A 463,530-nucleotide genomic window follows, 5' to 3' on the forward strand; every position below is an offset into this window, starting at 1 on the left:
TGGGGACAGGGACATTGGGAGGACTGATGTGCTCTTTGCAGATTTACGGAGAGAAGTCATTGAGAGTTCACAGAGGGAAGACACAGATGCTGGGCTGAAGGGAGAGGAAGCTGGAAACCTTGCACAGGGCTACCATGAACTGGCACTCATTCCTGGCCCCGAATCACTCCTGGGAAAGCGGTGAGTCGAACAGACAATGAGCAATCCGCCTTGGGCCTCTGGAATCCAGGCAGGAGGAGACTCCACAACCACCACAGACACTTGACTCAGCAGGAACAGCTGCTCAGAGAAGTTGTAGGGGCAGAAGTCTAGTCAATGCAGAGCCCAGAGGGTTTGGTTCAGGAGCGTATGTAGTGGAGCATAGCCAGGGATGCCCATCCCCCTGGGCTCAACTTGCTCCCATAGGAGACTTTAGCCCTAGTGAAACTGTTGGACCTGAATTCCGCAGGGCAGTCTTGCCCATAAGACAGGTCCATCCAACCTGAGTACCCTTCCGTCTGCTGCCCTCTCTCAGGGTGCCAGTTTGGCTATGCCTGCTTGCAGTGCAGCCTCAGGTGCCCAGGGTGGGGGTGGGGAATAACCTGTTGGTGGTCTGCATCACAGATCCTGTGCTGGTGGATCACGCCTGACAGGTAGAGAGCTCCAGCAGAGAGGCACCTGCAAACACACACCAGCCTGCCCTACGCTCTCCCAACTGCAGCCTCCCTTGTGCCACTTTGCCTGCACACAATCACCCATGGCCACCCTCCACATCGTTTTCCAAAATGCACATGCAAAGATGGACCCAGCCTCCCCTTCCGCGGCAGTGCACATGTGTGTGCGTGCACTCTGCTGTGCCACTGCTGCTAGTGTGAGTCCACTCCACCCCCTACATGCCGCACTGCCATTGCTGTCAGAGCATTGGCAGGCACAGAGCCCGCCAGCCTGGCCCCAGCCAGCACCCTGCCTCTTCATTGGCATTGGTGCTGGAATGAAACTAGGCATGGAGAATAGTGGACCCTCCCCCACCCTAAGCAGACACCTCCACCTGGGTGAACACACACAGAAAGCATACACAGTCCTGCCCCTGCCAGTGCCCCACTGCCATACTAACACCACCACCAACATAAATGCATGCACAGACACCAGCAGGGGCCCCCTGCTACCTCTGCAACCGTGTCATGCTGTCATTGCCACTTCTGCAAACACCTGCAAGGAGGCCAGCACCCCAGCACCCACTAGCACCCTGCTATAGCCAATGAGCATGCATCCCACCAAGCTGCTGCTGCTGCTGACATGTGTGAACTAGTACAGATCCCACTGCCACCACCCTACAAAGTGCTTTGGCTGACACCACCTATTAGAGTGTTGTGACCAGCAGTCTTGGAGCAACTCAGCCGTTCCAGCACAGCAGAATACTATCCTTGAAGGGAGAGAGAACAAAGCTGAGGCCTTATACCAGGCGCCAGAGTTAGAACACATCACCCAGGAGTCATGATCTCAGTCTTGGTCCCCTAAAATTTTCCAGAAAAGAAGCCCATTGACTGAACCCACCTTATACTACAATGAAAACCCCAGGTCATCAAATAGGATAAAAAAAAAAAACCATTCAAAGGACAGCAACTTCAAAGACTGAAGGAACATCCGCCCACAAAGATGAGAAAGAACCAGTGAAAGAACTCTGACAACTCAAAAAGCCAGAGTGCCTTCTTTCCTCCAAAAGACTGCACTAGTTCTCCAGCAAGGGTTCTGAATTGGGCTGAGATGGCTGAGATGACAGAAATAGAGTTCAGAATATGGGTAGAAAAGATCATCGAGATTCAGAAGAATGTTGAAACTCAATCCAAGGAAGCTAAAAATTACAATAAAATGATACAGGAGCTGACAGACAAAATAGTCAGTATAGAAAAGAATGTAAGCTGAAAAACACACTAAAGAATTTCATAATGCACTCGCAAGAATTAACAGCAGAATAGACCAAGGGGAGGACAGAATCTCAAAGCTTCAAGACTGGCTTTCTGAAATAAGACAGTCAAACAATAAAGAAAAAGAATGAAAAGGAACAAACAAAACTTCCGAGAAATATGGGATTATGTAGAGACCAATTCTACAATTCATTGCCATCCCCGAAAGAGATGGGGAGGATTGAAGCAACTTGGAAAATATATTTCAGGATACCATCCATGAGAACTTTCCCAATTTAGCTAGGGAGGCCAACATTCAAATTTAGGAAACGCAGAGAATCCACATAAAAAGATCTTTCCTAAGACACAAAATCATTAGATTTGTAAAGGACAAAATGAAAGAAAGAATGTTAAAGGCAGCTCAAGATAAAGAAGAGCTTACCTACAAAAGGAAGCCATGAGATTAACAGCAGACCTCTCAGCAGAAACTGTACAGGCCAGAAGAGACTGGGAGCCTATATTCAAAATTATTAAAGAAAAGAAATTCCAATCAATAATTTTATATCTGACCAAACTAAGCTTCACAAGTGAAGGAGAAATAAGATTCTTTTCAGACAAGCAAATGCTGAGGGAATTCATTACCACCAGATATGCCTTAAAAGAGTTCCTGAAAGAAGCACTATATTTGGAAAGAAAGACTTATCAGCCACAATAGAAACACACTTAAATATGCAGACCAGTGACACTATAAAGGAACCACGAAAACAACTCTGCATAACAACCAGTTATCAACACGATGACAGGATCAAATCCATACATACCAACCTTGAATGTAAACAGGCTAAATGCCCCAATTAAAAGGCACAGAGTGGCAAGCTGGATAAAGAACCAAGACCCAATGGTAGGCTGTTTCAAGAGACCCATCTCCCATGGAATGACACCCACAGGCTCAAAGTAAAGGAATGGAGAAAAATCTACCAAGCAAATGGAAAACAGAAAAAAGCAGGGGTTAAAATCCTAATTTCAGACAAAAAGACTTTAAACCAACAAATGTCAAAAAAGACAAGGAAGGGCATTACATAATGGTAAGGGGTTCAATTCTAATATATACTCCCCCAACACAGGAGCACCCAAATTCAAAAATCAAGTTCTTAGAGACCTTCAAAGAGACTTAAACTCTGACACAATAATAATGGGAGACTTTAACACCCAACTGACAATATTAGACACATCATTGAGACAGAAAATTTAAAAAGATGTTCAGGACCTGAACTCAGCTCTGGATCAAATGGACCTGATAGATATCTACAGAAATCTCCACCCCAAAACAACAGAATATACATTCTTCTCATCAATACATGACACTTACTCTAAAATCGATCACATAAAGTAAAACACTCCTCAGCAAATGCAAAACAACTGAAGTCATAACAGTCTCTTAGACCACAGCACAATCAAATTAGAAATCAAGACTAAGAAATTCACTCAAAACCACACAATTACATGGAAATTAAATAACCTTCTCCTGAATGACTTTTGGGTAAATAATGAAATCAAGGCAGAAATCAAGAAGTTCTTTCAAACTAATTAAAACAAATATACAATGTACCAGAATATCTGGGATACAGCTAAGGCACTGTTAAGAGAGAAATTTATAGCACTAAACACCCACATCAAAAAGTTAGAAAGATCTCAAGTTAACAACCTAACATTACAACTAAAAGAATTACAGAACCAAAAGCAAACAAATCCGAAAGCAAACAGAAGACAAGAAATAACCAAAATCAGAGCTGAACTGACGGAGGCTGAGACACAAAAAAAAACCATTCAAAAGATTAATAAATCCAACAGCTGGTTTTTTGAAAAAATTAGTAAAATAGACCACTAGCTAGACTAATAAAGAAGAAAAGAGAGAAGATCCAAATAAACACAATCAGAAATGATAAAAAGGATACTATCACTGACCCCATAGAAATACAAACAACGATCAAAGAATATTATGAACACCTCTATGCACATAAACTAGAAAACCTAGAAGAAATGCATGCATTCCTGGACACATACACACTCCCAAGACTGCACCAGGAAGAAATTGAATCCCTGAACAGACCAATAATGAGCTCTGAAATTGAATCAGTAATAAATAGCCTACCAACTAAAAAAATTCCAGGACAAGACAGATTCACAGCAAAATTCTATGACATGTGCAAAGAATAGCTGGTATCATTCCAAATGAAACTATTCCAAAAAAAAACTGGAAAGAAGGGACTCCTCCACAACTCAGTTTTTGAGGCCAGCATCAACCTGATACCAAAACCTGGCAGAGATACAACAAAAAAAAGAAAACTTCAGGGCAATATCCTTGATGAACATAGATGCAAAAAATCCTCAGCAAACTACTGGCAAACCAAATCCAGCAGCACATCAAAAAGCTTATCCACCATGATCAAGTAGGCTTCATTCCCAGGATGAAAGATTGGTTCAACATACACAAATCAATAAATGTGATTCATCACATAAACAGAACTAAAGACAAAAGCCACATGATTATCTCAAAAGATGCAGAAAAGGATTCAGGTAAAATTTAACATTGCTTCATGTTAAAAAACTCTCGATAAACTAGGTATTGAAGGAACATATCTCAAAATAATGAGAGCCATCTATAACAAACTCACAGCCAACATCATACTGAATGGGCAAAAGTGGGAAGCATTCCCCTTGAAAACCGGCACGAGACAAGGATGCCCTCTCTCACCACTCCCATTCAACATAGTATTGGAAATTCTGGTCAGGGCAATCAGCCAAGAGAAATAAATAAAGAGCATTCAAATAGGAAGTTAAACTATCCCTGTTTGCAGATGACATGATGCTATAGCTAGAAAACCCCATAGTCTCAGCCCCAAAGCTACTTAAGCTGATAATGAACTTCAGCAAAGTCTAAGCATACAAAATCAATGGGCAAAATACACTAGCATTCCTATACACCAACAACAGCCAAGCATCCAGCCAAATCATAAACACACTCTCATTCACTATTGCCACAAAAAGAATAAAATACTTAGGAATACAGCTAACCAGGGAGGTGAAAGATCTCTCCAAGGAGAACTACAAACCATTGCTCAAATAAATCAGAGATGACATAAACAAATGAAAAAACATTCTTTGCTCATGGATAGGAAGAATCAATATCATAAAAATGTCCATACTGCCCAAAGCAATTTATAGGTTCAATGTTGTTCCCATTAAACTACCAGTGACATTCTTCACAGAACTAGAAGAAAACTATTTTAAAATTCATATAAAACCCAAAAAGAGCCCAAATAGCCAAGGCAATCCTTAGCAAAAAGAACAAAGCGGGGGGCATCATGTTACCTAACTTCAAACTATACTACAGGGCTCCAGTAAACAAAAGAGCATGGTACTGTTACAGGAACAGACACACAGACCATTGGAACAGAATAGAGAACCTAAAAATAAGACTGTACACATACAAGTATCTGAACTTCAACCAACCTGACACAAGCAAACAATGGGGAAAGGATTCCCTATTCAATAAATGGTGTTGGGGTAAACAGCTAGTCATATGCAGAAGATTGAAACTAGACCCCTTCCTTACACCATATGCAAAAATTAACTCAAGATGGAAAAAATGACTTAAATGTAAAACCCAAAACTATAAAATCCCTGGAAGACAACCTAGGCAATACCATTCAGGACATAGGCATGGGCAAAGACTTCATGACAAAGATGCCAAAAGCAATTGCAACAAAGCAAAAATTGACATATGGGGTCTAATTTGACTAAAGACCTTCTGCACAGCAAAAAAAAAAAAAACTATCAACAGCATAAACAGAAAACCTATAGATCGGGAGAAAATTTTTGAAAACTACGCACCTGACAAAGGTCTACTATCCAGCATCTATAAGGAACTTAAACAAATTTACAAGAAAAAACAAATGACCCCATTATAATGTGGGCAAAGGACATGAATAGATACTTTTCAAAAGAAGACATACATGCAGCCAACAATCATATGAAAAAAAAGCTCAACATCACTGATTATTAGAGAAATGCAAATCAAAACCACGATGAGATGCCATCTCATACCAGTCAAAATGGCTATTAATACAATGTCACAAAATAACATACTGGCAATGTTGTGGAGAAAAAGAAATGCTTATACACTGTTGGTGGGAGTATAAATTCGTTCAGCCATTATGGAAGACAGTGTGGTGATCCCTCAAACACCTAAAGACAGAAATACCATTCGACCCAGCAATCCCATTACTGGGTATACACACAAAGGAAAATAAATCATTCTATTATAAAAACACATGCAGACGTATGTTCATTGCAGCATTATTCGCAATAGTAAAGACATGGAGTCCACCTAAATTCCCAACAATGATAGACTGGGATAAGAAAATGTAGTACATATACACCATGGAATACTATCCAGTCATAAAAAAGAATGAGATTATGTCTGTTGTAGGAATATGGATGGAGCTGGAGGCTATTATCTTTAGCAAAGTAATGCAGGAACAGAAAACCAGATACTGCATATTCTCAGTTATAAGTGGTAGCTAAATCATGAGAACACATGGACACATAGAAGGGACCAACAGACATTGGAGCGTATCAGAGCATAGAGGATGGGAGGATGGAAAGTATTAGGGAAAATAACTAATGGATACTAGGCTTAATGCCTGCGTGATGAAATAATATGTAAAACAAACCCCCATGACATATGTTTACCTATGTAAGAAATCTGCACATGTACATTTGAACTTAAAACAAAAGTTTTAAAAAAAAAAGACAAAGAAGGGCATTACATAATGAAAAAGGATTAATTCAATCAGAAGAGCTAAGTATCCTAAGTATATATGCACCCAACACAGGAGCACCCAGATGCATAAAGCAAGTTGTTAAAGACCTTCAAAGACACTTAGACTCCTGCATAATAACAGTGGGAGACTTCAACAACCCACTGACACTATTAGACAGATCATCGAGGCAGAAAATTGACACAGATATTCAGGACCTGAACTCAACATTGGACCAAATGGACCTGATGGACATCTACAGAACTCTCCACCTAAAAAACAACAGAATATACATTCTACTCATTGTCGCATGGCACAGACTGTAAAATTGAGCACACAATCAGACATGAAACAATCCTCAGCAAATGCAAAAGGACTGAAATAATACCAAACACTCTCTTGGATGACAGCACAATAAAAATAGAGATCAAGACTAAGAAATTCACTCAAAATCATAAAATTACATGGAAATTAAACAACGTGGTCCTGAATAACTTTTGGTTAAATAATGGAATTAAAGCAGAAATCAAGAAGTTTTTTTAAACTAATGAAAGCAATGTTACAACATATCAGAATCTCTGGGATTCAGCTAAGACAGTGTTGAGAGGAAAATTTATAGCACTGAATGCCCATATCAAAAAGTTAGAAAGATCTCAAACTAACAACTTACCATCACAACAAAAAGAACTAGAGAACTAAGAGACAACCAACCCCAAAGCAAGCAGAAGACAAGAAATAAGCAAAATCAGAGATGAACTGGAGAATATTGAGAAACGCACAAAAAAATGCAAAATATTCATGAATCCCAGAGTTTATTTCTGAAAAAAAGTAAATAGACTGCTAGCTAGACTATTAAAGAAGAAAAGACAGAAGATTCAAATAAACATAATCAGAAATGACAAAGGGGATGTCATCACTCACCCCCAAAGAAATACAAATAACCATCATAGACTACTATGAACACCTCTATAAACACAAACTACAAAATCTAGAAGAAAAAGATAAATTCCTCCACACATACACTGTCCAAAGACTGAAACAGGAAGAAATTGAATCCCTGAACAGACCAATAATGAGCACTGAAATTGAATCAGTAACAAATAACCTACCAACCAAAAAAAAGTCCAGGACCAGTCAGACTCAGAGCTGCATTCTACCAGATGTACAAAGAAGATCTGGTCCATTTCTACTGAAACTATTCCTAAAAATTGAGGAGGAGAAATTCCTTCCCACTCATTTTATGAAGCCAGCATCATCCTGATATCAAAACTTAGCAGACAGGAAAAAAAAAAGAAAACTTCAGGCCAATATCCTTGATGAACATTGATGCAAAAATCCTCAACAAAATACTAGCAAACCAAATCCAGCAGCACACCAAAAAGCTAATCCAGCAGTGGCTGGCAAGATGGCTGAATAGGAACAGCTCTAGTCTGCAGCTCCCAGCAAGATCAACACAGAAGGCGGGTGCTTTCTGCATTTCAAACTGAGGTACACAGCTCATCTCATTGGGACTGTTTAGACAGTGGGTGTAGCCCATGGAGGGCAAGCCGAAGCAAGGTGGGGCATCTCCTCACCCGGGAAGTGCAAGGAACACCTTCCCTAGCCAAGGGAAGCCGTGAGGAACCCTGCAGTGAGGACCAGTGCATTCCAGCCAGATACTATGCTTTTCCCATGGTCTTTGCAAGCCACAGACCAGGAGATTCCCTCCGGTGCCTACACCACCAAGGCCCTGGGATTCAAGCACAAAACTGTGCAGCCATTCGGGCAGACACCAAGCTAGCTGCAGGAGTTTCTTGTGTGTGTGTGTGTGTGTGTGTGTGTGTGTGTGTGTTTTCATACCTTGGTGGCACCTGGAACGCCAGCGAGACACAACTCTTCACTCCCCAGGAAAGGGGGCTGAAGCCAGGGAGCCGAGTTGTCTTGCCCAGAGGATCCCACCCCCACAGAGCCCAGCAAGCTAAGTAACATCCACTGGCTTGAAATTCTCACTGCCAGCACAGCACTCTGAAGTCAACCTGGGATGCTTGAACTTGGTCGGGGGAGGTGCATCTGCCATTACTGAGGCTTGAGTAGGTGGTTTTCCCCTCACAGTGTAAACAAAGTCGCCCAGGAAGTTTGAACTGGGTGGAGCCCACCACAGCTCAGCAAAGCTGCTGTAGCCAGACTGCATCTCTAGATTCCTCCCCTCTAGGTGGGGCATCTCTGAAAGAAAGGCAGCAGCCCCAGTCAGGTGCTTATAGATAAAACTCCCATCTCCCTGGAACAGAGCACCTGGGAGAAGGGATGGCTGTGGGCACAGCTTCAGCAGACTTCAACGTTCCTGCCTGCTGGCTTTGAAGAGAGCAGCAGATCTCCCAGCACAGCACTCGAGCTCTGCTAAGGGACAGATAGCCTCCTCAAGTAGGTCCCTGACCCCCATGCCTCTTGACCGGGAGACACTTCCCAGAAGGGGTCGATAGACACCTCATACAGGAGAGCTCTGGCTGGCATCTGGTAGGTGGCCCTCTGGAACAAACCTTCCAGAGGAAGAAACAGGCAGCAATTTTTGCAGTTCTGCAGCCTCCACTGGTGATACTCAGGCAAACAGGATCTGGAGTGGACCTCCAGCAACTTCCAGCAGACCTGCAGCAGAGGGGCCTGTTAGAAGGAAAACTAACAAAAAGAAAGGAATAGCATCAATATCAACAAAAAGGGTGTCCACACAAAATCCCATCTGAAGGTCACCAGCATCAAAGACCAAAGGTAGATAAATCCACGAAGATGAGGAAAAACCAGTGCAAAAAGGCTGAAAATTGCAAAAACCAGAACACTTCTTCTCCTCCAAAAGATCACAACTCCTTGCCAGCAAGGGAGCAAAACTGGATGGAGAATAAGTTTGACAAATTGACAGAAGTAGGCTTCAGAAGGTGGGTAATAACAAACTCCAACGAGCTAAAGGATCATGTTTTAATCCAATGCAAGGAAGCTAAGAACCTTCAAAAAAGGTTAGAGGAATTGCCTCTACAGTGGCAATTCCCTATGTAGAGGGATTTGGTCCACTATGGTCCCTATGTAGAGGAAGAGCCTCTACAACTCTTTCCATGTCGGTTACAAACCTCTCCTGCAACTTCTCCACCCTATCCTCACTTGTCCTCACTTTTCCAGCCATGTTCAAGAGATTACCCAGTCCTGCTCTATCTGCCACTCAGTGTCACCCCCGGGCTCCCTCTGGCCGCCACCTTTTCCTACCCACCAAGCCCAGGGCCAGGTACCAAGGCAATATTGGCAAGTAGACTTCACTCACATGCCTCCCAATAAACGAATCTGCTATCTTCTAGCCTTTGTCTGCACTTTCTCCTGGTGGGTAGAAGCGTTCCCAGCAACTTCAGGAGGTGCAAATGTCGTCACGCAAACTCTCATTATGCATATAATTTCCCATTTCTGACTCCCAATATCCATCCAGTCTGATAACAGGCCTGCCTTCATCAGCCAAATTACCCGAGGCGTCTCTACATCCTTAGGTATAAAATGGCTTCTCCACACACCCTACAGGCCTCAATCTTCAGGCAAAGTTGAAAAAATTAACTCTGTCCTTAAAGCCCAACTCACCAAGCTGGCTTTAGAAACCCGCCAGTTGTGGACAAGAAATCTCCCTTTCACCCTCATGAGACTCCATGCAACACCAAAAGCATGCCAACTGCAGTGAGAGTCCAAGGACTCCCCGACTGGGCCCATTGCACCAGGGTCAAGCTCACCCCTAAGGCTACTCTTTCCTCCAAAACATTAACAGCGGGCAACACCCTCGGAGTTCCTGTATATAATAACCTAAACAAAGAAATACGATCCTTAAAGGCAGGAGGAAGCCAAACATGGCAAGGGGACAGAAGCCAAAGATGGCAAGGGGACAAATGGCCTCCACAACAAATCATCGAATATTACGGTCCTGCCATTTGGGCTGAGGATGCTTCGTGGGATTACTACACTTCTATATATATGCTAAATAGAATAATTAGACTACAGGCTGTTCTGGAAATGACTAACCAAACCGCCTCAGCCCTGGAAATGCTCACACGACAACAAAACCAAATGTGTGCAGCAATTTATCAAAACAGGCTAGCACTAGACTACTTATTAGCAGAAGAGGGTGGAGTCTGTGGTAAATTTAATATCTCTAATTGCTGTCTTAACATAGATGATAACGGAAAAGCGGTTCTATAAATCATTTCAAACATCAGAAAAGTAGCCATGTACCAGTCCAAACCTGGAAGGGACGGGACCCAACAAACCTTCTAGGAGGGTGGTTCTCTAATTTAGGAGAATTTAAAACACTGGTAGGGACCATAATCTTCATCATTGGGCTGCTTCTGTTTCTCCCCTGTGTTATCCCACTGATAATAAAAGCCATTAAAACTCTTTTTGAAACTACAGTTAGCTGCCAGACAATCCAGACGATGCTTCTGCTACAATGACATGGTGGATACCAACCTGTCTTTCAAGAATACCCTAAAAATTAAGTTTTTCTTTTTCCAAGATGCCCACACCACCCCTATGTCACACCTGAAGTAGTTATTGAGAAAGTCGTCCCTTTTCCCTTTTCTATAACCAAATAGACAGGGATGTAAGATTCTCCCCGGGGCCTGAAAGCTTAAGGAGATGAAAAACTCCTCCCTTCTCAGGCCCAGTCCCAAGGCGCAAGGGCACTTGCATCAGCAGCATGCACCAGCAAGATAGCAGAAGCAGGAAGAGAGCCAACCAGAAGACACCTACCCTGGCTGGAAGACACATACCCCTGAAGATCGAGAAAGAGGCCATCCAGGTACAAAGGAGGAGTTACGTCAGACTAGGACACTTCCTGTTTACAGGAGACTATAAAACCTTTGCCCCGTCCTCACTTGGTGCTGATGCCATTTTAGGCCTCAGCCCACCTGCACCCAGGTGCTCATTAAAACAGCATGTTGCTCCAAAAAAAAAAACAAAACAAAACAAAAACATCAAAATGTGGGCAAAGGATATGAACAGACACTTCTCAAAAGAAGACATTTATGCAGCCAACAGACATATGAAAAAAAGCTCATTATCACTGGTCATTAGAGAAATGCAAATCAAAACCACAATTAGATACCATCTCATGCCAGTTAGATTGGCAATCATTAAAAAGTCAGGAAACAACAGATGCTGGAGATGATGTGAAGAAATAGGAATGCTTTTACACTGTTGGGAGTGTAAATTAGTTCAACCATTGTGGAAGACAGGGTGGTGATTCCTCAAGGATCTAGAACCAGAAATACCATTTGACCCAGCAATCCCATTACTGGGTATATACCCAAAGGATTATAAATCATTCTACTATAAAGACACATGCACAAGTATGTTTATTGCAGCACTATTCACAATAGCAAAGACTTGGAACCAACCCAAATGCCCATCAATGATAGACTGGATAAAGAAATGTGGCACATATACATCATGGAATAGTATGCAGCCATAAAAAGGATGAGTTCATGTCCTTTGCAGGGCCATGGATGAAACTAGAAACCATCATTCTTAGCAAGCTAACACAGGAACAGAAAACCAAACACTGCATGTTCTCACTCATAAGTGAGAGTTGAACAATGAGAACACATGGAACATCACACATCAGGGCCTGTCACGGGGTGGGGGGCTAGGGGAGAGATAGCATTAGGAGAAATACCTAATGTAGATGACAGGTTGATGGGTGCAGCAAACCACCATGGCACATGTATACCCATGTAACAAACCTGTACGTTCTACACATGTATCCCAGAACTTAAATTATAATAAATAAAACAAAAAAAATGTGAATCCACCATGATTAAGTAGGCTTTAGACCTGGGATGCAAGATTGGTTCAACATATGCAAATCAATAAATAAGTGTGATTCATCACATAAACAGAACTAAAGAAAAACACACATGATTATCTCAATAGATGCAGAAAGGGCTTTCAATAAAATTCAATAACACTTCATGTTAATAACTCTCAATAATATAGATATTGAAGGAACATCCCTCAAAATAATAAGAGCTATCTATGACATACCCACAGCCAATATCATATTGAACAGTCAAAACCTGAAAGCATTCCCATTGAAAACCAGGACAAGACTCCCTTTCTCACCACTGCTATTCAACATAGTATTGGAAGTCCTGGCCAGGGCAATCAGGCAAGCGAAAGAAACACAGGCATTCAAATAGAAAGAAAGAAAGGCAAACTATCCTTGTTTGCAGATGACATGATTCTATATCTAGAAAACCCCATAGTCTTTAACCAAAAGCTCCTTTAGCTGATTTAAAAAAAAAAAAAAAAACACTTCAGCAAAGTTTCAGGATACAAAATCAATGCACAAACATCACCAGCATTCCTAGACACCAACAACAGCCAAGCTAAGAGCCAACTCAGGAATACAATTCCATTCACAATTGCCATAAAAAGAATAAAATACCCAGGAATACAGCTAACAAGGGAGATGTAAAGTCTCTACGATGATAATTAAAAACCACTGCTCAAAGAAATCAGACATGACACAAAACAATGAAAAAACATTCCATGTTCATGTATAGAAAGTGTCAATATCATTAAAAAGATCATACTGCCCAAAGCAACTTATAGATTCAATGCTATTCCTGTCACACTACCAGTGACACTCTTCGCATAACTAGAAAAAAAACTACTTTAAAATTTATATGAACCAAAAAAGAGGCCAAATAGCCAAAGCAATCCTAAGCAGAAAGAACAAAGCTGGAGGCATCCTGTCACCTGACTGTAAACTACACTACAGGGATACAGTAACCAAAATAGCATGGTACTGGTAGAAAAAATAGACACATAGACCAATGGAGCAGAATAGAGGGCCCAGAAATAACACCTCACTCTTAAACCATCTGATCTTCGACAAAACTAACAAAAACAAGCAATGAGGAAACGAATCCCTAGTCAATAAATGATGCTGGATAACTGGCTAGCCATATACCGAAGATTGAACCTGGACCCCTTCCTTACACCATATGCAAAAATTAACTCAAGATGGAAAAAAGACTTAAATGTAAACCCCAAAACTATAAAAATCCTGGAAGACAATTTAGGCAATACCATCCTGGACATAGGCAAAGGCAAAGATTTCATGAAGAAGACACCAGAAGCAATTGCGACAAAAACAAAAGTTGACAAATGGGATCTAATTAAATTAAAGAGCTTCTGCCCAGCAAAAGAAACTATCAACAAAGTAAATAGACCACCTAGAGAATGGGAGAAAATATTTGTAAACTATGTATCTGGCAAAGGTCTAATATCCAGCATCTATAAGGAACTTAAATTTACAAGAAGAACAAAACAAACAACCTCCTTAATAAGTGGGCAAAGGACATGAAGAGACACTTTTCAAAAGAAGACATACATGTGGCCAACAGGCATATGAAAAATAGCTCAATATCACTGATCATTAGAGAAATAAAAATCAAAGCCACAATGAGATACCAACTCACACCAGTCAGTATGGCTATTATTAAAATGTCAAAAAATAATTGATACTGGTGAGCTTGTGGAGAACAGGGAACATTTATACACTGTTGGTAAAAGTGTAAATCAGTTCAACCATTGTGAAAGACAGAGTGGCAATTCTTCAAAGATCTAACGACGGAACTACTATACCCAGTATATACACAAAGGAACATAAATCATTCTATTATAAAGACACATGCACACTTATGTTCATTGCAGCATTATTCACAATAGCAAAGACATGGAATCAACCCGAATGCTCATCAATGGCAGACTGGATTTTTTAAAATGTGGTGCATATACACCATGAAATACTATGCAGCCATAATAAAGAATGAGATCATGTCCTTTGCAGGGACATGGATGGAGCTGGAGTCCATTAACCTTAGCAAACTATCACAGTAACAGAAAACCAAATACTATGTGTTTTCATTTATAAGTGGGAGCCAAATGATGAGAACTAATGAACATAAGGAGGGGAACAACAGACACTGGGGCCTACTTGAAAGTAGAGGGTGGGAAAAGGGAAAGGACCAGAAAAAGTAACTACTGGGTACTGGTCTTAGAACCTAGGTGATGAAATAATCTGTACAACAAACCACCATGATACGATTTTACTTTTATAACAAACCTGCACATGTATCTTTCAACCTAAAATAAAGGTTTAAATAAAAAAGAAATATAAATGGCCAAAAACCATATAAGACAATGCGCAACACTACTAATCATCAGAGGAAAACAAATTAAAACCACAATGAGATACCACCTTACCCCAGTCATTATGGTCATTTTTAAAAGTCAAGAAACAATAAATATTGGTAGACATGTGGTAAAAAGGGAACACTTATATACTCTTGATGGGAATGTAAATTAGTACAACCTCTGTGGTAAACACTATGAAGATTTCTCAAACAACTAAAAGGAGATCCATCATTCAATCGAGCAATCCCACTACTGTGTATCTACCCAAAGGAAAATAAGTCATTATATCAAAAAGACACCGGCACTCATATTTTGTCACAGCACACTTTACAATTGTAGAGATATGGAATCAACCTAAGTGCATATCAACTGATGAACTGATAAAGAAAATGTGGTAAACATACCATGGAATACTACTCAGGCATTAAAAAGAACAAAATAATATCTTTTGCAACAACTTGGATAGAACTGGAGGCCATTATCTTAAGTCAAGTAACACAGGAACAGAAAACCAAACACAGTATGTTCTCACAGGTAAGTGGGAGCAAAGCTATGGATATGTAGGGGCATAAAGAGTGGCATAATGGACCCTGGGGACTGGGAAAGGTGGAGGATGTAAGGGGGGTGAGGGTTGAAAAATTACCTATTGGGTACAATGTACACTATTTATCTGATGGATGCACTAAAAGCCCAGACTCCGTCACTATACAACTCATTCATGTAACCAAAAACCGCTTGTACCCCTAAATCTATTGATATAAATAAATAAAGTGAAAAATAAAATAAAATGATCATCTGTTTAGGTTCACCAATATGTAGTAGAATGACCCCAGGAGTAATCTAGCATGAGACAGTACTAAGAAATTATTCCTGCAATATGTCAAACACTTTACTTGTTGATAAAATGTATAAAATAAAATTATAGGCCAGGCATCGTGGCTCACGCCTGTAATTCCAGCATTTTGAAAGTCTGAGGTAGGTGAGTTGCTTTGAGCTCAGGAGTTTGAGACCAGCCTGGGCAACATGGCAAAACCCCGTATATATATATGTGTGTATATATATATGTATATATATGTATACATATACACATATATATACATATATATATATATATACACACACACACACACATATATACACACACTAGCTGGGTAAGGTGGCTCACGCCTGTAAGTCCCAGCTTCTCGGGAGGCTGAGGCTGGAGAATCACTTGAGTCTGGGAAGCAGAGGTTGCAATGAGCCAGGATCGCACCACTGCACTCCAGCCTGGACAAAAGAGGGAGACCCTGTCTCAATAAAATATATAATAATTAATTTGGAGGGACAAATTTCACATTTATCCTTGTGTATCACAAGTTCATTCTATTGTGATGATATATGGTTTTTGTTGAGCTTTATATTGATCTTTTAATTGAGATGTAATTCTTATACCATAATATTTACACTTTTGAACTATACAAATCAGTGGTTTATAGGATATTAACAAAGTTGTACAACCATCATTACCACCTAATTCCAGGACATTTTCATCACCCTAAAAAGAAACTCCATTCCCATTACCATTCATTCTCTATTTCCCCCTACCCCAGGCCCTGGCAACCACTAATCTACTTTCAATCTATACAGATTTGCCTCTTCTGGACATTTTAAACAAATGGAATCATACAATATGTGTCCTTTTGTGCCTTAATTGTTTCACTTAGCATAATGTTTTCAAGATTCATATATGTTATAGCATATATCAGAACTATTCATTTTTATTGCCATATAACATTCTATTGCATAGATAATTCCATATGTTATTCATTTATCACGATGTACATTTGAGTTGTTCCCACTTTGGGACTACTTTGAATAATGCTGCTATGTATATGTATTCTAGTATAAGTTTTTGAGTAGATATATGTTTTCATTTCTCTCTGATACATACCTAGAAGTAGAATTACTGATTCATAGGATAGCTCATTTAACCTTTTGAGGAACTGCCAAATTGTTTTCCAAAGCAGCTGCACAATTTTACATTTGCACAAGAAATGCATTAGGGTTCCAATTTCCATTTCTCATGTTGGCCCCTTTGGTATGGGTGGCCATGAGACTAAAGAGAATTTCATCACCTCTCCTGGAATATTTGTACTACTGGCCACCCTTTTCTTGGGCTAGGTCCAGTAGGTTTCATGCCCCCTATGCCTAGTCCGACTTCTAAATCCTAGTTTACTGCTGTCTCCCCTTGACAGCCTTCTACTGAGACTCCCACACATGCTTTATATCCAAACCCACATAATTATGACATATTTTGGATGGCTTCATTATTCAGGTTATAAAGACTTACAATTACCTGATGGAAATTTATCAACATCATTTATTCTTGAGTAGCTCTTTAAAGTTTATAAGATACATTATTTCATTTATTTCTTACAACACAAAAGTAAAGTAAGTACCATTTTTCCCATTTCAGAGACAAGGAAACTAAACCTCGGAAAAGTTAAGGGACTTGCCCAATGTTACAGAGAGCCAATTAGTTGTAAAAGCAGTTCCCAAACTTTGACTCATTCAAATGCTATTCCAGTCCACTGATTACCTAATACTGCCTCTCTTAACATAGAACCATTTGCATAAATTGTACTATGAGGACATGTTCCCAAATTATTTTTGGCAGATTCCAGGTTCTCCAAACACTTTAGAAAATTGTTCTAGCTTGTCTATGATGAAGCATTGTCTGGCTTCCCTGTCTATCATCAAATTCACTCCATTAATTGTTCCAAAAGAATCAGTTTAGACTATATGTGGCACCAGACAATGGAGCAAAAGCCTAAAATGTGGTTAATGTTTATAATATCCAACTAATATTAGCTGTAGATTATCTCATAATACTTCAGTTCTTAATCATTTTGTTCAATGTTTATAATACATGATTTTATACCCCAATTAGTTTGAATCCAGACTCTTTTGCTTAGTATTCAAAATTTTCGTTTTGAATGAAATGAGTACCTTTGCTGTACTTGAATGAAAGAGTACCTTTGCTGTACTCTTCAACCAAACTGATTGCCCCATGTGAAAACTGCCCTCAAGTCAAACCAGTCTCGTTAATATCTTCTTTATACATCATGATCACTACCACCTCAACAGCTTTGATCATGCTATTCCCTCCAGTGGAAACACTCTTTCCCTTTCCCCCACCAACAAAATATCAACACCTCCTTAAGGCCTAACTCCAATCCCTCCTAGTCCCTAAAGCTTTCCGCCAACAACTGCAGTATTCAGGGGCCTCTCCTTTCTTTCAATTCCAATTGCATCATGAAAGGAAATAAAACATCAATCGGATTGCAATCCATGGGTTAGAAAATGAGGCATTCCTTAGAAGTCCAAGTTTCAGTAGTTTCACTACCTCTAATATTCCTGATACTTAAATCATCAGGATAATCTCTCTATTCATCTCCTTCTGATGATACAATTGACAGTAATATAATCATTTAGGTGAAAAATCTATTTTCAACCAAACTTACCAAAATCCTTCATTAAATAGAATTCTTTTTGCATACAACTTTTAAAATAATGAATTAAAACACAGAATAAGCTAATTTACTTTTTAATCACCTTCCAGGGGATGTCCTGATCTTGGCAGACACTCAGCCTCATGTCCATAGCCTGTACCATCCATCTTGGAGAGTGAGAACTAATTCTTAAGATGATGATCCTGTGAATCTTCAAAAGAGGTTTAGCAGATCCTACTCACTAAGGCAGGAAGGTCGATTCAGACTAAAAAACTTCCAAGAACATAAGGAAAAAATAGAATTTTAACTGACCAAGGAAGTCAAGATAGACTCTATAAAAGAAAATGTAAGCTCTTCAAAGAAAGGGACCAAGTCTTAATTATCTTTGTCTCCCTTGACATACGCTAGAGACTCAGTAAAGAAACCCCCTACCTAGAGATTTTCGATAGATCCATTTGGATGTTTTATTTAAAATCTCCTCAAAGGCTGAAAATGTCTGCTCTGAGTCTTCAATTTAACAGCTTCATTTATACCTATCTTTTCACCTTTTTTTTTGTTTTTTGGAAATTTCTTCCTCCCTCTTGTCCTCTCTCACTGCAAATCTTTTGATTTCTTTCACAGAAGCGTATTGAGCACGGCACCCTTTCAGTAATGTTCCGTTTTTCTTCTTGTTTTTAAATCAACCATATGTCCCCCCAACCTCCACCCTCATTAAGAAGTGAAGCTCTGATGATTCTGGCTTTCTCCTTTAACAGAAGAGTTCTGTTATAAAGAAGAGAAACCTCACTTATAGACTCAGGGTTAGCCTAAGAAATGGAGACCCTTTATGCTGCTATTTACTTGATGCAATATTTTAAAATGGAATATGTGTGTGCTCTCTCCAAAATTTTACCAGGCAAAAGCCCCAGTATGGAATGCCTTTACATTAATCAGCTTTCCCGGCAGCATAATGATGCTGGAAATTCGGAAAGCAATGGAGGATTCTTAGTCGGATTTAATAGGCTCGGGCACTTTGCTAACACACTGCAGTGGATCAATTGAAGTTAATTATTATACAAGATTAAACCCCAAGTAACTACAGTACATCAAACCAATGCAAAAAGCTCTGGCTAGGAAGAAGAAAAAACAATCATGAATTCTGGAGGTAAGACTTTTCTATGCAGTCCTTAACTCACTATATTGCGTAGCTGCATATAAACATATTGGACTAATACAATATGAAATCCACATATTAAATACTGAAAGTGAGATATAAACTTCACTTACTGTCTCCATGGTATACTTAACCTGGGGACCTGAAGAAATAGCTGTGAATTTTCTTAACATTTCCATTTATTTTTAGAGAGTTGATTTGTCTTCCACTGCTTGCCAGGATTTACATTTCCACCCACCAGGGACTCAACGTTTTATGATCATTGACCATTCTAAGAAAAATAAGTATCTGAGTAAGTCACAGAAGCAAATAAATGGGGTTTCACATTTATTCACTGCCTGAGTCACTTCAAGAGAACATGGCTAAACCTAGAATGGGTGCTTCATAAGTAACTGTTGGTAATTTGAAGGTGTATGCTTTAAGTTCTTTAGGAACCAAACTGGGAAAGACAAAGGAACACACTAGAAAGTAGAAAACAATGACAAACCATATGTATGCTAATTTGTTGTCATTAGGTGATAGTGATGTACCTTTTGGGTAAGATTATGTTTTTAAAATATCAACCATTTCTTCCCAAGAGTTTATTTTTCTCCTTATCCTTACCTTCATTGAACAGCTAAACAATTCTCTGCTCATTTTGCTTTGGCAGACAGCAAACAACAGAAACAGCATAAAGCAGTGGGGAGCAAAAGGCTTCTCATCTTGGCATTTAAGTTTCAAAAGCCTAGCAAAGGGCTCACAACACAGACAAATAATATTTGTGAGAAAGCAAAGATTACTCCAACTATTCCTCCACAAGAACAGAAAAAGATTTCCCAGGATGAGAGAACTAAGGAAAGTTGGAGAGGAAATAATGAGAATATAAATGTCAAATGATCCCAGAGAAGGGTCCAGAAACAAAAGTTACATAGGTTTTTGGTTTCCAAGAGATAGAGAATTTGGGCCTCATTTTTAAGTAAATCCCTTGGGAAACAATAAGATACACCAGAGAAAAAATGGCTTACATGTGTTCAGGCAGAAGGGGCCATAGACTGTGTCACAGAAATTTACTACACCTCATCATGGTGCAGGAACAGCTGAGTAATTCACATGAGCACAATAGTAACATGAAAATAGCAGAAAAAACCAATCAACCTAAAGGAGCAATGAGGGTAACAGCAAGGAGTATCTTTCCTGATGGTGTCTACGGACACTTGATGAAGGCTCAGATGGGACTATGGACATCTCAGCAGACGCCTATATGAGCAGATGATATTGAGGATATAGTAGATCACCTCCCAATATCTTGGCACTAAATGAGTTCTCCACCTACCCCTCAATAACTTAGATGCAACCCACAGGAAAAAAGTGTGATAGCCCCAAACTGACTACAATTAAGTTTTCAAACTCTGTTGGAATGAAGATTCTAAGTTGAAATTTATCAGAAAATAAAATTTCATTTCTTGTACACATTAGTTTGTGGACTGAGATTCATGCCTGTATATCTGCAAGCATACGTAAAACAAAATACAGGCTAAAAACATTAAAATTCGGGGTGGACAAGCCATTTATTCTATAAATATTTATTCATTGGTCACTATGGCTTTAGTTAGGGGATGGTGAGGGGAACATAATGGAAGGAAGATTTTGTGGAAATTAATAGAGCCTTAACAAAAGAGTTGAATTTTCAAAGGCAGGGCAAGGTAGTAGATAAGGAAACAGAAAGGAAACTCTAGCATAGGAAGCAAATGATAGCCACATTCTTATTTAACTTTATGTTAAAATATTGCTTCTCAAACATTAGTGCAAGAGAAAAGCACCCAGTCACATATAAAGAGAACCCAAACTAACAGTGGATTTCTCAGCAGAAATCTTACAGTCCAGAAGATAACGAGATGGCATTTTCAAAGTGTTGAAAGAACAACAATAACAAAAAATCTGCTAGTCGAACATTAGTGCAAATAAGAAACAGCTTTCATGATTTTGTTTCACAATTCAACACTCAGACCCCACTACCAGACATTTTGACTCCATGGGTATTGAGAAAGCTCAACAAACTTTTTCTGCAAAGGACAATATAGTAAATATTTTAAGATTTTCTGATCATGTAGGCTTTCTTACAACTACCCAATTCTGCACTGTGGTGTGAAACCAGCCATAAATAATACATAAGTGAAAAGGTATGTCTGTGTTCCAATAAAACTTTATTTGCAAAAAACAGGCAACAGCTTGGATTTGGACCACAGGCCACAGTTTGCTAACCCCTGCTCTTAAGCAAGGTCTGACACTTGTAATTTTAAAAAGTTGTACAAGTGATTCGAACGCTTAGCGAAAACTATTGGAAAAACACTGAATTAGAACATAATTTTCCAGAAAGCTTTGATTTGAATACAAATAGGTTACCTATGAGGGGTTAGCGCATTAATCCTTACCAAAGTTGTAACTTAAAAAACACAAAATTGGGACAAAATACACATGGGTCTCAGAGGAGAATAGCAAAAATGTTATGCAGAAATCCCAAGTTAAATATTACCAAATAGAATTCTGTAGTACATTAAAAAGCATAAGCAATCAGAACTAAGTGGAGCTAATTCAAAGAATACCAAGATATTTCATACACTTTGACCCCCAAATTTAATCATTCACAGGAGACTATATGCTTTAATTTGCATAGAATGTCTCTGGAAAAATATACAAGAAATGGTTAACAAGTGGTTGCCTCTAGGGAGAGGAATTTGTTGACTGAGAAACAGGGTTGAGAAGGAGCCTTGTTGTATATACCATACTTTGAGGCTTTAGGATTTTACATGATGTGCAAATACTATACATTAAAAATAAGTAATTATTATAATTTTTAAAATTGTACCGCATTAATTGATTCATTTAGCAAATCTTTATTGGCCTCTTCCCTGGGGACATAACAATAAACAAGATATCCAGCAGAGGAAACCATTAAGCAAACAATTCAGAAAATGTGGCCTGAGTGCCACATTTTTCCAGATTCCACCATCAGAAATTCTGATCCAACTGGGGGAGTGGGGGCAGATGATCAGTATGTTTTTAAAAACTCCTAAGGTGATTCTAACTATACTAGTCATATTTGAGGACTTCTTAATTTAAATAAATATGATTTGCTGGTGGAAAAGCCTAGAGAGAATCTTAATTGCATCTGAGGCTGACACTTCTCCAGAGGACATGACAGGTGCATGGTGTCATCTTTTATAACAGTGAGGCAGGGGGTCAAGGAGAGAATGAATGTCACAAACCTAGAAAGTCTGTTGAAATAACTTAGCTACAATAAAAATCTTACCAATATCCAGACATATGAAACATGCATTAAAAAAAGAATTAAACAAACACTAAACTTCTCTTCTTCAACACTGGAAGTTGGAAGACATGGGAACAATATATACACATGTTTGGGGAGAAGAGATTTAATCAAATATTCATGCATGAGAATAAAAGAAAAAAAATAAGTAAGGACGTGATTGAGTTTAGAAAGTAGGACACTCAGGTATTCTTTATAAGTAAAATACTCAAAGAGAACATTTTTCCAAATGAAAATTATAGTACACCAAAGAACTCAAATATAACACATCAAAGAATTTAAAATTTTTAATTCAAAAAAATTTGTAGGTAGATAATGGTAATATAAAAATAATTTGTAATATAAATGCTAAGAAAAATATATTGAGCTATAACTTCCTTCTTGTAAAGGTAAATATAATCTTACCCTGGAAAAAAATATTATTTTAACAAAATGTGGGATTTTGTTGAGGAAAGAAGGAGTGAGGATTTAAAAGCTTTGTAAATGTCTCACTTTTAGTAAGAAGTTAGTTGGAACATTGCAGTAAAACATTTTGGGGGTTGGAAAGCATAACATTTAATTTTGGCATTTTGATAGAAGAATTTAGCTTTAAATACTACAAAATTGTAGAAATGTAGTACTAGAAAAATAGAGAATGTATAACAGCAAAGAATGAATTTTTCTCAATCTGAAAAATCCAGCAAATATAAGAAACAGTAACTGAGCAAATAATTCCAGCCTAACAGTAAGCACAAAATGAGAAAAAAGGAAAAATACAAGTATGTCAGTACGACAAATGTAAATGGGGTTGAACTCCCTGTAAAAGAAATTCTCAGACTGAATTATGAAATAAATGTTGAAAATAAAGAAATAAGCAAAAATATATCAGGCAAATATAAACAAAAAGCATGTAAGAGTAGTGATATTGGTATCAGAAAATGGAAATTAAAGTGAAAACTATTAAATGGTACAAAGAGAAACATTTTGCAACTGATTTATTCATTGAATACCTACTATGTGTCAGGCATTCTGTTAGGACAAGGAAGAAACAATAACCAAACAGAATAAAAGAACTGTTCTTGAGGACCATGTTCTACAGTAGAAGAAAAATATTAAACAAAAAAGTAACTTATTTGGTATATTAGAACATGAAAAATGCTATAAACAGAAATTTTAAAAGTGGGCAAAAGTAGTAGGGAATGCTTCAGATGGGATAGGAGAAGCTGATTTGAGAAAGTAACATTTGAGCAAGCACTTTAAAAGGCATAATGGTAAAAAAAGCTAAGAAGATATAATATGTAATAGTTAAATCTTTATGCACCAAACAATATACCAGCAAAAACTCCCAGGAGTTTATATGTATATATATACATACATAATAGAGAATGTTAATAGATGTCTTTTAGAATATGACAGATCAAGAAGGGAAAAATTAGTAAGGACATAGGGATGAGTCATTCAATCAAAAATTTTCCTTTCAAAGAATATATGTTTTCCTCTTATGGCTAAGGAACATTTATAATAATCAACCCTGTATTTGACACAAAGGAACCTTAATAAATTCATACAGTAAAGGTTTTTTGTTTGCTTGTGGTTTTATTGAGCTGTAATTGCCAAATAATAAATAGTACATTTAAAGTATAAAACTTGATGAACTTTGACATATGTATACTCTCATGAAACCATCACTACAATCCAGATAATGAATGCATTCACCATCCCCAAAGGTTTCTTTGTGCCCTTTATAACCCATTCCTCCCTTCCCCCAATCCATATTCAGACAACCAGTGATCTAATTTTTGTTGCTACAGATTAGTGTACATTTCCTAGAATTTTATATACAGGGAATCATTCAGCATGTACTCCTATTTTTGACTTGCTTCTTTCACCTCAGCATAATTATTGTTAATTTCACTCATGCCATGCATATATCAATAATTTTTGTTTCTTCTCATTGTTGAATGCTATTTTCATTGCATGGATGTATCACAATTTATCCATTCAGTTGCTGATGGACATGCTTTGTTTCCATTTTTGGCTATTTTATATAAAGCTGCCATGAACATTTATGTACAATGTACAAAGTTTTCATAGAATATGCTCTCATTTCTCTGGAGTAAATACCCAGGAATAGAAATGGAATGGCTGAGTCAAATTGTAGGTATAACATGGATGGATGGATAGATAGATAGATAGATAGATAGATAGATAGATAAATAGATAATTTCAATTGATAAGTAATAATTGTGCATATATATATTTCTGAGGCACAATATGATGTTCTGATATATGTAAACATTGTGAAATAATTAAAAAGAGCTAATTAACACATCTAACATCTTACCTACTTACTTTTGTGCTGAGAACACTTAAAAATTTATTCTTTTAGCAATTTTGGAATATATAACGTATTATTATTAATTGCAGTCACCATGCTGTGCAAGAGACCACCAGAACTTATTTCTCCTGTCTAACTGAACCTTTGTATCTTTTGACATCTCCCCTTTCCTCATCCCTCTCCTCAGCTTCTGGTAACCACCATTCTACTTTCTACCTCTATGAGTTCAACTTTTTTAGATTCCACATGTAAGTGAGATCATACACTATTCATCTTTCTGTGCCTGGCTTATTTACTTAGCATAATGTCCTCTACGTTCATCCATGTTGTCTCAAATGATAGAATTTCCTTCTTATAAGGCTGAATAATATTCCACTGGGTGTATATACCACATATTCTTTATTCATTGACAAACATTTACGTTGATTCCATATCTTAGCTCTTGTGAATAATGCTGTAATTAACATGCAAATGCAAATATCTTCAATATACTGATTTCAATCCCTTTGAATATATACCCAAAAGTGGGATTGCTTTAATTCTGTTTTTAGTTTTGTAAGGAACCTCCACACTGTTTTCCATAATGGCTGTACTAATTTGCATTCCCACCAACAGCATACTAGCATTCCCTTTTCTTCATATTCTTGCCAACATTTGTCTTCCATCTTTTTTATAATAACCATTCTAATAGGTGTGAGGAAGTATTTCATTGTGGTTTCAATTTGTACTCACCTGATGATTAGTGATCATATGATGCTGAGCACTTATTTGTACATCTTTTGGCCATTTGTGTGTATTCTTTTGAGAAATATCTGTTCAGGTCCTTTGCCTATTTTTAATTGGGATATTTGTTTTCTTGCTACTTACTGAATTATAGAGTTATATTTTGGATATTAGCCTTCTAATCATATGTACGATTTGCAAATATTTTATCCCAATTCATGAGTTGTCTCCTCACTCTTTTAATTGTTCCCTTTACCGTGTAGAAGTTTTTTAGTTTATGCAACCTCTTATGTATATTTTTGCTTTTCTTGCCTGTGCTTTTAGGTTCATATCCAAATCACCACCCATACCAATGTCATAAAGCTTTCCCCCTATATTTTCTTCTAGTTTTTACCATTTCAAGTCTTACACTTAAGTCTTTAATCCATTTTAGGTGATTTTTTCATACAGTGTGAGATAAGGGTCCAATTTCATTCTTCTGCATGTAGATATCCAGTTTTCCCAACATCATTTATTGAGAAGACTGTCCTTTCCATACTGTGTATTCTTGGCACCTTCATTAATTCAATTGACCATAAGTGGGAAAACTTATTTCTGCATTTTTTATGCTGTTCCATTGGTCAATGTGTCTGGTCTTATGCCAGTACCATGTCGTTTTGCTTACTATAGCTTTGTAGTATAGTTTGAAATTGAGTAGTGTGATGCATGTCTCTAGCTTTGTTCTTTTTGCTCAAGATTGCTATTGCTATTCAGAGTCTTTTGTAGTTCAAAGAAAAGCCCAGGACCTCATGGCTTCATGGCTAAATTCTACCAAACTTTTAAAGAAGCACTAATACCAAACTTTCTCAAAATCTTCCCAAAAAATGAAGAAGAAGGAATGCTTCCAAATTCATTTTATGAGGCCAGCATTACCCTAATATGAAAGCCAGACAACACCACTAAAAGAAAAGAAAATTAAGCCAGGTACAGTGGCTCATGTCTGTAATCCCAGCACTTTGGGAGGCTGAGGCAGCCAGATCATTTGAGGCCAGGACTTCAAGACCAGACTGACCAACATGGTGAAATCCGAACTCTACTAAAATACACAAAATTAGCTGGGCATGGTGGTGGGTGCCTGTAATCTCAGCTACTTGGGAGGCTGAGGCAGGAGAATCGCTTGAAGCCAGGAGACGAAAGTTCCAGTGAGCCAAGATCACGCCACTGCACACCAGCCTGGGTGACAGAGTGAGACTCTGTCTCTAAATAAATAAATAAATAAAATTAAGAGAAAAGAAAATTACAGGCCAATATCCCTGATAAACCTAGATACAAATATCCTTCAACAAAATACTGGCAAACTAAGTTCAACAGCACATTTAAAGAATTATTCACTTTGATCAAGTGGGATTTATCCCTGTTATACAAAGATGATTCAACATACAGAAAACAAAACATGTGCTATACCATGTTAACAAAATAAAAGACAAAAACTGCATGATCATCTCAATAGAAGAAGAAGAGCATTTGACAAAAGTCAGCACCTTTTCATGATAAAGTTCTCTCAACAAATTAGGTATAGAAGGAACATACCTCAACAAAATAAAGACTGACAAGTTCATAGCTACCATCATACTCAGTAGTAAAAGTTGAAATGTTTTCCTCTAAGATCAGAAACAAGGCAAGGATACCCTCTTCCAACCACTTCTATTCACCATACTGCTAGAAGTCCTAGCCAGAGCAATTAGTCAAGAAAAAAAATTAAAGGCGTCCAAATTAGAAAGAAAGAAGTAAAATTATCTCTGTTCACAGAGGATATAATCTTATACATAGAAAACTCAAAAGTGTCCACCAAAAGACTGCTAGAACTAATTTAAAAAATCAGCAAAGTAGCAGGATACAAAGTCAACACACAAAACTCAGTAACATTTCTATATACTAACAATGAATAATCTGAAAAGGAAATTAAGAAAACAATTTATAATAGCATCAAAAATGCTTACAAATAAACTTAAGCAAGAAAGTGAAAGACTTGTACAATGAAAACTACAAAACAATGCTGAAAGAAAATAAAGAGAAAAATAAATGGTGAAGGAAAAAATGTTTTCTCTACTCAGAAGACTTCTGACACCATATGTATGGGTTTCTTTCCCCACACCAAGCAATCCTCCAATTCTCTGCAGACAGCAACTGGGTACCCAGTGATTTAATTCAATTCTGACACTAGCTACCCAGAGTTAGTGTCAGACCCACACAAGTCAAGTACTCAGTCCCACTAGACTGCCTCCGACTTCATATGCCAATTACAAGTATTAGGCCCCCAGGTTACCCACACTTAATTGGTTACAAATCAGGGATCCCCATGACCCCTCCTCAGGTTTGATAATTTGCTATAGCAGCTCACAGAACTTAGGGACTTACTTGTGATTTCTGGTTTATTAAAAAGGATATTATAAATGGTACAAATGAACAGCCAAATGAGGAAATACATAGGGTGAGGTCTGGAAGAGTCCCAAGCACAGGAACTTCTGTCTCTGTGGAGTTTGAGGTTCACCACACTCTCAGCATGTGAGTGCATTCATCAACACAGAAGCTCTCTGAATCTTGTTTTTCAGGGATTTTATGAAGATTGCATTACATAGATGTGATTGATTAGATCATTGGCCATTGGTGATTTAATTCAATCTCCAGACCCTCTCTCCTCCCCGGAGGTATGGGGAGTCAAGGTAAAAGTTTCAATTTTCTAATCACCTGGTTAGTTCCTCTGGCAACCAGCATCCTTCCCAAAGCTATCCAGGGGCCCAGTCACCAATTATCTCATTAGTATACAAAGACAATTTATTACTCTGGAGATTCCAGAGGTCTTAGAAGCTCTTGTATCAGAAGCCAAGAATGAAGACAAAATGTTATAACAAAAGATACTGCTATCACCCCATCACTCAAGAAATTGCAAGTTTTAGATACTCTGTGTCAGGAAACAAGGGAAGAGACCAATATACACTGTCACAAATGGAAAGGCTTCCCATATTTAATGGCTCGGAAAACTTAATGTTAAGATTCCAGTGCCACCCAAAGCAATCTACAGATTCAGTGTAATCCCATTCAAAATCCCAATTATATTTTTTTCCAGAAATAAGAAATCAATCCTAAAACTTTTATGGAATTTCAAGGTACCAGGAATAACCAAAACAATCTTGAAAATAAAGAACAAAATTGTAGCACTCACACTTACTTATTTCAAAAGTTACCAGAAAGCTACAGTTATTGTAACAGTATGGCACTGGAATAAAGATAGACATATAGATCAATTAATAAAATAGGGAACCCAGAAATAAATCCTCACATATATGATCAAATGATCTTTGACAAGTGTTCTAGGACCATTTAAGAGGGGACAAGAGAGTCTTTTCAACAAAAGGTGCTGAGAAAACTGGATATCCACATGCAAAAGAATAAAGTCAGACCCTTAACTAATATTATGTACAATTTTTGTACATAGCTAATCTTTAATTCAAAATGGATCAAAGACTTAAATATAAGAGCTAAAACCATTAAACTCTTGGAAGAAAATAGGCGAGAGCTTTACAACATTGCATTTGGCAATGATTTCTTGGATATGACACCAAAAGTACAAGTAAGTAAGGCAAAAATAAACAAACTAAAAATGATAAAAACTAAAAACTATTATGCATCAAAGAATACTATCAACATATTGAAAAGGCAATCTGGGCAATGGTATAAAATATCTGCAGATCATATGTCTGCTAACGAATTCATATCCAGAATATACAGAGAACACTAAAACTCAACAACAAAAACAAAACCCCAAACAATCCAACTAAAAATGGGCAAAAAACTTGAATAGACATTTCTCCAAAGAAGATATATTAATAGCCAATAGGTCCTTGAAAAGATGCTCAACATTAGTAATCATTAGAAAACTACAAATAATAACCACATTGAGATAACACATTACATCCATTAGTGTGGCTACTATTAAAAAAAACATGAAATAAGTGTTGATGAGGACATGGAGAAATTGGAACCCTTATGCACTGTCGAGGGGACTGCAAAATGATATGGGCACTGTGGGAAACAATATAGTGGTTCCTCGAAAAATTAAAATAAAATTGCCATTCCACCTGGCAATTTTACATCTAGGTATATACCCAAAAGGATTGAAAGCAGAGTCTTGAAAGAGATATTTGTATACACATGTTTATAGCAGCATTATTTACAATAGCTAAAGTACAGAAGCAACCCAAGTGTCTATCAACAGATGAATAAACAAAATGTGGTATATAGACACAGTAGAATACTATTCCACCTGTAAAATGGAAGAAAAATTTCACATATGCCATAATATGGATGAACCTTGAATACATTATGCTAAGTGAAATAAGTCATTCACAAAAAGACAAATATTGTATGATTCCACTTATATGAGATGCAGAGTAGTTGAATTTTTGGAGAGAAAAAGCAGAATAGTAGTTGCCAGGAGCTGTGAGGAAGGAGTAATGGAGGACTATTTTTTAACGAATATAGAATTTCAGCTTTGCAAGATGAAAAGAGTTCCAGAGATGCATGGTGGTGATTGTTGCAAAATTATATGAATGTACTTAATATCACTTAACTGTACACTTAAAAATGGTTACAATGGTAAATTTTATGTTATGTGTATTTTATCACAATTTTAAAAATTGAAAGAAAAAAAGGAACCCTTTTTAAAAGACATAGATATGTATAAAATTGTACTCCAAAGAATACTAGTGCCTAAAATATCTTCATTATTAAAAAGAATACTTGAAATAATTAAGTTAGTTATCCAACTTAATAAACTGGAAAAAGAACAACAATAAAAATGAAAACAAATAGAGCAAGGAACTAATAAAGATAGAAGTTGAAAAAGAAAGCAAATCAAAATGAAATTTCTCCAAAATTTGAATGATAAACAAGCAACAATACTGACACCTTCAAAAAACAAAATAGATAAATCCTGATTAGGACAAAAAGGGAACAGCTGAAATATACAACTTTAGATGGGAGAAAGAAGAGGAAGTGCAAATATTGAAGAGATTTAAAAATTCTAAGATGATGTGGCAGATGAAATATTTGGCAATAAATTTAAAACTCTAAATGTAGGTAAGCAAATTTTATATAAAGAAAAATTTTGAAAAAACAATAGAAAAATTGAAAAAAAAACTATTATAGATATACCATTTTTAAATGACCCCAGTCCCAGATGATTTAAAGATGATAGATAATTTGGACTTTATCAAAATTTATTTTTGTGTATCAGAGGACATCATCAACAAAGTAAAAAGCCCATGGAATGGAAGAAAACATTCACAAATCACATATCTGATCAGAGCCTCATATCCAGAATATATAAAGAACTCCCACAGCTCCACAACCAAAAGACAAAAACCCAATTTAAAGTGGGCAAGTAACTTGGATAGATATCTCTCTAAAGAAGACTCACGAATGGTCAAGAAACACATGAAAAAGATAATACTACCAATTTCCAAGAAAATGCAAATCAAAATCACAGTGAGGCACCACTTCACATCCACTGTAGGATGGCTATAATTTTTTGCAGTATCAAAAACTACTAGTGCTGAGGAAGATGTAGAGAAATTGGAACCCTTCTGCACTCCTGGTGGGAATGCAAACAATGCAGCCACCATGGAAAACAGCCTGGTGGCCCCTCAGAAACATCAAACACAGAACCACCACATGACCCACAATGTCACTCCAAGGCATATATCCCAAAGAATTGAAAACAAAAACTGAATGTCCGCCGGAACACCAGCTACAATAGTCCAAAAGTGAATACAACCAAAACGTCCATCAACAGATGAAAAACAAAATGTGGTAAATTCCCACAATGGAACACCATTAAGCCACAAAAAAAGTATGAAGTGTTAATACATGTGAAAATATGGATGAACCTCAAAAAGTTATGCCAAGTAAAAAACAGTCACAAGAAGTCACACATAGCATGAATAATGTCTATGTTTTTAAAAATTGGAATACAGAGTGTGGAAAACTTCCCAACTTATTTCACCAAATTTTCACAACCTAAATACAAAATATTTACAAACATACAAAAAGAGAAAAAATGTTCATCACACAAATACAAAAATTTTAAATAAAATCACTTTAAAAATCCTGTAGTTTATGAAAGACATTAAGAAATTAACAAAATGGTTTATATTTTAAAATTTTAAAGAGAAAATCCATGTAATTAGGTCAACAAATAATAATTAAAAGATGTTACATTCTGCAGCCACTCCAGATAAAAACTACAAAGAATGAAACAGAGAGGTGATACAGTATTTAAGGCAAAAATATCAGAACCTAACTACATGTGTTTGAATCTCAGCTCCAGTAATTCCTAGCTGTGAAGGTAATTTTGTGCCTCAAGTTCCCTAACTTTAAAGTAATATTAATAATGGTTATTTTATGAGTTGATATGTGTAAGACACTTAAACTAGTACCGCTTTTCAGAAAGACAGTATGGTATAGTAGCTGCCTAGTTTCAAATCCAAGTTCACCACCATGAGCTGTGTTACTTTGGGAAAGTTACTTACCCTCCCTATTCCTCCATTTTTTCTTTCTCTATAAAACAGGAATAATTAAAAACCTATATCTGTAAAATAAGAAAAATAATAAACCTACTTCTTGTTTTTGTTTTTTCAAGACAGATTCTTGCCCTGTCGCTCAGGCTGGAGTGCAGTGGCACAATCCTGGCTCACTGCAACCTCCACCCCCCAGATTTAAGCAATTCTCCTACCTCAGACTCTGGAGTAGCTGGGATTACAGGCACTCGCCACCTGTAATTTTTTATATTTAGTAGATATGGGGTTTCACTATATTGGGCAGGCTGGTTTCAAACTCCTGACCTCGTGATCCCCCCACCTTGGACTCTCAAAGTGCCGCGATTGCAGGCGTGAGTCACCACGCCCAGCTGCATAAACATACTTCTAATAAACTGACTGTTTAGGATTATTGTGAAGATTAAGTTAAAGCTAAAAGCACTTAGGCCACTGCCTGGTAGATGTTAAGAGTCATTATGAAAACACATGCGCTTCTGGGATTACCTCTCCCTGGTTCCAGTCTCTATAGCAACCTGCCAGAAATTCCAGCCAACTTTGGTAGTTCAAAAACTATGATCTCTGCCTCTACTGCCCAGGGAGGGCACCATTCCCTGCTACATTGGGAAATATACCCAGGGTATATTCACTTGGGTGAATATTAGGCTTGAATCATATACTTCCTCTATCTCTCTCAAAGTTTGCAGTCCTACTTTGATTACTGTCAAATGCCTTAAATAGTTGTTTTATATATTTTGTCAAGTTTCTATAGTTGTTCATGGCAGGAGAATAAGCCTGAGACCAGCTACTCCCTCATGGTCAGAACTGGACATGACAGGAACATTTTTAAAAAATTGATGACACAGTGTGCTTTTGAGTTTGTTGGGAACTAGGTATTCTTTGACACTGTGGGTGGAGCTGTAAACAAATATTAGTTTTTTGAAATAATGCCTGGGTGCAGTGGCTCACACCTGTAATCCCAGCAGTTTGGGAGGCCGAGGCAGGCAGACCACCTGAGGTTGAGAGTTCGAGACCAGCCTGACCAACATGGAGAAACCCCGTCTCTACTAAAAATACAAAATAGCCAGGCGTGGTGGCGCATGCCTGCAATCCCAGTTACGCGGGAGGCTAAGGCAGGAGAATCACTTGAACCCGGGAGGCGGAGGTTGCGGTGAACCGAGATCGTGCCATTGCACTCCAGCCTGGGCAACAAGAGCAAAAGTCCTTCTCTAATAATAATAATAATATGACATTTATTGCATTTATTGTGACAGACTTTCTAAGCACTTTATATAAACATATTATCTCATTTAATCTTCACAACAGACATGAGATAGATATTTCCTGATTATAGAAGAGGAAACTGATTAAGACAGAGGATATTAAATAACTTGCCCATGGTTACACAGCTAGTAATTGGTGGAATGAAGATTTGAAACCTGACCCTTTTATTCCGGAGCCTATGCTCTCAACCACTGCGTTATACTGCCAATCTGGAAAAATTTATTAAAATTAAAATATGCATAACTTTTGACCCAGCAATCCTACTTCTGAGAATGCATCCATCAGACATTAAAGCACTAGTATTAATATATCAAGATATATGTGTAAATTTGTTTATTGAAGCATTTGTAACAATTTAAAAATAAACTGGAGACAACTTGAATGGCCATTGATGAGGGAATGGTTTAATAAATTACAGTATATTTGTACATACTATGGAATACTATATGGCTCACAAATGAGATTAATCAATATGTATTGAATTGAAAATGCACATGACTTACTAAGAGTAGGAAACAAATTACAGAATACTGGGGATAGTGTGACTCAAAAATGACTCACCTAATTTATGTCTCCGGCTCAGACCTCTTCCCCAAACTTCAGACTTTCTACTCAACATTTCCTCTTGAAGTCTCAAAAGCACTGCAGATTCAATATGTCCAAAACTGAACTTAAAGCTTTCTTTCTCCAAACCTAGTTGCTTCCACTCCCTCCTTTCCTAGTGGATGGCACCATCAGACATCCATATTTGTAAAGCAGAAGCCCAGGACTCATCTTTGACATTCCCCTCTCCTTCACATCAATTTTACCACCAGCACACCTCCCCCACACTACACACATATCCAATCATTCACTAATTTCTGTTGATTTTACAACCTTAATGTACTGCCAATAGATCTACTTCTCATTATATGCATCACCATCACGTGGGGTCAAATTACCAATACCTCCCACTTGGATTGCTAAAATCTTCTAACGCAGGTTGTTTCTTCATATTCACTCTAGTCCACGGTAATTCATCCCCCATCCTGCATTCTGAAAAGAGAGAGCTGTAAATTTGGAAAGCTTTTGCCCTAATTGCTCTTGAGCAGACACAAAATAGTGCAGCAGTGTCATAATCACAGCCTAAAGAATTCAATTGCCTTTTGTTATCAAGAGTAACAATGGCTTTAGTATTTAGGAAACATTTTGAGTAAAAAATCCCCTTCCCCTTATACATTGTATCTTGTGCCACAGAGCACAGGAAATGTAACAATAAAATGAACTTTAAATTCTTCCCGAAAGTTTATCCTTGGCGTGTTGATGCCATAGGGAAATGAAAGAGTTTCTTTCTAGGGAGTTCCTCCAGCAACCATGCCATGTTATTTATCTCCCCATTTTAGCTACCACCTCATAAGTATTGCAGTAGAAAAAGATTCTGCTTGCTTTCTACTCATCTTGTGTGATTAGTTTTCTAGCCTGAAAGACCATAAGGACCCAAACTCCTCCAATTAGCCTGGACTTCTGCTGTTTTCAATTTCCAAATTCTTCCTGGTGCTCCTGACTAGGGCCCCAATACTCTTAGGCTCAGATCCTTCACCTGAATCTCCACTCACTGGTTAGAATCCTGCTACCAACAGGCAGATCTCCCAAATGCACCTACCTGCCTGCTAACTCCTGAGGACCTAATGTCATGTGTTGCCCTCTACCCTTTTAACATGTGCTAACATAATAGTGCACACTCTGGTGTTGACTGTTGGTTGAGGCCTACTGAGATAGTTATTCCTCCAAGCCAAGCCCAGCCTCAGAATTCTAGAAAGTTTGCTCAGTGACTGCTCTTCACCAGTGGGTGGGTTTTGTGCCAAATCTTGGGATTTGACAGTGGTTTCCAGATGTGAAGCACTCCTCAAGCCTCTGAAATACTGGTGAGCTCTGGGGAAGGAGACAGGAGACACCATTTCTCAATTAAGTGGATCAATCTCTATAAAGCAGTCTATTTAAAATTCAAAAAACCTCTGACTTTTTGACATAGCCAATAAAATATTAATGATAACTCAATATATACAATACTGTTTTGCATTTGTCATACAATGTTTTTACTTCTTCCAAACATTTGCATATTGTCATTTTTATTTGCACCTGCCATTTTATCAGATCTCATAAGCATCTTAGAGGATAAGTAGAATAGGTGTTAAGGTGTTAAGTGAATTATAAACTTCTTAAGAACATGGACTGCCTCTTGCATTATGTGAATCCTCTCTACTATCCAGTACAGTGATTTGGTACAGGGTGCTCAATAGGTAATAATCAATTTTATATTTTCCCACTTTATAGATTCAGAAAGCAAGTATCAGAGATGTTAAACAACACATTTAAGGTCCCACAACCAGTTAGTTATACTCCTCATTCTAGGCCCAGTGCCCATTCCATTAGACCAGTGGTTTTCGTATTGTGTTCCATGGAAATCTTGGAGGTCCATAGAGTTGTGCAGGCAGTATGAGGGGGAGGCAAAGTGGAGAGCACATAACTGCTTCAATCAGAATATCTTTACATTTATCCATTTTACATATTAAGATTTGTGTCACATTTTACCTAAATCAATGACTGTGCTACTATGTTTTTTAAGAATAATCATTTACCCATGCTAATTTGTAATGTCTTTTGTGGTGAAAAATAGTATTCGCTTGATGGATGAAATTGAAATGAAGTAGGTGAAGAGAGAAAGCGGAAAACAATAGCAGTAGAATCAGTTAAAGCTGGTAGTTATGAATAAAACTCAGGTCCCCAGATGTTTAGGTGCTTGGCAGGGCAAGCACATTGCACAACTCCTGTTGGCACCATTTACACAGAATGTAGCAATTATGCCCCAAGGATAGGGACTCAATATACCTAGGAAAGCACTCATGAAAAATGTCTCTGAATCCTGATAGATACTCAGAATATACAATACAGTTTTTTTCACACCATACACAGTTAATAAAAACTATTGTTAAGGGTTTCGGGATGATTACTACTACTATTTTGGAGTCCAACCACCTAGCAGGTTTTGTTGCCTTAGTTACTATTAGGCTTTTTAAGCTCAAAAGGGGACGAGAGAAAAGAAGTATGTTTATGAGTGGGGGCTGAACAAGAGTAAAGTATTAATACTGGTGTGTCACTGCAAAAACAAGTACAGAAGACACAAATAGGCAATTCACAAAATAAGAATGGCCAAAAAGCACGCAAAAATGCTCAATCTCACTATTAAGCAATGAAAAATACAAGTAAAACCAAGTGATATTTTGAGAAAATTAGCAAAAAAAAGTGGATAATAGCCATAATTGGTAAGATTCTGGGAAATGTACACTCTTGCACATTGCTTGTAGGAAGATAAATTGATTTTTTAAATTCTGGAGGAAAATTTAACAATAAATAGCAAAGTAGGGCCAGTTGCACTGGCTCAAATCTATAATCCCAAAACTTTGGGAAACTGAGGCAGGAGGATGGTTTGAGGCCAGGACATCAAGACAAGCCTGAGCAACATAGTAAGGCCCCATCTCCACAAAAAATTTAAAAAAAAGAGCCAGACATGGTAGCACCTACTTGAAAGGCTGAGGTGGGAGGATTACTTGAGGCTGGGAGCTAGACACTAGCCTGGGCAACATAGTGAGATCCCCACCTCAACAAAAATAAAATAAATTAGCTGAGTGTGGTGGCATGTACCTGTGGTCCCAGCTACTTGGGAAGCTAAGGCAGGAGGATCACCTGAGCCCAGGAGTTCAAGGCTGCAGTGAGCTATGATCACACCAGTCCACTGCAGCCTGGGTGACAGAGTGAGAACCCGTCTCAAAAAAAATGAGCTGGGTGAGGTAGCTGATGCCTGTAATACCAACAGTTTGGGTGGCTGAGGTGGAAGTCTCATTTGATGCCAGGAGTTCAAAGCCAGCCTTGGCAACATAGTAAGACCCCATCTCTACAAAAGTAAAATAAAATAAGTTAGCCGGGTATGGTGGCACATGCCTGTGGTCCCAGATACTCAGGAGGCTGAGGCACAAGGATCCCTTGAGCCCAGGAGTTGGAGGCTGCAGTGAACTGTGATCACACTGCTGCACTCCAGCCTAGGTGATGGAGCAAGAGCTCATCTCTTTTAAAATAAATGTAGCAAAGGTATTCACATTCTGCATTTCTTTTGACTCTAGTAATTTATCCTGTAGAAAGAATCATAAATGAGAACAAAGATGTATGCAAATGAGTCTTCACTGCAGTGTAACTTGCCATAGAAATATTGGAACCAGTTTAAAGAGAGGATTGATTAAACAAATTATTGCATATATACAGCTATTAAAAAGCATCTTATAGGAGAATATTTATTGGCATATGTTTTAGTCCATTTTGTGTTGCTTTGAAGGAATACCTGACACTGGATAATTTATAAAGAAAACAGGTTTATTTGGCTAACAGTTCTACAGGCTGTACAAGATGTGTAGAGCCAGGCTCTGCTTCTGGTGAGAGCCTCAGACTGTTTCTACTTATGATGGAAGGTAAAGGAAAGCCTGGGTGTGTGCAGCAATCACATGGTGAGAGAAGAAGCAAGACAGAGAGGAAGGAGGTGCCAGGCTCTTTTTAACAACTACCTCCCAGGAAAACTAATAGAGAACTCATTCGCCCCTGCAAGACAGCATTAATCTATTCATGAGAGATTCCCCATGACCCAACACCTCCCATTAGGCCCCACCTCCACCATTGGGATCAAATTTCAACATGAGGTTTGCGGGGACAAACATCCAAATTATAACAGCATGGAAAAAATTTTAATACACTATTTTAAAAATACATTGCGTTTAAAAGGAGGTTGCACAACGGTATATTGAGCATGAGTTTTTAAAATATGCATGCTTCTGGTAATCATTAGGACTGTTCATATCTCTCATGCTCCCCTTCAAGGGACATTATATGATTGTGTATTCCTATCCCTTCTGACATTAGGCACAGCCATATGATGTAACTGGGCAATGTATTCCTATCCCCTCTGACATTAGGCACAGTCATATAATGTAACATTCCATGTGAGTGGAATGTTTAAGGGCCAGTGCTTAATTTGCCACATGCCCCTTTTCTTGCCTTATTGATCACGGAAGCATTTGTTGAGAAAGGACTTTAGTCACACTGGGTCCTTAAGTGACTACAGTGAGCAGAGACCCCTTGCCCATGTATATTGGACAATGTAGCATGAGCAGGAAAAATAGCTTATATTGTGTGAAGCCACTGAGATGCTCATACCGTGTGTGTGTGTGTTTGCGGGGGGCAAGAGGGAGAGAAGAATGAAGAAGGAAGAGAGGGAGGAAGAGAAGGAAGAAAACTGGTTAGTTATACACGAAAGTAACAAATGGACTTGTGGGTGATTTTCATTTTCTTATTTTTTTATACATGTCATCTAAATTTTCAACATGAACATGTATAATTTTCTAAATTAATAAACATTATTTTATAGAATAGTTTTAGATTTATAGCAAAGTAAAGCAGAAAGAACCAAGAAATCCCGCGCAGCCCTTGCCTTCGCACACAAACCTCCCCTACCAACAACATCCTCCACCAGAAAGGTATACTTGTTAAAATCAATTAAACTATATTGACACATCAATATTAGCCAAAGTCCATGGTTTACATTAAGGTTCACTCTTGTTGTTGTACATTCTATGGGTTTGGACCAATATATACTGACATGTGCCCACCATTAAAGTATCATTAGAATAGTTTCACTGCTCTAAAAACACCTCTGTGCTCTGCCTATTCATCCCTCCCCAACCCCCACCAATCTCTGGAAACCATTCATCTTTGGTCTACAGTTTTTCCTTTTCCAGAATTGGGTTGGAATTATGCAGGATGTAGCACTTTCAGATTGGCTTCTTTCACTAAGTGGAAAGATATGCATGTAACTTTCCTTCATGTCTTTTCATGTATTAGTAGATCATCTCCTTTTAGTGCTGAACAATATTCCATTGTTCGAATGTACCACAGTTTATCCATTCATCTGCAGAAAGACACTTTGATTGCTTCCAAACATTGGCAATTAAGATTGTCAATAACATCTGTGCAGATGATTTTGTGTTTTTGTGTAAGTTTCTAATTCATCTGGGTAAGGAGTGCGATTGCTGGGTCATATGGTTAAAGTATGATTAGTTTTGTAAGAAACTGCCAAACTGTCTTCGAAAGTGGCAGTACCATTTTCCATTTTTACCAGCAATGACAGAGAGTTCCTGTTGCTCCACATCCTTGTCAGCATTTGATATTGTCAGTGTTTGGTTTGGGGCCATTCTAATAGATGTTTAGTGGTTCCTCATTCTTGTTTTAATTTGCAACTCCTTAATGACATATGTTGAAAATTTTTTCATATGCTTACTTGCCAATTGTATATCTTCTTTGGTAAAGTGTCTGTTTAGGTCTTTTAATTATGCACTTTATGATTCCATTTTCTCTCCTTTCTTAGCATATCAATTATACTTCTTTTTTTTTTACTTATTTTAGTGGTTGTCTTAGAGTTAACAATATATATTTACAACTAATCCAAGTTTACTTTCAAATAGCACTATACTGTTCCACAGGTGGTAGAAGTATCTTATAATAAAAAAATTCCTAACTCCCCCTCCCATCTATTGTATCATTGCTATCATTCATTTGGCTTATACATAAGCATATATATGATATACACATATATATTCATATATATACATAAGCATACATAATTGAATGCATTGTTGTCATTATTATTTTGAATAAACTGTTATCTACTGGAACAATTAAGAATAAGAAAAACAAAAATTTTTATTTTACTTTCATTTATTTATTGGTTTATGCTCTTCCTTTCTTTATGTAGATCCAAGTCTCTGATCCATATCATTTTCTTCTCTCTAAAGAATTTCTTTCAACATTTCTTTCAAGGCAGATCTACTGGCAATGAATTCTCTCAATTTTTGCTTGTCAGACAAAGTCTTTATTTCTCTTTCACTTTTGAAGCATAATTTCACAGTGTCCAGAATTCTAGGTTGGTGGGTTTTTTCTGTCAATACTTTATTTTATTTTATTTTTATTTCCACAGGTTATAGGAGAACAAGTGGTGTTTGGTTACATGAGTAAGGTCTTTAGTGGTGATTTGTGAGATTTTGGTGCACCCATCACCCGAGCAGTATACACTGCACCCAGTGTGTAGTCTTTTATCCCTCACCCTCTTCCCACCCTTTCTCCCTGAGTCCCCAAAGTCTGTTATGTCATTTTTATGCCTTTGCCTCCTCATAGCTTAGCTCCCACATATCAGTGAGAACACATGATGTTTGGTTTTCCATTCCTGAGTTACTTTACTTAGAATAATAGTCTCCAATCTCATCCAGGTCCCTGAAAATGTCATTAATTCATTCCTTTTTATGGCTAAGTAGTACTTCATCATATATATATATACACACACACACACACACACATATCACAGTTTCATATATATATCTATAGATATAGATATATATCACAGTTTCTTTATCCACTCGTTAATTGATGGATATTTGGGTTGGTCCCACGTTTTTGCAATTGTGAATTGTGCTGTTATAAACATGTGTGTGCAAGTATCTTTTTGTATAATGACTTATTTTCCTCTGGGTAGATACCCAGTAGTGGGACTGCTGGATCAAATGGTAGTTCTACTTTTAGCTATTTAAAGAATCTCCACACTGTTTTTCATAGTGGTTGTACTAGTTTACATTCCCACCAGCAGGTAGAAATATTCCCTGCTCACCACATCCATGCCAACATCTACTATTTTTTTATTTTTTAATTATGGCAATTCTTGCAGGAGTAAGGTGGTATTGCATTGTGGTTTTGATTTGCATTTCCCTGATCATTAGTGATATTGAACATTTTTTCATATAGTTGTTGGCCATTTGTATGCTTTCTTTTTGGAATTGCCTATTCATGTCCTTAGCCCACTTTTTGATGGGATTGTTTGTTTTTTTCTTGTTGATTTGTTTGAATTCATTGTAGATTCTGGATATTAGTCTTTTGTCAGATATATAGATTGTGAAGATTTTTTTCCCACTCTGTGGGTTGTCTCTTTGCTCTGCTGACTGTTCTTTTGCTATACAAAAGCTCTTTAGTTTAATTAAGTACCAGCAATTTGTCTTTATTTTTATTGCATTTGCTTTTGGGTTCTTGGTCATGAAATCATTGCCTAAGCCAGTATCTAGAAGGGTTTTTCCAATGTTAGCTTCTAGAGCTTTTATAGTTTCAGGTCTTAGATTTAAGTCCTTATCCATCATGAGTTGATTTTTGTATAAGGTGAGAGGTGAGGACACAGTTTCATTCTCCTACATGTGGCTAGCCAATTATCCCAGCACCATTTGTTGAAAAGGGTGTCCTTTCCCCACTTTGTCTTTTTGTTTGCTTTGTCGATGATCAGCTGGCTGTAAATATTTGGGTTTATTTCTGGATTCTCTATTCTGTTCCATTGGTCTATGTGCCTATTTTTATACCAGTACCATGCTGTTTTGGTGACTATGGTCTTATAGCATACTTTGAAATCAGGTAATGTGATGCCTCCAGATTTGTTCTTTTTGCTTAGTCTTGCTTTGGCTATGCAGGCTCTTTTTTGGTTCCATGTGAATTTTATAATTGTTTTTTTCTAATTCTGTGAGGAATGATCGTGGTATTTTGATGGGGATGGCACAGAATTTGTAGATTGCTTTTGGAAGTATGGTTATTTTCACAATAATGATTTTACCATCCATGAGCATGGGATGTGTTTCTGTTTGTTTGTGTCATATATGATTCTTTCAGCAGTGTTTTGTAGTTTTCTTTGTAGAGGTCTTTCACCTCCTTGGTTAGGTATATTCCTAAGTATTTTATTTATTTTTTTGCAGCTATTGAAAAAGTGAGTGAGTTCTTGATTTCATTCTCAGCTTGGTCACTGTTGGTGTATAGAACAGCCACTGATTTGTGTACATTAATTTTGTATCTGAAAACTTTGCTGAATTCTTTTATCAGTTCTAGGAACTTTCTGGAGGAGTCTTTAGGGTTTTCGAGATAAATGACCATATCATCAGCAAACAGCGACAGTTTGACTTCCTCTTTACCAGTTTGTATGCCCTTTATTTCTTCCTCTTGTCTGCTTGTCTTATTCCAGTTCTCAGAGGAAATGTTTTCAACTTTTCCCTATTCAGTATTATGTTGGCTGTGGGGTGAGTGAGATTGAAATGCTAATTTAAAAATTACCAACAAAAAGAGTCCAGGACCAGATGGATCCACAGCAGAATTCTACCAGACATTTAAAGAATTGGTACCAATCCTACTGATACTATTCCACAAGATAGAGAAAGAGGGAACCCTCCCTAAATCCTTCTATGAATCCAGTATAACCCTAATACCAAAGTCAGGAAAGGACATAACCAAAGAAGAAAACTACAGACCAATGATCCTCATGAACATAGATGCTAAAATCCTCAACAAAATACTAGCTAACCAAATCCAACAACATATCAAAAAGATAAACCACCATGATCAAGTAGGTTTCACACCAAGGCTGCAGGGATGGCTTAACATATGCAAGTCAATAAATGTGATACACCACATAAACAGAATTAAAAACAAAAATTACATGATCATCTCAATAGATGCAGAAAAGCATTTGACAAAATCCAGTATCTCTTTATGATTAAAACTCTCAGCAAAATTGGCATACAAGGACATATCTCAATATAATCTCAACACTTTAAATATTTTATTCCACTCTCTCTTGCTTCCCTGGTTTCAGAAAAGTTGGATGTAGTTCTTACCTGTGATCCTTTATCAGTAAGGTTGTTTTTCTTCTGGCTTCCCTCAAGATTTTTTCTTTATCTTTGATTTTATGAAGTTTGAATGATATGCCTAGGTATAGTTATTTTGGCATTTATCTTTTCTGGTATCCTCTGAGCTTCCTGGATCTTTGTTTTGGTGTCTGACACTAATTTCTGGGAAATTCTCAGTCATTCTTGCTTCAAATATTGTTCAAGTTTCTTTCTCTCTTTTCCTCGCATTCCCTTATATATATGTCACACATTTGGTAGTTGTCCCACAGCTCTTGTATATTCTGTTATTTTTTTCAGTCTTTTTTATCTTTGCTTTTCAATTTTGGAGGTTTCTATTGTCATAGCCTCAAACTCAGAGATTCTTTCATTAATAATGTCCGTCTACTTATGAGCTGATCACAGGCGTTCTTCATGTCTGTTATAGTACTTTTTAGCTTTAGCATTTCTTTTTCATTCTTTAATTTTCATCTCTCTGCTTACACTGCCCTCTGTTCTTGCATGTTCTCTACTTTTTCTACTAAAGCCCTTAGCATATGAATCATAGTTTGTTTATTTTTTTTAATTCTTGGTCTGATAGTCCAACATTCCTTCCATATCTGAATCTGGTTCTGATACTTGCTAAGCCTCTTCAAATGTGTTTTTGTTTTTGTTTTGTTTTGTTGTTGTTGTTTTTCTGCCTTTTAGTATGCCTTGTAATTTTTTGTTGAAAGGTATACATGATGAACTGGGTGAAAGGAACTACAGTAAATAGGCCTTCGGTTAGGTCTCGGTTTTTTCATGAGCCTATGCTCCTGGATGGTGAATTTCATCAGTGCTTCTCAGATTTTTACCCCCTTAGTGGGGACAAGATGGCTAGAGGGAGCCAAAGCTGGGTATTTCCTTTCCCCAAAACAGTCAAGCTCTGATGAAACCCCAAAAGGTTAAGCTCTGGCAAAATAGTTTGGCTTGAGGGAAAACCTTGTTAGGAAGCACAGAGTCCTCTGGTGTATTTCAAAATGATTCCTTTTCTCCTTTCCCTGCCAGAGGCAAAAGGGGATTTTTCTCCAAAATTCACCGTGAGGGCCTGATAGAATTTCTGGAGGTAAAACCTAAAAAAGTGTGGGGAACTCCTATGAGTAAGTCTCCTGGAGTTTTTAACTCTCAGACTTACCCACACTGAGTCTCCAGAAATTTGCCAATTATCAGTTCAGGTTTTCCTACCCTGTTATTGGTTCCCATAAAGGTTTCTGCTCATGGGCTTCTATAGGTTGTGATTCTCTATACCCACCTGTCTGTCTCTCCAGTTATTGGGGCAGTGGTTTTCCTTGTGACCTCACTTCTCTAATAGATCTAATAAGAGTTGTTGACTTCTCAGTTTCTTCAGGTTTTTACTTGTTAAGCTATAACAGCAATGGCAACTTCTAAGCTCCTTACTTGTCAGACCAGAAACCAGAAGTACCTACTGCAGTATTTATATTAAGAAAGAAAACAATGTTTTTAAAATGTGTATAAAATTACCTCTTCCTTTTCTTATCTACTCTGTCCTTTCAAAAGATTCTATATAATTTTCCTGAGCCCTTAAGAGGAGATTATGGCAGTGTAACCCTGGGTAAATCACTTAGTCTCTCTTGGTTTTCCTTCTACCTCAATGACTTCTACTTTTCAATTTCCTTTGCAGACTTCTCTTCATCTCCCCCAGTGTCTCAAAGTTCATGTGCTTTAGAACTTAGCACTAAACCCGCTCCTCTGTTCACCCTAACCTTTTTCACTAAGTGAGCTCATCCATTTCTCTGGTTTTGAATGCCATTTCTACACTGCTGACTTCCAAATATGTATCTCTGGCCCAGATCTTTCATCTGGGCTGCAGAGTCTCCTATGCAATTACTCACTTGACCGTTCCACTTGAATATCTCACAACTATCTCAAACTTAAAATATCTAAACAGAACTCTTGGATCAACACTCCCACTTCTGTCAAAGCCTATTCCTTGCCCAGAACTTCCCATCTCAGTTAAAAGAAAGTGGATGGTAAGGAGGAGGAAGAGGAGGAGACTACCATCTACCTAGTTTCTCAAGCCAAAAGCCCTGAAAATGTCTTTGCTTCTTCCCTTTTCTTCCTGCCCCACCTCTGAGCCATTAGACATGTCAGTTCTACCTATAAAATATTTCTCTCCACTTCTCTCCACATACATTTTTCTATCTCCCTATTCCAAGCCCCCACCATCTGTTGCCTGAACCATTGCCACAATCTCCTAATTGGTCTCCAAATTCTACTCTTGCTAACTTTCTAATTCATTTTCAATATAGCAGCAAGAATAATCCTAAGATATAGGTCATGACCCTTAGCTATTTAAAGCCCTTCAGTGGTTTCCCACTGCACTTTGAAGAAATCTTAAGTCTATGCCACACTTTACAAGGTCCTAATTGTTCTAGTCTCTGCCTTGCTCCCAAATCTCATTTCATGTAGCTCTCCCATTACTTGCTACATTTAGTCACACTGGTCCTCTTTCAGGTCCTCAAAGATGCCAACCTCTTTCAATCTCAATTATTTTGCATAGGCTCTTCCCTCTGCCTGAAATGTCCTATCTCTCAAGCTTCATTTGACTGAATCCATCTCATCCTTCCTGTCTCAGTTAATACATCATTTCATCAAAAGAGCCTTTCCTGAGTGCCCTATCAAAGGCAGAAAATATTGACTTCTCCTATAGCAGGTACCCTTCATCCACCTTACTATTTTCTAGGACAATGATAATATTGTTCAAGGATATGGCTGTCATGTGGCCAGGGGGGGTTGGCCCCTTCCCAGTTCTAGCTGGTAAATCGCAATTTGTCTCCAGCAATCATGATCGTATCATGCACTTTTGTCAATGACTAGTTTAGGGATAGGCATGTGACGCAGATCTGACAAATTTGACACAAAGTGAAGTCCACTTGGGACCTTTTTGGAAAGGCCTTTCTTGATGAGAAAAAAAAGAAAGAGACACAGAAAATTAAACACCAATTTCCCTTGACTAGCTGTTATGTGTCTACATGTGATGCTTACAATTTTGGAAGACATTTTACAACCATGAATAAAGCATTACTCATACACTAAGGATGGTAGAATAGAAAGATGAAATGTGCCTGGGTCCCTCATAAAACTTATATTGTATATCTGAATTAACCCTGGGTTCCTTACCTCCAGACTTCTCATTCAGTGTGTAATAAATCCCTTATAATTTGACCTAATTTTGGTTTGGCTTTCTGTTACTGGCACTCAAAAGTTGGTCCTCACTTTCTTTTCTCTATGGAAACATCCTATTGGTTTTCTTTTAAACAAATCAAAATGGGTTGTTACTATATTTGTTAGTTGTTTGGTTTTTTGTCTATTTAACTTTCATGAGAGCAGGGTCTGTGTCTATCTTGTTCACCAGTATCTAGAACAGTATCTGGCACGTAGTAGGCACTCAAGAAATATTTGTTAATGAATGACCAAATGTCACATCCACAGGGAGAATCAACTAGTTGGTTTAGATGGTGACTAGTAGGATATCAAATATATACAAACACTAATAAATAAATTATGTGTCCTTTAAAGCTGATTTCCCAAAGAATCCTGATCCTGATTTTTACATTTTAGTTTCAAAGGGATGTAGATGGGGAAGATATTAAAACAGAGGGCTGAGAATTTTAGTTCTAAGAGTGCTTGCCCATTCACCAGGCAATCTATGTTTCATCATCCCAAAAAGACAAAGGGCAATTCTACTCTCGAAGGAAGACAATCATTTCTAGATCTCTACCACTCTAAAGTGAGTTCATGTTCCTGCCTGAAGCAGATCAGACACAAACCTGGATTATTTACTTTTTTACTTTTTTTATCAACTTTAACTGTTATAAAAAGCATTCTATTGGCTTTTCATAAATTCAAGTAAATCTAAAATTATGCCACAATCCCATAGAGCATGTCATCTAGATGGCAGCAGAAATCATGTTGAGGGTATTATAGCTTATCCAACTTTGAAAGCCCTGACCAAGACAGGACCTATGTGGTATAAGTCAGGTCATACTGTGAGGTTGTGTCTTCCAACCAGAAAAACACCCTGTTGCCATGGTGCCTGAATTCCCACCTTTATCACTGTTTCACTGGATTAACACAGTTATGTCTTCAGAAGTCCCTTATTTAAATGTGAATATACTTCCTAGAGAAGCTAATACGTTAAATTTTTAGCATTCATTTTTCAACAGAAGGCAAAGTCTCGAAGGAATCAAATATTATAAAGAACAGCTAAGCTTTAATGGATACGAGCAAAGAAAGAAAATTCTGGACATGGGAGGGAACATGGGCACTGGGAAGCTAGAGAAAGAAAGACGGTAAACAAGATGAGGAAGATACCAAAATGGAAATTTAGTGAGGATTCAGAAATCACCAATTTACCCCTGGGTCCCATATGGCCTTGTTGCTACCTAATTACTCACTTCTGACAAAAACTAGGGTATAAAACATCATTTAGTGTCATATCTGTCTCTTCGTCTGTGAAATGGAGACTAGAGAAAAACAGAATAAGAGTAGGTGATCCTAGCTATATAAATAGAAAGACAGATAAGGAAAATGACTAATGGAGCAAACAGATTAGAAAAGTACACGTTTCAGAGGTCTTTTCTCAGTAGGGCTCGTCTTGGAAACTAACCTAGGTTAGGGTATAATTGACTGAGGTGACTAAACTTCCTAGATGATACATTCTGCCTCATGTCCTGGCTTAATTATTAACAGTGCCTCCTTTCACTCTCAAAGTGTCCCAGATTGGATCATAAATGATATGGTCACCCTTATGAATGACTGGTGATCTTTCATAAGGGTGGCCATATAAAAGATCAGAGGTGTGCTCAGTTAGTAATTCCCTTCAGTACTCAAGATCTGGAGTGGCCTGATTCCAAACTTATTAACTCCAGTTATGAGGAGCTGCCTGTGTGCCATGATGTAGAAATAATGGGAAGTATGCATCACATGTAGGCAGCATCACCATTTTAACAGAGTGCTTCCCAAAGGAGTGGGTGAAAATAGGAATTTCAGAAAGCACAATGAGGCTACTAGTGAAGATACAAAAAAGGTGAAATGGAAGCATTAGAAGCCCCTCAAAGGAAGCACTCACTCACTGCTCCTACACATAGGGCTAGCCCTGATCTGTGTATTCAAGCAGCTGTCAAGTCCTCCATTCCTACCCAAAAAGAGAAAATAGTGTTTGCTTTAGACAGTATCACTCAGTCACAGGCTGGGCTGACATTCATAGATGAGTCTCGCCAGTTATTTAGCCTTCACCTTGTTAGAAACAGATCAGGCCTCATACAATGTTTAGTCCAGAACAGAAACTACAACAACCAAAAACAATTAATAGCCCATGCACAGAGAAAATACAATATGAACAAAACTGCTGTACTAATGTGTTAAAAAATAAAAAAGATTCATTTGATTATAAACATTGGACTCTAGTTCTCATCTTACAGCACCAGAGAGGAAATTGTTCTCAAATTGATAACCTGTGTTTTTCCTTCCGAAAGTTCATGTTCCCATTCAAATTGCACTAAATCTTTAGAGACTTTGCCTTCTGAGCCTCAAACCTATTTCCACACCTAATTCTCATATCTTGGTAAATACTTGTAATGTATCTAGGAAATCAAAGACATAACTTCTTTTTCAATATATGCAAAGACATCCATCTCCTGTGGTTGAGGGGATGAGTTAAATGGTACAAAGAAATCAGAGGAAAGTGGATGGGGGCTTTGGTGCAGCTCCTTGCCCCTCTGGTACTGTTTTTATTTCCCTGTAACAACACCAATGTGTAAGGGAAATAAACTAAGAATCTGGCCTCTTGGCTGCTCCCAGAACAAGCCTGTGTTATTTTAATGTACACTGAGGAGCAGATGGGAAAAGAAAAATACAAAAGAGCATCAAAGCCCTCCCACCAACGCTTGCCTCTAAAGTCTTAAGCAAGAGCCCCAGCCTCTGCTATTCTATCTTCCGCTGTGTGCATAGCGAGCAGGTAATCAGCAAAGCTAATCAAAAATGCATTCATTACCACAGAGCGGCAGTGGGTGAAAGCGACTGCAGCTTTCTTCCGGCAAGTGGTTTCTGGACTGGCACAATCCAATCTCCTTGGCTCTTTGGCAAGCCTTTTGCCTCCCCCTGCCCTCCCCCTCCCCCACCCATCCTAGCGGTCTCTGCCATGCCCAACTCTGCTTCTCCATTAAGGGCAATCTAATTCTTACAGTTGACAATTTTTCCTCCTCAATCACTACGACGTTGCTCTATGAAAGCTGTTTTCTGCCTAATAAGTCTTCTGGGTATTTTTATACACCTTTAAAGGTGTTTCTTCACTTGAAAAATATATTTTTCCTTTGTTTTCAAAATAAGAAGCCATTTCTTGTCAAGGCTAAACAAACTCAAATGCTGACAGCTTCTGCAAATGCAAATGCCTTTCCTGCTTCCTCCAACTTAGCAAAATGGACTCTCTCAGAGCCCCCAGAACCAAAAGAAGCTCAGAGAAACCTGTGCTAAAATATGCTTATGGGCCTGGAGCTAGTAACAATAAGAGCTAATATTACTGAGCATTTGTTACATGCCAGGCATAATTCGATGTACTTTAATTATCTCATTCAATCCTCACAGCATCCTTATGAAGGATCTGTTACTTATTATCATCCCCATTGTACAGATGAAAATAGTGAGACCCAAGGAGGTCGAATCAGTCTAACACTAGTTGTGAATGGGGTATTTTGAACTCAGGCTGAGTGGCCCTTCCTTTAAACCACCTACCATGGTTCTGATGGAAAAAGACAAGTATACCACTATACACACTGCCTTGTCCTCTCTCAGACAGTAAAGTTAACCCTTCCAGGGCATGAGATTGCCATTCAGTAAGTAACTATTTTCTCGGAGAAGTGAACAGTACTCCCTCCATCCCTTGAAAAAGTAAATTATCTTTAGCTAAGCTAGAGAGAGAAACTTTTAAAAACAAAACAAAATTTTCTTTCAAGTGTTTGTTTTTCCCAATCAGTCTACAATGGTAGTTGAGTGGCCACTGAGCTTGTATGGCATAGAGGCAGCTATCCATTCTCTGCCTTTTGGGAGCACACATACTAGTTGGGATTTCAGAACAGAACACACACACACACACACACACACATACACACACACACATACACACACACAGAGAGAGAGAGAGAGAGAGAGAGAGAGAGAGAAAGAGATAATGACGTGGAGGCAGGGTGACAGAGAGGCTTCCTGGACTTGATTTCACATCTACCACTTAGAGCTATGTAACCTTGGGCAAGCCATTCAATCTCTCCGCGTGACTCATTTCCTCAGCTGTAAAATTGAAGTAATAATACTACTTACCTCATAGGGGGCTATTAGGATTAGATAATCTAATATATAAAAGTACTTAGCACATGCCTGGCACATAGAAAGTACTTGATAAATAATAACTCACACTACAATTTCTTCCCCCTGGCATGAAATTTATAGCTTATGTTGTACATCCAAGGTTTCAGTGAAGACGTGATCGGTGGTAATTTGGAGCAAAGATGGCAATACCTATGTATGTTTTATTAACACTTCAACTTTGTCCCAAATAAAACTGGGAAATTTCTGATCCTACATCAGAAGTATACTATGAAGGAATAATAGACACTGGGGTCTACTAGAGAGGGGAGATAGGGAGGGGGACAAGAGATGAAAAAATACCTATTGGGTCGTATGCTCACTACTTGGGTGACAGGATCATTTCTACCCCAAACTTCAGCATCATGCAATATAGCCATGTAACAAACTGCACATGTACTCCCTGAATCCAAAATGAAAGCTGCAATTATAAAAAAGGAAGTACCATGAAAAGATACTAGATTGGAATACTGGGGATTTCAGAAAACTAGATATTTTCCATTTAAGCTCTGGTATCAGAGAAGGTTTGAAAAATAAACATCTCAAAACCACAACTCTTTATTCAAAAGCATCTACTCTCTAAATTCTAGGGGACTATGTTTTATTTTTAGTACAACATGAAGGAAACTACAAAAATGACAAAATAGCCCACTTTTTAACTTCAAAAAATGATTTGCTTCAGGGTTTCTTTAAGTGGCAAGCCCCTGTCCTGGATTTAAAATAGGATTCAATTTATCTAAATTCATTTTCCACTTAAATTTTGAGAGGTATGCCCATTGCATAAAGCAAGGTTTGCCCATATTATAAGGTATAGAAGCAAATTGCTGACTTCCATTTCCATTTTCTCAGCATTTGCAACCCAACCTCTTATCATGTTGTGGCCAGCTACAGACATAGTCAGCCAATTTCCACAATCTTGAGAAACAGAAAATGTTATACTAACTCAGACCTTCAATTCTTCTCAACTGTCATCTGTCCCTTAATAGTAACACAAGGACTGCTTTCCACCAAGTACCTTGTAGAATATACGAATCACTTTTATCAAACAAAATACTGAAAAGAAGAGGGAAAGGATGAGTAAGTTTTATAAGTGATGCGGCAATAAGAGAAAAGTTATTCTTTCCTTGTCCCTTTCCAGATCCACCCTCCACTATTCTCCACCACCTCTGCACCTCAAGAGGCACTATCCTAAGTATAACGTATGGTCACTGCTATCTAAGAGTTTGCCAAATCTAATCTCCCAGACAGAAGGGCATTTGGGTCTGTTCTTTTTCAGTTCATCCATGCAATCAGAAACTTTTTCTCCCTTGTATTCCTCCTAATGTATGTACCATTATGTTAAGCATCATTAGATCTTGCTTTTGACTTAATTCATGTATTCACTCATTTGAAAAAGAAATATTTAGCATCCATTAAATTCAGTGCATTGTTGTAGGTGCTAGGATTACAGCAGTAAACAGAACAGACCAAAAAAAAAAAATCCCTCCCCTCATGGAGCTCGCAAAATCTTAAACAGATAAACAAAGTTAGCAAAATATCTAGTTAGAGTTAACATATAAAGTTACAGTGTATTCCAATACCAAATTAGTTGGTTCCCTCAAGTTTCATCCTCTTTAGAAAGACAGTAAAAGGTTTATAATTTTTTAATGGGTTAGTTTGGAAATGTAAACATTCCATTCATTCACATATTTTTTCACCACGCTGCTCCTGATTCCAAGAAGAATTTGAGGTCACTCAAAGTAAAGGACACATAAATGTATTGCTTTAATTTACTACCCAGAAATCTAACTAGAGCAAAAGTCAAGTAATGTGTTGGAGGAGAAGTGTAAGGTTCAATAGTCAAGATCTCTATGGCTTTCTACTTGGGTAATTTGTCTGCAATTATTGGAAACTTCCACAAGGTGGTGGTAATGATGCCTTAGTTTATAACCATATCAAGAGGGCAAGCTGGTATCACAGGTATAATTTACTTGAAATAAAGACACAGGGTACTTCTCTAACCATAAAATTTTGTTTCTCAAAATCCTTTGGCAGTATTCATGATTAAAGAGCTTAGGGTGTTTTCTTGAAACTCCATACAAAAATTTAGATCTTTAGTGAGCCTACAAAAGCCTTGATTGATTGATTGATTGATTGATTGATTGATTTAAGACAGAGTCTCACAATGTTGCCCAGGCTGGAGTGCAATGCCGCGATCATGGTTCACTGCAGCCTCGACCTCTCCAGTCTCAGGTGATCCTCCCACCTCAGCCTCCTGAGTAGCTGGGACTACAGGCATGTGCCACCACACCCAGATAGCTTTTGTATTTTTTGTAGAGAAGGGGTTTCGCCATGTTGCCAAGGCTGGTCTCGAACTCCTGGGCTCAAGCAATCCACCCTCTTCAGCCTCCCAAAGTGCTAGGATGTGAGCCACTGCACCCGGCCAGCCCTCATTTATTAATTCATTCAGCACGCTTTTATTGAGAAGCCTCTGGGTACTAAGCATTGTACAAAGCATTTAAAAATAAATTTTGTGTTCACAAAAAAATACAATAAGGGAAGCATCCTATAATAAAAGGAAAAATCAATGACACTTTTCACATTCTAACTTGTTAATAATAGGAACTGCGCAATTTCTTTCCATTTAACATCTCTTGTGTAATAGATGCTTTTCAGCGTCTCTTTCCTTTAAGGTTCATAGGAAATGCTTCTAATTTTGGTTTGAATGGAATATGGGGATACTAATAGTACTTATCTCAAAGAGTTGTTGTAAGAGTTCAATGAAACAATACATTTAAACCATTTAGTAGAATACCTAGCATGAAGTAAGAAATAAATGTTAGCCATCATCATCACTGTCATCATCATGATCATCATTGCCTTCATTATCGTTGTTATCTTCCTCCTCCTCATCATCATCATTGTTATCATCACCATCAACAGGAAAAAGTACCAAGTTAATCTGTATGTACCAGAAATTTGAGTAAAGGAAATTCAAAATTGGGAAAGAGTCACTGCTTTCCCGTTATTATCAAAATGTGATAATGTTCTAAGCTCTTAAACACTACATTAAGAGGGAGGAAATGTTTGTTTTTGCTTTGTTTTGTTCTCTTCTGTTTTGTTTTGTTTTGTTTTGTTTTGTTTTGTTTTGTTTCTAAAGGCATTGCCTCACAAAGAGTTTCCCAGTGTGGTGCCTTTGTATATGGAACAATCTTCCCCCAAGGGAGCTCAATTTGAGTTTAGATAGCAGGGCAGGTAGGATCTATAAGACCACTCTTTGGCTGATTTCCTGCCAAGATACAGTGATTGTCTCTTGTTCTGCAACATGTAACTTCTCTTGGGACTGGGGTAACCCACTGAGGGAGGCTGGGTGAAGCAGTGAGGAACTGTTTGTACCTCCCTAGAGGAAGCCACCTCATTTCCTGTGGACCCTGCAGGGTCCTTAGTGAATGAGCTTCCTCCCTGGGGCCTGGAGTCAAGGGCCCAGGTAACTGAAGAGGGAGGTGCTCCAGACTGGCCCATTCTTCTCTATAGTAGGCACTGCCCTCAGTGTGACCTGTGCAGTCATACAGGGCTCCATGCTAGAAGGGCTCATGCTTGGATTAATGCACTGCCATTTCTGTCTTGAAATTCTTAAAAATGTTTCAAGAAGGTGCCTAGCACTTTCATTTTTGCTCTAAGCCCTGCAAATTATGTAGCCAGTCCTGTCTGCCCTGAAGAGTTTCCAAACACTGTATAGGCCTTGTTCTTACTTTCCCTCCTTCCTGCTGCTACTTAGAGTCCATTTCACTCTCTCACCCTTGAGTCCAACTAAGTGTTGGTAGCTCAGCAGAAACCAGCTTTCTGCCCAACCCTGAGCTCTGATGATCACTGTAGAGATAGTTTCATAACTGCTGCTTCCTCTCAGTTAGTATTTTCTCTAAAATAAAAAAGAACATTAACAATAATACAAGGATAATATTACTTGAAGCACTGATAACTAGTAACAGGAACTGTAGGTAACTTGCGGGGAATTAATGAAAAAAAAAAGGCAGCATAGGAAGTCAGACAGCCTTGGCTTTTGCATTGGATTTGGGGAAGTGACAGATATTCTGCCCTGCTGCAATTTCTTCGGTTGTAGAATGTCGAGAAAAGTAAAAGCAGTCGAAGTACTCTTAGAAAGTTCACATTTCCTGGTAATTCTATGATTTGAGCTAATCAACTTTACCAGCCTGAATACCACAATATTAAGTGTATTGTAACAATGATCTTTCCCTCTCCCCTTATCCCCCTCCTCCCTCACTCCCCTCCTCCCTCATCCCTCTCCTTTTCTCTCTAATGCTTTATTTGGAGATATAAATAAGATGTATCCCCAATTCACAGATCAAATCACTGAGTCTCAGAGAGTGTAAATGATAGCCTGATGTCACATTCCTAGTAATTTTGGCAGAATTATGATTAGAATCCAAGTTTTCAGATTCCTAGTTCAATACTCACATTTCTGAAAAGGTGTGTATATACCTATTTGGTTTTTCTAAAACTCCTATTCTGAATACATAAGAGTTGGGTTCCTCAACAGTGGCACTATTGACATTTGGGGCTGCCTTGTGCATTATAAGGAGTTGAGCAGCATCTCTGGCCTCTACCCACTAAATTCCTGTAGCACCACCCTACACTGCCAGGAATGATGATCAAAATGTCTCCCAAACATTGCCACTTGTCCTCCAGGGGGCAAAATCACATCTGACTGATAACCATTGCACAAGAGCAGTTCACTACTTAAAGGAAAACTTAGGCAAATCTTTTAGTAAACTACAAAACTCCTTCCAAATTTCTAGTTCCACATATTGGACTTTTTAAAACTAGGGCATACCTGTATTTTCAAAGGATAAAACTACTAATTTTAATTTTGTGGGTAATTGCCCAGAAAAATGTGGAGTGGTTAATATGCTTTTCTTTTTCCTCAAAATATTATGTTCATGAAATTGATGTCACAAAGACTCAACGGAATATGCCCACAGCACACATATTATAACAGATTAAACTTTAGGAAAACCAGCAATTGCAATTCCTCTTTAAGAATTAGCCACAGGCAAGTATCTTCAAATTCAAATGTTTCCAGTTATCTTTTTATTCCCCTAAATACTCTGAATTTTCTTTCAAAGCAGGAAACCCAAAACTCCCTACCTCTAAAGGAGTGTTAAAAATACCTTATTCCTCAAGATGGCTAAACTCAAATCCCCAGCTGACAAATTAGAAAGCAGAAATTAGGAGGTAGAAATAGCAAACAAGCAGATAGCAAGTCTTCCATCTGGCCCTTGAAGCAACCACATATAAGATCTACATTGTCTCAGCTAGATTGACCACAGAAATTCGCATTTGAACTGAGGTATTTTTATCCCGGTGAAAGGGGGCACTTATAATTGTCCCAAGACCATGGGCATAAACTGAATGGTCTTGGGTGAACAAAAATATATGATCACCCTAGCTTTAGACCATTCATAGAAATATATTACGGCCAGAGGCCTGCTGTATTAGTTAGCTATTGCTCCACAACAAGGTGTCCCAAACCTTAGTGGCTTAAAACCACATCAGTCACTTATTCCTCACTGATGGGCAGGTTGGCTGGGGTTCAGCTGATCTAGACTGGCCCCAGCAGTGTAGTGCTGCTACAGGTAGTAGTAGCTGGGGTGGCTCTGCTTCTCACTGTAGGTCTATGAGTCAACTGGAGCTGCTCTGCTACTCATGTCTTTCATCTTTCTTGGGCCAACAAATTAGCTGCTGCATGTTCTTCTCATGGCACTGACAGAGCTGAAGATGGCAAGCAGATATGTGTGAGGTCTCCTAAGATGTAAGCTGAAATTGGTGCACTGTCACTTTTTCCCACATTCCATTGGCCAAAGCAAGTCACATGGCCAAGTTAAAGGGCAGGAAAACAAACTGCCCACAATGAGGCCATGATAAAGATATGAATTTGGGAAAGGGTGAATAATTAGAGCTCTCATTCAATCTAACATGTGTACTGCACTCATTCCAACCCCATCACCACCACCCCCACACATATATGCACCTCAAAAATGGGGAAAAAGTCTATTTGCCTTCATATGATGTTATCTGGCATGATGCTGACTCAGTTCCTAACCTCCAGTCATGTAAGTTTCAGAATCCAGAGTCAACTTCCAATTTTCATAAGTACTTCAAAAAATGGAAATTTTTCCAGTTGAGTATAAAGCATAACTCCTCAAACAATTGGCACCAATAATTCCTCAACATCTCTAGAACTCTCAAATCTACTCAAACATGCAACCCCTCCCCAGGTAGGGCTGGGAGGAGGGGCTAGTTTTAGTTTGGGGGTTAATTTCCCCCTGACTTGCCTATGCTGTTTCCCAGTGATCATTTTTTAACTTTCCCAGAGGGGTAAAATGGTATACATTAATAAAAATGTCAAGAATATTATCTCTGGGAGGTAACCTGGAATAATTCACAATAAATTAACACTTCCCATCAGAGGGACATTGCAGCTTATAAGAATGTCACTTTGTGAGAAGTGGGAGTCCTGAAGCCATGTGATTTCCATCTACAGTTTTTAAGCCCATTCAGAGTCTACCAGGGGATAATTACTTGCTAAGATGTAACCATCCCAGCAGAATGTATTTATTATGATTCAGTTCTATCCACATCCTCAGTATCACAGCATGAAGGAAACTCTGGTCTGGTGAATAAAGCCCTAGAGGGATAAGAAATGCCAATCCTTAACACATGGCTGTATGACCTTGGGCTATTCACTTAACCTCTCTGATTCCTCAGTTTCATAGTCTGTAGAGTGACACCTCTGCTTATCCTGAGGAGAATGTGTGGAGGAATCTCTAGATTTTTACCTGAAAGTCTCTAGAAGCCTATTTGCCTAGAAAAGAAATTATTTCTATATTAGTTTCTCACCCTGCACTCTCAATATAACATAACTCTGTTAAGAACAGAATTAAAATATCAGGCAGATGCATCTTGAACTAAATTTAGGGGGCTGAGCTACTAAAGTAACAGAAGGATCTCACCATTGAGGAGTCTACCTACAACAGACCAAAGACAAACCATTTTGGCAAGTCTTCAGGGGCCTGTAGACACTTGAAGAATAAAATTATTACCACCCACAATTCCCAGGGAGCAGGCCTTCAGGAAGACAGGGATGTCAGTGGTTATTGTGATTGTTTCCCAACCTCCATATCTCTCTCCCTCATTGTGTATCAATCATGTAATTTGGTGGTGGTGGGAAGACTGACCCTACACTAAACTGCACAGATGGGTCATAATCCTGGTCCCCTATGTCATGGCTACTGGTTCAGGTAATTCAGGCCTAAGCATGGCATTACCTGGCCACAAGATTGGATCATGAATAGTCACATGATTCACTGCCAACTAATACAAGATGATGTGACATAGATATGAAGCCAAGAAATCCTACAGCCATTTTGCCATCTTCAGGGAAACAGAAAGGAGAGAGGAAAAGAAATTAGGTTTTTGATGAAATTGTTGAAATATTGAGTCTAATGAATTCTCAAGTCAGCCATACCTTTGGCCCTTCCAGTTATGTGAGCCAATGTGTCTCCCTTAGTGTTTATATCAGTTTTAGTGGATTTGTTCTTGTCTGCAGCATGAAGTATTCTAACTGATATAGGACCATTCAAAGCATGGTCACTAACCCTGAGGGTGCTTAAAGGAGGTGGTGTGAAAGTGTTTAGTCCAGAGAGGAAGGTGTTGGAAGAGAGGTACAAAAAATACCAGGTCATTTCCAATTAATTGCTCCTCCAAATGGCTCCTGGGGATGTCTTCAGGGAAAACATGGAGTTCTAAATACCCTTATGTATAAAAAGCAAGCTAATCTGAAAATGATTTAGGATAAACAATTGCTCCCATAGCCACTACTCACTTGGTGTAACTGTCTCCTTCTAGAAGTTTCGGTGGATCGATTTCTGGACATATTAAATCCAAATTAATAAGGTTTTTCCTCTGACTCATAGATACACTTCCAACAGAAGCAACTCCAACTAGGCCTGTGTCTGAAATTTTAGCTTCTCAGGGATGTAGATTTATTTAACAACATGGAGGCCAACACTTAGATAGAAGATTTCCACAGAGGTTTCTGGAGGGGTGATATAATGGAGAAAATGGAACTATAGAGAAGTAGGTCAGAGGACCTAAGCTTTCTTAGAAGTCATACCCAACCTGAATCTCCAGATATGGCTAAACTCTCTATTCTTCCCAAATAATCTGGAAGTGACAGTGCAAAAGATGGCCACAAAGAATCAGTTGTATCTAGCTTAGTTCCTTTATTAGAGTCTAGGCTAAAGTTTGGACAGTTTTTCTAACCCCAAAATAATCTCACCTCATGGAATCATAGGATGATCAAACATAAAAGCAAGACGGGTACTTAGAAACCACTTTGTTCTATCTTGTGTTTGTAAGGGTTTGGGATAAGGGAAGTACCTTGTTTCAGATAGTTAAACACCATCCTCTGTGCTGCCATGGTACCTGGTGCTTACCATTTTCAGAGCACTTGCCATATTGCATTGTCATTGCCAGTGAATACATCTGCTCCTCCTTTGAACTTGACATTCATGAAAAGCAGAAACTGTTCCTTGCTTCCTTACATTCCTGGTGCTTAGCAAAGTCTGCCTATAGTAGGTGGTCAATAAATGTTGAAGAAATCAAAGTATCAAGTCAAATGGTTAGAAAATTATGCTCCCATTAGGCAAAGGATATAGTATCTTGGTTTCATTTTCTTCGAAGGGTATAGCAGTTTCCTTCCAATGAAATAGGATGATTTCTGTTGTTGTTTTCCTGATTTTTATGAAGTTGGCAAGTATGAGGCTCACTGTACGGTATAGATCACCTCTTAGAATTCCACTGGCCAACAGTTCTTTATGCTTATCCAAGTGCACCTCTCAAGCCTGAAACAAGCACAAAGCTCATGAAGAGAAGTACACTTTTTACTTTTTGATAAAAACTGCAATGGTTATTTTCTTGCTATTTAAACTATATCATAGAGCTCATTTAAAAGTACAGATCATAGGTACTAAGGCTAGCAGGTAATCCTAAATTCAGCAGGGATACTCTTAACCACAGAGGGAGAGCTAGGTTTGGGGCTTTGTTGGCAACTTCTGGTGGCTATGATGCTGCTAGTATAATCTCTAACCCCTCGTTGGAAAATCAAAGTTGAAGTTTATAAAGTGTCTCCCTGCTCTTTTGGGTGAGGAATCGATTGCTAAAGAATTTGCATGTATTATACAGGCTTTTCAACCAACAGCAATATGCTTAGTCTACCACTGTGCCCCTGCTGGCTCAGATGAGAGTAGTCCAACTCTGCCAACAGCTGCCACTGACAGCTAAAAATTGAAAGAGTGGCAGCAGATAAAAGAGAGGGGAAAAAGGTATTGGGCAGGGGAGGATGACAATGGAAGGGATGGGTGGCATTTACATTCATGACTTCGAGGGTTTTCAAGTGCATAGGCACCAAAATACTTTTCTGCCTCTCATCTTTAGTTACTGAGCCACCCTCATCACTCTTCAAGCCAAATGACAGTGAAGATGGCCACAGATCTTTTCTTCCACCTCCTCTTACAGCTGGCCAAGCATGGCTGGGGACGTGGCTACTTTCAGGAGTGAAGTGAGACATGCTGAAAGTCACTTTCTCCTCGTACAAAATATATTGTTCACTCACATGAAATCAAAACTAAAACCTCCTCATTAAAGTTGTTCCTTTGGGACAAGGCATTGAAGGCTCCTATTAAAATGCAACTGTGTTATCTAAAAAGGAGAAACACCTAGTGCCTGGCACAGAGTAAAGGTTCTTTAAATGTGACATTTTAATATTAAATTGTCATTGCCTGCCATTAGAATCTTAGTAAAGATTGTCTCCCGGGCCTTTTGAGGAGCCACAATGGAAAGATTTTAATGTGGAACATTGGCATAGACTTGATAGCAGAGTCTGAAGTTATGTGGAATATGAGGAGAGAGGAGGATGACAGCATGAGGAAACTTGGGGGACAAGAGGGCACTTTTACTAGGTGAGAAAGAGGGAAGGGAGTTTGGAAATTAACATTTATTGATTTTTCTCTGAGGCAGGCACTGAATTAGATGCTTTCATATCAATTATCTTACTTAATTTTCACAACTGCCTTATAAAGAAAGATATTAATATTCCCATTTTGAAGATGAGAGAACTGGGGTTCAGATTAACAAAGTTGTTCAAGGTCACACACTGCCTGTATGTGATGGGACTTAGACTCGAACCTGGACGTGTATGCCTCCTAAGCCCATGTTCCCGAATAATGCTATGTCCCTGTCTACATTTGGCAGGGGATGACCAACCTTACCTCTGCTACCCGCTTTGCCCTAATGCTTCTTCCACTGAAAAGATGAGTCTCCTCAGACTCTCATGTTTCTCCTTCACTCCTGTCCATGAAATATCAAAATGGAGACAAAAGATTTCTATGAGTGGTGGGTGGGAGGAAATTATGCATTATCAGAATGAATAGAAATTTGGGAAGAGCCTAGGACAATTTTTCTGGTTTGAAGCCATTTTGTTCCATTGTTCCAGGCTCCAGACTACGTCTCGCCAAATCCAAAGTTCTGTAGCAACTGATATACTAGCTGGGCTCCAGGGTCCTTCTATCCCCTGTATATTCCCAATTTTATCCCCGATGTATATCAGTTCGCTTTACACTGGCAGGAGAGTTCATGTTCCACTTAGACCAGGAGGAGAGGATATGAAAAGGAAAATAGCAGGTGTGGGGAGGATAAAACCCATGCCTTCTACAGTAACTGTAAAGTAAAAGTGAAAAACGTGAGAGATAAAGAGGATTCTTTTTCCTCATTGCGGGAGAAAGGGGCTAGGGAGAGGAGTCTATAGCCCAGGAGGTTCATCCGCAGCATGCTATGGAGAAGGCCACCGTCACTGAAATCCGGTCTGTACTGTAGGACTTCATAGGTTCTTTGCTCGCCTTAGAGCAGAGGGGAAGAAGAGTCAGAAAGAATTGATAACCTCTGAGGTCATCAGTCAGGGGCCTAGGCTGCTAAGTCCAGAGGCAACACCAAGGGATCAATGCAGCTAGGTACAGTTTTCTCCAGCCTCAACTTTCAATCCCCACCCCCAGACCAGCTCATTCCCACACCTCCCTCCTCCTTGGTCAGTGAGCCTGAGCGTCCTTTTCATTAACCTTTTAGTTACTACCTCTACGCACATACTTTTTCCTATGCCCTCCAAAGAAGTCAGCCCCATACTGCCCATCACTGCTCAGCACCGCCCACCCCATGCCCCCGCAAGCCGGCCTCAGCACTAGTTTAAGGGGAGGGACACGCCTCCCAAAGCTGCGGGGATGGGGGTGGGGGTTGCTCACTCGCCCTCGGATCTCTGCTGTAAAAGCGGAGCGGCAGAGACCGGGCATGCGCAGCATCTTCGGGCGCATTGTGATGGGAACTGCTTCTCTGAGTCTCTACAAAGACTCCGGAGTAACCACTAATGGCCCTCCTAAGGCCCCCCTTCTTTAAGACAGACACACAAACACAGAGGCAATGCAGCTATTTTTTTTTAAAGGGTGGGAGGACGTTGCAGCTTGAAAGGTTGATCCACGTTAGGAGTGGTGTATTTCTATTGATCCCATCTCCGGTGTTGACAAACGCCAGCGCCTAGGCTTTGCAGTCCGGGGCTGCAGTTTGCAGTAGAGCTAAGCGGTGTGCGGCTTTAATTCCACGTCAGATCAACTTTGATCAATATCCCCCTACTGGCCCAATTGGAAGAGCCCAATTCACCGGCACTGAGCCTTTTCGCTCTTTCCTTTTTTTCCCCCCCTCTTTAGACCTACCATCTTTTGCGGGGGGGGGGGGGCGCGGAGAGAGTCTCAGATTGTCTTGATAATTTATTCTTTCGTTCTCTTTCTTTTGCTTCTCTATTTTTGTTTTTCAGTGTTTTGCTTGTTTTGTTCTGTTTTAGGATTTTATTCTCTCTCTCTCTCTCTCTCTCTCTCTCTCTCTCTCTCTCTATCATAGGGACAGAAATCGCTTTGGCAAACCCAGCTTGCAGCCAATGAACCCGCCTTCCAGATTGGTGTGAAGACAGAAGTGAGGTGGGGGGAAGGGAGGGGGTGTGAGAGATCCTGGGAGCGAGAGGGAGAGAGAGGGAGCAAGAAAGGAAGAGAGAGCGAGCGAGAGAGAGCGAGCGAATAAGAGAGAGAGTAAGAGGGAGAGAGAAGAAGAGGAAGAAGAGGAGGCGGCGGCAGCGGAGGAGGAGGAGGACTAGTGTGGGGTGGAAAGGAAGAGTGAGCGAGAGCAAGTTAAGGGGAGGGGGTGTAAGAGCCAGCGAATTCTTTTTCTTTTTCTATTATTATTTTGACGACTCCTGAGTTGCGCCCATGCTCTTGTCAGCTTCGTTTTAGGCGTAGCATGGCCAGGCAGAAGAAAATGGGGCAAAGCGTGCTCCGGGCGGTCTTCTTTTTAGTCCTGGGGCTTTTGGGTCATTCTCACGGAGGATTCCCCAACACCATCAGCATAGGTAAGCGCAAGCGAGCCAGCCGTCGGTCCAGGCTCTCCCTCACCCGAGACCACTGCCCCGGCAAGGCTTTCCCTGCGGTGGGTCCCTGTCCTGCGTGGCCTGGGAACTGGGACTGGGGCCGGGACCGGGCAGAGATGGTGCGGGGCGGGGGGCGGGGCGGGGGGAATCTGAGCCTCAACGAGGTGGCTGGTCTGAAGAGCCTCTGGGACAAGAGAGGGGTCTCCTGGGGCTAGTGGGGGTGAACTGCTAGGTTTTCCGAGCCGAGAGGAGCACCGGAGGCGAGCAGGAGGCTGGGATGCTGCAAGGGGGTGAAGAGTCGAGGCTTTTCGGCTCGCTGCTCTGGACTTTGCCATGGCGTGCGTGCAGCTCCTGGAAGTTGTCCCAGGGTGATGCCGACTGTCTGGCCGCGCCAGGGCGCATAACCCGGGCCCGGGGTGCTCAGTCCGTGGTCTCCGGCTGTCGGGAGACAGGCTGGTGCTGGGGGAGGTGGAGCCCACTTTGGATCTCCCAGACCCGGGCAGCAGCAGGCGTTGGTGGTGGATGGGGTAGGAGGCGGGGGTGAGACTAGGAGCTGAGCGGGCAAGCGGCGAAGTCACGCAGACCACGAATTCATGAATTGCCGCTGTGTCTGTCTGGAGCCCGGCTCCTGGGCGCCTGGAGGGAGTTATCTTGGCTTCTGTCGTATTTACAAGTCTAGAAGTTAGAATTTTTGCCATTACTGAACCAACCCCCTGTATTGTCACGGGGGAGGGTGGCTATGGGGAACGGGTTGGGGTAGCAGGGGGAACAATATTGTTTTTCTTCCCAACCTTTCCCTTCACACAATGAAAAGATGACCAGCTGTGCGGATGGGCGGGGGGCGGAGGGGGGGGGCGACTAAAAAAAAAGAAGGCTGCCGACTAAGAAAGAACCAAGTCTCACTCTTGGTTCCATCGTCCTAACCCAAAACGGCTCCCTCGTCTCTTCTCCCTTCTCTCTAGCCTCTTCTTTTCAGTCTAGAAAAGCCAGGTTTCTCTTGGCCAAAATCTGAGTTCACAAGTCTTGAAAGACACACAGGTTGAATATCAATCCTCAATCCCACACCCCAGTATCATTGAGAGGTATCCGGTATCTATATTGTTCCCCAATTCCTAACTGGCCCTAGTGTGGGGGAACACAAGCCAAATCTCCGTTCCCTTTGCTTATAGGTGGACTTTTCATGAGAAACACAGTGCAGGAGCACAGCGCTTTCCGCTTTGCCGTGCAGTTATACAACACCAACCAGAACACCACCGAGAAGCCCTTCCATTTGAATTACCACGTAGATCACTTGGATTCCTCCAATAGTTTTTCCGTGACAAATGCTTGTAAGTAGATCTGCTTTTCCTCCCTTTGGGACGTTGGGGACCTCATTTGCATCTTTCTTGTGGCACTTAGGGTCTGTGTATGTGCTGGGAGATGATTGCTTCAGTAGATATTTTAGGGGCTCTAATCCATCCGGTTTCATGTTGCATAAATCAACTCCAAATGATACTGCTGAGGGGCTTAAGACAGTGGGAAAAACTCAAGACAGTGGGCAAAAGTCTGCTCCAAATAGTGTTTGATGCAAAAGTTTCATTTTCCTCCATGCTAACCTAGTGTGTTCCTTCTCCAACACTCTCTCTCTTTTTTTTTTAACTGGGGAAAAAAAAAGAAAGAAAGAAAAAAATAGCACGGTTGTTCAGAGAAATTTCTTCAGATGAGATTTAAAAAAGCAGCAGCAGCTTCTTGATTGAGTCAATTCAGGATGTACATCACTTGACTGTTAAAGCTAGTGCCTGGCTCTAGGAACGAGCTGAATTTGACAATTGCCTAATGTGTAGGAAGCAAATATGAGAAATTCTGCAAACAAGTGACCTTGAGGGGCAGAACAGGCTGGGTTCCCTGGCCTCTTTCTGTCCTCAAATATTACCTTACTTACTGAGAGAGCTCTGATAGGAACTCATAAGACTACAAACTGATTGCAAGTGATGAATGCCTAGCAAACTGAGGGGAGGGGAGAAAATGGTGATCAGGTGATGATTTAGAAAGCTAGTTCTGCCTCCCCTAGTGTTGTTCACCCCCATGATCATTAAAGACAACACAGTTCTTAATTTAGAGCAAAGAGGGGGCAGGAGGAGAGGAGGCTTGGAGCAGGAAAACTGAATATGGAAAGAGAAGAAATTCATCAGGCCCAAAGCCGGTTCTGAAATCCTTAGTTGTACCGGGTGATTATTCCTCTGAAAAGGGGACATTTTGTAAAATACAACCAAAGGAACCTAAATGGCTAATAGCCTGTTGGACATATGGTTTTACTTGAATGGAATGTTTCGTGAGAAAGACTGAGAATACTTCATGTAAGCTTATTTCACTAAAAGTTTTCACAACAATGAGGCTGAATATGGTATAAAATATGCTTTGCTTTTATGGCTGATGTAGTTTGGAATTTGGGGTTTTTCTTCCTTTCTCTTCCAAGGGAGAAATGATATTTATGTTTGGATGGGTGAAACTTTGTATATGACTTTCTTTAAATCCTTCTGCCTCAAAGGATGCATGGTTTCCAGAAACCACTGAAAGGGTCTCTCCAAGGGCACAGGTTTCTTGGCTTTGAAGACTTGGGCCAAGAGGATGGGGGTAACATACTCTGCAAGAAATATGACAGTTGTCAGCTTTAAGAAAATTTTAGCTGAAGATACAGATCCTTATATGAACGTGTTCTGAGATACTCCATATTTGACTTTCTTTGGCTTTCTGACATTGACAAAAATAGGAATTTATTAATTCCAGCTAGTGTGAAAGTTACGAAATGTCTGTCTATACTTTGCATCTTATTTTGGTAATCCCAGCCTGTCTCCACAGCATTTACAACACGCATCTGACTCTTAATCCTGCAGCACTGTGATCTTGTCAAGAGGCTGAATCTCAAATGCAGCTTCCTAAATATCAATTAGAACAGATTTAAAACTAAATACATTAAACTACCAGGGTTTATTACCATTAGTAACAAATAATATTTATTTCAACTCCCTTCAGTGTCTTTTCACTGATGAGAACTGGGATAAGAGAACCATTTGGTTTCTCAGAAATGATTGATTTCCAAGGTTTTTGGTCCTGTTCTTATGGTCAAACCAGATTGACACCCACCAGCCCTGGACTGTCAGAACCCCACTCAAGAAGCAATCAGAAATGATTCTTGCCATGTGAAAATCTCAGGTTTAGGAAAAGGCAATAAGTCATCCATATTGGTATTGAGTTGCCTTATTGCCTTACCTCTCAGGGCAATAAGAGAACAACCAGGGGAAAGGAAAAGAAATTGATCAAAATCCCTCACCGTAAATTCATAGCATTTCCACTTACAAGGCTGGGTTGTGGCTAGGGGCTTGAGAGTTCGGGAGAAGGAGTGTGGCTCACTGGGCAACAAGAAAAAGAAAATGAAAACGTGACCTTGCCCTTAGTTATGTCAAATACACATGTATGCATGCACAGACATACGCAGGAAAAATAGCTAGAAACCAGTGTTGTGTATCCAGCTGCCTGTTGCTTTCTCTGAAGACAGAGGAGGAAAGCTGTCATCTTCTCTGGTCCCTGAAACAGTCATCTCTGAATGTCACAATCATTGAATGGGGGCCAGATCTCAAAGCTGTCTCTAGGCAGCTGCTGCTTGGTAGCTTAGTATGAGAAAGATGACTCGTCTAACCATAGTCTTGGAATGCAGAAACCAAGTATTTCAAGGGACCAAAGAAGCCCTGGAGGTGTTTCTCATTTCTACCCCTGGCTTTAATTGTTCTTTTTCTTGTGGAAGCGGAGATCAAATATTTCCAACTGGGTTGAAATTCTAGTTCAGTGCTGGAGCCTGACAGGTGACCCCCAGGTTCCACTCCTCCAAATGATTGCCCTGATTGTGCAAAGAGAAACCTCTGTATCCTCCGGCCTGTCCTTCTCTGGAGACCTAGGGAGAATTCCAGAAAACAACAGATGAGTCTCAATCTGGCCAACCACCTCTCCTATCTGGTTCAATATGGAATGGGCTGGCAAAAATTAAAGAAACTTTCCCTTATTCCTATGCAAAATTCCTAGTTTCAACTTCCCTTAGCACTAGAATTGATCTCTTCTCATGATCTTTCCTGCACCCTCAATCCTGAGGCAGGCACACACTTTCTAGGGTGTAGGTGTGCAGGTAAACGAATACACAAAGAATAAACAAAGGGTAATTCTTTCATATATGTGTCCCTGTTCTCTGTTCTCCCTCCACATCACCCACCCCTACAACCTCTGACAATGTGTTTGAAAGGTTTCCTTGCGATGAATCCCAGGCATCAGTTATTTAAAGACTCTTCTTCATCAGAAACCAATTTTTTTGCACAACCCCCAAGAGGTTTGCTTAAGACAGACTCCAACTTTATTCCATGTCCTACGAGGCCAATAAGAGCCACACTGGCTTTGAAAGGTGTTTAATTTGGGATCTCAACTCAGAGATGGATTGAAGTTTATCTAAGAGACTTACCTGATTTGAAGCACATGTTCCCATTTCATGAGGATTAATAGAGTTTGCTGCCTTACTTTTCAACTTAGCTAGATAACCCCAGAACCAAGAGTGGTGTGAATTCTTTGGCTTCAGGATATATACATTCATAGACACACAATCAATATATATGAAGAGAGATGTATACACATGTAAGTTACATGTGTGTTTTTTAAAAAACAGATTCAATAGTCCTAAGGCTTTCAGGGCAGGGGTGTGGAAACACCAAGGGACTGATGTGTCCCATCGTGTGGCTTTGCTGTCCTGGTTCCTCAGGAAACATCGCCGATTCCCTTGAAGTCCCCTCCTGTGTCTTTCTGCTGTGCACTTGTAGTGCACTCCACACTACACCGCCCCAGCCTCTGCAGTGTCAGCTCATTAGCACACAGATCTCATATTCCCTCTCCGCACTGTCATTGCAAAAATTGCTGTTGTACACCTTTACAGCCAACAAATGTGCTTGTGGATTACGCACTGTTTGCAAGAAGCAGGGAAAAGGCAAATGTAACCTTAAAGGTTATTCACCACGGAATTGTACTCTAAACGCATTGGCTTAAATAAAAATCTGTTGATGGAGGCACAATGGTGATGGTGGGATTGAGAATAGGACTTAGGAGTGCAGGCTTTAATGGAGCCCCAGGTAAAATCCCTTTTGCTGGCTAAACGTAACCCATCAGATGCAAAATTTTATTCCATTAATTTTTTTCAAGCCATTTGAAATATAACTGCTGAGAACACACTCCCTTTACAACTAAGCGCATTTCACTACCAAATATACTTAGCTGAGACAGGTTTCTGTCTCTTGCCTACAGAGTCACAATCTAATTATCTAATTATTATAATTGCCAAAATCAATTTAACTATTTATGTCCATTTGGGAAGGAAATGTCTCCTTTGATCCCATTCTTTGCAATTTGGTGGGTTTTGTTTTGTCTTGGTTTGGCTTTGGTGTCTGTCCTTTCCATGTAAGATTTGGAAACCAGGTGAAGACTCCTGGGATCAAGATCAAGCCTCCTTCCCTTAACAGATTTTGCCATACTACCCAACATTGACTGCTCTGGTTCCACTCCCTCCCTCACTCCCCCTCTTCCCTGCCTTTGTGCCTTTGCTGCTCTCCCTCTCTCCTCTGTCTGCTGGCCAGCCTTCAGTAAGCACGCCGGCTTAGCTCACTTCTCGGCCCCTCTGGCTTAGTCCCCTGAAGCATGAAGAGGTTGCCTTAGTGGTGCCAGTCAAAAAATTAAGTCACGTTTTCACAAGGTTTATTACGGTTTTTAAAATTTATTTTTCATAGGGCGGGGGAGGGAAGAAGCTGATGCTGTTCATTTGGGCCATAAAAATAGATGGCAATCAGCAGGCTGTAAAGGTGAGCTTCCTGCAAAGTGTATTACCTCCCCTAGAAGGCAGCTTCCTATTGATCTACTAAATCAGGGGGGACAGCAGCAAGAAGGGTTTGAAGGAAAGGAATAAAGGGAATTATTTTGTTCTCCATCTACATTTACTGCAAAATGGGCCATGGTTTTTCTCCCTCTCTGCAATTTTAACTTTTTTTCCCTAAAATGAAACTAGTTTTCCACATTTTCCTACTTCTGCCCCTACAGAGGTAATTTCCTTAATTCTGCATTTCCCTCCCTAGTCCCTAAGACTGAGTGATAATAGTGGAGGATCGATGAGCTTTTTGTTATGTTTTTGGCTCCTGATGTATTTTTAAATTTCATTGTTATGGGTAGTCAGAGGTGATTGGCTGGTTTCATTTTAACAGATTGAAAAATAAATGAAGCTCCTGAGGCATCGTTATTTGTCTTCCTTTTTACAGTTAAAGAGATTTGTCATTTTTATACAGTTGGTTTAAGGATTAAATGATGGCATAGATTTTAAGACAGGGCCAGAATTTTAGACGATAGAATTCCATAACTTTGGGGGAGACTAATAAACATGCTTATCCAGATGATTTCCCTGTCAACTTCTTAGATTGAGACTGCAAAATAAATTTGAAGGACCTTTCATAAAACCATCTATCTTCAATGAAGGTCAAGCAAATAATCTGTATACTTTACCTGCTCCATTAAAAAATCAAGTTTTGACTTTATTCCTTTGGCTTTGTTACTTTGGGTCTTATTAGATAAAATATCCACAGGAGGGTGCAATTAAAACCCCAGGTGGGGGTGATAGGTATTCTTCAGCAGCACTGTGGGAGTTGTGCAGACACAAAAGGAATTCCCTCCATCTTGGGAGCTGCTCAGAAACTGTCTGGGCTCCAGATACAGAGCTATAGATAGCCTCAGCCCGTGTGTGGGATGAGCCTTGAGCTAAGGCAGCAGCCCCCAAAAAGGGTCAGTCCTTGACAAAGGTTAACATGGATAGAAATTGTCTTCCTCATATTTCTACCTCTTCTATTGCCATTATTTTCTTCTCTTGCTCTATCCGTCCAGCTCGTCTAACTCCCTTTTGCTGGTCTCTGCCTACTCACTGACCAGCCCCTGATTCTAGCATCCCATCCACACTAAACTTACCTAGGGACTATTTTCTACCCCGGACTTTTCCAGACCTAATTCCCAGAACTTCTCCTTCTCCACCAGAATACCTTTACTCTTGGTCCATGCTCCAAGGATGTAGAGTGCAGTACGGCCTGCACTCTACTTTGGGGGTGACAGCTTTATATCTAATATAGGTATATATTTCATATATATGAAAATGTCAGATAAATGGTAAAGGGTTAATATATGTAACGGGGAGTATCTGCTTCAAAACTAGGGACTATGGGAAACATACTGCCTCAATTTCAAGGAAAGATACTTAAATAGGAGTGTTTCTGGATATTACTCTCAGAGTGGCTGTTCACTCTACCCAAACTAAAGGTCAGCTGGCTTTGGTCATAGAAGACTTTTACAGGCCAAAGTACAAGTCTAACTGCCCATAGTAGGTTGGGTGTAAGTACACCCGAGGCATAGGCAGGTTCAACTTCATGTTGAATCTAAAAGCCTTTGCGGGTAATTTGGGAAGCTGCAGGTTCAACTTCTTCATATTGAATCTAAATGCCTTTGGGGGTGATTTGAGAAGCTGCTAAAGTTCATAGGTATTTATTTTATTAAAGAGGCTGGTGTGGAGACTGAACCTGCCTATGTGGGCACTGTCAGGAGATGTACTGGCACAAAAGGAAGGTTATAGGAGAGGATAAGGGTGGGAGAGAAGCTATCTCTCCAGCTGTAAGTTTCCTTTCCCTGGGATGGTATGTGGAATGCCACGTTTAAGAGGTAACATCCCTCTCACCGTCACTAAATAGTATCTCTGGAGGTATTTGGAAGTGTAGTTAAGCAGTATCTCCTCCTCCCTCCATCCTTCCCTTACCTTGTCTCAAACATACACTCTGGCCTCCCTCCCAGTGGAAATAACCAGCATATTCTCTTCTGGATTTCCAATTGCTCATTGGTCACAGAAGTGTTTACATCCCATGCTCTATCTGGACCTCCCTGTTCCTCAATTCCCAACCGTCACTGGCTTCTTAAGCAATTATCCTCAACACAACCATCATTTGTCCTTATTTGGAGGGTGCAGGGGAGCAAGGATAAGAATAAGGAGAGGAAACACAGCTGATAATGATCCCTCAACCCTATGAGGCGCAATTCAGGGTAGAACAGCACTTGTTAATTTTTCATGTGCACACCAATCACCTAGGAATCTTGTTAAAACAAAGATTCTGATTCACTAGGTCTGTGATGGTGCCCAAGAATTTGCATTTTTAGCAAGCTGCCAGGTGATGCCAATGCTTCTGGTCCTGGAACCACACTTTGAGTAAGAAGAGCCCAGAGCAAGGAGACTGTGATCATTAAAGGAAAAGGCTCTCGCAGACCAGCTCTTATCCATCTTTGTATCTTCTTGCCCTCCAAAGAAGGTTCTGTAAGAGACACATTTGGCTCGTTCTTACTCAAGTATGTATCTGTCACATTCCCAACAAGTCCGTGTCCATTTCAGCCAGGTCTGTAGGTGGCATTACTAGATATCTGATGATAGCATTTAGAGTTGTTTTATTGTAGGGATGTGGAGTGGGGACTGAAAGGCAGGTTCAGCGAGGAAGTAGCTCATGAGCCCGGGTGACACTGTCTTGGCTTCTTGCCATACCCCAAAGTGCCCCTTTTAGAAACAACCTGCCCAAGAGAGCGAAGGTTGGCATGCAGTTCCAACTGCCTTTCCACTTTGCTTCTCTGGGTCAAGGCATGCCAGAAGGAGGAATGTAACATCTGCTCCTCAGCTGTCTGACTTCCCTTAAACAGGGTTAGAAACAAGAAGTACAACACAACCTGAATTCTATCTGGTTCCCTAAGAGACTGAAAAATTGACTCCATTTTCAAGGCCTGTGCCAGGCACTCACTGATGGGAGGGATGGGAGGGAAGGGAAGTAATGTCACTTTCTAGCAGACCTGAGCCGAGAACTGCTCCAGGGAAGCCATTAAAAGCTTACCCAGTGTCATTTGAGGATCGCAAAATAGCAAAATTCCCCAGAAAAATTGCCCCCCAACAGTGTGCCATTAGTCTGAAATTCCACAAATTTGTTTATTTGTATTACTGCACTGAAAGCCTGTGCCAAAATGCAAGCGTGCTATCTGGAAGGGAATAAATTAAATCCTTATCAGTCATTAATATTTCAACCAGAATTCTCTGTTCAGATTACCACCTGTTACCTTGCAGGATCCTCAGAGGGGGCTTTCCAAGACAGGTAAATGACCCAGAACAAGATACCTGCCCAAGGAAGTGAGGCACCAAATGGATTGCGGGCATTCAGAGGGGCGCTGGTAGACTCTTGAGGATAAGGAAGATTCCCTCAAATACACTTCACCTATTTTTCAACATTTGACCTTCTCCATGGATAAATTCTGGTACTTTATTCACTAAGATTTTAGTTATCTTTAACTATTTTAGCTGCCTTTGACCGAAGTCATACCCTTCTGATGGTAGTGGGCCTGCTGCCTGTTCTGTGTGTGGTGTTTGCTGCAATAGGTGATTTCAGCTTCAGGATTTTCCACAGTTACTGTGGAAAATTTTCAGAGGTAAAATCAGTTTGTGATGAGGTATGGTGAGAATTTAAGCTTTTAAAAATTGTTGTGATCAAAAATAATTCCCTCTCAATTATCCATGATTGGCTAATCTACCTTGCCAATTACTCATTGCAACCAGGGCCTTCATCTTTGTAGCTCCCCAGAAAGGGGTCAAGCCACAGGCAATAAATGAGATGGGAAGGGATCAGGATGCAGCTCACAGAGGGGTAAGTGTATGGGTGTGGGTACAGGTCTTTGTGTAGGTGAACACCTTTGCACAATTAAGATTAGTAAAGCCATTAATGTCCAAAGTCAGTCAGAACCTGTTAAACATTCTCAAATATCCTAGTACCTCACTGCAGTTTCCAAAGCTCCTTGTTCATTAAACAGTGTTTCTTGAATTGGGCCACTTGCTTTAGAATCACCAGAGATGCTTGTTAAATATTAATTCCTGGGTCATACCCTAGATGTATTGAATCAGAAACTATCAAGATAAGCATTTTACCAAGGTCTATGGGCGATACTAACGCATACTCAGTTTAGGAATCACAGGTTTAAAAAGCCCCAGTACTACAGAGATATACAGATTCAGATTGAATATTTATTGAATACCCACTGAGCACCAGGTATTATGCCAGGCACTTTCACATATGTTACTTCTCTATGTAACTGAGGTGCTATTGGCCTATGCAAGCATTAGAGAGTTTGGCTTTCAGGCTGGAAATCTAAGACTTGGAAGAACTAAGAGACTAGCCTCAAGTCACAGTCTCTGAGGGAAATAAAACAGAATGCTCTTTGAGATGGTAAGTAGAGACAAAGGAATTATTTTCATTTTGACAATGCTTCTTCCTTTCTTTGCTTATTAGCTAATGATTCGTCCTCAGACATGCTCTGAACTAGACGTCATGGCAAATGCCAACTCACTTATTAAAAATAAATGTATTGCAATCAGTTCATATAGCAATCACTGTGCCTTCCTCCCCATCCTTGCTATCAACAAATTTAAAACCAGAGCTAAAATAATAACAGCTACCATTTATTAAAGCCGTACCACATGGAAGGCACTGTGCTAAGCATTTTACATGCCTTATCTCATGGAATCATCACAATATTGCCACAAGCGAGGAACTCTCATCCCCATTTTCTAAAAGAGGAATGATAGGTGGTTCAAAATGCATAAGCAACTAGCTCAAGGTCCCACAACTAGCTAAGTAGTGGAGCCAGGATTCGACCTGAGATCTTCCTGTCTCTAGAGGCTGAATCAATTTCAACTTGGGTTGAAATTTCAAATGCATATAGGGGCTACGCAGACCACATAAAAGTGGTAGGTAATTGGACCAGGTGTGTTATAATAGGGAGTGGTGGGGCCTATGACAATCCAGAGAGTCCATGCTTCTGCCTGAAGACATTCAAATTCAATTTTCTTAAACCACTATGGGACAAACAAAATGCCTGCAACAGGACCTAGAAGGACTGGGAGTGGAAAGTACACATTTCTGACCTCTGCACTATACTATATACCTCCTTTTAGCAGCTAGGTTACTGGTTGAGGGAAGCTCTATTAACTGGTAGTTATAACTACTGAGAACAGCAGAGAGAAAAGCTCTTCTCAGTAAAAACTCTATTTTGACTTTCTTCTTATAGTGTGCCATCAAAGTATCTCAATATGGTAGAATTTTTTCTCCTTTGTGGAAATACTTGTGGTGCCATGTACATACACTCTATATCTAGTAGCTTTTCATGACTGAGTGCCAGCTTGACTCTAACTAACCTTCCCCCAGGCAATGCGGAGGCCCTCAGCAAGGTCAGAATGCTGGCACAAGGTCATTAATAAGCGCCCAGCAGATCAGAAGAGGTACATCACCATTGGTGGGGGGAGGCTGTGCTCTGGGACAACTTCTTAGGTTCTAGAACATGCAAACCCCAGGCCCACAACTGGGAGGCCACTGGGTCAAGTAAGGCTATGTCAACAGCCACCCAGGGTAGGAACTTCCCATATACTCTGAGAAAGAGGCTCACCAACTTTAGACCAGGGTCTAAAATAGAGATGTAATAGTTGTCTGGAGTTGTAAACTAACCTAACCCAATCTGGTCATTGACAATCATTACGTACTTTTTGTTGGATATTAATAGCCTGCCATAGTTAAAGTGAGGCTATAGATCTTCTCCCCATTAACATCACTACCAGCTATAACAGCAAGACTCAGACAATATTCTACTTCCCATTAAAATAATAGCAAATAGACATAAAATAATTTGATATCCAATTCTGTAGACCCAGACAAATTCAGCTCCCTTTGCTTCTAGGTGCTACAACAACACCTTGCATGAAGGTTTACTTGAGGCACACAAGACAACATTCTAGTAGCAGGATTCAGCTAACCAAAAATCCCCATCAGTGGCTGTCCACAGGACAATTTACAAATTGAACCTACAGTACCATTTTTTCTAAGGGATAATATTATAGAGCTTACTAGATGCTTATGTTTTCTTTATGCTAATTTGGGAACTCCTCTACCATATTTCTAGCCAATCCACATATGTTGTACACTATTAATTTCACCAATGAGAAGTTTAATGTTAATTAACAAAGCCTCTGGTGCTCATTGGAGATAAACTCCTGAGGTGATTGTTACAATCACTTCTTGATTAGAATTCTTTAAATGCTAAATTACTATTCCTGGTCTATGTATTTCCAAATGAGGGTAACTGACCACCTCTACAGTATAGATTAAGACTAACTGACCCATATATACACCACACAATTTATGTTGAAGTCTTATGAAATAAACTATAAGTAACAGAACATTTGAGATATCATGTTTCTTATGGCCTTGGAAAACAGTAAAAGTTGTAAGAGCAATAGGAGGGTGGTGGAATGAACAATGGGACAGAAATTAGGAGATCTGGGTTCCAGTCTCAGCTCTGATATCCACTGCCTGGATGACCTTGGATAAATCACACCTATCTCTGGCTCTAGTTTTTATCATGTGTAAACTAGGGAGGTTCTTCTGGATGATGTTTGTGACTTCTATCTTTGACATTCTATCCACTGGGCATGGCAGCTCAGGCCTGTAATCCCAGCACTTTGGGAGACCAAGGCCGGAGATCACCTGAGGTCAGGAGTTCGAGATCAGCCTGGCCAACATGGTGAAACCCCGTGTCTACTAAAAATACAAAAATTAGCCAGGTGTGGTGGTGTGTGCCTGTAGTCCCAGCTACTCAGGAGTCTGAGGCAGGAGAATCGCTTGAACCCAGGAGACGGAGGTTGCAGTGAGCTGAGATCGTGTCACTGCACTCCAGACTGGGACAGAGTGAGACTCCATCTCAAAAAAACACAAACAAAAACAGCAACAACAACAAAGACATTCTGTCATTAACTCTTGTCCAATTCTTACCATCTCATTTCATTTCTTACTGAGAAAAGGCCATCCAAAATGAAGCTCCTCAAATTCTATATCTAGAAATTCCTCTTCATATTCATCTACTCTCTGCCTTTATGAGAGCCTGTGATAAAAATATTGAATCCTTGAAATCAATGGTTAGTGTTTCAGCCAGTTGTGGCTTATCCTTGCACATCCCAACTCTTCCACTTACTAGCTGTGAGACCTTGGGCAAGTTACTTAACTTCATTGTGCCGCAGATTCCCCAGTTATAAAGTGGTGATAGTAATAGTTCTTACCTCATAGGATTGTTGAGAGTTTTAAATAAAATAATTCACAAATGCATGTAAACACTTAGAGCAGTGCCAGGGCCATCAGTGAGCTTTCTTCGTGGGCCCTGGAGTCAAGAGCCCGAGAGAGGCCCTCCATACTGTTCATTCTCCTCTGGAGCAGGCACTGCCCTGGCACACAAATGGCACATACCTATTTCTTTGTTCTTTTCTACTTCCTAGTGACCACTTAGCAGTTGATAATCCTTTTAGTCACTTGCCATTCATATGATGAAAGCTCAACAGAGATGCACCTCTGGAACATCTCTGAGTCTAGGCAATTCTTCCACTAATATATTACAGTCTCTTACAGCATTCAGTATACTTTGTGCAAGAGCTACTAAATGCATTCTAATCTTGGCTCTCTTACTAGCCATATGACCGTGAGCAAATTACAGAACCTCTGTGAGCCTCAGTTCCATCATCTGTTCAATGAGAATAAATATAATAGTAACTATCTTATAAAGTTGTTGTGAAGATTGGGATCATCCACGTAAAATATTGACCATAATGTCTAACATATGTGTTCAATATATTAACACAGAGTAGCGAAGTGGTTGGTAAGGAATAGAATTAGTCAGAACCAAACTGTGGAAGATATTCTTAACTATCCCCAAAGCCCTTCAAACTAACCTGTATGCCCTGTGAATTTGTAGCTGAAAAGAAGCTGGATGAGATCACCTTTGAATACCCACAATGCTGCCTTGGGCATAAGAGGTTTGCTTGGGGACAAAAAAAAAGTGGGGAAAGAAAGAATTTGCTTGATACCTCAAAAAAGCCAGGGCACACATACCACTAAGCCTAATCATGCCACCATTAAGTGGAATTGTCCAGAAGGACATGATCCCTTCTGATATTTTTTTTCTCTAAACTGGACATGATTTGGGTAAAGCAGCATGGATAGTAATATGATAACCTTAGCACTTGCTGGCTCAAAGGAAAGAATAATCTTTCTTCAAATGTGACCTCTATTTTAATGTGTTTAAAGTGGGAGCATGGAAGAGTGGATCCCAGATCCTGGATCCTGATCCTGCACTCAGACTAGGAAAAATGTAGTTCCAACTGGGCTCTCCCAGCCATGAGTTTTCTGAGTTTTTTAATTAAGGCTGATGCGTGAGTGGAAGTTAAGAACGTATTCGTTTGAGTGGATGGATTTTTTTCTTTTGATGTTGCTTGCCTAAGTCAGATTGAAAATAGCAAAGGAAGGAGATATGGAAAAGATTAAAAGAGAAATTTTGCTAATGTGATTTTCCAGCATTTTAGTCTCTCTCTATTCTCTCCAGAACAAAGGTTAACTAGCTGATTCCATAAGCATAGATTCATGAGAAAGGATCCTGCTAAGGACCACCAGACTTTTTAGTCTTTTAAATTTTTTTTTTTTTTTTTTTTTGCTCCCCTCTCTTCTTCTGTATTCTGTATCTAACAGCATGGTGTATCCAGCAGGCCGAAACCTGGGTTATGACCAAAGGCAATTTTTAGCCACTTCCTATCCCAGTGTACCCATAATCCATGAGTATCATCTCCTCTTCTCATTTCCTATTCAAGCCTATTCCTATATTTTCATGTGGAATCACTGATCTTTTTTTCAGATGAAGAAACTGAAGAGGAGGAACAGAGATGCTCAGTGACTAGCCCAAGGTCACACAGCTAATTGATAACTGAGCTGAGGTTGTAATGCAGGTTTTCCAACTTTTGGCACTTCTCTAAGATGTCTTCCCAACATAATCCTTATTCTCTTGGCTTTCACTGCTGCACAATGACATACATAAAAATGACAACACTGTCAGTTTTAAGTAGGTGGCAGAGAGGAAGAATAAATCCACAGCAAGTTAATTAGAAATACAGTAAAACATGAGTTTCAGGCGCCACAATTAATCGTATCTACCATTTAGTGCCTCCAATGTTAACCTGTCATAGTTTACCACCCTCTGATCTATAGTCAAAAATGAGCAAAACAAAGTCTTGAAGTCCTATTACAGATCATAGACCGTTGGAGCTGGATCAAGTAGTTTTAATCTAATTACCTCATTTTGTGGATGAGGAAAATAAGAACAAGAAAGGAAAAGAGATTTGCCAAAGGTGATGCAGCTCCCTAGTAGCAGAAGTAAGTTGAGCATCTAGACTAACAGATTATCAGAGCGGGGTCTTTTCCACCATGTTTTGCAGCCTTATCAGCAGAAAACTGTACTAAAGTAACACCACAGATTTATTACTTTACTACCTTCTGTTATCTCTTTTTCTCTAATTGTCTAATAAGAGAATCGTCTAATTCTCTTATTCTCTAGTAAGTCATATTACCCCTACCTGATTTTTTTAATGTGGAAAACACTTGTATTATTATAGAATTTAAAATGTAAAATTAATTTCTGCTCATTGTCAACAAACAAAAAACTTCAAAAATATAGAGAAGAAAAATTACCCAGGTAAATTAAAAATCACCCAAAATTAAGTTTTAACATGTGTTCAGATTTGTATCCTGCCTTTTTACTTTATATTATATTGGAAGCATTTGTCCAGACTCTTTAAATGTTCTTTAAAATTTTGATTTTTAATATTTGTGTTACTGTATCACAGTTATTTTATGACACATATGTACATATAAAACCATTACCTTATGTACATATATTTATATATTTTATATATATACATATAAGTCATTATATATGAGCCCATATATATACATATACACACACACACATACATACACACACACACACACACACACACACACACACACGCAACCATTATACAACTTTATGCATTGAGGTGGATTCCCAATTCACTAAGGCTTACTATTATACCTCAACTTCCTCTAATGCCTACATTCTATCACAGATCTGAACACACAGTAAATATGTAATAAATACTTGCTGACTTTTAGTTTTTCTGGTCTTTTTTGGGATGATCATTATTCCTCCACCGGGTAGGGCAACCAAATTGAGAACATGACTTTCCATCCTCTTTAAAGCACATGTTATATAACTCAACAGGCAGTATAGCAATGGTGGTTATGATCAGAAGCCAGACTCTCTGAGTTCAAATCCTGGATCTATCTCTTTCTTGTTGTATAGCCTTGGGTGAGGAGCTTAACCCCTCTAAATCTCAGTTTTTCTTTCTGACAAATGGGGGAAATATTAGTATCCACTGTGGTAAAAATTGAAAGATAAAATATGTGGAAAGTGAATACTCAACAAAGATTAGTTGCCATTATTATTACATTTGCCAAAGGGAAATAGAGTACAGATTTGGAGTCAAAAAACTTGAGTTCTTGTTCCATCTCTGCTATTATCTAGCCCTATGTCCTTGCATGAGTTATTTTAGTAGTCCATGTCTCAGTTTCTTCATCTACAAAATGGAGATAGCAATACTTGAGCTGTATAGCTTATAGGGATGTTATGAAGATTAAATGAGAGAATAAATGTGAAAGTCCTTTGAAAACTATGAAGTTAAGTATAATTGCTAAGTATATAAAGGTAGATGTAACATGATTGTCGTATGGTAGGACTGGAGATGCAGAGGGTGCAGGAGACTAGGCTGAATACAGTGAGCCTGGGAAGATATTTTTAAAATAAAATTCCTTGTATTGGAAATATAGACTGTTATAGACAGAAGGGACCTTAGAGATCATCTAGTCCGTCATCTTAATGTTATATTTAAGAAAAAAGATTCAAAGAGGAGAGAGCTCAAAGTCACAAAGCCAGTCACAGAAATGAAACTAGAATTCATGTCTCTTGATTTCCCAAACACATTCCTAAAGCAATCACTGCAGATCCTTGTTTGTTGACCTTCATCAAAAAAAAAAAAGTAGTAAAGAAAAAAATACAGTTATTTGTGGCATCCATGTTGGTAGTAACTGATTATTTGGGGTTTTATCACAAGGATAAGCCACATATAACATAGCTTTATTATATTTTTACCAACTTTATTCCAGGTGAGAAAAGTAAAGGCGCAGGAAAGTGATGGGTCGGGGGAGGATTCAGTCAGGGCGAATGACCTCAGACTTGGCCAGATTCCCAAGGGATTGCTGTCATCCCCGGCAATGACCACTGTAGCACATGGTCTTTCTTTGATTGTTAATATTTACTTTGCAGTCAGTCCTTAGTTATGTGTTTTTGGAAAACTCGGTATAGTAGATGAAATTATCAGTTGCTTAAAAATACAATTGCCAATTGTTTGATTCATGTAAATTGATTACAGTCAGAGGACTATTCATTTTATGCTGGCATGCATACAGCCCACGTCAGGCAAGGGCTGCATCACTGATGGCAGCTCAGATATCGTCGCATTTCCTGAATTATATCCCGTCAGGTACTCAGTAAATATATGTGTTGGATACTTTCATCTTTACATTTTTTTAGCTGAGATGAGAGCACATAAACATTTCCATCTGACAACCTTTTCAACTTCAACAGCACAGAAGGTTATTTTCAAAAGAAACAAGAAAGGAGTTTTTCAATAGCGAGCTCCAAAGGTGACTAAAAATGCCTTCCAACAAGGCAGACCATTAAGAAATGTAGTGTGAAGTGTGTTAATACAATAAACTCAAATGTGGTCTCACTAGTCTTAGCTCCTCAGAATGTTGGCTGCCTTCCCCAGCTGCCACTGTGGCCTGGACAGTGTACATCAAGGTTCACCCTCTTTCCTCAATCTTGAAGTGCCCCCTTTCCACCCTTCCGCTGAAGGAGACCTATGGCCAGAAGCAGCTTCCCCTCACCTTGTCACCCCCACAGGTCCTGCTGAAAGGGACTACCTGCCTTGGCCAGGAAGCATCAGGGAAAACAATTGGACAGCTCTGCCGTGCTGCAAAGATCATGGGCTGCTGCACCTAAAATGTTCACCAGGTGGGGCCCGCCAAAACTGGGCCTATTGTATCTGGGGTAAGTGCCCATAGTTTGAAATCAGCAAGGTGGAAGGAAAGGGGAAAGAATCTTGTTCACCAATTCCTGTTATGCCGCAAAGAAGATCTCCCCACTCTGGAAGCTTGAAAGGAACAAATTCCAGGCAAGTCAAAGTCAAGCCTACTTTACACAGTGGGAAGTAAACATATGGAACCCCTTAGCCCAGAGTTGGTGCCAGCTGAAAATATAAATACTGTCAGATAAGGTTCAATACATTTATGACTGTTAAGGCAATGATAGGTTATTAAAGGAAACGAGGCTGTTTGGGGACATGTTAAATCTCTGAGCTCAAAATTAGTGAGGACAAGCGGATCCTCTGACAGCCTCAGTGAATGAGTCCTGAAGATATACATGGTCTCAGAACTGTGATTGTGTTCTCCAATTAAGCTAGGAAAAAATAAAGATGTGGTATTTAGGGCTGCTTGGCTCAAACTGAGATGCTAAAATCTCTGGTTTGCTCAGAGTTAAATTCTTCAATACATGTAAGGGAAGCAATGCGTTATGGAAGAAAAAAACCCTAGTATCCTCCCTTTGCACTGCTGCTACTAACTAGCTATGAGACTGCCCCCTCTTTAGGCCTCACCTTTTCCCATTTGTAAAATAAGGGAATTAGAGTAGGTGATTTCCAAGGTCCTTTCTAGCTTCAACTAGGTTTAATTCAAATGATATCACGAGGTTCCCTTGAAGGGTTTGGAGCGGGGGAGATCCTGCATCTTTCCTTGCCCTCCCTTGCTCAGGAGCTCAGAGTCTTCAAGATGTTTGAAAGATGCCCCTGATTCTACCAAGACTTGACTCCTTCAAGTCTGGCCTCCACAGCAGACGTCCATGCTCTGAAATTTATATCTCATGGCCTATTCCCCCACTCATCAAGCTCCCAATTGCCTGGTAAAGAGGTAGAACTGGTTAGATACAGGGGTTTGTTTTGTTCAGTGCGATAGCAAGGTTGGAGAAAGTTTGGGCTCCAATATTAGAGACAGCATTGTATGGGCTTTAAAGCTAGAGCTAGCCCGGGTTAGAATTCTGGTTCTGCCATTTCTGTGCTCATCTATAGAACTTATCTCATCTATAGAATTACAGTGATAATACTGTCATCCCTCTAGGGTGATTGTCAGGATTAAATGACAGAATTCATATCAAATCCTTAGCATAATGCCTGCCATAAAGTAAATGCTGCCACTAGTGGGCGTCTTTTCCTGTTCTCCACTAAATAGATGTTGAGTTAAAAATTAAAACCAATAAATCAATAAATATTGAGCTAATAATCAAGGCTCAACTTTTAAGTTGTGGCAAATTATTTGGAGTCTCAGGGCCCCCATGTTTTGATAACTATAATGGCGTATTTGCAATTTATCAGGGGCATTCTGGAAACTGCACAAGCCAATGAGAGAACTAATTCTGGTGGGTGGCATTTAATTTTGCAGTAACCCCGCAGATCACACTACTTAGATGAGTGCTACTTTGACCACCTCATGGAACCAGTGCAGCCTGTGGGCATCCTGCAGGGAGGCTGACAGAAAGGGAAGTTCCAAAAGGTGACCCCATGATGTGGCTCATCCATTCATAGTGCTGAACAATATTTTACCTTTCCTGTTCAAGGCGTTACAGGTGAACTGTAAGATGAGAACAAGATCACAAGTCAGCACTACCTCCTCCCTTCTTGAGTTCTCAACTGAGTGAGCATCATGGAGGGAGAAGAAAGAAAGAAGTTCAGCCTGGGTGTGTGAAGCTGTAAAGTTGCAGGTTGAACCCAAACCCATTTTAGAGACAGAAGAAACTACCCTCTGGAGATAAAATAAAAAGATGAAGCTGAGATGGGACAGGATCAAAGTTGATGAAATATCAAGAGAGGTTAATAAAGGAACATTAATTTATTCCTCAAATCCTGTGTTCAGTTGTGTGGGTGTATTTTTGGGAGTTGAGGGGAAAATGGAAATAGATATGATAAAGAATTAACTTTTCTTAATGCACTTCCAGTTGATTATTATTATGAATGTCAGCTTTGACCTGGAAATCCCATAGCTCATCTTACACAGGTTGCCTAAAGATAATTTCTCTTCTTAGGCTTTTCTGAGTAAGAAGCCCTCAGTCTTTGGTGGAAAAACCTCAGTAATTAATTGGAAACATGCATGAACATAAAATGGCTTAAGAGTTTAGTGGATCAGGTAAGGAAGTCAAGAGATGGAGATGATCCCTAAAGGTGTGTACCAGGTCCAGTGTAAGGGAGGGTGAGAGAGATGGTGACTTGCAGTGGTTGGCGGCACTTTACTGGGAGCATCGGGTAGAAAATCTAATACATAATAAGGTAGGTCAGGCTGATAGCATTACTATATCCACTTTACAGTTTAAAGAAACAGGCTCGAAGGAGTTAAAGTGTTTTTCCCAGTAAGTGGCTGGGGTGAGACTCAAACCTTAGTCTAATCTTATGCTCCTTCCATGCAATATGCCGTCTCCATTCAACTAGCATTATAAGGGAATGAGTGGTTCTAAGCTAATTTTCCAGATATTTGAAGCACATGTCTTTCAGCAGTGCAAGTGCTATTTTTATTTTAATCATTTTTGAAGAAAAAACTTTCTACAATGCATCAAACACCTCCACACCTTATTATGCAGAAGATACAGATTACTGTGCTTTTAATTTTCTGTCTATTTCCATAGCCTTCTATCTCTTTTCCCACTGTAGCTGACAATGTTCAGTACTTCCTAGGCTACTGAAGATAGACAGCATATTAGAAATGAAGCACTCCTAAAAGTAGATATACTAAAATGTGACAGCTGACAATAAGTGAACACCATGCAGAATCACCAACTACAAAAGCACAACAGTCTGGGATTAATTCAGGTAGGGGCAAATAGACCTAAGAGGCCAAGTAACCGCATGGACAACGAACTCAGTACCGGAGCTGGAGTTGCCAGTAAAGACCCTGAATCATCCATAGAAAATTGAATTCTGTTCATTCTTCTGCACTGGTATACTGTGGGGAAGGGGTGATATATGAGGTCCATCCCAGCTGGGAGGAGTATTTTTTCACTGATATTTAGAAATGCCTGTGCATATGATAATAAAAAAGCAAGTAGACAGTTTATTACTGTCTTTAAATTCTCTACACACTACCCTCTTATTGTTTGCACCCCAGACAGACCACTCCTACTGCTCCTGCGTTGGTATGCCAGTGCTTTACTGTGTTTAAAAAGATGGTCGTGGGGGAGGGTTTCCACTTTAGAAAGATATCCACTATCTCAAATGGCTCAAGATTTGGTATGTCTAAAGGGGTAAATGTTTACTGATCTGGAAAACATAACTCATGTAAGAAGCATGGCAAATTATTGTGTGTTTAGCCTGTCACTTCTCTTTCCTTGTTCCACCTGTAATTTCAAAGGAAAAAAAATAACACTACAAGCAAATCCTCCATAGAATGCCATCCTATTGGCCTGCTGCAAGTACTTGGATCTTTTCAAATTCCAATCAGAATGGGCCGTGCTTTGCCTTCTCCATCTCTGTCTCCTCTGACCCGGCAAAGTTTCCCATCTTTTATCCTGTCACTTAGCTAATGGTGTGTGTCCCTCTTGCATATATTCCATAGTCACCGGCTTCTTTCGCTAGTAGAGTCGTCAGCGAGATGCTCGGCAGATGGCTCACTGGCTGCCGTTCTTGTCCCCTCACTGCAGCAATCTGCTGTTCTAAATCAAAATGTTAATGAAAAATAAAAGAACGCAGTGCCAATGTCTGTCTGATTTAAATTAATACAGAGTCATACCTTTGGAGGCAGGTTTTACTGGCACGAGGTTCTCCATACAGGCTACCCATATTGTGTGTGGCTTTTTTTTCCTCTCTAATTAAAATTAAGCACTTTCATTTATCTGAGTCTCTCTTGGTACCCCCAACCTGTTCTTTTTAATAATAACAAAGACCTAACAAACAGTGGATTTTAGTGTTCCAGGGAATGGCATCTCACCTGGTGGAACATAATTTTGAGAGATATTATATGTGATGTCTAATTATAAACATACTTTGATTGGATTCTGTTCTCAATACTGAAATGACACATTTACTAAATGCTTCAAGTGCAGCTCTAAGTTAGGCATGTAGTTATTGAAATCTCTTTCAATCCATTTGTTTTAAAACTGGTGGCAAAATCACTGCTAATTTGCTACTTTATTTACAAGGGCCCTTCACTTTCTATGTACTCAGCACAGTATTCATTTCTGTTGCTGCAACAGGACTGCTCCCCTCTTTGGGGAAAATGTATGTGTCTGCAAGATTGACTATGCAAGACAAAATTTTAACTTCAATTTAGAGACGAAGGGACCACGGTGATGTTAACAGACATGGTGGAGGAAAATCACCTCAGTATTATAATTTGCAAAAAAAAAAAAAAATCTATGAACCAAAAGAACAGCAGTTTCAACTGATTGCAGAAGACCACACCTTTCATTTTTTCTTCCTATGACTCCTTTGTAGATACTGCTAGGAATAGTATTGAGAATAATGAGTTAACATAGTGCTTCTTACATACCAGGCATCCTTCTAAGTGATTTACATTTATTTATTGTTCCAGTCATCAAAATTCTGTGACTTAGGTCTATTTCACAGATAAGGATTCTGGGGCACAAAGAAGTTAAGTCACTTGCCCAGTCACATAACTGGTAAGTGACAGAGCCAGAGAAGAACACAGCCTGGCCCCAGAGCCTTCTCTTTTAACCACTATACCATTCTATAATGTGCTGAAAGGGCCACGAAATCCAGCCTACTTGAAAGTAAGCTACTGTTTCCTTTCAGATTCGGCAAAGGATATTCTCTTTGCTGAAACTGCTGTGTAAAAATCAGGTTTCTACTTCAGTGGGGCTTGGTCCTTGTTAAATGCATGTACTATTTGCATGTGTCACCACCATTAAGATTAAGGTGAGCCAGGTAAATTAAGCTGAAGCAGCAGGCAGGCAAGCAGGAGAAAAGCCTGGGTTTTCAGGTGGGAACTGGGGTGCTAGTCATTAGGTCAGTCATCTCAGGGCCACCTCACAGTTCTGACAAGAGAAGGCCAAAAGAGGTAAGGCCTACAAAGCCCACATTTGAACCAGCCAAGTATATAGGGACTCCCTCCTGGAACACAACAGGTCAGGTCACCTGGCTTCAAACTCAGTACTTATTCCTACCTACAGGCAGGGCCAACACACAAACCAAACACTATTGAAGATCAGCCTTCCTCCTGCTGCTCAGAAGCCAGCTCAACTGGAAAAACAAACAATAGAAGATGATTATCTCTAATTAAATATATGCATCCCAGGATACATTTACTGGGGTATCAAGTTATTCAAAAGAAAAAGCCTCTAGTCGGAAGGGGCTAAGTAGAGAGGCAGTCATTTCCCTTGCTAAACCTCATTTTGGTGGTTGCATTTTTCTGGCCTTACCAGGGACTAAATGAAAATATGAGATTTGAAAAGAATATTACCAGACAGCAGGATAGGTTACACAGAACCCTGGGCTGGGAGCCAGTTGTCCTGGGTTCCAGCCCCAACTCTGTTTCTAACAAACCATGCCTTCTCTGGGTTTCAGTTAGATCTTTTGTAAAATGAAAAGATCCTGTGAGGGCCTTTCTAACATTAAATAATTTCTGATTTTAGCCACCTCCCCCAACCACCAGTTTTTAATGAAAGATGATTCTCCCTACAGAAACAAGGAAACTCAGAGGATAATTTGACCAAATGAAGCAAAGATTTGAGCTGTTTTGGGGTGTTTCCAAGGAGGCAACTCAAACCATTGAAGTCAGAAAGTAGATTTCTTTTTGGCCTGATCTCTCCCAGTTGATATCACTAGATAATTGCTCACCCCTCTGAGTCATCGAATCATAGGCTGATTGAATCTCTGGGATATAAAGGACCTTAAAGGTCATCTTTTCCCACCTACCCTCAGAGATGGACTCCCTTTCTCCAAACACAGCTAGTCTAAGTAGTGGGACATGTCTGTTTTATAAAGCTTGTGTATATACAGGTGCTGCTTACCTGGATGGATGTCACAGGTCATTGGACCCTTTGACTCCTATTTCCAAATAGCTCTCACTCCTGCTCACTGATACCAGAGCATATTTAACAGAGGGACTTTCATTCTCCACTGAAAACATATGATATAAATTCCCTTTGAAGAGGTGGCACTGTCTAAATTCATAATGCAATGCATGCAACTCTATAGCAGATCCTATCATGAGAGCAGATTTCAATAGGAAAGGTGCCCAAAGACATGGAATTCTTGAAGAGAGTGAAACAGGTTTCAGTGAGAGGTAAAAATTATATAGAATGGGAAGACAGCAAGGGTGGAGGCCCTAGAGTGATAGTCTAATAGAATGTGTAACAACCTGAAGTCAGACTTGGGTTTATAGCTCAACTCTGCCACGTAACTAACCATATTAGCTTGTACAAGTCTCAACCTCCCTGAATCTAAGTTTCCCAAACTGTAACACAGGGATAATAATATCTACTACATAAGGCTGTTGATAATTAAATGAGATAATTATTCAAAGGCATAATGACAGTATGCTTGATTTAAGTACATTTTCAGCCCCAAATCTACAATGTTGTCATAGTCTGATGGCCTTTGATGTGTTTGTTCTTGGTTATGCCTCTGCAACACTCGTGAATATGAATAATGTTGATGACCATGTCTGCAGCCACCAGTACAAATTTTAACTCTCTTACTCTTCTATGCAACTAACTACACAACTGATTCTAGTACCAGCCAGGATATCAATTGTCAAGCAACTGAAATGCCCACCTAAACTTTGATCAAGATTTGCAAGCACAAAGAGATTAGCTCCATGCTCATAATTTCAGAGGAGCTCATATTTTCAAACCTGTTTCAATTTAGCCCAGTTAATAGGACTTCAAGGTAGTTTCCCTAATTAATTAGCTCCAACCAGGAGTAAATATGTATGGTGGCTTTTTGAAAAATATTCCCAAGGTATATTTCAACCTTATTATGGGAGAAAAAGGTTAACAAATGGGATGGTAAGGTTTCAGTACAAATTTCAGGTTGTGTGGGGGAGGTACTGAGTCCATATGCCTGTCAAAAATAATGACAGACAGATTACAGGTTGCCTCTGAACATACTGTTAGATAGCCTTGAAGCCCCCGACTTCTACACTATTATTAGCTTAAATGCTGTCAAGCTTGGAGTTGGGTTTTACCGTGATTTTGTTTGTTTGTTTGTTTGTTGGTTGGTTTGTTTTTCTCTAGGAGGTGTTGTTGGTTTGGAGAGGCTCATCAACTCCATGATTTATTATTTTCTATCAGAGAAACATGAAAGTTTGGGGTCCAGCATTGTCTTCCTTTTCAAAAACATGCTCAAAGCTCCATATTAAAAAAAAAAAAAGTTTCAACCTGCTCCTTTTTTTTTTTTTTTGCCATCCTCCTTTTGCTTCCTAAATCCCCTAATCTGAGATTTGTGTGAGTTGCCTTTATTTCCTATCCCACATTCTGTTCCTAACTCCTACACTCTGTTTCTATTCTCACTAATCTACCAACATTTCTCTTTTGAGTTCACCAGTGATCTTCTTGCCAAATCCAAGAGCTGTTTTTCAATTGTTTATCTTCCTCAATCTCTTTGGTGTATTTGACACACTGGTTTTATCCACTCAAAGTATCTCTTGCCTTAGCTTCTGCTGACACTTCACTTTCTTGATTCTCCTCTGATTTTCCATCTAATTCCCTTTTTGCCTGTAACATTAGGCAAAAATGTTCTCCTTCTCCTTTCTGGGCATGAGTTTCTTCCTCAGTAAAATAAAGGGTTTAGACAGGGTAATATCCAATGTCCCTTTCATATAAAACATTCTATGGCTCTGAGGGTCAGTGAGTTATTTGACTTTAACATGTTATCATGTTTTTAATGTTGAAGGTTTTGTAGCTATTCCAGTCGACTTTAGTGTTCCAGTAATTGATATAAGTGTCTGAACTTCATAAGGCTAGGCCTTTGCTGATTTATACATGTTTAATACATGCTTGCTTTTCTTCTTTATCTAAGACTATGCATATTCGAAATACCTAGATACTACACTGTTCCTTTCTTGAAAATAGATGTAAGGTACATTCTAGAAGAATATCCTGTTGCTTATTATTAATACTAGTCTTTCAAAAATGTATTTGGATCAGAAATCCTTCATCTTGTTCCATTTAATTTGGATATTTAGAAAATGAAACAACAATCTTTTCAGCCAAGTGAAGGCATTATGACCAACCGTGAGAGCCAGAATTCACCAATGTCATCAACAAAGGGTCAAAAATAATATATTTGACAGCTTAATACTGAATTCATATGTTACACAGAAATAGGTGGTAATGCTTTAGTGAACCCTTGTATATCTCTGAGAAACATAACATCACTTAAAGACACTCAAAAAAATGTAAAACAACACAATTTCTATTGATACTTCTTTTCCTTCACCCATATTTTAGGTGCTATACGTGATACTGCCAAGAGTTGCCTGAGACCCCAGGGCAAAAGACTGGCTATAAATACCTTACAAGTCATCCCCACAAATCCACCAAATAAGAAGTTTCCCTTCTCCTAATTAAAAGGCAGTAATGCAATTACTGATCCCAAGGGTATACAATAAATATATGTCAGTAATGAGAAGGTCAGAAAAAGTAAATTGTTAGTGTACAAAATAGAAAATGCCTGTCCCTGCTAAGGAAGCTAGTCAAGAGTGGGGATTAGGGTCCTTTAGCTGCTCCCAATGCAAGACACATAAAAAAGTAGCTGAGGTTTTGTTTTCTTATTTATCACCAAAGAATATATGAATTTGAAAGACCTTGCACACAGGAGCTCTCTTGATCCATGGAACATAAACATGTCAGTGTCTTAACTAGCCATGATATACTATCATCTTCCTCTAACAACAGAAATTCAGTGACTTATGCAAAGTTGTAAGAGTCAGTGGCTGAGTCAACAGTCCCCAAAAATCTCTGTCAAAAATTCAAAACTTGTTAATTTATACAAAATATTACAATGACTGCCACTCTCGCTCTTTCTTCGTCTCCTTCTCCCTCTTCCTCTGCATTTCTCTCTCTCTCATACACACACATACTCCACCCTACCTAAGTGCTTCTCAAAGTCAACATGATGGGCTAATTTTTATTGTACCGTATAGTATCGTTATTGAGCATGGACTAGAGCATTCAAATTAATAGACTTGGTATTCAAGTTATTAGAAACCACTAAATATGTCATATAAGGTTTACCAATTTTTAAGAGTTAGAATAAAATAAAATTTACTCATGACTAAAAATATATTGTGTATGAAGTTATCTTTCATTGATGATTCAGCACTGCTCTGGAAAGACTTCACACAGTTAAGTAAAAGACACCATCTTTGGAATGACAGGACCATGAAAGTTTGTTCTAGGTAAAGCAACTGATCCTAAGGTCTCTGGGAAAAGAAACAACCTAGATTATTTCTCAAGTGAGTAAACATTGTCAGAATTGTTATATAAAATGCTAAAAAAAAAATCTTACCTTGAGATTGCAAACTCAAATATTCTTGACACCTTGCCTTCTATTTTCAAATCAGAAATCCCAACTTTCTGCCCTTAAAAGTAATATTGTGGTATCTCATTTTGTAGATCAGAATGTTTACTTCTCTAGAAGTATCTTCATCTTTTGGGCTTTTAAGATATTACCCTGAGAGGTCAAATTTACTATATGGCATTGTCACAACTTCAGGCTTAAATAGGTTCAACAAAATGCCAATTTATCTATCGAGAGCTCTAGGTGATATTGTGTGAATGACAAAGAGTTTGCTGTTGTGTGCCAAGAGTTATATTTAGGTTTCTGGCACAAATTAATAATTACTTATAACATTTTATAAAAACAAGAAATCATCTTGACAGCCTTTCATCCAAAGCAACATCAGTCGTTCTATTAGTATTGGAGTTTTTGCAGTGACAAGGAGAAAATGATGGGTAATAATATCAGAAATAATAGCAAATGCTAGGCATTTGCTAAATGCTTTTACATATATTATGTCACTTAAATCTTCAGCAAACCTATGACATAGGTACTATTGTTAGCTCCAATTTACAAACAAGGTCGCCAAGACCTAGAGAAGTGAGGGTGTCCACAGCAGGGGTCCCCAACCCCTGGTACCAGTTCATGACCTGTTAGGAACCAGGACACACAGCAGGTGAGCCATGAGCTTGCATTACTGCCTGAGCTCTGCCTCCTGTCAGATCAGTGGTGCCATTAGATTCCCATAGGAATGCAAACCCTATTGTGAACTGTGCATGTGAGGGATCTAGGTTGTGTGCTCCTTATGAGAATCTAACTAATGCCTGATGATCTGAGGTGGAATAGTTCCATCCTGAACTCCTCCCCAACCCCCGATGGACAGTCCATGGAAAAATTATCTTCCATGAAACCGGTCTCTGGTGCCAAAAAGGTTGAGAACTGCTGGTCTACAGGATCTTTTGCTCAGACAAAATGACCTGGGTGTAGAATTGCATTGGTTGTTTCATATGACAGAGCATTAATGTTTAGTGAGCATCTACCATGTGCCAGGAACTGGGCCAACTGCTTTACATAAGTTGCCTTATTTAATTCTGCCATCAGCCTTATGAGGTTGTTACTTTTAAACATATTGTACAGATGAAGGGAAGAAGGATACAAAGAAGTTAAGAAATTTTCCCAAGGTCATGCTACTAGTGAGGGCGGAGCTGGGATGTTAATCTAGATAGGTTTGATTCTACAGTTCACACTCTTTCCACTATGAAGTAAAAATCAAACCAGCAAAAGGCAGGAAATAAATTTAGTTTAAGAATAATTTCCATATTGTTTCCTTGGAGTTAAAACTTTAATCATGAAAGCTAATCCCAGTGTCGGTGCCAAGAGTAACTTCCTGTACACAGAGCTTTTATCCTATGGAACACAGGGTTACAGCATTCCGATCACTTTTAGCTTTTAGAGCAGAGAATGGGAACAGGTTGAAGCGATTCTCCAGAATTCTTTTCAGGCCAAATAAAGGGAAAAAATAGACACAAAATGCAAAATCGTCCAAACTTATCCATATGCAGCAGGGCAGCTTTCTCTAAGACAATGAGTTAACTCTTCCATCCCATTAGATCTCCCTCTGAGTACAAGAAGTCAGTCCCTCTAGCCTCAGTGGCCTGAAAGCTTTAATAGCCTACCCAAACAGAAACACCCCATCAGCATTTCTCATTGGAATCCCTTGGAATCATTGTTAAAAATTGCAGTTCCCAAGCCCAAGCCTTGAAAGCAGGACTTAGGAATCTGCATTTTAATAAGTATCCCAGATCACTTATATGCACAGTAAAGTGTGAGAATCACTACACAAAGCAATGAAAGTCTCAAGCCTTGTGTTCTGAATTTAGGATGCTCAGACACAGATAAGCTGAATTTATTTTCAAGGAAGGAAAGTCTCCTTTAATTTAATTAATATTAACAACCTACTTAACATAAGCTTTTAAGGTTTTCAGAAGCAGTAACCGGCAAACAGATTTAAGGTCTGTTCACATCCTTTGTATCTATCCATTATAGCAGGACATAGGATCTGCAACACGACCATATGTAGATCTCAGCAACCCTCTCTTAGCCTTTAAAGTTCCCTATATAAAGTTCAATGTTCATCTAAGAACATTCCATAACCCAGACTTTACCCTAAATAAGACTGATCTTACATAAATTTATCCCTAAATAATGAAATTGAACTATATTTCCCTTCTCACAGTTGAAATCAGTCTAAAGCAGGGAATAGTAGTCTCCATAATAAATAGCAATTAGTTGAGTGTTTACTGTATACCAGGCCCTATTACAAAACAAAATACTCCCTGGATTAAAAGGGCCCACAAGATGATTTTGCCTACTGTAAACTCCTCTTGAACATTCATAATGCACATGAACCTATTAAGGACTGCAAGAGGGCCTTGAAGGAAAGAAATCAATTTATTTTTCTTAACTCAGTTACAAAAACCTATCTGATAGCATACCCCTTTTATGAAGAAAACCTGACATACACTTTGAGAATGTGCTGCTACGCAACAGTGTTTCTCTAAGTGTCAGTGGCATCAAAATGCAAAGTCAGGAGCCCTACCTCAGACCTAAAGAAACCAACTCTGTGAGGGGCTTCAGGAATCTGCATTCTTAGGTACACTGCTCTAAGGTATACCAGGAGAATCAGCAGTTGCCCCAAAGATGACAGTTGAGGGAAATTGTTATAGCTACACTGGCAAGGCTGACTGAAAATTAAACAAAAAATTCCAAAATGGAAACTACCAAGTGACTATATTTCAACAATTGATAGTTCGCCAATCTAAAAAACTTGGGCTTTTTATAGGGGGAGATTCTTGCCCATACATAACTGGGATCCAAGAACAATGCACAGAACAAGTCCCACTAAATTGTCCAGCAAATTCTGCTGCCGCCTCAAGGTATAATAGGAAAACATAGGTGGGTAGATATGCTCTCCCACTTGCTAAGCTGTAGGACTTTAGCAAAACCACTTTACCTCTCTGACTTAGTTTTCTCATCTATAAAATGAGAACAATTATCTCTACCTCAGGGAGCCACTGTGAGAACTAAATGAGGCAGCACACACAAATCTTCTATTATAAATATGAAGTTCACAAACTGTTCGTTCCTTTTCCCCTTCTCTCCTTCCCCTCCTCCCCTAGTACAGTACAGCACTATGATGTCAGCATCATTAGCGTGGAGAAGACAGGAAATGTTGCTGTCAGTTTTAGTGTAGTTACTCTCTTCTGAGGGTAGTTTCCTTTAATGAACCCCTATGTCGCAATACTGAAGTAGCCATTCAATTCTGCTAAGTAGGAGTCAACACCCACTGGGGTACACAGAGATGAAAAGGCAAGTCCTGCCCTCAAGTTGCTCATATCATAGTAGTGAAAATACCTAGTGTGTCAGAAAATGGGAACTCTTTTTCTGGGGGGCAGAGAGATGGACGCAGCTGGTCACAGAGGCAAGCCAAACTGATGCAAAATGCATTATGGCTAAGTTAAATCAGAGAATCCAAGGACACCCAATGTCATCTTTATCTGTCCAGAAAAGCCAACTGCTGACCTAACCCAGGGCTGCAGTTCCAGGGCTCGGTTCCAGCAACCAGCACAAACCCAGTCACAGGCTGCTTTGTGCTTTGTGCCCGGTGCTGTACTACATATCAGCTAAAGCCAGTAAGCTGAGCTGACCTCTGCTCTCTAGGAGGAAAAGCACAGATGAAGGCAAACCTCTAATGCACACGAAAATAAGTGAAAACTTGGTATCAAACAAGCAAATAAATACATTTGCTCATATCATTCTCTTCTCAGGTTCCTGTTGATTTTTCTCTAAGATGAAAAAGCTTAGGTGAGACTGAAATAAATGAACCTCAAGTCCCCAGCCTCCCCTACCTCAGCAACTTGTCAAGAGAGTTGGAGATTTTTTCCATCGTTATTTTTCAAAACCAATTTCCTAACTGTTGCATGACAATCAGCAGTCAAACTAATTGGAATGTTACTTTAACATTTCTTCCTCCTTTTAGCATTTTTTGTGCTGTGTTGTGGGGAGGAAGGGATGTGAGGTTTCAGCGATGCTTACATAGAACCTTACCTTTCCTTTCCTTTCTTATCACTGCTCCCAACTGGGTCTTCAGCTTCTTGGGTCAGTGGGACAAACTACAAGCAACTGCTACAGTGTCCCTTTCAACTTGCATCTCTTCTCATATCTAGTGGGGTTTTGGGGATTGACAAGGTTGGCACTTCTCAGAGATGGAGGGAAGGGAGAGGCAGTGGTTGAGGAGCAGGACCAGAGGATGAAGTGCAGACTTGGCTAGTAATTTCTTGTACCTTCCATTTAACCCTATGCCAAGCCTCCACCACCACCACCACTGAGGAGAAGGAATGTCATAATTAAAGAAGGCTCTACGAATAGCACAGATATTGTTTCTAAACAGGAAAAAGAGTGGTAGGGGAAGGAATTCTATTAAGCAAACATTGTTGGTTTTTCTCCCCCTGATTTTCTTCGAGAAATGTGTGTAGGGAGAGACTACAATGAAGGGTCATAATCTATTAAATACACGGACTAAACTAAGTATGCCATCTCAAAGGAAAACATAAGTAGTGTTTAAAGGTCTGGTCTAGTCTCAGCTGGTCAGCCTAGAATCCACTGGACAACTGCACTTCATTACTAACATCTAACTCCTCAAATAGCCTTTTAGTACTATGTGATGCTGCTAAAGGGCAAAAGGTGCTGACAGGGACCATGGACATTTCTGCAGTGCCTGTCCCCCCGGTAGTGTTCAGATCTTGCAAAGCCAACAAAACTGCAGCATAGGTCAGCTGCAAACTCCCCCTCATCAGAGACCTCCCTGAGCCAGCAAAGTCAAGGCTGTGAGCTCAGGGCCTTCAGAAGGTCACTGGAGAGGACAGTGAGTCTGCAGGATGAGTCAGGAGAATTGAGAAAGCCCAGCCAGTCCCCAGAGCCAGGCCTCTCGTAAGGCAGCCAAGGAAAAAGCTCTGTAAGAACCTGGAACACCCTGATAATGGAGAAGAGGGTGGAGGAAAGAAGCAACAGACAGACAAACTCCCTGTCCTCAGCATCAGCAAAAGAAGGAAGTAGACCAGCTTTATCCTTGACAAGTCCTTATCCCACTTTCAATACCCTCTCCAAATTACCTGAGACACCCACAGAAATGCCAGCCGACCAGGCATTTCCTACCACCCGCAGGTTACCCCTTTCCCCAACAAACTCACCTTTCTCAGAGCTTCCCCAGTATTTCATGTCTTGTTTCCTCAGCATTTCTCTGCCTTGTCATTTTATCATAACTGATCTGGGCCAATACACCAATTCCTGAGTTACTGTGGTCCCCAGCAGGGTCACATATTGGCAAGTAAACAGTTGCCTCTTAGCAACAGAGTACTTGTACCCCAAAGGGTATGTGTGGTGAAAGGATTTCCAATGAAGGGGGGACCTCAGGCAGATAAATCCTGGGGGACCCCACATTCAATTTCATGTGTACTGTTACCTCTCTCTCTCCTTGTTAAAGTGTAAGCCAGCTCAACAGATATCTGGCCAAAAGCCTAAAAACAAATTAGGTCCCAGAGTACCAAGATACCATCTTTTGTGGGCCCCAAGATAAAAGAGCTTCATCTGAATTATTTCCGACAGATTGCAAACTGCTCATTTGTGATATAATCGTTTGGGGGAGGGGAAGAAAAAACAGGAGTTAAGAAAACTGTAGAGGAAGAAAACTTTTAAAGCAACACATAGTATGACAAAAATTGTGTGCTTAAAAGTTTTTGAAACCTTACATTGTTCCAAAGATGCTAAATAAGAAAGTGTATAACCTGAAAGGCCTACCCATGGCATCAGCTTGTATGCCTGGCACCTGGGAGAAAGTTGGGAGGTGGGACTTTGGTGGAAGGAAGAAGGTAATGATTGGCAGTTGAGGCTTTTTCTGAGATGACTGAGGATAAGACAAGCAGCTGGTATTCAGGTTATCCAGCTTATTAGAGGCTGTAGACACCATTTGACTTGCGATGGGTCTGACTTCCTAACATACTGTTCTGAGTTGCAGCTGTGTTTTCAGAATAAAAACATCTAGTCGAGTTTTGAGTTCTAAACTATCTAAGAAAGCATCTAATGATGCTGATTTTTTTGTTTTGTTTTGTTTTTTGTTTTTTGTTTTTTTGACACGGAGTCTCGCTCTGTCGCCCAGGCTGGAGTGCAGTGGCGCGATCTCGGCTCACTGCAAGCTCCGCCTCCCAGGTTCACGCCATTCTCCTGCCTCAGCCTCCCGAGTAAATGATGCTGATTTTTAATGGATATTACTGTCTCTTTAATGAGACTTCTCTGGAGAAAGAATACTGTGACCTCAAATTACTTGTGCAAGTGGACTTAGCAGGCCTGGCAAATGGACCAAGCTTGTCTTTGGGTTCCTTCTCCTTCCTACTTCATAGCTCTGTCTCTCTACACCCCTATCATTGGGACCCATTTTTTTCCTGGTAATTTAGGGCTCCCCGTGACTCCATGCTTTCTCCCATCACAAGAATCTTTCCTATGAGGGCTCAGTTGTCTGCTTTCCAAAGTGACAGCTGGGGGCTAATGAGCTAAAGTGGTAGTGGCTGACAGTGAGTTAAATTCTTGACCCTTCAAATTAGAGCAGTTTGATTGGCAAGGAATGCCTTTCTAATGATAACATTTTAAGCTTGTACTAGGCTGGAGGAGATGGCACTTGTGTGTAACGGGGTGCTGCTTGACACACCTCCAGTCACACAGTGGAAATGGCTGCCTACTTTACCCTGAACATAGCACAGAGGAGGTGCCTTGGCTGTTTAGAGGATGGAAGCAACCAGCTAACAAAAAAAAATTGCTTAATTTACAAATAACCTATTAGCATTGTCAAGAATCCACTCACAGGCAGGTGTCCATCCCTAAGAAGGCTGTGTATTTTACCTATGATTCTTGCTTTGTCTTTTGCACTTCTACCTTTCTTAACTGAGTCTGAGGCAAAGTGAAGTTGCCAAACTGTTAGTGCATTTTTCCTGGGTCATCTATAAACTTGCCTTCCTTACTAATGTTTTAGAATGAGTCTACCTCTAATCCCCACTTTCTTTTAAGGTTCAAGAAGTAGACCTCACTTTACTCAACAGCTGCATTACTGAAAATATGTGTATATGGGAAGGGCAATACCAATAAACACACCTCATTGAATCGATCTATAATGTAAAGAATTCCATTATTCAGTAAACAAGCATAAGGCTGACCTTTGGCCAAATTGACCAGTAATACACAGCTGTGGTCAAAATATTATATGCTCCCATACCAGTTGGTAAATAGCTACTACACCTTGTCCTGGATGCCAGACTGTACTCTGAGATCCCTAGACCTCCACAAGATCCAGCAGCTAATACAGTAATGCCTGACACAGCAAAGGGCCTCCGGGTCCTTGCTCCAGGGCTACAGCTGGAACCTAGACTGATTTGTTGTTTCCTGTGCTTTCCTATGTGAATATTATCCACAATTTCAAAGCTACTGAGTAGCAGGCACTAGGTGTGGCCATGAATGTGGACCATAATTACTTTGCTTAAAACTGTAATAGTGACACTGAGGTTTGTGTCAGTTCACTCTGCCCCATGCATTCCCATGGAGCAGAACGTCCACGACCTTCAAAAGATGGACGACATGAGCCCTGTTTCCAAAATAGCACTTGGCAGGCAGCCTAGATTTGGATGTGAACAGCAGACACAGGCTATGGGCATGATGGGCCAGCCCCCTGTCACATCACCTCAGGGGATCCTCAGCCTCATGGGACTCACTAGAAAATCCTTTACATCTGAAAAGCAGAAATTATCTAGTCCACCTGAGTGCCCTGGGAGTGGGTCTGTATTCTTAGCCTCATGCTTCCAGTGCTGAGTTTAGAACAAAAGCCTCTATTCAAGGTCATATGGTGAGTCAGCTACTGAACAGGGAGTGAAAAGAAAGGGGGAACAAACAACCCACAACAGGATTAGCTTGAGCTGCCTCAACCTATGAGAAAGGCCTGGTCAAACCATTTATAGTCTTCATATATAGATAGCTTGAAGAATTGCCTCTGAAGGGTGTTAATGAACATAGGTAAGGAAGAATGGTGATAGTTAATCAGCAGTCCTGGAGACACAAATTTGTGGTCGCCTTGTGATACAGGTAAATTATACAATGAGTTTCTGCTTGCTGTCCTTATGTGTATCTTAAGAAATAACTCCTTCATTCTACCTCAGGTAAAAGCTCACTCTTTCTCCCAATGCACCTTGGCTACTGTCAACCTTGCACTAATATAAATGGATTCCTCCTTGTGCTAAAGGGAAGCAGAAAGAGCCCCATGTCTGAATTTGGAAGGTCTGAATTCTACTCTTGACTCTGCTAACTCTCTTGGTAACATTCAGGGAGACACATTCTGTTGTTTCATTTTCCTCTTTTTATCAAATAGGGATGACACTACTTCCTACTTCATGGGCTGGCATAGGAAGAAAACAGTATTATACATAAGACTATTCGAACATTCCAGTACCCTCCAAATACATGAGGAAATATGACTGTCTCAGAGATGCTCAATGAGTACATGGAAACCAGCACTTATAGCACTTATCAAGCACCTACTATGTGCCTGGCACTTACACACTCATAGTTTTGTTGATCCTGACAACAATTCTATGGAGTAGATATTAGTTGTGGCATGTTAAATGATATGGGATAAAAATGACAATAAAATATGTCAGTGCATTCAAATTTTAACTTTATTTTTGAAGTAAGTAAATTTGATCCCCCTTAAATAACAAGCTTGCACACACACACTAAAATGGAATCCAAACTACAAATGACACAACAGATCAGTTTAGCATCAACTTGCATTTCTAAGATAAAATTGAAAGTAAACGTGTGAATCATTCCATAATTTATATCACAGAAGCAAAATATGGTTTGTGAAAGCTTGGAAAACATGTAGGGTAAGGATTATTACCCTGGAAGGAATGCATAGGTGTTTAAAAGGTAGACAATAAGTCTAAACAACTCCTCACGTTAAAATGACATAGTACAAGGAGGTAGAAATACAGCTTATATTGGGCTTAAGGTAGCAGCACTGTGGGGCCTCCCAGAGGGGCACACAGAATGCCTTAAGAAAGGTACTGGGTGGAAACCCAGGTGGAGATATAAAATGAGGCAACAAAGAAAGGAAGGCTGATTTATATAAATTTTCAAATGCAAGCATGTGTGAGACTATCCAGGATATTGCAGACCTGTAGTTTCCTCCCTGACCAATGACAGGCTACAGCCGAAGCTGAACTCTGTTCCTTACAACCTTGGCCAAAGGAGGGATGAGATGCTTGAGGGGAGGGGATAGAGAGAGGGTGGCTGTTAACACTTTTATCCTCATCTTACACAAAGAAAATGGGGCCCAGAAAGTTGTTTCTTCAGGCATGCAGCTCATAACAAGGGACACTGGGAGTCAAACAAAAGTATATATGACCTTCCTATACATACTTTGTGTAAACAAAGTATATATGACCTTTTTATACTATAAAAATCCATGTTTTTTCCAAGAAAATGCACCACTTCCCCAAATCACATTCTCTTTCTCCCAAAAATGGTGCCAAACCCTTGGGTGATAGTGAAACATTGCTCCAAGCCCTTTCTAACTTAAGCGCCCCTCACAATGACCACACCACTAGTCATAAATGATGAACATCTGTAAGCATTCCTACAAATGCTAAATATCACCATTTCATTGGTCAATAAGGGGAGACTATGTGACCAAGAAGCAGAGCAGTTCTCTATTAACAAAGCTAACCTACCTTCCCAGGAGATCAAACTCATCCATGGCTTTATCTTGTCTCTCTTCTTTCCTCAGCCTCCCAGGCACAGAGATCCCTGAAGGCCAAGACTCTCTCTAAAACATTCCATCCAAATAGCCCCCATAGCATCCAGCACAGTACTTAACACATAGCAGACACTCAAAATATTTTATGAATCAATGAACTCTGTTTCTCCCACCATGTGTATAACAGTATGTCCTTAATGTCTTCATGTTATTAGAATCCTTGTGAAATTTAATCAGAGATTATAATGCAAAAAATATAAGAAATTGAGATGAAGGTAATAGTTGGCTTCTGAGAAACTCTCCTCTTTCTCAATCACTAACCTAGTAACATTCGTTCTAGTCTCATATCTAATACCACCAACCAGAGGAACTAGAAGAAAACATCTCAGCTTCACCATTTTTAAAATTAATCGTATTTAGCTAGAGCAGAAGTTCTCCTCCCTAAGTTTTCATGAGAATTACCTGGGAAAGCTTTAACAAAAACTGATGCTAGATTCTGTTCCCAGGGTTTCTGGTTTAGTTGATACTGGGTGAGACCTGAGCATCAGTGTTTTTTAAAAACTCCCCAGTGAATCTGAAATGTTGCTAGGGTTGAAAACCACTGGGCTAGATGATCCTTGAGGTCCCTTCTTACTCTGAAAATCAATATGCTGACTATAGCTGGGTGTCTGTTGATGTCATGGGTTGTTCTGACTGTTCTCCACTTTCCTCTCTAATACTGCACACCACGAGATCTATATCAAGTTGCTCAACAGCCTAACATCTTGTTTCCCTCCATTTACCTATTGACTTAAAACTTTGTGTACTCTTGGGGCTCCTAAGCACAACTATTGAGATCTACTTTTAATGCTATGTGGGTCATTTTGCCACCAAAGAAGCTCCCCTGGCACCACGATGTGTCCCCAAAGCACTATCTGGCCTGCCCTGCTTCCAGGCGGGAAAGCCCAACAAGCAAGCATGAACAGCTGGAGTGTTCCCACTGATCTGGAAGGAATCCGTAAGGACAATGCACTACTTTCTATTTCACTGGACTCTTTCATGGCACTGAGCCTGCCTATTCCATTCGGCCCTTTGTCAAGAATGTCCTTGACACTTAAGGAATTGATTTCTTCTTCCTTTCCTTTAAATAATAAGCCAACAGATACGCAGGAGTTTTATAAGGTATCAATTTAACATACAAACTGCATTATGGCCTTTGAATGCTACAGCAAGAACCAATGCCTCATCAGCCAGAAAGACCAATATAGTGACAACCTAACGTTTTCTTAACCTGTCAAAACATTCCTGTGCTCTGGGCTTACTGAGAGCAGACATGCCAAGGATTTAGAAATGTCAAATTAAAATAGTCTGGGCTATTTTCAAAAAGACATGAGCCTTTTTAACCACTAGCATTCTATCAGCAATGCTTTTTCAGAATGTAGGGCTGCTAGAAGGCCCTCTTTCTGAAGAACGGTGTGAACATTACACAGGGAACAGAGAGTTTCTCAAGGTCATATGATGGTTTTCTAGAAGCACTTCAACACAAATGTTTGCCTCATCTGTGGTTAGATGAGAAGGGCTGGAAATGTGGGGCAGGATAAGGGTGGAAGGGAGCACAGGGCAGGAGTCTAAATGAAAAATTCCCATACTACAAAGATCCTAAAATACAAATTTGAAAAAATAGAATCTGGCATGGCCTTTTAGTGATACACAGCTAAGGTGCTCTTCAAGGATGGGAAAGTGCAGAGGTGCTTTGTTGTAGACCCTTGGTCAAATTGCCAAAAGTACATGAGGTCATTATTCTTTTCATTGCCAAATGTGTGGGAAGAGTAATCATCTCACCTTGCCCATTTGTTCTTCAGATTTACCTCCCATATTCACCACTCTGCTGCAACTGCTCTCATTCAGACACCAGTGATCTCCTAACAGCCAAGTCCTGTGGTTAGTTTTCAGTTCTCATTCTGACTGGCACATCTATAACTATTTGATACTGTTGACCATCCTTTCCTTCTCTGACTTCTGTGATGGGGTCTCTCTCTAGATTCTCCTCCTATTTCTGTACTTTTATTTTCAGTTGCTTTCTTAAGCTAGTCTTCCCATATCCAGCTCTTAAATGATGGAGATTTTTCTTAGCCCTTTTCTCACTTTTGCAAAAGCTTCCATGCTATGACTTACATGATTCTAAGTCTTTATCTCTTGTCCCAAAATCCTTCCAAACTCTAAGCTCATATAGTCAACGCTCTTTTTGGACATCTTCAACCCAACAGACACTTATCCCCATTCCCAGTCTGCTCCTTCTCTTCTATTATTTCAGTCGCTACAATAACTTTCTAACTGGTCTCCCAACTGGCATTCTTTTTCTCATCTCTAACCTATTCTCCTCGTTTTTTTCCAGAGTTTTCTCTTGAAAACATAGATATATATCTGACATTTCCACTCTGTTTAAAAACTTTTATCGGGGCTTTTTTCTACTTATAAAATAAATCTACTCATTATCCCATAACATTCAAGGTATCTAACAAGCCAGTCCTGTTTTACCTTTCTAGTTTTACTTCTGATATCTCCCCTGTCATCCCTACTACTTCCCAACACCTCAATCCCACCTATCTTACATATTTAAATTATCTAAATTATTTAAAGCAGTTAAATATTTAAATTTTAAATCATTTAAATATTTAAATGTAAATCCTTAAACATGCCGGGCTAGCTCATGGCTCAATGCTTTCTTTCACACTATTTCTTGTAGCTGGAAGAATTCCCCCTTCCCATATCCAAATCATAGTTTTAAAATGTCACCTTGACCAACTAAAATGTCACCTCCTGTGTAAAATCTCCAGGCAGAATTAATCGTGGTTTCCTCTGAACTTTCTGCAAACCATAACTGTAGCACTTATGCACATTGTTTTACAATTAGGTGCGTGAAACCTCTTTAAAGATGGGGATTCTGCCACAGACTTCATGTTTAATATGTCTGGTTCTGGAATCAGAGACTTGGATTTTAGTACCAGCTCTGGCACTTACTAGGTATGTAATTTGGGGCAAGTCAACCGGTGTCTCTAAGCTTCAATGTTCTCATCTGCAAAACAATAACAATAGTGTTGCAAGTAAATGAGATAATGCATACAAAACACCTATAGTGCCTGACACATAATAAACACTCAACAAATGTTAGCTATGACTATTTTTCTGTGCCTGGCATATGGTCTTGCACGGAGCGAGTACCCAATAAATGATTACTGAATAAATTAATCATAGCATGGAAGACCTAAGAACATTTGCTAAATGGACAGTTTCTTCCTTTATTGAATCTTGGAATTCCTGTCAGAGGCATAAAAAATGGGTTACATAATGAATTTATTTCTCTGTAGTCAAGTAATAATTACAGTAGCAATTGGGATAACCAAAAGCTTTGTCTGTGCAGTTTATCTTTTGAACCTGAACCTATTACATCTTTAGTCCCAGGAACTACATGTTTTGAAGTGTACATTTCAAACTTCCTTTCCAAGATAAATCCAAAGACTTTTTTTCTACTCTAACATTTCACAAATAGGATGAATCAATTAATGTGATAATTATTTAATACACCAAGCAATAACTTTTAAGGTGTAATGGTAATTGAGCCCAGCATGCTTGAAAATACCATTCTCTGAGTCAGGTTCAGCAACATGTCTTGAAGTTGGGACCTTAGAGGCTTAATTCATTCTAAACCCCCTCTACCAATATAAAATTTAAATTAATGGTATTTCTGACTCTTGGTCCCTTTCACCTATAATTCTTCTTAATCTCTTGACCTCTATTTCATTCATGAAATCCCAAAAGATTATCTTTCACAGTGAACCCACAGTAATCTGTTTAATATCCCTTGATAAGAAATATCCCTTTAAAAAGCCAAATTCTGCCATGCTTTAAATAGAAACCCTATTTGCTGAGACAAGACAAACACTTATAGTCTTTTTCCTTTACTTGGTCCTAGAAAAGGCCCAAAATAAAACATACATGTCAAGTCCATTGTAAATGGATGTGGAAACCAGACATTTGAAGTGTTATCATCACCATCATTAGCATCATCATCACCATCATCTTCATCATCATTATCATAAAAAACAACATAACAACAGTTCAAGAAGTTTGGAAAATGAGGATATGGGTTTATCTAAAACTCCACTACCCACATAAAACTAGAATTATTTTTGTATATTTTTCCATTCTTTCTCATTGGCCTACATTTTTTCAAAGCTTGCTCCCAAGTATTCCCAGGTATACCAAGGAGATTTTAAGAACTTCAGAAAAACTGTGATTCTAAATGTATAACTGCCTAGAAAGTTTCCCATTGCTTCAGTTTTTCAGAGAAAGACACTCTGAGAGTACAGATGGTATAATGGCCCAAGTCTACAAAAAGTTTCATTTCTGTGCATACATACCACCCATTCTACGATAAGGTGTTGGGGATCAGCTGATGAGCTGACCAAACATGCCCATAATAATCCTGGACAAAGGCTGAGACCAGCACTTTTTACTTCAATTTGGACTCTGAAAGAAAAATTATATGAGGAAAGGTGAGGATTCCCTAATGATAATAACCTCAATCTTCATGATATTAAAACATAATAATTAAAAGGCAGAGAGAGACTTTAAAAACCCCATTGAGATTTCAAAAGAACAATACAATATGCAAATAGTCATTCTTGTATGCAGTTCATCATTGATTATCCATGAGAACAGAAAGGAGCTGAAGCTTTGGGGCATGTTCAGTAATATTTATCTGCAACTTCTAGCTTCCTGTCCCTCTCCCTGACCCCCTCCAATACACACACACACTTAGAATAATATTTATTTTAGATTATGTTTTGTATGTTCACGAAAATCTAATATGACCACTAATAAAAGCTGAGGTTTATGGCCTTGTTACCTTTGTCTCTCAAATTTATATTCCTTCATTATCTTCTGCACCTCTTGAAAACCACACAGATTCCTCCTCCTCTTTTTCCCTTTTCCCACTTATCTAGGCTAAATGATTTAATACTGCATTTTATAATATTTTATGTTGTTCTTGAATCATTTAATGTCACTTAAGGTTACTTCCTTAACTGGATCATGAGTTCTTTGACAATTTATGCATGGTACCTTTTTTTCTATCTGCTGTGATCCTTGTGACATAGACTATGAGTTACTTGAGGCCTTATTTTCCTTTGTCTCCTCAGCACTTATTACAGTACCTAACAGTGGAGCTATTCAATAAAGCAAATATTTAATAAAGGAATAAATGAATGGACGAATGAATGGATGGATGGATAAAAAGACAGCATCCAAGAAATGTTACCTAGCTGATGAGTGGACTTCAGAGCACTTGCCAGCAAGAAGGGTGGCCAGCAAGTGTTGATAAGTCAGTCAGCAATTACTTATTGAGCACCTACTATCTGCCAGACACAGATATTCTGTGGGGGAAGGGGAGGGGAACAAGAGAAAGCAGGCCTAGAATTGAAAATCAGATGTGTACAAGTCACAAAGTGGAACACAATTGCCCAATTGTCTGACTTTTTGTCATTATTTTCTGAGTGTAGCATGGGTGAATATTTTTCTCTACCATGAGGCAAACTAATTTGGGAGGCAGAGTATTACCATCTTTTCTACTATTCTCTTGTCTTAGGTTGAGTTGAATAGTTCAAGTATTGAGATGTGTAGTTTCTTCTGTAGTATCTTCCCTGCTCTGTCACCATCCTTTTCAGACAATAGAACATGAGTTGGAGAGACATTCTGAGTTCTAGTGAAGTCACTGAAGCCAACTTGCCAATGAGTAAGAGGTAAAGACCTAGGGTGTGAGGAAGGACTTGCATTCAAGGCTGTTTGAACTTTCCGTGTTAAGCCTTCGCTTCCATTTTGGAGACTGGAGCCTTTCAGCTCCTCCTGTCCTTCTGGCAACTCTTAGGAAAAAATGCTTAAATAACAATAACAGAGCAGCAGAAAGGAAGAATGGAAATTATCGTAATAGCATGGACTTGTTGCGCCAACATTGTTAGCCTCTCAGCAGCCAACTCCATGGAGCTGCCCTATGCTTGTCAATGAAAGGATAAAAAGGATATGAAGGAGACATTTTATGGGGCCATTTCAGCTGTTCACTGTAAATACACCCTCCATCAAATATAGTGAGCTGGGACCTAGAGATCACAGACAGCTGGGTTGCTTGAAAAGAGAAAAGACATTATAGTAAATTGTATTATTATACATTTACTGAGTTCCAGGGTTTCTGGGAGGGCCTCAAAGATCCAAGGGAGCATTTCCAACCAGTGGCTTGAAGCACTGCCAGGCTGGGGGTAAGCTCAAGGCCAACTAATGGGTCCAATGACATGAGACTATAACTCTGGTGGTTGCGAATTTGGTTAGGGGCTAGTATGGACATTTTTTTAGGGTAGAAGCACTTAGCAGGTGAGCCAAAAATGAATATTTTTTATAGAAAGATTCAATAACACCATTGAGTGTACTGCCTGGCCTCAGTGATGCCTTCTGGTATTAAGGATCCATTCAAAAGCAGATGTCTAAATCTGAGGTTTTATGACAATGCCTCACCATATCCAAAATCATTCACTCTCATCCCTCACCCCTCAGTAACTAGGCAAGGACACATAAAACATATCCAGTCCAAAGGCACAAATCAGGCAGTTGTCCTAGTAGGGTTGGAGAAGGTGGGGGATCCCTTGGATTGCCAGAGACCTATGAAAATCAGTATATTGCTGATGGAGTGAAGTTAGGGTTGCCATAGGAGGGCAGTTCAACACAGAGGTCAGTAAATCAGTTGATTTAATTATATAACACATATTACAAAATGGGGCCACGCTTTATTGAAGCCTGATTGCCACAGGCAACACACTTGCTTAATTCAAAAGGAGGAATTTCTCGCTGGGGTTGAAATGCTAGAAACTCTGTGTTCAACACACCAGATCGTGCCCATCTCCATGATGGGTAGCAGGAATTGGCAGTGGAAAAAAATCTGAGAGCCGGAAGATTTCTTACAGATTAGACATTGACCCCTACTCTTGCAGATAGAAAAACTGAGGCCAGCAGTGTACTCAAGGGTGCATTGCAGGTCTACAATTCAGGTCCTGACTCCCCAGATTGATGTGCTTTCCATTATACCATATTACTTCTCACTGTATATAACATTCATCATGATGACCGTGAAACTGTAAAAGACTTGGAGGTACTTTCTGATTTATTAGAGAAAAACCATAGTCTGTTCCTTCTATTGCCAGTCTGTCATGAATTTCATCACAGTTACTTTTTTTGCTTTTTTGTATCTATAAAAATTATTTATTAAACAAAACTGTAAATTAATCTGAATAGCCTATTCCCTACCAGATAGCACATCATGTTAGGAAATGCAATGTGCTCGTTCCCTCAGCAGCCATCTCCTGGATTATTTAGGGGATCTGTGCCTCTGTCCAAGACCTAGGGAAAAGAAACTGGGAGTAAAAACAGAGGCCAGCTTTCAGAGCAAGGTGCTTGTCTGGGATTATATTTTCTCTTTCTTTTTCTTCCATAGCACCTAACACATTGTGGGGCACACATTTGTATCCATAACTGCTGATTGGTTCATCACAGAAATCCCCAGTCTGTGATGCTCTGCTGGAGATAGAAGAGAGGGTCATTGGCTTAGTGAGATAAGTCATTGTAGCTTAACAGAAAGATAATAGCTCTTGTACTTATATGGACCTGAATTGAGATAACATATGTAGAGGCCTAGCATGGTATCTGACAAATAGTGAGTGTTCCTCAAAAGGTGTTCATTATTATGATTATCATGATGCAAAATATGTGTGCCAGAAGGACTAAAGCTTCCCAGGGGATCTGGATCACTAATCAAATGCTGAGGGGGAAGTCAGCATGCTAAAACTTAGGAGTCTTTGCTAAATGCATGATTTGGGGAGGAGGAAGAAAAAAAGAATTCCCAGTTCCTCTACTGAAGGACCACTTTTCAGCACTTTCTTCTGAGGTGTGCAAGGTCTGTTGTCACTGTGGAGTAGTTCCAGATGGTTTTTAGTACCTCATTGGACTTTTGGTGCCATCACGAAGTGGAGGAGGCCAATGCTCCCATGTTGAACATTAGTTACTTGAGGAAAGCTTATTGCAATACTCCCTAATCTTCTAAATAGTACCCCATGTTCTGCAATTTTCCTAATTCACCCTTAAAGTCCTAATGGAAACTAACCCATCTTGTGTCATATGCCCCCAGGACCTTGGCCTTAGTTAATACAAAAACTAATTTATTCAGAAGTGTTAACGATCACTAATACCTTGTTTATCTCAGGTGATCCACATATATTTTCACTTTCATGAACCCTCCATGTCAACCTAAAATGGTTTGGTAGAGATTTCTGACACCTGAGTAGGCTGGTGGGGGAGATATTTATGGGCATATAGGAGCATTTTGGTAGTCCTCAAACCATATCATGTGGGCAGCTCTGCTTCAGATCATTCTAGAAAATCAACTGGGTATAAATTATAAAAATAACAAAAAGAGAAAATTGCCTACTCAACCTATGTGTAGGGCTTCCCAGCTGTCACTTTATTCAATTCTGTAGATATTTTGAACACCTACTCTGAACCTGGCACTGTGCTGACTGCTGTGGATACAAAGATGGCTATGACACATCATTGGAACTCCTAGTTCTATCATCCAGCTGGGGCCCTAACAAAACTTAGAGCTACTTATTTGGTTGACAAAGGAAATAAAACAGCAGACAAAGCCAACAGCTGTTTGCTTATAACCACTTATAATCAGAGACGTCTCTCCCTGGTTTAAATACTTCTCTTTATCTCAAACACAAAGAGGATGAAGATATCCATGTGAAAAAGCCTACTCTTAAAGGTAAAAGCTAAACAAAGAACAAGTGATAAGAGAAGTGAATTCTGCAGTGAGCAAATTGCTAGTCTTTTCAGAAACAAACCTACACGGTCTGGTACCAGGAAATAGCCTTTGATGAGGAATCCACTAATTAAACCTGTTTTTACTGTGACTATTCAAAACATTAGCACCCTGGAGATCTCTGGAAATAAATAAAAGGCAGAAAATCCCAGGCAGTTTAACAGAAATATTTTCTCCCACTGGTGAGAACGATAAACCCGACTTCAAAGGAATCATAAAACATTCAAGCCAGAAAGAACCTTAGAGATCATTGGATTCTCATTTTTCAGGTGAGGAAATTAAAGCTCAAAGAGGCCCAGGGACACACCTATGGCCGCACATCTAGAAAATGAGCTCTGGGACTAGAATCCAGAGCTCTTGAATGCTATTTATTCATGAATCTGGTCAGTCGGTCAACTAAATTTCTTGAGCAACCACTATGTGCCAGTCATTGTGCTACGATTGGTCCCTATCCCTGTCCTTATAAAGCTGGAGGAAGCAGATATTAAACAAATGGCAAATTAATTATTTATAAATGTAATCCATGCTGTAAAGATTAAGTAGAGGATGGAATGAAAGTAATCTAGCCTTTTTGAGGGAGTAAGGGATGGCATGGCTTAGGCTAAGAAATGAAAGATAAGGGCAAGTTCCCTAGCCAGGTAAAAATTGACCATGTAGTTGGAAGTGGAGGTCTGAGGGAAGAGAACATTCTAGATGGCATATGGAAAGGTGCTTGCAGTCCAAAACTATCCCAGCTCCCCCATCTGCCCCTCTCAAAATCCAGACGTCTCACCCTTTTTATAAAACAGCGATCTACAGTATATAGAGATATATTTTCAGAAGTATGGGTGTGTAGTAGGAAGGAGGCATCATAGCCATCTGGACCTATTAAAATACTTATTAAATCACTTCACTGATTAAACAGTTATTTTTACTAACCAATGCCATACACCAAGGCAGATAATCAGTGTTTTATGCTTCTGGAAAGGTCACATCCTCATCCTTTTGCATGGCACCTGGAAATAAAATAAGCCTATATTCAAAGCAGTAGATGTTAAATGATGCTTACTGAAAATAAGTCCTCACTTTCAAGTAGAAATAAGAAGTAATGGAATTTTCACATATGTATGCAGAAGATGACATAGCAGTAGGTCAGCAGGCAACAACCAGACCTTAACCCCTTCCAGCTCTCACTAGAAGTACCCTGTCCACAAGGGCAAGCAACTAAAACTATGTAGCAGTTGCTAACTCCACAAGGGGTTTGGAGTCCTGCATCCCAAATGAAAAGGGGTAATTCTGAGGCTCTCAGAGGTCATTTCTGTTATGGCACCTGGAATGTGCCTACCATCTAGTCCCCCACTTTCAACTCAGGTTAAAATTAACTGTTAAAAAGAAAGCAGAATGGTGGTTGCCAGGGGATAAGGGAAGAGGGAAATGGGGAGTTATTATTTAGTGGGTACAGAGTTTCAGTTTTACAAGATGAAAAGAGTTACGGAGATGGTGGTGATGGCTGCACAACTTTATGAATGTATTTAATACCACTGAACTGTATACGTAAAATTGTTAAGATGGTAAATTTTATGTTAAATATATTTTACCATGATAAGAAATAAATTTAAAAAGTTAACTGCTATGCCTGCACCAAAACATCTCACGTACTTTATAAATATATATACCTACTATGTACCCACAAAAATTAGAAATTAAAAAAATTAACTGTTAATATTAAACTATGATGAGTCACAAGCAGCATAATAATGAAAGCTATCCTGTTATGGGCACTATTTGTTTTATATGCATTATATTATTTTACTTTCATGACAGTCCTTTGGCATGGGTTCTATTCTTGGCATTTTGCAGGTGAGAAAGCTGAGCCTTTGAAAAATTAAACAATTTGACCAAAACCACACAGATAATAAATCTACCCCCAAAGTGAGTGAGCTTATTTTCTTGAAATAATCAATGAAGGCAAAGATTTGTGTCTTCTTACTCACTGTCATATTCCCACCACCGAGAACAATAATTGGCATAGAGCAAGTGCTTGGTAAATATTTGGTGGAGTTGGAGTCCAATCAAAGCAGTCTTCTTCTAGAGTCTACTTAGCCACTGGATGAAATGCCTCCAAGGTCTCTATCCCTCAGCCTCCATCTATTTAGGTTCTTATCTCTTATCTGGGAACCACAGTGTGCTCCTAACTACTTGTCTTCACTACCATTCCCAGGCTTCCCAAGGTTTGCAACTCTTCCTGACATAACACTTAAGCCTAGGGATACCCCTTACTGAACAGCCTTCCGAATGCCACAGGCCCTGCTTAGTCCTCATTAGTGCATTTCAGATATTCCATGTTCACATCCTAGCTCTGACATATGCTAGCTATGTTGAACAAGTTGGGTTACTTCTCTGAACCTCAGTTTCCTTATCTGTAAAATGGAAAAAAATCACTTACCCTCTCTGAGCCTCAGTTTCTTGTTTATCTCCCAGGTCTCTTCTAGCTCTCAAGCCTTCATGACTAACACACTGGTACCACAGATCTATTGCTGCCCCACCCCTAATGACTTACAGCCCCTTGTCAAAGTTCTGCAAATAGGTCTGGTGCCATGAGAATTTGCTAGGCTTTTAGTTACTAAGATCTGCCTGCAGTTACCAAATATGCAGAATTCAATGATTTCTTACCTCTTTTGAAGAGGTATACATAGTATTTCTGCCTTTATTCCTACCTAAGACATTTTATGCTTAAGATCTAGAAATGAAAGAATGAGCAAGATGTCTTCTGCCTGGGAATTTGATGATCAGAGGTTGAAGCCATGAATAGTAAGTATTTGAGGAGAAGTATTAGCTATATAAAGCTGTTAGCTTGTTGATAGGACCTAGAAGGACTCCTATGTATAATTCCTAAAAACTTACCTTTTTTTCATGTTTTCCTTTTCTGAAAGGAAATGCTACAGTAAAATTAAGAAAATAATGGTCCCTGTTTTATGGCCTCAAAACATTGTTCCTTCCATTTGCATGGGTAACACCATGGAGTCCTGGAAAAATAATATTAACCTTGTAGAAGAAAATGAAGCCTGTTGCCTTAGGCTTGCCTGGAGCTATTCCCTTCTGTGGCCTCTCCTTCTTATGAACTATGACCTTCCCAGATGCTACCACCTGGTTGACAGGGATCTGCCCCAGTAGTGGAAGGCTAACTGACCCCCTTACAAACTGGCCCTATGACTCTGGCTTAAGCAGGCCACAGAATTTCCAGCCACTTCCATCATTATCTATGAATCCATCCCTTCCACACACAGCAACAGAGCCATCCCCATGACAAACACCCTTTTGGTCCTTATGCCACTCTCTAAAGCTTCTACCCTGAAAAGATTTGTACTTTCTCTCTTGGAATCCATTTCACAAATGTTTATGACTCTGGAATACTGATGGTATTATTATAAGTAGAGTGGCAAAGTGATATGTAGAGGCAATAACTATCTTCAGGATGGGCCAGTTCAGAGTGAGCTTCTTAGAGGAAATTACATTCCAAGCAGGCAGTAAGCAATGCCATCCTGGCTCCCTGAAATTGACTGGGTGGCAATCCAACTACAACATGTATCTGATCATTTTATACCTTGTGGCAACATATTGAGATCAGACCATTTCAGGGGAGTGGAATATTCCACCTCAGCGGTTGGCCCACTCTTAATGGGTCCTTAACACATATATAAGGAGATATAATAAAATAATAACTCTGTTCTTTAAGAGCTAAGGTATCCATGGGTAAATGTGTTATGTCATAGCAACAATATATCAGGCAATAAGGCAAGAGGGTGCAAATGACAAAATCTCTTCTAAAGACGAATAACTGGATCGTAAGCTCAAATAGCACATATGCATTGAGGGCCAGGATAATTGGTCCTTTATCTTCTCTTTATAAAAACAAAGGTTTATTTGCCCTTTAAATGGTTCAATAAAATTAAATTGGTACCCTGTAGTGTGTGCTGAATACATAATCAGAAATTGGAAGCAATAAAAAAAAAGAGGGAAAAGGCAAAAGTAATAAAATCTAAAATTTGGAACAGTGTACAAAAACAATGTAGGAAAATAATGCAATTCCCAATAACACCTCCTCATTGTGTAGCAGATCCTGTAACAATCACTTCTTCTCCTGAAAGCCAGAGATCACCAACTGGATCCACAGTACCTCAAAGGCACAGGCTGCTTGACTTTGTAGTATCCTCAGAAAAGGGGAGGGGCAGGGCAGGACTGGGTAAGAAAGGAAGTGACTCTCTATTTACTTTGTCCACTTTTGGAGGGATACACAAAACTTTGAAAGTAAATGTAGTACTCATGAAAAGGAATGCTTCGTGGAACTCAAAATGTCTTTTAAAATATATTCCCTGTAATCCTTCCAAAGCTGCTCATGTTAAGATCTTCAGAGAAAAAGCACAATAAAAACCTCATAATACATAAGCATACAGCAATCCAACCTCCAGAAAAACGGGAGAGTTGGTGCTTGGCAACTGATGAACATGAAACACAATACATTAAAAAAAACACATTCTTCTTTCTGATTTCTAATTTTGATGGCCAGACACAGAAATATTTGTTTAATGAGTGACAGCACATTGATAATACTTTTCTGTATGAACTGGATAGATGAAAGAGAAGGGAAATTGTGTTATTGTTCAATTATTTTTTGCACCAAATATATTCACATGCTTTACTCAGAGAAAATATTAATCATGCACACAAGAATTTTGACTTGGAAATCTCAGAACACTTTATAGAAATCCATTGTGTAGAGTGATTCCGGTGGCCAGATACATTAAAAAAAAAAAATGAAAAAGAGGGACACAGAACGAGTTTCAAAAAATACCTTCATTAAAATGTCTTACAGTTGAAGATTCTTAGTGAAGGTGAAACTATCTAGAGGTCATCTCTTTGCCTCCAACCAGGAGTACATTAAGTCATCCTGAATAAATTAAGTTCATCTGCTTTCCACACAGGACGTTTCTTCAGCCTTTCCAGGGGCCTCTCTTAGTTTTCTCCGGGCTCAACAGACCAAAAGACCCTTTCATAACTAAAGAAATACACGTTTTATTTCCTTTATGTCTCTCCCAGGCACCTGCCAAAGGACTCTGCACTTCGTTTACCCTCAAATATCATTGCTGCCTGGCTGGCACTTATGTTTAGTGCCACCCATACCACACCAATCTGGAGCTGGGACTCTTTCTTAAACACAGATGAAAACCAACAAGAGAAAGAAAAGTAGCCAAAGTAGGAGCTTTAAGGGTGAAAGAGAGCAAGACAGTCATAGAGTCACTGGGTCTGCAGCATTGCTTTGTGGAGCCTAGGCCCCATACTGAAGATTAATCTTAACCAACTTCATCAGTGATTCCATTTAAAAGGCAAAGAGGCAACTAGGTCCCAGTTGTGCACAGAAACAAAAATCACAAGCAATAAAATAAAATTAAATACTCATAATTAACTAATTGGTGGTACAGTTGGCTGCTTTTCCCCCCAGAGAAGGCATCTTCTATATGAATTTTGGAGCACTTAACCAAGTACAACAACTGTAATTATTATTATTCCTATAATAATAGGGTTCCCACAGATCTTCGTATTTTTACATGTTTTATACTCATTATGGCTAATCCACAAAACATCTCTTTAGGGTATGCAAATACTTTTATTGCCAGTATGCTAGAGAGGAGATAGAGCTAAAAAAAAAGGTGAAATGAAGGTCACAGATTATCAGCAGTGACTTACGAAATAGAACTAGAGAATTCCTCATCTCAGAACAAATTTATGTCATCAGCTCGCTAAATGCTTACAGTATGAGCCAAATTATACTGAGTCTGACACAAAAGTAACAGAACACCTGTTTCCTGGGCCTTCAAAAGCTTCTCAGTCATTGATGAAGTTCACATTTACACACATGAGGCAAGCAGGCCACAACTCAGTCCAGGCAAGCTATGATCAAATGCCAAAATGGGGGCTTCAGGCCAAGTGCTGCTGGCAGTCACAGTAATAATAGATTTCTTGGGGGATGAGGCAGGCACCAAATGCTCCACAGAGCAGGGAGTATCAGCCAGGTTTTGAAAGGCAGGCAAGAATTGGAATGGCAGAGATTTAGAGAATGGCATTCCAGGATGGGGACACAGCATGAGAAAATGCTCAGTAGCAGGAATGAATAAGAAGTATCTGAGGCATAGAAAGACCACTAGTCTAGGGCAGAAAATTCCTACAGGAGACCTGTGGAAGACAATTTTAGTTAGATCCTAAGTCCTAAATATAGAGAGCCATGGGGTAGAAAACAAATACCTACTGTTTGTTGAACACCTATTATGTACAGATTCTGTGCTTCATGTTTTCTTAATGTAAATTCCAGACTGAAGAGTTTGGACTATATCTGAAAGGCAATGGAGAGCTTAGGGCCCAGTCACTGCGTTCCAATATCTAAAATAAGACAGAGTGTGCTCAGTTACCTCACTCACATGTCCTTGGCCAACCTCTGAGGACTTACTTGAGTGTTTTATAACTGAGTATACAGCTTCTCTCAGGCAATACCATTGTTACCTGAAAATACAAAGCCTTTAATTTTGCGTGACATCACACAAAGAGAATTACAGAGCCCGAATCCTCTTTCTCTTGGAGCAAATGGACCACTCTGATGTGGTCAGATGTATTCATCAGTAGCACATAAAAGTTACAAGTTAATACATGACTGAGCAGCAAAGTGCTAGAGGGGCTACTTATTCCGTCTGCAGATGAAACTACATTCTAAGAGTTGCATGTGTTTACTTAATTGTAGCTATTTCTAGCTATTTTTAGTCAGATTCCACCCCATGGAGCAAGTTAGGTACTTTGGGAGACACAGTTTTACTTTCAAGCCACTGAAGGAGCATCTGCAAGGTCCATGCAAAAGGACTCAGCTGTTCCGTGTTGCTGCAAAAGGCTAAAGTAGGAATTAATTTGAATGATGTTCTGCACCAGTGGTTTCTCTTCCCACCTTGCAAATGGATTGAGTTCTAAAAGATGTGTAATCTGGCTGGCCTACAGGTGGCCTTAAATACCAGAGCTGCTTGTTAAAGCACATAAGACCCAGGGTACAACTGAACGGTTTTACAGCACTGAACCTAACTCTATTGCATGCTCATGTTTCTGTGGGAAGATGCGTTCACCTTCCCAACTCAAAAGTTTAGTAACACATGTTCCCTAAGCACTCCCATCTGAGACAGTGGGAGCAGAAATCCCATCGGCTTCCATCCCCAGGTGTTGGCAATTCAATGTGACTCCAGCTGGGTGGTGGGGATGAGTTCAGATGGAGGCTCAGAGGGCCTAGGGAGGAGGGATGGATTGTGAGAACAGGAAAAAGAATGAGATGGGTCCTCTGCAGGAAGTGATAAACAGTGAGGACACAAATGTTGTAGATCAAACCAGTACTAGGCTTGGGACAGGGCATGGAACTACAGTGGCATAAGGTAGTAAAGAAATACATTTTATTTTATGACCCATAACACATATGCATGTATTTAAAACCCAAAACATATGTTTCATGAAACAATGAAACAATACGTACCTTTACTACAAAGATGCACCTTGGCATTTTTCTAGGCTGTTTCATTTATTTTTAATGCTAGGTCATGACTCACTACATTGATTTCATAAGCCACTAATGGGTTGTACCCTGCATAATTTGCAAACATTGTAGGAAAAGGGAAGAAAGATTAGTTTTCCTTTATTCTTTTTTTTTCTCTTATCGATCATAGACTCTGGCCTGGAACAAATCAGAATGGAGGTTGAAAAAACAGGCACTGGGATAAAAGTGATGAAGGTGGGTTCTAGGCAACATTCAGGGAGAAAAGATAAATGGATAGGAAAGGTGTGGTCATGCTGTCACTGGACCAGTTATGAGTTCCCTAGCAGGAGGTCATATGAAAGGGAACTTGAGAGTAGAACTCTGTATATCTCCAGCATCTGGCACAGTACTTGATGCTGTTCAATAAATGTTTAATTTAAAATATCTACCAAATTGATACACATACATTAGAGGCTGATTGAACATACACATCTGATCAAAACACAGAGTGAATATCAGAATGTATGCTTGGCCAATGGCGGTGTTGACAGGGTTTGTTGTTAGCAACTTTATCCCTCCCCTTTGTCTCTGCGTTCAAATGCCAAAAGGTCCCCATGCAGAGGTATCCCCAACTGGAGAGTCATTCTCCTAGAGGACAACTAAAAGACTCAGATCTCCCCTGACTGTCACTAACGGCCCTCAAAATTTTATCTGACCTGTGTCCTGTTTCCTCAGTGCCTGGTTCTCGTCAGAACTAATCTGACAAACCAATCCATACTGAAGTAGTCATGAGAAATACTGACCGCATGTTTCCCTTCCAGACCACATTTGTAATTTAATAGGGAATTTTGCCATGCTAGCCAAAAAAAGGTGGATGTTTCAAACCTTGTGGTAGTCAATGGAGAAGAGAAACTGAAGATGGGACATCTTTCTAGGGACCCTCAAACCACACTACAATGCCACTATCTACTCTGCCTACAAATAGGAAGTTTCCATTAGTCATTAAACAATGCCCTCCTCCCCTCCAAAAAAAGTATGAAAGTTGCTAGTACAATGCCTAAAACAGTTAGTAACTAATAAATACTGGTTGGATTAGAATCTAAAACATTTAGGTGGGTAGGCACAGGAGGCAGCTTTAACAGGTCCTACTCACCTAGCATTGTCTGTGATAATGGACAATTAAATGTTGCACTGTCCACTAGCTGCACGTGGCTATGGAGCACTTGAAATATGACTAGTGTAACTGAGAAAAGTGTAGTCACATGTGGCTAGTGGCTATCAAGCTAGACAAGACAGGTCTAGACAGTTAACAGACATGAGACACACATTTTGAGCAAGTACCTTTCTCTCACTGGTGCCCTTGTTAAAAAGCTGGATCTTTTTCTAGATTAGCCCCAAGACCTAAAATGCCTGTCTTCAAAGGGTTGTCCTTCTTCTTTTAGGACAAAGGGGTGTAGGGGATTTGTGGGAGCTGGTTACAGAGGGCTTTGTTCTTAGATTCGAGCTAGACCATCTGTTCCCAATCAAAGCAGCTTTCAAATAGAGAGCAGTGCAACCCTGAAACATCCTGCAAGGGCCACTGAGGTTTACCTGAATGTACACCCTATGCTTGTCAGATGGACATCTCAGCGTGGACCTCCTTGGCACAAAGTTTTACACAGAGCCAGAACAACCTCCCAAACCACAATTGGGCAATTACTTTTAAAAATCCAACTGGTTGAATTCAAGTTAGAAGAAATGCCTTTTACTTTAACTTGCCTTTTTTTTTCCTTGATGGAAAATAGGTTTTTTTGCTCTTCAGGCTATTGAGACATATTTGAAGGAACTGAGGTTGTATGGATTTTTAATGCAGCAAAAAGGTGAACTGTTTTGAGTACACCAATCCTGGGTATTGTGAAGATGGCTTTTCAAGAGTTGCTGTCCATCAGGATTGCATTTGGGAAATTTCATAATGCTGCTTACAATTGCTTTAAAGTCTTCTAGCAGATATGGATGCTGAAGACCATGAACCCTAGGGTCGGATATTAATTCAATTTTTCCACCTGTAAAATGGGTAGGCCATTTGCTTCCTAACAACAAACAGCAATGAATCAGCATTTTGATCTTAGGTAATAACACACTGCTTGAGTTATTCTGTAGAAAACAGGAGTTTCCCAATTCTTCTGGTGGCTCATTCTTCACCAAAGAGGTACTTCTCTGTTTGATCATCCTCTCTCCTCTCAGCATCCTTTTCTTTTTTTTTACTTCCTTTTCATAAAACTTGATGATAAATGGTAAAGATACATTGTCAGAGATGATAAAACCCAGGAGAGAAGAAAATTGTTCCAGTTATTTTTTACCCAAGATTTAGGCCTGTGAATGTGTGTGAAGAACCAAAGTCAGTGTTAAGAATCATTCATATTGCCTAAACTGTGAATGTGTTAAAGATATAATATATTTGGAGCATACTGAAGAACTTTAGCCAGACTATTTATTATCTAGTTATTGTCATCCTGAAAGGTATAGGGGTGAAGAATAAAGTAGCATGCCCAATAATTTTGTCCTTGGCCCTGTCCTCTTCAGCATTTTTGTCAATAACTTGGATTATACTACCCGAAGCAGACTGACCAAATTGCAGATGATGCATAACTGGGAGCGACATCTAATAAACTTGTTAAACAAATCAAGATTAAAAATGATCCCTAGAGGCCGAGTCAAAACCATTAGGACGTTTTTAAAAAGCAAAAGTCTATATTTAGGTACAAAAAATCAACAGCACATATCCAAGGTTGGGGGAAGCCTGGTTTGGCAGAAGTTTCTTAATATACCTGGGATATAATTTCAAGACCACAAAGTAGGAGTGGTTTCCATGGAAATCTATGGTGAGCTGTTTGTTTGTTGTTGTGGTTTTGTTTTGTTTTATTTTGTTTTGTTTTATTTTTTAAAAAGCCATGCCATACTCAGCAGCACTGACAGATATGTGTTTTCTAGTCCAGAATTGGGGGGTGGGGAGGGGTATCAGTTCCCTGTCTTCTGGAGGGGTTCAACCTTACTCACAGTGTGGTGCTCAATCCTGGACGCCAAACTTTAAGGGTGACATTTGACAAACTGGAACACATCCAGAGAAGGATGGCCAGAGTGGTGAAGAGCCTGGGATCTCTGAAGAACAGTTGGCGATAGGCTGAAAAAAAGAAGTCATAGACAGGTGGGATGCATATTGTCAGATGTTTGAAAGCCTGTCATTTGAAGATGAAGTAGATTGTTTCTGCATACTTCAGACAAAAAAAAAATAATCCTCAGGTGGTGAAAGTTACAAGGAGGTAGATTTGCAGTCAATATATTAAGAAATTTCTAATAATTAGAGCCATCCCAAAGTAGAATGCACTGTTTTGAAGAGTAGTGAGTTCACTATCATCAGAAGTATTCAAGAGGGGATGGACCCACCTGCCAATTAAGCTATAGAGGGGATTGTTGCATTTTTTAGGAAGATGGAGGAGGTGACTGAGGCCATTACAACATTAAGAATGTGATGCTAAGGAATCCAAACAAAGTGGGAAATAAAGGCATGTCTTCTTCACTGATGATGGATCTAAAGATTTTATTACTTATATATGGTTTTGGCTTTAATTATGAAATATTTTAAGCCTACAGAAAATAAAACAGACAATTATTAGTTCATTTTTGAGAATAATTTTTGTTTGGGGACCCATCTCACCCTCTCCCTGCTCAGCATGGGCTGCAAAATCAAAGAAAATGGCTTTCAAATACTATATGATGTGATATCAAACTTGTAGCTCTTATCTGTCCATGACAAACCTTAGGGCTGATCCAAAGACATCATAAGAGTTCATCACTTTCCTGCACAGCTTTAAAAATTGTTTCATTGACTGTGACTGGATTACTGGATCAATTATTTTTTCAATTAAGAGTCCTGCTAAACCCCATGTAAAATGAGTTGCAAGTCAAGACAAGCCCCTGACTACTTTAGATGATTGATGGAGATATGTGGATGACAGAGACAGGCTGTAAAGAATGACAATTCTGTGGATTGATTTGTTATGTGGATGATGATTACTGGAAGCCAAGTACCAATACTACTTACTCGTTGATACTCAGGGACTTTTGTAATTTTTAAAAGGAGAAATTTAGCTATTACTTCCATTTATTCTCTGCACGAACCTGTGAGGTGGGCAGAGCAGGTGTTAGCATTGCTGGGTTACAAATGACAGACCTGAAGCCCAGGGAAGTGACCGGCCCAAGGCCATATAGCCAATTAGGGGCTGAACTGTATAAAAACCCATCTCAGTGCAAACACACTGAGAAATAATTTTTAAAATAATATAAATAACATATATCACTTATCAATTGAGCACAGACTATATGAAAGTCATAAGCACTTTACACATATTCATTTAATCCATACAATAATACTATGGAGTAGGTACTATTATACCAATTGTTATAGATATGGAAATGAAGCTTGGAGCATCTAAGTAACTAGCCCAAGTCTATTTAACCAATAACTTGACCTTAAAAAAAAACTCCAAAACTCTTTACCTTCAGTGCCACAACACAATTCAAACCACTATTGTCTCTCACCTAGACTATAGTAATAACATTTCAAAGGTGTTCCCTACTTTCGTTGATGTTCCCTTAAATCTACTCTTCATACAGCAGCAAGAAAAGTCTTTTAAAAATATAAATCAGTTTATGCTATACCCATGATCAAAATTATTCTAATATTTCCTCCCATAGTCCTTGGCATAAAAATACAAATTCCTTACCAACATCTAACAAGGTCCTCCACGGTTGGTTCCTGCCTCCTCTACCAGATTCATCTTGCATTATCCTCTTCCTCACTGGCCATGTTCCAGCCAGGCTAGTCTTCTTTCAGTGCCTCAAATGCATCAAATGCATTTCAGGGCCTTGTCACATGCTAGTCTCTTTGCATAGGGTGCTCTTCTACCATCAGGTGTCAGTTCAAATGCTTTGTCCACAGATAACCTTTCCCTCGCCTAATCTAAATTAAAACCACCTTATCATGAAGTCACAGCATCCTACACATTCTCCTCTTCATAGTTAGAACGTGATAATCACACATTGGTATGATTATTTGATTCATATTTATCATATTTACTGCCAGTACTAGACTGTAAGCACCATGAAGGCAGAGATCTTGTCTGTTTTGCTCACCACCATATTTCAGCACCCAGACACTGCCACACACTAGGAACCTGAAATTTATTTAATGAATGAATAAGCAAAAAATTAAAGCCCACTCCTGACTCCTGAGTCCCAATGCTTAACCATATTATCTCGATATAAAAGGGCCTAAAAAGCACCCTCTTAGCCCAACCCATTTCAACACCTTTCCCGTCATCTCTGACATTGCTATGGAAGGATGATTTACATTTACATGTGCAAAATGAATTTTCCAAAATACATGTGTTCATATATTAATGCCTGCATTTGCTAGCAGTTACATTCAAGTAGGATCAAATGTTGACAATAAGTGTTTTCTTTGCCAGCATTTAGATACATGCCATGTAATTGCAAAAATAATTAGTTAGACTTTCAGAAGGCAGTATGCTCTTGAGAGCTGAACAAAATGTTCAAAGGAATTAACCCCAAGATGGTAATTAAACCATGCAATCATCAGCTGGAGAATGGGGCTGACACACTGTTCTGACTCTGAAACCTAAAAGGACCCACTGTGGTTACCAGGACACAAGACCAAAGGGCACTGGGGAGGGATCATGATTTATATGAACCCAGGGAAGGTATGAGCTGACTGCTACCCTATACTCACCCCACCATATCCATCCTCTATCTAATTTCCCCTCTCCTACATCCCCAGGCTAAACACAAATAACTCATTAAAGGGCAGGATCAGGAAGATAGCTGCCTGTATGGTAGGCTTGGAAGAGTCCAGAATATCCACCCTTTTTAAGTTTCTACTGCTAAAGTAACTCCTTTGGGGTTTTCTAGATATGTATGCATTTTCATTGGATTAAGGTTTTGCTCTTTGTAAGGAGGAATTCATAAGGTAAACCTTTGGTTCTCAATGTGGGAGATGAGCTATGTTGCCCTCCTGAGGGATATTTGATGATGTTCTGAGGCATTTTGGGTTGTCACAACAGGTAGTAGGAGTGGTGCCCATGGCATTTAGAGGGTAGAAGTCAGTGATGTTGCAAAACATCTTACAATGCACAGGACAGCCCCTGGACAAAGAATTATCCAGACCAAAATGTCAATATTGCCAAGGTTGAAAAACCCTGAACTGACCCACTTACAAAGATTCATTTATTAATCCATTAACAATTCATACACAGAGTAGGTTCTTGCAGAAATAGGAGATGGGATGAGTATATTTTGATTGATCAGTTGAAACAGAAAGAAGGAACAGTAATTTTATAGCAGTATTCAATAGTCTGGGAAAAGACTGGAAGCAACTGACCAGTTAAGAGACTACTCTCAGTCAAGAGAAAAGGAATGATAACTTGAACTGACAATGAACAGGAGGTAGATACACGTACCTTAGAGGCAGAATTGGTGAAGCATTACAAAAGAATGGTATAGGGAAATGAGGGAGAGAACAAAGGCAATCATGATCCTTAAGACTTTAGCTTTGGTTCCTGGAACAAGAGCAATGCATTAGAAGAAACAGGGACAACGGGAGCAGACACATAGGTGGAGGATGGACGTAGAGAAATAATATGCTGAGTTCGTGATGCCTTGAGGGCCTCTGGGTGAGGCTGTTTTATGGGCAGTTAGAAATGTGGCTCTGGAGCTCAGGAGTGTGGCTGAAGCTACAGGTATCTAGTTAGAAGTCATCCACATGGAGGTAGTGAGATTAGATCCCCTTGCCTGGCACATAGCAGGTCCTCCATAAATATTTGTTGAATTTTAAAAAACCATATTTAAAGTGAGGAGAAAAGAGGGCCAGGGACAAAATCTTTGAAACACATCCTCATTGAGGAGGTGGACACAGAGGAAACTGAAAAGGAGGAGTAAGAGAGGTAGGGCCAGCAGAGTTTAATGCACTGGAAATCCGAGAGGAGAGTTTCAAGGGCTAAGATTTAGCCAACAATATCAAATGCGGCTCAGCAATCAATTCGAACAACGTCTATGAATAGAGGGGGATTTGACAGTGAAGAAGTCATCATCGAACTTGAGAGAGCAGTTCAGTAGAGGAGTTGGAACAGAAACTAGGTTCCAGAAGCTGAAGACTGCAAGATCTTTATTATCCCATCATTAGTAATAGTGATAAAGGAGTTAGAATGATAGTTGATGGAGGTGGCAGGGATTTAGGAGGAAATGGAATCTTAGCAGATGTTTAGCCTGACAGGAAGAAGGCAGCATAGAGAGACTACAGTGTGGCACTCAAGAAGCCCAAAGAGTAAAATTAGGTTCAATTTAAGGACGAGCTCCCTAGCTGTCAGAGCTGCCCTCCAAGGGAAGTAGTGAGTTCCCTTGTTACTGGATGGATTCAAGGAGAGGCAATATGACCTCACAGAAGGTGGCTCATGTATTGAATGGGAATTTGGACTAGATAATTCATTTCCAACCTTTTGGACTTATCAGATTAATAATATTTTAGGGGGAAAAAGGTAGGGCAGGTGCACATTGATCCAGAGAGTTACCAACCTTTTAATTTTGCTATGTTAAATGTATTAGCTTTCTATTTACTGCTGTAAAAAATTACCACAAACTTAATAGCTTAAATTGACACAAGACTATTATCATACAGTTCTGTAGGTCAGAAGTCTGGTACAGGTCTCACCAGGCTAAAACCAGTGTGTCGGCAGGGTTGTGTTCCTATCTGGAAGCCCTAAGGGAGACCCTGTTTTCTTGTCTTTTTCAACTTCTAGAGACTACCCATATTTCTTGGCTTGTGGCCTCTTTCCACTTTTCAAGCTAGCAATGGCCAGGCAAGTCTTTCCCATGTCACATTACTCTGATACCGACTCTCATTTTGCCTCTGTCTTCCACATTTAAAGAAGCTTGTGATTACACTGGGCCACCCAGATAATCCAGGATATTCTTGATATTTTAGGGTCCATTGATTAGCAGCCTTAATCCCATCTACAGCCTAATTTCCCTTTACCGTATAACCTAATTCAGGGACTTTGGGACTCAGACATGGACATCTTTTGGGGAGTCATTATTTTATCTACCCACATAAGAGATATAGATATATAAATATATCTTCCATGTGATAGACATCATCATCATTTATCATCAACATCATCATTTCAGAAAATAAAGACTACATATAGCACTAAAGAGTAGAAATTATATAGAGAAAAGTACTGTCTTTCAAAAAAAAAAAAAAACCACGAGTTGTCTACCTTACTCCAACACACACAATAAAACACAGCATACATTTATTTATTTCCTTACACTGGTAACTCCACCAATTACTAATACCACAGCTTTAGAAAGCACCAGACTATATGATCTCTCAAGGTCCCTCCTAGCTCTAAGTTTCTTTGATCCACTGGACTTCACTGTACTATGAAGGAATTACCTGGAGAACCTTGTTGTGATGTAGCTCTATGAGTTTCTTCATAGCTATATTTTTCGTCTTCCTGCTTGCTTTAAATGCAATCATTAAATCAGCAAGAGACTTCAGTTTCCCTCTTTCCTCCTTGATTCAAAAGGTATGAAAAGTGTTCTGTAAATGATATGCAATATTGTTATTCTGAACTTTGAAGTAATCAAGTTGTTTGACATTTTTGTAATGATGCCTTTTGGAATATGGGTGGTATAATTTGGTGCCACACTGTACATTAACAATACCCGTCTCGACCCTACAGACTCGGGGACTATAAATAAAAGCGTGACAGCTGGCTCCAGCCTTGCTTGCCACTCACCATTGAAGGGAACGCAGCTGGGGAGCTACACTAGAGTCCCCAGGAATCCAGAATGTAGTCAGAAACGACATCTTCAATGAGAAAAAAAATTGGTATTTTGTTACTGGGAATATACAGAGACAGGCACTCTTAGGAGGCAGACAACCAAGCTATTTCACACTGAGAAGGCACAGAGGCCCCAGGTAGGGACAGCATTTCACCAGCACAAAGGCATTATATAGGGAGGGAAGAGACAGAGGACAATGGCATCTTCTTGAGCCAAATTGGCAGAGTTTCTTTAACCCATTACCACCCAGAAGTGAGACTAGGAAAGAAGAAATGGATAGGAAAAGTGAAAGAGATGGAAAGTGATATCCTGGGGCTTGGTATGAGATAGAGGGCAATGGTTACTGTGGGGAGGATAACACAATAGAGCTAACAGAGGGCAAAGTACACAGAGAGAGAGAGAGAGGTGAAGCTGATATACTTCATATTTTATTTATTTGTCTCATTTATTGTATTTTCCCCTCACTAGTCTGTAAGTCCCAAGAGGACAGGATCTTTTTCACTCCTGTATCTCCCAACATCTATAACAGTGCCTGACACATAGTAGACGCTCAAAAAATATTTGATGAATGAATAAATAGCTAGTATTCATTGAATGTCTATTATATGCTAAGCACTGTTATAGGTGCTGCCCATGAATGAACGTATTTTAACTTTCACAGCAATGCTGAAACAGTTATTGTCATTATCCCAATTTTACAGATGAAGAAACTCTATCAGAGGCACAGAGATACTAAGTAACTTGCCTAATAAGTAAAGGATACAGGATTTCAACCTATGTGGTCTAACTTTAGAACCTGCCTATGTAATAACCATCCTATACTGAGGCTCAGAAAGGTCAAATAACTTGCGCAAAGTTACGCAGCTTATGACTGGCAGAGCCATGATTGGAACCAAGATCTGCCTGTCTATGAAGTTGCTGCCTTTCCCTCTGCACTTCATGACTTTATAAGATTGCCAAGACAAATATTTCTTCCATCACCATTTTACCAGAGAGTCTTCTGAGATAAAGAAATGGGTGTGAGGCTGGGCATGGTGGCTCACTCCTGTAATCCCAGCACTTTGGGAGGCTGAGGCGGGTGGATCACCTGAGGTCGGGAGTTCGAGACCAGCCTGACCAACATGGAGAAACCTCGTCTCTACTAAATATACAAAAATTAGCCGGGCATGGTGGCGCATGCCTGTATTCCCAGCTACTTGGGAGGCTGAGGTAAGAGAATTGCTTGAACCTGGGAGGCGGAGGTTGCAGTGAGCCGAGATCGGGCCATTGCACTCCAGCCTGGGCGACAAGAGCAAAACTCCATCTCAAAAAAAGAAAGAAAGAAAGAAAAAAAGAGAAATGGGTGTGCTTCATTAAGGATTCAGATAAAGGAAACAGACATCCCCCAAAAGAATCATGACTCCCAAAAGATCACCAATCTGCAACCAGCTCTCACTGCTGTTATTGGGGCTGGAGGGAGCTGAGGGAAGCAGCTGGCAGATGAATCATGGGAAACCCCTGGTAGAGCCATCTATGCTACCTTGTCTGAGGGCTAGGCATTGAAGGTAAGTCACTTTCATGCAGGTGAATCCTGACCCACGCTGCAAAAGATAGCTCTGGAGTAGGGATGGTGAGGAAATGCCAATAAAGCTTTTCTAAGAGACTAGTTCATAATTCTTGTGTGACCTTGTGTAAGACACTCCCTCCCTTTGTGTCATAGTTTCTTTATGATAGGGAGACATCAGACCAGTGAAACTCTGTTCAATCAGAAGAGCTCCACTGTCTCATTTGTAAAATAAACTTTTCCATATAAAATTTCATTTGGAGAAAGGATTTCACCACTAAAAACTATGCTTGAGAAACAAGTGAATAAAAAATAAGTTCCTTCTAGCTCAAACATTCTAAGAATCTAAAATCATAGACATTGTGGGTGGGTCAACTCAGTGTTCCATTCAACCCTACTTTTGACAGCCAGGAACAGGCCTAGGATCTGCTGTGAAAGGCCCTTCACAGGTCCCCCATGCCCCAGCTTCTTTCAGAGGCCATTAACACTGTCCTCATATGGCAGTTGTCTTCCCCATTGGGCTAATCCTTCGCAGGCCTTCTACTGATGTCTGTCTATGTTGGAGTGGGTGGAGCACAGGGGTCAATATTTGAAGGACAGTTGTACTTCTGTTTTATATGAAAGGAGTCAAATGTTTCCTGATTTTCACCTAAAACTCTTCTTATTGATGTCCACCACCAAAAGACAGTGGATCTGCCTTTTGGACCACGGTGGCATATTATTCCCTGAGGATTGCCACTGATCTATAAATATTCCTGAGTCCCTTGTCTGAGTCACAACCAGAGCTGTATGCTTAGTTTGGAAATTTTAAATTTCAGTGGGTTTTCTCACACAGGCTCCCTACACATTTTTATAAGTTCTTCTTTTGTCTCATTCTTCTTGTCATAATATACAGGCTTAAAGATTTCACTGGGTTCACCTTCCTGGAGACAACTCATAAAGTTTTACCAAAGTCTGGGTTTCACATATACAATATGACTCCCTTGATATAAAGCTTTAAAACAAGCAAAAATAATAATATATCGTTTAGGTGTATGTGTTTGTATATTTTTTTAAAACCAAGGTAATAATAAATACAAATTTCACGATAGTAGTTACCTGGGGCAGGGGTAGCAGGGAGGAGTGTTATCAATACAGGGAGATGGACTAGAGGAGGACCACATAGATAAAAGTAAGTTACCAGTAATGTTATAGTTCTCAGGTTGGGTAATGGCTTTATAGGTGTTCATTATAGTCTAAATAAATAAATGAATGCAATAAATAAAATATTAAAAGTCCGTGTATGAACTAACAATGATTAATTAATTCTGCACCCCGAGTTCAAGGTCAATGATTAGAAGAGCAATACAAGATTTTTTTTAATCAACCAGAACCTCGCCACTTATCTTCTGTTTCCTTCCACTATTTCAAGAGTTTTTGAAACTGAAAGTGGATCATGGCTATAGTTTTCCTTCTTTTTAAGTTTATATTCCCCCTCAATTATTGCCCATAATCTAGTCAGGTTGGAGTTCTCCTTACTGAAAATATGTTGCATTTTCCCATGAGACTATTTTTGTATAGGATTCATGGATCCTAATTTTTCTTTTGCCAGTTGGTATGGATCTGAGAATTACCAGCTACCCTTTGAATCATTTTGGTTGAAGGGCCATGATTGCTTGTTCTAGTCTTCCAGCCCATGACCATTATTAGTAAGGAGAGGTTCTTTCTAGGGTTGACAGATAAAATACAGGATGCCCAGTTAAATTTGAATTTCAGATAAACAACAAATTATGTTTTTAGTGTATGTATGAATTTGAGGCATACTTATACTAAAAAATTATTTACCTGAAATTCAAATTTAATTGAAAATCTTGTTTTTATTTGCTAAAGCTCGAAACCCTATCTCTTGTGGAGCAATGATTACTTTTTAATAACATTATTGGATTTGAGTACATGTGAGTGTGAGTTTTGGATCAAGCACACTCAGATTCAAATTCTGGCTCCTCTGCTTAATAGCTAGAACAGTTTTTTTGGTCTCAGAATTTTTATCTATTAAATAGGAATAACAGCAATACCTCATAAAGCTGATGAGAATATTAAATGAAAAAATATTTGTACAGTAGTTAGTATAGTGCCTGGCTAAATACTATTCTCATTATTAATGGCTGTTATTATCAATGGCTATTATCATTATTATTGGATGTTATCATTATTATTGTCAATTTTGTACAGAACATTATGTGCACTGGCCAAGATTTGATTTGGTATTGCAAAACTCCACTTACAGGATTAATTTGAGAATGGGACTTTTCTTAGCATCACCCTTGGTGATGATCAAGACATCCCTTTTGTTTCTGAGTATTGTACTCCCTTTGGCTCTTGTCATGAAGTACCCCAGATTCACTCTAGTTGGATTTTTCCTTTTATTTATTTATTTGTTTATTTTTGAGACGGTGTCTCACTCTGTCGGTCGCCCAGGCTGGAGTGCAGCGGCACGATCTCGGCTCACTGCAACCTCTGCCTCCCGGGTTCAAGCGATTCTCCTGCCTCAGCCTCCCGAGTAGCTGTGACTACAGGTGCCCGCCACCATGCCCAGCTAATTTTCGTATTTTTAGTAGAGACGGGGTTTCACCGTGTTAGCCAGGGTGGTCTCGATCTCCTGACCTCGTGATCTGCCTGCCTTGGCCTCCCAAAGTGCTGGGATTACAGGCGTGAGCCACCGCGACGGGATTTTTCCTTTTAATATAAAGACGTTTCCTGTGCATGTGTCTGAGGGTCACTTAGAATTCTTCAAGTTGAAGACTATTGTCTCCTATGATGGAGATGGTTAAGTGACTGATAATCACTTTTGAAATGCTACCCTCAAGCCAATGGCTAATGACTTTGGTTGATAAAAAGAGAACAGCTCTAATCAACATAGATTCGAATCAAATGCAGGGAAAGCAAAATACTACATCCACTGAGAACTCTATCTCTCACAACAGGGTCAAGAAATGAATTAAATTGGTTTTCCACTTGCCTTCATGCTTTCAATACCTTCTTTATTTTTGGTGCTCAACGTCTTCACTGTTTCTCCTCTCAGGGAGGACTCCAGACCCCATACACATTCTCTTCTCTGACCCACTCATCCCCATCAAAATTTACCCATCTGATTTCCCACTCATCCTTGCATCTAATCAGACATTAATTTATCTTACCACAGTAACTGCTAAATAAGATTCTATTTAATCACTCTCCCAGGCCACAGACTTCTTTTAAACACTTGAAGAAGTAAACTTAACAGTGGTATTTAGGGTTTTCTAGTAGGTAAGGGAGACCATGCAGGACCCCTTAAATCACACCACATTATGCCTGTTATGTCTGCTTCGCATGAATGGAAGTGAGCAGTGGTGCAGATAATCTAAAGATCATTTCCACTTTGTTTGTGAATGCTCCACAGTGTTGTTGTAGCTGATTTGTTTTGCTAATTATGTTCTACTGAAGCTAATATTAAAATTGGTTCACATTTTTTAAGCTCTTATGGGCCAGAAGAGAGAAGAGGCAGCAATGTGGCCCACTTTGAAATGAAGGAAAGGTGACAACTGTGAGGGGGGTGTGAAAATTCTACATGTGGGCTAGTGGAGTCTATAAGATACATGCAAAAGGATCAAGATAGAACTTTCCCAATTACACATGGGCAGGATAGGCAGCCACCTAACCCCTGTGACTCGATGAGCACTGAAAGGACAGTCTTCCCATGGCCTGCCCAGAGCCTTAAATCATCTAAATTAATAGCCCACATTAAGGGCTTTAATAATAACATAACTGTGGCTAAGACATTATGTAACCTGAAGGGTAACACATTTCCTAGCAGACTTATTAGCAGCTAGTCTTACTAAATTCTCAGTCACCTATGAGAAAAAGGAATGAAGGGTGGTACAAAAAACAGTTGTAGTTGTAGTTTGATGGACGCATTAGTACACTAAGAGGCCCCTGGGCAGCTAAAGTGGAAGTACAAGAGCACTGAATGCCTTGGAGATGAGCCGGGAGGGTTTTGAAAGGGAGTAAGACGACTTTCACCTCTATTTTTCCCACATTTTCTTAGTTTCCAGCTCATTGTGCACATAGAGAATGTGTACCTGTATCAAATTAATTCTCTTCCCTTTCTTACTCTTCTCCTGTTGGGTAACTGGGTTTTCAGGGGCTTCTTTCTTCTGAGGTATGCAATTTGGGGCCTAATTGTACATTGTATTTCTAACCCTACAAGTTGCAGCAAAGGACCATGGAGCTATTGAATCTTTTTCTCTTTTTCTCATTGCAGTCTGCTCCCAGTTCTCGAGAGGGGTGTATGCCATCTTTGGATTCTATGACCAGATGTCAATGAACACCCTGACCTCCTTCTGTGGGGCCCTGCACACATCCTTTGTTACGCCTAGCTTCCCCACTGACGCAGATGTGCAGTTTGTCATCCAGATGCGCCCAGCCTTGAAGGGCGCTATTCTGAGTCTTCTGGGTCATTACAAGTGGGAGAAGTTTGTGTACCTCTATGACACAGAACGAGGTAAGAAGAGGCACCTGCTCTGCTCTTTAGATATTCATGTAATTGTGTTCAAACTTCCTCAGCTTATGTGCCCTTTGCTTCCAATAAATAAAATCTAATTCTGTTTTAAAATTGTATTTAATATTCCAAATAAATCAAAGGTTAAGATTAAAAAATAAAAGTAATAGTAATTTTAGAACCTAATTTTTCAAGCTATGTAGGCCCTCCCTGAAAAAGCAGTTTGGAATACCTCTTGATTGAGTCACCATAGTTGAAAAAGAACGCCTCCCCCATCAAAAATTTTATCTGGTCTAAAATGTATGAAGTAAAAGCAGCTTAGTCTAAGTAGAGAGAGGCTTAAATTGGAAAGTTTTGGAAAATTAATCCTGTCAGAAACTGTAATTATCCCCATTTCATAGATGAGATAGCTAAAGTCCAAGTGCTTTTTCATACAGCAGTTTCACCACTAAAATGGGACTGGTAGCAATGTCTCTTGCTTCCAGGACTCATTCCATCAGATCACATTAGGTTTTCAGCTTAGCAGGCCTCAACAATTATCTGATAGAAATAATGAGTGAGACAGCTAAACTGGGCTTTGGGGATTGACTTTTTGTTTTGTTTTTGGTTTTGTTTTTGTTTTTGTTTTGTTTTGTTTTAAATAGTGAGACAGTCTACGGCCATACCACTCTAAATATGCCCAGTCTCCTCTAATAGTGAGACAATATATTGAGGATACACTCTATTAAAACAGGCTCAGAAATTAAGAGTCTGATCTTAAATAATATACAGTAAGGTCTATTGATTAATTTGCTAGAGCACACACATCATAATTCATCTAATCAGGCTCCTCCAACACCCAGTTGTCTTTGACGGGTTCCTTGGTAAAACCAAGGGATTCTATCACCAAGACGTTCCAGAAGACAATGTTACTTTATCACTCATTTGCCTGTGGTTCCATTTATAGGCTGGGGGTGGTTCTCTCTAACTCAGAATTTTTAAACTCAGAAGGATTAAATGAAAGGCTTATCTGCCTGAGGGGTACCTGTAGAAGAGGTCCTTCTAAGTAACTTAACTTGAACGGCCATTTTGCTCTTGGGAATCCAGAACACTCTTCACTTTACTCTCATTTTGCTGCATCATCAAATCTTAATAGCAAATACTTAGGCCTGTATTTCCCTATTGTACTTACCTCCAAACTATCATCAAATTTCATGAACCTGAAGCAGAAGACCAGAGGTCTAGTCCAAGCTCTGCCACTTACTAGCTCACTTAACAAGTTGACCTTGACCAACTCATTGACATGCTCTTGGACTTGGCCTCCTCACCTAAGGTGTGTTCCTTCTTAATGTTATATTCCATGATTCTGTGATTTTTTTTGAGATATTTGACCAGCTACTGACACTTTGTATCTTGCTACTAATCGTAACTTATATATTATCAGTTAATTAGTCAATCCATTCTACAAGCCATTATCAACCCCCAATGGTGGTCTCCAATCCTGTGATACATACATATATAATATGGTTTCAAGGGGGTGTGTACAGAAAAAGATACTTATAAAGCAATTCATGAACAACACAGAACAACATCAAATTGAGTGCTACACTGTATACTCTGAATACTTTAAGAATTGTGGAAAGGTTGCACTCCAGAAAAGTAGAGTTTTCAGAGAAAGCTTGCTAGAGAAGCTAGCCTTGAAAGATAGATAAGTTGTGGGTTGCAAGAGAGAAGGGAGATGGGGCTTTGGAGAGGAGAAAAGAGAACAAACAAACAGCAGGGCCAGGAAGGAACACTGTGTGTTCAGGTAGAGCCCTGTCTGACTGAGATACAAAATAGCTTGAATATTCTAATTCATAATTTGCCAAATTTTAATAAATTTCATTTTGTCCAAACAGTATACATGTACTGTATACAGCGTAATCTAGTGCATATCAATTTCGTTTTCAGAACTGAACTTTGTAAGTCAGGCAACTTCTCTCCTGAAACATTTTAAAAACGAAATATTGGTTCCACCAACAGTGTACCTCTCATTTATTCAAAAGCAGAAGACACAATTAATGAATTTTATCCTCATCTAGTGTGACCCTTCTCTGCTCATTAGCTCTCTACTAGAAGAACGGGAGGAAAAGACCATCTATCTATTTCTTACCCTTGCATCTTTTCTCTAATCATCTAACTAAATAGTTTGGACAAGTCTATGGTCTTGGAGTCAAAGAAAGCTTTCTGACTCATGTAACTTTATATTTTTCACCTGCAGCCATTTAGCTGGTGGGACTAATCCGCTCTGCTTAAGAAGTACTTCCCATAAACTTTTACACTAATTTACCCCTTGAAAAGCCTTCTTACATTACTGTACTAGGATCCTGTTCCAAAATTTTCAATGGCTTTCTATTGCCCATATTGAAAAAAGCAGTCTATTCTTCAAGACTTGGCATGAGTATGCCTCAACCAACTAACAAACCCATTCTCCCTATGCTACCCAATGAGAACCTCCCATTGTAGGAAGCTCCCATTTTCCACTGCTGCCTAAATGCACCAGAACCATGCCTGCCTCAGCAATCGTACTTTTACTACTACCTGGAATTCTCTCCTTTATCTTGATATGGTAATCATGTCCATTCTTCCAATTTTCAAAACCCGCCTCAAACTCTACCTCCCCAAGGTAGCCTTCCTTGACCACTCTAGCTCACAATTATTCATTAATGCAATAGATGCTAAGGCTACAATAAAAACCACATAGATATAGTTAGATATGGTTCCTGCTTTATAAACCTACATTCTAATGATGGAGATAGACAAAAACCAAGTAAATTAACAAAAAAACAATTGCACATTTAAATAAGGTGCTATGAAGGAAAAAAATAGACAGATAATAATGGATAGGGCTTAATTTCCAAAGGATGTTCAGTGATGGCCTCATTGAGAAGGGGCATTTAAGCTGAGAACTAAAGGACTGGAAGGAGGCAGCATGTGAAGAGTAGAGGGAAATAGTTTCAAGCAGTAGAAATAGCAAGTGCAAAGGTCATGTCGTATGGTTGAGGAACTGAAAGAAGTCCAGTGTGGCTAAAGGATAACAAGTAGGTAGAAAGTGGCCTGAGAGCAGACTGTAGAGGTAGACAAGAGCCAGATCATAGCCATAGAGTATAAACAGAAGCCATGCTGAGGAGTATGAATTTTATTCTAATTGCAGTGGGAAGTCATTGGAGGATTCTGAGCAGGGAAGTCACATGATCTACATTTCTGTAGAGAATGGAGTGTGGTGCAAGTAAAAAAGAAGGGAAACCAATTGAAAGTCCATTGTGGTCATCCAGATGAGAAGTGATGGCAGCTTTGGACTAAGCTGGAGATGGAGAAAAAGAGGTGGAGTTGAAGTATACTTTGGAGACAGAATTGACAGAACTTGGGGACAGATTGACTGTGGGATGTGAAGGAGAGGAAGGCTTCATGGATGATTACTATGTGTTTGGCTTGAGAGATTGGGTAAGATGGTAAGATGGTGATGCCATTTACTGAGGTGACTGGACAGGAGGAGACTTAGTTTTGAGGAGCAGAGATCTTGCCTACCTCTAAACACCCACAGAACCCTTCTGTCCATGTCATTCATCTGGCATTGAATATAACTGCCTTCTGCTGTTATTTCACTGGCTATGATCTATACTATACCTTCCCAAGCATTTCTCTCCAGTGTGATAATAAACAACTGGCTAGCCCCTAGATTTATACTTTGTGCCTCCCCTAGTACATAGCACATGCCTGTGTGCCTACTTAGTGTTTTCCAACCTCCTTTAGTGATTCATCAACAATAAGCCTATGTCTGTTTTTCAACACTGGACTGAAAGAAAGAGAGAAAGAAAGAAAGAAAAATAAAGAAGGAAGGAAGGGTGGGTATGGGTAGGAGGGAGAATGGGAAGGGAAGAAAGAAGATAGGAAGGGAAGAGAAAGAAGAGAAGGAAGGAAGGAAGGAAGGGAGGAAGGGAGGGAGGGAGGGAAAGCAGGCCCAATTCATAAATCATACCAATCACTTGGTACAGTTGTTTAAAATATTCAGTATTCTGTATTTTCTTGTTTTGTGCAATGATCATCTCTTGCTTTAGTAATAAAAATTACAGGGAGAAATTACAATAGAAAATATAATTTTACAATATTTTAAATTATATAAGAGAGATAGAAGAGAAAGAGAAACAGAAGAGAACACCTATAATTACATTCATAAGCTAAATATACAAATGATGTGACTCTACTGTATAAGGGCAGGGATGAGTGGGGAGCTGAGAAATGGGTTAAATGTTTGAGATCATTTAAAAGAATTGTAGCACAACCAGGGTAAAGTTTTCTCTGAAATTATGAAACATTGAGTGGAATTCAGGGCTTTGTTGACTCTGCTTCTATTTCTGTCTGCAGACGAAAGTCTGATTTGGGGTTTGCAGTTTGTCAGTTTCTAAAATCCTACCTTGATTCATTAATACAAAGTTGAAAATTACTTTCTTGGTGCTATATACATAAAAGAACAGTTTTTGAAAAAATTATGAGGTTAAGTGTGTTGTCTGCCCTATCGGTACCCTCTCCTATTAACACCCTCTTTCCTTACTATGGCATTATGTTTACACCTGCCCTCCCTGGCAGGAGCAAAACCTTAACATCTCTGTCTCAACCTGCTTCTACACCTTCATAAAAACTTCCCTGTCCTGCATTTTCTTCCCACTGATTAATAGTCTTTCTCTGCTAGTGACAACAGCTCAGCTGACCAATTTATTCATGCTAATTTATCTATGACTATTAACAACTTGATGGGTTAGTGCATCCAGGGAAGAAGAAATTTCTATTCAGGCAAAGGCCTTCTGTGAATACAGAACCATAATCCAAGGTGTAGCTTTTTAATTCTGGGATTCCAGGCACCATGAGTCCAGTTTGTGAGGTCCTTTGCCCACATGCCTTCCTATATAGAAAGTCCTAAAACCATGCCAGGGAGGTGGCCATCTCTTCCAGTTATTAGACTTATCTTTTGGGTGCAAGTGACCTAGTTCTCTGTGGTGCTAACATTTCCCCCAGAACAGCAACATACTTGAGAACTGCAGCCAGACTCTCGTGCACCTGACAACTCTCCTTGGCTTCAATGGGCACAGCCCACAGAGATGAAAGAATCCGGCCCAGCTGTGGCTCTCAGCTTAGATAATGAGATAATAGCTCTGGGTGCCCTTTGAGGCAACTAGTCCCTACCTTCTTGCCAGTGTTCAATAAACTCCTGCTGTCTCCCATTCTCAACCTGAAACTCCCTACTCAGTTCCCAAGTAACTCTCTGGAAGTCAACAGCCTTCTAACAGATCTTTCTATTTCCTCTCGAAGGTTGTGACAGGAACATAGGCAGTTGTAACAATTATCCTATCAGTCAACAAGCAATTATTAAGCTTTCTCCAGTGTTAGCTTGTGCTAGGCCACTGGTGGGGTTTAAAAGAAGCAGAATTAGATCTCAGCTCTGAGAAGTTGACAATACTGTTGCTGAAAGAGTGACTTATCTAAGAGGCCTGAAAAAAATAATTTTTAATACAACTGTTTCCAGATCCACCAATGAAATATGCATTCATTAGAGCAAGAACCCTGTGAAAAGATTAAAGAGTTGTCAGATAGCTAGGAAGGTGGGAAAATGTTGGAAGGTCCTAAAGGGCTTAAGAGGTAAAGGGATTCCCCAAGAAAAGGAGAAAAGGGCCTGTCCTCAGAGGATTATGAATGTTTCAACCGGCTAGATTTGAACTCTACTGAGAGACAAGCAAAGTTTCAGCCTCACACTTTTCTGCATGTTGTCATTCTCCACCTACTTACATAGCCTAGCCTCATCCCATTCACCCAGTTCTACTTTCCCAAATAAAGCACAAAATACCTCTCTCTCTCTCCCTCTTTCTCTATCTTCCTTCTCTTTCTTCGCCTCCTTTCCTCCTTTCTCCTCTCCACTCCTTACGCCCTTTTCTTTCTCTCTACACACACACTCATGCGCGCGCACACACACACACACACCTCAATACCAATCAATGACACATGTCAACAAATCTGTTATTGTTATCATTTTATTCTTATTGTGATAAGAGCAACTGCCATTTCTTAAGCACTTATTATGCACTAGGCCCTGAGCTTATGGATTATCTCATTTAATCTTTGTAACATCCCTGCATCTTTACAACTGAGGAAACCAAAGCATGGAAAGGTTAAATGATAGTTCCTAGGGTCACACAGCTACAAAGTAATAAAACCAGATTTCAACCTGGGTCTGCCACGTTCCACAGTCTATGTACTGTTCTCTGACTGACATACTGCCTCCTACATTCTTAACAGTTGAACACAACTATTACCTCTTCCTTTAGTCTTCCCTTCAGCCATTCTTCAAAGACCAGGTACTTAGACCCTCCCTATCCTGGTTGTCTTCCCGTGGATGCAATCCAATTGCCAATTTCCTTCTTAAGGCATGGTATCCACAAATGAATGTAATATCTTGTTGTCTCAGGGTACCAGGAATCCAGACAGGCAAGAGGTCAAAAATCCAGGTTAAGAGGTAAATGAGTTGCAAAGGTGAAGGCAGAGAGACAGCAGAGTTCTAAATGCAGGCAGAAGGTAACTGCTGTGATGCATACTAACGGAGGGTTGTGCTGAGGCCCTGATTCTGAGGGAAGGGAACTCATCTATTCTTCTCTGGGTCAGAGACTTTCCTGAACACAGAAAGAAAAATCTGCAGGTTGTCATTGGTAAGGGGCTATATTTCTGGTTGGAGGAGCCTATTCTGGTTCAGGATAGGCCACTATCATGAACTTCTTTAAAGTTCCAGCTAAGTACCATGACTGCTTGGCCAAAACTGTTAAGACAGTAGCAGGGTATCTCAATTATGAAAGAAAGAAAGACAGACAGACAGACAGACAGACAGAAAGAAAGAAAGAAAGAAAGAAAGAAAGAAAGGAAGGAAGAAGAAAGGAAAGAAAGAAAGAAAGAAAGAAAGAAAGAAAGAAAGAAAGAAAGAAAGAAAGGAAAGAAAGAAAGAAAGAAAGAAAAAAAGGACAGACTATCATGGATTCTTTTTCTTCTTCACTTTAAGAACTGATTAAAAGACGTACGAAGGAAACAGATGGCTCCAATTCTGATTGTGTCCATTTGCCTTCTGGGAAAAGTGAAGTCAAGAGAGTTTTTATTGAAATTCAAGCTACTTTTTACATCTGAATAAATTAGGAAGGCCCAGCGAGTACATTATCGTGTGAGAGACGGATACTAAATTCCCCTGTTTGAGCAGCAATAATCAGGGTTGACAGTACCTGAGACATTTGGTAGTTTCCACAGCCTGCCTAATCTATTGTGATGAGTCTTCAACTATGAGAGCATCTTGAGAGCCCGCACAATAATAATAGTGAATGACTATTTGGACTGGATTGTGAATAAAAGACTGTACATTTGTCTGTAATGAGAATTTCATCGAAAATGAAAATACCAGAGCTGTCATATTTTTTAATACTTCGATTTGCACATCCTTGACTGCTTTGGGGCATAAGAAGAGAAAGTGCCGAGCAATTTGTTGTCAGCTCTTGAAATAAATTATCATTTAAACACTTACTCTCCACAAAGGTTATTAGCTTAGTAGCTCGTTCCTGGGGTTGGACCATCAGTAGGGGAAAAAATTCAAAAGACATTAAACTACCCTTTCAGAAGCTGAATATTAGTTACTGTGGAAATTGTTCTCTCGGTAGCTTAACATATTTTTCTGTAGCTCTCCAATGCTGCAGATTAGGCTGCAGCAACTATTAATAAATACTGTCATATTTTACAGCTGTCATGCAAAGCTGAAAAAAGGCTTCACTGTGATTAGATCCTGTTTACTGTAATATTTCCAGCTCAGACTCAGAAAAGCAGTTTTCCTATAAAGGTATTTTCCATAAGTAGAATATTTCTCCAGAAAATGACGATTAATTTTAATGTATTTTTAACTCCTTGGTGGCAGTGAATTTGAGGTTGAATTGACTTCACAGCCAGAGACATTCCTCTCTAGAGACAAATTAAGCTAAAATGTCAAAATTTCTCTCTTGGGTTGTCCTTCATATGCGGAAATGGTGCTACTGTCAGGAGATGTGCATTGAGTAGCCCCCCACCCCTATAGAAGGACAAATCTGCACTGGTTTATCCAACTTCTTTTACCCTGTCCCTCTTGTGACCAATTGCATTGTTTGCAAGACAGCTGGTAAGGATGTTGGGTAGGAATATCACTTCAGTAGGCTAGCTAAAAATTCTGCTTCCTGAGCTAAAATGTCATCATACGAGCTAAAGAAACAGATCTCTAGCCCCCCTACAATGCATTAGCTGTTTGAAATGGTATTCACATCTCTGAAAAAAAAGGAGGTGACAGCTGGCAGGGTTGCTTTTGCTCTGACCTTCTATTGCTTTTTATCAAGCTCCTTGAGGGAATTAACCCTCACTAAGCTGAATATCTAGTTTTTAATGAACAGGTAGTTAATTAACCCATTAAGGGTTATCTGGAGTAGTCTATAAATTCAGGGTTTGGGCCTGAAACATCCTTGAAAAGGTTCTTCCAAATGTTCCTTGGGGCAGGGATGGACAGCGGTATAGACCTGCAACTGTGACTTTGAGGTTTGTCCCTTGAAGCCCTTTAGACAACAATTAAAGCCAAGGCAGGGTTGTTGTGAGAGTTTAACAAGATAATGCCTCTAAAGCCTTTATCATCAAGCTGAACACAGTAACACCCCATGCTCAATGACTTTTAGCTCTTATTATTTTATTACCATTATGGAACAGTGGTCCTCAATAGAGAGTGAGGGTAATTTTCCCCCCTCAGAGGACATTTGGCAATGTCTAGGGACATTTTAGTAGTGGGTAGAGGCCAGGAATGCTGGTACACATCCTACAATGCACAGGACAGTATCCTTCTCCACGCTCTCAACAAAAAAATTATCCAGCCCAAGATGTCAACAGTGCCAAGGAAGCAGCAGGCCAAATAAATGGTTGCAGAAACTCCTTAAGGGGTTGGCAGTGAACCAATCTAGCATTTATTGAGTGTCTCTTACTATGCCTAGATCAGTAATAACAGCTCTGTTCAATAAGTAGAGCCTTTGATTCTGAAGAGCTTACATCTTGGCCAGAGAGACATATTAAGATTAATGCACAGAAGCAAATATTAGTGCAAAACAGCATAAAGCAAGAGCTAGATTGTGTGGTATGGATGTGAAGTACCGTGGGAGTCCAAAGAAGAGAAATTTCATGATAGGCAGGCTGGACTAGCCAGGGAAGGCTTAATGGAAGAAGTTATAAACGTTTCTGAGGCCACCACAGAACTGCCTCCCCTAGCAATGACCTTGCCTTGATTACTAAGGCCAAGTTGGTATCTAGAACCAAAACAACATGGCATTCCCATCAATGCTCCCAAACGTCACAGCTCAAGGCAAGAAATACAATTAAAAGAAAAACCAAAAAAGGAACAATGTTCCTTTTACTAAATGGAAAGCAATTACAGGGCTGTTGAAAATAGGCAGTAAACAAAGGGAGGGAGGGAAATACTGGCAAAATCCCATTTTCTCAACTAATCCTGTAGCAAAAGTGCAATTTGCAACAAAATCAACAGTGCTCTTTCCCTCTCTCTTGCAGTCAAACACACTGTCTGGCATCAGTATGGCTACACATGATGCCTTAGCCAAAAAGTGCATGCAAGCAAGGAGGACAGAATATGAATTGGAGAGGAGAGCAGAGGTTAAGGTGGAGCACAGCTCACTTCACCTCCAACTGAAGTCTCTGTAGAGCATTCCCATTCAGAGGAAAGAGGGGGCACACATAGAGACTACTTCACTCCCTGTCTTCCTGGATCCTTTCCAATCAATAGGTTGCCAGTGTCGGCTGCTGTCCTGCTTTGTCGACTCCACAAACGATCTGATTAATTCTCTGGTGCTAACTGCCTCAGCAGGCTTTCTCAGCAGTAGAACAGAGGCTAATTAAGATCATGTCAGGCGAGGAGGCTGACAGGTTATGTTCCTGGGCTACACTGAACTTTTAGAGGGTGCTTCAACTTCACTGCAGGCAGGCAGTGCTTGGCTAGGCGCTGATTCCATAGCAGGCTTCCCATTTATTTCCACGGGTTCCTGTGTCAATGGGTCTCCGTTTTGTTAACGATTTACATCCTCCTCCTGGGGATAAATAGTTGCTACTGTGTTGCTTTCAATTGCATTACTTGGGCTCTCTTTCATTTAAATTTTTAATATGCTTGTAAACAAAGATAACAATTAATAGTGAGGTCGTTTTCCATCCTAAATCACATGTGTGTCTGAGACTGTGTATATGCTTTTGCATCTTATCAACATAAAGCCCACAGAGGTGAATTTAGGACAAATAAAGGAAACTCTACTTCTCACAGCAGGTAGAAAATGGAGGAGACATATGGAACTCATTACACCAAGTGGTGGATTAGACTGAAGATATAAATAGCTTTCCCCTCCCCCTAAATAAAGGCTTAGATGAATTCATGGATGACAGACCCATAGTGAGCTATTAAGGGAAACAGAGATGTTTGGAAACTGAGGTTGGCACAAATCACCAAGTAGATTTTTGAATCCATATTTACCTTCTCATAGGCAAATGGCCACACAGAGTACTGGCACTCTATCCTCTGTGTTTTAAAATAAAATCTTAAGAATCCACCAAGCATCTAGGAGACAGGAGGAATGCTCAGAAATAGAGGAAACTTCTCCAGGAGCATTCTGTCTGGTTTCATATAGAGTCTCTAACCACTGTCAAAGATAAACAAAGCTGGACATTTGTTAAAGAGCTAAAGACTGATTTTAATCAGTAATATACTATTGCAGTAGGGAAAAGCGTTCAGCATAAACTGAACTCACCTTCAATCTGTACAGAGGTGGCTGGGCATTTTGAAGGGAAAATGAGGGAAAGGGGAGGGAGATGAAAGGGGGCCCAATAGAGTCAGGAAAGTGAAAAGTTACAAAAAGCAGGAAAGGGGAGGTTTGGCCTATGTGAAACTCATCTGAGTTTGTCAACTGGCACTTACTGAAGTTAGGCTCCCACCCTTCCATGGAGACTGGCAGACAGGAGAACTATATTGAGGTGTTGGGTGAAACAAACAATAAATTATTTTGGCAGCCTTGAGTCTTCTCAGGCAGCCACTTTAAGGAAGACTAGAATCTTCCTAGAGATGTTGTCTTGGGCTATTAGAAACTATGTTAGTGTTTTGTTCTAGTCTTTATAGGCCAAGGTTGGGACGGGGTGGAGAAGAGGGCTCAGAGGAGCATGGTGAGAATTTGGTCAAAGAATCTTTGTCACCACATGTCAAGAACACTCTGTTATGAGAGGTGAATAGTCCCGTTAAGGGTGTTGAAGAAAAGCATCATCAACTCAGAACCTCAGTTCCAGGCCCCCAACTCTGCCACTAAGTAGCTGTGTAATCCTGGGCAAGTCACAATAGCTTTTCTGGTCCTCAGATTCCACATCTGTAAAATGACAGAGTGGACTCCATCATTCTGCAACTAACAATTCCTGAGTGCAGGAATTTTGTGTCAGGGAAGTTACAGGAGTTATGGAAGTGAATGAAACAGAGTGCCTCCCCTTAATAAGCTCACAGTTTAGAAGGGCAGCATGGACATATAAAAAAAAAAATACGTAAATACAATCTAGAGTGATTCCTTTTGATTCTAAAATTCTGTGGGCTATTACAACACTTCCATTTACAATTGACCCTTAAATAACATGGGAGTAGGGGGTTTACCCACCTGTACAGTTGAAAATCCACATATAACTTTGGACTCTCTCAAAACTTAACTACTAATAGCCTACTATTATCTGGAAGCCTTACCAGATAACATAAATGATTCATTAACACGTATTTTATATGCTATATCTATTATATACTGTATTCTTACAATAAAGTGAGCTAGAGAAAAGAAAATGTCATTAAGAAAATCATAAAGAAGAGAAAATATATTTACTATTCTTTAAGTGGAAGTTGATCATCATAAAGGTCTTCATCCTCATTGTTTTCATATTAAGTAGGCTGAAGAGGAAGAGGAAGAGGAGAAGTTGGTCTTGCTTTCTCAGGTGTGGCAGAGGCAGAGAAAAATCCGTGTATAAGTGGATTCATGCAGTCAAACCTTTATGGTTCAAGGGTCACCTGTATAATGAAACTAGAACTTATTTTCAAATGAAGTTTGAAATTAACTCTTAAGGAGAGTTATGGAGACACAAATAACCAGCCACATTGGCTTTGGAAATTGGCCAGAGGCCTTAAGTGCACTCACATGTTTCCCTTCGTGTTCATTTCTGAGCCCTGAACCCTTTCAGGACCCTGATAGATAGGCGGCAAAAGGAAACAATGCCTAGATAGTAGATTAGGATATCCCAGTAGATCTTAAAACCCTTCCTGGTAGATCTCCAAGCCAGGGGCTGACACAACACACTTCTAGCAAGTTTTCTTCTAACAAGGTTTGTCAGTATTCTCAACAGTGGCCTCTCCTCCACTTAAGGCCTTTACTGCCATCACTCTTCGAGGTCTTAAAACACAGACCTACATAACCATTTGCAATTTCCAGGATTCCTTAAAATAAAAGGAGTATTTCTTCTCAAAAATGATATGAATTTCTAGGATAAAAGATAAAGCAGTTTTGCTTCTTGAATATTTTTGTAATGATTCAAAACCCTTCTCTATGCAAAACAGTTGCAATTTCACATGGGCTTTCCAGAGGCCCCAACCTCTCTTTCCAGTTCTGGATCCATAGTTTGGTTTCCCTCTAAAACCTTTATCTTGATGCCCTACCTGGACCTCAAACTCAATGTTCTGAATTCCGAATTTATTCTTTTTTCCCAGAAAACTTTTGCCTCCACCTATGTTCCCACACTCAGTGAATGGCACTGCCCAGTTGCCCAAAGTAGAAACCTCATCCTTGAATCTTGCCTCTTCATCATATTGCACATCTCATCACCAAAGACCTTCGTCTACGTTTCCACTGCCACTGACTCAAGCTCAAGCTCCCACCATCTCCTGCACCATTCTCCTAACTGATCTCCCTGATGTTACCCCCTCCACCACTGATAAACAGCAATCTTCCCATCATGTCACTCCCCTGCCTAAAAGATTTCAACAACATTCCTGTTACCCCTAGATTCTAAGCATGGCACACAAGGCCCTTCATGATCCAACAAAACTCCAACCCACTTTCCTACTCTCTTCTCCACCCATCCCTTAACTACTAGTGCTCTATACTATAACCATATGGAACTATGCTACTTTCAGTATGTCACATGGACTATGACCTTTTTTCCCTCCATTCCTTTGCAAATACTTTTCCTTTTTTTAGCACTCAGCCCCCTCACTCCATTCCCCCCATACACACACACTTTATCTGGTAAATGATATATCTTCGAAATTCTGCTGAAATATTTGCTTCCCCAGACCCTAGATCTCCAGCCCCTTAGCCCTGCTGTGTGTCCTCATAGCTATTTATGCAGCACTGGTCTTACAATAGTATTATTATTTGTTTATATGTTTAACTCCCTCACAATACTATGAACTTCTTGAAGACAAGATTGTTGTCTTATTTATCTCTGCCAATAGTGCCTGGATTATTATTATTTGTAAATTGAATAACTGAATGAGTAAATGAGATAACTTTAGCTAAAAACAAAATGTAGGATTACAGGAACATTGAGGAGCTAGCAAAGGACATGGCCTTGAGTAGGCTGTGTCCTCAGATAATACATTAGATAGTCATCTACCTCCTGTGCACTGGACTTGCCTTGATTTTGACCCAATCTCCCTACCAAAAACATTACCTTCCTGGTCCGACCAACTTAGAAGCAAAACAGATATCTTGGTTCTGGGAACCTTAGTCATGGGTTTCTGGCTAGAGGACAAAGCTGCAGTGCGCCTTATGGTTCCTGAGTCTCAGCCAGTAGAATCATTAACATATGAGTAATCTCAAGAGCTAGAATGTAGATATAACGCTATTTCATATAAATCAATGGTATTTAGACAGCCACATGAATTCTCTAAAGACAAGAGTAGCATAGTATTATTTTCCACAGCTCCTAATGAAAAACTAAAGAAGGAAAACTGCTTCAAAATGTCTGTGTAGGCAATGTAACAAGGATGAAAAATGATGTGAGAACTGTTATAGGTAGTTCTCAGTTATCTGAACCAGAGGAGGTAAGCTTGGCACAGATAATCCAAAAGGCATTTCTGTGAGCATAAAATAGTGCCTATTCATAATGCATCTTCCTTCTTGGTTCTATCTTTCTTAGGCTTGGCTGAGCATGGGAAGTAAGGGAGGTTATCTCAGGGATAGGAATGTTTTGGATGTCCCTTCAATTACATATTCCCAAAAGTCAGGGAGCATCCTTTTGAGGGACTAGCAGAAGTAAGATACAAAATAATTGTATGCAGAAATATGAGTGGATGGGGGAACACAGAAGAAAAGAGAGGGACACTAAATCCAGGGAGAAAAAGAATAGTTTCAGGGCCATAAAGACAAACGTTACTGATCTCACAATGACCTGAGATCCTTGTTCCTGAGACTATAATGTCTGACGGACACAAATAAAGAATAAACAAAATCAACAATAAACATCATAAGCTTAGTATTTTTTGCTAAAGAAATTTGATGTGATGTTTTATACTTGCTTAAGAAGCTCAAAAGAATTGCATCAGCTGTAAAATTTCCAGGTTCCAACACGCATACTACAGAACTATTTCACAGAAGCATTTTATACCTCTGAGAGGCTGAGAAAAAGGCTTCCAAAGATTGGTCCAGTCTCTTTTTCTCTTGGAAAGCTCTTGGCACAAATGTATTCCTTCTGAAAATCCTAGAGAAAGAATTACTGGTTTTCATTTGGCACAGTATGAAAGGAAGCAGTACAATATTATTTACCAAAGCTACCCATTCTCTTCCATTTTTTATTCCTTTTGATAATATAAATAATAATATAAATATAAATAATAATAATATAAATATGTCATGGTTCATCAGTAAGGTAGAAACCTTAAAAACCTTTAATAATCACTTTAACAAATGATTTTTTTTATCCCACCACTTCTATCCACCTAGCATAATGCTGAATAGTAGCATTTAAAAAATGACCTTAGACATGTCAAGCTAGAAAGGTCTTTAAAGTTCTTAAGGCTGAGGTTTCAGGTTCTGAAAAATGAATTGGCCCATATTTTGTCAAGTTGGTGAGTCTCCTAATCTGTAATTCTACTTAAAATGTGGGATTCGAAAAATCTAAAGGCTAGCCCCAGATTTATCGCGTTAAGCCTTTTCTACCCTGTCTCAATTCTTTTATCTGCATAATGGCAGTAATATACTTTGTACCCTATCTTGCAGGAATAAAGAAGAATGGCATAGTGATGTAAGCTAAAATCAAAATGCCGAGTATGACTGGGCAATTGCCTAAAGCTAAAAGAACTGCTCTGTATATAAGTGATTAAGATGCGGGAGGAAAGCCTCTTCCTTTTGTGCCCACGCAGTCACAGTGCTTTGTGTAAGGCTTTACCCAACAGAATTGAAAGAGTCAATGTACCTTCCCATGTTCCTCATGTACTCACCCACCCAGGAGAATGCAGTCAGTTCTATCTACTTCTCACATCGATTAGCAAGTCAACAAGTCACGGCATTAAATGCTAATCAGAACAGCGGCTTTTGTGGTATACTCTCTGGGCCATATTGTGACGAGAAAGAATGACCACAGGCATTAGGCTCTGTGTTGTGTGGCTGTTTCCTCACCAATAAAGTGAACATAATAATTGCCCCTAACTTATAGAATTGTTGTATGGGTTACATCCATGAAAGGCACCTAGAACAGTTTCTGCCACATAGTTAGCATTCTGTAAGTGCTTGCCACTACCATTATGCTCTTACTAGGGTTACAGGAAAGCAGACTTCTGAGACATAGAACGAAGATCTTTAGCTGCCCTAGCTGATGTCTCCCATGCCTTGGTGCCACCTTGCTCATCTCTCCAATGTGCTAATTTTGGTTTTCTTCTATGAGAATCAGAACCTGTTCCCAGGAGAGGAGCTGGGAAACTCATTTACACTCTATGAAGGTAGAAACGGCTGATGGACAACGTCTCTCAGACATCTCTGTGGTTTAGGCAAGTGTAGAAGGCCTCGGGCCAAAGGAAGGAAGTCTTGTTTTTGGAATCGCAATACTGGTGATCAGAAAGCGGAGGTTCATTTCCTTCCAACAATCCTAACTACATAGCCAGCCATCCGCCTATCCCACATTTTGCTAAGGTTAGGCCCATTGCTGCAGAGAAGAATGCAATCAGAAAAGCTGGACCAATGCATTTTTATGGCTTTACTGGGCATATATTTTGGAGAATCATAAAAAGGAAAATGACATTCTCTTTATTCACAAGCAAACGGAAGTGCCTAAAGGCAGCTTAAGCTAAACAGACTTCTTTGGAAATTCTTGAAGTCAGTGGCTCCACCAAAAATATATCTACATTTTCATTTCTTAATAAGCTGAGAGAAAGCAAAAAGCATACGTATTTTCTGACATATTTTTAGGCTCCCCTGGATTCATAGTACATATTGAATCTTAGAATTGGGAAACTAAGCTTAGTTTACGGTCTTGCATTTGTTTGGCTTAAGCTGGTGACTACTAGGAATTGGGAGGAATGGCCATGTATCTAGTTCCAATTTCCTTTCCAAGCTCTCCCTTCACCTGCAGGCCCATTTCCTGAGGCCATTGCCATATGGCTGGATGGACCCAGTCATTTGTGTGTATCATCCACTAGGAGGGCTATGAAGAGAAAGCAAAGGACAGCCATTGGAGAGCATGCAGAATATTTGGTTATTTTGTGGGAGATCATGGGAAAGATTTTTTGTGGCCTTAAAGACAAACAAATAAAAAGATAGGATAGCCACTACCCTCACTGACAGCCCACATAAATCTAAAGTCAGTGTTCCCCAAATTCAAGCTTCCCTCATCACTTGATCGTAGGGGCTGTCCCCGCCAAGTGGATGCTCAGAATTCTGTGGTACAATGGACCTATTTTCTGAATGCAAAAACAGGACACATGGTCTGAAAATACGTTTTCTTTTCTTTCTGGCTTTTCTAAGGCAATCCTGAGGATTCAATCCCAGCTCTGACAGAGATTAGCTGTGTGACCTTGGGCAACAACCTGTCTGAGCGTCTGTAAAATGGCAATGATTATAGTATCTACTTCATTGGGCTGTTATGAAAATAAAATGAGATACTGTGAAAGTGCTTAGCACAGTGTCTGATAAACAGAAATACTCAACAAAGTGTAACTATTAATTATGATAAATGATTAAAATTGTATAAAAGCATCAACATGAAATCACATTTAGTTAGTAATTTCACATTTAGTTACTAATTTTATAGAAAAGAAGAAAGATACACGAAATTTGGATTGTCCTAGAAAATCCTGGGTGTTTTATCACTGTATCTGTATTCACTGTCTCCCCTTCAGATTAATAAGGCATCTTAGAAGAAGAGACAGAAAGAAGACAAAAATAGGAGGCAAAGGCAACCTTCTCACTGACCCCATAATTTCTTATAGCTGCTGATAAGCTATTTGGAGCTCTGTAGATCTGATTTTGTTTCTAGAACCCATCTGTTTTCCTCTCTGAATGTGCTAACTTGAAATTAGAGAAGATTTCCATAAACTATTTGTTTCATGATGTCATCTAATATGAATCTGAAAGTTCAAAATTATTGTTTAACTGGAACCTACTGAAATGGAAGACCATTCAGTTATTCTAATTAATATTATTCAAAAGGTAACCTACCACTTTACACTTCCAAGCACTTTCCCCATGTCTTTTATCATCATTCATACTTAATGAGGAGGGCAGTGCAGGTATATTGTTGTTACTTTACAGATTTTAAAAATCTATATTTTTAGAGAGGGTAAGTGATTTGTCCAAGTTCACACAGCTAATGAGCAGTGAACGCGGGACTAAAGCCCGTTTCCTAACACCCAGTCCAAAAATCTTCCATTACACCAGACCACTGCACACCTTTAGGACAAAAGATTATTATATCCTTACTGACAATGAAAGGCTCAGCTTCAGAGAAAGTTTTGGGGCCAATGAATAATCAGTTCCTCAGACTAACATCCACCCTTGACGAGCATTCATGTGCCATGCTCTGGGCTAAGCCTATTAAATGCATCATTTCCTTTAGTCGTCACAAAAATTTTACCAAGGAAGTACTGTCATGATCCTCATTTTACAGATGAGGAAGTAGAGGCATGAATTAAGTAATGTGTTCAACATCGCATTCCTAGTAAGTGGTGGAGCCAGTGCTAGACGCCCTGATTCCTAACTCCCAGTGAAAGTGTTCTTCCTGTCACTCCATACTGACAGCCACTTTCAACTCTCCTATTAGCAAAGAAAGGATGTTACTTTTAAAGATGCTTTAGGGAAAAAGGGTAACTCAGTCCTCTCTCAATTCCACATACAGGCAGAGGGGGAGAAGTTTAGAATACAAGCACATCATGCCTAATCCCAAAGCCATGAATGTGCAAATGTGGGAGGACAGTTAGGAACACAGAGTCCAGCAGAGAGAACTCAGGGATAGGGATACATCCTCTCTTACTTATTCATGCCTTGGGCGTCAGTCACATCTGGTTCTCAGCCAAATAGAAGGGCAAAGTAGGTATAGTCAGTCTGTAGTTTCCTTCCTCCTATGGGGAGCCTGGGGCCCTAACCACGTTTCAACCTACCCCACAGACCTCATCAAAACTGCTCTGTTCCCTTTTCCCTAGAATTCCACTAGATGCATGGAGCCAAGTCCAAGTGTTCATGGCTAGGGAGAATAGTGGCTACCCGCCTCAGTGACATTTGCTTTTTAAAGAAGTTCCTTCTAGGCCTTCACCTTTGAGCCTCTGAATAGTGGGTGCAGAAGCAAACCTGCTTTCCACCCTTCCCATCCCAATCTGAGGTGGGGACAGCCAGTTAGGCGGGATGCTGAAGGGTTGCCTTGGCTAACTCACTAGTAATTGGAAGTTGACCTTTCTCATTTTCTTGCCTCCAGAAATCCTCCCCTGGGGATACAAATGTGTGCAAATCACCCTAAAGACAGGACAGGTGAAGCTCCAAGTGCACATTTAGACTGGGAAAGGGAAAAATCAGTTCATTATTTCAAGACCTCTTGAGATGCTGTAAATACACAGTCAACACAGAACAAAGATCCCTTTTTCCCCCTTACATTATTTATGTGCCATCTAAAAATTACACACCCGTTCTCTTTCCAGCACTGAGAGAGAGAAACATGCATATTCATGATCTGATAAATATTTAAGTGGGATTTATTTAAATGAGAGAGTCCATTTACAAACATTCCCTGGCTCTGAGATCTTATCCTGGGCACACAGAGGGAGGATAATTTCCTCTGGTAGATTCAAAACCTCCGCTGGCCACCTGTCCCCCTAAACTTGGAGCTCTTCCTTGAGAGCTGGTGAATGCCACCCGCAGTATTTCAAGGGAGTCTTCCGTACCTCCTCCCTACAGTCCGGCCTTCCTGCTCTGAGCTCATGTCATAGGATCAGTCGTTGGCAAAATGCTAGAGCTGGCAGTTTATTTGGTAGTCGGGGGAGGAAGTCACAGCTTTCTTTGCCTGGGCCCTTCGTCCCCACCACATAAGCCCGATGGCAGCACCCACCACTGATATTCCTAGCTTTCTTGTGGGACCATCTTCCCCTCTCAAGGAGAACAGTTATGTGATACACCAGGTAACCAGGACTGGTTGACTGTGCTGCCCCTCTCTCAGGAAGACATGCATTTTAATGCTTCAAAAGCGTTTTGTCAGTACCTGTTTTCAAAGGACTTATACATAGAGTGTTTCCATTCACTCCTCACAACAATCAGATGAGAATTGACAAGAATTCCAAGGCAAAAATCATTTTCCCAGCCTTAAAAATGAAGAAATAAAAAAGAGAACCCCTGCTTGCCCAACCTAAGTCACACAGTTTGTAAGTTGCAGAGTTAAGACTTGAACTTAGGTCTGACTCTAAGATCTGGGATCTTTTCATTATACAAGGCTGCCTCTCATCAGGAAGGAGGACTGGAGAGAAAGCAATGGTAACCCAAAAGGAAGACTAATGGTGACCTATCAGGCATTGTGGCCACGGGGGCCCAAGACCTCTTCATTCCTATCATATAGATGACTTTCTGTATATGAACTTAACTCTGGACTTTCCATTCTGGTGCCCATTCTTGGACATCACTCTGTCTCTAGTCCTATCCCACTTCTTCTCGCTCAAATTAAACTCACCTGTTTTGTGTCTCATTTTATCTAGACTTTATGAGATGATCAGTGAACTCACCCATAGAGCTAATCTGGGCTAAGGCATTAAATTAAATGCTGATTAATGGCTCAATATGCAACCTCTCTTAGGTCATACACATTTTTTGACAGAAGCTTCTAAAACTTTACTCAAGGATACTGTATATGACAAATACTTCAAGCAATGAGCCAGGCCAGTGAGAGCAATATCATTGGGCAAATGGGCTTCTCAGGCCTTTAACTTATGCTACCTAAGTGACCATCTATTCTGCCTAATTTAGGGTTACCAGATGAAATATAGGACATCCCATTAAATTCAGTTTCAGATGAATAACAAATACTTTTTAAGTATAAGCATGTCCTAAATATCGCATGGGACATACACTAAAAATTATTTGTTGTTTATTTGAAATTCAAATTTACTGTGTTTCCTGTCTTTTTATTTGCTAGATCTGGTAACCCAAACTTAATTGTAAGATCTGTTCCGCTGCGCATAACCATCAAAAAGTACCTATTAGGCATCTGCTTCCTCATGACACTTGCTTGTGACCAATCCTATAGCATGGAACACTGGTGGAGGGGTGAGGGCAATGAGAAAGAAAAAGCGAAAGCAGACATGGGAAAGAGTATCCCATCATGAGACTGGTCTTACCTAGTCACTTGTCCATGACATAAAAGTAATGTCACTAGGTCTTTTCAGAAAATAGAACTAGTCCCATTTGCCTCTCATCACCAACCCCTCCTCCCATCTGCTATGCTATACTGTTCTGTTCTATTTTGCTTTTTGATAAATGAAAAAGGAACATGTTTTGGCAAATGCCAGCCCCTGTGTTCTCTAAGTGATCTGGGCCTCAGAAGGCATATCCCAAGCAAACATCAAGGTGGGATGGAGGGCGCTACCAGGCCACTGCACAGACAGTGAGGCTGCCCAAATGTAATTAAGCACCAGGCGCAGACCCCAAGAGTGACAGTGGGAAGAATTCCATGACCAAAAAAATATTAGGGAAGTGAAGTGGAGAATGTTTACAACCCTAATTAGCAATTTGCACAACACCAGAATTAAAATTTTTCCCAGTGTCAAGCAAGTTTGTAGACTGACACTATGGAAGCTAAACTGGGCCCATGGGAAAAGGCAGCACTAGGCTCCTGCTAGTCAGTCCAGTCCAGTGGCTAACGCACCTACCAAGGCATTCAAATTGAGAAAATGACTAAATTAGAACACAAACAGTAGACTGACTCATATGTAAGATAACAACAGAAGCGAAGGAATGCAAACTCCAGAAATGAGGCCTTTGAGTAGCAATAACAAGGATAATAACAATAATAATAACAATAATAATATAACAATATTATAAATAATAATAACAAAGATAATTATAACAATAGCAAACCTATGTGAGCACTTATGTGTCAGGCACTGTTCTATATACTTTGCATGAATTCGCTCATTTAATCCTGATGACAATCCTATGAGGACTGTCATCCACATTTTATGGGACACAGAGAGATTGTGTAGCTTGCCCAGATTCACACAACTATTGAATGATGAAGCAGAAAATCAAACTTAGGCAGTCAGGGGCCAAGGCCCACATATTTGACCACTAGGCTTTACCACTTCTCTAATCTGTTCTTGAAGACATTTTCCCAGAAGTGGGATGGATTTACTGAGCCCTTCCCACCACATTTTCCAGTATTTCACTGGTGCAAGAGACACCCATTTGTCAAACAGGTAGAAAGGTTAAAGGTACACTGCATGGATCTAGGGCAGAAGGAGCCTAGTGACTTTCTCAGCATCATCATGTTCTAATTAAATGAACTAACCACCACTGGGCTCTTGAAAGTATCCTAGAACTACGAATTTAAAGTGTGAATTACACGGACACTTAAAGAGATCATACATATCTGATAGTACTTTGGAACTTGGAACTGACCTTGATCTGTTAAGTTGGCTGATATCTTAGTTATCCTTTAAGACACATATTAACACCTCCTCCATGAAGGCTTTCCCATTTTCCCAGTTGGAAGCATTTGTTCCTTTAAGCTCCAAATGTGCCTTTTCGTGTATCATTGTATCTAGCTTCTATCTGTCTCTCCAAAAAGAATGTAAGCATTTTGAGGCCAAGGATTATTTTATTTATATTTATATCTGCATACATTTCCCCCAAACATACACATTGAGTATTTTTAAAACAAATAAATTTAGTCTAACCCATTATTTCTCCATATGAAAAGACAAAGGCCCAGAGAGGGAAAATGACTTACCTAGGGTCACACAGCAGGTCAGTGGCTGTCTCTTGACTCTCAATCCATTGCTCCATCCACTATCCAAGGATGCATTTCTGGAGATTCTGAATGGGTGCAATTTTTCTCCTCCATATTCTTGCTATTCTAGTGCATTTTCTTTTAGTTCCAGAACCTGCTGGTTTCAAGCTTTCTTTTTTGAAGCTCATTTGGAAAACAGTCACTCTGATTCCTCTCCTTACAACCTACTCCCTCCCTTGGGATTACTTTTTCCATCCTTTCCATAAACTCTCATATCTAGGTGATGATTTTGAGACTATTACATTTTTTAATTGACAGAGATGCAGCTGGGTCCTGTATAACAGCTGAGCAACACAGAATCTCTCCCCCTTTCCTCCCTCACTGAGCCATGAGCTGATGAAAATTTGTAAACTATACAGAGGTATGCCTATTCTATGCCAGCCAATGCACTAAAACAATTCATGGATTTTATCTTATGTCATCCTCACAATAATTCTATGATCTAGGCGGTGTTACTGTTTTTATTTTGCAGGTGAGGACATAGAGGCTCAGAGAGCTTAAATGATGCTCCCAAAGTTACACAGATAATACAACTGGAATTTGTATCCAGGCAGTCTAACTTTAGTGCTCATAGCCTTAGTCTTTACATAATCCCCTCTGGAACATCTCACATGACATAATTCTGCCAGAGAACTTTTCCTAAAGTATGTCATTATTGTGTCCTTCCCTACTGCCTCTAGAGCTGTACCTCTAGAGCAGTGTATTAGAGACAGTATGGTAACTACTAGACACATGTCGCTATTTAAACATAACTTTAAGTTAATTATGATTAAATAAAATTTAAAATGAAGTTCCTCAGTTTAATTACCCACATTGCAAATTTCAAAAGCTAGATGCAGATAGTGGCTACTGTATTGGACAGTGCAAATAGAGAACATTTCTATCATTGCATTTTATTTCTGCAATGAAAGCTCTATTGGACAGCACCACTCTAGAAACTAAAGTTTGAACTCCTCTGCCTGTTTTTTTTTTAACTTTTTTTTTAATTATTAAAAAAAAATTGTGAGTACATTGTAGGTGTATTTATTCATGGGGTACATGAGATGTTTTGATACAGACATGCAATGTGAAATACGCACATCATGGAGAATGGGGCATCCATCCCCTTAAGCATTTATCCTTTGAGTTACAAACAATTTAATTACATTCTTTAAGATATTTTAAAATATACAATTAAGTATTATTGACTATAGTTGCCCTATTGTGCTATCAAATAGTAGATATTTCAAGTGCCCTGCAGTCTGGTTCCTACAAACTTTTCAGCAGAAAAGCAGAAAACAAGAAGCGAGGAATGAAGCTAGAAAAAGGGGTAGGAGTCTGAGGATGAAAGGTCTCCTATGCCACACTAAGGAAGTAAGGCCTCGTGATGTAGGAAGGACACAATGGATTTCCTCTCTGAGAATAGATAGAGCCAGTGCATGTTGAGACCTGGCTCAAACTCGCCTCTCTCAGGAAGCCTGAGTAAATAACTACAGAGGTCTGAATATCATGTCACTCTGTTGACTGGTTGCTCCCCAAAAGTGACAGGAAGGGTTCCAACACTTACAGAGAATACAAAGGTCTCACATTCAAAATGGATTCAAAGGACCTGTTCTCAAATCACAGTTCTATGTCGTGTTGGGACCTGCCACTTTGCATCACTGAGCTTGTTTACCTATCTGTGAAATGCAGCCAATAATATCTACTTTCCTGATTTTCATGACCATCAAGTAAGACAATGAGGAAAATGAGATAATGATGTGGGGTGGGGCCTAGACTTTTAACTTCCTCATGTGATTCTAGGGAATGCCAGGGTTGAAAATCCTTGAACTGGATGATCTCTGAAGTCCCTTCCAGCTTTGAAATTCGAATCAAGCTTTGACTCATAGTAAGAAAAGTCAGCAGTCATTTTGAACAAAATAGTTACCTAGGTCCCCACAACAGGCTGCAGGCTTCATAAGCAGTCAACGTTTCAACGATCACAGATAGCCCAGATTTCCAGGTAAAGCAGCTTCTTTGATGAGAGTGCAGAAGCAGTTCCATGTACAATGGTGAGCATTCTACTCTTGAGAGTGCAGGATCAGTTTTGGCTTCTTGGAAGAGTCCCCTCCCCACCAGGTGGCAGATGTACTCCAAAACCCTAGACAAGGACTATACCACCATTTGTTTTTATTGTCCTCAAAATAAGTCATTTAAAAGAGTCAATGGATATTAACCCCTTGTCACATGTATAGTGTGCAAATATTTTCTCCCATGCTGTAGGTTGTGTCCCCACTCTGTTGATTATTTCCTTTGCTGTTCAGAAGCTTTTTACTTTAATATAGTCCCATTTGTCTATTTTGGTTTTTGTTGCCTGTACTTTTGAGGTCTTAGCCATAAAATCTTTGCCTACACCAATGTCCTGAAGTGTTTCCCCTGTGTTTTCTTCCAGTACTTTTATAGTTTCTGGTCTTACAGTTAAGTTTTTCATCTATTTTGAGTTTATTTTTGCATATGATGAGAGGTATGGGCCTAATTTCTTTCTTATGCCTGTGGATATCCAGATTTGCCAACACCATGTATTAAAGAGGCTGTCCTTTTCCCAAATGTGTGCTCTTGGCATCTTGGCCAAAAATCAATTGGTTGTAAATGCATGGATTTATTTCTGGGTTTTCTATTCTCTTCCATTGGTCTATGTGTCCATTTTTATGCCAGTTTCATGCTATTTTGGTTGTTATGGCTTTGTAGTATACTTTGAAATCAAGTAATGTGATGCCTCCAGCTTTGTTCTTTTTGCTCAGAATTGCTTGGGCTATTCTGGGCCTTTTGTGGTTCCATATAAATTTTAGCATTTTTTTCTATTTTTATGAAGAATATTATTAGTATTTCAATAGGGATTGCATTGAGTCTGTAGATCACTTTGGGTAGTATGGATATTTTAACAATATTAATTCTCCCAATCCATGAACATGGGATATATTCCTATTTATTTGTGTCTTCTTCATTAAGTGAAATAAGCCATGCACAGAAAGACACACACTGCATGATCTCAGTCATACATGGAATCTAAAAACATTGATCTTATAGATGTAGAGAATAAAATGGTGGTTACCAGAGGATAGGGTGGTTAGGAGTGGGAGTAGGTGATGGGAAGAAGTTGGTCAAAGGATACATAATTACAGTTATATAGGAGGAAGAAATTTCAAGAAATCTATTGTGCAGCAAGGTTACTATAGGTAACAATATTGTATTTTTGAAAAATGTAAAGACAGTGGATGTTATGTGCTCTTACCACAAAAATAATAATAATAAATTTGTTAATTAGCTAGATCTAACCATGACACAATGTATATGTACTTCAAAACATCATGTTGTACACAATAAAAACATACAATGTTATCTGTCAATTAAAAATTTTTTTTATATAGAGCCAACAGATTTCAAGTTTGGACGTTGGTTCAAAGCTTTCTCCTTTCATATGGAATTGCTTTGTTTCAAGGAAATAGAAGTTTCAAAACAGCAGGCAGATGGATGTACAGAAGTATGCAAGGTGAAGAGGACTGAGAGGAGCTGGCAGAGGGAGGAAGAAGTAGGCGGGGAATATTCTAACTAATTCAGATAGCATCCCTACAAGCCCCAGCAGAATAGCACAACAAAGCTGATTTCCCAGCATGTTAATTTCCCAAAGACTTCTCTATTAGCCAGCCCTCTGCACATCAACAACATATGGGGACCTGGAGTTCTACCTATGGCTCAGGAACTCTTTAAGGTCTTGAAGTACCTCCCTAAATTACCAAAGAAAGACAAAATTATGTTCAAATTGATACAACATTATAATTATATTTTGCTTTATATTTACTCTTTGAAAATCACAAATCCCTATAAAGTGAATAGGGAAGCACTCTGTTAAACTAGACTATTTGATGAATCAAGGTACTCCATTCCCAACTGTGCATAAAACTGAAAGTTTGAAGGATTGTAGACATTTGTAACTCCATCTTGCAACCAGAGAAAAAGAATCAAATGAAGATCAGCAGCTCACACTTCACAAATGAATATCATAGCTCCAAATAGGGCTCCCAGGGCAAATCATTCATCACTTTCTTGATTCTCAATCACAGCCACACTCCTGAGTTCATCTTGAAAAGACACCCTAAGGTTTTAGACATGGAAACCAAAACACGCAGACATTTCTTCTTTTCACTATAGTCTCACTTTATTTCACATTCATCTTTTGCCTCTAAACTGTACAAAAAAACCACTTCATCTTTTTTTGTGGTGCTTTTGGGTCTGGCTATCAAACTGGTTCTGTGGCGGAATGCCAAATTAAATACACTCTTTTTTATTATTAAAAATAAGGTAGCTGAGGATTAGTTCATCAAAATTCTCGGGTAATGGACTGTTCTAATTAAAAGAATATTCTGATAAACTGGGTTTAGCTGCAACTACAAGAATGTTGAAACAACGTATCTAGTTTGGTCTACTTTTGGCATATTTTCTGAAATGTCTGGTTTCATGTCCCACCTTAAAAATATGATTGAATCTTCGGTACTTGAGGCTCTTTCAGGGTTTTAGAGTTATTATTTTGAACATCTATTTTTAATGTCCAGAGTTAGAAATGAATATAGATAAAACTATACATGAGCTGAGTTCTGGACATAGCTTTGGTGAAATTTCCAATGTGAGAGGTTTATTGTGTATTGCCTCTTTTAAGTCAAGGACAACGGAAGAGGACAATTATGCTAACTGAAGTTTCTGGCTAAACAAAATTTAATGTAACAATACATTCAACTTTTCCATACATTTTCACACCTGGATTCACTTGATCTTCATTATACTCTCGGGAGACTGACTCTTCATTTTATAAGCTGAAACCTAGAGATGCTAAGTGACTTACTCAAGGCCGAGATTATCAAGTTTTTGAAGTCCCAGTCTAGTGTTCTTTTCAGCACATGCAATATCCATGTCAATTCTAGTTTTACTATATTTGTATTGACTTCCTCCCAAGCAGGCCACACTGAGCTCAGCTAATCTCAACACAGTAGGAGTAATATATGAATATATACTCAAACTTTAGTAGCACTCAGAATAGCTTAGGTGAAAGTCATGGCTAAGATAATGACAGCTGCCAGAAGAGTGTCCTTAAGCACTCCAGTTGAGAGCTATTTATTTTGCATAATATGATCTTGGCATACTAAATGTTCATTTGCATCCTCACATTGAGGACACTTTACTTGTCTATGGCATCATTGTCTGTGGAAATAAATTTTCTTCAGAAGGTTTTAGTGTCTCTAACAATAACTGCTGGACTTCTGAGTGGCCAAAGAATTCTAGTATTTGAAAAGAAGGGAGAATGTGTGTTCTTAGATTGCTTGTATGTCTTTTAAGAAATAAAAAGAAATTATCTCTGTTGATCTTTATAGTAATTTTATGAAGTTGGTACTGCAGGTGTCATGATTCCGTTTTACAGAAGTGATTCCTGAGATTAAACAAGCTTGTCATGGTACCTTAAACCTAGCCACACATTCCTTTTCCTATGGTGCTTACTAAAGCTCACTTATCATCAGAATGCCCTAGGAGCATGTTACAAATACATATAGCCTTCCCAGCTCCTTCCCTGACATCCTGAAAATTGCCTGCTCCACCAACTTCATAAGATGACTATCAAGATCAACTGATAAAATTTTAATTTTCTTACTGAAAATGAAGGAATTAAGACACTAAAGAATGGCAGCTGCTTAGAGCAATAATTTAATGATTACCTGCTCTGTGATGAACACCACATCCCATGGTGGAGGTTGGATAGGAATAAGGACACACAAGATACATAGGACTCAGAGTGTGGCCTTGGAGAGTTTATAAGGTAGTTGGTTGCCAACTACCTTATAGCAGTAGTTGCAAGAACCAACTCTAGCATGCCTCAGAAATCATCTGGAGGACTTGTTAAAACACCAATTACTGGGCCTCAGCCTCACAGTTTCTGCTTCATTAAGTCTACAGGTGGAACTCTGAGAATCTGCATTTTTAACAAGTTCCCAGGTGATGCCAATGCTGCTAGTACAAAGAACACAATTTGAGAGTCACTAGCTTAGGCATCATTTAAAATTGTATGACTGTCTTGGAGTTAAAAGTGATATTTCAGAATATATGCATGAAAGAAAATTAAAACAAAAGGAAACAATGATCTGTAGTATTATACGGACTACCCTGTGTCCCCCTCCTCTTTCCCTTCACTGCCCTCACAGGGCTACATGTCCATGCACTGCAGTCACAGAAATAAATCTTTCTGATATCTGAAAAACAATCCCATTTTCTTACCACAAATGCACTGGCTGGCACCACTTCAAATGGAAACATTTGCTTCCTTCACTGCCTGGTTTCTCTAGAAATAGGAAAACCCTCTGCTTTAGAGTCCAGAAGGAGGCAGAAGAGAGGACCACCTCTCCCCATCGCCAAAGGCAGCGTTTCTCATACTCCAGTCCTCAGATGAACAGTGGCAGAATCATTCGGTGTCTTTATTAATAACGAAAATTACAGGCTGGGAGCAGTGGCTCATGCTTATAATCCCACCACTTTGGGAGGCCAAGGTGGGCAGATCACTTAAGGCCAGAAGTTTTAGATCAGTCTGGCCAACATGGCGAAACCCTGTCTCTACTAAAAATATAAGAACTAGTTGTGTGTGGTTGCACGTGCCTGTAATCCCAGCTACTGGGGAGACTGAGGCAAGAGAATCGCTTGTACCAGGGAGGTGGAGGTTGCAGTGAGCCGAGATTGCACCACTGCACTTCATCCTGGGTGACAGAGTGAGACAATGTCTCAAAAAATATAATAATGACAGATTAAAAATGAAAACATGGGTGGCTGGCAAGACGGCCAAATAGGAACAGCTCCGGTCTGCAGCTCCCAGTGAGATCAACACAGAAGGCAGGTGATTTCTGCATTTCCAACTGATGTACCCAGCTTACTTCATGGGGACTGGTTAGACAGTGGGTGCAGCCCACGAAAGGCGAGCCAAAGCAGGGTGGGGCATTGCCTCATCCGGGAAGCACAAGGGGTCGGGGAACTCCCTCCCTTAGCCAAGGGAAGCCGTGACAGACTGTGCCATAAGGAATGGTGCACTCTGACCCAGATACTATGCTTTTCCCACAGTCTTCACAATCCATACACCAGGAGATTCCCTCGGGTGCCTATGCCACCAGGGCCCTGGGTTTCAAGCACAAAACTGGGCAGCCATTTGGGCAGACACCGAGCTAGCTGCAGGATTTTTTTTTCATACCCCAGTGGCATCTGGAATGCCAGCGAGACAGAACCATTCACTGCCCTGGAAAGGGGGCTGAAGCCAGAAATCCAAGAGGTCTAGCTCAGCAGACCCCACCCTCATGGAGCCCAGCAAGCTAAGATCCACTGGCTTGAAATTCTCGCTGCCAGCACAGCACTCTGAAGTCGACCTGAGATGCTGGAGCTTGGTGGGGGGAGGGGCGTCCACCATTACCGAGACTTGAGTAGGCGGTTTTCCCCTCACAGTGTAAACAAAGCCACCTGGGAAGTTCAAACTCGGCAGAGCCCACTGCAGCTTGGCAAAGCAGCTGTAACCAGACTCCCTCTCTAGATTCCCCTTCTCTGGGCAGGGCATCTCTGAAAGAAAGGCAGCAGCCCCAGTCAGGAGCTTATAGATAAAACTCCTATCTCTCTGGGACAGAGCACCTGGAGGAAGGGGTGGCTGTGGGCACAGCTTCAGTAGACTTCAGTGTTCCTGCCTGCTGGCTCTGAAGAGAGCAGCAGATCTCCCAGCACAGTGCTGAAGCTCTGCTAAGGGACAGATGGCCTCCTCAAGTGGGTCCCTGACCCCCATGCCTCCTGACTAGGAGACACCTCCCAACAGGGGGCAAAAGACACCTCATACAGGAGAGCTCCAGCTGGCATCTGGCAGGTGGCCCTATGGGACGAATCTTCCACAGGAAGGAACAGGCAGCAATCTTTGCTGTTCTGCAGCCTCTGCTGGTAATAACCAGGCAAACAGGGTCTGGAGTGGACTTCCAGCAAACTCCAGCAGACTGGCAGCAGAGGGGCCTGACTGTTAGAAGGAAAACTAACAAACAGAAAGGAATAGCATCAACATCAACAAAAAGGATGTCCACACAGAAACCCCATCTGAAGGTCACCAACATCAAAGACCAAAGGTAGATAAATCCAAGAAGATAAGAAAAACCGGCACAAAAAGGCTGAAAATTCCAAAAACCAGAATGCCTCTTCAACTCCAAAGGATCACAACTCCTCGCTAGCAAGGGAATAAACCTGGACTGAGAATGAGTTTGAGGAATTGACAGAAGTAGGCTTCAGAGGGTTGGTAATAGCAACCTCCTCCGAGCTAAAGGAGCATGTTTTAACCCAATGCAAGGAAGCTAAGAACCTTCAAAAAAGGTTAGAGGAATTGCTAACCAGAATAACCAGTTTAGAGAAGAACATAAATGACCTGATGGAGCTGAAAAACACAGCACGAGAACTTCATGGAGCATACATAAGAATCATAGCTGAATCGATCAAGCAGAAAAAAAGGATATCAGAGATTGAAGATCCACTTAATGAAATAAAGCGTGAAGACAAGATTAGAGAAAAAAGAATGTAAAGGAACAAACAAAGCCTCCAAGAAATATGGGACTGTGTGAAAAGACTAAACCGGCATTTGATTGGTGTACCTCAAAGTGACAGGGAGAATGGAACCAAGTTGGAAAACACTATTCAGGATACTATCCAGGAGAACTTCCCCAACCTAGCAAGACAGGCCAACATTCAAATTCAGGAAATACAGAGAACACCACAAAGATACTCCTCGAGAAGAGCAACCCCAAGACACATAATCATCAGATTCACCAAGGTTGAAATGAAGGAAAAAATGTTAAGGGCAGCCAGAGAGAAAGGTCGGGTTACCCACAAAGGGAAGCCCATCAGACTAACAGTGGATTTCTCGGCAGAAACCCTACAAGCCAGAAGAGAGTGGGGGCCAATATTCAACATTCTTAAAGAAAAGAATTTTCAGCCCAGAATTTCATATCCAGCCAAACTAAGCTTCATAAGCAAAGAAGAAATAAAATCCTTTACAGACAAGCAAATGCTGAGAGATTTTGTCACTGCCAGTCCTGCCTTACAAGAGCTCCTGAAGGAAGCACTATATACTGAATGGAAAAACCGGTACCAGCCACCGCAAAAACATATAAATTGTAAAGACCATTGACACTATGCAGAAACTGCACCAACCAATGGGCAAAATAACCAGCTGGCATCATAATGACAGGATCAAATTCACACATAACAATATTACCCTTAAATGTAAACAGGATAAATGCCGCAATTAAAAGACACAGACTGGCAAATTGGATCAAGAGTCAAGGCCCATCGGTGTGCTGTATTCAGGAGACCCATCTCACATGCAAAGACACACATAGGCTCAAAATAAAGGGATGGAAAAATACTTTCCAAGCAAATGAAAAGCAAAAAAAAAAAAAAAAAAAAAAAAAGCAGGGGTTGCAGTCCTAGTCTCTGATAAAACAAACTTTAAACCAACAAAGACCAAAAAAGACAAAGAAGGGAATTACATAATGGTAAAGGGATCAATGCAACAAGAAGAGCTAACTATCCTAAATATATTTGCACCCAAGACAGGAGTACCCAGATTCATAAAGCAAGTTCTTAGAGACCTACAAAGAGACTTAGTCTCCCACACAATAACAGTGGGAGATTTTAACACCCCACTGTCAATATTAGACAGATCAACAAGACAGAAAATTAACAAGGATATTCAGGACTTGAACTCAGCTCTGGACCAAGTGGACCTAATAGAAATCTACAGAACTCTCCACCCCAAATCAACAGAATATACATTCTTCTCAGCACCACATCACACTTATTCTAAAACTGACCACATGATTGGAAGTAAAACACTCCTCAGCAAATGCAAAAGAACAGAAATCATAACAAACAGTCTCTCAGACCACAGTGCAATCAAATTAGAACTCAGGATTAAGAAACTCACTCAAAACTGCGCGACTACCTGGAAACTGAACAACCTGCTCCTGAATGACTACTGGGTAAATAACAAAATTAAGGCAGAAATAAATAAGTTCTTTGAAACCAATGAGAACAAAGACAGAATGTACCAGCATCTCTGGGATACAGCTAAAGCAGTGTTTAGAGGGAAATTTACAGCACTAAATGCCCACATCAGAAAGATGGAAAGATCTAAATTCGACACCCTAACATCACAATTAAAAGAACTAGAGAAGCAAGAGCAAACAAATTCAAAACCTAGCAGAAGACAAGAAATAACTAAGATCAGAGCAGAACGAAAGGAGATAGAGACACGAAAAACCCTTCAAAAAATCAGTGAATCCAGGAGCTGCTGTTTTGAAAAGATTAACGAAATAGACCACTAACCAGACTAATAAAGAATAAAAGAGAGAAGAATCAAATAGACACAATAAAAACCGATAAAGGGACATCATCACTGATCCCACAGAAATACAAACTACCATCAGAGAGTACTATAAACACCTCTACGCAAATAAACCAGAAAATCTAGATGAAATGGATAAATTCCTGGACACACACACCCTTCCAAGACTAAACCAGGAAAAAGTCGAATCCCTGAATACACCAATAACAAGTTCCGAAATTGGGGCAATAATTAATAGCCTACCAACCAAAAAGAACCAAGGACCAGACGGATTCGCAGCCAAATTTTACCAGAGATACAAAGAGGAGCTGGTACCATTCCTTCTGAAACTATTCCAAACTACAGAAAAAGAGGGACATCTCCCTAACTTATTTTATGAGGCCAGCATCATCCTGATACCAAAACCTGGGACAGACACAACAAAAAAAGAAAATTTCAGGCCAATATCCCTGATGAACATCGATGCAAAAATCCTCAATAAAATACTGGCAAACCAAATCCAGCAGCACATCAAAAAGCTTATCCACCACGATCAAGTTGGCTTCATCCCTGGGATGCAAAGCTGATTCAACATACGCAAATCAATACACATAATCCATCACATAAACAGAACCAATGACAAAAACCACATGATTATCTCAATAGATGCAGAAAAGGCCTTCGATAAGATTCAGCACCCCTCCATGCTAAAAACTCTCAATAAACTAGGTATTGAAGGAGCATACATCGAAATAATAAGATCTATTTATGACAAACCCACAGCCAGTATCATACAGAATGGGCAAAAGCTGGAAGCATTCCCTTTGAAAAGAGACACAAGACAAGGATGCCATCTCTCACCATTCCTATTCAACATAGTATTGGAAGTTCCGGCCAGGGCAATCAGGCAAGAGAAAGAAATAAAGGGTATTCATATAGGAAGACAGGAAGTCAAATTGTCTCTGTTTGCAGATGACATGATTGTATATTTAGAAAACCCCATCGTCTCAGCCCAAAATCTCCTTAAGCTGATAAGCAACTTCAGCAAAGTCTCAGGATACAAAATCAATGTGCAAAAATTACAAGCATTCCTATACACCAATAATAGACAAACAGAGAGCCAATTCATGAGTAAACTCCCATTCACAATTGCTACAAACAGGATATAATACCTAAGAATACAACTTACAAGGGATGTGAAAGACCTCCTCAGGGACAACTACAAACCACTGATCAAGGAAATAAGAGAGGACACAAACAAATAGAAAAACATTCCATGCTCATGGATAGAAAGAATCAATATCGTGAAAATGGCCATATTGCCCAAAGTAATTTATAGATTTAATGCTATCCCCATCAAGCTACCATTGACTTTCTTCACAGAATTAGAAAAAACTACTTTAAATTTCATAAGGGACCAAAAAAGAGCCCATATAGCCAAGACAATACTAAGCAAAAAGAACAAAGCTGGAGGCATCACGCTACCTGACTTCAAACTTTACTACAAGGCTGCAGTAACCAAAACAGCATGGTACTGGTACTAAAACAGATATATAGACCAATGGAACAGAACAGAGGCCTCAGAAATAATGCCACACATCTACAACCATCTGATCTTTGACAAACCTGAGAAAAACAAGCAATGGGGAAAGGATTCCCTATTTAATAAATGGTGTTGGGAAAACTGGCTAGCATTATGCAGAAAACTGAAACTGGACCCCTTCCTTACACCTTATAAAAAAATTAACTCAAGATGGATCATAGACTTAAATGTAAGACCTAAAACCATCAAAACCCTAGAAGAAAACCTAGGCAATACCATTCAGGACATAGGCATGGGCAAAGACTTCATGACTAAAACACCAAAAGCAATGGCAACAAAAGCCAGAATTGACAAATGGGATCTAATTAAACTAAAGAGCTTCTGCACAGCAAAAGAAACTATCATCGAGTGAACAAGCAACCTACAGAATGGGAGAAAATCTTTGCAATCTATCCATCTGACAAAGGGCTAATATCCAGAATCTACAAGGAACTTAAACAAACTTACAGGAAAAAAAACAAATTACCCCATCTAAAAGTGGGCAAAGGATATGAACAGACACTTATCAAAAGAAGACATTTACGTGGCCAACAAACATATGAAAAAAAAAGCTCATCACTACTGGTTATTAGAGAAATGCAAATCAAAACCACAATGAGATACCATCTCAAGCCAGTTAAAATGGCGATCATTAAAAAGTCAGGAAACAACAGATGCTGGAGAGGATGTGGAGAAATAGGAATGCTTTTACACTGTTGGTGGGAGTGCAAATTAGTTCAACCATTGTGGATGACAGTATGATGACTCCTCAAGGATCTAGAACCAGAAATACCATTTGACCCAGCAATCGCATTACTGGGTATACACCCAAAGGATTATAAATTATTCTACTATAAAGACACATGCACACGTATGTTTATTGCAGCACTATTCACAATAGCAAAGACTTGGAACCCACCCAAATGCCCATCAATGATAGACTGGATAAAGAAAATGTGGCACATATACACCATGGAATACTATGCAGCCATAAAAAAGAATGACTTCATGTCCTTTTCAGGGACAAGGATGAAGCTGGAAACCATCATTCTCAGCAAACTGATGCAGGAACAGAAAACCAAACACTGCATTTTCTCACTCACAAGTGGGAGTTGAACAATGAGAACACATGGACACAGAAAGGGGAACATCACACGCTGGGGCCTTTCAGGGTCTGGGGCACTAGGGGAGGGATAGCATTAGGAGAAATACATAATGTAGATGATGAGTTGATGAGTGCAGCAAATCACCATGGCACGTGTATACCTATGTAACAAACCTGCACGTTCTGCTCATGTATCCCAGAACTTAAAGTATAATTTAAAAAAAATATATATATATATATAAAGATAAAGATAATAATAAATAACGGAAATTGCAGTGACCCACTACAGACCAAGTGAATCAGAATTTCTAGAAGTGAGACCTGGGAATCTGGAATCTTAAGTGCCTTGAGTCATTGGGCTTTTCTGAGGCACAGTGAAATTGGAGAATCCCTATTAAAAGAATTTTCCCAATATTCGGTTTGGATAAGGACACTAAAAAGTCTGATTTCTCCTAACTGACCACCACTTCCCCTTTCCTGCGTCTTCATGTCCCTTGAGAAACCTTGTGAGACTGGAAGAGACACAAGGCTCCTCCCTCCTTCACCCTTACACATGACCACCCTCCACCCCCCCAACCAAGACATGTAAATCCATTTGGACTGAGACATTTCTGAGGTTGCTAAAGTACCCACCCTAGTCCCTGCCAAATTCCACCCAGTGAGGAAAACATTCCTTTATTTTTTAATGCACTTTTTATAATTTTTTTATCTTCTCTGTTCTAAAATGTTTCTCTCTCCTGCTTCTTTATGATATATTCTGGAGATATTTCAAAGCCATTTATACTTCATACTGATATTGGTGTTTTCACTGTTCTGTGAAATGCCATAGTTTATATTGAAATGATGCATTAAGATATAGGAGAAAAAGAGACATTGAGAGAGGAAAAAAATGGTGAGGAAAATAACCGAGAGCAACATTATGAGAAAGATGAACAGACCCAAGGGTTGGAACTCTCCCTCCTATAGCACTAAAATATTATCAATTCATTACTTGGCATGCACCTCTTCTTTCTAGGGTGGGGAAGACTTTGGAAGTTAGGGGATGAAATGCAATTCTTTCACCTGCTTTACCAGCTATGGGTCTGCCCGAGTTTTTGCTTTTTGGTTTATTGTCAAGTTACAGCAAATATATATTTTGTGTCTTCTGGGCTAGTCACTATATAACTTACAGTTTTTCATTGTGAGCTTCTCAATACAATTCCACACAGAGTAGATTAACTAATGAAGGTCAGAAAACACTATGGAGATATAGGTTGCTAGGACACAGAACCAAACAGATGAGTCCTCTATATGGGAGGGGGCACCCAACATGTGCAATTCACTAATGCTCAGTTTTAATTGGCTTCTAAATTCTGTTTCTCTTGCTCCCTCTCCTCAAAGGACTGTGTGTGTGTGTGTGTGTGTGTGTGTGTGTGTGTGTGTGTGTAAGGGTATATGTATAAAAAAATTATTTGCATTAGACATCATAATCATGTTCTCAATTTATATAGCACAATAACTTTTACATTTCTGCAGAGGATCTTATCCAATGCTCTTTTTCGCATTACTTTTCAGGATCATGCAAATATTACTGAGAATTTGAATAAAATCTGTGAAAGTAATAAAAAGTCATCCCTACAATAATTCCAAATGGAGCCAGACCTTTTGAAGGTGGCCACTTATAAGGTGGGGTTAATGAGCATCCAAAGTCTTTCTCTGACCCAAAATGTGTCCCTTGATTTCCCTGCCACAGCTATCAAAATCCATTTGTTACAATGGAGGGGGGTCACCCTTTGAGGCTAACACAGTGGAGAACTCTGCTATAAGTTAAAGCTTTAACACACAGGCATTTATTCAATTAGCTTCTATCACTTCACAAGGCCCTGAGGGAAACAGGACACAGAACAGATTAAGCTTTATTGGTTTTAATAGTGGTAGTGAATGGAGATCAGGAAAGACCTGAAACTGGGCACACTGGCATAGCAGGCTGACCTGGACAAAGCACCCTACTGAGGAGAACTGAATAGCCAGGAACTGAAAAGCCTTGAAGGTGCTGGAAGCCTGGTAGTAGGTAGATATGTATCTATTAAGATAACAAGGCTGCAAGTAGCAAATCTTGACTATCTGTGCTTTAAATAAGTAGTAAAAGCCTTCAAGCAGGTAGTTGTAGGCATTGTTTCTGCTGCTTAAGAATACCATCAAATGGCAACAACAGACACCGGGAACTACTACTGAGAGAGGGAGAGAAGAAGGCAAGAGTTGAAAAACTGTTGGGTGCTATGCTCAGTACCTGGGTGGCCAAAGCAATCATACCCCAAGCTTCAGCATCACACAATATACAAACCTGCACATGTACCCCTGAATCTCAAATAAAAGTTGAAATTATTTTTAAAAAAAGAAAAGAAAAAAAGTACAATTTTTAAGAGAAAGTATAAAAGAATAACATCAAAGACCTAAGCTCTTCCTTTTTGCTTCTCCATCCTTATCACCTGGCTTTCACCTATATGCTTGTTTCCCATTCACATCTCGTTTGCCAGAACTATATTGCATGGCCCGCCTCCTCAATATCAGTTGCAAGGGAGCCTGGGAAACAAAGTATCTAGCTGGGCACATTGCCACCTTAAACAAAACCAGGATTGTGTTAGCAAAGAAGGAGGAAATAGATATTGGGTAGGCAACAAACGATGCCTGCCAAAGACCAAAGGAGAGCTCTGGCTGCCCTTAGATCAACCATATTCACTGGGCACCTACTAGGTGCCAAACACTGTACCATGTGCTTGGAGATCTGACTTTTGCCTCAGGCTAACCAGAATTCAGAGAATGAAGCTACTCCAGAGGGATAAATTACCAAAACTAGCATCTAGCTGTGTGTCAAGTTTTATTTTTTTTTCCTAGCCACCAAGCTGCACTGAGCTTTGAGAACATAATTTCATCTAATCTTTCAAATTATTTGGGGCAGAGATTCAAACATCAGCTAACCCGCTCAATATAGGGACCATCACAAAGAAAGGTCTTTGAATTTTAGCTATCAGGATCATTTTTAAAAACTGTGCATCAGAGTTATTTTATGCATGCAAATCTCTTTCTGCTTTTTAATTGGATTTGTGCCTGGATGTACTACAAATTGCTTTTAAAGATGGGCTGCAGAATAGGTTCCAGCTATGGACACCAATACAATGGCATAGGCAGGTACTTTTGGTGTCACCTCACCTCCACACCTTTATTTCCACACAGTCTCCAATCTCATCCTACTTGCTGACTAGTCGGTACAAAGGACTTCTTCTAACCTAAAAACAACCTTTGAAGACCTCCCCCCACCCCACACCCCAAAAAAGCAAATGCAAAATCATTAAGAGCTCCAGAATGATTTTTACTAAGGAATTTTTCCTGGGGATTCTCTCTCCAAGGAAAGATAAATAAACGGCTCTCACAAAAGAACGAGTCTTTGCTGCTTTGATGTGAATGAGGCCAACCAGAAAATCCCTGCAGCTTAAAACCTAAGCTCAGTAACACTTTGTTTTTAGTAAAGTCAGAATGGAAAAAGACTTTGGGGAAGTCAAGAAGTGGCCAGTAGGATTACATGGCATAGACTCTTCAAAATCCAACTTTCTGCAGGCTGGTAGCAGTGGAATACAAAACTGTCTACCAAATGTGATTTGAGAAGAAAATTCATGCCCACAGATTTCTTTTTACCTTGGACGATCATGGCGAAAGTCCAAGTCCCTTAGGGCTTTCTGGTAACAGGTGCACTCCATTTCTAGGGAAGGATAATATGTTATCTGGGATTAGTTTATCTGGTTGGCCTATTGTCACCCAGAAGAGATCAGAGCCCTAAGGGTATGGTACCTTCTGGTGTTTTTAAATTTTGAGAAATAGGAAAGGGATGGTTTATAATTTAGAATCCAAGCAGAACTCAGTGAGGTGCACCAGAAGGAACTTCAAGATAGACACGGAAGAGTAGGTGGCCACTAGACCCCTGGGAAGAGAGTGAACCAAAGAGAAGTAGGAGAGCGGCAGGGCTCTGGAATGAGTCAATCATGACACCTATCTATGCCAAGCTTATGTTGGAATCAAAAGAGTATACTGAAGTGGGATATTTAGACCCATTTCTTAAATGATGCAGAGTGTTACAAAGCACCCAGTATAGTGTCTTACAGACACTCATAGAAAATATATAATAAATCCTAACCACGAAACATTTCATAAAGTAGAAGGTTTGAGGAAGGATAAGGTTGATAGAAAGGCAGCACCTTAGTGAAATAAATGAAAGTGTTCATTGATACTCCTGTACCATCCACTGCATCCCCTGTGCTTTTGCTTGCCCATACCTGATATAAAATCCCACCCAACATAACATCTCTATATATGAGTCATTAGAATTCATGGGTGGGGAGGGTAGTAATAATTTATGGAGTAGAAGAAAGGGACTAGGTGGGGAAGGGACAGTAGGAAGGAGAATAAAAGAAGCAGTTGAGGGTAGAAGCAAAACGGAGAATGGCTGTGAAAGTGCAAAGCGAAAATACAGGAAGAAGACACTGGATATTAACATAATAACAACAATAATAGTAAAAGTTATATAAGGCTTACTATGTGCCAAGTCCTGTTGGAAGCACCTCACGTACATTAACTCACTCTTCACAATAATCCCATGAAGTAGATTTATTATTATCTTCCAATTTTATAGATTAAGACATTGAGGCATAGAGTTTAAGTCAAAATAATGATACTTATAAAGCAGAGACAAGGGATAAAGAAAGAGACTGAATTCTGACATCATTTGCTCTCCAGATTTTTCAATTAAGCCAATAATGTCTTTCTTTCAAGTCAATTTAAGTCAGGTTTCTGTCCCTTGCAACAAAGAGTCCTTGCTAATAAAAAAAAAAAATCTATTGGCTGTTTATCATGGACAAAGTACTGGGCTAAGTGTTTTTATATACTTTTTAAATTTAATCCTGATGACTCAATGAGTTTGGTACTGTTATTATTATCCCTATTTTGAAGATGAAGAAACTGAGGCACAGAGATATTAAATAACTTACCCAGAGTCATGCAGCTAATAGGTAGCAGAACTGAGAGGTAAACTCCTGCAGTTTGACTTCACACTCTGTGCTTATCACAACCATACTAATCTTTGATGTGCACACAAATAGGCAGATAAAGGAAGAGCATGTCACTAGCCAGTAGTGAATAATGGAAACTGAAGGCCACTTCATTCCAACTGTTCCTTTTAAAGAGTAACCTGATAAAGTTATAGCCACCCATTCAAATTTCCAAGAAATCAGGTCCTATGCAGGTGAACATTTGTTTGGAGTCTCCTGACTCTTGGGAAACCATTATTTTTGATGGTATGTAGCCTTGACTCTCCAGTGAGGAGTCACTTAGCACTAATAGAAACTAGCTCTAGGATTTTATGTCCCCAAAAGAGACTCCCTTTCAAACAGGAAAAGGAAGAAGTTATGGTGAAGCTATCTCTGTGGGTACGGCTGGGAATACTTCTTAGAACAGGAAACCAGTAGCATCACACCCTGGAAACCACCATACCAAGATTCACAAAGCTAGCATCAACTGAGCAAAGCCTTCTTCCATTTCTTACGTGCCTACAGCCTCTCCATATAATCAAAGCTTGCATCCTTAATGGCTTTCAGTCAATCCCTATGAGCATTCCTTCTTCCACAAGTGTACTACAATTAGTTGCTGTAGCTTTACTGCAGAAGGAACTATGTATATGTTTTTAATTTTTTGTTGTTTTATTTTTAATGTATACAAATGCCTATCTGCTAGCGATAACTATTGGCCAAAGAATAATAGTCTATTCAACTGGGATTCAAACAGTTAAAGATTACAAATGGCTTTCATTGTTTTATAACTATTAGAAGGCTCCCCTGATAATTCCTTGCTGATTTATATCTTGGTCTCTATTTCTGCATAGTCACCATAAAAATGCTGTGTTAAATAATTTCATATTAAAAAACAAAACCAGGATTTAATCGTCACTTAAGAGGCAAACGATAATTTTTATCAGCCTTTGCGAATGGGCCTTGTTTCTCCTTCATTACATGTCTATAAATGTTTGCTAGTTCTTAGAAGTTAAATGACTAGAAGGATAGAAGAGACGTGAATTTTTAAAAATCAGTCACTGTTTTTAGCTCCATTCTAAAATACATCCTGCATGACACAGTAGATCTTCTCCATGAGACTAGTTAATAACAAGCATTCTGCATATTTTATAATTATGTGCACTACCAGCAGAGTGCCATTGGATTTATTGCACATTTGAGCCCCCAGAATCAGAGTCGTGCTTCACACTACCTATCATAACAAATGGCATGGAGGGGTTCTTTATGTTACAGGTTACTGAGTTGGATATTTAAATAGCACATTCGGAAGTGTTCTGAGTTATGGTCACCCTGCAAGAAAGGCACCATCCAAAGTACACTATGATTTAAGTGTCATGGCCCATGCTGGAGCTAGCAGCTAGCTGACTCAGAATTGGGATCTATAAAAAAGGAAATGAATAAAACCCTAGTTGATTAGGAGCAGATTGATCAGAAACATCTATTGTTTCTGATTGGGTTTTTGGCACACTCCAATTTTTAGATGTAAGAGGCAAGAAACACAGACATACATAGGTCATATTACTTCTTTTTTTCAGTAGATAGTCCAATTGCCTATACCTCTTTTCTATCTCCATCCTTTAAAATGTTGGAATGTATCACTAAGTGATATGTGTGTAGAAACCCCTTCTTTCTCTGGCATAAAAGGTATTCCACACATGGAGCAGTATTTCTCTCACTCCCACCTTAGAATGAAGGGAGAATGACCTTTGTTTTTCCATCATATACATAGAAAGTTTGAAGAATTTTTTATTTCAATGTGTGCAAAATAATTACTGATGCAACCTTGACTGTTTATACCACTTTTACTCATCAACCTATTATCCTCAGATAATGTCTTTGGATATGAACACTAACACTGGTACAATTAACTCTACATTGGTATGCTTGGAGTGGTGACATAACTTATCCTAGGTCCCACAACAAGGTCGATATAAAGGACAGACTAGATTACAGGTCTCTTGACTTCTGGCCGAATGTTCTTACTACTGAATGGTGTTATCTGCAACCTGTACTGCCCTTGGTTAATTTACTTTGAGAAACATATGCAAAAAAAAGTCTAGGATGTTGTTTTCTTACCCTATGCTCATGAATCAAACTTGTTCTTCTTCCCCCTCCTGTTACCAGCACCCTCCCCAATTCCCACCCCAACCTCCACATATCATTTAAAAGCCTGTGTTTCCTTCTACTATTCAAGAGACTGGAACATCCAGATCATCTAACTATGACTTGAGATAAATCACGCTATGTTCCCTCAGAAATTACTTTGACACAAACAATTACTCCAATAATATACGGTGGAAAATAGTGTTAAGTACAATCAGCAAATCTAAATGGCAGTAATTGGCATTACTAATTCTTGCACACAAATAAATAATTATACTACTTTCCTTCCAAATTTCAATTTGGACATGCAAAGTCCACTTAGTTCACTGGAGCAGAAAATGGAAGCCTTTACCAAAGTTGACAGTCCACATGATAATGTGTAGCCTATACCTTAAACTCATCTTTATATTGTTCACAGTAACTGTTAGCATGAGGCTTTGCATGTAGCAGGGTTTTAAATAAAGCCTTGTTAAATGAATGGTTGTTCATGACCAGTCTCTAATTTCCATATTATTTTTTATCCCATGAGAATAAAATGCTCGATTTCACTTTGTATTGTGGTATATAATAGAAGTTCTTATATAACTTAGTTTATTAAATATATTCAAGCATGCCTCTCCCAAAGCATACCAATTATGGAGAAGACCCTAAAGACACTACCCTATAGCCTTGCTACTTAAAGTGTGGTCCATAGACCAGAAGCATCAGCATCAACTGGGAGCTTGTCAGAATTTCAGGCCCCATCCCAGACCTATGGAATCAGAATCCACATTTACAAGATTCTCATGTGATTCCCGTGCATGTTAAAGCTTGACAAGTTCTGTGCCATGGGAACAGTTGTTAATCCTGTCACCTGACTCCAATCGTCACACTGCACATTCCAGTCTATAAAACCTCTTGAACCCCTATGGGTTTATTAGGCACTAGATAGAATACAGACAAAGGAAAAGACATAGCTTTTAGCAAGGACAATATATAATCTAGCTCTAATTCATGTGGTTTACATTGCAGTAATGCAATCATAGGGAAGATCAGGTAGATTGGGTTGTTCAGGGAAGGCTTATTGGAAATGGAATAATTTACTAATCAGTACTTTTGGAAGTGGGGAAAAGTGGTAACAATAGCTAATGTTTGTCTAGTGCTTACTATCTGCAAAGGCCTCAGGTTACACTTTTTCATTTATCATCCCATTTAATCCTCACATTAATTCGATGAGTTAGGTTTAGTGTAGTGGCAAAGTGCGTAGGCTCTAAAGTAAAATGGTCTGAGTTTGAATCCTACCTTTGCTACTTACTAGCTGTGAGATCTTGGAAAATATTTTTTTTAACTTTTATTTTATGTTCGGGGGTACATGTGCAGGTTTGTTACATAGATAAACTTATGTCATAGGGGTTTGTTGTACAGATTATTTCCTCACCCAGATATTAAGCCTAGTACCCATTAGTTATTTTTCCTGGTCCTCTCCCTTCTCCCACCCTCCACCCTCTGAGAGGCCCCCGTATGTGTTTTTCCCCTCTATGTGCCTGTGTGTTCTCATCATTTAGCTCCCACTTATAAATAAGAACATGCGGTATTTGTTTTTCTGTTCCTGTGTTAGTTTGCTAAGGATAATGGCCTCCAGCTCCATCAATGTCTCCTCAAAGGACACGATTTTTTTTATGCTGTTCTTTTTTATGCTGCATAGTATTGCATGGTGTATATTATGACATTTTCTTTATCCAATCTCTCTTTGATGGGCATTTAGGCTGATTCCATGTCTCTGCTATTGTGAATATGCTGCAATGAACAGTCACATGCATGTGTCTTTATGGTAGAAGGATTTACATTCCTCTGGGTATATGCCCAGTAATGGGATTGTTGGGTCAAATTACAGTTCTGCTTTTAGGTCTCTGAGGAATCAAAACACTGTCTTCCACAATGGTTGAGCTAATTTACACTCCCAGCAAGGGTATATAAGGGTACCATTTTCTCCACAACCTCACCAGCATCTGTTATTTTTTGACTTTCTAATAATAGCCATTCTGACTGTTGTGGCATGGTATCTCATTGTGATTTTCATTTACATTTCTCTAATGATCAGTGATGTTGAGCTTTTTTCATATGATTATTGACTGCATGTATGTCTTCTTTTGAAAAGTGTCTATTCATGTCCTTTTGCCCACTTTTTAATGGGGTCGTTTGCTTTTTCTTGTAAATTGGTTTAAGTTCCTTATAGATGCTATATATTATACCTTTATCAGACTCATAGTTTGCAAAAATTTTTTCCCATTGTGTAGGTTGTCTATTTATACTGTTGATAGTTTATTTTGTTATGCAGAAGCTCTTTAGTTTAATTAGATACCATTTGTCAATTTTTGCTTTTGTTGCAGTTGCTTTTGGTGTCTTCCTCATGAAATCTTTGCCCATGCCTATGTTCTGAATGCTATTTCCCTGGTTGTCTTCCAGGGTTTTTATAGTTTTGGGTTTTATATTTAAGTCTTTTTTTCATCTTGAGTTAATTTTTTTTATGGTGTAAGGAGTCCAGTTTCAATCTTCTGCATATGGCTAGTCAGCTTTCCCAGTACTGTTCATTGAATAGGGAATTTTTCTCCATTGCTTGTTTTTGTCAGGTTTGTCGAAGATCAGATAGTTGTAGGTGTATGGTCTCATTTCTGGGTTGTCTATTCTGTTCCATTGGTCAATGTGTCTATTTTTTTGCACCAGTACCATGCTGTTTTGGTTACTTTAGCCTTGTACTATAGTATGAAGTTAGACAGCATGATGCCTCCAGCTTTGTTCTTCTTGTTTAGGATTGCTTGGCTATTCAGGCTCTTTTTGTGGTTCCATATGAATTTTAAAATACTTTTTTATAGTTTTGTGAAGAAACTCCATGGTAGTTTAATAGGAATAGCATTGAGTCTATAAATTGCTTTGGGCAGTATGGCCATTTTCACGATATTGATTCTTCCTATCCATGAGTATGGAATGTTTTTCCATTTGTTTGTGTCATCTCTGATTTCTTTGAGCAGTGGTTTGTAGTTCTCCTTGTAGAGATCTTTTGGCTCCCTAGTTAGCTGTATTCCTAGGTATTTTATTCTTTCTGTGGCAATTGTGAATGGGAGTTTGTTCCTAATTTAGCTCTAGGCTTGACTGTTGTTTGTGTATAGGAATGCTAGTAATTTTTGCACATGGATTTTGTATCCTGAGACTTTGCTGAAGTTGCTTATCAGCTTAAGAAGCTTTGGGGCTGAGACTATGGAATTTTCTAGATATAGGATCATGTCATCTGCCAACAGGGATAGTTTGACTTCCTCTCTTCCTATTTGGATGCCCTTTATTTATTTCTCTTGCCTGATTGCCCTGGCCAGAACTTCCAATACTATGCTGAATAGGAGTGGTGAGAGAAGGCATCCTTGTCTTGTGCTGATTTTCAAGGGGGAATGCTTCTCACTTTTTCCCATTCAGTATGACATTGGCTGTGGGTTTGTCATATATGACTTACTATTTTGAGGTATGCTCCTTCAATACCTAGTTTATTTAGAGTTTTTTAACATAAACAGATGTTGAATTTTATCAAAAGCATTTTCTGCATATATTAAGGTAATCATGGTTTTTGTCTTTAATTCTGTTTATCTGATGAATCACATTTATTGATTTGTGTATGTTGAACCAATCTTGCATCCCAGGGATAAAGCCAACTTGATCATGATGGATTAGTTTTTGGATGTGCTGCTGGATTCGGTTTGCTAGTATTTTGTTGAGGATTTTGCACGTATGTTCATCTGGGATATTGGCCTGAAGTTTTCTTTTATTGTTGTGTCGTTACCAGGATTTGGTACCAGGATGATGCTGGCCTCATAGAATGAGTTAGGGAGGAGACCCTCCTCCTCAATTTTTTAGAATAGTTTCAGTTGGAATGGTTCCAGCTCTTCTTTGTACATGTGGTAGAATTCAGCTGTGAATCTGTCTGGTCCTGGGCTTTTTTTTTTTTTTTTTTTTTTTTTTTGGTTGGTAGGCTACTTACTACTGCCTCAATTTCAGAGCTCATTATTGATCTTTTCAGGGATTTAATTTCTCCATGGTTCAGTCTTGGGAGGGTGTATGTATCTAGGAATTTATGCATTTCTGACTGTTTATTTGAATTTTCTCTCTTTTCTTATTAGTCTAGCTAATGGTCTATCTATTTTATTAATTTCTTTTCAAAAATCCAGCTCCGGGATTCATTGATTTTTTAATGGTTTTTTGTTTGTTTGTTTGTTTGTTTGTTTGTTTTTTGTATCTCGACCTCCTTCAGTTCAGCTCTGCTTTTGGTTCTTGTGTTCTGCTAGCTTTGGTATTTGTTTGCTTCTGGCTCATTGGTTTTTTTAGCTGTGATGTTAGGTTGTTAATTTGAGATCTTTCTAACTTTTCGAGATGGGCATTTAGTGCTATAAATTTCGCTCTAACACTGCCTTAGCTGTGTCTCAGAGATTCTGATATGTTGTATCTTTGTTCTCATTAGTTTTCAAAAAACTTCTTGATTTTTGCCTTAAGTTCATTATTTATCCAAAAGTCATTCAGGAGCAGGTTATTCAATTTCCATGTAATTGTATGGTTTTGAATGAATTTCTTAGTCTTCATTTGTAATTTGATCGTGCTGTGGTCCCAGAGACTGTTTGTTACAATTTCAGTTCTTTTGCATTTGCTGAGAAGTGCTTTACTTCTGATCACGTGGTCAATTTTAGAGTATGTGCCATGTGCCAATGGGAGGAATATATATTCTGTTGTTTTTGGGTAGAGAGTTCTGTAGATATCTATCAGGTCCGTTTGGTCCAGTGTTGAGTTCAAGTCCTGAATATCTTTGTTAATTTTCTGTCTCAACAATCTGTCTAATCCTGTCAGTGGGGTGTTGAAGTATCCCACTATTATTGTCTGGGAGTCTAAATCTCTTTGAAGGTCTCTAAGAACTTGCTTTTTGAATCTTGGTGCTCCTGTATTAGGCGCACATATGTTTAGGATACTTAGATCTTGTTGAATTGAACCCTTTACTGTTATGGAAAGACCTTCTTGGACAAGATATTTAAACTCTCTATGCCTTAGTTTCCTAATCTATAGAATGGAGATAATAGCAGCACCTACCTCTAGTACCCATTAGAATTAAAGGAGTTAATATGTATGAAACACTTAGAGCAATGCCCATCACATAGTAACCATCCAATAAATGTCAGATGCTACTATTTTCATTTTATATGTGGAGAAACTGATGCACAGAGAAGTTGAATAACTTTTTCAAAGTCACACAGCTAGTAAGTGGTGGAGCTAGAACTTAAATGTTGCTTTGTGTGACTACAGAGCTCACACTTTCAACTCTTTATTACATAATTTAAAATGTTCCTGAAGAGGGAGAAGGAGAAAACTGTTCTAAATCCAAACTTTTCCAATGATTATGAGCCCAATCCTCCTGTGGAAGCTGGGCCCACACAAGTATTAGGCAATAAGCTGACAATATTTGAGATAGTGTCTTCATATAAGATTCCAAGCAGATTTCACTATTTGCAACAAAATTCATCAAAACTTTAAATTGTTTTCCCAGCAGTGGCTATGGCTTTGCCCAGTAATTTATAATCTTCTGCCTGGATAACTTCGTGACCAGACAAAAGTAAGGGATACAGGCTGCACAAGGCCTAGAATAAACGTATCTGGCCCTCATGAGCCTGGTATTTAAGAAATGGTGTTTCTGTGCAAAGCACACCTTTAAAAGACAGACTGAACACCTTCTGAATAGCCTGGAATCGGATCTTAGACATAGAATCAGATGTCACTGGATTAGAGGGTAGTTTTTGGTTCTTTCTAAATTCTGGGTCTTATTCAGATGAGATTAATTCTGTGTCAAAATCTTGGCTAAGATCTCTTCTGTATGACCTTGAGTCAGTCAGTATCCTTCTCTGGACCTCAGTTTCCAATATATGTAAAATAAGACTAATGGGATGGTCTCTACATGTCTTTCCAATTCCAATATAGTCTTTACAGTTTTGAAAGTGTGTTTTATCCACACCACTTCTCTCCTCCCTGGTCTTTAGTGATGTGGAAAGAGCATAGGCTTTGGAATCAGATAGACATAGGGTTACCTCCTTGCCCCCAGGACTTAGAAGCTGGGTGACCTTGGTCAAAATATGCCTCTCTCTGGATCTCGATTCTCTCCTAGAGATAGTAATACTCCCACCTCACAGGGTTACCAGGAATTGTATGTAGTAGAAGGCATGCAATTTACTAATAAATATCTCTCCCTGAATTTCTGAGGATCATTATATGGGTCTATTACTCTATCGTCTACACAGAACCACTTTTGTATGCTTAGAGAAGTCAAGGGTAACATTGGCCTGTGTGATCTTCTAATACTGAAACCTTTCCCTATAAGCCAGAAAGATCCATTGAGGAGTTTTAATATCTTGATAAGGTCAGAGAAGGGCCAAGGAAGAGCTATTGTAATGGTCATGGCGTACCCCTTAGCAATTCTATCCTCTGTCTAAGTCTAATAGGACAAGTGTTTAATATTACACACTCACAATAGAATTTCCTTTCTATGACGTGGGCTCCCAGAGACTATTTCAAATCTGAGTTTCATAGCAAAAACTTTCCACTGCCAACCCCTTCACAATTTTTTCACCCCAGAATGGTCTCCTATTACTTTTAAGGACTACTGCAACATTTATTTAAAGTAAAATTAATGTTAATGCATTTAGATTTTATTCAGATATTGGGTTGCAGGATCTAGTAAGAGTGTGTCCAAGCTCCTGATCAATCACATTGGAAAGCAGAATTCTCAGTAGTGGGAAAAATCTAGATTTGTCATTGACTAACCAAACAAGTCATAAAATCATTCACTTGTTTTTAGAGCAGTGCTTTGGTTCAGCTAGGAAGGCTTAGTTCCTTCTAGTCAGGAACCATATAGAAAAATGAAAGAACACTTCCGAAGAACATTTGTCACCTTGGTTTGGGTGACGGTGTGATGTATACAGGAAAAGATGTTAAGGTGAAATAAAATATATAATTTACCCAGCAGGATATCTACTGCTGGGAATAGGTTGTCATCCATTGATGAGAGTCATAAGCTTCACTATGTAAACATTTTAAGGAAACATATATCTGTGAAGGCACTATGGTTAAAAAGTTCATCTCTTTCTCTGATGTTTCATCTATGTTTCATGTTTTGCATCGTTACTTATTTCAGGCGGGGTCAGTACTGGTCTAGTTCCATTCTTTGCAATAAGGCCATGTTATTTGACACCACACTTCTTGACCACTCCACCCCAACTTTTGCTCCCATACCCAAGGAGAATCTTGACTCACTTCAGACACTTCTTCTGTGAGGAGGATCTCCCATTAGCCCCCAAAGCCCCACTTTTAGTGCTACAACCAAGGAGAATCCAGTGAAGATATAGCATGTGTCAGCCCTAATTTCAGATTCCAAAATAACATTTAAATTTCTTTTTACAGTAAAATCTCTATCAAACAGAGTCTGATGGGTCAGAATCTTCAAATAGCCAAAATTTCTGCCTAGAGATTTTAGGAAAAAAAAAATGATTTCAAAAGGAGCGGGTGATATCAGGGATTTAGTAAAAGTGACAGTCTCCTTGGGCTGCTCCAGGGTCAGTACACATTTAGCCAGTTGCCTCCATTTTAACTTCTACAGTCCTGGGTAATGAATACCTATGTTCAGAAAGATGACCCTGAGACATTGTAATATCCTTGGGCACCAAAAAAGATTCTGCAATATTCAGTTGGTTATATTTATCAAGGAAGAAAAGTGGGCTTACATATTTTATAGAAACTTTCAATGGCATTTCAATAACAACAACAATAACAACAACAACAACAAAAAGACTTCTTGGTAAGCATTCAATTCTACATATGTTACTGAAAGGAACTTTTCCCCTTCCTCCTCCCTTTACAATTTCCAAGCATGCCACATTTCCCTCTGGCTTTTAGTGTGTACATCTGTAAAATCAAAAGATTAAATTAGATGATATCTAAGGTCCCTTTCACTTCTGATGTCCTGCGATTATACCATCTCTGTGATTTCTTACATGGCCTCTATAACTTCAGTATTATGCATAATTCTAGCAGAGTCTACCTCAGTGGAAAATATTTCCTCCAGGCTCCTTCTCTTATTCAGTGCCTTCGAAGTGCCAAAGACCAGGGAACAGTCTCAGGAATACTAGCCCAAGTTGACTAAGCACAGAGGTTTTGCGGATCCCATCTGTAAAGGCTACCAGAGTCCCTTTGATGACCACCTTCAAGAGGGCTAATAAGGACAACTCCCATGTAAGAAGAAAAGTCCATCTGACAAGTATAAGGCAGTAGTTTGAAGAATTAAATAAAGGACAGTTTGGCAACTGCTTCCAAAAGGCTATACTGGCCTGGAGGTAGTTTGAAATAAAGTCTGTATTACTAATTGAAAGGCAAGAAGAGAGTCTTGGAATAAATCAGATAAAATAAATAAAGAGATTATTTTACTTATTGTCAGCAATGCCACAGGCAGTCTTGGAATTTGGTGGCAGTCCTATCTTCTTAAGCTTTTCGTTGCCAACTCTCAAAATGTTCAAAATCCATTTCTAGGTCTTCTTTCCACCCCATGGTTATAAATCTTCAATGACAAAAAAGCAAACCTTGAAAGTTCTATAATGTTAAATATTTCTGAGGATACAACCCACTCCCCAAGTAGAGCTAGCACCTGGATACTTCCTCCCACAAGAAAGAATTGCTGGAGAAGCTTGCCTGAGCCACATCTATTAAACTTAGGCTTCTAGGAGTCTAAGAAAAATGTACTGTTTTCACGTCGAGTTTATACCAGCTGACCTGATTTTGAACCCACACCCACCCAAACACAATGTAAAACTCTGCTCATGATTCTAACTACTGGAGAGTGACTTGTTTCACTTACCAAAGAGTGTCATGCCAAGACTTAGGAACTACCAAAATATAGCAAAAACCCACAACCAAATAAATAAGATAAAGAAATTAGAGAAATGATGCATAAGCACTATATTATCTGTATATGTTCTATATCTTAAAATATAGATTTTCTACACATACCCAAAAGATACTTCTTATACCAAAAATAAACATTGAGACTTTGGAAGACTTGTCTCTTGCATTATCCTTGTCCAATTATAAGGGATTCGTTACCTATAATGCCAATACTGCTTTCGAGTTTGGCCATTAGCATTTATTTTTCTGCACTGAGGGAAATTCTACATAGGCATTTTGTATATGTCTGAGAGATGAGCATGGAGAGAGTGGAAAGTAGAAAATGCACAAGAAACTGAGGCAGATTCTCCTTTCCTCTAGCATCAGGCCTTTATAGTTAAATTCATTCCCACAGCATGCAGACACATTCAAACAAAGTATAAAATAGGTTACACAATTAAATACAAGTGAGTTTAAGCATATTCACTATTTGGTACTATTCGAACCTTGGATTCCCTGTCCCCGTTGCAAATAATTGAGAAAAGTAAGTTTTAAAGCATAGGTAGACAGAATAGCTGAAGATGGGAGGTGGTGGGGGAAGATGGGTTGGGTAGACTAAATGGTCTATTGAGACTTCCACTTGCTCTATCATTCTGTTAGGAGTCATTGACGTTAATGTTCTTAGACTATTCTGTATGCATAAGGCAAATTATAATAGACCCTCAGATTGATCATTCAAGAATCTGAGGGCTGTTTTGAAAGATGGAGCTTAAGTTCTTTTCTTATTCATCCCTTGGGTATGTGGATAATTCAAAAGCAAGTAATAGACATGTCTGTTGGGTCTACCTGGCTTATTGGCCAGTTTGATCTTTAATATTATACAGTCACTACTCTAGCTTTATCTAAGGCTTTATGATTCCCTTATGCCACCAAATCGCAAGTTGACCAGATATTACACGTGCAAACACAAGGCTCAGAGAGCAGAACAGGTGACTACTGTGGCTGTGCCCCAGACACACTCTTCCCTAGAAAGAAGGGAGGGAGTAAATTAACATTTAGTGAGTACCTACTATGTGCCAAGTACTGTGCTAATAACTTCCACATACATTCTAAAGCATGTTCTACATTGGAAGCAGGGTTGATCTATTCAAATAATATATGATACATTGGAAAGTAGAAGAAGAGAGGGGTGTTGCACCTGGGAATCAATAAATCCAACAGCAAAATATTGATTCAAGAAATACTAGCAACCTCTGGCCAGAGAAGCTTACCTTCCAAAAAGATATAATCACAGCCTCAGCCAGCTGAAGATAGGAATGTCAAAAGGCTCAGGGGAGGATGCATATCTTTCGAAATGATCACAACAGCAGTATTTCTCCAAGCTACATTGAGCTTTCTTGGCACCACAGACAGAGTAGGGGAGCCTAGGGTTGAACCAACATACTTGTACCCATCCAGCTGTGCCCACATATCTGCCACCTCCAGATAACCCTCTCTCTAGCCCTGGGGCACAAGCTGATCACACACCATTTTCTGAAAATAATTCTTCTTTGTCTTGCTCCAGGGACTTTGGCAGAGAATTGGGGAAGATGCTTTGTGCATCCTGTGGCACTCAACTATCTAATGCCGAAAGCTTGCAGCCAGGGGAGGTTTGTCCAAATGTCTGACCTAAAAGGGCCATGGCTTCACTTCTTTTCTAATTAGGATAATTAACCTCCCCTGCTCATTCATCCTGTTCCAATCCAAAAAGCTCAAATTAAAATGGCACAGGAGACTGTCAGGCTCTAGGGACAAGAGACAGTTTACAAGTCTTTCATTTCCATGCCACCACCATCAAGGCAAAGCCAGGACAAAGTTGTCACAGCAACTTTACCCTTGAAACAACCTTGGGGCCCCTGGAAGGCCACTTTCAGAATTTTCATCAATGTAAATACTCCATCAGCTATAAAATTTTGCACAGCTCCATAACACTTGCTGACTAAATTGGGGCAGAAGGGAGGGACAGGGAAGATGATAATAGGAGATAACATTTCTCTTTCTATTGTCATGTGGATTCTGTGGTTGGTCCAAGGAGAACAAAAACTAGATGCTTTGAGTTGGTAGGATTTGATATGGGATTCAGGGAATGTATTCTTTGGGAACAATCACTGGAGGCAAAACTTTGGGAGCATTTAAAAAACTGGAAGCAAATAGCAGCACTTCAAGCAGGGCAGAGACACAACTAAGGGGAAGCAATTCTACAGTTCTTCCTCTGATGACTTTAACTGTCCTTTCCCCACCTCTGAGCAGGTTTTAGAGTTTCATATCAGATGCCCAGGCAGATAGGACTGATGACTGTCCTCTGGATCTCTTGCCCCTCCCTACTCTAGGATTCAGTCCAGCATCTTCACTACATGCAGCCCTTCCTACCTACCTGTGTGGGAAGCCACTGTGCGCTGTAGTCTCGGTGCCAAGAATTCGTTGGCTACAGACCTTTGTGAGCCTCCATGGCTGATAGGAAAGGCAACGGACAACAGGTTAATAGATGAGATTGTGCTGCTCATTTGGACTGAGTACTGAAAAGTTCTTTCCAGCCCAGTAGTGTTGATTTTCCCTGGGTCTGCCTTGTTTGGAATATCTCCAGTAGTGAAGACCCTGACTTGCAACTCAGTATGTCCTAGATCCATCTACATAAATTTTTCAGCATGTTAACAGCTTTGACTTGGGCCTAGGTTGAGCAAGTTGGTCACTCTCTAAACTTTGCCAAATCATGTCCTGGTCCCCTGCTAGCCCTACACTGTTCATGTCCCATCCATAATCTCCACTGCAGCCTGGGCCTTTCCTGCTCTTGAATTACCAATCTGTGTTAACCAGCCAAAGCGTAGTTCTCAGTCGTTATACAAGAATGACTAGGCCAGTGCTTCTCAAATTTTGATGGGCTAATGAATCACCTGAGAAGCTTGTTAAAATGTACATTCTGGTTCATTAAGTCTAGAGTGGGGCCCAAGAGTATGCAGTTCTAACAATCAGCCTTGGTGATGCCAATGCTGCTGATCCATAGACCATACTTTAAGTAGCAAGTAGAGCATCTTTAGGGTCTTCTCTGTAATTGATATGCTGATGTAGAGGCCACACTTTAAGTAGCAAAAACATATGCTCATTTCCCAAATGAGTTAGACCCGACTTGGCTGCTTGAAATAAGACATTGTGGCACATCAACCTCTCTTCTTGGCAGTCAACAATAGCATCCTTTCATATTAAGGCTAAAAGAATTTTTAGGGTAACCAGGGCTGTGCAGAGGGTGTGACAAATGTGAACCTTAGTGTAGAGTATTCTTCTTAGGACTTGGGTTACTGGAAAAAAGCCTTCCTGGGCACCTGAAGCCAATCATGCAGGCCAAACTCATTTCGTATCCAGCCACTCCATTCATCGCACCCACTTTCATAGTGGTTCTGGATGGCTGCTGCCGCCACATCACTCATGCTGTGATCTGCATCAGTGGTTGAGACAACGGAAGCAGCTACATCATCCAAGCCACAATCCATTTATTTCATGCTAAGAAAAACAATCTTCTATCCAAGTGGGGCAAGCTAAGCTGGGCAGTTGCCACAACTTTAAGGTTATAGGAAATATGCCTTTTGCGCTATTTACCTCCTCAGTGGAGAGCAATGACCCCCTTGAAGAGGACCCAGATTTCATCAGTGCATCAGTGCCATGCCAGGCAGAGCAAGCCCATTTCTCCTCTGAGGCATAAGGCGTATAACTCCTGGAGTTGTTTAAACATAGATTTTCAGGCCAGGCGCAGTGGCTCATACCTGTAATCCCAACATTTTGGGAGGCTGAGGCAGGTGGATCACTTGAGGTCAGGAGCTCAAGACCAGCCTGGTCAACGTGGTGAAACCCTGTCTCTACTAAAAATACAAAAAAATTAACAGGGCCTGGTGGCACATGCCTGTAGTCCCGAGAGGTGGAGGTTGAACCTGGGAGGTGGAGGTTGCAGTGAGCCAAGATCGTGCCACTGCACTCCAGCCTGGGTGACAGAGAGATACTCTGGAAAAAAAAAAAAAAGCCATAAGTTTTCCAGAGAAACTAACTGCCTTGTTTCTCGTTTCTCTCTAAAGGTAATTCTTGAATCCTTTCCTCTTTAGCATTGCTGCTGATTGTGTTCTTTGCTCAAATAATAGCTAATAAACTTCAAAGAACATTTGTATTTGTTTTGAGGGATGCTCTGTTATGTTGATATTTACAGAGTTAAACACTGCAGATGGGGAGTTTTCCCTAAGAAGATTCCAAAGCATTATGATTTTGTGGTTTTGATCCAAAATATATACATGTTTTATGGCCTAAGGGGGTTGTCAAACAGTGTTTTAAAAAACACTGGCAAATTTAAGATGCCTTTAAAAGTAGGACAGCTTGGGGATCCAGAAGGGCCCCACACCTACATTTCCCAGTGGCTGTGTAGAAACAAGTCTTGCTGGGCTGGCCTATTGCTGGCTCTGGTGGGGTCTCCAAGCTAAAGGAGTAGTCCTCATTAACTTTTTCCCTCTTATCCACTATCCCTGCCCACCTAGGCAGGTTACTAAACTCTCCTGGAGAGCTTAATAAATACTTTCATCTTCACAGGACCTGACAACTCCATTTTCCTCAAAATGATACATAAGACTTAAGACACTGGCCAAGGGGATCAGATGCCCAGCCAAGAGGAACTGAACCATTTTGTTAAGTTCTGTCAATGAGTACTTTGCCTGAATGAGCATAGAAGCTCTTTGGGCATGGCCAACTAGTCCCTGCACTGACCCAGTCATTATGATGGCTAGCTATGTGATTTATAATTAGATTCATTTTATTCAAATAAATTCCTAGCCAGTATGGTTTCCCAGAAGTCCATCTCAAGAGTTGTCATCTTAACTCTAAGTGACTCAGGGCTTTCCCCCTGTAAACTCTCCAGCCCCAGATTCTAGTTTGCTGAAGCACTCCTAAATTCAGTCACTGCCATGTGGTTGTTTGTTCTTTGCAAATATTATAGTTAGCTCAGCTGGGTATATCCCCTGGTTAAATGAAGCCAAAGTCATGACTTTGATGACTGCTAGTGCCAGTCAGCTTACTTCTCATCCAGAGATCTAGACTTTTCCCTCCATCTTGGCCAGCCAACCTTCTTAGTAATCTATGCCATCAATGGCAAAGAAGACTAGATCAAATGGTGAGCTGGCTTTGCTTACATCTCTTTGCTTTATGCTCCACAGCTCTAGACAAAGTGTTAATTTCCAAGTGAAATATTATTTGGGAACAATCAGGGTAAGGGAGCAGAAATCTTTAGAAATATATTTTCTCTATCTCTCCTCCTTTCATATTATCTTTCCTTTTTTTCTAAATTCTAGCCTCCTTTTGTCTCTTATCAAAATAGAATTCTCAACCAGGCATGGTGGCTCACACCTGTAATCCCAACACTTTGGGAGGCCAAGGCGGGCGGATCACTTGAGGACAGGGGTTCAAGACCAGTCTGGCCAATATGGCGAAAGCCTGTCTTTACTAAAAATACAAAAACTAGCCAGGTGTGGTGGCACACACTTGCAATCCCAGCTACTCAGGAGGCTGAGGCACGAGAACCTCTTGAACCCAGGACATAGAGGTTGCAGTGAGCCGAGATCATGCCACTGCACTCTATCCTGGGCAACACAGTGAGAATCTGTCAAAAAAAAAAAAAAAAAGAAATTCTCTTGATCTGTCCTGCAAATTCTGACAGTACCTATTTATACAATCCTTATGGGACTCCCAGGAATAGAATATCATTTTACAGATGAGGAAACTGAGTCCCAGAATGGAAAAAAACAACCACATGCTCATGTATTTTAATGAGGTCCCCAAGACTTTTTTAGAAGGTAAATCTTAGATTGCACGCAAGTTCAAACATTTATAATGCCTTCTCTGAACTTTCTCCTATGGGCAAAGAAAAAGGTTGGAAAGTTTTTGAGAATGAGCATGGCTGTAACATAATCAAAAGAGTGAAGAAGTTAAAGCTGACCTTAGTGAGAAGCTTGCATGAAAGAGGACTGCTGGAGTAGCCCAAGCATGTACCAATAATAACTTCAGAATAGCTGGTACTAATTAGAGCGTAAAGAATGTGGCAGAACACAAAGAATTAATATATTTGACTTTGTGTACTCTTAGGGCAGTGGAAGGCTCCAAGATAGTATTCAAATTTTGTAACTAGGAAATTTGACAGAAATAAGAAAGTCAGAAGAAACCGCTGCTTTGGAGGCAGGGATATCTGAGAGAGTGTGAAGAATAAGTAAGGACACAAACAATAATAAAACCTGCCCAGTCTAGGAACTCCAGCTCAATTACAAAGTTGGTGATTAACTGACAGGAAACATACCATTAGCCAGAGAACCATGACTGTGTTTCTTTTAAGCACTGACTTACAATTGATTGCATGGCCTGTATCCCTGTGAGCCTGAAAAATCCTGGGCATCTTCAGGTATTTACACAACAATGTGTTCTAGAGCCCTCCCTGCCATGGAGTAACACATAGAAAAATGTATGATTCCAACTTTCCTGGACAACTGCACATGTTGGAATAATTTCAGTCACTGATGGGGGGAAGAAATAAGAGTGCGAACTTAGAATCCAGACTAGTTAAGTGTTTTTCTTCATGAACATGTGCGTCTCTGAGCCTCAATTTCCTCACCTGGTTATTTGGGATAACTATGTACTCTTTAAGATTGGAAGAATTAAACGTGATAATGTGTATACATTGTTAGCTCTGTACTCAGCCCAAAGTAGACAATAAATGTTCATTTCTATCCTTGACCCCGCCTTGACAGCCCAAGGGAAAATAGTTCAATTTAAAACCTGAGGGATGAGAGTAAAAACATTATACATCACAATACAAGAAAACCACAAATCTCTTAGTCAAAAAATGATTTAAATTTGGCATTCAGCTATAATCCCTCAGAGATGGGAGTAACCATCTATAGCCTAAGATTCTCAGGCTAATAGAAGATGGATGTGAGAGCTCGGAATCTTCGTTTCCCACTATCTCAATCAGATGATCTGTTCAGTGATACGTATTTTAAGGTGAGTCTTAATGAATGAAAGGTTTGTGGGATGGAAGTGAGGCTTTGTGGTGGAGGGCAACCAGAGTAAATCATGAGAGATGGAAAATGCTGGAGAAGGCTGTGCCTTGCATGAGAATTTGTGTGAGTAAGCAGGGTGAACCAAGCCAAAGGCTTTGGAGCCTGCGTAGATTAGAGTGGGCCTCAGTGCCAAATGGGAGTCCCAGCTAGATTTGAGGAGGAAGATATGCTTTAACACACAAACTTGTTTGTGGGCTCTCTCACTCCTCCATGCAAAGGTACTGAAGGAAAGGAGAAGAGCCCTTAAGGAAGTCACAGATGTGTTGTAGGCAAAGTGCAAGGGATATATCCATCATGACATTCCTATTGGATTTTAACTTTTAGTCTATATCAAAATGAATCTTTATTCAGAAAATGCCACAGAAACTTTGTTTTACATTAATATTGAAAGTTAAAAGAAGACAAGTATTGTGGTCATGGTCAAGTTTGGGATCTATCATTGGGGCAAACCATTTTGTCTTTCTGGGCTTCAGTTTCTTATTGGCACAATGAAGAGATTGGGACCATCACTAATTCTGGCTCTCATATTTGAGAATTCTGAGAAACTTGGAAGAACTCTGGCCACCACAAACAGCCTGACTTCTCTGCAGCTCACACAAGATTCAGCCACTCTTTCTGGAACCCAAGGCCTTGACATTAGCCTATAACCCGCCTCCATAATGCCAAATTCACTCTCATATCCCCATTGGAAAAAACTCAATTGAAAGTAAACAACTAATCAAAGTGAGTTGATCTTGGGGGTGTTTTACGTGGGTTTCTTTAGTATGGTGGATGGCACATGAAAATACTTATTTATCTTGTGAGTTTTGAACCCCATTTTGGGTGTTTCCCAAGCAGATTTTAAACCACAGTATTAAGTCAAAAAGAACTTGTCTTCCGCAAGAGAACAGCATGTTCTCTGTTGTCCTCAGGACTGTATCTTTGGCTCCTCTGTACCCTCTAGGCAAGAGTTTGCCCTTAATATTACCTTTGACAGCCCTCCAATGGTATTAGGATCAAGGAGTCTCAGCACTCCTGGAGGCACAGCAGGCAGAATAAGCTACAGTCCTTTGCACTCAGATCCAGACACTTTTCATCTTTGGCATACATTCACCCCCACTTCCTTCCCCCTTTTCCTTCTCACTGGTAACCATCATTCATACCTCACACCCAGAACTCAGAAATGTTAAGAGGTTTATCTTGGCCTTGCTTTTTAAAAATTGAGAATGCTGAAGAATGTTCCCAGATAAGTGACTTGCCTGATGAGAAGCCTTTTGCTTAGTGGAACCTAAACACATACTTTCTGAGCTCAAGTCTCACTTCAGTCAGTTCACTTTACAAGTCCATAGGCACAGGCCACAATGTGAACTACTCTGCACAGAAGTTCAGGGTATGGATGCTCAATATAAAATATACTCACTTCTGGGAATCTCTTCAAAGTTCATCTTCTGCTGGAGAAGGGGCAGCAGGGTGGGTGGTCATCTTCTTCTTTGTAGTCACTAGGTTCCATGTGGAATAAATGGGACCTGGGAAGAAGATGTACTGTGGCTGACTGGTAGCACTCCTTCCTCCAACCCATAAGTGAAGCCCCCTTTTAATCATGCATAAGGCCTTCCCCCCACTGCCACCCAACTAGGGCTGGCAAGTGCATTCTCTGGTTGTGATCTATGGTCAGCTCTCTGCCCCGGGTATCTATAAAGTGCTTACTAACATCCATGTCACTCACTACTTGCTCTCTAGGAGACGCAGTCACAAGATCAGAGCTGGAAATTACGGATTTCAAAGGGATTAAGATGCCGAATGAGGAAATGTCATGTAAGAAACCCTATTCATGGGCATGATTAATCCTCTCATGGCATCTGTTAAGAGCTCAACAGTCCATGGAGAAACTTTGAGATGACTCCTGCCCTCTGTGAGTTTGCATCGCAGGCAGTCTATCCCAGAACAATTATTTAGATACCAAACAGAAACATGAAGGAACTACACACAATCATTGTAGCATCCCCTTCAATCCAAACCCCAGTTGCTTTCTGTTATTTTTATTTTTTTTATTTTTTATATCAGATATTGTGTGGGTGAGGATCAGAGGCTTGCCTATTCTGCTCTTCCCAGATGTTAAGTAAATCTACTCCAGATGGTCTTCTAAATTTCCTTTCAGCTGACAATGCAAAGCAAGTTTACTTTCACTCAATGAAACTGACATATCTATTTGGGCATGTTTTCTTAGCTCACAGAGAGGAGAATGGAGCTACATAATTCACCAACAGGGAGACAAAGTTCAAATAAGGAACAAGATGAAAGAGAAAAATGGAAAAGGCAGGATTACATGCATTGCCAGCTTCAGAGCCAAGGTTACACTTGACTAGTAGTCAGTAGCTGCCTCCTGGAGTGAGCTATTGGAGTACTTGGAATGCCTCAAGTAAGATATTGGGGTACCTGTTAGCTCAAGTTGCCAAACAATACTTGATCAATCACTTACGGCTGTCTACAATTTGCCCCTGTATTGTAAGTCTTTGGTTCTAATATTAAAACATACATCCTTCATGAAGGAGGTCACAGTTGAAGCTGTTATCAGTCATGGACAGTCTAGTATAAGAGTTTCGTTTGGATTGAGAGACAATTTGTATTGGGAGAGAAGAAAAAGCACAAACAACTGGGAAACTGGGGTCACCTTCTGTTCAATGATTCCACAAATTAGCCAAGTACTCATCCTAATAATGCAGCTGCAAGGAGAAGAAGATTTGCAGAGGGTCAGCTCTTAATTAAAGGAAAATTTAAACAAATACAATTATAAGGAATGGAAGTCTCAGGGAAATATTAATTTGCTAACGGTAAATTAAGGATTGAATGTCGGTGAATATTTGTCTTTACCTTGTTCCATAAAATTCACAGACTGACATCCATATGCAAATATAAAGGGGTTCTTGATCTTCCCATATCAAACTCTTCACACACAGAACAGTTTCTGTATTAGCGTCTCAAATTTAGACAATCACTATATTGATTTTGATGGAAAATAAAAGGGTTTAAATCAAGTTAAAACAAAAACAAACAACAAAACAACAAAATGTGGATTCAAATGTGCTATAGAAGTCTTTCCATGAATTATTTTTAAATGAAAGTATACTTTGTAATATGAATAGTAATAGCCTGAAGTACTGGCTCTGAGTTCAGATTTTTGTATATCAGGTTTCTGAGATATGGGAAAACATACCATGAAATAACTAAATTGAGCTCATCATCTTTCTCTTTCCTCTGCCTCTATTTTTTCTTTACTTCTGTCTCAGAAACCACCTTCACACTCCATATCTAGCTTCTCCATTGCTTTACTTGGCCACAATATGCAAGGGAAATTTATTGGAAATTCCATGGAGACCAAAGACATTGCAAGAAATGGAAAGAGTGGTTGGCATAAGTTTGGATTTAAAGCCCATGTGAGCACTAGAATAAGAGTAGAAGAGCAAATTTTGGTCAGGCACAGTGGCTCACACCTGTAATCCCAGCATTTTGGGAAGCCAAGGCAGGTGGATTGCTTGAGCCCAAGAGTTTCAGACCAGCCTGGGCAACATAGCAAGACCCCATCTCTAAAAAAAAAAAAAAAAAGCAAATTTTATTCGTCATTCACGTGATTTTTTGATGAAAAAGAATATTAATTTCATTAAAATGTCAAACTTTTATTCATGACAATGTATCATAAATATTAAAAGTAAAATACACTGGATTAAATATATGGCATATGTCAAGATACTTAATGTCAATATATAAAGGCTCTTATAAATCAATAATAAAGACATTAACATCACTAAAAAGTTGGACAAAGGAAATAAACAGGCAGTACTCGAAATGATGAATAAACATGGACAAAAAAATAAAAAAGTCACTAGCTTTACTAATAAAGAAATGCTAACAAAAAAAGAGAATCCTCTTTATTCACCTACCAAATGGGCAAATATATTGTTCAGTGCTGGCAAGGGGACAGAGAGACAAGTACTCTCATAACCTGCTAATGGGAACACAAAGTGGGACAACCTTTCTGGAGGGCAATCTGGCAGTATGTATCAAGAGCCTTAAACATGTCCGTAAATGTTTGGCCCAGTATTCCTACTTTGAGATATTAATTCTATGAAAATAATTAGAGATGCTGTATGAGTGTTGTCAGCACGGCATTATTCATAATAAGGAGAGATTGGAAAACACTGAAATGTTCATGTTGCAGAATAGTTAAATAAGTTATAGTATGTCTAAAGGTTGGAATACTATGTCATCATTAAAACTCATGTTTGAAAATGTCTAATAACAAGAAAATGTTCATGATATAATGCTAGATTTTTTAAAGGCAAGACACAAATACAGTCATGCGCCACATAATGGCATTTTAGTCAATGACAGACTCCATATATGACAGTGGTCCCATAAAATTATAATACTATACTTTTACTGTGTCTTTTCTATGATTAGATATGCTTAGATACACAAATATTTAACACTGTGCTACAGTTGCCTACTGTATTAGTTCGTTTTCATGCTGCTGATAAAGACATACCCAAAACTGGGAACAAAAAAAGGTTTAATTGGACTTACAGTCCCACATGGCTGGGGAGGCCTCAGAATTATGGCGGGAGGCAAAAGGCACTTCTTACATGGTGGCGGCAAGAAAAAATGAGGAGGAAGCAAAAGCAGAAACCTCTGATAAACCCATCAGATCTCTTGAGACTTATTCACTATCATGAGAATAGGATGAGAAAAACCAGCCCCCATGATCTAATTAACTCCCCTGGGCCCCTCCCACAACACAGGGAAATTCTAGGAGATACAATTTAAGTTGAGATTTGGGTGGGGACACAGCCAAACCATATCATTCTGCCCTGGCCTCTCCAAATCTCATGTCCTCACATTTCAAAACCAATCATGCCTTCCCAACAGTCCCCCAAAGTCTTAACTCATTTCAGCATTAATCCAAAAGTCCACAGTCCAAAGTCTCATCTGAGACAAGGCAAATCCCTTCCACCTATGAGCCTGTAAAATCAAAAGCAAGCTAGTTGCTTCTTAGATACAATGGAGGTACAGGTATTTTGTAAATACAGCCATTCCAAATGAGAGTGATTTGCCAAAACAAAGGGGTTACAGGGCCCATGTAAGTCCAAAATCCAACAGGGTAGTCAAATTTTAAAGCTCCAAAATGATCTCCTTTGACTCCAGGTCACACTGATGCAAGAGGTGGGTTCCCATGGTCGTGGGCAGCTCCACCCCTGTGGCTTTGCAGGGTACAGCCTTCCTCCCAGCTGCTTTCATGGGCTAGTGTTGAGTGTCTGCGGCTTTTCCAGGTGCACGGTGCAAGCTGTCAGTGGATCTACCATTCTGGGATCTGGAGGATGGTGCTTCTCTTCTCACAGCTCCATTAGGCAGTGCCCCAGTAGGGACTCTGTGTAGGGGCTCTGACCCCACATTTCCCTTCCGCATTGCCCTGGCAGAGGTTCTCCATGAGGGTCCCACCCCTGCAGCAAACTTTTGCCTGGGCATCCAGGCATTTCCATACATCTTCTGAAATCCAGGCAGAGGTTTCCAAACCCCAATTCTTGACTTCTGTGCTGCCACAGGCTCAACACCACATGGAAGCCGCCAAGGCTTGGGGCTTCCACCCTCTGAAGCTGCAGCCTGAGCTCTACGTTGGCCCCTTTCAGCCATGGCTGGAGCAGCTGGGACACAAGGCACCAAGTCCCTGGGCTGCACACAGCACGGGGACCCTGGGCCTGGCCCACAAAACCACTTTTTCTTCCTAGGTCTCTGGGCCTGTGATGGGAGGGGCTGCTGTGAAGGTCTCTGACATGGCCTGGAGACATTTTCCCCCCATGGTCTTGGGGATTAACGTTAGGCTCCTTGCTATTTATGCAAATTTCTGCAGCCCGGTTGAATTTCTCCTCAACAAATGTTTTTTTCTTGTCTACTGCATCGTCAGGCTGCAAATTTTCTGAACTTTAATGCTCTGTTTCCCTTTAAAGATGGAGTGCTTTTAACAGCACCCAAGTTTTAAATGCTTTGCTGCTTAGAAATTTCTTCTGCCAGATACCCTAAATCATCTCTCTCAAGTTCAAAGTTCCACAGATCTCTAGGGCAAGGGCAAAATGCCACCAGTCTCTTTGCTAAAACATAACAAGAGTCACCTTTGCTCCAGTTCCCAACAAGTTCCTCATCTCCATGTGAGACCACCTCAGCCTGGACCTTATTGTTCATATCACTATCAGCATTTTTGTCAAAGCAATTCGACAAGTCTCTAGGAGGTTCCAAACTTTCCCACATTTTCCTGTCTTCTTCTGAGCCCTCCAAACTGTTCCAACCTCTGTCTGTTACCCAGTTTGAAAGTCGCTTCCACATTTTTGGGTATCTTTTCAGCAACGCCCCACTCTACTGGTACCAATTTACTGTATTAGTTCATTTTCACACTGCTGATAAAGACATACCCGAAAGTGGGAACAAAAAGACGTTTAATATGGACGTACAGTTCCACATGGCTGGGGAAGCCTCGGAATCATGGCAGGAAGCAAAAGGCACTTCTTACATGGCAGCGGCAAGGAAAAATGAGGAGGAAGCAAAAGCAGAAACCCCTGATAAACCCATCAGATCTTGTGAAACTTATTCACTATCACAGGAATAGCACATGAAAGCCCAACCCCCGTGATTCAATTACCTCCCCCTGGGCCACTCCAACAACACAGGGGAATTCTGGGAGATACAATTCAAATTGAGGTTTGGGTGGGGATACAGCCAAACCATATCACCTACAGTATTCAGTACAGTAACATGCTGTACAGTTTTGTATCCTAGGAGCAATACGCTATGCCATATAGCCTAAGTGTGTAGGAGGCTATTCCATGTAGGTTTGTGGAATACACTCTATGATGTTTGCACAATGACAAAGTCACCTAACAACGCATTTCTCAGAACGTATCCCCATCATTAAGTGATCAATGACTGCATTACAATCCATTTTGCTAAAATAAAAAGTGTGAAGTCTATTTATATAAAACAGAATGTAAAGAGGGATAAAGTCACCTATACTTTTTCTTTTAATTTTTGTACTTTCTGTGTTTTTCCAAATGTCCAAACTGAGCATATTAATTTTATACTTAGAGAGAAACACCCAGATGCTACCTCAGAAAAGGAAAGATATTTGTAAAGTGCTTTGAGTACATCTGGGTTTGCTTCCCACATACTGTACTCAAGGTTTCCAGATTCTTCATCTACCACAGGAAGAAGCAATTTGTAAACCTGGCCTGAGCCCTCCCTTCTTGCCTCTGTGTCTTTATTTGCTGATGTCTAGGTAGTATATGGCCCTTCTTGAAACATGCCTTTCTCACCCAGAACCTTTCTGCTGGTCATGAAGAACACCTCAGGAAAAAAAAAAAAAAAAAGGCCTGCTTTAATATGCCACATTTGTATTGGGTAGCCCTTAGAATAGGTCAGTGATTCTCCACTCTGGCTGTACATGAGAATCCCCCAGGGAGATTAAAATAAAACAAAACAAAGCCCAGGAATCACTTTGAGAAATCATTATTTTATTGCTCCAGAGTAAGCCTTGGCCATCCATTTTTCATACTTCCTAGGGTAACTGTAATGTGCAACCAGCATTGAAAGCCACAGAGGTAGGTGAAGACACAGAAAAGGAAAGAAAGAAATGGTTTTTTCAGCTGATTTCAGTTGAGTAACATAGACAGGAATGGACACTAACCTTCTGTGGACCTGTCTCACCATTGTCTTCCCACTCCACTGGCCCCTGAGATACCCCATATCTACAAGCTGTTCATTTGTTAAACTCCGTAAGATCATCAAGCACATCACCAACTTTCAAATTCATCATCTGAATGACCCCATAAGATGGGCAGACTCAAAAACAATGTTAACATTCTCTTTTGTTTTCCTTCCAAACTCATTCATGTTAAGGTCACTGCTAAAATGTACGTGTGTTCGCTGAAAGGATAACATGTTATGCCATTAGCTATTTTTACGCTGGCACCTGGAAAAGGGAAGGGTGCTGAGGGAATTGAGCACAGGATAGGAAAGTTTTAATATGGGGAAAGAGGAAGAAAAAGACTGGGATTGGTAGTGATAGGCCTACTCAAGGTACTGGGGAGACAGGGAAGCGAACATCAGGATGTTGTGTGACATCAAAAAGAGAAGAGAAAAGGACATGAGGAATTAAGTTCTGTCCACACCAAAATGTTGCTAAGCGTCATCTTAAAATGAGAGCTATAAAGTAAGTTGGACATGATGCACTTGAAAGACCACTAAATTGGAAGCCAAGAGACTTGCTTACAGGGTCAATACTAGGGCAAGGTAAGTGCGGCTGCACTTGTGCAACCCTCAGAAAGTGCCTTCTTGAATATTTACCCTAGGTGCTTCACCTGCCTCACCTTAGCTCCAGCTCTGCTTGCTTAGATTCCAGTCTCGCTTCAGATTCTAAACTGTGTGATATTTGGCAAGTCACTTCCCCTGTCTAAGCACCACCTCTCAAACCCGAGAAGCTCCACTTTTACCTGTCTAAGCTATTGGGCTTCCATAAAAATTTCATTTGAAAAGAGTTACACAGCTTTAAAAATTGTATCCTACTTCTCTGAGTCATCTGTAAGAGTACTAGCCTGTAATACTGTGGTTCTGTGTCTAATAATTGTAAGCTACAGGAGTTTTCATGGGCCACTTAAAGCCTCTCTTTATCAACCTGAAAATATTGACAAGGTAATTTCTAGCACAGGCCACTGGAAAAGTATTGAATTACCCTCTGGGAAAGACCAACTTGCCTCTCTATAGAACATTTCGAGAGGGCCAGTAAACCTTTTTGGGGCTTTATGGCAAACCCTCTGAGAATCACAGCCAGGCACAAATTGCTATAAATGTCAACACTCATGAGAAGCCTGTTCATCAATATCAGCAACTTCCATCATTTGGGGGACTGTTAAAAGACCCCGTCAGAAGTACAAATGCTGTGGCTCTGAGAGATCTGGTGCAGATTCACAGCTGACAGCAGGTGGTGATAGTCCCTGCTGGAAGATGCACAACAGGAACAAAATTATCCTCAACTATATTTTCTTGGGTATCTTTATTATGAACTTCCATATGTCAATATCCTACTTATTGTTCTTCTGTGTTTTCAGATGAAATACTAAATGTGTTCAGCATGGAGCGGGTTTTCACTTGTTTATACATTTAACAAAATCCTGGCCTTCTTTCCCCTGTGAAAATGATTTTGACAATTGTATATTTGAGAACTTTTTGTATCTGATGCTATCCCTGTCATGAGATCAACCTCATAGTCACAGATGAATCCCCCAGAAATAAACTGAAATAGAGATTCACATGCAAGAAGTTTATTGGCTGGTACTCTCATTGTCAGCAATTGTGGGAAGAAGAGAAGGATGCAGGTGAGGGCACAAAGAGAAAATGAGCTATGGTGCAGTCATAACAAACCCTCAGCTCCCTTCCGGGAGCTCTGAAGCTAGGATGACTTGCCCTTAGAGTTACCTCGCTGGGGGTATGAGGGTTGTGCCTTTCTATCCTGGGGCAATCGGTCATTGGATGCAGGATACCCCAGGAAAGGGTCATAACCTTAAGCTGCAACTTTTCCAACAACTGAAGGAATAAGTTCTATGGTGCTGAAGGAGGATCTGGGTGGTACAGCACAGCATCCACCACACTACCCTTTGCCAAGATTATCACACCTTATTTGCCAAGAGTAGCCCAACCACCACTCCAGTAGGATTAAATTGGTCATAGCTGCAGCCCAGTTCTTCATCCATAATTTCCTTCCCACTCCTTGCCACAAACTGCATTATATTGGTAAAATGCAGATGACAATCTAGCATTCACCCACTTACCTATATGGTAACTACCATTCTTTAAAATGAGGAAGAAGAGGAAAGTGGATAGCGACAGCAGTCTGGAATCAGAATGAGAGAATTTGCTGCTCAAGTAAAAGTAGTTTTTAGTGTTGCAAAATTGGGCACGTTAAAGCTCACAGAGAGTGGATGACAATTCTGAAGCTGCTAAAACAGCAGGCTTATTTTTACAAAGCCAAGGGTTTGTTACGTACCTCTGCTCCTACAAGCACCAATGCCTGTTTTTTTCTCTGCCTCCTGTGTCAAATTTTTCTCTTTTTTTTTCTCCCTCAAGCGCATATTTACTCTCTTTGGTCAGCTTCATCAGGAAACAGTCAAACTACAATAAATTAGGTATGAAAACAAATAAAAGCTTTTCTTGGGCTGCTCAGTGACAGGTACGGAGCTGAGGTGACCATTCCCCCCAGGGTTCTATAGTACACAGCCACATGCTTAAGCAAACACAGAGAAATTCTGCATGGTAAAAGACACTGCAGTATTCAGCCACGGTTCTGACTTGCTCAAAAAATGTGAGCAAGGCTTATAGCCCAGGAAGCTTCAGACATGCCCTCATTAAAAAGCAGTGTGCTTTTTCTACTTAATTTTTGAATAGGTAATACATTCACATGGTTCAAAGAACAAAAGTATAAAAAGATTTGTAAGTCAGTGTTTAGTAAAATGCCTCTCATTTGTGGCAGTATGCAGCCTACAAAGGAGCTCTCATCTATCATCTATGTCTTCCAGAAGCCTATGTTCTGAGAGGACAGCATGAGTTGTACTTCTTTTTAATCTTTATTGTTTTTGTACTTACAGAAAATAATACCTGCTTCTTGTAAAAGGGCCAAATTTTACATAACTAAATGACAGTGAAAATAAAAGTTCTTGGTAATCCTACATCTCAGAGATAACAGCCAATTCCTTCAGATTTTTTCCACACATATAGAAACATATAGTTTCTTTACAAAATAGAATTATAACATAAATGCCATTTTACAGCTTGTTTTTTCTATTATTACCTATTATCCAATATATTATATATACTGTACAAATCTTTTCTTGTTAGTATATATAGATTGAGCTGTCTTTTAAACAATAGCATAGTATTCTATGCGTATTTACTATAATTTCTTTATGCAGTTTTATTTTAAAATTTTAAATGTCTGTGACATAATTCTTTAAACCCATTTCTCCATTGCTTATAATTAATTTACCATGAACTTAAATCTACTCATTTCTGGAGAAGTTAATGAGAAGTCAGTAAAGGAAGTTTCATGGACAAAGAAGATAATTCAGAAAGGTCTGCAGGTGTAGACAGATGTGCCTGTTAAGTGGACAGACAAGTGTGGCTGCCTGGAGTACTGAATAAGTGAGTGAGGCCATTTTCCAGATTTGAATGAATTTGAAAATAAGGGAGAAGTGGGGACTGGAATGGGGTGAGGGATTAAACAAAGGGAGATAAAAGCAAATTGGAATGGAAGAAATCTTGATACACGGATGGTGAGTCTTTCCAGACGAAAGATTTTTATGGAGAGAACTGACACGTTTTAGTTGAATCCAAGCTTGATACTAATTAACAATATAATTTGGGTATTTAAAAATATTGGCAAAGGCTGCTAAAATAACAACCCACGTCAAAGCAAGCAATAATCTCATTGTCGTCCACACTGATCAGATCACACTGGAATTATCAGGATCAATAAAATATTGACAGATATCCATAGGAGAGAGCAACAGTGAGGGAACTTGTCATCATGCCATAAAAGTAACGGTGGAAGGACTGGGACGTCTTTAGCCTGAGGAAAAGAATGTTAAAGGGAAACATGCTAACTGCCTTCAAAAATGTGAAGGACTAACACATGCAAAAGGAGTTAAATTTGCTCTGTGTCATCCCAAATGGTGGAATAAGACCAATGAGTAGAGATTACGAGAAGGCTTATTTTGATTCAACACATGAACAGCTGTATTCTGCTAAAGGGCCTTTAAAAAAGTTTACTTTAAATATATTAAAGACTCTGTCCACTTTCATTAACATTATTATTTAGCCAATGTTTTCTTCATAAATAGTACAAAAGTAAAATTCAACTCAGTCCTTGATGAAGTTTCATAAATTCTTAATTAGTGAGATTCAAAATAATGAGGCTTTATCGTACACTGCTTGAGAAAGATTTTCAATTGCCTTAATCTCTTTCTTCCTATGTTTATTTCTCAATCCCATGCCTTGGCCTACCATGTCCCCTCAACTCCCACTGAAGCAGAGAGCACATCAACAACCCACACGAAAATGTAAATCTGAGAAATAAATATGCGTGGTTGGTTTAAAAAGAGAAAGAATTAACATTTAAAGCAATGGTAATTTACTCTGATCTGTAATTTTGAGCTCCTGTGCTGAAATTGCTCATTTGGAAATTACCAAGTGCTTGGGTCTCATTTGTGATCTTCTTCCTGCATACACCCAGCACACAAAGGAGTCATAATGACCGGCTGAGTCACTGCTGCCATCTCCCTGAAGCGTGCTCTTCAAATGTCAATACCATTTTCTATGGTACAATGAAGAAAATTCCGAATTGTAGCCTGCTTACACTAAAGGGTGAGCCCGAAACAGCACAGAACCTGGAATATGCTCAAAGGGCATCGCAATCCTCTCCCATTCTCTTCTCCTCCAGTCATCAAATTGCTATGGCATGGATCATTTTGGCTTTGCAAATCATCCCTATCACCCACTCCCATTAGTCATTACTTGAATATAAATGAAAAACTATTTAGGTTTATGGGAAGAAATGAGCTGCTTTTGGCAATATCCCAATAAAATTATATCTATAGTTGAAGTTATATTCAGATATGGATTCAAACCAGAAGCGAAACTATAGACACAATGTAATATTAGAGACATGAAGACTCTAAAAGACCAGCATGTAGAAAACTCTTGTGCTATTCTTATGGATCATACTTCAGATATTTTGTTCTTCCCAACTTCTTAAACCCTAACTCCAAAAAGGTTACCCAAAACTCAAGCATCAGATCTTTTCTCTTTTTCTCATTCAATATAGATCCAGGGTAATGGTAGCTAACAGTTATCTAATGTAAATTAGATAAAAAGGAACCAGGAATTCCTGGTAAATTTAATTGAGAAAGGGAAAGAACTCAGGAAAGCTTAATATGACTGAACTTTTTAATAATGTGGTGATCAAGAGCTCACGAGTATGATATCTTTGTTATAGATTGTCTTTTTCAGGTTTTCATAAAATTATTTTACTTGGGAGACATAATTTACCTTGTTGGATAGTCTTTCTATGTAAGGAGAAGCCATATTATAATGAGGCGCTATCTCTACTGAAGTTATTTCTAATTTGCCACAATGCTTATATAGAAGATGAAATAAATGAGCTTCAACTGCAGTAAGGAAATTGCAGGCAGTTGTAAGAAGTTCTTGATTTTATTCCATAGATATTTTGAGAGTGCATGTCAATAAAAACAATTAGATAATATAATTCAGCTGTGAGCTCTCATGTAGCCACTTGATGCGGGGTGCCCAAAAGTTGTAGAATCTTCTTTCCTTTGCAACAAAATGAAAGTGCAAACTGTCTGGAGGGTTAAGGCTGAGGTTATGAGTAAGCCTGCTTTCCATAATGGATAAGGTTCAAAGGCACCTGATGGACTGTGACTAGAAATTCAGTAGAATCTTTAATACCTACAGAAAGATTTTTAAATCATTGAAGCTGTTTTTCCTTCCTTCAGGATTTTCCATCCTCCAAGCGATTATGGAAGCAGCAGTGCAAAACAACTGGCAAGTAACAGCAAGGTCTGTGGGAAACATAAAGGACGTCCAAGAATTCAGGCGCATCATTGAAGAAATGGACAGGAGGCAGGAAAAGCGATACTTGATTGACTGCGAAGTCGAAAGGATTAACACAATTTTGGAACAGGTACGTTTGAGATTTATTTCACCGCCAGCCAACATGTTAAATTATCAACCTAAGTCAGCTCCCATATCTGCTAATAAATTAAGTAGCCAACAGACTAAACGTGCCAACAGTTTTTGATAGTCTCTCTAATCCTTTTTTCCTCCCCAGTGGCTGCAGAAAAAAAAAAAAAAAAAGAAAGAAAGAAAAGAGAAGAAAATCTAAGCTGTTGAAAATTGCATGCCATGATTAATCTGGAAGTATTTGCAATTTAATGCTACCTATCAGATAAACATATCCCTCCACACCTCTGTTTCATAGACAACTGACTTTCAAAGTAATCCCCTTCCTTTCCCATACCTTCTTCCCAACAGGGAACAGACAAGGGACTAAGCAGTGCAGATGGAAAGGGTTTTTGTTTCAGGAGCCTCATTGCTGGAATATGTACTATTTCCAGACCCTTCTAAAGATCACCACCCATTCTTGATGACTATGGATAGACAGACTGTCAGGACAGTACTCACCAAGTTTTGAATTTGTCTACATTTTTGCAGATTATCCCTCTGGATCAGAGAGAGAGAGAGAGAACAATTTAAGACCATTTTTTCCCATTTTATAACTTTTTAATTCATTCACTCCACAAATATTCATTTAAGACCCATTACATGCTGACAATGTGGGCAACAAGTTATCACTGTCCCATAATTTCTCAAAGGAGAAATAAGATCTTGTATTACTTTAAAATAACAATTTTTTTTGAGACAGAGCAAGACTCTGTCTCAAAAAAAAAATTATGTGAAACCCCATCTCTGTTAGAAATACAAAAATTAACTGGGCGTGGTGGCGGGTGCCTGTGATCCCAGCTACTCAGGAGACTGAGGCACGAGAATCGCTTGAACCCGGGAGGCAGAGGTTGCAGTGAGCTATGACCGCACCACTGCACTCCAGCCTGGGCAACAGAGCAAGACCATTTTTAAATAAGAAGTGGCATATGAGAAAAATGTTTATGCTTTTAAAAATAGAATTCAATGGGCCAAAATATATTCATTATTAAGCTTGGATATTTAAATTTAAGACTAAAAAATATTAGAAGAAATGTTTCACCCTAAACCAGATCTGTTCAGGGTAGAGTCAAGCTGAAATGTGAAGAAAGTTTATCACTTTCCTTAGAAGTTTCAATTTGCCAGTTAATAACAATGTGCCCACGCTGCCATAAACAAAAATGTAAGGGAAACATTTCCATTCTAATTTAATCCCAGTGTACCTAGGGGCCAAAACAGCTTCAGAGATTGAAATTATAGTGAGCAGCTATTGCCTGGGAGAGCTGTTTTATAGCAAATTAAATATTAATAATTTGTCAGATATGCCCCCATAAGAAGAGAAATGCAAACAAAAATAGGTGACAAAAGGAAAGAGAAGGGAAGAGACGGAAGGAAGGGAGGAAAGGACAAAGGGAGAAAAGGAAGGAGGGAAACTGCTGACTCTATATCGTAGAAATACAAAGTGTCCCCTTGTTAAGATCGGCATTACCCTCTAGTGAATCATACTTCACAGAAAATCTACAGCACTAGCCTGGTTAAATCAAGTTTCTCAACTAACATTCTCTTGAGCTACACAAATGATCTACCTGCCCCTTCCCCCCCACAAAAAAAAAAATACCTTCCTTTGATTTTCTTAGATCTTGAAAGTGAAGAATCAGGTCAGTGATGTTGGTGTATGTACTACATGCCCTCTAAAATTTTATACCAAAATAGCCTTTTAGTGGGTGACCTACTTAATAGCCCAAAGCAGAAGAACATCCTCCTTGTCATACTTTGTTTTTCTTCTTTTGTATTAGTGACTTTGGCTTCTTAGATATCTTATATTCTGTTAAAGTCTTTTGGATTTTATAGAACTTTATACTGCAGTCTGGGATTTTTCAGCATTATGTAATAGAAAAGTAGTGGGTAGAGCTCTGAATTCTATATAATTGTGGGACCTTGGGCACTTAAATATCTATGCCTCAGTTTTCTCATCTACATAATGGAGAAAATAAAATTTTCTCTACATCACATGGTTGGTATAATTGCTTTAAAAAGCGTAAAATGCTACAGAAAAAACAATCATTATTACTAGACACTTTCAGAAAAACTAAACTAGTATCATTCAAAAACTCTATTCTCTTTTCATGTCATACTTCTCCATCTTCCTTTCTTCTATACGCACATTCACAGTATCCTTTAAAACACTTTCTATACAATTTTTCAGGAAACATTGTTCAAAGAAAAGTTTTAGCAACATCTAGGTAAGGATAGAGAGTTACTTTCATTTATTCTTTTTCCCTCTTTCAAAAAATTGTCATAAAACCATCAACTCATGATTGTTTTCTCTGCCATTTAAGGTGTTCTTACTAGGCCATAAATTCTATGAGGGAAGGACTAGATTTATCTTGTTCACTATTATATCTCCAGTGTCCAACAGAGTAACTGGCACATAGTGTTGGATGAATGAATGGATAGATGGATAATGAACAAGAACATTTCAGAAGTTCCACTGCAATTTTGCTGTATTTCCATCCAGAGGCAAAAAAGTACCTACAGTTACATGATGTGATTATTATTAAAGTACACATTTTCTCAAAGGTGTGGCTTTCTGCTTAAGCTTATTCCAATGATCCAGTGAATTTGCCGTAATTTATTTTACGAAAATAAATTTTCATTAAACAAATGATCTAAATTAAGCAACAACTTCAACATGATATTTATTTATAGAAAACATTTTTTAAAGACATCAAATGCTAAAATACAGAGATATCTATCACCTTTCTCATTGGTTCCTAACCAGTCTTTTGATAAATTTATCATACTTCACTATACAGATCCTGATTGGAATGATAGCATTTATAATCCAATCAGTATTAAGTTCTCCCTAGAGATGCTCCCATCCTCCAAGAGTGTATTCAGCTCTGTTTGAGATCATTTTTATGGAAGGAAACTTCTACAGTCTCCCACAAAATGATATTTCATACCACTATCTGAGGTAGAAGAGCCTGTTACACCACTATAACACTGTTTCCTATAGATCAGATTTTGGCATAAATTAAGTTTATATTGTACTCTATATCCAATGAGTGTTAATAAAAATGCCTCAATGTGGTGCAATTTTAAAATATAAGCAGGTCTTCAACATAGTGTTATATAGCATAACCTCCTCATGTCATGATATAAGTTCTGGTTTTCCCTGTGAATATTCAAATACATAAGGTAAATCAAAATTCTTTCAATATTTTTTCCCCAAACCTCTTTTTCTTTTTAACTGTTTCAACCCTTGAGATTACATTAGGGGAAAAATTCAATTAGGTATCAATCTGTCTTTCACATCTCCATTTAATAGTTAATCTACCAGAGAAGCATTCTAAACTTATAGATATAAGAATTAACATAGAAAAGGACAGCACTAGAGAGAGATGAAACCATGAAGGGTTGGTAGGGCACATAGAGAATATTTAGAGATGGTATATCCTGAATTCAAGAATTAAGAGCACTTTCCATAAGAAGGTTTAGGTGAACAAGGGTGAATGAACCATTGGCCTGACCCAATATAGCATTCCTATTACTGTGTTGTGCTTATGAAGCTCTCCTCACTGGTGGACAGCTGCCTTACTCAATTCAATGACCAATCTAAACATTAATTTTTGAAAAGGTTGCCTCTCTGGGAGTTATCTATTCTGAAGAGATCCTCCACCACAGTAATATATACCTTATGGCTTTGTTGCACCTTTAATGTCTATTCAGAGACGCAGCATAACAGCGTTTCAGAGCATGGACTCTGGAGCCAGTCTGCATGGATTCTGTCACTTACTATCTTTGTGACCCAAGGCAAGTTATTCAATTCTCTGTGCCTCCATTTTTTCGTAGTAAAGTGAGAGTGATAACTGTACTATGATGAGTTAATATATGCAAACCATTTAGAAAGGTGCCTGACACGTAGTGTTTATATAGTGCTTTGATGCCAAAGCAAAGTGTTTTCACATAGATAATCTGATTTGACACCCACTATAGGAGGCAGGCAGAGCAGATAGGTTTTATCCCAAATTTACAGATGATAAATTGAAACTTGGAGACATTTATATGACTTGTTTAAATGTAACCCTCTGCTCAATCCTAGTAAGTGGCAGAGCAAGGATAAAACTCAAGTCTTCTGATTCCTCATACAGTTCTCTTGCCCCTACACTGCACTACCTCTTTTAATTTGTAAGTTACTCATTAAATAAATATTTAGCCAATGCCAAAACTTGGATTTGGCCTGCTTATCAGGTTAAATCTTAAAACAGTTGCAAAACAATTAGAGAAGATCCAAAGAAGAGCAGCAAAAATATGATTAAAGTGTTAGAAAATGGGGCCTGTGAGGAAAGGCTAAATGAGTTGGGATTGTTTAGCCTGGTGAAAGAGAGCCAAGAGGTAGTTTAATCACCTTCTCAAGTATAAAGAGTTATCATTAAAAGGGCACTGACCAACTGTTCTGCATGCCTAAGGACAGTACCAGAGCAAATGAGCTTAACTAGACTAGAGAGAGAGTCAGTATTAGAAATGACTCATTATAAAACAGAGAGGAAATGAAGACAGTAAAATCTCACCAGTTCAGGCTATATGAAGGTGAAGCCATACTGAATTAGTGAAAAGTCAGACCTAGATATGTCTTAACATTGTTTTCAAGAATATACAAATATTCCAAATTAATCCTGTGTGTTGACAAGTAAATATCCTTATAGAAGACTTATTTAATAAATAGACTTATTTAATAAATAGTATTTTCTAATTTGTCTATTCATTATATATCTAAAAGGCTGTCCCCTTAAAAAGATTTACACATTCCTCCTTCAGTCTTAACCATGTTTCTCTTTATTCCATAGAAAATTTACAGACAAGTCTCAGCATATCCTCTGCCTAAATTATAGCATGTGCTAATCTAGTGGGGCCCAAACCAATATGTTTCAATGTTCTACCTAAAATATTATATAATGTATAATTTCCCCTTGAGATATTCCAGGCTAAAATCACTTCATCATGGATGATGTGAAGGTAGCATTTCTTAAGGACAGATTCCTGAAGCAGGTCAATCCTTCAGGTAGATTTCATTTCAGAAACCCCGGCTGTCACTTTGAATTTGGTAGTTTTAAGAAATGAAAGTAAGTCAGTTTCCTAAATAAAACAGTGTAAGCAAGATGAACAACATTAGGGGCCCTTCTAAATTATGAGACTGTAACTCAAAGGGGAGAGTGCTCACACTTCAAAATATGTCTAGAAATTGTGGTCACTAGAGCACTGTTGCCTACAGCTGGACCTAGGACAAGTGAAGCAAAAATGTTATAGCTACATGCTTGCTCCCTGCCTCACCCTCACTCAGCAGATAGTGGTACTGCCCAGTTCCTCTCCACTTTGTTGGTCCCTTTTTATTCCAGCCCTTACTCTCAATGTTCCATGTAGAACATTAAGCTCACTTACCAATCCAAAAGACAGTTTGGGTTAGCATTCTTTCTTTTTGGAATATTTTGTTTGCCATATAGTTGAGTAAACACAAGCTTGGGACTCAAATAGACATGATTTCTAATTTTAGCTCCCTGATTTCCTTGTTGTGTGACAACAGGGGAGGTGACAATTTCTTTGGGGCTCATTTTTCTCAGCTTAAAAGACTGTTCCACTACCTTCCTTTCGTGGTTGTTGTGAGGATCAAATAAGATTCTATGTGGAAAGCACTTGGTACAGTGCTTGGCACTCAGTAGGTACTCAGTAACTGATAACCATAGCTATTTGCTCATGAGTGGTGAGTTTCTGTGTTCATGAAAATCAGTTATTTGAGAACTATTGCTGAAGAACAATGTCCTTGTGGCTTCCCCAAGGTATCAGTTCAATCTAAGGTCATATCATGAGAGCAAAGTCTGAGAGTTGGGCTATGCTCAGGTCTCACTAATATAAGTTTAGCATGTTAGAAAACCTCTCTGGTTTTTTTTTTCCTGTGATATAACACTGGGTAACACATATTGATTGATAAGCTCAAGAACAATTTGAGGATTAACTAGATTTTTCAGCATCACCTAAAATAATTAAAGGCACTAAAACCTTGAACCAATATGCTAACTGGGCATTTTTAATAACAAATATATATGTATTGAATGCTTACTATGTTTCAGATATTATTTTAAGCAATGTATGTGTATATATGTGTATGCTTATATATCTCATATGAGTTAATCCTCATATTATCCCTGTAGGTAGATGGAAATATTATTTCCATTTTACAAATGAGGAAATTGAGACTTAGAAGTCATGCAACCAATAATTGGTAGAGATGGAACTTGAACCAGGGAAGTTGACACCAGGTACTGTTAATCACTGCTCTGACTGGCCTCGCATCTGACAGAATTTTCCAATCAGAATAGATTCAACCGGAAGTCATCAGACTTCTTGATACCCTCATATCTTTTGCCTTATTCCATAGTATTCCCTTTCATCCTATCCGAAGTCTGAAAAAGAAGATGGTCAGGAGCCATGGTTAATATAAATTATAAATTTGGAGGGACAGGGATACAGAAGTAAATTACTCAAATTTTTCTTCCTCTTCTCCACAACTACTGCCACAACTTACCCTGAAGCACTAAGTCTGATCAGACTCTTCAATGCTAGAGTTTATCTAAAACATTTTCTATACTTAGGATTCTAAAGTTCTTCTAGAGACTTGCTTTCAGAGACATGGTTGTAAGCAGAGAGTTAAACAGTCTTCCGCCACTAAATAGTAGTGGCTCTATACTTCACTTAGGTCTCTGTGTCCTCCATGACATTCAAATTTTATGGTGGGTTGGGTACTAGATGACAGACAGTACAGCTATACTGGAGCCACCCTAAAGCAAATCAGGATGTCATTTCTTTACCAGCCTATGTCTAGTGTGGGCTGGCTGAGAAGTCTTTCAGCATCTTCAAAAGACAAACACAAGTAAAGGATATGACAGATGTTATTACCTGGATTTCAGAGGTCAATCTGAGGTCATGCCCCCATGAGAGAAACAAGGAGTATACAGAAAGGGATCTCTTGGAGTAGATGAGTAATTGCTTAGCTACCTAAGAAATCACTGAATATTCAGGAGGTAATTCATATAGAAGAAGGAAGGCAAATGGGATCAGACCTCCAGAATGGGCATTGAAATTTACATGGAAACTGTCCCAGACAAGAGCCAGCCAACTGTTGTGAGGTTAAGCGTCACACAAGGGCTTATATTCAGAATACTATACTAGGCACTATTGGGAGAAACAAAAGTTCTTTCTTTCTTTTTTAAGTATTTGTAATAGCCCTTAGCAATGCGATTCAAGTCAGAGAGCAGCATCTTGACAAATGCAAAATAATATAACAAAAACTAGGTATGTAAATGCTGATAGAATGAAAGATATTAGAAAAGCCTAGAACTTATTTTTGCATACGATTGAATCAATCATGAAATGTAAGGTGAAAGTGTTCTTAGTACCTATAATATCTCTCCATCTTCTTCTCCCAAGTGCATATTAAGTACTATATGTAAAAGAGGAGATCCCATTCCTCTTTGCTTTCCTTGCTTCCCAATTTCCTAATGGCGAGCTTCCAGAGTAGATCAATACATGGCCAAACAACCCACTGGCCTTCCTTCATCTCTTACTGTATTTTAGTAGGTGGTTCCCTTTTTTCCCCTGCCTCCAGCCATTCCAGGTGTCTCTCTGTAAGTTGGTTGCCTTATTCTTCCTTTTCAAGGACACTTTTTGTTACCTAACCAATCATGGTGTCCAAATCGTGGTCACTATTTCTTAATCTAATGACATGGCAATTTGATGCTATTACTTAACACTTATTGGGCTACCTGAATTAATATCTTGAAGCAATAATGCAACCCAAACTACAGAATGGTGTCCCAAAAGCAAAACCTATGGTTGGATTTCTTAAAGATGTTCATTGGAAACATGGTTTCTTAAGTCTAACCTAGTATCTTTAGGCCCTAAGCAAGCGAGACTCTACTTGTGGTAAAAGCCTTCAACAACATATGTTAGGTGACTTTGACACTCACTGACAGCCTTAAATAAACTTGTTCTATAAATGCAAAGATATTTATCCTAGGAGTTAGTAGCAGACATCAATATTCTATATTTAGGAATTTTATCTTCAGCTTATTAAAAAAGATGGCACAATTCTCTGGTCATACCTCACACTAGACTGGCTAGACTGGCTTTGTGACTGTTTAGAAGCAAATCCCCTCTGGGAAAATAAAGAGAAAAAAAAAACTTTTTCAATAACATTACTTTGAAACAGCAAGACTCTTGTTTATTTCAGATGATAGAAGCTTTAGGGTCAAAAAGGAAATGTTCTACTTAATCAACAGTTCCCTCCTCCCATTAAACAAAAATCTGATAAATGTTTGATTATTTCTTGTCAGGTTTGGGGGGTTTTATTTTTAAAATAAACACAAATTCAAATTAATTTTCATTAGGGAACTTTTTGAGAGTCGTTGGGATGACTGAAGACACCTTGGGGTTTTGTAAAGCAGAGTACAGAAGCCTTGAGGCAGGAGAGCTGGATTCTAGCCCCAAGCTGTATGAGTTCAAAAAATCAATCTCTCTACATCTCCATTTCCTGAACTGTAAAATGAATCTATGGAATATGATGGTCTTTTCCAGTTCCATCAGGCTATGGTTCCCACAGCTGTGAAAAACAAGGTAGGAAATCCAGTTCAAGAAATATTGATTGATTCCCAACCCATTTTGCCACACTCAATGCTAGGGTGAGGAGAAAAGGACATGTCTTCCCTGCTGAAGAAGCTTGCAATCTAGTAGGGCGATATGTCAATGCAATAATTCTAGAAGTCAGAATATAATAAATATCTAAAAATGTGTGAATCAACTTTCCTGCTTTCTCAGGTTTCCAGGCTGGTGACCATCATTGATTTCTTAGCTGACTGACACTCTTACACACCTCAACATCAGTGAGCTTTGCTGAGACTTGGAGACAGAGATGATAGGAAGATTGAGATAATGTATCTTAAGGCCAGGGCACAGCCTGGAAGTTTATCATTTACCTCTATCCTTAGAACACAGAACAACAAACGTCTGCATTAAAAAGAGTTTCTGGTTGATCAAAGCTGTGCCACATATGTATATATAAATAAATATGGCCTCAGCCCTTCTAGGAAATACCTAGGGAAAATCCCTATTAATTAAGGGCTTCTGGTAATTGGATTCTGATTAACTGAGATTTGTTTGTTTATCATAAGCCTATCATAAGTTCCTCATTATATCTATATTCACTGTTATCCTACTACTCAGATCCAACATATAGTAGATTGCAATACAGATGTATTAAATCAAGGCCTTTTCTCCCACCCTTTAATGCCGCATTTTAGCATTAAGGCTGGTATCTTATTCCAAAATTATAAAAATATGGACCAATTCAAATAGAACAATAAAACTGATGCAAATATCCTCTTTATTTTGAGTTAATCCCATCACTTAAGTCAAGTGAGATCTCCAATTCATACTTTAAAAAAAAGGAAAGGAAACACTAGCCATATATAGCCATTTCATCCCTCCATAGGCAGTGAATATGTTTTTAGTGGGCAGAGGAAGAAAGAGCCCTAATACCTCTTACTTCATATGACTTACACTGTGAACACTCAGTTAAGCCTTTGCAGACACTGAGAGATTAAGTCCTATGAGTTAGAATTACTAGCTTGTAAACATTAATGAAATTTTTAAAATCATCATCCAGCTTTATTAGGAAATTTTCCCAGATTAAGAGCAACAAAAATGTAGCAATTAGAGTGTTCATCACACAGCTGCATGATTACAGGAGTCTTGTTCTAGATTCTAACAGATGCTGTAACAAACAGTTTTGTGAGGGCTGCAAGAACCATAGTTTACAAAAGCAACACAAAAGCTAGTTATTGTTCAAGCTCACATTGCCACAGGACCCTTATGTTTAAAATAATTTACACTCTTGAGCTCCTCTACTGAGAGGCATCAAGCATGTAAATGAGCAATAACAAAAAATAAAATAAAATGTGCAGACTCAAGTTCTTCACTGCACTAACATGGAAGGGCAAGGGACATTAATTGATCCGTACAAAGTTCTGGACTTTGATGAGACCAAATGTGGGAATCAGCCATGGACTAGTTTGATGTCATTGTTACCAAGCCACCACCTGGCTCGTCCAGTCAAATTAAGCTCATCCTTTCAGGGACAGCTTTACTTCAGTCCAGATTTGGCAAGGTCAAACTATCTCTGCTCAAAGGTTATGACAAATTGACAAGTGAGGGGCATCACTCAATGGGCCCAGGTGGGGGCTTGAGGAGATTGGTGACAATTAGTGTTACATCACTAGGGGTGGAGCCAAAGTGGAAGAGATTCATAGCCAGATACCACTATTACATATATATATTTAGAAATATATATTATATGTAGCCTCCCAAATACAAACCACCACCACCCTACTCTGAAAAAGAATAGCAACTGATCAAATATTTCCTAAAGGACTCCAGTATTAAGCCAACGACTAGCAATCTGGCTGAGTTCTATCTATTTCAAGATCATTGTGTGACCTTGCACAGCCACCTCACCTTTCATCATCTCAGGAACTTCAGCCATAAACTATAAAAATCCTTTCTTGCCTTACTGGGATGACATTAGGATGAATCAGGCAATTTCTCTAAGGTATTCTAAGATCCTCAGAGAGGGCAAGTCTACAAATACAAGGTATTATAATTAGAATCACTGCACCTCATTTCTTAAGGGGGAGAAAATGAATAAGGAAAGGAATGTGTGGTCACTGAGCTTGAGACTCAAAAGGCATTTAAAAGCTCTTTCTATCATCTGAGGTAAGTCTCAAGAGAGGGAAACTGATCTGGTGGAGTCAGAGAAGAGTTCAGTGAAGAACCTTTGTGCCACCTGTGAAAGTGGCTAGGACATGCTCCCAGGACATTAGAAGCCTTCCTGTTTGTCTTTGACAGTATAACGTTACTTCACTATGATCACCATAAAGGTTTAGATTTGTGAATACCACCAAGAGAGTGGCAAGTGCTTTGATTATGATGTTGTAGGCCAAAAAGGTCTTGCCTTCCGTAGTGGGATTAATTGTTCATAAAAGAAGAATAGTATATTCAAGCTCAAGTGGTTTAGCTGAAATTGTTTTCATGCCTTTAATTATCTCAATAGCAGAAATCATAGCTCTAGGTATAACTGGATAATTAGTGGGGACAGAGAAAGGAAGAATGGGATCCCTTTCAGAGTTCAGCATTGGGCCAGAATGCGCCTGCTGAGCTTAAGAATGGGGACACAGAAAAAGGATAACTAGGTGAACGGATTTGCAAATCAGAACCTGGGGATTATGCTATCTAAAAGACATACACATTTGCGAGGTAAATAAGAGAAAAACCAAAATAGAGTGTGACCTCAGTAATACTCTGTCTTGGATTAAGAGATAAGGATCTAGAGACACTGAAACAATGGACTAGGTAGCCAACGAGGGTACTGTAGAAAGCTTCTTAGTGGGCACTTTTAAGTACCTTGCCATCACTATCTTTTGAACAGCTCTGAGGGTCCTTTTCAGTCCTCTTGACCTATTTCAAACTACTACTTGTGCTTAACTTGAAAACTTCCTACTCAACAAATTGTTCCTCCTGCTTCCTTTGACCAACATAAAATCAATTGTTGTTTGACAGAATACTTTGTTGCTGTTTTCTCAAAGGTGCAAAGGGGAAAAAAACACCTTATTTTTGCACACATTAACTTAATTTCAGTCTTACCTACTCAAGCACAACATAATCCTTCAAACTCTGACCGAAGCCCCTTCACCATTTGGTGTCCATGGCAACCGCCACCAAGCCACTCAGAGAGTTGCAAGCAGTGGCAGAAAAGTGCATCTCCCAACAGAGCCATTAGCTCTTCTGCATTAACCCCATCAATAAAAGGTGGCAGCAGGCCCAGCCCTGCATTTTCTTTCATCAGGGAGGAGGAATGTTGTCCGTGTTTCCTTCCCAGATTGTGAGAATTGGGTGTGGCTACATCTCACACCCAACCTGTTGAAAATAAAGCATTGAGGGTAAATTACTGCAACTAAGTCAGAGAACGATTTTCACTTGAGAAAACTTCCCACTGGTATGCTTCCCCAACGACTCTGTCAACTGCAGCCTCCACCACAACACTGCTTGCTAAACTACAGCCAGTAATCTTAAACCCCACAAAGACAATAAACATGAAATCCTAGCCACTTCCTGCTATGGTTCTTAGCACTCAGTGACCTACAGGTCATACTCTTTGTTACCCATGTCAAGAATGCATGCGTGACAATTTCATGCCATCAAACTATATTTTATTTATTTATTTATTTATTGAGACAGAGTCTTGCTCTGTAGCTCAGGCTGGAGTGCAGTGGTGTGATCTTGGCTCACTGGAACCTTCGCCTCCCGGGTTCAAGCAATTCTCCTGCCTCAGCCTCCCGAGTAGCTGGGATTACAGGCATGTGCCACCACGCCGGGCTAATTTTTTGTATTTTTAGTAGAGACGGGGTTTTACCATACTGGTCAGGCTAGTGTCGAACTCCTGACCTCGTGATCCGCCTGCCTCGGCCTCCCAAAGTGCTGGGATTACAGGCGTGAGCCACCATGCCTGGCCCCATCAAACTATATTTTTTAATGAAAAAGAGCAATGTTAATAATGGTCTAGGTACTGGAGGATTTATGAGCCAATAGTAAATGGTATGGTTTCTCCAAATATAGACAAAGCTGTTCAGTCTACAAACTGTTTTTATGTGTTCCATATTATTTGCTTTGTTCAGAGCTTAGCTTAAAAGTTGTCAGATAGGAATTTCCCTTTACTGTACTCCAGAGGAAGACTAGGATGTTTCATGGGGATGGTTCTGTCATTACAACAGAATCCAACATATCTAACAGAGATATTTTTGCATAAAGAGAACCATCTCAGACTAGGTTCTTTGTAGAAACTAAAAAGGACCTACTACTCAAGTATCTTCTTCATAGAATCTACATAAATAGGAATAATATTTAGAGTAGAAGGAACAAGTGAGTGGTTTTATCTTCTCAACCGCATGAAAAAGAAAACAGAAGGCTATTATGCACAATCCTTTCCAGTAGGTCCTCTGAAATCTAAGGAAACAATTTCAAGCTCTCCATAAAAAGCAAGACATCATGACTAATCACACTGCCTATCTCTGTAGTCCTGGATAAGGACTAGTAAAGAAAAAGTGAAAAACCAATAAGACATAGTTCCAGGCCTCAAGAAACTCATAGTTCATAGGGAAGCAGCCAAGTAAACAGATGATCATAGTCTAGTGTGATAAGAGCAGTGGCAGAGGGGAACACAGATCTTAATGGAAATGTAGAAGAAACATCCTAACTCAGCTTGACTCAGATCAGGAAGGCCTTTCTCCTCAGGATTGGTTGAACTAAGTTTCCAAGGACCCATTGAAGATCATCTGGTTTGGAAAGGGATGGAAATGTATAATTGCATAAGTATGACAATCCCCACTTATGTGTCAGCATGAACGCTAGTAAGAAGTGCTGATTCAAAAATTGAAACTGACTCAGATGTCATAAGACAGAACAGTAAAACCTGATACTAATAAGAATACGGGTTATACTGGCCAGAACACAACTTGACCTTTCATCATGACCTTTGGATCCTCAAGAAACAGACATTTTCCGTCTGCCAGTACACTAACATGGTATCTGAAATGAGACGATTCTGCTTAGGCATTAAACCACCTCCCTTCATTTTACAGTGAAGAAACTGGGGTGCTGAGAGAGACTGACATACATAATGGCCACACAACTAGTGAGTGAAAGAGCAAGGATTTAAACACAGATTTTACTCCAGTGCTCACACTCTTGGTGCCACACCACCCAAGACTATGCCATTACATGGACCAAATAAGCATCTATATATGGGTTCACCTGAATAGGTCACCTGCCTTCTTACCCCCATTTCACATCCCACCCAACTGTCTGTAATTAGCATTTAGATTAAGATAGCCTATTCACATGAAAGCATACTAAACCAGAGAGATAAAATTTAAAGTTAATATTACTTCCCACCCTTCTTCCCAGTTTTTGGAGTCCTTTCCTTTCTCATTATCCACAAACATTAATTGTATATCTGCATACAGGCAACTGTACTGGATGATGTGCACTCTAAGAAGTATGAAACTGGAGCCCTGTCCTCAAAGACATATCATTTAATTGGGATGGTAAGACATGTGCCCTAAGTTGGGTAAATAATTAGTAGACTGAGGGAAAGATGAGAAGTAGAGATTATATAGGAATTCACAGGGGGAAGTGCACTAGACAAATGAACCAGAATATAAGGCTTCATGAGGGCAGGGTGTTTTGTGTTTTGTTAACTGTCATACCCCTTGCATCTAAAACAGCTTGGAGCTTAGTAAGTACTAAATAAATATTTGTTGAATTAAATAAATATGCTTCTTGACTTGTTTTAGGAAAAAAGTCCTGATGTTTATCATTTGGAGACTAACTCTCAGTCCTATATGCATTCCACTTTGTGGATTTTACTCACGGTACACACACAGCAGGAGCTCTCTAGGGAGACTTGTAGAAATGACTATTCACCCTATGATGACTTAAACCTTTGCAAAACCCTAGCAAAGCTGTGTTCTCTGCTGCTCCCTGCCACGGATGGGTGTTTCCCAGCGATGAAAAACAACAGGGAGCCAGAGCTTTTTGTTTGTTTATTTGTTCATTATGACCTCAAGCTCTTTTCAGCAAAGGGCACAGACCTTAGATAGCAATGCAATTCTGGGAAATACAACTCCATTATTTGCTTGGCTCATCTAACAAGATAGAATGCAGACTCTGATTTAAAAGCAAGCTCCTTTAATGAGTTTTAGTTAGGGTTGATGGATAAACAGTTGTTATTACTGTCAGTAGGCACAGGTTGTAAATGTCTGTTTTCAATGCTTATATTCCATTACAGGGAACTCAGATGGGCATCAGAATACAATTTCCTTTAAAAGGTGGAATTAAGGGGAAACAAAAAAGCAATTTCAAATGTGGTCATTTTGTGTATCCCCAGATGGTCAAATTCTTGGTCTTCCAAGGCTCCACATTGCGTTATGATTTTTTGTAACTTATTTCATTTTTACCATTGTACAAATTCTTATTACTTTTGGCTTCAGGGCTTGGAAAGATACGGACAATTAGAATGTATCAGAACACTGAAAGGAAACCCAAGCATTCATTAAAAAAAAATGAGTGAGGCTAAACCCATCCTTCTCTCACCATGGCTTACACTAACCTCGCAGCACCACAGTCTGTGCCAGCAGGTAATTTCAAGTAAAAGATCTATATTAACACAAATGGAGAAGGATCTGATTTCATAACAAACAATGCTAAATTTGTGTGCTCTCTGATTTCCTCCAAAAGCTTAGAAAGCCAAAATCGTGTTCAGTTCTGTGGGTGCATCTAAGAAATTAGAATATCACGTACCACCATACAGGTATTGTGCTAAACATATTGCCCACTATAATCCTTTCACTTTCTGAGAGGTGTAGCTCAGAAGGTACCTGGTTTATCACGGAGTCTAAAGAAAAAATGAGAGGCCACACCTAAAGCAGGCTTATACTTTAAAAACAAAAATGTTTTATTAGGAAACTTTCCTGAACTAAAGCAAGAGTAAACACTGCCTTGTAGAGCTTTCCATATTTTTCAAAGATTTTTCCTGAAGTAGCTTCTTCATCCTCTGAAGTAGATAGGACTAAGAGTGGGTTTTTTTTTTTCATTACATAGATGAGAAACAGACATAAGAAGGTTAAATAACTTGCCTAAGACCACATGGTTAAAAGCACTAAATTTTAATCCTTATTTCCTAAAGACCTAGACCTATTTTATGTACCACATCTAAAGGGATGCATTTGGAAAGACAGCAATGAAATTCTTGTTATACAACATTAACTATGCCTGCCCCAATCAGCGCCCCCTGCTTTTGAAAGGTATAGCTATAGCTAATAACCTTTACTTTGGGCTTGGACATTTCTCTTTACCCCATCCCCACTCTATTTCCTGAAAGAACAATTAAGATCCATCTGGGACTAATTATAGCGATTCTTGAATTTGAACTCGCAGCCATTACCCAATTGAGGTCACTTATTTTAAATTAACTTGCCTGGTCAGAACACAGGTTTGGTTATCTTCAGAACCCAGTGCAGAGAGGTACCAGCTCACTCAGACTTTTAATTAACTAGCTAAATAACCTGCACTGTGACAAGCTGCCTATGATTTGATGGACTCATTCATTTGCATTCAGACAAGGATCAAAATACATTGTCAGAGCTTCAGGGACTGAGTCCTAGAAACCTTCACAGTCTCTTGTTAAAGGCTGTGAGCCACTTCCCTTTGGTTCGCTCTAGTTATTTTTCCTGTGCTTTTGTTCTGATTATCCAACATTCATCACAAGTGCAGCTTGTGATTAAACAATGACAACTCATGTCATATGCTGATAGGGAATCGAAAATTGGAGCCATGATCATATGAACCAAGCACAAAGCTTTGCAAAATAATTAGGGGAAACCAAAGGGAATTCCCTGGATGCCCAGCAACAAAGGAGAATTTCCAAAGTTTCGGGCCACAACTGTTCCCCACTTAGGTAATAATACATAATAATGGTAGGTACTCAGTCTTTTTTTAATTGAATTCATGGTGGGAGCTGACCATCCCACAATAGTAGTGACAGTTGTTATCATCAATAATTATTATTACAGCTTCCAACATTTAGTTCCTGGGTTCTTGAGTCAGATAAATCAGATTTTGACTTCAAGCTCTATCATTTTCAGCCTGTGAGGCATGAGACAAATTATCCAACCTCTCTGTGCCTCAATTTCCTTACCTGGAATATAAAATCAATAACAATGCCTACCTTAAAGGATTGTGGTGAAGCTTCAATGAGATGAAGTGTGTGAAAAAATCGTTTAACACCATGCGTTGTACATAACAAAAGCTCAGTACATTTTAGCTAACGTTTGTCTTGTTACATCCCACCACCAGGTTTTTATCCAGGGCATCTTTCCACCTGGGATCCTCTCTTCTCCCTGCCAGCAACAGTTCCCCTCATCATTCAAAACCTAGTCTAAAGATCCTTCTTTTTTCTCCAGTGGAAAGCCTTCCCTGGTTCTATCCCCTGCATGTAAACTTGTTCAGTGCCCATCCTTTCAGTACACTTTCTGCAATACACTTTTCAGATTTTCTATTATTTTAAATAGGCCATCTTCTACTGTTTCATAGGCAATCTGGACTTTTCTTCAGGATGTACTATTGTTTAAGACTTCCAGAATATTTATATAGATAACATATACAGAGAGAGAGAAAGCAAGAGAGAGAGAGAGAAAGACAGAGAGAGAGAGAGAGAGAGAGAGATTGAGCATCTCATTCAGAGACAGAGAGAGAGAGAGATTGAGATTGAACATCTCATTCCATTGTCCAGGCTGGAGTGGCGCAATCATGGCTCACTGTAGCCTTGACCTCCTAGTCTCAAGCGATCCTCCTTCCTATGCCCGGCAATTTTTTTTTTTTTTTTAGAGATAGGGTCTCACTATGTTGCCCAGGCTGTGAAACATTTACTGAGAACTACTCCAGTGCCACACACTGGGGCTGTATGCTGTGGAGTACAAGAGATGAGTAGAGATAGGGATGGGAGAATGGGAAGCAGCATTGGTTGAATCCCCTTATATTGCAGTTGTTCTGTTAGGAATTTTAAAAGCATTTTCTCATTTAGGTCTCACAATAACCCTAAAAGTAAGTGTCCTAGTTACTCTTAATGTACAGATGTGGAAACTGAGGTTCAGAGAGGTAAAACGACTTGTGAAATATCACCTCATCTTGGAAGAGGAAGAACTGGTCGATCTGACTCCAGAGTGCACTCTTATCATTAACTATGCTTTACTGCCCAACTCACAGTTTTGTTTTGTTTTATCACTTGCAGTGTTGTATGTCAAAGCAATACATAAACTTTAAAGTGTTACATATGTGACATAAGGTGATTGCAGTGTAGCAGATGCTGTTGGTGCCCTACCCATATCCCCTCAGCACTAACCTTTCCTATACCTGCCAAAAGCATCCTATTGTAGGCACATGCTGTTCTCCTCTTGAAGACTTTCTCTCAGCCTGGGAGTGAGACAAGTCAGAAGAGTGAGGGAGGAATTAATATTTCCCAAAGCAGTTATAAGCTAATGGTGAATGGGAGTTGAAAGTCAAAGACCCCAACTTCCTGGCCCTTTTGGTAGGTGTATTGTCCATCACCTCCAGAGGTCCCAGAGGTAATTTGCTGATTAATACACTGTTTTGTCACCTTTCTTCTCCCTGTCTCATTTCCTCGCTCCCCTACTAGTTCTTCATAGAATCACTTCCAATTAAACTACTGGCCCTCAAATCTTTGTCTCAGGGTCTGCCTTCAGGAGAGTCCTGGTTAAAACAACAATGTTTCAGAAATTCTTTTTTGGCTCCTTTCCCAGGAGTCTGGGTGAATTTCCTCATGCTGCTCCCTGCCTACCCAGGACTCACCATGGGTGATCCCTAAGGGACCACCTCATAGACTCAGTGTGTCCCTTCCTATCCACTTTGATGAGGATCCCATCATTGAGGGTCCTGCTTTTAGATTTTCAAAGTGCATTTATTATCAGATGGAAAGGTGGTTCTTAAATTTCAGTGTGCATCAGAATCACCAAAGGTGAGATGTTAAAATGCAGGCTCCCTGGCCCTAACCTAGACTTGAGAATTAGAGTCCCTGGAGAGGAGCTCAGGTGCTTGCATTTTCTAGATTCCCCAGGTGATCCACATAGTGTACACTTTGAGAAATACTGTCCTAAGACATCCATGTAGACTTGGCCTCAAGGGAATGTAGATTATGTTCCTTAGTGCTATCTCTACCTCCAAGGCCTCTGTGGAGTCAAGTAAGAAAGCCTGGAATAGTTATGCTTCCCTGCTCCTATAATGAAGCACGAATAAGGCCAAGAGCTAGATGCTACTGTCAGAGTAGGGCAGCCCAAGACGCCTAGGCAATGTTCTACAATGCGGAGGAGATATGCATCTTACTGACTGCCAAATTATTGCTCTCACCTCTCTCACTGCCCACCCCCAACCCCTATTCTCCCCTGTATTGGAAACACTGTGATGACTGCACATGCCCAGTTAGGTTATGACCTGTGCTCCTTTGTCTCTGAGTGGGAGCCCCCCTTCACAACACACACACACACACACACACACACACACACACACACACACACACACACACACACCTCCTTCCCAAACAAGGCTACTGTAGAGTTTGAGTTCATGGTTTTGATCAATGCTAGGGGCGGGAGAGGATGGCGCAGGGGAAGGTGGCAGTGCGGGTTACTTTGTTGTCAGTTTACCCCCAGCTTCTCTTCTCTTGTCCTTTTTGCACTCTCAGCATAAACGCCCAAACTCCAAGTACAAACCTCAACTCCTTCCCTCCATCTCCAGCCCAGTGCCATCCTAACCAGTGGCCCCAATACTCCTCTGCACCTGAGTAATGATGCCTTTCCACGGCCCCCATCCCACAGCAGCAGGAAACCTCTTCTCTACCTTTTGAGCTTGGGGAACAAAAATCAGGGAAGGCTTCTTGGAGGAGGTTGCATATGACCTGCGCCTTGAGGGATTGATGTGATTTCTACAGAGAGGGATGAAGGGAAGAGGCATTGAAATAAGGAGTAAGGAAGGGAGAGCATAACTAATATAGGATAAGCATTGGGCAATCTGTTAAGAACTATAGATACATTATTTTATTTATTCCTCACTGCAATTCTATGAAATAGGTACTAATGGTAGACCCATTTTACAAATAATGATACTGAAACCCAGAATATTTAAGTTGATTGCCCAAAGTCATACAGCAAAGTAGGAATTCTAAGCCAGGCAGTCTAGCCTGTACTCTTGACTACCCTACTCTACTGCCTCTCGACTATTGTAATCCTTATTTTACAGATAGAAAACTGAGGTTGAGAGGTTAGGTAACTTGCCTAAAGTTACACAGCTTATAACTGGCAAAGCTGGGATACATTGTCTTTAGCAGATACCATTCTATTTACTATCTAATCATTCATACCCTCTGTAACTTAGCTTTTTTCACCAATCATTTCAGTCACCACTCCAATTCTTATGGAGTCAGCCCTGGATACCATCACACCAAATGCTTATAGTTGCTCCCAATAAAAATCTTTCCCCTAGTGTGTAAGCACTGTAAAAGAGCAAGGCTCTTCTGAAATCAAGAGAAATAGCCCTCTAAAACACATCTCTCTTCATTTTCAAAATAGCATTCTGTTTAAGTTACCTGTTTGTCAGGTTCCCACTTATAAAAGCTACAGGAAAAATTTCTCTAGATCTTTAGTTGGAGACAAAGTACTTTCTATCTATAGCAAATTATGAGTTAATCATTCTCTCCTCAGTTGTACCTTGTACATATTTCTGTTCTTGCACTTCTCCCACTGGGTTATAATTGTCTGTTAACTTGGCTTTCTTTCCCACTCGAATGTGAGATCCTCCAGGCTAAGGACCAGGTTACTGTGACCTCTGTATCTCCATGGTCCAGCCCCAGAATTGGCACAGAGCAGGCATTCAAAAATGTTCATTAAAAGAAGAGAATAATGAAATGTGGTTAATAAATGCAGCCCTTCCATCCACTTGAGATTTTAATCAATATTCTTTCTGAATCCAGTGGTATGCTGGAAAACTGGCTCCCAGAGAGCAAAATAAAAAGCCCTGATTTGTAGTATTGTTCGATTTTTGTGGTGTTAGTACTCTCATCATGGCTGATTTCAAGCAACCAATGGTTTAATAACTGGCTCACAAAATTTCTGAATATTTAACAATGGGCTTTCAAGAGCCCCCTGTATTTCGCTGAAAGTCTATAATTCTGCCTAGGGTGCTTGAACTGTTAGCGTGTCAGTGTGATCAGAAAGGTGGATGAGCTGGCAGAGTGGGGAAAATAATGCCAGATGCAAATAGCAGGAGCGAAAGACCAAACCAAACATTTGTGAATTAAGAGAATTCTGTGTTTGCCTCCCATGAACTAAGCCTCTATCATTTGTCATCCATTTGCAAATTGAGATCCACTTAAATGACATGGCTCCCAGTAGAAAGAGAAATCTGCCAAGTAAGCAACTATCCTGAAAAATCAAAGGCCCAAAGAACACATTAGGTTTCTCAGAGATATTTACTTTTATTCGAAAATATAAACATGTTCACTCACTTCTTTCAGCAATCAGAAAATCTCCATAGATGAGGATATCAAGTGCTGGAAGCACTGCACAGATGGAAAATGCATAGACGAGGCATACCTAGGGAGTTCAAAAGGAGAACATCCCACCCTCTACATCCCCATATGTTTCTCTTCCCTCCCCACTCGGAGGCTCCATTGTTCTAGGCTGGACTTGGTCTCTAATACAATATCCTACCAGCCATGCTTAAATTTTGCACACAATAATGGAACTAATAAGTAAATGGCAGGATTTAAATCCAGAACCATCCGACTTCGAGGTTTATGTCTCTTTCTAGTACATCACCTTTAATAAATACCAATTTGTTTGCAGCTTTAAGGGCAACTCAGATAACATTTATAAAGAATTTTAGACTCTTACAAGTTTAAACACTGTAAGGTATCATTTTAGGTGTGACGAGTTATTGATCCTAATAAAAACCTAAAGATGGAGAGGTGTGACTCTTGAGCCAATGAAGGAAGTCTTGTTTTATCCCACCCACCCTCAAGTAGCTGTGGCTGGAAATAACACACATTTGAGTAACTACTCAGCCATATACCCGATGGTGCCATTCCTTAAAAAATAAAAAATCAAAGTAATGAGTTCACTGGCACTCTCAAGCTTGCTACTCAGTACCCATACAGTGCTTTCAGTATATCTGTCAGATATTCATGATTATATTGCTTTGGGCCCAAATGATTTTGCAAAGTCTATAGAGAACACAAAGATACAATTTGATATTTAGAATAAGGGTGTCAATATTAAAACCAAACATTGTTGTGAATGTGAATATAGAAATATATAAATAGTTCACAGTAAATTTCACAAAAGAAGATATCAGGAATGCTGTAATTTAAAATTTACTCTCTAAAATAAATTTCTTGCTAATTTGGGGAGATAGCTAATATCAGAGAAGCTACAGAAGTCATAAACATGGTCGTGTTAAAGAAAAACTAATTTCCCTTTGCTGTGATACTCTAGATTGAATACTAGTTAAAAATCACTCCAATTCTGCCTTCCAAAAAAAATCTAGAATATTTCCAAATATAAACAGGGTGCCATGAAAAGTCCTCTAGATAAGGTACTCCAAGAACAGCATTTGAAAATGCAACATAGCTTGATAAAGCATCATTTTACAGGATGCTGGCTGGTGGAAAGATCCAGGAATTTAAAGTATTTACTGTTGGACCCATGACCAAGGACTCTAGCTGATCAAAGCTGCAGGCATCCTGTGTGGGAAAATACATGTAAATTGCCTCAGGAAATGGTTTTGTAAGTTTCCAGATTTTTTACACAGTCCCAGGCATCATTTGCTACCTTCCGAACTCTGTCCATCATTTTGCTCCTTTACAATACTCAAGAAGATTTGAAAGTAGATGAAGATATTCTTAAAATTTCAACCATAAATGGGAAACTAACCTTTCATCAGGACAGGGAAACCTGATCTACATTCTCTCCCCTAAAGATATGATGGCTTTAAGGCAATATTTCCCACCATCCCTGGTGGTACACAAGAGGATTTTCAGTGACACCTAGATGAATACATTCTATTTTCATACAGTTGTATTTATTTTCTTGTATTAGTGTCATTGATATTATCCCTCTGGACATGACTAGATTTAAGTAGTGACTAGCTATAAAGGAAAAAATTAAGTAAATAATAGTCATGTGATATGCAGATAAGACAAAAATCATTAAGGACGTTTGTGAAGGAGTGAAATTTGAGAAATGCTGTTTTAGGATTAAGACAATGAAGTGTTCCCACAAAGGTCAACATGTATTTAAATGGCTGTTTATCCCCAATACCAATAATAATCTGTTGCTCCTTTAATTTATTCATGGCCATTTATTGCCTCTTATTTGCGTTGGTTCTTTGCCTCTCCTGCTGTTTAGCATTAAATCTTCCATGTATTCCATTGAGTCATGATGAATGCAATGTTAAAGTCTGGAAAGTGAAACTTCCCAAAGACATGTTCTTTGGTGAAATCCTTGTTCTCTAATCCTCACATCCTAGCATTTTATTTGATGCCTTATTCAATTGCCTTCTCTCTGCATAAGCTTCCCTGTAGATAGCATAAGCATTGATGAGATTCCTCGGTTATACTTCCGTTTTCCTTCTTTACAAAAAGCTTCAGCCTGTCTTTCTCCATCTGTACCACCCCCACCCCCATTACCATTGGGCTGACTTTGGTATGGGTGATTGGCTCTTCTCTGCCTCACTAATCCAGCACATTTATTCAAGTCAGATGACTGCAATATGAAGCATTGTCATTCGGTGATAGGAGAGCATGTGTGTGCAGATTAAGATTATTAGAAAATAATTCTAACAGAATTGACTTCTGGTATGTATTTACGAAGACTCAGGCAATTTAGTACCTTGGGGGTTTTATTCATGAAGATGAATGCCTTTTATCATATGGAAGATTTCTTCTGTAAAGTATGGCATGTTTTAAGGCTGATTTCTGTAGCACACCTCTTATTCAACTTCCAACATAGCCAAATGTAAATAGGATGCCATAGGACAACAGTATCTTTTTAAAAAAAAATTAACTAGGAGAGCAGGAAAAAATGAAGGGGGCTGAAAAATATCCCCTCTTTGAACATAAAGAATGTGGTCTAATAGCTTTTTCTTAAAGAGAAAGTATTCATACAATAAATGAAGAAAACTTGGTGAATTAAACCAGCAATCCCCCACACCCACACTTCTCTCCTAGCCCCTCAGACATTTGCAGGATGCCTAAATCAAAGAGAAATAGAGTAAGGTGAGCATCAAGGCATGTTGTTCTGTACTCAAAGCAAGATCAATCTTTATACATAGATCCTTTTTTGGCGCTGATGTAGAAAATCCAAACAAGGAGATACTTAGGTCTACAAATAACCTAATCTGCATACCAGATGGATCTAAGGGGGAAAAAAACATACACACTTCTCCACACACATATTTTTTTCTAAAATGTGAGCATAGAAAAACAGATGCTTTTGCCTCCCAACGGATCTGTGGGCCTCTCTCAAGTAGTCTTGTGGAGCAATTTCATTTCAAATTTCTAAAATTATGAAAATGTCTAGATTAAACATTAAATTGAAAAGGAAAGGGCCTCTTACATAGAAAACCAAATGAATATTTTATGAATTATTTTTAACTGCTCAGTGATACCCAACCCCCAGTTTCACAGATGAGTGGATATGGGGAGGGGGCCAGTAAGAGGAAGTCTCCCCAGAATGGGTTGACTATGATTCACTAACTTCTTTGACAAATAATTTGATGCTATATGCATCACTCTGTGTGTTAGTATGTAAGAGCTCTTTCTTCTACGAATGAAACTCTACTGATAAAGCTTCAGTGAATAAGGATTGTGGCATTTTTTTCTTTCAGATCCTATATGTGAGGATTAAAATAAATTTCCTTAAAACAATAAATTTTATCTATATTTCACACATTTCCCCTTATTACATTTAATATATCTGCTATCATATCAAGCCATCCATCATCTCCAACAAATCTTACAAAAGCAAAGTGAATACAGAACATGGATTTGGAAACTTGCTATTTCTTCCTTAAATTTCATGGTCGACTGTAAAAACAGCTTTTATACTTGAAGTTCTGCAACTAATTCAGAAAGAGCTATTATAATTACTGTAAAAGCAAAGTTGAATATTCTTTTGGTTACCAGAGTCATTAAGTAACTGAGGGTACAATTTATGCCTTGTTCATCTATAACAGATGGAAAGAACAAAGATTTAGGGTGAGCTGAACAAGAACCACTCCCATTAACTAGTTCCATTATGCATCGCACTAAGTACAATCCTCCCATCCCACCCTATTCCCATAAGCCCTGTACCAAAAATTCAAAAAAGGGAAAGATCAAGAGCAAAACATGACACTTTTTGTGGTGAGGGCTCCTGTAGCTCACATCAGTAGGATCATAGCTGCTCCACGTAAGTAAGATTTCAAGATAACTGAAATTTACTGTCTTAAGTATTGGGACTTTGAGCATTTCTTCTGGAAACCTTCCCTAAAATATGCATATCCCTGGGTTTTTCAGCAGAGATTACTGAACACAATAAACCATAGCCTGATGACTTAGGGAACATCCATGATTATACTGTGCACTAGTATGATGTTGTCTCGTTTTCTCATCCCTTCTTTCTCCTTTAAGTCAGTCTGTCACTTCCACTGCTACTAATGTACCTCTTTCTAATATCAGTCCCTCCCTTCACACACACCCTTTCTAGTTTGCAGCTTTTAATTTACTGTGAACTGGAAAACCAAGATTGGTAAGAACTATATGTTAAGTAAGAGTTAAGGCACTGAAAGCAAGGATGAGGAATTAATTATGGGCTTCAATACATCAGCTTTGTGACACTTTAATGTTCCTATCTTTAGATAAGCTTCCTATCCCAGTTTAAAGCTAAATTTTGAAAGGGTGTTGTTATAAGACAGCTACCTTCAAATAAGTAAATTTGTTCTGAGCAGACCAAAGTGGGCCTGAATTAAAGCAGATATCTTGATAGCTCCAAGTTTTTCTGAACCTGAAAAACAATGTCTCAATGAATGACCCCTTCCCACATTTATATAGCATCACACACTTAAATAATGCACATTTCAAACATTTTTTTTTTTTGAGATGGAGTTTCACTCTCGTTGCCCAGGCTGGAGTGCAATGGCACGATCTCAGCTCACTGCAACCTCCGCCTCCCGGGTTCAAGTGATTCTCCTGCCTCAGCCTCCCGAGTAGCTGGGATTACAGGCATCTGCCACCACGTCTGGCTAATTTTGTATTTTTAGTAGAGATGGGGTTTCTCCATGTTGTTCAGGCTGGTCTCAAACTCCCAACCTCAGGTGATCCGCCTGCCTCGGCCTCCCAAAGTGCTGGGATTACAGGCGTAAGCCACCGCACCCAGCCTCAAACACTTTTGGAGACATTATCCAGTTTGATCCCAGCAACACTTCTGATATAGGCAGGGCCAGATTATAGATAAGGAAATGAAGGCTCAGTAATTTGCCCACAAACAAACAATTAGTAAATGACAAGACTGGGGTCCTGGGTTCTCATTCACTGTTCTTTTCACAACACTGATGTCTTCTATTGCTCCCTCTCATCTTCTCTACACACAAAAAAACACTAAACTCTGCCTCTGATGAAAAAGACGTATTCCTTTTCCTTGGGATTCCTTCCTTATTCCCCTCTAAGCATTGCCAGATGTCTTTAAGAATATTGCTCATTTTTCTAGCAGAACTCAAAACCCTCTGGTTTTATTATGTTGAGAGTTGTCAGTTAATTAAAAATTCAACAAATGTATGGTCCCAACTTGCCACCAAAAGTTAACAAATGTCACCGGCAAGGATGTTTCTCGCAAGCGGACACTGAAGAATACATCCCAGAAGATACCTAACAGCTCATTTTGTGTCATGGAAGCATGAGAAATCACATCCTCAAGACATTTATTAACCTTTCATTTCCTCTATAAATAATCAGTCAGAAATGTGGCTCATAATTTAAATTAATCAAAAACTGCTCTCTTGTCCTCTCTCTCTCTCTCTCATACACACACACACACACACACACACACACACACACAAACACACACACACACACATACTTAAAATGACTTGTTGAAATGACTTGAGGGCTTGTAATGCCAGCATCATAGTCAAATGTATGGTTCCACTTCTCTGGGTCAACTTAAACATTGCCTCGTCCATGAAGCCTTCCCTGTTCATATCAGGCCTTAAATATCTCTTCTTCCTCTTGTCCAAGACTTTATAGCAATTACTAGCATTTGCTATTTAGCATATATTTAGAAACCATGTGAAGTACTGCCAAGAGTATGGGTTCTAGAGGCAAATGGACCCAGATTCCAATCCCAGCTTTACCGCTTCCTAGCTGTGTGGCCTTGGAAAAATTACATAAACTCTCTCTGACTGAAATTCCTCATCTGTAAAATGAGACTAATGATACTTAATCTGTTAAACTGTTCTGGGGATTAAATACATATAAAGCACTTAGCACCGTGCCTGCATATACTAGGCACTCAAATAAGGACAGTTAGACTTATTATTATTACAATCTTTCATGTATAGTTCTGGTTTGATATATGTGCAATTTTGAGGCCTTCTCACTTTGTTCTAAACCCTTTAATAGCTGCATCCAGAGAGAAATTTATCATAAAGCTTAAGCTTAATGGCCCCTCACTTGCATAGCTTCTTTCCAAGGCCTTGTTCCAAATTATGACATTCATAATTTTATATTTTTTTAAAGAAAGATCCTAAAATTGCATTAGCTTCAGGCCAGTACAAAACCTGGTTCCACCTCTGGTTGTGTCTTTAACCTCTATGTTATCCTGTTCCGTCCATGGGTACTCATTGTAGTACTTTGTACACAGTCAGTACTCAATAAAAATCCTCAGTTAGCCAGAGTTTTTGGTGAATTTGGCTTCAAGGAAATAAACATCAATTATTTAGTCAAAAACTTCTAACTTCTAACCAATACATTTGATTGGAAAATATTCAGCCCACTCACATATTTTGAGATAATAAAAATGTACTTCGTGAACTGTACAAAGTACATTTTTATTAATACAAAGCCTATTATTAGACTTGGTACTAATATAGCATTATTCATAAAAATTATGGTAAGAATGATGATACTGAGGAAGGGTTTCTCAACCTTAGCACTACTGACATTTTGGGCCTGAGAATTCTTTATGTGTGGGCTATTCCAAGCATTGTAGGATGTCTAGCGACATCCTTGGCCATTACTCACTAAATGCTAGTAGCACCCTTCCCAGTTGTGACAATCAAAAATGTCACCAGGCATTGCCAAGTGTCCTCGAGAGGAATCCCTCCTCAGTGCCCTAAGGCATCATGATCAGCACCAAAAGATGTACAAGCGATTACAAGTCTTTCAAACTAAAGCAGGAAAAGGAAGATAATTATTTTAGAAAAGTTTTCAATAAGCAAAAGCAACCTCGGTTAACCTGAAAATCCCATTAACCCCATTCCTTGAATGTTCTATTCCCTTAGCATTCCAGATAAAAACAACAAAAAAAAAATACTGTACATTCTATTTTCTACTTTGTATGCAAAGTTCAGCTGATTTTCCATCTCAAAAGCTAAGTACAGAAATCGAGTTCATGAGTGGGGGATCTTCAGCTTCATCACTTTTGCCATCTATTTTAAGTGACAGTGATGCTATTGACCTGAAAGTTTAGGGAGTTTTTTTCCCCTTGTTTTGACATTTTAAGTTTGGTATTAGCAAGTCTTCCTGTTTTATCTAGTTGAAAGCGAAATGCAACAACAAGAAATCTGATCCAATTAACTGTGATTTTCCTGTATATAAAAGCTCTAACATTTTGTTCTAGCCACCCCACTGATTGTGCAATTGAAAATGTCCTTCTTGAATAAGCAATATGTCTTATTTCTTCTTTCTGCAGGTTGTGATCCTAGGGAAACACTCAAGAGGTTATCACTACATGCTCGCTAACCTGGTAAGAACAAGCAAGTGTCCCTGGGCAATATATCCTATTTAGTTTGAATTTTTCTGTAATCATCCAAAAAGGAAATACATCAAGTACCTAATGCTTTCTCCAGAAACTTGGAGAAATGACTTCGGTAAATACCAAAACCTGAATGCAATAGCCTTGCTTTCAATTATGCTGTCGTTTTAGCTGTGAAGCAGCTATATTCTTTCCTAATTTAAAAAATAATTTGATATGATTCATTACTTATTTTTAGATTCAATTTCGGTTTGAAATGTAAACTATTTTAATTGGGTTTGAAAGATAAACCATGGAATTGGGGACACAGGAAACTGACTCTTTCCCAATTGATTCAAGTATATGTGCAGATCAGTACTGCATTTGTCCTTTCAGAAGCAGACCACTACCAAATCTTTTTGAGCAGATGTCAGAGTAGGTTTCAACACAGTACATTATATGACCCTGCCAAAGTGTATAGCCACCTTTCTACTTACATAAAACACAACTTGAATCTTTACTTTCAAACTTCCCATGCCTTTAAAATTTGTGACACTGTAGAAGCTAGTATTTCATTAAGGTTATTTTATACATTTTCTTTCTCTGGAAGGACAATTTGTTTAGGAATTAACAAAATTGCTTCTAAATTAGTAATATCTGTTTGGCAGAGGTTCTGAATAATACCATCTCCATGAAATGAAAGAGAAATGTTAAATTATCGCTATAATACTAAAAATCTATTAAGTTATTACATGAGTTCTAACCCCAATTTTGTTTCATTAGCACAAGAAAATCATGATCATTGTAAAGCTCTTAAGCCAAAAGAATAGAAACAAAGGTGAAAGATTATTGTAATTATATTCTTATATTTTTTAATCAAAGAAATATCTAATATCTTATTTTGTTTTCATAATGAATATTTTTTAAATGAAAAAGGAAATGTTACTTAAACCTCTTTCTTAGGGGTATGTGCATTCAAACACTTTATAAGATGCAGATTAGAGCTACTGCTTTCAAATGTAGTGTGCATTTTTCTCCAATAATTTGCTCTAAGTGGAGCACTTAGTCCATTTTGGGAATAAATGAATCTAGTCTTTTAGAAGAAGAAATCTTGATTCTTAAATTACATCCATATATTTTCAATATGGTTTTTAGGCAACCAACAAATAAAGGACTTTTTTAATGCAATGGAGGTTAAACTGTGGCTTGTCAGGATATATGGATGTCACAACAAGGCACCTGATACAGTTATTGATGACTTTTTGTCATTACTTTCTCACCAGAAAATATTTTGCTCTCCTTCTTTCCTTCCTTTCTGTTTTCCTTCCTTCCTTTCTTCTTTCCTTCTTTTCTTCCTTCATCTCTTTCCCCTTTCCTTCTCCTCTTCCTTCATCTCTTTCCCCTTTCCTTCTCCTCTTATTTGTATGTCCTAGAAAGCAGCAAGGTTTATAGCACAGTGTTTAAAAATGCAGGGTTCACCAATCACTGACCATACATGAGGTGACTTTAGGTAGTATACGCACGCAAACTTTTTTATTTTAATGAAAATATATTTCCTTACTATGTATTAGAAAAATATAAAACTAGCATATCAAAATTGAAATTGTATAGATACTATTACTTCAAACAGGGCTAAAATAGAGATATAACAAAAGTAAAATATGTTTTTAATGTTCAAGTAAACAATAGCAAGGGGGATAAAGAGATATAGCAAAATCTGGGTTTTGCCTACCTGGTTGTTTTATACATGAATGACTAAGTTTGAGATATAACATTGAACTGGGGATCAGAAAGTTTGGGTTGTCAAACTGACTTTGCTACTAGCAAGGTAAGGGACCTTGGGCAAGTCACTTCAACTCTACAGACAGTGTTACAATTCCATTACTTTAACTCAGGTGGGAGTGGTGGGGGGCAGTCATTGATGTGTCGGATGGGTCATTTGAAAGCAGATAATAATTAGAAGTGCAAGATATTTATTGGGAGTAATACCTGTGAAAGATAAAAGGGAAAGGGACATAAGTAGGCAGGGAGAGCTTCAGACCACAATACAGGTCTATACCAGTAACAGAAGGGAAAAGGAAGCAAGTTTAATAGGAAAAGCTTCAGACTGTGCTGTAGCATTGATAAAATCTTGGCCAACACAACTAGGAGATCAGTTCAAAAGATAGCTCATAGAGGAGTCCTATGCTTCTTCCAAATGGCAAATCATTTCATCCCGACTTTGCTCAGTCATTAGCTGGCAGCAGCCCAGAAAGCACACACCTTCCACTTGAAAAACTGAGGCAGATCTGAAGGTACCTGAAGCTGGAGGTTGTCAGCTAACTTAATTCTTTGAGACAGATTTTGTCTTAAAGAGCGATCTGAGCCGTGCATAAGAATGGCTATCTCATTTGGCCTACCATGACCGATGATCTGTAAAGGCCTTTCCCATTCTATAATTCCAACTGGGTCTCCTTATTTCTACTGACAAACTTTTTTATTTTTTTTATTTTTGTGGGTACATACTAGATGTATACATCTGTGGGTTATATGAGATATTTTCATACAGGCATGCAATGCACAATAACCACACCAGGATAAATAGGGTACCCATCATCTCAAGAATTTATCCTTTGCCTACTGACAATCTTTTAAATCAGCTTTTATTGCAATTTTGAGATCCAGACCTGACAAAAATTAAAGTCTATGGAGTGATAGAACTGAAAGAGAAAAATCACTAGGACAACGTTGGGAAAAAGAATGGTAAACTGAATCCTATACACACAACTCAGAATTATGAGACTTTGGGGGAATGTCTACTACAAGAACAAGCAAAGTCTGTTCCTTTAAAAATAAAGTAATGTATAGTATGATGTCAGTCTAAGTAATGAAAATGTGACTTCCTTTACCATGCTTTGAGCTGCCACCCTTTTTCTTCCTTTAGTGACCCTCTTTTCATTTGAATTCAGCCGTGTAAGTCCCTGTACTCTATATCAAATTGCATTTGGGTAATAGAGATAGGAGCTGCTGTTCATCTCTGATGATAATAATAATGAGCCAAATTATCCCTACTATGGTCCATGGTTCCCAGTTTTTTCAAAGCAGATAAAAATTACCCCAAATGCCTCCATCAAAGACAGACAGAGAGAGAGAGAGAGAGACAGAGACAGAGAACCAAAACTATTTAGAAGTAAGTTGGATGGTCAAGAAAAGGGGAAGTGGAGATAAGAAGATGTTTCCTTTCAAGATGAGCCAGCTGGATGAAAGCTGAGGGTGGATATCTATATACAAAAGAGCAAAGTCCAATGTGAGTCTTGGTGTTACAGACAGCACAAAACCACTGCTTTCTTCTACAAATGTAGAGTCAAGAATATTTAAGCTACTTAACTAAGCTTCCTGGAATCACTTCCTGCAGTTCCCTTTGATACTGAGCTCTATCTGGCAAAGACATCTTTGTACATTTACATGGAACTTCCCCTGGTAACAATCCTAAAGTGAGAAGACTTGGATATTCCATGAATGCTTTAACGAAGACCTCTCAGAGGTCAAGATGTACATTTCAGAGTGGACAATGAGCTGCAGAAAATTCTAGCTTGTTGAAATCCCGGAAAGAAACAGAAGATTTCACCAGGAGTACAACCCAGAGATGTGATCTACTCAGGCTAGAAGTGGACATCCCAATAGAGCAAGTAAGTCTCTTAGAAATTCTTGTATCAGTTGATGATGTCATTTTTTAGGAGTTGTTCTGTAATTAATTGTTGTTTTATCTTCCAGGACTCTCTCTAACATGGCGCTGTTTGTCAACGTTAGTCCCAGAATTAGCCATCATGTGTACAATCTGTCAGTCAAGCAGCCTCTCAATCTCTCATGGTAAGGTCCTGGATCTGGATGCTTTACACTGCATTGTCAGGCATGTTATGTAAAGTGATTTAGTTTTTTTCACCTATGTCAGTAATGATAGCTCAGTTACTGTGTGTAGAGCCCTAGAGTAATATTAGGAATAGATGCAAGGGCAGGAGGCAGTGTGGTATAATAATAATAAGAAGAAAAAAAAGCACGAGGCTAGGAGGTAGGAGTCAGGTTTGAATCCCAAGAATTCATCTAACTAGCTATATAGCAAACCAAACCCCTCTGAACCTGATTATCAATCTGTAAAATGCAGACGTAGACAAGATCAGTATTTCCCAAAATGTACATGAGATGATTTTAGATACTACATAGCAAAACTTCTCTTTTAACTTATTAGTTTTGAATGTATATTAAATACATATTGGAAAAACAACTATCCCAGCAATTCTGTGATTTTATAGATACCATTCCTTAGAATGAGGCTAAAGTAGATATATAGATAAAAGAAACTCAGTCAATGTAAATAAAAATATTAAGTAAATTATAGTTCGGATGGTCCACCTCTATGGCAAAAAATTGAAAAGGTGGTATACTAATGACTAGAATTTGGAAAATACACCACTGTCGCTTCTAGATCTACATTTCTTCCCTCTTGGAGTTCAGTTTGGGCCAGGGTAGGCCAGGTGAATGCTGAGGACACAAACAGGGAAGCAAAACCAGAGCCCCGTTATCCTTGGGGATATAAAGTTATAAGGCAGACTAAAGCTTTAAAATCAGTCCAAGGGGGCAAAAACCAAGATAGATATGAGTATTCTTAGCCAAGTTCTAAGCAGAGCTGAGGATCTGAAGGATCAATCAAAAACAGTCTAGCAGATTACACAGGGCAAATTGGATCTGGATTGAATGATCCAACAACAGATGTTCATCACTCCCCAAATAAGACCAAAAACAAAAACAAAACAAAACAAAAACCCACAAACAATTGAAGTGCCCAGGGGAGAACATGAGCCATAGCAGGGCTCATTCAGTGTTGCACCAGTTAACCACTGCCTTAGAAGACCTGACATTTTCCCTGCCTAGGTTGATACTGGTACCAGAGTTGGAGACAATTGCTGACCCTTTAAGTGGAGGAATTTAGGTAATGTCTGCTGTTAGCAGTAGAGAGCTACAGGCAATCAAACAGGTCATTGTGCAAGAAGAGAAAATAGAAGAAAGTTCATCTATCTTATATTCCTCTCTGATGTGTTAGCTGTTTTCTTTAGACTTTCATTTAATTTTCTCAGAACTTCTATGAGGAGAGACTTCTTGCCCACCCACCTTCCTAAGCCTTTTACATATCAGAAAATGGACTCAGAAAATATATATAACTTGCCCAAAGTCTCATAGCTAATCCATTGCCAAACTAAGTTTTCTATCTAGATTGGTAACACTCTTAGTAGAGCACCTCGCTCTTCCCACTTTACCCACCCAAGCTTCTCAGTGAGATAGAAAGCCAGCACCACAAAGGTCACATAAAAGCATTTGCAAAGACACAAATGTAAATAAATGAAGCACAAGCTCTAAATTTATGAGGATGAAGTGATCAGAGATAAAAAGGGCTTTTAAAAACAAGGACACGTTGGGCCGGGAGCGATGGCTCATGCATGTAATCCTAGCACTTTGGGAGGCCGAGGTGGGTGGATCACGAGGTCAGCAGTTCAAGACCAGCCTGGCCAATATGATGAAACCCTGTCTCTACTTAAAAAAAAAAAAAAAAAAAAAAAAAACTTAGCCAGGCATGGTGGCATGTGCCTGTAGTCCCAGCTACTTGAGGGGCTGAGGCAGAAGAATCGCTTGAACCTGGGAGGTGGAGGTTGCAGTGAGCTGAGATCGTGCCACTGCACTCCAGCCTGGGTGACGGAGCAAGACTCTGTCTCAAAAAAAAAAAAAAAAAAGGACACCTTTGTGAATCTGGTTTTGAAAAAAACCATCCAAAAGCCCAACATGAACTGTATCTTAACAGGCATCAATTACATCCCCATCACTCCCTGCTGTCTAACCATTTTCCTTCCCTCCTCTCTCTCTCTCTCTCTCTCTCACACACACACACACACACACACACACACACACACACACACACACACATTTTCATTCCCCTTTTTTCTTATGCTTCGTCTTCTCTCTCCCTCCTCATCCAACCTCACTTATGCCAGAAAATAATGATGGAAGGGGGGTACTAGATGACATCTAATTTTTCCAAAATTTTACTAAAACAAGAGCATTACTCATAAGATTGAACCCAAACAGGCAGCCAGGAGCTTCAACAAGCTTGAGGAAGTGAACTCTGCAGCTCACCAGATCTCAGAATGTACTTGAAAAACAGAAGGGCCTATTTTGCTTAGAGAGAAAACAAGTTTAAATAAGATTTAGTTATGCTGTTTTGCTTGCCAATAACAACTATTCCCTTCTCTCTTCCCCTTCCAGGTCTTCTTCTTCTGTTCTCTACTTTCCCTTTCTTTGTTCCGACATTTTTTATGTTCTAAATAAAAAATTCAAATGCTCAAAGCCACGTGTTGTGATCACTGACACCTCAGCAGATGGCATGTAAACACAGAGCTCACTGGGCTGGAGCCTGGCTTTGCAGGCAAGGGAGGTGGGCTTGCAGGTAAAAATTCCCCCTGGTCCCAAATGCCAGGGAGCCCAGTCACCTCTCCTGGTGCACAACTTCTCTGGTAGCTCAGGATTCACTTTCTTCTCCAAATGGAAATGGTACATAGAACACCAAGGGAATGAGGAGTGGGGACTGGGCTGGTTTCCAACTTCCTGCCATGCATTTCAAAAGCCACAGGCATTTGTCAGCTTAAAGTTGCGAACTCTGAGACTCCTATTCTCTCTCTCCCAAAATGCCTTTATTATAGTCAACCACTGCACTGTGTCTCTCTTCTCTCTCTCCCCTGCCTGAAATTAACAAGGAAAGATCATTTCCTACCCAATGTTATAGCAAGATGAATTAAAAGCATTTTATCTTCTCCCCAAACTCTCAGATTATGTCCTCTAAAACAGTGCTTCCTAAACTACCTGTGAAGAAGAACCAGTTTTTCCCCCCAAGATCTTCATGGACCAGTAAACATGCAACAAAAATAAATTACTTAAAAAATGAAATAAGCAAAATAAGATATATAAAATATAAGTTCAGTATTTTTAGTATTACATTCAATAGCCATTATATTACCCTGTCAAGTTCCTATGAAGGTTGGTAAAGACTTACCCTCCATTTCTTTCCTTATATCATCTCAGACTGGTAACAAACAATGAACCAGCACCAGTCTGCACACATTTTGAGTAGCACTGCTCTGAAGGTCTTTACAGTAAGTGTTTTTTTCTATATATACCACTGTATGTCCAACAACTTGTTCACTTCACAGCAAGGAAAACAGAGTGTATTGTCCTTAAGAACCTTATAATTGTATTGTTCAGACCAGACTTGCATAGCTTATGATAATTGCCACTGAGATAGAACAGGTGCTGGGACAATGAATAAAGAGAAGGCAGATTGTGGAAGTCAATACCGTGGAAGTCTGCATAGTGTAGCCAGAGAAGGCCTTTCAGAAAAGGTGACTTTGAAACCATAATCTGAAAGAGGAGAAAGATTCAGCTACATGACGAAACAGGGAGAGTTCATGCATAGGGAACAGTACATGTCAAAGTCCTGAGGCAGAAAACAGCTTGATGTCTTCCCTGAACAGTCAGAAGGCAATTTTGGGTAGAGCAGAATGAGTGACAGGACAGATTAGATGCCAGGTGGAAGAGTTTTACCCTTTTTTCAACAGCAACAGAAGGCCCATTGAAGAATTTCAAGCAGGGAAGGGGTATGATCTGATTTATGCTTTTTTAAAAATCCGTGTCAAATGGATGAGTTTTATGTGATATAAATTATACCTCAATGAAGCTGTTAGTAAAAAAAAAAAAGAGAGAGAGAGAGAGAGAGATCAGTGGCTATTTCCCCATTAATAGAACTTATGCCACGTTGTAATTATTTATTTATTCATACAAATAACCCCCACTGAACTGAAGTGCCATGAGGGCAAGGACCAAGTTTGAGATGGCTCGCCATTGTAACAGCTAGCACTTAATAGGTTTCTAAGTATGTTTGTTGGTCAGACTAGAGAATAAAATCATGAGTGAACAATATAAGCAACTTGTAATCAAGTACTAATTTATATGGTGTAATTGTCAACTCTACACATTGTATCCTCCCAGGAGGATGGATCTGCTTTCTAGAAAAAGACTTGTGTCTCTCATTAGCAATCTGACAACTTGAATCACCACAATTACTATGCATTTCTTTACTGAAGCATCACCCAGATGAACAGTACAAATGGCACCAAAGGCAGAGCCAGTCTTCATCCAAAATGTGAGATAGATAGTTGTCTTTGGCAGCCTTCCAACCCTCATTCTACTGCTTTTATCTTTCCTATAGGCAAGCCACCTTTTCTCACCCATAATCTATCATCAACTCCTAAAAGTCACCCAACTTATCTTGTCTCTGTTTTCCCCCTGTACAAAATGTGCCCTAATAATAGTACTGTATGAAGGAAAACTCCACATCATACCTTGAAAATAAATGCACTTAATGTAAGCCTTGGATATATTTATTTCCAACTCTCAAATATCCACACTTCCAAAAGTAAAGTGAAATTCAGTATGTGAAAATCAACAAAGATGGGATAATACCAAAGTCATTTGGATCTTTGGAAGACTGAATTGTCGGGCTATTCTCAAATCATGGATGGTCTGTGTTTGGATGACAGTTGTGTAACCAGTGTCTATGTGAAAGATGGCTTTGGAGAGTTAATCAACAGAAGCTTACAAGACCCTGCATGAACTGCTTAGGCATAAAGGTCATGTTGGTTTTATATAGCTGCATTCAGATGTGAGCAAACATGCACTGATCAAACAAACAGACATGATATGATTGAGAAGTGGTGCAATTTATGAAATATAGCAGAACCTACAAATCAAAATGGGTAGTTTCCGTTTCAGAAGAATCACTTCTGGATATTATACCCATATTTCTAACAAATATCACCATTGTTACACAGAAGCAGTCAAGTGTACAGAAAACTTAGAACGCAGAGAGTGAGAAAGCAGAATTTCAATTCACCCTATCTATGAGCAGTAGGATTGCTTCCAATCTGTCCCTGCCTTCTCTCATATCTTTTAATCTCTTCCCACTGCACACAAAGATTACCGTTCAAACCAAAGAAAAGGATACTAACATGGCTAGCCAACAAAACCATTGATTGCAACCAAATAGAATTGGTGAAATGCAAACAGCACTAGAATTCGATAAGTTTAGTCCAAGCACACAAAAATCATTGAATTTGTAATCAACCCTTAATTATTAAAATCCTTATGAAATAATAAGATAGGCTTAACAGAAATTCCATAGCACAACAGGAAATTTGGGACCTTAGAGTCACTTAGCACCTATGTTGTAGAGTATACACATATACTTATTGCACAGAAGGCATGGGAAGTCATGCAATAATAAGACAAAAATCCATAAACAGTCATCCATATGTACAATAGCCTATGTAATCATTGGGAAGGGGGAGGATAAAGGAGCACAATTAGCCCCCTTACTACCTAGTAGAAGATACAGGGACAAATTTGATATAGATGTTCTTAACCATTATTTCACTAATTGAAAATGTTAGCAAGGATGCAGAAAAAAGGGAATGCTTGCACATTGTTAGTGGGAATGTAAATTAGTGCAGCCATTATGGAAAACAGTATGGAGGTTCCTCAAAAAACTGAAAATAGAACTACCATATGATCCAGTAATCCCATTGCTGGGCATATATCCAAAAGAAACAAATCAGCATATTGAAGAGTTATCTGCACTTTATGTTTACTGCAGCACTATTCACAATAATCAAGAAGTGGAATCAATCTAAGTGTCCATGAACAAATGGATAAAGGAAATGTGGTATATGTACACAACGGAATACTATTTAGCCATAAAAGGGTGGAAATCCTGTCACTGTGACATTCATTTGGATGAATCTAAAGGACATTATGTCAAGTGAAATAAGCCAGGCACAAAAAGACAAATACCACGTGATCTCACGTATATGTGGAATCTTAAAACGTTGAACTCATAGAAGTAGAGAGCAGAATGGTGGTTACCAGAGGCTAGGGGGTGAGGAGAGAGGGAATGAGGAGTTGTTAATAAACAGGTCCAAAGTTTCAGACAGGCAGTAGGAATAGGTTTTGAGAGCTATTGCACAGCAGGGTGCAATAACAATGCATCATATATTTCAAACTAAGAGGGTAAATTTCAAATGTCTCACCTTAAAAAATTGTAGGTAAGCAAGGTGATGGATATGTGAATTAGCTTGATCTAATCATTTCACATTGTATATGTATATCAAAACATCACATTGTACCCCATAAATGTACACAATTATGATTTGTCAATCACAATAATATTAATAATTAAAAAAGAAAGAAAGGAAAGAAAAGAAAATGGTTCTTGAAGAATGAAATTTCAATAGAGGCACCTAAAGTTGTAAGTAATAAAGTAGGGGCCCTTTGTAGGCAAAGAGAACAAAGATACCAATGTTAAAAGAGTGCATGATGTGGCTAGAGCATGAGGTCTGTTGAAGGAAATGGTGTAGATGAGGCCAGGGGAGCAGAAGATAACAGATAATGGAAATCCTTGAAAATGAAGTTAAGATATTTGGCTGTTAATAGAAAGTAGGGACTCATTGCAGTCCTTTGAGAAAGGAGTCTTATACACTAACTGGTATTTTAGGAAGGTAAATTTATTATGTGAAGAATAAACTGGAGAGGGAAAAAAAAAGAAATCAGAGCACCAACTAGGAAGCTAGGACAATAATCTAGGCCAGTGGTTCTCAAACCCTCTTGTACTTCAAAATCACCTGTTGAATTAGATGCTTGGGCCTCATACTCCGTAAGTCTAAATTAGAGAAAGGGATACAAAAAGAAGAGATTTTAAAGGAATGTAATCACCTTGCTTTGGGGCACATTCTTTTTTTATTTTTTTTAAGTGAAAGCAAGTTTATTAGGAAAGTAAAGGAACAAAGAATAGGCAGAGCAGCCCCTAGGGCTGCTGGTTGCCCATTTTTATGGTTATTTCTTGATTACATGTTAAACAAGGGGTGGATTATTCATGAGTTTTCTGGGAAAGTGGTGGACAATTCCCAGAACTGAGGGTTCCTCCCCATTTTAGACCATAGGGTAACTTCCTGACATTGCCACGGCATTTGTAAACTGTCATGGCGCTGGTGGGAGTGTAGCAATGAGGACAACCAGAGGTCGCTCTCATTGCTATCTTGGTTTTGGTGAGATTTAGCAGGCTTATCAGCAAGTTCTTTATGACCCATATCTTGTGCTGACCTCCTATATCATCCTGTGACTTAGAATGCCTAACCACCTCGGAATGCAGCCCAGTAGGTCTCAGCCTTATTTTACCCAGCCCCTACTCATGATGGAGTTGCTCTTGTTCAAATGCCTCTGACATTTCTCCTCTCCCTTTTATAAGAGAACCTTTAATCCTAAGGGTTCTCCTTCGTAGAAGGATGAAGATTCATCTTCTGTAACTTCTTTAGGCTGAATAGGGCAATGATATTCCCGCTTAACTATTGGTTCCCTTGCATTTGGGGTAGAGAGGAGCTCAGTCAAAATGCTGACTTGGTATGTCAAGGGCCATTTATAACTCTTGAGTTCCAACAAAAGGTGATATCTGGAAAATTATTAAGTGTTCAATTTAAGAGAACATTGAGTAAGCTTATCCTGCATTCCTACACGTAGAGTGTAACAGCAATATATTCCACAACAGTAAAGCAAAATAAGCCAAATTATTCCAAGTAAACTAAATAAGAAGGCTTTCCATGAACTGGGAAACTGTTGGAACCAAGCTGATATGGGGTTGCTAGCTGACTCCAGTATGTAAGGCACATTCTTTTTACAACGCACATGGAATATGTAAGTTAATTTAGTCAGCAGGTGGTTAGAGAAGGGAGTTTTAGAGATATGAGAAGGTTTAATTGGAGAGTCATTGGTATCTTATTCAAAGTGAATTCAGGTTGAAAATGCCAAAATAAAATAAGAAATTAATTTGTTTTACAGACTCTAAAGCCTCAAAATGTAACAAGTTCATTTTCTGAGGTATTTGTGTGGTAAATGTCATCCTTTTGAAAAAGCAGATTCTCAGAGCCCGACTTTATGAAAAATCATGAGTATCCCCATAGTCAAACACTCAAAATTAAAAATATAAAAAGGCAAATAAAAAAGAACAAAAAATTCTAATGTCTTTGGGTAGACGAGAAATGCCAGAAGAAGGTACTTGTTTTCAAGCAGAAAATGAACTGCTGAAGCAGTCTATGATTCAGTGAAGGGAGAAAGCAGTTGCTGCAAAACAGCTTAAACAAAAGGAACCATTGTTTCTCGCAAAAATATCAAGTCTACTGAAACACATTTTGTTTTCGGTAAAAATGCTATTTTAAAATATATTATTTTAATACCAGATGAAATTCAGTGAGGAAATAGAATTCATGACACAGAAATTTCCTTTGAAGTCAAACTTGTTAAAAATGTATCATGTATTAAATAAAAAGATGTGGGTTCTCTCTTTTTTTTGTTTTTTGTTTTTTGTTTTTTGTTTTTTTGAGACAGAGTTTTGCCCTGTCACCCAGGCTGGAGTGCAGTGGCGTGATCTCCACTCACTGCAACCTCCGCCTCCTGGGTTCAAGCAATTCTGCTGCCTCAACCTCCTGAGTAGCTGGGATTACAGGCACCCACCACCACATCAGGCTAATTTTTGTATTTTTAGTAGAAACGGAGTTTCACCATGTTGGCCAGGCTGGTCTAGAACTGCTAACCTCAGGTGATCCGACTACCTCAGCCTCCCAAAGTGCACGGATTACAGGCATGAGCCACCGTGTCCAGCCTTCTGGATGTTGTTTGTTTGTTTGTTTGTTTTTTCTGAATAGTCGTCATTGGATGAGGAGTTCAGGTCAAGCATTTAAACCCTGAAACAAAAGTCAGAACAAACTAAAAAGACTTAAGAACATGAAACCAAATGTCAACTTTGTTTGAGCCAAGGACATGAATTAAAAAGTAAAAACTTGTAAAATCGTTTATCATGTATTTAAACTAGTAATCATATACTTTTTTCTAAAGACTTGGATTTTCTGATAATAAAAATATCTGTCTGTGTTCACATATATTGCTGTCTGGTCACTGCTCTACTTCTACTCACAACAGCATTCATTATACAAGGGAAAAAATGGAATATAGGGAGGAGGCTGGGCTGTGGGACAGAGAGAAGTCTGAGTGACAGTAATTGGAGTGTGTCTGATAGGCAGATGCTTCATGGGACTAGTCGGAACTGATTGGCTGAGGGAGCTATGTCCCACTCGTGGGTGTTATTATCAGAGAGGAGGAGTGAGAATGGAACTTTCTGGAAAAGGTCACATGATAAAGAGGACCAGTAAGAGGTAGCTTCACGAATGGAGTCTGAGCCAGCTAGCTATGGAGAATAATTTGACAGCTGGCAGGCAGACAGGTAGGATATGTACCTTCCTCTACTGCTCCCTACCCCTTAAAACCCCATCTCTTTCTGCTTTTACCTCTCGGGTCTGGGTATTGAAGGCCTAATGCTGTTTCATTCAATTTTTACAGAAGTTTTAGGAAACCAGGGACTCTAAATTCTCCGACATGGTGAACTGTGGGTGGCCATCTCCAACTGCTGGTGATGCCAGAAACGAAGGCAATGGGGAACCAGGAGGCAATACACACCTTCCTTTAGCTAGAAGCTGTCTCCTAAAATATCTGTCTCTACATATTACCCCCACCCTTTCCCTTTCCACTTTTACCTAATGGCTTTCAAGTGACAAAAACTGTGTGGGCAATTTTACAAAAGTTTCAGAAAGGCCAGACATTTCAATTTCTCAAAAGAGTGAAGTGGCAAGTCCCACTGTAGATCATAATACAAAAAAAAAAAAAAAAATTGGCCAAGAGCTAGGAAACTCTAATAATTTAGCTAATCATTTAGCCAGATTATATGAGCATTTAGCCAGATATTCATATAATAGCCATCTCTACATTCCTTAACCTTCTCCTGATAGAGATTGGTGCCGGATAGCAAATTCTGTTACAATAATTTTTTGGTAGGGTTTAAAGAAAACAGGGGATCAAAATTCCCAAAAGTGCAGACTTTGGGTGGCAAACATCAAGTAAAAATTACCAAAAGGGAAAAAAGCAAAAAGGAGCCACTAACTTTTAATATCTCCCACCCTTCCACTCTCTCCTCTCCTCCTTTCCCCTTTTACTTACTGTATGTGTGATACTCAGATCTGTTGATTTAATGTCTTAACAGAGGTTTTATGTGGATTCTTCCTCAATTTTCCAAACTCAAGGACTGCGAATTGGAAGCTCACAAAAGGAAATGTAGCAACATGCTATGAGCAAGAATAATCATTTAAAATAAAAGGATAGGCAGAAGAGAGCCAAGAGCCAGGCAACCTCTGTCCCATAGGCAAAACATCTCTCTTTTTTGTAGGCTAGTCAAGTGCAGCAGTGGGAGTACAGAAGGCACTAGAACTTTTCTCTTAATACAACTATGCCTACCATTCATCCCTTTTTTCCCAGTTGCTCAGATCCTCAATTCCTGTCGAAGATTCGCTGGCCAGCTCTGCTGAATTAGTGTCTTTGCTGAGATGATAGGGAGCGTCTGGCCTCAATTTTCAAAATGTTGTATGCACTGTGCTTGTCCATGACTCCAATAATGTCTAGCGATATGTGAAAGAAAACAGAATATATTTTAAAACAATAGAGTAGAGATGGAAGGTGGACTAAGAGCCAGGCATGTCTGCCTCTCAGCCAGCAACTGTCTCCGAACTTCCTTCTTTCTACTGTTATTCTTTACCTTTTTCTTTGATCTGTTTACCTATTTGATCTGTATGGTGGCCATTTCTGCTATGTTAGTTGTTTTACAGAGGTTTTAGAGCTACTTGGCATTTATATCCAAACTTGAGGTCAGTGTGTTATCAACTCAAAAAAAGAAATCTAGCAAGAGTTATGGATAAGAAAAATGTCTTAAAAATAATGAGATTCTAGGTGAATAAGGACCAGGAACCAGCCAACTTCTGCTCTTAGACAGGATCCCTACATTCTACCAGTGACCTTAATCCCTTTATTTTCCTTTTATCCTCTAGGTGTTCAGTGGACATTTCCACTGCATTAATGTCTTTATAGTGTTGAGTGGGACTTGGGTTCAGTATTCGCACCTACAATTCGCAAGTGGTCAGCTAAAGAAGTGAAACCTAAAAATAATTTATGAACAAATGAAATGTCTTAAAGATATTGTGATAGGAGCCAAAACAGGATTAGGAGCCAGCAAACTGCTGTCCTTCATACAAAAGTGGTCTTCTAATAAGCCCCTTTTTAACACACACCCATCCTACTTTTCCTTCTCCCTCTTACTTCCAGGATATGGGGTGGTCATGCTGCTGCATCAATTACCTACATGAAATTGTTGGGAGACTCTAATCTCAGTTTTCTATACACTGCTGACTGTATTTACTCATGTCAGCTACACCATTTAGCAATATGAGATGGAAAAGACAACATGCTTTGAATCACATTAGAAGGTACACAGGGAAACCAAGAGTAAGCCAACTTCTGCCCAATAGTCAGTACCACTCTCCTGCCTTCCTTCACTCTGCCAACGACCTTCACACATTTGTTTTTCCCATTTCCCTTTCAGGTTTTCAGTGGTCACTTCTGTTGCATTATTTTGTTTATAGAGATTTCAGTGGGGCTTGGGAAAATATTCCCACCTGAATCTCTGCAGGTAATCAGAAGTAAGGCCTAGGAATAATGTATTTTATTTTATTTTATTTTATTTTAAAGGGTTTTTTATTTTTAATTTTTGTGAATACATCATAGGTATATATATATGTGTGTGTGCATATGTGTATATATATATGTGTCATATATATATATGGTACATGATATATTTTGATACAGGCATGCAATGTATAATAATCACATCATGAAACATTGGGTATCCATCCCCTCAAGCATTTATCTTTTGTGTTACAAGCCAATTATCCTCTTTTAGTTATTTTAAAATGTATAAGTAGGTTTTTATTGACTACAGTCACCTTGTCGTGTAATCAAATACTAGGTCTTATTCATTCTAACTTTTTTTTTATTAATCATCCTTGTCTTCCTCCCACCCACCCCCACTACCCTTCCCAACCTCTGATTACCATCCTTCTCTATGGCCATGAGTTCATTGCTTTGATTTTTAGAGCCCACAAATAAGTTAAAGCATGTGATATTTGTCTTTCTGTGCCTGGCTTATTTCTCTTAGCATAATGACCTCCAGTTCCATCCATGTTGTTGCAAATGACAGGATCTTATTCTTTTTTATGACTGAATAGTACTCCATTGTATATATTTATCACATTTTCTTTATCCATTCATCTGCTTGTGGACCCTTAGGTTGCTTCCAAATCTTGGCTATTGTGAACACTGCTGCAACAAACATGGGAGTGCAGGTATCTCTTTGAGATCCTGATTTCCTTACTTTTGGGTATATACCCAGCAGTGGGATCGCTGGATCTTATAGACGACCTATTTTCAGTTTTTTAAGGAACCTCCAAACTGTTCTTCATAGCGGTTGTATTAATTTACATTCCCACCAACAGTATATGAGGATTCCCTTTTCTCCACATCCTCACCAGTATTTTTTATTGTCTGCCTTTGTATAAAAGCCATTTTAACTGGGGTGAGATGATATTTCATTATAGTTTTGACTTTGCATTTCTCTGATGATCAGTAATGTTGATCACCTTTTCATATGCCTGTTTGCCATTTGTATCTCTTCTTTTGAGAAATATATATTCAAATCTATTGCCCATTTAAGGAATTGGATTAGATTTTTTTTCCTATAGAGTTCCTTATATGTTCTGATTATTAATCCCTTATCAGATGAGTAGTTTGCAAATTTTTTCTCCCATTCTGTGGGTTGTTTCTTCACTTTGTTGGTTGTTTCCTTTGCTGTGCAGAAGCTTTTTAACTTAATGTGATCCCATTTGTCCATTTTTGCTTTAGTTTCCTATGTGTGTAGAGTGTTACTCAAGAAATTTTTGCCCAGACCAACGTCCGGGAGATTTTCCCCAATGTTTCATTGTAGTGGTTTCATTATAGGAGGTCTCAGATTCAAGTCTTTAATCCATTTTGATTTGATGTTTGTATAAAGTGAGAGATAAAGATCACGTTTCATTATTCTACATATGGATATCCAGTTTTCCCAGCACAATTTATTGAAAAGACTGTCTTTTCCCCAATATATGTTCTTGGCATCTTTGTTGAAAATGAGTTAACTGTAGGTGTGTGGATTTGTTTCTGGGTTCTCTATTCTGTTACATTGGTCTGTATGTTTTTATGCCAGTATCATGCTGTTTTGGTTACTGTAGCTCTGTAGTATAATTTGAAGTCAGGCAATGTGATTCCTCCAGTTCTGTTCTTCTTTCTCAGGATAGCTTTGGCTATTCTGGGTCTTTTGGGATTTCATATAAGTTTTAGGATTGTTTTTTCTATTTCTATGAAAAATGCCTTTGGTATTTTGATAAGGATTGTATTGAATCTGTAGATTTCTTTGAGTAGTATGGACATTGCAACAATATTGATTCTTCCAATCCATGAACATGGAATATCTTTCCATTTTTTGTGTGTCCTTGTGAATTTCTTTCATCAGAGTTTTATAGCGTTCATTGCAGATATCTTTTACTTTTTTGGTTAAGTCATTTCCTAGGTATGTAACTTTATTTGTGGCTATTATAAATGGTAATTTTTAAATTTCCTTTTCAGATTGTTCATTGTTGGCATATAGAAATGCTACTGATTTTCATATGTTAATTTTCTATCCTGCAACTTTCTTGAATTCGTTTATCAGTTCTAAAGTTTTTTGATGAAGTCATTAGATTTTTCCAAATATAAGATCATATCATCTACAAAGATAATTTGGATAATTTGACTTCTTCTTTTCCAGTTTGGATGGTCTTTATTTCTTTTTTTTTTCTTTTTTATATTTATATATATACCTTAAGTTCTAGGGTACATGTGCACAACATGCAGGTTTGTGCCATGTTGGTGTGCTGCACCCATTAACTCATCATTTACATTAGGTATTTCTCCTAATGCTATCCCTCCCCTAGCCCCCCACCCCACAACAGGCCCCGGTGTGTGATGTTCCCTGCCCTGTGTCCAAGTGCTCTCATTGTTCAATTCCCACCTATGAGTGAGAATATGCGGTGTTTGGTTTTCTGTCCTTGTGATAGTTTGCTCAGAATGATGGTTTCCAGCTTCATCCATGTCCCTACAAAGGACATGAACTCATCATTTTTTATGGCTGCATAGTATTCCATGGTGTATATGTGCCACATTTTCTTAATCCAGTCTATCATTGATGGACATTTGGGTTGGTTCCAAGTCTTTGCTACTGTGAATAGTGCCACAATAAACATATGTGTGCATGTGTCTTTATAGTAGCATAATTTATAATCCTTTGAGTATATACCCAGTAATGAGATGGCTGGGTCAAATGGTATTTCTAGTTCTAGATCCCTGAGGAATCGCCACTGTCTTCCACAGCGGTTGAACTAGTTTACACTCCCACCAACAGTGTAAAAGCATTCCTATTTCTCCACATCCTCTCCAGCACCTGTTGTTTTAATGATCGCTATTCTGACTGGTGTGAGATGGTATCTCATTGTGGTTTGGATTTGCATTTCTCTGATGACCAGTGATGATGAGCATTTTCTCATGTGTCTGTTAGCTGCATAAATGTCTTCTTTTGAGAAGGGTCTGTTCATATCTTTTGCCCACTTTTTGATGGGGTTGTTTGGTTTTTTTCTTGTAAATTTGTTTAGGTTTTTTGTAGATTCTGGATATTAGCCCTTTGTCAGATGAGTAGATTGCAAAAATTTTCTCCCATTCTGTAGGTTGCCTGTTCACTCTGATGGTAGTTTCTTTTGCTGTGCAGAAACTCTTTAGTTTAATTAGATCCCATTTGTCAATTTTGGCTTTCGTTGCGATTGCTTTTGGTGTTTTAGACATGAAGTCCTTGCCGATGCCTATGTCCTTAATGGTATTGTCTAGGTTTTCTTCTAGGGTTTTTATGGTTTTAGGTCTACAATTTAAGTCTTTAATCCATCTCGAATTAATTTTTGTATAGGGTGTAAGGAAGGGATCCAGTTTCAGCTTTCTACATATGGCTAGCCAGTTTTCTCAGCACCATTTATTAAACAGGGAATCCTTTTCCCATTTCTTGATTTTGTCAGGTTTGTCAAAGATCAGATGGTTGTAGATGTGTGGTGTTACTTCTGAGGCCTCTGTTCTGTTCCATTGGTCTCTATCTCTGTTTTGGTGCAAGTACCATGCTGTTTTGGTTACTGTAGCCTTGTAGTATAGTTTGAAGTCAGGTAGCGTGATGCCTCCAGCTTTGTTATTTTTGCCTAGGATTGTCTTGGCAATGCAGGCTCTTTTTTGGTTCCATATGAACTTTAAAGTAGTTTTATCCAATTCTGTGAAGAAAGTTATTGGTAGCTTGATGGGGATGGCATTGAATCTATAAATTACCTTGGGCAATATGGCCATTTTCACGATATTGATTCTTCCTATCCATGAGCATGGAATGTTCTTCCATTTGTTTGTGTCCTCCTTTATTTCGTTGAGCAGTGTTTTGTAGTTCTCCTTGAAGAGGTCCTTCACATCTCTTGTAAGTTGGATTCCTAGGTATTTTATTCTCTTTGTAGCAATTGTGAATGGGAGTTCACTCATGATTTGGCTCTCTGTCTGTTATTGGTGTATAGGAATGCTTGTGATTTTTGCACATTGATTTTGTATCCTGAGACTTTGCTGAAGTTGCTTATCAGCTTAAGGAGATTTTGGGCTGAGATGATGGGGTTTTCTAAATATACAATCATGCCATCTGCAAACAGGGACAATCTGACTTCCTCGTTTCCTAACTGAATACCCTTTATTTATTTCTCTTGCCTGATTGCCCTGGTCAGAACTTCCAACACTATGTTGAATAGGAGTGGTGAGAAAGGTGGATGCTCTTTATTTCTTTCTTTTGTCTGATTGATCTAGGTAGGACTTTCAGTACTATGCTGAATAACAATGAAAGTGGGCATCCTTGTCATGTTCTAAGTCTTAGAGGAAATGCTTTCCATTTTTTTTCCCTCCATTCTGTACAATACTAGCTGTGGGACTGTCATATGGCTTTTATTATGTTGAGGTATGTTCCTTCTATACCCAGTTTTTTTAGGGTCTTTATCATGAAGGGATGTTGAACTTTATCAAATGCTTTTTCACCATCTATTGAAATGATCATATGGTTTTTGTCCTTCATCGTGTTGATATGATGTAACATATTGATTAATTTGTATATGTTGAACCATCCTTGCATCCCTGGGATAAATCCCACTTGGTCTTGATGAATGACATTGTTAACATATTGTTGAATTCAGTTTGCTGGTATTATGTTAAGGATTTTTGCATCAATATTTATCAGAGATATTGGCCTCTAGCTTTCTTTTTTTGATGTGTCTTTATTGGGTTTTGGTATCTGGTTAATACCGCCCTTGGAGAATAAGTTTGTAAGTCTAGGGATAATTTATGAGCAATTAAAATGCTTTTAAATGATACGATAGGAAAATGAGCAGGATAAGAGGCAGCCAACTTCACTTTGGCCTTTTTTTAAACCCTCTTAAATTCTGGATATCTTTTAGTGTTCTCTGTTATATTAGTTCTTTGCTGTAATTGCCCAAATAATCCAGTCTCAGTTTTCTGGACCTGCAGACTGTATTTGCGGATATCACCCTTAGAATCTAGCAATATGTGATGGAAAAGTGGCATGCTTTGGGCCACATTAGATGGGAAATAGATGAACCAGTAATCAGCCAACTCTCAACTTTAGTGAGCACTTATCTCCTAACTCTTCTTTATACCAATAACCTTTGCACATCTATTTTCACCTTTCATCTTCTAGATGTTCTGTGGTCATGTCTGTTGTCCTATTTTATTTATAGAGATTTCAGTCAGCTCAGCCAGCTATTCCCACCTCTGAGTCTTCAAGTGGTCATCTCAAGAAATGAAAAACTAGCAACAGTTTGTGAATAAGCTAAATGTCTTAAAGTGTTGTCATAGGCAATAAAGCAGGATCAAGAGCCAGCCAACCTGTAAAGTTTATGGAAAAATGGTCTCCTAATATTAACATTCCTAGCATACCACTGTCCCCTTCTTTCATTCTCTATCTTATGTCCTGGATATTGGTTACTAAGCTCTGCCACATTAGTGTCTTTACTTATGTTGTCTGAAGAATCTAGTCTCACTTTCCTGCACCTTGCACACTTTATTTGTGCATGTCAACCATACAATCTAGAAATATGTGACAGAAAAAAAAACAAAATATTTTAAAATAGAATAGAAGCAAGTGAACTAGGAGGCAGACAACTCCTGCTATTCAGAAAAAAAATTGGGCTTTCAGTGTTTGCCTCTTGCCACAACCTGCCCTTTTCTTATTTACACCCTTACATCCTGGGTATTTGGTAGGAAACCATCTTATATTCGTGTCTTTGCTAAAGTTGGCATAAGAATCTAGTCTCGGTTTTCTGTATCTGTAGACTGTGTTTGCACATATCATGATAGAATCTGGGAATATATGATAGAAAACATAATACACTTTGAACCATGTTAGAAAGGAAACTGGTGAATGAGGAGTCAGCCAACTCTTGCCCATCAGCCATCCCTTTTCTCCTAACTTCTTTATTTCTTCCAATGTTCTGAGTTTACTTTTCCCCTTTTATCTTTCAGGTATTTAGTGGTCATTTCTGTTGTGTTATTTATATAGAGAGATCAGTAGGGTTGGGCCAAATATTCTCACATTTTGGTCTGCAAGTGGTCAGCTCAAGAAGTGAAACCTGGGAAGAGGTTATGAACAAGTGAAATGCCTTCAAATGTTGTCATAAGAGGAAAGACAGCATCAGGTGCCAGCCAACTCCTGCCCTTTTACAAACTTTGTCTCCTAATATTCCTCTTCTTATCACTCCCCTCTTCTTTTCATTCACTCTTTTTTTTTTTTTTTTTTTGAGGCAGAGTCTTGCTCTGTCGCCCAGGCTGGAGTGCAATGGCGCTATCTCGGCTCACTGGAAGCTCCGCCTCCCGGGTTCACGCCATTCTCCTGCCTCAGCCTCCCGAGCAGCTGGGACTATAGGCGCCCGCCACCATGCCCGGCTAATTTTTTTTATATTTTTAGTAGAGACGGGGTTTCACCGTGTTAGCCAGGATGGTCTCGATCTCCTGACCTTGTGATCCGCCCGCCTCGGCCTCCCAAAGTGCTGGTAGTACAGGCGTGAGCCACCGCGCCTGTCCTCTTTTCGTTCACTCTTTTCCCTTGTGGATATTTGTTGGTCACTTCTGTTATATTACTTTCTTTGCTGAAGCTTTCCAGAGGCCGAAGTCTCTTTTGTAACTTGGAGTTTGTATTTGCATATATCAACAGTTGAATCTAACAATTTGTGGTATAAAGACATGCTTGAACCCAAATTAAATGGAAATAGGTAAACCATGAAATAGCCAATTCCCTCCCATTAGTTGTAAGTTCCTTATTTCTGTCTATGATATTTCTCATTTTATTTTCTCCTATTCCCACATGGATTTTTAAAATTATCTCTGTAACATTAGTATCTTTTGAGAGATTTGAGAGAGTTTCCACCTTGAAGTCTGAGGTCACAACATCAAACAGAGAAGCTTAGCAAGCATTATAGAAAAGTGAAATTCCTTAAAATAATTAAATAACAAGAAAGTATGAACCATGAGCCAGCCAATTTTTGTCTTTGTGCCAAACTATTTATCCTAACTTCCATCATCCTTTATAGCCCCTCCATCATCACCATTCTATTGCCTTCCTTATACACTCTGGTTGTTGTCTGGGCTCTTGTCTGTGTTATTGTCTTTATATTGGTTTCAAGGATTCACAGCTCAGCTTTACCACCTTGACTACTGTGGGTGTCTTGCATGATGAAAAAGATTTAACAAGATAGTATAAAAATGTGTATTCCCTTAATATTTTTGGATTTTATAAAAAGAAGTTCCAGAAATCATACACCTCCTGTCCTCTATCGAGATCCTCAATCCTAAAATAACTGTGATCCTCAGTCTCCCTATTTCACTTCACTTTTACATATATTCTCATGCTTGCTAAATGTTTCATGGTCACCTCTCCCCCATCAGTGTCTTTGCTAAGCCTGTGGGAAAAATCAGGCCTCTGTGTTCAATCTTGTGGACTACAGTTTCTTACAATACAAAGTAGCAGTTTATGAAGAAAAACAGCACGTGCATTACAAAACTTAATTCAGATGGAAGGTGGTCCAGATGCCAGCTGACTTCTACCATTTATTTAACACCTCTCTCCTAGCTTCCATCTTCTACTGCTGACCTTCTTTCCTCTATTTTCCCCTTTATCGTCCAAATGTTTAATATTCATTTTTGTAGTGCTAGTGTATTTGCAAAGGTTTTAGAGAGACTCAGTATTATCAACTTGAGGCACTTTTTTTTTTTTTTTTGAGACACAGTCTCACTCTGTCACCCAGGCTGGAGTGCAGTGGCATGATCTCAGCTCACTACAACCTCCGCCTCCTGGGTTCAAGCTATTCTTGTGCCTCAGCCTCTCAAGTAGCTGGGACTACAGGTGTGCACCACCACACCTGGTTAATTTTTGTATTTTAGTAGAGATGAGGGTTTCAGCATGTTGGCCAGGCTGATCTCAAACTCCTGACCTCAAGTGATCTGCCCACCTCCGCCTCCCAAAGTGGCTGGGATTACAGGCATGAGCCACCATTCCTGGCCAACTTGAGGACCTTTTGTGGCCAACTCTTAAAGAGAAATCTAGCAAGAGTTGTGGGCAAGTGAAATACCTTAAAATAATGAGATAATAGGTGAAAATGGACCAAGAGTCAGCCAACTCCTGCCCTCAGCCAGAACTTGTATCCCAACTTTTAATTTCTATAACTGCCTGTCACCTTTCTTTTCCCCTTCACTATTCAGATTAGTTTTTTTTTAATTTGTATAAATGTATGGGGTATAAGTGTAATTTTGTTACATAGTTAATTTTAAAACTCTACTGTCAGGAGTGGGATTGTTGAAGGTTATTTTTGTTGCATTAATCCCACCTCAAGGTCTCTGTGTAGCCACTTCTTGCAAGAAATGAATTCTGGCAAGAGTTATGAACAAATTAAATGTCTTAAAATAATCATACAAGTGGAGAAAGTAAACCAGGAGCCAGCCAACTTCTCCCCTGAATCAGAACATTTCTCCTAACTTCTATCACCCTACCACAACCCTCCCTGCCATCACCATTTTATTTCCCTTTTTATATACTCTATGTTTTATAGTGTCCTATACTGTTTTAGTGCCTTTACATTGATTTCAGGGATACATGGCCTCAATATAAACACCATGAGGGTTTTGTGTGTCCAATGACTAAAATCTAACATGCTATGGAAAAGTATGGTGCCTTAAAATTCGAAAGCAAAGAGGACCAGGAGCCTGACACCTCCTGCTCTTTAGCCCAAAACCATCTCTTGCTCTCTTCTCTCTTACCACTTTCTCCCCTTCTTTATTTCCTGTCTACTTGGTGTATGTTTGCTGGTCAGTTTTGTTGCATTAGTTATTGTATTAAATCTGTCGCTAAACTCAGGCCTCAATTCACAATTTTGCCAACTATGGTTGTACATGACAACAGCCTCTAGCAACTTGTTTTTTTTTTTTTTTTTTTGTAAAATTTATTTTTTTATTATACTTTAAGTTTTAGGGTACATGTGCACAATGTGCAGGTTTGTTACATATGTATACATGTGCCATGTTGGTGTGCTGCACCCATTAACTCGTCATTTAGCATTAGGTATATCTCCTACTGCTATCCCTCCCCCTCCCCCCACCCCACAACAGGCCCCGGTGTGTGATGTTCCCCTTCCTGTGTCCATGTGTTCTCATTGTTCAATTCCCACCTATGAGTGAGAATATGCGGTGTTTGGTTTTCTGTCTTTGTGATAGTTTGCTCAGAATGATGGTTTCCAGCTTCATCCATGTCCCTACAAAGGACATGAACTCATCCTTTTTTATGGCTGCATAGTATTCCATGGTGTATATGTGTCACATTTTCTTAATCCAGTCTATCACTGATGGACATTTGGGTTGGTTTCAAGTCTTTGCTATTGTGAATAGTGCCACAATAAACATATGTGTGCATGTGTCTTCATAGCAGCACGATTTATAATCGTTTGGGTATATACCCAGTAATGGGATGGCTGGGTCAAATGGTATTTCTAGTTCTAGATCCCTGAGGAATCGCCACACTGACTTCCACAATGGTTGAACTAGTTTACAGTCCCACCAACAGTGTAAAAGTGTTCCTATTTCTCCACATCCTCTCCAGCACCTGTTGTTTCCCGACTTTTTAATGATCACCATTCTAACTGGTGTGAGATGGTATCTCATTGTGGTTTTGATTTGCATTTCTCTGATGGCCAGTGATGATGAGCATTTTTTTCATGTGTCTTTTGGCTGCATAAATGTCTTCTTTTGAGAAGGGACTGTTCATATCCTTCGCCCACTTTTTGATGGGGTTGTTGGTTTTTTTCTTGTAAATTTGTTTAAGTTCTTTGTAGATTCTGGATATTAGCCCTTTGTCAGACGAGTAGATTGCAAAAATTTTCTCCCATTCTGTAGGTTGCCTGTTCACTCTGATGGTAGTTTCTTTTGCTGTGCAGAAGCTCTTTAGTTTAATTAGATCCCATTTGTCAATTTTGGCTTTCATTGCCATTGCTTTTGGTGTTTTAGACATGAAGTCCTTGCCCATGCCTATGTCCTGAATTGTATTGCCTAGGTTTTCTTCTAGGGTTTTTATGGTTTTAGGTCTAACATTTAAGTCTTTAATCCATCTTGAATTAATTTTCGTATAGGGTGTAAGGAAGGGATGCAGTTTCAGCTTTCTACATACGGCTGGCCAGTTTTCCCAGCACCATTTATTAAATAGGGAATCTTTCCCCATTTCTTGTTTTTGTCAGGTTTGTCAAAGATCAGATAGTTGTGGATATGTGGCATTATTTCTGAGGGGTAGCAACTTGTTTTAGAAGAAAAAAAGTTCCATGTTTTTAAAAAATGAAATAGATGTAAGAGGTTGAGAGAAGCCAGCAAAGTCTTCCTCCTTGGCCATCTCTTCTCTCTGAACTTCCATCCATCTATCTATATATTTTATTCTCATCTCTTTTATGTTAGTGTCTTTAGGGAGGTTTTAAGAAACTCAGCTTCAGTTTTATCTCCTTGAAAACTGTGATCCAACAGCCTAAGGAGAAAATCTAACAAGAGGTTATGGGGTCAGTAAAATGCCTTAAAACAATGACATTCTGTACTAGGAGAAGGAAGACAAGAAGCCAGCCAGCTCCTCTACCTTAGCCCACACATCTCTCCTAACCTCCATCTTCCTACCACTGACCCTTACCTTTTTATTTACTCCATTTTTATTTCTGGATATTATATCATCACCTGTGCTGTGTGAGTATCTTTACATTGGTTTGGGGGGACCATTGGCCTGCCTTAGGGTTATAAGTGTCATAACCATAAAAATTCATCAAAGATTATTATGGAAAGGAGTAATGTCTTAAAATGTTAGGATAAGAAGTGAAAGAGACCTAGAAGCCAAACAAATCCTGCCCTTGTACAGTACCTCTCTCCTAATTTCCATCATCCCTCTCTACCTTTTCTCCTTTCCCCTCTTACTGTTGAATATCAGCTCTGCTGTGTTAGTGTCTCTGAAGAGGCTGTGGAGAGAATCAGTCTTTAATTTTTGCAATATCATGGACTGTCAGTGGTCACTTAAAGAGTGGAATTTAGCAATAGTTGATACAAAAGGAAAAGTCTTTATAATAAAAAAGGTATCAGAAAAAGAAAGATGACGAAGAGTCAACAAACTCCTGTCTTTAGCTTGACAATTTTCCTTATATCCACCTGTCTATTACTCATTTCCCTTCTCTTTTCCTCTTCTACTTCTTTGATACTTATTAATCAGTTCTGCTGCATTAGTGTTTCTTCAGAAGGTTTAGGGAAAAATCCAGCCTTGATCATCTCAACCTTGAGGACTATTGGTTGCTCTATCTAAATGCTGGGAACCAGAGTGACAAACAAGTCATAGAATCTGAAGAAAGATAACAAGCAAAATGTACACAAATGGGACAGAGGGAGAAGTAGGACCAGGATCCAGTTAACTCTTGCCCTTTAGTAACAAGATCTTTCCTTTCATCTCCCTAAACACCTGTTACCTTCTTTCTTTTTTCACCTCACTTCTGCTCTCTTCACCTTGCCAAAGGGGCTGTTAGTGCTTTCTGTCCATATGGCCTGGTAAGCTGTAATGGCCCTCAGTAGGAGCTAGTGGTGTGGAGGTCTTGCCAGCTAAAAAAAAAGCAGGTTGTGATGACCTCCCCCTGGTTTAATCTGTGCTGCTGTGGACACATTTTATCCCATGAGCACAGCCAGGCTAATGCCAATTTGCAGTGTGCCAGAACTCATTCCCGGGATGTCTGTCAAAAAACATTAGTCGACTGAGAGACTTCTAGTTCCTCAGTGATATGGTTGAGGTTGGGTATAGAGATAAGTGCACTGTATTCCTATAAAGGTGTTTCCAAATCACAATGTGTTTATTGGAGATCAAGACACCCAGGTGGGAATTTGTGGGGTGTATGCGGCAGGATGAAGCTTCCTGGGAGCAAGGGGTGGTAATTTTTGAGGTGTATTTGAGGTGGACATCTCCTTTTAGTTTCTCTGCCAGAAAAAGGGTAATTAGGCAAATCTTCAAGAAAAGAGTGGTACAGTAGACAATAACCAGACTGAATTGCTGGCTCTTAGGCCTTAAGGCAGAAAGTGAGATTTGGGGGACCCTTTCTCCCTCGCTTTTGCTAATTCTACATTGCCATTTTAACATGCTATGAATATTAGGTAAACAGGAGTATGAAGCTTATCAAAGTGAGAGATACTGCTTTCTAGTGCATGCTGTGCCTATTGACCCTGAGGACTGTAATGGTGGCAGAAGCATTCACAACCCCTTTCTCTCAAGAAAGATGGCTCTACTTTTCCAGCCCAGGCTTTTAAGATACAGGCCAAGCACAAGAGATCCCATCCTTCACCCACAACAGCAGGTCAATGGGCAGTTGGTCAATTTTCTTATGTAATATTTGTTAACTGCCAAATGTGGTTAGGCATGGTAAATGAATTAAAGCTATTCATTAAAGATTTTAAATGATACATATTTGTACATATCTGTAGGGTATATGTGATATATTGTCACATGCATAGAATTGTAATGATCAAATCAGTGAATTTAGGATATCCAACACCTTGAGTATTTATCATTTCTGTGTGTTCGGAACATTTCAAGACCCCTCTTCTGGCTACCATGAAATACACAATACATTGTTGTTAACTATAATTACCCTACTCTGCTATTGAACAAGAGAACTTTTCCCTTCTATCTAACTGTATGTTTATACTCATTAACCAGCCTCTCTTCATCCTGCCCCCTCTCTCACCCTTCCCAGCCCCTACTAACTATCATTCTACTCTCTACTTCCGTGAGATCAAAATTTTTAGCTCCCAGATATGAGTGAAAATATACAATATTTGTCTTTCTGAGCATGGCTTATTTCACTTAACATAATGACCTCCAGTTCCATCCACGTTGCTGCAAATGACATGATTTCATTCTTGTTTATGGCCAAATAGTTGTCCATTGTGTGTATATACCACATTTTTTGAAGGCCATTAAACTTTTTAAGTTTTTTTTAATCTTTTTTTTCAACTTTTATTTTTGGTTCAAGGGTACATGTGCAGGTTTGTTATATAGGTAAACTTGTATCACAGGAGTTTGTTTTGTAAATTATTTTGTCACCCAGGTACTAAGCCTAGGACCCAATAGTTATTTTTTCTGATCCTCTCCCTCCTCTCAGCCTCCACCCTCCAATAGGCCCCAGTGTCTGTAGTTCTACTCTATGTGTCCTTGTGTTCTCATCATTTCTCTCCCACTTATAAGTGAAAACATGCAGTATTTGGTTTTCTGTTCCTGTGTTAGTTGGCTAAGGATAACGGCCTCCAGCTCCATCCATATTCCTGCAAAAGACATAATCTTCATGTTATCACTGCATAGTATTCCATGGTGTATATGTAGCACATTTTTTTTATCCAGTCTATCATTGATGGGCCTTTAGGTTGATTCCATGTCTTTGCTATTGTGTAGTGCTGCAATGAACATTCACGTGCATATGTGTTTATAATGCAACGATTTATATTCCTCTGGATATATACCCAGTAATTGGATTGCTGGGTCTAATGGTAGTTCTGTTTTTAAGTCTGAGAAATTTCCATACTGCTTTCCACAATGGTTGAACTAATTTACACTTCCACCAACAATGTATAAAGTGTTCCCTTTTCGGCCAGGCGTGGTGGCTAACGCCTGTATTCCCAGCACTTTGGGAGACCAAGGCGGGTGGATCACCTGAGGTCGGGAGTTCGAGACCAGCCTGGCCAACATGGTGAAACCCCGTCTCTACTAAAAATACAAAAATTAGCCGGGCGTGGTGACACACGCCTGTAATCCCAGCTACTTGGGTGGCTAAGGCAGGGGAATCACTTGAACCCGGGCAGCGGAGGTTGCAGTAAGCCGAGATCATGCCATTGCACTCCAGCCTGGGCAACAGAGTGAGACTCTGAAAAAAAAAAGTGTTCTCTTTTCTCTGCAATCTTGTCAGCATCTGTTATTTTTGACTTTTTAATAGCCATTCTGACTGGTGTGAGATGGTATCTCACTGTGGTTTTGATGCATTTCTCTAATGATCAGCAATGCTGAGCTTTTTTTCATGTGCTTGTTGGCCACACACTTGTTTTCTTTTGAAAGGTGTCTGTTCGTGTCCTTTGTCAATTTTTCAATGGGGTTGTTTGAGTTTTTTGTGTAAATTTGTTTTAATTGCATATAGATGCTGGATATTAGACCTTTGTCAGATGTATAGTTTGCAAATAGTTTCTCCCATTCTGTAGGTTGTCTGTTTACTCTGTTGATAGTTTCCTTTGCTGTGCAGAAGCTCTTTAGTTTAATTAGGTCCCATTTGTCAATTTTTGCTTTCGTTGGGATTGCTTTTGGCATCTTCCTCATGAAATCTTTGCCTTTTCCTATGTCCTAAATGGTATTACCTAGGTTGTCTTCCAGGGTTTTTATAGTTTTGGGTTTTACATTTAAGTCCTTAATCCATCTTGAGTTGATTTTTGTATATGGTGAAAGGAAGGGGTCCCATTTCAATCTTCTGCACATGGCTAGCCACTTCTCCTAGCACCACTTATTGAATAGGGTATCCTTTCACCATTGCTTGTTTTTGTCAGTTTTGCTGAAGATCAGATGGTTGTAGGTGTGCAACCTTATTTCTGGGTAACCTATTCTGCTCCATTAGTCTATGTACTAATATCATGCCGTTTTGGTTACGGTATCCCTGTAGTATAGTTTGAAGTTGAGTAGTGTGATACCTCCAGCTTTGTTCTTTTTGCTTAGGATTGCCTTGGCTATTTGGGCTCCTTTTTTGGTTCCATAGGAATTTTAAAATAATTTTTATCTAGTTCTGTGAAGAATGTCATTTGCAGTTTGATGGGAATAGCATTGAATCTATAAATTGCTTTGGGCATTATGGCCATTTTAATGATATAGATTCTTCCTAACCATGAGCATGGGATGTTTTTCCATTTGTTTGTGTCATCTCTGATTTCTTTGAGCAGTGTTTTGTAATTCTCATTGTACAGATCTTTCACCTTCCTGGTTGGCTGTATTCCTAGGTATTTTATTCTTTCTCTGCCTATTGTCAATGGGATTGCATTCCTGATTTGGTTCTTGGCTTGGCTGTTGTTGGTTATATATTTTCTTTATCCACTTGTTCATTGATGAACACACTTAGGTTGATTCCATATCTTTGTTATTGTTAATAGTGCTGCAATATACATAGGAGTGCAGGTATTCCTTAGATATACTGATTTCTTTTCCTGTGGATAAATACTCAGTAGTGGGATTGCTGGATCATATGGTAGTTCTATTTTTAGTTTTTTCATAAATCTTCACACTGTTTTCCATAGTGGCTATACTAATTTACATTCACAACAGTGTACATGAGTTCCCTTTTCTCCTCATCCTTGCCAGCATCTGGTTGTTGTTGTTTTTGTTTGTTTTTGTCTTTTTAATAGTAGCCATTCTAACCAAGGTAAGATTTTTTGTGTGGTTTTAATTTGTATTTCCCATTTGATTAGTGATGTTGAGCATTTTTTCATACACCTATTGGCAATCTGTATGTCTTATTTTAAGAAATTTCTATTCATGTTCTTTGCCCACTTTTTAACGGGATTATTTGTTTTTGTTTTTGTTTTTGTTTTTTATTGAGTTGTTTGAGTTCCTTGTATATTCTGGATATTAGTCCCTTGTTGGATGAATAGTTTACAAATATTTTCTGCCATTCAACAGGTTGTCTCTTCACTCTGTTGATTGTTTCCTTTACTGTGCAGAAGCTTTTTGGTTTAATATAGTCTCACTTGTCTGTTTTTGTTTTTGTTGCCTGTGCTTTTGAAGTCTTAGCCATAAAATCTTTGCCTACACTAATGTCCTGAAGTGCTTCCCCTATGTTTTCTTCTAGTAGGTTTATAGTTTCGAGTCTTATGTTTAGGTCTTCAATCCATCTGGAGTTCATTTTTGTATATGATGAAAAATAGGAGTCCAGTTTCATCCTTCCGAATATGGATATCTAATTTTCCCAGCACCATTTATTGAAGAGGGTGCCCTTTCCCCAGTGTATGTCCTTAGAAATTTTTTTGAAAATAAGTTGGCTGTAAATATGTGGATTTATTTCTGGGTTCACTATTCTGTCCCATTCATCTATGTGTCTGCCTTTATATGAATACTGTGTCATTTTGATTACTATAGCCTGGTGACACATCTTGAAGTCAGGTAGTATGATGCCTCCAGCTTTGTTCTTTTTGCTCAGGGTTGCTTTGGCTACTTGGACTCTTTATTCATTCCAAGTGAATTTTAGGATTTTTTTTTCTATTTTCTGTGAAATATGACATTGGTATTTTGACAGGAATTGCATGAAATCTGTAGATTGTTTTGAGTAGTATGGTCATTTTAACAATATTAATTCTTTCAATCCATGAGCGTGGGGTGTCTTTCCATTTGTGTCCTCTTCAATACCTTTCATCAGAGATTTCCTTGTAAAGGTCTTTCACCTCCTTGGTTAAGTTTATTCCTAGATATTTCAGTAGCTACTGTAAATGGGATTGCCTTCTTGATTTCTCTCTCAGCTAGATCAATATTGGTGCATAAAAACACTACTGATTTCTGTACGTTGATTTTATATCCTGCAATTTTACTGTATTTAATGATCAGATCTAAGAATTTCTTGGTGGAGTCTTTAGGTTTGTCTTGATATAAGCTCATGACATATGCAAAGAAGGACAATTTGACTTCCCCCTTTCCAGTATGGACCTTTCTTTTTCCTACTTGGTTGCTCTGGGTACGACTTCCAGTAATACATTGAATAGGAGTGATGAAAGTGTGCATCCTTGTCTTGTTCCATTTCTCAGAGGAAAGGTTTTCAGCATTTTCCCATTCAGTCTGATTTCAGCTGTGGGTTTGTCATACATAGCCTTCATTATGTCGAGGTACAATCCTTCTATGCCTAGTTTGTTGAGAGTTTTTATTATGAAGGGATGCTGACTTTTACCCAGTGATTTTTCTGCGTCTATTGAGATGATCATACAGATTTGGTGTTCATTCTGTTGATGCAATGTATTACATTTATTGATTTGCATATGTTGAACCATTCTTGCATCCCTGGGATAAATCCCACTTGATCATGGTGTATCTTTTGGATAGATTGTAGGATACAGATTGCTAGTATTTTGTTGAGGACTTTTGCATCTATGTTCATCATGGATATTTGCCTGTAGTTTTTTGTTGTTGTTGCATCCTTGTCTGGTTTTGCTGTCAGAGTAATGCTGGCATCATAGAATGAGTTAGGGAGAATTCCCTCCCCTTGATATTTTTGGAATAGTTTGAGGAGAATTGGTATTAGTTCTTCTTTGTGAGTTTGGTAGAATTCAGCAGTGAAGCATTCAGTCCTAGACTTTTATTTGTTGAAATACTTTTTATTACTGATTCAATCTCATTACTCATTATTGGTCTGTTTAGGTTTTCAATTTCTTCCTGATTAAATTTTGGTAGGTTGCATGCCTCCAGGAATTTATCCATTTTCTCAAGGTTTTCCAGTTTGTTATCATCCAGTTGTTCATAACAGTCTCTGATGATCTTTCATTTTTTTCTTTTTTGAGACAGGGCCTCACTCTGTCACCCAGGCTGGAGTACAGTGGTTCACTCTTGGCTCACTGCAACCTCTGTTTCCTGGGTTCAAGCAATTATCCTGCCTCAGCCTCCCGAGTAGATGGGATTATAGGTGTGTGCCACCACACCCAGCTAATTTTTGTATTTTCAATAGAGACAAGAGTTTCACCATGTTGCCCTGGCTGGTCTTGAACTCCTGACCTCAAATGGTCCACCCGCCTTGGCCTCCCAAAGTGTGGGATTACAGGAATGAGCCACCGTGCCAGGCCGATTTTTCATATTTCTGTGGTATCAATTGTAATGTCTCCTTTCTTATTTCTGATTTTATTTATTTAGATTTTCTCTCTTTTTTGGTTCATCTAGCTAGTGGTTTATTGATTTTATCTTTTGAAAAAATTTATTTTGTTGTTCTTTTGTGTTTTTCTTTAGTCTGTTTCATTTAGTTCTGCTCTGATCTTCATTATTGCTTTCCTTCTACTAATTTGGGCTTTGGTTTGCTCTTGCTTTTCTAGTTCTTTGAGGTGCATCATTAGATTGTTTATTTGACATCCTTCTACTTTTTTGATATTGGCAGTTATTTCTATAAACTTCCCTCTTAACATTGCTTTTTCTGTTTCCCACAGATTTTGGTATGTTTTGTTTCAATTTCATTTGTGTCAAGAATTTTTTAAATTTCCTCCTTAATTTCTTCTTTGACCCAATGGTCATTCGGGAGCATGTTGTTTAATTTCCAGGTATTTGTATAGTTTCCAAAGTTCCTCTTGTTATTGATTTCTAATTAAACTCCTTTGTGGCCTGAGAAGATATTTGATATGATTTTGATATTCTAAATTTTTTTGAGACTTGTTTTGTATCCTAATGTATAATCTATCCTGGAGAATGTTCCATGTGCTGATGAGAAGAATGTGTATTCTATAGCTGTTGGATGAAATGTTCTATAAATCTCTGTTATGTACATTTGGTCTCAAGTGAAGTTTAAATTCAGTGTTTCTTTGTTAATCTTCCCTCTAGATCATCTGTCTAATACTGACAGTAGGGTGTTCAAGTTCTCACCTATTTTCGTACTGGAGTCTATCTCTCTGTTTAGTTGTAATAGTATTTGTCTTGGTGCTTTGGTGTCAGAAGCATATATGTTTAGAATTGCTATATAGTACTATTAGATTAATCCCTTTATCATTATGTAATGACCTTCTTTGTCTCCTTTCACTGTTTTTGACTTAAGTCTGTTTTTTTCTGACATAAGTATAGCTACTCCTGCTTGCTTTAAATTTTTGTTTGCACAGAATGTCTTTTTCCATCCCTTTACTTTGACCCTATATGTACATTTACATCTGAGGTGAGTTTCTTGTAGGCAGCATATAGCTGGATCATTTTTTAAATCCATTCAGCCAGTCTATATTTTTCTTTTGTTTTTGTTGTTGTTGTTGTTGTTGTTGTTGTTGTTTTATTGAAACAAAGTCTCGCTCTGTTGCCCAGGCTGGAGTGCAGTAGTGCGAACTCAGCTCACTGCAAGCTCCACCTCCTGGGTTCGCCATTCTCCTGGCTCAGCCTCCCAAGTAGCTGGGACTACAGACACCCGCCACCACGCCCGGCTAATTTTTTTGTATTTTTAGTAGAGACGAAGTTTCACCATGTTAGCCAGGATGGTCTCGATCTCCTGACCTCGTGATCCTCCTGCCTTGGCCTCCCAAAGTGCTGGGATTACAGGCATGAGCCACCGCGCCTGGCCCAGTCTATATCTTTTAAGTAGAAAGTTTAATCTATTTATATTCAAAGTTATTATTAATATTTGAAGGCTCATTTCTGTCATTTTATTAATTGATTTCTGCTTATTTTGCATATACTTTGCTTCTTTCTTCCTCTCTTACTGCTTATCATTGTGGTTTGATGGTTTTCTGTAGTGGAAACATTTGAGTCCCTTCTCTTCCTCATTTGTGTGTTTGCTCTATCAGTGGGTTTTATACTTTCATGTATTTTCATTATGGTATATACTCTCCTTTTTCTTCCAGGTGTAAGACTCCCTTAAGCATTTTTTATATGGCTAGTCTAGCAGCTATTAATTATTTCAGCTTTTGTTATTTCTCCTTCATTTATGAAAGGCAACTTTCTTCAGTATAGTATCCTTGGTTGCCAGGTGTTTTTTTGTTTTGTTTTGTTTTGTTTTGTTTTTTCAGAACTTTGAGTTTAGCAGCCCATTCTCTCCTGGCCTATAACATTTCTGCTGAGAAATTCACTGTCAGTCTAATGGGAACTCCCATCAGACTAAGTGACTAGATGCTTTTCTCTTGCTATTTTTAGAATTATCTTTGACTTTTGACAGTTTGACTACAATGTGCCATGGAGAAGACCTTTATAAAGATTTAGGGATCTCTGAGCTTCCTGTATTTGTATGTCTAAATCTTTTGCTACATCTGGAAAGTTTTCAGCTATTATTTTGTTAAATAGGTTTTTTATCACTTTCATTTTCTCTTCACCTTCTGGGACACTAAAAATTCACATTATTGGATCACTTTACAGTGTCCTATATGTCATAGACTTTGTTTATTCTTTTTTAGTATTTTTTCATTTTTGTCTGACTGGGTTATTTCAATGACTTGTCTTCAACTTCTAAAATTATTTCTTCTGCTTGATCTAGTCTAGTGTTGAATCTTTCAAATGTATTTTATATTTCATTCAATGAATTATTCAGCTTTAGAATTTCTATGTGTTTTTCTTTTTATTTTAGCTATCTCTTTGGTAAATTTCTCACTCATATCCTGCATTGTTTTTCTGATTTATTTGTATTGTTGTTCTGATTTCTGTGTTCTCTTGTATCTCACTAAACTTCTTTAGTATCATTATTGTGAATTTTTCTGGGATTTCATAAATTTCTTTTTGATTGGGATCTATTGCTGGAGAAGTATTGTGTTCCTTTGGAGGCAATGTATTTTTTTTACTTTTTCGTACTTTTTGTGTCCTTGCATTGATATCTGCACATTTGATGTAACAGTTACTTCTTCTAATATTTTAAATTTGCTTTTGTAGGGGAGGACTTTTTCCTGAAGATTTACCTATGGTGTTGGTTGGGTAGGACACTTTGGCTTTGATTCTCGGTATGTGCAATAATATAGTCTCCATGATGATTTATCTGGCTGTAAACAGCATCAGTAGTATTTGTGATTTCCTTGGTGGTATAAGGTGCAGTTGTTGGTGGAGGCTGTGGTGAAGTTTTTCTGGGGATGGGGACATCAGATGGGCCAGTTCTTGGGCACCAGTGGTAGTAGCAACAGGTCAAACATACCTGTCCATGGGCCTCAGGGAAGTGTACATGGGCACCAGTGTTAGTGGGTCTAGTCAGGCTGATTCTTGGGCCCTCCAGGCAGCTTGCTCAGATGCCAGCAGCGGCAGTGGTGGGCCGGATGGGTGGGTGGGTCCTTGGAGCCCTAGCAATTGGGCATAGCATAGGCAATGGTTGTAGCAGAGGCAACACAATCCTCTGACTCCCAAGTGCTTTGTCCTGGTGATGATGGTGGCTGCAATAGGCTAGGCCAGCCATTCTTGAGGCCTGTAGGTAGCACATGCAGGTGAGTCCCAGCCATGGTGGTAGTGACAAGCTAAGTCAGCCTGTCCTCAGGTTCCCAGGAGGAGTGCTAAGTTCCAACGGTGGTGAATGGGGCAGAGCAATCTCCAGGCCCCTGGACAGTTTACTCAGGCACTGGGAATTGAGGGGAGTAGAGCCAGGCCATCTGGTGGTGCACGTGGGTGCTGGCTGTGGTAGGCAGGGGCGAGGTGATCCCTAGATCCCCAGTAGAATGCTCAGGTTGGGGCTGAAGTGGCTGTGCTGCAGCCCTACTGCTGGAGAAGGCATGGTTGCTTTCAGTGGCAGCAGCCATAAACAGGTAGCTTGGGAGCATGTGCTTTGGCCCTGATATAAGCAGGGGAGCCTTTCCTCAGGGCTCTTTTAAATATGTAGCAGCACTGCTACTAGGAGTGACAGGGTCACTGCCAATGACTCGTGTTTCGCCCTGGCAGCAGCAGCCAACAATAAAGCCCAGCCCTGCATTCAAGGTATTCAACCCCATTGATGGGGTTCCAAGGATGTGGAAATGCAGGGGCTGTTGGGCCCCTGGTCAGGATGTAGTCTGATGGGGGCTGGGCTCTCAAAATGGCACCCTGCTGTGGCTGCTTAGGACTCTGGGGTATGCAGGAACCACTCAAGCTCCCTCTCTAGAGAAATGCCATTATACAATCTCTAGGCAACTCCTTCAAAGCCCATGTGGGTTGAGGGCTCTCCCAGGGCTAGGATTGCAGGAGTCCACATTGAGAATATGGACTGCTAGGGGTCTCTCACTTGTCCTTTACCCATGCTGGGGCACCTCTTCAGGCTTCCAGATGATCCCAGCCAAGCAGGCTACCTTACTTCTTTCTCATTCCTTGAGTCAGATGTTTCCTGTCACTTCTCTATTGAATTCCAGCATTCTCTCTTAGGAAATATATTCAAAGTGTGATTATCTACTCACTATTTTATTTCTTCTTTGTATGGGAGGTGAGTTCTGGATGCCTCTATTCAGCCATCTTGAGGCCCCTTTCATTGGAGTTTTATCCTCAGCATTTTATTTGAATATAAGTTTAAGGAGTGAGAATGGAGAGTTGGGTAACAGTTAGGCTTAAACCCCAATGGTAGCCTCTGCTAGACTTTCTACACAAGTGAGGCTCTCTGCTGAATTTATTACAGGGGGAATAAAATGGGAGAAAACACTGAGTCTTATTTTCCCTCATGAAGAAAGCCTTTGGGAGAAAACTCATCATGATGAATTAATGTTAATTTTTAAAATACTTTGTGGTTATCAGAATGAAGGAGTGATTCCCAGTGATGTAAACTATTTGACTCTTTGTCCAGTCTCATTGACTCATACCCCACTTATGAAAAGAAGAGGAAGGGGCTGTAAGTAATAACTGAAAAAGCTGTTTCACTAAAATGTTTTCTAAGACTGTCTTGTTATCCATGGTAAAGAAATGTAAAATTAAGAGAAGCACGGATGGAGGTGCTGACTCTACAGATATTGTTTATGTTTAGTTTGTGAATAAATTCACCAAGCTATACACGTAAAGATATGTGCACTTCTCTATACAATTATTACACTTCAATAAAACCTTTTTTAGACTGTTAAAAAAGAGAGGAAACATTAAAGAATGGATATGGATTTGGGTAATAAAGGTGTATGCATTTATCAAAACTCATCAAGTACATTTCATTGATGTAAATTTTACCTCAAAAAATGAAGAAAGAAAAAGAACTGTAAACAAACACTGAATTTTAGTTAATGACCTGCATGCTGAAATCTTTAAGGGTGAAGTATACTAATGTCTCCAACTTACTTTGAAATGAACCCCAAAGTGAAATGGTTTGATAGATGAGTAGAAAAATAATTGTAGAATCTGAGTGTGACTATGTGGGTATTCACTGTATAATTCTTTCTATTTTTCTGTATGTTTGATCATTTTTATATTAAAATGTTGGAGGGTTCTAAAGAAGGGAGGAAGAATTCTACCCATCTGTTTATGAATAGAAATGATGGCTTCAGCTCATTGAAGACCCTAACACATTAATAGTAATTAGCAGGATATAGTTATCCAGCAAAAGTAGCAGCAATTCCTAGGCTGCTACTTGTCCCAGAAGATAATAATGCCCAATGGAGCTGGCAGAGCTCACATGGAGATACTCCTTTCACAAGGCTTAGGTGGCAGAAGCACCAGATGGTAGCCACAGCAAATTAGAAGAAAGTGGTGGATACTATGTAGTAGTTGTTAAGATTCATTTATTGTCTGGGTGCAGTGGCTCATGCCTGTAATCCCAGCACTTTGGGAGGCCGAGGCAGGCAGATCACTTGAGGTCAGGAGTTCGAGACCAGCCAGGCCAACATGGTGAAACCCCATCTCTACCAAAAATACAAAACTTGGGAGGGCATGGTGGCATGCGCCTGTAATCCCAGCTACTTGGGAGGCTGAGGCACGAGAATCGCTTGAACCCGGGGGGTGGTGTGGAGGTTGCAGTGAGCCGAGATCACACCACTGCACTCCAGCCTGGGCGACACAGCGAGACTCTGCACTCCAGCCTGGGTAACAGAGCGAGATTCTATCTCAAAAAAAAAAGAAAGATTCATTTATGGATACATGTCAGATACCCTGGGATTTGTACCATCATATACAACCAAGCTGTCAGTTTCACTCATTGGCATTTCTGTAAATCACAAATTTCTAAAGTACTCATCACTAGAATCTGAAGCAATCCACTGTGTTTATCATGTTAGGCTGAAGAAAAGTTTGCTATAACACCCATCGGGTCAAACTTTTTCAACATTTTCCAATTACATAAAGCATTGTATTTGTACGCAATGAAGAAAGACTAAAAATACAGGTAAATGAAACAAATCAAAATATTTGCTTAAAGTTGGCACCTATGTTTGTCCATGTGGCAGCCACATTACATAAAGACACATGAACTAAAATGGAAGAATGCATATTTTCTCCATTATGCCTGCAGTTTCAGGGACATAGTGCCCTAACAATTAATTTCATATTCAAGGCTGTCTTGATTGCTAATAAATGATCCTAGGGAAGGAGCTTTCACATTATCCTTAGCACTCTAACAGATATGGTGAGTAAGAACATACAACTTCCCACAATCATGATCCTTTCAATGTCTTTCCAGGGTTTTACTGATATTTTACTGGAAAGAGTCATGCATGGGGGAGCCAACATTACAGGTTTCCAGATTGTCAACAATGAAAACCCTATGGTTCAGCAGTTCATACAGCGCTGGGTGAGGCTGGATGAAAGGGAATTCCCTGAAGCCAAGAATGCACCACTAAAGGTAATGTTCCATGGCATGTAAAAAACCTAAGGCCAGCTTTTCAAAGTATCTCAGTATGATCTTTATACACTAACAGTCATCTTATGATCAAGTGATTTTCCTCAGAAGTGATTCAAAGATGCCACAAAACAACTGCAGGTGATGCTATTGCATTTGAAAACTAAACCCCTGAATAAAGAAGCTGTTGAGAATGAGATCTTTTAAAATCCAGTGCTTGGAAATAAGTTAACTTAATTTTTAATGAATTTTATTTGTAATATGCCTATAACAATTTACAGTATTACAAGAACCTGAGCCAGGCAAAGGGTGGGGGCAGTGGGAACAGGTAAGGAAGACTGATAGTCTGAAACAGAAAATTAGATTTTACATTATTTATGTGATTGCTTTGTTTTAATAAGTTCCATGAATCTCAGTACACCCAAGTGAATTAGGGTCTAATAAAGAGTGTACATTGCCTATATGTATATTGAATGGAAATGTTTTCCTGCCTGCTAAAGTATCTTAGAAAATAATTAAATTACCTAGATTGCTCATTTTCACAAAATCAAGATAAGAATATTAAAAGCAGAAAGTCATGGTTAAAAATGCACATTTTTCATGTGTTCCCCTATGGCTAGAAATCCTATTATTTAAAAACCAGGAATTAAACAGATAAATTAGGGGAAAGTTATTCATGCTACACAAAGGACCCTTCAAATATATTTTTAAGTAAATCGTTCCCTCAGTGCATTGATTCAAATATGAAACTGACTTTAAATTCTTCCTGATATAGTGAAAGTATGTACCATAGCTGTGGTACGAAATAGGGGATCAAAATAGAGTCAAGACCCTTTCCTAGAAAAGGAAAAGGGGAAAAGATCTTCCTCATTGTTTCAAGATACTCATCCTCACATCCTTCCTCCCTGGCAAGAATAGAATAGGGGATAACAGGCCGGGCATGGTAGCATGCGCCTGTAATCCCAGACACTTGGGTGGCGGAGGCAGGAGAATGGCTTGAACCCGTGCAGCAGAGGTTGCAGTGAGCCGAGATCATGCCACTGCACTCCAGCCTGGGCTGGACTCCATCTCAAAATAATAATAATAATAATAATAATAATAATAATAATGATGATAAGGGAGAACAGTAGGCAACACAGACCAGAAAAAAGATATAGAGATACATTCTGTACCATCTATGCAGCTCCACCTTAAATGGGTTACGTCAGAACATAATACAAGTGAAATCTTACTTTATGCAATTGGTGTGTTCTAGAAAAGTTATGGGTTAAACATACTTTTTTCGTTCAGTTAAGCCACTTACTAGTTAAATGGTACCCTGTGGTTGTAGCGATTATGCCTGCCAGATTTTTCCAAGATAGTCTTATTTTAAAACATTCTGTTTTAGGGTCCGATCAAGTGTCCTAATTTGCTTTAGTAAATATGGTCACAATCCCTATGATGAATCCTTTGTAATCAAAAAAATTTTTAATGTACTAAACTGATATTTACTGGAAAATAATCCCAAGTGAATTAGGCTCTAATACAGAGTGTATGTTGCCTACACATATATTGAATGGAAATGTTTTCCTGCTTGCTAAAGTATTTTTGAAAATAATTAGATTACCTAAGTTGCCCATTTTCATAGAAATCAAGATAAAAATATCAAAAGCATAAAGTCATGGTTCAAATGCATATTGCATTACATTTAGGTGAGCTTATTCAAATTTAGATTTTTCATAAAACTGCCTACCCACACTGCTTTATGATCTTTAGATTTACCAGGTAATAGGTAGAAGAGAGAAATTCATTTATTCAATATTTTAGTGGGTTAGTAGTCTGGCACCTACAATGTGCCAGACACTGTGTTAGGCATGAGAAAATGAGTAATGGTAAGAAGTATGAAAAGGGTACTGAAGAGTAGTTTATGCCTGTGCTGAAGTTGCAGAGCCATACAAAAGAGAAGGAAGCCAATCTCAGCTCTGGACTATTCATTGATAACACTTGGTGTGTATAATGTAAAGTTCTAGAACCCACTGAGAAGAAATGTTCATGCTTATAAGTAAAACCCTTTAAATAACTTTAAAAAATTGAATATTTGAATAGATGTTACAACTTACAGATTACTTTTGCTTAGTATTGGTCATTATAGAACCTTGCACAATATCAATCAAACCAAAAGCCCACTTTAAAAATTGATGTATAATATTTTTGATTAGGAAATAAAATTGTCTACAGATTAAAAATCCTGATAATTTACTCTATAAACATTTTCTTTTAGGGCTTGGGAGGGTATTCTCACCCATTGGTAAGTAGAAACTGAATAAAGCAAAAATTAAATAGCTCCTTTGGCATGGTTTGGAAAGGACTACATTAAGATTGCTGACAATTTATGCAGTCAGCTGAAAAAATCATCACCATGTTGGCTTCATGTATTGCAAAGATGTGCAGACACAAAGATTTTTCTTCATGAAAGAACATATGTCCCCTGTTACAGTCACACTTGATGATTTGCTTCTGAAAGACAAGTAACGTGAGAAAAGTCAGAAAAGCTAATTGATAGTTGTAGAGGCAATAATCTATTCACTCCCAATTGTATTTGGACATACTGTACTAGAGAGAGAGAACTCCCCCTGGGACATTTTGCTACATTTTTAAAAAGTCAACAACATTCTACATTCTACCAGTATTTGTCACCCCTGCAAAACAGGGGCCAGCTTATTTTAACCATAGTTTGTTATGTTAATTCATTTAATGAAAAAGCATCCACCATTTCAAATTGCAGATAATCAAATCCCTTGTATTTAGTGACTGACCTCATCCCTAGTAGAGCATATCAATATATCCAAGGAATAGAAAGTGTTCTTGCCTGCAAGAGGTGGCATCATGAAGTATTGCCTATGAATTGTCAACATCATCAGATTTAAAACTCAATAATAATTGAAATTTTCTACAATTGAAAAACAGCTTTGGTTTTTGCTACCCCCAGGAAACAAAAACTCATTTATTGCTGGCCAGAAGTCCCACCTCGCCAGAAACATGGTCCAGACAGAAATGATTAATGTTCTCCTCCAAATTAATTTCAAGCTGTCTAACTTAGCTATTTCCATTTTCCCCTAAGTAAACACCAGATCTCTACAAACAGCAGTAACCCAGTCTTGCTTTAGGATGTGCTGTTTCCTCTCCAGTCTATACATGCCATCCTTTAACTTCACACATATTTCTTCCTCTATAAAGGACACAGCCTTTTGGTAGTCACTAACTCAGTATAAAAAAGAAACAGTATTGAGAGCAAGAGAGAGATTGCCTTGAGCCATTTGATTGTAATAATTGTAACACATGCACACATGAGGTAAGAACTATCACTGTAGAATGAATCGAATTCAGGCTTGCCCAGAGAGATCTCTTAAATAAATAGGGGGGTGACTGCATAGAACAATAGGTAGAAATGAATGAAAATTATAAGAAACAAGGCAAATTTTGAGGGTATCATTTATCATGATATCTTGTTTTTCATGCATCCATTTCAGTATACATCTGCATTGACACACGACGCAATACTGGTCATAGCAGAAGCTTTCCGCTACCTGAGGAGGCAGCGAGTAGATGTGTCCCGGAGAGGAAGTGCTGGAGACTGCTTAGCAAATCCTGCTGTGCCCTGGAGTCAAGGAATTGATATTGAGAGAGCTCTGAAAATGGTAAAGACCACAATGGGTTATTGGGGTGGAAGAAACTTATAAAGACATAAAAAAGATGAGACCTTGATCTTGAGAGAAGACATACTAAAAGGAATAGGACCAGATTATGTAGAATCTCAGAGTATGCAAAGAGGATAAGTATAGCCATTTCTATAAATCATCCAAACCTAGAAATCTAAAAGTTGGAGGTCATTTCTTGAAGCTTGAAAAAAAAAGAGATAAATTTAGGGCAAATGAATTTTTGGTTATGCACTATACTATGGCTAGTAAATGAAACTTAGTACTCTCAAAAGTTACAGATTGAATATATAAATAGCTTCAAAAAATTCAAAGCTTTCAAACATATGACATTCTTTAGGGAGATTAGAATATTTTATAAGATGTTCCTAACTTCAAGATAGACATTACAAAGGACAGCATCCTCTGGCTCATCAGACAAATGATTAGCCTAGACAGGCTGTGGAACTTAGCCAGTGTGATAGTATTTCTGTTGTCAAAAAGAACACTCATGCTATTCTACAGGATGAAATGCAGGAACATGATACATTTCTAGGTCTACTTAAGAAGCTTTTGCCTAATGCTGCAAAGAAAAAGCCTAAAGAAAAGTAAAAGGAATCAATGGATAGACAGTCAAATAGGTCACTTGTTTTTAGTATTTGCTGGGTAGGAGATCATTTAAGGCTTCAAGCAATGTCCTTTGAACAGATTTCATTATTTATACCAGAAGTAGCATCACCCATTCATTGCAGTTTTCCAAGCAAGAGCTCTGTCCTGAATATTTTGCTTTATGCTACATGTGCCTGCATGTATTAAAATGAGCTTTCAAGAGTACAAGAATCTCTTATTTCTACTTATTTAGTTATCCTGATGTTTGGGACATCCAAATCAACAAAGAGATGGGCAAAGATAAGATAATTCTGTGTGCAACCCAGCAAGGAAGAACTTGTAACGGCCTCATAACATACATCATTTTGTGTAGCTGGCTCTCTTATTGATGCCTTAAATTTGCCAAGTTGGAAGCATTCAATCAAAAGGGGTTAGTAGCCCTTGTGTCTCTCTTCAAGAAAGAGATATGACTCATTTTCCCATCATGCAGATTTTTATGTCATTATGTCAGTTCCTTAACAAATGCCCTAAGTGTAGTTTTATGGAGGTAGCACTGTACAATTTTGAAGAGCAGTTAATTAAATTCAACCTTCATAGCAGTTACAAGATTTGTATTGTCAGGTGAAACATAATGATGAGTGAAATATAAAACTCCCTCAGAGTGAATCAAAAGGAGTTTCCATCAACAAAACCTCAAGGGGCAAGAGCCAGCATCTCCAATTGACTCCCTATTCATGACACAAATAACTACCTTCCCAAATAGAAAACTGGCTATCAGAATGAAGGATAAGATACCAATTGGGCTAGGAAAAAAAAATAGATTGATCATACTACTGCACAGAAAAGTTTCTGCATGTCTACCTCACTGATAAAGCTCAAGTTATAAGCCAGGTAACCTTCCTCCCCAGGCCCTAATGACCAGACACTCAACCAAAACAATACATTACCTTTCTATAGGACAATCTCTATTGCTCCAGAGAGGCTGGAAGGCATCTATTTTTTCCAAAAGTAGACAGTGCCTCAGTAAAACTGCTCTACTCAGAGGGACTGTAAGGGAGGCTAGTCTGAAGTACTAAATGTTTTACTACATTAAAAGAAATCCCATTTTATTTGAATTAATTAAAATTGAGACTGCATAATGTAAAGCATCCCTCATTGTGACTAGCACATAGTTGTTTCTCAATAAATTATTCTCTTCCTTCAAAAGAAATCTGGCAAACAAAATCATTGCCTGGCAGAGGCTCCTAAGGGGCCTGTTTTAATGAATAAATAAGCACAACATTCATTCAGTAAATATTTATTGAGCACCCATGACTATGTATCAGGCTCCATATTAGTATGCAAGCAAGAAATAAGATGAGGAGTGCACACATTTAAATTGTTAATATGTAAACAAATGCTTTAAAATATCTTAAAGCCACTTGCAAATTGGGTAATCATTCTCCTCACAATCTGCAAATAATGCAAAGATCAGCCCAGCACAGTCTACTGACATATCTGTCACAGATTCTAAGTCTTTGAGACTTGTTCAATCAACATTTATTAAGGATCTGCTCTATCCCAGGCACAACATTAGTTGCTGAGAACAGAGGTAAAAAAATGTCTCTCATCTCGAGATGCTCCTAATCCAGTAGGAAAGTTAGAAACACATAGATTATAAAAATGTTATGTCTAAGTCTTGCACAGGATGCTATGAATTAAAGAAGGGATCCCAGACGGGATGCGGGGAAACTGTCACTAACATTCAATACTGGACCACATCCTTAAAAATAGATTTCTCTGAGTGGTAGTCCAATTCTACTTCTGGTCACCAAACGTTCAAATCATGCGTCTGGAATCTGTTGGACTATGCCTTGACTATTCTCCAGTTCATATATCATATTCAGATAGGTTGGGTCTTTAGAAATAGACAACTCTTAATGAGACTTAAAGCCCTAGCTATTTTCACTAATGAAGGCTTTCCTTAATAAGTTCCTATTGCCCTTGTCTCTGCCCTGTCTAACTCTTCTATCAGAATTCAGTGCTCAAAATAGAGTATAAAGAGCCCTTCATGCTCACATTATGTATCAGTCTCATCCCACTGGATAAGTAATTTCTATCTCAACAAAGGTCTTTTCTCTAACTAGAAGTGTGATGCCACCTTCTCTGCAAGCCTAAGCTAACAATAGTGCTTAGGTTTGTTGGATCAGTTGGACAATCATCTTGTTTTCAGTTCATCAGATTGGAGCATTTTCCTTTCAACAGGAATTCCACAGTCTCCTACTGGTGGTGAACAAGCCCCTTTCCCTTTAAAAAATGTTCCCTAATATTTGACAACATTTTTCTTTCTGCAACACAAACCCACTGCCACCTCTGACTTGTTTGACAGCTTGTCATTTTCCATAAGTGATGAAAAACAATTCCATTCTTTCATACTAGGAAAATGAGATATATTCTTTCTCTTTGAAGCAAAGTCTTTGACCTTTACTTGCCAGATGAGTAATGCAAGTGGTTAGCAACAATTATTTATATTTGTAGAGGGTATTTCATCCAGTGTCCCTGCACTGTAAAATAGGTAAAGAATCTATCTACCCTGAAGAGATGGCCTCTTGCTAATTCATAATACTGAGCCCAGGCCCAGGAAAAATTGTTCCATACATGAAATCGGCATTTGGCATCCCAAACAAGTGTTCTGGCTTCCAGTACTTCTACATTTCTTGTCTAGTGCTCCATACTCCTGACCCCTTAGGCTTAATAAATTTCATCAGTCTTTGGATTATCCCTCTATGGCTTAGCTCTCTTGTCTGTTACCTGTCTGTAGCTGAGTGTGGGTTAAATAAGAGGGAAAGCTCATCCCTGTCACTGTAGTAGCTGGCAAATGTGTAACCCTCTCAAGAAACAGAACTAAATCCATTTTGGTTAATAATAATTAATATAGCTAGCATGTATTCTGATGCTTAATAGATGCCACATACTGTTCTAAACATTACGTTTATATGTGTGTGTGTATATATATATATATATATATCTTCTCTAATCTTCCCAATAACTCTGAAAGATAGATACTACTAGGATTTTCAATCTTACAGATTAAGACACTGGGGTAAAAAAGCATTAAGAACATGCCGAAGGTCATTCAATTAATAATTGAAGCTACGATATGAGTCCAGGTGTAACAGTGCCCATGCTGCTGAAACCAGATTATGTTCAGATATGGGAAATATTAAGATAAGACACAGCCATGGCCCCCAAGGAACTCAGTTTAGAATACATTACCCTAGTTAAGGGGGTAGCCTGCAGAGTATTTTTAGGAAGGGGCTAGTGGAAATTTCAGGTCCTTGAAAAAGTGGCGGTAGAGCCCTCATTATATTATATAAGTAACAGCATCTTACACCTACTCAATGCTTCAAAACTAAAAGGCATGCCAAGAAAATACTGTGGAGGAAATGAAGATCTTGTATAGACTCGATCTGGTGGATAGAGCTCAATGACTTGCAATAATAATTCTTCAAGATTCCAAGATCTGTCAGCAGACCTCATCCCAGAGACTTAGAAGGCAATAATGCCGTGCTATTTTTAAATTTTAAATTTTCCCTTTCTACCAGGTGCAAGTACAAGGAATGACTGGAAATATTCAATTTGACACTTATGGACGTAGGACAAATTATACCATCGATGTGTATGAAATGAAAGTCAGTGGCTCTCGAAAAGTAAGTAACCAAAACAGACATTTAAAGAAAAGGACTCTTGAAAGAGGACAGCATTTGGATGTAAGAAAATAAGTATTATTATTTTACAAAATATCAGTAAGGATGAGTGGGAGATGGGAACCTCCAGGATGAAGGAATAGCACACCTATGTGTCAGTGTTGGGGGTCCTGGTGGGAATTACAAGACCCGGGGAGACAGGATGTCAATCCTTATAGAGCTCAAGAAAGTTTTGTTCCACAACAGCACTTCAATTTCATGCAGTACTTTTCTGAGGGAAAAATAGGCATCCAGGTCAAATGTCTTCTCTTTCTAGGCTGGCTACTGGAATGAGTATGAAAGGTTTGTGCCTTTCTCAGATCAGCAAATCAGCAATGACAGTGCATCCTCAGAGAATCGGACCATAGTAGTGACTACCATTCTGGTAAGTGTGAACAGAAGGTAGGTGGGCTTTCTGTCCAGCAAGACTTCCGTTTTCTGAAAAGTATTTTTCCACCAGTAGAAAAGACCTCAAGTTCAAACAGTAAAAACTTCCAACAGGGAAGCTCAGGAAACTCTCAAAGTATCTTGCCATGATGATGAACAGAATGTCATTTAACAAAAAGAGAGAAAGAAAAAGAATAGGAATTTAGAACAGTTTTAGATTATCATTTTCCTCTTTCTCCCCGCCTCCATGCCCGCCCGCATAGGACTGATGCTTCATCTGGACTTGAAACCTAATTCTTCATTGTGGGGGAAGCAGCATTGTGTGGAGGAGAGAGTACATTAGGATTCTAAAATTAGGTCTACCACTAACCTGTAAAACTGTGCAAGTCACAACTTCTCTGAGCCTCAGGTTGTTGTTTCTTCATTTATGAAAGGGGTATAATAATAATCACCTACCCATGTCATAAGCCCGTTTCAAGGCACAGTTCACTACACGAAGAAGTTTTCTGCAAAACTCAAAGCACTTAAAATGTGAGATGGTATTCTCATTTAGTTTTAAAACACTTTTCTAGAAGCTGGTTTGTTTTTACTGAATGAAGTACAAACCTGGGTTAAAAACAAATACATCTCTAGGTGTGAAAGTATGACTAACTGAATGGAGACTAGGCTGAAGTTTGCCTTTCATCTAAGCATACATATCAAATACTCCCTTTGTCTTAAGTACTATACTAGGCCCTGGAGATATAAAAATGTAAATGCCACGGACGCTGACCTCACAGGGATCACAATGCTTCCCCAGGGCTTTGCCTCAACTACCTGCAATTCCTACATAATAAATCTTGAGAAATGAAAGGCACTTCACCATCATGTAACTAAGTCTGCCAAATTTGATGAAATCAAAGACTTGATAGGTGAAAACTGGGCCATCTTTCAAACTCTCAAAAAGAACTGAAATCCTTCTCTGCTTCCTTAAATTACCAGTTAAGGACTCCCCCTACCAAAAAAAAAAAAAAAAAAGTGACCCAATGAATACTCAATTAAAGCTCTTCTGTTTACTAAGTAACAATTTAAAGGCCTTTTTCACATACCAAACCTCAATAGTCACAGAGGGGAAAAATTATTGCATTTATCTTCTCTTAGAAAAATGTATAGGAGTAATCCTTTTATCTTGCTTCTGGTCCCAAAGGAATCACCATATGTAATGTACAAGAAGAACCATGAGCAACTGGAAGGAAATGAACGATATGAAGGCTATTGTGTAGACCTAGCCTATGAAATAGCCAAACATGTAAGGATCAAATACAAATTGTCCATCGTTGGTGACGGGAAATATGGTGCAAGGGATCCAGAGACTAAAATATGGAACGGCATGGTTGGGGAACTTGTCTATGGGGTGAGTTTTTTCCAATTCTGTTTTCATTTATTCTGTGCTTTCCAATTAACAAAGAAGAGAGAAGATTTAATTTTCAAGTGCAGTGTTTATCCAATTGTATAGTTTACATATAGTCTACAAGAAAAATATATTCTTCTACAGTTGCGCTCTGTAAAGGTAGGTTGTCAGTAGTATCCTTTGGACAACAGGATTATTTTACTAAAAGGAAAATAGAATTGGGGGATTTTATTTGGCAACATTAAGCACAGCCTGCCCTCTATTTAAAATCTGTTCCTTCTGTGTTCTCTAGCTCAGGCAGCAGAATTACCACCCACATAGTTGCCTAAGCAACTTTGCCTAAGCAACCTCATCATCTTTCCTCATTGTTCCCCTCTTATCTAGTCAGTCACCATGTCCTATGAATTCTACTTTTAAGTCTCTCAAATCTAGACACACTCTTCACCCCCACCATCGTCACCTTAATTAGGGTTCTTAACATCTATCAGTCATTTAACTTGTTACCCTGCGTCTGTTCTTACCCTGGCAAATTAGATCTCCACATTACTGTAATTTCCCACTTTAACAATCAGGATGAAATTCAAATTCCTTCACATGGCAAATAAGGCACTTTATAATCTAGCACCCGCCTACCTCTCTAGCTTCATCCTGTACTCTTTCCCCCTCACACCCAATGTTCCAGCTATAGAAAAGTAAGTGTTGTTCCCTGAAGGTGCTGAGCTCTCACTTAGTATAAGCCTGGAAGTACTTTTGTGTCTCTTCAGCAGCTAATACCACCTACTAGTCCTCTGAAACACAGCAGTGATACTTGTTTCAGAAAACCTTCTCTATTCGCATCTACTTGCCTGCAGTCTGGGTTAGGTACCCCTGCTTTTTGCTTCCTTCCTTTCCATATTCATATAGTACTTCTAAGTCTGTATTGTAATGATCCATTTACAAGTTCCACTGTTCTACTAGACTATGAACTCCTCGAGGACAGAAGATGTAGCTGATTCATTTCAATATCACACAGTCTGAAACATAGACATTCAATAAATCCTTGCTGAATTAATGAATGAAAAATGAACAGAATGGCTCTGCCAGGGGCTTATCTATAGTCCAACTGCAAAAGAATTAATATGGGCAATTAGGGCTTTTAAGAAAGGTACAGTGATATCTTCAGAGCTCCTGGTTCACTTAGTATTAAATGGTTTTGGCCTCTGATTGTGAATGACAGATCTTGGGCAGCTTAATGAGGCACATGTAAATAAGCAGAACTGGACAGAAAAACTGCCCATGCAGTAAACCGGTCACTAGAGAACTAACCCAAGTGCAGTGGGTGGTGGCAAAGGTTTAGTTCTAACAAACAAAGATTACCTGTAATAATAACTCTCTGTCTAGACAATATCTACACTAAGTAAGGGGAAGACAGAGGAATCTAGGAGGTAGAGATACTGAGAAGCTCCAGCTGGCAAGAAGCAAACAACCAGGTTATTTATTTATTGGACTGAGGTTCAGGAGAAGGACTCTAGTGCTTGGGATGGAAACCAGCAAGAATAAGGTATAGCTCTCCAATCATATGAGAGTACTGGGGTCACTAAATAAGTTCTTGGAACAGGCCTTTGGGAGGAACCACAAAGTCGGAAGCTCATTTCTAAAAATAAGGGCACAGAAAGGTAACAAAAGCAAAGCTGGACCCCAGATATAAAAACTGGAGCACCATCCTCTAGTCAGATGAACAGCAAGGCAACTTGAACCTCAGCCTCCATCTACGGGCCTGGAGCCATCATCTCCTGTCTTGGGTCAAGATCGGTCCTGGGAACTGAGGCAGGGCTAAGTGGCAGATGAGATTCAAGTGAATCCAGCAGTAAGAAAGAGAAGAATTTCCAACACCAGTGCAGAGAGGGCTGAACAAGGGTCAGAGCACCCAGTCATGATTTCTGAGGACCCTGAGAAGCTCTGAACCATCTTGACATGGCTCTAATCTTTTACTTTCCAAGTTGTTGATAAGGTTTTCTTCTCTTTCCTGTTCCTCATCTCCCCAACACTTAGGCTTCAAGAGGTCTTGTCTTGCTTACAGCTCACCCTTGCTCTTGGCACATTACCTGATACATAGTAAATGCTCACTTTTTGCTTTAATGAATCAATGCCTGGCATACAGTAATGCCTAAGCCAGTATTCATTAAATTGAGTTCATGGTGGGATATAATCTTGTAATATCATTACTATTTCTATTACTACTACTACTATTACCACTACTATTACTACTACTACTGCCATTATTAGCTACCATTTGTTGCATATTTACTGGCTGCCAGATACTGTACTAAGTGCTCTTATATGTAATTTAATCCTCACAACACGCCTCTGGGGAAGGTGTCATTATTAAACTCTTTCTACATGTGAGAAAATTGAAGCCTAGAGAGGTGAAGTCACATGCTAAAGACCAAACAGTTTACAGTGACTATCTTAGTTTGTTTGGACTGCTATAATAAAACACCATAAACTGGGTCACTTATAAACAACAGGAATTTGTTTTTCACAGTTCTGGAGGCTGGGAAGTCCAAGATCAAGGGAGATTCATTGTCTCGTGAGGGCCACTTTCAGGCTCATAGATGGTACCTTCTTCCTGTGTTCTCACATGATGGAAAGGGTAAGGGGTCCCTCTTGGGCCTCTTTTATAAGGACACTATAAGTTCCATTTATGAGGGCTTCACTCCCATGACCTAATCACCTCCCAAAGCCCCACTTCCTAATACCATCACCTTGGGGGTTAGGATTTCAACATATGACTTGGTTGCGGGGGGGGGGGGGACGTGGGGACACAAATATTCAAACTGTAACAGTGATACAATAACTTTAACCCAGATCTTTGACTCTGAAGTCCATGCTTTTTAACCATTACACTATCTGCCCAACAGCTAAAGTGTGGTTTCAGGCCCATCCCATTCTGAAAGATAGTTGAAATTTATTAGAAAGGCTTATGGTGCCTTAGTCATTCTGGAGAGAAGAGTGTTTGGCAACAACAGCATGGCAAGAAATTTAAGGCGTAAGTGTCTTTTTATTTTATTTATTATTTATTTATTTTTGAGACAGAGTCTTGCTCTGTCAACCAGGCTAGAGTGCAGTGGCATGATCTTGGCTCACTGCAACCTCTGCCTCCCAGGTTCAAGCGATTCTCCTGCCTCAAGTTCCTGAGTAGCTGGGACTACAGGCACCTGCCACCTTGCCCAGCTAATATTAAAAATATTTTTTAGTAGAGATGGGGTTTCACCATGTTGGCCAGGTTGGTCTCAAACTCCTGACCTCAAGTGATCTACCTGCCTCGGCCTCCTAAAGTGCCGGGATTACAGGTGTGAGTCACCACGCCCAGGCTAAGGTGTAAGTTTCTACTAGCCCAGGTTATCCGATGTGAGCTATACCATGAACTCTACCACCCCATCACAACTGAATGACCATATTTCTCCTGTCACTCTCTGTAAATAGATCACTGCTCTCCTGGCATTGAGGAAGACATTACACACAGTGACATAGAGCAAGGCAGACTTATTGACATTGTTCAGACAAAGACCAATTTTCTCACTGGATTTGTTTTCTCCTCCAGCATGTTCCCTGTACTGCACTCATTTAATCTCCACATATCTCTTCCTCATTCCAATTTGTCTACTTGTGAGTGAGGGAGCTTGAGTATTAGAGTCCCTCATTTGTTTAGCAACTTAGATGCCTTCTCTCCACTTCTGAATAGTAAAAGTGTTCCCATAGGAACCTTCCCATCTTTTCCCTTTAGTTCTTTCTACTAAAGACAAAAGCAATAGCCGGGGAGGCTCTTACAGAAATGTCCTCCTCCTTCCCCTGCCTAAAACAACTTTCTGATGCTTTCTGGGCTTATAACAGGAGGTGATTCCAGAGAACTACAGCAAACCAACCCATCGGAGAAGACTGCCAAATTCCATTTTCCTCTAAAACCTGTGGCTATGAAAAATATACATTCTTATCATGCTTGGAGTAAAAGCTCTCTGTTAAAGAGGATGATCTCATGAGCTAAATGTGTCTTCATCTTCATTTAGAAGTTTTAGTCTTTTGGCATTGGGAAGTTTTCAACTTCTCTATCAATGACAGAAATGGAGAAAAATGAAAACACAGGCTTTCATTTCTGGCAGGCCTGGCCTCTTGTGGTTTGCAAGTTGCTTTAAAAAAAGAAGAGCAGAAAACCCCTAATGATTTCTCTAAGTTCTTAATGAGCAAAAAGATGGAGAACAGGGAAATATTTCTTGCAGTGAACATGAAACCTATACAGATAGGCACTGCTTTATCTTAAGGGTATTTCTCTTATGCTTTTAGTATGTAAAACAGAGCAGAGTGGAAAGAATGAAAAAAATCAGAGATGAAGAAAGCTCTGCAAGGGAGATTTCAGTGTCAGTCATAAAGTTTCAAGAAAGAATCAAAATGAATTAAATTTGCTAAAGAATAAGGAAGCCAATCAGCCTCTTTTCAGATGATTTATAAATAGGTTTTTTTCTAAGGAAATTCAAATCAGGTTGATGTTGGGGCACCTTGTATCTCTAAGAAGGCTATTTTTGAAACAAACCTCAGTAGGACACAATGTGCCCCATTATGTAAGCCCTTCAGAACATCATGGACTTGAAACTGTCCACCTGCTTTTAGCAGTTTTGATTTTGAGCTGGATGTCTGTAACACCACTACATGGTAACAGTCCCAGATCAAATGGCTTACAGACCACAAGTTTTTATGGCTTCCAAATACCATATGTTTTGAGGGCACTTAAAAACAGCATTTTTTGCTAGCAGGGCTCTTAAACATCCTTAATCCTACCTTACCATTCATTTTTTACAAATGCATATGGGGACCAGCCAAGATCAGACATCAGAACTGCCCCTCAGGTAATCAGGAATCCAAAGCCTGATAAAGGACACAGGTACAGCAGTGGCAGCAGGATTGGACAAAGTCACAAAATCCCACAACTTGGCAACACAGGTTTTGTGACTCATGGTCTAGTGCTCTGTCCACTGGGTCACACTGGCTCAGTTCACTAAACTTGTGAGATTATGGAAATATTGGTGTTGTATCAATCAGATACAGCATCCCCACCTGGCTCTAAGGGGCTTACAATCTAGTTGGATTATAAACTTTTCCATCTAAGATACTTATTTTGCTATTTTTCATCCAAGATACTCATCCTGCTTATTTATGGCCTCCAGGATAATGTAATCCACATTTCTAGTTATCACTCGAAATATTTGAAAACCCAATATAGACAGCTGGGGGTTCTGCCCTTAGAGAGGAGATATGATCTAAGGGAAAAAGAGAGTCAGGAGAAAGGCTAAAAGGAAATTGAGGCCCCAATTAACAGAACACCTCCCAGTGGGCAACTGCCATGTTCCTTATGTTCCTAGCAGTTACAACTAAGGATAAAGAAGAAGGGGGTTGCTTTGGGAAAGGCTTGACAAGCTGCTGCTTAAATTGCTTCTTCTGACTTAGAAGATAGCAGAGAGCCTGGGGGTAGTAATGGGGCTGCAGGGATGGTTGATTATAGGTCATATTCCCTGGGTGTCCCCAGACTCCTTCACGCTCCCAGGACACATGGCAACTTTACAGATACTATTTGCACTGACATTGCTCTGCCTAGAAGAAATTATCTCTTAGGTCGTCACTATCCTAAGCTGGATTCATTTTCCATTAAGAAAGGCAGAGAGTCGATTTGTCCTTCCAGCTAAAAGGCAGAGAAGCAAGGGTCCAGTAACAGATGCCAGATATTCTTCAGGTGATTATACTGGGCTTTGGCAGAAGGGCTGATGATTTGATAAAAGTCCCCCCTCCTTCAAATGATGCATGTAACCTCCAGGAAGGAGCATTAAGGACACATGAAGTATGCCATTCGAAGCAGAAAGAGTGGGGAAAATATTTCCAGCTAAACGTAGTCTCACAAGGCCTTCATCCAGCTACAGAGACACTTTTTTATCTTGATATTGTCTTTAACTCTCTCAGCTCCCCAAGGACAAGGAGCCCTAATCAATAGATCCAGTCGGGGATACCTGTTCTGGATAAAGAAATTAGGATATTCTGTTGTGACACTGCTTGTTGTTGCACAGATTTAAATAAGCCTCATTCTTTTCTCCAGATCTTAACAATTGCAGACAGTAAACATCCCATAGAGTACTGCCAATAAATCAGTTTAAGTCTTGTCCCCCAGCACACAGCAATTATATTCCTATTGTCTAGCTTGATTCTGCCCCACTCCTGTTTTCAACACATATCAACTTTCCAAAGGAAATGTCTGCCAAAGGCAACTAGAGCCCTGTGGTTGATACAGGGACAAAGGGTCAGGTCATGTCTGCTTCTTCTCTTGGATAACATATAGTACATTATGATTACACATCAATACATTGTCTACTTCCTCTCTCCTGTCCCCTTCCCTGCTTTCAGAAAGTGTTTTAAAATGGTGTCTGACAAGCTCCTGCTCATTCGTAGTCTCATGGTGGGTTACAAGTTTTGTATCAGATAATCAGATGAAAATTCTTAAAGATATAACAAGCTTGCAATCTCAAAGAGATTAAAATTACGTTTAAAGTCAGTGTCATCTCTGGCTAAAACCTGTCAGATTCTTAAGTGCATCAGCCCTACACATATGAGTTTGTTGGTTTTTAAGTTTTATAACATTTACAACTTTGGCAACCCACCTATGAAAAGGATTATAAATCCCCTCAAGCTAAATCCTCTCCAATAATGCAGTTGCTCCATGTTTGCAACTGGTGAGTGGAAAATTCAAACCTAATTCAGTGTGTTTACTGAGCCCACACAGCCACATTTAGGCTGCTTGATTAAAATCCTTTAAGTAGTCAAGATGCAAGCAAAAGTACTAGTAAACTCTTACTCTGTGCTCTTTCCATTTGCTTGATTTTGTCTGTCAATTGGAGCACCCTCATACCACTACTACACACTTACCCACCTAGGTTTCTGAAAATAACTTGCCTACTGCTATTACCAGTGCAAGCAGAGGCTTGAGGACAACTGGCCACTGGAGTGATTCAGGACACCCCAAGAGAGGCACTTCATTGTTGAGTCAGAATTTCACCTACTCCCTAACCCCATCCATAATTCTTACCACTCTCTCTCCCAGCCTACAGCTGGCTTTCATAAGAGCAGAGACTAGGAAAGGAATTCCATTTGAGGACTTACCTTTTTCAGTTTTTCATCAGTGTGGGCCTCCTCAATCTTTAAGTTGCCTTGAAAGTGACCTCTCCCTTTACCTTCTTGCTATGGCAATCCCAGGAGAGCTCAATGGTTATTTTTGGATGCTAGTTAGTTACAGGGTGGAGCATATAACTAACTAGTGTTCAAAATACCTACTGAGCTCTCTTGGGACTGCCATAACATGATTGCCCCACATAAATTATGCCAAGCAGGTCCTATGCTCTGAAATAACCAATTATCACAACAACTTATTTTAACATTTATTTTACGTTCAGGGGTACATGTGCAGGTTTGTAATATAAGTAAATTGCATATCACAGGGGTTTGGTGGACAAAAAACAACCCCATAAAAAAGTGGGCAAAGGACATGAACAGACACTTTTCAAAAGAAAACTTACATGCGGCCAAAAACTGCCTGTGGGAATAGTGGTGATAGAGGGCAAGGGCTTTGCCAAGGCTGGCTCTGAGCTGACATGAGTTCTGCTGCTTGGTTTCTTACCAAACATACAAGAAAGGAGAAGAGTTGCTAAGTCTCCTACCAATAGAAGGGAAGGGAGCTACAGATTCTGCCTCAAGCTGTCCTTGAGCCTTCTTCCACCTGCCTTCTTCCACCTGCTTTTTGCTATTCCCTTGCCTTTTTCCATCTGTAATAGGTATTTTTTAAGGTTCATCATGGGGAATTCTCCTTTTGGAGTCAGGTCTACATCAGTGAGGTACAACTGAGCACAGATTTAATGCCATTCTTGATTGGGAGAGCACCCTCCAAAACATAGACAAATTCCACATTTTTTGAAAAATCTCCTTAGAAAGAAACAATCCAGAAAAAAAAAATACAGAAATGCCAGGCTGAGGAAAAAAAAAGGCAGTGCCTAAGGGAAGCAGATGATTCTTCCTGTTGTCTTTTGTGATTTCAGAAGTACTTCAAACTAGGAATGGCCTTCTTTGGGAATCTGTTCTTTTGATGAATGTTCCTGGGAATCAGACAACAAAAAGTCCTGCTTTATCCATCTGGCCACGTCTTGTTAGTATTTAGTGGTGCTTACCATGTAGTAGGTGTTTCAATTACCAAGTAGGGTTTTTTTAAAGGGGTCAAGATTCTCAAACTCCTTTCTGTACCTTCTAGAAAAGACCCCAAATTCCTTAAATTCATTCCAAAATAATTTTCTCATGTGAATGCCTTCTTATTTCTTTTTTCTAAAACAAACAAGTAACAATTTCTCCTAGAACTATCTTTTAGACTTAAAAGATGAAAAATACTGGTTAAATTAAGTAATTAAATTCAAATGAAATCAAGTGAGAAATGATACTAGAGGGGTATTTGCATGCTCTGAGCAGGAGACAGACATGTTGGCAAAGAGAGGAAGTGGCTTTATCTGTGAATTCTCTTGGCATGACAAGACTCTTTCTAACTGATTCAGACTCTCTCTGCCAAAAAAAAAAAAAAAAAAAAAAAAAAAAAAAAAAAAAACACTCTGCTAGCTTTCTGGCCAACTCATTCTCCTCAGTACCCTTTTTTACTATGACCAGGTCTAGCTTCAGGCAAAAGGGTAAAATAGATGAAAATTTGTCTTTGGCTCCCCTCTAGTTAGTAACGTGGAACTGGAAATTCAGAAGTTAGCCACGATGAGATGAGAGTTGAAACCACAGGTAACAATACTGAGGGATGAAAGTGAAGGACAGAACCTTAAAGAACAAACCTTCATTGATTATCTCCTAAGACAAGCACTCTGAATAGTCCCTTGGGGTACAAAGGTGCACCTTAATTGAGAGAGCAGAACTAGGAAGGAAAGTCAAAGAAGGAACATTCAGAAAGGTAGGAGGAGAACCTGTAGTCTTTCATAACAGAGAGCTAAGGAAAGCACGTACATAGTGCAAAAGGCCAATGGCATCACACAAGCAGTTAATGTCTGAAGGAAGATATTTGAATTTAGTAGCCAAGTATATAATTCAAGAAACAATTTCAGTAATTTGGAGGGGCTGGAAATTAAGTCTCAGGGGTATAAGGAGAAAGTGGTGTTGATATCAAGACAGTAAAGCTGTCTTTTTTCAATAATACTGGTGGTGTTAGGGAGGGATGTAATGTGGTTAAGAAGGCAGCAGGATCAAAAGGTGGGAGGAGTGTTTTCTGTTTCATTTTTGTCTGTTAGTAAATAGGATTACCTGAAAATGATTTTAAGTGAATAAAACAGATCAATGATTTTCAAATTATAGCAAGCATTACAACAAACTGGAAGGCCACATGAGTCTCACGCCTCCACAATTTCTCATCCCATACATCTGGGGTGGAGCCCGAGAACTGGCATTTCTTTTTCTTTTTCTTTTTTATTTTTTTTATTATACTTTAAGTTCTAGGGTACACGTGCACAACGTGCAGGTTTGTTACATAGGTATACATGTGCCATGTTGGTTTGCTGCACCAATCAACACGTCATTTACGTTAGGCATTTTTCCTAATGCTATCCCTCCCCCAGCCCCCCACCCCCGACAGGCCCCAGTGTGTGGTGTTCCCCCACCTGTGACCATGTGTTCTCATTGTTCAACTCCCACCTATGAGTGAGAACATGTGGTGTTTGGTTTTCTGTCCTTTTGATAGTTTGCTGAGAATGATGGCTTCCAGCTTCATCCATGTCCCTGCAAAGGACATGAACTCATCCTTTTTTATGGATGCATAGTATTCCATGGTGTATATGTGCCACATTTTCTTAATCCAGTCTATCATTGATGGACATTTGGGTTGGTTCCAAGTCTTTGCTATTGTGAATAGTGCCGCAATAAACATACATGTGCATGTGTCTTTATAGTAGCATGACTTATAATCCTTTAGATACATACCCAGTAATGGGATCACTGGGTCAAATGGTATTTCTAGTTCTATATTCTTGAAGAATTGCCACACTGTCTTCCACGATGGTTGAACTAATTTACACTCCCAACAACAGTGTAAAAGCGTTCCTATTTCTCCACATCCTCTCCAGCATCTGTTGTTTCCTGACTTTTTAATGATCGCCATTCTAACTGTGTGAGATGGTATCTCATTGTGGTTTTGATTTGCATTTCTCTGACGACCAGTGATGATGAGCATTTTTTCATGTGTCTGTTGAACTGGCATTTCTAACAAGTTCCCAGGTGACTCTTTTGCTGCTAATCTAGGACCCATACTTTAAGAGCCACCGGAATAGATTAGTGGAGAAGGGAAAAATTAAAGATGTAAAAGAGATAGTAGATAGAGCTGGGTTTTAAGAAGCGACAGAGAAATATAGAATGCATGGAATAAGTTGATCAAATCTTAGAAAGTGTCACTTTCTGTGAGATGGAAACACACAGAAGAAATGTATAAAGATGCTGCAATATGTTGACAAAGTTGGGGGAGGGGGAACTGAGATGATAGAGCTTATATCAAATGGCTTCCATCTTCTCAGTAAAGAAAGAGGCAAGATCATCTGCAGAGAGGATAGGACTGATAAGGATTAGGAACTGGGAAAAGTTTGAAATAAGCATCATCCACAGACACAGAGGAGAATCTACTTTTGGGGGGATAGATGGGTTAAATTTTAGAAATGATGAGTTTGAAATGGTGGTGAGCCTCCAAGGTAGATTTGATCAGTAGGCAGTTGGCTTCAATAAACCCATGCTTTCTGCAACTTCCACTAGGATGTAAAGGATGTAGGATGCCCTCCATGCAGGTAAGTATTTTTGTCTGTTTTGTCTGTCTTGTTCACTGCTTCATTCCTAGCACCTAGAATAGTGCTTGGCACAGAATAAAGACTCAAATTTGCATTGGAATGAACCTAAGAGGGGTTGGCTAAGGTTGATAATTGCATATAAAAGTAGTGTATAGTAGAAACCTGCAAGTATCTATGGAGTTAGAACATTATGTTCATTAAGCAACTGGGTTCTGGAATCTGAAGACCAGGGTTCTAATCCCAGCCTCTCTGTGCTTTAGTTTCTCCATCTCCAACATGGGAATGGTGATTGTACCAATATCAAGGTTACTGTGAGAATTAAATGACATAGTAAGTGTAATGTGCTTAGCAAAGTGCCTCATATAGAATAAGCACTCAATAAATGTTAGCTAGCTGTTTATCATCTGCATTTCCCTTTCAACTAATTAAGGAGTATTCCTCAACTGGTTTATCATATGTAATTCAAAGGAGTAAAATTTCATTTCTTTGAAAATATACTCTATATCAGACTTCCCTACCTCTGCCCTTTGGTAGGGGTATTGAGGCATTACTGTTCTGAACATAGAAAAAAAATGATCAAAACTTGTGTTTTCACTTCATATATGATATACCATCCAAAAGCCTTTCCTTAGTCAGAAGGATTTTTCTTTGTGTGCATTTTAAGGCCTGGCTTCAGACTATGACTTACTACTGTTGGAAAGGAACAATTACAGAAAACAAAAGAAATAAATGTAGAAAATCCTAGTGCCTATTTTCAAGGGATTAATATAAAAAACATTGCCTGCCTTTGCCTAAGTTAATTGTGCAGTGCACTACTGACATTTATTTTATTGATTCAATCCATGTGAGTGCTACACTGATATTATCACTAGAAAATATAGCTTACTACATAAATTGTGTTCTGACAACTGTTTTACCCTTGTTATTGCCCAGGCAAAATTCTTTCATGTTTGCATATGTCATATACAGTAATCAACAACTTATTTTTTAGGCATCTACAGTTTCTTTAGTTTAGAATCTGTTGCAGTGATACATACAAAAATAGAAGATTGAGTCTCTGCCTTCAAAAAACCTGTTTTAAAAGATATGCTTTCAAAAAAATTCAAGAATAACATAAGACAGCAAACACCTAAGAATTAAACTGCTGTGGCCCTGTGTGGCACCTCATGGTGTAGAGTGAAGCAGATATAAGAAGTATAGGATATTATGCCTGCTCCACAAGAATTTTCAGTCAAGTGAGGGAGATAAGACATAAGAACACGAAAATTAAAATAAGAAAACGAGAGTTAAATAGTGACATGTCACAAGGCAGTACAAGTTGTATTATAAGGTAGCAAAAACACACTATTAGGAAAAGAAAGCAGAGTCGGTTGCTCTAAGCCAATGTGTCTCAGAAGACAAAAGGCCAGCACCCTTTCTTTAATTTACCATCAAGTTAAAGCACTTTAGAACCCACTGAATGCTACCACTTTTCTAACCTAAGCATTGATAATTCAATTGGTTGTAAAGATTTAGGACTTGATATTTTCACCAAAGAAGTATATTAAGCGACAAATAACTGATTAAAGACTGTCTCTAAAAGTCATATATGTTTTCTTTTTTTTCTTTTTTTTCAGAGAGCTGATATAGCTGTTGCTCCACTCACTATAACATTGGTCCGTGAAGAAGTCATAGATTTTTCAAAGCCATTCATGAGCCTGGGCATCTCCATCATGATAAAGAAGCCTCAGAAATCAAAACCAGGCGTATTCTCATTTCTGGATCCCCTGGCTTATGAAATCTGGATGTGCATTGTCTTTGCTTACATTGGAGTCAGCGTAGTTCTTTTCCTAGTCAGCAGGTTCAGTCCTTATGAATGGCACTTGGAAGACAACAATGAAGAACCTCGTGACCCACAAAGTCCTCCTGATCCTCCAAATGAATTTGGAATATTTAACAGTCTTTGGTTTTCCTTGGGTGCCTTTATGCAGCAAGGATGTGATATTTCTCCAAGGTTTGTTTTTGTGGCATACTCAATGCCTCATTGCATTTTATGGTCATACTCCATTCATGTACATATGGTATTCATCCATCTCAACTCCAGATTTTTTTCATTTAACATTCCATCAAATGACAGATTATCATCAAGCCATTGTGTTTGCTTATGTCCATGAAGTGAGTGTGTCATTGGTGTTGCTTTGAATGTCTTTCATGCATTTCTATGGTATTGTATATACATTAAAACAAACATTTGAACTCTGGATAAAGGCAACATTGCCACTAATATTAATATTATTCAGATAAAGTAAATACTAAATCTTCATCAGATCAAACAGACATGGTTTCCTAATTAATTGTACTGAAGTGTTTTCTCATTTCTAAAGAGATTGGATCCAGACAAAATTTAAAAGAACATAGAACTCTTCTTTAAATCCCTCCTACCTTCTCCTTTCAATGCCCTCCCTTTTTCATTTTGCTCTCAGACTGCCTACAACTATCCATTATAGTATCCCACCCAAGTTTTCTAGTTAAAACTATAAAACTTCTCAAAGAAAACATAGGAGAATATCTGTTTTACCTTGGTTTGGACAAAGTGCTCTTAGATAAGACACAAAAAGCACAATCCATTAAAAATTTGATAAACTGGACTTCATCAAAATTCAAAACCTTGCATTTAAAAAGACGTATTAAGAAAATGAAAAAAAAACCCGACTGGGAGAAAACATTAGTAAATCATGTGTCTGATAAAGGACTTGCATCCAGAATATATAACACCTCTTACAACTCAATAAAAAGAAGACAATCCAATTTTTTAATGGACAAAAGATTTGAATGGACATTTCCCCAAAGAAGATATATAAATGGCTAATAAGCACAACAAAAGATACTCAACATTGTTGGCCATTAGGGAAATGCAAATTAAAACCACAATGAGATGCTTCCATACATCCTCTAGAATGGCTGCAATCAAAAAGATAGGCAATACCAAGTGCTGATGACAATGTAGAACAACTGGAACTTTCATCCACTAGTAGTGGGAATGCAAAATGCTACAGCCACATTGGAAAATAGCTTGGCAGTTTCTTATCAAGTAAGATAAATACTTAAAATATAACACAGCAATTCTATTCTTAGCTATTTACCTAAGAGAAAGGAAAACATATTCACACAAAAAGTTATACACAAATGTTCATAGTAACTTTATAATATTAAAAAAGTAGAAACAACCCAAATGTCTATCAACTCGTGAATAAATAAACAAAATATTTTATATCTATATAGTGGAATACTATTCACCAATTAAAAAGAACAGACTACTGACACATCTATAACATGGATGAACCTTAAAAATGTTATGCTGGGCCGGGCGCGGTGATTCATGCCTGTTATCCCAGCACTTTGGGAGGCCAAGGCAGGTGGATCACCTGAGGTCAGGATTTCAAGACCAGCCTGGCCAACATGGTGAAACCCCGTCTCTACTAAAAATACAAAAAATTAGCTGGGCATGGTGGTGGGCACTTGTAATCCCAGCTACATGAGAGGCTGAGGCAGCAGAATCACTTGAACCTGGGAGGCGGAGATTGCAGTGAGCCGAGGTTGCGCCATTGCACTCCAGCCTGGGCAACAAGAGCAAAACTCAGTCTCAAAAAAAAAAAAAAAAAGTTATGCTAAGTGAAATAAGCCAGATGCAAAAGGCCACATATCATGCCATTTGAATCCCATTTATTGAATATCTCATATTGTATGATTCTATTTGTCCAGAATAGGCAGTCTACAGAGACAGAAAGTACGTTAGTTGTTGCCAAGGGCTTGCAGGGAGCAGAGAGGGGATAATCAGGGCCAGTATCAGGGTGAGGCAAGTGAGCCTGAGTAAAGCAAGTACAGGGATCACATCCAAGCTTTATTTAAAATTTTGATATTATGCATTAATTTTTTAAATATTGGACTAAAATTCTATTTATCTTGATTAATGAGATTTTGATGCCCCTTTAAACTTTGCATGTGGGGAAGTTGCCTCACTTGCCTCATCCTAGTCCTAGGCCTGCCAGGATTAACTGCAAATGAGCATGAAGGAACTTTTTAGGGTGATAAAAATGCTCTAAAATTGGATCGTGATGATAGTTGCACAACTCTACGTTTACTAAAATCACTGATCGTACACTTGTATTGGTGAATTTTATGGTATGCAAATTTTATCTAAGAAAAGCAAAATATTGAACATGAATGTCCTGAGCCTCACAAACTTAGTCTAAACCTAAACAAATATGGCGGTGAATTCTTAATCATAATACATTGTAGGTGACTGTAACATCTTTATATTTTGAGACAAAAAAGCTGTAGGTTTTGGTAAACTTGAACATTAATCCAGATACTGACCAGAGTCAATTATACAAACACATTAGGGATTTTCATGTGAAATATAAAGACTCAGAAGAGTCCTACCATGTTTTTACAGCATACTTCATTTTGAGATTATCCACTTGGACCATAAAACATTTAAAAAGAAGCTTTGCAGCATAACTAATTGGTAACCATATTCAGCAGCTTTTTAAAATAGTCTGTATGGGGTATGCCTCATTTATCGAAGTCACACTTTTTTTGGCTTTTCTCAATCTGCTTGATTACATTCTCCAAATTATTTCACTCCCTGTTCCTTTTGTGCTTAGAATGTATGTCATTTTTTGTATTATCTGGGAGTTTATTTTGCTAGTTTCTTTATTTTTTGAAATGTTCACTTCAAGAGACTATGGTTTCTGAATGATCCTATAATTAAATGATTTTTAACATGGCTGGTAATCTATGTTGAGACAATACTAAAGAGTCATTAAGGCTCAAGATTTTATTGGTTTCTGTAAGTGAATTTTCAGAACTAAGTTTGTGGTATCCCCATTGGAGTGCTGCATACTACTCTGCATACTCAAAAAGCACTCTTCTCATTTTTAGAAGAATTTATATATATATTGATTCATTAAGTAATAACTTAAAGATTATGGCCTGAAAATGACAAGTTGAACAGGTTTGTTAATGTCTTATAGTAGAATGTAAGCTGTGGCTCTTCTTTGGCACTGAGATATATCAAATGCTTTTTTTCAAAGTATGTATTTTATTATACTAAACTAGACACTGTCATAAAGAGCAATGGCTTTCAAAATTTTTTTTACCATGACCCACAGTAAGAAGTAAATTTTCCATCACAACTCAGTATACACATATGTATATAACCAAAGGTTCACCATACTTTACCCTTACAATGTGCAATGCACTCCGATATTTTCTATTGTGTCATTTTTTTTTTAATTCTGGTTACAATTCAACCCAGAAATAGGGCACACAACCTACAGAATAACACTAGCCTAGAGTAACAAATATTATTCTTACTATACTTTTAAGTAATAAATTATTGCCTTTATGAGCTCTATGTTTTCCACCATATGGGTGATCCCTCCTCCAATATTGTCTTTTGTGTGTCTTTCGAAATAAATTATACCTTTAAGCATTTTAATAAAATGTTATGCTTCTTAGCATATTTCTGATATATACTAGTGAAGAGGAAACATGTTTCTCCTTGTCTTGAGAGCTCTATTCATTATATGTTTGTGCTCAATTGTATAACAGCAATCACTGTGATGTTTCTAGAACTATTAACAGATTTAGAAATTTCTGATAATAACACAGTTGTTACTCTAAGATTTGTGGTTGCCTTGACTACAAACACCAGCAGTATACTTTATTTCTGTTTAATGGCCACAGTTGGAATGCAAACTCTTCAGAAAGCCCAGAATGTGAGCATGCATTATACACTCTGACTTTTCTCAAAATTGAAGCAATTCAAGAAATTATGAGACCACATTTTAAAGTAGAATTTAAGTATTAGAGCAGGAGAAAATGTCAGACATAAATTAGCCCAACTGCTTCCATTTACTGGGGGCAGAGGGACAACAACCACCTTCCCTCAGCTCCCACTGTGTATAGGCACTTTACCTCCATTATCAGGTGGATTTTAATCCTCAAAACACCACTGCAGCGTGGGCATTATACTTATTTTTAAGTTGAAGAAGGTGATAGTCAGATTAAATAATTTGCCCAGCCACACAGCTAATGGCAGAGCCTGAGTACAAACCAAGCTCCAATTCCAAAACATGCTCTTTCCACTTCATGCTGCTTTTTCCAATATCACAGACAAGGGAACAGCACCCGAAGGATGATGTGATGAAATCCAAGGTCATGGAGGTTTTCAGAGGCAACAGTATGATTATTTCCACTACTGCACACTGCCTCCTACTACCAACCTGAAGTTGCACTGTTTGTTCCATTCCTCTCCTCATGCTCAGGCATAAGAGCTGTTTTCCATTCTTTCAACCTCTAAAGAAACTCTACCTTTTTTCTGGTTTGCAATGAAAGAAGGCAGTGAGCATTTAAAATATTATCGAGAGTGTGTATGCTCAAAGTAAGAGACTGGGAAATCAGAAACAAGACATCATGAGAAAAACTGATGGCATCATTACATTTCCACCAAATTATTCACAGCTACCTAGAAGCTTAAAGAGTCTATGTCAATATTAGGTTTGAACTACCATAATTGTTCAGAGTGAATAAGTTTGTTCTACATGAAGCTGGAGGCTGAGCTAACTCTAGAGAAGGTAATCAATATAATAACCTGAGGTTTTGTCCACATACAAACTGATTTATTAGGAGGAGTCGGTGGAAGGTACGAGGAGATTCAATTCAACCTTTTTCCCCCTGAGTGGGGAAGGAGAAGACAGGCAATGGGTACAGGCAGATGGAAGAAGCATAGTGGTTAAGCACGTGGGCACTGGAGTTAGCCTCACTAGATTCACAATCTGCTTAGCAGTTGTGTAACCTGGGGCAAATCACTAAACCTTGCTAAGCCTCAGTTCTTCATCTGTGAAATAAAAAGCACAGTGCCTAGCATGTAAGTTCTCAATAAATAATAGCTATTGTCATTATTAAATTGGCTGCACATAATCATGCTAGTTTCACAAATACTAACAGCTAATATAACATTTGCATTTTAGTTCCTAAAACTCCTTGGGAATACAGTTGAAATACCAGTTAGTATCAAAGAGCTGACCTCTGATGAGAAATAACCAGCAACACTCCTTCTTGAACTTGCTTTTGTTAAAGATTACAACTCTTGCAAATATTTTTATTGTATTATTCTACTATGTCTTACTGATATTGGCTGGAAGTTGTAACTTTATTTTTAATACGAAATTTATTTCCTTTGTAAAACTTGGATAGAACCACTAAGCAGTCCAGAGTCCAAGTCCTTCCAGACAAATGCTCCCCCTGCTGACTTTCTGTGCAGCTGCAGGGACATCTGAGGGCTAGACAAATTGAAGACATGAGAGTTGGGGGAATTATTACAGAGAAAATGGAAAGAACAGATGAACTTGAACCTGATTACTGTGTATAGATGTTTCCAAAGGTGTTACTCTCCTGTTAAGTTTTCAAGATATGAAGTACTTTGTTGAAGAGGGCAGGGGGTCTGTCCAGATTAGTTGACACGTAGATCCTCCTTTAAAATGTAAAGTATGTGCAGAATAATAAAAGACATGAAGGGTATAAAATAAATGAGATCAAAGACAATAGGATTTTTGGCTATATTTTAAGCATACCCTTTCCTCTGCTGATGTATGACCACTGTCTTTATCTTACTGCAAATTCACTTCAAAGTAGTAGTGATGTAATAATAAATTAATGAGGTAATAGCAGAATTTTTATTACAACTACTTCATGGCTTTTCTGGCTAAAAGCTGTAGTTTTCAGTCTTTGGGACATGGTTACTTATTCCCATCAGAGAAGACTGTAAGAACCAAAGATTGATTCTGCACATTTTTTAAAAATCTGCCACAGACATGGCATTAAATGGAGTATAGAAATGATGCATACTTTGGAAGAAAGAAGAGAAAAAAAGGAATGATAAAGAGTTTGTACAATAGAGAAGCAGTTTTCAGTCCCAGCTCTTCATCTTGTAAAGCTAGTAAAGTGAAGATTATAAAATTTACTTACAAGATGAAGGTTATAGCACATAGCTCACTTTTATTATCATTTCAAAGGTCATAAAATATATTTTATTATTAACTCAGAAAATCTAGTTCTTTATTATTACAGATAACAAGAGCATTGTATATTATTTGATGTACGTATTTTGCAGTGCTTTTTATATGTCTGTTTTCCTCTTGTTGCTAATTTACTTTCATTAACTTCACGCCTCCTCTTACATTTCCTCAAAAGGTATGATACGCTTCTTATAATGCACTTTTATAAACACTAAATGTGCAGCATTTTACAGCCATTTCATTACGCTAACCTTGAAATCTGTCTTGTGCAACAAAACTATTTGAAATGAATGTTAAACATTTTGTAGCTGCATTAATGGAGGGAAAGATACTGGAAAATGACAGGTCTTTTTAACTCAACTATAAAGTCTTGTCTTATTTTAATAGATCCTTTATAAAATGTGATGGGATTGACCCATCAGTCACTTTTTATATAACCTCCATGTGAAATGTGAGTTTAAGTGGCTATAGTTTCCCTAATGAGAAAAGGTAAATGTAAAAATGCCTATGGAGCTTCTTCCCTGTAGGTTCCACTGCACTTTTTCTCAGTGAAAGGATTGAGGCGCTTATGCTAAACAAGGGAATAAAGTGGTGGAAATTCCATCAAATCTTTTGTCTAAGCTACTACTGTTTTGAGGCGAGAATGTTGAATGCAAGCTTGTGCATTCCACACTGATTCCACTGAAGCTCCTTTTCTATCTCTGCTGAGGTATGCAGGTACTGTTATAGCATTTTTATGTGGGTAATCACCCAAATTCTCCATGATCATAGGTATATCATGACATTAACCACAAAATTGCCAAAGTCAATAACCATGTAGACAAGAGGCCATGAAAATGACCATTTTGCATTTAGATTTATTTTCAGTCATGTCAACAACCAACAGCTGAGTCATTCAGATCAACCACATGATGATCTGAGTCAGTACTAAAGTGGCCAAAATAACCAGATTATGATGTGCAGGCTTGATTTTAGATCAGACTGACACAGCCACAGTCCATTAGCCTCAATACAATGGCACAGTGTAATTTCCATAAATTACTGTATTTTTCTCCACATTGTCAAGTAGACAATGCATAAACTACCATTAGTATTCACAGCAGCAAAATATACCTCTTTCCATATCAAACTGTGATTCTGGAATTACTCCAAAGTCAGTTTTCTCCTTGGTCTGGCAAAACCTCATCATTCCAAATAAAAATGACAGTCACAGTTCTGTCCCAAATGAACAACAGATAATAAACAATAATTATACAAATATGTTTGGTTTTCATGCCACTATATTTCTCAGTGTTTGGAGAAAATTTGTACCTTCTATAACTTGCACACCATTTTGGATTTTCTTATACAAAATACGGGTATTTTATACTACAAAAATGTGGGTATTTCTCTCCTAGTGTATAAGTTTAAATGTTTTATTTTCTATTCTGCCTCTCTGTGCCTCAGTTTCTTTATCTGTAAAATACCTCTGTTTGCTTATCTTTAAAATAGTACCTAACCATAGGGATAGAGAATTAAAATAGTTGGCACAGGTAAAGCAATTAGAACAGAGTCTGGCACACAAGAAGTGCTCAATAAGTATTAGCTATAATTGTTATCATTTTTCTTCCTCTATTACTATGGATGTTTCTTTGGAATGTTAATCTTTTATATAGCAAAATTATTTCTAGAGTCAGATCAGTTCAGAATAAATTAAATGTATGTGGCAACAATGAAGAAAGACTCTGAAAGGTCTAAATGCATAATCAAAACACCCTGTATACTTTTAGCATTCAGAAGTGTGCCACATTCTTTTCTGACTCATCCAGATGTTTTTACTTCTGATTAAAAGAGAAATGTTCCCAGATGAAATCCTGAGATAGTGTAACTGTTAGAAAAATCTACTGCAAAGCAGATTTTCAAATTCAAAAAGCTAAAAGTGATCATGTTCAGGAAATAAATACGGGTTGTCTCAGGAATCCAGGGACGAACAGGAACTACAGATTTAAAAAAAATCAAGTCAGTTTGTTATAGTTAACCAATAATAAATATTTATCAAAATACCTGCCAAAATTATTCAGAGTGTAGCATCTAAAACAACTGAGTTTTCCAGAGGCCAGAAAAAGGTTACCTTGGGACACAGGAATTTAAATTTGCTTTAAAGTGGTGAAATGCTGGTACAGACAGAGAAGAGCTTGATTTGCCGGCTCTCAGCCCAGAACTACCCTCTTCCCACAGAGCCTGGAGATATGCCAGGCTCCTACGCCTATTCTTGACTTTATGACAGAGTGGGTTCTCTTCCTGTGAGTTTTTCTGGGCATGGGAGAACATAGCGTAACTAGGATGGAGCTCTGCCACACAGCAGAATTATCCTAAGGATGATGTGGCAATGTTTTATAAAACCTAGGGAGCAGATTTTCATTTCTGCAGACAGAGCCAGCCTTCAGCAACACTGTGAAGGAGATGAAGTTTCCTGAGTACAAGCCATTACCCATCACTGAGCATTCAATTCCCTCACACTGTCCAATAACTTCTTATGGTCCCTGTCTCTGAGGAACACTCATGATGCAGGACCAAACTTGCAACCCTGTCTGCACCTTGAGAGTTTTATAAAGTGCTGCTGCTTAGTCCCAACCCCCAGGGTTATGATTTAATTGGTCTTGAAGCCTAGGCAAGGTTTTTTGTCTTTTTGTGTTGACGTGTTTTGACTGAAGCTCCCTAGATGATATTGATATGCAGGCAGAACTGAGAATCACTGATGTAGAAGAACAATGTTTCTCAGTTTGGTCTGCAGACCACTTGCAGCAGAATCACCTGTGATGCTTAAGAAGTGCAGATTCTTGGGCATTCAGCTATTCTGAATCTGCATTTTAACAAACACCTCAGGTAATGCTGATGCACAGTAACATTTAAGAACAAAAATTTCCCCTTATTAAAACTTACCCATCTTCTTTCCCATTCCCTACTAACTGAATAAACAGTGGGTGCTGTTGAAGTAATGTGTTACATTTTGATCAAGCCTCCTGAAAACAACACAGAGCGTGATTCCAATAGAATTTCTCCATCAGACCAGGAGGATGATTTTGTTTTCGTTTTCTGTGTGTGGGGGTGGAAGGGGGTGTGGAGGAAGCAAGCCTTTTGATGCCTCTAATCCCACTATACAGGTAGTTTCCTACTTCACTTGGAGTCTGCCCTGAGTGGTTAAGGCTTAGTTGTCAAAGGAGAAAGTTTCTAATCTCCTGGGCCCCAAAAGCTATTTATATGAAGATGATGAGAAATATTATCATCTAGCTCCTTGCCTTATGGATGACCAACTCCACAAAATAGCAATGTCTTTGTTAAATTTATTAAACTCAAAGTGAATAGTGCTCATTTTCCAGCACCTACCCATTTATCTTCAAGTGAGAAGAGGTTTTTGACTATGTTTCTCTCATGACATTACCTTGTAGCAGTGGTTTTCAACCTTGGTTGCACTTTGTAATCACCTGGTGAGCTTTAAAAAATTTAAATGTCTGTGTCCTACCTCCCAAGTTCTGATTTAATTGGTGGGCCTGGGCATGAGTTTTTTTTTAAGATCCTAGGTGATTTTAATGTGGAGCCAAGGCTGAAAACCATTTGCTTCTACAGGTGTGCCCAGCAAACTTCACAGGAAGAGAACTCAATAAGTTAAATTATTACCTGTGGAAGCAGGAGATGGTAAAAAAAATATATATTTTTTCCTGTAATTAAAAGGAAAAATCCTGCTAGGAGTGCACTTGTAGTCCCAGCTATTCAGGAGGCTGAAGCTGGAAGATAGCTAGAGCCCAGGAGTTCAAGTCCAGTCTGGGCAACATAGAGAGACCTGACCTCATTTTTTAAAAAGAAAATCCTGCTTTGAAACGTGTATAGGCCTGACAAGTATTATGCATGCACCATCATAGTATGCCATCATGACATGGGGTATTGTTGTTAACATGTGACCTTTGTTTAATGTTTTAATTCCCTCACATCATCTATTTCCCTCCTTCATCAGCTATACTGAAACCACTCCTCTTTCCAGAAATAAAGAAAAGGATTTCTTAAACTTAGATCTGGCCCCTCTGGGTCTGGATTTGTTTTTGTTTTGTTTTATAGATCACTCTCCGGGCGCATTGTTGGAGGGGTTTGGTGGTTCTTCACCCTGATCATAATTTCTTCCTATACTGCCAATCTCGCTGCTTTCCTGACTGTGGAGAGGATGGTTTCTCCCATAGAGAGTGCTGAAGACTTAGCTAAACAGACTGAAATTGCATATGGGACCCTGGACTCCGGTTCAACAAAAGAATTTTTCAGAGTAAGTGCTCTGCAGTTAATTGAGCCTGCTGATATTTATTTTATCATCTTCTCACAAAGGCAAGTTCACAGTGCTTTTAAGGGAGAGTTGGGAAAGAGTGGGAATGTTATCAAAGGAGAGCATCTTAAATACTGGGCTGCTTGGTTGGTGATCTACTCCATTGTCGTTTAGAACCAAGACTTGAGTAAGACATAACAAGCTGCATGTCAAGGGCACTGAGTTTGGACTCCCAGGTTTGAATCCCAACCCTGCCACAAAGTGATTGTTTGTCCTTGGGCAAGCCATTTAACTTCTACCAGCTTCAGTCCCCTCACTTGAATAATGAGGGGATTGAACTAAATAATATATATTCTGCTTTCTAGCTTTTACAAAAGCAGTGCTTTTATGTCTCAGAGGTTCACAGAAGTTAGGCAATTGACTCTAAGACTGATGAGTAATGGACTATAAGAAATTACATATTCTATTTTAAATGTTAGTTGTCTATTGAGATGTATTACAATTGTATCAAGTATTTGTGTACATGGTGATAATTTCATTTTCAGGACAGCTGATAATTGTTTTAATTTCTTGGGTAGACGTATTCCCTCAGCTCCTCATAGGCAAAATCTTATTGAGGAAACAGTAAATTGTTCATTAGCAAAAGTTAATAAAGCTATGTAAAGTCTGTCAAGAGGAAAGATGAAAGGAGATTGAAGCAGGAAATGATAGAAGGATAATATGAGGGACAAACCACTTTCACATAAACCATCAAGATCTTTATTCTGTGGTAACTGGACTATTAAGGAAGAATACTAGTAGAGTTTTTAAGAACTAAAATGTTTTTTCAGTTACCCCAACAAGAAAAATATGCTAATTTAGATTAGAAAATGGACACATTCTATAATATTACTACTGCCTGCTACTGTAACCACAGTAACTAGTTGTAGCAATGATCCAGAAGCCACTTGGGTAGTAGGTGGAGTAGTTAGTCACTCTCTCCAACCAATAATCAAGTTATTGGATGACAGATATAATTGCTGATTTTTCCTCAAAGGCCCAGAGTAAACAGATGGTGGTTCTAAACCTCCTTTTTAAATAATCAATAAGAAATACATTTCTACATGTATTATCATGAGATTTGTCCAATTACTTCACAGTAAACCAGGAAGAGTACATTTCTTGACATTACAGCAATTAACTACAAACAGTTTTCACTCCCTGAAAGAGAATGTATTAGTCCTGGGACCCTTTCAAGAATTCTCATTGATTCAAGATATCCATATCTCACCTATACCACCTGTTTACTGACCAGATCATAATCCCCAACTGGGAGGAGGGGTCCAATGTTGGTCCAATGAAGACCCTCTGGAACTAATCTGGCCTTGACCCTCACTACTATGGCAGTCCCAGAAGCTTATTTAGAAACAATTTTCTGCCCCCATGAAATCACTCACATTTATCGGGGCTAGAAGCCAGGGATTTCCATCTGATGAGTAGTCAACACATAACCAGCTCCATGGAAATCTGGTTTGATATCAACCTTCAACAGAGCTTATGATAACCATCCCAATAGGCATGAAGTTTCTATATGAAGTAATTAACCACTTAGGATATCAAGACACCAGAAGCTTCTATATGAAGTAATTAACCACTTAGGATATCAAGACACCAGACTTGAACCCTCAGATAAGAGATACTTGTTCCACTGGAAAGCATTTTTCTTTCAAAAACAATTAGAGGTTAGAAAGTTGTGCTTTAAATGGTAATCAATAAACGGCATCAATTCCCATTAGGCTTTCAAAGGCCATTCATCCATATTGCAGGCAAAAGGAGGCTCTCTGGAAAGATGAAGAGATTTATTAGCCCAGAGGCAGAAAGTGTGACCAAATATTCATTGCCCTCATGCCCAGACCCCATCTCCCACTTATTCTGTGTCTTTCTCAAAAACTAGGAAAGCATCTACTAAATCATTCAATCATGATTTCATTAAAGGGCATCATATTACCAGAGCTGATTTGAATCAACATTTAATTCTGAGCAAAGCTATTGCCACATTCTGATTGGTTTGTGGTTTCTAATGCTCATCAATTCCTAGCCAATGAGTAATTCATATGGAAATTGAGCTGTTTTGAAAATCTGATTACACAGGGAGCTGGATATTTCTAAGTATAAGGAAGTACAAATCATTTTCTAGTTCTGGCATGCCACTTTTTCTGTTTCCCCAAATGGTCACTGGTGGCATCATTAAGGACTTGGTGGGGTGGTTCTTCAGGGCAGCACACGAATGTTGATTATCTAAAAGTGGAACTATAAAAGCAGCATAGAAAAACCAACTCCTTTAACCTGCTTATACTGAAAATGTTATCTAGACCCAACAAAGACTATCTTTGATATTCGTGCAATACAGGGTTGTGGGGCCGGCAGCCAATTGGTCTCCAAGCCATTTAAATCCAATGGGGCAAAGAAGGCAGCCAGCAAGAGCACATCATCCTTTATTTAGGGACTTGACTGCCACAGTCATGTCACTTCCCCTTCATTCTTCAGTGATGTCAAGTCATAAAGGCAATTTTAAAAACTAACTCCTGGCCAGGTGTAGTGGCTCACACCTGTAGTCCCAGCACTTTGGGAGGCCGAGGCAGGCAGATCACGAGCTCAGGAGATTGAGACCAGCCTGGTCAACACGGTAAAACCCTGTCTCTACTAAAAATACAAAAATTAGCTGAGTGTGGTGGTGCATGCCTGTAATTCCAGCTACTCGGGAGGCTGAGGCAGGAGAATCGCTTGAACCAGGGATTCAGAGGTTGCAGTGAGCTGAGATCTTGCCACAACACTACAGCCTGGCAATAGAGTGAGACTCTGTCTCAAAAACAAAAACAAAACAAAACAAAACAAAAAACAGTAACTCACATACACACACACACACACACACACACACACATTGGGGATCTCTGATAGCATGCCTTATGAACTTCAGAGGATGAAACAAGATCACATGCAACATTTACAAACATAATATGAACTCATTTCTTCCCGTGCTCACTCTATACTAATACTACAGGGACCAAATTGTAATAACATAAGACAGCCTAGGGCCAGCCCTCTAGTCCTTCCACTAAGAGATAGGAATAAATAAAATAAAATTCTTTTCTAATTGCCCTGCAGACATTTTTACTTGTCCTGAGTAAAGCTGCCATTAAAATGATGGTATTTTTAAATGATTCATTTGTTTCTCTCATTTTCTGAGCTTTCCCTAGCTGTCATCTTACAATCCCATGATCAGTGGAACAGAGGGACCTGTTCCGTCAGGAAAGGCAGGGAGCAGAATGCATGCTGCTAGAAGAGACACCTGGAATATTACTATCAACTCTCTTGATTTGAAAACTGATTTCCTTAGACAGCAGCTCCAAAACTATATATCCCAACCAGACGTAGAAGCACATATGCCAAAAAAACAAGTGGACGGCTTTATTGTTGTTGCCCAGAGAAATGCTACAATGATTTGGAAAGCTGCACTGAAATGACCATTCTCCACTAGGTTTTGGAAATTTAACCTGATACAGATTCATGTTAAAAGGTGGCACTGGAAGAAAAAGTAATTCCAAAGTTCTCTCTGCCTGCAGACCTTTAAAAGTATTAGAAAATAACCAGGATGCTGGATTTCTTTTTTTGTGAAAATTGATATTAATATTTTATTAAGATGCATTCAAATAATTATTTATACATTTATATGCATAAACACCCAAAACATTTTATACATGGAATCATATAACATAGTATTCTCTTGCCATTATTTGTTTGTTTTTTAAAACTCAAATAAGTATAGATTTACTTTTTTTTTTACTTCATAGTATTTAACTTTACTTCAACTCTATTATTTCCTTTATCAATTTCCTCTTGATAAATGTTTAACCTTTTGAAAATATTTTGGTGTTAACAGTGGTTCAATAAACATTATTTTCCATTGATGTAATAGAATTATTTTAAAATGTTTTTAAATATTTGCCCTTCAGTTAGATCCCTTAAAGCACTTAGCCTGTGATGTGACATAAGCCATGTAATGCCCAGCTGCAGACAAAGCTGGCTTCACAAAGTTACAGAATGTAGTAGGCACCTGGCTAAGGAAAACTCTACCCCACAAAATATTTAGCCCCCAGTAGGCACTTTAACAGGAATCACATTTTTTCCCCTTTTTACATTAAATGTCTGATGGTGGAAGAAGGGGACATGTTTGTTCTAAAGTTAATCCTAATGGAAAAGTTAATGGTCCAATATTTTATTTATACCATAATGGACAATTTTTCTCTTTCTCATTTGCTGAACTTTATGCAAGGCTCTTGTGTTTATTTGGGCACAACTCCAGAGGCCTTCATTCTTATTCTCACCTGACTGGATGGCCCAGCCAGGTCATGTATAACCTGTGATATGCCTGTGCATATACCTGTGTGCGTAGGCTGCTGAGGCCCTGGTATTTGGTTTAGTTTGTTGCTTACTTTGCCGTTGCTTGGTTTCCTGATTCTCTAAAAGAATATAAGGCAGAAAAATCCCAGAGAGATGTTTCAGAGTTTCAGAACAGTACCGTTGAAGATACTAGTCACACTGAAGTTTACAAAAGTTACATATAAGAGAACAAAGACTTCTTTCATCATTTAGACAGAGTTGGTTTGACAAAGGTTTTCAGCAAATCACATCACCAAATAAGAAACTAAACTTGCTGACTTAGCCTATTGCACTAACCACTAAACTCAGCTTCCTCCCTTAGCTACACAGGGAAGAAACACAGGGGGGAAAAATGCCACCCTTTTTGAAACAAGCAAACTTTTGGAAAATGGCCAGGTCTGGAGGCTGACTTGTATAGTGCATCATTTTATGAGATGTATACCACACCCAGAAACCTTGCAGAAATCATCATGACAGAGATGAGATAATCTCAAAACTTTCTGATTTTATGTGGCGATCATTTGCCATGCTGGTAGAAGGTTTTATGAGAACTTAAATGCTCTCTTCTGGAAATAGGCAGTAATTCTAGAATCCCAGAAAATTTAAATCCATGTCAATTTGATATGTTTGGACAGTTGACAGGGAAATAGTACTGTTTTAATTCCATGTATATAGGGCATAAAGACACATATTAAAATAAGAAATAAGGACCAGATCAGAATGAAGCACCATAATGTTAATGAAAGCAATAAGTTCAAGGGATAATTTTATAAAACTGTCATTAGAGTATTTGCCAAAGAGAGAGTTGCATTATCTCTATCATATCTCTTATTTCACTATACCAGAGCCTGCATAACTGCAGTGATTATTTTAGGACTTAAGACAAATACTTTATTTATTCTAAGAACACATTGATATACAACTTATATATCACATATAAGAAGTCAATTGTCTCTTTTTGTATTAGTTTTGATCAGTTAGCTGATGAAGTCTTTGAGTCTTACCCCAATGCCGGATGCCAGATTTCTTTTCCAGATACTTGGCCATATCCCCATTACAGAAAGTTTGGGGGATAAAAGGAATTCTTTTTTAAAAATGAAATGTTTAACATTAATTTAAACCTCTTTAAGAAAGTAAATATAAAAGAAGAGGAGTAGAGAGAGTGGTGACTTGCTCCAGTGCCCTAGGCAAGGCAGAAGAATTGAACTTTATTAGGAGACCACTAAGGGGACTGTCCTGCCTCGTGAGTTACAGGTATTGTAAGCCCTGTGAAGCACAGCTGAATTACTCATGAAGAATGTTTTGTCTCAACACAAGACTCTGATTATTGTCTTGGTCATTATAGTTTTTCATTTTTTTTAAGCACAGGCAGCGAAAGGAGGGGTTCTGCCATGCTGATTTGAAAAGGAGTCCCTGCTAATAGCATTTCGATTCTGCTTACACATTCACAACCACACACATACACAAAGCATTTTCAACTGGGTCTACATTTCTTCAATATTTATTGGCTATCTATAACAGGGCTTTTGAAGTATATGCAGGAAGGGAGAAAAATCTTTCCACAAGCGCACCTATGCAGGGTATGCTGACATTTTGACATAATCCAGAAAATCAACCATTAATCTTTAAGCTTTATTATAATTGAGCTATGTACACAACAGACCTCCCTGACACCTTAATCCATCCCCTTGCCTTAGGAAACACATCAAAATGTAAAAATCTTTTGTTAAAAATTTTTCTCACCAAACACCATGGTGAATTTAAGATCTTAACAGACAATATACCTGGAAAGCTGCAGCCAAATTTTATTTGTTTGAAGACACATATAATGTGACCAAATGTTTGAGGATACATCCAAACCATGCACTAGGGGAACACATAACAGCAACAGCAACAGATGAGTTGACACTAAGGGTAGTAGGTCAGGGACATCTGCTGTACATACTACTTGGCAGTTTAAAAAAAAGAAAACTGTCTTTCAATTTTGACATGGCTGTTTTGATGCTGTCTTATTTTTTTTTAAGTCTTACTTTCCTATGTTATATAATACACAGCAAGAGCCATAGACCTTATAGGTCAAGACTGGAGACAGAGCAACAGCCACAGGTGAGGATGCTGAGGCCTGGCCAAAAAGGCCTCTGGAAAAGGGAAAGATGCAGTAAGACCACCGTTGGCTTTTCCCATCCTTCAGCAGCTAGGAATCTGTGGCTCCATAGCTCTTCCTTTCAGGCAAGTCTCAGGCTGGCTGGAAAGGACAATCTCCAAGAAAGTAGAGGTTGACCTGACAACTATGCACGCAACTGAAAACACATCTAATATCTGCCTCCAAGAGAAAGGAAAGCATTTAGCAATAAAGACAAGCTAATAATATGCCTGATATTCCATTATTTATTCAGCAGTCTTTCAGTAACTTTTGAGCCAAGCTTCATGCTAAGCACTGACGATCATACATCTTATAAACAAAATTAAATTCCTATCTTTTGCCAAATTACCTGAAAATACCTAGACAGGCTTTTTCACCATATTTGGAGACAGATTAACTTAAAATATAGGTATCTCACATAACTAGATGACTTTCCCTCCAGGGAAGCTGGTGGTGTTTATTTCTATGGAGCTACTTCCCAGCATGGGCCAATCTCTGGGTATGCTCCATGGTGACTTAGCAGCAGGGTTAATGATTCCCTGTAACCTCAGTAGGAAGATCAGCTAGTTTATGAATGAAACAGAAATGGCCTCTACCCTCTTGGAGCTCACAATCTAGTGGACCATTAATTTTCAACACACATTCACATACATTACTACACAATCCACACAACAATCCTGGGGCAGCCAGAACAAGTATCATTACACCTGTTTCATAGAGGAGACAAATGAGGTACATGACATTGTGATTTGCTGAATGTCACTCAGCTCAATGGAGAAAAGCTGGCACTAGGATCCTGATGCTCTGAGTCTCTAATGCAGCACATGTTAAGGCATCTGTATCATCTCCCGGTTGATCTATGTTTTTATTCCCCTTGATAGATCAATTAGAAAAGGAAATCTATGCCTACTTTTAAAAGACACTTCCCATGCTCTGACAACTTCAAAGGGTTCCAAGATAAGAAGGCAAAGAAAGGCATCTATAAAGCTAGAGTGAATGCCATAAATGGAGCAAACCTCTATTATTACATGGCTTGTTATAGTTTCTGACGTGCTAAGGGTTATGTCATGTGTGTAGATGAAACTAGAAAGAACAAGAGAAAGATGAATTGTTTCTAGTTCCACATCCACTGATGACTTTCTTATTTTTCTTTGGGTAAAGAATATTTGGTCTCAGTTTCTTCATTTATCAGGGAGAATATTCCTTGCTCTACTGTCCTTATGGGGTTGGTGAGAGGCTAATATCACAAAAGCTCTTTAAAAGTATGAAGGTGTCTACAAGTCCCAAGAAACATTAGGAAAAGGGCCCAGCAATAGAGCAATTAAAACCTAAAGACTCAGGGGGAGGGAGAGCATCAGGATAAATAGCTAATGTATGCAGGGTATAATACTTAGGTGATGGGTTGATAGGTGCAGCAAACCACCATGGCACAAGTTTACCTATGTTATAAACCTGCACATCCTGCACATGTATCCTGGAACTTAAATAAAATAAAATAAACCTAAAGACTCTCCAGACACAGTTCTGTAGAGATGTGAGGGGTACTTCACAAAAATAAAATAAGATAATCTCTCTGCTTTCTTGATGGAAGAGATGTGGGTTTGTTTTTTGTTTTTGTTTGTTTGTTTGTTTGTTTTTCTGGCTTTGGGAAGAGAAAGAAAGCTCATTCAATATTTTCCCCATCCTCTTGATCCCACTTCTACCCTTAAATATAAAATATTACTATTGTGCTCATCTCCTAGTTGATTCATCTTTAGCTATTCCTTTGTGGCCTGCAGATTCAACAACTTCAATATGCACAATTTAGAGCTGCCCTTGAAGACCATCTAGAAACTTTAGGTGCTTCCAAGGTGGCCTGCCGGCCATCTGCCCAAAGTAACCAACCATATGGATTTTATTAAACTATCTCCATTAGTCCTCCAAGGTAACCTACTTGTTTATGAGAGCGTTTCACAGCCCAGAAAGCCTAAGGGGGTTAAGTCTCCATTCTTTCTGAGGCTGCCAACTCTCACAGACAGCATCAGGGTAATTAACATCACACAGGACCCCCAGATCTTTGTAAGAACTCTGAAACTCTGTTTCCTAGAAGAACTCATCTAAGGATCTCACTTTCTTTTCTTATCTGACACAGTCAAATCATCTAATAGCCTTCCAGTTAAAGGAATGAGGCCCATCTCTTCAATTAGACTTTACTTGAGTTCACCTGGCAAGCCTGTGTAGGTTAATTATTTACAGTCCTCCTTCATGCAGAAGCCTAAAAACTTGACCGTAAGGATCAAGTAAAATTCGACTTACGAAAACTCAACTAACAAGGACAATTAACTGGAATGCTTGGTTGCACTCCACTTTTGAAAGGAAAAGGCAACTTAGACACACAAAAACTTGATAAGAATTTTTTCCCCAAAAGCCTACTAGATGATGTCCTGCAGTCAGATTCATTCTAGTCTTCAACATCATTCACACTTTGGTCAGAGAGTAAATGTATTGAATGTTTATCATAGCAATTTAGGCACCAGGTATACAGTACAGGAAACATTGACAGAACCCTTACCTTCAAGGAGCTTGCATTCTGTTGGAAGGAGACAAACCATAAACACATAAAAAATAGATGTATAGAATAATTCCAGGTACGGATAGGTGCTCCAGGATGCTATAATAAAGAATGACTTAGGGTTAGAAAAATATTTTAAACTGGGAGCTTGGGTTGGATGGAGGGTTTAGGGAAAGACTCATTAAGGAGGTAACATTTTATTAGAGACTTAAATGATAAGAAGAGGCAGCTATGTGAAAATCTGATGGAAAAGTATTCCAAACAGAAGTCATGCGAAGTACAAAGTCCTGGGGCAGAAACAATCCTGGAATGTTTAAAGGAAGGAAGAAAACCACTGTGGCTGAAGAATAGTAGCCTACATTAGAATTATAGTGATGGAGACTGTGTGAAGGAATCAGATTTATGATTCATTTTGGAGGTAGAGTCACAGAATTTGCTGATGGATTGGATAACATTTATGAGCAAAAGGAAAGAGCCAAGGATGACTCTCAGATTTTGGGCCTACATCCCTTTTCAGTAATCACTTATGAAATCTATAGTCACAAGGGCTGAAAAGGTATACTAGGACTGGTTAAGAAATTTTCCAAAGCGTTGGAGAACGTTAGCTGTCTGAAGGGAAGATTGCCGTTGTTATAACTGTTTTAAACACATCTATTGAGATATAATTCATATATCACACAATTCATCCATTTAAAGGGTATAATGGTTTTGTTATATCACATTATTAGTTTTTTTAAGTTGTGATAAAATATATTTAACAAAACTTGCCATTTTAACCACTTTTAAGCACACAATTCAGTGGCACTAATTGCATCCACAATGTTATGCAACCATCATTACTAATTCCAAAATATTTTCATCACTTCAAATAGAAACTCTATAACCATTAATCAACTTCTCATTCCCTCTTCTCCCAGGTCCTGGAAACTTCTAATCTATTTCCTGTCTCTATGAATCCACCTATCTAAGTACCTCATATAAATGGAACAATATGTCCTTTTGTGTCTGGCATATTTCACTTAGCATAATGTCTTCAAGCTTCATACATGTTATAGAGCTTCATTCCTTTTTAAAGGCTGAATAATATTCCACTGTATGTATATGCCACATTTTGCTTATCTATTCATCTGTTGATGAATACGTGACTATTTGTGAATAATGCTGCTATAAACATTGGCATACAAACATCTGTTCAAATCCCTGCTTTCAATTCTTTGGATATACACCTAGGAGTAAAATTGCTGGATCATATGTCAATTCTATGTTTATCTGCTATAACTTTTTTTTTTCCAAGATGGAGTCTTGCTCTGTCACCCAGGCTGGAGTGCAGTGGCACAATCTCAGCTCACTGAAACCTCTGCCTCCTGGGTTCAAGCAATTATCCTGCCTCAGCCTCCCAAGTAGCTGGGATTACAGGCGCATGCCACCACGCCCAACTAATTTTTGTATTTTTAGTAGAGATGTGTTTTTACCATGTTGGCCCCTGACCTCGTGATCTGCCTGCCTCAGCCTCCCAAAGTGCTGGGATTACAGGCGTGAGCCACCGCACCCGATCTGCTATAACTTTCTAAAAGTCTATTTTGAAATAAAATAGATGAGGGCATCTTCTGTTCTGTTTTCTTCTCATTCCTGTTTAAACAATCTCAGTCTTGAGGCAATAGATGTTTCTGCTTCAGTAGGAAGAGGGATGCTGGATAACTGGTGTTGGGGGCAGATCTGTAGTTAATATCACAAAGTTTCATCTTGATATCATGAATGAAGTTGAGGAGGAGGTATATGTATGTATGCATGTGTCAAAAAAGATCTAAAGCCTTGTCTACACCACACATTTATACAAAGCCTTGGACATTTTAGTTAGTGGCCCCGACTTTTAGCAAAAACTTAGGGGAGCATGCTTCCCTTTTCTGTGTTTGGGTTGCAACTCTGGTGCCTCAGCAGGATTGCACTAGCATGCAGGCAAAGGATGATAAAAATGGAACTCATTGTCCTCCCTCTGTTTTAAATGGTTTAGAATGTTACCTGTTGGAAGAGAGGGGCTTGGATAGAGATAATCTATTGCATTTCTCTCCAGTCCTGATTGCATGAATCTATCTATAAGCTGCCCTCAAAACTGATCTTCTATCTGTATACTCTGTGGTGACCTAATGAAGATGTCCCTGAACGTGGTTAACTTCTATGCCTAGAGAAATCTGAATTCCAGAACTGAGTCTTAATTCCCAGTTTTATCAAAATTCTTATGTGTTTATAGCCTGATTTATTTGACTCTCAACTTTACTTCCTTTGAGTCTGGTCTGGGTTACAGACTATTATTTTTATGAGAAATATTTTATTTTGTTTTTTTTTTTAATTAAGGTATGTTACAAATAAAACTTACATATCCTGTCATTCTTGGCAATATGAATTCACCTTGAGGGCATTATGCTAAGAGAAATAAGTCAGGTATTGAATGAATTATCTAATACCTAAATCCAATAAGCAAAAATAGTCTGTTAGTTATCTCTCTGTTAGGGGTATGCTTGTTACACTCAACTCATATTCTTGTTCTTTTTTTTTTATTTATTTTCATTTTAGGTTTGTGAAGGTTTGTTATATAGGTAAATTTGTGTCAAAGGGGTTTGTTGTATAGATTATTTCATCACCCAGGTATTAAGTCCAGTACCCAATAGTTATCTTTTCTCCTCTCCTCTCCCTCTTCCAACCTTTCATCCTCAAGTAGACCCCAATGCCTGTTGTTCCCTTCTATGTGTTCATGTGTGCTGATCATTTAGCTGCCACTTATAAGTGGGAACACATGGTATGTGGTTTTCTGTTCCTGCATCAGTTTGCTAAGGATAATAGCCTCCAGCTCCATCCATGTTCCCACAAAAGACATGATCTCGTTCTTTTTTATGGCTGCATAGTATTCCATCGTGTATCTGTACCACATTTTCTTTATCCAATTGGTCATTGACGGGCATTTAAGTTGATTCCATGCCTTTGCTATTGTGAATAGTGCTGCAGTAAACATTCATGTTCATGTGTCTTTATGGTAGAATGATTTATATTCCTCTGGGTATACACCCAGTAATGGGATTGTGGAGTCAAATGGTAGTTTTGCTTTTAGCTCTTTGAGGAATTGCTACACTGCTTTCCACAATGGTTGAACTAATTTACACTCCCAACAACAGTGTATAAGTGTTCCCGTTTCTCTGCAACCTCACCAGCATCTACTATTTTTTGACTTTTTAATAACAGTCATTCTGACTGGTGTGAGATGGTATCTCATTGTGGTTTTGATTTGCATTTCTCTAATTATCAGTGATGTTGAGCTTTCTTTCATATGCTTGTTGGCCGCATATATGTCTTCTTTCGAAAAGTGTCTTTTCATGGCCTTTGCCCACTTTTTAATAGGGTTATTTTTCTCTTATAAATTTGTTTAACTGCCTTATAGATGCTGGGTTAATACCTTTGCCAGATGAATACTTTAGAAATATTTTCTTCCATTCTGTAGGTTGTCTGTTTGTTGACAGTTTCTTTTGCTGTGCAGAAACTCTTTAAGTTTAATTAGATCTCATTTGTCAATTTTTGCTTTTGTTGTGATTGCTTCTGGTGTGTTTGTCACAAAATCTTTGCCTGTTCCTATGTCCAGGATGGTATTGCCTAGGTTGTCTATCAGGGTTTTTATAGTTTTGGGTTTCACATTTAACAGACTATTTCTTGTATCAGTCAGTAACATTGATTTTCCAACCCACTGGGTAAAGAAGTCTGTCCTGGACACTCTGGGAATAAAGGAAATGCCATTCATACTGAGCCCAGTATGCAGAAAATAAAGAAGACAGGTGATTTCATCAGGAACAGTTTCTAAAAAAGAGGGCAATTTAAAATTATTTGGAGGGAGAAAAGAATTCAAAAATAGTTCAAGGGGGATGTGAGAATATTTTTGTGGCCAAGAAAGAAAAACAATGAACAATAAGACCATGGCTTTATATCACATTAAACCATGGCCACTATTGACTAAGGTAGTTAGTTTTCTCTAGTGTTCACATTAAGATTTGTTTGTGAGAAATAGCATATGTATATAAATTTGGGGGAGAAGGATTTAGGAGAGATAAAAACAATTAGTTTCTGAGAAAGAAATTATTGCTTTGGAACAACTGTATCATAGTAGAAATCAATATATAGACTGCCAAGGGTAAACTGGGAATCATTCCTAGAGATCAAGGTGCTCTGGACATGGTCTTATTTCTAATTTTAAAACTTACATTTTGCATGTGAAGGTGAGGTTCATTAAAAATGTGCTCTCCAAAGAATACTTTGCTTTCCTTTAAATGAGCTTCGGGAATCAATGTTGAAAAGCAAAATCCATCTACACTTTTGGCATACAATATCAAATGAAAGAGGATTTTATAGCAAATCTTTCATATTTAAAAGCAACCTCATTACATTAGACATTGTTTCAAATAAAATAAACAGCCCCTTTCCTGAACATGCTAGTATGAATAAGATAATCATAAAAAGAGTCAAATTAAAGCCCCTTTGCCAAGAAGTTTGAAGTTTGATTTCCAAATGTTTGTATTCGCCACCTTCCTCTGAACACACACACACACACACACACACAATTAAGTACTTATGATTAGCATATTATTGAAGTTTATTATATATGAAAGTCAGAGAGAATAAACTGCCCCACCAGCCAGATTCTTAAAAACACTTTTGCTCCATTTTCTTGGCCTGGGATTTCAGCCAACTGTACAAACAGGAAGGTTGGGAACACCATGGTCAATAACCAAGGAAAAATATAAATAAATTCAAGGAGACTTGGATAAATTCATACAATACGGATACGTGGAAAGTTGTTAAAGTTAAGGGACAGGTACTTGAAGGACACTTTCACGAAGGACACTTTCACTTTTAGAGTTGACATCCAGAAGACAACCATGGCTTCCCATAGTCCATAGTCCTGTCTTAAAACATTCTTATCTGGAACTGCCCAAAGAGCAGACCTATAGGGACTAGCCTATAATTTTTTACAAGATTGTTTACAAACACAGTTGTTTCTCAGTTCGCAAGAATTGAGACTATTTAGCCTGAAGAAGATATGTAGCAGCAGAATATATTAGAATTGTCTTCAAAAATTTGAAGGGTAGACATTTTAAAGATCGACTGGACTGTTCCGTGGGGCCCCAAGGGACAGAACAAAGATCAAAGAGTGGATATTACAGGGATAGAGATTTTAGATCAATGTAAGAAGAACATTCTAATATAGCAATCCATAGATAAAATGAGCTATATTCATAGATAGTGAGGTGTTCATCATTGAAGGGACTCAAGAATAGGCCACTTATCAGAGATGTTGAATAGAGGACTCAGTAATCTGATGAATGACTGTACTCGACCAGTGTTTTCCAACACTGTGTATATAAAATCATTTGGGGCACTATTTTAAAACATAGACTACTGGGTCTCATGCCCCACCTCAAGATGCTAATTCCATGCATCTGTGTTTTTCCAATAATCTGTGTTTTTAAAGCAGCATCCTAAATGATTACAACACAGGTAACCAAGAGCCACTCTTTGATGAATATTTGACGATTTTCTGCTTTGCTTTTTTTTTTTTTTCCCTATGCAAAGGATGCAGCGGGGAGGCTGGAAGTTGGGCCTGTGGTGTAGAGAGAAGCCTGAGTAGAAGTAGCTGGGGCCTGTCTGACATGAAGTGGTGTCTTGAGAGTGATCACAGCTGACTGGCTGAGGTCAAGCCACCCGCTCTGTGTGTTCCTGTCAGGGATTGAGAAAAAGGAAAAACCTTTCCTCTAATCAACAGGGACCAGTGGGAGATAATTGTTTCAGGGGCTGGAATCTGAGGTCGAATTGGCACTGTCGCATTGATGCTTTGCCAAAGGTTTAGGGAGCCCCAAATGAAGATCTCTATAGGGAAGCTCAAGTAATGGTATCTGGCTGAAGACTATGAACAATAACACACCCTGAAAACTAAAAGTAAGAGCAAAATTAAACTGCAAAGAGAGAAATCATGGCCAAAAGCCTTGAAAGGTTTACAATTTTGATCTTCTTCTCCTCTGATCCAGATAATGCCCTTCCTTTTCCACTGCCCATTTACTGGGTGAGTCTTGAGTGACCAGGACTGTTGTATTTATGTCTTTATGGATCTTTCAGAGAGCCCCCTGATTCCTATCCTAGAGGACTGCAGGTGGCCAGGTCCAAGTGCTGGTTATCAGTGGAGATCTTCAATTAGTATGACCTAGGTAAAGGCTGTGGGTAAAAGGAACTTCTTAGAAAAATATGGAGCAGATGACAAATATATATCAGGAGCCTGGAAACTCCTGCCCTTTGGAGAGAAGCTCTCTCCTACTTTCCTTTACCCGACCCTTACTTCCTTTTCTCTTTCCTTCCTTTACCTGCTGGGTCTTGGGTATTCAGGACTGTTATGTTAGTGTCTGTACAGAGGCTTCAGGGAAACTCCCCACAAGCACTCTTACCTGAAAGAATTTAGATGAATAGCCATAGATATTAGTCAGCATGGGAAAATAAGAGCCACAGAACCTGGAAAGAAGTAGGGACATAAGCAACTTCATAAAAAGAAAGAAGAAAATGGAGTAGAGGAGCAGACTGGTCAGGAGCTTGGCAACTTATGCCAACCTAAAGAAGCTGTCCCACTGGCCCTTTCTGAGACCTAAGGGTCTCAGGTGGTGAGGACTTCTATGTTGGTGTTTTTACAGAGGTTTTAGGATGGACAAAAAGAAGAGCTACCCTTCACAAAGGAAAGTTCATTAAAATATGGTTGGAAGCTATGGGCAAGAGAAAGGTCCTTAAAAATGAAAAGGGACAGAATGAGAGATTGCACCAAGAGCTTTGAACTCTTAACCTTTAGCCAAAGATCTCTCCTACTATCATGTTATCCCTCCTCCCCCTCCCTCCTTCTTTGTCCTTACACTTGCCTTTTATGATGAGGCAGCTCTACTATGTGACTGCATTTTGGAGGCTTCAGAGAGCCTCATGCCTCCAAGTTCCCAATCTAGAGGACTGTAGCTGGGTAGACATAAACCTGGTTACCAAGAAGAGCTCAAAATTAGGAGGATGTAAATGTTATCAGGAAAAGAAACAGATTTTAAAACTGATACAGAAGGAAAAGAACCAGGAGCCAGGAAATTCCTGCCCTGTAGCCAGAAGCACAACCCTAATGCACAACTCCTTATTCCTTACTCCCTTTCTCTTTGCCTATTTGACCTGCTGGGTGTGGGCATTGGGTAATCAATGCAGTTGCATTCATTTACAAAGGCACTGAGGAGACCAGGGGTCCAACCTTCCCCACACAGAAGACTTGTGGGTGGACAGCCCCAAGTGACTGAATGGCAGGGTGAAGCCTCCTGAGAGTAAGTGGAGGTGATCTGTGAGGAGAATATGAGCTGCATACCCTCCTTTAGTATCTTTACCAGCGAGAGTTAGTGAGGGCACATCTTTAAGAAAAGAGTGGTATGGTAGATAGTACCCAGACTGAAGTGCTAGCTCTTAGGCCTAAAAGAAAGAAGTAGGATTTCTGTAATCCTTTCTCCCTCCCTCTCTTCTTCCCTCCCTTTTGTTAATTCTACATTGCCATTGCCATTTTAACCTGCTATGGGTATTAGGCAAACAGAAGTGTGATCATATTCAAAGGCACCTATCCATGGAGTGGGCATAAGGTATCTTTTGAATACAGGCACCGGGGTGGCGATAGGAGAGTTCCAATTCTCAAGCAGGAGAGAAATGTTTTCCAGCCCAGAGGGCAGATTGCCCAGCCTTTATCTACATCAGCAGTTGGGCACAGTTGATCAATTTTCGAATCAGTGCAGGCTTTGCTGATTAAGGCTATATTATGGACATTGCTCAGCTTCATATGTGGTTAAGCTGGACCTGTTAACAAGGTACATAGAGTATTTCCACCACAAATTATTTGGATATCTGATGGATATTTAAGAGGAGCCATCCCTTCTTTCTAACTTTCTTTGGAGTGCCATCATCTCCCAAACATAAGGATCCTGGCTTCTGCAGAAAAGAGAACTCTGCCCTTCCCCTCCCTGGAAAGTAATACTCCGCCTTTTATGAAGACCAGATCAGTTTTTATAAGGCTAGGGTTCAATATTTTTTCACTCTTTTCTACTAGGACCCTTGCTATTACCATGGATACCTATTTTGCCCCTTGACACTTTGGAGATGCAGTACAGTATCCATTGTACCAGGATCTCCCACCTTGAAGCTCTTTTTACTGGTTTTTTGTTGTTGTTGTTTGCTTGTTTGTTTGTTTTGTCTTCCAGGCAATTTCCAGGCTTGCCTATCTTCCAGACCAAAGATTACCAAAAGCTAGTTAAAAATATTTGTTATCTTTAAGGCTTTCCCTTTCTTCCAAAATCTTTGACTATACAACACAGCAGGACCCTGCCTTAAGTAATCCATTAATCAGACAATTCACAACTGATGAAAGCAATAAATAGTAATTACTCACATTGGAAACATAATCTTCCCTAGAAAACAGAGATCCCTTAGTGCATTTAGTGCATTTGGGTGCTAACAGATCATTAACTACTTGTCAGAGAAACCTAGGAGGAGGGCTTTCAGAAATAAACATAAAACAACCTATGCATCAATAGAAAAATAAAATTTGATTTTCAAAAACGAATCTAATTTATGGCACAGCTTTTTTTTAGGAATTCCCCTGTTATATAACGGAAGACATACTATTTTCTAGGCAAAGCAGCACAAATCAGGGAAAGGAACATTTAAAAGTGTTGGAAAACTTACTTGCCTATGTTGAGCCAATCTATGTAGGTATGGTTACATCATTCTAGAAGTCTGGTAGTCAATCTCGGAGTCTCCTTTACACACACTGGTCATTTTTTCAATACTTTTGGATCCATGTCTTCCTAATGCTGGGCTAAATATTCAGCATGTGCCATGTTGCTAAAACAGAAACAATGAGAAACCTAAATGTTCTGCATTCCTTGATTTTGAGTTTAAATTTGTAACGTTATTAATATTGCATTAATAACCTATTTTGCATATCTGTTTGATTGTACCATCTTAAACATTCATTTAAACCTGGGGAGGTCAGCATGACTCCTACCTGCTTCTCACTAATAACATGCTTTTCAGCGAGTAGATAATGAGTGACCTGGATAGAAATCAGTGGAAATGCAGATTGCCTTCAGGTGGAGAAACAGGCAGGAAATCCACTTTCTCCACAACACTGACAAGCAGTTTTGAGGCTGAAGGTAGAGAAAGTAAGCCTCAAAGAGAGATGACTGTTTAGGAAGGCTCTTAATCAAATATTCTGTTGTCTTTACATGTGGTAGTATGAAGGAAAAGTCATCCTAATGGAAATTAAATCTTGCAAGTGACTTTAAAAATCTTGGGTTAATAGAAATAAGTGATTTAATTATGGAGAGAAAAACAGATAACTCTTGGCTACTGATTATCCTAATGGGTTACAGGCCTGAATAAGCATTCCTTAGTTCGTTGAATTAACTACTGTTAGTGGCACACAGGTAAGGATAGGGGTGGGAAGTAGTGGGCAGTCAAAGGTCTGCCATTGATTGATCAGAGCTGGGATAGAAGGCAATCAGGTGAGTCTTAAAGGAGAACCACATAATTTTTTTTAAGTATTAATGGCCCACTCCACTTTTCTGGAATAACAAAATATATTAATAATAATGCCCTTGCTCAAGATATAGAGGGCCTGTTTTTCAAGTTACTGTATTTCTTTGGTAATAACGTACTGGCACAGAAACAGGGACTTATGTGAAATGTATTTCAAACCAATGTCTGCTAATAAATTATCCCACAGGCCATAGGTTTCACAGGTATTAGAAAATGCATGAGATTTGGGCCGGATGCAGTGGCTCATGCCTGTAATCCCAGCATTTTGGGAGGCCAAGGCTGGCAGATCACTTGAGGTTAGGAGTTTGAGACCAGCCTGGCCAACATGGTGAAATCCCATCTCTACTACAAATACAAAAATTAGCCGGGCATGGTGGTGCACACCTGTAATTCCAGCTGTCTCAAAAACAAAACAAAACAAAAAAAAACACAACAAACAAAAAATAATACATGAGATTTGGAAATGCAACCTGGGCTTTCAGTTTCTCTCTTCTAAGTTCTTTACGATTCAACATGGCTTCCTTCTGCAGTTTGACTATTTATCTTCACTGAATAAAGGTGATAGCTGTATCAGAAACTCAAGTCAAACCAAATAATGGTGTGATTTGTTTACTTTGGAGGGTTTTCAGACTTTGGTTTTGTTTCTGTTCGACGGTGGTAATAAAAACATAGGTCTGAATATAAAACAACCTAGTTTTCTACTTGATTCTTGAAAAAGAAAAAAAACTTTGCTTCAGCTCATGAGTCTGTTTCTTATTTTTTGTTTTCTAATGGAGTTTGACTTGCAAATCTGCAATTTGGCAGCATTTATTTCTGTTTGGGGCTTTTGGTATAGCTTGGCTCAAGTCCCTGGTTACTGTATGACAGCAACCAAGCCAAATGGCTGTAACATTCAATCTGCCCAATTAAAAAGCGTTGGTTCCATGCCCCCTTTGGTGACTCAGATCAGGCAAATTTACTGTTGTTTTAATCTTGATTGTACTCAATTATTCAACCCATCTCTCAGAGCTGATACAGATAACTATTTTTTAAAAACCTTGGGGAATTGTGAGTGTTGTCACCTGGCTGCTCACTCCTTTTGGAATTCTTCCCTTGGAAATAAGAGTCAGAGAGAGTAGGTCTAAACAACTTAATGTAGCAACTCACAGAGCCAGAAAAAGATAATCAGGCTACGTAGAAACTTAAGGAGTGCACCTTTTGTTTTTTCCACAAATATTTTCTTCTATCTGCTCTTTTTGAAATAAAGTATGGTTCTTAAATAAGAACAGCAAGAATATTCTTCCATGGAATACCTAGACTCAGGAGTTCATTTATTTTCAATTTTACACAATTAGGATAAATGTAAAGGAAACAGTTTCTGCACGTGCCTAAGGAATTCTTGCCCATACAAATAACACAGCTTACCTTTCTCTAGAGAGGCTTCCATGAGCACAGGCTGGGGGAGCTATTCCAGAGCTACATACTAGCTCTGAATAGAGCAGAAGTTAATTCCCCAACCTACCCCCCTGTCTCTCAACCCAGATGATAGCCAGCCCTCCAAATGGTGCAGGCAGGATGTCCATTTGATGTAGTCATCACCTCCATAATCAGAGTAAACTAGAAAAATATTATAAAATAGGGAAAGTGGTTCTTGGTGCTGTTTTCTGCCTTTTAGTTCCTCTCTGCTTTTCCTTAAGCTGTAGACCTATACTGTCCAATATGGTACCCACTAGCCACGTGTAACTATTTAAATTGAAAATAACTAAAATTAAAAGTAAATTTAAAATTCAGTATTTCGGTAGCACTAGCCACATTTCAAGTGCTCAATAGACATGTGTGGCTAGAAGCTACCATATTGGAGAGCAGAGATATAGAACATTTCAGAAAGTTCTATGAGATGTTGCTTCCAACTATTAGTTCTTTTAGCTTCTTGAGCATAAGGAACATGTTTTCCACATCTCCATTCCTTACAGCAGGTACCACAATTCCTGATACAACTATGGAATTGGGGAGAAACTAAGTGCTTACTATGTTGTCGTGAGCTATGTCAAATTCATTATAAGCAATCTCTCATTTCATTACCTCAAGAACACTATAAGGTGGGTCCTATTACCATCCCCATTTTTCAGAGGAGGAAACTGAGTCTCAGTGAGGTTGAATTATTTGCCCAAAGTCACACAGTTAATAAGTACCTAAACCAGGTCTTTATAACTTCAGGATCTATACTCTTAACAACTGCTGTGTACACCAAAAGAAAACTGCACATAACTACAAATTTCAACATGGGACAGACAGGCCCCTTCCAGAGCATTGGTGACTAGGTGGCTTCTCCACAGCACTCATGCTGGCCAAGGCAGAATAAAGACAATTTGAGATCAGGGCCTGAGCATGAAGATTGGGGACTTAAATAAGTGTGCTGATTTGTGTTTGCATATGGCTATCAGATTAAGTGGCTATCTGACTACTTCTCTAATGAAATAGCAGCAAATTAGTAGTTTTATCTGCCATTTTGCATATGGAGACCATTGCCTTGACCCCAATGGTAAAGATTAGTGGAACCTAATCATTTCATGAAGTCAACCTCACTTGCTGCACTTATCAGAAGCTTCTGTAACTTGAGCTTCCATGGCGTGCAGTTTATGCCAGGACACGCAAATGCCAGAAAATCAATTTTCCTGCAGCTTTCACAGTCAGTGTGTTTGCCAGACAAAACTGCAGCCAGCCACCTTTTTTAAATCAGCATAGCACCTTTAGAAATAATACTTACCAGAACGCTCCTAACACAGCAAGGAGGAAAAGACTTAAATCTAAACCCAACTGTTCAAAATCGAGAGCCACAGGAGAAGGTGAAATATGAATATATTGAAAGTGAACATTTTAGTGGCCCCATTTGGCACTGTAAAGTATTCTCTGCCAAGCATCTGTTGAGTTAACTTTAATTCTAATCTGTGCCACAGTAGGACTGAAAACACTTAATATGATACCATACTTCCTGTCACCCACATGTGCCCAGGCCCTCACGTGCCCCTGACATATCGGGGTGGCACTCCACATTGCCTGCCTGCCCCAAGACCTATCTTGATTCTTCTTCCTCTGGTATTCTTCTGGCACACATTCTCAAATAAACCAAACCACACAAAGGCAGTGGATGTGGGGTCATGTTACCTTCCCATTTGCCATGAGTGCATAATCTACTTTATTGAAGACTTACTACTTGCCAAGAACTGTTATGGGTGCTTTACATGAATTATCTCATTTAGTAGTCTATCTCCATTTCAGAGATAATTATTAGAGTCTTAGAGAAATTTAAGTAACTTGACCAAGTCAAACAGAAGGCATGATCTCTAATGGTAGCATTTAGGGCCTGTGACAAGCTAGTGAGTTATCATATTGGTGCCTTTTACCTCGGAGCATCTTGCACAGGTTTCAAAGCTGAACCAAGAAAGAAGATCAAGGTTATATAAAATCATGTCAAAACAACAGGTCAAAGAAGTAAACTTCACTCAATTCACTAGTTTTGGTCAATGTAGCTACTAACGATCTTTCCACTGGGAGGCAGTGCAGAGTAGTAGAAAAAAACAACACAGGTTTTTGAAAGCCAGCACACCTGGATTTGAATACTAATTCTGTCCCCCTGCATCTATGCAAACTTGGAATTATAACTTTACCTCTCTAAACTCTGGAAGAGAGAAGAAGGAGAATATAGACTTTGGTGTCAAATGAGCTGGGTTTAAATCTCAGCTACGCATTTATTCATTCAGTTAATATTTATTAAGTACATGCTATATGACAGCCATTGTTGTAAGGGCTCAAAACCAAAGTCCTTGTAATCACTGTAGTGGGTGAGACAAAATTAAACAAATTCTGTAAATAACATATATGTTTCTGTTGGTGTTAAGTGCAATGAAGACAAAAAGCTGGTGAAGAGACAAAATGTTGGTGTGGAGGTGCTATTTCATCTTGGCTGATTGTGGAAGGCCTTTCTGACATTTGATCAGACACCCTGAATGAAAGGAAGGAGCAGGCCATGAAAGTATGAGGTGGAGTTGCGTGGAGAGAAAAGCATTCCAGATGGAATAGCGTTAGCAAAGGCCCTGACATGGGAATACACTTGGTAGGTTTGAGGAAGAAGGTCCATGTGCTAGAGTGAAGTAAGTGAGGGAAAGAGTGGTAAGAGATGAGAGCAGTGAAGAAGACAAACCGTGGTAAAAATTCTGGATTATATTCTGTTTGACAGAAAGTCACTTAGCCGACTTTGAGCAGAGGAATGACATGATCTAATCTATGTGTAAAAGGATCAATCAGACTGCTATGTCAGGGCAAAAGTTGAGAAGCAGGGAGACAGACCACTTAAGAAGTGATTGTAGGCCGGGCATGGTGGCTTATGCCAATAATTCCAGCACTTTGGGAGGCCAAGGCATGAGGAACACTTGAGCCCAGAAGTTCAAGACCAGCCTCAGCAAAATAGTGAGATCTCCATCTCTACAAAGAAATTTTTAAAAAATTAGCTGGATGAGGTGGCACATGCTTGTAGTACCAGTTACTCAAGAGGCTGAGGTGGGAGGATCCCTGAGCCTAGGAATTCGAAGCTGCAGTAAGCTAGGATCACACAAGTGCACGCCAGCCTGGACAACAGAGAGAGACTCTGTCTCTAAAAAAAAAAAAAAAAAAAAAAAAAAAAAAAAAAATTAATTCAATTTAAAAAAGAAGCAATTGCAATATTTCAGGTGAACAATGATTAGCTTGAATTAGGAGGAGGGTAGGGAGAAGTGGTTGCATTTTGAATATAGATTGAGCTGACAAGGTGTGGAATGTGAGGCCAAAGAGAGGAGTCAAGGATGACTAAAAGGATTTTGACCTGAGCAACTGGACAAATTGGAAGGTGCTGCCATTTTCTCTGATGGAGAACCCTAGAGGAGTAGCAAGCAGGGGTGGGGGAGAATCAAGAGATCCATTTTGGCCATGCTAAGTTGGAGATACCTATGAGATATCTAAGTGGAGATATCAGTTAGGTAGATGGATAAATGAATCTAAACTTTAGTGAGGTCAGAGCTAAAAATTTAACCAGCTGTATCACCTTGGAGAAGTAAAATAACTTCTATAAGTATTAGTTAACTTCTCAGTAAAATGGAGATAATATTGGTTTCACAAGGTTGTTTTAAGAATTAGCAATCATGTATATAATGCACGAAGCACCATTCCTGTTGCATGTAAGTGCTTAATAAATGGTAGCCCTCTCATTGTCAGTATTTATGCACTAATTGGTAGCTAGTTGTTGCAGCTGTAGGACCATTGTTGATTATTCTAAACACATCGTTGAATATTAGAATCACTTAGGAAGCATTATTTACAATGTTGGCCCCGCCTCAGGCCAATTAAACCAGAATCACAGAAGCAGTCATCAGTAGCTTCCCAGGTACATAGTATTTCCTGCTGACAAGCTGGCTTTAACAGAACTTCTCTTCAGATTAGTTCCAGCTCACCTTTTAGGAAACTAACACTCCCCCCCCAAAAAAAAAAAACTCTAAATGGAAAATTTGGGCTCTTTTGGATAACCCCAAGCAAATTGCTTCTTCTTTTCTTCATTGCTTTTTTCTCCCCTTAGTAAGAAAATAATTCTCCAGGGACCTGGAAGTAACAGCCACAGTGGAAACAAAACATTGCAATTTCAGGATAGATTTTTCTTCTTAATAGAAGAACATTTTCCCGCTCATTTCCTAGGACCTGTATTGTCAGGTTTGGCCTCCACACTACAATTAATTGATTCAAGAATAACAATAGTATTGAACTTCTCTTTTGAATATCTTAGTAATAGAAAATAAAAATACATTTAATCCAATTGGTCAATGGTAATTGGCTTTGGATTGCTGGAGATGCCGTTTCATTGAAAAATAGAACTCTAGAAGGCTGAGGGAAGTGACCTTGGAGTGTTCAATAGTGATAGCAGTCCTAGAAGCAATCCTTGATTGAGAGTCAGGGAATTTGAGGCTTTGCTCTAGTTAGTAGTGAAAGGGTGTGGCAGACACACTTTCTTTGTGACCCATTCTCTGTCTTGAAAATAGGTTCTGCAACTTTTACACTGTTGGTGGGACTGTAACTAGTTCAACCATTGTGGAAGAAGTCAGTGTGGCGATTCCTCAAGGATCTAGAACTAGAAATACCATTTGAGCCAGCCATCCCATTACTGGGTATATACCCAAAGGATTATAAATCATGCTGCTATAAAGACACATGCACATGTATGTTTATTGCGACACTATTCACAATAGCAAAGACTTGGAACCAACCCAAATGTCCATCAATGATAGACTGGATTAAGAAAATGTGGCACATATACACCATGGAATACTACGCAGCCATAAAAAAGGATGAGTTCATGTCCTTTGTAGGGACATGGTTGAAGCTGGAAACCATCATTCTGAGCAAACTATCAAAAGGACAGAAAACCAAACACCACATGTTCTCACTCATAGATGGGAATTGAACAAAGAGAACACTTGGACACAGGAAGGGGAACATCACACACCGGGGCCTGTCGTGGGGTGGGGGGAGAGGGGAGGGATAGCATTAGGAGATATACCTAATGTAAATGATGAGTTAATGGGTGCAGCACACCAACATGGCACATGTATACATATGTAACAAACCTGCACGTTGTGCACATGTACCCTAGAACTGAAAGTATAATAAAAAATAAAAAATAATAAAAAAAGAAAATAGGTTCTGCAATCTAAAGGTGAAGGTACATAGCAAAGTCAGGTTTTCAACACACACACACACACACACACACACACACAAACTTCTCCTCCATACCCAATTAATGTGTCCACCATTAGGCTATCATTCCTTTAGCTGTGGTTTGATCCTATGAGGAGATCACACTTTTGTATATTGTTCATCATTTCTACCTCAGTGTGAATGTTTCCAATTCTTTTCTGAGCACAGGATGGGGTGGGGAGGGCATCTTTTACCTGATAAGGCAAATGAAAGAGAGGTGGTACTACCCACGCAGGGGAGTGGAAAATGAGGAGCATCTGTGAAAATAAAAGTTGACTCACAGTCTTGGCTTATAACAGCCATATAAGTTCAATACATAACGTTATACTCCTTATATATTTTCATTCTCAAAATAAGGAGAAAAAAATAATTTGTCAACTTCTGGTTTAAAAGGTAGGGTTTTCATGTGGACTAAGGGTAAGACACTTTAGTCTCCAATCCTACATTTCAGGGAGGGAATAATAGAAATATCATGCCCCTTGAAATGATGCTAAAGTATAAGCATCATTTCAATCAGAAAGCAGAATTTCTGTGAAGTCATCCCAACCCTACCACATGGCTTAACCTATCTAGGAATAGTGTACTGTTTGAGAGCAGACTCTGGAGCCTGAATGAGTTCCCAGATCCACCACATACCAGCTGTGTGGCATTAAGCAAACTACTTAACTCCTCTGTGCCTCTGTTTCTGCATGTTTAAATGGGGTAATATATAATAGTATAATCTATTTCATAGAGTTGTTGTGAGAATTACATGAGTTAACACATGTAAAACCCTTGAAATGGACCTGGAACAAAAAGTATGTATTCAATTAAATGTTAGTTATGATGGGTTTTCTTACTTAAAGATGGCTTAATCAAAGTCCATATAGCAGAGTTTCTCAACCTTAGCACCGTTGACATTTGGGGCCGGATAATTACTGGTGGTGGGGGCTGTCCTGTGCATTGTAAGACATTTAACAGCTCCGCTGGCTTCTACCCACTAGATACCAGTAGCACTCCTCTCCCCAAGTTGTGACAATGAAAAGTTGTTGCCAAACGTCTCCTGAGAGGCAAAGTTGTTGCTTACTGAGAGACACAGGGGTAGAGGGTACTGTTTCCCTTCCTCCATTCTCCCAGAATAGAGCAATGGTACCTTAGAAACATTTTCTGAAAGAATGTGTTGACTCTAGCTTTCAAAGTCACATGGCCACTGGCACTATTTTCAACCCATTGGAATATGCTTAGTCTGACTCAGCAAGAGAAGCAGAAGATTAATCAGAACAGTAATCTGACTTTGCATACCAGAGAGGGACACTAGAAAGGTCTCAGGAAACTTAGCTGATTGTCACCTGCACCTTTGGAAAGGAGACATCAGAAATAGCCCTTCTTGAAGTGGAAGGAAACATGTCCCTGGACTTGTGAACACAGTTTGAAACTGTTAAGCAAAGTCATTTACATTTGAGGGCAAAACTTAATGTCTAGGCGAAAGGTGACCTCCAACTCCAATGAAGTTATCTAAAAGCCCAGCCCTCAAAATAACTCAGTCAGGCTCATAACACACAAGTAGAAAAACTAAGAATAGAAACCAGAATTTCTTTCCCTTCCTTTCCCCTGTGTTCACCAATACACAGTCTCATGACAGCTGCTGATTGTCTGAAGCAAAAGGACACAGACAAGCAGTACTTCTCTGAATGTTAAAAATGTGCAAACCTAAGTGAAGGAAGAAAGTGAAATTGGGGTTTTGGCCATGCTTAGAAATGATATCATTTGTTGTGTGCCTTGCTCCAAATCAAAATGGAAACTATTTCCTTTACTTTAGGGGGAAAACTGTAAAAATCAATGATTCCTTTTTCCAAATGCACCTTATTAGAGCTATTGACTTCTTCAAAACATAAGTGGAAGAAAAAAATGTGTCCGATGCATTTGGCAACCCAGATGTATTTTTCTTCTTTTGCCTCAAATTGCTCTGATCACTTTACATGGTGAAGTATGGACACTAAGGGCCTATAGCAGGGTTACAATGAGTGACAAGAATGTTCACTAATTCCAGTGCCTTAGTGAGAGGGGATTTGGAGTTAATTTACAATTTACCCCAACTTCAAAAAAAGCTTGGACAAGAAGCAAAAAATGTTTTTGGAGGTGAGTTGCCCTCTTTCATCAAAAAGGATATTGTCAGTGCTAAAGCAAGCAAAAGAGGCTGGGGTTATCACGGGGAAAGATCTATCTGAAACCTTTCTAGTTGACTTGGATAGTGTCCCAGCCTTGTTCCTCATTAGCTGTGTGACCTAAGATAAGTAGTTGAGTCAATGGCAAATCTTTGAATTTCTGTATTGGAGACTCTTCAAGGTGGAGTTCTGGTTAGGCCTTATTTGGAAACTGCTTAGCAAGCACACAGCTTTTTTCAGGCTTGATTTATACTGAGGGGGTAGATTCATGGAAATGAGTGAGTAGGCTAAAGCCCACTATGGCACCTCTTGGCATTGCCACTGCACTTACCCTCCCTTACCCTCAGTTCCATCTTTTATAAAATGGGAATTCATTCTTTCATTCAATATATATTTATGGGGCACTACTGGGCACACACACTGTTCTCAGTGCTGGGGAGTAAGCAGTGAAAAAACAATAGCTACTGCACCCACCTCACAGGGCTGCTGTGGGGTTTAAATGAGATGGTGTGTGTTAAATCACCCTGGCACCCAGAAAGCTTTATGGAAATATAAAGTTTAAAGATATTCAGCTATCTCCTGCTTCTAGTCATGACAAATCTAAGGCCTCTCTGAATAAGGGAGTATTTGAAAAGTTGTATGGCAGGTAATTCTCACCACAAAAATCTCCTCTTCATGAGTCTAAACCAAGTGCTTGAGATTTCCACAGTTGGAGTCTTAACTTAAAGAACTTAATTTCTGTAGACCTGAGACTTGTGACTACATTAAAGAACTTCAGAATGGGCCCACCCCAGCCACACCTTACCCCTCCCTTATAGTCCTACCCCACCCACCCTAGTAGGACATGCAAGCACATTGTCCTCTTCCAATCCCATCAAACATTAGAAGAGGCAAAGAAGAAAGGAGGAAAAGAGGGGGAGGTCAGGAGCTCTCCAGAGCTGTGGCATCATTGGCCTTCTTTCCTTCTAGCACCTTGCCTTGTAAGGATCACCTATGCATATCCTAGTATTGGTCAATTCTGTGAGGCAACATTTGCTCCTGAATGTTAGAGAAGGCACACAAGGCACACAGGGGTCCTGTAAGTGTTCCGTTCAGGCAGATGGAGGCCCAAAGCCACCCTTTTGAATTTTTACCACCTAGACACCTGAGCCTTTAATAAAAGCAGAAATTACAGAGGACGCTAAATAATTCAGAAGAAAAAGCAGATTGTAGTTTATAATTATATTATCTTAAAGATACAATCTAAAGAAAAAATGGACCAAATTGTCAAGCAAGAAGTAGTCCACAATAAACTTAGAGACAGCAAAATGAGTGAGGAAAAGTCATTTTTGTTTGAAACTCTTGCCATATTTCCCTTTCTTAGTGTCTCATACACAAGGCAGCCTTCTCCAGCCCTTGAAAGGCACCTTTTATAATGCCAAGAAGCCCACTCTCCTTTTTGGGGTATGAATCCCCTATTCAAATCAAAATGACCCCTTGCTCAGGGGTAACAGAAGCCATTATACTGTTAGTGAACACCTCTATGAGGACCATGACTGCTGATACCAGAAAAGGGGTACAAGTTATATCTCTGAGGGAGGCAGACAGTGAAACAGGGAGAAAGTGGTAGAAGATGAGCACCCCAAAGTCAAATCTAGCCCCTTTGACATGTATGTACAAGGCTAGTCCTGTACATACAATGATGGAAATGGACAACATAGGCATGGTGGCAACAGTGTTCAAAAAAATAATTACATGCATAAAGCTGGCCCATTTTCCTTTGAGGAACACTGGAATACAAAGTGCCTAAAAGTATCTTCCCCGACCTCTCCTTCATTACATGTTGGGGAATAGAGATGTTACAAACACCAATACTGTCTTTACAAATTATGTAATACTTTGTCTGCATTCTGACAGTAAATTAATAGCATAAATGAATAGCATATTATGCTTCTGTTGATAAACATGCTTCCAATTTATTAGTCCATTTTGGTAATTCAGTTAATTCTGCACTATCAACATATGGGAAAGTGGATGTTGAACCCTGTCAAACTGAGGAATTGTGCTCATGTCAAGACCACGAGAAGAGATGGTTCCATTGTCCTTTATGTTAATGTCACTATATCAAGCATATTGTGCTCAATTTGGGAGGCCACATTTTAGGAGGGACTTTAAAAAAATGAAAAGGTATCTAGAAGATTGTGACCAGAAAAGGTGAGTTGAATGGAATTTGTGTCATAAAAGTAACAAATGAAGGCCCTTAAAATGTTTAGCCTGCAAACAAGGCAATTAACAAGTGACACTGTGGCAGTAGATTCCAGGCTGTACATCGTGTCGGGAAGAGAGCATACTGATTCTCTATTGCTACAAAGAGAAAAATTAGGACCAGTAGGTGACACTTCAATTTTAATATTCACTCATTCCACCGACACATAGTGAGAGTTTACTGTGTGCCAGGCATCATGCTACACACCCGTGGTGCGGTGACAAAAAAAGACATGATCCCTACTCTCAAGGGGCTCAGATTTGGCTGGGGATAACCATTGCAAAGCAAAATAATCAGTACTCCCTACAATGGAGAAATGGAAACAGAGAGGACGTACTGCCCAATTCAAGCAGGAGACAGAAGTAGGATTGGAGAGGAGAGGCTTTCATTAAGAATATCAGCCAAACCAAAGGAACTTTCTATCAACTTGAATTGTCCCACCATGGAATAAGCTACTTCCTATGCCTCCTCTGAGCTAGGGAGTGCCTCTTCACCAGAAGCATTTAAGCAAGAAGCTATCACTTCACCGGGTGAGAGGCTCAACAAAATGGTTTTTAAGGCGCCTTCTAGCTCTAAAATTCTGTTATTCTACTGACTCCAAGTGGATATACTATTGACCAAGTGGATATCCTATTTTATCTCACAGGAAAGCAGAAAATTTTATTCACCAAGTTTCCCCAGTAGCAGTGTTCTGGTTAATGAGGATTTTAATGTATAAGCCTCAACTTAACTGCAAAACATAAATGTAAAAGGAAAAGTTGCCATCCTGCCCATTCTCCTACACCAACAAAATTTTTAAAATCCAATTTCAAATGATAGTAATTTTTGTTGATGGCAGACCCTGGTCATTCACCAGGCATATGTCTGGAGATCCAAATATACAAATAATACTTAAGCATGTGATTTCTCCCATAAAATGAAGTAATGATTCCGTAAATATGGCACTGAAGTAATTTATAATACCATTAAAATAAATTCTGTCAGTAAAACAAATTATACTTTCTTTATTATAAAGATATATAATGTTTTTCCCACTTCCTGTGTTTCAGGGATTCTTCTAAGTATGTATTAACCCATTTAATTTCTCCCAATAAACCTTTGAAGTATACACTTAAAAAATCATCCCATTTTATGGGTGAGGAAATTGAGACACATAGATGCTAGATAATTTATGTACTTAGCAAGTGTGATTCAAACCCAAGCAGTCTGACTACATGTTCTTAAGCACTGCACTATATAGTTACTTTGAACTTACATAAAGAATAGTTTTATCACTAGAGAGCTACTATATGCACAATGACTAGGAGTGAACAACACCGTTGCAAAGAGACACAAGGTCTAAGTGGTAGGCTTCTGTGTACCAGACTCACAGGGCCCAAGATTCAAATCTTCACATCAACAAAAAGACAGATTTCTTCATATATTTGACCTTCATGATGTATTACGAATAGTTAGAGCTACAACTGTTGAATCCATTAATGCTAAGGCTCTACCATATCTGCTATTTGGGATTAATCTGTTCCTTCTCCATTTATGTATTTCTCCTTTGGATTTTGGTTGCTAATTATCTAGCAGTGCTTGAGAATTTCTTATGGCCTTTCTTTATAACCATTGTTTGTTCCTTTTTAGGTACAAAATGGTGCTCTGTGGGATGAATGAAATGAATGGTGGTGGGTTGGAGAAAAATGAACTTGTTATTACACATCCTGCCCATAAATTGTTTAACTTCTCCCAGATGACAGAGCTAAGATTCAGTCCCTTTTATTGCCTTCTTTATTTCATCCAAAATAAGACAGAATGCAAAAAAAAAAAGGAAAGAAAAAAAGAGGAAATGCTAGTTTTCTTTCTTCTTTATGGTCTGAATGTTATACTGACACTTAAATACTAGTTGGAAAGATAAACGTTTCAGCTTAATTTCTCCTACTTATGAGTCATTTCTTTTCCCCCTTCTAATCTTTTTGAGAATTCAGTCATCAAAAAGAGTCCAATCATTTCTGCCACTAACTGACTTGTCATTTAATGCATTCATTAATATCTGCCACATGTACACCATGTGCATTTAAAGGGCCTGCTTCAAGCACTGCTATTTATTCTCCTAGAAATGCATCATTACCTAAAGGAATAAACCTTTTAACCTGTATCAGCAATCAAAGAGCTCAAGTAAATGATGAAGTAAATGAGTCCAAATTATAGTGCACTTGGATCAGAATTCATGGACCCCTTTGCCCTTGGCTTATAAATTTATCTTTGGAAGCAATGGCCTGTTTGCAAATAGTGTAAAAGACAAATATGTCTGAAGTCTCCCCTTCCTGGACCCCCACTTTGTATTCAGGTCTGGTTGGGCCAAGATGAAAAACACAAAACAGCTCTTTATAAATGCACAAAAATGCATACCCACTACAGGGTTTTCTATAATGCCAAAAATAATGGAAATTATCTAAGAGCCCTTCAAAAGGGGTTGGGTAAATAAAACATAGTGTGTTCGTAGATTGAAGAGCTATGCAGCCATTATAAAGGAAATATGCTTATTCTAGTAAAAGTATAAAAAGGTGCAAGGGAATAGTAAAGGCTAAATTCAGTATCGTGGTTACTTTTGGCGAGTAGAGAAGAATATGTATTTAGGGAGGGGTAGATAAGCAGACTTTAACTAACTTCATAATGTTTAATTTGTTAAGCTTTATGGCAGGTACACAGGTGTTTTTACATTATTTTTATATCTTTCTGTGTATCGAATTATTGATTATTTTTTAATTCCTTGGGTAACTAACTAGGAAATGTCTACTGAAATAAAGTCCTTGACAATGTATTTCATTACAATGCTTAAAAATTGTCTTATGTGTCAAAAGAGGATAATGTAATATGGAATGAGCATAAATGACTATGGGTGAGATTTTAATCTTAGAAGGCCTTGATTGTTAGGGATTATTTGGGGGGAAGTTATTGATGTGGGCATCAAAGGCAGACTAAGTAGCATTTAAAAAGAGGATTGAAAAGCATATATCCAAATTGGTTTAGCAAGGTACTCAGTGATTTTTAGAAAAATTTCAGCTCTAGAATTCTACAGTGCTATAAAGATAGTGCTGGTAGCCATTTTTACCTGAACTTCTGATATCTTTGACCAGCAATCTGGTCGTCACCATGGTCAAGCCTAAGCTTCAGTTATTAAGAAAACTTATCTTTAGTCTGTCATGTATAGAGTAATTTGCTGGCTGCCAAGAGGGCTAGCAAAATTAATAAGGTATGGACTTTGTCCTCAAGAAACACTCAAGTAACAGGGGAAGACAGACACATAGTCAACTCACCCTACTGCAATTAAGCTCTATAGCAAAGGTATGAGCAAATGGCTTTGGGAGGACACCCAAAGAAGCACTTCGTGGGGGCAGGAAAGGGTTAGGAAAGACTTCACAGAAGACATGACATCTGCTCTGGATCTTGTAGATGAATAAGGTAATTTAAGCAGAAGCAAAAGCATAACCAAAGGCATAAGACATGGAAGTGGCTTATTTCAGTGACCAGTGAATAGCCCAGCATGACCTAATCACAGGAGAGTGTAACCAAGATCATAAGCACTCTTGAATATCATACATAAGAGTTTGGATTTTTTTTTCCTGTAGGTATTAGGGAACTAGCCGAGGATTTTAAAGAATGAAGTAACTTGATTAAGTTTGCATTTTGGAAGAATCACTAGAGGATAAATTGAAGAGAGAGATGAAGCAGGGAGACTAGTTAGGAAGCAAGATAGTCTAGACAAAACAACGATGGAGCCTGACCAAGGGAGGGCAATGGTAATGAGAATGAAAAGAAGATGAGAGGACAGATTTTAAAGTCATTACTATATTAGAAAAAACATGGCAGAATGAGGGAGTGAGGGAAAAGTAAAACCAAACCCTTTAGCTTGGAGGTTAGGTGGTTTACTGATAGAATGTAGAAGGAAACCCAGGCTTTACAAGGTATATAATATAGATTTAGTTGGGAAAAGTTTAATCTGAAAATGTCTACAGGACCATCAGGTGGAGATGTCCATCATCAGGGCTTGTTTGCTATCTTCCCAAAACACATCTGGAATCCAGCCTTTTCTTTCTACCTCCATTGCTCCCACCCTAGTCCAAGCCACAGTCATCTCCCCTCTGGAATATCAGAATAGCCTCCTAACTAATTTCCCTTTCTTCCACTCTGACCCAACTCATAGTCTATTCTCCATATGGCAGTGAGAGTAATCTTTAAAAATTTAAGTAAGATCTTATCACACCCCTCCTCAAAATCTTCCAATAGTCTCCTATAACAGGTAGAATAAATCCAAACTTTTTACCATGACCTACAGGGCCCTACAAGATCTGGCCTCTGATTATCCACCTAAGCTCATTTCCTACGACTCTCCCTTTTTCTCATTTAATTTCAGCCACAGTGGCTTCCTTTGCTATAATTTGTGCAAACCAAATGTGTTCCCATCTCAGTGAAGAGTTTCACTGACTCTGTGAGGGCTTCCATGAGGGTCTGATTGCCATAAACACAATGCTTAATGTCCCTGGTGATCCAGCTGGGCGAGGTGGCTCAGGCCGGTAATCCCAGCACTTTGCCAGGTGAAGGTGGGAGGATTGCTTGAGGCCAGCAATTTGAGTCCATGGTGATAGTTCTGGAAGTTCCAGCCCCCCCTGGAATTATTTGGGCAGGTCCAAGCAGGCCCCAAGAAAGATGCAACACAGCCGGCCAAAGTCTAGAGAAGAGCAACTAAATAAATAATCAAGAAAGTTGGGGTGGGGGCCAGGAAACCCCACAAAAAGACATTTGAAAACATGGTATATGTTTATGGTTTCTGCCATGCTATCTCAACCTCTGGTCAAGTATCACCTTAGAATTTTTTTCTAGGATTTTCATTCCTAAGGACCTAGCTCCCAAGTCAATTGGAAGTTTTTGAGTCATTGAGTCTACAATTCTTTTATAGTCTCCAGAATGACTAACATAGGGCTAGAGGCACAGTAAGCATTTAATATATGTTCTAGGGACCACCTGAATTGAAATGAAATTTAATGGGATTATATGCAAAATTCAAAAAGGTAAAGATGAAGGAGACTTGACTTGGCAGAAAGAACTAAGTTTTGGTTTGACCTCAACCTGAGTTGATGGAAAGACTCTATTGACTCTATTATATTCTTCCAGTGCTTCTCAATAAAAAAAAATTTTGTTGAAAGGATAGAGGAATGACTAAATATATTAATGCAAATTCAAACAGCATTGGTAGAAAATAATGCTCCAGGTCAGGTGCTCACGCCTGTAATCCCAACACTTTGGGAGGCTGAGGAGGGAGATTCACTTGAGCCCAGGAGTTTGAGACCAGCCTAGGAAACATAGTGAGACCTCGTCTCTACAAAAAAATAAACAAAATTAGCTGGGCTTGGTGGTGCACACTTGTAGTCCCAGGTATTCAGGAGGCTGATGCAGGAGGATCACTTGAGCCTGGGAGGTCAAGGCTGCAGTGAACTAAGATCACAGCACTGCACTCCAGTCTGGGTGACAGAGTGAGACGAAAGAAGCGAAGGAAGGAAGGAAGGAAGGAAGGAAGGGAGGGAGGGAGGGAGGGAGGGAGGGAGGGAGGGAAAGAAAGAAAGAAAGAAAGAAAGAAAGAAAGAAAGAAAGAAAGAAAGAAAGAAAGAAAGAAAGAAAGAAAGAGAGAGAAAGAAAGAAAAAGAAAGAAAGAAAGAAAGAAAGAGAAAGAAGAGAGAGAAAGAAAGAAAAAGAGAGAAAGAAAGAAGAGAAAGAAAGAAAAAGAAAGAGAAAGAAAGAAGAAAGAGAGAGAAAGAAAAAGAAAGAGAAAGAAAGAAAGAAAGAGAGAAACCAAACAGAAAAGAATGCTCTAAAATAAGAAGCAAAAGTTTGTTGTTGTTGTTTTTTCATTCTGTTCTGGTCATTTATTTGGGGTACCGTGTCTATTTCTATACACTCTAAATAGAGACAGACATTACCAACTACAATGTGCCTACGAGTGGAAAACCAAAGTTGTGAGAGTTCTGGAAACAATATCAGTCAGAGTTTCACCTGATGAAGAGATGAGAAGGGGACATAATAAAGGCCTTTCAATAATTAAAGAACCGTTGTACATTAAAAAAAAGAACCGTTGTAAAAAGGGACAGAATTATTTTACATAGCTCTAGGGGATAGTACCGGGGGTGGGGGTGTGGATTAAAATACTACCTATTGAATACAATATTCACAAACTAGGTGGCAGGATCCGTACTCCATACCTTAGCATCACACAATATTCCTATGTAACACATCTGCAAATGTACCCCCTGTGTCTAAAATAAAAGTTGAAATTGTAAAAAGGAATGGGAGTTATAGAAAAACAAAGATCATCTCAGAATAAGGAGGTACTTTCTTACAATAATTGATATCTCATGCTGGACTGGGCTGACTAAAATAGCTGTACACTACCTTATAATGGTCTTTGATTAGGCATATCCTGCTACGATTAGATAAACATAGCAGGATATTGTAGAGGAGATTTTTTCATTGAGAGGAAGGTTGAACTAACAAAGTGTTTTTCAAATAAGATTGCAACCAATTAGTGGGGCCATGAAATCCATTTAGTGGGTCCTGAGCAACATTATTTAAAATGAATTAGAATAGAATAGAAAATATCAGAGAGCATCACACATAGCAAGGATGAGTGTGGTTTTGAGAACTTGTTTTGGAAACAATGTTTACGTATGTATGAACGTGCCTACTAGGTTGCAGTGTAACGTGTTTTTTATTACTGTGGATTGCAATTAAAAAAAAAAAACTACTGCACTAACCCTCCTCCAGACTGAATATCTGGCAGCTCTAAGAATTCTTATCTCTTTGGTGCAGAGATCCAAAATTGCTGTGTACGAGAAAATGTGGTCTTACATGAAATCAGCGGAGCCATCTGTGTTTACCAAAACAACAGCAGACGGAGTGGCCCGAGTGCGAAAGTCCAAGGGAAAGTTCGCCTTCCTGCTGGAGTCAACCATGAATGAGTACATTGAGCAGAGAAAACCATGTGATACGATGAAAGTTGGTGGAAATCTGGATTCCAAAGGCTATGGTGTGGCAACCCCTAAAGGCTCAGCATTAAGGTGGGTGGAATAATATAACAATATCCGTGTTGTTATAGTATTCCACCTACCCTGATGCATTTTGTTGTCATTTTCTTTCTTGTGGATTTTGAGGTAACTTTTAAAAGTTTAAAATCTACAATATTCCATGGAGTTAAATAAGACGGTAAATTATGGTTTCATCTATTTAATGCATCCATTTTTTTTAATGTTCTCTCTCTGTGTTGTCCTCTCTGACTGTTTGTTGCTGTTTTAATTTTACAGTTCAACGGCTTTTTCAATTTAAATGGTAAAAGCCAAGTTATGGTGCCATATGTGACGAATGTTAATTGCATGGATGTGGTGTTCTTGTTACTTTTTTTCTCAAAGACAATTTCCCCATCCCGCACACTTCAGTTTTGAGCAAATGTTATCCTCCATGCCACCTTCCAATATTTAACCCTGTATTTGCTGTACAGACATTTTTATAGCTCCACGTTCTGTGAAATTTAGCCAATTTGTCCTCTTGTGCTCCTTTTTATACGTTAACGATTTCCTAAGCATTTGTGCATTTTCTTACAAGTTATGTTTTATCGTTTCAAGAAATGCTGTTAACCTGGCAGTATTAAAACTGAATGAGCAAGGCCTCTTGGACAAATTGAAAAACAAATGGTGGTACGACAAAGGAGAGTGCGGCAGCGGGGGCGGTGACTCCAAGGTCAGCCTCAATGTCACCACAACCGGGTACCCTTAGTGACGAGTAATCGGCAAGACTGTTATCTTATTATTGAGGAGAGAGCACAAGACTCACACATAAAGTGGAATGACCAGGTTATTCCCCTGCCTGGCAGCTTTGGGAACCAAAAAGACTTTAGGGCACTGCCCACATTTTTGATCTAACTTGGGTCCCTTCTTCAACTCCCAGACAGAGGCTCCAACCACACCCTTTCCCTTCCTTTACCCACCAGTTTGGTTGCCTTATGAAAGCCATGATGTGGGTTTCAATGCCCTAGGCTTTCAAGAGTCCAAGGCTTTCCTGTGAGACTGTCCCCGCCTGCCTCAGTTGAGTGGTATGAAAAATCAGATCCATCTACTGAAAAATCAGGGCATAGCCTTTTGTTTTCTAGGTTGTGATGGTTGCTCACAGAGGTTGGTTGGTTGAGTAAGGGTGGCTTCTTCAATTATGTGTCTGAGTGATGAGATGTTGTTCTCTATATGTGATAGCCCATTTAAGCAGGCCCCACTTAACTTGAAAGCCAAATAACAAGCTCGGTTTCAAGTTAAATGGGGTCTTTCTTCAATAGGCCACCCCATATAGAGACTTTGCAGAGACATTTTGTGTATTTAAGCAAGTGCGTCGCCTAACTGTGATACTATATGTGTGTATGAATCCCTGATTTAGCTTCTCCTTAGCCATGTTCTTGGTTCAGGTAGGTCTAATTGTTATCCAGGCTGCCATCATGAGAAAACCCATCTTACTTGGCATTCCTTTGACTTCTAATGCTCTTTGGAGCTAGAATGAATGAATAGCCATCATCCAAGCAACAAGAAATAGGGGCAAGCTCAGAAGCCGCGATACAAAGTCATGGAAACACACTTCGGGTAAGTACAGGAGAGGACCTGAAAATAGAATCCTCCTTGGCCCAAGGGGCATGAGAATTATATTGAAGCATGTAAACTCACCTCTTGTACGACCAAGATCCCATGGGCATCTTAAGGTGAAGAACAGTGTTTCCCAACCACAGACCAACAGACAGGCAAGCCAAAACTTTTCTTCTTCAGAGACAATGGTTGCACTTCTGCTCCTCTCTTTCCCTCTCTATCCCTCAGGATCCTGATGGAAAAGTTAGTTTGCCAGTCTGCAAATATAATATGGGTTTGGAAACACTGATCCAGAACACTTTCAAAGAAATCAATTTTAAAAGAACTTTCTTCAGCAAATAATCTTACCAGGCATTGGCATGGCCTTTTATCGTAAAACCTTGATTAACCAGAACTCACCTAACCAGTACCCCAACTAACTGAATTGCCCCTTCAGTACTTCACATTGATGAGAAAGCAGCAATAGTATTCCAAAAAAGAAGACTGCAAGGAATTGATTTTTTTAAAAAATACTTACCAAGAGATGACCTATGGTTGGGTCACATTCGGCTCTTTCTCCTCTATCTTCTCTCCATCTGGATTGACCCTCAAACGTTAGAGGCTGCTTCCCTGAGGCGAGAAAGTAGATAGAAGCATTTTAAGAAAAACTGTTATTAGCCAACAATGAACAAAATGGTTGTTCTTATTGAAAATTCCATTCATCCCTTATGGATTCCAATTAATCAAGGTTTTACTATGTGTCAAAAAGCAGTAACTTTCTTTCCCACCAATGTGAACTGATGACACTGACAATTTAGCCAAGCTTTTGGCTCATTTCATATTTACAATGGCCAACTTGATGGCCAAAGTATTTAGCACCTGTCTTTTTCTCATGTTATTTGCACGGAGAACCTAATTGTATCATTGAAGTGAGTTGCAGAATGAAAATTGAGCTGGATTGGATGCATTGCTCTCACGAATTCATCATTCATACTCATCATGGTTAAAAAGGAGCCATGGACTGTAACAAGATGACTCTAAAACATCCACATGATGCCAAGTGCCCAGAAGTTTTCAGATAACCAGACGTTTGATGTTATATAAACAAACAAAAAAATCTGCACATATTTGGCTGACTTTTTACTTTTCACCCAGATGTTTTGGTACATGAAGACCCCAAAACTTTAGACCAGCTATTTTTTCATTACAACCAGCAATCAAGCTTTTTTTCCCTCAGCTAGTACTGCTGCAAAGTTTTTTATCAAGTAACTTTATTGACAGCTCACGATTTCCAGATTATCTGAATTTTGATATGCAAATAGAAAAATATTTCAGTAGATCCTAAATGTTTTCAACTTCTCTAACCATAGTGCTACCTGCCAGGCATCTTTCAAATCGCTTTCCTTGGTCATTCCTACAGCCAGTCTTTTGAAATAAGTCAACCCTTTTCTCAACTATGGATAATAGTATGATCGATCAGTGCTGCATACCCAACGATTGCTTATTCCATTTCTGGATTACCAAGAAGCTTGCCTTTGTCTTCTTCCTTCTTGCTACCTGCTGTTTTCTGAGAGTGAGCAAGAGAAGGGGCAAGAGATGAACGTGAATCTGGTTACCACTACGTATTAGTGATGCAAAAAAAAAAAATCAATGGAGAAGGAGGTAGAAATAGCAGTAAAACCTCATTAATTTGAAGCCCTCTAATTAATAATTTGTGATAAACTAGACAGGGACCAGTCTACAAGTTAACTTTATATTATCAGGCATGAGGACAAGAAAGGTTTGTTAAGCAAATGAAGAGTTTAGACTGGAATGTCAGTTGAATTTTTTCTTAAGAGAACAAACCCTTTTCAAATGTTAGAAGCACTTATTAGATATAATCATATTCGTTACATATCTATAGGCTAAAGTAGCTCTCACGAGGATCTCCACTAAGGCAATGTTTTATAGTCAGTTTGAATTACAAAATAGACTTAAAGTAATAAAATTGTCATTCTTTAAACCTATTTTGTAATGCAGGACTTGCTTTACTCATTCAGACAATCCTTTCCCTCTGTTCCTCCAAATCAGTGAGGTTTTACTGTATTAGCAAAATGACTTGAGATTTACATCTCTTCATTGTGTCCCATCTCGTTAACATGAAAATTGACTGTTGAATATACCATCATTTCACAGAGAAAGTGCGATCCAGAGATGGTGATGACTTTGAGAAGGTCACACAGCTAATGCTGTCATAAATCTCTGCTGACTTTCAGAGTCACCTCTTGTGATAATATTGCAGATGGCAATTTAGCACTACCACCTATCCAATGAGCAATGTGAATCTGATTGCAAGCGATATGTTTCCATAAGAATCAGGTTCATTCGCAACTACCTTGGTTACTAGGCAAAAGGCATATTTAAGCTGTTCCAGCCCTCAGTACTGATTACTAAAAATGACAATAATCACAACGCCTGACATTTATAAGTGCTTTTACTTTTTCAAAAACACTTTCAGACCTATTATCTCTGAAACCAGAAGAGGGAGAAATACCTGTATCACTTATCTTTCTGTCTCTCTCTCTCTCTCCAACCTTTAACTAATGATAAATGGGCAATTATATTAAGTCATTGACTTTTTCTTCCCTGGCATGAGACATTACACATTCTGAGATTAGTCTAGAAAAGTTACCATACTATGGAAAGAAACAGCAAATTTTCAGGCTGTCGTAAATGTGCATGAGCTTAAACTAATAAAACTAATGTTTTATTATTTTATTTTATTTTTATGGATACAGGGAATTAAAAACAAGGTCAGTCTCTGAGGCAGCCCCTGAACCATACCTACAAGCTGAAACCAGAATACTCCTTGGCTTTCCCAATTTCCCAAACCTGAGCTAATAGGACCTAAACAAAACAGACTTGATCATTTCTTGATGAACTGTAAATGCACATGCAAGGATCATGTAAATTAGAACTGTGCTTTGGGAATTTTTAACCTGCAAATCACCCTTTTGTGTTCATGCTTTATTACAATGTGTGTGCAGATGCAGTAATTAAGAGCCAGTAGGTTGTTTCAGTGATAAACCCAGATCACCAGGGATTTGTGACATAGCCAGTGAAAGTCTATCATTGTAAATCACAGCAGAATGGAGGATTTATGTACAGAACTACCACATAGGCACATCAGCCTCCTTCTGCAGCTGCCTGTCCCCTCAAAAGTTTATGTTCTTATCCACCCTACTTCATTCCCTTAATCTTGGGTAAAGGGCACCAGCTTCGCTTTCCCATCTAGCCTTACCTTACAAGATAGGGTAGGGTCAGTGAAACGAGCTATTTGTGACTGAGGTGGAAAGTTATTAACAAACCCTACCCAACCTCACCACAGAATTATACCAGACTTTAGTCCTCTCTAGGGATTAAAATAGACTCCCAGTTTCCATATATTCCAAGATGAAAATCAGCACATGTGTGCTCTTGGGAACATTGTAACAATATTTAAAGGGACCATTCTGAGCCCCTTGACTGCAATGATAATTGTAGGATAGGTGGGTGCCTTAACTTGAGAGGCATATAAGGAAATGAGGGAGGAGGATGGGATGTGCAATTGAACCTCCATTATTTAAATAAATGGTAAGATGCTCATTATGACTTATAGAATATTGATAGAGAAATGCAGTTTTACTATATCTTCAAAAATATATAGGAACTAGAATAAACTGACCAATGTGATGCTAGGAAAAAACATAGGGAATTTGTTTAAATCGTTTCAAAAAATGCCTGCAATTAAAATCAGTGGTGTTTCCTTTCACATGGGTGCTCTTAAGGTACCTAAAAAGAGTTTGTTCTCTGAAGAAATTAAAACATGTTCCTCCTCCCTATCACTAGCTATCTTTGTTTTTTTAAATCCCATGCATTTGCTTAGCAAGTCTTCTCTTCAAAGATAGTAAAAAGTTACACTCTCGGACAGCCCATTTCCAAAATCCCTCAGCTTCATATTTGGTGGCACATAGATGAATGAGGTTATACTGTATTTCCCATTGGTATACATGAGATCTTCAGTTTTGTGTGTATTTCTTCTTCTTCCATGTATGTCTACAATTCTCCTCTCCTATGCCACCGTCTCTTAACCACTTCTCTTCCACACCCAGAATTCTTTGACTTTCTTGGGCCGTGGGTAATGGATATGAATCTGCATCTGCCTTTGCCTGCAACAAAATGGACCTTTTATTGGCAGGAGCCATCCCTAAAGGTTGACATTTCGGATACTCAGGGTTAAGATGGATCCCAATGACTCTTTATTGACACTGTTATGTGTGTAGGCAAGAATCATTACAGATCGATGGCACTTCCTGGGTCTTAGCAGAAGTTCCTGTGAATCCTCAAGACTCTGGTTTGGGATCGAGGAGTAGGGTGAGTATATTGTGCTCTTCGTTGGTTTGCATGATTCTATGCTGGTACTGCCTCCTGGAAGTATGAAGAACCTGACAGTTTTCTTTCCTGGTAGTCACTAAATTTGCTCCTTGAACTTACTCAGGTCTTCCTCCCAAGAGCAAATCCTCACTTTCTCTCAAGTGACTGCTTCAAGCAAGGGACCTGTTGCCTTAAGAACTGAACCAGTCCAATGGCTGCCAAAACCATTGATTTTGCCAAATGATATTAAAGAATAAATTCTACCACCGGAAAAAAATGTAATCCAGAAAGAAAACACTTTTAAAAAATAATTCCATTCTAATGATTTTTTAAAAAATGAACTATGGCCTTAACATGGTTTCTATGATTAGGACATTATTATTTGCCTTTGGTGTTATCCTGATAACATGAATGTGTTTCTTATTGACAAATAATGACCAAATGTCCAACACCAGAGCTACAGAAAGAGCCACAGGAATGAAAAGCCTGAAGGTAAGAATGCTGTTATACAATTGCCAAGAGGAAAGATGCCATTGCAGTGGCAGACAGTGAAATGGTGTATGTTTATTCCCTTTCTGCCCTTTGAAGACCAAATCATTTGGTTTCCTTTCATTTGAAGAGAAGGTTATACACAATCTCTGAAAGGTAGGACAGCCATGGAAAAGAAACATGAAAAATTTGATGCAATTGAAATATATTTGGTGAGGGTGGGAGTTGGGGTTGGTGGAACAGGGTGGGGGCAAATTTCTTTTACGAACAATTGAATTCCATTCTCTTTTGACTTTCTAGAGAGCGGTATAGCATTTGGCCCTTGGCACATGAGGCTGATCCCCATTGATCAGAAGTGGCAAAAGTGTTGTCCAAGTGCTGGATTCACCTTTTTGCCTAATTTCATCTAGCATTGAAGCAAATGTTTTTCAAAATATATACCTAAGGCAATGGCATTCATATATATATATATATATATATATATATATATGACTATTTGTATGTCCTGTCTAACATCACTGCTGGAAGGGCAGATGTGATGTGTAGATGCTAGAATGTATGCTAATAGAGGGTGGTATATGCCCTGGCATGGCAAACAGATCTGATTTCAGATCTGATATATAGACTTCACTTGTTGCAATCTAGCTAAAACTGATTATTTTTCTATGAGTCATGGTCAAGGGATGGCTATTGGAGAATAAAGAGGATGTTGGCACCCATCAGATTGAACTCTCAATGCATATTTTGTCTAGGATCAGGGGAATGAGTTAAATGTCTTCAGAAACATACATCATGTGAGTTTCTGGTACCGATCTGTTTCTCTCTTCTCATTCTATGCTTCTCTAGGTGCCATTGGAATGAACTAAAGAAAACACACTTATATATGATAAAACCCAATAAAATTTGATAGTTTGATCTTTCAAAGGATCTTAAACCAGAGTTTTCAAGTGAATCATGCCAATTATGTATTTGAGAAAGTGTCTATGGCCATATTTTGTTCAAAACTTAGCATTTTCCCTGAGCCCCTTCTCTCTGTCAGGGATAAATTGAGTAAGAGGTCTTCCCAGACTATTGGGTTCAACTACTAGATGGAGAAGTTGAACAGAGGTCCAGTTTGGCAGTTTAGTAGAAATCTATCAGTGAAATACACAACCTATGGAATCAAGGGGTCTACTGCTCTGTATTTGAGAGGTTGTAATTTAGAAATGTCACTGGCTTTACCCATGTGTGTAAGAGTTGCTTCTGGGGCTGCTGCTGCAGCATAGATGCTCATCAATAGGTTTCAATCACTAGCATTGTTAGGCCCTTAGTGAAATGACTCACAGCTTTCAACTCTTAATGTTATATGCACGCATTATTGAATTTTCTCTTTGCACTTATATTAAATTATTATCCCAATAGCAAGGAGTTAAATAGGTTTGAGCTATATTTGTGAACTACATGAATATAAATACTCTCTCAGAGATGGTTTCTAGCAGCTAAGCACTGCATAACTGCAAATCATTGTAGCTGCCCTTGTTAAATGAGGATTATTTAGGTTGCCAGAGTTCAGTAATGCCAGCAGCCATATATGCACATGCTCCCACGTTGTACAGAAAGCCCAGGCTGATCCAAGGATAGAAGGATTGAAATAAAATCCTCATTTTCCTGGAATCCTACATTCAGGAACCCCTGTGAAAACAAAGGGATAGAGATTTGTTTTAAAGGACTTCAGACACTGGTGTACTCAAGGGCATATTCTGAACTGCCATGGCCTTAAACAGCTGCTATATGGAGAGATAAATCCCTTCATTATACATATCCCAGGTTAATCTACAGAAAAGAATGTAAAGTACCACATAGTAAATTCTTTAATACAGCAAATATTCTTCTTTTGCTTGATCATCAATTGGCTTCAGCTAAATAAAGCAAGACCAACCTGGGCAGAGATGTCTGTGACTGCCTGCCTGTACATGCCTGTTATGTCCTGGGTGATGCTGGGGCTTTTCCAGAGAATGCTAGAGAAGCAAGTGAGTGATTGGGAAAGATGCTTTGCCATCATGAAAACCTGAAACATCTTCAGTAAAAGAGTTAGCAAAAGAGAGGATGGCTGTTCTCCCTCCATTGGGCCAAAGACATTTCTAAAAAGTTGTTCCCAAAAGATCACTAGATACCAAGAAGCAGGTGTTAGTAACTTAGAGCAAGGGTTTGGTTAAGGGATAGGGTGAGGGAGGGGCTTCCAGCTTAGGCCGTGATAAGTTTCCATTCTCGTCATCCAGATAATGTGTTATCAGAGCAGATTTCTAATTGACTATGCAAATGCACCACCCTTGCTCATACATTTCTTTTACTTCTCTGTGATCTCTTTGTCTTTCTCCATAACCTACATATTTACACATATATCTATCTCTCCTAAGGGCACCATTGAGGATCTTCTGGAATAATTAATTAAACAGACATTTGCTCTTTAGGTGTCCCTGCTCTGAAAGGAGAAGTGAAGCCATTTATAGTAGTATATATCCCATAGTATTTCAGGGGACTAAATCATACTACAACCTGGGTTCTGATATTTTTCAGGCCCAGAACCATATTGACAGTATAGATTCCTCTCTTTACCCTTCCAGGATCACCAGATTATTTCACAGAATCAACTTGGTAATTAATTGACAAGACCCAATTTTCCTTCTTTTCCCCTAAGCTCAGCACCCTCATATCACTCTCTTCACCATTTCTTTGTTCATGATAAGGAATCCAACCTGGTTCTAAGCTACTATTTGCTATTTACTATTTTAGGTATTTCCTGAAATTAAAACTTTAAAATAAATTAAGCAGTTCTTTTGAAATACATCAAAAGTTTTATTTATTTTGTTTTTTAAAAAAATTAAGTTTTGGCTGGGCGTGGTGGCTCACACCTGTAATCCCAGCACTTTGGGAGGCTGAGGTGGGCGGATCACAAGGTCAAGAGATTGAGACCATCCTGGCCAACATGGTGAAACCCCATCTCTACGAAAAATATAAAAAATTAGCTGGACATGGTGGCATGTGCCTGTAGTCTCAGCTACTTGGGAGGCTGAGGCAGGAGGATCACTTGAACCCGGGAGGCGGAGGTTGCAGTGAGCCGAGATCATGCCACTGCACTCCAGCCTGGCAACAGAGCGAGACTCTGTCTCAAAAATAAATAATTAATAAAAATTTAAAAAAAAAATAAGTTTCTACTTTCACAGAAAAAAAAATCAATGGCATTCTTATCCTAAAGCTGTCTCCATATGTAAGGTTGGCCATCACTAAGATAACATTGATTCTTTAAAATGGCTGGTTGGTACAACCCAGGAACTGAGCCTGGAATCCAGGAGACCACCAGCTGGCAGGTGGAGGCCTTGGATTGTGAGCAGTCTTAGTAGCTGAGTTAGTGGCAGGTGTGGATGGTAGAGATAAGCAGAAATTTTTATAATCCAATAATGTTTTCTTCAAAAAATGAACTCATTATCAAAGTATTATGAATTACATTACTATCCTCCATATAAAAAACAGACAGATGTAATTCCATGACTGTTCCCCACACTCAGGAATCATCACTGAGACACAATTCAGCATTAACTTCACATACTTTTAAATGACTATCTAATTCCCATTTCTCTCACTCTCTCCATCTGATCAGCAATCCATATGCATTTTTATGACTTACATGCCACAAAATGTTTTCTTAGGGGAACCTTACACTCTTCCACCCCACCTCAAACATTTTTTTAGACAAAATAGAACAAAGAGTTGTAGTTTATAAATATTTACTCTTTGTTTCATTTCCCATTTCTCAGAAGGATTTGTATTTTAACAAATCATGTCACTTGAAGATGTGAAATTCTCACAGTGGAATTTCAGCTGCCAGTGAGATAAATATTTTTGGATGGAGGGATGTTCCCAGTCCCCATGAAATTATGTCACAAAGCACTCCTGTTTTTTCCCTAAGCCTGCTGACTCATGTCTTTGTCTTAAGACGGCTCTACTCAGCAAAAAGTTCATAGCAAGCCCTTCAGAGGGGAGAGTGCCTGACTAATTTCCACGATAGGAATCTGACCTACTTTGTTTAATTCTTTCTGTTCTCTATTGAGGTGAGTACAATAAATATTTCTGACTTATAATTCTCTTAGGTACCAGTTAAGGGCCTGCAGTAATTGCTGTGAAACATTACACTGGAGACATTGCTGCACCACAGTAAAAGGCCCCAGCTGCAAAATACACCCTTGCTAGATTGATAGTTATTTGGAGTATGGGGGTCCCTAAAGGAAAATAAAGTCATCACAAATATCTAAGCTTGAAGAGCAAAAATAAAGAGGGATGCTACCCTTTTGTGTATTCCATTGGAGAATGTACAGAACACAGCTCAATGTATATTAATTGGCCTCTTGACCCACCCCATAAGTTGCTGCACAGGTTTGTGCAAATTGCTTAACCTATCTGTGCCTCAATTTCTTTTTGTATTAAATAGACACCATAAATCTACCTTCTTAGGGTGATCATTAAACCTGAACAATAATTATAATCATAATAATAAGTATGTAAATATACTAGATTGAAAAACAAAATACTAAAAGAGTTATTGATTTGACAAGTATTTATTAAGAAAAATATCCTAAATGGAGATACAAATACATGAGCCATATTCCCTGCCCTTGAGAAGCACACAGTGTAGTGGGAGACATAAGACATAGGCATAAATAATAAGGCAAGGTAGAAGTCATGGAAGAGACAGAAAACATTGAAGAGCAAAAATGGCTTCATGGAGAAAATGACATTCAAAATGATCAAATGCCCACCTATTTCCACTTCCTTCAAAATACCTATGTGTAAGAGTGTGTGTGTGTGTTGGGGAGAGGGTGTCAATACCTTCAGTTGGTTAGGATTGGGCTAGGTAACACATCTAATAAGGTACAGTAAGAAAGAAAACTATGTGGACAAAAGCAGTTTTCCTCTGCCGTCTCAGAAATTTAGTCTACCCCACAGCAACATAGAGTTCTAGGAGATTTGGATTTTAAAGTACTTTCTTTTCTTGGCATCTATTGTAACCTTGTTAAGTGGTATTATCTGTGATTTCTGATTACAGCTTTTATGTTTGTTGGCTGTGCTGCTGCTTGAAATGTTTGTTTTTCTCCCTCATTTTTATTTAGAAGTTCCCAAAAGCACATTGGTTCCCTGCCAGGTTTCATAAACCCTGTGATTATTTTTCCGATCCAAGGCTAAACTTCTAAGAGTAGGTCATTTGTCAAAATTCTCTAAAGTCCTGTGGTATCTCACAGGAGGTCTGGATACTCAAAGGCAGCATTTGTTGCCTGTAGCATCTCCCGGCCCCGACCCAGGTGTGACAACAAAAAATGACTCCAGACATTGCCAAATGTCCCCTGGAGGACAAAATGGCCTCTGGTTGAAAACTATTGCTCTAAAGTAACCTACACTGTAATGGTTTAAGCCATGGGAGTGAAAAGCAGTTACTAGCCAGTTCGTGGAAGCCACTAGATGGCCTAAGGCAGGGATAAGCCATTGTTCAGAAGTAGGATGCTAAGTCACCGATGTACTGAGCCTGGGTTTTGGCAAGAGTGGACAGTGGCAGCCCAGCATGGACCCCTAGCACAAGAATAGCCTTCCCTCCTCCAAAACCTGTTTCTGAAATGCTTTGTCCCAGGACTTCTCTACATTCTTAAAAATGATTAAGAATCCCAAATAGATTTTCTTTATGTGTGTTACATCTATTCATATTTACCACATCAGAAATTAAAACTGAAAAATTGTTCATGTATTCATTGATTCATTTTAAAAAATAATAAACCCAATATATGCTAACATAAATAATATACTTTCATGAAAAATAACTATTTTTCTAAAACAATAAAAAGAATAGTGAGAAGAATGGCACTGTCTATATTTCTGTAAATCTCTTTGGTATCTGGTATAATACAGAGAATGAGATTCTCATTTCTGCTTCTTCAATCAATCTATTGTAATTTCACCCATCATATGGCCTCCAGGAAACTCCACTGTATATCAAGAAGGAATAATAGTGAGAAGGGCACTTAGCATTATTATAAAAATAGTTTTGACCTCACAGATCTTTTGATGAAAGGGTTTCAGGGATCCTCCGGGGGTCCCTGGACCACACTTTGAGAACAACTGCTCTAAACTGACATGCCACACTTTTATGAATGTAGTTCACTTAAGGGTTGATAAATTTCTTTTGAAACTAGGATCTCTAGGAGCAGTGAAATCTCCCTATTAGACCTTAGTGTGAGTACCTTTAATCAGACTGCTCTGTTCCTAAGATCTGGTGAGCAGCAGTACTGAAGAAACTGAATGACGTAATTTGAAGAACATATTACCGGGAGGGAGGACAGGACCGGGTAAGGGCTTAGTCAGGTAGCAGTGTGAGGACACTGGGCCCTTTGCAATAAGAAAAGAGGAAGCACAGAAAGGAGGAAGAATTTGCTTTGTAGTTTCTCCTGTGGTCCTGATGAGCCCAGTCACTCATATGCCATTGGAAAGCATCTTCCCCTGTATCCTGAGCTAATTGCCACATTGCTGAGCCTGGTGCCACTGCCTGACTTAAGGCATAGCATTGCAGGAGAAGTGGTAGTGATGAGACAACAACAGGGAAGAGGAAGAGAGAGAAGAGCATCAGACGGTGGAGAATAGAGGAGAAGACAGTGCCAACACTAAACTCAGGGCCATCGATGGCCTGTCTGTCATTTGAAAGCCTGACTTAACTTTCACTGCCAGTAATATCTTAAAGAGGCTCAAAGTTTTATTTGAGTATATTTTTGTTGCTTTGCATTCCAAGCAACTGGTTAGCATTTGAGAAGCCTGGGGTTCCGAGCATTGGTTGAAGGAACTTGTTTAAAGTATAAAAGGATCTCAATTTCCTAGTGAGATACAAAATCCAAATATTCTGGCTGCCAGGTCCTACGCTAACCAAGAAAGTTACCTCCCTGATATTAAAGATTTATAGTTATTCAAACCGCAAGTACTCTGAAATTGCATTATTTTTAAATGATTATATCTTTCTCAGACTATCTGAAGATAAGATAGCCCCTCTGTTTTAAACAGCAAATGAGGGAAGAAAGGAAATAGGTTTTGGGACTTTGTATGATAGAGACCAGATCTCTGTGACTATAGCAAGTCTTATTAGTGACTGGATATGTTAGTGGGTCCAACTTATCCAAAATAGGCTAAGAAATTTTTACAGCATGTTCACAGTTCCATAAATTTTTCTGCTGTCCTCTTTTTAAGTTAGTGACATTCAGACCAACATGCACTAATATTTGGCAATATTGCTCCCATGAATGTGAACAGACAGTTTATTGCCTCAGAATTATGCCACCCTCTCTACATGGTGCATTTTTTATCCCAAGTCATTAAAGATTCTTCATTTAAAATCTAATAGCTCTAGAAAGAAGACAGGATAAAGGTCATTATTCCCATTTTACAGCTGAAGAAATTTATAAGGGAGAAAATCTTTATCCTAGAACCAGTAGGGTTTCGGGCACTTGCCCAGTGGCTCTGAATGCAGTCCTTATGTTTTAAGCAGTGAAGGACTAAGGAGCAGTGGCCTGGCCTCCTGGGGATATGTACTAGCCTCTTAGTTGAGGAAGTCTTATCTTACTAGAACAATTAAACTATTTCTCTACAGCGTTACCCAACAGTGGCAGAGTCATTTTGCTGGTTTAGGCCCTGCCATATTAATAATCCATTTTGAAACAATCTGGTTTGCCCTCTGGTGATCTAAGTTGACCACAGACATATGGCCATATCAGAAGGACAGCCAATCAGTAACTCAAAAACAATCCATAGACCAGTTTTTACATTGTTGAAAATACTCCCCTTATCCAAAACAGAGGTCCACAATATACCTTTAATACTAAGACCAGTATGTGCATAAGAATTTCGACTACATGTTTGTGGAGTAAGAACATGTACGTGGTACAGTTCTTTCTGAGATCATTTTCAGCTGGGCAACAGACTTGTGTGATAAAGGACAATTAATTAGAAGGCATGTTATTTATGTAGAATCTATTTTCAATTCTGTTCGGATTTATCCATTTGTCTCGGTCCACAATATGGAAACACTTCCCCTTCTGGGTCTGTCCTTTTCCCGACTCCTCCATAAAATTTGCTTTCTGTCTGGAAGTACAACAAGACACCCAGTTAGATCAAACTTAACACATCTCCTTCACAAAGCTACTGCAAGCTGCCGCCGACGATTGTCACCTGAGGGGAGACCCTCCTCACCACACACAACCTATCTGAGGAGTGCCTTTTTTTCTATCCTCATTATTTAACAGTGTGTGCCGATTACTCAAAGCGATATGGGCAGGCCCTGGTAAATATAGCGTTGCTGTAGTGTTAACTTTTTATAAGGTAATGCTCAGGTTGCCTGCAGTGTCTAAAATTACTCTGTGGCCAGGGCCCCCTGCTTTATCGCTTTCTATAGTTTTAAAGTAGTTTGAAGCTTGAATAACATAAAATAACATAATATAATGTTATTTATGTTATTTCCCACGTGAAGAACGCCTGTAAACCTTGCAGTATTGAAACTCAGTGAACAAGGCATCTTAGACAAGCTGAAAAACAAATGGTGGTACGATAAGGGGGAATGTGGAGCCAAGGACTCCGGGAGTAAGGTCAGTCGCTGAAGGTCTTTTTGTACTGATTAGCAATCACATTTTGACCCACTGTTTATTTTCTACCCTAAAACGGCTTTCCTTCCCAACACACACTCCCTGACACAGTGGGACCCCTTTATAACAACAGTGCTAAAGGAATAAGACAAATGCCAGCCTCAGAGGCCTGCCACATGACATCAATTGTTGACTCTATAGAACAGTTATGATGATTAGGAAACTCAATCTGGCCTACTGCATTTCCAAAGTTATAAAATAATGAGCTGTGTTATAAGGGGGTTTTACTGTATTTCACATTTCAAAAGTTCAAAGAGAAAATATAATAACAATAACAACAACAACAACCAAAAAAAAGAAAGATTTATTTGTGACAGTACTTTCTCTTAACCTCTTACAGTGTCAGAGACTTTGTAGTTATAAATGCATTTGGTTATTAATATATTATGTCAATCCCATCTGAAAACAGTCAAACGAATAAATAACAAAGACTGGTCTCTGTAAGCAGAATGATTAGCCTCCTGCCAGCTGCTGTTGTATTGAGTTCAGCATTAATTTGGATCTCGAATCTCATTAAGTCTGTCACACTTCTCTCTTCCAAAGGTGTCATTTGAATCTCTGTACGTAATACTTTTAAAATTTAGTCGCATGCTCCTTAAAGGTATACATCGTTAGGATAACATCACATTGATAAGCATGAAACACTCTTCCCCGCCTCCTTCCTGCCCCCCTTCGCTCCCCTAAGAAAGTTCTTTTTTAGTTTCAATTTTTGCCTTTCCTTTTTTTGGACTAATATCGTGGTATCAGTTAATTCATTTCATGAAATGCCACTCATTTTCCCCGTGCAATGAACCATTTTGCTACTGGTTTTCTACATCCCACATCAGGGAATTCTATAACTCTTGTGAAACTTAAATAATACATGGAACTTGAAACTGTTCTTCTTGTCACAGCTTACATGGGTTATGTCAAAGGACCTCTCCCCCCATTAAATATCATATACATATAAAAGTCTAATGGCAGAGGAAGGGTTACCAGAAATTGGTCTATTTCCCAATGGACTGTGGAACATCCTTGCAGATAGCCTCACCAGTCTCCTTAAAGAGATAATCCAATATTTCATATGTGACAGAAATTATTACTACTTGTCTAGCTGTCATTCATCCTAAAAGAGTGACTATTTGCAAGGTTGTTGTGAATATGAGGCATTCCCACACCCCGTTTCTGAATGCAATTCAATTTCAATTGGACCTTTTATTAAAGTAAACAAGTATAGGACTGGCTTCTATGAAAATGGGATAAGAAGGACACGGCCATATTGTCTTTACTTTTAATTATTTAAATGATACCAAGACCAGCTGAACTAGAGTGTTAAGTGTCAGCAATGGCCATCATCTGTCACTGTGTTGTCACTTAAATAAGATGCTCAAAATTCACTGGCTTAACAATTTGGGTATTCCATTCAATTACATTCAGCAGCAAAATGGTTACATACCCTCTAAAAAGACTACAAAATGCTATTTTATTTTATTTCTTTTTCAAAGAAAGACTCCTGGCCCTTGGTGTGTCCTACCTCAAGGTAGGGCTCAAGACACCAACTTTTTTCTTTCCATTGTTCAGCAGTTCAGATTTTGCTTTTTCATACAGGCAGATAGCTTAGTCAGATTTGCACAGTTTGACCTGAAAGTCACTGACCGGCTTCCTCAATTTTTCCCCCTTGTTACAAAGAAAGCAAATAAGTGTAATTTTTAAAAATTATTCTCTACATTCCCTGGAGTAAAAGTTAAAAATGAGCTGGATTTTTAAAAAAATCATCAGCCTCCTGGAAAAGCTTTCTGATTTGTATGGAGCCAATCTAGGACCCGATGGATCCTCTGACACTCTCCTTAAACTCTCAGGAAAATGGAACGGAGCCAATTCTTTGTGCTGTGCCCTTGTTCCAGCAACACAAAGACTTGCTGCCCTGATTTTAACTAGGATGAAGATTTAGCAGCCAATCTCCAAAGGGAGCATTTTCTCAGCCACTAGGGGAAAGAGGAGAGTTAACCCTTTTTAAGCAAACCCTTGCAAAATAACTCCTCAGAGAAAAATAGCAGGAACCTCTAATATTATCATGTCGTATCTTAAAGACTAGTCGTTCACAAAGTTTGTCACAGGGAGAGCAAGGGAGAAAGGGGTGTTGCGGGGCAGAGAGGGGAAAGAGTGCTTCAAGTTCCCAAATGAAAAGAGTGTTACATTTATAGAGATTATGTCACCGCTCAACTCTGGCAAATGGTGTTTATCAAGGCTGGCAGAGGAATAAATTATGCTTGTGTTTACTCTTTTGTTCCCATGGCCAAGTGCTGTTTTATTAATTGTTGAACACCATTTTGAGGCACTAAGGAACGTAAGGAGTCAAGATGAAAGGACATTTAGGTGAGGATCAAGACTGTTAACAGAGGCACAATCTACCGTCTTGCTGGTCATTGCAAAACATTAGCCAGTTGCCAGAATTGAGTCATAACACTTACATCAATGTTTAGTTATTTTACAATTTAGAACTCCCCTGTACTGTTGTAATATATTATAATGTTCCATTGCCTTTGTTTTCCCCAAGATCTAATCACGTTGTTCATTTCTCTTAGGACAAGACCAGCGCTCTGAGCCTGAGCAATGTGGCAGGCGTTTTCTATATACTTGTCGGAGGTCTGGGGCTGGCCATGATGGTGGCTTTGATAGAATTCTGTTACAAATCACGGGCAGAGTCCAAACGCATGAAACTCACAAAGAACACCCAAAACTTTAAGCCTGCTCCTGCCACCAACACTCAGAATTATGCTACATACAGAGAAGGCTACAACGTGTATGGAACAGAGAGTGTTAAGATCTAGGGGTACGGTTAAGGTCTAGTAAACTAATCAGCTTTACTTTACTGTATGTCAATCTCTTTTTTTCTTCTTTTTTTTTTTTTTTAGTTTGGTTTATTGTTCAAAGCATTGTCTCTTTGCAACCATTTGATTCTTTGAAAACAATGGTTGTGCTTTCTTGTCAGGCAGTGGTGCTTTTCTAATAGAATGGTTGTAATTAAATTGTGGTCTGTGACCCAAAAGGAAATACAATTCTCCAGAACATCATTGTTCAATAGAAAATATATGCAAGCCACATACATGAGCCACGTGTGCAATTTTAAATGTTCTAGTAGTCATATGTTAAAAAGTAAAACAAGTGAAATTAATTTTAATGATACATTTTATTTAACCCAATATATCCAAAATATGATCCTTTCAACATGTTATCAATACAAAAAAAAGAATGACAAATTTTACATTCTTCACGCTAATCTTGCAAATCTGGGGTATATTTTATGCTTATGGTACATCTTGACTCATACTAGTTACATATCAAATGTTCAGTAGTCACACATGGCCAGTGGTTATTGTATTGGACAATGCATCTCTAGAGAAAGCAGCTGCTCTGGAACAGATATTAAAATTAGGGGCCGGGCACGGTGGCTCACGCCTGTAATCCCAGCACTTTGGGAGGCTGAGGCGGGTGGATCACGCAGTCAGGAGATCGAGACCATCTTGGCTAACACGGTGAAACCCTGTCTCTACTAAAAATACAAAAAATTAGGCGGGCATAGTGGCAGGCGCCTGTAGTCCCAGCTACTCGGGAGGCTGAGGCAGGAGAATGGCGTGAACCTGGGAGGTGGAGCTTGCAGTGAGCCGAGATAGTGCCACTGCACTCCAGCCTGGGTGACAGTGTGAGACTCCATCTCAAAAAAAAAAATTAGGTACACAGGTGAAACACTGCCACCTCAAGTAATACAGCACTTCCATAGGGAGAGGTGGTTCTTTTAAGTAAACAGTGTATAAGTCTGAGATAATTCACTTAAGCTTTGAGTTCTTTTGTTGTCCCTTCCTTGGAACTGGTGCACAGGTAAGTGTCTATCAAAGGATAGTCTAGGCTCCCAGCTGCTAGCCAAGCCCTAATTCATACTTCAGTGAACCTGAGTGTTGCCACCTTGACTCTGGCAACTACAAACACCACCAATAATTCAGAATGTTCAAATGCAAGCTCGAATTAGAATAATGTCTCCATTCTGGACGTGTTTAAAAGAATATAGTCTTGTTACTTTAAAGTGCATCTGTCATCACTAAAATGCCTATCTGAAGTGGAACAGAACAATAAGCAACTTCATACCCCTTATTTTAGGCAATTTTGACCTCATGAGTAAATGTCAATATGCTGGGATTTCTACAAGTGCATTTGTGTTTTGTTGTTGTTGTTGTTGTTGTTTTGTTTTGGGGTTTTTTTGGGGGGTGTTCTGTTTTGTTTTGTTTTTGAGGCGGAATTTCACTCTATCGCCCAGGCTGGAGTGCAGTGACGCGATCTCAGCTCATTGCAACCTCCACATCCCGGGTTCAAGCGATTCTCCCGCCTCACCCTCCCAAGTAGCTGGGATTACAGGCACTTGCCACCATGCCCAGCTAATTTTTTTCTATTTTTAGTAGAGACAGAGTTTCACCATGTTGGCCAGGCTGGTCTCCAACTCTTGACTTCAAGTGATCCGCCTGCGTCAGCCTCCCAAAGTGCTGGGATTACAGGCGTGAGCCACCATGCCCGGCTGCATTTGTGTTTTGGCCTTCTTATAGTTCACACTGTGGATTTACATTTAGCCAATTTTTAAATAATATTTCATTCAAATAAATCATTTGTCTTGGTCATGGAAAACATAATTTTGTCCAGTGAAGTTGCTGGTTGTTCCTTCTTCCTGCCTTTTGCCACAACATATTCAGCACACTGCACCAATCCGCTGACAGTGTTCCCATTGCATTGGTGGATGTACAATACATGGATTCATCTGTAATTGCATTGTTTGCATGCAAGCATTTAATGTTTCAATGTGCTTAAAATGTTTTACTCTTGAGTAGGTGCCATAGGCCCATTACAATTTGGGGCATATGTTTTTATAGGATAATATTAATACATGATTCATAATCCATTTTCAAAGTGATCCACTTTCTTTCTGTAGCCTACACATAGACAGGCTTGCTGGACATGAGCAATTTCAATCTAACTTAATTATCCCAAATTTTGAGGTGCTGGCCTCCAAATAAATAATACACCTGAAATTTGTGTAGCAGTCATCCAAGTGTTCTCACATCTATTGGCTCATTTGAGATAAGATGGATCAGGCAATTATCAGTAAGACCCAGCCCATGAAGTGACTTACTCAAGGCAACACAGTTAGGTAGTGGCAGTTCTGGGACTAGAACCCAGCCCTTCTTCTGCCTATAGCCATATCTTTGCTAAACCATGCTACTTCTAACCACCCATGGCCTGATGTCCCCCAGGAAACTTGAAATCCTAATGGGATCCTGTCAAATGGAGAGCAGATCTTGAGTTTCTGTTCCACTTGTCCACAAAAAAAGTCTTGAGAAACTTCACCAAGCCTCCATATGCCCCATTCCTTATGCACTCCACACAAGATTGAATATTCAATCACTCCTACTTTCCCCAGAAAGAATCTTTCTGAAACAGGATTACATCAAGGCTCAGGGTCACATGACCTCCAGACTCTTTATCAACGATTCCATCTGAGAATTTATGTCCCTACTATCCAATTACTATAGCCTCAGACTCTTATTAAAGCCCCAGAGCAGTATTCATCAAACATTAGTGTGCATGCAACTCATGTGGGAACCTTCTAAAAATATAGATCCTGATCCAGCAGGTCTGGGATGGGGCCTGAGGGTCTAGATTTCTCACAAACTCCCAGGTCATGCAGATGCTGCTGGTCCCAGGAGTAGAAAGATTCTAGAGAAAATAAACTCAGAGAATGTAACTTAAGAAAAGAAAGGAAGGAAGAAAAGAGGGATAGAGATACAGGAAGAAAGAGGAAGAAAGGAAGGAGGGAAGGAAGGAAGGATGGAGGCAGGGAGGCAGGGAGGGGGGAAAAGAAAGAAAGAGGGAAGGAAGGAGGGAAGGAAGGAAGGAAAGAAGAAAGGGAGGGAGGGAGGGAGGGAGGAACTGAAAGGAAATGAAAGGAAAGAAACTGGGATCAGCAAACCTTTGTTAGGACATAATGTTGCCATCCAAAAGTGGCGGCCTGGAACATCAAACCTGAGGGGAAAGTCTCAGAAACTAATATGCCACAACTTCTGGCTTTCCTTTACTCATCTGAGTTGATCCACTTTTGTGAAGCAAAATTCAGGCTACTTGAGGCAACACTCACATTTTAATAGACTCCCATGCCAGTGTGGTTATAGCCCAATTACCTAGCACCTTGGCAACCATCTCCAGGGTGAAAGAAAGGTTGGGAAGAGCATCTGCAAACAAATCTGTCCTCCAAGCCTGTACAAAGTCTCCAGACAAGAAGCAAAAGCCTCATACGACGCCAGGAAAACCTCACTTGTGTTAGTCAAGAGGCATAAAGCAAGCTGCTTTGAAACCTCTCTGTTGTCCTCAGCCAATTTGGTGATGTGATTAGGGGAATGTTGGTTAAGTGAAGAGTGAGATCTTCACCCACTCATCTTTTATTTCCCAAGAAGGTCTGGAATATCTCCTGGTGACTTCTAATTTGTTACCTAGTTATTAGGCTTCCAGTTCTCTGAGTTGGCCTAAATCTGTCAAGGTCTATCCAGGGGCACCGACATCAAGAGGTACCCTGAGATTTTACTTCTATTACTAATTATCAGAGCCCACCTTGGGAGTTTATAGTACCAGTAATTGTTCAGGAAAAATGACTCAGGGCAAATCACCTGCAAAAATGTGATCTAGTGAAATCTGGTTAATAAAAGGGCATCCTTGAAAGATGAGGGAGTCGTTTCTCATTTTCTATGGGTGATAGTCACATCAGGATTACTGGGCTTATTGTGGGAACATGTGCCTCGGCCTCAGATCATGTTTAGCTCCCACTAGGGAGCAGAAAGCCTCTTGACTACCTGGTGCCTCTCTGGGTTACTGACCAGCCACTGGAAGTGTATCCTCCCAAGCATGCCTTGGCAGGTGACTGCCCATCAAGTGCTCCAGATTCACTGCACCCTAGGGTTGACTGTGCTAATTGTTTTAGGAAGTTATTTCTCATTTCCTAATTGCAGTTCAGAAGTACTTCTGGCTTCTTTGGTTTCTTCAAAAATATTTTTGAAATCTCTGTCCTTTACAAGACCTCAACATGCCTGAAGTTAGGGGAAAAGATTTTCATTTTTCTTGTAGGAGTTTTCTGTTTAGTCATCCTAAAAATATTAGCTTTGTGGATGCAGCCCATTTTCAAAGTGATCCACTTTCCTTCTGTAGCCTATGCATAGGCATGCTTACTGGAGACATTTTGCTGCTGAAAAGAATTCACGTTATGTTAAGTATGAAAAAAAAAAGCATTCTGGATAACCAAGGTGATGATGTTCTTTCTCCCAAGGGACTTTTACATCAGTGATAATAGTTCATTTGACCCCATTTAAAAGTGGAAACAGAGGCACTGAGAGGTTGGGTTCCTTTCCCAAAGTCATGCCACTAGTTAGTGATGTCCCATGCCCACTGGGGAGACAGGGGGAGACTTTATTCTTTCTGCCAGATACAAAACTTCTCCAAGCTTCTGCGATACATATGACTCAGGACTTAGGGGTGCCAAGGAAGAGGTTTGTCTACTTTCATGTTAGTCTTATTCTACCATCCTTGGATGCTTTTGGCCTTCAGGTGCATATTTGACATTCTTCTTACAGATACTTTTACTACAGGGCCAGTGGTAGATCATAATTACGTCATTCTTTTGGGATAAAATTCGGTGTTAGCTTAGAAGAAAAGGAAGTGTTTCATTAGTGCAGAATGAAAGGATAAAGAGAGGGATGTAAACTTGAAGAGGAGGTAAGAAAGTGTCCTACAGTATTCAGAATCAGGGGCAAATGAATCCCCTGCACTAGTTAGTGCCTCCAAAAAGAAGACACTATCAGCATTTCAATCAGGCCTATATGTCAGGGCAAAGACCGCATTGATGCCAAGTCCCCTTCATGGGTATCACTGCTCTGGCCTCTTCCTAGAATCTGCTGTCTCTTTAAAGTCCCAGAGCTATTTTCAGACTTTAATAACTAAGGTTGTAGGTACTAAGAGAAACAATTGCTCACTTTTCTAGCAATAAGCAAAATATTTTCTTCTCACAGTTAAAATGGATTTCAATTCAGTAAGCCATAGAACACTGTTTACCCTCTGTCCTGGGTGAACAATCCTTTGTCATAGTTTCTGCAATCAGAATACACTCTTTTAGTTCTTGTGAATATCTGTATTAAAATGCCATGGAAACTTTCTGGTATACCTACATCATAAGTGATTAAAGCCTTGAATTAAACTTCCTGCAACACCTGCATATTCCTTAGTACAATACATATAGTAGAGAATGTAACCAGACCTGTCACCTAAAGCCAGTCAAATAAATGAGGTGCAACCCCAGAAATGCCAATTTCAGAAAACAGCCATAGTTTTGTCCAAGATAGACTGAGCCATTATAAACTTCTCAATTCCTAATAGGAAGCCCCTTCAAATTTAAATATCCCCTTGCCTTTGCAGATCCCTTCCCACTGGAGGCATGTGATGAGAGGAAATCACCGAAAACGTGGCTGCTTCAAGGATCCTGAGCCAGATTTCACTCTCCTTGGTGTCGGGCATGACACGAATATTGCTGATGGTGCAATGACCTTTCAATAGGAAAAACTGATTTTTTTTTCCTTCAGTGCCTTATGGAACACTCTGAGACTCGCGACAATGCAAACCATCATTGAAATCTTTTTGCTTTGCTTGAAAAAAAATAATTAAAATAAAAACCAACAAAAATGGACATGCAAGATTCCAGTATGCGAAAAAAAATCTTATTAAGTCAATTCAACAAAAGCCATTCTTTGATACCACTGCAGAGTATATAAACACCATGTTCTTTAATACACACACACACACACACACACACACACACACACATTTAAATTCCAATTCAGCAAAGAGGCCCATCTAAGCTAAAAAAATTAATTCTTCCTGATTAAAAAGAAAAAATCTGTCTCCCAGTGTTTGGGAAGACGGACTGGCATTTCTTCTAGGATCTGCTGACCAGATGTTTTTGGTATTTCCTGTTGGTGGTGATGTTCTGTGCACTCTATTTCCTTTCAATGTTGCTGAAATGTGTATATCTTTAGAATGTAAATGCAACACTTAAGAAAATTCAAACACTTTGGAAAAGGGACTAAACAGTGATTTCTCTGTGTTCTTGAAATGGTTTTGTGAAAATGCTTTGATAACTTCCCACTCAAAGAAGAGATTTACAGAGCTTTCGAAATTGACTTTGTGTGTAGCAAGGGACGGGGCACTATCAGGATACCTCTTGGTGCTTTCCTAAAATGGATCCCGGGGCTTTCCAAGGAGCCTGGAATTTCAGCTCACAGATCTGTTTTTCTTGCTTCAGTGTGCATTTTAAGTCAATAGAGCTGAGTATCTAGCATTGAGGTGAGGGAAATGCTGCCTATACTCCCAGATGTGTTTAGAATATCTCAGAAACAACACTGTGTTTAGCTCGGCTTTCTCTGCTAAGTATGCCTTTCAAGTGTACACCACGGAGACAGGACCGCGTTGCAAGGCGGGACAGCAGGTTCAGACCACAGTTCTCAGTCTGACTTTACTCTTGCTAGGTCTGTCCTACTAGCTGTTGCCTGCTACCGCCCATGGCTCTCCATCGGACTGCATGTGTCCTTTTCTAGTTTGCAAAGACTAAAATGCATTCCCAAACCTACTGCTAATCTGAGGGCCTCAGCATCACTTCCAGATCCTTGCTTGGAGCAGTCTCTCTATTGACTCTCTCAGATCGCTCCACTGCTCCATGGGCTATCAAGTAACTAACTGCATACCTGCCGTTGGCATCATCAGAACAGTCCGAAGAAATAGTCTCCACTCACTAATTACCTCCTATATAACGACGTATGCTTCCTGTAGTTCAGTAGTTTGCTCTCATCGATAACGTGCATTGGGAAGTTTCCAGACTGCAAAAACTAGGAGCTCGCATTCATTTCCCAAGTGTGACCCTTAGATGCTTAGTTGACTCGCTGCATATTTGCTCTTGTCTTCAGAAAAGAAAGGAAGAAGTATCGTTCCAACGAAATGTTTCCAGAAAAGTGTACTATAAACTTTCATTCCAAAAATGGTGTCATAAGCAAACAACTCACTTGTCAAATTTCAAATGGTATTGAACAAAAAAAGAAAGCTGTTGTGTTTTTGTTTTGTTTTGTTTTCATGAAACTGTGATTTTCAACTTATGAATGCTATAATGTCCCAGCGCGGGAAGCTCACGCTGTGTGAACATGAAGTTGTATAAAACAAACCAACCAACCTACACACAAATGTTTTCATAGGCACTGTATAAAGAAAAATGTATGTTTATTAACTCAAATCAGTTTTTCAGAGAGGAAACGTCACTGAGATGAAGAGGCGGGTAAATTGGTTTGTTATTTTTTAAAAAAAACTTGCATGTTTAAAAAAAAGTTGATTGCTTCAAATTTCTGCTACTAACTTCAAGCTATGGGAGTTTGGCAGTAGTCACTTGAGGATTTTTTTTCCAATTCTTTTCTTTTTGTTGTTAAAGCTGTACTTCAGTGAACAGAAAAATTGCCAAGCAAACTAATGGCTATAAAAGCGTAATTTGCATGTGTGGGCATAAACTACAGAGCCTCATTGCCATGAGGTATTGTACAAAGTTTTAATACATTTTGTAAATAAAATTGTAAAGAAAGAATTCTGTTTCTGTGCTTTGGCTAGATGTTTAAAATTTACTTGGATGCAGATGCCAAGAAGTTATTCACTAACTGACTTCCCCTAGAAGCTTTGCCAATGATGTAACAGTCACCTTACTGGTGACTTTCACAAAGGATTACTCCTCTCCCCACCCCAACTGCAACTGTAGTCAGGCGCAGACCCCTAGCTTAAGCAAAACCATACATCCAAGAACTTAGATTAGTTTAACTTTAGGATCTTCCATTCCCATTCTTTGTCTCCTCCACCCTTTGGGACTCCTTTCCAGAGGCCTGCCTTGGCTCTAAACTTGATCTTCAATTCTCCCATCTCCACAACTGACCTCCCACAGAAGTACCTAAATTCAAGATTATTGACCTTCAAAAACACTTCCAATTACTTTCCTATGCCATCATAACATATATGTCCTAGTACTCTTAATTGCTTAGCTAAGTTTTGTGCTGCTGCTTCAATTACCAATAATAATTCCTAACTGGAAAACGTTTATTCCACCAAGGATCACTAATCTAGAGTGGGAGAAGAAATAATGAATTTAGAACTATACTGATTTTAGAATAGTTCTGACAGAGAAATGAAAAGCTAATTATCTAGTCTGATTTGTAGATTCTGAACACGTAATACAACTTTATCCAACAAATAAAGCAAGTGTTTAAATGTACACCAGCTTATATCATAATCACCTTAGAGAACAGAGGATAATGATAGGAGGAAAGGAGAGGGGATAATCTGCAACTGAACCAAAAAAGAAGGAAAGTGCAGCTGAGATGCTAGAGAGATCAAGGAAAAAAGATATCTGGGGTTAGGGAGTTAGGAAGCAAGGAACGCAAGAGCTTAAAGAAGAAGAAAAATGGGAGTGGGAAAGGAAGACTGAGAAAATTCTGAAGTGAAGGCTGATATAATCACACTGTGGACAGCTTGGCTTACTGTAGGCATCATCATAATTACTACCATTTTCACTGTGCTCTGAAATGCTAAATAGCTGTTAAACCACTCACACTTCATAACTCTTCAACTGCTTTTTAAAATTAAGACACCTGTTGCAGTCCTACCAGAAGACAATTGATTCTCCGGAGCAAGTTCAGTGACTAGATTAGAGTGATGAAATCAGTTCAAGTACCAAACAATGTCCCTGGATCCTCCAAAACAATAGATTTATGTTTTAACAGCCACTTCAATTCCTTACCCCTAAAGGAGAAGCTAATCTCAGTTGCTGTCACAGATAATGGAGCACTATTTTGGTGTAGGTGGGATTTTGGGGTTTTTTTCTCCTTGGAAGAAGGAGGAAACAAAGGGGGCTGCTTTTAGTATTTCTCAAATTGGACTATAAGTAGTTAGATATTTTGCTTATACATAGAGTCAACCTTACCAATCAGGTCTTCAAAAAGGCCTTGTATTTCAAATGCCACACTCTCCCTGTGCACAAAAGAAGAATTCCTCTTGGTCTCTGCATCAGTATTCTTGCCCTGTTAAGACTCACATCTGATCACACTCAGTCAACAGAACAATCTTCAAACAGGAAGGACAAATGTATTTAAGGAAACCTTAGTAAGATCATGGCAGAAATGTTGCAGGAAATCGTCTCCCTCCTGTTGGATGAGGGAAAGGGTCAACTGTGACTTCAGAAGATGAACGTAGAGGAGAACAAATTGAGAAGCAAGAAGCAAAACCATTATTCCTCAGAATTCAGACTCAATCAAGCAAAAGATGCATTAATATGCTATCTCACAAGGGTCAGAAACCATTTGTAACACAAACACTACCAAAACCTACTGTTACTGAGAGAGTTACTTTCAAAACCTGAGCTTTTTAGCGACTCTGAACCATACCCCTCCCCTTTTGTCCTCACTCTGTTGGACTGAGGTTCCTGGGACCAATTTATTATCAGATCACTTGGCAGACATGAAACTCAGCAGCTGAGGTGTGGGAGTTCTGTGCACTCCCACAGCTGAATTCAGATTCTCTCTTAGGAGAGAATGGTGGGTTGCACTAAGAATTAATGAAACCTGCCTCCAGAACTAAAAGTGCTATGAAGTGCTAGGAGACTTCCTGCACACCTAAGATCAAGAATCATAGACTAGCCATTTACATTCGGTGAAAACATGGGGCACTCAGATTTTCTCAAAAGGTTTCCAGGGAGAGCATTGTTGTCAGGAGAAGATTGAGGGAGGCTTTAGGGGGTTGATCACTGTCCCAAACCTACTGCCATATACTCAACCTCCTCAATGCTGAGGGTTCACAAATTCATTCAAATGGGCAAGATTCCCCAAGTTCTCTGACAGCCATTGTTATTGTAACCATATGTCACCTGCACAGGATGGTTGTGAGAGGGCATACACTCTCTGCTTCTCTTTGCCAGATGAGGAAGGAGCAATCTTGGCCCCTACCCTCAGAGGGCTTACAGTCTTGGTACAAGGTAGATGATGACTGAAAAGAATCTGCATTCATTTATGTATATTGCTCTGCTCAGAGAAAATACTTTTAAAAGCCCAAAAGGAAGACTTTCCCTTTGCCCCTTCACTTGGACTTGCTCTTCCTAATACAATCGGGGGTGGGGGAGTTGACTAAATTTTTCTTCGTGCCCAAAAGCTGTGAGCCTTTGCAATTGAGGAGTCATACCGGGACCCTGAAAGCATATAGCTGCTGAGAACCTCAGAATGACCACTTTCTTGCCAGCCTTTCCACCTTCTGAGCAGGAGGTATTTGCTTATTTGTTGATTCACAATGCCCTAGCTATAAACATGTAAAAGAACCTACAATGACAACCTAAGAAAAATCCTCTCCCCATGTCAGCAGCTTTGGAAAACTTACCCCAGGAGTGGTTTCACTGAGCTTCAATCCTATAGCAAAATGGTTGATTTACAATTTTCCTAATAAATATTCATTAAGCCTGAACAAGTCAATTAAAGCTCTGGTGGCAGCTCACACGAGGCTTGAATATAAGCAGACAGAAGGAAACAACTTCTATAAATATTCCCAAATAACATTACAGTCTTCCCCCATGAGAGTGCAAGAGTTTATCTGAAAGATTGAAAACCCTCTCTGAACCCAGTGAAGGCCTCTAAGGTCCACATTTCCTCCCATTTACTGTACAGCTTCAGAAAAGCTTGTTGCATCCTCAGTCTCCACTTCCTCAATTATTGCAATATGGTTTCTACCACCACCACTGTACAGGAACTTCTCTTGACAAGGTCATCAATAAACTGCAATCCATACTTTATAGCAAGGGTTGGCAAACTTTGGCACACAGGCTAAATCCAGCCCACCACTGGTTTTTGTTAATAAAGTTTTACTGGAACACAGCCACAGCCATTCACTTATGTATTTTCCGTGGCTTCATTCACTCTGCAGTGGCAGAGTTGACTAGTTGCAACAGTATTGCCCAAAGTCTAAAATATTTACTAACTTGCTCTTTACAGAAAGTTTCCCGATCACTACTTTACCCTACTTGATAGCCATTATTTTATTTTATCTCTTTTCAGAATTTGATGCCATTAACCTCCTCCAGTTTGGAAATCTCTATTATTTTTACTTCCATGACAGCACTCTTTACTGGGTTTCCTCTTACCCTGCTACTGATAATTTTTCTTCTGCTTCCTGGTCTCCTCTTCTATCTCTTAATGTCAATGTTCTCCCAAGTTCTACCACATTTCCCCCTTTCTTTACACTCCATATTCTCTTCTTGTGTGCTATCCCATGGTTTCCATCTCCACTTACATTATGATGTGTTTCAAGTTTTTATTTCTATCTCAAAACTCTCTCGTGAGCTCCGAACAAGTATAATTAAATGTCTATAGGAGCCCCCCTCACTTGGATTATGCTATAAGCATGTCAAACTTGACATCTCCAACACAGAAACTATTGTGTGTTCTCTTGCCCTCGCCCCACTGCTAAACCAGAGCTCCCTATAAGAATCCCTCTCTTGATTTAAAACACCATTGATGGGGAGTCAAATTAAATATAAAAATAAAACTAATGGACTTTAAAATTGGTGGATATGACAATCTGAAAAAAACAGACTTGCACTCAAAAGCAGAAGCCACAGTACAATGACAATGGAAAAGCAGATGGGTTAGTTTAACACCAACTTGTATAGCTATAAGATGTAGTGAAAAGTAAGCATATGGTTCTTTGTATATTTTGGATCGCCAAATCATAATATGATTTGCACTCTTGCGGAGGAAAACCATCTAGGGTTATCACCAAGGAAGGAATGTGCAAGCCCTGAGCATGCTAGCCAAGGGTCCCAAATCACTCCCCAGAACAAAGCAATACAAGGAGGTGGTTATGGTCACTCTGAGGGAGATATTAGATGAAACCTGGGTGGAATCAAAAAAGGAACAGGTGGGGAGTTTGCATGTTCAGTTTATATATACCCAAGCATATGTATTTCTGTAAGTGTTCAGAGAACTCTAAGCAACCCATGTTTTAGATTTTTTTTTTTTTTTTTACCTTTTGCTATGGACTGAACTGTGTCTCCTCCAAAATTTGTATGTTGTACTCTAATCCCCAATATGACTGGATTGGAGATAGGGCTTTTAGGAGGTAATTAAGGTAAAATGAGGTCTTAAGGGTGGGGTACCAATCTGATAGGATTGGTGGCCTTATAAGAAAAGGAAGAGACAGAGATCTCTCAGTCCACATGCATGCATGGAGGAAAGGCTATGTGAGCACACAGCAAGAAAGTGGCCATCTACAAGTCAGGAAGAGAACCCTCACCAGAACTTGACCAGTCTCACACCCTGATGTTGAACTTCCAGCCTCCAGTACTGTGAGAAAATTAATTTCTGTTGTTTAAGCCACTCAGTCTGTGGTATTTTGTTATGGTGGCTAGAGAAGACTAAAATACCCTTTCCACTGTCACAGAGAGTTGGGTCATACAGACACAATGGTGGGAGAGGGGATCAATCACCACTGTAAATCCAGTCACCAAATTCAGAAGCCTGGAAATCAACTCTGCCTGCTCCCTCCCTCATTCTTATCTTGAATCAAGTTCCAATGATTCAATCTCTCTGATATCTCTGAAATCCATCTACTTATATGAGTCCCTACCTTAGTTTGAACTTATAACAGTTTCTATGTGGCCTAATATAATATCCTCTTAGCTGTCCCTCTTGTTTCCAGGTTTTTGTCCCTCCAATTCATGCTCCACACTGCAACCAGAGTGACTTTTCCTGATCTCATCACTCCTCAGCATTAGTGGGTCCCTATTGCTCTTTGGCACAAGAGTAAGCTCTTTTTTATTATTATTTATGTGTTTAATTTTGGTTTTAGAGAGACAGGGTTTTTCTCTGTTGCCCAGGGTGGAGTGCAAAGGCATCATCATAGCTCACTGTAGCCTTGAACTCCTGGGCCCAAGCGATCCTCCCACCTCAGCCTCCTGAGTAACAAGGACCATGCCTGGCTAATTTTTTTTAACTTTTTTAGTTAAAAACTAAGTCATACTATATTCCCCAGGCTGGTCTTGAACTCTTAGCCTCAAGCAATCCTCCTGCTTTGGCCTCTCAAATTGTTAGGATTACAGGCATGAGCCACCAGCTCTTTATTTTACCATAAAAGTTGCTTATAATCTGCCACCTGCCAATTTCTTCACCCTTGTTGCTATTCACTAAGACCTAGTCATATGCAACTTTTTATTTTTATTTTTTGTTTCAAACTCATTTTAGGTTCAGGGAGTACATGTGCGGTTTTTCTATGTAGTTAAATTGCATGTCATTTTTAACATTAAGGGTTTGGTGTACAGATTCTTTTGTCACCCACATAATAAGCATAGTAAGTGATAGTTTTTTGACCCTGATCCTCCTCCCACCCTCCACCCTCAAGTAGGACCCAGTGTCTATTGTTCCCTTCTTTGTGTCTATGTGTACTCAATGTTTAGCTCCCTTCGTAAGTGAGAACATATGGTATTTGGTTTTCTATTCCTGCATTAATTTGTTTAGTATAACGGCATCCAGCTCCATCCATATTGCTGTAAAGGACATGGTCTCATTATTTTTTATAACACCATAGTAGTATTCCATGGTGTATATGTAACACCATTGATAAGGATTTAGGTTGATACCACGTCTTTGCTATTGTAAATAGTGCTGCAATGAACATACACGTGCATGTGTCTTTATGGTAGAACACTTTATATTCCTTTGGGTAGATGCCCAAAAATGGAATTGCTGGGTCAAATGGTAGTTCCGCTTTAAATTCTGCAAACTGCTTTCCACAGTGGCTGCACCAATTTATTTTCCTATCTGCAGTGTATAAGAGTTCCTTTCTTCCTGCAACCTCACCAGCATCTGTTATTTTTTGACTTTTTAATAATAGCCATTCTGACTGGTGTGAGATGGTATCTTATTGTAGTTTTTATTTGCATTTCTCTAATTATCAGTGATGTTGAGCTTTTATCATACGCTTGTGAGCCACATGTATGTCTTCTTTGGAGAAGTGTCTGTTCTTGTCTTTTGCTCATTTTTTAATGGAGTTGTTTTTTGCTTATTGAACTGTTTAAGTTCTTTGTAGGTTCTAGATATTACATCTTTGTTTGATGCATAGTTTGTGAATATTTTCTCCCATTCTGTAGGTTGTCTATTTTATTGATAGTTTATTTTGTTGTGCAGAAGGTCTTTAGTTTAATTAGGTCCCATTTGTCAATTTTTGCTTTTGTTGCAATTGCTTTTGGAGACATTGTCATGAAATCTTTGCCATGGCCTATGTCCAACATGGTATTTCCTAGGTTTCTCCTAGGGTTTTTATAGTTTTAAGTTTTACCTTTAAATATTTAATCCATCTTGGGTTGATTTTCGTATGTGGTGAAAGGAAGGGGTCCAGTTTTTACCTTCTGCATGGGGCTACCAAGTTATGCCAGCATAATTTTTTGAATAGGCAGTCCTTTCACCATTGTTTGTTATTGTCAACTTTGTTGAAGATTAGATGGTTGTAGGTGTGTGGCTTTGTTTGTGAGTTCCCTAACCTGTTCCATTGGTCTGTGAGTCTGCTTTCTTACCAGTATCATCATGTTTTGGTTACTGTAGCCTTGTAGTAGAGTTTGAAGTCAGATAATGTGATGCCTCCAGCTTTGTTCTTTTGCTTAGGATTGCTTTGTCTATTCGAGCTTTTTGTTGTTGTTGTTGTTCCATATGAATTTTAGAATAGTTTTTTCTAATTCTGTGGAAAATGTGGTTGGTAGTTTGATAGGAGTAGCATTGAATCTGCAAATTGCTTTGGACAGTATGGCCTTTTAATAATATTGATTCTTCCAATTCATGGAATTTTTTCCTTTTTTTTATTTTTTTATTTTTTGAGATGGAGTCTCGCTCTGCCACCCAGGCTGGAGTGCACTGGTGCGATCTCGGCTCACTGCAACCTCCGCCTCCCGGGTTCAAGCGACTCTCCTGCCTCAGTCTCCTGACTAGCTGGGACTACAGGTGCCCGCCACCACACCCAGCTAATTTTTTGCTTTTTGGTAGAGATGGGGTTTCACTGTGTTAGCCAGGATGGTCTAGATCTCCTGACCTCGAGATCTACCTGCCTCAGCCTCCAAAAGTGCTGGGATTACAGGTGTGAGCCACTGCGCCTGGCCTTTTTTCCATTTTTTTTGTATCATCTCTGATTTATCTGAGCAGTGTTCTGTAATTCTTATTACCTCCCTGGTTAGTTGTATTCCTAGGTATTTTATTCTTCTTGTGGCAATTGTGAATGAGTCTGCATTCTTGATTTGGCTCTCAGCTCAGATGTTGGTGTACAGAAATGCTACTGATTTTTGTACGTTGATTTTTTGTATCTTGAAACTTTGCTGAAGTTGTTTATCAGATCTAGGAGCTTTGGGGCAGATACTATGAAGTTTTCTATGTATAAAATCATATTTTCTGTGAAGAGAGATGATAGTTTGACTTCTCTACCTATTTGGATGCCTTTTATTTCTTTCTCTTGCCTGAATGCTCTGGCTAGGACTTCCAGTACTATGTTGAATAAGAGTGGTGAAACTGGGCATCCTTGTCTTATTCCAGTTCTCAAGGGGAATACTTCCATCTTTTGCCTGTGCAGTATGATGTTGGCTGTGGGTAGAAATGGTACCAGCTCTTCATTATACACCTGGTAGAATTCAGCTGTGAATCTGTCTGGACCAGGGCTTTTTCTGCTTGGCAGGCTTTTTATTACTGATTCAATTTAAGAACTCGTTATTCATCTGTTCAGCGTTTCAATTTCTTCCTGAGATTCTTTCCTCAGCTTGGTCCATGTTACTGTTTGTACTTCTGATTGTATTATGAAATTCTTGTGGTGAGTTTTTCAGCTCTATCAGATTAGCGTGGTTCTTTTTCAAAACGGCTATTTCATCTTCCATCTCTAGTATCATTTTATTGGATTCATTAAATTCTTTGGATTGGGTTTCAATTTTCTCCTGAATCTTGATGATCTTCATTACTATCCAGATTCTGAATTCTATGTCTGTCATTTCAGCCTTTTCAGGCTGGTTCAGAACCATTGCTGGGGAGTTAGTGTGGTCACTGAAAGGTAATAAGACACTCTGGTTTTTGGGGTTGCCAGAGTTCTTGCACTGGTTCTTTCTCAATTGTAAGGGCTGATATTCCTTTAATCTTTGAATTTGCTGTCCTTTTAATGGAGCTTTTCCTTTTATATTCTTTGACGTCCTTGAGGGTTTGACTGTGGTATAAGTTGGTTTCAGTTGACTGGCTTCATTTCTGGATAATTTCAAGTGGCCAAGGCTCAGCTCAGCACCCCTGGGCTGCATGCTGTAACAGTGGGGGACTAGGACCAGGGCCATGGCTTTGTTCTCTGGACCCTCGAGTTGAGCATCTACTGTGCTGGAGGGGCTGAGGTGTTTCCATTCCACTAACAATACTCCAATAGGGGAGGAGGATGCTGGCAAAAGCATTTCATTGGGGCTGTGGCAAGGGGTCTATGTGCATGTGCTGGTGGCAGCAGGGCAGTAGCGCAGTGAGATCTACATGCACGCACATGCTCCAGTAGTGGCAGGGTGGTGGGGACTGCATGCATGCACTTGCATCAGCAGTGGCGATGTGGCAGGGTCCACGCATGTGAGCACTGGCAGCAGCAGCACAATGGGGTCCACTTGTATGCACTGGCAGCAGCCACATGGTGGGATCCATGTGCACAAGTGCACTGCCGGTGGTGGTGCAGCAGAGTCTACATGCATGCAAGTGGCGATAGGGCAGCAGTGTGGCAGGACCCACCATGGGTCAGCAATGGGGCAGCAGTGCGGCAGGGTTCATGTGTGTGCATATGCACAGGTGGCAGGACAGTGAGGTCTGCATGCACATGCTCACACCAGTGGTGGTGAGGCAGTGGTGGCAAAGTCCATGGGCACTGGTGGCAATGGAGTGAGTAGCAAGGTCCATACGCACACAAGCTGGCAAAGCAGTGGGGGTAGGCTGCAAGCAAGTGTGTGCTGGCAAAGCAATGAAGGGAGGCTATGGGTTGATGCACGTTGGCAGGGGCCCATCTGCTCAAACCCTCTGATGGTTAGCTGGGCCTGCCAGTGAAGGAGCTATGGCAGCAGCCACCAGGAAGTGCACCAGTTTGGCATCTGAGGCTGCGCTGCAAACAGGTGTGGCCATGCAGGGATGCTGGGAGATGGCAGCAGACAGGAGGGTGTTCAGATCAGACTTGCCCATTCCACAATCAAGATAGCCCTGTTCTGTCCAGGTCCAACAGTCAACAAAGGCCAAAGCCACCTAGAGGACCGTGGCAAGCCTCAGGGGATGGGCATCCCTGGCCATGTTCCATTGCAGCCATTCTCAAACCAAACCCTCGGGGCTCCACACAGTCTGGAGTCCTGTCCCTGCCACATCTCCAAGTACCTATCCCTGTCAGCTTAAATATCTGTTGGGGTCTTGGGTCTCCTGCAGCTAAGATTCCAATGGTCCTTTATGACAGTGGGCCACTTCTCACCTATTTAACTCATCCTTTCCCCAGGAGCCACTGAGGGCCAGGAATGAGCCCTGATGTTTGGCAGCCCTGTGCAGGGTTCCCAGCTTCCTCCCCCTTCAGCCCAGGGTAGGTGTCCTCCCTCTGTCCACTCTCAACGTCTTCCTTCTGAAGATTCACTCAGAGTGTGCTAGTCTTCTTGATGGTCTCATCTCTCAGTGGGTGATACTCTTCCTGGTTGTGTCTTGTTGGCCATCTTGGTTCTCCTCCATATACAACTATTTAAAATTCCTGGCCTTGCCATGTCTTTTCATGTTTTCATGTTTTTGCACATGCTTCTCTATTTGCTTTTATGCCTGACTAGTTTGTACTCTGTCTTTAAGACTAACTTAGCATTGTTTCCTCTGGGAAGCCTTGTCTAACTGTGTTAGGGACTTTCCTTTTTGCTCCCATCACAGTAGTACTTACCTACCTCATTGTGCTGTAATGAAATATTATTTTCCCTACTGGGTCATGCACTGAGACCATGGGAAGAGTCTCTTGTAGTCATTTACATAGCTGGAACAGAGTTGTAAAGGTTTGATGGGCAAATGAATGAAATGTGGAAGTGGGGAAAAAAACAGGCATAACTTAGGAAGTAGTGTTGACAGAGAAGAGGTGCCACCTTATATGATACAAAATGCAAAATCTCCCAGACTTTCTGTCCAAAAAGGCCCAACTTCCACATAATCAATCGGTCAGCAAAAGCAGTTGTCCATAACTGGTCATCTTTTCCAGGTCTCTCTTCTCCCAAAAGAAGCTCTACCTTATCTCCCACCAGCCAGGCAGCCTAACCTTCAGATTCCCTTGGATGTGGAGTATCTCTTGCACCACCACTATGGATGCCCTCCCTGGCCAATGCCAAGCTACTGCACCGCAGCTAGGTCCTAAATTGATTCATAGGACACTCAGGCATGCAAATCTAATCTCCTTTGTGAGGCTTACCCACTGGATAGTGGAGGAGAAATAGAAATTGTAGTCTAAACGAATAGATTTAGCTCATACACAGTGGTATTAAGTTCAGTCAATGTCGAAGTCATAGTGATCCATCCCTCATATTCCCCTTCAATCAATGATTTACTGCCCAGCTATAAGGAGTGTAGTTGGCTGACAGCTGTTAGCATCTTCAGAATCTGCCAGGGATTTAGAATATGGATCATACTCTTCTTGGGACATCTAGCAACTAATGACTGAGCAAAGTGGTGATAAGCAAGGTCACACTCCCTGGGGGTGATCCCCAGTGAATGACCAAGCAAAGCAGTGGTACAAAAGCCTAGCTATTCCCACCCAACATGGGACTTCTCTAATGAGCAATCTTTGCTCCAGAGAGCCCCCTCGGGCTGGCAGAGACTTTGTCAAGACACAACCAGGAAGAGCACCACCCACTGCATATCTTCTGATGGCTCCCCCTCCTCAATCCTTCTTTGTCTCTATTTCTTCACAGGTGTTATTCCCTAATAAATTTTTGCACTCCTAATTCCTCTGAATCTGCTTCCTTGAGAAGCCAACCTGTAACTTTTGGTGCCAGAAGTGGCCCAAGAAAGGAAGCCGTAAGATGCTGTGTGGATATTGGATTCATCAGCACCTGTCTGGCATTAAGGACCCCATTCCTGGTGGAAAGTTATGCACAGAGAGCCCCTGACACAAGACAGAGTCCCAATGTCTAAATATTTCTCCTGTGGTGTTTCAGGAGAACACACCAGTAAGGAGAATTCATTAGCTCATGGAATGACTCAAGCATTTCAAATGTATGCGAGAAATATAAGTATAAAGAAAATGGAATCTTATACTTTTATTTAGTTACATTGATGCCCTGCTGAAGGGCAATAACAACTAAAAACTAAATGTGCGAACACAAAATCTCTTTAGTAGCTTACAAAGAAGACCTAATTTCATGCAATGGGTGAGCATAAAAAGTTGAAGACAAAACCCAGAATTTGATCATTAGAGTGGCTGAACTTCAAGGATAACTGAATGCTCAACTGAGGCAGATATGTTATGCCAAAGTCGAGGTCCTAGTTGTGAAAACTTAGGACCCTGACACAGGGGATGGGGACATCTAAGTGGATGCTCCTGAAGATTTTGACTCCCCAGCCCTCTCAAAAGCTTCTGAGCCTGTAGAAATGCCTCATGCTTGCCCAATAAGAGCTAGTACTTCTTCTGTATAAGAAGACACTACATAGATCTTTCCACCACAAAGCAGCAGGCCTATATGCAGCAAAACATTTCCACAATCAAGCTGGACCTGACTGGGGAGGAAAAGGACTATATCCCAAAGGAACTGCCGGCAGGTACTGAGAGGAATCAAGGGAGGTCCCATGGGACTATGTTCTGAAGGTGCTTGACCAAGGAGAGCTTTCTTGTAAGACCGGATAAGGGAGAGTTTGTTGGTTTGGGGCCACTCTCTTAGAATACAAGACTTAACACCCTAACAGAGACACCAGAAGTTGGTGTAACTTGCTGCTAAGGTGGCTCCTATAAGCCTGGAAAAAAAAACAGCCCATACTGAGAGACGTTAAAATTCCTGAATTGCTGTGGCACATGCCAGAGAAAGAAATTAAAAGGCTGGGAGAAGCGGGCATGTTGGAGTGGATATGAAGCCAGAAGATCCACTGGAGGATTATGTCACATAGGAGAACCCAGAAGACACATCATTCACCTAGCCCATCAGGAATACTGGTGAAAGGGGCAGCAAGATCACCAAGAAGTTCAGTGGTGGCTCTCCTCTGCAGGCCAAAGCACATGATAAGAGATGTGATTCCTTGATTTGTTGATAGAAATGGAAATGATTGCCAAACCTCCCAACCCTGGCAATAGAGACCAAGTGATAGCACTCCACCACCAGAAGCCCAGGGGTTTGTAATTATTAAAATAACAATACACAATTAGATTGGCAACCAAGTGGGCCTGATATGTAGAGATGGTTAATAGAACACTGCATCCCTAAAGGCAAAATAGATAGCAGCCAAAAGGGTATTGCTTAACATATATAATTTTTTAAAAGAGTAAGCATAAATGAGCAGGAACTAGGTCAGTCTCCCCAATTAAAACGCCATAATTTCTAGTTTAGTTTCCAGACCTGAGCTAATTTTCCATCCCAGAACACACCTATTAGAGACATGGCCTCCAGTGGGAAGATCCCTGCATTACAAGTCTTTCCCCCCAGTCCTTACCAAAAGGACCCCACAGCCATCTACTTGGCAAATTTACTGTACAATTATTGTACATAAGGTACATTTACTGTACACTAGAAAAAGAGGCATATCCAGATATTAGACCTGGGGTCTGAGTGGACACTGATACTTGCAGACATGAAGCATCATCATGTCCGCTTGTTAAAGGGGGGTCATCTGGGTGTCAAGTAATAAAAAAAATCCTAGCCAAAGCATCACTTACAATGGAGCCACTGTATCTGCTGACTCACATGATGGTCATTTTCCTGGTCCCTGAATGTACAGTTGGAATGGACATATTTGGCAGTTGAAGTAGCCCCCACATCGGGTCCTTGGCCATAATGAAGGTTAAATAGGAATTTCTGAAGCTGCTCCTCCTCCTCCTGCAAGAGACTAAGATAATAAACCAAAACCAGTATCAAATCTGAAGGAGGATTATGGAAATTTTTGCCCCTTGTAAAGATTTAAACAATGCAAGGGAGAGCAAGATGGCCAAATAGAAGCCTTTACCAATTGTCCTCCCCTACAAAAACACCAACTTGAACAACTATCCACACAATAAAGCACCTTCATAATAACCAAAAATCAGGTGAGTGATCAAAGTACCTGGTTTTAACTTCATATCACAGAAAGAGGCACTAAAGAGGGTAGGAAAGACAGTCTTGAATTGCTGATGCTACCCCTCCCCAATCCCCAGGTAGCAGCCAGGTAGCACGGAGAAAGAATCTGTGCCCTTGGGGGAGGGAGAGCACAGTGATTTGGGGACTTTTCATTGGAACTCAGTGCTGCCTATCACAGCAGAAAGCAACATCAGGTAGAATTCAACCAGTGCCCACCCACAGATGGAGCATTTAGACTAGCCCTATCCAGAGGGGAATTGCCCATCCCAGCAATCAGAACCTGAGTTCCAGCTAGCCTCACTACAGCAGGTCAAAGTGCTCTGGGCTCCTAAATAAACTGGAAAGGCAGCCTAGGCCACAAAGACTGCAATTCCTAGACAAGTCCTGGTTCCGTGCTGGGCTCAGAGCCAGTGGATTTTGGGTGTATACAAATTAATGAGACACCAGCTGGGGTAGCCAAAGGAGTACTTGTGCCATCCCTCCCACAACCCTCAACGGCAAAGTCACAGCTCCAGAAGAGACTCCTTCCCTCTGCTTGATGACAGGAGAAGGAAGAGCAAAGAGGACTTTGTCTTACAACTTGGATACCAGCTCAGCCACAGTAGGATAGGGCACTAGGCAGAGTCCTGAAGCCCCCAGTCCAGGCCCTAGCTCCCAGACATTTCTAGGCACGCCCTGGCCAAGAAGGGAGTCCTCTGCCTTGAAGTAAAGGACCCAGTTCTGGTAGCAAGCATGATCTGCTGACTAAAGAGTCCTTGCGCCCTGAATAATCCGCAGTGACACCAGGTAATATGTCAAGGGCCTTGAATGAGCCTCAGAGATGTGCTGGCTTCAGTTGTGACCCAACACATTCCTAGCAGTGGTGGCTATGGAGACCGACTCCTGCTTGAGAAAAAAGGAAAGAAGAGTAAGGGAACTTTGTCTTGCAGCTTAGATACCAGCTCAGACACTGTGATGGAGAACCTAATGGGCCCTTAGGGTCCCCCATTCCAAGACATGGCTCTTAGGTGGCATTTCTGGACCTGCCCTAGGCAGAAGGGAGCCCAGTTCCCCGAAGGGTGAGTCTCAGTACAGGCAGCAGTCACCACAATCTGACTGAAGAGCCTTGAGCTTTAAGGGAACATTGGTGGCAGCCTGGCAGCATTCCCCATGGTCCTGAGGTGGCAGTGACCATGAGGTAAGGCTCCTCTGCGTTTGGTAATGGAAGCGAAGACTGAGAAGGACTGTGTCTTGTGGTTCAAGTTCCAGCTCAGCCACAATACAATAGAATACCAGGTAGACTTCTAAGGTTCTTTACTCTAGTCCCTGACTCCCAGGCATCCATGTGCAGAAGAATGAAACTAGACCCCTATCTCTCACCAAATACAAAAATCAAATCAAAATGGATTAAAGACTTGAATCTAAGACCTCTGACTATAAAATTACTACAAGAAAACATTGGGGAAACTCACCAAGATATTGGTCTGGGCAAAGACTTGAACAATGCAGCAGAGCCACAGGCAACCAAAGCAAAAATGGATAAAGGAGATCACTTAAAATTAAAAAGCTTCTGCACAGAAAACGAAAATCAACAAAGTGAAAAGGCAACCCACAGGATGGGAGAAAATATTTCCAAACTACCCATCTGACAAGGGATTAATAACAAGAATATATAAAGCACTTGATCCAATAACAAAAAAAAAACTAATACTCTAATTAAAATATGCACAAAAGACCTGAATAGAAATTTCTCAAAAGAAGGCATACAAATGGCCAACAGGTATATGAAAAAATGCTCAACAACACTAATCATCAGAGAAATGCAAATCAAAACTACAATGAAATACCATCTCACCCCACTTAAAATGGCTTATATCCAAAAGACAGGTAATAACAAATGCTGGTTAGGAATTGCTGAAAAGGGAACACTTATACACTGGTGGTGGGAATGTAAATTAGTACAATCACTATAGCCAACAGTTTAGAGGTTCCTCAGAAAACTAAAAATAGAGCTACCATGTAATCCAGCAATCCCACTGCTGGGTATATACCCAAAAGAAAGGAAATCAGTATATCAAAGAGGTGTCTACACTCCTATGTTTGTTGCAGCACTGTTTACAATAGCTAAGATTTGGAAGCAACATAAGTGTCCATCAACAGATGAATGGATAAAGAAAATGTGGTACATATACACAATGGAGTACTATTCAGCCATAAAAAAGAATGCGATCCTGTCATTTGCAATAACATGGATGGAACTAGAGGTCATTATGTTAAGTGAAATAAGCCAGGCACAGAAAGACAAACATCACTGTTCCCACTTATTTGTGGGAGCTAAAAATCAAAACAATTGAACTCATGGAGCTATACTGAACTCATGGAGATACAGAGTAAAATAATGGTCACCAGATGCTGAGAAGGGTAGTGGGGTTTGGGCGGTGGAAATGGAGATGGTTAATGTACACAAAAAAAATAGTTAGGAAGAACAAATAAGAGTGTTGGTGGCAAAACAGGGTGATTATATTCAATAATAATTTAGTTGTACATTATAAAATAACTTAAAAAGCATAATTTGATCATTTGCAACATTAAGGATAAATGCTTTAGGTGATGGATATCCCATTTACCCTGATGTGGTTATTACATATTGTATGCCTGTGAAAAATAAAGTAAAATAGCTCATGGATAGGAAGAATCAATATCGTGAAAATGGCCATACTCCCCAAGGTAATTTATAGATTCAATGCCATCCCCATCAAGCTACCAATGACTTTCTTCACAGAATTGGAAAAAACTACTTTAAAGTTCATATGGAACCAAAAAAGAGCCCGCATTACCAAGACAATCCTAAGCCAAAAAAACAAAGCTGGAGGCATCATGCTACCTGACTTCAAACTATACTACAAGGCTACAGTAACCAAAACAGCATGGTACTGGTACCAAAACAGAGATATAGAACAATGGAACAGAACAGAACAGAGGCCTCAGAAATAATACCACACACCTAAAACCATCTGATCTTTGACAAACCTGACAAAAACAAGAAATGGGGAAAGGATTCCCTATTTAATAAATGGTGCTGCAAAAACTGGCTAGCCATATGTAGAAAGCTGAAAACGGATCCCTTCCTTACACCTTATACAAAAATTAATTCAAGATGGATTAAAAACTTAAATGTTAGACCTAAAACCATAAAAACCCTAGAAGAAAACCTAGGCGATACCATTCAAGACATAGGCATGGGCAAGGACTTCATGACTAAAACACCAAACGCAATGGCAACAAAAGCCAAAATTGACAAATGGGATCTAATTAAACTAAAGAGCTTCTGCACAGCAAAAGAAACTACCATCAGAGTGAACAAGCAACCTACAGAATGGGAGAAAATTTTTACAGTCTACCCATCTGACAAAGGGGTAATATCCAGAATCTACAAAGAACTTAAACAAATTTACAGGAAAAAATCAAACAACCCCATCAAAAAGTGGGCCAAGGATATGAACAGACACTTGAGAAGACATTTATACAACCAACAGACACATGAAAAACCACAATGAGATACCATCTCACACCAGTTAGAATGGCGATCATTAAAAAGTCAGGAAACAACAGGTGCTGGAGAGGATGTGGAGAAATAGGAACACTTTTACACTGTTGGTGGGTCTGTAAACTAGTTCAACCATTGTGGAAGACAGTGTGGCAATTCCTCGAGGATCTAGAACTAGAAATACTATTTGGCCCAGCCATCCCATTACTGGGTATATACCCAAAGGATTACAAATCATGCTGCTATGAAGACACATGCACACATATGTTTATTGCGACACTATTCACAATAGCAAAGACTTGGAACCAACCCAAATGTCCATCAGTGATAGACTGGATTAAGAAAATGTGGCACATATACACCACAGAATACTATGCAGCCATAAAAAAGGATGAGTTCATGTCCTTTGTAGGGACATGGATGAAGCTGGAAACCATCATTCTGAGCAAACTATCACAAGGACAGAAAACCAAACACCACATATTCTCACTCATAGGTGGGAACTGACCAATGAGAACACTTGGACACAGGATGGGGAACATCACACACTGAGGCCTGTCGTGGGGTGGGGGGAGGGGGGAGGGATAGCATTAGGAGATATACCTAATGTAAATGATGAATTAATGGGTGCAGCACACCAACATGGCACATGTATACCTATGTAACAAACCTGCACATTGTGCACATGTACCCTAGAACTTAAAGTATAATAAAATAAAAATAAAAATAAAAAAACAAAAATAAAGAAAAATAAAGTAAAATAGCTAAAAGAGTATAACTGAATTGTTTGTAACACAACAAAATCATAAATGCTTGAGGTGATGGATACCCCATTTACCCCGATGTGATTATTACAAATTGTATGCCTGTAAAAAATAAAATAACTAAAAGAGTATAATTGGGTTGTTTGTAACACAAAGGAAAGATAAATGCTTGAGGTGATAACACCTCATTTACCCTGATGTGATTATTACGCATGTATCAAAATATCTCATGCAACCCATATATATGTATGTGTGTGTGTGTGTATATATATGTATACATGTGTGTGTGTGTATGTATATATATATATACCTACTATGTACCCACAAAAATTAAAAAATAAAAAAGAAAGAATAGGATGTAGCTAAATAAATACACAAATAACACAAGGGAGGCAATTCCTATAATAGCTTCTTTAATTGAAAAATCTGGCCCTTCAACATCAGCTGACATAGGGCAGGAATGAGCCTGTCTTAGTGTCTCTGCCATGCCCAGTCATTGGTACATGGCTTCACTGCAAACACAGTGATGGATTTCAGAGCCCAGCAGCTGGGGCCTTTGGTCAGTTATGCTGTCATGGTTGAAGGTCTTCCAGGCCATTCTCATGGCAGCCATAATATATTTTTGTTAAGAAATTCTACCAAAGCAAAATATGGTTGAGGTAGGTATCAAAAAAAATCTGACCCCTGAAGAAACTAGATAGATCTTGGAAAATGACTGTTGACTAGTGCAAACTCAATCACAACATAGCCCCATGGTTTCATGTACATGATATACAGCTGTTGGTTTGGTAAATGCCTTCTTTCCTATCCCAGTCAGGAACCAAGATCAGAAATATTGAGGATTCATATGGAAGAGACAACAAATATTTATACTTTTGCCTTAGTACTATGTTAATTCTTACACCTCTGCCATAATGGAATCCAAAGAGATGTGGAAATGTTAACTCTTACACCCTCTGTCATAATGAAATCCAAAGAGATGTGGGTATCCCTCAGAATACTACATCGATCCCTTACATTGATTGACACCATTATGCTGATCCAACAGGATGAGCAAGATAAGACTAACATACCAAGGAGGCCTTGCTAAGACACATGCTCCAGAAGGTAGAATATAAACCCTTTAAAGATTCAGGGACCTGATACTTCAGTATAGCTGTTAGGAAGTCTATTATCAAGGGCATGCAGGAACATCTCCTCCTAAGTAAAAGACAAATGGCCAAACCTTGTAGACCCTACTATAAAGAAATAAACACAATGCCTGATGGGTCTCTTTGGGTTCTGGAGGCAACACATTTCATACCTAGGAATATTGCTCTGGCCCATATAGTGGGTAAAGCAGAAGGCTACCAGTTTTGAGTGGGGCCCAGAGCAGGAAAGGGCTCTGCAGTAGACCAAACCTATAGTGCAAGCAACCTTGCTACTTGGGCCATACATCTGGCAGACCCTATGTTCTTGGAGATTCCGGTGTTGAAAAAAATATGCAAGGTGGAATTTATGGGAGAGATGTGGGAGAATCAAAGTGCACTTTGAGTTGCCCCTGGAGTTTTAGGGCAAGGCCATGCCAAAGAACATACATATCACTTGAAAAATAGCTCCTGGCAAGCTATTAGTCCCTGATAGAGACAGAACAGTTAACCACAAAATAATGATAATGATCATGCATTTAGAAATGCCCACTATGAGCTGTGTCCTGTTAGACCCACCAAGTCTTAACATCAAGTAGGCCTAGCAGCAATCACAATAAATGTGGAAATGGTACATCCAGAACCTAGTGCAAGCTGAACCAGAAGACAGGCAAACTGCATGAGAACGTAGCCCCGACTGCCATATCACCCACTATAGCTGCTCTAGTGCCCTTCCCTCAACTCACACTGATGATCATATTGGAGGGTCCCATATGACCACCTGGAAGAGAAAGAAAACTTCCGAATTTGGTGTGTGGATGGGTTAGCTTGGGGTATGGGTGCAAGCCAAAAATGAAAAGTGGCTGCCTTACAGCCTCACTCAGGAGCAGCCTTGAAAGACAGTGTTCTTCCCAGTGTAGACTCAAGAAAAAGAAAGACAGTAAAGAGGGAAAAATGTACCCAGTGGGCAGAACTATAGGAGGTGCACCTGATCATCTATTTTGTATGAGTGGAGACATGGTCCAAGGTTAGAATAAATACAGACTTATAGCCAGTGATGAATGGCTGGGTCAGGGCCCAGAAAGAGAAAGATTGGAAAATTGGAGTAAACAGCTTCTAGGATTATTGGCATGTTGATTGACATATAGAAGTGGACACAAATTGTGACAATCTTTGTGTAAAATGTTAATGTCCATCAGAGGAGATCTACCATGAAAGAGAGACTAAACATCAAACAGTCTAAATGGTTGGCCAGTTGATGCTAACCAGCCTTCTTCATCACTCACCCCAACACTGGCAAAACAGGTTATGAAAGAAGTAGCATGGTGGTAGGGACAGGGGCTATGCATGGGCCCAAAGTATATGAACTTCCACTCACTTAGGGTGTTCTAGGTAGTTTTAAATGTCTAAAATGCCAGTAACAGTAACCAGTGCTGAAGTCCTCATATGACACAATTCCCCAAGGAGAACAATCAGCCACTTGGTAGCAAGTTTACTACAGTGGGCTGCATCTATCCTGGAAGGGCCAGCAGTTCATCCTCACAGGGCTAGATACCTATTCTGGGTATGGGTTTACTTTTCCTGCCTGTAGAACCTCACCCAGAACCTGGGAACTTATGAAATGCATGATCCACAACTATGGAATTCCACACAGCATGGCATTCAACTAGGAGACCCATGTTACAGCAAAGGAGTTATGGGAATGAGCCTATGACCATGGGATACATCGATCATATTGCATACTACACCATCCAGAAGTAGCTGACCTCACAGAAAACTAAAATGGCCTCCTAAAGGCACGGTCTCAGAGGCAACACTCAGAAGGTATGAATTAAGTCAGAGATCACCATATGATACTGTGTTCTCTACAGGAATAATAAAAGGTTCAGAAAGCAAGGAGTGGAAGCAGGAATGGCCCTACTAAGCATCACTACCAATGACCCACTGCAGAATCTTGTGTTTCTGGTCCCTTAAACTCTAAGTTTTATAGTGTTAGAGGTCCTAGTTCCCAAAGGGAGTGCACTCTTACCAAGGGACACAACAGGATACCACTCAACTACAAACTATTACTGACAACTGGACACCTGGGCTTCTTGTGACCAGCAGCCAAGAAGAGGGCTCACCATCCTATCAGGCGTAATTGACACTAATCATCAGGAGAAGGTATGGATAATATTTCACAATGAGAATAGAGAGGAGTAAGTGTGGAGTTCAGATGACCCACCTGGGTGCCTCCTGGTACTCCCCTAACCCATTGTAACTATGAATAAACATATGCAGCAAATCCAGTCTGAGAAGGGTATGGTTACCAGGGACTCTGATCTTTTAGTAATGAGGGTTTGAGTCAGACACCAGACAAGCCACCAACACCTGCCAAGTTGGTAGCTGAGAGTGAGAGGAATTTAGAATGGATAGTGGAAGAGGGAGGCAATGAGTACCAGTTGAAGCCCAAGACCAGCTGAGGTAGGGTTGGAGAGCTGTACTTTATCCCACTAACCCTTCTCTTCTAAGAAAGGCTCACAAGAGACCTGAATGAACTTCTCCATGAACATGTATGGAGAAGCGGAGCAGCATGATACAAGGGGTGGACTGCGGCAGACCTACAGATGTGTCACTCAGATCCCTCTTCAAGAAAGGACTCACTTCACAGCTGTAAGGAGAGTAATTATTTCATAGCCACCTAGCTGTTAGCACCTTCAGGATTGGCTTCAGTTCTTGGGCCAAGGTCATGCTCTTCTTGGAGCAGCCCCTAGTCAATGACTGAAAAAGGCTGTGGTGCACAGATCTAGCCATTTCTGTCCAGTGCAGATGCTTCCAATGGGAATCTGTTTCAGAATTCCCCACTGGACTGACAGAAACTTTCTCAGGTGTGCATTGAGACTGATGGTGCCTCCTGCCCAATCCTGCTTCCTTTTCAATCACAGGCGTCACTCTCTAACAAATCTCAGTGACTACTTCCCAGAAAACCCATCCTTCCTGCAACAGTCCGTTTTAAAATAACGTGCTCCATCTTTAGGAATTGTGCCCCTTGCCCCTACTCCAAATACTGGGGAAACTATGTGGCTTAAGTCACCTTGTAGTAGCAGAGGGTAAACAAGACTGCCAAGAGTAAAAGTGTTCCTTTTACTCTTCACTTTGCCTTTGACAAATATCCTGGTGAAACGCCAGGCTTCTCTAAAATGGCTCAGGCATTGAGGGTCCTACCATGGGCCTTCCTTTACTTCCAACTCCTGCCCCATACCTGACCCTCATCAGGGACCATGCCTTAATACTGGTCACTTTATTGTGGAAATAAAAAGCCCTAAAATCATCTGAGAGAAACAGTTTGCAAGTCTTAATGTGGCTTTCCTCTCTTCTATTTTCTCTGGTGGGATTACTTACAGGCATAAATATGAAAAATACATATCACATGCGATGATTCACAATTATTAAAATTAAATAAGAGGAAATCTTTGGCATTCACATTCATTTTCTTATTCGGAAGAGACATCCCATTCTACTGATTGCAATATAAATAAGTTTGGAATAATGATTGTGATATTCCATTAAACTAATGGATTCAATCTCATAAGTCATTTTTATGGATAAAATTTAACATACTGTATTAATTCCAAACAGAATACATGTGCAGTTTGTTACAGGAAACTAGATTACTACATGTAATGTCAACAGTCATTACTTCCTGGTGTTATTTACCTGATCCCAATTTCCTAGCTAATACCACTGTGTGTGTAATGAATAATGCACTGTGGAAATGTACACTGTGCAAAAACACACTATATATAGTACAGTTATTAGCGTGGACATCACCTAATAAAATAGTTTGCATTTCTTCCCTGCCTCCCACCCGCTTCCCACTATTTTTAATGTAATATATACCCGGAAGAAACACTTCAGAGGTGGGGAAGGACGTCCAAAGTGAGCAACTTTTTATAACTATTTATTTACTATTAAGATGTAAATGAGCAGACAAGTAATAACCACCCAGATCAAGCAAGAAATGGAAAGCTTTCAACACCCCCAGAAAGCTCTCTTGTGCCCCCTCACCATCTATACCTAGGAAGTAGCCACTATTTTAATTTGTATCACCACAGATTCGTTTCAAAGTGAGCAACTTTTAAAAACTGTAAATTCGGTGCTTAAAAATCTCCTAAAGCAAAGATTGAAGTTATTTGTCACTATTGCAAAAACAGGAAAAGTCCAGCACTCAGCAGTGAGGCTTAACAACAATAACTTTCAGTTTTTCAGGTGGCTGACTGGCTAGTTAAAAATTATCCAAACCTGGTGTTCGCAGGCGCCGCCGCGCCGCCGTCGCTCTCCAACGCCAGCGCCGCCTCTCGCTCGCCGAGCTCCAGCCGAAGGAGAAGGGGGGTAAGTAAGGAGGTCTCTGTACCACGGCTCCTACAAAGCGGACTGCCCGCAAACCGACCAGTGGTAAGCACCCAGGAAGCAACTGGCTACAAAAGCCGCTCGCAAGAGTGCGCCCTCTACTGGAGGGGTGAAGAAACCTCATCGTTACAGGCCTGGTACTGTGGCGCTCCGTGAAATTAGACGTTCAGAAGTCCACTGAACTTCTGATTCGCAAACTTCCCTTCCAGCGTCTGGTGCGAGAAATTGCTCAGGACTTTAAAACAGATCTGCGCTTCCAGAGCGCAGCTATCGGTGCTTTGCAGGAGGCAAGTGAGGCCTATCTGGTTGGCCTTTTTGAAGACACCAACCTGTGTGCTATCCATGCCAAACGTGTAACAATTACGCCAAAAGACATCCAGCTAGCACGCCGCATACGTGGAGAACGTGCTTAAGAATCCACTATGATGGGAAACATTTCATTCTCAAAAAAAAAAAAAAATATCTTCTTCCTGTCATTGGTAGTACTGAACGTTAGATATTTTTTTCCATGGGGTCAAAAGGTACCTAAGTATATGATTGCGAGTGGAAAAATAGGGGATAGAAATCAGGTATTGGCTGTTTTTCCATTTTCATTTGTGTGTGAATTTTTAATATAAATGCGGAGACATAAAGCATTAATGCAAGTTAAAATGTTTCGGTGAACAAGTTTCAGCGGTTCAACTTTATAATAATTATAAATAAACCTGTTAAATTTTTCTGGACAATGCCAGCATTTGGATTTTTTTAAAACAAGTAAATTTCTTATTGACGGCACAAAAAAAAATTATCCAAATCTCCAACCTTACTTCTCCCTTTAGAGTGTTTAAATCAGTAATCAGTTCCTTCGCTTTTTTTTTTTTTTTTAATCTCTGCCCTTCCTCACCCCTCCATTCTGCCTCTCTGGTCACCACTTCCTACACCAAGTGGAGTTCTGGCTTTTGAGAGTTAATCGTACACATCTCTTCTGAACTCCATATTCAGTGATGTTCAATTGGTAGCTTAAAATTGGTAGCCATGGTGGAAGTATTTACACAACAGAAAAAACTGCAAATGCTATACCTCTGGGCCCCGCTGCCCCCAGTGATGATTGCTAAATGTTTATCAGGACACCACCAGGCCACTATAATACACACACACAGACACACACACACACAATACATTCAAATTATGCCAAATGCCTCAAAGAGCTTTGGGGATTAAAAATGCTATCCAGTCACACAAAGCAAAACCAATCACAGAAGATTAGTAGGAGCAAGTTTCAACTCAGCCAGTCTTTTCAGATTCATACTAGCTTGCCACTGGTGGTGGTTTGGTTTTGCATCAAATGTCACTTTGTGAATTGGTTCTACAATATGTAAATGCATAGTAATTTCCTAATTGAGGTAAACTATTGCTAACCTCACCTGAAATATTTGCAATAGACTTAGAGACACAATAATATATTGCAGAAATAGTTGAAAATTCACTGTGTGAAACAGAATTTTAATAACTTGTCTCTGTATTACAATCTCTATCTGTTATTTATGGCTTCAGGCATATAATACTTTGTCTCCGAACCAGACAGTAAGTCCATTGGGATCAAAAATAGTGACTTCTTCTTACTTTAAATTCTTCACAGTGCCTAGCATAGTATTAGGTTTCAAGCAGATGGCAGGTAGCAATGTATTAAATTCACTGTTTCCTCTCCTATTTCCTTCTCTATTCCATCCCCCTAATCAGTTACCCTATACTTTCTTAGTTACTCCCTACCATCTCTCTAATCCACCCAGTCACACAAAACAAACCCTACCACAAAAATTAAGAAGAGTATTATAAATATTCTGTATTTCAGAAACAGAGTACGTTCATTTGACAAATATTTGAACACTAACACGAGGGGCATTGTTCTAAATATTGTAGGTACATGCAAAGATGATTTAGACACAGACTTTTACTCGAAGGAGATTCCAGGTGAAAAGAATAGATTATACACTGTCTTAGTTCATTTTCTGTTACTTATAACAGAATATACGAACTGGCTAATTTATAAAGAAAATGAATCTATTTCTTACAGTTATGGAGGCTGAGAAGTCCAACGTCAAGGGGATACATCCAGTAGCTTGTGGGGACTCTCTACAGGGTATCACATGGTAAGGGGGCTGAGTGTACTAGCTTGGGTCTCTCTTTTTAGTTTTATAAAGCCAATGGTCCCACTCCCATGATAACTCATTAATCCATTAACCCATTAATCAGTTAATCTATGAACAGATTAATCCATTCATAAGGGTGGAGCCCTCACAACTCTATCACTTCTTAAAAGCCCCACTTCTTAATACTACCACATTGGGGATTGAATTTCACCATGAGTTTTGGAGGAGACAAACATTCAAACCATAGCAGATACATATTTAAGAAACTCTGATACAAGTAGGAAAATAATCCAGATAAAATGCCATGGGAGTGTAAAGGAGGGAGAAACTACTTTCCACTAGGATAGTTTTTGGACATGCCGAGTTGGAAGTAGAGGTAGAGGAGTAAATAACCAAAGCAGGAAAGCACAGGAGCACACACCAGAAACAGCAGTTTGTCTGGAGTGTAGGATGTGGAAGGAGGAACAGCTTAAAATGAAGTTGGAAAGCGGAGGTCAGATTATATAGAATTATCAATATTTTACTAAAGAGTTTGAGCTTTACCTTTGGTCTTTGTGTTACTCAAAGTGCGCCAGATTATGTTGCAGTAAAATCCACAAAACCAATGACTTAAAACAACAATATTTATTTCTTAATCATGCTACATGTACATCATGAGTACTCTGGGGGCCCCTCTCCCTTGGATCCAGGCCAACAGAGCAGCCACCACCTGGAGCCAGAGGGACAAAGAATGGGGCAAATTGTACACGTGCTCTTAAAGCTTCTGCCCCAAGATATCACACATCACTTCTGCCCACTTTTCATTCACTATAACAAGTCACATCGTTACTAAAATATCAAAGGTTTGGTCTAGGTCCCATTGCTCATAGCATGGAAAACCAATCACTGAGATGAGTATTGCCAGGGAAGAAGGCTTTATTCAGGTGCTGCACCTGAGAAGATGGAAGATCAGTGTCAAATCCATTTCCCTGACCAACTAAAACTAGGGGTTTATATAGCAGGAAAGAAATATGACCATGTGTGGGAAAACAGGAATTAGAGAGGGGATAAAGAAGAGGAGTTGGTCAACAGGAAGCAGGTGGTTGGTTAGGCAATAATGATGGGTGAGGGATCTGGCATCTTATTGTCCAGATGTGGTGATCTGATAAATTTCAGTTTCTTGATACCATCTGAGGGGCCTGATGGTTGGTTTCCTGAGAAAGGAACTCAGATAAAACAAATGTAATTTTCTCAAGTTTTAAGACTGGGAGGGTTAATTTCTACATGTATTCAAAAGAAACCATAAACATCAGTTCTAAGGGACAATTATGCCAGTTTCAACATGACCACACCTAACTTCAAGGGAGTGGGGAACTGCAATCTTACCATGTGCCTAGTGGAGTGGAGAGCAAGCCAGACATATTTAATAGCACTAATGACTACCAGAGTCTTTAAGAAGGGGTTGGATATGGTCATATATAGATTTCAGAAAGATCACTTTAGCAGTGCATATTGGAAGGACGTGAGGGATGCTAACCTGGAGGAAGAAAACCTAGTCAAAAGGCTGGTGTAGTATTCCAGGGGCAAGATGATGGTGGTCTCCTCTAGAGCAAGGTGGAAGAATTAAAGAAAAAGGAACACATGCATGAGATATTCAATGAGATACTAAGGAGAATCAACAGGACTAAGCCAACGGGCCATGAAAGTAGGAATGGGGTAAATAGAACTGCTGCTGTTAGAAATGTCTGTTGGGCAGAGATTGTGGTGGTGCCCAGGGCTGTTGAGGTGTGACTGGTGGTGGAGCAAGGCTGGCAAGTATGGTTGATGGTTTTTCACTATTGGTGGTGAGCTGTGAATAGTGGCTGGTGGGTGTGGGTGGTAAAATTCAGTATAACTGAAGCATATATGAGGTGGGGAGTAGTAGGAATTTAGAATGGATGGGAAGGTAGCCAAGAGCCAAATAGGAAAGTCTTTGACTACCATGGTATGTGGTTTGGATTTTATCATAAAGACAAAAGAACCACCTAATTATTTTAAACATATCATCCTGATGATGCTTCAAGTACATGGCAGTTATAAAATGAGAAAATCATGTGGTAAAGTAAGGCCAAGGATAGCTGGCCAACCAGTATATGCATGAATCTGACAGAGTTCGAGAGCAGAGGGGTGGGCTGTGTAATGTAGACTGCATTGCCATAATTCATATCTATCTGACATTTGATAACTGTCTAGACAAAGGTTAATTGGAATGCTTCTTGTTTTCACAAACAGGATTTTAATTTTCCATTTTTATTTTATACTCATTTTTCCAATTCATTTCCACTTTTGAGCATGCCCACAGGGACACCAAGTTTAGAGCAGGCTCTACTTGCCAGAAACTTCCTTCATGTATTAACTTCAAAATCTGGCCTTAGTGGAAAAACTGAGTTCAGAGAAATGACGAACGATTTGGTGACTGCTATGAAAGAAGTCTGAGAAGTTAGCACATGTTTGGCAGAATGGACTGAAACTCTGCAGAGTGAAAATCTCAGACCTGAAGTTGTCTTCATGAGGAATTTAAATGCTACCATCATCTCCAATATTTATGTTAATGCAGGCTTCATTGCACTTGAAAGTTCAGAAATTTGAGCATCAAAATGCAAAGATACCATAGACATGAAATAAAAATAGTCACAAGGATATTTATATCTAATAAAGTTCAACAACCAAGTTATCGACACATGGCAATCCACATATTGCAGAAATTGAAGCAAAATGAAACAGGTAAGAAGCTGCTAACTCACTACATTAACAATTTTAGAGCCCTTTATAGAAAAAAAATACTTAAAATCTACTACTGAAAGCTAAATATTGGAAAATAAATCAGAAGATATTCTATGTGGAGTTCTTAATGTAGTCTAAGAGGATGGGGAGGAAAAAGACAGAAAAACATTCCAGTTAGTAAAGAACTATTGAACATAGGCAAGGCAGATACAGAGAAAAGGGAACAGACACACGAGACATTTAAACTGACCCACAAACACAGCACTACCAATTTGTGAGTGCTTGATGCGGGCCAGGCACCATATTATGTAATTTGCATACATTATTTCATTAATCCTTTCAGCTTCCTTTGAAGTAGGAACTTACATCAGATATTGTCTATGGGTACTTGAGTCCACACCTGACTTTCTATCTGTAATCTTCCCTGTATTGCCCAGGTTGGGAGCCAGAAAACCTACATTTCCAAGACTCTCTTGCCAGCTAGATTTTGGCTAGCTTTTGCCAATGGAAGGCTCTCTCACGAGGTAATTAAGTAGGAGAGGAGAGAGAAACTATTCTGCATCTGGCTTTGGCAGTGGAAGCACCCCGTGACTGCAGGTAATTACGGGCTCCAGCAGCATCAGTGGAGTTCTAGGAGCCCCAGCAGCACTGTCAGCAGCAAGTGCATGCTCACAGACTCTAGGCCAGGGGTGTCCAATCTTTTGGCTTCCCTGAGCCACATTGGAAAAAGAAAAAGTGTCTTGGGCCACACATAAAACACACATTAATAATAGCTAACGAGCTAAAAAAAAATCACAAAAATTTCATAATGTTTTAAGAAAGTTTACGAATTTGTCTTGGGCTGTATTCAAAGCCATCCTGGGACATATGTGGCCCATGGGCCGTGGGTTGGACCAGCTTGCTCTAGGGATATTAATTTTCCACATTTTTGCTCCTCCATCCTTAGAGAGCTGTGGTTTTCTATAGTTACTGACATCTAGGTTATACCACCCTCTGCCTTTTGCACCTCCAGCCTTTCCAACACTTTTGTAATCAATTTCCTATATTAAATCTCCATCTGTTTGAAGCACCTAGAGAGATTTCTGGCTTTTCCATTGGCAACACATCATATCATTTAACCTTTTCAAGAACGCTTTAGGCACTATTATCCTTATTTCAGACATAATCCAAATATCACCTGGCCTAAACAATCTTTTAGATACAAATGAATTCATATTAACATCTATTATCCAGAATTTCTTTTTACATATCTTCCTTCCCTCTTCCTTGAACCCCTAGAATGTCTACTACCCCTCTGAAAAGCTCCCCCCAGTATTTTGGGGAATTTTTAAAGGGAAGTATTATATGTCTTTCAAATTATTTAAGGCACTAAATTGCATGTGACAGAGACCTGCCTCAAATTAGCTGAAGCAAAAAAAGTAATCTGATTGGCCCACATGACTAGGAAGTATTTTGAGTTAGACCAGAGAATTGAAGGAAGAATGCAGAACCAGGGCCCTGGCTGAAACTTAATGCCATCAGAAATTTCTCTGTCTTCATTCTTCTCTTATGTCTGCCGTTTTCTAATTGGCTTCACTCTTTCCTATTACAGATTGTCCTTATCTACATGGAAGGGAAGAGAGCCACTGGCAGCTCCAACATCACACCCTTAGAGTATGGCCATAGAGGGTGACCCAAGAGGCTAGATGACATTTCCTCCATCTGCAAGTGAAGAATTTAGGGCAAGGATTCTGATTAGCCATTTTAGAGCATGTACTCATGTCAGTTTTATTTTGTGTTGCTATTTTTGTTTTGTTTTGTTTTTTTCTTTATTTTATTTTATTATTATTAGACTTTAAGTTTTAGGGTACATGTGCACAATGTGCAGGTTAGTTACATATGTATACATGTGCCATGCTGGTGTGCTGCACCCATTAACTCGTCATTTAGCATTAGGTATATCTCCTAAAGCTATCCCTCCCCCCTCCCCCCACCCCACAACAGTCCCCAGAGTGTGATGTTCCCCTTCCTGTGTCCATGTGTTCTCATTGTTCAATTCCCACCTATGAGTGAGAATATGCGGTGTTTGGTTTTTTGTTCTTGCTATAGTTTACTGAGAATGATGATTTCCAATTTCATCCATGTCCCTACAAAGGACATGAACTCATCATTTTTTATGGCTGCATAGTATTCCATGGTGTATATGTGCCACATTTTCTTAATCCAGTCTATCATTGTTGGACATTTGGGTTGGTTCCAAGTCTTTGCTATTGTGAGTAGTGCCGCAATAAACATACATGTTCATGTGTCTTTATAGTGGCATGATTTATAGTCCTTTGGGTATATACCCAGTAATGGGATGGCTGGGTCAAACGGTATTTCTAGTTCTAGATCCCTGAGGAATTGCCACACTGACTTCCACAATGGTTGAACTAGTTTACAGTCCCACCAACAGTGTAAAAGTGTTCCTATTTCTCCACATCCTCTCCAGCACCTGTTGTTTCCTGACTTTTTAATGATTGCCATTCTAACTGGTGTGAGATGGTATCTCATTGTGGTGTTGATTTGCATTTCTCTGATGGCCAGTGATGGTGAGCATTTTTTCATGTGTTTTTTGGCTGCATAAATGTCAGGCATTACCATTCAGGACATAGGCATGGGCAAGGACTTCATGTCTAAAACACCAAAAGCAATGGCAACAAAAGCCAAAATTGACAAATGGGATCTAATTAAACTGAAGAGCTTCTGCACAGCAAAAGAAACTACCATCAGAGTGAAAAGGCAACCTACAAAATGGGAGAAAATTTTCGCAACCTACTCATCTGACAAAGGGCTAATATCCAGAATCTACAATGAACTCAAACACATTTACAAGAAAAAAACAAACAACCCCATCAAAAAGTGGGCAAAGGACATGAACAGACACTTCTCAAAAGAAGACATTTGTTTTGTTTTTTTCTTGGAAGGGAGAGAAAGGCACAGCATGACACCTGAATAAGGAGAATGAAAAAAAACTGTTAGGTGAACAGAAACAAAAACAACCACAGACCACTATAGTTGTCATCCCCACCCACCCATATCCCCTTCCAATGCTGCTCTGACTTGCAACTGTCAATGCCCAACTGCCTGAAAAGCCAGTGTACTTTCCAACTTTTGTTAAACCTCAGGAAGGCTAAAAGGTGCATGAGAACAACTGGGGGCCTCACAACCATGTGAGTTTTTTCATTAGGTCATCAGTGTCCTTTCTCCCTAGATGTAATCTACATCAGGGCAGGGATTTTTTTTTGTCTATTTTCTTTTTTATTATTATTAACGTTGGTTATTTATTTATGGACCTACTCATTTTAGCATGGTAAAATGTACTCAAAATAAAATTTACTATTTTTTCTTCAACTTTTAAGTTCCAGGGTACATGTGCAGGATGCGCAGGTTTGTTACATAGGTAAATGTGTGCCATGCTGGTTTGCTGCACAGATCAACCCATCACCTAGGTATTAAGCCCAGCATCCATTATTCTTCATGTTGCTCTCTCCCTCCACCCCCCACCAATGACAGGCTCCAGTGTGTATTGTTCCCCTCGAAGTGTCCATGTGTTCTCATCGTTCAGCTCCCAGTTATAAGAGAGAACATTTGGTGTTTGGTTTTCTGTTTCTACGTGAGTTTGCTGAGGATAACGGCTTCCAGCTTCATCCCTGTCCCTGCAAAGGACATGATCTTGTTCCTTTCAGTGACATTAAGTACATTCACATTGCTATTCAACCATCGTCACCATAAATCTATTTTCAGAACTTTTTCATCTTCCCCAGCTGAAACTCTACGCCCATTAAACTATAATTATCCATTTCCCTCTCCCCTAGTCCTTGGGAACCACCATTCTACTTTCTGTCTCTATGAATATGACTATTATAGGTACCTCATATAAGTAGAATCATATAGTATTTGTACTTTTGTGGTTGGCTTACTTCACTTAGCATAATATCTTCAAGGTCTACCCACATTGTAGGATGTGACAGAACTTCCATCTTTTTTAAGGCTGAATAATATTCCACTATAAGTTGATGCCAAGTTATGTTTATACATCCATTCATCAATGAACATTTGGGTTGTTTCTGTATCTTGGCTATTGTGAATAATGGTGCTATTAACATGGCTTTAAAAATACCAGTTCAAGTCCCTGCTTTCATTTATTTGGGGTATATACCCAGAAGTGGTATTGCTAGACCACATGGTAATTCTGTATTTAATTTTTTGAGGAACTGCCATACCGTTTTGCACAGTGGCTACACTATTTTACACTCCCACCAGCAATGAAGAAGGGTTCCAGTTTTTCCACGTCCTCATCAATATTTGTTATTTTGGTTTTTTTTTTCATAATAGACACCCTAGTTGGTATGAAGTAGTATCTTATTGTGGTTTTGATCTGCATTTCGCTAATGATTAGTGATGCTGATTATCTTTTAATGTGCTGATTAGCCGTTGATACATCTTCTTTGGAGATATGTCTGCTTGACTCTTTTCCCATTTTTTAACCAGGTTGTTGTTTATTGTTATTGTTGTTGTTGAATTGTATGATTTCTTTATATATTTGGAATATCAATCCCTAATCAGATATATGATTTGAAAATATTTTCTCACATTCCATAGGTTGCCTTTTCACTCTGTTGATAGCATCTTTTGATGCAGAAACCTTTTTTATTTTGATGAGGTTCAATTTATCTATTTTCTCTTTTGTTGTCTGTGTTTTTCATGTCATATCCAACAAATCATTACCAAATCTAATATGAGGCTTTTTCCTATGTTTTCTTCTAAAAGTTTATAGTTTTAGCTCTTATGTTTAAGTCTTCAATCCATTTTGAGTTAATTTCTGTATATGGTATAATGTAAGGATTCAATTCATTTTCTTGGATGTGGATATCCAGTTTTCCCAACACTATTTGTCAAAAAGACTGTACTTTCCCCATTGAATGATCTTGGTACTCTTGTCAAAACTAACTTGGCCATATATGTAAAAATTTATTTCTGATCTCTATGTTTCTACTCTATTGTTCTAAATGTCTGTCTTTATGCCAGTATCATACTGGTTTGATTACCATAGCATAATGTACTGTAAGTTTTGAAATTAGAAAGTATGAGACCTCCAACTTTGCTCGTCTTTTCAGAGATTTTCTTGGCTATTTAATGCCTCTTAAAATTACACAAGAATTTTACAATGGATTTTTCTATTTCTGCAAAAAGAAGAAAACACCCATGGGTGAACAAGATACCTTGGCACATGCCTGTTGTCTCAGCTACTGGGGAGACTGAGGTGGAAGGATCACTTGAGCCCAGGAGTTTGAGACCCCTGGACAACATAGCAAGACTCTGTCTCTAAAAAAATTAAAAATGACACCATTGGGATTTTGATAGGGATTGCATTGAATCTGTAGATAACTTTGGGTAGAACTGACATCTTAGCAATATTACCTCTTCCAACCTAGGAACACAGGACATATTTTCATTTATTAGTGTCTTCTTTGATTTCTTTCAGCAGCAATTTGTAGTTTTCAGTGTACAAGTCTTTCATCGCCTTGGTTAAGTTTATTTCTAAGTATTCTATTCTTTTTGATGCTATTGTAAATGACACTGTTTTCCTAATTTCCTTTTAAGTTAAAACTGATTTTGAAATTAAAGCTAATTTTGTACACTGATGTTATAGCTTGCAGCTTTGCTAAATTAGTGTATCTCTTCTTAACACCTAGATTCCTAATGTCTATCGCCTGTAACATAGTGGGTACTCAATAACTGTCTATTGAGTAAACAAAGAAGTCTCTTGAAAGAGCCTCCCTCTTGCTGCTGCTAATGGTGCTTCTCATGAGAATGTTCATTCCAATGATGTTATTTCACTAATGAGAAAAGCCTTCTCCCAGATATTGTAATACTCTTTGTTATCGGAGCCCTACAGTAGTATTACTCATTTCTAGAGTCCATAGAGCCTCTCAGCCAGGATTCAAATGCAGCTGGTATGCACCAGTACCTGTGTCTGTTATTTAACAACATGCCTATTGTTAAAACATTGAAATACTTCCATACCTATTGATAAATAATGACTTCTTTCCGTATCTCAAGTGGCCCCACTACTAGATTTATCATGTGGTAAATTGTTTCAGTAATGATGTGACTGATGAATCACACTTGTCTATGTTCTCTCTCTTATGTGGTTCCCTCCCACATTGACTCTGGGCTTGGCCATGTGACTTGCTTTCACTAATGGGACATCAGCAAATGTGATGTGAGCAGAGGCTTGAAATGGTTTGTGTATTGGAGTTATTCATGGGAAACTAGCCACCATGTGAAGCAGCCCAGGCTATTCTACATAAGCTATATGGCCCAGACAACAGACAGAAACCAACTATAAGACATGTGAGTGAGATCATTTTTGACCACCCAGTCCCAGTAAAGCTAATAGCTGACTGCAGCCACATACATGACCCCTGCAAAATAACTGCTCAGCCCAAATCACTCAGACCCATAGATTTGTGAGCAAATAAAATAATTACGGCTTTAAACCACTAAGTATTGGAGCGGTTGCTTATGAAACCAAGCTAACTATAAATGGACAAAACTACTCCCTCAGGCTCCAAAGATGTGAAATAACAGGAAGCTCACAGCATGCAAATGCTGGTTACTCCATACCTGAGAGAATAGCGTTCACTTTTAGGAAAAATATACAGAAACAGCTCCCAACTAATTGAAAATATATTCTGCCTATTTGAAAAATTTCAATCAACTACTAATACCACCTGGTACTAACCAGGTGGTAGATTTTTTTCCCCTTGAAAGAGATGAGAAGTTATCTTCAAAGACTTTCACTTTATGATTTATTGCTTCAATCTCCTTTAGAAGACAAAAAAATATTTAATTCTAACAGGAGCTTAATTCTTTTTGCAGTTTCACCTCCTATCTTCTCAATTATAAAGAGAAGTAAATCTTACTTGCTAAAGAATTACATCTCTAAGGTCACCGTTTAAACTTCCAGCTAAAATAATTTGCCCTCTACTTCTTTCATGTTTAAAGGGTGCACATTTCTGTGTCTTCAAGGGGGTGACACAGCTAATGTTTCTTAAATCCACAATTCTGCTTTCATGAAATCAACAAAGGTCTTCTGTGACTTTCTATGAAGACAAAAGATTCAATTTCTAGCCACCTAAAGAAAGGATAGCTTTTCTGTGCCAGAGAGATTCAGAATTCCTTGAATCAAGTGTCATGATGTCTGGCAACTTTTCAACAACCTTGCTTTTCTTTGCTCAAGAAAATCTAAAGCTCTAATAGACCAGTCAAGTGAAATTTCCCATAGAATACAATCTTTAGAGACCATAGAATCAAGTTAGAATGACAAAAATGTGACTTTTCTCTTCTATGTCTAGGATCTTTTATCAGAATTGAAACCGGTTTTGCTTCACCATTATTTTTCAACAAAACAACGTGTCATACTCTCAGGTTTATTATTTATTTTGCCTGGGATCATTAACTCAATTGGCTTGTGCTTATTGTTAATGAGGCTGTGATCTTCATGTACTCAGTCCCACTATGGGCCAGTTGGCTTTCCATAGAAATGGATTGCACCCTTGGCTTCAGTGCCAATCTCACCCCGACCTCAGCCAGATCACCTTGCACTCAAGAAGGACAAGTCATATTACAGCTACATATGTGTGAACATTCCTATCATGAGAACAATTCAATCTTTGTTTAGGGGTGTAATGAGGTTTGCCATCACTTGAACAAGATTTAACTGGAAAAAAAAGGTTCTAACTTGAATTTGGGGCTCTGGTATGAGTCCACATAGAGCACATTTACGGTGTTTTAGAGCAATGATGAGCTGCTATAACAAACAATACTAAAAATACAATGATTTTATTTTCCTTGTAATAAACATTTTTAAAAACCACTTTGTTGAGGTATAATTGGCATGTAAAAAACTGTACTTATTTAATGTATACAACTCGATAAGTTTGGAGATAAGTATACACCTGTGAAACCACCACGACCATCAAGGCCATATTCCTATCCATTATCTCATGAAGTTTCCTCCTGCCCCTTTATCGTGTGTGTGTGTGTGAGAATGTGTGTGTAGGAACGCTTAATATCTACTCTCAAAAAATTTTAAGTATACAATATTGTTAGCTATAGGCACTATGTGTATAGTAGATCTTGGGAACTATTTATCTTGCGTAACTAAAATTTTGTACCCTTTGGTCATCATCTCCCAGTTTCCCTCTATGCCAGCCCCTGACAACCACCATTCTACTCTCTGCTTCTGTGAGTTTGAATAATATATATTCCACATATAAATGAGATCATACAGTATTTGTCTCTGTGTTTGGCTTATTTCACTTAGCATGATGTCCTACAGGTCCATCTATGTTGTCTCAGATGGCAGGATTTCCTTTCTTTCTAAGGCTGCAGAGTATCACATTTTCTCTATCCATTCATCCATCAATGGATACCATATCTTGGCTATTGTGAAAAATGCTGACATTAACATGAGAGTGCAGGTACTGCTTTGAGATCCAGATTTCCATTCCTTTGGATAAATACCCAAAAGTAGGATTGCTGAATCATACGGCAGTACTATTTTTAATTTTTTGAGGAACCTCCATACTGTTTTCCATAATGGCTGTACCAATTAACATTCCTGCCAACAGTTTACCAGAGTTCCCTTTTCTCTACATCTTCACCAACACTTTTTTTTTTTTGTAATAAGAGCCATTCTAACAGGTATAAGGTGATATTTTATTATGGTTTTTATTTACATTTTCCTAATGATTAGTGATGTTGAGCATCTATTCATATGCCTGTGGCCATGTGCATGTCTTCTTTGGAGGAATGTCCATTCAGGTCATTTGGCCATTTTTATTATAAATTGACAGTTATAGTTGTATATATTTATGATATATAAAGTGATGTTTATAAATGAAATGTGGAATCAAATTAATTAACTCTCCATTGCCTTAAATACTTACCTTTTTTGTGACCAGAACATTTGAAATTTACCCTTGTAGAGATTTTAAAATGTGTAATACACTATTATTAACTATACTCACCATTCTGTGCAATAGATAACAATAAAAAATTTTATTCCTTCTGTCTAACTGAAGCTTTGTACCCTTTAACTATCACTCTCCTTTTCCCCACCCTCTAGCCTCTGGTAACCACCATTCTACTCTCTGCATCTATGAGTTTAATTGTTTTAGATTCCACATATAAGTGAGAACATGCAGTATGTGTCTTCCTGTGCCTGGTTTATTTCACTTAGCATAATTCTCTCTAATTCCATCCATGTTGTTGAAAATGACAGAATTTTTTTCTTTTTAAGGCTGAATAGTATTTCATTGTACATATATATCCCAAGTTTTCCTTTCCAATTCATCTGTTCATGGAAACTTAGGTTGATTCTATAACTTGGCTATTGTAAATAATGCTGCAATGAATATGGGAGTACAGATATCTTTTTGACATACTGATTCCAATTCCCTTGAATATATACACAGTACTGGGATTGCTGGATCATATGGTAGTTCTACTTTTAGTTTCTTCTTAGCAACCTTCATATGGCTTTCAATAATATCTATACTAATTTACATTACCACTAACAGTGAACAAGGGTTCCCTTTTCTCAGCATCCTCACTGACACTCGTTTAGCTTTCAGTCTTTTTTTTCTATAACTTTTATTTTAAGTTCCCAGGTACATGTGCAGGATGTGCAGGTTTGTTACATAGGTAAATGTGTGTCATGGTGGTTTGCTGCACAGATCAGCCCATCACCTATGTATTAAGCTCAGCATCGATTAGCTGTTCTTCCTGATGCTTTCTCACCCCCCAACCCCCATGACAGGCCCCAGTGTGTGTTGTTCCCTGCAATGTGTCCACGTATTCTCATCGTTCAGCCCCCGCATTTAAGTGAGAACATGCAGTGTTTGGTTTTCTGTTCCTGAGTTAGTTTGCTGAGGATAATGGCTTCCAGCTCTATCTATGTCCCTGCAAGGGACATGATCCCCATCCTTTTAATGGCTGCATAGTATTCCATGATACATATGTACCACGCTTTCTTTATCCAGTCTATCATTGATGGGCACTTAGGTTGATTCCATATCTTTGCAATTGTGAATAGTGCTGCAATGAACAGTCACGTGCATGTGTCTTTATAATGGAATGATTTATATTCCTTTGGGTATATACCCAGTAATGAGATTGCTGGGTCAGGTGGTGTTTCTGCCTCTATATCTTTGAGGAATAACCACACTGTTTTTCACAATGGTTAAACTAATTTACACTCCCACCAACAGTGTAAAAGTGTTCTTTTGTCTCCACAGCCTTGTCAGCATCTATTATTTCTTGCCTTTATTATGAATAATAATTGTCATTCTGACTGCCATGAGATGGTATCTCATTGTGGTTTTGATTTGCATTTCTCTAATGATCAGAGATGTTGAATTTTTATTCAAATATTTCTTGGCTGCATGAATGTCTTCTTTTGAGAAGTGTCAGTTCCTGTCCTTTGCCCACTTTTTAATTGAGTTGTTTTTTTCTTGTAAATTTGTTTAAGTTCCTTGTAGACTCTGGATATTAGACCTTTGTCAGATGCACAGTTTGCAAAAATGTTCTCCCATTCTTTAGGTTGTCTGTTTACTCTGTTGATAGTTTCTTTTGCTGTGCAGAAGCTCTTTAGTTTAATTAGATCCCATTTGTCAATTCTTGCTTTTGCTGCAATTGCTTTTGGTGTTTTCATCATGAAATCTTTGCCCGTGCCTATATCCTGAATGGTATTGCCAAGATTTTCTTATAGGGTTTTTATAGTTTTGGGTTTTACATTTAAGTCGTTAATCCATCTTGAGTTAATTTTTGTATAAGGTGTAAGGAAGGGGTCCAGTTTCAATTTTCTGCATATGGCTAGCCAGTTCTCCCACCATCATTTACTAAATAGGGAATCTTTTCCGCATTGCTTATCTTTATCAGGTTTGTCAAAGACCAGATGATTGTAGGTGTGTGGTCTTATTTCTGAGTTCTCTATTCTGTTCCATTGGTCTATGTGTCTGTGTTTTTACCAGTACCATGGCATTTCGGTTACTGTAGCCTTGTGTAGTTTGAAGTTGGGTATCATGATGCCTCCAGCTTTGTTCTTTTTTGATTAGGATTGTCTTGGTTATCCAGGCTCTTTTTTTGGTTCCACATTAATTTTAACATAGCTTTTTCTAATTCTGTGAAGAATGTCAAGGGTAGTTTAATGGGATTAGCTCTGAATCTATAAATTACTTTGGGCAGTATGGCCATTTTCATGATACTGACTCTTCCTATCCATGAGCTGGAATGTTTTTCCATTTGTTTGTGTCCTCTCTGAATTCCTTGAGCAGTGGTTTGTAGTTCTCTTTGAAGAGGTCCTTTACTTCCCTTTGTAGCTGTATTCCTAGATATTTTATTCTCTTTGTAGCAACTGTGAATGGGAATTTATTCATGATTTGGCTCTCTGCTTGCCTCTTGTTGGTGTATAGAAATGCTAGCAATTTTTGCACACCGATTTTGTATCCTGAGACTTTGCTGAAGTTGTTTATCAGCCCAAGAAGCTTTTGGGCTGAGACAATGGGGTTTTCTAGATATGAGATCATGTCAGCTGCAAACAAAGATAATTTGACTTCCTCTTTTCCTATTTGAATACACTATATTTCTTTCTTTTGCCTGATTGCCCTGGCCAGAACTTCCAATCCTATGTTGAATAGGAGTGGTGAGAGAGGGCACACTTGTCTTGTGCCAGTTTTCAAGGGGAATGCTTTCAGCTTTTGTGCCTTTAGTATGATATTGGCTATAGGTTTGTCATAGATGGCTTTTTTATTATTTTGAGGTATGTTCCTTCAATAGCTAATTTATTGAGAGTTTCTAACATGAAGGAATGTTGAATTCTATCAAAGGCCTTTTCTGTGTCCATTGAGCTAATCTTGTGTTTTTTGTCTTTAGTTCTGTTCATGTGATGAATTTCATTTATTAATTTGAATATGTTGGACCAACCATGCATCCTGGGGATGAAACCTACTTGATCATGGTGGATAAGCTTTTTGATGTGCTGCTGTATTCGGTTTGCCAGTATTTTGTTGAGGGTTTTTGCATCGATGTTTGTCAAGGATATTGGCCTGAAGTTTTCTCTGCCAGGTTTTGATATCAGGATGATGCTAGCCTCATAAAATAAGTTATGGAGGAGTCCCTCCTTTTCAATTGACTGGAATAGTTTCAGTAGAAATGATACCATCTCTTCTTTGTACCTCTGGTAGAATTCAGCTGTGAATCCGTCTGGTCCTGAGATTTTTTTGGTTGGTAGGTTATTTATTACTGCCTCAATTTCAGAACTCACTGTTGGTCTATTCAGGGATTCACTTTCTTACTGGTTCAGTCTTGGGAGGGTGTATGTGCCCAGGAATGTATCCACTTCTTCTAGGTTTTCTAGCTTATATGCATAGAGGTGTTTATAGTATTCACTGATGGTTTGTATGTCTGTGGAGTTAGTGGTGATATCTCCCTTATCATTTCTGATTGTGTCTATTTTATTCTTCTCTCTTTTCTTCTTTATTAATCTAGCTAGCAGTCTATCTATTTTATTTTATTTTTTCAAAAATAACAGCTCCTGGATTTGTTGATTTTTCAAAGGGTTTTTCATGTCTCTATCTCCTTTAGTTACTCTGATGTTGGTTATTTCTTTTCTTCTAGCTTCGGGGTTTGTTTGCTCTTGGTTCTATAGTCTTCTTTGTTCTGATGACTGGTTGTTAATTTGAGATCTTCTAGCTTTTTGATGTGGGCATTTACTGCTATAAATTTCCCTCTTAACACTGCTTTAGCTGCATCCCAGAGATTCTGGTACATTGTCTCTTATTTCTCCTTAGTTTCAAATAACTTCTTGATTTCGGCCTTAATTTCATTATTTACCCAAGTGTCATTCAGGAACAGGTTGTTTAATTTCCATGTAGTTGTGTGATTTTTAGTAAATTTCTTAGTCTTGAGCTGTAATTTGATTGTACTGTGGTATGAGAGACTGTTTGTTATGATTTCAGCTATTTTGCATTTGCTGAGGAGTGTTTTATTTCAGATTTTGTGATCAATTTTAGAGTAAGTGCCATGTAGCAATGAGAAGAATGTATATTCTGTTGTTTTTGCATGGAGAGTTCTGTAGATATCTATTAAGTTTACTTGATCCAGAGCTGAGTTCAGGTCCTGTATATCTTTGTTAATTTTTTTGTCTCAATAATCTGTCTAATATTGTCAGTGGGGTGTTATAATCTCCCAGGATTATCATGTGGGAGTCTAAGTCTCTTTGTAGGTCTCTAAAAACTTGCTTTATGAATCTGGGTACTCCTGTATTGGGTACATATATATTTAGGATAGTTAGCTCTTCTTGTCAAATTGAACTCTTTACCATTACGTAACGCCCTTCTTCTTTTTTGATCTTTGTTGTTTTAAAGTCTGTTTTGTCAGAAACTAGGATTGCAATCCCTGCTTTTTTCTGTTTTCCATTTCCTTGGTAAATTTCCCTCCATCTCTTTATTTTGTGTCGTGTGTGTCTTTGCACATGAGATGGGTCTCTTGAAGACAGCATGCTGATGGGTCTTGACTCTATCCAACTTGTCATTCTGTGCCTTTTAACTGGGGCATTTAGCCCATTTACATTTGATGTTAATATTGTTATGTGTAAATTTGATCCTGTCATGATGCTAGCTGGTTATTTTGCAGACTTGTTTATGTGGTTGCTTCATAGTGTCACCGGTCTGTGTACTTCAGTGTGTTTTTGTAGTGGCTAGTAATGGTTTTTCCTTTCCACATTTAGTGTTTCCTCAGCACCTCTTGCAAGGCAGGCCTAGTGGTGATCAATCCGTCAGCATTTGCTTGTCTGAAAAAGATCTTATTTCTCCTTCATATATGAAGCTTAGTTTGGCCAGATATGAAATTCTAGGTTGAAAATTCTTTTCTTTAAGAATGTTAGCTATTGGCCCCCAATCTCTTCCAACTTGTAGGGTTTCCGCTGAGGGGTCCACTGTTAGTCTGATAGGTTACCCTTTGTAGGTGACCTGGCCTTTCTCTCTGGCTGCCCTTAACCTTTTTTCTTTCATTTTGACCTTGGATTGAGCATTCTGCCAAGACTCCACAGCTCTATGTATTGGACCCAAGGCCCTGGTAGCATGGGCTCATGAGGGTATCTCCTGATTTGTAGGTTGCAAAGATCTGTGGGAGGAGCATGGTTTCCCGGGTGGGGTCGCACAGTCACTCACCACATCCCTTGGCTGGGGTTGGGGGTTCCTTTGGTTCTGTGCCAATCCCAGGTGGGCCATTGCCCCACCCTGCTTTTCTTCATTCTCTGTGGGTCAAGTTATCCACCTAGTCAGTCCCAATCCAAGAACCTGGATATTTCAGTTGAAAGTGCTGAATTCACTTGCCATTTTCATTCCTCTCCATGAGAGCCATGGACCGCAGCTGCTTCTAATCAGCCATCTTAGTCCCTCCCTCAATCTTTTTAATAATAGTCATTCTGACAGATGTGAGATAATATCTCATTGTGGTTTTCATTTGAATGTCCCTAATAATTAGTGATGTTGGGCATTTTTTCATGTGTCTGTTGGCCGTTTGTATGTCTTCTTTTGAAAAATATCTATTCAGGTCCTTTGCCCATTTTTTTAATTGAATTATTTGTTTTCTTTCTATAGAGTTGTTTGGGTGGCTTACATATTCTAGATATTAACCCCTTATCAGATGTATGACTTGCACATATTTTCTCCTGTATGTTTTCTTCTATTAATTATTAGGTTGATGCAAAATTAATTGCGGTTTTTGCCACTAAAAGTAATAGTTGTACAGTTTCAGGTCTTATGTTTAAGTCATTATCCATTTTGATTTTTGTATATAGTGTGAGATAAGGGTCCAATTTCATTCCTCTGTATACGAATATCAACTTTTCACAATACCATTTATTGAAGAGATTGCCCTTTCCCATTGTGCATTCTTGACACTTTTGTCAAAAGTCATGTGTGGGTTCATTTCTGGGCTCTCTATTCTGTTCCATTGGTCAATGTTCTATTTTTATGCCAGCCACATGCTCTTTTAATTACTTCAGCTTTGTAGTATAGACTGAAATCAGGTAGTGTGATACCTCCAGCTTTGTTCTTTTGAGTCAGGATTGCCTTTGCTATTCAGAGTTTCTTGTTGTTCCTTGTGAATTTTAGGATTGCTCTTTCTTTTTCTGTGAAAAATGTCACTGGAATTTCGACAGGGAGTGCATTGAATATGTAGATTGTTTGGGGTAGTATGAACATTTTAACAATATTAATTCTTCCAATCCATGAACATGAGATATATTTCCATTTATTTATGTCATCTTCAATTTATTTCATTAAATGTTTTATAATTTTCAGTGTACAGGTATTTTACCACATCGGTTAACTATTTTCCTAAGTATCATATTTTTTGCAGCTATCATAAATGGGATTGTTCTCTTTGTTTCTTTTTTGGAAAGCTTTTTGTTAGTCTTTGCCCATTTTTTTAATCAAGTTACTTGTTTGTTCACTAAACTGTAGTAGTTGCTTACGTATTTTGGATATTAGCCACTTATCAGATATATGGTTTGCAAATATTTTCTCCCATCCCATAAGTTGGCTTTTCATTTTATTGATTGTTTCCTTTGCCGTGCAGAAGATTTTTAGTTCGATGTAATCCCACTTGTTTATTTTTGCTTTTTTTTTTTTTGCTTGCGCTTTTGGTATCATATCCAAAAAAAATTATTGCAAAGATCAATGACAAGGAGGAATTTCTCTATGTTTTCTTCTATCAGTTTTATAATTTTAGGCTTTAAGTCCTTAAACTATTTTGAATTGATTTGTGTGTGTGGTATAAGATATAGGTTCAATTTCATTCTGTTGCATATGGATGATATCCAGTTTTCCCAACACCATTTGTCAAGAAGATTATCCTTTCCCCATTTTGTGCCTTTGTCAAAATTAGTTAACTGTATATACGTTTGTTTATTTCTGGGCTATCTATTCTGTTCCATTGTTCTATGTGCCTGTTTTTATGCCAACATCATACTGTTTTGATTACTATAGCTTTGTAATAGAATTTCATCAGGAAGCATGATGCCTCCAGCTTTGTTCTTGCTCAAGATTGCTTTGACTATTTGGAGTCTTTTGTGCTTCTATATAAATTTTAGGATTTTTCTGATTTCTTCACTTTTAGACTATGTGTGTCCTTAATGTCAACGTGTGTCCCTTGTAGGCAGTATGCAGTTGGATCTTGATTTTTTTTATCTATTTAGCCACTCTATGTAATGGAATACTATGCAGCCATAAAAAAGGATGAGTTCATGTCCTTTGTAGGGACATGGATGAAGCTGGAAACCATCATTCTCAGCAAACTATCGCAAGGACAGAAAACCAAACACTGCATGTTCTCACTCATAGGTGGGAATTGAACAATGAGAACACTTGGATACAGGGTGGGGAACATCCCACACCAGAGCCTGTTGTGGGTGGGGGAGGGAGGAGGGATAGCATTAGGAGATAAACCTAATGTAAATGACGAGTTAATGGGTGCAGCACAGCAACATGGCACATGTATACATTTGTAACAAACCTGCATGTTGTGCACATGTACCCTAGAACTTAAAGTATAATAAAAAAATATATTCCATGTAAATGGTGACTAAAAGAGAGCAGGGGTGGCTATACTAATATCAAATAAAATAGACTATGTCAAAAAGTGTCATGAGACAAAAGAAAATCATTATATAATTACGAACAAGATGATATAACAATTGTAAATATATGCACCCAACATCATAGTACATAAATAAATAAAGCAAATACAAACAATTGAAGGGAGAAATAGATGGCAATACAATATTAGTAGGGAACTGCAATACCCCACTTTTAACAATAGATAGGCCATCCAGACAGAAAAGCAATAGGGAAATAGCAGACTTGAACAACACTGTAGACTGAATGAACTTGGAAGACATATACAGAATATTGCATCCAACAGCAGCAAGAATACACATTCTTCTCAAGTTCATACAGAACATTTGCCAAGATAGATTATACATTAGCCACAAAATAAGACTTCATAAATTTAAGAAGATTAAAATAATATGAAGTATTTTTTCTGATCAAAATGTTGTGAAACTAGAAATAACCAAACAAATTCACCACTGCACTCTAGTCTGGGCAACAGAGCAAGACCATCTCTCTTTAAAAAAAAAAAAAAAAGGAAGAAAAGGGAAAAGAAAGGTTTGAAAGTAGCAAGAGAAAAGCAACTCATGACATACAAAGGAACTCACATAATACTATCAGCAGATTTCTCAGCAAAATCCTTGTACACAGGAGAGAGTGAGATGATATATTCAAAGTGCTGAAAGAAAAAGAAAAACTCTGAACCAAGCATTGTTTACCTGTCAAAGCTATCATTAAATATGAGGAAGAGAAAAAGATTCTTTCAGACAAACAAAAGCTGGTGGAGTTCATCACCACTAGACCTCCCTTATAAGAAATGCTATAAGGAGTTCTTCAAGTTATAACAAAAGGATGCTAATTACCAATATGAAACCATGTGAAAGTACAAAACTCACTGGTAAAGTAAGTGCATAGTCAAACCCATAATAACCTAATACTATAATGATGGTACATAAATCACTTTTAACTCTAGTATAAAAGTTAAAAGAAAATTAAAAAAAACTATAGCTACAATAATTTGTTAATGGATACACAATCTAAAAAGATGTAAACTATGACATCAACAACATAAAATGTGTGTGAGTGGAGAAGTAAAAGTGTGGAGTTTTTATATGAGATCAAAATTAAGTTATCAGCCTAAAATAGACTGTTATGACTATAAAATGTTTTATGTAAAACTCATGGTAATCATAAAGAAAAAACCTGTAATGGATACACAAAAAATTAAGAGAGAGTAATCAAAACACACCACTAAATAAATAATCAAATCACAAAGGAAGACAGCAAGAGGGGAAGAAAGGAACAAGGTAACTACAAAACAAGTCAGAAAACAGTGAAAGAAATGACAATAGTACGTCCTTCACTAGCAATAATTACTTTACATGTAAATGGATTAACTTCTCCAATTAAAAGACATAGAGTGGCTAACTAGATAAAAAATCAAGATCCAACTGCATACTGCCTGCAAAGGACATACATTGACATTAAGGACACACATAGTCTAAAAGTGAAGAAATCAGAAAATTCTTTTTCCTTTTCTTCCTTTTTTTTTTTAAAGAGAGAGGGTCTTGCTCCGTTGCCCAGACTAGAGTGCAGTGGTGAATTTGTTTGGTTATTTTTTATGGTTTCTATCTCTTTGTTGACGTTTTTATTTCTTCATGTGCTATTCTCATAGTTCACTGCAGCATTGAATGCCAAGGCGCCAGTGATCCTCCTGCCTTGGCCTCCTGAGTAGCTAGGACCACAGCTGCATGCCACAATGCCTGGCTAATTATTTTTTCTTTTTAGAGATGGGATCTTGCTATGTTGCCCAGGTTGGTCTCAAACTCCTGGCCTCAAACAATCCTCCCATCTCAGCTTCCCAAAGTGCTGGGATAACAGATGTGAGCCACCACATATGGCCCATTTCTTTTCTCATAACTTTTGCTAATTTGATTACAATGTGTCTTGGTGAAAACTTTTCACATTCAATCTATTTGGAGTTCTTTGGGCTCCACGGATCTGGATATTTATTTATCTCCCCCTCCCCCACCCCAGATTTGGGTAGTGTTTTTGTCATTATTTCTTTAAATGCACTTTTTGCCCTTTTCTCTGCTCCTCCTGGAATTCCCATAATGCATATATTTGTTCTTTTGATAGTGTCCCATGGTCCTGTAGGCTTTCCTTTTTTCATTTCTTTTTTGTTTTGTTTCTCTGACTAGATAATTTAAAGTGATCTGTCTCCAAGTTCACAGATTCTTTATTTTGCTTGATCAAGTCTGCTGTTGGAGCTCTCTATTTAATTTTTCAGTTCAGTCATTGTGTTCTTCAGCTCCAGAATTTGGTTCTTTTTTTATATTTTTTCTTTGTTGACCTTCTCATTTGTTCATGTATTATTTTCTTGATTGATTCAGTTGTTTATCTGCGCTTTCTTGTAGCTCACTGAGCTTCTTAAAAACAATTATTTTGAATTCTTTGTGAGGTCACTTGTAGATCTCCATTTCTTTAGAGTTGGTCCCTGGTGCTTTATTTTGTTCCTTTGGTGGTGTCATAATTATTGGATCTCTTGTGATCCTTGTTGGCTTATATTGGTGTCGATGTATTTGAAGAAGTAGGCACCTTTTCCAGTCCTTACAGACTGTCTTTGGCAGGGAAAGCCCTCCATCAGTCATCCTGGCCAGAAATTCTGTTTGAATACACAAGTGGGCACTGTAGACGGGCCTGCTGCAAGGGTCTGCCTGCAAACAGTCAGGCCTGGATAAAACTGGTGCCTGGGTCTATGGGGCCAGCATGGCACCGGAGTCCACTGGGGCAGGCTTGGAGCATGGATCCACAAGGGGAGACCCGGGTCTGTGGTGGCTTCCCTGATGCTGGGGCAGAACTGGGCTTGGAGTATAGGTCCACAGGGGCCATTCTGGCACTGGAATGTGTCTAAAGCCTGGGTCTGTGGGGACCAGCCTGCATCTGAAGTGGGCCTGTGGTCTCTGTCTGCAGAGGGCAGACTGGTGTTTGGGACCACTGGTGCAAACCTGAAACCCAAGTTTGCAGGGATCCTCTTGATGCCAGGGCTGGTCTGGTGCTATGGTGAGCCTAGAGCCTCAGTCAGCAAGGGTGTACTTGGAGCTTAGGTCTGCTTGGACTGGCTTGTCACTGGGTTGGGCATGGAGCCCGGGTCCATTGGGGTAGAAGTGTTGCCAGAGCAGGCCTGGAACTTGGATCAGTGGCAGCTGGCCTGGCCGTGGGGTATAACTGGAGCTTTTGTCTGCACAGGTTGCCTGGTGTCTGGGACCACTGGTGCAGGCCTGAAACTCGGGTTTAGAGGGGCCAGCATGGCACCAGGGTCCACTGGGGCTAGCTTGGAGCCTAGGACCATGGCAAAGTCAGATGCTCACTTCACTCTCTTTTCCTGACAGGAGAGCTCCAAAACAGAGAGGATCTCTCTTAGCCCCTGTGCTACACAGGCTATGGGGAGAAGTCACTTGGGCAGAGTAAAACTGTCTTTCCTACCTTCACCAGTGCATCTTTTCTCATTTCTGTGCTCTACCCAGGTGCTATAATCCCTCACATGGATCCAGAGCTCTCATGAAGATATTTTTTGCATGGATTTGTGCATCCTAAAATTGGTGTTTCTGTGAGGGGATACAGAGTGGAACCTCCTATTCTTCCATCTTTCTGATGCCCAACAATACAGTGATTTAAAAAAAAAAAGAAGTTGATATAAATATATATATATATATATATATATATATCTCATAATATTTGCAAGTTAAGTATTAATGTATTGTCAAGGTAAACAAAGCAGCTCTGCTCCATGATTATTTAGGAGTCTGGATTTCTTTCACAGGTCTGCCCCTCCATCCCTTAGATCATGGATGCGATCTGCTTGGTCAGATTTAGGTTATCACGGGTTGCAATGTGAAGAAAGAATGTTCACTTTGTTAAGACCTTGAAGTAGAACACATCACTTCCATTCACTTTCCACTGGGGAGAGCTTAGTCAAATGACTAAATCTACTACACAAGGGACTGTAGTAGCTATAGCTATGCACCATGTTCCTAGGAAGAAAGGAAGAACATATCTTGGCAGTCAACGAGCAGTCTTTGGAACAGATGGAAAGTCAAGACCATTCCTATTTTGCTATTTGCATACTCAAAACATTCACTGGGAAGAAGAGTTATTCCCAAAGTGCTGGGATAACAGCACAAGTTCTATGATTGCATGTAATTTTTCAAGCCAACACTCATCACACAACCAAAGCCACAAACTAGAAAAAGGAAAGTGACCAGTCTGTTCAAAGGCACAGATATGAGAAACATTAAGAATGAACAACTGCATTGTTTATCCCCGAATATATTAATGCCATGATCCTATGAGGGTACACATTTTACTAGGCAGTGTTTGTACCTTTTCCTAGCAAAAGGTACTATGCAAAAAGAGAAGCTATGGAGGAATAAAGAGAAGATTAGTAAGTTCTTCTTCTGACCTGACAAGAACATCTCTTATCATTAAGCTTCAGAGGTTCTGGCTTTATGTCCTCTCCAACATTCCTCTCCTTCCCTTATCTCCCACCAAACTGTAGCCTGTCATAAAAATGTGATTGGCTTATTAAACGAAAAACAACACACTTTGTATGTAGCATTGGTTCAAAAAAAAAAACATTTTTCACCATGTTGACTGTTCTCTTAACTAGTTCCCTTGCATTTTCACTCTGGTCCTCCTGTCTGCCCCTTCATCCTTATTTCAGTAAGTAGAAATGGGGCCATACCCACATGGCCAAGGCATCTTACCCTTTTATTTGCATTCTGAACCCTGCGTGACTAAGTAGACTTGCAGTTTCACCAACCATCTGATCACTAACCAGTTGCAATTGATACTGAACACATCCCTGTTACTGGGTGTGTATTCCTCATTCACTAGGTACAAATAATCATTCATGTGTCAAAGTCAAAATATTGAGCAATAAGGTATCCATGACTTGGAAATTCCTGAAGCTTCTCTGAGGCAATGCTTCCAGCACCAGCCTGTTGGTCTCTCACCTCTTCTCCCTATACACTGGAGTCCTTGTCTTTATACTTCCAGTCCCTAGGAGGCTATTAGAAGAGATAAAAAAAGTTCATACCCATTCACTCATAGAGTTATCCCATACTAGCACCACAATCACTGAGGCAAAATGGAGGACACACCCTTCTCCAGCACTCTCTAGCTCAGCAGTTACGGGATGTCTCATCCCCTTTAAGGATGTTCTTTCCTGTTTTCTGGGCCACAGTGTCCTCATCTGTAAAACTGAGTATCAATAGCACTTATCTTATAGAAATATTTGATAATTAACAGAAACTTTAAATAATATTGATACTCAATTTAACCAGCTCCCTATACAAAAATGATGCAGGAGTAAAAAGAGGGTCATTGGCACATATTAGTAGCCACTTACACCCTGGCGTGGATCATTCAACCCAGGCCATCTGGCTTCAGAGACTAGGCTCTTAAACGCTGTACACTGTTTCTCATGAATTAATTCATTCAACAAAAAATGAGCACCCACTATGTGCCAGACATAGTTCTAGGTGCTGGGAACCTAATAGAGAATAAAGCAAATTCCCTGCTTTCACAGAGCTTCCATTCTAGTGGAGGAGATAGGCAAGAACCTAACAAATACTGTAAAGAAAACTGAAGTAGGAAAGGGCATAGAGGGTGACAAGGTTTTTCAGATTTATGCAACATTTCAAAATCCTTTTGAATTTACTCATTATTCCAGACACAACTTTCGTGACTAGTCCATACAGGGTTCAACCAGCTTCAAGTAGGCTCAATGTGACACTGTCTTGCCACAGGTGCACACTGAGGCTCTTGCCTCCTGCCCCCAGACTTCTCTGATTTCTGCTACTGATGTCTTCAAATACTTAATTATTTTTGAACAAAGGGTCCTTCATTTTCATTTTGCACTGTGCCCCACAATTTATGTAGCTGCTCCTGCATCAGAGATGGTGAGCTGATGGAGAAAAGCTTCCCTCTTTCTTTTCTTCTCTCTTTTTTTTTTAAGACAAGGTCTCCCTCTGTCACCCAGGCTGGAGTGCAGTGGCACAATCTTGGCTCACTGCAGCTCCAACCTCTCTGAGGCTATTGGTGTGCACCTGTACCCCAATTGAGAAATTGAGGTGGGAGGGTTGATTGAGGTGCCCAGCTAATTTTTGTATTTTTTGTAGAGACAAGGCTTCACCATTTTGCCCAGGCTGGTCTCGAGCTCCTGGGTTCAAGTGATCCTCTCACCTTGGCCTCCCAAAGTGCTGGGATTACAGGTATGAGCTACCAGGCCTGGCCTGCTTCACCCTTTCTAATCACCAGAAAGTATGCAGATGCTCATGTCATAAGTTGTCTGAGATGTCCAGCAGGATTAAGAAAACAGTTGCCCATAGCTGTGGTCAACTCTGTAACTCATCTTTATATTGGCTCTCTCTTCTTGTTTCACTTCCCTTGTTCTCCATACATGCTTCCAGAGATGACGTTCCCAAATAAATGACCTGCACAAAAGTTGTTACCAACTCTTAAGCAGAGACCTTTAGATGGTGGATGATTTCTGTAGACATCTAGAGGAAGATAATTGCAGGCAGTGGGAATACTAAGTGCAAAGCCCTTAAGGTACAAGCATATCTGGTATGTTTGAGGAGTAGTGAAGAAGTCACTGTGGCTGGAGTGCAGTGACAAATAATAGGTGAGAGTAATAAGAGATGAAGTCAGTGAGGTCATGGATGGGCTTATAGCTCACCATAAGAATAGTGGCTTTACTCTGACAGAAATGGAAATCTGTTGGAGGATACAAACAGAAAAGTGATATGATCGAACTTAAGCTTCAAAAGGGTCATCTGGCTGCTGTGTTGATTGTAAAAGACAAGCATAGGAGCAAAGAGAACATTTAGAACACTATTGAAATAGTCCAGGCAAGAGAGAAGACAGTGGCTTGAATCAGAGTGGTAGCAGTAGAGGTGGTAAGAAGAGATCAGATTCTGAATGTATTTTGAAGTAGTGCCAAAAGATTTGCTGATAAATTGGATGAAGGCTGTAAGAGAAAAAGGGGAGATGAAGATGTCTACAAGGTCCTAGGCCTGAGCAATTAAAAGGATGAAATTGCCCATTAACTGAAATACAGAAGATTGCAAGAGAATGAAGTTTTCTGGGAGGATCAAGAGTTTGGACTTTAGATACAATAAATTTTAGATGCCTAGTAAGCAACAAAGTGGAGATGTCAAATAGGAGCATGACTACATAAGTTTGAAGCTCAGGAAAAGACATGGCTTAGAGACATAACAGAAAGCAGGTCCCTGAGAGAATGGAAGACATGACAGTGGCGATGGTCCAGATAGAAAACAGGATAATCTGGAGAACAGACAAGAGTGTCCAGAGGAGAGCAATAGGATTCATGGTTCCAGGTAAATCTCTCTCTATTTTCCTTCTTTCCCTTGCCCCCCAAAAAATGACTAATGAGTAAATTAAAGTAGCCAGCTAAAGAAAGAGGGGTCCGTACCACAGAGGTAGCCATTCACTCTGTATACACTTGCAGTTGACCTTATAAAAGGTCACATCTGGTATCTGAGACTCTCTGATATGAGGATAGCCAATTATGGCAGGCCTATGTAAATAAGACAAATCAGCTTTCTTGGAAAGAGCACAGAACTGCAAGATATGTGCACTGGGCTACTGCAACCCATAGATGAGCTATTACCCACGAGCAGCATCCATTTTTGCCCACTGACCTTGATACTTCTTCACAACCCCACCCCACCCCCCACCCCGCAACAAGAAAATCTACTGACAAAGCATTGAAGATTGTACCAAATACTGCACAGGAGAGATGGAGAAAATACATTTCCATCACGAACAACTTCATCAATCCCCATTTGACATATTTCCAATTCTCAATTTCTCTCTCCAACCATCCCACCAATGAGATATTTTTTCCTTCACCCACCTCTGCCTAGCCTCACTAAACTTCCCTAATTCTGGCCCTCTCATTCCTGCTCCAACTTAACTCCAGCTTCTCCAAACTTGTAACTCAGTTCATTTTGAGAACAAAGAACCATGAAAAGAAAAAAAGATCATCTGGTTATCATGATCCCTTGGGTGTATGATATAGGGGGAAAGCAGGGAGAACACTTTCTTTTTTGCACTAAGGACTGATGGCATGTCAAAAAATACAGTCTCTAATGTCCAGTATCCAACTGATATGTAAATGAATCATTGTAACTCAGTGCCATAAGTGGTATGATAGAAGTAAGCATAAGTACTATGAGACCATAAAGGAGGGTCACCTAATCCAGATTGAAGGGATAGTAGCCAGGGAAGTTATTTCAATTTTTTCTGAGCACCTACTACCTGCCAAACTCTGTACCAAACACTAGTGGTATGGAACTAAATCCTACACAGCCTCTGCCTCCAAAAAAGGCATTACTATTTGATGCCCTTGCTTTTCTGGTGCCCTAGGCAGGTTCTTAATCTGCCTATTGGATGACTGTCTTCTGCCTCCTGAGGCTGTCCTCTATCTCTGAGCTCAGTTTCTCCATCTTTCCACTGGAGGAATCTGACCAGAGTTTGGCAGAAGCAGGATCACAACCTGGGGTTTTGGTTCTTACTATATGGGACTTAGAATGTCTTAGAAGCTGGGAACTGTTGTTTCAAACACTTTGTTCTCATTGCTAATTTATCAACCTAAATGTATTGTTAGTAGAAATAGGAGGCCAGAGGCATTGTACAGGCCTCTAGACAATTCTGGAGTTGGCTGGGTGTGGTGGCTCATGCCTGTAATCCCAGCACTTTGGGAGGCCAAGGCAGGTGGATCACCTGAGGTCAGGAGTTCAAAAACAGCCTGGCCAACATGGTGAAACCCCGTCTCTACTAAAAATACAAAAATTAACCAGGCATGGTGGGGCACACCTGTAATCCTAGCTATTCAGGAGGCTGAGGCATGAGAATCGCTTGAACCCAAGAGGCAGAGGTTGCAATGAGCTGAGATTGCATCACTGCACTCCAGCCTGGGCCACAGAGTAAAACTCTGTCTCAAAAGAAAAAAGAGAGAGAGAGAGAGGGAGAATTCCGGAGTTGATTTCCCTATTTATTTTTTCCTGCCCCAGTCTCTACAGTCATTGCTGAGACCAAAGAAGTCTTTCTTCATTGCATTTCCTTGGAACCACAGTGACATTCAGTGGCCACAGGAGGTTGAAAAGAAGTGTCAGAGAAAGCACTTGTCTTTATGCTACAAGATGGAGTAAGGTGACTTTCCCAGCAATTTTCTTATTTGAACTGCCACGATCTGACCAGCTCCTGTTGTTGCTGATGAAAATTTAGCATAGGGCTAATAAGCTACAGGCTGGACCCAGCAAAAGACAACTGCCTAACACAGACTATTTGTCTTGACTCAGTTGCCTTTATAGACAAAAGAATAAACCAAAAAAAAATTTAATAGCAATTTTTCATTTTGCTTCCTAGATAATGCTTTCTTAATACAAAGAATTAGGAATAAAAATCTGAAAAACACAAAATGTTAAAATCATCCAACTTCACCACCCAGAAATAACCCTCATTAATATGTTTATTTCCTTCCTGTCTCTCTCTGAATAATAAACTGTTTATTACTCAACACACAGTGATTTGTTGCCTGCTTTTTGCACTTAGTGATACACCATGAACAGTTTCTTATGTTATTCTTTTATATCATTATTTTAAATAGTCAAATAGTATCCCAACATATGGATGAACTGTAATTCACTTATGGATATATCATAATTAGTTAACCAAGTCCATATTAAGACATTCAGATGGTTTTTAAATTTTCAACACTATAAAATAATATTATAGGAGTTTCCATATATATATATAACATATCTGATTATTTCCTTAGGATCAATTCCTGCAATTGTAACAACTAGGTTAAAGAACACACGCATTTAAGACTTTTGGAATATATTGGCCATGCACAGTGGCTCACTCCTGTAATCCCAGCACTTTGGGAGGCCGAGGCGAGCAGATCACTTGAAGCTGGGAGTTCGGGACCAGCCTGGCCAACATGGCAAAACCCTGTCTCTACTAAAAATACAAAAATTAGCCTGGAGTGGTGGATTACACCTGTAATCCCAGCTACTAGGGAGGCTGAGGCACAAGAATCACTTGAACCCGGGAGGTGGAGGTTGCAGTGAGCTGAGATCGTGCCATTGCACTCCAGCCTGGACGACAGAGCATGATTCCGTGTCAAAAAAAAAAAAAAATCTGGAGTTGATTTCCCTATTTATTTTTTCCTGACCCAGTCTTTACAGTCATTGCTGAGACCAAAGAAGACTTATCTTCATTGCATTTCCTTGAAACCACAGTGACATTAAGTGGCCACCGAAGTTTGAAAACAAGTGTCAGAGAAAGCACTTGTCTGTATGCTGCAAGATGTGCAGCACCTTACAAGAGTGGAGACCCTGTCTCAAAAAAGAAAAAGACTTTTGGAATATTATCCTTCAGAAATATTATTATACTAATTTATTCCCCCAACATATAAATGTTAACATATGTATATAATTTTCATATACTTGAAAGTCTTTATTTCCTCATACCCAGGTCAACACTGTGTATTATCATTACTTTTATTCTTTATCAATGATAGGCAAAAAATAGAAACATTTTTAAATGGCATGATGTTGTGTAATCATTTTTTTTATTATCAGTGAATCTGAACTGCTTCCATTTTTTCCATTGGCTATTTGTATTTGATCCTTTGTAAATTGCCTGTCCTCAACTTTTGCTCATTTTTTTTCTATTGGAATGTTTACCTTTATTCTTTATTGATTTGTAAAAATTATTCATTCCTTTGTCATATTATACACATGTTGTCAACATGTGACTGTCATTCTAGTTCTTTGATTACAAGTATGTTCCACCACACCAACTAGTTTTTGTATTTTTAGTAGAGACAGTGTGTCCTTGCAGGAAGAGCATTGTAAAATGTGGCACCAAGGACAGAAACCATAAAAGAAAATATAGATTTAAATATATTAAAAGAATGCAATCATATCATTCACAGCAACATGGATGGACCCGCATCCTAAGTGAAATCACTCAGAAACAGAAAATCAAATACCATATGCTCTCATTTATAAATGGGAGCCAAACAATGGGTACACATGGAATAGAGGGGTGGAGCAATATGGCGGAATAGAAGGCTCTACTGACCATCTCACCTGCAAGGACACCAAGTTAACAACTATCTACACAGAAGAAACACCTTCAGGCTGGGTGTGGTGGCTCACGCCTGTAATCCCAAAACTTTGGGAGGCTGAGACAGGCAGATCACTTGAGGACAGAGTTCGAGACCAGCCTGGCCAATATAGCAAAACCCTGTCTCTACTAAAATACAAAAATTAGCTGGGTGTGGTGGCACACGTCTGTAATCCCAGCTACTTGGGAGGCTGAGGCACGAGAATCACTTTAACCCGGGAGGCAGAGGTTGCAGTTAGCTGAGATTGCATCACTGTACTCCAGCCTGAGCAACAAAGCGAGACTCTGTCAAAAAGAAGAAGAAGAAGAAGAGGAGGAGGAGGAGGAGGAGGAAGAGAAGGAAGAGGAGGAGGAGGAGGAGGAAGAAGAAAGAAGAAGAAGGAGAAGGAGAAGGAGGAGAAGGAGAATGAGGAGAAGGAGAAGGAGGAGAAGGAGAAGGAGGAGAAGGAGAAGGAGAAGGAGAAGGAGAAGAAGGAGAAGGAGAAGGAGAAGAAGAAGAAGAAGAAGAAGAAGAAGAAGAAGAAGAAGAAGAAGAAGAAGAAGAATCACCTTAAACACCTTGATAAAAACCAAAAATCAGGTGAGCACTCACAGTACCTGGTTTTAACTTCATATCACTGAAAGAGGCACTGAAGAGATGGAAAAAAAAAAAAAAAACAGCAGCAATCCCATCATCAAATGGAAGTGGTATATATGTGATCAGGCTCAAGCAGGTCCTGAAAGCACAAGTAAGTTACATGAGGAAGAGGAAGTGGCTCAAATGCCCATGGTCTCCACTCTTGCCACACTGCCTTCTCTTCCCTAGCCTGCACTGATGGAATCATGGGGAGTTCCCTATGATCAGTTGACAGAGAAAGAGAAGACTAGGGCCTGGTTCACAGATGTTTCTGCATGATATGCAGGCACCACCCAAAAGTGGATAGCTACAGCACGACATCCCTGAAGGACAGCAATGAAGGGAAATCTCCCGAGTGGGCAGAACTTTGAGCAGTGCACCTGGTTATGCACTTTGCACTTTGCATGGAAGGAGAAATGGCCAAATGTGCAATTTTATACTGATTTATGGGCGGTAGCCAATGGTTTGGCTGGATGGTCTAGGACTTGGAAAAAGCATAACTGGAAAATTGGTGACAAAGAAATTTGGGGAAGAGGTCTGTGGATGGACCTCTCTGAGTGGTCAAAAACTGTGAAGATATTTGTATCCCATATGAATGTTCACCAACGGGTGACTTCAGCAGAGGAGGATTTTAATAATCAAGTGGATAGGATGACCCATTCTGTGGACACCACTCAGCCTCTTTCCCCAGCCACCCCTGTCATTGCCTAATGGGCCCATGAACAAAGTGGCCATGGTGACAGGGATGGAGGTTACGCATGGGGTCAGCAACATGGACTTCCACTCACCAAGGATGACCTGGCTACAGCCACTGCTGAGTGCCCAATTTGCCAGCAGCAGAGACCAACACTGAGCCCTCGATATGGCACCATTCCTCAGGGTGATCAGCCAGCTACCTGGTGGCAGGTTGATTTATTGGACCTCTTCCATCATGGAAAGGGCAGAGGTTTGTCCTCACTGGAATAGACACTTACTCCACATATGGGTTTGCCTATCCTGTACGCAATGCTTCTGCCAAGACTACCATCCGTGGACTCACAGAATGCCTTATCCACCATCATGGTATTCCACACAGCATTGCCTCTGACCAAGGCACTCACTTTATGACTAAAGAAGTGCAGCAGTGGGCTCATGCTCATGGAATTCATTGGTCTTACCATGTTCTCCATCATCCTGAAGCAGCTGGATTGATAGAATGGTGGAATGGCCTTTCAAAGTCACTATTACAATGCCAACGAGGTGACAATACTTTGCAGGGATGGGGCAAAGTTCTCCAGAAGGTTGTGTATGCTCTGAATCAGCGTCCAGTATATGGTACTGTTTCTCCCATAGCCAGGATTCATGGGTCCAGGAATCAAGTGGTAGAAGTGGCACCACTCAAAATCACCCCTAGTGATCCACTAGCAAAATGTTTGCTTCCTTTTCCCAAGGCATTACATTCTGCTTGCCTAGAGGTCTTAGTTCCAGAGGGAGGAACGCTGCCACCCGGAGACACAACAACAATTCCATTAAACTGGAAGTTAAGATTGCCACCCAGACACTTTGGGCTCCTCCTACCTTTAAGTCAAAAGGCTAAGAAGGGGGCTACAGTGTTGGCTGGGGTGATTGACCCGGACTATCAAGATGAAATCAGCCTACTACTCCATATAGGAGGTAAGGAAGAGTATGCATGGAATACAGGAGATCCATTAGGGCGTCTCTTAGTATTTCCATGCCATGTGATTAAGGTCAATGGGAAACTTCAACAGCCCAATCCAGGCAAGACTGCAAATGACCCAGACCCTTCAGGAATGAAGGTTTGAGTCACTCCACCAGGAAAAAAAAATCCACGACCTGCTGAGGTGCTTGCTGAAGGCAAGGGAAATACAGAATGAGTAGTAGAAGAAGGTAATCATCAATACCAGCAACGACTACGTGACCAGCTGCAGAAATGAGGACTATAATTGTATTTCTTCCTTCTTTTGTTAAAAACATGTTTGTGCATGTATACACTTGTACTAAGAAAATACCTTCATTTTATTTCCTTTCTCCTTTATCATGTGACATAAGATTTATCAACTTCACATCAGCATTTAAGTATTGTTAACTTTATGTAATAGTATTTGGGTTGGGGATTGGTGCATTTCTGGTTGTATGAAGGATAGTTGTATTATGTTAGGCATAATTATGACCTTATTATTGTCTTTATTTGAAAATTAGGTATGATCTCAGGAGATGTATATGGGTTCAAGTTGACAAGGGGTGGTTAATACTGAGTGTCAACTTGATTGGACTGAAGGATACAAAGTATTGATCCTGGGTGCATCTGTGAGGGTGTTGCCAAAGAAGATTAATATTTGAGCCAGTGGGCTGGGAAAGGCAGACCCACCCTTAATCTGGGTGGGCACAATCTAATCAGCTGCCAGCACAGCCAGAATATAAGCAGGCAGAAAAATGTGAAAAGAGAGACTGGCCTAGCCTCCCAGCCTACATCTTTCTCCCATGCTGGATGCTTCTTGCCCTCGAACATCAGACTCCAAGTTCTTCGGTTTTGGAACTTGGACTGGCTCTCCTTGCTCCTCAGCCTGAAGATGGCCTATTGTGGGACCTTGTGATCGTGTGAGTTAATACTTAATAAACTCATATATATATATATATACATATAAATATGAGTTTATATATATAAATATATATAAATATGAGTTTATATATATAAATATATATAAATATGAGTTTATATATATAAATATATATAAATATGAGTTTATATATATAAATATATATAAATATGAGTTTATATATATAAATATATATAAATATATATAAATATGAGTTTATATATATAAATATATATAAATATATATAAATATGAGTTTATATATAAATATATATAAATATGAGTTTATATATATAAATATATATAAATATGAGTTTATATATATAAATATATATAAATATGAGTTTATATATAAATATGAGTTTATATATATAAATATATAAATATATATATAAATATATATATATATTCCATTAGCTCTGTCCCTCTAAGAGAACCCTGACTAACACACTAATGAAGTCCACAGCTCCTATCAAGAGGCATTTTCCAGATAGCTGTGCTCCTCATATTCTGGTAACCACTCATATTAGGTTGGTGCAAAAGTAATTGCGGTTTTTGTCATTAAAAGTAATGGCTTCTAATGACAAAAGTAGCTTCCTCTACTTGCCCATTTGGACAAGTAGATGCAACAACTTCTCCACTGCTGCTAGCCCTAAAGTCCTTGTACTATCCTTTGCTGATTCCTCTAAACATTCCCATACCTTTATTAAACTCTTCTCAACCTACTCAGATTGTGCCAACTATTTCTAGCTGGAATCTTTACTGATACATACACATTTAGATGGACATTATATCTTTAAAGATTCGGGCTTGCACTGTGGCCCTGCTAGAGATAATGATTCTAAACCCAGGTACAACAATGTCTTCCCCCTCTCTCCCTTAAATGCACTAACAGTGTTATCTCAAACCCCAAAGTATACCAAAGTCTTCTAAAAAAGAAACTAAAAATAAAAACAAAATCAAGAAGCAAGTATGAAAGAGTTTTCAAAAAGTTTTAAGCAGGGTCCAAAAATTTTTCATCAGAAAAAATACACAGTATTGCAGAGTTAACAAAAAGCAATATTTTTTAGTTAATCCCTACTATCTCAAAAAGCACAAGGGTAAAGATCTGTTCACTTGCTGTACCCAGGAGATCTTACACCTAACTGAGAAAGTCACAGATGATCACAACATAGTCATTCCTAACCCTATTTCTCCCCTACCCATTCTACTACTGCAGAAAATAAAAGACCTTAGCCTGCTCCTATTTTAGAACTGCAGATGGATAAAGAACAGACACAAAATGAAAAATGTATTTTTTCAGAATTAGCATCATCATGAGGTTTTACCGTACTTTCAAATTCAGATGATACCAGGTGGCAGGTCCAGTACAAGGGGGATCTTGAGAACCTTCACTGACAAATATGGTAGGGCAATGTCTTGGTTTGGGCTGGACTTTGGTTTGAATGTGTCCCCTAAAGTTCATGTGTTAGAAACTTAATCCCCAATACAACAGTGTTGGGAGATGGGGCCTAATAAGTGGGCAGAGCCCTCATGAATGTCAATATCACAGGAATGGGTTAGTTATTGCAAGAGTGGGCTTATTATAAAAGCAAGTTCAGCCCCCTCTTACTCTCTTGCCCTTCTGACTTCCACCATGGGATGATGTAGCATGAAGGCCCTCACCAGATGCAGACCCTTAAGCTTGGACTTCCCAGCCTTTAGAACTGTGAGAAATATTTTTTTTATTTATAAATTACCCAGCTTGTGGTATTCCGATAGAGCTACACTAAACAGACTAAGAGAGGATGTGATAACAAAATACCATAGACTGAGTGGCTCAAACAACAAACATTTATTTTTCATACTCTGGAAGCTGGGGGGGTCCAAGATCAAGGCACTGGCAGATCCAGTGTCTGGTAAAGGCCTACTTCCTGCTTTGCAGATGGCTGTCTTTTCATTATATCCTCACATAGTGAAAAGAGAGTTAGCTACCTCTTCTTAAACGACTCTTCTTAAAAGGGCACAAATCTCATTCATGAGGGCTCCACCCTCATGACCTAATCACCTCCCAAAGGTTCCACCTCCAAATACTATCACATTGGGATTAGATTTTCAACAGATGAGTTTGAGGGGACAAACATTCAGTCCATTGCAGACAGTGTTATGGATACTGTGGACTGGTTCACTCAACCTTCATTCCCATTTCCTTCTAGTGCACCTTCTGTGCTGCAAAGACTAGAAAACTGAAAATTGCATTTCACGGACTCTTTTACAGCTAAAATGCTCAATGTAAAATGGCTTGTATTAATTAGGTACATTTTTGTGAGACTTGGAAAGCAGAAATCATGCCAAGGCCACTTTCTCTCCCCTTTTAGACTCTCTTACCCTGGCAATTGAGGTCATGTAGACATGGGAATGTTCTGCAGCTGTGTGCCAGCAACTAGTCTCCAGCTTCCTGGGTGTCAGCTGTGGTGCTATGCTCTTGAATTCAAGCATTCCAGTGGTGGTCTCAGAAGTAGTAGCCAATTGGTGGATCAGTTCTATAAGATTCTAGGAGCCATTTCTTCAGGCCCAGCCTAGAGCCTACTCTTCCAATCCTTCCAAAGATTTTTTAAACTATCTAATTTCCTTATTAAATTCCTTTTTACTTAAAGTACTTAAAGTGATCTCTGTTTCTTACACTGAATCCTGACAGGTATAGGCAGCCAAATTCAGGGTCTACAATTTTTTACCAATTCCCCTCAAGATCTGAGTCTGGAAAAATATGGCTTATAGACAGGGGCCTTTTAGATAACAGCTGGTTAACAGACAGGAAAAATTTTTTATCCATCATCAGACTGAGTCACAGATACCGGCATCCTTCCCTTGGTTGATGCCAATACTAAATGTAAATACATGGGTAGTGGAAGGAGCAGAGACGAAGAGAGCTGTGAAGGTAGCACTAAGTGCCTACTATGTGTTAGATACTGACCTAGACATTTTCACACATACTCATTTAATTCTTAACAGTTCTGGAAGTTAAATACAGTTATCCCCAATTAATCCAACCCTTCACATACACATTTCTGGGTTTAGTGTGTTCATTACCCTTGGGTTTATTTCGCTGTTAAAATAAAACACCTAGCTGGGCACAGTGGCTCACACCTGTAATTCCAGCACTTTGGGAGGCCGAGGTGGGTGGATCACCTGAGGTCAGGAGTTCGAGACCAGCCTGGCCAATCAACATGGTGAGACTCCATCTGTACTAAAAATTTAAAAAAATTAGCCTGATGTGGTGGCGCCCACCTGTAATTCCAGCTACTCAGAAGGCTGAGACGGGAGAATCGCTTGAACCCAGGAGGTAGAGGTTGCAGTGAGCCCAGATTGTGCCACTGCACTCCAATCTGGGTGACAGAGTAAGACTCCTTCTCATAAATAAATAAAATAAAATAAAATAAAATAAAATAAAAATAATTTTTAAAAAAATACCTTATCTAGCATGGGGATTCAGATGGTGGGTAGGTCTAGATTCTAAGCCACTCTGTGAGGACCTCAGTTGTAGAAGTTTGCAACTTTCTATCAGGTGCTCTGCAGGTAACATAACTTGGTTTCAGTCTTTGTGTCTACTTATTTCTGCCTTGCTACCAACTTATAAATTTCCTTTGTGTCATGAGTCAAATGTCCTGGGGAAATAAACTGTACTTGTTCATCTTAAGGCTGGGTCACAGGAGTCAGCTGCCAGCATTTGCATGGGCAACATCCCTCAAAGACAGGCACCTATCCCTCGTGCAATTAGCTGTGACTGAGAGGAGAAGTTCCACATCCTGGTGACTACTCAGCAAAAGGATGGATAGGGAAGACTAGATTTTGGCATCTCTTGAAAAATCAGACTATTTGGAAACAATGACCCTATATTTCCACAGGCAACAGGGGGAAGGAACTCCCTTAATATTGTAATGTGAAGCTTATCACTTATTTATGTTAATTACCTGGCTTTTTTAGAGATTTGAGTTTGAGAACTCCTAAATTCCTTCCAGCTTTAATCTTCAAGATTCTGTATTCTTCTGGATTCCTTTACACTGAAAGCATTGCAGATTGACGTGGGCCTCATTGAACAAATAATTTGGAAATGAGCCAGAAGTGCATTTTATTTATCCACCAATTTGATTTTATAAATAGGAACTCTACATTTCCATACTATAAAGCCATTTATTCTCCTCTACTAGAATTGCTATAATTCTCAATATGCCATGTATTATCATCATCCTGTCAAAATGAAAATCTCACAGAGAGCCTGTGAAGGTCTTATCAAATCAAGTGGAAGTGATTAAGGACAGTAGAAAAAAATATAACAATTATATATACACTATTAAATAATGCAAAGGATGAGGATTCAACTAGTCTCAGATTTTTAGAAGGTTTGCGATTAGATATTTTGTTGACTCAATAGCAAATTATTAATTCATTAAATGATTAAGCAATTTATCAAAACTGTGAATGACAAAGCAATCAGAGACTGGGATAATCAGACTCCAAGTCTGTTCTTTGTGTAAAATTCAAATGCACCCAGCACAATACAATTTTGTACTTAATGCCATTCATCTAATCAGCATATTTCTGCTCCAATGTGAGATCTTTGTTTGAACATGATATGCAACAGATATGGAAACCACAAAAATTTCATTTATATAATCATAACAAGCACGTTATCATGGTTGTCAAAATTAATGAAACCTAATTCGCTATATTTTCTAAACTTAAAATTGACACAAAACATTTTTGTGAAAGGCAAAAATGCTAAAGAATCACAGAAATAAGTATAAAAGTGAATCTTTTTAAATGCCTACATCTTGTTTAGGTTAGAGAGCTAACTAATATTGATTATGACAGGTTAGATCCCCTACATTTTAAACGATCAATTGAATACGAACATTCACTCTGTGAACATCTTAACCTTTGGCTTCTTTTAAGTAATAATGAGCCCCCCTAGTGCAATTACAATAAAAGTCAACTTGTGAAACTTCCATTAACACACTACTTCTCAGGAAAACATGCTTTTCTAAGACAAGGGACGCCTTTATTTCAGATTACGCGGTCATCTTGATCATCCTCCAGTTAGAGCAAGAGTTCTGCCTATAAAAGTGCTTCTCAAACTATAGTGTACATCAGAAACATTTGGAGAGCCCGTTAGACATGCAGATTCTGGGGCTTCACCCTGATCTTGATTCAAAAGGTCTCAGCAAGGTCTGAAAAATCTGCATTTTTCACAAGTATCCTACGTAGTTCTGCTGTAGCTGATTCAAGGACTATACCTTGAGAAACATTGACCTACACAGTATTTTCTTTCTCCCTTTGCATTATGTTGTTTTGAATCATCGCATTATAAATCTTTCCAGTATCTCTTTTGATTGCTTTTTGCACACCCTAATGACCTCCACTAATTCCCTGGGTCTCACCACATCTCATTAGCCTGAACTGGAAGAAGTTAGAATTTCTACATTTTCTTTCCCCATATTCATACCTTTCAGGCCTTCACACATGTGCATCTCCTTTGAAAGCAACAATTAGCCGTATCCTTCTGGAAAGCTTCCAGTCTTCCTAAGCCAATCAGATTCCCAAGGGTTTCAGAGCAGGAGCTCTTCAAGTAAATACATAGGTGTTGCTTCTTTCACTCAAACCACCCTGTTACCTAGGAGAGCTCCTCTATGACTTTGGTGCTCTCAACACTACTCCACAGAGTGGACCAAATAAAACAAAGGACAAAGAGCTCAATCCTGTCTATTTAAAATCTTATTAGCAGCTGAAGAAAAAAAAAGTTGCCAGTAAAGAACTAGAATTGTCTTTTCTTGAAAATTCACAATTGTCTATTGACATGAATTAGCCAAGTTATCACTGAGCCCTCATACTACAGAGAGAATATAGATATTAAACTACCACCTGGGAACCCACTTAGGGAGATTTTCATATAACCAATGCCTGAGCCCTGGCCTAGACTAGGATTTCTCAGCTTTGACACCATTAACATTTTAGGCTGGGTAATACTTGTTGTGAAGGGATGCCCTGTCCATTGCAGGATACTTAGAAGCATCACTGGACCCTACCCACTATATGCCAGTATCACAACACTCCTCTCTCAGTTGTTACAACCAAAAATATTTCTAGACATTGCCAAATGTCCCCTGGGGGAGGAGAAACAAAATTGTCCCCATTTGAGAGCCATGGTCCTACACCAATTAGGTCAGAATTTCAAGGGGTGAAGCCTGATATTCTTTAAAAGCCCCCCAGATAATTCCAATGTACAGCCAGGGTTTAGAGCCACTGCCTTATGAAGATATCTGAGCCTCAGTTTTCTCATCTGTAAAATGAGTATGATGAGGATATCTACTTCACAGTTGTTCTAAAGATCAAATGAGATAATATGTGGTGGAAATGTTTCATGTATCATTAAAGAAACGTAATATTTCTCCCATCTATTGTGAAACACTAATCCAGGTGTTGTCAAACTAAGCCCGCAGGCCAAATCCTATTCATTATCTGCTTTTATATAACTTTTGAACTTGTGGTTTGTACATTTTTTTAATGGCTGGCCAAAAATCAAAGTAAGAATATTTTTCGACTCATGACAATTATATGAATTTCAAATTTCTGTATCCATAAATAAAGTTTTATTGAAACACATGTTTACCCATTTATTTATTGATTGTCTATGGATGCTTTTACATTTTAAGTTCAGTAGTTATGGCAGAGATTTTATGGCTCACAAAGCCTAAAATTTTTACTATCTAGCCTTTTACATTGAAAGTTTTTCCCATTCCCTAATCACAATTTAAAATATTCAAGCTAGTTTCTTTTCCTGGCTCTCAAGTCCTTTTCAAATCTGCTTGGGAGGGCTGCCCTGCTCTCCCCAGAAAAGCTTCAATTATGTAAGCAGTAAATCTTTTTATACCCTCTTGGTATGTGTGTGGCATCATCAGTCCTGACATCCAAACCAATTTTCAGGTGGGCATCCATTCTTTTTCTTTAGGATGGTCACAACACAGGCAGAGGGAGATTTGAACAGAAGAAGGCAACATAATGGCTAAAGCAAGATGCTATACTGCTGGCTTTGAAGATGAAGGGATTATGAGCCAAGGAATGTAAGAAATTCAGCTTCAGAAGCTGGAAAAGGCAAGGAAACAGACTCTCCCCTAGAGTCTCTGGAAAGAGTGGGCCCTGCTGATAGCTTGATTTCTGCCCAGTGAAACTCATTTCAGACCTCTGACCTACAGAACTAAAGAAGAATAAATGCCTGTTGTTTCAAGCAACCAAATTCGTGGTAGTTCGTAACAGCAGCCCTAGGAAACTAATACAGTGGATAAGACTACCGGTGCCTTAGCACAAATTGAAGCAGTGCCACAAAATAGTACTAGTAGGCATTGTGTTTGTTACCACCATATGCTGTTTTATTAAAAACGTCAGTTGCACTTGTCTTATATGGAGCAGTGAAAAGTATTCATGTTATAAATATTGACCCTTGAAAACACGGTTTTTAAATATTTTGTATGACAAATGGAAAATATGCATAAAGCACTTCTGCTACATCTTGAAGTATAATCACTGCCTCGAAGACAAACACTTGTGCAATTTAAAAGTAACTCTTTTCATGAAACACCATTGGTAGTTAAAAGAATTACTGACAGACAAACTTTGGTTATTCAGACTTGGATTTTGGGCAGATGTTTCTCTAAAATTAACAAAGTGAGGCTGTCACTTCAAGGAAAACAACTGACAGCATTATTTGTCAATTACAAAATTCAAGTTTTCATGTAAAAATTAGAGTTTTAGAAAACTTGTAGTAGATACTACTTAGTCCAGGGCCTGATAGCTAGGCTTGTTCACTTCTTTTGAATCAGAGGCCGCTGCTGCAAACATGCTCTACCAGATCCTCAATCAAGCCAAGAAGCATCTGAGCATGATTCTCCTCTGAGTTTATTGGAGATGGAGGTACTGGAGCAGCACTGTATGTTTTATATCCAGCATTGTTCAATCCAGATGTTACTTGGGACAGAAAGAATGACCCAGAGCCCTGGAACAAACTGGGTCCCAATGATCAATACAAGCTCTACTCAGGTAATGTGGATTACAGCAAACCGAAGAAAGAAGGTCTTGTAAAATTGCTTTAGAATGAAGGTCCTCCAGAAGCCATCTCCACAATTTTCCACTTAACTAGGAAATTTTTATCCTCTAAATGCATGAAATCATGTTGATGTATTGTGTAGGAGGTTACACTCATTAATAAATATTTGAAACTTACAAAAAAAAAAAAGAAAACTTGAGTCTGCCACCATAAGCTGTACAGCTTTCTGAAACATAAATACTTTCCTGATAAGATCAATGGTGATAGTAACAAATGTGATATTGTATCATGAAATATGTCAATATTTGGAAAGGTTTGCATAACTCAGTGAAGCAATATTTTTAAAATAATGAATGCATGATGCTACAAAATCATTCATAGGTAAAAATTCCACTCCAGGTGAGGATAGGCAAATGGATTTTCATGTATAAAAACACAAACAGTTCATTGATATAGTTTCAGTTTGCATTTTGGAACTAACCTCCAAGAAACTTCCAATTGTCCAATTTTGGTATAATATCAAAAACCATCCACAATTATCGGCATAGACTACTTAAAAACTCCTGTCTTTTCCAACTACACATATGTGTGAGATAGGACTTTCTATATTTCACCCAGAACAATATATCACAGAAGAGTGAATGCAGAAACAGATAAGGGAATCCAGCTCTTTTCTATTAAGACAGAAATCAAAGAGATTTGCAAAAAATATAAGCCCATGTTACTTTTCTCACTAAATGTTTTTGTTTTGAAAAATATAGTTATTTTCATAAAATAATTTGTGCTAACTTGTAATTGATGTATTATCACTTTTAAATTAATACATAATTAAATATTTTTAATTTCTATTTTAATTTCTAATACAGTAAATAATAGTATATTTAACTCAGATAAACAAAGGCTCTTTGGGGTCCTCAATAATTTTTAAGAGTAAAATTAAACAGTTGGAGAACTACGGCTCTAGAAAAACTCAGGCCCGGGAACAGTGGCTCACTCCTGTAATCCCAACAATTTGGGAGGCCAAGGCTGGCAGATCACTTAAAGTCAGGAGATTGAGACCAGCCTGGCCAACATGACGATACCCCGTCTCTACACAAAAATTAGCCAGGCATGGTGGCACGCACCTGTAATCCCAGCTACTTGGGAGGCTGAGGCAGGAGGATCACTTGAGCTCAGGAGGCAGAGGTTGCAGTGAGCCCAGATCGAGTCACTGCACTCCAGCCTGGGCAACAGAGCAAGACTGTCTCAAACAAAAAAAAAAAGAAAAACTCTTACACATATGCTCAAGGAAACGTGTTTATCGCAGCTTTGTTTGAAACAATGAAAAGATGAAAACAATGTAAATATTCAAGAAGAGGTGAATGAATAGGCAAAATGTATATATTCATAAAATGTAATAATATGTAACTGTTGAAAGAAGAGTTACAAGTATTAACATGGGTGAATCTCACAAACATAATGGTGAGGAAGTTGTCAAATTCTTTGTAAAGAGTGATAGATTTATATACATTTTTAAACATTTACATAAAGTCAAAAGATAGTCATTAATCATACCAGATTTTTGTCTATGTGTATATATATATATATATGTAGTAAAATTAAATACATGAAAATGAATGAGAAGAATGTCCACCAACTTCAGGATATGGTTCTTCTGAGAATGAAGAGAATGATTAGGAAGAAGTACAAATTGGACTTGACCTCTATCTATAATATTTTATTTATTTAATAAATAAAATAATTCAAAGCAAGTATCATAAATTATTAGCATATGTGAATTCAGGATGATAGGTACACAGAGCTCTCTTTTATTAAATTCTCTTCCATGTATGTTTTGACAGTACTGCCCTCTCTCAGTTCATATATCACAGTCATGAGGTCTCCAGGGAGAAGAGTGAGAATTCCACAAAACAGAGTGGGTTTCAGTGGTGGTCTCACCTCTTCACTATCTTTCAGAAGATTGCCATGAATTGTTGTTTATCTGCAAATCATAAGAGGATTGTGAATTATACTATCTAGTTTTAAATAAAACAGTCCTTAAAACGTGGGTAAAGAGCTTGAATAGATTCTTACAAAGAAACCAATTGAAAATAATTATGCAAATGGAAAGCTGGATAAAGAGCCAAGACCCATCAGTATGCTGTCTTTAAGAGATCCATCTCACATGTAAAGACACACATGGGCTCAAAATAAAGGGATAGAGGAAAATTTCCCAAGCAAATGGGAAACAGAAAAAAGCAGGAGTTGAAATCCTAGTTTCTGACAAAATAGAATTTAAACCAACAAAGATCAAAAAAGACAAAGAAGGCCAGGTGTGGTGGCTCACGCCTGTAATCCCAGCACTTTGGGAGGCTGAGGCAGGCAGATCACCTGAGGTCGGGAGTTCGAGACCAGCCTGACCAACATGGAGAAACCCCATCTCTACTAAAAATACAAAATTAGGCAGGTGTGGTGGCACATGCCTCTGATCCCAGCTACAAGGGAGGCTGAGGCAGGAGAATCACTTGAACCCGGGAGGCAGAGGTTGCAGTAAGCTGAGATCATGCCACTGCACTCCAGCCTGGGCAACAAGAGTGAAACTCCACCTCAAAAAAAAAAAAAAAAACATTCACTAAAACCCACACAACTACATGGAAATTGAATTACTTGCTCTTGAATGACTCTTGGGTAAATAATGAAATTAAGACAGAAATCAAGAAGCAATTTGAAACTAATGAGAACAAAAAGACAATGTACCAGAATCTCTGGGAAACAGCTAATTCAATATTAAGAGGGAAATTTACAGCACTAAACACTCACATCAGAAATCTAGACAGATCTCAAGTTAAGAACTTAACATCTCAACTAAAAGAGCTAGAGAACCAAGAGCAACAAACCCCAAAGCTAGCAGAGACAAGAAATAACCAAGACCAGAGCAGAACTGAAGAAGAGACATGAAAAACCCTTCAAAAAAATCAACAAATCTAGGAGCCTTTTTTTTTTTAATTAATAGTGCTCCGCCGTCTCCACAGCATCTTCCACCCACGCCGCTGCAGCTCCCCACGCTCACGCCACCTCCGCCACATCCACCCTCAGCACCACCACCATGCAGGAGATCATGCACCTGCAGGCCGGCCAGTGTGGCAGCCAGATCAGGGCCAAGTTTTGGGAGGTTATCAGTGACAAACATGGGCATCGACCCCACAGGCACATACTATAGGGACAGTGACCTGCAACCGGAAAGGATCAACGTGTACTACAATGAGGCCAGAGGAGGAAATTATGTCCCCAGAGCGGTGCTGGTGGACCTGGAACCCAGCACCATGGACTCTATCCTTTCCGGCCCCTTCGGTCAGATCTTTCGGCCGGACAACTTCGTGTTTGGCCAGTCCAGAGCCGGCAACAACTGGGTGAAGGGGCACTACACGGAGGGCACAGAGCTGGTAGGCACTGTCCTGGACGTGGTCCAGAAGGAGGCCTAGAACTGCGACTGCCTTCAAGGCTTCCAGCTGACGCACTTGCTGGGGGGTGGCACGGGGTCCGGGATGGGCACACTGCTCATCAGTAAGATCCGTGAGGAGTTCCCAGACCGCATCATGAACACCTTCAGCATGGTGCCCTCGCCCAAAGTGTCAGATACGGTGTGGAGCCCTACAATGCCACACTGTCTGTGCACCAGCTGGTGGAGAATACGAATGAGACCTACTGCATCAACAATGGGGCACTCTATGACATCTGCTTCCGCACCCTCAAGCTGACCACCTCCACCTACGGGGACCTCAACCACCTGGTGTCAGCCACCATGAGCAGAGTCACCACCTGCCTGTGCTTCCTGGGCCAGCTGAACACCAACCTGCACAAGCTGGCCGTCAACATGGTCCCCTTTCCTTGCCCGCACTTCTTCATGCCTGGCTTCGCACCCCTGACCAGCCGGGGCAGCCAGCAGTACCAGGCCCTGAGGGTGCCTGAGCTCACACAGCAGATGTTCGATGCCAAGAACATGATGGCCATGTGCAACCCGCGACATGGCCGCTACCTGACCATGGCCACCGTGTTCCGGGCCGCATGTCCATGAAGGAGGTGGACAAGCAGATGCTGAGCCTGCAGAGCAAGAACAGCAGCTACTTCGTGCAGTGGATCCCCAACAACATGAAGACGGCCGTGTGCGACATCTCGCCCCACGGCCTGAAGATAGCCGCAACTTTCATCAGCAACAACACAGACTTCCAGGAGCTGTTCAAGTGCATCTCTGCGCAGTTCACGGCCATGTTGTGGTGCAAGGCGTTCCTGCACTGGTACACAGGCGAGGGCATGGACGAGATGGAGTTCACCGAGACTGACAGCAACATGAATGACCTGGTATCTGAGTACCAGCAGTACCAGGATGCCACAGCCGAGGAGGGCGAGTTCAAGCAGGAGGCCGAGGAGGAGGTGGCCTAGGCTGCTCCCATCGCTTCCTGTCTGTCCCCTCGAGGCTTCTGACCTTTGACCCCCTAGGCCCTCCATCTCTGACCCCTAGACCCCCGCTTTCCCTCCAAGCCTGACTCATCCCTGACCCTAAGACTTCACCCTGACCCTAACAATACCTTCGGAGCTCGCTTTACCTCTGGCTACTTCATCTCCGACCCTGGCTCCCCATTGACCCTTGAGCCCTAATTTATCTTTGACCCCCTTGAGCTCTTCCAACCTTGACATTCCTAGGAGGAGCCCCGCTTCACCCCTTCTGACTCTGGAAACCACACCTTTAACTTTGAGGGCCCTCTTTCACCCCTGACCTCTGCTTCACCTTTGACCCCTGCCCCCCATGAATCCCATTTTACCTCTAGACCCATAAGTCCTGGCTTATGTTTGACCCCTCCCTCTGAGCTGCACTTCACCTCTGACCTTGCCTCACCTTTAACCCCCGACCTGAGCCCCAGCTCCTACCTCTAACCCCAACTTCTCTTTCACCCGTGAATCCCCTCTGACCCCAACTTCTCTTTCACCCCCTACGAATCTCATTTTACCTCTCCACCTATAAGTCCTGGTTTACACTGCACCCCTCCCTCCGAGCTGCAGTTCACCTTTGACCTTGCTTCACCTTTCACCCCCCCACAGCCCCAGCTCCTACCTGACTCCAGCTTCTCTCTGGCTCCCACAGACCCCATGCATCCTCCCTGCCTCACTCCCCTCAGCCCCTGCCAACCTTAGCTTATCTGGGAGAGAAACAAGGCCTGGTCCCTGTGAGGAAGAGAGGTCGCCCTTGCCCTCCCTCCCCGCTTCCTGCCTCGCCTTCAATAAATAAATTGCTTAAAAAAAGAAAAAATTAATAAAATAGACCACTAGCTAGACTAATAAAGAAGAAAAAAGAGAAGAATCAAATAAACACAATTAGAAATGATAAGGGGTTTATCACCCTGACCCCACAGAAATATAAACAATCATCAGAGAAAACTATAAACACCTCTATGAACATAAACTAGAAAATCTAGAAGAAATGGATAAATTTCTGCAGAGATACACGCTCCCAAGACTGAACCAGGAAGAAATTGAATCCCTGAATAGACCAATAATGAGTTCTGAAATTGAGGCAGTAATAAATAGCCTACCAACCAAAAAAAAAGCCCAGGACCAAATAGATTCACAGCTGAATTATAACAGAAGTGCAAAGAAGAGCTGGTACTATTTCTATTGAAAATATTCCAAACAATTGAAAAGGAGGGACTCCTCCATAACTCATTTTATGAGGCCAGCATCATCCTGATACCAAAACCTGGCAGAGATACAATAAAAAAAGAAAATTTCAGGCCAATATCTGTGATTAACATCAATGCAAAAATCCTCAACTAAATACTGGCAAACTGAATACAGCAGCACATCAAAAAGCTTATTCACCATAATCAAGTAGGCTTCATCCCCTAGATGCAAGGTTGGTCCAACTTATGCAAATCAGTAAGTGTGATTCATCACATAAACAGAACTAAAGACAAAAAACACATGATTATCTCAATAGATGTGGAAAGGCCTTCAATAGAAATCAGTATCCCTTCATGTTAAAAAGTCTCAATAAATTAGCTACTGAAGGAACATACATCAAAATGATAAGACCCATCTATGACAAACCCACAGCCAATATCATACTGAACAGGCCAAAACTGGAAGCATTCCTCTTGAGAACTGGCACAAGACAAGGATGCACACTCTCTCCACTCCTATTCAACATAGTATTGAAAGTTCTGGCCAGGGCAATCAGGCAAGAGAAAGAAATAAAAGGTATTCAAATAGGAAGAGAGGAAGTCAAATTAACTTTGTTTGCAGATGACATGATCCTATATCTAGAAGACCCCATCGTCTCAGCCCAAAAGCTTCTTAAGTTGATAAGCAAATACAGCAAAGTCTCAAGATACAAAATCAATGTGCAAAAATCACCAGCATTCCCATACACTAACAACAGGCAGGCAGAGACCCAAATCAGGAATGAACTCCCATTCACAATTGCCACAAAAAGAATAAAATACCTAGGAATACAGCTAACTAGGGAGGTGAAAGATCTCTATGAGGAGAATTACAAACCACTGCTCAAGGAATTCAGAGAGGACACAAACAAATGGAAAAACATTTCATGCTCATGGATAGGAAGAATCAATCAATATCACGAAAATGGCCATACTGCCCAAAGTAATTTTTAGATTCAATGCAATTCCCATGAAGCTACCAGTGACTTTCTTTGCAGAATTAGAAAAAAAAAAAAACTACTTAAAATTTCATATGGAACCAAGAAGAGCCAGTAAAGCCAAGACAGCCCTAAGCAAAAAGAACAAAACTGGAGGCATCACACTACCTGACTTCAAACAATACTACAAGGCTACAGTAACCAAAACACCATGGCACTGGTACAAAAACAAACACATAGACCAATGGAACAGAATAGAGAACTCAGAAACTGAGACCACACACCTACAACCATCTGATCTTTGACAAACCTGACAAAAACAAGCAATGGGGAAAGGATTCCCTACTTAATAAATGGTGCTGGGAGAACTGACTAGCAATATGCAGAAAATTGAAACTGGACCCCTTCTTTACACCTTATACAAAAATTAACTCAAGATGGATTAAAGACTTAAATGTAAAACCCAAAACTATAAACACTCTAGAAGAAAAGCATATCATCCATTTTGCAACATACAGAGAATTAATAAATGTAGGCATTGACTATCAACACCTGCTAACATCACAGAAAAAAAGAGACTACAAGACATAACATACATTCTGATAGAAGAACAAAATGCCTCCAATAAAGTATTCTTGTTAAACAAAGAGAGAAAGTGGGACAGAAGGAGAGGAGGGAAGAAGAAGGAAGAAGAGGAGGAGGAACAGTGACGATGGCAACAATGACAAAAGAACATGTTAAATATCATCATACGTGGGAAAATCCAAGCTGTGGGAAGCTCTTCAGGACAAATGACCTAGTTTCTGCAGCAAATAAATAATTTCAAAAAAAGAAAGATAACCTATAAATTAAAAAACTTAAACACTATAAATTAATCATAATGCAGACCTTATTTAGATGCTAAGTCAAAGAAACTTTTAAAAATTAGGTACTCAAGGATATCCTCGAAAAACATTGATGCGAAAATCCTCAATAAAATATTGGCAAACTGAATCCAGCAGCACATCAAAAAGCTTATCCACCACGATCAAGTCGGCTTCATCCCGAGGATGCAAGGCTGGTTCAACATACACAAATCAATAAATGTAATACATCACATAAACAGAACCAATGACAAAAACCACATGATTATCTCAATAGATGCAGAAAAGGCCTTCGATAAAATTCAACATCGCTTCATGCTAAAAACTCTCAATAAACTAGGTATTGATGGAATGTATCTCAAAATAATAACAGCTATTTATGACAAACACACAGCCAATATTATACTGAATGGGAAAAAAACTGGAAGCATTCCCTTTGAAAACCGGACCAAGACAAGGATGCCCTCTCTCACCACTCCTATTCAACATAGTATTGAAAGTTCTGGCCAGGGCAATCAGGCAAGAGAAAGATATAAAGGGTATTGAAATAGGAAGAGAGGGAGTCAAATTGTCTCTGTTTGCAGATGACATGATTGTATATTTAGAAAACCCCATCGTCTCAGCCCCAAAACTCCTTCAGCTGATAAGCAACCTCAGCAAAGTCACAGGATATAAAATCAATGTGCAAAAATCACAAGCATTCACATACACCAATAATAGACAGAGAGCCAAATCATGAGTAAACTCCCATTCACAATTGCTACAGAGAGAAAAAAAATACCTAGGAATACAACTTACAAGGGATGTAAAGGACCTTTTCAAGGAGAACTACAAACTACTGCTCAAGGAAATAAGAGAGGACACAAACAAATGGAAAAACATTCCATGCTCATGGATACGAAGAATCAATACCATGAAAACGGCCATACTGCCCAAAGTAATTTATAGATTCAATGCTATCCCCATCAAGCTACCAGTGACTTTCTTCACAGAGTTAGAAAAAACTATTTTAAATTTCATATGGAACGAAAAAAGAGTCCATATACCCAAGACAATCCTAAGCAAAAAGAACAAAGCTTGAGGCATCATGCTACCTGACTTCAAACTTTACTACAAGGCTACAGTAACCAAAACAGCATGGTACTGGTACCAAAACAGATATACAGACAAATAGAACAGAACAGAGGCCTCAGAAATGACACCACACATCTATAACCATCTGATCTTCAACAAACCTGACAAAAACAAGCAATGGGAAAATGATTCCCTATTTAATAAATGGTGGTGGGGAAACTGGTTAGCCATATGTAGAAAACAGAAACTGGACCCCTTCCTTACACCTTACACAAAAATTAACTCAAGATGGATTAAAGACTTAAATATAAGACCTAAGACCATAAAAATCCTAGAAGAAAACCTAGGCAATACCATTCAGGACATAGGCATGGGCAAAGACTTCATGACTAAAACACCAAAAGCAATTGGAACAAAAGCCAAAATTGACAAATGGCATCTAATTAAACTAAAGAGCTTCTGCACAGCAAAAGAAACTATCATCAGAGTGAACAGGCAACCTACAGAATGGGAGAAAATTTTTGCAATCTATCCATCTGACAAAGAGTTAATATCCAGAATCTACAGAGAACTTAAAAAAATTTACAAGAAAAAAACAACTCCATCAAAAAGTGGGCAAACGTCCATGAACTGACACTTCTCAAAAGAAAACATTTATGCAGTCAACAAACATGAAAAAATGCTCATCATCACTGGTCATTAGAGAAATGCAAATCAAAACCACAATGAGATACCATCTCATGCCAGTTAGAATGGCGATTATTAAAAAGTCAGGAAACAACAGATGCTGGAGAGGATGTGGAGAAATAGGAACACTTTTACACTGTTGTAAATTAGTTCAACCATTGTGGAAGACAGTGTGGCGATTCCTCAGGGATCTAGAACCAGAAATACCATTTGACCCAGCAATCCCATTACTAGGTATATACCCAAAGGATTATTAATCATTCTACTCTAAAGACACATGCACATGTATGTTTATTGCAGCACTGTTCACTATAGCAAAGACTTGGAACCAACCCAAATGCCCATCAATGATAGACCGGATAAAGAAAATGTGGCACAAATACATCATGGAATACTATGCAGCCATAAAAAAGAATGACTTCATGTCCTTTGTAGGGACATGGATGAAGCTGGAAGCCCTCATTCTCAGCAAACACACACAGGAACAGAAAACCAAACACTGCATGTTCTCACTCATAAGTGGGAGTTGAAAAATGAGATCACATGGACACAGGGAGGGGAACATCACACACCGGGGCCTGTATGCGGGTGGGGGGTTAGCGTAGAAATAGCAATAAGAGAAATACCTAATACAGATGATGGGTTGATAGGTGCAGCAAACCCCCATGGCACGTGTATACCTATGTAACAAGCCTGCACGTTCTGCACATGTATCCCAGAACTTAAAGTATAATTTAAAAAAAATAATAATAATACTAAAAAAGAAAAAAGAAAAAAATATGTACTCAAAAGAAATGAAAACTTATGTTCACATAAACGCCTATATTCAAATGTTTATAGTAGCATTACTCATAATACCCAAAAAGTGAAAACCACCCAAATGTCCCCATCGACTGATGAATGGATAGATAAAATGTGGCATATCCATACAATGGAACATTATTTGGCAATAAAAAGAAATGATATACATTACTGATCCATGCTACAACATAAATGAACCTTGAAAATATTATATTGAGTGAAAGAAGTCAGTCACAAAGGATAATATGTTGTATGATTCCATTTATGTGAAATGCCCAGAATGAGTAGGTCTATAGAGACAGAAAGTAGATTGGTGGTTGCCTAGGGCTAGGAGGATGGTGGAATTGGGGAGGGATGACTGCAAATAGGTAAATAGTTTCTTTTGGGGGTGACAGAAATGTTTTAAAATTGATTATTATGAGGGTTGCACAACTCCATGAATGCTAAAAGCCATTAAATTGTACACTTTAAGTGGGTTAACTCTATGTGAATTACATCTCAATAAAGCTGTTTTAAAAATTATGACATTTATGAAACCATTGGAAATTTGAACATTGGATATATGATAGTAATAAATTGTTGATATTTTAGCTGAAAATGATCATATACCTGTTTTTAAAGAATCCTCATCTTTTACAGACAAATATTGAATTATTTATGGTTGCAGTGATGTGATGTATAGGATTTGTTTCAAAATAACTCAGTCATGAGTAGTGTGTGGCAATATAGATAAAACAAGATTGGCCATGAGATCATTATTTTTGAAGCCAATGATGTGTATTAAGGGTTCACTATACTATTCTGCCTAAATTTTTGTTTGAAATCTTCTCATTAAATTTTACTTCAGTGATTAAAATAATACCCCAAAGGGACTGATGTTGGATCATTGTGTACTAAAGTCATTCTGTGAGTTGGTACTTGTGTTTTACCTGAAAGGAGAAGATAGTGTCATTACCAATCATCCTTGAACAATAACAAAGACTGAAAAGGTAAGCTTTTGATTGGCTCCTTCCCATCTAAAGAATGTGATGGGGCCTGATGTGGTAGTCAGGGTACTAATTTAACTCATACATCATTTGTACTCCTAGAGTGGTGAAGACTGGTTATACACACAAAGACAGACATCTAGAAGAGTCCAAAGCAAAAGGCTAATAGGACACAAAATGTACAAATCATTCAAAATGATTGATAAATTGGACCATGTTAAAATTAATAATTTCTTTTCACTGAAAGACACGATTAAGAGAGTGAATAAGTAAGCCAGCAAGGTAATTGATCTTACATGGAGATTAGATGAACTTAGAGAGCTGAGGGAAATACAGGGGTAGAGGAAGCAGTGGGAAGAGCTCTGTGGCTACTCTTAGTCCCTGGGGAAGCCATTTCTGACTTTGTCTCACAGGGGTCCTTTGGGGAGGGCTGCCGGTGGAATTGGGGAAAAAACACAAGGAGAGGTTGTGAACTGAACTTTGTAACAATTTCAACCAAACACGAAGTTTCCTGGACAGAACCTGGGTAAGAGGGTGAACCAGGAGTGCAGACACAGTACAGAAGTTGTGACATGCTGGGAGCCGCAAAACCTGAAAGTCCTGCTTGCTTTCCCAGTGGGGAGGCCTGGACCCTGGGGCAAGTCCTCAGCTCTGCTCACCTACTACCTGGAAATAAACTCAATGCTGTTGTGGAGGGCACAGTGAGAGTGAGACTGGCCTTTTGGGCTGTGTGGGAGCTAGGTGAGGCCTGTTACTGCCAACTTTCCCCCCAGTTCCCTGGCAACCTGCCATGGCATGCAGCAGAGGCAGCCATAATCCCCCTGGGAATATAACTCCATTGGCCTGAGAATCACACCCCCATCCCCTACAGCAGCCACAGCAAGCCCTGCCCAAGGAGAGTCTGAGCTCAGACACACCTAACCCTGCCCCCACCTGGTGGTCTTTCTCTACCTGCCCTGGTAGCCAAAGACAAAGGACATAATGTCTTGGAAGCTCAGTGGCCCAAACCACCACCTGAGAAACTTATCCAGGTGACCCTAGGGCAAGCTTGTATCCTCCCTATACTACCACAGCTGATTCTCTCCTGAAAGCACCACCTCCTGGCTGGAGGCCAAATAAAACTAGCACAATAAACAAAAATACAACCAAGGACCCTCACAGAGTCTGCTTCACTCTCCTGCTACCTCCACCATAGTACGTGCTGGTATCCATGGCTGAGAGACCTGAAGATGGATCACATCACAGGACTCTTTGCAGACACCAGCCCAGAGCTCAGTAGCTCTGCTGAGTGGCTAGATCCAGAAGAGAAATAACAATCACTGCAGTTTGGCTTTCAGGAAGGCACATCCCTGAATACCCACATCCAGGGAGCACTCTGTGGGATGAAAGAATCTGAACAGCAGTCCTTGACCATCAGATCTTCCCTCTGACATAGTCTACCCAAATGAGAAGGAACCAGAAAAACAATTATGGTAATATAACAAAACAAGGTTCTTTAACACCCCTAAAATATCACACTAGCTCACCAGCAATGGATCCAAACCAGGAAGAAATCTCTAGATTGCCAGAAAAAGAATTCAGATGGACAATTATTAAGCTACTCAAGGAGGCAGAAGAGAAATGTGAATACCAACTCAAAGAAATTTTAAAATGTTACAGGATATGAATGGAAAAATCTACAGGGAAATAAATAGCATAAATAAAAAACAATCAAAACTTCTGGAAATGAAGGACACACAGAGAAATGCAAAATACACTGGAAGGTCTCAGCAATATAATTGAATAAGTAAAAGAAAGAACTTCAGAGCTTGAAGACAAGGCTTTCAAATTAACCCAATCTGACAAGTCAAAGAAAACCAGAATTTTAAAAATGAACAAAGCCTCCAGGAAGTTTAGGATTATGTTAAATGATGGATTCTAAGAATAATTAGTGTTCCCAAGGAAGAAGAGATATCTAAAAGTTTGGGAAACATAGTTGAGGAAATAATCAAGGAAAACTTCCCTGGCCTTGCTAGAGATCTAGATACCCAAATACAAGAAGGTGAAAGAACACCTGGAAAATTCATCACAAAAAGATAATCATGTAGGCACTTAGTCATCAGGTTATCTAAAGTCAGAACAAAGGAAAGAATCTTAAGAGCTGTGAGACAAAAGCATCAGGTAACCTATAAAGGAAAACTTATCAGATTAACAGCAGATTTCTCAGCAGAAACCCTACAAGCTAGAAGGGATTGGGGTTCTATCTTTAGCCTCCTTAAACAAAACAATTATCAGCCAAGAATTTTGTGTCCAGTGAAACTAAGCTTTATAAATGAAAGAAAGATAGTCTTTTTCAGACAAATGCTGAATTAGCCACTACCAAGCCAGCACTACAAGCACTGATAAAAGTAGCTCTAAATTTTGAAACAAATCATCAAAATGCACCAAAATAGAACCCCCTTAAGGCATAAATCTCACAGGACCTATAAAATAATAACAAAATGAAAAAAAAAAAAACCAAGGTATTCAGGCAACAACTAGCATGATAAATAGAATAGTACTTCACATCTCAATTGTAACATTGAATGTAAATAACCTAAATGCTCCACTCAAAAGATACAGAATGGCAGAATGGATAAGAATTCATCCAGCAAGTATCTGCTGTCTTCAAGAGACTTACCAAACACATAAGGATTCACATAAACTTACAATAAAGGAGTGGAAGAAGATATTCCATGCAAATAGACACCAAAAATGAGCAGGAGTAGGTATTCTTATATCAGACAAAACAAACTTCAAAGCAATAGCAGCTTAAAAACACAAAGAGGGACATTATATAATGATAAAAGGACTTGTCCAACAGGAAAATATCACAATCCTAAATATATATGTACCTAACACTAGAGCTCCCAAATGTATAAAATAATTACTACTAGACCTAAGAAATGAGATAGAAAGCAACACAATAATAGTGAGGGACTTCAATACTCCACTGACAGCACTAGACAGGTCATCAAGACAGAAAGTCAACAAAGGAACAATGGACTTAAACTATACCCTAAAAAGAATGGACTTAACAGATATTTACAGAACATTCTACCCAACAACTGCAGAATATACATTCTATTCATCAGCACCTGGAACATTTACCAAGATAGACCATATGACAGGCCACAAAACAAGTCTCAATAAATTTAAGAAAATTGAAGTTATATCAAGTACTCTCTCTGAACACAGTGGAATAAAATTTGAAATCAATGATAAAAGGAACCCTCAAAACCATGCAAATGCATGGAAATTAAATAACCTGCTCCTGAATGATCATTGGGTCAACAATGAAATCAAGATGGAAATTAAAAGTTCTTTGAACTCAATGATAATAGTGACAAAACCTATCAAAATCTCGGGGATACAGCAAAGGCAGTGTGAAAAAAAAGCAAAGATGAAAGTTCATAGCACTAAATGCCTACATCAAAAAGTCTGAAAGAGCACAAATAGATAATCTAAGGTCACACCTCAACGAACTAGAGAAACAAGAACAAACCAAACCCAAACCCAGCAGAAGAAAAGAATAACCAAGATCACAGTAGAATTAAATGAAATTAAAACAAACAAACAAACAAAAAATACAAAAGAGGGGCCAAGATGGCTGAATAGGAACAGCTCCAGTCTGCGGCTCCCAGCAAGACCAATGCAGAAGGCGGGTGATTTCTGCATTTCCAACTGAGGTACCCAGTTCATCTCACAGGGACTGGTTAGGCAGTGGGTCCAACCCACAGAGGGTGAGCAGAAGCAGGATGGGGTGTCGCTTCACCCGGGAAGTGCAAGGATCTGGGGAGCTCCCTCTCTGAGCCAAGGGAAGCCATGAGGGACTGTGCTACCCACCAGGTTACTATGCTTTTCCCATGGTTTTTGCAATCTGCAGATCAGGAGATTCCCCATGTGTCTACACCACCAGGGCCCTGGATTTCAAGCACAAAACTGGGCGGCTGTTCGGGCAAACACCGAGCTAGTTGTACGACTATTTTTTCGTACCCCAGTGGCGCCTGGAACCCCAGCAAGAGACAACCATTCACTCCCCTGGAAAGGGGGCTGAAGCCAGGGAGCCAAGTGGTCTCACTCGGCAGGTCCTATTCCCACGGAGCCCAGCAAGCTAAGAACCACTGGTTTGAAATTCTTGCTGCTAGCACAGCAATCTGAAGTCAATCTGGGATGCTCCAGCTTAGTGGGGGGAGGGGCATCCACCATTACTGAGGCTTTAGTAGGCAGTTTTCTCCAGACAGTGCTAAGGAGGATGGGAGGTCTGGGCTGGGCGTGACAAAGTGGCTGTGGCCAGACTGCTTCTCTAGATTCCTCCTCACTGGGCAGGGCATCTCTGAAGGAAAGATAACAGCCCTAGTCAGGGGCTTACAGAAAAAAAACTCCATCTCCCTGGGACACAGCACCTGCGGGAAGGGGCAGATGTGGGCGCAACTTCAGTGTATTTAATCATTCCTGCCTGCCAGCTGTGAAGAGAGCAACCGAACCTGACAAGAGGGATTCTCCCAGCCTAGCGCACCTGCTCTGCTAAGGGACAGATTGCCTCCTCAAGTGAGTCCCTGACCTCCGTGCCTCGTGACTGGGAGAAATCTCCCAACAGGGGTCAACAGACACCTCATACAGGAGTGCTCTGGCTGGCATCAGGCCAGTGCCCCTCTGGGAGGAAGCTTCCAGAGGAAGGAGCAGGCAGCAATCTTTGCTGTTCTGCAACCTCCACTGGTGATACCCAGGCAAACAGGGTCTGGAGTGGACCTCCAGCAAACTGCAGCAGACCTACAGAAGAGAGGCCTGTATGTTTGAAGAAAAACTAACAAACAGAAAGCAGTAACATCAACATCAACATAAAGGACTCCCACACAAAAGCCCCATCCAAAGGTCATCAGCATCAAAGATCAAAGGTAGATAAATCCATGAAGATGGGGAAAAAACAGCACAAAAATGCTGAAAATTCCAAAAACCAGAATGCTGCTTCTCATGCAAATGATCGCAACTCCTCTTTAGCAAGCACAAAACTGGACAGAGAATGAGATTGATGAATTGACAGAAGTAGGCTTCAGAAGGTGGGTAATAACAAACTCCTATGAGCTAAAGAAGCATGTTCTAACCCAATACAAGGAAGCTAAGAACCTTGATAAAAGATTACAGGAACTGCTGACTAGAATAACCAGTTTAGAGAGGAACATAAATGACCTGATGGAGCTGAAAAACACAGCATGAGAACTTCCTGAAGCATACATAAGTATCAATAGCCGAATAAATCAAGTGGAAGAAAGGATATCAGAGATTGAAGATCAACTTACTGAAACAAGGTGTGAAGACAAAAAGGAAAGAACAAAGCCTCCAAGAAATATGGGACTATTTGAAAAGACCAAACCTATGATTGACTAGGGTCCCTGAAAGTTATGATGAGAATGGAACCAAGTTGGAAAGCACACTTCAGGATATTATCCAGGCAAACTTCCCGACCTAGCAAGACAGGCCAACATTCAAATTCAGGAAATACAGAGAACACCACTAAAATACTCCTCGAGAAGAGCAACCCCAAGACACATAATCGTCAGCTTCTCCAAGGTTGAAACGAAGGAAAAAATGTGAAGGGCAGCCAGAGAAAAGGGTCAGATTACCTATAAAGGGAAGCCCATCAGACTAACAGCAGATCTCTCTGCAGAAACCCTACAAGCCAGAGGAGACTGGGGGCCAATATTCAACATTCTTAAAGAAAAGAATTTTCAACCCAGAATTTTATATCCAGCCAAACTAAGCTTCATAAGTGAAGGAGAAATAAAATTCTTTACAGACAAGCAAATGCTGAGGGATTCTGTCACCATCAGGCCTGCCTTACAAGAGCTCCTGAAGGAAGCACTAAATATTGAAAGGAAAAACTGGTACCAGCCACTGCAAAAACATACTGAATTGTAAAGACCATCAACACTATAAAGAAACTGCATCAACTAATGTGCAAAATAACAAGCTAGCACCATGATGACAGGATCAAATTCACACATAACAATATTAACCTTAAATGTAAATGGGCTAAATGCCCCAATTAAAAGACACAAACTGGCAAATTGGATAAAAAGTCAAGATCCATCAGTGTGCTGTATTCAGGAGACCAATCTCACGTGCAAAGACACACATAGGCTCAAAATAAAGGGATGGAGGAAGATTTACCAAGCAAATGAAAAGCAAACAACAACAATAACAAAAAAGGCAGGGGTTGCAATCCTAGTCTCTGATAAAACAGACTTTAAAGCAACAAAGATCAAAAGAGACAAAGAAGGGCATTACATAATGATAAAGGGATCAATGCAACAAGAGCTAACTATCCTAAATGTATATGCACCCAATATAGGAGCACCCAGATTCATAAAGCAAGTTCTTAGAGACCTACAAAGAGACTTAGGCTCCCACACAATAATAGTGGGAGACTTTAACACCCCACTGTCAATATTAGACAGATCAACAAGACAGAAAATTAACAAGGATATTCAGGACTTGAACTCAGCTCTGGACCAAGTGGACCTAATAGACATCTACAGAACTCTCCACCCCAAATCAACAGAATATACATTCTTCTCAGCACCACATAGCACATATTCTAAAATCAACCACAAAATTGAAAGTAAAACACTCATCCCAGCACTTTGGGAGGCCAAGGCGTGTGGATCATGAGGTCAGGAGATCAAGACCATCCTGGCTAACACAGTGAAACCCTGTCTCTACTAAAAATACAAAAAATTAGCCAGGCGCAGTGGTAGGCACCTGTAGTCCCAGCTACTCGGGAGGCTGAGGCAGGAGAATGGCGTGAACCCAGGAGGCGGAGCTTGCAGTGAGCCAAGATAGTGCCACTGCAGTCCGGCCTGGGTGAAAGAGTGAGACTCCATCTCAAAAAAAAAAAAAAGAAAAGAAAAGAAAAGAAAGAAAGTAAAACACTCCTCAGCAAATGCAAAAGAATGGAAATCATAACAAACAGTCTCTCAGACAACAGTGCAATCAAATTAGAACTCAGGATTAAGAAACTCACTCAAAACCACACAACTACATGGAAACTGAACACGCTGCTCCTGAATGACTACGGGGTAAATAACAAAATTAAGGCAGAAATAAATAAGTTCTTTGAAACCAATGAGAACAAAGAGACAACATACCAGAATCTCTGGGACACAGCTAAAGCAGTGTTAAGAGGGAAATTTATAGCACTCAATGCCCACAACAGAAAGCAGGAAAGATCTAAAATTGACACCCTAATATCACAATTAAAAGAACTAGATAAGCAAGAACAAAGAAATTCAAAAGCTAGCAGAGGCAAGAAATAACTAAGATCAGAGCAGAACTGAAGGAGACAGAGACACAAAAAAAACCCTTCAAAAAATCAGTGAATCCAGGAGCTTGTTTTTTTGACAATATTAACAAAATAGGTGGCCCTCTAGCTAGACTAATAAAGAAGAAAAGAGAAAAGAATCAAATAGACACAATAAAAATGATAAAGGGGATATCACCACTGATCCCACAGAAAGACAAACTACCATCAGAGAATACTATAAACACCTCTACGCAAATAAACTAGAAAATCTAGAAGAAATGGATAAATTCCTGGACACATATGCCCTCCCAGACTACACCAGGAAGAAGTTGAATTCCTGAATAGACCAATAACAAGTTATGAAATTGAGGCAGTAATTAATAGCCTACCAACCAAAAAAAGCCCAAGACCAGACACATTCACAGCCGAATTCTACCAGAGATACAAAGAGGAACTGGTACCATTCCTTCTGAAACTATTCCAAACAATAGAAAAAGAGGGACTCCTCCCTAAAGCTTATTTTATGAGGCCAGCATCATCCTGATATCAAAACCTGACAGAGACACAACAAAAAAGAAAATTTCTGGCCAATATCCCTGATGAGCACTGTTGTGAAAATCTTCAATAAAATACTGGCAAACCGAATCCAACACATCAAAAAGCAGCACATCAAAAAGCTTATCCACCACAATCAAGTCGGCTTCAACCCTGGGATGCAAGGCTGGTTTAAACATATGCAAATCAATACACGTAATCCATCACATAAACAGAACCAATGACAAAAACCACATGATTATCTCAATAGATGCAGAAAAGGCCTTTGATAAAATTCAACATCCCTTCACGCTAAAAACTCTCAATAAACTAGGTATTGATGGAACGTATCTCAAAATAATAACAGCTATTTATGACAAACACACAGCCAATATCATACTGAATGGGAAAAAACCGGAAGCATTCCCTTTGAAAACCGGCACAAGACAAGGATGCCCTCTCACCACTCCTATTCAACATAGTGTTGGAAGTTCTGGCCAGGGCAATCAGGTAAGAGAAAGATATAAAGCGTATTGAAATAGGAAGAGAGGGAGTCAAATTGTCTGTTTGCAGATGACATGATTGTATATTTAGAAAACTCCATCGTCTCAGCCCCAAAACTCCTTCAGCTGATAAGCAATTTTAGCAGTCTCAGGATACAAAAATTAAAGTGCAAAAATCACAAGCATTCCTGTTCACCAACAATAGACAAGCAGAGAACTAAATCATGAGTGAACTCCCATTCACAATTGCTACAAAGAGAATAACATACCTAGGAATTCAACTTACAAGGGACGTGAAGGACCTTTTCAAGGAGAACTACAAACCACTGCTCAAGGTAATAAGAGAGGACATAAACAAATGGAAAAACATCCCATGCTTATAGATAGAAAGAGTCAATATTGTGAAAATGGCCATACTGCCCAAAGTAATTTTTAGATTCAATGCTATTCCAATCAAGCTACCAGTAACTTTCTTTGCAGAATTAGAAAAAAACTACTTTAAATTTCATATGGAACCAAAAAAGAGCCTGTATACCCAAGACAATTCTAAGCAAAAAGAACAAAGCTGGAAGCATCACACTACCTGACTTCAAACTATACTACAAGGCTACAGTAACCAAAACAGCATAGTACTGGTATCAAAACAGATATATCGACCAATGGAACAGAACAGAGGCCTCAGAAATGACACCACCCATCTATAACCATCTGATCTTCAACAAACCTGACAAAAACAAGCAATGGGAAAAGGATTCCCTATTTAATAAATGGTGCTGGGAAAACTGGCTAGCCATATGCAGAAAACAGAAACTGGATCCCTTCCTTATCCCTTATACAAAAATTAACACAAGATAGATTAAAGACTTAAACATAAAACCCAAAACCATAAAAACCCTAGAAGAAAACTTAGGCAATACCATTCAGGACATAGTCATGAGCAAAGACTTCATGACTAAAACACCAAAAGCAATTGGAACAAAAGCCAAAATTGACAAATGGGATCTAATTAAAGAGCTTTTGCACAGCAAAAGAAACTATCATCAGAGTGAACAGACAACCTACAGAATGGGAGAAAATTTTTGCAAGCTACCCACCTGACAAAGGTCTAATATCCAGAAGCTACAAGGAACTTAAACAAACTTACAAGAAAAAAATCAACAACCCCATCAAAAAGTGGGCAAGGGATATGAACAGACAATTCTCAAAAGAAGACATTTATGTGGCCAACAAACATATGAAAAAAAGCTCATCATCACTGGTCATTAGAGAAATGCAAATCAAAACCACAATGAGATACCATCTCACGCCAGTTAGAATGGCGATTATTAAAAAGTCAGGAAACAACAGATTCTGGCGAGGCTGTGGAGAAATAGGAACACTTTTACACTGTTGTTGGGAGTGTAAACTAGTTCAGCCATTGTGGAAGATAGTGTGGCGATTCCTCAAGGATCTAGAACCAGAAATACCATTTGACCCAGCAATCCCATTACTAGGTATATACCCAAAGGATTGTAAATCATTCTACTATAAAGACACATGCACATGTATGTTTATTGCAGCACTGTTCACTATAGCAAAGACTTGGAACCAACCCAAATGCCCATCAATGATAGACTGGATAAAGAAAATGTGGCACATATATACCATGGAATACTAGGCAGCCATAAAAAAGGATGAGTTCATGTCCTTTGCAGGGACATGGATGAAGCTGGAAACCATCATTCTCAGCAAACTAACACAGGAACAGAAAGTCAAACACTGCATGCTCTCACTCATAAGTGGGAGTTGAACAATGAGAACACATGGACACAGGGACGGGAACATCACACACTGGGGCCTGTTGAGGGTTGGGGGGCAAGGGGAGGGACAGCATTAGGACAAATACCTAATGCATATGGGCCTTAAAACCTAGATGACGGGTTGATAGGTGCAGAAAACCACCATGGCACATTTATGCCTATGTAACAAACCTGCAGGTTCTGCACATGCATCCCAGAACTTAAAGTAAAATAAATAAATAAAAAAGCATACCAACAAAATTCTAAACAATTAAATGCCTAATCCAGAAATGCTTAATAAAGTTGGAAGCATAAACTTCTTTTTTTTTTTTTTTTGAAATGGAGTTTTGCTCTTGTTGCCCAGGCTGGAGTGCAATGGCACGATCTCGGCTCACCGCAACCTCTGCCTCCCCTGTTCAAGCAATTCTCCCGCCTCAGCATCCTGAGTAGCTGGGATTACAGGCATGCGCCACCACACCTGGCTAATTTTTTTTTTTTGTATTTTTAGTAGAGACGGGTTTCTCCATGTTGGTCAGGCTGGTCTCGAACTCCTGACCTCAGGTGATCCGCCCACCTCGGCCTCCCAAAGTGCTGGGATTACAGGCATGAGCCACTGCACCCGGCCAGCATAAACTTCTTTCTGGACTATGCCCACTCACCTCACTTAAGGAATAGTATAATGATCCAACATACCATGCTAGGACAAGGGTAGCATGGTAGGTTTCAAGTGACGGCCCAGACTCCAGAGGCTTTGGAACAAAGAAAAAATAGACTCCCACGGTGTTTTGCTGCTTGAGTTCTGCCCCTTCTCATCCAGAGAGAAAATCTGGATTGCAAGTCATGACTGTCTAACATTTGAAAACTTGTGAAACATATATTTTTTTTTAATTTGAGTTTGAAAATCTGATGTGGGCACCAGAGTCATGACGGTAACCAGATTTCCAGGGTAAACAGCTAGTAGATATGATTGGACACCTGTCTTTCAGTTAGAGCCTAGAAGTCTGTTGGTGTCCTGGCTGTAATAAGACTGTATCTGAAAGCCTGTAAAAGTTTCAGAAAGGTGAAGTAGAGTAAAAGATTTGCAGGGATTTTTGTCAGTGTTTCTTTTGTTTAAGTAAATTCCTTGGGTTGGGAATCATAAATCCCATGAGTAAACGGAAGAGAAACCAATGGCCCACAGCAGTATGTCATGTGTCTGAAGAATGGTGAATATTCTGATTTTTAAAAATCATTAGGATGGGAATTTTTATTTTTCCCTACAGTGAATTTTACATATGTATTTGTCTCTGCCTCTGCTTTTGTCCCCTGGCTAGAGACAATTCTCTGTGTGTATTTAAATGAGAAAAGCCTTTACTCCCTCCTCATAGAGGAAAAGAAATTAGTCATGAAGGATAATCTACTTGTAATTGTAACCCTTTGTCTGTATCTGGCTTTTGAGGAAAGCATTTTTGGAGATTAACTTATCATAGGAATCTATCATTTGTGAACACTAGAGATATCCAACCCAAAGAGATCTACCGTCAAGGTTGGAGAAACATATAGACTTGAAATAGATTCTGCATTGTTTAGAGAGCAGAGAATTTTGACTTCTATAGAATTTACTTGGCTTGTATAACAATAATATGAATGTATTTTATGTGTATTTAAAACCTTGAACTGCACATAAAATAGGAATACAATAGCATATAACAAAATATAGAAAATAGAGAAAAAACATTTTTTAAAACTTCACCCATAAACTCCTGCTTGGGCAATCTCTAGCTTGTCAAAGAGTTTATATGATTCTTCTACTGTATGAATGTGAAGTATTTTCTAAGAAAGTACTTTAGAACACTTCTACCTACATCCAGAGGGAATTAATAAATTTGATTATGAGGCCTTAAATTTAAGAGATTTTGTTCTGTTTAGCTTATTGAGACTAACAAGTACTTACATAAACCTGAAAGAAAAAAACTCAAGAATTCCCATACAAAGAAGAAATTGGACTTCTGATGCTTTAAATGTACTGGCCCTTTAAGAAAAACTTCTTCACACACAGAAACTGCCAATTCAGAAACTGAAAAGCTGAAGTAGTCAAATGGTTGGAGGCTAGGTTCCAAAGAAAGAAATGAAAATGAGATATCAAGCTAGCAATTAGTAATCATAAAAAGGCACTATTCAAAACTTCTGCGAAGCATTTTAAATATTTTTAAATAAATGTAAAAGAATATATGGTTTCAAGTTCATCTAATATTCCTAATCAAGATGAATCCTCCCACAAATCAGAGTGATTTGATAAATTTGGTTTTAAAAAAAGCTAAACGTCTTCTCCCAGATTTTATGACAGTAAGGAATATAATGCAAGTGCACGAGTTTAACAATTTTTAATTAAAATGAAGAGATACAGAAAAAGTGAAAAAAATTTGTCACCAAGAGACATTTATTTTTAGATGTCTTTTTCATTACATAAATGTATTTGTTCTTCATAGCATTTAGATTACAAGGAAAAATCCAAGCAATAAAAAGGCGTATGCTGGTAAGACTAATTTTAAAAGCTGTTTATGGGCAATCATGATGTCTGCATACAGAGAAATTTAATTTCTTCCTTTTTGATCTGTATGTTTTATTTCCATTTCTTGCCTATTGCACTACCGAGACCTTCCAGCCTTATGCTGAATAAGAGTAGTGAGAGCAGACATTCTTGCTTTATTCCCAGTCTTAGCTGTAAAGTATTCAGTCTTTCGCTGCTAAGTATAAAGTTAGCTATACGTTTTTTGTAGGTGCTCTTCAGCAAGTGGAGGAATTGCTCCTCAAATCCCTTTTATTACTTTTTGAGCAGTTTTATTACAAATGAGGGTTGAATGTTGTAAAATGCTTTCCCTGCATCAATTGATGTCATCGTGATAGTTATTCTATTTAGCTTGTTAATTTGGATAATTGCACTATCGATTTTGAAATATTAAAACAGCCTTGCATCCCTGGAATAAAATAAACAAAAACTAGTGTTTAAAGCCTTAAATAATGTTATCTGACATTTAGTATATGTGTTTGCATTTAAATATGTATATATTGAAGTCTGTTAAAATGACATGATTGATTTTAAAAGCAGAAGCTTATGTATAGTAGGGGACTGGTAACTCAGAAAGAAAAGTGGTCTTTGAATTTATGGTTTGTTCTCAACTGTGAGGGTGTAAAATGTTACTATTTACTTTCTGCATGTTCTACTCAAATGGCAAAATCTGTTTTTCTCACCCTACCCAAATACAATCTCTCAAAAAGTTCTGTTAACTTTCTCGGTTTTGCATTAATTTTGCATACTTTAGATTTAAAACTGCGAACTAGTCCAGTTAATTAAACAATTATAATAAAACAATAGAACAATAAGGGCTTCTACAGCTATAAAGTAGCCAAAATAATTATTCTTTATGTTATTTTTCCTGTTATTACAAAGTATCATTTTCCTGATTAGTAACATAGATAAAGCTGCAGCATTTTCTTTCTGGGGAATCTGTGTTATTGACTGAAAATTCTCGTCAATGCTGTCCTTCTCTGAGATGGAGCACAAATTTAGAGATCCAATGTAATAACATCATCAAGATTTTTTAATACCCAAATTATTGTTGGCACTTCCTATATGACTACTAGGTATCTCCCCAAAGACCTGCTTCTTCATTTTGTAACCAATTGCAAGAGGGATGCTAGAAATAATTAAGTATATTTGATTTCCTTTAAATTTTTCAGCCATTATATTTTCAAATATTTTTTCTGCCCCTTATTCTCCCTTCTGGGGTATCTGTTACACATATATTGGACTGCTTTTCTCTTCATTCTTCTTCAATCTTTTTTGTGTTATTCAAATTGGAGTGTGTGTGTGTGTGTGTGTGTGTGTGTGTGTAAAATCAAGCCCACTGATTCTTCTGCCAAGTCCAATGTGTTGAGCCCATCTAGTAAATGTATTTCAGTTATTTTATTTTTCAGCTTTATAATTTCTAATTTTTTTGTTATAGTTAACATACTTCTGTTGAGATGTTTCTAATTTATTGATACCACATTTTCCATTAATTCTTTGGGCATATTTATAATAGATGTTTTTAATTCTTCATCTGCTAAATCTGGGCCCACTCAAAGTCAGTTTTCATTAACTGCCTTTTCCCAGGTGCCTAGGTCTCACTTTTCTGTTTCCTTCAATGTCTACTAATTTTTGTTTTAAAATTAGACATTATAGACAACGTTATAATAAATCTGGATTCTGATGTGTTCTTATGATTACTGGGATTTTGTTCAAGTAGGCAGTTAACATACCTGAATCCAAACTGAATACTTTATGTCCCTTGAGGTATGTAGCAACTGATATGTCTGCTCCGTTCTTATGGCCTACCTCTGGCTTTAGCCTGGCCTATCTGCATGGAAGGCACATGTGGTATCTCCTATGTGCCTGTATAATTTGACAGTCAGCCAAGAATTTGGGCAGAGATGAAACTCAGTCTCTCTGCAGTTTCCTTGCTTCTAAGGTTTCCCACCTAGTTTACTATTTGTCCTGCCAGCCTTGGGCTCTGTTGTCTGATACTTCAAGCCTATAGGCTTCAGCTTTCTTCTGCTCCATCTGAGTGCAAATAAGAATATACATTCAGACTTCTTTTTTTTCTTTAAAAAAAAAGCATTTCTACATATATACCCAAGATAATTAAAAAACAAGTACTCCAATAAATACATGTACACACATGTTCACAGCAACACTACTCACAATAGCCAAAAGGAAGAAATGGACCAAATGTCCATCAATGAATACATGGATAAACAAATTGTAGTATATACATACAATGAAATGTTATTCAGCCACAATAAAGGAATGAAATACTAATACTTGCTGCAGCATGGATGAACCTCCAAAATATTATGCTAAGTGAAAGAATCCAGACAAAAAGGTCACATATTGTATGAAGCCATTTATATGCAATGTCTGGTATAGACAAATCCATAGGCAGGATACAGACTGGCAGTTGCCAGGGACTAGGGAGTAGGGAATAGTG

General features: G+C 39.3%; 1 protein-coding gene and 3 pseudogenes across 3 annotated transcripts, besides 8 other annotated features; all 4 read left to right on the forward strand.

Moving 5' to 3' along the window:
• Nucleotides 34,209-34,409: a silencer, noted in NCBI's record as "peak7421 fragment used in MPRA reporter construct". NCBI's record gives its function as "represses an SCP1 promoter by STARR-seq MPRAs in K562 erythroleukemia cells {active_cell/tissue: K562}" and the evidence as "EXISTENCE:reporter gene assay evidence [ECO:0000049][PMID:32103011]".
• On the forward strand, nt 63,065-369,702 carry GRIA3 (glutamate ionotropic receptor AMPA type subunit 3). 3 transcript variants are annotated; one of them, NM_000828.5, is made up of 16 exons: nt 63,065-63,431; nt 64,619-64,777; nt 132,090-132,329; nt 204,813-205,000; nt 233,697-233,750; nt 273,755-273,916; nt 277,423-277,590; nt 281,781-281,885; nt 282,199-282,306; nt 283,495-283,701; nt 296,189-296,565; nt 306,728-306,926; nt 343,652-343,899; nt 344,461-344,575; nt 361,586-361,833; nt 367,500-369,702. In NM_000828.5, the coding sequence occupies exons 1-15, from the start codon at nt 63,323-63,325 to the stop codon at nt 361,829-361,831; spliced, it is 2,685 nt and encodes an 894-aa protein (NP_000819.4). In that variant the 5' UTR covers nt 63,065-63,322; the 3' UTR covers nt 361,832-361,833; nt 367,500-369,702. The 3 variants fall into 3 exon arrangements, with proteins under 3 accessions (NP_000819.4, NP_015564.5, NP_001243672.1); NM_007325.5 differs by lacking the exon at nt 344,461-344,575 and adding an exon at nt 358,850-358,964; NM_001256743.2 differs by lacking the exons at nt 132,090-132,329; nt 204,813-205,000; nt 233,697-233,750; ... (9 more) ...; nt 361,586-361,833; nt 367,500-369,702 and adding exons at nt 81,423-81,569; nt 83,187-83,470.
• Nucleotides 95,925-96,219: an enhancer, noted in NCBI's record as "tiled region #4549; K562 Activating DNase matched - State 5:Enh, and HepG2 Activating non-DNase unmatched - State 24:Quies". NCBI's record gives its function as "activates a minimal TATA promoter and a strong SV40 promoter by Sharpr-MPRA in K562 cells, with weaker activation in HepG2 cells {active_cell/tissue: HepG2 | K562}" and the evidence as "EXISTENCE:reporter gene assay evidence [ECO:0000049][PMID:27701403]".
• Nucleotides 109,425-110,364: an enhancer, noted in NCBI's record as "OCT4-NANOG hESC enhancer chrX:122364489-122365428 (GRCh37/hg19 assembly coordinates)". NCBI's record gives its function as "activates a minimal SCP1, AML or CMV promoter by ChIP-STARR-seq in naive H9 embryonic stem cells {active_cell/tissue: H9 hESC(naive)}" and the evidence as "EXISTENCE:reporter gene assay evidence [ECO:0000049][PMID:30033119]".
• Nucleotides 161,575-162,076: an enhancer, noted in NCBI's record as "H3K4me1 hESC enhancer chrX:122416639-122417140 (GRCh37/hg19 assembly coordinates)". NCBI's record gives its function as "activates a minimal SCP1, AML or CMV promoter by ChIP-STARR-seq in naive H9 embryonic stem cells {active_cell/tissue: H9 hESC(naive)}" and the evidence as "EXISTENCE:reporter gene assay evidence [ECO:0000049][PMID:30033119]".
• Nucleotides 196,877-197,417: an enhancer, noted in NCBI's record as "H3K4me1 hESC enhancer chrX:122451941-122452481 (GRCh37/hg19 assembly coordinates)". NCBI's record gives its function as "activates a minimal SCP1, AML or CMV promoter by ChIP-STARR-seq in primed H9 embryonic stem cells {active_cell/tissue: H9 hESC(primed)}" and the evidence as "EXISTENCE:reporter gene assay evidence [ECO:0000049][PMID:30033119]".
• Nucleotides 270,376-270,876: an enhancer, noted in NCBI's record as "H3K4me1 hESC enhancer chrX:122525440-122525940 (GRCh37/hg19 assembly coordinates)". NCBI's record gives its function as "activates a minimal SCP1, AML or CMV promoter by ChIP-STARR-seq in naive and primed H9 embryonic stem cells {active_cell/tissue: H9 hESC(naive and primed)}" and the evidence as "EXISTENCE:reporter gene assay evidence [ECO:0000049][PMID:30033119]".
• Nucleotides 303,371-303,520: an enhancer, noted in NCBI's record as "active region_29908". NCBI's record gives its function as "activates an Ori minimal core promoter by ATAC-STARR-seq in GM12878 lymphoblastoid cells {active_cell/tissue: GM12878}" and the evidence as "EXISTENCE:reporter gene assay evidence [ECO:0000049][PMID:35858748]".
• Nucleotides 393,147-393,857, forward strand: H3P47 (H3 histone pseudogene 47; annotated as a pseudogene).
• A 43,279-nt stretch (nt 393,858-437,136) lies between these two features.
• LOC107985645 (cytochrome c oxidase subunit NDUFA4-like) lies at nt 437,137-437,389 on the forward strand (annotated as a pseudogene).
• TUBB4AP1 (tubulin beta 4A class IVa pseudogene 1) lies at nt 440,335-442,258 on the forward strand (annotated as a pseudogene).
• Nucleotides 440,758-441,258: an enhancer, noted in NCBI's record as "H3K4me1 hESC enhancer chrX:122695822-122696322 (GRCh37/hg19 assembly coordinates)". NCBI's record gives its function as "activates a minimal SCP1, AML or CMV promoter by ChIP-STARR-seq in naive H9 embryonic stem cells {active_cell/tissue: H9 hESC(naive)}" and the evidence as "EXISTENCE:reporter gene assay evidence [ECO:0000049][PMID:30033119]".
• Nucleotides 442,259-463,530: the final 21,272 nt, after the last annotated feature.

The sequence above is a fragment of the Homo sapiens genome, chromosome X, assembly GCF_000001405.40.
Source record: "Homo sapiens chromosome X, GRCh38.p14 Primary Assembly".
Taxonomy (NCBI): Eukaryota; Metazoa; Chordata; class Mammalia; order Primates; family Hominidae; genus Homo; species Homo sapiens.

What these genes read in the sequence shown, in the direction of transcription:
- GRIA3 (NM_000828.5), top strand. Translation starts at nt 63,323, where the DNA reads ATGGCCAGGCAGAAGAAAATGGGGCAAAGCGTGCTCCGGGCGGTCTTC. An exon ending in TTTTTCCGTGACAAATGCTT is followed by an intron (nt 64,778 to 132,089) that starts GTAAGTAGATCT and finishes TTCTCATTGCAG; the next exon opens with TCTGCTCCCAGTTCTCGAGA. An exon ending in CCTCTATGACACAGAACGAG is followed by an intron (nt 132,330 to 204,812) that starts GTAAGAAGAGGC and finishes TCCTTCCTTCAG; the next exon opens with GATTTTCCATCCTCCAAGCG.